A 576716-nucleotide genomic window follows, 5' to 3' on the forward strand; every position below is an offset into this window, starting at 1 on the left:
CGTATTTGTGGAATGTAGGATAACAGAATGCAAGAGCAAAAAGCACTTTTCCTTGGCGTATCAACACCATATCCGATTACATCCAGCACAATTTCTTGGCACGAACCCATTATTCGATGCCAAATCAGTTTTAAGTTATTTAAGTGACATTCTTACATTGCACATTATCCGACCAAATGTTACGTAGTACGGCTTCTTAACATAGGCTGCTGCGGCGTTCGTTACATTTAGCGTAGCACGTGTCTCCAGGCACTTGCATTCAAGGGCCCTGGTGAGGCACCAGTGCTGCGTTCACTACACGTTCTGTTACATCATCCGTGCGTAACAAGACGGTGCCATAGTTCGCATCCCTGGTCATTGTCATTGTTTTAAAATACTTCTATATTTTACGCAATCCAGAGCGACTGATTTTAGGCCTATTTACAGCCATACCACATCCACCATTCGAAGCAGATTTCTCCATTTCACGAATAATTCATTGAAAACCGATCATCATGTGTATGGCGCTCTTTGGCCATATGGTTTTCTCAACTGAGGCAGAAGTGATGTCTGAGGTCACTTTTAGTGTGCCTGGCATTGGAAAATTGTTAGAAAATGTCAAACCAGCTAAAGCGTGTGGCCTAGATGATATTCCAGCAGCGATAATAAGGAGCTGTTCGGCAACGTTGTCTTTGTACTTTCACTGTTTATTTCAGAAGTGCTTAGTTGAGAAAGCAGTACCTCGTGAATGAGAGTTAGCACGTGTTGCACCTGTTCATAAGAATGGGCCAAGAAATGACGTTGAGAACTACAGGCCGGTGTCTTTAAGTAGTATAACGTGCAAAATATTTGAACATGTTCTTTATAGTTGTATAATGAACCATTTGGTTAAACATGATCTTCTGCATCCTAGTCAATACGGATTTCGGCAAGGTTTTTCTTGCTCAACGCAGCTTGTTGAGCTCACACATGATTTGGCTCTAGCAATAGATAAGCGTAAAGTAGTTGACTGTATTTTCTTGGACTTCAAAAAAGCATTGGATGTTGTTCCTCATGACCTCCTTATTAGTAAATTACGGGGCTATAAACTGAATAGATATGTTATTGCATGGATAGGTATCTCTCTCTAAGACAGCTGTCGGTAGTTCTCAACGGTTGTTCCTCCGGATATGCTCCCGTGACCTCAGGAGTTCCCCAGGGCTCAGTTCTGGGCCCTATTTTATTTCTGTTGTATATAAATGACATTACTATTGGCCTCAAATCTTCGTTCAGAATGTTCGCGGATGACTGTGTAGTTTACAGGACTATAGAGAATGAACGTGATTCAGAATAACTGCAGCATAATTTGAATGTAATAGCATCCTGGTGTACACATTCAGAAATGTCATTCAATGTTGAAAAGTGTGTTCACGTCACCTTTACAAGGAAACGTTCATACCAGTTGAATATATATACCGTAAATAATGCAACTTTGAGCATGGCCAGGGAACATAAATATCTAGGAGTTTATTTAACGAGTGATTTGAGGTGGACTAGGCACGTTCACCACATCAAAGTTAAGGCTGCACGTGTTTTGGGTTTCTTAAGACGAAATTTCAGCGAACTTCCATTTACCTTAAAAGAACAACTATATTTCACTCATGTGCGCTCATTGTTAGAGTACGCATGCGTTTGCTGGGATCCGTATACCAAAGAGCTGGCCGATACACATGAAAAAATACAGAATAGGGCAGTGCGATTCGTTCTAGGTAATTGGGATCGTCAACTTAGTATGAGAGAAAGCAAAAGTAAACTTAAATGGGAAGACTTGAAAGATTGTAGACGAAACCTCAGGTTGAAATTTTTTCATATCTACCATTCTAAAACTGGAATCGATAAGGAGAAGTACATCCACGAGCAGTCTTACATATCCCATAGAAGGAACCATAGTCTCAAAGTAAAGGAATTTTCCTTTAAAGGTGACGTCTTGCACTGAAACAGGATAGTTCTGAAACAGCAAATGTGCATTTCTGGTTGAGCTTCAAACCTGAATCACCAATGCGTTTCAGCACCTGGCGTAGATTCTTGTGGTGCTCCTCACGTGTCTTGCCCCACACAATCACATCATCGATGTAACAAAGTACGCCTTTACAATCTTTCAAAATATGCTGCATCATTCTCTGAAAGGCTGAAGGGGCAGATGCAAGGCCAAAACACACTCTCTTAAAACGAAACAATCCTTCGTGTGTGATAAAGGTGGTTAGTCCCCGACTTTCCGGAGTCAGTTCTAGCTGGTGGTATGCCGACGCTAAGTCGAGCTTTGAGAAGCACGTTCCTCCAGCTAGTTCATGAAGTAGTTCCTCTGTATGCGGAAGAGGAAAAGCATCGGCAATTACTGCCTTGTTCACTTCACGAAGGTCCACACACAACCTAATTGAACCGTCCTTCTTCCTTACGACGACGATCGGTGAAATCCACTCCGATGCGTCGACAGGTTCAATTATATCTTCGGCCAGCAGACGTTGTATCTCTACCGATACCTGTTGCCGTAGCGTGAGCGGCAGGCGTCGGAGCTTCGCAACGACTGGTTTCACAGATAAACGGCATTTGCCATGGTGAACAAAGCCTTTCACATGCCCTAACTGTTCCGTGAACAAGTGCGCAAACTGTTGCGTGAATTCTGAAGGCAGTGAATCAGGGCATGTCACCTGGCAGCAATTCAAGGTTGAGCCGTTGATAGTGATTCCCAGGCTCCGAATGGCATCAAGCCCCAGCAGCGAAGTGCCCTTGGTTGTAACATGAAAAAGCACACTGGCTCTGTTTCCCTTGTAAGATACGTCAGCAAGAAAGCAACCGGTTAACTTGATTTGTTCTCCGGAATACTTACACAAATTGGCAGTCGGCGGTCGCAACGAGTAGGTGTTGGCTAGATATTTGTGGTAGTGCTCTTCACTGAGCAAGAAACCGTAGCGCCCGTGTCGACAATCAACGACAATCTTATCTTCCCGATAGAAATGTTGGCTCGAATATGTTTCGCCGAAGCATTACGGTCACCGATTTGAACTACCGTGACGGCGTTGGCCTTCTCGGGCTTTCGAACGGCATATTTCTTTTTCTTCGATTTGCACATGCTTGAAAAATGACCAATTTTGCCACAAGGGTGGCAACGCTTGTGCCTCGCCGGACATGCAGTCGAGTTAGCCATATGCGATGACGAGCCGCACTTGTAGCAGCTTTCTTGCTCAGAGTCTGGCCTTTTTCGCACATCTTGAATCTTGTTCGCAGTGCTATGCGCGAATTCCCGAGCTCTTGTTGCGTTTGCTCAATTTGCTTCCAGATGTCAACAGCACGCTGCAGTGTAAGCGAAGACCCCTCATAAGGCATGCGTTGACGGGTTGTTCGTGACGAAGTGCCTTCCAGTAATTGGTCTCGAATCATGCTATCGGTAGCACTGCCAAAATTGCAAGTAGACGAAAGTTCCCGAAAACTGTTTGTAAATGCTTGAAAGGTCTCACCAGGCAGTTGTCTTTGGCGAAACGAAAGCGGCGCCGCTCCACCAAATCATTCGTAGCGCTCGCGAAATGCGTATCCAGTACAGCAAGCGCGTCCTTGAACTGGTCCACCTTGTCCTCGGCCTTGGCGTACGCGGTCACGTCTGCTCCTTGTGCAAGGATGCTGTAGAATATTCGCTGGCCTTCAACCCCGAGCGAGTTTAGCAGAATTTCCTTGCAACGCTTCGGCTTCAGTTCATCGCCGCCAATGGCCTCCAGGAAATTCAGTAATACGCGTTTCCACTGCTGCCAAGGCACAGCCGGGTCACCGGGTGCAGGCAAGAAAGGGGGCGGTGCTGGGAAACACCCCAACGGCATGGCTCCGATACTGACCCTCGTCGCCAATATGTGGTGTCTGGCTCAGACCAGACGCATGACACTGGACCACGCAAGCGCAGTATGCAACCCTTTTATTCGTCACAGTTAAGCCACTTATATAGGAAATCATATTGAACGACGATGACGATATGTACACTGAAAGAAACGAAACTGAAACAATAAAGAAGGATACAACACTGTGCTCCCCACGAAACACAGAACCTCTTAAAAACTTCTTGAAACGGCTACAAACGGCCATAGACGTCTTGGTCTATGACAAGACTGAAAATAGAATTTCTTCTAAACATAACCTCTGCACTTGGAATATGCTAGTATATATTCTATCTGCGGCAAAACATACTACTGGTGTCACTAGAATATTTTGGTAAACACATTCAGAATGTCTAACTCAAGAACTTTTCTAGATCTTTTTGTCTAAAAGTGCATAAAATGCCAAACGACGTGTTAAAAGTGCGGTTACCGTCGGCCGTCGGCGTTAGCGAATAAAAAACGCCACAGACAAATCGAACTCGTTGGAAGCAACATAAGTTAATTGGCTTTAATGTTAAATAATTTCACACCAGAACTTCAACAATCAAGGGCGTATTATTGTTTTCTATACGGGGCGCGCACACGACGCCTGGAAACCATCAGCAGCAGGAGCGAAACTCCGGCGTTGCACAGCGGTGTCACAGAGCCACCGCGCTGCGACCACTTCGGCGGCACAATCCAAATTTGTCAGAGATCTCATTCCGTGCTGGAAACACTGGGTGGCAGGAAGTTTGAAAAAACGGCCGCTGCCGCCCGCAATGTCTCGTACGTGGGTTCGTTATGCCAGTTGTGCGTCATTCTAAGCCGTTCTCTACATTTATACTGGATATTAACTCGAGTCATTTAGCTGTGCTGATGCTGTTTGCGTGTGTTTTGTATCAGTGCTTCGTGACATCGGCTCTATTGCCTGTTTTCGCCGACGGCTTACTACCACAATGGCGGGATCTGCGTTCGCCGCCTTCGTGTCTCGGTGTGTCTTTGTACGTCGCACGTTCGGATAACACTTTTTCCGGTAAGTGAAATACAGTGCACTTCGTTTTTCATCAACAATGTGAATATCTTTAGGTGTTACCCTGCGACAATTCTTGATAGATGGGCTCTTCTGCTCTGCGAGTTTTCGTCATCTTTACTTTTATACGAGAGTTCTGCGGTAACACTGAACTTGTGTCACACATTACTCCCCCCCCCTCCTTTGGCTTCTGGATTGGATTGGCGCGGCTCGCTACGTGCTTGCGCGCGCTTTTCCGAGCGCAGAGTGCTGTGCGCCTGGTTATTGCACTAGGCTTTTGTACAGTTGCTTTTTCGAGCGCAGATCGGTGTGCGTCTGGTTTTTGCACTAGGCTTTTGTACGATCGCTTGTCGCTGCTTTCCATTCGGCGCTGCTTGGTGCAGGCGCACAGACTTGGTGCGCGCCTGCTTTTTGCACTGGTCTTTGAGCACATCGCTCGCTGCTCGCACTTATATATAATTACGAAGTGAGCAAAGTGAGCGTCGCTTAGCGCGGAAGTGCTGCGCCGCGGGCGTACCGTGTATGTAAGCGCGCAGCAATGCCGGGAAACATTCATGCAAAAGCAAAGGGGCAGGAAACTGCGCTTTGTTTTCCATTACTTTGTCATGTACCTTCACACTGCGTAGCGCCGAGCGATCGCAACAAACGCAGAAATAAGTCTTTGCAGCGCGTGTGGCCATTAATTGACTCCCACCCCACAGCCATGCGAGGTGCGACTCCAGCAGCGGTGCAGTTACCCTGCAGCCGGCTGAGAGGAGGTGGCGCTTCAGTGTCAACGCCCGTGTTTGGGTCCACAAAGTTCACGCTGTGGTTTAGTTTCCCATTGCAGATTGAGGCTCGCTCCGTTAGCATCCACTAAGTTCGGCATGCAGTTGTATGCGGCATATTCATCACTTTGGATGGTGGTCCACGGTTCAACGTAGGCTGCAATAATGGGGCCTAGCGTCGCCGCGTCTCGTCTGTCGACCTTGAATAGTCGGAGCTGCCCGGTGATCACGCAGATCATGCCGAATACCCATGGTCCACAATCTGCAATGCCGCCGTGATTTTGGCGGCTCGGCGGAACGTTGTCGCCCGTCATCAGGCGGCCTCGATTGTATTTTCGCTCGCCGCGAAGGAGGCATTCATCAATTTGCACAATCCTCTCGGGGCCACCGAGTGGGGGTCGCGCCAGCAGCTCATACCGCACAACCTCACGAGCTATCACGGGCGTTTACACGCAAAAAAAAAAAAGAAAGTTATTGGCAGCAAGTGAAGCGCCACCTCCTCTCCGCCGGCTGCAGAGTAACTGCACCGCTGCTGGAGTCGCACCTAACATGGCTGTGGGGTGGGAGTCAATTAATGGCCACACGCGCTGCAAAGACTCATTTCTGCGTTTGTTAGAGGCGATCACTCGGCGCTACCCAGTGTGAAGGTACATGACAAAGTAATGGAAAACAAAGCGCAGTTTTCTGACCCTTTGCTTTTGCATGAATGTTTCTCGGCATTGCTGCGCGCTTACATACACGGTACGCCCGCGGCGCAGCACTTCCGCGCTAAGCGACGCTCACTTTGCTCAAGTGCGAGCAGCGAGCGATGTGTTCAAAGACCAGTGCAAAAAGCAGGCGCGCACCAACTCTGTGCGCCAGTACTAAGCCGCGACGAATGGAAAGCAGCGACAAGCGATCGTATAAAAGGCTTGTGCAGCAACCAGGCGCACAGCAATCTGCGCTCGGAAAAGCGCGCGCAAGCACGTAGCGAGCCGCGCCAATCCAATCCAGAAGCCAAGGAAAAGGGGGGAAGTAATGTGTGACGTTAAGTTCAGTGTTACCGAGTTCTGCTTGTGTTCAGCCGTTCAGCACTACCGCGCTCCACGACTTCCGCAACACCAATCAGAACGTTGTCCTGCTTGTTAATCTTTGTGGTTAACGTAGCGCGAACCAACCGAAGGAGTGCGTTCGAAGACGACGCGCTGGCTGTAATGCTGAACCAGACTGAACTCGCCCTATTTTGTGTCCTTTTGTTCTTGCGCGTGCGCGCGTGTGTGTCAGTGACTATGCAGTTTGTAGCGTTCCCACTTTATAGCAAAACAAAAATATAACTGCAATGTTTACTTAATCTATACAATTCCAAATTAAATCTTCTGCTGACGTACAAATTTCACTTGTGTTTTGTTCTAAATAAGCAGCAAAACCTTTAACCTATAGTAGGTGCTTCATCTGGGAGTGAAATCACGACAGCTTGGCATTTATTAATGAATGAATGTGACTGGGTCACCTTATTTGTAATTGCAAATCTGCCTTTCAACTGGCTTGATGCTCTCTTATTTTGTTCCTTTCAATCTATAGACGGCTGGACATCCTTGTAGCTTGGCGCTAGCTGAATGACGGGACCTCATCGTGGTCAGTGTAAGCCAATGTACTGTACCCTCTCCGGCTTTCCCAGTGCTTTTTATATGGGTTAAGGCCAGGGAGCGCTTCGTGGTAAAATAGCTAGTTGGTGTCTCAAAACGGGCATTTTTTGCACTGGTCCTTTATAAGCTGCCACTATTATAACCAATTTCTCAGTGCCAGTGTACATACACAGTTCTACTATTAGTTTGCCCCTAAGCCTTACAAAATTTAACTCTAGGTAGTCAGTGCTATGTAAGAACTCGCAAATTAACTCTGTTGTGTCATACGAGTATTCCATACATTAGTAAAAATTTGCTACGACAGTGTACATTACACCTTGTTTCCCTAATGCACAAATGTATTCAAGCCAGTATTTGATTAGTTTGGCATTCTAAATGTTTTCTGTGTGATTTAGTTTCTTTACAGGAATTTACTGTACAGCATCAGCAAGCAGTCTAATTTAATATTTCTGTGCTGTAAAAGGTGTGCTTTGCCGCTAGAATTGATAAAACATGGGCCGAGGCTTCCATACAAGGACAAACTTCAATTTCGCTCTACCACCGTCAGCACTTGGCTGGCACTTGCAAAATGAATCACATCAGGTAGCTTGTGTCAGACTGTTTTTTAACCTTATTGTGAGGAGCTCACAAAGTGATGTGTGGAGGCGCCTGCGTCTGAGATATAGATTGTGCTGCAACAGATGTGCGTGTAGAACAGGCATGATGCTGAGGGTTCCAGCAGTTTGCAGAGGTGCTTTTAAAATTTTCTCATAACTGCAATTTTACCTGTGCTGTTTTTTGTCACCTGTTTCAATAATATAATTGGAGGTGTCAGAACATAGCAATTTATTTGCCCTGGGGGGGAGGGCCATTAGCCTGCCACATTTGACTTTTCACTAGGTAGGCAATTATTCAGCATGGACCATTACTTGAATACACCTTTTTGTGTGCAGTGGCTTCTCAATTGCGGGTCAACGTAGATGCTCAGAATTACCTGAGGCTATAGATGCACTGATGAATTTGCTACCTATACGAATCACTTTGCACTTTCTCGCGTAAAAGCCATTTTAACACTTCCAAGATAGTGGACAATGTTATCGTTTGATCACATCATGAGATACTTTAAATTTTGTATGACGCATCATTTGTGTGAGGTGTTGCCCTAAGCCAATTAGGGTCACATGAAAATATATCAACAAAAGTGATTGATCCAGCTAGGAGTGTTGCTTTGGAACACTACTTTATCACCAGTCCTCCTTTGCATGCTACTTGCTTACTCTGTACTGCGTCATGTTTAGGTTTGAAAGAAAGGCAGTGCAAAATGCCAAACTTGCTTTTAGTTCAACAATATAAAACGCTGTTTAACTTTTTTTATTAAGCTAGTACATCATTTACCTGCAGAGTGAATTACTCTTTTAAACTGATTATATTTTGCAGGAAGCTTCTCATACTTGATAATGGGAGGAACGAGGTGAAGGACACATTACACAACTGGTATCACAGGCGTGAGTCCAGGCCCGTGTCACCTAGGAAACGTGAAAGAGCACGCATTGTCTCTGTCGTCTGCCAACTCTGTGGCCATGCGCCTAGCAAGAGGTTCTCCAACAGTGATCCATTGTGTAAATGTCTCAAGGTATCTGCCATTGCTGTCTTTCATGCGCATACTCAGGGCACACCACGCGCACATGTTCTATAGTCTCTACAGTGCCACACACTGAACAGTTTGGGGAGTCTGTCCGTCCAATAATGTGCAAATATTTGCGCGTGAAGGCGACGCCTAATCGTGACCCTTTTCCTTCCCCTCTTCCCCTTCACTTACGTAGAATGGCAGGCCAGATGCTCCATTATCCGGCCGACCTCTCTACATTTTCCAGCCAATTAAATGATTCTTCTTCTTCTTCTTCTCAGACTTGTTTGGCAGGTTCATAAGTGGATTTTTAGCCACGAAATACCATATATTAATTTAAACGCTGACTTTGACTCTGCTATGCAATTTAATGACTATATGCCAGGAAATACTTAAGCGTACATACCTTAAGCGTACATGCATACATACCTTAAGATACCCGTAATTTAAGAGAAAGGAGTGCTTAAATTTATTTTTAATGTGAGGCAAACTTCTTACTTAGCACATATTGCTAATTGAAGTTCCAATTTCAATATTCCCATTTCCACCCTCGCATTTTTTCCCCTCTTCTGTGCAGGTATTGCTTGCCTATGTCTACAAGAACCGTCACGCGTGGCCTGTGACAGCCAGCTTTTGTGGGCAGCAAGTGCTCTCCTACGAAGGCTGGCCTGCTCTGGCAGCGGCGGCAATCATCAAGATTTATCCATGATCACCTTTGCTGCTATTTTTCCCTCTTGTTAATTACACTTTGTGCATCTTTTCTCATTTATTAGGTAATAAAGTATGAGTATGTGACGTGGTGTGAAGTTGATGTCTTGCTTCATTTTTGCTTGCAATCATCTTTTATGCATGAAAAGCTCATGGTACAGTTTATGAAAAAAAATAACAGCATATTGTGATTTATCTTTCAGTTCTGGTAACGTGCAACGTACAAGGAATTCACTAATGGACGATATGCTGAACTGGCCATTTCTGCGTGTTGCTGTGCAAGCATGTGGCGTTACCTTACAAGAGGCATCCACAAAGTAAGTTACAATTTACTTTTAAATGAAGCATGGACATCAGAAAAAATATATTTATATTGCTAGTTAGAGTAGTTCGCAGAGTGTTTTTCCAGATGTGTACTATCCTTTATTTCTTAACTCATTGCAGCACAGCGTTCTGTTTCGTATACTGGTGTAAGGCTATTGTGCCTCCTGTAGCTGAAAACAGGATGTAATTTTTGCCTAAACTGCAGCATCACTCACAAAATTTTTCTTTGCTAGAAACTATTTCAGTTTGGTAGAGACCCAGCAGGGCGAAGTTTTGTCAATAATGACGTGTTTCATGCAGAGGTCTTCTTTAGGTCAATGGGCGAACATTGGAATGATATCAGCATACAATACAGAACTTCTTTTATTTGCAAAATAATTCTGACAGACGGCATGCAATTCATTGGTCTAATCAAAAAGCACTAATTGACCAATGAGGCTGTACTACACTATTCCCATGGTTCACATCTGGAAAAACTACCTGTGCATCAGTCTATCCGACAATATAATTTTTTTTCTGATGTCCATGCCTCGTTTAAAATAAATTGTAACTGTGGGCAAACGTCGGGTTACTGTAACAGCTGCCGCAAAAAAATTGAGGGAATGTCTAATAAAAGTCTTCAGTTGTTCTTGTCAAGCTGTCCATTAGCCAACTTTTAGCGTAACGTTAGCAGGGCTTACTGAAGTACTTCTAGACGTCCATGGCTACAAAATGTCTTGATCAAGACAGCTACTAGGCTTTTGAATGAGCCGTTCAAGACATCTTTTAGACATCAAATAGCTGCTTGCGTGTTTCGTGGGTCTAACCACTTCCGTGATGACAATTACTATCAGAGTTTATCAATAATGCGTGAATGAGTGAGAGTACGACTTTCTGCTAGCAGGCTTTCTAAGCGCAGCGCGATAAGGTCGGGGCAACGAACGCACAAAAGCGAAACGGGTGCAGGCGGACGGATGGTAACTGGTCTTGGGAGATCTTATAAATGCACGAACTCGTCCAAACCTGGATTTTGATTTATTGCTAGTTCCTTCGTGTTAGCACGTTGAACGGAAGGTACATGTTCATATCCCACCCCTGACGCAGGTTTCGTCGCAAACCGCCGTTAGTTTTCCATTCGCACGTGTGTTGTGAAACAGCCAACATGCAGCTACCATAATGCAGTGCAAGTGTAAAGTTTTCATGTGTTTGAAAGCCGGCGCACGAAAGGACGCTGCACTCCCCCTCGCGGGCAGAGAGAAACCGGCTGTCTCACATAGCTGACGGAATTCACCGTCTTTACGGCTCCGGTTACGAGTAGCGCGCGGATGGCGCACTGATGAAGGCCACTACATGTGCTACAAGGGCTGGAAAACTTTTCCCGCATGTAAACCGTCTGTGTAGATTGCTGAGAGCTTTGGGGCAGCGCACAAATGCCGACGATCGCATCCCTCCTTACGTTCCACGAGGAGGCATGCACGAACATAACAGTACAGTTGTTTTCCCAGAAACGAACTCACTGGATCGCTGAATACAGCTTTACAAAAAACACTCTCCAAAGAACATTTCTAACACGAGGAGATGCTAACACTTTGCTTTCGTTCGCGTCGAAAGTACCGCTTGCTACCAGCATCTTTTGCTTCTTGGAGAGGCCGGCTACGTATACATGTAGGGAGCAACGCCTCGGAGAAACGTCTCGCCAAACCACAGCGCCAAACCGCCTTGCACCGTGCTTCATGTGTGGCGGCAGCGGCCGGTCCGGACGAACTCCAATGTTGACGTGACGAGGTGCCCGACCAATCACAGGTCGAAACGAGGCGCGCGAGCTGCCCGAGTCTGCTGCTGCACTTTTCGTCGAAATAAAATCTGTTTGCACTTTCTTTTGCTCAAATTCGATGCGATATTCAAATTCTGAGGGTTGAAAACCATTACGTACAGCTCTTCACTCATTTCTTCTGGAAAACTCTTCAGCTTCCCTTTAAGAGCAGTAAAAGACATGCATTTATTTTTTCGGACTGCCTGATTTTTCGGAAGTTTTCGTGGCCCCTAGGGGGTCCGAAAAATTGCACGTTGACTGTAAACTGACCAAGAGTATGCTTCAAACGGTCCGTCGTGCGAACGCGCGACAAAAGGAGCACGAGAACAGAAAGGACCGACGCATTGAGGAATGAACGGGGAATGAAGTATACGAGCGCTTCTTTGAAGGAGCCTGAGCTCAAAAAACACTCTCGGCTGACACCGAGATGCAGGTTTCCCTCATACAAACAAAAATAAACTCTTTAAAGCAGTGAAACACTGAGACGTCGTGCGCGGACTGAGAGTATGTCAGGACAGTTGAGGTTGACTTACGAGCTGTTGAGATAGACTCTCAATTGTGACAAAATTCGGGCCTCATACCACTGAGCTTGCTATCAGTTGGTTTAAATAGCTCATATTTGAAAATATTTGCTTCTGTGTGCACCTCCTTTTTATCAGTATTTGAGAATGTCTGACATAATTTGCAATTTCTTTCAAAGACATTTTATTTGCTGTGCATTTGACTAACCCCTCCCTTCTATTCTTTTTTTGAATAACATAAACACTACTCCTTAGTATTCAAATTGGATTAAGTCGGTTCTTTAAAAAAAATTCATATGCTTACTAAAAAGTGACAGCATCAGGCGATTGGTTCCAGCCCGTCTTGACATAAAACATAGTTCTGTATCACTCAGGGAATTTCACAAAGGCACTCAGGGAAAACCTGGAAAACTCAGGAAATTTGGAAATGTCAACTTGGTACACACCCTGAGCATACTAAGAGTGGAAAGGGCACATAGGTTTACACTGTGTTTATTATTTTCAATTGTGACATAATTTGCAAATGCATCTGTGCTTGTGGTAAGCTTCATTGACAATTCTTTGTACATTACAAATTCCTATTTCAGGGAAGCTTACTGAAGCACATTCGCCATTTTGTAACATTATTCACCTTCAATGCAGGAGCACAATGCGGATTCTTGCCCCTGCTTTTGGCTGGACTGCACATGCTCTTTGAGAACTGATTCATTGTTCATAAGTGCACTGGTACTTTACTCTAAACTGGAGGGCTCAAGTTGATATGGAAGCACAATTTTTATCAAGGGGCAAGATGTTGCCGAGATGGTTGCAGCACAGCATTTTTTTTCTTCCAGGCACCTTTTCTACTTGAAGCTTCGATTGCAGTGTTTCGAGCCTCTTTGAACCAGCACATAGTGTATATAAAAATTGCACACTGATTTTAACATCACCTAAGTTCATGCCTATCTATAGTAAAAAGATGTAGCACGACCAGACAAAATAAATGAAGGGGGTGGGCTGCAGCAATATTAAGTGTTAAGTGGTGCTTTATGCTTTCCCTTGAGTTTTTGTGCTTTTTATGGGTCCTCCGCAGTAACCACGCGAGTGCCGAACTTGAGCTTGTTGGTTTCTAGTCTCATGGTTGTTACTAACAGAACAGTGTGTTAAACGAACAACGTCTTCGAGGCATCAGTTCACCTTGCTTGCCTCATGGTGCTGCTTCATAAACACAGTGAGCATCCAGGCCAACTAGGAAGGGAGGTTTGTTGCAATCGCTTCTGAACTGTATTGCCACCAAACCAACAGTGCTCTCAATGACAGCTTTTGGACAGTAGAATGCTTGCACCCAGCAAAGTCATAAGAAGGAAGCATTCAGGATGTGCAAAGTGGGCTTTTGAAGCTGGCAGCATTACTGAAGGGGCTTTGCCCATCTGACCTCTTTATGGATACACAAAGATGATTTTCTCTTTAAGACGGATTGTTTCAGAGGTCGTTATGTGGTAAGAGTGTTGGGTGCTTAGTAGCTTGTCTTTGCCCACTGTTAATAATCTGTTCCTTCTCCAGTGCCCCTGTGAAGTGCCTACTTTTTGGACACAATGTGCTCTCCACGCCTTGTTGCGTTTCGCCTGCGACACGTGGTTTTGCCGGCGCGACGGCGGCGGGGCGGCGGACATTTTGGCCCGATCGTCGTCACCGCAACACTCATCGCCAGGTGTTTCCAGGCGCGTCTGCGGCGATGCGACCGCCTAGGGATTTCGTTCCAGTCATTGTGCCCGAAACAGGCGAGGCCAAAGCAGGGATCTCCTTCCAGTTATTGGGCCCGAAACAGGCGATGCCAAAGCAGGGATCTCGTTCCAGTCATTGTGCCCGAAACAGGCGATGCCAAAGCAGGGACCATCTTCTCGTTACAGTCATTGTGTCCGACCGGCAGCGCCACGACAGTGTGCTGCGCAGCGCCACGACAGTATGCTGCGCAGCGCCACGACAGTGTGCTGCGCAGCGCCACGACCAGGTGCTACGAGATCGTGCGCAGCGCCACGACATGGTGCTACGGCATCGCTACGACAGTGTGCGTCACCATTAGCCCATTGTACATTCACGTGCTCGTCTTTTGAGGGGTTCCTTCTTGCCCTCAACTGCGAGAGTATAAAAACAGCTGCCCCCGGACGCCAGAGGAGGGCTCCGATTTCTTCAGTTGAGTGAAGTGCTCTCCCGTCTCTCTACTTCGGTCAAACCTGACCGCCAACTCTTTGCGATGTTAAAATAAACAAGTTGTTTCGTTGTTACCAGTCGACTCATGCTTTGCCGGGACCTTCGGATGCTTGCAGTTGTACCCCAGGCCGCCAGGCCAACGCTACCCTTGGGGCTTGCGACCCAGGCACAACCACGGGCGTCAGCGCCGAGTTCCCATCCGATCGCTCCATCGTCGCGATCCAAACATCTGGTTGCCAGCGGTGAGATCGCCTACGACTTCAAACAACGGTCTGCCAGCGGCGAGATCGCGACAACGGAGGCCAGCAGCAAAGAGATGCAGTTGACTGTATGCTGAGCAGCTCAACGTCGATCCGGGAGCAGTGCAACGAGCCCTGTGTGACGACTGGTTGCCTGCAGCGGAACGACTGCGCGGAATTCCTGCCTGCGAGGTTTGGTGAGTGCGGGACTTTCTTCTACTGAGCTTTGCCAGGCTTTTTGTTAGTGTCAGAAACAGAGCTGGTAATTGTGGTTGTCGTTGCTGCCGGGTTAGTTGCGGCAAGACAATAGTAAGCAGTAGAGAAAGCAGCATTCAGAGCAGCCATGGATTTGAAGTCGTTGCGCAAACCGAAATTGTTGGAGCTTGCAAGAGAGTTGGGTCTGGATGTCTCAGACAAACTAAGAAAACCGGAACTGATAACGGCTATTCTTGAGTTAGAGGCTGAGGATGACGAGCTGTCGGAATGCCTTGAGACTATTGAGGAGAGGTCAAAAAGACAGGAGCGCGAACTTAAAGAGCAGAAAGAAAAAGAAGAGCGCGAACACGCTCTGGAAATGAAGCGTCTCGAGGTAGAGATGGAACGCGCTCGTAATGGAAGTCAGGCACACGGTGCAGGAGAACGCGTATTGTTCAAAATGACTGACCTGATGCGGCCGTTTAAGCTTGGAGAGGACATTGGTTTGTTCCTGGTTAACTTTGAGCGAACGTGCGAGAAGCAGGGGTTCTCTCGGGAAACGTGGCCACAGCGCTTGCTCACTTTGTTACCCGGCGAGGCGGCCGACGTAGTCGCTCGCTTGGATAGAGAGGAAGCAGAGGATTTCGACAAAGTAAAATCGAGTCTGCTAAAAAAGTACCGGCTGTCTGCGGAAGCGTTCCGTCGGAAGTTTCGGGAAAATGAGAAAGGCAAAAGTGAGTCATATACAGAGTTTGCGTATAGGCTTATGTCGAACATGCAGGAGTGGCTCAAAGAAGAGAAAGCGTTTGGTGACCACGATAAAGTTCTGCAGTGTTTCGGGCTAGAACAGTTTTATAGTCGGTTACCGGAGAACGTGAGATACTGGGTCTTGGATAGGCCAGACGTTTGTACGGTGGCTAGAGCCGCTGAGCTAGCCGAGGAGTTTGTGACGCGTCGAGCTCGCGGAGCTAAGGACGGTCAAAAGGGTGAATTTGGCTCCAAGTCTGAGAGGCCAAGGTTCACGCCCATGAGATTTAAGGGGGACACGCGTAGTGAGGATGCGAGTGAAAGCAATCCGACCAAACGTAAAGAGACGGCAGCCGAAGCCGAACGCAGAAAGCGGTTCGAGATGAGGCGAGCGGGCGTTTGTTATACGTGCCAGAAGCCGGGTCACTTTTCGGCGCAGTGTCCGGAAACAACACCAAAAGTTGTGTTTTTTTCAATAGGCAGCACTGACGAGAACATGAAGCTTCTTGAGCCTTACATGCGAGACCTCCTCGTAAACGGGAAAGAGTGCCGAGTGCTTCGCGATTCCGCAGCTACGATGGATGTAGTTCACCCGTCTTACGTAGAACCCCATATGTTCACGGGCGAGTGCGCGTGGATCAAGCAAGCCGTGGAAGCTCATAGCGTGTGTCTGCCGGTAGCAAAAGTGCTTATTGAAGGACCTTTCGGAGCGCTTGAGACGGAGGCGGCAGTGTCATCTATGCTGCCACCCCAGTACCCGTACCTATTTTCAAACAGGTCCGATCACCTCCTGCGCGAGAAGGGGCTTTTGTTTGGTGAAGCTAGTGTTCAGGCCTTAACCAGATCGAAGGTTCGGGAGCTCGCTGCAAAGGCGGTAGTTGCGGGGCCGACGTTATCAAACAACGAAAAAGGGTCAGAGGCGCAGCAAGCTGATATTCAGAGCACGCCCGAACAGAATAGAATTGAGTCTGTAGCGTTGAAGGCGCCAGATACTGGAGAGGAAAATCCCGACGCGGGAAAGTTAGAAGAGCTATCTACTGATTTGCTCATCGCGCCTACGTCAGACGGACTTGATAGGTTGCTAAAAGTCAGCCGGACGGCTTTGATAGCCGAGCAAAAAAAGGATGGCAGCCTGGAAAACGTGCGCTGCAATGTCAAAGAAGGTATCGCCAGGAAAACTGCGCGTTTTGTGGAAAGGGGTGGAGTCCTGTACCGGAAGTATCTAGACCGCCGAGGAGTGGAGTTCGATCAGCTGGTCGTGCCTCAATGCTATCGTCAGGATCTGTTGCGCTTGTCACATGGGGGTTCGTGGTCCGGACACCTAGGAGTTAAGAAAACTAAGGACCGTCTCTTGCAAGAGTACTATTGGCCAGGGTGTTTTCGGGACGCAGACCATTTCGTGAGGACATGTGACACTTGTCAGCGGGTGGGCAAACCAGGGGACAAATCGAGGGCGCCGTTGAAATTGGTACCTATCATTACGGAGCCTTTTAGACGGCTCGTTATTGATACAGTGGGACCTCTGCCGGTAACAGCCACGGGGTACAGACACATTTTGACTGTGATCTGCCCAGCGACAAAGTTCCCTGAAGCAGTGCCGCTTAAAGAACTCAGCTCAGTTGAGATAGTTAATGCACTACTGTCCATATTTGCGCGAGTTGGTTTTCCTGCAGAAATTCAATCAGATCAGGGCACAGTGTTTACTAGCGCTTTGACGACAACTTTTCTCGAAAGGTGTGGGATAAAGCTGCTACACAGCTCAGTGTACCACCCACAGTCGAATTCCGTTGAGAAGCTCCACTCCGTCATGAAGCGCGTGTTGAGAGCCTTGTGTTTTGAACATCAAACTGACTGGGAGCTGTGTCTGCCTGGAGTGATGTTTGCTTTAAGGACCGCGCCGCATGCGGCTACGGGGTTTTCGCCAGCTGAACTGGTGTACGGTCGCTCGCTTCGATCTCCGCTTCGCATGCTTCGAGAATCATGGGAAGGTAGGGGCGACGACCCAGTCGTGGTGGAGTACGTGCTTAAGCTCCTCGAACGCTTAAGAAGGGCACAGGAGTTGTCAGGTGAAGCAATGACAAAGGCCCAGCAGAGGGCCAAGGTTTATTATGATCGGACAGCCAGGGCCCGTCGTTTTGAGGTTGGCGATGAGGTCATGATATTGCGCACATCGCTAAACAACAAACTAGACGTGCAGTGGGAGGGCCCAGCGCGAATTGTTCAGAAACTGTCGGACGTTAACTACGTGGTAAGTCTGCCAGGAAAGCGGAAAGCACAGCAAGTTTACCACTGTAATCTGCTCAAACCTTATAGACAAAGGGAAGCAGTGGTGTGCATGATGGTAAACGTTCCTGAAGAGCTTCCGGTCGAGCTTCCGGGACTAGGCTCAGTGACGAACAGGGAAGACACCGGTCAAGTCATTAGTGACCTTATCAGTAAAGCACCGCTGTCGCCTGAGCAGAAAACCGAACTACACCAGCTATTACAAGAGTTTCAAGGTCTGTTCTCTGAGAGGCCTGGTAGGACTTCTGTACTTACTCATGATATAGAACTTACCTCCACAGAGCCAGTACGATCCAAGGCGTATCGGGTGTCACCCCGCCAGAGCGATATTATGGAGGCTGAGGTAAAGAAAATGCTACAGCTCGGTGTTATTGAGGCAGGTGAGAGTGATTATACCTCCCCTTTGATTTTAGTTGAGGTACCGGGCAAGGAACCTCGTCCTTGCGTCGACTACCGCAGGCTTAATTCCATCACTAAGGATCAAATTTATCCGATCCCTAACATCGAGGAGCGCCTTGAGAAAGTTAGTAGCGCTCAGTTTATTTCCACCCTAGATCTTGTCAGGGGTTATTGGCAGGTTCCACTTACAGAAGAGGCTAGTAGGTATGCGGCGTTCATTTCACCAATGGGAACATTCCGTCCTAAAGTGTTGAGTTTTGGTTTGAAGAACGCGCCATACTGTTTTTCAAGTCTCATGGATAAAGTGTTGCGGGGACAGCAAGAATTCGCTTTACCGTATCTAGACGACGTAGCGATATTCTCCGCATCCTGGTCTGAGCATATGACACACTTGCGGGCAGTGCTAACCCGCCTGCGCGAAGCAGGCTTGACAGTAAAGGCTCCTAAGTGCCAGTTAGCACAGGCCGAGGTTGTCTACCTCGGTCACGTGATTGGTCAGGGTCGTCGCCGCCCCTCTGAAATAAAAGTGGCCGCTGTGCGAGACTTTCCGCAACCGCGCACAAAGACCGATATTCGGTCGTTCTTAGGTGTCGCCGGCTACTATCAGAGGTACATCCCTAGGTACTCTGATATCGCGGCTCCCCTGACGGATGCTCTAAGAAAGACAGAGCCTCAAACAGTCGTCTGGGACGAGACAAAGGAAAGAGCTTTTAGCGCCCTAAAGAGTGCCCTAACAAGCCAGCCTGTGCTACGATCGCCAGACTATACAAAAGGGTTCATTGTTCAGTGCGATGCTAGTGAGCGAGGCATGGGCGTTGTACTGTGCCAACGGGAAAATGGAGAAGTAGAACACCCCGTCCTGTATGCTAGTCGTAAGCTGACCAGTCGTGAGCAGGCGTATAGCGCCACCGAGAAAGAGTGTGCATGTCTCGTGTGGGCCGTTCAGAAATTGTCATGCTATCTAGCCGGCTCGAGGTTTATCATTGAGACAGATCACTGCCCTCTCCAATGGCTGCAGACCATCTCTCCCAAAAATGGCCGCCTCCTGCGCTGGAGCCTCGCTTTACAACAATATTCCTTTGAGGTGCGTTACAAAAAGGGGAGTCTCAACGGTAACGCCGATGGCTTAAGTCGAAGCCCCTAACGTAGGAATCAGCCTCAAAATTGTTTGTTACTGATGTTTTTCTTCCTGAGGCAGGATTTTTTTTAACATATTGCTTTTGTTTAGTGTTTCAAAGTGATGATATGCTTTCTAGTGCAATTTTTCAATTTGTGGACGCGTTCTGAGTGATGCTAGACTACTGTAAGGAACTAGGCAGTGGTATAAAAAGGGGAAAGAGCCTGGCAGGGCTTAGTGAGAGTTGTGCCGTGCTTGCTGACTGAGCGGTTGAGTTTTCAGCGTAGTTCTAACGCTTGCCGGGAACGAGAACAAAAATGTGAACTCTCCCGAAGTCACTTTGCAGTGTCCCGTGCGAACCTGAACGAGAGAACGAGGCCTTCTCTGTGCGCTGCGCTCAAGAAACGTCAAGGGACGCCCGACTTCGGTTATGAGCATCATCGAGCGACATCCCTCCGGACAGCGGATGCAGTCCCCTGTCCATCGGGATCTCCTTTCCCCGGCGGGGCGGTCTGTTGCGTTTCGCCTGCGACACGTGGTTTTGCCGGCGCGACGGCGGCGGGGCGGCGGACATTTTGGCCCGATCGTCGTCACCGCAACACTCATCGCCAGGTGTTTCCAGGCGCGTCTGCGGCGATGCGACCGCCTAGGGATTTCGTTCCAGTCATTGTGCCCGAAACAGGCGAGGCCAAAGCAGGGATCTCCTTCCAGTTATTGGGCCCGAAACAGGCGATGCCAAAGCAGGGATCTCGTTCCAGTCATTGTGCCCGAAACAGGCGATGCCAAAGCAGGGACCATCTTCTCGTTACAGTCATTGTGTCCGACCGGCAGCGCCACGACAGTGTGCTGCGCAGCGCCACGACCAGGTGCTACGAGATCGTGCGCAGCGCCACGACATGGTGCTACGGCATCGCTACGACAGTGTGCGTCACCATTAGCCCATTGTACATTCACGTGCTCGTCTTTTGAGGGGTTCCTTCTTGCCCTCAACTGCGAGAGTATAAAAACAGCTGCCCCCGGACGCCAGAGGAGGGCTCCGATTTCTTCAGTTGAGTGAAGTGCTCTCCCGTCTCTCTACTTCGGTCAAACCTGACCGCCAACTCTTTGCGATGTTAAAATAAACAAGTTGTTTCGTTGTTACCAGTCGACTCATGCTTTGCCGGGACCTTCGGATGCTTGCAGTTGTACCCCAGGCCGCCAGGCCAACGCTACCCTTGGGGCTTGCGACCCAGGTACAACCACGGGCGTCAGCGCCGAGTTCCCAACAGATCGTACCAGCAGTCGGATCCAAATAGCCTGCATGCATTTTTAGCTTGTAAAGGCGTATATTACCCCTCGCCTCAAGCTGGTCCTTGCTGATGTCACCCAAGAAGGCATTGGGGAGTATGGCAATGTACACTTACAAAACACTGTTGATACCAGTGAAACCAAATTAATGAAGCTGCTGTTCTTTTTTTGTCCACTCCATCCTTGTTAGTTACAATGAGCAATGTCCGAACAGAAGACATATGTAGTTGGTCGTGCATAGCCTGCACACTAAGACTTGTTGACTATGACCTTAGCACAGTGTTTATATGTAAAAACCTTCTGATCTGTTGATGACTTCCTTCTCTTTATCATGGTTTGCCTGATGGAGCCAGCAAGTGGGTCAACCAGATGTTCAACAGGCTTCCCACTAGTTTTTCCAGAGTCTCCTTTACCAGGGTGCTGCTCATAGATATCTGTTTTCTTGACCTTGCACTGCACTTCAACCATGGCCACACCTGCTAAACCTATAGCATGCGATCAAAAAAGGGCTATACATCATGTTGCTCCAAACTCATGACATGTGCTACAAGGCCTTGAGGAACACCCTCATTTATTTATGCCCTCATCATACTGTACGAAGCTTCCCATGACAAGTGCGACAATTAACATCTGCTGGTTTTTTCAGCGTTATTCCTGTCCAGCTTGCTGAAAGCCATCCTGAGTGTTTCAAAAGCAAACGACCGCTGCTGGACAAGAAGTGCTTAAAACAAGGATCGCTATAACCACATATGTCACACGAAATGAACAAGGCCACTGAGTATACAGGCGGTTTACTTCACATTCAACAAGCTTGGTTCTCCCTTTGCTAGTGAGTAAACTCAACTTGCCCCGAATACATGGCCTCTGACAAACTATGTGCCAGATGCTGTGTCTCCTGCAAAGCTGAAGGTGTGTATGAGATCCCGACACCCTGCAGCAGCTTCTACACTGGGCAAACAGGCTACCATAAAAACGACTGCCTTTACTAATATGCTAATAACATGAAAACGGGCACAAATTTGGCAATTCATTGGACCCAACTGCAGGTGCAAGCCACTCTTCCACCAGATGTGTGTTGTTCACAGAAACTGGAGCTATACAAATGCAGATAAAAACAATGATGTTTGAAAGTAGTAGAGTTGCACTATATTCTGCACAAGCAGTGCTACCTGCAGCACTGGTACCTTATAGCCACGATTCATGGCTGCACCACCATGCAAAGGCACTATTCTTGAATTATTAACGTCTATTATATTTATGGTGGCCATATATTGCAATTGCATATAATCCACATTGTGTGCAGTATGGTTAAATGTCAATTATGATAGCCATTCCTAACCTGAAATGCAACAAAATAGCAAATGTAGGAAACAAATTGCAATTCAGAGACAAAAGACAACCAGTGCACAGGATAAGTGACAGACTTCCTTTTATTGAAAAAGAAATGTCACCTGTGTCATGCCACCAGCAGTGGGTAGCAATCCTTCAAGCTTGGGTGACAGGCAAAACTTAGGAAAATACCACAATCACGCTGTAAAATGGCCTTGGACACAAAATACTGAAATCATATTGTACAGAATGTACAATATGATGTCATATTGTACTCCATTGTAGATGGAGAATATTGTACTCCATCTAAGAACAGTCTATGGCACCGCATACTTGACATGGTGTAAAAAATGTTGACATGCCCTACCCATAAAGAAAAAGCAACAAACAGAAAACACGCCTTAAAATGCAATGTGCAGAGTCTGAAACCAAGAAAAAACAACCCGAAAAAGGTTTCGCTAAGTCTTTCAACAACTAAAATTGTCAAACTGTCTCATCACTTCTTTATGAACCTGAACAGCTGAAAAGGAAGGAAGGAAAACCACTGCTTTCTTACTTTGATTTTTTTCTCTCTACTACTATTCATGAGTATTTAAGTGCCTTAATAGCACTGCTAACATCCTACTGCAAAACACAAAATTGGGCAAGTTGTGGCATAAAGAAAATTGCAGTTTCACTCATAAAGTGAAACAATGATGCAGTAGCTGGTGAAATATGCGCAGGAAGCTTACTTCATGCAGTGTCTGTCGAAGTGAACGCTTGCCAATACAAGTCGGTAATCTTTAAAAAGTCAAATAAGAGTCGTATTTATTTGTGGAAGCTGTGCCTCCCAGTGTTGAAGTGGAAAGACTCGGCTTTTCTTCCTGCTTTTTCCTATCTGGACTTGGCCACTGGTCTACACATAACAAACCTTTAGCTCCTTACTGCTGAATTCGTTTTGGTTTTCTCAAATCTATATTTGGGCTATGCATTTCTAGGTCTCGCGCTTAATCAAAGAATGAATCAATGAAATGAATCAATTCTCAAAGAGCATGTGCAGTCCAGAAAAAAGAAGGGGCAAGAATCCGCATTGTGCTCCTGCATTGAAGGTGAATAACACGTACCATAATGGCGAATGTGCTTTATTAAGCTTCCCTGCAATATGAATTTGTAATGTATAAAGAATTGTCAATAAAGCTTACCACGAGCACAGATGCTCTTGCAAATTATGTCAGAATTGAAAATAATGAGCACAGTGTAAACCTATGTGCCCTTTCCACTCTTAGTATGCTTGACTGCACGATGCTTATTTACACCCCTGTATTGCGGTGTAGCAAGCTACAAAAGAAACGTTGCATAATCAGGCTTTTTACGATTATCTTTCTCGCAATACACTAATATTTCGCGGTGAAGCCTATGCAATGTACTGCGGTGAAGCATACTAAAAGTGAAAAGGGGCCACTGTCACTGGACATATTAAGAGTTCTTCAATTATACACTCGCGCACCCGCCACCTCTCAGGTCGCCTAAGTGGACATACTATGCTGGCTGATAGCGGCACCCTCCCACTTTTAGTATGCTTCACCGCATAAATAAAATGTACTGCGGCGAAGAAGCCGTACATTTGTAATGAGTGAATAAACAAATGGTTTTTACAACAGTACAGAAATAAACGCGCACCATGCATCAGTCTACCACACGGAAGATCGTCGCAACATACGGTAGCCGATTCACACAGGCGTTGTAGCCCACTTATCAGTCGTAAAGGGTATTGTGAGTAATTCAAGATTTCAGACACACATATGTGTATGTTTACGTAAAGTTCGCACTCCTTGCGTAATAAGACTCCCAGAACTTCCACAATAGAAAATAATTTACAACACACAAACGCAAAGAACACAGACATGTCTCGTTTTCAACTCGGCCGTCATGCAAATGACATATAGCGCGGAAAAACGTGAACATACTGTGTGTTAGCGTCGTAAACTTCATACAAGGCAAGGAGCTAGCACACCACAATCCCACGACAGCCGCTAATGAGACCAAGACGGGAGCACATGTCTGTGAACGCGCAAACGGAGCCCCTAAGCCAATCTGCAGCGGGGGTGGCCAATCGCCACCCCCGCTGCACGGCTGCACCACTCGTTTCAAGCACAGCACACCAAACACATGCATTCAGCGCTGAACAGTGGGCGATCGACGCAGTTGCATTTACATGACTTGCAGCGAGCAGCACATCCCTAGATCTCCGTTAAGCAAAGTCGGACACGGCGGCGCCACATCGCGGGTCGCAGAACTTCGCTGGCGAGGCGCTAGGCCACTTCGATATTTCAACTGTCACCACCGCCGGATTCTCAAGAAAGCACGGGTCACACAACGCAGATTCTGTACTGCCAGAGCTCACCGAGGCCAAAACCGCACTGCCTCAACGCCACTACTCACGGCTTTCCGCCAAATAACACAGAACCTACAACCAACACACAAGCAACGCACGTACAATCACATGAGCAATGTTGAACAACGCGCGCTCCAGGGAACGATCACGCCGAGGACAAACACGCCACGGCGTCGCTCGGCACCAGCCATCGTGCCTTCTCAAAAATCCCTAAACGATGCTGTCCCTAGGCACCTAGGATCAGGTCACGTGGGGGATTTTTGTACGACAAATAGACGCACGCGGACACGTGAGGGATTTTGTACGCAAATAGACGCACGTGGTAGTAATGTGTGACACGAAGCTCAGTGTTACCAGGTGGCGAACGCAGATCCCGCCATTGTTGTAGTAAGCCGTCGGCGAAAACACGCAATACAGCCGATGTTCTGAAGCACTGATGCAGAACACCCGGCAAACAGCATCAGCACAGCTGAACGACTCCAGTTAATATCCAGTATAATTGTAAATAACGGCTTAGAATGACGCACAACTGGCATAAGGAACCCACGACCGAGATATGGCGAGAGGCAGTGGCCGTTTTTTTTTTTTTTTCAAGCTTCCTGCTTCCCAGTGTTTCCAGCACGGAGTAACACAAATTTGGAGCGTGTCTACTTGACTGCCGCCTGTCAGACACGCATCGTAGGGCGGTGATAAAGGGAATTCCCCGTTTATTCCGATGATGTGCAATATATACAGAAGCGCTAGTCACATGACTTTTGTGATAAGTGCGGGATGACAGCCAAAGAAGTGTGCTCGTGTTTTATCTGCAGGCTGACGTCACATCTTTCCCTTTTTGCAAGCTAAGTACATTCACAATAACTCAACAACACAGTTCATAGTTAATCATTAACTCCAAGTCGTTTCGGCGTCTTGATTATGCGACCGCAGCGGGTGGTTCTACGATGTCCGGTGGTTTCGCTGGCGTGACCATCCGACGGCTGCTGCACACCAGCATACTTCACTGGCGTTGTAGCCGGTAATTTGGCGGGCAGTTCGGGAACTTGTGGCTTCGGTGTTACGTCGATCTCTTCTTGATGGTGATCCCGTTGAACCGCCGATGGAACACTGTCATCGTCTCCCGTCTCTGGCAGTAGGAGGAGATATCGTCTGTTCCAGCGAACGGCGCCTTTGTCGGTCCCCACCCAGTAGGACCGTGGCGTTTGGGACAGCCGCAGGATAGTTCCGGGAGCACCCTTGTCTTTCAGCCACACTCCATTTCCTGCAGAAAGTCTGGGCAAAGACCTGGCAGCATGACGCTTGTCAAAGTATCTTTTCTGCCTGTTTCTGTATTCCTCATCCATTTTCTGCCACGAAGAGCTAACGACACAGGGTTTTAGCAGAGATTGAACGCAAGGTAATCTTGAGCGCAATCGACGGCTCATCAAAAGTTGTGCTGGACTGTAACCTGTGGGACCCGGCGAGTTCCGGTAGTTCAGCAAAGAAATGTAGGGGTCCTCTGCTTTCTTCAAAAGTAGCTTTATCGTTCTTACCATGCGCTCAGCTTCGCCGTTGGCTTGCGGGAAGAGCGGGCTAGTTGTGACGTGCTTGAACCCGTACACGCTTGAAAAATGCTTGAAAGCAAACGAGACAAATTGTGGTCCGTTATCGGATACCACGGTGTTTGGGATGCCGTGCCTGGCGAAGATGCTCTTCAGATGGTTGATAACCGCTTCTGATGACGTATCGCCTTTCAGCAAGGCCAGCTCTGGATATCTGGAATGATAATCCACAACAACAAGATACACGGCGCATTTTATTTCAAATAAGTCCACGCCGACTTTTTGCCATGGTAGCTCTGTCGTTTCCGAGGGAATCATTGGTTCCGCGAACTGAACACGTTCACTCGCACACACATGGCAATCAGCTACAGCTTTTGCTATCTCTTTGCTGAGCCCCGGCGACCAAACAGATTCCTTTGCCTTTGCTCTGCAGCGAACGATACCTTGGTGCCCTTCGTGTAGTCGTTCGATCATTTCCTTCCGCAGACTTCGCGGAACAATAATGCGAGCATCTTTCAGCAACAGGTTCTTGCAAACTGAAATGTTAGCACGGACGGGCCAAAATTGCCTCAAAACGTCTGGGAGCCTTTCTTGGCCACCCGTGGTGGCAGGCTTTCAGCAATGACAAGCATTCCTGGTCTTTTTGTTGCTCAGCTCGTATGAGATTAAGCATGCTTTCTGTAGCCGGTAGGCCCTGAACGATTCCATCGACGAAAGCAGATACCAGGCACGTACCCAAGGGGGGGCCCGGGCCCCAACCCCCACGAAATTTAGACGCATACCCCCCCCCCCCCCACTCCCCGCTCACGCCACCAATTCTCACACACATTCCTAAGGCGCCGCCAAATCAATGTTGCGACTTGACAGTTATTCGGCGGTCAACATTTTGCTGCCTTTTTCACTCCTTTTGGATGGCGGTAGTTATCGGCGTCTCCTGGGATGTGATGGCCAGTTTCCTCGTCAATTCTGTGCCTGCGCGATTAACTCGAGATGCATTCAGTTGTTACCGTCTATTCAACGGTCACGCCCATCGTTGTTGCTTCGTAAGTTCAAGCTTCTTCGTGTAGACTGATCCAGGAACCGGGAAAGGGATTCAGTTCGTGGTGAGCTGGTCTGTATGCACGTGGAACGAGTTGCGGCCAGAGAAAACGCCAATTACGTTTAAGTTTTCTTTTTGTTTCGATATTTCCTCGAGTGACGGCTCGCCGCGACGCTGACAGATTCTCGGAACCATATACCCGTGATATGGGTTAGATAAGGTGGAAAATAAAATAATGCGGGATAGCATTCATCATCAAGCCCTGTAATAATCTTGAAACTTATGGGCAAATTAATATGACTCACCTGTTAACTCGTCTGGTTTTTCCCTAATTCTACAGCTCTTTTCGTGCAAAATTGCCAACTGGAAACAAGAGTCGCAAGGACTTGAGAAATTAAGTGATGTACTGAGGGAGATAGCCAAGGCAACAGCCAAACAGGAAGGAAAAGCGAAAATTAGCAAATGCAACCATTGCTTATGAAAATATTCATGGATCAGTATCTTTTTATTTAAAAAGGGAGTAGAGAAAACGCCGCCGGAAGTGGAGGACAATTCCGTGTGTTCTGAATGACGCTTCTACAGTTATCATTCGAGCCGCTTAACGTTGCCACTTCTCTGCTGTACTTATGTAGATGTTTTTCTAACCTTCCGTGGTAGGCGCAGTACGTGTAGAGTCGCAGCTTCCTGCGCCATATATACGTGACACTCGCCGTGGTTGCTCAGTGGCTATGGTGTTAGGCTGCTGAGCACGAGATCGCGGGATCGAACCCCGGCTACTGCGGCCGCATTTCGATGGGGGCGAAATGCGAAAACACCCGTGGTACTTAGATTTAGGTACACGTTAAAGAACCTCAGGCAGTCAAAATTTACGGAGTCCTCCACTACGGCGTGCCTCATAATCGGAAAGTGGTTTTGGCACATAAAACCCCATAATTTAATTTTTTTTTTCACCATATTCGGTTGTACGCGACTGGCGGCGACGCATCGTTACGTAGAGAGGGAGACTTTAATTGAAAGAAGGCAGAGAGGTCGGCCTGAGCTAAGGCGCTCTAGCCTGCTACTCGTTACGTAACTTCCCAAATAACAATAAGAGTTGGTTGTGGCACTTAACTTGTTAGAGCAGTAAACGAGGGATCCGAAAGAGCTGCGATTGTTCTGCAAATATATATTTCTGTATATTTCTTCCAGAGATAATTCAAAAAACGCTGCTATAGTCGGATACAATTTAAGAATAAGCTTTAGCTCGGGCCCAACTCCGAGGCGGCCTATTCAAATACACGTAAAACGCAAAAACGTTTTTCTGAGATAACCCCTTAACCGATTTTACTGAAATTTGTTGCATTTGAGAGAGACAGTTAAATTCTAGTGACTGTTTCAAGCGGAATTTCGATTTAGTGCCTGAATTTTGTTAAAAAGATTTTCAAATATTCGACAGTTTGAAAAATATAGAAGCACGAAGTTTACAAATCCATAGCTCTGCGTCAAGAACAGATATCGCGGTTCTGTAAATGGCATCGGTTAGACCATTCAAAGCGGACAAATTCGATACATAATTTTACATCTTACATGAATTTGTTACATTGTTTACAAGGGTTCTGCAAAAGGTGTATTTACATATTACTAAATTTTTTTATATTCATATGTAACATATCACTTTTGTGCGCTTTATATGTACTATTAGATTCAATTCACAGAATTGTTATCATTTTTTGTTGCCGAAAGACAGTTGTAAACTTGATAGTCTCGTTTTCTAAAAATTTTCGATTTTGATAATTTTCAATGAAAATTGGCAATATAAAGCGAAAATTCGAAACGAACAGTCACTAGAGTTTAAGTTTTTCTTTTAAATGCAACAAACCTCGTCACATTTGGTGCAGTTGTTGCTGAGAAAAACGAATTCTCCTTTTACATGTATTTAGATAAGAGGAAGCTTTAGCTCGGGTGCTCCTAAGTCTGCAATGAAGCCCTGGGCCGCTATATTGTAGGGATGCCTTATGCCTTATTCTATGCTATTCTTATCATCCACCACACACGGCCGCCTGATCCCGTTGATAATGAGGGTAGACCGTCGCTCTGACCACTGGCCAAGCGCGAAAAGCCTGAAAAAGCATAGAACCGGAAAAGGCATCGCTACAAAATACCGGCCCTGCCCGCGCCCTCATAGCCGCCAGCCACTGTTCCTCCGCGAGGCTGCAAATAATTCGTGCTTCAAACCTCTTCTGTTACCCAAATAAGGCGGTAGCTACAAAAATAAAATTATTAGCGTGTAATTTTATACCTTTCTCCTCGCCTATTATAGTTGAATGGCGAATGCCTAATTCATTATTGCACTGAAATAACATGCTTGCTTCGCAACAACTATTTGTTGTGAAGTTTCACTTCAGTTGGCAGTGAAGTTTCATGAGTAAAACGGGTTCAGCAGTGACATGAACTGCACAGCAGACTTTTGAATAGTGAAATGCTCAGAGTCGATACATTTTGTCCATGTCTGTTGCACACCTCATTGTTTCCGCCGATGAAAAGACTTTTGAAGAACAGCAGACGCTCCGGAGGTATCAAGTACGGCGTCATGTTGAAAAGGCCGCATGACGACGATTTTTTTTTTTTTTGCTTCTGTCATTGGCTGGCGGAGTAACACAACTTCGCGCGGTCCGTGTGCCTTTGTTTCCAACTACTGTTTTTAAAGTTCTATTCTACTAAAGCAATCTTTATTTTACAGTTTCTCTTCTTTACTTGTTCTTCGCAGTGTTGTTCCTGCGCAAGTCCATTTGGCGTGGTTCTTTGTTTGCCAAGTAAAAGAGAGGCGTATCGCACAGGCGTACCTGTAAAATACACCTTATTTCATTTCTTTTTTGTGGGTTTACGCGTTTTTATGGCGAATGGTGGGCGTTATTGACATTTGTACTAGTAAAGGTACCCCCCCCCTCATTTGCATAGAAAAGCTACCTTGGGTTGGGGCCCCCCCGAAAAAAAATCCTGGGTACGTGCCTGGCAGATACGTCTGAGTCTGTCAAGGCGCCTAGAGTATGGTTAGTAGCGTTCGCTCGTACTCTTGATAAGGTGTCGGCTGTCGCAATGCTTTTGCCGGGAACGTGCGTTAGTGTGAAGCAGTACCTCATCAAACGCATTCTGAATCTTTCCATGCGAGGCGGCATCGCGTCCAGAGGATCACGACCGAGCAACGGAAGTAGAGGCTTGTGATCTGTTTCGAACAAAAATTTCATACCTCTTAAAAATTCGTCGAAACGTTCAGCTGCCCACGTCAGAGCTAACGCCTCCTTCTCTATTTGAGAATATTTTTGTTCCGTCTTTGTCAGCGATCTCGAGGCATAAGCAACCGGTCGTCGTTCCCCGGATGGTTGGATCTGAAATAATACAGCACCAAGACCATACGATGAAGCATCAGCCGAGACTATTGTCTCGTAGAGAGGGTGGTACATGGCGAGGCACCTGTCCGAGCTGATGGTTTCCTTGATTTTGCAAAACGCTTGTTCCTGTAGCGGTCCCCACGACCACCCATTGTCCTTGCACAGAAGGCTGCGTAGAGGCGCGCTCATAGACGCTGCATCTGGAAGAAACCTAGCAAGATGGTTCATCATTCCCAGAAGAGAGCGAACTTCCGTTACGTTCTGCGGCCTCGGAAATTCTGTGATGGCCCGCACTTTTTCAGGATGCGGCCGCACGCCACCAGCGCCAAAGATCATGCCAAGGAAGGATACTTCTTGCACTGAAAAACAGCATTTTTCTTTGTTCAGCGTCACTCCTTCCCGCTGTAGTCTTCCGAGCACCTTGTGTAAGCGAGAGTCGTGCTCTGACTTATTTGCGCCGAACACAAGAATATCGTCCATGTAGTTCAAAACACAGTCTAATCCTTCCAAGACTTGCGTAAACTTCCTCTGAAAAACTTCTGGTGCCGAGGTTATACCAAACGGTAGTCTGCGATAGCAGTACCTGCCGTATGGTGTTATGAAAGTGGTGAGTGTTTGGCACGACTCCGCAAGTTGGATTTGGTAAAATCCTGAGCTTGCGTCTAGTTTCGAGAACACAGAGGCTTCCTGAAAGCTTCCCATGATCTGCTCTACGGTTGGCAATTGGAAGCGCTCTCTTCTTACGAAGTTATTTAGTTGAGTGAGGTCGACGCAAATCCTTACTGAGCCGGATGGCTTCAAAACCGGCACAATTGGCGCACACCATTCCGTCGGATCCTCGACCTTCCTAATCATGCCTTCCCGCTCAAGCCTGTCAAGTTCCTCCTTAACCGCTTGCTTCATCGGGATAGGAATCCTGCGCGGGGTTGACACTGCGTGGGGGATTGCATTTTCTGCCAACCGTATCGTGTGCTCTCCTGCTATAGATCCGATTCCTTGAAATAGCCCTGGGTACTGTCTCGCGACCTCGTCGGACGTTTCTAGTTCGTCTAAAAATCGAACTACCCCAAGGGCATTTATTGCAGGTAGCCCTAGTAAAGGCATGTGCAAGTTTTTTACGACATACACTGTCTGCTCGCAGCGATTGTCCTTCCATGCGATTTCGGCTTGAAACTTTCCGCACGTGTCAATGCTTGCGCCACTTGGTCCCCTTAGATTTCCTGCTTTCTCAAGATAGCTTGGCATTCCTGGGAAATTTTCCCCCACGACCGTGACTTCTGCTCCAGTATCGACTTTCATTTTTACTTCATGGCCGTTTATCTGTACCGTCACGAAGTGCGCAGACAACTTGCTTTGTCGCGGTGTAACTGTGCCGAGGAATTGGCGCTCGTTATCTGGGCAGCCGTTATCTGGGCAGCCCGGTGCCGTTACCCCGTCAAGTTTTATGCGAAGCATATTAACGTAGGTTTCGGGCCTTCGCGCGACGCCCGGCGGTGGCCACCATTGACCCTGAAGTGGGGTCACGTGACATGACGTCACGTGATGACGTCACACAGGCTGCAGATGGGGCCTTATATCGCGCCGTCGGTCGCCTCCCGGCGGTGGCCACCATTGACCTTCAAGTGACCTTCAAGTAGGTCACGTGACATGACGTCACGTGATGACGTCACACCGGCAGCAGCTGGGGCCTCATATCGCGCCGTCGGTCGCCTCCCGGCGGTGGCCACCATTGACCCTGAAGTGAGATCACATGATGTGACGTCACGTAATGACGTCACACCGGCTGCAGATGGGGCCTCATATCGCGCCGTCGGACGTCGCCCGGCGGAGGCCTCCACGCTTCGGTTCGCGCCGTCGCGCGCGACGCGGCGCCACCATCGCTGCATCACGTGATATGTGACGTCACGCCAGGGATGAAGTGGCGCGCGCCCGCCGTCGCGTCAGTCTCTGTGCCCGCAACCGCGCCAGCGTCTTTGCGCCGGGCGTGTATGCGGTCAAGATGCCTCCAAACGCTAAGGATACGCTAAGGTTAAGCCCAGTGGATGCTTCGCATCCACTGGGCTTAACCTTGATAAGCCTTCAATTTTTTCTTTCTCTGTTTTTAATTCGACAAGCCTTTTCGAAATGCCCTAGCTTCTGGCAGTAAAAGAATTTTTGTTGCTTCGCTGGGCAACTAGTTCGCGGGTGCATCGAACCTGCGCAATAAGTGCAGCTTTTTACAGAAGCGGTCTTCTTGCGACGCGCAAGTGTAGCATTCCATTCTTCTGTTCTGTTTTCTTGTTCTTTACCACTGCAACATATGTTTCGGCGCTCGTACCTTCTCGCTGTTTCAAGTCTGCTTGCTGCTGCTTTGTCGTTTCGCTTGTTCAGGCCCTTGCTAATGCGGTGGCCAATGTTAGCTTAGGGTCCATTTGAAGCTCTTCCGACAGCGCTTCCTCTAGAAGGCCAACTACAAAGCGATCCCTTATTAAACGGTCCTTCATGTTATCGAAGTCGCATCGCTCTGCTAACTTGTGGAGGTCGGTTGCAAATTCGTCTACAGTTTCCCCTGGCTGTTGACGACGTCTGTTAAAACGGGCGCTCTCATACACTGTGTTCTTCGTGTGAACGAAATAGGCTTCAAACTTTGCCTTTAAGACCTTGAAAGTCTTCAGGTCTTCGTCTTTTACCGCTAACGAGCGAAGAATCTCTCTTGCCTTCCGGCCCATTGTGTAAAGAAGGGTTCTTACTTGAATTTCTTCCGTTTTCTCGCTGAGACCGGATGCGAAGCTGTAGTCTTCGAATTCCTCAATCCAAGAGGGCCAGTCTGCTGCGTTGTGGAAATATCAAATGGCTGCGGAGGCTTTATCCCAGCCATTGTTGCTCGTTGCTGGACGCTCGTTGCTGCCGTGCCTTCCGTGAAGACTTGCACCACTTGCAAGCTACTGCTCCGCTCTGTCGGACTGCATACGCCCCTGACGGTCTATTTCGGGAGCGGCCCACCCCACTCCTGACACCATGTCAGACACGCATCGTAGGGCGGTGATAAAGTTTATTCCGATGATGTGCAATATATACAGAAGCGCTAGTCACATGACTTTTGTGATAAGTGCGGGATGACAGCCAAAGAAGTGTGCTCGTGTTTTATCTGCAGGCTGACGTCACACCGCCGAAGTGATCGCAGTGCGGTGGCTCTGTGACACCGCTGCGGTCATCACTGCGACACCGGCGTTTCGCTCCTGCTGTTGTTAGTACCTGCTGCGCGATCATAGAATAGTTTCTAGGCGTCGTGTGCGCGCCCCGTATGGAAAACAATAACACGCCCTTGATTATTGAAGTTCTGGTATGATATTACAAAACACAAAAGCCAACTTATTATGTTGCTTCCTACGAGTTATATTTGTCTGTGGCGTCTTTTATTCGTTAACGCCGACGGTTGCCGCACTTTTAACACGCCGTTTGGCATTTTATGCACTTTTAGACAAAGAGATTTTAAAAAGTTATTGAATTAGACGTTCTGAATGTGTTTACCAAAATAGACACTGGTGACACCAGTAGTAGGTTTTACCGCAGATAGAACTTATACTAGCATATTCCGGGTGCTGGGATTATGTTTAGAAAAAATTGTATTTTCAGTCTTATCATAGACCAAGAAGTCTATAGCCGTTTGTAACCGTTTCAATAGGTTTTTAAGAGGTTCTGTGTTTCGTGGGTATAGAGCTGCGCATGTGAGTGGTAATGCCTCCGTCAGGATCCTCAATGCGTGCACACTGCACAGAACCATTCAAAAAAAAATTATGGGGTTTTAACCACTTTGATTATGAGGCACGCCCTAGTGGAGGGCTCCGGAAATTTCGACCACCTCTGGTTCTTTAACGTGCACCTAAATCTAAGAACACGGGTGTTTCCGCATTTCTCCCCTATCGAAAGCGGCTGCTGTGGCCGGGATTCGATCCCGCGACCTCGTGATCAGCAGACTAACACCATAGCCACTGAGCAACCACGGCGGGTGCAGAACCATTCTGGTTCAGGGAAGGATGCGCGAAAGAACGAGGACGTAAGAAAATACTGGCACGACGAGCTGTTGTGTCAGATCGTGTTACATCGCGCTTTTTTTCTAAGAGCATCTCGGTCGAGCAAGATGGTCGTAGAACAGCATTACCACTGCTTATTTTACCGCTTTGCTGCAGCTCATTTAATCATCACCTGCATTCTTTTAATACGACAAATGGCATCGCTGCACGGAAGAGCGTCTCTTGAAGTTTCCCAATAAGAGAAAGCGCCGCCGTGCCTGCTGCATACACGCTTACCTTTCCTGACGCAGTTAAGACGCGGCACCAGCTCTGCTACTGCGTGATACAGGGTCACTATGATAAGAAAATTAGAAAGAATAAACTAAATTAACACAGTAAGTGTGGTCAAACGTTGTCAAGCGTGATAGACGGACCTGCCTCGCAAGATGGGTTGAATAAATCGGCGTCCTGAAGTCGCAGTAGACTTACGTTACGCGGTGAAGCACACCCAAAAGTATTGCAGTGAAGCATGTCAAAAGTGAAGAAGGGCCACTGTCCCGGAAGATTTATAATGTGTTCCTTAATGATGTACGCGCGCAACCGCCGTGTCCTGTTACATTACGCGCGCCGAGGCGCCTAATAAGTTTACTGGCAGGCCTTCAGAGCTATTTTGGACGCCGCTGTGACGCTTTGAACCGTTGGTTTGTCGACCTCGTAAGCCAATGTTTTAACGGTCATTTTTTCTGAACTGTTGATTTCTTCCATAACAGCTACGTAATTTCGCAGTTTCCTGCCCAACTGCCTTGGTCATATGCAAGTCAAGGTGTTCTTTTTAGCCGAGCGCAGTTTTGAAAGCGAGACGACGCTTTTGCACCTGTAGTACCATCGCCCATTTACAACAGTCAATCAATGTCATTTTGTATGTCCCGTACTGGGAGACCACCGAACGCAGGGAACTCACTCGCAAGCGTGGATCTGCATAACTAGCCACGAGATCAGCGTACATCTTGAGAAGCTGCTTTGCATCAAAGGCCAGGCACGCTTGCTATGCTTCACCGCAAAACATTTTGTATAGCTAACCGTTTAACATATTTGTACTGCGGCGAAACTAACATTACGAAACCGAATTTTGCAACGCTTTTTAGACTCCTGCCTCTCTACCAGCCACTACCAAACGCTTGTCGGTATGTCACTTGGCAAAGGTCTTCCAAGCTAAATCTCCCCTGTTAGGAGGGGGAGAGTCACATATATGAAAACTGCCAAGGAAAGCATGCAATTTCCCTGATGAAGGCAAAGTCCCCTGTCGAAACATTTCCACCAGCTTGGTCGACCACCGTTATCACCGCAACATATTTGTGTGTTGCGGTGAAGCATGCCGATAGTGGGAAGGATTTAGGCGAATTGGGAATGTAGGGTTTCAGTCAGCAACGAACCCAATGTTTTAGTCTCAACAAAGCAGATTTTCGCGGCACGATGATGTTTCGACAACTTTTGTTGGCTAAAGCCATACATGCCAGGTTAGCTCTTGTCACTATCAATACGCTTTACCGCAATACTGAAGATGCCTCACTGCAAGACACACCCGCCATAGTTAGCCGAAACTTTACTTGATTGTTCACTACAAAACACATCCTGTATTGCGGCGAAACATACTAAAGCACATTTGTCAGTTTATAATGTAAAAACCCTTGCCCTTTGCTTTTCTGATATTGTGACCCTCAGTTTGATGAGAACATGTATTCACTGCTAAAAACATCTAGATTGAAATGGAGAAATGAACATTGATGGCATCCTGCGTGATGTTTATCCCTTTGATTTGTTGTGTGCCTGTCATGCTGCCATTATTAAATTTTCCTGTACTTTGTAAGGTACTGACATACATAACATTACATCGCAAGGAGCCACTGCGTAATTAGTGTTCAAGGGCCAGTGCGATGGGTTTTCTAAAGAGGTTGGGGTTATATTGTTGTCAAAGCTTTTTTTTAGAGAGATAGGTTTCTGAGAAGAAATCAGATGTCAGGAAATAGACCTCAGTGGTGCAGAAATTTTGGCTACCTTTTGCTCAAGTGTGCCCTAGACATAATTGAGTGATTTGCACTTGCAACTGGAGTAACCTCAGCTTGGGAGATCAGTGGTAGGGCATATTTTATCAAACAAGGCGATATATAGCGTTACCAGTCTGAGCAGACATGTTTAAGTGTGTGCCACCTTTGACATCTAGATTTCCAAACTCGGAAAAATTTGTAGCATATTTAGATCCTAGATTTTAAATGCTCTCTAAGCTGTATTCTTGCTCACTGCAGTTGCACACGGCTTCTCTCCAAATGGGAGAGCCCTTCTGCATAGCTCCTCAGGGAACATTCTTATTGACATACCTTCTTTTTATTTATCTCGCCTACAATCAAGATCAAATGTATATAGCACATGAATGTGCTGTGTATCAACCTAACATACATAGCCATGTAAGTTAGCTTGCTACCAGCTACAGCACAGTGCATGTAGCTGGTATTGGTTCGATCATTAAAGCTAAGCATTGCTACAGCCTTGAACTGTAGATATCATGGCATTAGAGAAGAGAAATGGATATGCAAAGACATTTGGGCTCGTTGAGACATTTTTTTGTGTGTGTGAAAAGGTGACAGATACGCAAAATGGGTCAGAACACATGTGCTTTCATCTTTTCGCACGCACAGAAAAAAAGCCGGAGGAATAAGTTTTCTTCACTATGCCATAGAAACTGCATGTTTGCTCTCAAAGGTAATTCCGATTCATCGGATTTGTTGTTGTGCTGTGTTTATTTTCTTAGAGTGTGCTTTTGTTTTTAAACGCTAATGTTTCAAACTCGTTTTCATTTTCATAGACTGAACATCCCATGTCTTGGTTTGACTTTGTGGTACAGCATACTAGCACTTAGCGTGGAGTGAAGCAGAGCGGTGTAATTTTATTAAATATGCAGATTTTAGTAGTATAACATAATCTCATAAAAGATGTGTGCTGAAAATAAAGTATTCCTACCCACATTCCTCGTTGTTTATATATGCTTGTATTCCTTTATTCTCTTCAGCAAAACCATTTATATGGAGCATTGATCGTGATAATTAAGTGCTCGCGAGTGTCTTAAAAACAGCCTTGAACCCTTTCTACTGGTGCACTGGTAAAATGCATAGATGCAGTGAAATTGAAACAGAAGGCAAAATAGCAAACACCAATGGTTATTGCCGCATTTGTCAGGCTTGTATGACAGCAATTTTCACATAAAACAATATACTAAGATAGAGCATACTAGCACTACAAAGTACGGATCTTTCATGTTAAGCATACATTACCACAAGCTCATTAAAGGTGGTCACAAGAGAAATGCTGGCTTTGATGAGCAACTATAAATGTTAAAGGCTGCCGGGAAAATGTATTCAGAAATTATGCTATGCGTAGCATTTACTCAGTTCAGAGAGCTTCCAAAGTTACCATAAGGCTTTGGTAGCTGTGGATGAGTGAACAGTTGTAGCCCTATTTGGATCATTAGAAATGAAGATTAAGATCAAAACGTGAGTAACAACTGGTAATGCAATTAAAACATCTCGCTATACCTTTAATAAAGAGACCGTGAAATGAAATTAGTCACAATTTCCTTTTCTTTTTACTTCATTTGGGTTGAATATATTGATTGTAATAACACGAGAAAGCACAGCGGGCGAGGCACGTACATTAGAAAAATGCTAGTCTTTTTTTATATTCTGCTTTCTCTAGATTTAAAGTTCCGTAAAGTTAACTTGGAAAGCTACAGTAAAGCCATTACTTTAGCCTGTATGGTGCATAACAGTGGCAATCGCGAAACTAACATCTTCGGTTTATAGTACCTTATAGGTAGGCAGCAGATGAAATGGACATTTCGACTAGGTGGACACGGAATGCACCCCCTGTGCATGAGGAGACAGGCGCCCCCAGCTAATCAGGATTTCAGCAGAAGATATGGAGATGTCCACTATAAAGGTACCTATTTAGGTGTTGAGCTATTAGAAGATTAAGTAAGGGGACCAACATGCTGAACAAGTAGTTAATTAAGTAAAATACAGGCAGAAGGGTGGAAAGATAGGACAGAGCACAGGGGGTGCATTCCGTGTCCACCTAGTCGAAATGTCCATTTCATCTGCTGCGGAAGTTCTGATCGGCTGGGCCGGGATACGCATGAGGAGACAGGCGCCCCCAGCTAATCAGGATTTCAGCAGAAGATATGGAGATGTCCACTAGGTGAATACTAGTATTGTAGCGTATACCTATTTAGGTGTTGAGCTATTAGAAGATTAAGTAAGGGGACCAACATGCTGAACAAGTAGTTAACTCAGTAAAATACAGGCAGAAGGGTGGAAAGATAGGACAGAGCACAGGGGGTGCATTCCGTGTCCACCTAGTCGAAATGTCCATTTCATCTGCTGCGGAAGTTCTGATCGGCTGGGCCGGGATACGCATGAGGAGACAGGCGCCCCCAGCTAATCAGGATTTCAGCAGAAGATATGGAGATGTCCACTAGGTGAATACTTACAGAGCTATGTAATAGAGCACTTCTGTAACCAACATGCCTGCTACGCCATCCTTGCTTTCAATGTCTGTCTTAGTAACTAAAAGTGTGAAAGAACCAGGTTTGTGCATGAAAAGTTTTCCTGAGAGTGTGTGCCTTGAAGCCCGTAGTGGTAATCACAGGAAACGGGGATGGATCGGGAGTAGCACCAAAGGGCAAGCCTTCATCAAAACAAATATGGAGGGAAGTCACTGCATGCTCAAACTTGTCAGCTCACAAGTTTGCCAAGACCAAGTGATGTTGGAAGTTGATGCAGCCTATATGGTTGATGAATAAGAGCATAAGCCAAAATTATTTAGGTACTGTTTATGAGGACTACATATTTACAGGAAATCTCAAAATAATTATGTTAGCGCAGAATACCTTCCACTAGTTGTGACGTCCTTGAAAGAATAAAAATATTTGCACTGTACTTGTGTAGCACATGAAGTTACATTAAAAAACTCAGCAATGGAAACTAAATGCAAAGAGTAGTACTATATATTGCCACCTCTTTAGCGCTAGATGAATTCAAATAATAATAATAATAAGCAAATGAAAACTGGACGAGAAAAAAAACATGTTGCGGCACCCACATGACAGACTTCTTCACAATGATTGTGAACAAAGCTCCAGTTGAGCCATCGCAGTTGAACCATTGCTTACCAGACCAGACGGGCTGCCATAAAACTTTTCACTACTTCAATGCGAATAATTAGTGGTTGGAAAATATCAATTTTTATAATAGGAATAGTAAGTAATCAATTATGCATACAGTTACAGCAGGCATATTTATCTTGGAATTAAGCACCATGCTTGCATTGACTGGTAAAAAAATAGAAAGCTAAATATCGGGGAAGATTAGGATTATCTTTAAACACAAGTTTATTATTTTTCGTTCAAAAACTGCACAAACGGCCTCTCTAAATCTTTAGAGCCTGGTGGCAAACATTTCTAAGAATGAATAGCTGCTGTATGACTAGCTGTAAAAAGTTCTAAATAAATGGTTGCCCCCCAAAAATATAATTAGTGGTGAAAATGGAAAACAGAAGCTGCTGAAAGACTTGCTTTCTGTAAAAACGTCTAAAAGGACGCGTTGCATGAAACAAATCTGCTTATAAAAAATTTACATGACTAGACTGACAATAAATTTTGTTACAGATAAGCTAAAATCTGGGGTTCTGTAGCCTTCCACCATGAAACCAAAAACAAAGCTTGCATTACCCATTTTGTTTGTGCATTGCCTCGAAAATTTATGTTGCTTCACTTGTGATAATTTGGGATACTTTGTTAGCAGACAGACACTTGAGTAACAACGTTAACACTTGGTTATAGCAATATATTTGGCTAGTTTTACATATTCAAAAATGCCAAACAGGTAATTATTTTAAGATATAAATAGTTAGCATGTAACATTCCTTTCACATTCATAACTTGAATTATTCGTCCACCCCTGCAAATAATACTTCCTTTGTTTGTTGTTTCATTTTAATTCCACCAAATTAAAAAGAACAAAGTGCGATCAACGGGATTATTATTGCTATTATTATAAGGAAAAGAAAAGAATTTGCTTGAAATGCGTGCTGGTGTAACACCAACACATATGTTCACTTTGTGATTAATCTGCATTCTGTTTTCAGCAAAAGCTAGGCTTTAAGGAAAAGTTTAGTGCACTCAAGACGAACAAGAACGTAGAAAAGACAACACAGCTCAGATGTCGGTCCTTCTGAAGCTATGCTATGTTTGCAACACTAAGTTTATTCCCATGAGGAGATGCATAGTTGTATCAAAAACATTCTTTATTAAAATTCAAGCATCAGACTGCAGTAATCGTTATACACGTTACTCTATAAATATGCAATAGACATATACAATACTTAAGGCAATACAAACAACATAAAAATGCACTAGAATATAGATGAAAATTACCAACTGCAATTACAAAACATTATTTGAAAATGTTTTCGTTAAAGGTAAAACAAGCAAGGACGACACCAAATAAAGGTGGCACTATCAAAAACAACGAAAATACAGTTGTTTATAAGCACGCTGAGTATCAAAAAACAAACAAGAGACGAACAACGAAGATTTTCATATCTTGAATTACGCTGCTCAGCGTTTCATTGGCAACGTGGAGGCTGGGAGGCGACACAACGAACTTATTGCAACTATTCATGTATTGCGCAAACAGTCCTCTTTTAAAATGGCATCTTTCGCGCCTTCACTTTGGCGAAATCAGATATAGTCTGTTCGAAGGATAGATCGCGGAGGTGGTCACTTTCAATGGACATGATAGCAAGCGAATTCACCTTGTCGTCAAGAAGGCTCGAACGAAGGCGATTTTTTCATCAGCGACAACTTGGAAAACGATTGTTTGGTCTCACAGTTTGCAACGGGTATGCTTAAGTGCATTCGCAAAGCAATAGAAAGGTTCGGAAACACATCAATAAGCTTTCTTTTGTGCAGCAACTTCATTATTCCCAGGTGTCCTGGCACACAGAGTTGTGCAGAAAGTTCGCAAACTGAACGATTTCAGCGGAAAATGCTGGCTCCAAATCATTTTTGTAGGTTTTCATCAACTTCTCAGCCTGCTGTGCCAGAGAGACCTCGCTCCCAATTTCCGTCAGCAATTTTAAGAATCCGAACCTTTCGCAGAGTTCAGTGTAGGCAGCCTTTCGCACTCGCAAAGTAGAGCCCAGACTGTCGAGTACAACGTTGTAGGTCTCTACGATAAACTTTTTTTCTACCTTGTAGCGCACTATCGCTTTTTCCGTCCGGGTGCTTACTGATAACGATGCGTTTGCCCTCATCCTGATAACATTGATTGGTACTTAGCATGTGTGCCCTCTCTTCGAAGGTATCAAAGAGAGGTCGCAAAGAATTAACAAAGCCTTCTAGAGAGCTCAGCAGGTCTACAGCAGTTGAAATGTCTAGGCCTGTTTTCTGAAGTGCTACGGTCGTTTTGTCAAAGTGCTCCAAGATTTCACTCCAGAAAATCGCCATGAATGCAATCTCTAGTTTTGTCATTTTCTTGAAGAGAGAGTGCGCTTCGTTCCTAGTGTCACCGTTGTCTTTCTAGTTCTTTGATATAGCTTCAAAGCAACACAAGACTGCACTTAAATTTTTCAGAATGACCTTACATGATTCAGCGTGTCTTGACCACCTGGTCTCAGAGAGACTTTTCAGAACAAGCTGCTGGCCAGTTCCGCCCATGCTGTCTAAAAGATACCTCCGTCGCTTCGGTGAGGCAGCAAAGAACACATAGTCTCTGAATTACAGTGAAAAATTGGAGTGCCTGAAGGCAACTGTCAATGCTACACACGCCAACTAATTTCCAGGTGAAAATTTGCAACTGGGAATGCAACTGGTTCCAGTTCAACTGGTTTATGGAACAATTCCCAGTTGGTCCCCATTGCAACTGGTCCCAGTTGTTCCCCATTGCAATTGGGCCCAGTTGATTCCTATTGCAACTGGTCCCAGTTGGTCCACACTGGAACAGGTTCCAATTCCTATTGCAACTGGCATCGATTGTGCAATAGGGATAGTGAGCCATGGCCAGCAGGAACCACAGGCAAACGTTTACATATAAATGGGATTCAAGCTGGCCATAGCTTGTATGCTTTTTGTGGTCGCCATCGCATGTCGCAAAGAACCAGCCAGTTCAGTGAACTTTATGCAGCCGACGCAGCTTGATGTTGAAACTTGACTTTTATTTGAACAATTGAGCTTGTGTTTAGCGATGAAACATCTTCAATGCTCCCTTGATGACATTGCACACGTTTACACATTTCGTAGCTCTTGCACATCACCATCTGAAAGAAATATCTATATGTATTCAGTAAAAAAGCAACCACTACTTCATACAAGCAATTCTACTTATACATTATACAGGTATGTGTATCAGTAGTTCTGATACACATAATACAGCGTGACCTGATGTAAAGCCAGAACTGCCCTTGAACAGAAGCTATTGGCCACATAAAGAGTGTGCAATGACAAATAACTATTGTTTAGCAGTAACTACGGCTTTTAGTATGAGTAGATCATGACACAACTGACTACAGAGAAGCAGTGTTACATATAAAAATCTCGCAAGAGACATTTTATGATGAAGTATTCAGAAGTGTGCGATCCTATTTCATGTGCCCTTGTATGCGGTGAATGTTTTGCGCAAATTGGAATGCCTACGTAAAAAAAAAAAGTTTCATTATGAGCACGACTCGATCGAGTGTGCCTGTAACAGTGGGCAGAGCTGCATGTACACACATGTGTCCATTAACTGTCATGTTTACGACTGAAGCGAAAATCTTGCACCGAAATCTTTTTAATTAAGATCATGTTTTATCCGAAGCTCGTGCTTCTGAATTCTGCATCACTAACACTATCAACAGAGATTGTGCTCTGACTTTTTCTAATAAAAAAAATTCAGACGTATACCATATGAGCTGTCTCATGTCTTTTAGCTCTTGTGCATCATCTAATCGTTATGCCTACACAGGGCTGCATTATTCCAGAGCTTTTTTTTTTTCTTGTCTTAATATAGCTTACGTATGCAACAAGTTTGGGAATACGCACTTGCCGTGCAAGCACGCTCTGTATGCGTTTGTTACACGTTAGGCAGAGCTACAGGTGTGCGCTAGTATATGCTTAATACTTCTATGTGCTATTCAAAGCACAAGTCTTGCATGACACTGGTTCGTATTGACACGTGGACTTTTCTCGGTAACTGCACTCACCCACTGGCTACTTAAGTTTATCGCTCTGCGCAAGACGTGCCTGCATGACTGTAACTTACTCAAATGTTATTGTTGATTCTATTTGTTGTGCATATATGTTATCGCCTAAGCTAGAGTAATCAGATTGTATGCGCGACACGAATTGTGTAGTACTGTCTAGAAGTAATGTGGGCACCATCGATTATGCTGGAACCTTCGGCAAGTTACGTGAAAAAAAAGAAACACACATGTTTGACTTGCAGATAATGGGGCTCAAATCATCATCATCATCATCAGCCTGGTTACGCCCACTGCAGGGCAAAGGCCTCTCCCATACTTCTCCAACAACCCCGGTCATGTACTAATTGTGGCCATGCCGTCCCTGCAAACTTCTTAATCTCATCCGCCCACCTAACTTTCTGCCGCCCCCTGCTACGCTTCCCTTCCCTTGGGATCCAGTCCGTAACCCTTAATGACCATCGGTTATCTTCCCTCCTCATTACATGTCCTGCCCATGCCCATTTCTTTTTCTTGATTTCAACTAAGATGTCATTTACTCGCGTTTGTTCCCTCACCCAATCTGCTCTTTTCTTATCCCTTAACGTTACACCTATCATTCTTCTTTCCATAGCTCGTTGTGTCGTCCTCAATTTCAGTAGAACCATTTTAGTAAGCCTCCAGGTTTCTGCCCCGTAGGTGAGTACTGGTAAGACACAGCTATTATATACTTTTCTCTTGAGGGATAATGGCAACCTGCTGTTCATGAACAACATGAAAAACAAGCACCAAACTTTCGAAAAGTGATGTGTACAAACGTGACGTAGTAGGACAGTTGAGTCAATGACACTGTGCTGCAGTATTGACACCTTTGTGATAAAGAAGCATTTGCACTCGAAACATAAATAAGTTACATATATAATTACCTCCAAATGGCAGAATCAAAACCAGGGAAAAGTGCACACGTCAATCCACACACGAAGTGTCCACAAAGCCGCGTAGTCGGTGTTAAAAACAGGTGCCATCCGCTGGCCTGTAATCATGCCGTCTTCCAAAGGTGAAAATGTCCAACACTAATACTACTACATAAATGCGGTTACGCAGGCAATGACACCACAGGTTCCCAGCAACACATTTTTTTGGTCGGTAGGTTTATAGCCACTCAACTGCCATTGTCCGTTATTAATTAGTCCATCGCTTAGCGAGCACTTGATCCACGTTCCCCGCCAACAACATATTAACAAGGTTTTATTGTATTTGAAAGGACTATTGCAGCGGCAGCATGCAGCTGCAGTCCAAGGACATTTTATAGATCATGATGTGTGTCATGACACATGTTTAGAGACGATCAAGATTGCAAAATGTCTATAATGCAAATCACACGAGCCAGGACCTCATTAAATATGAAACCACCACTGTGCTTGTAACGTGCTTCAAGGGCTCTAATATTGCGGAAGAATATTCGGGCATCTCACAACATCAACATTAAGTAGGTGCTGGCCCAGACCAGGTTGGCAGGGGAATTTGTGCGATTACTCCGTTAACTAGAAACAAATTCAAGGGTTTTACGTGTCAAAACCACACCGATTGTGGGGCATACCATAGTGAGGGGACTACAGGTTAATTTTGACTGCTTCGGGTTCTTTAACGTGCACATAAATCTAAGTACACGAATGGTTCTGCTTTTCGAACACATCCCAATGCAGCTGCTATGGTCTAGATCAAACCCATGTCGTTCAGCTAAGCTGCACAGCACCATCGCCATTAAGATACTCAGGCAGGCGAGTACTCAGTCAGAGGCACTCGCACAAAAAGTCTAATTACTTGAAGGAATGCTTCACACGGGTGCAGTGGCACTTTTGTTTAGTAGAAATTTTTCAAGGACACGGATCTCTCATCATTTTAGAAATTGGTCACTGCGGGCATTTTCAAAATCGCATGATCCTGCCTACTGCGACCACTCCACAGGTGGACGTGGAATGAGCGCAGCAACTTCCATAGGATGCCAGTCTCGTACAAGTGCTGAGCAATTTATTTGCTGAAGCAAAGCAAAAAAAAAAAATGCATATGTGACTTTGTAACAGCAGTGCAAATGCACGTAGACCTGTGAATGCTGAACGTAACTTGTTCTTATGCTACGACGAATAAAAGTTGGGCCCCTCAGTTAACCCCTTTCTTGTTCTGAGGCTTGTTAGTTTATATATTAGGCCATTGTAACATAGATAAAACAGATACTCGACACTACAGGTGCAACAGTAGCATTTCGCATTGTGTTCTGTGTCGGTTTTATCTGTGCTACAGACAGTGGCTTCAATGAATTCTCACCATTTTAGTCGATCAAGAATTTTTCCCGACAACGTGTGAGACAGAAGTCTTTTTGACAGTAGACAGGTAGAGAAATGTAAACATGTGATCGCTTTTATTTTCAGCATTTCTTTATTTTTTTACCACATTTACTTCACAGGCATCAGCGCTTACTGGTAGAAACAGAAACTGCTACAGATATGTGCAGCTGACTATTAGAAATTTTGAAATATGTTGAAATACTAGATACAGTCAGATCTCGATATAATGAAGTTTCATACATAACAAAGTAAATCTAAAACAGATTTTTTTTCACAAGTTCTGCATATATGCTTATCACAAATATTGAATACATGTATAACAAAGTATTTCTGTCAGCTGTGGCTTCGTTATTAACAAGGTTCGAGTGTAACATAAAAAACGCAGACTCGTCTATCACGCCTTCGTAAGCACTCATCTTACACTATGTACATCTGAATAAAACCTTGCTGCATGTTGACATTCAATACATGTGCCATTTTAGGGCCAGCAGTTTCTGCTCAGCCACTGGTTGCAGCACATTTTCATAGTTTATCAGACTTAAAGAAATAAATACATCAACTCAAGATAATACAATAATATTTGGGGTTTTATGTGCCCAAACCACTTTATGATTATGAGGCACGCCGTAATGGAGAACTCCGGAAATTTTGACCACCTGGGGTTCTTTAACGTGCACCTAAATCTAAGCACACGGGTGTTTTCGCATTTCAACCTCATCGAAATGCGGCCACCGTGGCCGGGATTCGATCCCGCGACCATCAACTCAAGATGGAACGCAAACTCAGAATGGAGATACTAGACAGGGATGGTAAACAAAGACAAGTGCTGCTATTTCCTGCTATTCTTACTGTCCTTGTTTAGTTTCTGCACTGCGAATTCGCATCAAATCATTAACTAGCCTGATCCCATACCTTGCTACAGTCAACATGGGAGTTTCAAAAACCAGGATGTATGGAGGCATGGCTTCGTAGATTGCATGTTGGCAGGATGTTGTCACAAAGGCCATGCGACCGTGTTCGGATATAACATTTTTGTCAGAGACAGACGTGCAGTCACGGCACTTTTCCGTGGATTATTTCAAGTGTGCTTGAAGAAGGTGCAAAATCCGGGGTAAATAAAAGTACCAAAAGTGCATGACCTTTCTGGCTAGTCTACTAGCTTTGCTGTGCTCAAAGTTTGCATAGCTGTAGCATTTCATTGTGCTCACATTTTAATGCTATTCGAATGATGATTACCGTTTCAAGGTAGTAAATTTGCTCATGTTGTGAAGCAACATGCCATTACAACGATCTGCACTAATAGTCTTAACAATTTCTGATGAGTGGAAGCGTATGCAAACGCACACATTTTCTGTATTTTTCCGGTGACAAACAACTGTTAAAATAATATCACTTCGTGCAAGATGCATCTACGTGTATTGAAACATCACTGAATGTTGTTGCCGGTTCTAAATAGAAAAAATCTTGTCCAACCAGACTGCGTGCACACGAAACACTGATTTCGTGGCGTACATTCTGGAACATACATATGCAAGCATCACCAATTATGCTGGAATGCACAATAATCAGCCAATGCACTTAACCCATAGATCAGATTTCAATGAGCAACAACTCTGTACTCTGCTATCACTGTACATTGAGTGCCACTTGTTTTTCAGGGCAAGAGATTGCACTATAAAAAATTGGATTTACAACTTAATTCTTGTATTGTATGATTATTCACTACTACTGCAATGTGACAGTATTAACAGTCAGCATACTTTCTGTTTATTGCATATTGTTTTATTGACTTGTCAACCAATTGCAAGAACTGAAGAACACATTTTGTTCCGCTGTTTGTGTTTTCCTATATAGACTGTTTAATCACACATGCAAAATGTTTTTTATGGACTGTACATTTTCCATATGACGTAATGATATCCCTCATATTTTTTTAAAGAAAGCAAGGAAAAAATATTTGCTGACATGTACAATTTCATCTGCATTAATCAGTACCATGTGGGTGCTCCAGTACTTTTTTCTGCCCACACTAAATCAGAAGTACAAATCTTGTGCAGCGAAGAAAGACAAAAAAGTAAATTTTGCTACAATGAAAGAGTGTTGCCATCTCTTACTGCAACGTGAAGTGCAGCATGTACCATTGGCATAAAGCGAAACACAAAGAGGCCAATATTAATAGCAACACTACTTACGCTGGTTTACTTGAATGTGTTGAGCTCTCATAACGGCCCCACTTAAGATGAACTTCCACCTAACTAATGAAACTTGCGTGACTGTCAAAATAAACATTATTTCAATGGACGAAAATTGCATGTACAACAAACTTCTTTGAGCCCTGCAAATTGGTTACAGCAAAGGGATGGCGTAAACCCGACGCCGCAATATGAGATAACAATGGCCTCCGACCACTCGACGCACACAGGCAGTTTTCCCGAGCCTCCTCACCGGCGAACTACCTCTTTCGTGCCCTCTCAAGCGAGCCACCCTCTCCCTGCCGACACAGGCTGTCCACGAGTGTCGGCATGTGCTTCCAAGACCACCCTCCCGCTTGCCCTTGCAACTCGGCTCTTCTCACTCGCAACTCATTCGCCTGTCTCTGCGGGTGCACCACAGTGCCAGCTTGAAGTCCAGGAGTTTCATTCTCTGGCTCTTAGGGGGAAGCAGTCCCCTCCACCCGCTTCCTTGTTTGATTGTCGCACATGCTCGTCTGCTCCATCAATTGCGACACTTTGTTCTCCCGGTCGGCGTGTGTGGTGCGATCACTTATAGTTGCATCCGAGTTGTATTCAGGATGGGGGACAGGAGGCCTGCCATGCTTGCAGAGGTCACGAAACAAAAAGTGCTGGACATGGCAATGAAAAAAAAAATTATGGGGTTTTACGTGCCAAAACCACTTTCCGATTATGAGGCACGCCGTGGTGGAGGACTCCGGAAATTTCGACCACCTGAGGTTCTTTAACGTGCACCTAAATCTAAGTACACGGGTGTTTTCGCATTTCGCCGCCATCGAAATGCGGCCGCCGTAGCCGGGATTCGATTCCGCGACCTCCTGCTCAGCAGCCCAACACCATAGCCACTGAGCACAACCACGGCGGGTGGACATGGCAATGAAGTGAGCAATTTTAACGGAACTGTCTCGTGGTGTTGAAAACAGAGTCGTTGATGAACATGTCAAAATCAACCACCTCAGCAATTATAAAGAGCAAGGAAAAGATCGCCAGCTCCAACGCCGACTCGGCAGACAAAGTGCCTGTGGAAGGCCACCTATGCTCAAGTGGTTCGCATACACATGGGATCGCTACATTCCATTAAGTGGAATGCTGGGAAAACCCAAGAACTTCGCATTCCTGGAAAGTTTGTCCGACTTGTAAAGCCCAGGCATTGGCTGACTACATCGATTCAAAGTGCACCATAGGATTGTTTTTAAATACATTTTTGGCGAGGCAGTTTCGAATTGGCTTGTAACAAAACAAGCCATCATTGCAAGCTACACAGAGCAGGACGTGTATAAATAACACACATGAAACTGCATTATTTGACTAGATGCTGCCGGACAAAATGCACGCCACGAAAGGTGACTCATAAGCTGGCAGCAAACCCCTTAAAGTGCACGTTACAGCACTTCTGTGGATTCATGTGGATGGCATTGCCCAGCCCATGACCCTTCCTAACCGGAAAAATAAAAAAAATTACATTGCTTTCGCAGCTACGTGCCATGCGCTACAGGCACATACTAAGGCGTGGATTACACAAGATTTATTCTCAGAGTGGATGGGCAAGTTTCAGTGCAACATGCAGAGGCAGGTGCGTGCTGCTCATGCTCGACAACTGCCCAGCAAACCACATGCTAACTTCTCTGATGGCAGTGACTGGACTTTTTCTGCCACCCAGTAGCACTTTGAAAGTGCTACCCCTTGATTCGGGCATAATACGTGCCCATCGTTACGCGCAGCAGCGTGGAGTGCTTGCTCATCACTGTTCACCGCCCGGCCGCCAGCTTGCCGCTTCGAATTCCACTGTATTCAGCCGCTGAGACGGTGAAGGCAGCCTGGGTCGAGGTGATGGCTGCTTACGTGTGAATTTGTTTCCACAAGGCCAGCTTTGTCAGTGTAGATGGTGAACCTGATGCTTTTGAAGAGTCCACTGGCAATTGGTGGCAGTGCATCTTCAACATCAACAAGGCGGGCTATGACAATGGCTGGGATGATTTTATTTCTGATGATGATGCTGACATTGTGGAACTGTGCACGTACGAGGGCATCATTAGTGAAGTATAGGTCGAGAGCGACGCAAAGGAGTCTGATCACGATGAAACTTCAGAGCCAGCACCTGTAAGCACGCCTGTAGCAATGTTCTACACAGAGGGCCTCGGACAACTTGTCTATGCCAAGGGCCTTGGCAGAGAGCTCGCTTCTGTTTTAAATAAACTGGAGACCACCTTCGTCGGATCTGCACTGCAGAAAGACTACCATCGTGGAGATTTTTGCAGAGTATAAATTTCGTGTTTTGTCTAGGAACTATTCTTTTTTTTTTTTAGCTGTGGTCCACTTACTACGAAATTTGGGATATAATGATCGGATTCCACATGACGCTCAGGTTCATTATGAGTGGGCTCAACTGCACATATACTATCAGTAAACATTTGACATCCTCTATTTCCATGTGTTATAAGTGCTTTCTAATGCAAGGATCACAGCAGTATGGTTCAGTATGTCCAGATTTGTTTGTTTGAATTTATGCAGATAGTGTAGTGTTTCATTCAACAACAACAAATGGCACCACAATTTCACTGCAATAATTATTTCTTGGGAAGATTTTTTGTATGTGTGGTCTAGTCACAGACGACACATACTACTTATTTATTTTGGACAAAACAGATGGGAAACTATTACAGCACTCAAATATGAAAGTCTAATTATTAAATGGTATTATATTGCCAGAGCCATGAAATGCTACATCTGTACAAGGTATAAGTGCCGATAATAAGAGCGTTTTAATTGCCAAAAGTCATCGGTACCTCGTGTTCTAATTTAGTGGACAGGAAGAACAACATTAGGCAATAAGAAAGTGCAGCGGACGCAGTACAACTTAAAGCTCTGCGTGTTGTGCCTGGCTATATTCACGAAGAAAAGATTTCCTTGCGAGCACAACTGTCTTGCGAGTATGATATGCATGCTAACGGTCAGTTTCTGCAGCCCCTTGTCAACAAAAAGATATCCGATATATAAAGAAGGAAAACACCTACTGATAAAGCTATTAAAGTTAATATTTTTGCTATCACATGGGAGCATGATTCACAGAAGGTAGAGATGTTAAAGCAGTCCTTTTAAGTACAACTCATAAATTAAATGACCCAGGCATATGTTGTACACCAGTGGCAAATTGGCATCATTCTAGTTAGGCACATCTTCTGCAGTCCTGATGTGAAGCGACTCCAGATAAAGATGCGCAGTAAAATTTTTACTGCACGCTTGTTACCCTGTGCCTGTTCCTTGCAACAGGGACACTAAAGAGAAAAAATAAATTAAGCTGTATTAATGAATACATAATGCTTCCCTAAGGCCAAAAATGCCAGCCTTACTATCAGATGGAGCTTGATAAGCAATAAAAGACAAAAACAAAAGAGAAAGGGCACTGCGCCTTGAAATTTCTGCAGTCATGAATTTTGAAGATTCCTTGTTCTGGCCTAGTTCCCTTTATGGTTAAAAAATGATTAATATTGGATTCTAAAAGGGCCAAATTCTGAATATGGTGAGTTTCGACAACTTTGACCGCACCACGAAGGCCGAAATACAAGAAAATTCTTTGAAGTCTGGCATCAGAGGCTATCAGTGTAGGGTTCTGGCGTAAAATATAAAAGTTGAAAGCTCAGTCGTAACTTTTTTTATGTTGTAAACAACCACATTCTGTGAAAAATTAAAGGAAATAGAATTTTGAAAGTATACTTTATCTGTCTAAAATGAATCAGTCTTACTCTTTAGTGTCCCTTTAAACATTGTGTCTTTGAGAAATGCATATAGGATACCAGCTTTTCTGGTCGGTGTTTTTGTGTTGCTTATTGCATATCAGCTATCCGATCTGACAAGCTTCCATCGTACTCTGGACTTGAGACACCCGAAAGTGGACAGGAAAAGCAGCCGAGGCTCAGTATACAATTTAGGCACCGTCCAGCTGGGGGCCATTCTCGAGACAGAGAAACGTCGTCCAGTCACCAGGAGAGAGGTGCTCAGTTGAGCATAGTGTGCTTGTCGTAGATGTTCCTGCGCTGCTCCTGGACCTGCCGCTTCCACTTGTCCTGCTGCTGGCCCACCTTGTTGAGCACACTGCTGCTCGAGCGACGGGTGCGCTGCTGGTGCACCGGAAGGGGCTCCTCCTGCGAGAGATGCACGCACAATAGACCATTCTCACAATTACTAGTTTCAGCATGCCAAGATTGCTGGAAAGCATGTCGACAGCATACCTGCCACTCTCTGAACACTCGTAAACATCCTGTGCACAGGACAGGGAGGGGGTGAGGTAGGACACATATCTTACTAAACGAAAATATTAGGCAGGGCTAGATCAACAGATTATTTGTTGAGAAGTCTACCGCAGTTCTGTGTGTCAACATGTCACCTTGGCATATAAAACTGCTGCCAACAGTCTCACTGCTGCTCCACAACTTCGAACGCGAGCACCAAAACGCACACATTCTGGGGTTTTCTGTGCCAAAACCACCATTTAATTATGAGGCACGTCGTAGTGGGGGACTCCAGAAACTTGGACCCCCTGCGGTTCTTTTAACGTGCACCTAAGTCTAAGTGCATGGATGTTTTCGCATTTCGCCCACATCGAAATATAGCTGTCACGGCCAGGATTCAATCCCGTAACCTCGTGCTTAGCAGCCCAACACCACATCCACTAAGCAACTATGGCGGGTAAGCACCAAAACTTGCCTTATTTCTTGGCATTCCATCACCTAAACCTGACCACCATTGTACCACCAGCCTAAGGTGAACTGGCAGGTATGAGGACGTAGCAGTCCTTAGCGGGCTGAACAGCAACAGCGGTAAGAGGCGTATTATATTTGTACCATGAAAAACAGGATTACCCCTTGAGGTTAATAAGGCAGGGAGGCGAGAATAAAAAGATTCTACAATAGGAGTGGGGTTGAGCAGACTTAAGCACCAATTTTCCCCTGGAAGTCACATTCACCATAGCGTTCCTCTAGATGTTGCCTTAAACCCAAGTATTGCGGGAAAGCAGCAGAGACTGCTGCCATCATGGTGCCAACAGTTTGGCCGCGCACATGCTCCAACTATGGTGAAATCGGTTCAGTAGGCTCAGTCTGCTAACACAGTAGCTTGTGAGTTGCAGGAAGAATATGAAGTACGAAGGAAGGGTGACATGTTTATTGGTGTAGTGTTGATCATTTTTTTCAAAGGTGACTGAAAGTTCTTTAATCAAAAGCAATAAAAGGACTCAAGAGGCACTATGCCATGCACACACACCCTGCTTCTGTGAATATGCCTGGATGCCAAATTCCCCTCAAGCTACAACCTGCAGCTTTTTCATCTGGTCATCCTCGCAATGTTGTTGCTGGATAAATTCAATTCAATTCTCGTGCTGCGACTTTCTTTGATTACCCTCGCATGTGGTGCCTTATAAAGGCTGTTTATTGGCTCCAAATGACGCAGTTGGAAGTAGCACACTGTTTTGTCTTTCTATTCATTTATGTTGCACGGAGGTAACGTACACAACCCACAGCAAGTTGCTGAACAATGTGTATTGCTGATGGGCTTTGTTCTACCAGGAAGCACACATGACAGGCAATGGACTTCATGCCCCCATTTCTGCGTGTTCATATTCATCATTATCATGATCAGCCTAGGTCACATTAACCAGTTACCCCTCTCTTGTATCCTTACAGTTTGCTACTAAAGTTGGTGGAGGCAATCCTGGTGCTACAATCATTCAATTGCCATTGGAATGATAGGTAGTAAATGAATTTGTCTAATCGTTATGTTTAAGGCTTTAGACGTTCTTGTGTCTTCACATACAACTTACTACAACAGACATGCATACAACCGAATTTCGTATACAACAGACCATATTTCAGCCCTATTTTGTTCTATTTTATTAATGCAATGAAGTTCACTTTTAATGGACCATGCTACAATGAATGATCCACTACAGCAGACAAAATTAGCGGCAACATTTATTCAAAATCGGGCATACAAACCTACTTTTGCCATGTTCACATGGGCTGACAACTGACTTGCTAGGGTCAGCCAACAATCACGGCTCGATATCACGAGCACGAGGGTAAAAGGAAGGGCAGAAATGTGCCTCTTCTTTTGCGCATAAGGCACGGGGGGGGTCTACTCCGGCGGCGGCCGCTTACGGCACGCCCGCTGTACCTTGAACGCAATATGCAATGTGGACAAAGTGCGCCCAGTACTGGTAGTTCGCATGCACTGTGCTTTTGGTGCTTAGTTTGCGTTGAAGCAAGAGACGGCATGAAGGTTAATTCGCTCGGTGCTGCTACTGTGCTTACCATGCTTCATTTGCTATCACATTTGATGCTTTGCCACATATATCATGTGGAATATGTAGGTTCCACTCCCATATGTGCTAAGCTGTCTTACTTGTTACTTCCATTTCGCTTTTCCTTATTATTGCAACATTACAATTAAATGGAACTGTTAATTTGCCATGTGCTTCCCTTGGCTTGTTTCTTTGTATAATTGTAGGTAGCAAAAAAGTTGACCTCCCCCCCCATTCCCCTCTTTCTTTCACTAATTATGTGCAACGCTCAGGCTCAGTCCCATGTTCAGCTAGTTGAATCAATTTATCATTAGTACCTCTGTGCGCCTGAGTGGGGTTTTACATGGGGGACACGCTGTATTAATGAAAGAAAGTTTGATGGATTGCAGTGCTGAGGTTAGTGACATCAGAGTGGTGCACAGCTTTTTCAGGCAGAGTTACTTACTCAGAAGCAGTCTTCTTGTTTTAATACATATATATAATATAAATTATGGGGTTTTACATGCCAAAACCACTGTCTGATGAGGCATGCCATAGTGGAGGACTCCGGAAATTTGACCACCTGAGATTCTTTGACTTGCACCTAAATCTAAGTACACGGGTGTTTTCGCATTTCGCCCCCATCGGTTTTAATACATATGATCATGCTCATACTCGCTGGTTTAGTGTTACGAGTAAAAAAAAAAAAGATTTTTATGAGCATCGATCTAGAGTCACCATCATCAGTCTATTTTACGTCTACTGCAAAACGAAGGCTTCTCCCTGCGATCTCCAATTACCCGTCCTGTGCCAACCGATTCCAACCAGCACCTGCCAATTTTTTAATTTCATCCCCCCACCTAATCTTCTGCCGTCCTCCACTGCACTTTCCTTCTCTTGGCACCCATTCTGCGTAACCCTAGTGGCCCACCGGTTATCTAAGCTATGCATTACATGGCCTGCCCAGCTCCGTTTCTTTCTCTTAATGTCAATTAGAATATCGGCTATCCCTGTTTTCTCTCTTAACCACAATGCTCTCTCCCTGTCTCTCTTAACATTATGCCTAACATTCTTCGTTCCATCACTCTTTGTGCAGTCCTTAGCTAGTTTTCGAGCTTCTTTGTCAGTCTCCAAGTTTCTGCCCCATATGTCAACATTGGTAGAATGCCCTGATTGTATACCGTTCTTTTTAATGATAATGCTAAGCTTCCAGTCAGGATCTGACAATGTCTGCCAAATGTGCTCCAACTCATTTTTATTCTTCTGTAAATTTCCTTCTCATTGTCAGGGTCCCCTGTAAGTAGTTGACCTAGGTAAACATATTCCTTCACAGACTATAGAAGCTGACTGGCAATCCTAAACTCTTGTTCCCTTGCCCAGCTATTGATCATTATCTGTTTTCTGCATATTAATCTTCCAACCCAACTCTTATAATCTCTCTGTTAAGGTCCTCAATCATTTGTTGTAACTTGAATCTCTACAGTGTTGGTGAACAGGAGAATATCATCTGCAAACCAAAATAATAATAATAATATTTGGGGTTTTACGTGCCAAAACCACTTTCTGATTATGAGGCACGCCGTAGTGGAGGACTCCGGAAATTTTGACCACCTGGGGTTCTTTAACGTGCACCTAAATCTAAGCACACATCTGCAAACCGAAAGCTGCTGAGATATTCACTGTTGATGCTTATTCCTAAGCCTTCCCAGTTTAATAGCCTGAATAATTCTTCCAAGCATGTAGTGAATAGCACTGGAGAGATTGTGTCTCCTTGCCTCACCTCTTTCTTTATAGGTATCTTCCTACTTTTCTTGTGGAGAATTAAGGTAGCTGTACAACCTCTGTAGATCATTTCCAAGGTATTTACTGAAGCATCCTGTGCTCGTTGATTACGTTACGCCTTTATGACAGCTGGTATTTCTACTGAATGACATGTCTTCTCGTAATCTATGAAAGCCATATAGAGAGGCTGATTGTACTTTGCAGATTTCTCAATTACCTGATTTATGACATGGATGTGAGCCGTTGTAGAGAATCCATCTAGAGCATCAGCTGTTTATGCCTTCATCATATCATATACAGTCACACCTTGATTAACGAACACAGATAAAGCGAACCATTGGATATAATTAAGTAAATGTGTAAGCTGTCTCACCAATTACATTGTGTAGCAAATATACACTTATTACGAATATCAGATATAACAGAGGTATTTTCGTGTAAGATATGACTGTTATAACCAGGTTCAACTGAATAATAAGGAGCAAATAGAACAATTGCTTCTCCTTGTCCCAAAATATGTATTTACCAGCATCAATCATTGCTTGAAGTTTGGCAACATGGAACAAAAGGCTTTCAAGTCTTATCAACCATCATCCTTTATTTTATCGAATGTTGCATATAGATATCTAATGACTTCTCTTTACCCCTTTCTCTCTATAAAGCCTAAGGGCCATAACAAAAACTAAAAACATGTCCAACACAATCCAACAAATGCAGGCTATTTGCAAAGCTCTAAATGACTTACGTTCATACTTACGTTATCATTTATGCCCAATGACATTCTTTTCTATCAGAAGCAAACAAAGAATAAGTGTTGTACCGTTAGCAATGCTTCGTGGTTAATGATTTGCACTGAAACATTTTGCTTTGACTAGCAATAAAATGTGTCGTCATAAACCTTGCCTGCTAAACCAGCAAAATAACCCACCTTTATCAGGTTAAGGGGGGACACGGGTTTGGCGATGAAAAATCGTGAACTATTCTTTTATTGCATTTTTGGAATATACAGCTATTATTGCATCTACATTGTTAATTTCATACTGATAACATCCGTATTTTAACCACAGTGATGCCGTATACGACATGTACTAGCTGAATTTAAGGCGAAACTTGCGCTGAAACGGCACATTTTCCAAAATGCACACCTGCTCTTCCACGTGTGCTAGCATGGACATCTTGGTCTCATTTGAAAAACCTGACTTTTCCCTTCGAATTCCTGCCAGAACAGGCCCCATTCAGCCATTGGCCACTTAGAAAATGCGCGGCAAAAGAAGGTACTAGAACGCCCTCCTATTCGTCACTCGGTGCACGTGACGAACTTGCCTCCTGATTGGCGGAACTGCATGGCCATCATCTGCTGCGCGCTTGGATCTGCGCATTGAAGCATGCCATCTTGTCCCAGTGTCAGCGAGGAAGCAGAACGCAATGTCTGAAACAGAGCGCAAATTTCGGACGCGGCACAAGTTTGGTGCGAAAGAAGTGCGATGGACGCTCATCGAAAACTTCAAAAAACGCTGCTCGATACTGCAAAATGCCCAGGACGTCACAATCTCAGCAACTGAAGCCGAAATCGTCGATGCAGCAATGGCAGGCCTAACGACAGCACCGGCTGCTGTGGATAGTGTGACAAGTCCGTCTGCCACGGACACTTCGACCAGCGCTTGTGTACAGCAAGATACGATCTACCTGCAACCCTCCAAGCTGGAGGAGGAGGAGGAAGCGAAAGCCAAAGCAAAGCTATCAGAATTGTCTTCCGCTCCAGCGATGGAGAGGAAACGCGAGTTCGTGGGTGATAGTACCGACGATGCACTTCGCCTGCCTGATGGGACTACGTTTACGATAGTGGATTTGAGTGCGTGAACACTTTATTAACATTTGCGAACTGCAATGTCTGCAATGGTGCCTTAGAAATAGTCCGAGATGAGCAGGAATACGTACTCACTGTGAAGCTGAGTTTTATGTGCGAAAACTGTGGAGAGATTGCGTCGGTGTGGAGCTTGCCGCGCATTCACAGTGCTGAACGAATGAAACCCTTTGCTGTGAACATTTTGGCTACATGTGCCTCAGTGAAGTGCCGCGCATTCACAGTGCTAAACTAATGAAACACTTTGGTGTGAACATTTTGGCTACATGTGCCTCGGTGAAGTGCCACGCGTTCACAATGCTGAACGAATGAAACCCTTTGGTGTGAACATCTTGGCTACGTGTGCCTCAGTGAAGTGCCGCACGTTCACAGTGCTGAACGAATGAAACCCTTTGGTTTGAACATTTTGGCTACGCATGCCATGCAGGCAACGGGGAACCAATATACTGCATTCAATGATGTCTTCTTGCTAATGGGCATCAGCCATCGGGGCTCGTCACACGAAAACGTGGCAGAGCTATGTGAAGATGAAGTTGACGCCAGTGACCGATCACGTGCCGCGTAATCTGACGAGCGACTGTGCATGGTCGGTTCGTGAACTTTATGCCGAACTGAATGTGGGTCATACCGGGAACATGGCAGTGTCATATGAGGGGTCATGGATGACCTGTGGTAATACGTCCCATATAGGCGTTGGTACCGTGATCAAGTTGTTCAGCGGACTTGTGCTCGACTTTGTTGTATTGAGCAATTTCTGTGCTGGGTGCGAGTAGGGGCCTAAGGAGAGTGACCCTTCCTATGAAGCCTGGAAGAATGGCCACAAGTGTCAGAAGAACACTAATAAGAAAGCTGGGGAGATGGAGATGGAAGCTGCCCTCATCCTTTTCATGCAATCATTGGAGCGGCACAATCTGCGGTATACAACGGTACTTTGTGACGGGGGACAGCCGCAGTTATCTCGCTTTACAAGATGATGAAGTGTATGGGTATGAATAAAGGGCAAATCAGACATCCACCCGTTCGTTGCAATTGCTACAAAGGAAACCCATACGGGTTCCTCGAAAGAAAAGCCTCATAGTTGAAGAAAAATTCGTTCTGGTCCAGGACGAATGTCTGACTTGCCCTTTATTCATTACTTTTCTCCACCTTGTAGGTTTCCGCAGAACTACTATGTCAAAGTGTATGGGTATATCCCAATTGAAAAAGAGGACTGCGTGAATCCCATGCAAAAGCGCATGAGGACTGCTTTGTGCAACTTGGTGGCAAAACACAGAGGCCCTGGACATGAAAGTCTTGGTGGAAAGGGCCGCTTGACAGCAGACTTGGTCTCCAAGTTAATCTCATACCATGGATGGGCTGTGAAGACCCACAAAGGAGATGTAGATGCTACTCAAAATGCAATGATGGCCACATAGCATCACATTACCGTATTTATTAGAATCTAGGCCGATAATTTTTTTCAAATAATCATATTCCAAACTCTAGGGTCAGCTTAGATTCGAGAATTTTTAAAAATGCCCCAGTTTTTCATTGAAACTGCTAAATATGGTGCATAGCTAGTGACATCTAGAAAAGTCGGCATTGCAGCTGCTACTAGCTGTGTCAGCAGCCAACCGTATACAAGCGAGGTCGCCATTTTGACCTGTGTCGTGTTGGCCGTACCCATTTGCGGCATGGTGCTATCACGATAGCACCAAGCAGGAGATGCCACAACAGTGCCGCTTTCAAGCGAAAAGTTGTGCTAGCCGCAGAGGCATCGTCGAACCTTCAAGCCGGGCGGGACTTCGGCATCGATGAGAAAAAAGTCCGTCATTGGAGGGGACAATGACAGCAGCTTCTTGTGTGCACCACAATGAGGATGGCATTTAGCGGACCAAAGAAAGGCCGTCACCACAAAGGGGAGACAGTGGAGCAGCAACGACAACGTTGAATGAGCTCTGCACGTTCAGATTCAATAAATGCTGTTTGCATTTTGTGAACGCTGTCCTCGCTTTATTTATTCAGCCTACATTCAAGGCAATATATATATACAGTAAAAGCTCGTTAATTCGGATCTCATAGGACCAGGAAAAATGTCCGAATTATCCGAATGCCGAATTAATGAATGAACAGGAAAAACAACATTATAATCAAATTGGAGAAGCATACCTTTATTTAGTGAAGTATTTTGCAATACAGTCGACTCCCGATAATTCGAAGCCGCTTAATTGGAACTTTCGGTTAATTAGAAGTGAAGTGCTGGTCCCGTCAGTTTTGCATGTAATCCTATAGAAGAAATCGCTCGATAATTCGAAGTCCTCATCCAGTAATATTGTTTAATTGGAAGTTAATTTTCAGCCGGGATCCTCGAGGTGACCATCATTCTTTGGTAGAATGTGCAATTTTTCAAGTGTTGCAACAGTTCCGTGCTCCGCGTTGGTGTCATCACCACCGCAGCCGCCCGCAACGCCATCCTTTTTGGAGCGGCGCGATTATTCATTGCTACGGCTGCCGTGGCCTCCGCGCGTGGCCGGAGCTGATCGCGGAGGCCACGCGGGTGCCATAGGTGCACGCAGCGCTGCATACTGGCAGTGGCGAGATTGTGCGAGATTAGTCTTGCAGCGTGTGCAGCGTATGTCGAGCGCCTTTGTGCAGGAAGCTCGTAGGCTAGGTTGTTCCACGAGTGATTCGGAATTGACTGTACCTAGTCGCGCAGTTTATAGCCATGGCAAACCGTGGCTCTTATCGCACGCTCGACCTGGCAACGAAAGTCAAGGTTTTGAAGGAAGTTGAGAAGGGAGGTGCCGCCAAACAAGACATAGCGCGGAAGTACGGAATCAAGCCGAACACGCTCTCTGACTACATCAAGAACAAGCGTACAATAATGGATGCATTTGAGAACAACAAGTTCAAGACTTCTCGGAAGCGAATGCGCACCGGCGCTTACCCAGAGTTGGAGAAGGCTCTGCTGGTTTGGATTAGGGAGGCCAGGAGCAACAAACTTCCTCTCAGCGGAGACATCGTTGCGATGAAAGCCCGAAAGCTGGCAGCAATGTTGGGGATCGATGACTTCGTTTCGTCAGATGGATGGCTGACGCGCTTTAAAGATCGCCATGACCTGGTTTTCAAGAGCGTGTGTGGTGAAAAGGCGTTCGTTAACCAGGAAGCATGCGCCACGTGGAAGGACGGAAAGCTGCGTGAATATCTCGCCGAATACAGACCGGAACACATCTTCATTGCAGATGAGACTGCACTCTTCTATCGGCTTCTACCAGAGAAGACCCTGACATTCAAGGACGACGACTGTGCTGGGGGCAAACGCAGCAAGGAGAGAGTGTCGGTGCTGATCGCGGCAAACATGACTGGCACGGAACGATGTCGGTTACTTGTGATCGGGAAAGCCGCGAAGCCGAGATGTTTTAAAGGCGTGAAGACGCTGCCTGTGGACTATGAGGCGAACAAAAAAGTGTGGATGACGGCCGAAATCTCCAAGAGCTGGATAAGCAAATTGGACTGCAAGTTTGCTGCTTCGAACCGCAAGGTGTTGTTCCTTGTCGATCACTGCAGTGCTCACGTGAATGTGCCAGCCTTGAGTGCAATACGACTCGCATTTTTGCCTGCAAACACAACGGCTGTTTTGCAGCCAATGGACCAAGGCATCATCAAGAATGTTAAAGTCCTGTACAGGCGGCACCTCCTCGAGCGCATGATTTTGTGTATGGATAGCTCCACAAAGTACGAGGTGAGCCTGCTTAGTGCCATCCACATGTTGGCGCGAGCATGGGATCGTGTGAAGCAAGAAACAATCGCAGACTGCTTCAGGGCTTGCGGTTTTGTGGCAGCTTCTTCGGGGGATGCCTCTGAAATTTCAGCGGAGGAAGCGTCAACAAGCGAGCTTAACGGCACTGATTTTGGTGATGCTCTCGGGGACGTCAATTTTGAAGATTACGTCGCCGTAGACAAGGCGGTCGAAATGTGCAGTGCGCTGACGGATAGCGAAATTGTAGAGATTATTCGGCCCCAGGAAGCGACCCAGGAAAGCGACGATGACGCTGAAGGCGAGCCGCAACCTAAGGCTGCCGATGTAGCTGCGGGCCTTGCTCTCGCGGAGCGCTTCTTTGCCGCTGAAGGTAACGCGGAAGAAGCGTTCCACCACATCTACAGCCCGCAGAACTTGCTTTCAGCAGCGCGATTTGGCAAGAAAAAGCAAAGCAAGATGACCGACTATTTTTCTTAGAGAAAATACTCGATTTCGCCACAAATAAAGTGCTGTTTTTTGTGTTTTGTGCTTAATTGGAAGTTCGTTTAATTCGAAGTTTTTTGCGGTCCCCGTGAACTTCGTATTAACGGGAGTCGACTGTAGTCATCTGCTTTTTTGCGCAGATTCTGGCTGACATCACAAATCACAATTTTTCTTAACTCTTCCAAGTGGCCAACAGCCCGCAAACTGTCGGAAGTGCTCCGCGACTTCTCGGTGCTCCGCGAGGTGCGATGAGGTCGTGGCTGCACCTTCTCGCATGACTCTTCGCCTGAATTGCGGTCTTCCCGGGTGCCTGTGGCATCATTAATAATTTCTTCATTGGTCAGGAGAGCAGTCGTGGCGACACAATCATCAATCGCGATGTAGTCCTGAAGGGTCACATCAGTGGGAAGGACAGCATTGAAGGTCGGGGAGTCATGATCAGTGGACTCGACTGACACCTTGTCGGCTACTGCTGCATGCTCGGGCCTCACAAAACTGCTGGCCTTTTCACCGCGCACTCTTCTGAAGCTCTGAATGAGTCAATGTTCATCATTGCAGCGTATTTCTCACCTTGTGCCATGATCAGAAGTCCGCTCAAAGGCAGATGCGCGTTGCAACAGTCAGTAACCCACTGGAGCAAAGCTTCTTTGAGCTGGGGATGAGCAACGGTTCGCAACCGCTTTCTTGATGCATGAAACTCCTCGCTTTCGAAGGCTTGAAGAATCTGTTCATATTTATGTATGTTCCAAATGTGCTCTGCTTCACGTTGTACTTGGTCATAACATGCTGTCGCAATTCGCCGTTCTTCAAAGCCTGCAAAATTTCTACATTAGTTGCCAAGTTCATGGCTTAGTACTTCAGCCGCTTTGCCGGCGTTGCCATCACTATAGCGCACGATGGTGGTGGCATGCAAAACACGGTCACAACAAAAAGAAAACACCGCAAGAAGAGATGATACTGACTCAACAACACAAGAAAAAATGGCATCGAAGGTGCGGAGCGAATAAAGGAGACGCCGGCGTTCGGTGATGCTGCGATCGCCCCCACTAATTGATGACGATGGCGATGCCTCTCAGGTCTCAGTTTCACTCCTGTAGTGCCAGTGCTGCTTTACCGCCCTTTCATGTAGCGGCAGCCATCAGCATTTTTCCGAATTAAGCGGTGTGAAGCCAAATTCTGACAAATTAACGAAAGTTTGGTCCCATAGACTAACATGTACTTTGGCCGGGACCAATAGAGCCGTGTGAATTATCCAAATTTCCGAATTAACGGGAGTCACATTACAAGCTTTTACTGTATATCTTTTTTGGCTTCGGCCTTTAGGGGGTCGGCCTAGATTTGATTACAGTCGCCGACCAATTTTCCAGACTCCAAAAATTTGAACATGCCTGATTATTCGTTCAGCTTCGCGGCATCACCATTCTCCCCATAGACCATAATGTATAACAACTGCCGAAAGTTCGGACACCTTGCAATCTCTCGTCTGATTTTTCGGACACTCCTTGAGCCAACTCGATCAAGGGTATCATGCACCGACTCTGACCGGTGCATAGTTCGACTTGCTGAACGCCATTTTTTATTTGAACGGAGCCTCCTTGCTGCCCCACGAAGTGGCGCTACTAGAAATCCCTGCTCATCACCATCGTTTCTGCCTGGTTCGATAGAGTGGCCGTACAGCAGTTCCGGTTTCAGCTTAGTAAGCCATGTCAAGACAATCCAGCAGCTGATTTGTTTCTTTCGCACATGACGCTGCGAGCAGGCCACGTTTTTCGTTTGTGCTATTGGTGTCGGCACAGTGGTGTTTGCTTTCTGTGCTGTGTTGAGGTTTCGGTGATCCAACGCGGCGTACGGAAACATTGCGTCAAGTGTCTAATGGCGCCAACAGTGCCCGCGCAGACTGCGCTGGGGAATGCCGGCAAGCGGGTGCCGGGAGGCCTAAGATTTGTCGCCTTCCGATGAGCTCCCTACTGATGCGGAAAATGTTCTGCCAAGACCTGCGCAGTGGTTGCATTGCGATTCCGGACACCGTCTCATTTGACAGTTTCACAGGTGCTGACACTGCTGTACTGACATGCGCAGTACTCAACGACGGGGATATCGTCAGGTTTCTGCTGCACCGCCGGACGATGACTCCAAGTCGGAAGATGACGCACCATGTGCTACGCTGCTGTCGCATGCGGAGCGTGCACAAGCGGTGACTGTGCTTTCAGCCGCCTATAGTGACCGTACGACCCTTTCAGAGATTCAGGCTTATCTGATTGCGCATAAACGGAACAGCGTGCAACGGCGCACTCACAATTTCTTCAAGCCTACTGCCGAGCCCAAATAAGTGCGTGGAAATAAAGGATTTCATTTTCTTTTCTTAATCTGCTTTTTCGGACACCTGTTTATTCGGACATTTCCGCAGTCCCCGTGAGGTCTGAATAAACGGTCGGCGACTGTAAATATGGTACATCAAACGATGATGTGGCTAATCACACTCTTTGTCCATCAGGCCCAAACTCCTGGTGCAAGAAAAATGCTGCAATGGCCAAGGGTGAGCTGGTTCCAAAACATCTTCGAAAGCTTCCTCCTCATGTGTGTCAGGCTTTACGTTCCATATATGAATGTCTTTCAGACAAGAAACTGCTGCAACGTTGCCAGCGTGGTAAAACGCAAAACAACAATTAAAGCCTGCATTCAATGATCTGGGCCCTGGCGCCAAAAGACCGGCATGCTTCTTTGTTCATGCTGGAGGCTGCTGTGGCAGAGGCAGTATTAAAGTTCAATGCAGGCAATGCAAGAGCCTCAAAGGACATAATGAAATAACTATGTCTAAATTCAAGCCAGCAAAGTCATACCCGCATGGCCGAGAAAGATAGGCGTCGAATGGCAGCATCAGCCAAGAAGCGCAAAGCATCAGAAAACTTGCGCCAGCCCATCAAAAAGCAGCACACAGGGGCTGGGAGTCAGCAGGACTACATGCCTGGTGCCTACTGAGCTATTCCAGCTGCAAATTTGTAAATAAAATAGGGTTTTGCATGTTTTCTCACTTTTCTCAAAACGTGCTTTTGGGTCACTTTACCAGACTGTCGGAGTGATATCTGATGATCTAGAACAGCTAGATCAATAATTCTTTCTTTAGCAGAAAGCCTACTCTGCATATTACAAAGTGCTGAGAGCAGAATTTCAAATTTGTGTGCATGTATAGTTCCATTTTATTAATTTTCTTTTGAGGTGGTAGCCTTAGGACAAGGAAAGAATTTTGATCACTTCCAGAATGGCTAATTAGAATTTCATTTGAGAACTTTTTGCAGCATTGCAGTTATTGCACATTATAGCATCTAGCTGTACAGTAATATTCACTTTCTGCTGAGCAGTATTTTTCCATTGTCTCCAGAAACAATAGAGTGGCAGCACTGTCAATCTCTTGAACTAATGGACCTACAAGAGAAATCATTGCATATTTGAAATCAGCACAAAAACCTATGTAAGCTTGTTTATTTTCATCAGATTTGGCCATAAGATGCAGGAACTGATCTCCACAACCCATGTCCCCCCTTTAGACGCTTAATGTGCAGCCAATTTTTTAGCAAAAAAAAATTGTTGCACAAAGGCAGCCGTTTATTTTAAGCCAGTTCCGCCGCAATACATCCCTGTTATGCGGTAAAGCATACAACTATTGTGAAGGCGGTTTGGCATTGTGTTGATTGGCACAGTGCAGGCAATTTTCGGCCCACTTTTCCTGAACGAAAAGAAGGTTCGTGTTAGCATCAGGTAAATACTTAATCAGACATTATGAGGTATGGTTATTGCTTGAAAACCTTCCTAGGGCAGCCTGAAAATAGGCGTTTTTGATGGGAAACGACATGTGTTCTACGCATTCACTGTCTCCTAAGCTCCACCGAGACAGATGCTGCCACTAAAGGGGTCACTTTGGAGTCACTATAGGGGTCAGGCACGTACGTGCATGCTGACTGGTCAATTTTGACTTTTCCGGCAAAGGCCAAATTTAGGATCGAAATAACAAAAGATTGGGCCCACAGATATGCATGGGTGCAGGCCAAAACCTTTGGCTGGGATGGAATTAATCGAAAATCGAACTAACCAGAGCCACATTAATGGTATATTCATTGCAATGCATCACAATGACTCCAGTGTGTTCTGAGTTATGAAGAATATGGCGTTGCAAAGCCTCTTTGATAATGTTGCGTAGATGTTTAAAAGCTAGGCAGCCTGGCCGTGTTTCCCATTCGGTCGCACCCACCAGGTTGAGCTCCTCGTCAACATGCTCCTGGTAGGCGGAGGCAGCAGCCTTGCGCCGGTTGAGCAGCGGGTCAAGGCACATGAGGAACAGCATGTAGACCGAGAGCAGGGAGATGACCCAGATGATGAGGATGACCAGCACCCGGATGGTGGTGGTGTTGCGGCGCTCGTAGCGGCATTTGCAGCGCGGACAGAACTCACTCTCCCGGCCCTTGATGTCATTTGCCTGGGGCAGGATCACCCCTTCGCAGTTGCTGTAATTGGTCCATTGGTCGCTGTTAGCACTTGAAAGAGGGGGGGGTGCAAGCAAGGGGAACAGCATTACACATGACAAAGAAAGAACTCATTCGAGGCAAAAAGGAAGGCTCATTAGCTGACCATATAGCATTCAGCCTTTCAGTAGTAAAAAAACAAAAATGAAGTCATTGGACTAGCAACAGAGGTTTAATCTCTGAAGAAATGACACAAAAAAAGAAAATACAGAAATGGGTGTCTGTAAACTTATGAAGGCACAGTGCAAGACGTATATATACTCTCTACAGCATGGCCCACCATTCCAATCTTCCAACTTCCTATCATGATATTGTAATAATGTTGAGGAACAGAGGTTAACAAAACTACAATATTTATTAAAAGCGAACCTGTGCCCACAACTAAACGCCACTGCGGTTGTGAAGAAATCTTTGGCAGTCACATTCTAAAACTGACCTCGAACCGTCTTCTTTCTTCTCGCGTGACACCTCGTGCGCGTGGCGCATGAGAGCCAGGTCCAACCGGCTACCCGTGCCACAAAGATAGCTGCCTGTTGTTGCTGAATAACACCACGGTACGGCGAGCACAGTGTCCAATACAAAGGGCGCACAACTTGAATGTGACCAAGTTGTCACGGCATTATCCCTCTACTTACTGCATCGGCCCGATGCGTGAGAGGAAGTAGGGGTTCCTGTGGGCTCTTTCTTTTTTCATGACCTCTCGTGGTAGGGTTTCATGCGGACAACATGCACAACTTTCATGGAGTTGCGCTGTGTTGGGCTCTCGTGTCCAGCAGATTTCACTTTGTAAGTGACGTCGCTTATATGACGAAGTATTTTGTAAGGGCCGAAGTGCTTTTCAGACAGTCCACGGCGTCGTACTGGAGTCCATACCCACACCTTGTCACCGGGCTGATAATGAGCCTCTCTACATCGCTGGTTGTACCGGCTGGAGTCGATGCATTGTTGGTGGCGTATTCGGTACCTTGCCGTTGTCGTGCCTCCTCGGCTCCTTGCAGGAAATCATCCAAGTCAGATGACTTATCGTTTTCTTCATCTAATGGCAACGTAGCATCCAAAGTTGTCGTTACTGCTCGGCCGAATACAAACGGGGCGACTCATGTTGTTTCTCGAAGGTCATGTACAGCAAAATTTCGTTCCACAGCCTACGTTCAACGTCGACATACATCAAAAGCATGTCAGCCAGTGTTCTGTTGAGGTGTTCAGTTAAACCGTTTGACTGAGGGTGGTACGCCGTAGTTCTCCTATGATCAGTATTTGTCAGTTGCAACAATCATTTCATTAGGTCCGCAGTAACGGCTGTTCCACGATCAGTAATAACTGTGGGAGTGCCATGCCTTAGCACGATATTGTTGACAAAGAAGTTTGCAACTTTGACGGCCGTTGCACTGTACAGGGAATCAGTTTCTGCGTAACGGATCAGATAATCAGTGGCCACAACAATCTACTTTTTGCGTAGGGATGATGTTGGGAAGGGTCCAAGGAGGTCCATACCGACTTGTTGGAATGGGGCTTTTCATGGCTCTATTGGCTGGAGGAGGCCTGTCAGTTTTATGGATGGAGTCTCGTGCCTTTGACACTCGCGGCAAATCTTGACATAGTGCTGCCCTGAAGCTAATAACTTAGGCCAGTAGTATTTCAGACGAATCCTGGCGAATGTATGGCTCACGCCCATGTGTCCAGATGTCAGTTCGTCATGACATGCATGCAAAATTTCTTCTCGCATAGCTGTGGGTACGACAAGTAAAAACTTTGTCTCGCTGTTCTTGAAGTTTCTCTTGTAGAGTACACTTCCTCGCAGACAAAATGAGGATAGCGTTCTAGAGAAAATATGTGGGAGTTTAACGGCAAGTCTCTCCAGGCACTGTATAAGTGGAAGCAATTCTGGGTCATCTCGTTGTTATTGAGCGATTTGTGACGCGTCAACAACGCCAAGGAGTGGGAAATCCTCTTCTCACACAGTTGTCTCGACTGATGCATGTGACAAGCAGTCGGCATCGCTGTGTTTCCTGTCGGATCGGTAAACGACAGTAATATACTCTTGAAGCTTAAGGCTCCATCTTGCTAGTCATCCTGATGGATCCTTGAGATTCACCAGCCAGCAAAGCAAATGGTGATCACTGACTGCTCTGAATGGTCTACCATAGAGGTAGGGTCAAAATTTACATATTGCCCAAATGACTGCAAGGCACTTTTTCTCGGTTGCTGAGTACTTTGCCTCTGTTTTCTAGAGCTTACGGCTGGCATAAGCTATTACTTTCTGCTGGCCGTTCTTCCACTGCACTAGCAAGGCACTGAGGTGGACGTTACTCGCATCGGTATGAAATTCAATGTCGCCTGTATCATCAAAATGGGCATGGATTGGAGAAGCTTGCAGGCGTTTCCTTAACTCATCAAAGTCGTCTTGTTGTTCGCTTTTCCACATGAAAGGTTCATCTACTCTTGTTGGTATTGTAAGGGGCTCAGCAAACTTTGAAAAGTGTTCCACAAATCTTCTGTAGTATGCTCATAAACCCAAAAGACGTTGCACTGACTTTTTGTCTGTGGGTGTTGGGAACATCGCAACAGCTGCTGTCTTTTTGGAATCTGGCCTAATGCCTTCAGTGCTGATGACGTGTCTGAGAAACCGAAGTTCATCGAAGCCGAATTAACATTTTTCTGCCTTAATTGTCAAGTCTGCTGTGCGAATAGCTTCTAATACTAGTCGCAGGTTCTCTAGATGTTGGTCAAATGTTGCGGAGAATTCAACCACATCATCCAAATACACTAAGCACGACTGCCGTTTGAATCCTGCGAGCACAGTGTCGATCATTCGCTGGAACATTGCAGACGCGTAACAGAGGCCTAAAGGAAGCGCTTTAAATTCGTAGAGGCCATCAGGGGTTACGAATGCCGTCTTTTCACGGTCCTGCTCATCCACCTCTATTTGCAAATATCTACTCTTGAGTTCCAGGGAGGAGAAAAACTTTGCACATCGGAGCCGATCTAATGTATCATCGATATGCGGAAGGGGGTATATATCCCACTTAGCTACGCTGTTCAATTTACGGTAGTTGATGCAGAATCGATGTGTGTTATCTTTTTTCTTAACGAGCGCTGTGGGAGATGCCTATGGACTGCTGGAAGGCTGAATAATGTCATCTGAAAGCATCTCCTCTACTTGCTTCTTGATGATCTCCCTTTCTATTGGTGAAACGGGATACGGGTGCTGGCATATCGGTCTTGTGGCATCCTTTGTTATGATTCTGTGCTTTGCAACAGACTTGTGCTGTACCTTTGAGGTAGTGGAGAAGCAGTCAGAAAAATACTTTATCATAGCATATATCTGTTCATTTTGGGCTTCCGGGAGTCTCGGGTTGACGGCAGTTGATCTGTCAACATTGCAGGTGGGCAGCGGATTGGGCGAGTTGGTGTTCCATGGTAATAATAAATTTCAAATAGTGCTAGACGACAGGACCAGAAAGAAGAGCGCCGTGTTTGTCTCCTCCTCTTTCTGGTCCTGTCGTCTAGCGCTGTTTGAAATTATTGACATTGCAGGTTCCTGGCAGAGAAGTTGACATTGTCGTTAGGCTGCATCATTCAGTCGCTACACAGAACTGGTGGAAGTAGGCAATAGCTGTTCCTTGTGCGATGTGTTGGAATTCATTTCCGAAATTCGTAAGTGCGACATTTGCATGGCCATTGCTTAAGTGAGCAAGACACCGAGCGACACAAATACCTTTGTTGAAAAGGAGCTCTATGGTTCCATCCGCTATGCCTTCGTGGTCGTAAAATGTTTCATTCTCCACAAGAACCATTACACTGCAGTGTGGCGGCAGAGTTACATCATGATCAACGACGCGCAGTGCAGCAAGACGTCGCTCCTCCGATGCTTCCACAAGTATAGCTTGTTTTGTCGAGAAAGAAACACTGGACCTACGTAGGTTAATTATGGCGCCGTTAGCTTGTAGAAAAACCATTCCCAATATAAGTTCCCAAGAACATTCTGGCAGTACAATAAAAACAAACGTAAGCGAAGCCTTTTATTGTAAGTCTTGCAGTGCATCGGCCACGGGGCGTAATAAGACGACCGCCTGCCGTGCGTATCTGCGGTACAGTCCACTGCGCCACAACCTTTTTCAAGCGCTTTGCCATCTTGAAGTTTATTTCCGAATAATCAGCGCCGGTGTCGACTAAGGCATTAAGTTTGCATCTGTCTATTATAAACCGTAAATCTGATGTAATCGTTTCGTTCCTGCACCTGTTTACTGGAATTATCTCGTCATCGCACTCGAACCGTGTTGGAGGATCTTCGTAACTCAGTTATCAGTGGCCTCACCTCCACAGGTCGCTTGCTTCAGTTTTTCCTGGTGTGGGCTTGGTGAACGACGCCTAGGCAATCTTGGAGACGCGCATGGGCTAGGCGATCGGTAGCGCATGGGCGACGGCGACCGGGGTTAATGTTGGCAAAGAGTAATTGAGCTTTGGCGCGTGGACAAGTATTCTTCTACCCTTGCTGGCCGTTCACTGTTTCGGGGGCATAGTGCACTTAAGGAAAAACCCTTTAATCCAGCTTGACAGTACGGGCAGAACCTATACAAGTGACCCGCTTCTCCGCAGTGAAAACACAGAGGCCTGCGCTCGTGGTCATGCCAGATGTCACTTTTCCGGGGCCTTTGTTCCACAAAACGAGGTGCATTATGTGCCGGAGGTGGATAGGCAGCCGGTGGTTCCAGCAGACAAGGTGCACTGTGTACTGTTGGCGGGTAGCCTGAGTATTTTGGCGTACGTTGGGGTGCGCCGCATCGGCCGTGGCTCACACTCTGGATCCTGTATGACCTGCCTCAGTTCGTCCCGGACAACATCAACGATAGATAGTGCACTTGGAGCGTGAGGTGTCTGCAGCTTGTTGAGCTCTTCCCTGATCACCGACCAGATGAGCTCTCACAGGGCTTCAAGGTCGTTCGGCACGCCTCCAGAGAAGATATAGGCAGGTTCACAGCTTGCCTCACGGTTGTATTGCCGAGCCCACTGTTCCAGCGTCTTTTCGATGGTTGTTGCTTCATATCTGAACTCGGCGACCATGTGCGGTGGGTTGCGGACGAGAACTGCGAAGAGTTCCTGCTTTACTCCACACATGTGATGGCGCAGCTTCTTATCTTGACTCATGTTTGGATCGACATGCTTGAACAGGCGGGAAATGTCCTCGATGTACATCGCCACATTCTCGTTTGTGTGCTGGTTCCTAGCTTGAAGTGCAATTTCCGCCTTTTCTTTACGATCCATGCTGGCGTATGTTGCTAACAGTTGTCGTCGAAATTCCTCCCAAGAGGACAAAGAGGGTTCGTGGTTTTCATACCACGCTTTTGCGAAGTCCTCCAAAGGAAAATATATGTTACGGAGCTTCTGCCTCTCATTCCATTCATTAAAGCTCGCCACTCTCGAACAGTTCCAACCAGTCTTCTACGTCTTCAAACGAGTCGCCATGGAATGTTGGTGGCCTGCAAGGTTGGCTTACGACCAGCTGTGCCAGTGTTACCTGGCTAGTCATTGTGGCGACGTCCATTGTGTGAGCTTCCCTTGGCGTGAAGAGTGTTAAGGGCCGAATTCGGGCGAGTCACCTCGAAGACGGTGGCTGGTCCGCTGGTGCACAGGTGTCAGTTCCACGGGATGGACTCGCTGGTGGTCGGGGCTATGCTGACTTTCATTCGTGGGGCTTTGACTCATACCCCGCACCTCCATCAGAAATGTAACGATGTTAAGGAACAAAGGTTAACAAAACATTTATTAAGGGCGAACCTGTGCCCACAACTAAAAGTCACTGCGGTCGTGAAGAAATCCCCGGCAGTCGTGTTCTAAAACTGGCCTCCAACAGTCTTCCTTTTTCTTCTCGTGCGATACCTTGTGCGCGTGGCGCATGCGAGCTGGGTCCAACCGGCTACCTGTGCCATGAAGATCGCTGCCTATTGTTGCTGAACAATGCCACGGTACGGCGAGCACAGTGTCCAATACGAAGGGTGCGCAACTTGAATGTGATGAAGTTGTCGCGGCAATAACATGTTGAAGACATTTCTGGGTACTGAATATCGGACAGATACAAAGATATTAATGTGTCACACATAAAAAAACTGCCTCTCATAGTTCATGTATAACAGTGTCTCTGTTCTTTCTGTAAATTTGCAGTTCTACAAGCAGTAGTTCACATCCACAAGCACAGACATGCGTACCACTTTTAGTCTTGACATTAAGCACATGTTCCTTTGCATGGCCGTTAACACAGTGCCCCGTCTGTTTGGCATAGCTTTTGTATGTCAAGGGCATTTTTTATACCATGCCCATGGCACACCAAATCTAGGGCCTCGTGTGTCTTTTCTGGTAGCCTCTTACAGTTTGATGATCATTCTCAGACGCGAGAGCACAACTTCGCAGGTTTGTTGGGTGGCAAGTAAACCATTGGAACGCTCTGCCAGCTTACTATCTTTTTCAGACTGTGGGTTACCTTAAGTGTAATCACTTCTTGCTCTTCCACTGGTCTTCTTGCATCTTGTTTTCTGCCTTTGACTTCATACAGGAAACTTTCTACTGTAGCTTTCAACACTGAGTCCAGAAGCCCGGCATTTTACAGGCGGTTTGCTTGAACTTCAAGACTGCTCTTCACGAGATGTGGACATATCTTTTGAAGCATCAACTGAAAACAAAGTATACCAGGACGAGATCAAGTTTTCATGGTACCAAGAAAGGAGTCTTCCCAGATACAAAAGAAAACTTGGCAGCTTATGTAAAGCAGCAAAGCTTATGAAATTTCTGCAGTGAATTGGAGCTACTTCAGCAAAGGATGATGAAGGAAGGCATTGTGCCCGCAGATTTTGAGGCCTGCAGGCACTGGATTACCCACTGTGTGAACCACACTGGCTTCTGATTAGGTTGACGCACTTGCTATGCATGCCTTCAGGAAATGCGGAAGACCGCATGCTTTAAGATGGCAGATGAATACCTTTGGAAGGATCACTCCAACAAAGTGTCGTCTAAGGAAAGTGAAGGCCAATAAACAGATTATAATAGCAACTGCTCATGAGATGTATTATATGATGAAAAAACTATTTTAATGTGAAACATTCCGTTTAGGGCACTGCCACTTTTTGGCAGGCGAGCCTATCAGTATTTCCATGGGTCAACTGGTGATAGTGCAGTCTAAAATTACATGCCACAAGGGCAACTGGGTATGCGCCATTGGGTTATATTTTGCTTTCAATTTTATATCTTACCATTACAAACATTCTGTCTTACTATAAGTACAAACACTACAGCCTATAATTTCTACATGGCCGTCCGCTACACAATTACATCGTTCATACAACCATTCTCTATAAATCAAGAATGTTTCGCATTAGGTAGACATCAACTACAGTCGAGTCTGGCAAATTTCCTTCTCGCAGTCAAAAAATAAGTTCTGGTATTATATTTGCATTTTTTATAGGGACGCTGGCATAGAGAAGTTCCACAATGTGTGGCACGTGTGGTGAGCAGTCAGTATCAAATTAATCCAGATAACTGCCAGCAATGCAACCTGCACTGCAGCCCTGATGTGGCCATGGGATAGGGCCAGTGGAACTTGCAGCCAGACTCCTGTATCATTGGAGGTGACACAGATCAGAGAAAAATGTGTTAGATACAGAGGAGACAAGAAATAATAAGCTTGGATTTAGTGAAGCGTCTGAAAAGGTTTGCTATAATTTTGCGCAAGCAGACATGGGCAAAATGGAGATGTAGATACCACGAAGTGCACTGTGGCGTTTGAGCGTCCCTTTTGACCCTTCCTACTTGCGCAAAAACGTTATCAAAGTTTACATACCAACACACCCAACATACAGCAGTACTCCGCTACAGCAGACATATTGCAATGGATATGGTAAAGCTTCTGCATAGTCATGAGATATCAGGCACTGGCAAACCACACCCCTAGGGCCTTTGGAAGGCATGAGACCTTCCTTGTACAGCTTCACAATCTGACATGTGAGTTGCTTGATTTGCATACACCTGCAAAAGCTTTCCTTAGCAGTATCTACAACCAATGTAGCCCAAGCGATATCTTGTTTCTGTTGGCCTTTTAGAGGTTGCAAATTGTGTCACATTTTCCTTTATGAAACAAGCACAGTGCAAAAAACGACAAAGATAAAAAAGCACATACGGCGCTTTGTGTATCTTTCTATCTTTGTCCCCATCTTTTGTGCAGTGCTTGTTTTGTGATTAATTACCGACATGCCCAAGCCTCTACATTTGTCAAATTTTTTTAGTGTGGACGGACATGGCACTTTCATGGGAGGAGTCTCTTCACATTCCTCCAACTGAAATTGGCAGCAGTGAGAACCTCACCATCGTTGTGGAGGTACATTCATGATGTAGAGCTTGCGGTTTGTCTGGGAGCCCTTGACCACTGCGGTGCTTGGGCAGATGCACTTGCAGCGCACATCCTCGTACTGCGCCTGCAGCACACGGGGAGAGAAAGGCACACACGAACCACAATGGAGACACTGAAACGGCATGCAGAACACACCGACAATGCGAAAGGAGTAGTGGCGCGGTTGGAAACCATTTGGTGGCGCGCTTCCAAAGAGTGCAGTTGCACTCCGAAATTTGACAATCCAACGATTATCGCCAGGCGCCTTGATTGGGCCACATGCAAGCACTCGCTGCGGTAGCTTAGTGGCGCTGGCGTTGCACTGCTAAGGTCGAGGTTGCGCGTTTTATCTCGATCCCAGTGGCCATGCTTCGATGGGGGCAACAAAGTAAAACAAATGAGAAGAAATACAAGGCAATATAAGAGTGCTCTCGTGCATTGCGTAGCATGAGAGCACATGCATGTGGCAGTTCCCTTTAAGCCAAAGACACAGGAATGACACGAGAAAATTTACAGCATTTCGTTAACTGCTTCAGAAAAGCTTCACTGTATATAGATTCCAAAATGCATGTTGGATGTGCATAATATTTTTGTCTGAGCTCACAGTAGATGGCATAAGTAGTACTTCAATTTGCAGCCACCCAATTTTTCTATATGGCGCCTAGAATATTCTCCTTGAAAATTTTCTCCACGCAATTATCTTAACTCCCCAACTTCGCACCAATGTTCTGCAAAAAGAAGTGGGAGCAGTGCGCGAGTAAATGCAGGAAGTCTTGTGCCTGTGTCACAAAGCACAGCTTTGAGACACAAATCTCAACTATTCTAGTGGCAGGCTACCTGCCCATAATAATGGCAGCAGTTGCAGATTGCAACATGCTAGGGAAAAAAAATGCAGGACACAAATGGCGTGCCTTAGATTCACAAGGCTTCCCATAAACTGGTGAACCTTCCCTGCCTGCCATGGAGGCCATTACACAATATCTTTCTCTTATCCCATCTTGTTATTAACTCTTAGTGACAATGACTGTTAGCTGAAGTGCTTTTGATGTTAGTTCCATAATACATAAAGTTGGGCTATAGTTGAAACCATTATACTAAATAGTTTCCAGCGCTTAGTGGAAAGAAGGAAGGGAAAAGGACAGAAAGCAACAGGACAAAAGGAACACTGGTCATGAAACTTATTGATACAAGAGCCTCAAATGGCCCATTAAGCGAGAAAGCCAGCATCGCCTGTAGCAGCGAAACGGCACCTGAATTCCTCTTGGCTGCGATGAACGTCGTGAGTGTGTCTCGACAAAACATAGTGGGCCAATCGGAACAGCTGCTGCAGCAGCAGCGCGCCAGGTGTTGCATGAGGGGAGAGGCATCACCCTGACGCCACGTCAGCAGCACGCCTTGACTGTATGACTCCGCAACATCGCACGCCACTGACAGCATCGGTGACATGCGGCATTGGCACTGCAGGCGGCTTGCTGGCTTGGGCAGCCCGTATGTCGTTGTGGTAAGTTGCTTGCGGTGCAAAAGTGGACGGACCGCTCAACGGCGTTCAAATGGACATGAACACTTTCGCACTCGCAACCCATAAAGAGTGGTTTGGTGTCCACTGATTTTTCTTTACTGTGGACAAAGGACGTTATAACCCGTGTGATGACTCGCAGGGGTACCATCAATGTGCATGCCCATCACAGCTCATCGCATGTGTGTAACACGCAGCTGCTCACAAAGATAATGAAATTCTTTACTTGCCTGCACAATTGGCGCTGTGCTCACACAGTCAAGGAGGTGGCCTGTGCATGTTATGCATGCTTGAGGAGTTATCAGCATGCTCATTGACTGTACCCATGCCTGTCCATTACAAGGGTCCGTTCTCCATAGTAAAGATAAATTGAAGACCAGTGTTTCTTCTGTCCTGTTGCTTTTTATCCTTTTGCCTTCCTTCCTGTCTTCCAATAAGCAATGGAAATTTCTTGATGTTTCCTGCTTTTGCTATTGTGTTTTATCTTACTGCATGTATTTCAATATGAATAAAAAGTGCTTCTTACGGTTGGCCACCATGCATATGCAAGTAAGTTTATTAATAAGCCTTCTGTTGTTGCCAATTTAAGTGCTGTCATTTAGTCAAGCTGTTTGTCAATGCAACTTGTAACAGCTGCCTCATATTTCTTGTTTCAAAAGAAAAAAATTAATTGTGTCAAACCTGAAATAGCTTGCATTCCTTTTAATGAGATCAGCATTCTTATTCTACCAACCCTACTTAGGTATGCTGCTACCGAACCACTATTGCATGACTCTAAAGAACAAAAAAGTATCTCAGACAGTTGCTTTCGAACCTGGTTCTCTCAGCACAGCAGCCCGGTGCTCTACCCATCAGAATATGGCATGCCCAGAAATCTTGCACATGACACCCATACCAGCTTCCATTGTGTAAGTCAGTGTGCCCAGAAGCTTGGCATGCGAGTTGCGTTGCGTCACAAAAATATACTTTTACAAGTGAGAACATGCATTCTTGTAGCTGACAATGAAAATCATCAAGTTTTACACCTGAAAAAGGAGCCTATACAATCACGCTGCAGTTCATTCGAAGGCAGACATGCTCGATTCCAATTCTACAGTGCCAGTGGGGCAAAACTGGCTGCAGTAGAGGGGCAGTGTTTAGTAGCGCATTTGTGGTGTCTGAAGCTGCGCAAAGTCACCTAATAAAAAATATATAATAGCTGCACATTGCCCCTGCTTGAAGTCAATGATGTCTATGCATATAATTGGTTAAAGAGCCTCCCTTACAATTAGAACATGCAACCTAAGAGGCACTTCCAGTTGCTGAGCTAGAAGAACATTCTCGATATGTGCAATCGGTAACGAACCCAAAGCAATGGAAATCTCAGAATGACCATAACAAATTGTGTTTAAACATGTCTTCAGCAATAGAGTGTGTTGCTATATAGCTTGAATGCTAATCGCATTAACGTCGGGGGGGTCCATCGTGAAATGGTTTCTGCCGAAATTTCATTCCACCCCCCCCTTTTTTTCTGGTCCCTGTAAACTGCGTGGCTTGTATGTTCCTTCCCAGTGCAACAGAAGACTTCTAAAAAAAAAAAAGCATGCCAAACCTACAATGTCCCATGTGGATGACATTGCGTACAACATCCCTTTGTCTTGTTGCAATGGGACGATGGCATTGTCGCGTCAAAGACTTGAACCCCTGACCAAGCAGTCCATCTCTTTATTCAATAGCTTGTGTCGTTCCTCTTTTTCCTTCCCTTCTCTTCCCTGTAATCGCCTGTAAGCAATGATCTTCAACACAGGTTATCACTAGGCAGTTGGTTCTTCACAACTTATTTCAAGAAGGAACACCTTCTGGAAAGGTTGTTCGATCGTCTATGCAGAAGCCAGCTGAAGTGTACAAACATGTGCAATACCGTCCTTTTCCGAGTGCACTGAGAGAACTTTGCCCAGTTTCCGTAGTAGCAGATGTGCGCAGTCATGCACAAGCACCAAGTCGCCTTCACATAACAGGGGTAGTTCATTAACAGGACCACTGTGCACGGACAGAAATAAGAGCAGGTATGATTGCTTTCATTGAATTCATAGCTTCGCTGTAGGACGCTCGTGTCATTGACCTGCCACTGGAAATGATGACTTCTTGCAGAAATCATATTGCATTCCTTCCGAGCAAGAAGTGCGATGAAGTCAGCGGTTGCACTTCATTCAGGTTGCTGTCGAGATAAATAAGAGGTCTGCAGTTTATGACTGCTCCAACTTCTCAGATAGCTATAGAGGGGGCCTCGGCATTAAGACTGCTGCGCCCCAGTGAATGTCTCAATGCATTCTTTGCCGATCTGATGAGGCATCCCAACCAAAGAGCTATATCTACAATGAAATTCCACATGATCTTGACATCAGCAGTATTCTTGGAGAACCGGCAGAACGACACTAATCACTCGCACACAGCTCTGGAAAGACAGTGCATTATCCGAATATATGGTGTTTGGCAATTTCATGCCATGCCATGAAATGACAAAAGGCCAGAAGTGTGACGGCTATTGTCATATCGGTCATCAGTTCTAAATGGATGGCGTGAGTAATGGCACATGTGAAGATCAGGATGTACGCTTTTTTTGTTGGTAGCAGCCGTATCAAGTGTGCAGACAGGCTCACAGTAGTCAAATCAACTATAGAGGACGCACTTGCTTTGAACATTCAGTCTCGTGTTAATAGAGTAAACAGCACTGATTTGGCAACAGACTTATGGTGTTTGCAAGATAAACAACTGCTTAGCACTCTTTTGATGGCCTGCCGTCCTTTTACATCCAAAACCTCTCTCAAAATTCACAAAGCATGGCCTTGACTCCATGGAGTATGCACTTGTGCGCAGCTAAAACAATAAGGGGTGAACGCGCGCCTTGCTGGTAACAGAACTGGGTGTGCGATGGCCAAAGAGGGTGCGAGCTGCTGTGGATGACTGCCAACACAAAGTAAACCGCTCGCATCCAGGAAATGATACAGTCGAAGAACTGGAGTTGTAGATGGCAGCCATTTCCCTACACGCAGTATTCAAACTTTTTCAAAGAACATCTCGTTATACATTTTGCAACCAGTAGTGCTCTGCCTTGAAAAGCTCTGTTGCGACCTATGGTCCAGCAGTTGAAGATGGTTTCGATGATGTGTTCTGAGCAAAACAACAGACACAACCGGTGACTTTCAATAGTTCAGGGTACTGTACCTATTAACAGGTACTACAGTGCTCAACGCAGAAGCTGGAGAAGGACACACTGACATCCTTTCTGGCATTTTTACTAAGTCTTCACATTTTTCTAGCAATTCAGTATAGACCTTTTTTCGTAGGCGCCGCCATATTGTGAACGCAGTGGCGCCGCCTATGAGCAGCGCCATACTGGCTTGGGTGAAAGCGGTCTTTTGCATGGCAGGTATACGCTTGGCGGTAGGTTCTGGCGTTTGTTTTCGCAGTCGTGCGGTCTGTTTAGTATGACGTGCGTCTTCTACGTGGTATACGGTTCTGTGAGACGTGCTGAAGTGGTTTAAGGCGTCATGGCCGGAATTTCTGCTGGTGTTGAGGTGGACGGAACACGCAGCGCGATGTGTGCGCGCATATTTGAGCCTACAATCAGCCTTGGAGATGAACTGTGTATTTCTGAATGTTCCAATCACTAATGTGACCTTATTGCAGTATTATCCTCTATTTCTAAGCTGCGGTTTAGGAGCCATGAAAAATACGTGACGATCGTAACAGCGTGGGCACCGTTCTGCTACAATAGGAGCTGTGCTGTTATACTTTGACAAGCGTTCAAACTGTTCGATGCAGGTTACATTGTGTGACTACTTGGTTGGATGGATGAGGTTTCCACCCATGAATAAAATAGTTTTGGCTAGTAATAGCAGCATACCTTAGAGTCTGAATTAAGCTTGTCCAACAAAGCGACCGTTGACGAACTGCGTGAGCGTCCTAAGCAGTAGTAGGTGCTGGGTTACAGATATATTTGTTCTATGTAGCGCATGGTCCAAGCATGCGGCATCAGCGGTTATATATTTATAAACGTTGTGCAGCGTTAGATGATAACCGAATTTTTTTTCGGTTGTGTTCGTTCAGTTCTCTACGACGTACTGACACGTATTACGGAAATTTTGCGCTCAAAAATAGCCATCGCATTCTTTTTATGGGAACCCTCTCATTTACTATAACTGTATACAGGCCAAAAAGGCAATGCCGAAGCACACAGCTTATGTATGTATCGTGCTGGCTCACCAACCGCAGTGATTGCTGTGTTGAGCAGCGCCATGGGCCTCATGCAGCAAGGCTAGCGTAGACATATGGTAATTTCAAGCACACTAGACTTCAAATGCGTGAGAACGATGCCAGTGTATCAGAAATATTTGATAGCGCCTGCCGCTCAGATGTTTCGTGGTTGCCTTAGGTTGGCCGTGCACAAGCATGCGCTCGTATGTTTTATGTTTTACTCCCTACGCTAATCGATCAGGCAGTGAGCTCATTTACCATTTAATGCTGGTAATACAGAGACGCCGGTTTTCTTTGTTGAATTAAAATCAATATAAGCAAACTAGTAAACAACTCATACACGCACCACGACTGACAATACGCGTACACCGTGGCTGATTATGCGCGTCACATTTTTGCGCCCCCAAGACATATTTCCGCCTACAGTAGTTGCCGATGCACCGAAAGGCTTCCCTGACGACCTTATATGAACGGACATGGCGTAAATTTCCCAAAGTAAGATCTAAAACATCTCGAAATCGTTCCGCAGCACGCAACAGCAATACTTTCAAGCAGCGCTGCGTTGGATCGCCCAAGCCAGAGAGGAGGAAAGGCTCTCCGCGCGCCCTATCCTCTTCGCCCGAAGAAACGGTCTATAGTCAGTAGGAAAAAGTCGTCACAGATCGTGAAGCAAGGTTGGACTGTGCCACCATAACTTTGACGCAAGGAGACAAGAGGATGACACTACTCGTGTTACCAAGTCAGCTGGATTGTTTTTTCTGAAACAATGATGCCCCTGGATTGGTGATGTCAGGCTTGGAGACTCTGACATATGAACAGCTCTCATTTTGTCAGCGTACTCTGAATCTAATGCAAGACACCAAGTGAGCCTGCTCAAAAACTGGAACAGAGCTCAGCAATCGCACTGTCTTGACGTATCCACACAATCTCATGCCAATAATGCAAGGAAATAGCTTCAGATGTGGAAGCAAAATCTGTTTTAGTCCTGCAACACGCTCTTGCTTATCATGAGCCATGTGTTGCAGGTTCCATTTGCACAGCACACACATACGTGGATGCAGGCACTGTATGCCCTGGAGATTGCGTCGGAGAATGCATCACTTAATTGAAAAATGCACCGTTTGCTCGCAAGAAGACATAACATAGAATGCCACAGGGGTTCACGCTGGCCAATTCAGCATGCCAGGCATTTCAGCTTGTTTGTTCTTCTTGCAGAAGGGCATCATCCTATGTGTATTCGTCTTCCACAGGTCTTAAAAAAAACAGCTTTGCTCTGCACGTAAATGACACTAGATATCGCAAAAGATTCTACACCGTTGCTGATGTCTGAAGTATGCGCATTGTAGAAGGCTTATTCGCTGTGAAGTCAGACACTTAATGTACAGTGAGGGCATTGCAGTCACCTTCACATTTTCATTCTATGCCTACCAACTTGATTACGGGAGTCTCTCATGCTCTGTATTTAACAGCAACCTTGTTGCCCAGGAAGTGTTTTCATAATTCATTTGAATTGGAGGCCTGCTTGTGCTCTTCCATGCTTGCTTGAGAGAATATTTTATGCATTTCATTAGACACTGTTGCAGCTTTATTAGAGTGCCTAACCAAAACTATTTTTGTTTCAGTTTCTATCTCTGTTCACCAAAACCTGTTCAGTTCTGGTTGAACTACCAAGTGAAAAAAAAATAAAGATGGTTCGAACCGGTTCAGGCTCACATGCATAACCAAGAATGATTAGAGGAAAACAGCACACATTTATTTTGTACAAGAGCTTGATGCTGCTGCTAAGTTGCACCAAAAGGTTATGCCGTTTGTTCTTCAGACCACATGTAGTTACAACAAAATTGGACAGATCCAACACTAATGCTGAAATCTATGTGAAGCAAAGACTTACTGAAGGAGAGAGAATATTGACAAAACGTAGTGCTCCAGCCTACTGCTCTGCTCAGGGGGAAAGGGAAGAAAGGGACTGGTGCGTAATGATGAAGATTGGCAGTAGGATACAATTGTGCACAAATTCGTGTTTTCAAGACCCGTTCGTAGCCTTGAATCTAGGCCTATGTTAACTAAATATTCTAAGAGGGCCTTGATGACTCGCTTCATTGATATGACCGGTCAACGACCCAGTAACACTTTTTCACAGACTGGCAAGTTGTTAACAGTGCTAACAAAGGGATCAATGCCTGCTGCTCATCAAAGTCACAGTGGGAACAACCAACAAGTATATGTGCTCCACTACCTCAGAAGATACTTTGCACGCATAGCAGTCTGGTGAGTCTGCGTGTCAGATGTGATGCAAATGTTGTCACACTAACACAACACCTAGTCTGCCCTCTAATACAATGCAATGAAAGCTGTACTAATGCAGCTGCTACTTTTAAAATCATAGGACGATGGTATGTATAAATGAAGTAGCATAGTTGAGCCACAAGTGCAGGCAATGCATAGATGAAAAGTTGCAGAAAAGGTGGCCAATCTTAACCAAAATGAGTTAATTTTTCCTTTCTGTCACTCCAGAGTGAAAAAAATTGTGACCTATTGGTTCAGTTCCAGTTCAAGAAAAATGTTTTTTTCCCCCGTTTTTGGTTCAATACCCTACACATTATTCACATTCGGAAGCCCCACAATGAGGTTATCTATGTGAAAGGTCTTTGCAAACAAAGGCACAGACTCTGGAAAATGCTCTGAACAAACTGCAAGATGATGGCGAATGGTGGCTGCTAGCAAAAAAGTAATGAATGAGGCTCTGAGTAGGACCCGCATCTTCCTTCATGTCACTACAAGTGGAAACGTGTCAGCATCTGAGGGCAACCTGGCAATCCAGAGAAATCACAGCATGTCGCAATCTTCCAGAGGAATAAGCACCTGCAAGTATGCCTTTATGATATCCGCAATTGTGACAACTGGGTGACCGCAGAAGATGAGTAGCAGCTGCACAATGTCAACGCCGACCTTTATACACTTGAACAGGAATATTTAGTCCACGCAGGGACAACTATGTGTGTGCAAGGCCGCATCAGACAACACAAAGCTTTGTCGCGACAGCATCTTGGTGAGCAACAGCATGATGGGCCATATGATACGCATTTTCCTTATTATGCAATATTTATTTTCATGCCGAAAGCTGGGTCCTCTAGACCAGGCACTCAATATTTTTATTCTACAGCTTGTGCTACCCTTCCCTTCGCTGCCCCACCTGTCAACAATAATCTTCAGCAGGGCCAATAATAATAGGGCATGGGAACAATTTTTCGATAGGGAGTCGGACCATTGCCCACTGGTCCAAAAAAGGAGGCAGTCGTGCCACTTCCCAAGAAAACGTTTCGCTGTTTGACAAGGGTTGCTGGGCCAGTCAGTGGCTTTGAGCCCAAGTGGAATCCAGTGAAACGAACACAAAGGCAGTCATCTTTTGGTTCCCTCGTAAGTATTGGATTCCACTCAGGTTTTCTATAGATAAGTAAAAACATCTGTGAACCTGTGTAAAATCGAATTTGATTAGATAACGTCCATGAATTCCCCGAGTTTCGACAAGAAACGAACTTGGGCGCATATGTATATCAGTGACCTGCATTTCTTTTTTTTTTCTAATAATAAACACTTTTCGCTTACTGCATATTTATTTGCGCTAAAATTTCTAAATCCCTCTGCATCACCTCAGTCGGACAAACAACGCGCTCGGTGCCGCGCGAGAGAAAAGGAAAAAAAGAAAAAACGCGGCGGCCCATGTGCGTTCATTGCCAGCGGAGAGACGAGCGGCTCCAAAGACGTTTCGCTGCCTTTCGACAACGAGACACTCAAACCATGCGAATTACGATGCCAGTATGAATAATTTGGTCCGCCACATCAAAATACGATTCAAAACGAAGTAGTGGTAGAGCGTGTAAAACGCTCTCAAATGAAAATGCAGGCCAGTGTACGGGTGCGCGTTCCTGAATAAACTAGTAAGTGAGCAGTTGTATTGCGAGTGATCGCTTCCGATTTTCTCAATACGAAGGTGCGCCAACTTGCCCAACACTGGGATCCTTCCAAGCGTTCCTTCCACCCCGTCATTTCGTACACACGACGGCATGCACTCGAATATTCGTGTCAACAAGTTTCGGCTGTGGTGCTTGGCCCGTGCGAGCTCGGTATGATAAAATGCCCAATGCGAAGTTAGACCGACGCACAATTCTTAGCGGTTCGCAAAGCGACGGGCACGAAGCAAGCTACGTCAAAGGTGCACGCAGACAGCTGTGCGTCATCGGTGCCAGTCACGAAACTTGACGATGGGCGAGCGCAAGCATGCAACCGCTGTTCTAAAACACGGGCGGCAAGCAACAAGAGCGTTCCAGCCGTTATCTACTTACCTCACAGTTGTGCACAAAGGCTAAAAGGACGAAGAGAGTCCCGAAAGAACAAAGCTCCCCGGGCTTCATTGTAGCAGGCACTGTCGTCCGCCCCAACAAACAGCTGGCGGTGGACTGGCTTTAGATTAGATCGACACGCATCAGGCTCTCATCGGCTTCGCAAGGCAGGTGACGCCAAAAAAAATTTTTAGAGCTTATTACACCAAAACGTAAAGTTACAATTACTTATAAATGTATACAAATAAAGTTTTTAAAATTCAATTATAGTTGTTTGTAAGTGTAGTACTTTTTGATGATAGATCATGATGACGCTCATTGCGCGCGCGAGGCAAACGTGCGAAGGGTAGTGCGTGTGTGTTTACCACGTGCGTGTGTTGTTTCATCGAGTTCGTTTCGACGTCGTGTGTGACTGCAACGTCTCTCTGGGATGGCCTCAGTACCGTGTGCTACTTTTCACAAAAACATTGACGACATCAAACGCTGCAAAGGTAGGCCGCCGTCCGCGACGCTGATTGCATGAAATGGCTGACGTGTGTGTTTGTAATCGTCAGATGACCTGCGCACACCGGCGTCCTGCACGCAGAAAGGAACTGCGATTTCTTTCGTGGTTAGTCTGCGTAAGTTGTCCTTGTGCGTCTTCGGATGTTCATAGTTCATAGTCGTGCGCGGAATCAATTCGCACAGTGTCAGATTTTTTTTCTTTCTCACCTCTAACCAGAGACATCACCAAGATTGTCCAGTGTAGGCGCGAACGCTCACAAGTTCTTGACAGCACACGTGTGATTGGAAACTGTCAATTAAAAAAAAAATTAAGCCTTCTGCATGCATTCAGAAAGAACGTAGAAACTGCTTTATCACAGCTGTTGGCGGTCTCACTCATGCGCTATAGAGAAGAGTTGTTTCTTTTGATTGTCGCGCTGCCTGTTTGTGCTTCAGCGCCCCTCTCATCTGTTGTGGCGTATCCACTGTAAACGCAGTTACAAACTATGCGTCAGTCGAAAATTAGGCCAACTACGTACGAAACCGGCACTTACACTGCGCATACATAGACGAAGGACAAAAAAGGACGACGAAGACAAGCGCTGACTTCCAACTGATTTTTATTATGAGAAACATACATCTATATACTGGGATGGATGGATGGATGGATGATTGTGGCTCAACCCTTTGAATCGGGCGGCGGCGGCGCGCGCCACCTAGCCTTTAATGGTTCTATATGCATGCATACCTATGTATTTACTCCTTTACTTTTGCGTTGATATTGTCCACCAATCAGATAGCCTCCGTTTAGTTATTTCTACCTGTTCAAAGTCTATTCTACTTTCACTGTCTTTAAAACCCAAGGCTTTGAATAGTTCCCCGTTAGATTCAACTGCCGGGTGAAGTTGTTTACAAGCAAGTATCACGTGTTCCGCCGTTTCCTCCTCCTCTCTACACGCCTCGCACACCAAATCTATCTCCTGGTATCTGGCTCGGTACGTTTTAGTCCTCAGTACACCTGTCCTGGCTTCGAACAACAATGAGCTTCCCTTAGAGTTATCGTAAATATTTTCTTTGGCTATTTCTTGCTTAAACGTCCTGTATGTCTCCAATGCCGATTTGGTTTGCATCTCTGTACTCCACATACCCCTCTCTGCCTCCTTAACCTTTTTCTTGACAGATGATTCCTTACTTGTTCCCCCGCTACTGCCCAAGTATTTGCTTGTCAATTTTCTAGTTCGCTTCCTCCACCTCGTGTCAACATTCCTCGTGTATAAGTAACTGAAAACCTTCCTAGCCCACCGAATTTCCCCCATTTTTCTCCATCGCTCCTCAAATGCTATCTTGCTACTAGCCTCTCAGCCCTCGAAAGAAGACCATCCCAGATCCCCCTGCACTCCAAGATTTGGTGTCTTGCCATGTGCTCCCAGAGCGAGCCTACCCACACCACGTTGCCTAATTTCCAACTGTTGCCGGGTCTCTGTTCTAATACATGGAACTGCATTGGCAAAAGTCAGGCCTGGTACCATTACACCCCTCCATATCCCTCGTACTACCTCGTACCTATTGTAGTTCCACAGTGCCCTACTCTTCATAATCGCTGCACTTCTGTTACCTTTAGTCGTTAGATATTTTTCGTACTCTGTCAGATACTCATTGCCATTATTTATCCACACCCCAAGGTACTTGTATTTATCGACTATCTCCAGCGTGGCCTCCTGTATCTTATGCTCGCCGCAACTGTTATCATGAAAAATCATGACTGCTGATTTTTCTTTGCTAAACTTCAAGCCTAACCTATCTCCTTCTGTACCACATATGTCCATTAATTCCTGCAGATCTTCTGCATTGTCAGCCATTAATACAATATCATCCGCGTACATCAGTCCTGGTAATGACTGTTCAATCAATTTTCCTTGCTTGAGAAATGATAGGTTGAAGCCGAGTCCGCTTTGCTGTATTTTGGCCTCTAGACCTTGTAGGTACAGCATAAACATCAGAGGTGACAATGGGCACCCCTGCTTAAGCCCCCGCCGAATCATCACAGGCTCCAAAACCTGCTTTTCCCATTGTATAATCACCCGGTTACCTTTATAGATATCTTTTAAGAAATTGGTTACTCCATCTTGCACTCCTAAAGTTTCCAGAATGCCCCACAAGCCCTCTTGAAGTACACTGTCATAGGCTCCCTTGATGTCCAAAAAAGCCAGCCATAGGGGTCTGTGTTCCTTTTCAGCTATTTCAATGCACTGTGTTAGCGAGAACAGATTGTCTTCTAGCCTCCTATGCTTCCGGAACCCATTTTGTAGCTCTCCAAGTACCCCCTTGTTCTCTACCCATGCCTGCAGTCTGTCCTTTATAATCTGCATAACCACCCTGTAAACCACTGACGTCACTGTTATAGGCCGGTAGTTATTTATGTCAGCTTTGTCCCCCTTTCCCTTATATATCATTCTCATCCTACTTAGCCTCCATTCGTCAGGTACTTTACCATCCACTAGCATTTTGCTCACCACCTCCCTCAATGCTTTCTTAGATTTCGGGCCCAATTTCTTTATTAACATAATTGGAGTACCATCGGGGCCTGCCGATGTGCTACTTGGTACCCTCTTCTCCGCCCTTTCCCACTCTTTTTGTCCAAGCGAAAGCAGTGGGTTGACCGGGCTATCCCTCTCCAACGTACTGCATGTACCATTTGTCTGTTTTGTAAATTTTTCCCTCATCATGGTTCCTATATGCTCCATTGCCGCCTCTCCTTCTAACCGAGTACCTTGAGCTGTTACTATATACCTCTGCTCTAGGCTTGTCCTATTACCAAAGGAGTTAAGATGTTGCCAGAATTTTCTAGCTGCCTGTTTATCTTTTTTATTGCTTATTTTTGACAGCCATTGGGACCCTTTTGTCTTGATTTTCTCGTTGATCAAATAAGATGCTTCCCTTTTGCATTTTATGTAGTTTACCCATTTCCTCTCTACTTCTGCTTCAGGTTCTCCCTTACTTTAGGAATACCTGTGTTCCCTGGAGGCTTCCTGACGTTTCTTTATGGCCTTCTTAACCTCTTCATCCCACCAGCTCTTGAGTTTTCGTATCCCTTGCCTTGTTTTCCTGACTCGCGCCTTACCTAGCTCACGCTCAAATAGTCTCATTAACTTTGGGTAAGTCCAATCAGTTTCAGTACTCTCTGATATTTCCTCTTCAATTTGTTTGGCCGCTATTTCCACTTCGTCTTCTGGGCACCAAGACCAGAGCGCCCCCTACAAAGCAACAACCCTATATGCTTCGATGATAAGTCTGGTGCGTTCATGAGAATGCCTCGCTAAGATAGTGTTTTCTTCGAAAAGCGGGATACAGCTGCACTGTGCGCAATGAACACCTAGAAACCCTTCGCGCCCTTTGTGCACTTTATTGCTGTGTTCTTGTACACTGGCATTAAGACATCTACCTGTCTGTTGTTGTGCCATTACCACAAGCCCGGATTCCGAATCTGTAAGATGCAGAATTTATCCTGCGAGCGCCCTTTGGACAAACCCGGGGCTGCGCCGAAAGGCACAGCGCCCTAATTCTCCCTTGACAAGTCAAGATGCTGAGCCGTCAGGCAGTGGTGTCCTCCGGAGAAGCATCGGCGGGCAACATGTTCAAACGTGTCGCCAAGTGCCAGACAGCCCAGCGCCGTACCTCCCCTTGCCTGGAGGTCACCGCGCCCGCCAACTTTGAACGGGGTGGCCAGCGTGGTCGCTGGTTGGACCTCTCCGATGACCGTCGAGTGCTCACTTTGTATTGGGCCGTTTGAGTGACAATTATTTCTGGGGGCTTATAAGCCGCGGCGCGCCGCCTGGAAAACCGGATCCGCCGACCCACCGGGAGCAGAGTGCCGCTCTCGACTGGAGTGAGATGTGTCACGCGTTTTCGCCGGACGTCGCCGCGCGGGAACAGTCGCGTTTGCTGTGAGCTCTCGGCCCCAGTGCCGATCCCTTCATGTCCTGTATAATGACCTGTATATAGTGTATAAAGTCCCTTTTGTTATTCTCACCGACGCCTGACTCGGAGTCTTCGCTACCAACGCTCTGTCACGAAACGGGTGACGAGCGCTACAGGACCACCTCAAAGTCGTAACACTGTCCTACATAAGACCATGTTTGTTCGAAAGGGGTTGCGTATAAGATACCTTTGAAATGCGGTCGGTCTTATGTAGGACAGACAGGTAGATGTCTTAACATCAGTTTACAAGAACACAGCAATAAAGTGTGCAAAGGGCGCGAAGGGTTTCTAGGTGTTCATTGCGCACAGTGCAGCTGTATCCTGCTTTTCGAAGAAACCACTATCTTAGCGAGGCATTCTAATGAATGCAGTAGCGATTGCCTATGGTGACTCAGTTATCAAGCCATCAATTGCACTAACTGACAAAGAACTGGTTTTTCTGAGGTCGCACATAAGCTCTCGTTCTTAGGTCATGAATTTTGAATGCATACTCATGTCGGGTTGTTGCTTTGTAGGGGGCGCTCTGGTCTTGGTGTCCCAGTATATAGATGTATGTTTCTCATAATAAAGATCAGTTGGAAGTCGGCGCTTGTCTTCGTCGTCCTTTTTTGTCCCTCGTCTATGTATGCGCGCTGTAAGTGACGATTGATACCATGGAATACCAACTAGCCCGTACCCAAACCCTGTTACATACGAAAGACCGGCGTGTTCGGGACCTCCGCTCTAATGTCTGCAAAATCGTGACATGGCATTTTTTTGTAATTTAATGCTGGAAATGGCGCACTTGGGTGACATGTTAGCATGGCTTTAGTGCACCAGTGTACAGAAAAGGAGCTGGCATTTTGTGCGAGGTCACAGGGAGTAGATAATTGATTGGGTCACATGTCATTGAAAAGGTCAAACTAGCGCTCGTGGGCAGCGCGAGCACCAATTTGCAACTGAAACCCCAAAGCCCTCGGCGTACCATTGCCCATCCATGAAAAACAACCACAATCACTAGCATTTTGACAGTAGATGCTAATAAGACACGAGCTTAAAGTGATGTAGAATATACCCAAGAACAAGGTAATATAAATAGAGTTAAAGCTCGTCTAACGAAGAAATTTATCTTCCCTGGCAGGCACCCATAGGGTTCAATGTTATCAACTCGAATTAAGAAACAAATTTGGTCAAACTCGATTTAACGAAGTTTTTCCTTAAATAAATGAGAAAAAAAAAGTGGCGATTTCTTTCTAATTCTGGCACAGATGGGTTCTTCTCTGAGCACGCGTGTTCTAAAGCTATCGTGTTAGAACAGCTAAGTTTGATGAGGCTGCACGCCGCGCCCATGCATGAAGCAGCCGTCTCAACACAGTCTCATTAGGGGCAGCAGTGGTTGCTTTCTTTATTTCATGGTTTATGCGACAGATGGCTGGATTAGCGGAAAATATAATTCCGCGGTAGCCTTTGTATGCTGCTGCATTACAATTTCAGATTTCAAAGTACCGAAAAATTTCTTTCTCAATTTTACGAACTTCCAGATCTAACAAAATAATTAGAGGGTAGTCATCACTTCGTTAAATTGAGTTTCAGCTGTATAGAAAGAACTGTGAACATGACTAAAGGCTCACTTTTCCTGTGAACAACCCCTTACTTCATGCATGCGGCGCACCCGAAAAAGCCTATTTGCGACTCGGCAAATACCGTTCCTTTTTCAGTTAATGACCACAGATGGCACACTAACAACTGTGTCCAACCCCCACCCAATCATCTCCGCTGTGTCGGGCACCTTATGTTGTATGCACCTAGCCAGAGAAACATGGAGGCAACTTGAGGTCCCTGAGACGGCGGAGATGATTAGACATGGGCTGGACACAGTTGTTAGTATGCCATCTGTGGTCATTAACTGAAAAGGAATTGTATTTGCTGAGTCGTAGATTTCTTTCTCAGGCGTGTGGGACGCATGAGGTTGTTTGCAAAAAAAAAAAGTGATCCTTCTGTCGTGTTCATGATTCTTTCTATGTTGATACTACCTTGTTATCTTTGTCACTTTAAGATCATGTTTTAGCAGCATCGACTGTAAAGATTTGAGTGAGTGTGGTTGTTTTTTGTTCATGTGCAATGGTTCACCGAGAGGGTTGGGTGATGAAGGGCTTCTTTGTAATTTCATTTATAAGTTAGCACTTGCCTTTCTTCTTCTACCGTGTGTTTCACTCTGGTTTAACCATTTTAAGGCTGTGTGAACGGGCCCGAACATTGACTCTTCGGAGCATTTCTATAAAAATAATAGGAGAAAACAGAGAAAATGCAGTTAACATTGGTAAATTTTTCGTCATTCTTGAAATGAGGCTTAACTTTCTCTACAGAGCATCACCAATGGCTAAAACCTGTTCCTAGAAAGTTATTCAGGTATCTAACATTATTCTTAACTCGCGCGTACAACTCATTCTTTTCAAAGGAATGTTTTCAAGTCTGAATGCATATTGCATAGAGGCTATTTTTCGAGTAAATGAGAGCAAGAATTTCAGTTGAATTAGTTTGTGAGTAGCTGTAAGCACCCCACTCAGCAAATGAATTCACATCTTCCTGTAACAAGTCACAATCATTGTGTGCAATTGCTATTTTCATAACACTAAAATTAGCAGGACAATTCTTAATTTTTTGTTAATTCCAATTAAAGAAAATGTAAGCAGTGTGAATATTATAAAATGGAATAATATTCTACTTCACAAATAAAAGGCTGTTAAATAGTCAAAAAGAACATTGCTTATGGTTCTGAGCAATTGCACAAAGTAATACAGTCGAACTGGCAAATTTACTAATAGCTGTGTCTTATGGACACTTCGAAGGCCCTCAAACCGAGTCTTTCGACTCATTGGCAAGTCGAGTGCTGCCACATGAACAAATTGGACAACCATAGACTCCAAAGCCACTTGAGTTGACAGAGTTTCATAGAACTCCCTTGAAATATTGAAGGCCTTCTAGTATTAAGATGTGCACCCTCTCATCGTAGTGTTTCTGAACCAACACAAAAAATTCCCAATACCAGAACACTCTCCAAGAACTATCGGTGGAAAAGACTATCAGCATTGAATTAAAAATAACCTACACAGGGCCCTGATAGTGTTGTGAATTCTCAATTGTTTTATTTTTTTCCCATTTTTACTTGTCGGCTTTCATATGGCGACCATCAAGGCATTAGTTTGAAACCAAATAGCCATTGAAAACTGCCATGTGGCAGCAAACACAACTCCTTCGAGTTCACTAGACTTTGGCAGTTTCAAAGGGCCTTGAAATGGGCGTGTGTGACTTGGATGTAACACTTATAGTGAGTGCACTTTTGCCTCACTGTGTATCACTTTGATGGCACACTGCTAGATGGGAAAAGAAAGCATCACTTAGAATTGATGGCACTGTCAATTGGTTAATCAGTGCGCACCTTATAACCAATTCCCATAGTCATGGTAATTAGTCCATGAACTAAGACACCACTGATATGATGTGTGTGTGTCTTGGTAATTTACTCACAATTCAACAAGTCAGCCAGAAATCATCGACATGGTGCCATGCTTTCATATGTGGGCTCATGTGAGCGTACCGGAATCTTGGAAGAATGCCAGCATAGTCTTAATCCATAAGAAAGGGTACACCAATGACTTGAGAAATTTATAGACCGATCAGCTTACTGTCCGTTGCCTACAAAATATTTACTAAGGCAATCGCAAATAGAATCGGGAACACCTGAGACTTCTGTCAACCAAAGGACCAGGCAGGATTCTGTAAGGGCTACTCAACAATAGACTATATTTCCACTGCACTCAGCTGATAGAGAAATGTGCGGAGTATAACCAGCCCTTATATATAGCTTTCATTGATTACGAGAAAGCGTTTGATTCAGTCGAAACCTCAGCAGTCGTGCAGGCATTGCAGAATCAGGATGTAGACGAGCCGAATGTAAAAATGCTGAAAGATATCTATAGCGACTCCACAGTCACTGTAGTCCTCCGTAAAGAAAGTAACAAAATCCCAATAAAGAAGGGCGTCAGGCAGGGAGATACGATCTCTCCAATGCTATTCACAGCGTGTTTACAGGAGGTATTCAGAGACCTGGATTGGGAAGAATTGGGGATAAGAGTTAATGGAGAATACCTTAGTAACTTGCGATTCGCTGATGATATTGCCTTGCTTAGTAACTCAGGGGACCAATTGCAATGCATGCTCACTGACCTGAAGAGGCAAAGCAGAAGCGTGGGTCTAAAAATTAATCTGCAGAAAACTAAAGTAATCTTTAACAGTCTCGGAAAAGTACAGCAATTTACAATAGGCAGCGAGGCACTGGCAGTGGTAAGGGAATACATCTACTTAGGGCAGGTAGTGATCGCGGATCCGTATCATGAGACTGAAATAATCAGAAGAAGAAGAATGGGCTGGAGTGCATTTGGCAGGCATTCTCACATCATGAACAGCAGGTGTCCATTATCCCTCAGGGGAAGAATGTATAACAGCTGTGTCTTACCAGTGCTCACCTACGGGGCATAAACCTGGAGGCTTACAAAAGGGTTCTACTTAAATTGAGGACCACGCACTGAGCTATGAAAAGAAGAATAATGGGCGTAACGTTAAGGGATAAGAAGAGAGCAAATTGGGTGGGGAAGCAGATGCGAGTTAATGACATTTTAGTTGAAATCAAGAAAAAGAAATGGGCATGGGCAGGGCATGTAATGAGGAGGGAAGATAACCGATGGTCATTAAGGGTTACGGACTGGATTCCAAGTGACAGGAAGTGTAGCAGTGGGCAGCAGAATGTTAGGTGGGCGGATGAGATTAAGAAGTTTACAGGGACAACACGGCCACAATTAGCACATGACCGGGGTAGTTGGAGAAGTATGGGAGAGGCCTTTGCCCTGTAGAGGGTGCAGCCAGGCTGATGGTGGTGATGGTGAACTTTATTAAGGCAAAAATCTTGGATGGTTCATGGCTAGAAAAACTGACCATCTGGTAATATTGCACCAAAAGTGGGAGTCAAACCGTCTATCTTTGGTGTTCATTATGGCGAAGTGAACTAATGCACTTGAACCCACAACTTTTGCTGTTAATGAAGATAGAGTTAATTAAGGCACCCGAACCCACATCCATTGGTGTAAAGGGAAATCATCAAGATAATTAAGACAACTGAAACTACAATCTTGGGTGTTCCTTAGGGCGCAGCTAATTAAGATATAGTTAATCAAGGCGCTCAAATCCACCACTTCTGGTGTTAATGCAGAGTGAATTACGAGTCCATTAAGACACTCAACCCCACAATCATTGGTGTTAATGGAGGGCAGAGTTAATTAAGATATATCTAATTAAGTTATTTTAACCGAAATCAATCAGTGTTAATTAGGGCAAAGTTAATTAAGGCAGAGTAAAATTGGTCAGGAAGAAATAGGTCAACTTAGAGGCAGTAAGGGTAAAAACAGACAAATTTAGGCTGGTACTTGCAAGCAAATATGCAGCCTTAAGCAGAGATGATGATGATGACATAGAGGTAATGAATGAAACCGTAATGAGGCTGGCTTCAGAGGCAGCAATTGAAGTGGGAGGCAAGGCACCAAGGCAACCGGTAGGCAAGCTCTCCCAAGTAACAAAGGACCTAATAAAAAAATATGACAAAGAATGAAAATGTCCAACTCAAGAGATAAAATAGAATTCGTGGAACTGTCAAAACTGATCAACAAGCCAAAAATAAGTGATATTTGAAGACTGAAGAAGCCGTAAAGAATGGACGCAGCTTGAAATCAGTGAGAAGGAAACTTGGCGTAGGAGAAACCAAGATGCGTGCACTGAAGGATAAGCAGGGTAATGCCATCAGCAATCTTGTAATAAAAGCAGCGGGAGAATTCTATACTGACCTGTACAGTACCCAGAGGACTCAGGAGTACTCTATTCGAAACAATAATGAACAGGATACAGAAACTCCTCCTATAGCTAGAGATGAGGTCAGAAGGGCCCTGCAAGACACAAAATGGGGAAAAGCGGTAGGAGAAGATGGAATAACAGTCAATTTACTCAAAGATGGAGTAGACATAATGCTAGAAAAACTGGCGGCTCTCTATACAAAGTGTCTATCGACTGCAAGGGTCCCAGAAAACTGCAAGAATGCAAACATTATACTAATCCACAAAAAGGGAGACTGTATAGAACTGAAATATGATAGGCCCATTAGCTTACTCCCAGTATTCTATAAAATATTTACCAAAATAATCCCCAATAGAATAAGGGCAACACTGGACTTTAAAAGTCAAGCATGGGAACAGACTGGCTTCAGGAAGGGATACTCTACAATGGATCATATCCATGTCATTAACCAGGTTATCGAGAAATCCGTAGAGTATAATGAGCCTCTCTATATGGCTTTCATAGATTATGAAAAAGCATTTTATTCAGTAGAGATACCAGCAATCACGGAGGCATTGCATAATCAAGGAGTTCAGATTGCTTACGTAAATACCCTAGAAAATATCTACAGAGATTCCATAGCTACCTTAATTCTACACAAGAAAAGCAGGAAAATACCTATAAAGAAAGGGGTCAGACAGGGTGACACAATCTCTCCAATGCTATTCACTGCGCGTTTGGAAGAGGTATTCAAGCTATTAAACTGGGAAGGCTTAGGAGTAAGGATCGACTGTGAATATCTCAGAAACCTTCGGTTTGCCGATGACATTGTTCGATTCAGCAACAGTGCAGATGAGTTACAACAAATGATTGAGGACCTTAACAGGGAGAGTGTCAGAGTGGGATTGAAGATCAATATGCAGAAAACAAAGATAATGATGAATTACCGGGCAAGGGAACAAGAGTTCAGGATTTCAAGTCAGCCTGTAGAGTCTGCGAAGGTGTACGTTTACCTAGGTCAACTAATCACTGGGAACCCGGACCATGAGAAGGAAATTCACAGAAGAATAAAAATGGGTTGGATCACATACGGCAGACATTGCAAGCTCCTCACTGGAAGCTTACCGTTATCATTGGAAAGGAAGGTATACAATCAGTGCATTTTACCAGTGCTGACATATGGGGCAGAGACTTGGAGACTGACAAAGAAGCTTGAGAACAAGTTAAGGACCATGTAAAGAACGATGGAATGAAAAATGCTAGGCATAACTTTAAGAGACAGAAAAAGAGCGGTTTGGATCAGAGAGCGAACGGATATAGACGATATTGTAATTGACATTAAGAGAAAAAAATCGTGCTGGGCTGGTCATGTAATGCACAGATTAGATAACCGTTGCTCCATTAGAGTGACAGAATGGGTACCAAGAGAAATTTGCACCACATCTGGTGCAAATTAAGGCTAAGGGAATTAAGGCACTTGAACCCACCACCTGTGGTGTTAATTACAGAAAATTGAATTAAGGCACTCGAACCCACAACCTCGGTGTTAAGATAGAGTTAATGCAAGCACTCGGACCCACAACCATTAGCATTAATTATGACATCTAATTAAGACATGGTTCATTAAGATATGCTTAATTAAGACACTCAAGCCCACAACATTTGGTGATAATTAGGGCAAAGTGAATTAATGCACTCAAACCCACAACTTTTGGTGTTAAGGCACTCATGCCCACAATCTTTAGTGTTAATTAAGGCAATATTAATTACCACTAACCCACAGCCCTTGGTGCTAGTAAGGACAAAGTTAATTAAGACAGAATTCATTAAGACACTCAAACACTCTACCTTTGGTGTTAATTAGGGCAAAGTGAATTAAGGCAATCAAACCCTAGACCTTTGGTGTTAATTAAGACATAGTTAATTAAGATATAGTTAATTCAAGCACTCTAACCCACACCCTTCAGTATTAATTAGGGTGGATGTAATTAAGATATAGTTAATAAATGACTGGTGTTAATTACAGCAAATTGAATTAAGGCATTCGAACGACAGCCTCGGTTTTAGTTAAGGCAAAGTTAGTTAAGGTAGAGTTAATTAAGGCACCCGAACCCACAACATTCGGTGCTAATTAGGGCAAAGTTAATGAAGTCACTCGAGCCTACAACTATTGTTGTTAATTAGGACAAAGTTGGTGAATAGTTAATAAGGCACTTGAACCAGCGACCTTTAGTGGGAGAAAACAAATAGGAAGTAACAATGCATTTCAATGAGAACGTCAAGTAATTTAATGAGTGTCTCGTGAGAGCACAGGCTTTTGCCTTCATCCAAATTAGCGCAGGCTAAAGTGACTGTTGACTTTATTTTCTAAAATGAATCCCTACCAACTAGCTCAGCTCTGTGTCTTTCTACATCAAATAGGTGGTAGCCCTTGTTGGTACCTTGCTGACTTAAAAGAGTTGAAGATGTGATCTGAAAATAAAACTTGTGTCCTGTACACTGCCCTTGAGGGAGCAAGAAAGGATGGGAATCATGCTAGTGATAATGCATGTCACTCAGCATCCACAAATCCTTGGCTGCTTGCACAGTGTGTGTAGAGCGCATGCGAATATTCCCCTCTGGCATGCATGGAAGCACTAGGCCTTGCAGCACAAGAGACTTGCAGTTGCTGGCACCTTTCTACCCACATGGGCAGTACATTGACACAGCTTCACCAGCACTTGCAGCTAGCAGAGCTACACGTTGGCGTGTTCCCTTCAATAGTGGACTGCACTGCGCATGCAGCATCTTTTCCTTTCGGCTTTCCTGCGTGTAAAAAAATATATGTATGGACAGGAGCTAGTCAACTTTGCTGTTTAGCTATTTCTCCTGGGCTTCCTCACTTTACCACATCGTCTTTTCTCGACATTGTATCTTGTGTATCATGTTAAGGGCAGCAATACAAAGGCTTCATAGCTGTTCCTGGGCACTATAACATTATTATTATTATTATTATTATTATTATTATTATTATTATTATTATTATTATTATTATTATTATTATTATTATGTGTTCACTTCTCGAGTCTCATGTCAGGTAACTAACTCCTTGCTATGCATGCAACTTTCTTAATCTCATCTTACCACCTAGTTATTTGCCATGCTCGGCTACATTTCGCTTCATTTTCCAACACTAATAGACCAGCGGTTACCTGCCCAAAGCGACTTTTTGCTCAACTGGGACGTCAGCTACATCAGTTTGCGCTTAATTTATACTGTGCTATTTTTGTCTCTGGACATTATGCCTATCGTTTCCTTGCTTGATTCTTGGTGCACTCCCTCCACCATTTTCAAAGAGCAGCCTTCTTAGCCTCTTCTCCAGGGTCTTGCAGAAATTTTTTTCTGGTATGTTACCTGCAGGCAACACTCATCTATGATGGGTTACAGTAGGCAGGTTGGTAGTTATGTAAATAGTTTGCAGTGACCTTGTCCACTTCTGTTGTCCTGTTGTGCTGACTGTGTTGGTTGACACACCGGAGAGTGTTAGGAATGAGCCATACATGGTGTGCGTGCAGATGGGTCCTTGGTGCTGGCGTGCAACAACTTGTTTGGCACCAAGTGGGAAGGTTCAGTGCGCCTCTACAAGAAGAAGGAGGACATTCCAAGCCTGGAGGAGTGCGTGGCCTTAGTAAACACTGACTCAACTGTGGCCGACATTGTGCCTTTGAACCCAGGTCGCTTCATGCTTGGCCTTGACTCAGGTCAGTTGTTTTTGAAATTAGGTGGAATATTTATTCACAAGTAAGTACCTATAACATGCAGAAAAAAGTACTAAAGTAAAACACAGTAGTGTGCTTTCTGAAAGTAAATTACAAAAAAGTTTGCAGTTTTGCCCAAAAGGCGAAGGCTCGATTGCAATACCAAATTATTAGGCAGCTATGCAAAGTAAAGATAGTAGTTTTATTGCACATATAAATTTGGGATTGTTTGCTTCCGAACTAAATTAACAACCATGGTGTCAGGCACACACATGCCAGAGATAAAACACATTGCACTCGATGGCTGTAGACACTCGCTCTCAAAATGTTGGCAGGAGGAAGAGTGGCAGCGGCAGCACTCGTCCTGTCTGTTCTTTTCGTCTGCCCTTGTTCTGCGGTGCTGTAGAGTTATTTTATCGCAGCAGCGGCCAGCGAATTGGCCTTTGTGCTGCTTCTTGCTTCAATGTTAACTAAGTGATGAGAATACACTGGACACAAAGCTATCAGCCCTCGGCGTGCCTGGATCCTGTACTCATCATACATCGCTTTTAAGATGGTGCCCATGCAGATGCTTCAAAAACAGCCGCTGCTGCAGTCGAACTCTCTCTCCCTCCTCCCCCCCCCCCCCCAAAAGAAGGCATGTTTCCTTCCAGCCTTCCTCCCTTGTGCGCACAAGATCGAGCCACCATCCTCGGTTTTTGCTCACATGCTTTCTTTCGCAACTGAAGCACAGGGCATGCAGTCGTGACTTTAACGGAAGATCACGGTGACACCATCAACGAAGGCGGAAATGCACCTGGAGTGTCCATATAATTGCTTTCACAATAAAATAAAAATACAGTGCTTCTAAATTGGCAACATATAGTTGAAATATTGCTGCAAGTGTAGTGGGTAACATGCATGTGGCGCTGTGCGAACTGCCACCGCTGCGGCGCGAGACCCGAGCTCGGGCTGCTGATACGAACGGCTAGGACTCGCGATCAAGAGCGACTTGCGATCCCTCGTACGAGCTGCAATAAACCCCCTTTCATTTGGTGGAGCTGCGGGGTAGACCTCGGAAACTGGAACTCCGAAGCCGGACGCTACCGACTGCTACGACCATGCCTGACGAAACCACCCAGGAAGATGCACCACAGCCTCCGGCGGTCATCGTTTCCGGTGTGTTGCGCCAGCGTGATCCTGCCATCTTTAGCGGCACCGATGATCATGACGTGGAGGATTGGTTGTCATCTTACGAACGGGTGAGCCAGCATAACAAGTGGGACGACGTCACCAAGTTGCACAACGTGTTGTTTTACTTAACTGGCGTCGCGAACCTCTGGTTCCGAAACCACGAACACAATTTCGGAACATGGAGCACATTCAAAACAAGTTTCGCTGAAGTGTTCGGGCGCCCCGCTGTGCGCAAGCTTCGCGCAGAGCAACGCTTACGGGGGCGTGCGCAACATCACGGTGAAACTTTCACAAGTTACATCGAAGATGTCATTGACCTGTGTAAGCGCGTGAATCCGTCAATGTCAGAACAGGACAAGATCAAACACATTATGAAAGGCATTGATGAGGACGCCTTTCAGATGTTGTTAGCGAAGGATCCGCGTACCGTGGCCGAAGTTATCAATTTGTGCCAAAGTTTTGACGAGCTACGGAAACAACGCATCTTAGCTTGGCGCCCACCGCCTACGGAAGATTCGTTAGCAGCATTAATTATTGGCGACAACCACACAACTTTGCTGACGCAAATAAAAGAATTTGTGCGCGAGGAGGTCGCACGACAGCTCTCGATTTTGCCGACCACGGAGAAGCCTTCTCAATGTTTGGCTCCAGCGCTCCGACAGATAATTCAAGAGCAAGTGACCGAAGCTCTTGCACCTCCGTGTCAGCCGGCTCCCGTGGCCGCGCCTCTGACGTATGCTGAAGCCGTTGCACGGGCGCCTCGTCTACAGAGGTTCTCTCCTCCGCCTTCAGCGCCTCGCCCGCCGGTGTTCTCTCCTCCGCCTTCGCCTCGCCAGCCGGCGGATCCCTTTTTCAGTGCACAGCAGCAGGGTCCAAATCCTTGGCGCACTGCTGACAACCGCCCAATATGCTATGCCTGCGGTACCCCGGGTCATGTAGTGCGCTTCTGCCGCCGGCGCTTGCCGGCCTTCGTGGGCACCCCGCGACGACCCAGCTCCGACTTCCGACCTTTCCGTATGCCTTCACGACCACCACCGGAAGTCTACGCTGCTGATGACATACCGGCACCGCAGTCACAGCTCTACGGCACTCGTCGCTCGCCTTCCCCTCGTCGGCGCTCACTCTCACCCATGCGTCGTAGACCCAGTGCCAGTACTACTGAGGCGGAAAACTGATTTCCGCAGTTCCTGAGGCACGAACTGCGTCATCGTCGGAACATCAAAGTCCTCGTTTTTCCCCCGCTAACGTCATTGAAGTGTGCGTTGATGGCATCAGATCCCTTGCGCTCGTCGATACAGGTGCTGCTGTGTCCGTGATTAGTGAGAAGCTTTGTCGTGCATTGCGGAAAGTGACCATGAAGCCTTCGGTTCCATTGCTTAGAACAGCCAGTGCGCAACAAGTACAGCCAGTCGCTATGTGCACTGCCAGAGTGCTGATTCGAGACATTTTGTATTCCATTGATTTCTTTGTGTTAACTTGTTGCTCCCACGATGTCATTCTCGGTTGGGATTTTCTGTCGCGCCATCATGCCGTCATCGACTGTGCACGTGTTGAGGTTCAGTTCTCCGTTCTGTGCGATTTGCCATCTCGCGACTTTCAAGTTCACGATCTTAGCAGGATCTGTGTAGCTTCAGATACTGACCTTCCTCCTCACAGTGCTGTATTTGTCCCTCTTTCATGCGCATCGCTTGCCGAAGCGACGGTCATGTTTACACCCGCTGCCGTCTTCATTCGCCGCCAGCCTATATTGTTGCCTTTCGCCCTCCTCACGGTTCACCATGGTGCTGCAGAAATACTGATTTCTAACCCAAATTCGTGCACTTTGGCTTTGCACTGTGGCGAGACTATTGGCACCATCGAGTCTGTGGACGCTGACGCTATTGTGCACTTCCCCATGGCCGACGACGTCGATACTGCCAACGTAACAGCACTGACGCCCCATGTGCCATCTAACCGAGTCCCACCGGATGTTTTTTGTCGCTCCATTGCCGATGACCTCGAGCCGACACAACGTGAGCGGCTAATTACTCTTTTAAATGAGTTTCACGCGTCTTTTGACTGGAACCAAGCATCGTTAGGCCGCACAAGTACCGTCTCTCACCACATTGATACGGGACACCATGCACCATTACGCCAGCGTCCGCACCGCGTGTCATCACCGAGCAAGTTGAAGACATGCTTGACCGTGGTGTTATCAAGCCATCCTGCAGCCCTTGGTCATCGCCCGTAGTACTCGTTAAGAAAAAAGATGGCTCGATTCGTTTCTGTGTGGACTATCGTCGCCTCAACAAGATTACACGAAAGGATGTCTATCCTCTACCGCGCATAGATGACGCCCTGGATTGTCTACATGGTGCTGAATTCTTTTCTTCTTTGGACTTGCGATCGGGCTATTGGCAAGTGCCAGTGGATGAATCCGACCGCTCAAAAACAGCTTTCATTACGCCTGATGGCCTGTATGAGTTTACGGTAATGCCATTCGGCCTCTGCAATGCGCCAGCGACATTCGAAAGAATGATGGACAATATTCTGCGAGGCCTCAAATGGAAGACGTGCCTGTGTTATTTAGACGACGTGGTAGTTTTCTCCCCTGATTTCACCTCTCACCTCTCTCGTCTACGCGACGTCCTTACTTGTCTTGCCACCGCCGGCCTTCAACTTAACTTGAAAAAGTGCCGCTTCGGCGCCCGCCAGCTGACCATACTTGGCCATGTCGTTTCCAAAGACGGCGTCCTTCCCGACCCTGACAAACTTCGTGCTGTCGCAGAATTTCCGCGGCCGACTACACTGAAAGAGCTCCGAAGTTTTATCGGCCTTTGCTCGTATTTTCGACGCTTTGTACGCAATTTTGCCTGCATCATCGCTCCTCTGACGAAGCTCCTGGCTGGCCCAGGTGACCTTCGCGATTGGACTCCGGCATGTGACCAAGCCTTCACCACTTTGCGTCGTCTGCTTACCTCACCACCTGTTCTACGCCACTATGACCCGACTGCACCGACCGAAGTTCATACGGACGCCAGTGGCGTTGGTCTTGGAGCCGTCCTTGCGCAACGCAAGCCTGGCTTTCCGGAATATGTGGTTGCATATGCGAGTCGGGCCCTCACGAAGGCAGAAACCAATTATTCTGTCACAGAAAAAGAATGTTTGGCTATAGTTTGGGCGTTACACAAATTTCGCCCTTACTTGTATGGCCATCCGTTCGATGTTGTGACAGACCACCACACGCTCTGCTGGCTTGCGTCACTGAAGGACCCGTCAGGCCGTCTTGGACGTTGGGCTCTTCGGCTCCAAGAATTTGACATTCGCGTCATCTATCGATCCGGGCGCCAACATTCTGATGCCGATGCACTCTCCCGATCGCCCTTGAGATCCGACGAAACGCCACCCTCCCCCGTAGAGTGCCCGGTTGCTACACTTGCTGTTACTGACATGCCGTCTGAACAGAGGAAAGATCCGTGGATTGTGTCTCTCATTGACATTCTTCACAGTTCTTCGACGGCTACATGCCCTCGAGCCCTTCGTCGCCAAGCCACCCATTTCGTGCTACGGGACGCCATCTTGTACCGCCGAAACTATCAGCCGGATGGTCGCAAATGGCTGCTAGTCATCCCTCGCCATTTGCGCTCCGACATATGCACGTATTTCCACGCCGACCCCCAACAAGCTCATGCTGGCGTCCCGAAAACCTACGAGCGGCTCCGTCAGCGCTACTACTGGCGCGGCATGTATTCTTATGTCCGCAAATACATTCGGTCATGTGTAGCCTGTCAGCGACGCAAGACATCTCCTCATACGACTGGCCCTCTGCAACCTTTGCCGTGTCCTGCACGTCCTTTTGATCGGATTGGCATTGACCTCTATGGGCCTCTTCCATCCACTGCTAAAGGAAATCGCTGGATAATTGTTGCAGTAGACCACCTCACAAGATATGCCGAAACTGCTGCACTTGCTTCGGCTGCTGCTCGCGACGTCGCCGCATTCATGTTACGGCATTTCATCTTACGGCATGGCGCACCGCGAGAACTGCTCAGCGACCGAGGCCGTGTCTTCTTATCCGAAGTTATTAATGAGCTACTCGCCGCTTGCCGCACTATTCACCGCACCTCTACGGCGTATCACCCACAGACTAACGGTCTCACGGAACGGTTCAACCGCACTCTGGGTGACATGCTCACCATGTATGTTGCGTCTGATCATTCCAATTGGGACGCTGTCCTCCCTTTTGTGACGTACGCGTATAACACCGCCGTTCAGGCTACCACAGGCTTCTCCCCATTTTTCCTTCTTTATGGACGTGAACCATCCACTACCCTCGACACCGTGCTACCATATCATCCGGATGCCTCTGAATTCACCCCTCTTTCCGAAGTAGCTCGCCATGCTGAAGAGTGCCGCCAACTGGCTCGCTCGTTTACGTCGGATACCCAAGGTATCCACAAAGATCGACGCGACAACGGGCAGCCCACACAGTCCTTCGCCGTGGACTCTCACGTCTGGCTTCAGCTGCCCTTCCAATCCCCTGGCCTTAGCCCAAAGCTTGCTCCGAAATATCAGGGTCCGTACCGGATCGTCGCGTGTACATCGCCGGTGAATTATGCGGTCGAACCGGTGACGCCATCTTCGGACAAACGCCGCCGTGGCCGCGAGACGGTTCACGTCAGTCGCCTGAAGCCGTACCACGACCCCCTTATCGTGTCATCACCTTAGGTCGCCAGGATGGCTCCTCTTCGCCGTGGGGGCAATTGTAGTGGGTAACATGCATGTGGCGCTGTGCGAACTGCCACCGCTGCGGCGCGAGACCCGAGCTCGGGCTGCTGATACGAACGGCTAGGACTCGCGATCAAGAGCGACTTGCGATCCCTCGTACGAGCTGCAATAAACCCCCTTTCACAAGTAATAATAATAGTTTTTAAAGTGAGATTAATAATTCTTTAAAGGGTCCCTCACCAGGCCACATAGAAAATTTTGGTTATATGCTGGAAGTTGTCATGTGCCTCCTAGGGAGCGTTCTACCGCAATAATTTTTCAAATTGGTTCATTAATAGCCGAGATATAAATATTTCAGTGCCCCGAACCCATGGTTTCAGGAGGTGATCATCACCGCCAACACTGACAATCTTTCCACTTGCCGCCGTCTAGCCTCTGCAGGCGAAATTCCTTCCCTGCGCTGTCCCACACCAGGGCTCGAGGATTGTGTGATGCATACGTCATGCCTTCTTTTTTTTTTATATATATATATTTTTTTGCTGCACGCAGGCACGTACCCAGGATATATTTTTTTCGAGGGGGGGGGGGCAACTCAAGGTAACTTTTCCATGCAAATGAGGGGCGGGGAGGCTACCTTTACTATACAAATGTGAATAATGCCCACCATTCACCATAAAGACGCGTGAACCCACAAAAGAGAATTGAAATGAGGTGTACCTCACAGGTATGCCTATGAGATACACCTCTCCTTTACTTGGCAAACATGGAACCACATCGAATGGACTCACGCATGACAGAAGCGCAGGAAGAACACTGCCAAGAACAATTAATGAGCGAAAATGCGAAATAAAGATTTCTAGTAGCGTTTTTTGAATTAGCTCTGGAAGAATTACAGAGAAATGTATATTTGCGGAACAATCACAGTTCTTTTGGATCCCTCATTTACTGCTCTACCAAGTGTCAAAACCAACTCGTGTTGTTATTTGGGAAGTTGTTTAATGATGTGTGGTCACCAGTCCCATACAACCGCGTAGAGTGCAGGACGCTGCGATCCTAGACGTACTGCACCCACCATGGAAGGTTAGAAAAACATCCACATAAGCAGAGCAGAGAAGTGGCTACGTCAGGCGGCTCATCTGATAACTGTAGAAGCGTCATTCAAGAAACAAGGAATCATTCTCCACTTCCGGCCACGTTTTCTCTATATACTTACTTTTTAAATAAGACGATGTTGATCTATAAATATTTTCACAAACAATGGTTAAATTTATTAATTTTCGCTTTTCCTTCCTGTTTGGCTGTTGCCTTGGCTCTTTCCTTTAGTAGATCGCTTAATTTCTCAACTCCTTGCGACACTTGTTTCCAGTTGCCAATTTAGCACGAAAATTGCTGCTGTACAGTTAGGGAAAAGCCACACGAGGTAACGGATGACAGTCATATTGCTTATTGCAGGGTGTCTACCAACTGGGAAAACTGGGAATTCTCAGGGAACTTGTGCCTCTATCAGGGAAAATTAGCTGTAATTTTATTGAAAGATTGAAAGGGTCGAAAGTCGCGGTAATGCTTGCTCGAGTAACAGACAGGAATCGTAATGAATCGTGTTTGATGCCCTGTCCTCGGCTGGAGGAGTTGCCAGTGTACAGTCAACGACCGACTTTATGGATTCCCGATAATGTGGACGGCTTCACGGCACCACCACGTACCCCACAGCGTTAGCGCATCAGAATGTCTGATTTTCCAGACGTTCTGCCGTGACCGCAGGTCCGAAATGGCATTAATCAAAGCCACCACCGCTGCCATTTTGATTACCTCGCCACCTCGAACTGGCACTCTCGCACGCAGATCCACTGGCAGCCATAGCCACTACTGTGGCAACGCTAGGCCTAGCTGCTTCGACATTTGCCATGAAGCTTCTTGCCATTGGGCGCCATGTTTCTTATTGAAAGAATGTGCCGCTGTCAGCAATGGCACACTCCGCCTTTGTGGTCCTCGAGATTGGCTTAGGATCTGTGGGTCTGTGGTCTTAGTGGTCTGTGGGGCGAACGAGTGGCGGAAGGAGGACAAGAACAGAAAGGACCTACGCATTGAGGAATGAATGGGAAATGAAGTGTGCTGCCGCCGTTTTGAAGGAGCTTGAGCTGAAAAAAGGAAGTGTTGGCTGATGCCGAGATGCAGGTGTCTCTCATCCAAACCAAAATAAACTCTTTTAAAGCAGTGAAACAAAACACTGAGGCGTCGTGCGTGGACTGAGAGTATGTCAGGACAGTTGAGGTTGACTTACGAGCTGTTGAGAGAGAATCTCAATTGTGACAGCGTTCGGGCCTCATACCACTGAGCTTGCTATCAGTTTATAGAAGTAGCTCATACAGTATTCGAAAATATTTGCTTCTGTATGCATCTCCTTTTTATTTATATTTTAGAATGTCCAACTTGATTTGCAATTTTTTTTGAAAACATATTATTTGCTCTGCATTTGACTAAACCCTCCCTTCTATTCTCTTTTTGAATATCATAAACTCTACTCATTAGTATTCAAATTGAACTAAGCCGTTTTCTTTTAATTCTATTGTATGCTTACTAGAGGGTGAGAGCATCGGGCGATATGGTTTCAGCCCATCTTGACATAAAACATAGTTATGCATCACTCAGGGAATTTTGCAAAGGCGCTCAGGGAAAACCTGGAAAACTCAGGGAATTTGGAAATGTCAACTTGGTAGACACCCTGACATGTGTGACGGAAAGGCTTTGCGTGTAGCCAACTAAAGCACTGTTAGCCTCATGCATCCCAAAACATATATCTATGTAAGGGCCACAGCTTTCTTTTTCTTTTTTTGGTGCTGTTTGCAAACTGCATGAACGGGAATTTGGATGGCGAACGAATGTGCCTAGGCACATTCGTTCGCCATGGCCAATAAGTGTGCCTAGGCACACTTATTGGCCATGTCCTGGAGCATGAGTGCCAGTTCCTGCAATCCGAAGCTAAGCAGTGTTTATCTGAGCTAGTACATGAGAGGGTGACCACTTTCAAGAACGCCGACTGATGATGGACGCCTGCCGTGGAATAGTTCAAATGTTCACCTTGTGTGATACACTTATTGCAGTAACCGCAGTGAAAGCTGTCTCCGTCCCCCACACTAACAACAATTCCTCTTGACCAAAAATGCATCAAAAGCTGAAGGAAGGTGAGCAGATGCTATCCACATAAAAGTCAATGTAAGTAGATGCAGCCGGAAAGTCTCCTTACTTTCTGCCTATGACCTGCTTCCCTTCTCGTGTGCGTGGGACATTGCCTTCTCTCCCTTTCGAAAGATATCGTGCTTCCTATTGTCCCACGAGCTGGCAGAAAGGTTTTTGGCATTCGTCGCCATGCCCAAGCATGCGGACAAAGCCCTTGCAATGCTTGTCGTCAGTACTTGCAGTGCTCAGATGCCAGAATACAGATGTCATAAATAGCTGAGATTTTCGGTCTGTATGGCCCATGGACGAAGTGCAGGCGTAAGCACTACTGGACATGAAGCCACGTGATAATAACGGGATTGCCTCATGCAGCAGTGGTGCAGAATTATTTCTGATTCCTTCGTCCATGTGTGTGTGTATGCTTTTAGCTCGCTATTGGTGTGGGATGGGCTGTGAGAGAAACTTGAGAAGGAGATTATTTATATCATCTAGTACAGATAAACATGCAACAATTGCAGTTGCATTCTTTCACACAAGTATCCATATCGATGCCCATATGATGCATATGCTGCGTCCATATGCGTCCTGCGATTATGATATTACACAGAAATCATCCGCATTTCATGTGCTCACACTGCCTAAGCAACGTATACCGTATTTACACGATTGTAAGTTGACCACTTTTTTAAAATTTGAAAATCTGAAGTAGGGGGTTGAGTTACAATCGAAACCGAAACATGGCAACGCCAAAAAAGTGAGGCCAACGGGAGCTACAATGTAGTAACAATTTTATGTTTGCTCTATGACTCCACCCATAGCTTTTTGCTATCCCGCGTGTTTGTTCGCTTTACGGAAGAGTTTTTCAACATTTCTGAGAGTTTTACAGTGCACACAACACTCATGAGAGGGTGTCGATAGTTGATGGAAGCGCCGCTGTTCTATTCGCGGTGGCACCCTCAGAACGGCCATATGGAACGGTGGCGCTTGCGGGGAGCATCGGTAGTTCATGGAAGAGCAGACACCGCTCGCGGGTTTCTCTTTGCCTGTTGCGCTTAGCTTTCTTGAAGGAAGGCATTGGTTTGACGCGTTCCACTTGACTGCCGGCTACGTGCAACTTCTATGCTTCCTCAGTCGTCATGAGTGCTCCAGGCCCACTAATCATTCGGCACTCGTTCACAGCAGCGTTCAAGAGGGCTGCCATCCTTTACGCCGAAGAAACAAATCGCTGCACAGCGGGCCGCAAGTTCCATGTTTCTGAACGGGTGGTGCGAGAGTGGCGACTGCAGCAAAGCAAAATTTTCACCTGTGACGGCAAGTGAGGAATTTCCAACGTGCTGAAGTCTGGATGTTTTCTGGAGCTGTAGGCTAAGCTTGCGGCATACGTCGCTGAAATGCGCGGTCTTTAAGGAAATAAAAAGTGAAATGAAATGAAAAAAAATCGGTCCTTGCCAGTGAAGTGCGACATGGTCATGAAACAAGCCTGGATCTTTGCCTTTTAAGCACCTGCTCCGCTGTGAGTACGAGTGGCTGGCGGCAGAAGACCGCGAAATTACGCCAACCGGACCTGTCAAAAGAGGCTCCCTGACCGCTGCGTGTGGTTGGGTGCATTCGGCGTGGGCTGCTGTTCCACAAGATGTCGCGGTGCGGTTGTTTGCCAAATGTGAAATTTCGCGGGACGACGACGCGCTGTGGGACTGTAGCAACGATGACGATGGCAGCACTGGGGAAGATGAGTAGTCCAGTGACCATGTCAGCTATTAATAAATTTTTGTTATCGAATGCTCCCTCGGGTATGCTCTCTCTTTTTTTTTTCCTGTCGCACGATATGGGGGGGTCGACTTGCATTCGAGTTGACTTACAATCTTGTAAATACGGTACATGAAGAATTCGACTAGCAAACATGTGAAGGAAGGAATACAACCCAAAGAGTACTGTTTGCATGTGACTATTCTATGCAGATAAAAATTTAAAAAAGAAACGCATTATGATTGAACTGATAAGTGTCGCTCGATAACGTGATGAATATGCGTATGTGCGTACATAAAAAATCTTTGTTTTACGGGTATGTTTCAACGTTTGCCCTCAGTCAATTGCTGATGTCCACTTATTTGGTTGTTTACCCAAATATATTGCAGTCGTAGATCCCTGTTGTAAGGACAGCAGCTATAAATTTGGAGGTTGCAGGTCTACTGTGGAGATGTTTGAAATACTAGTAGGGGTGTGCGAAATCTGAATAGCGTATATTATAGGCCTATTCGATTCAGCCAAGTTTCTCTGCATCTTCTGCACCTATTCACGGTGCACTGCACCTAGGCCTTCGATTCCCCAAAGTGCAGCGGTGCACTCTGCACCCCCGTGCTCGATTAAACGGTGCACCCTTGAGCCTTGCAGTGAGTGGGTGCAGCCCAGCACACCATAATTGGCACTCTTTGCACCTTTTCGGTTGTGGTGCCGTGCACCTTTTTCTGAATGAAACAAACTTAATAATGGCCTATTCGATTTGGCTGTTGAATTGAATCATCATTGTCCGATTCCATTTGTAATTGGCAGTTTTCGAGTGGTGTCTAAGCGCCTACAAAGTAGACAGCATAGTACACAGCTGTTTTATTGGAACCGAAATGATGCGCACTTCTGGCACATGTGCCATTGATGTCGTGCGTGCATCCACTAGAGAGCCCATGCACATGGTATTGGAGGTCACATCATTTGAGTTTCAGAGTTACGGTACAGCGAAATGGTAAAACAGGCGGTAGCACAGAACGTTCGCTTTAGGAAATGTACACGCGCTCACCACTGCTAGCACTCATTGCACAAGTGTTATGATCACAGTGACCATCGCAAGCGCTCATGCATCTTGTGCGCAGCCCTCAGATGTTTTCCAAGTTTCGCCGACAGCCGTTTTAGTTGCTTTCGTGAAAGATAGTTTCTGTACCTCCCCATGACACAGGCGTCCAATGGCATGTCCTCACAATAGGCTTTGAAATAAGATCACCCACTCTACGCAAGCAGGAACTGCTTAAGTAGATTATTTGCCAAAAGTACTTGTTCCTAAATGTCACCAATTTATATAGCGTAAATTGTGCTTGTGTTGTCTGCCTTTCTTGTGCTATCCGTGCTTTTTCTGCTGAATTCATTGACTTCCGAGCACATCTGCGCTGTTGCACATGCAGTGGCAGAAGGGCGTCAAAAACAAAAAGAAAAGGTAACAACTGCTTGATCGGCTGCCATGCACCACAACAAGCAGACGGCAATCACTGCAGTAATTTTTGAGGGTACAACGATTACTCAAAATAGAAAGTGGACAATGTGGGAATTCGAGCATTATGCGAGAGCGATGATTACATGGGTAAATACAATATATTTTGGTACGAGAAGACCACTTACTGGAAATCACGTGTTTCAAAACTTCACTAGGCATCTGAACATGTGACATTCAGTTTGTTGCGTATGGCTTGGAATGCTACAGGTCACGCAGCCATTCGCACTTTTAGCTGCGGTCTGGGACATAAAGGCTCGCTCATTGCTTGCTGCTAATCTGATTGTTCAACCAGTGTTCAGTAGGGCAAGCAGTACTCTGCCAAACATATCACACCTCACTGCATGGGGAGAGCAAGTTTCCAGATATCATCATACGAGCTGGGAAATTAAGAGGCGAGGACAAGTTCTGTGTGTACTTTAACTATGCTTCCAGTCACCTGTGAATAAAAGTGAACAAGGAATCTTACTTAATCTGCAATTCTCCTGGGCACAATGGCACAATGACAAACCTAACCTACTGGGTAGCTGGCATGGAGTCATGATGTACCATGCACGGGGCTTTCTTTCTTTCATTTTTTTTCTTCTGGCAGTCACAACTGAGTGAGCTGCCTTAGGGCCTAGTTGAAGGCCTGGTTGCAGACTTGTGTGCTTGAAGGAATGTGGGGAAGGCGCGGTGACTAGACTGAGCCAAACACTTAAATCTGGAAAAAGAATTCATATGCATTTTGCCTGCTTTGTAATGTTTAGTGGTGCCACATTTGACAAATGTTGGAACTGACATGAAAGAACTTGCTATTTTTTTGCACAGATGGCGCCACGAGCAAAACACGCCTGTGATATTTATTATTTATTGGAAATATTTTGTTTCAAGCACTGCTTTGTAAAACTAGTGAGTGCTAGTTAAGTACAGGACATTGTACGGCTCTACTTATGTACAGCACTCATGAATTAGCGTGTATGTGGAAAACAATGGCATGGGCCTAGTTAGAAAGATTTGTTAAATTCACTGCTCCTTTGTAGATTCCTTAATCAACATAAGAAAATTTGCTCTTCACAGAATTGCAAAGAAAGGCTTGCTGCTTGATAATTGAAAATTGCATTTTCAGCCTGAATAGTTTTGCCTCTTCTTCGGTAATACACGGCCAAGTATAAGCTCGTTAACTTTTCATCAGTACATAAAACAACTTCGCATAGATGATAAGTGTACTGCAACCTAGAAAACCACTAAATATTGTTGTTCTGCATTGAAAAAGCAAAAAGATAATCATTCATAAGCTTTAATTGTTTTGCCCATTTTTATTAGGGCATATACAAATTTCTAATTCTTTTACACGCAATATGTCTTCATAGAAACCTTGTATAACCTTTCATTTAAAGGCACAGCAAACTTCATTTTATTATGTTGAACAGTTTTGCCAGAAACACAGTACAACGGAGGCTAGTACAGTGAAATCTCATTAAACCGTAGTTGGCTGGAGCTCGGCAAAAGTGCATAGTAAACAGTAGTACTGCCTCACCGAAATAGCATGAGATCGCCCACTTACTTGTCAAAAATGGAATTCAGAGAGAGCGCGATGAAAGGGGAAAAAACATGCAGTATTTATTTACTTTGTGCGACAAAAGTGTTATTTTGTTTGATGCGTGGTGGCCTAGCAGCGATGACAGCGGCCTCAAACTTACTGAAGCTGTGAGCCAGCTTTTCAGCCAGGCCCATCTTCTCGGCAAACACTCACATGGCAGATTCCTCGTTGGCATTGCATATTGTTACGCGAAGCACGAGTCAATAAGACGAGCAACTATTTACAGGTTATATTTACAACAGCAGTTGCAGCGAGGACCGGTTAAATTCACAGCGCGAGCCCAGTTCGTTTTTCCTCCTCTTTTCCCGAGTGATGGCACCCATGCACCTCGTTCAAACAATCATAGCAATCGTAGCATAATTTCCCAGCGGCGGAAGCGACGTCCCGGATCGTCTTAATGTCATCACTGGGAGGGCGATACTGCTTCAATCGTGTAACATACATGATATCACTGCACTGGGAAGCAGATGGGGCATCAGGGGTGATCTTGTAGGTGATGGGAGTCAAGGCACGAAGCACTCGGTGTGCACCTGTGTAACGAGACAGCAGTTTTTCTGACAGGCCAACTTGACGCAACGGAGGCCATAGAAGCACCAAAGAACCAGGTGGGACGTGCACATCTCAGTGTCGCCGGTCGTGCAAACACCTTTGACTCTCCTGGGATTTCAAAAGGCGGTCACGGGCACTTTCCCTTGCGTGGGCACAGCGGGTGATGGCATCAAGTGCATATTCACTGGTTGGTGCTTGTGTGAACAGGAAGGGTTGTGTCGAGGGGTAGTGCTGGTTCTTGGCTGAACAGAAGGAGAATGGGGAATAACCGGCTGTGTTGTGGCACGAGGAATTATAAGCAAATGTGACAAATGGTAGAGCGAGGTCCCAGTCGGTGTGGTCTGAAGAGATTTTTCACCAGCATGTCTGAGAGAGTGCGATTGAGATGCTCCGTGAGGCCATTTGTTTGTGCATGGTATGACGTGGATAGCTTGTGCCTCGTGGCACAGGATTGCAGGATGTCCGTAATAACTTTTGATAGGAATGTCCGGCCATGGTCTGTGAGAAGTTGTTGCGGAGCTCCATGCAATAACATCACGTCGCGTAGAAGAAAATCGGCGACATGTATGGCGCAGCTTGTAGGAAGTGTTCGGGTGATGGCATAGCACGTGGTGTAATCTCTGGCCACAGCAATCCACCTGTTCCTTGAGGTAGAAAGAGGAAAAGAGTAAGTCCAAACCAACCCGAAAGAATGGTTCCACGGGAATTTCGAGTGGTTGAAGGTACCCAGCAGGCAGCGTCTATGGTGTCTTGCGTCGCTGACATTTCTCACATGCAGCTACGTATCTTCAAACGGAGCGAGCAAGCCCTGGCCAAAAGAAGTGTAGGCGGATCCAGTCATAGGTACGTGACACACCCAGGTGGCTGGCAGTGGGGAGGCCATGAAGTTCGTGGAGAACAGCCGATCGAAGGTGTTTAGGGATCACAAGGAGGGCCGTCGGGGTGAACGCTGTGGCTGTAGAGTACGCCATCTTGAAGTGTGAATAAGTGAAGGGAACTGTCCGCAAGTGACGATTCCAGGCGGTCAATGATGATATGCAAGGACGGGTCACGGCGCTGCTCATCGGCAACATGGAGCAGTGGAAAAACAGAGAACACAGGCGTTAGTGTCAGTATCAGACGTAGAGGTCGCGTCTTCGACTGGGTAGCGAGAGAGGCAATCTGCGTCGTGGTGTTGGTGTCCTGACTTGTAAGTCACTGCGTAGAGATATTCTTGTAGTCGGAGGACCCAACGACCAAGCCGGCCATAGGATCCTTGAGCGACGAAAGCCAACAAGAGCGCATGATGGTATGTGATTACTGAAAGGGGCTTGCCATATAAGTATGGGCAAAACTTTGAAACAGCCCAGACGAGAGCAAGACATTCGTCCTCGGTAATCGAATAGTTGGACTCTGCATGTGTCAGGAGCCGGCTAGCGTAGGCTATAACGCGGTCATGTCTGTGTTGACGTTGCGATAAGACGGCACCGATCCCATAACCACTGGCATCTGTTCGGACCTCTGTAGGTGCAGACGGGTCAAAGTGGGCCAAGACCGTTGGATTGGTGAGAATCGTGATAAGGCGTGAAAATGCGGCAGCCTGAGGGGAACCCCACGTAAAGAGCACGTCTTTCTTCAGAAGTTCAGTGAGTGATCGAGTGATTGCTGCGAAGTCTTTCACGAACCATCGGAAATAAGAACAGAGCCCCACAAAACTCCAGACGGCTTTGACAGACTGAGGTACAGGAAAAGCCGTTATTGCTCGAACTTCCTCCGAGTCGGGTTGTACTCCGGAAGCATCAATGAGATGGCCTAGCACTGTAATCTGTTGGCGCCCAAAGTGGTAATTCGATGAGTTGAATTGGAGCCCAGCCTTGCGGAAGACATCAAGGATAGCTGCGACGCACTCAAGGTGTGTCTCAAATGAAGGAGAAAACACAAGGACGTCATCGAGGTAACAAAGGCAAAGTTGACCATTTGAAACCTTGGAGCAGAGAGCCGATCATCCATTCGAACATGGCGGGGGCATTGCATAAACTGAACGGCATAACCTTTAATTGGTAGAGGCCATCTGGAAGAACAAAAGCGGTCTTTTCTTGGTCTTGCTCATCGACGAAAATCTGCCAATAACCAGATCGAAGGTCAATGTACGAGAAGTATTTGCCACCATGAAGACAACCAAGAGCGTCGTCAATTCGTGGTAAAGAGTAAACGTCCTTTTTAGTAATTCGGTTTAGGTGACAGTAATCAACGCAGAAACGCCATGTGCCATCTTTCTTTTTGACGAGCATGATCGGCGACGCCCAAGAACTCGACGAGGGCTCAACAATGCCTCTGGCGAGCATCTTCTTTACTTCCTGCTGAATAACTTGCCGCTTTGCCGTGGACACGCGATACAGTAGGCGGTAAATGGGAACAGCATCACCAGTGTTTATCCAATGCTTAACAACGGACGATTGTCAGTGTCAAATATGTCGCGGTAGGAAAGAAAAAGGCGATATAGGGCGGCTTCTTGGTCAGGTGTGAGGTCCGGAGCGACTATGGGGCGTAATGGGCCGTCAAGGTTCAAGGCATCCTGCGGGTAATCAGGAGGATCTGGAGAAGCATGAGCTGCAAAAACAGTGACATGCTCGTCTGTCACTGACCGGAGCATGGCCACTGCTATGCCTTCAGGTACCACTTGCTTCATCAAGCCAAAATTGATAACGGGTTGTCACATCTGATTAGCGGCAAGGGTTATGATGGAGTGTGTCACAGAGATGTCGCGCGTCAGGCACGGTTGTCATTTAGGCCAATTCGACGAAGGTGGGGGCTTTTGGAGGTAAGCGAACAAATGCTGTAGTGCAGAGGGTGTTTGGGTGTTCTGGGTGAACGTCTGAAAGTAGAGGAAGCTCGAGGCATAACATAACGATGGCACAGTCGATGAGGGCAGAGTGCGTCGTCAGAAAGTCGAGCCCGAAGATTAGGTCATAAGGGCAACTGGTCAGCACGGTGAACAGGACTGGAACTTGGCAGCCAGCAATTCCTATGCGAGCAGTGCACATACCCCTGATGGCAACAGTGAAGCCATTGGCGACGCGTACGGTTCGAGTGATGACAGGCGTAAAAACTTTTTTGAGGCGATGACATAGGTTAGCGCTCATTATGGACACTTGGGATCCAGTGTCAATTAATACCGTCAACGGAACACCATCTACGTCTACTTCAATTAGGTTCGTGTTGGTGAGGAGCGTCAATGGAGGATTTGGACAAGACGAACATGATGCAGCACTACCTCCAAGAGCTGCATGGCCTAGTTTTCCGTCCGTCGGTTTGGCGAGGAAAAGTGGCGAGGCTGGGGTGACAGGGAGCGTTCAGGTGACGGCGATCACATGGAGGAGCAGCTGTCAGGGGCATCAGCAGTAGGGTACAGGCGGCGAGGTGAATAACAGCGAGCGTCGCCATATGGGCGAGGAGCAGGGAATGAGCTCCAGTACGACGGCAGTGGTGGGATACGTGACCAACGCGGTGGCAGCGGAAGCAGATCGGTTTGTTGTCTGGGGTTCGCCCTTCAGCAGGATTGTGTGGTCTGGTAGTGAAATACTGCTCATTACAGGTTGTGGACATGGGTATGGGTGCCGAATCAGGTTGGGAGACAAAGCAGGCAGGCGATAGGAATGCAAAGGTTTGCAGTTTCTTGCTGCACAACTGCTTGAACAATGGAAATAGTGGGGGCCACTTGGTCAAAGGCACTGTCAGGGGTTGTGGATGAAGAGGGGTCGGACTCGCCGCTTCAATCTCACAGCGGACTATACGTGTGACGTTCACTTGAAATGGTCATATAGCGGTAAGAGTGGAGCAAGAGTATGTGGCAGGGGTGTTTGGGAGCCAGGAAAACTGTGGGAGGTCATGGCGGCTTTTGGCTACCCCGAAACGGCGGCAATCGTTGATGGCGTCGATGGTAGAAACGTCATTATAGATGAGCAAATTGAAGGCGTCGTCCGGAATGCCTTTTAGGATATGGTGCACCTTGTCAACCTCGGTCATGTGCTCGTCGACTTTCTGGCAAAGCGCAAGCACTTCCTGTATGTAGGAGACATACATTTCGGTCGACGACTGGACACGGGTGGCAAGCTCTTTTCGCGCAGCCTGTTGGCGACCTGACGGGTTGCCAAATAGGTCGCGAAGACGCTCTTTGAAAATGTCCCAGCTGGAGAGCTCGATCTCATGGGTGCGAAACCAGACAAGTGGTCTCCCATCCAGATAAAAGATCACATTCGCAAGCATGATGGTAGGGTCCCAGCGGTAGCTTTGGCTAACACGCTCATACATGCTGAGCCAGTCGTTGACATCAACGTCATTTTGGGCGGAGAATGTCCCAGGATCACGGCGACTAGGAACCGTAACATATGTTGTGGTTGGCACCGCAGTTGTAGGTGGCGATGGGGTGGTTCCATCGGAAGCCATGGCTGGGAAGACAACGGTGGGGCCACTTCAGAGCTTCGTGGTGAGGATGGGGAATGTTCCACCTCCACCACAATGTTACACGAAGGACGAGTCAGTAAGACGTGCAATTATTTACAGGTTATATTTACAACAGCAGTTGCAGCGCTGACCGGTTAGATTGAAAGCGTGAGCCCAATTCATTCTTCCTCCTCTCTTCTCGAGTCATCGCGCTCACGCGCCTCGTTCAAACAATGAAATACCACACGTGTGTAGCAATATTCTCCGTGAACGGGCGCTGTAGCCCTGCAGAAGTCGCTGGGCGCCTTTTTAATTGTGCGGTGCTGTTGTCATTATGATGATTGTATTCATAAGGCTGACGTAATGCACAGCTTCTGCCACCGTCGGGTCTGAATCGCCCGTGCTGTCGCTTTTCGTGTTGTCCTCACTGTCGTCATGCAACACTTCTGCAGCAAGAGGGAACGATGGTGAAAAGTCTAACTTTGTAGCTGGCGTCTCTTCGCGATCGCAGCAGGGCTGCTGAGCAACTTCTTCGCTTCCCAAATGCCGCGCGCCATAGTAAACAGTAGGTCCATGTTGCCTGCCAGCGCCGACTTCTTCGTGTCACGTTCGATAGCACGATAGATGTCTATTTTTTTTTCTATGCTGAGCACCCGGCGTCTTTTTTATCTCAGCTTCAGATTGGTGCGAGCCCTTGCACAATGCTACAATGCTCTCTTGCACGGCACGATGCCTAAATGATGTTGATGTGGCTTTAGGCGCAAATGCATAGGGAGTTTGGAGGCCATTGGAGGCACAGGGCGTTGGAGGCTTATTGCTTCCAGCCGGCACCTCTAAATTCGAGAGCGGACCTCGCACAGCGGCCTCCACCGCTGCACATTGTCTGGTGTTTTGAAAAGCGCATGGGGAGGTTCGGCCAATTACCTCCCCTTGAGAACTCCCCTGAGCTGACACCTCGCCGCGTGGCTGCCGGCTATCCGCAGTTCTCGGAAGTGTGCCACCACCCCGTTCAGATCGAAACACGTGCAGCGGGATGAAGTAACTTGCATTTTGCCACCTTGGCAGGCCATTCCTAACAGTAGGGACAATGGCGTACAATAGTCTGGCCATCGGTGTCGATACGATGGAAGGCAACGGAAGTCTGTCCGAGTGACCAAGCATCCATATTAAAGGAGGCCTGATGCTTTGTGAGCAATTTTAGCAACGCTTCACTCTGAGCAGCAGTAAGGTCAGGACTTATCACGGAAGCAAAGGCAGAGGAAGCAGATTTGCCCTGTTGAGGAAGAGCTTGCGAGGCGGCAAGATGAAGCAGGGAGAGTGGTTGGGTATCCACATAACAGGTCACTGCGGACCCCTGAGGTAGGAGGATTGTCTCAGTGGTGGCGTTTAACGTGATGATTAATGCAGAACTTTCTTTGAACACTGCACCAGGCAGGAAGCGAAGACAATCCCATGGGCAAGACAGCGGCCGTTAGGAGTGATAAACACGTCGCCATTGGTGATGTCCGTAGAAGAGAGACTTATGATTTGCTCGTGGCCGGGAGGTAGTACAGAATCGGCAGTGGTGAGAAAACGCAGTCGTGACTCTTCGGTACTCCCGCTGCAATGAACAGTCTCGGTCATATGGACTACACGTTGACGGCAAGAGATTAAACGGACGCTGACGAGAGAAAGTCCCAACCTAAAATTAGTTCATGAGCGCATGGGAATAAAACCGCGAACTTAATGTGATGACGGATACATCAATGAAGACGCGTTCCGTACATTGGGCTGATGTTCGAATGATTGTTTGATTGTTCCATTAGCACCAATAAGGGATGATCCAAGTTAAGGCGTCTTCAATTTCCGCAGACGAGAGCACAGGTCCGCCCGCACAACAGATATAGTAGCTCCCGTGTCAATCAGAGCTAACAAATGCACACCCTCCACAGACACCAATAACATGTTTGAAGGACGTTCAGGAAGAATTGGAGCACTTCGCGGTGATGCAGTTTTCCCTCCAAAAACTGCACTCGTTAGTTTTTCAGTCGTTGGACATGGAGTTGAGAGACAGGTCGAAGTGGCGAAACAGAACGTTGGAGCGGCGATGGGGAGTGGCGTCTCGAGGCACATGTGTTGTGTGCGGTGTTGGAGATCGGTGAATGGGTGGATTATCGTCATAAGTGCGGTAGACACGAGGATGTGGCCCATCGCATTCAAAGGCAGCGTAACCACGACGTTCGTCTTGCTGGCAGTGTTGGCAAAACCGGGAGATATGTCCTCGAAAGCCGCAGTAATAGCAGACAGGCCTCGATGAACGCCAGGCAGAGTAGTAAAGCAGGTTCGGAGCTCGGGCGATTAAAGGTGCCAGGTGGTTGTGAACAGGCGCAGGTGGTGTGATTGGAGACGGCGCGGCTGGTATTGCAGCAACCTGGGCGTAAGAAGCCGGTTGTGGGCAAGGAGAAGCGTTGGTATGGTGGGCGTTCTGCAGGGAGGCCAATTCCTTCTTAATAATGCCGCGCAGGTCAGCAGAAGCAGGTTGGACGTGAGCGCTGCTGTAAGGGGGTGAGCCATGCGCTTGCAATTCCTCACGAATTATGGTTCGTATGATAGACCGGAGCTCAACACTGTTTGCCAGGGGGTTGTCGGAAAAGTCCGGTTGCAAGCAGATTGATTGCAGGGCGTCGAGGCGCTGACAGACGGAGACGATGTCCGACACCATCGAAGGGTTTTGAGCGGCCAGTGCGTTGAAGGCAGTAGATCCTATACCCTTAAGAAGGTGTCGCACGCGGTCAGCTTCTGGCATGGCACTGTCGACACGGTGGCAAAGCGCCAGGATGTCCTCAATGTACGAGGTATACGACTCGCCATAGTGCTGGGCGCGCTCAGACAGCCTCTTTTTCGCAACTTCCGAATGAACCGTGGGTGTGTCAAAAATCTGCCGCAGCTGCTCCGTGAAAGACGACCAATCACGGAAGTCCCTCTCGTGATTCAGGAACCATGTCATGGCTACTTGAGACACGTAAAATGGTACGTTGTGTAACCTCGATGCCTCATTCCAGTTGTTGTATTTGCTTACATGATCGTAGCTGTCGAGGCAGTCTTCAACGTGCTCACCAGGCAAGCCAGAGAAGATTTCAGGATCACGATACCGGTTGTTGGCAGGGCTGGGAGTGGGGGTGGCTGGCACTTGAACTGAGATTGGCGACGCTGCGGTCTGGTCTTGCGACATGGCGGCCTCTTGGTGTAAGCAGCGTCCCAAACGTAACTCCAGGAGAGATCTTGAAGTGGATTGAGGTCGAAGGGATCTTAAAGCACCTCCACCACTTGAAATACCACGGTCGAGACGACGCTTTATTGCAAGGAAAAATGGTGTTGATGCAAAAACGAACACGAGCCGATGATTGATGATCACTTTGTACAAATGAAGATGAAGTCCGCATAAATGCTTACAATATACATGTATATATTTTTGCAATTGTAGTATTCAAACAAATGTAATGAGTCAAATAAATGTAATGAACGATTTCGTTCATGGGGCGTGCTTTTCATCTTAAATCTTCTCAGTCTGATAAAAAAAGTGAAACAATCTTAAAACTTGAGGTAATAGTTCTGTGGAAACTTGCAAGGTAAAGAAAAGTAATTAGTAAAGGAAAAAGCTTTTATTTTCGAAGAACCTATATGGGTTTCCTTTGTAGCTCTTAGCTACGTTTGGGTGGGCGCCCCATTTACTTTAAATAATCTGAAAGCTGTGTAATTTCACTAGCACCTATGTTTATGAGCAGCACAGTGGAACATTCGCAAATGTAATTACAGGCCCTGCACAGCATGTCAAAGCTTTCAAGGGTGCCAAATAGTTTGGTGCATCTGCGTATGCCACTTTCGCATGTAGTCGCACCTGCATATAGTTTGAACATTGTTTGAGTAGTTCAGTGTGCATTGCTCAACCTTGATATCGCTGTCAGTGCCACACCTTAAAGCTGACAATTTATTGTTGTTGAGAAAGCTCAAGATGATAATGTGGCTCAACTTATTTATTTATTTATTTATCTGCTCTTTAGTGTCCCTTTAAGAGGAAGCTTTAGATAGGGGCCAACTATGATTTTGCTATTCAAATAGTACATATAAAATGCAGAAATACTTTCATGAGACAACCGCTGTACTGATCTGAATGGAATTTGCTGCAGTTGAGAGAGAAATTTATGTTGGCGTTAAGAAGCAGAGTTTCAATTTAGAGATTGATGTGTCCTTGTACAAAAATTTGGGAAAATTAGTAAGTTTAAACAAAATTGAAGCATGAAGTTTAAAAACTCGTCGCACCACAAACCAGTGCACCACAAACAGATCCTAAGTTTCTCTATATTGCATCTGTTATAGAATCCAAGGTAGACACTTGTGACATAGGAATTCACAGCTTAAGTAGAATGGTTGCAATGTTTACAAGAGTTTTGCAAAAGTCCTGCTCATAAGTTAGCAGTGTATTTCGAAGAGGTGTGTAATATATCAATTTTGTTCACTTTAGATGTATTAAGTACAGTTGACAGAGGTATGATATGGCTTTTTATTGCTGAGTTAGAGTGGTAAACATAATGTCCCAGCTCAATTTTTTCAATTTTAATATTTTCAACAAGTATTGTTTTAAAAAATAGCGGCCTGATTGAAAAATTCTTTCCCTATAGTCACTAGATTTGAATTTTTTCTTTTGAATGCAACAAATCATATAAGAGCTGGTGCAGTGGTTGTTGAAAAAAAGATTTTTTTTCATTCCCATGTATTTAGATGAGAGCTCCCAAGCTGAACCTTCTCCCAAAAAACAGGTGCCGTGAAAACTGGAATATGGGTTAACTCCAAAACTTTCATTCTAAAGTAATAGGGGGAAAAATAGTATGTATAAATTTGTAAAAAATGACTGGTATGTAAAACGAGGGTGAACTTGCTGCCACAGTTTTCTTGAAAAAAATTTCCACCTATATTCCATTTTTTATGGTATACAAGAGTGCATATCGGAATGTGGCTGAGGAGCTAGTGCCGCTGCTATACAGTGTCCCTTGAACAAACACAGGTGGCGTGGAGATGCTACAGCTGGCCCAGGAAGAGCCTCGGCTGTTGGACACGGTGTTCTACAGGCGGGACCACGATGGTGGTATCACCTCGCTGGCTCTGTCGCCCGACAGGCGGTGGCTGGCTTCCACTGGATGGGATTTTGCGTAAGGCCATCTCCTCCTTTGCTCTATGTTGCCACCATGCGAGCTTTTTATCCTTTACTGCGTCTTTGTCGTGAAAAAAATTATGTTGCAGCCTCAAGAGACAATCAACTGCTTTAGTCTTGCAGATGCTTGTGCTCGTGTAGTTCTGCTGCACTTTGGTGCCCAGTGCACATGGTTTTGCATCAGTGCAGTTGGCTTTGAGCATACCTGCGAACTCCTAAGAATTTTTCATAGTGTTTACAAATTTAGGTTCGTTTGGCGATATTGTGAAGGCTGTGTTGTTTACGAAAATTAAATTCTGTTAGCAAAATGATTTACTTTATTGGTTTGTGAACTTTTCGTTGGGAGTCTATGATAGATCAAAGGATGCCAGTGGGGTACTTGAGTCAAACTAGTTTATACAGACAAGTTACTGAAACAGGCGAAATTGGCAACAGCAAATTAAGGGAGGACACGGGTCCTAAAAGGCCGAAAATCGCGAAAAAGTCGACTTTTCGAAGCTGACATTTTCGGAATCTAGAATCATTTTTGCACTAATTTGTAAAGTTTCTAGCTTCACTTGTCATTATTTTCGCCACAAATTCAATTTGTAACACATTTGTGAGGTGAATCTGAGCCAAATTTAAGCAAAAATAGCCCTTTTTTCTGCGTCGAACGGTTGCCATCGCACACGGGTTATCATGGCCGTCTTCGTCTCGTTTGAAAGAGCTATCCTTCACCTTCAATTTCCTGCCGTCACTGGCTGTCCTTGCTCATCGGCTTTCTAGAAAAAAATGCATCATCGAGACGTACCAATGCACAATTGTATTGGCTGCTCGGCGCACGTGACAAAGTCTAGGCACCCGATTGGCCTAGCGGCCTTCCCGTCGTCTGCTTCACACTGTCGAGCCGTGCACAAGCGCGCACCATTTCGTCTTGGTATTGTCGACTGACTGCAGGTATGGTTCGGCTGATCAAGAAGTTCAGCACCAAGAACAAATTTGGGAAGCGAGTGAAGCGATCTCTATCGGAGAACTTCAAGAAGCGTCCCACAATGACTCGGGACAACGAGGATGACGACTTCGCTGCGATCGGCAGTGCAGACGCCGAAGCGGTCGCCACTGCTGCCACGGTAGGCCTAACGGGCGCTAGACCTGCGAGCTCGCCAGCTGCCGATAGCATCGTGGAGAGCAGCCGTGTGCATCTTGACGTGCATATTTTGCTGCCGCAATGGTTAGAGGATGAGAAAAAGGAAGCAGAAGAGAAACTTCGGGAAATGTCATCCGTCGCGGCGACAGAGCGGAAGCGACAGTTGGAGGATGAGAAGAAGGAAGCAGAAGAGAAACTTCGGGAAATGTCATTCGTCGCGGCGACAGAGCGGAAGCGAAATCTTATCGCTAAACGTGCCGACGGCGTGGTTCCCCCCCCCCCCCCCCCCCTCTTGATGAAACGGCCTTCACCATCGTACACTTGGAGGTAGTGAACACATTTATATCGCGTTTACAGTGCAAGACTTGTAAGGGAGATGCGAAAATCATGAGAGGTGAGCGGCAATACGGTCTTGCCGTCAAGCTGAATTTCGAGGAACCCGTATGGGTTTTCTTTGTAGCAATTGCTTCGACCGGGTGGATGTCCGACTTTCCCTTTATTAATTACTTCTCTCCACCTTGCGGGCTTCCGCAGAACTACTGCGTCAAACACTTGTTTGCTTCGTGTTGTCGACAAATTCGACTTCGCCCTGCCATCTGCTAGCCGCCTGGTTAGCTCAGATGGTAGAGCGGCTGCCCTGAAAGGCGGTGGTCCCGGGTTCGAGTCCCGGACCAGGACGAATTTTTCTTCAACTTTGAGGCTTTTCTTTCGAGGAACCCGTATGGGTTCCCTTTGTAGCAATTGCTACGACCGGGTGGATGTCCGACTTTCCCTTTATCAAGCTTCAGCTCATGTGTACGAACTACGGTGGCGTATCATCAAAGTGGAGTTCGCTGCGCGTCGATGGAGATCAAAAGATCAACCCGTTTGCTGTGAACCTGCTTGCCGCACGTGCAATGCAGGCTACTGACAATAGACAAACTGCATTGAACGACGTGTTTGCGACAATGAACATTGCGCGTCGTGGCCTCCATACGAAAACGTGGCAGACGTACGTAAAGAAGAAACTTGCACCTGCTGCTGCTCTTGTTGCCGAGAAACTGATGATCGAGTGTGCAAGTTCAGTTCGTGAGACTTACGTGGAACTGAACTTGGACAACCCGGGAAACATCGCCGTGTCATACGACTGATCATGGATGACGCACAGACATTCGCCGCACATCGCCGTCGGTACCATGATCGAACTCGTAAGTGGCCTTGTTTTAAACTACATCGTTCACAGCAACTTTTGCACGGGGTGTGAATTGGGCCCGAAGGAGGGTGACCCCTCTTATGTAAAGTGGAAAGATGACCATGTATGCCAGCGAAACACGACGAAGAAATCTGGTGAGATGGAGGTAGAGGCTGGACTTATTTTGTTCAAGAGGTCCCTGGAACTCCATAACCTCCGATACACAACTGTGCTTTCGGATGGCGACCAGCCTAACATATCTTGCATCACAAGAAGAGAAGGTGTATGGCTACATCCCCATTGCCAAGGAGGACTGCGTAAATCATGTAAAAAAGCGGATGGGCACTGCCTTGCACAATTTAGTTTCCAAGCACAAAGCCCTGGTTTGGAGAGCCTCTCTGGAAAAGGCGGGCTTACTGCCGATCTCATCAACAAGTTGAGCTCATACTATAGCTGGGCCCTGAATACCCATGATAATCTGGATTCTATGCAAAGGGCCACTTATCACTATGCATGGACACTTCTCACCACATCACATCAAATGATGAAGTGACCAACCGCACCTTCTGGCCAACAAGGTCTGACTCGTGGTGTCGGCAGAATGCTGCAAATGCTAAGGGCGAGCCTGCACCAAAGCATCCCCGCAGCTTGCCTCCTCGTGTCTGCGAGGCCTTATTGCACATCTGTCAGAGGCTTTCTGATAAGAGGCTGCTGCAGTGATACCAACGGGGCAAGACTCAGAACAATAATGAGTGCTTGCACTCAATGATATGGACACTTGTGCCAAAGGAGCTTAATGCCTCGTTGTTTGCTATTGAAGCGGCCATAGCCGAAGCGGTCCTGAAATTAAACGCAGGAAATACAAGAAGCTCTACAGGCCTGCTAAAGGAGCTTGGCCTCAACCCTGGCATTCACAGCTCCAAGCGGATGGCTGAAAAAGATCAGCGTCGTTCTGTGGCTTCAGCATGGAAGCGCCGACAACCTGCAGCACACCTTGAAGAAAAGGCACACGGGTGCAAACAGTCGATGTGACTACATGCCTGGTGCATATTAGCCGATTAGGAGTGTACATACCATGATATTTTTAACTGTATAGAGCTAAATAAAGTATCAACCATTCTTTCTCGTTTTCTCAGCACACAGATTTTGGCCACTATCTTTGTTTGCTGCTTTGATATCTTTGGACCTAGGACAGCTAGGGCTATAATTTTCTTTTACAGCATGAAGATAAATGTGCAGATAAAGCAATGCTGAGAGCAGATTTTTCATTCACAGCTCGAAAAAAAAATTGTTTAGTTTAAAAATTTCTTGTTTTTCATTATGCATAAACAATGAACTTCATTTATTTATTTATTTACAGTACCCTCAGGGCCCAGAAGGGCGTTACAGAGGGGCTGGGTACAGTCGAACCCGGCTATATCGAACCCGTTTACATCGAATTATTCTATATATCGAACAATTTCTGGACACGATATAGTTACAATGAGTATATATCTCAAAAATTACGCTTACATCGAACAAAAATAGCAGCGACACCCGATATATTGAACGTCAAGCGGCGGAAAGTGCCCCCAGAAGTTGGCTTTCCCTCGCGGTGGCGGAGAAAATCCGGCTGCGCGGCTCCATCCAACCGCTCTCCCTACCGTGACCGCGCCCGACCGCGCTGCCTCGGACGAGCCGTTGGCACCCCCCCTGCAAAAAATGTTCCTGGCCCGCCCACAGCGCTTGCTCAGACAGCCAATCAGATGCTCTTGTGCCCTCGTCATGCAAGATGGCGAAAGTGCGACTTGTCTCGCTGTTTTTGTGTGCGCCTTGTAGGCCTTCTCTCGCAGTGTTGCCGTGATGAAGCGGAAGAATTTGCCTTTCGTCGTGAAGCTCGCAATCATAAATCGTGTCGAACGCGGTGAGAAGTTGGATGTCCCCGCAGAGCACAAGATTCCGAGGAGCACTCTCGGCACGATCTTGAAGAATAAGGGGGAGATTAGGGCTAAAGCGTCCAAACTCGCGACCCGGTGCCCGTGGCGCCCGACCGTGTACGAGTGGTTAATCTGAAATTGCTTCAGCCGTGCCGACTTCCGCGTGCTCGGTGATGACCGTAAATTCTGATGAATGCGACGAAGCCGTTGCCAGTGTTGCTGAAGTTTGGAGCGAACTGTCAGAATTTCCGGAAGCTGTTGACGAATCAACGATGGATGAGTTTGTGAGCGCAAATGATGTGTCGCGACCACGGGAGAGCCCGAAAACGAAGACTACATTGCCAACATCGTACCGAGCACAAGTGAAAGTGGGCACAATGAGGAAAGCTACGACGGTCCTTGGCCCACATCCTCCGAAGGGATTGGTGCGCTCGCACTAGTCCGGTGCTTCTGCGCGAATGCGGAAAGTTGCGGCCTCCGACTCCTTAATGTGGAAAAGTGCGTGCGTCGCAGGCAGCGAAATTGCCAAAGCAGAAGAAAATGCAGGACTATTTCGTGCGAAACTAAGCTAGTTTAATCAATAAAGTGATTTTATAAATGGTATGTGCTTTTATGACATCCAATTATTTAGCAGGCTTATATCGAATTATTCTCTATATCGAACTGATAGGCGTTTTTTTGCGAGTTCGATATAGCCGGGTTCGACTGTACAATAATAGAAAAAAATACATGTTCAAACAATTATTGGTATTTAAGTGATAAACTCAAAACGTAATCAGTTATTACAATCTTGAAAGATGATGCCTCCTCGATGCGGGCTATGGAGGGGGGAAGGCGGTCTATCGTCTAGCAGTTAGTATATGAACACTCCAGGCAAATTTGTGCCATCGCTGTGATTTTCCATACAAACTCCGAGGGCACTAACACCATCGCTGCGTGCCATATGCTGTATGTGCGAGTGGAAGCATGCTAGGGCAAGTCGACGGTTGCAGCTCAGTCTCGTGCGCACAAGGGAAGAAAGCATGGAGGAAGCGTGCCACCTTCCATCAGATGCACGGAACCAGGGGAAGGGGAAGTAGGGAGGGGGGGCTGTACTTTGGCAGCAGCGCGCAATCATGCGGGCTTTATCTTGAAAGTGATCTGCTTTGGGGGCAGAGTCTAGGTGGGCCGACGGCTCGTAGCTTTGTGTTCGCCATGTTCTCACTGCTCAGTTTGTGTTAAAGTGATACACAGCACAAAGGTTACTTCACTCGCTGCTGCTGCGCTTCCTTATGCCAGCGTTTTGCCAGCATGTGTCTGCAGTCTTCGAGTGTGATGTGTGCATGTTTCCCTGTGCGCATTGACACCATGCTTGTTAATTTCATTAGCAAGCAAGTGTTTACAAGTTTATACAGTCAATGAACTACTATGCTTACTTCGTATGGCTGTCTACTAATTTGCTATTGCCATCGATATTTTGCCTTTCAGGCGAAACTGCAACTTTTTTATTCCCCCCCTCCCCTCCAATGCCACCGCTGCTGCAAATGGTAGCAGTGCAGCGTCCCACGCTATTTTTGGTAGAGAGCACACAGTGCACACCGTTCTGTGATTGGTAGAAACGTGCTGCACTGTGATTGGTAGACACATTTCGCTCATGGTCAACACGCACTCAATGCCGCGGATAACGTGCTGACTGCACAACGCGACCCTTAAGCTTTAAAAAGACACGAGCAAGCGTCTAATATGTGTTGCACAATATCGACTGCTTTTCTAAAGTTAGCTTCATCGCAAAACAGCTGTGACATGCAGCAAAGCATACAAATGCTACGATTCCTGTTTTTAGCCCTATTAATGCGAAAGCATTATATGCCCCATTATGTGGAAATCTGACATTGGCGGTGGTGTGACCGAAAGATGGTGCCAGAAATGGCCAATGGCGCAAAGAGTAAAAACACATAAAAAAATGCTTGGATTGACGTTAAATTGGTCAGGCAGGTTTCTGTAAACAAAGTTGATTAATGCCTTCGAAAAGAAAATTAGGTAAATTTCAGTGGGGGCGGGGGTAATCTAACTAGGGCCTCCTGGGCGCGAGACAAGCACGCTTCGCCGACGCCACGGTGTCTCCGTGGTTGCGGTTCACTAAAGCTGTGCCTAGTGCATGCGTCATTGCACATGCCACGTCACTGCCTCCCGCGCGTCACTTGCTCTGTAGATTTTATCAGTGCTGTGTCTACTGTGATGCACTCCAACGCGTCTACCTCAGCGGCAGCTGTGAAACGTGTTCACCCACAAAAGCACGCCTTAGAAGATGAGGCAAGGGAACATAAAAGATGACATAGTCACGACAGACCTACCATTCGGCATAAAATAAAATTCATTGTTCTGCAGCATTTTAATGTGTTTTTACTCTTCATGCCATTGCCCATTTCTGGCACCATCTTTCGCTCATGCCGCCACCAACATCAGATTTTCACATCATCATCATCAGCCTATTCTATGTCCACTACAGGACGAAGGCCTCCTTGCGCCAACCGATTCCAACTAGTGCCTACGAATTCCCTAATTTCATCGCTCCACCTAGTCTTCTATCGTCCTCGATTGCGTTTCCCTTCTCTTGGTACCCATTCTGTAACCTCAATGGTCCAACGGTTATCTAACCTGCGCATTACATGACCTACCCTGCTCCATTTTTTTCTCTTGATGTCAATTATAATATTGTCTATACCCGTTTACTTTCTGATCCAAACCGCTCTCTTTCTGTCTCTTAACGTTATACCTAGCAATCTTCGTTCCATCGTTCTGCGCGGTCCTTAACTTGTTCTCAAGCTTTGTCTGTCTCCAAGTCTCTGCCCCATATGTCAGCACTGGTAAAATGCACTGATTGTACACCTTCCTTTTCAATGATAATGGTAAGCTTCCAGTCGGGAGCTGGCACGGTCTGCCGTATGCGACCCAACCCATTTTCATTCTTCTGTGAATTTCCTTCTCATGATCGGGGTTCCCTGTGATTAATTGTCCTATAGTCGGATACAAGTTTAGAAAGAAGGGAGCATTTACTCCTCCGAGATGGATGCACACGAGCATCTACCAATGGGCGCGCACTCTGGACCGACGTCAGGAGCCGGATGGCTGGCGATCCCGCCGTCGGAGAAGATGGCCGCCCGGGCTTCGAACTGGGCCAAGTCGCGTCAGCGCCTCATCACAGTGAATTCCAGAACTGTTTGTGATTGTCTATCATGCCAAAAATATTACTGCAAGCTTACGATGCGGCATTTGTGCTGCATGCGTTTATTCTAAGCCGTGATTCGGCAAAGAAACATTGCAGCGAGCATCACTGACACTGCGCTACACTTTGCCTGATGTGAAGAAGTACGCACAAAGTACCGAGCGCAAGAGCAGACGACATTGCGGCCGTCCTCAGCAAGAGGAAAAGAAAGACAAGGGAGGCTCGTGCAGCGAATGAGAAGGGGCTTGCGCAACGGAGATCGTTGGAACGCCGGCGCGACTAGGGCCGCCAGGCCTGCGGAACCCACATCTGCCGGTGAGGTTCACTTGACCGGGCGTCCGTCTTTGGGACAGGGAGCGCCTCGTGTCATTGCACGGCGTGGGACCTCGGAGCGGCTTGCTGCAGCCTCGAACCCGCATCTGCGCGCGAGGTTAGGCAGAGCGAGCGTCCGTCATCGAGACGAGGAGCGCCTCGAGTCGTCGCCTTGCTCGAGGCCCCAGGTCGGCCTACTGACATCTTGGAACCCGCTTCTACGCGCGAGGTTCGGGTGACCGGGCGTCCGTCATCGAAACGAGCGCCTGGGGCCGTCTTCCTGCTCGAGACTTCAGAGTGGCCTGTTCGCGTCTACGGAGCTGTGGGCCGTCCACCTTTTCCTGCCCCGTGCTGCTGCGTCTGCTCTTCCACGCCGGTCATCACTCTACGAGCGAGTGTTCCACCTCAAGGACTCTACGTCTCACCACACTCCGGACTTAACCGCAAGCTCGTGAGACTACATTTTTCCTATTTAAGAACAACCTTGTATGTGTGGGGCTAGTTTAAGATATTATTCGTGTTTACGTGCCATCCAATATAATTGTCGTGGACTTGCTCATCATGCACCGTCTCCTCCATCTTCCTCGCGTCACACGCTTTGCAACGTAACGGTCCTAACAACATCACATATCTGGCGTCCGCGACAGGACCACTCTTACGCTATCGAGAAGAGCAGCACATTGCATATGCGTGTCTGACGGGTGAGGATGGGGACAGACAAGCTTACGGCAATTGGAAAAGAACTGGGATTGACTGGCCTGGCACTGAAACAGTGGGTTGACAATGAGCGCGCAAGCGAAAGAGAAGCGTGTGAAGCATGTCTGGCTCAACGCAATGCAGCAAAAGAAGCTGATGCCGAAGCGCTAGCTAGATTAAAGCCAGAAAGGGAAGTGCTCGAGCTCAAGTTAAAGTTGAGGGAGTTAGATGCGACAGCAGGTAGCATGACTACTGGGCAGCTTACAGAGAGTGCGCACGCAGGTGCTACCGAGAGCTCCCGAAGTCCGCACAAACTAATCCCAGCATTTAACGAAGAACGCGATGAGTTGGATGCATACATTCAATGATTTGAGCGCGTCAAAACGAGCCAGGGCTGGTCACAAGACAAATGGGCCCTATCGCTGAGCCTCTGTTTGACAGGTGTAGCCGTAAGTGTTGTCGGCAGAATGGCACCGGATCATGCCATGGACTATGCGATGCAAAAAAAGACGCTTTTGCAACGCTTCAGGTTCACGGAGGAATGCTACTGAAGCATGTTTCGGTCGGTGAAACCCGATAATTCCGAAACTGGTAGACAGTTTGCCGGTCGTCTATTGGGATATTTTGATCACTGGCAAGAAATGGCCAATACGGACTGGACATGCAATGTTCTGTGGGACAAGATTGTCTCACAACAGTTCCTGATGACTTGTCATAAGAAACTGGCTGTCTTTTTGAGAGAAAGGAATTGTCAGGGACTTGACAAGCTAGCAGAAGCTACTGATTGTTACCTGGAAGCGCAGGGGTTAGTTAACCTTGGCAAAGGTAAAGAAGAGAGAGAACCTAACAAGCCACCAGGTCGAGCTCGATCCCCTGAGCGACGAAAAAAGAAGGAAAGACCACGCTGCTTTCTTTGTGGTAAATGCGGTCACAGAGCTGCTGATTGCTGGACCAATACGAAGGGTCCAAATAGATATACACAGTTCTGTGGAAAGTGCCGCCGCACTGGGCATAAGACAGGTGACTGCCCCGAAAAACCCAACAGTACCGAGAAGGCTTCGTGCACGATGCAGCAAGTAGACGTGTCCAAGGCAGTTAACGAAGAGACGCAGGCCTTGCGCCGAGTTCCCGGTAGTTCGGAAGGCGGAAGAACGCAAACACATAAACGAGACGAAAAGTCTATGCCTACTGCCGAAGGTGTGCTTGAAGGACATCCCGCTACTGTCTTGCGAGATACGGGATGCGACTCTATTATTGTCAAAAGGTCCCTCGTACATACCAGAAAGTAAGCTGACAGGAAAAAGTTTCTCGGTCTGTCTTCTGGACAGAAGATTGTTGAAGCTACCTGAAGCAAACGTGGAGATCACGTCACCGTTCTTCACAGGCAAGACTCGGTTCTCATGCATGGACAATCCTTTATATGATATTGTCCTGTGAATTGTGAAAGGTCTACGGAATGCCCCCAATCCTGAGAATGAATGGAAAAGACATCTGTATACATTGAATGCTGCGGATGAATGATTTAAGGCGGAAGGTGGAAACTGTTCTACCAATGAATCAATCTCTGCTGACACTTTATCATCGGCTGCTAGAGAAACCAGGGACAGGTCGGAAGTGGCAGCGACAACTAGACAGACATGGTCAGGTTCGCATTCGTTACCAGTACCAGCTATGAACCCCCTAGACATCAGCCCAATCGACTTGAGAACCAGGCAAATGGAGGACACCAGTCTACGTAAATGCTTTGAAGCAATGGACAAAGAGATGAAGACTAGGTTCGCCGACATCCAATTCTTTTTAAAGGAGGGAATTCTTTGCCAAAAATACACACTGCGGTCAAAGAAACAAATGGAACAGCTTGTCGTGCCCGGAAGCCTTCGTCATTTTGTGATGAAAATGGCTCACGAAGGGATCCTTGCAGGATATCGGGGAATAAAGCAAACCACAGACCGTGTGTGCGAAGAGTTCTACTGGCCTGGAGTCCAATAAGACACCACGTGATTTGTTAAATCGTGCGATACGTGCCAGAGGACTTGTCCAAAACATTTAATAGGTCGAGTACCATGGGAAACACTCCTGTCATTGATACTCCGTTTAAGAGAGTTGCCATTGACATTGTGGGACCATTATCTCCCATGTCAGAGAAAGGGAATAAGTACGTTCTGACAATGGTCGATATGGCAATGCGGTTTGCTGAAGCTGTGGCACTGCCTAGCTCTGAAACAGAAAAAATCGCTGAGGCACTCCTGGAGATGTTCTCTCGTGTAGGAGTCCCACAGGAGATAATCAGGGACAGAGGCACATCATTCTCATCACGCCTGATGAAGGAACTAAGCCGGATTCTCTCTTTTACGCAGTTACCGACAACTCCATATCATCCGATGGCAAATGGCCTTGTGGAGAGGTTCAATGGAACCCTTAAACAAATGATAAGATGAATGTGTCAAGAGAGCCCGAAGAAATGTGACTGGTACTCGGCACCATTGCTCTTTGCTTATCGCGAAGTTCCTCAGTCAAGCCTGGGTTTTGCACCCTTTGACTTGTTGTATGGTCATTATGTCAGAGGGCCCATGGCTATATTGAAAGAATTATGGAGAGGTGATCATCTTCATGATGACACAAAAACCTCATACGGGTATGTAGTTGAGCTACGGAAGGGTCTTGAAGATACTTGTCGATTAGCCAAGGAGTTTTGCTTCAAAAAGCAAAACTTGTACAGAAGAAACACTACGACTGGAAGGCCAGACCATGTCATTTAGCTGTTGGAGACAAGGTTCTGCTACAGCTGCCTTCGAACAACAACAAATTGATTCTTACGTGGAAAGGGCCATTCGCTGTATTTGAGAGGAGAAATGACGTCGATTACGTTATTGACCTTGGGACAAGGACGACACTGTTCCATATAAATCTACTGAAAAAGTATGAGGAATGGCCACCTATATCACCGCCATTACCGGAAGCGTCAGCTGCTTGTCAGACTGATGACACCGAAAATGACAATCGACATGCGTACCGTTTCAAGGAAAAGAATCGGCAGCCGACGTAAGTCTGTCGGAATCGATCTCTCATGGTGTTTTAAACATGGTGTTGTAAAAGCATGCACTTCAAACCGGTGCAACTTTAATATCGAGCAACATTTACTGGTAGGTTAGTTTTGTGGATTTTTTTTTCACCCTGTATCGTGGTGTTGTGACTTGTAAATGTTGTCGTTATGCCGAGTGTGCGGTACTTGGAACTGTAGTGCTTGAGTAATTTTTATGTGTACTCTTACATACCAAGTGTGCGGTGCTCGGAACTGTAGCACTGTGGTAATTTTTATGTGTACTCAAACGTACTGAGTGTGCTGTGCTCGGAACTGTGGTGCACTTTTAATGCTTTTGTGGTGCCTGTGTGCTACGGTGCACCAACGGATATCAAGTGCCCTCAAGTTCTTTGAACGAAAGAACTTTCTTAAGTAGGGGGTGATTGTGAAGAAGTACGCACAAAGTACCGAATGCAAGAGCAGATGACATTGCGGCCGTCCTTAGCAAGAGGAAAAGAAAGACAAGGGAGGCTCGTGCAGCGAATGAGAAGGGGCTTGCGCAACGGAGATCGTTGGAACGCCGGCGCGACTAGGGCCACCGGGCCTGCGGAACCCACATCTGCCGGTGAGGTTCACTTGACCGGGCGTCCGTCTTTGGGACAGGGAGCGTCTCGTGTCATTGCATGGCGCGGGACCTCGGAGCGGCTTGCTGCAGCCTCGAACCCGCATCTGCGCGCGAGGTTCGGGAGAGCGAGCGTCCATCATCGAGACGAGGGGCGCCTCGGGTCGTCGCCTTGCACTGGGCCTCGGGTCGGCCTGCTGACATCTCGGAGCCCGCTTCTGCGCGGGAAATTCGGGTGACCGGGCGTCAGTCGTCGAGACGAGCGCCTTCGGCCGTCTTCTTGCTCGACACTTCGGAGCGGCCTGTTCGCGTCTGCGGAGCTGTGGGCCGTTCACCTTTTCCTGCCCCATGCTGCTGCGTCTGCTCTTCCACGCCGGTCCTCATCCTACCAGCGAGTGTTCCACCTCAAAGACTCTTGGAATATCACCACGCTGTGGACTTCAAGCGAAACCTCGTGAGACTTCATTTCTTTGTTTTGTCCTGTTTACTAACAGCCTGACATGCAGGGTTCTAGTTGAAGGTATTCTTCGCGATTATGTGCCGTCAAATATAATTGTCGTGTGTTTGTAACCATGCGCCGTCTCCTCTATCTTCCTTGCGTCACACGCTTTGCAACATGACGATCCTAACCCATCACACCTGAGCACAGGATCCCATGTCGACCGGTGCAAACACACATCCTGCCTGGTTGTTCCATGTCATTTTTATTCCGCTCCCGAGTGAAGTTACGACGAGAAAAGTTTGCCAAAGTCTGGTGCCTACTGTCAGCGGCGGGTGTGTTCGTGTACTGTGTCGCTGCGTTCCTCGCCGGACGGGGTGAAGTGATGGAGCAAAACCATTCTCAGGAGAAATGGGAAAAGCATTCGTGCATGAAACAAACCTACGAGTGTCTCAACAGAAAATATTTGCAAAAGAAGCCTCCAACGCAAAGATTTGTTGCCGTCAACTTAGCGTGAACAATCGTTGTCAGCAGTGAAATAGCAGAGCGGTTAAAAAAAAAAAAAACATACGGGAAGGTAGGCACAGCAGCTTGTGAACCCGCTCCTATAATGCCTCTACCCACGTCTGTTTGTAAATGTGTGTTTGTTTTCTTGCGTGTGTAAATGTTTTTTTATTTCCCACATTTCTTTATATTTGAGTTTTTCGTTGTTTTTGCGTTCGTGTGTGAATACGTGCCTGCTTCCATGCGTGTTTGCACTTACTTTTATTTCTGTTCTTTTATTTTATATTAGCATTCGTTTTTGCTAGTTTTCTTTCATCAAAGTCTTTACACATTTTCATTAACCAATCTCATTCAAAGCACTAACTCCTGTACACTGCAGGGCTGGCCTCTTCCATCTCATTAAAACCTTTCTCACTGGTCTACCTCGTCTTCTCAATCTGCCTACTCGCTGTGTTTTCTGTCCTTGCTTCTTGTGTTGTTGCTGCAATGTGATTAACCAACTTGCTCAAAACAAACTTTGATCGCCTATGAAAAACAGAAAGGTTGACAGATACATTTTCTTAAAAGCATCATGTGGGTTGCACAGTAACTTTGCCTCTTACCTCCATTCATGTTTATGCATCAATGCATGTGGCAGCTCGCCAGAAGTGCACATGAAAGGTTGCATATTGCGAAACAACACCTTGCTATGCTGTTGCATTTTTTGTGCATTCAGTCTTAGTAAACAGACGGTCTCACTGCCCATCACATATGATGGTAAAAATTTTCAACACGAATAACATTGTGCAGTGGGGTGTCATTTCCTGTCTGAAGCTTTCGTCGTTGCAGACATTTTTCAGTGAATGGAGCCCAGCAAAGCAGTGCACTGATAGCTTTTGCAACTTTCAGCATTTATTACTTCACGAATGTCATTGTCTGAACCGGGCCGCCAATCGCTATGCCAATGAATTATGAATTAAATAATTGCCTCAATAAAACACATTCACCTTCACTCAGGATTTTTTAGTACAAACAATGCTAGCAGAGCTATTCAGGGTGAATAATTGTGCATACATTGGTGTTACTTGACCGGTCAGATCAACAAATAAAACAATCGCTGCGGCATGACTGTGATTTAATGTGCAGACTGCAAACGGTGCCTTTCAAACGTACCCTTGATTACTGCTATTAATAGCCACCCAAATGAGTTTTCTGGGCCTCACTAAGTTAATGATGTTTGATAATTGTTCTCTTTGCATTACTTGCCTGGGCCAGGTAACCAAAATAAGCAATGCCGTCACATGAATGTGTGTTTGCATGCAAGCTGTCAACAGTGGCTGTCGTTTCACCACCAGTGGTGACGGCTTGACTGCGCTGTGACGTGCAGACTGCTAATGGTGCCTTTCAAGCATGCCCTCGACTACCGCTATTAATAGTTACCTGAATGAGCATTTTGGGCCTCACTAAGCTAATCATGTTTGATAATTGTTCTCTTATTCGCATTACTTGCCTGGGCCAGGTAACCAAAATAAAAAATGCCACCACATGAATGTGTTTTTGCATGCAAACTGCTAAAAGTGGCTGTCAATTTCGCGTTGACTACTGCTGTTTCACCTACAATGGCTACGACATGGCTGCGCTTTGAAGTGCAGATGCTAAAGGTGCCTTTCAAGCGTGCCCCGACGACTGTTATTTCATCACAGGGCCCATCATGCTCGTAGGTGGCTGCCCAATAGAGTATTTTGGGCCTTTTGACATTGGCATTATTCATCGCAACGGGCTCGCAAAAACAGTAGGGGCAGCACAACTGCACGCAAAGCACAATGTGCCTTGGCGTGCAGGCTGCTAAGAGGGGCTGTCAATTTCACGTTGACTACTGCTTTTTCATGTGAAGCTGAACAGTGGCTGCCCGAATAAGCATTTTGGGCCCCACATAGTTATTCAGGGTTAATAACTGTATTTGCATTCAGATTTTCCAGCATTCCAGCACGTTTCCATGCCAGTTCTTATATTGAGCATGATCTGTGCAGGACGTTGCTTTTTCAGAATTGGGCTTTCATTAAAAGGAATATGTCACCAAATGAACTGCTTATTTATTTGAGAGGTCACGGGAGAATGCTCGGCTGCTGCGAACCCACCGGCAAAATTTTGGTAGCCCGGGCTGTTCTTTCGTTAATAAGAAGCTGTTATGCTTCATCGAGTGGCTCAATGCCGGACATCTCGCAGTCGGAGTCGCTTTCTTCACTGTCATCTTCACCAAGTTGGATCATGATGGGTTGGATGCGGTCACTTCCAGATGTATCAAGCCTGAACTTTGCCTCGAGGTCCATCACGTGGTGAATGTTCTTCCTCGAGTCTTCCGCCGTTACGTGCTTGATTGTTTCGCTAAAGACGTCTTCGACCGTGGACAGCTTGAAGTCTCTGTTTCCGCAGCAATGCCATTTTTCACCTTTGCCCACACGAGCTCGATAGGATTAAATTCGCAGTGGTACGGTGGGAGCCTGAGTAAAATGCAACCGGCCCTTTCAGCTGCATTGTCTACGATGTAGCTCAGAAAGTGCGGCTTTACACATGCTACCAACTCAAGCAGCTGCTTTTTAACCATCCTTTCGTTTTAGGTGATGTCGTTGCTTTTGCGCCACTCCTGTATTTTTTCCTTCTTCCAAGCTCTCGTCAGCAATTTCTCTTCTCGCCCTGAATGGTAAGGTGCATTGTTTAAAACAATGACGCTACCAGCAGGCAACTTCTGCAGAACATCATTAAACCATTACTCGAAGCGATTGCCGTCCATTTCTTCGTGGTAGTTGCCTGTTTCTTGGCCTCGGAATATATCTAAGCTGCCGTCGATGAAGCCATTCTCGCTGCCGATGTGCGTCACAATCAGGCGCTGGCCTTTTCCAGAAGGTTGTTTCAGACCTGTCGACAGTCCATTTGCTCGAGTGTAATAGCGTTCGCGCTTCTGCACCACGATGTCTGTCCACACGATCGACCCAGTGTTCCCTCAGTCCACAGATTCCCCAGACAGTCTCTAAGGACGAAACAAGGTCGAGAGAGAGAGGGTCCGGGGAGCCTTCATGGTCCTAACGCCGCCCTCGGTGGCCGGCGCTTCTTTGAACCGCGCTGCGGCGTCAGGCCGATCTGGCGGTCCGTCAGAATGGTGCGCCGGGGAAGTTTTATGGCCCGCATAAGACAAAGGGAAACAACTGCAAGGTACGGGGTCGAAACACAGCCCTCCTTCGGAAACCGTCCCAAACACAGCGGGAGTCGTTCGTGGTGCGGGCGCCGCCGGACTAAGGAGGGGGTTGCATTGCTGCCGGCACGGGGAGCGGCCGAATAGCAATCCGTGACCCGGTGGCCGCTTCCGTCGTGGACGCCGTGCAGCCGCGAGGAAACCCGAGCCGTGCACGTAGTCGTGTGCCCAAAGCAGGCACCACGCGGGGATTGATGCTGCCTCCACGGTCGACACACCATAGCACTGGCCTTCCATTAGGCAAATCCCAGGCAGGGTGTCCACCAACTGGTAAAACTGGGAAAACCGGGAATTCGCAGGGATATTGAGTAGTCCGGAAAAACTCGGGGAAAACTCGGGGAATTTGTGCCTCTATCAGGGAAAATTTGCTGTAATTTTATTGAAAGGGTCGAAAGTCGCAGTAATGCTGGCGTGAGTAACAGACAGGAATCGTAACGAATCGTCTTCGACGCCCTGTCGTCGGATGGAGGAGTTGACGGTGTGCTGTCTGTGGTATGGTGTCTCCCCCTGCTAGATCTCCGTGTTATCATACATTTATGTTTTGTAGTAGTCCAGCTAGATGGCGCACCCCCCTTCTGTCATGTGACGAGCTTGGACCAATCAGGAGGTGCCATCTGGCGAGTGGAGTCTTTTTTGGTAATAAACGGCCGCTAGCCGCCTCAGTCCCAGTCCGGTTTTCATCAGGAGCAGTTGGCTCCGCGTCTCCCTCTCTGCGCCGGGCGCTCGCCGCGCGTTCGCTGGGCGCGTGCCCCGCTTGCCTGCCGCTGCCGACACAACACTGGCAACGACCGACTTTCCGGATTCCCGATAATTTGGACGGCCACGTGGCACCACCTTAGAATCAATGTATCGGAACGCCTGAAATTTCGGACGCAAGAACTCTTTAGCGTCCGTTTTTCTGGAAGTTTTGCCGTGACCGCAGGTGCGAAAGGGCATTAATCAAAGCCACCACCACTGCCATTTTGATTACCTCGCCGCCTCGAACCGGTGCTCTCGCACGCAGATCCGCTGGCAGCCGTCGCCACGACTGCGGCAACGCTAGGCCTAGCTGCTTCGGCGTTCGCTACGAAGCTTCTTGCCGTTGGGTGCCGTGTTTTTTATTGAAAGAATTCGCTACTGTCAGCAATGGCACGGATTCCGCCGTTGTGGCCCTCGCGATTGGCTTAGAAGCTTGGAAAGCACGGTGCGTTGCATAATGCCGGTTCCCGAAAGTCAGCTTCCCCTCCGTACAGTAATGTTACGTAGTGAAGCATACGCAAAAGTATTGCAGTGAAGCATAACAAGCGTGGAAAGGGGCTATTGCCACGGGACACATTATGTATTCCTTAATTATACACGCATGCACCTGGTATTTCCTGTCACAGTACGAGCACCGATATGCCTAATACGTGTACTGACAGGCCTTCAGAACGTTTTCGAATGTGCCTGTGGCGGTTTGAGCCGTTAAGAGCAGTAAATGACAACCATTTATTTTTTCCAACTGGCCGATTTTTCGGATGTTTTCGCGGCCCCTAGGGAGTTCAAAAAATCGGACGTGGACTGTTCAACTGACCAAGAAGATGCTTCAAGTTGTTCGTGGGACGAACGAGTGGCGGAAGGAAGACAAGACCATAAAGTACCTACACATTGAGGAATGAACGGGAAAGGAAGCGTGCTGCCGCTGGTTTGAAAGAGCTTGAGCTCAAAAAACAAGGTGTTGGCTGATGCCGAGATGCAGGTGTCCCTGATCCAAACCAATATAAACTCTTTAAAGCATTGAAACACAACACTGAGGTGTCCTGGGCGAGCTGAGAGTATGTCAGGACAGTTGAGGTTGACTTACGAGCTGTTGAGAGAGAATCCCAATTGTGACAAAGTTCGAGTCTCATACCACCGAGCTTGCTATCAGTTGATAGAAATAGCTCATATTTGAAAATATTTGCTTCTATATGTATCTCCTTTTTATTCGCATTTGAGAATGTCCAACTTGATTTGCATATATTTAAGACATTTTATTTGATGTGCATTTTACTAACCACTCCCTTTATTCTCTTCTTGAATAACATAAACACTACTCCTTAGTATTCAAATTGGATTAAGTTATTTTAAAATTTTTTTCATATGCTTACTAGAGAGTGATAGCATCGGGCAATAATGGTTTCAGCCCGTCTTGACATAAAACAGTTCTGCATCACTCAGGGAATTTCGCAAAGGCACTCAGGGAAAACCTGGAAAACTCGGGGAATTTGGAAATGTCAACTTGGTAGACACCTTGCCAGAGCACAAACATGACACCATATACGTTTCGAGAACTCAGCGATCTTCTCAACCGTCGGTATCTCGTTGCGATAAAAGAAATGCGCACGACCTTGGTGTGCACTATGTGTCATACTTCGTGCTGTGTCTTCTTTTCTCCGCTTTTCATGGGCGCTTTTGCAAGGGCGTCGACAGTTTGCCACCCAAAATATGTGATGCTTTGACCTCCTTCCTCACCTTGAATACTGTGCTTTCGCTGACACCGAGCATCTTGAGTTTGTAATGGTAGCGATAAATGCATAGTTTTATATAAGCACTTCTTCAATAGCAACTGATTCATTTGAAGCTCGGAACAGGAGTAGTAAATGTGCCGTGTGCATGTAAACAAGCGCAAAAGCCATGCAGAGCTGCTCTTTCTACTTTTGTCACTTTCAATGAAGCTAAAGAGCAGACGACGGGCAGCGTTGTGGAAGGCATGGGGTTATTTTTCTGCCGCGATCCGGCATGTGCTGTAGCACATGAGAGCTCTACTAAACCAGTCATCAAAATACAAAGGTCTTTATTTATACCGCTAATTGCGCGTTTCGGAAGGACAATTTTTTGAGCGGGATTATTTTAGTCGCGGAGGCAATCTGACGTCGTGCTTCGGTGATCTGGGCGGGGCCTCCCCTTTTTTCTATAGCTGTACCCAACTATAGGTAAACGTACTCCTTCACAGACTCTAGAGGCCGACTGATGATCCTGAACTCTTGTTCCTTTGCCCGGCTATTTATCATTATCTTTGTCTTCTGCATATTAAGCTTCAATCCAACTCTTACACTCCCTCTGTTAAGGTTCTCACTTATTTGTTGTAACTCGTCTGAATTGTTGCTGAATAGAACAATGTCATCGGCAAACTGAAGGTTGCTGAGATATTCACCGTTGATAATTACTCCTAATGCCTTCCCAGTTTAATAACTTGAATACTTCTTCCAAGCACGTAGTGAATGGGGCATATAATGCTTTAGCATTAATAGGGCTGAAAATAATGCTCTGCATGTTTCCAGCTTGTGGCCAATGCACACGTACAAACCAATTCAGCAGAATTTAATGCATGTCGAAACATCAGTCGAAAACATTTCACCTGAGTGATTATAATGCTTTCGCATTCTCAACGTAAGTAGTCTTGAGTGTCCCTGCTGCATTTCCTCCTTGAGAGAGAGAAAACAAAGGCTGCACGTTAGATTTGCATTAATACTGTAATCAGACCTTGTGAGCTACCATTATTGCTTGAACATCGTCCTTAAGATGGCAGAAAATTATCATTTCCGATGGGAAGTTTTGATGTGTGTTCAATGCACTCACGGTCCCCTAAGCTCTGCTTAGATGGATGCTGCCACTGAAGGGGTGCCTGTGGGAGTCACCATAAGGGCCAGGTGCGTGCATGCTGAGTGGTCATTTTCGAATTACTTGGCAAAGGCCAACTTTAGGATTGAAATAACAAAAGTTTAGTCCCATAGAAATGCATAGGCGCCGGCCGGAACCTTTGGTCAAGATCGAATTGACCGGAGTCGAATTAATGGAATTTTACTGTACTAGGAGCTGTTTTGGCATGCCAAGCTTTAGAGAGCTTTTAAAAGGCAGCTGTCAGTGGTGCTCACTGGTATCCATACCAGGAATGACCATATTTACTCGTATAATGATCGCACCCCTGAATTTTGTCATCAAAATTAGATTTTTTTAATTTCCCGTGTAATGATCGCACCCTGAACTTGCCGCAGCGATATGTTGTGTGCCAAGTCTAGGTAATAATGATCGCGCTTACCATTTCGAATGCTACATGAACAACTCTTCAAGACAAACCAAGCGGTCTGCACACACCAAACATTCTTAAGTACATGCACCATTCCATTACTTTCATCACTTTCCGCACTTCCATGACAAAAAGAGGTGCAACCAAACTTGCCTTTATTATGTGTAGGCTTCATAATGGTTGTGGTCAACAACAACAAGAACGGCGCCTTTCGAGTCTTCTTATCTGCACTCGTGGGCACGCACCAAATCACGAGCGGCAACAATAGTAGCCACGTTTACACTGATACGTTAGAAGTGTACCCTATTCATATGCCGATGCTTGTAACACACCTAAGATATTCGCCCACCCTTAGCGGAAACATGCCGTATTAGGATAGTAGTGAAGACAGATGCCGCAGTTTCCGCAGCATGCCGGCCATGTGTTTCTGTCCCCTCAAAGTGGACATGGCTACGTCATTGTCACAAACCTGCCAATATTAATGATATTATTCATTACTGATACGGAAGAAACTGTTTCAGTGCACGTAATGTACTCATGCAAAGAAAAAAAAATTGCATTCGGCTTGCTCCGCCAGCCGCCATTTTTGTTTTGGTCTCCCGCCCTACACGCCGCGGCAGCCGCCTATTTGTTGACCTGTTGTCATCCTGCAGCACTTGCCGCTGCACTGCCATTGCTGCTTTATGTTTGTGGTGGGTTTAGCAGTTGAGGCGACAACCACATCGGCATCGTTTGTTGCACTCATGTGGGGCAGGTTCACTCCAGCGGGTCCCGCAATCACATAATCAAAGTACATCAGTGCCAAGGAAAGAGTAAGAAAGCATGGGTCAACTGTGGTGTCGGAAACGAGGTCATCTGGTTTTCTTCTCTGTTCACTTACAGGATTATTGTAAAACTTCAATGATTTGAAAAGTCATATAATTCGTGTAAATCTACAGTGGGCAGAAGCAAGTGCGAATGGGCAAAAGCAGCACTATTGTCCAACCGAAACAAATTGGCAGAGTCTGCATAGTCTTAGTTATCAGTGGAAACTGTATGGCAATGACAGGAATTCCAGGAGGCTGTGTGCCTTTATAGCCTTTATTGTTGCATTTATCACCGCACATGACATTGCGTTGGCTGCATGCCTTCAGAAATGTATGATCACCATCCATGATTGCGTCAATAGTAGCGACCGCCCTAATACGCTTATGCGACATTTAGTAACAAGCACATTAACAAAGGATCGTCGGGCATTTCTGGCGATGGTGGACTTAATGGTGTTGTCGCAGGATGTAGGTATGCTGGTCAATGAAGGCGAGCTTCGTCTGAGATGTTGATGCAGTCCCACATGACTCAGTTGGGGTTTTGACATCATCGATACATAGTAAGGTTCGTTACAGCGCAACACAAGACAAGGACAAAAGAAGGTATAAAACGATGACACAGCGCTCACTCTCAACTGATATTTTATTGAAGATATGTCTCACGTATATATAGGTGCCAGTTGATAACCGTGAGATGCACGAGACACAGAGATGCATCGAAGCAACTGTGACAAACTGACGCGTAATCAAAATTGAGGTAGGTAAAGCAGTTCCTTGTCATGAAGAGTGATGGACAGTTCGCTGATACATGCCTTGTCCCTAATCTTTATATTGTAAGCCTCGGAGATTTCCCTTGTCAGTTGACTCACGTGTTTAAAAATGACACTAGTTTTTTTTTAATTCAGGGCAACTACCGCACGACTTGCAATGTTCCGGGAGATGTAGTGACCTTGAAGAAATAGCTCATGCTCCCTGAGTCGAACATTCACACATCGCTTCGTTTGTCCCACATACTCTCTCCACAAGATAATGGAATGGCATACACAACCTGCTTATCATAAGTGATGTACCTGTTCACATGTTTGACAGTGCATTATCCCTCCACTTGCTTATCCTTCGGCAAATTATCAACTAACCCTATCCTGTGATTGACCTATCTTATGTTTCGCAGAAAAACGAACATCATTGCTGTACCTTAAAGGGACCCTGAAACGCTTTTGACGATTTTCTACAAACGTATTGAGTCGTTAGAGTAGGTCCTTCTGATCATTAATTGACACATCTAAGTGCTCCGCGTAAAGCGTGTAATTTATGATAAGGTTTTAAATATGCACATCGCTGCCGATCGCAGCGCACTGCTCGGCGGAATTTTAAGCCGCCCCTACCCATATGACCGAAATCTCCCATACGACGTCATTGGGGCGAGCTATCCGATTGGCTGACAAGGGCGCGTGATCGATAATTTTTCCAACTTTACGGTAAACAAATTACCTTCGTAATAGCTGGAATGTTAGTTAATTTGTTTTTATGAAAAGAAAGTAACATAAAGAGAATGCACAAGAACAATTTTTCAGTACACTTAAGCACTTCCGGCACACAGCGTGTGTCGTCTGCTTGTGTTACAACGTACTCCATTTTGAAGAGAGCTCCGCGGTCAGAGTCGGTCTCAGTCTTTTCGCGAGCACTATGATTCGACTTTGTTGCCTTGTGGACTGCAAACATAGCGACTGGCAATATGTCAAGCTGCGACATCGTGTCCCTCTGCAAGGCAGCGTACGAGCGAACTGCCTGCTGCGCATCAGACTGCCGCTAACCGATCGGCGCCAGGATTTGCGCCTTTGTGGCCGTCATTTTACACCGGAAGATTACTAGCGCAATAGCGTTTCGCGAGTCCGGTATAGGGCAGACGCAAGCGCAAGGGGACGGAGTCTGGCCGCTTAACTGTGCCGTAACGGGATGAGCCATGAGATGAGCAGAAGGGCAAATATGAATGGTCTGCATAGTGCAGCCACCTGGTGGCACAAAGCTCAACCATACACAGTAGCAGCAACGAAGTGTATTCTTCTTTGCTGCTGGTGTGTATTTTTCGCAGGAGTGTAATCATCAACACGTGTTTTTATAAATGTTTAAATTGTTTTACACTTGGTTAGAGCAATATTAGCGCTTTGTTTGGCTGGTTAAGCGCTGCACCAACAAGTGTATGGACCGCGAAGACCGATCAGGCCGCTCACGTACGTCTACGCTAATGTTCCTTCATCAGCTTGAGTTTATGCCTCCAGTCATTTGCCGAAATGACCAGCTTGCCTGTGGTTACCGGAATACAAAACACGTTCGGTGCTACGACAGAATGCTTGCAACGCACGCTGCTTCGATAGCTCTCGCTTGGGGTCGACGGCCAAGCGGCTAGCGGAGAGGTCTCGCGCGGGCGGGCTCCAAAACAACCGGAAGTGGACGATGTGACGTCGCATCGTGACGCTGAACCAGTGAAGGCGGAGCTTAGTCCCGCTCGCTCGGCGAACGAGTTGAGGAGGAAAAGCATGGCTAGGGAGGAGGGTAACTTCTAATCGCTTGTAGCTCCATTAATACGTAACGCTTCACTTAAATTGTGGTGCGAATGTTCTACTTAAGCTGTACCCTACGCGTCTACAAAATTTGTCCGAACCGTTTCAGGGGCCCTTTAAGTTAACTTTCTTAAGCCCATGCGCTAACTTGTGTACATACGGTACTACTGAGTTTTTTCTTTTTTCTTCTAATTTAGTTTTTATCCCTTGGTCATTTATGTTCTTGACGCCGCGAACCATACTTTCACTCACAGATGAAATAATCACTTCGGGTAACCGGCTTCCAGTAAACGATGTACCTGATCAGAAAAAGCAGCCTTCGACATATGAAAACACTACTTCTTTAATGCAGCATTTAGGATAGTCTTCACTATAGCCCACTTCACTACCTTAGAATGATCGGATTTGTAGTTCAAAATGGGCTTAACCTACCTGGGATCATATTTACAGCAGATATGATTTTTACCAAAGGTTAATAATCTCAGGACTAGAAACTCCAGTTGATGGTCCTTAGGGACTTGTCATGAGCCAATGAAGGAAGAAAGAAAGAAGAAGAAAACAAGAAGACACGAGGAGTCGGCAGCACAAATAAAGAAGGAAGATAAAAAATAAGAGCATACGAATAAGAAGAATACAATATGAAAGCAGAAGAAGCGCAAAAGTGCACGCGCAGCTGTGTGACCAATGGGAGAAGGGACACGTCGACGAAGAGAGTGGCCCAGCTACACTCTGGGACGAAGGCGAGGAGAAGGGGCTGGAAGCGGAACAGGACGGGTGGATCGCGGAGACGGCAGCAACCCAGTGGAAGCAGTTTTTCAGCTGCCGTGGCCACGACCTGCAAGCTGAGTGGACCTCCCACTGGAAGCCGCAGCTACGCGCTGACGGCGCCGCTTCCCGGATTGCCTGCGGCTACGATCCGCAGCTTGCGGAGTTGACTGGGTGATCCAGGCGCCTAGGTCACTTCACCCTCCTGACCCCCTGACCAGGCCAACCGTGGACCGAACATTGGACACAGCGACGTCGAGTCTATGACGCATCGGCGGGCCCAACGACGTGTTGTTGGAAGCAGCGACGATGAGGTGATGTGGCCACGTCGACAAACTTTATGTAAATATTTTCAAGTTCATGATACGTCGTGTGCAAGGACTTAAGACAATATTTTCAATTAACTAGGTTTGTATATAGTTTGTCATATGTTAGGGTTTTGCCATTGGGTTGACAACGCGTGCTCTCTGGATATATGTATTTTTCTTGTGCTTATGCCCCATAGAGGCTTTTCCTGACTCAAACGTTCCTTGTGTCGTGTTTACCGCCCTGAGACCATGACAGGACTTCAAAAGTAAAACAAAGGCCCATGCCGTGCTGCCTGAATAACGTTAAAATTTCATCAACACCCTCGGCGTGAATGTCACTGGTAAAAAATATAACAAAATCATAAACATAGCGAAAAACCCTATTGGAAGGCTTAGCAAAGTGGCCCTCTAGTTGCCTATCAAAATAACCTAGAAAAATCGCACTAATGATGGGAGCTATGCACGAGCGTATGCACACCCCCGATTTTTGTATATACAGACCCCTTCTCCATGGAACAAAGGTAGATCTCAAGTAAAAGGAAAAAAGTTCAAGAAAGGCTTCTACTAAGATACCACAACCATTGATGAAGGCTTCTTCAACATTGTCATGCACTATGGACATGTGGAAGGGAGTAATATAAGTTTTCCACATCTACGCTGAAAGCACACCAAATGTTAAACGAATTGTCTTCCAGATACTTACACACATTATCCGAATTGTCTAGCCAGAAAGGATCAACTATTTTTAAGCGCACAAAATTCCTATGTAGAAATCGCGACACGCTCACCTGCCAGCTGTCCTTTTCCGAGACTATGACCCGGGACGGCACGTCATCCTTGTGCGATTTCACAGTAAAGAAAACCTGTAGTTCTAGATTTTTTGTTTTCTTTACGCTGGCCGCTAAACGTTGAAAATTCATTCCTTCCAACAAAGTTAGTGCTTGCTGCTTGACCTTCGCAGCCTTAACCTTTACACCTTTGACATTTTTCCGCATTGCGTCGTCAGACTTTTATGAATAGACATCAGAATTCATGATAGCGAAGTGCCCTTCTTTGTCTGCTACTAACACCTGCAAGTTTTTTTCACACAAAAAGTGAACTAAGGGCTTAAGCACATCCTTGCCACCCCTCCCTCTTCCTGTCCTAGCAATGGCATCTACACACTTTGAAACACAGAGTGAACGTTCGTCCTCTTTGGCTCACCTTGAGATCGACCTTGCTGTGGCCACCTTCTCAAGGGGGTTTAGGTGAGGTTCGATGCAGTACTTCAGGCCGAGACCCAATACCCACTTGTGTTCCTCCAGAGTAGGCATCATGCTGAGGTTAAGCGCATGGCCCTGAACATGTTGTCCTTTTTCTTCACCGGGAGCATAGGCCAAACTGTGCGCCAAAGAAATTCACTGGTGGAATCAGCGATGTTGCACCACTGCCCATATTGGTGTGAAGTTGGGGGACTATCCAGAGTATTCGCGCACGCGATTCAAAGTAAGTCCTTAACAGTTCCGACCTGTCACCACCACTCGGACTTAAGAATTTTTCACGACCTTCGTGAATGTCCAACGGAAGGCTGGAGCCACCCCCACAACTGCACGTCCGCTGGGCAGATTTTTTGTTTGATGTGCCAAGACTCAACTCTGGCCCTACATACGCGCATGGCTATCATGGCTGCCAAACAGGCTGGGTCCTGAAGGTTTGAGTTGACACAAAGAAAAAAGCCCTGAATATTAGAAATATACTGCGTCAAGCCGGCAAGTTGGGTCAGTTGGTTGGATTCATAGTAAGGTCCATTAGAGCGCAACACAAGACAAGGAGAAAAGAAGGTATAAAACGACGACATGGCGCTGACTTGGCCTTGGTTTTACTTTCAAAGTCCCTAAAGACCATCAACTGCAGTCTAGAACTCAGATTAACCTTTGGTAAAAATCATGTGTACTAGAAATATGATCCCAGGTCGGTTAAGCCCATTTTTAACTATAAATCCGGTCATTCTAAGGTAGGGAAGCGGGCTATAATGAAGACTATCCCAAATGCTACATTAAAGAAGTCGCATTTTCATATGTCGAAGGCTGCTTTTCCTGATCAAGTAAATCGTTTACTGGACGCTGGTTACACCGAAGCGATTATTTCATCTGTGAGTGAAAGTATAGTTCACGGCGTCAAGAGCATAAATCACCTAGGTATAAAAACTAAATTAGAAGAAAAAAGAAAAATTCACACACGTGCACACAAGTTAGCGCATGGGCTTAAGAATGTTGGTTCAAGGTACATCATTGATGTTCGTTTTTCTGTGAAGCATAAGATAGGTTACATATGCTCGTTAGTTGATAATTTGCCGAAGGATAAGGAAGTGAAGGGATAATGCACTGTCAAACATGTGAACAGGTACATCATTTATGCTAAGCAGGTTGTGTATGCCATTCCATTATCTTGTGGTAGAGAGTATGTGGGACAAACAAAGCGATGTGTGAATGTTTGACTTAGGGAGCATGAGCTATTTCTTAAAGGGGTTGCACCACTTCATCTCCCGGAGCATTGCAAGTCTTGCGGTTGTTGCTTCGAAATTAAAAAAAACTAGTGTCATTTTTAAACACGTGAGCCAACTGACAAGGGAAATCTTCAAGGCTTACTATATTAAGATTAGGGACAAGGCATGCATCAGCGAACCACCATCAATCTTCACTACAAGGAACTGCGTTACCTATCTCAATTTTGATTATGTGTCAGTTTGTCACAGTTGCTTCGATGCATCTCTGTGTCTCGTGCATGTCATGGTTATAAACTGGCACCTATATATATTTATGCGTGTACTTGTCTATCTTTATTGGGTGACACATTTAACTGCCCAAAAGATGTTATCGCAGGGCGCAGGATGCGTTTGCAGGTATCGGCAGTTTCTGGAATGTTATCGATGGTTCCATTCGCAATCTGTCACCGAACGTTGTGTAATCTGATTGCATGTATGTGCGACACGAATAGTGTAGAACTTTGTGAAAGACACGCGGGTCCCAGTGATTACTCTGGAACATTCGACGACTTATGTATAAAAGCTGACGCGCTTGACCCGCTGATCAGATTTCGACGGCTGCCGATCGTGTTCGCCACTATTGCTCTCCTTTGAGTGTAACTTGCTTTTGTGGGCACAAGTTCGCCCAATTAAATGCTAGTTTCGCCATTCAGCGTTTTGCTTTCTTCACCATCACTACCGCGTGACAATATGTTTGGCATACCTTCAATAAAATATCAGTTGAGAGCCAGCACCGTGTCGTCGTTTTATGCCTTTTTTTGTCCTTGTCTTGTGTTGCGCAGTAACAAACTTTACTATGAATCCCAACAAACTGGCCCAACTTGCCATCTTGATCATCGATACAGTGGTGCTCGCTCTGGGATGACAGGAACCCGAGTGGCGGCACGTAGCTGTCCTTTTCAGTCGTAAAGTTGGCATTGTTATGACTGTTGTTGCGGCAGTTTGTGTCCTTTTTGTCCTTCAACAAGGTCTGAGAAAACCTCGACGCTGCTGATATGTTGGACTCAATTTTGTGATTCCAAATTTTGCTTTGCCAGTGGTGTTTGTTCTCACTGGTCTGGTGGTGGTAAAATGAGCAAGAGGGATAGTGATTTCATTGGTTTTATTTTTGATGTTTGCAAGATAGGCTCCGATTCTGCCGTAATGTGCGCACAATGTAGCACCAGTGGGCAGGTGTGTGTGTGTGTGTGTATGGATCGTGGTCCAAGTCAGTTTGGAGCTTTTCATTGGTGCCTGTTTCATGCACGTTGCATGGTGACTGGTTTGGCCTCAAGGAATATTGCAAATATATGTCGTCAGTTGAGCAACTTGCAGCACGTCCTCTTTCCTAGTCGTTATCTGGGGCCCCCTTGTCGGTCATCACCTTGTCATGCTTAGAGAATAGTGGACACCGTACCCTCCCCGTGGTTCTATGTGCTGCGTCAATGCTCCGGCGTTTCCACTGACATTTGGCTGCTTACTGGTCGCCTGCCTAGGTGTCCTGCCTGTTGACTTCGCAAAGGGCTGGCAACAGTTGGCAGTGATCGAATGATGGCACGGGAAATAATTAGGAAACGAACCCGGCCAATGTCGTGGCTTATCATCTTGTGGTATTCGAGGGCCTCTATGAATTCAGCTTCATATTTGTTGTCGATCATGAGCTCTTCAATTTTGTCATTGGTTGCAGTGAGAAAACAATCCTTGTCATCAAGTTCAGTTAAGAGCACTTGCAAGTCGGTAGGCATTGGTTGGGTTTCCTGCAAGGCTGTGGTTGTGGTAGCAATGACTCGGCTAGCGGTGCTGTGGATGATGCCATGCTGACTGCGTATTTGGTCCATGATCTATTGTGTGAATGGCAGTCTCCTTCCCAAGTTTCACGGCACCATATTGCAAAGGAATCAAGTGACGGCACGTCCATCGGTTACAGTTGCTCCGTGAAACTTCCTTTTTCAAACCCTGTGTCCCCTGACCCATGCACGGGGTGATGGCAGGCTTCTTTCTCTTCTCTTCTCAACACCACCTAGTGGCTTTGTCTAAAGGAATGTTACCGACAGTCATAGGTCGGCAGTGTGGGAGAATACTCACTCACACTCACTCACCATAATTTTTTCAGGTCCTGCACTCACTCAAGTTCATGCTCACCTCCACTCACGCTTGCACTCACCTCCACTCACATTCACTGGCACTCACTCGCACTCACCTACGCTCACACTCACGTTCACATTCACTGGCACTCACTCCCACTCGCACTCACCTCCACTCACACTCACTGGCACTCATTCGCACTCACCTCCACTCATGCTCAGTGGCTCTCACTAACACTCACTCGCACTGACCTCCACTCAAGCTCACTGGCACTCGCTCCCTCACGCCTCCGCTCACACTCACTGGCACTCGCCTCTACTCACACTTGCTGGCACTCACTCATGCTTGCACTCACCTCTGCTCACACTCACTGGCACTCACTCGTGCTCGCACTCGTCAGCAATCAATAGATATGGGCTGTGTCCGAAACGACTGGAAAATTTCCTGTGTCATACCCGTTTTCAAATCTGGTGATAGTTCTAACCCATCAAATTACAGACCAATTTTGTTAACCAACATCAGCTGCAAATTACTAGAAGACATAATCTCAACGGTCATCATGAGCTATCTGGCGAAGCATAACTTCCTTTTTTGTGAATCAGCATGGCTTCCTCCACGGTCGATCTTGCAAAACACAATTGTTCGAATTAATTACTGACCTTCATTTTGCTGTTTGTGCTCACTCTAAAATAGACGCCATATTTGTAGATTTTGCCAAAGCATTAGATAAAGTTCCACACAAATGTCTAATAAAAAAACTTGACAGTCTGAACATTAATTTGAAGGTTATTTCTTGGATTAAAATTTTTTTTGCCCAGTCGCTACCAATCGGTCTTTGTTTAGGGTCATTCATCAACCCTCTCCCACGTTAAACCTGGAGTACCACAAGGGTCTGCTTGGACCTATCTTATTGTTAGCTTATATTACAGTCGAACCCTACTATATTGAACTCGTTTACTTCGAATTATTCCATATATCGAACAATTTTTGGGCACGGTATAGTTACAATGAGTATATATAGTAAAAATTACGCTTACATCGAACAAAAATAACAGCAACTCCTGATATATGAACGTCAAGCGGCGGAAACGTGCCTCCAGAAGTTGGCTTTCCCTCATGGTGACGGGGAAACCCGGCGGCGTGGCTCCATTCAACCGCTCTCCCTACCAAGAACGCGCTGCCTCGGACGAGCCATCACCACCCCCCTGCAAAAAATTATCCTGGCCCGCCCACAGCGCTTGCTCAGACAGCCAATCAGAGGCTCTTGTGCAAGATGGCGGAAGTGCGAGTTGTCTCGCTGCTTTTCTGGTGCGTTGTGTGCGCACCTTGCGGGCCTTCTGGGACAGTGTTGCTGTGATGAAGAGGCAGAATTCGCCTTTCGTGGTGAAGCTCGAAATCATAAATCGGGTCGAACGCGGGGAGAAGTCGGATGTCCCCACAGCGTGCAAGATACCGAGGAGCACTCTTAGCACGATCTAGGAAGAGTAAGGGGGAGATTAGGGCTAAAGTGGCCAAACTCGTGACCCGATGCCCGTGGCGCCCGACGCGTACGCACGGCCATGTACGAATGGTTCATTCGAAATTGCTTCAGCCGTGCCGGCTTCCGTGGGCTTTGTGATGACTGTAAATTCTGATGAATGTGACAAAGCCGTTGCCGGTGTTGCCGAACTTTGGAGCAAGCTTTCAGAATTTCCGGAAGCTGTTGGCGAATCAATGGTGAATGAGTTCGTGAGCGCAAATGATGGTGTCGCGGCCACGGGAGAGCCCGAAAACGAAGACTACTTTGCCGACATCGTACTGAGCACAAGTGAAAGTTGGCACAAGGAGGAAAGCAACGACGGTCCTTTGCCCACATGCTCTGAAGTTATTGGTGCACTCGCACTAGTCTGGTGCTTCTGCGGGAATGCGGAAGGTTGTGGCCTCAGCTGCTCCGACCGACTCCTTAGGTGATGTGGAGAAGTGTGTGCATCACAGGCAGCGAAATTGCCCAAGCAGTAGAAAATGCAGGACTGTCATGCGAAACTAAGCTAGGTTCATCAGTAAAGTGGTTTTACAAATGGTTAGCGCTTTTATGACATCCAGTTATTTAGCAAGCTTATATCTAATTATGCTCTATATTGAACTGATAGGTGTTTTTTGTGAGTTCGATATAGTCGGGTTCTACTGTAATGACATAAGCAATAACCTGAGTTCTACGTTCAGATTGTTTGCAGATGATTGCATGATATACAGGCACATTATTGAGCTTTCTGATTCACTTCAGTTACAATCGGACTTAGACAAGATTAACAATTGGTGTACGCAATGGCAAACAGAAATTAATACCTCAAAAATAAAAGTCGTGACATTTACCACAAAATCTGACCCCTAACCTTGCCATTACACTCTAAACGGCATGACCGTACAATTGGTACCCGTCATAATATATTTAGGGATCCATGTAGCATCTGACCATTCATGGAACATTCACATAGATACGGTTATTAACAAGGCCTAAATTTTAAAACACTCGGACTTCTCAGACACAATCTGTGTTTAGCTAATGCAGACACTTAAAATTTTATCATACACCACATTAGTGCAATTGCATTATGATTACGCGTCTTTGACTTGGAACCCATACCAAGCATACTTCATAACAAAATTGGGGTCTCTTCAAAATAAAGCCGCTCTATTCATATCGAAGAACTACTCGTGCACGGCAAGTTTGACTGAAATAAAGAAAGCTCTCAAGTTACCTCTTCTTGAACGACGTAGAGTGATTTCTGTATCAGAAGGGGCTATTGCGCATGTGCGCCAATATCGTTTGCCACTTCTTTCCCTGACTCTCCTTTCCCTCGCTGCCTACGCAAGTAAGCATATGAATAAACGACCAGTTGGTTGTTCTTTGCTCAGCAACAAGTCGCCTCGATCCGTTACTTCAGACACGATACATGGTGTCAGAAGTGTTTGTCTCGGCAGCAGAATGGATGCCGTCAAGCCCCCGGAGCCGTTGCAGCTTTCCGGAAACTTGAGGAAAAACTGGCTGCTGTTTAAACAGAAGTTGAAACTCTTCATCACAGCGACGTCATCAGACAAGCCAAGGAAGGAAGCTGCGAAAGCGGCAATACTTCTTAGCACCACAGGTGACGATGCCCTGGACGTGTACAACAAGTTCGTGTTTGCCGAAGGGGAGGACAAAGAAAGTTATTAAACTTTGGTCAGGAAGTTTGAAGGGTACTGTGACCCCGAAGAGAATGAAGTTTATGAAAGGCATGTTTTCCGCCATCGAGTGCAGGACGAGGCAGAACCATTTGAAAGCTTTTTGCAGGATCTGAAGAAGCAAGTGAAACTCTGCAACCTTGGGGAGCTTGAACCATCTATATTAAGGGACCAAGTGGTCTTTGGTATCAATGACAAAAAGCTCAGGCAGAGGTTACTTGGTGGGAAGGACCTTAGCTTGTAGAAAGCTGACCAAATGTGCAAAGCAGCCGAAGTTTCTGCGCAGCAAAATGCATCGTGGTCGAAGGAAAGGCTACAAGTAGAGTACACGAGAGAAACTGAACGAGACAGCAAAAAACAATATAGATGCCGTCAATGCGGAAGAATTAATGTGCCAGAAGAATGTCCGGCTTGCGGAAAGTTTTGCTACGCATGCAAGAAAAAGAACCACTTCGCAGCATGTTGCAGAAGACGCCAGATAAACCAACTCGACGAAACGCAAGAGGCCGATGATAACTTCGATATCCTGAATATCAGCTTGTGCAGTATAACTGATAGTGCGGGAGCAGATTGGACAGTTCGCAGCAAGTCCAACAACTGCGATTTAAAGCAGGCACTGGCTTGCTAGCCAACCTACTACCTTTGTCTGTGTGCAGGCTTGCCAATCGAGCAATGGAGCCAAGAAAAAGTACAGCAGTTTTAATGGCATATAACGGAACCATTATCAAGCATGTAGGAGTCTCAACAGAAGTCCTAAGCATAAACGGTCAAGAACGTCATGTTACATATTTTATTGTGACGAAAGGTCGCCATGCCATCATTGCTGTCAAGGCATCTCGGGAATTTGGACTGATTCAAACGGTGAATGCAGTAGACTCACAGGGTGTCTACCAACTGGGAAAACTGGGAATTCTCAGGGATCTTGAGTAGTCTGGAAAAACTCAGGGAGAACTCGGGGAATTTGTGCTTCTATCAGTAAAAATTAGCTGTAAGTTTATTGAAGGGTCGAAAGTCGAGGTAATGCTGGCTCGAGTAACAGACAGGAATCGTAATGAATCGTCTTTGACACCCTGTCGTCGGCTGGAGGAGTTGCCAGTGTACAATCAATGACCGACTTTCTGGATTCCCGACAATTAGGACGGCTTCGCGGCACCACCACGTCGTACCCCATAGAGTCAATGTATCAGACGTCTGAAATTTCGGACATAAGAACTCTTCGCTGTCCGATTTTCCGGAGGTTTTTCCGTGACCGCAGGCCCGAAACGGCATTAATCAAAGCCACCACCGCTGCCATTTTGATTACCTTGCTGCCTCGAACCGGCGCTCTCGCACGCAGATACGTTGGCAGCTGCAGCCACCACAGCGGCAACGCTAGGCCTAGATGCTTCGGCGTTCGCAATGAAGCTTCTTGCCATTGGATGCCGTGTTTTTTATTGAAAGAATTCGCTGCTGTCAGCAAAGGCACGGACTCCGCCTTTGTGGTCCTCGCGATCTGCTTAGAAGCTTGGAAAGCACGGTGTGTTGCATAATTCCGGTTCCCGAAAGTCAGCCAGTCAGCCAGTCACAGATGTTACCTGGTGAAGCATACGCAAAAGTATTGCATTGAAGCATAACAAGCGTGGGAAGGGGCTATGGCCATGGGACACATTATGTATTCCTTAATTACACACGCGTGCATCTGGTATTTCCTGTCACAGTACGAGCACCGATATGCATAATACGTGTACCGGCAGGCCTTCAGAGCGTATTCGAATGTGCCTGTAGCGATTTGAGCCCTTAAGGGCAGTAAATGACATGCATTTACTTTTTCCAACTGGCCAATTTTTCTCGCATTCTCGCGACCCCTAGGGAGTTCGAAAAATCGGACGTCGACTGTGCAACTGACCAAGAAGATCCTTCAAGTGGTCCGTGGGACGAACGAGTGGCGGAAGGAGGACAAGAACAGAAAGGACCTACGCATTGAGGAATGAATGGGAAAGGAAGCGTGTTGCCACCGTTTTGAAGTAGTTTGAGTTCAAAAAATAGTGTTGACTGATGTCGAGATGCAGGTGTCCCTCATCCAAACCAAAATAAACTCTTTAAAGCAGTGAAACACAACACTGAGGCGTTGTGCGCGGGCTGAGAGTATGTCAGGACAGCTGAGGTTGACTTACGAGCTGTTGAGAGAGAATCTCAATTGGGACAACGTTGCTTGCTATCAATTGATAGAAATAGCTCATATTCAAAAATATTTGCTGCTGTATGCCTCTCTTTATTCGTACTTGAGAATGTCCGACTCGATTTGCAATTTTTTTCGAAAGCATGTTATTTGCTGTGCATTTTACTAACCCCTCCCTTCTATTCTCTTTTTGAATAACATATAGACTACTCCTTAATATTCAAATTGAACTAAATCGTTTTTATTTATATTTTTCATATGCTTACTAGAGAGTGACGGCATCGGGCAATATGGTTTCAGCCCGTTTTGACATAAAACATAGTTTTGCATCACTCAGGGAATTTTGCAAAGGCACTCAGGGAAAACCTGGAAAACTCAGGGAATTTGGAAATTCCAACTTGGTAGACACCTTGACTCAAGTGAACAAGGCACTCCCCAGCTGGCTTTCCCCACCACTTTCGCGGAACCGGCTGCCTAAAGCGACTGTACAAGATGGTACAGTGATGGGATGCCATTCCAGTGATGCAGCCCGCCCGAAAGCTACCGTTGGTGATTAAGGAACCGCTTCGTGAAGAACTGAACCGCGTGTTAGGGGCCTCTATCATTGCGAAAGTGGACCAGCCTACCGACTAGGTAAGCCCTTTAGTTGTAAGAAAAAAGGATGGCCGGCTTCGCATATGTATGATGTATCGATCCAAAGGCCATAAACAAAAGTATAGTGTGTGAACATTATCTGATGCCATCACGGGAAGGCATTAAAAGCGAAATATCGGGTGCAAAGTACTTTTCTCGGCTTGACGCAAACGCTGGTTTCCATCAGATACCATTGGATGAAGCTACGTTGCGCGTGTGCACTTTTGCAACGCCCTTTGGGCGCTACAGGCTTTTACGGCTGCCATTTAGAATGTCTTCAGCGAGAAAGATCTTCAAGAAGACATTAACAGAAATTTTTGAAGGCCTTTCAGGGGTACTCCTATACGTTAACGACATTCTGGTCTGGGGGGAACTCGACAGAGCAGCATAATGAACGGCTTCAAGCGGTACTAAAGCGAGCGGATCAAGCTGGGCTGGCATTTAATGAGCAAAAATGTGTATTTTGTGTGACACGGATAACATTTCTTGGTGACGTGATCAGCGAAAACGGTGTCTGCCCGAGCCCAGACTTAATCAAGAGCATACACGCCATACCACCTCCGAAGGATAAGCAGGCGGTTCGTAGAATGTTGGGCGTTGTGAATTATTTTCGCAAATATGTACCCTCACTCAGTGACAAGACGCCATTACTTCATGGCCTTATGAAGGAAAGCATGGTGTTGGAATGGACATCAGCGCACGCGCATGAGTGGGCTCACATCTGTGAAGCACTCATACACCCACTGCTACTAGCCCTCTTCGATTCAGAGAAAGAAACAAAGGTAATGGCAGACGCCTCGGGAACCGGCATTGGTGCTGCCTTATTGCAAAAGCACGGAAACGACTGGCGCCTGGTCACGTACGCATCGCGGGTTCTAAGCGAAAGTGAAACGCGCTATGCTCAAATCGAAAAGGAGGCGCTTGCTATAGTTCTTGCATGCAAAAAGTTTCATCAGTTTGTGTATGGCTGCAGGATCCTGGTCGAAACTGATCACAGGCCTCTGATCGCTATCACTGAAAAAAGTGTTGTGGACATGCCACCAAGGCTGCAGCGATTTTTTATTTGTCTCTTCATATGTGACTATGTCTTGCAATTCATCCCTGGGAAAGACTTGCTGCTCGCAGATATGCTGTCCCGTGCTGCCATGCTGCCTGGGTGCGCTGAAGAAATGGAAGACGTGGATATCCACGCAGTTCAAGTGGTCTCGAGCCTTGTAAGCACAAGAACAAAGCAACGACTGGAAGAGGAAACCTGCACGGATCCGTATTTAAGCAGCGTTGTAGAACAACTAAACATAGCTGCGACTATTCAAGGGGAACTTAAAAACCGTTCACATCGGAGTTGGCAGCAGTGGACGGCGTACTGCTAAAAGGAAGCAAGATTGTCGTACCAAAAACTATGCGGGCCAAAATTCTGTGGCAGATACACGAGTGTCACTTGGGACAAAACAAATTCAAGGCCAGGGCACGTAGCCTAGCTTTTTGGCCAGGACTCGGCAGTGATATTGAGAACCTTGTATGAATGTGCCATGTGTGTCAGAAATACGCCTACAGCCAACCGAGCGAGCCCCTGCTACTACGGCCTACACCGGAACGACCATGGCACCATGTCGGAATTGACCTGTTCCAATACGCAGGGCACTCGTACTTGGTAGTGTATGATGACCACTTGAACTTCCCAGAGGTTGAAAGGTTGGTGGGCACAACAGCAACGGAAACTATTTCTAAGATATCTGCCATATTCTCTCGCTATGGCATTCCTGCGCAAGTCTGCACTGACAACGGGCCCCAGTTCGCTTAAAGTGACTTCACTGTTTTCACAAGACGGTACGACTTCGAACATATAGTATCCAGCCGTAATTTCCTGCGCCCAAATGGCCTAGTCGAAAAGGGCGTACAGATTTTAAACGAATTCTCAAGAAAGCTACGGAGTGCCATGAAAATTTCTGGTTGGGCCTTTTGGCTTATCGATCGTCTCCCTTAGAAGATGGACGGTCTCCCGGAGAGTTGCTGCAAGGTCGTCGTCTTCGGACAACTGTTCCTGAGTTCAACAGTGATAAGGGTTGCCCTGTATCAAAACATCAGCAATCATTGCAGGGCAAACCAATATTGCCTCTTGAAGCAGGAAACGTTCGGATAAAAAATAGGAACTGGTCACGCAAAGCAACGGTGCTTAAGGGGGCACACTGTTCTTCAAATAATGTTCATGATGTTTTCCATCAATATTCATGAAACTTTCCATTCTTGTTAAGACTTTTGTGCTGATTTCAAATATGTAATTATTTTTCCAATAGGCCATTTAGTTCTGAAGATAAATGAAATTCATTGTTCATAATTTGCACAAACAATAGGGGGAAAAAAATGCGCTACAAAATTCATATTGGCACATGCCTGGGTACTAGAAAACATAAGGAACACAATGGTAGGAATACTATTTTAATACATCAAATATTAGCAATTTTATAGCAATTCAATCTTTACTGTTCGAATTGTGGCTACCCCACTGTCTGATCTAAAGCAGAATTGAAAATTTTTAAAGCATAAATTCCAAAATCTGACCCTACCATTGTGTACTTCGCACACTCAGCTACAAGCCACAACAAAAATTATGGCTCTATCTGCTTTGAAGGCAGAGATATCGCCGCGGCAAATCAGCAACAAGTCAAAAGTCGGTGCTTCGAGAAAACGAGAAAAAGGAATACATTCACTTTTAATCAAAAGTACAGAAATAATCTTGCATTATTTTGCAGTGAAAGTGGCTAACAGCCACCAGGAATGTAGTCGCTCTGACCACGGCCACCCAAATGCGGCAAAAACATCGTTTGGCACCTTTCGCCGATTCCCGGTGGCTTGCATCGCGCGCGCGGCAAGGTTGTCGTTCACGCGGGTCGAGCTCCACGCCGACGCGATATCGCCGCAACACGCGCACGTGATAACGATCTTTATGGCGAGGCCAGATTACCGTTCGCTTTTGCCTCCTGCAACGCTGCCGTCGCACACCTTGCACTTGACAAACGACATCAGTGCGTTCATGGAGTCCTAGGGCGCTATTCTGGACATTCCGCCATTTTCTTCGATGCGTGACGTAGGCGCAACGTTAACAAAATGTCGCTGGTGGCCCCGTTTTGCTTATGTAACGTGATGCCAACTTGACGTTTCGCCTAAGAAACTGAAATGAAGGCACTGAATGTGGCATTATCGGTAAAGCAAAACAGCTTTCCTCCGCTGTAAAAATAAAGCAGCTATCTCAAAGCGTATGATTATTCCGTCGAAAACGCTTCTCGCTTTTGTCGTCTGCTGCGTACAAGCCATCGTCTGCTTCAATAGCTAGGATGCGTGTCCCCGGAAAATGGAATGAGTCATCGCATGTTGGCGCCAACGCGCTTGTTTTCTTGCTTGAGACAACATACGCGACCTACCAGTGGTGATGCGCGCACGTTCTAGGCCACGTTAGCGCTATCTCGTGAAACGCAAGTGACTCAGCCCGACTCGGCTGGCTGAGAAACGGCCGAATATCACCGATAGCGTTGCGCGCGCCAGAGATATCCACTAGCGCGACACAAGCGCCGGCGCTGCCATCTCTTGTTCATTTCGCTGGTTACTCGCACCGCGGGAAGCAACTTTAAGGCGCCGCTTTGCATACATTTCTTTTTATAAATTAGAAAGAGGCCGTTGTCATAACTTTTGACTGTGCGAAAAGGCATTAATTTTCATTACAATACAAATGCAGCAGTGAAAAGTGGACAACATTGCTGAAAGTTTGCTATGTTCAACCAATATTATTTCATATAAACGCGTTCTTTTAAAAAATGATGGCCCCAAACACAAATGCCAACACCACCCAAGAACGATGCAAATACTATGAGCACGCGTTATGAACAAAAGATTTTCGTGGCGCCATACGATGGAGAAAATGTGGCGATACGCATTCCTCTCGGCTGCCATTGCATATGGCTGCTCATAAGCATAATTTACGCGGCTCGACGCAGCAAAAATTATGGCGGAAAATCTCAGCAATGGCGGCCCAGCGCAACGTCACGCTTCGTCAAAATGACGTTTACGAAACAGCCCTTCCTGTGACGCTCCTCACGAGATATTCCTTCAGCCAATCAGCAAGCTGGCACGGCGCATATCTTGGATTGCCACCACATATTCGCGCATTGCACTGGTTGTGCATGCTACCGCTCACATTCTTTTTGAAGCGCTAACATCACAATATAGCTGCCAAGGACCAAAAAAATGTATTAGTCCATAAAATTTGCAGCTCCACGTCACGTTTCGTCATCTTGATGAAAACGCAAAATGACATTTCGCAAAACTTCCGTTTCCCGGCACAAATTTCAAGGCACGTGAGCTCTCCACAACCAATCAGAGAGTCAACATGGCGGATAATGGCGGCCGTGCAGCCGCCATGCGTGTCGAGAATAGCGCCCCTACTGAGGATAGCGAAGCCTGCCTCGGCGTCGACTGGCGCGGCTTCAGGGCCGTCGGCGCGAGTGAGCAAATCCAACACCCGCTTTGTTGCTGGCATTGACGCAAGAACTTCAAGTTTTTTTTGAGCAATCATCTCCCTCTGCAAAAAACCCGCACGCTGCAACATTGCAGCGTCACGCCGAACGTGGCTGCTGTCCGTAACAATTTCACTCATTTGTGAGCTGGCTAGGCCTACTTCAACATCGTCCGCGGCTTCGGCATCATTTGCGGTTGGCGGCGAGCTACTCTCTATGCTTTCAGAAGCAATGGAACCCTTTTGAAAGTTATAAGCTGATCGCTTCTTCTTTTTGCCGAACTTGTGCCTTGTGGTGAACTTCCCCGGTGAACTGGACATCATTGGGCATGTGCCAACAAACCTACGAGACGCTCCGTCGCGTCGCCTGCAGAGTGGAGCAGACGATGGGAACCTTGCGCTGCCAACCACAGCACGTGTTTTTGGTCACGTGCACTAGTCAACGAATCGGATCACGCATTCGGGCTTTTTTTCTTCCCCGGATTTCAACGTCACTGGCGTACCGACGGAGTCACTTTTGGCGGGAAATTAAAGAAGGAAGGCTCCTCTTTCCAACGAGACCAAGATGGCTGCGATCGCGCGCATAGAAGAAGAGCTACGTGCCGCGATAAAAAGGGCTGTTTTTGCGCGGAATTCAGCTCACAGTGATGTTATAAATTGATATTGCGGACGAAATACTCTTCCCTGAGATTCGAAACTTGGTGAATTAAAGGAATATTAGCTGTAGAATTCGAAAATTTCATTTTCAAAAAACCGATTTTATTGCGATTTTTTCGCCGCAAAGACCGTGTCCCTCCTTAAAGAACCAGCGCCACATTCGTATCTGGTCGAAGCTGAGAGCCAGCAACAGCTGAGGCGCAGTCGACAACATTTGCGTTGAATAGACGATCGCTGTGCAAACGAGAACAACTATGACAGCAGCCGGAAAGACACTGAGCCGGAACCGAATAACGTATTACAACCGATCGAAGACTTCGAACCGGTAAATGACACAGATGACACTGCGGCAGCCGGCCGCTGCTCAAGCCGGCGGATGACCTGGTTTCCTGATGCAGCCAGGCAACAAAACACACCGGGAGACCCATCCGCATTGCTAACAATTCGTTAGTCTACCAGATCCCAGACGGAGCCGAAGAGTCTTTGCTACGACGGAAACTTTCGTCAAGTCTGCTAGCTTAATTTTGTATTTTTTGTGTGTTTGTTTGTGTGAAGACAAGCAAGTCTCTCAATTGTATGAAGAAAAGATGTATCAGAAGGGGCTAGCGGGCATGTGCGCCGGTATTGTTTGCCACTTCTTTTGCCTGACTCTCCTTTCCCTCACTGCCTATGCAAGTACATAAGCAATGAATAAATGACCAGTTGTTCATTCTTTGCTCAGCAACAAGTCATCTCGGTCCGTTAGTTCAAACACGATGCACTTTCCATCAAGGCATCGCATATTCCCATGCATTGACCACCAACTCAAAGTCGAACCCATCTTTGCTCGCACTAATCTCTTCTTTCAGTCGCCTCTCGTCCTAGCCATCCGTCAATGGAATCTTCTGCCTAGTACCAGTGCATCTGTCATTGATTACGAAGCATTTGTAACCAGCCTGAAACATCACCTTGAGCTGTAACCTTCATCCTTCCCCTCCCCCCATTTTGTAGGTGTGTATATATCACTCTTCTCTATAGCATTTGAATGTTTGTTGATGATTGATTGTCTTGATATTGTGAGTTTTTCTTTTCAACATGCTGTTAACGGTCAACGACTTCTGTGCACATCATGGTGCTGTGTTGCTTTGTACTTACTATTGTTCCCCCCCCTATGTAATGGCTGGCCGGGCCTTTAGGGTATTTGAATAAATAAATAAATCTCCACTCACACTCACTCGCACTCACGTCAACTCACACTCACTTGCACTCACGCCTTTTAAATGAGTGCGAGTAAATGTGAGGGAGTGAACTCATGAGTGAGTGTGCTGCCCTCTGCCGCTTATAATTCGTGTATATTCAGACCGAAGCTTCCAATTTAGCACCTATTACATCTGGAGTGGGAGAAGGCAGTGTTTTGGGCCCAGTTTGTATTTAATATAAATAAACGATTTGTCTTCCCGATTACATGGTAACATCTGCCTTTTCACTGACAGTTGTTTTTGGTACCGTGAAATTGCAATGGTGATCACCATATACAAAATTCTACCTTTTCTTGGTGTCAGGAGTGGCAGATGACTCTAAATGCCCAAAGATAAGTAATGCTAACAGTAAGTAGAAAGAAACATATATTATTTTACCTACATTATTAATGATGCACTTCTCACTTGTGTATTTCAGGCGAAATATTTATGTGTCACTTTAACACGCACTCTCCGATGGGAAAACCATGTTGACCACATAACCTCGAGTGGAAATCAATGTATATGCTAAGCACCAATGCGACTCATCTTTCTGAGAAGGCACCTTTGTCTTGCGCCAGCAGATACAAATCTGCTGGCTTACAAAATGCTTGTTTGACCAGTGCTGGAGTACGCCTGTATTGTTTGATTTACGTACAGTAAAGAACTCGTAAGAGGGGGGGGGGGCAGAGGAAGGCAATAAGGTTCATTTCTAATAAATGCAAGTTAATGGATTCATCAAGTGAATTACAAAAGAAAGCCGGTTTATGCAAAGTAAGGCAAAACTAGCATGAGTAAAGTTTTTGTTTCAATTTGTTCATGGTGACAAAACCATTGACACATCCGTAAGAAGTTCTTCGAATCATTCTAGGTCAACATGCCACAAGCACTCTAGAACACCTTATGAGTAGACGTTTAACTCACATTGCTTTAAATATTCATATTTCCTTAAAACAATTAGGGAATGGAATGAACTTAGTCCTTCCATTACTGACACTTTATATTTAAATAACTTCATGACTTCGAGCGGCCACCAACTTCAACAGCGTTCACTTGGAGCTTGCCCCTTGTAGATCATTGAGGAGAGAATGATACGTAGACGAGACAACGTAAAACAAACTGGTTTAATACATCGCTACGGGCAAGCGAACATCGAGCGATAGAGCACCGTAGTGTATGCCAGCAACTACAAAAGTTAGAAGCAGAGTTCTTATCTACAGAGCAGCACGCCCTTTCTTTAGATCCCTTGCCGGGTTCTGTCTTCACAGCACTAAAGTCTGGAACAAACAATTTAAGCACGTATTTATGCTTTGAAGGACGCATTGGTATTGTTTGTGTACTTGCGTGTGGAGTGCCATCCATTCGGTGTGTAGTATTTGAATGAAAAAATGCTATTGCGCAGTGTAGTGCACATGCATAAAGAACGCATCACGGGCACAGGCAAAAGCAAAAAAAAAAACTCTGCATGCGACATGGTGGGGGGGGGGGGAAAGGAACCAGGTAGCGAGCCGGACATGTTGCTATAATAATTTTAAGAAAGCTGCTTTAAAGAGGAGGTGCCACGCGGCTGCTGTTCCTGCTGCCATGACGATGTAAACAACCGATTTGCGCCACCACTTTCCTAAATTATTGCCTGCCCGAAAGGGCCGTAACTGAAGGGCGCCTTGGCGCTTGCGCCGAAAAGAGTGGCTGCATTAACTCGACCAATGGGAGCCTTGTGGAGATTCACACGGCGGTCTGGAACACGAGAACGGTTAGAGTGACCTAGAATCCTCTATGCCTAGAATACTGAGAGAATGTCCAAAGCGCCGGCTCCCGCATGAGGCTTTTGCGGGGAACTGCCGCGCCGCGCTGCTGCTGTGCCGTACCTGTGGGCTTTCTGCGCTCGGGAAGCAAGTGGAAAGCCAGGGGCATCTGGTATTCGCTGCAGTTTTCTTGCATTCAATTTTGATGCAAGACACTTGGAGGCTATTTAACTTCAATGGCGCGATACGGCATGGAACTTGCCCGTCTCTAAGCATTGTCTTAGTGCTGGGGCAGCAAGATACGTAATAGAAAAATCATGTGCCGAACAGCATCAATGTGGCCTAGTTCTGGTGTCAGAGTTATGAAACGGTAATGAAGGAGTTGGTACATGCATAGATACGCGCAAAATGAAGTTTCATGCACGAGGAGAGAGCAAAAACAAAGTTATTCACATGGGCGATGAGGCAAAAAGGGGATGCATGCAATAATTAAGAGTAACGAAAAAAAAAAAAAATCGCTCGCGCCGTCAACTGCAGTAGATATGTGCAGCTACAGCTTCGCTCACCACTACTAGCTTTCCAGTCAAGGTTGCCAGTGGTTTACAACCATATCCAAAGGTCTTCATTCGACAATTTCTTAGCCTCGACTAGTACTTTATTATCCAAAGAGCACCAAAAGAGAGCTTAAGGAAAATGAGATAGAGTAGAGACGGTCGTAGTGCCGTAATCATGTTAGCTTATTTATTTATTTCTTTGTTTATTTATTTATTTATTTATTTATTTATACAATACTGCGGACAAGAAGTCCAAGCAGGGTGGGCAAAATACAAAGATGATATACACAGAAGAACAAGATGAAACAAGTGTGTAACACGTTTTTCACACAAATTGTTTGGTCGTAAGGTAGACAATTAAAAAAAATTTCAACTTGATTACAGTACAACTATAATTAATACACGAAATAACAAGATTATTTACACAATACAGCTCATGGGCACTGGGGGTATGCTTCGGTTAGTTTCACTAACCGAAGCATACCCCCACTATTTCACTATTTCACTTCAGAGATAGTGTGCAGAAACGAGCTTCGCCGTGCTTAGACGAAGCTTATATTAAATGCAGACATTAGAAATAAAAGCAGTGCCAATTAAACTTTATTCCCCGAGGTTTTGCACAAAAGGTGTCCCACAGAAAGAGACTTTATAGATATCCACATAAAAAAAAAATTAAAGGTATAGGTACCAGCATTTCTGCTGTATAAATTAAATAACTGCTGAATCAAAAATACGGCAAGCAATCTACAGATGTAAAAGTGTTATTTCAAATACCCTAGAAAATTGTTCAGGAATACAAACCTGCTCTATATAAATAATAAATATAATCAACAAATATAGAGATCTATGTTCTGTGCCTGTCAAAAATATAACATGAGACAACAAATATTCGTTATAAACAGGTACAGAGTGCACGTTTTGGAGTATGCTGGGGTCATTCATGCATTGGCTTTGTGTCTTTCTACAGGGATCACTGTGCATCAATAAAAAATATTCATCCGAGGTGCTGGAATTACTTCACTATAAAAAGTGAAATAGATGTGAACATTTAAAACAGATTAAAATAATCCAGTTGCACGTACAGCAGCTTAACTTCAAATATTTTGAAGATTCACGGTGCTTAGCGTTCGTGCGTTTCAAAGGCGTTGCAAGAAAATGGAGACAAGTAGTTACGTTGAAAGCAATCATTTCAGCGGCAAGTGAGTGCTGCGAATGGGGCACTCGACCGCAACTTTCCGCTTTTTCCCGATTAGTTCAATAACGTCCATGCATCACGCTGTCGTGACGAAACTACAGGATACTGAAACACCTTGTGAAAAGGTTATCAAAATCTCTGATAAATCTAAAGAGATGGCCAGACGGTTGCAGCAAGCCTCCCTTGTCCCGCAGCTAGACGTGCGTAATCAGCTGCGCTCAGCTGGCTAACATATTCTTTCTTGGTCAGTAGAATATCGCGACAGTGTTCACACTTTGTTTTCAGAACAAACTTCCTTGTCACATAGCTGCAAATGTAAAAAATGAGCCTTTCATCACTTTTTTTAGACATGCGTTTAGCGTGATCCGGTTCTGCACCAGACTGGTTGCCTTCTATCAGCCTTTCGATCAAGCCACATTTTCTGGCTTTGAATGACCTGCATCATCTTGAAATCATCATTGGCTCTGAATTGATGCAATGATGAAATGCCTAGCATTATGGCGGAGGCGTGTGACTGGGGAATGAGGGAAGAGAAGAAAGTAAAAAAAACATCAGGGCGGGGATGCAATATGGGCACGACATTACGCCGTATGATGGCTCAATATGAGAAGCAAGAAAGGTTGGGAGACTGGAAGTGATGATGTAATGCGGAGACAACATTACCAATATTATGCTGTATGACTGAAAAGGTGCAGGGGCTTTACTTTAGGTATGATAGGACAGTGAGAAGAGAGAAAGTAGTGAGGTCTGGAGGTGATATGGTGCGGAGACATCTGGTCAACCTGCCAGAAGCATTCAATCTTACATCTGCTTCACCTGCATTTGCCCGGCCCCTCCTCCTTTTATGAAATTTTTCATTTATACACAAATCAATTTTTTTCTAGATTGAAATGAATATATAACTATTACTGGCCCAGCCATTTATGCATATAATCCGTGAGTCCTCTCATAAATCATCAGCATGTAAATTGTCTCATGCTATCATATGCAAATGGGCCAGCAGTGGGATAAGTGTAATTTATTGCCTAACGTAGGGTTGTTACGTAAAGTAGCAAGCATTTATTGTGCATGACAATGGTATGTGTGTTTGTATTAAATTACCACTCTTGATGCACTGGAAATATTTATATTAACTTTAAATATCAGTACTGCTATCGCCTTCAATGGCAGTAAAATGGGAAAGATTTACGTCCTTATAAATTGTCTCTTTTCATGATGTAATTACAACTACATATGAATAGATCAGCAAGTATAGTTGCTATGTATGAACCGGCGAGCATACAGCATAAATTGTTAAATTTGATGTTAAGAAGGAAACAGCAGAGCGCGGGAGGCAGTCTTGTGGAGGAAATCCAACGCACAAAATAAAAGAAAGCAACTGAAAGGCGCAACGCGCTAGCATGAGCAAGCCGTTTTTATCTGCTTCGTTCTCCTGGTTATGCGCGTAATGTCGTGCTTATTCTATTTTGCAGCATGTTTACGTTTGTCATGCCACACTTAGCTAAATACCTCTGCTCACAATGAAGTGCGCGCTGGATGTGTGCCAGAAACAGACCAGCAAGTGCGGGCCATTGCGGTGACAAAGGTGCAAGCATAGAAGGAAATATACAAAATCCCCGTATTTACAGCACACAAAAGCGTTCTCTGTGTGACGAGCCGCTGCAGTATTACCTTGCAATTACGTAGTATATTTAGGGAGCTTAACTATCGCAATGTTGTCTAATAGCGACCAAATATCAAGCGTATAGCAGACGCCCGCCGCTTTGGCACAGCTTCTGCAGCGGAGAAAGCCCGCGGGTGTGGCACAGCAGCGCGGCGATGTGGCAGTTCGGGAAAAGCTTCACTCTCCCAGTATTCGAACTCACCCTAGCACGGTTTCGTCTGGTCAGGAATGCAGGCGCAAGATTAGACCGTAATGGACATAACCGTATCATGCGCGATCCTGCAGGCACCCGGCGCCAACTTGTCGCGTCGGCAGGCGGGGAGAAGGGGTGAGCGTCCGAAGGAAGAGTAGGCGCCGCTGGTACACGCACGCAAGCACGGCTCGCATGACTTCCAACAGTCGTGTCTCGGCGACTTGTCGACGCCTCATTAAAGCCGAGGAGCCTTACTCTCGCTGGCCCTTTGGTGCCTTCTGCAAATGCCTGATTTTGAATGTCTCCGCGCTTTGCGCTCGCACTAACAGTTGCCACACAAGCAAAGTGTAACATTAGCTATGGTGGAAAATAATGTCCATGCTGAACAGTTTCTGTGAACAATATTTTTTTAAAACCTGTATCGGGGTTTTGATTGAATAAACTGATCACATCATCATGCATCCTGTCATTGTATTTTTTGTGATTTCTATTTTTTACTCATACCAAGTGTGCTGCTACTAATAATTTTATGTATTAATTCTGGTAGGGTTTTCCATAGTACAAGTTACTTGATTCTGTTTGTTTTTTGTATTTATATGTATGACCTCCCTGCAGTGATCTCTTGTGAGATCGGCAGTATTCATGAAAGAATAAATAAACACTATGTGACTTCTGTTTGCCTGCTTGAGCACATGCAGTCCACGCTGTTTTCTCTGCAGGAAGGAAATATTTTTCCATCCTTGGCTCGCCTAAGAACGAGGATTCAGCGGAAGAGCCATTCACACAATAAATGCCCAGTACAGGAAAAAACTGCACATAAACTACAGCAATGTGGTATTTGCAAGTTTCGCCAAGCTGGGGAAAGTAACCTGGCTTCATATCAGTTTCTAGTATCAGCAGACAGCCAACACAATGTGACAAAATTTTAAAAAATAACGAAACGCAGATATTCTGCTGAAATGCACTAAGATCACTTGCTTCGGGCAGGTTAACAGTCCTCTGTCATTGTTTCTCAAGTATTACACAATATAAAATACGATAAAAACACATGCGCAAACAGTAGAACTTATTATTTAATGTCTCAACTCGTGTAACTCTATGGAAACTGCTCTACGCCTCCCGAGCAAGCGCCAAAACTGGGAGGGCGAGTGTCAAGTGACGAGAGGAAGCCTGCAAGGCACTTGGGATGAGGAGATATGTCTCTATGCTTAGTTTTTTCAGTCCTGAAGAAACTAATAATCGGAACATTTTTCAGATTTTATTTTCACTTTGCTACCAAAGCAGTTTTGGACGGAGATGTCAGAAATATGATGAACAGCCCAGAATACCTGTAATCCTAGAATTTACACCAGTAGGCACGTTGAACTGAGCATAATAGAATCTGTTGGCTTTTGTGTTTGTGCTATTGTTTGAGACTATTCTTTTGGTTCTGCCAAGTGCCATTAAATTTAAAAAGTAGCATTGCTAGGCTCGAGGAAACGGGTTCGATCCCCGGCCGCCACGGCCACATATTGCTGGGAGCGGAATGCCAGAACCCCAGGTGTTCAATGTTAATCCGGAGTTCCCCACTGCGGCGAGCCTCTTAATCATATCGTAGTTTTGGAAAGTAAAACCCCGGAATTTATTATCTGAGAAGTTAGTTCGCTGAATCATGTGTAATGCATACGCCATAAAGGCAAAATTTTAACATACCCCCACTCCCTCCTCAGCTAGCCCCCTCTCTTGCTACGGCCACGATCACCGGGAAAGTACTTGGTCGAGTTCCAGTGGCGTGCTTGTCAGCCTGAGTCGTGAAGATGGCTATTTGTTTTTGTTTCGTGCGAGGCCACAGAAAATCCAGTGTCGAGTTCTGTTGGCTCCGAGTGAAAATTTCCGATAAAGGCAATAAATAAATAGAGGGAAACCTTACAATCAAATTGTGGGCTGGCGATTCGACCCCAGGAACTACGGATTGCGAGACCAGCACGTTAACCCATTCAGCCACTGTCGGTGGATGGTGCGCACACTCTTAAACAGGGTTTTCTATGAAGAAAAAGTTCGAACGAGGCACATGCACGTGCCTTCCATGCTGCGCCCACTTCCTCTTCGATAGGGTCCCGCCAACAACAGCCTCCCATGATTTCCGATGCGAACATAGCTTGTTTGGGCTATCACATTCCCCTCTTAATGGGAATTGTAAACGTCTTGTATTGTGCTAGCTGTGATATACTCACCCACATTAATACTGCCGTCTACTTACGCTCACTCACTCACCTTCGTACTTACATCTACCAACACTCACGAGCACTTACCGACATTCACACTCATATTGAGAGTCACCTCAACTCACAAGCATGCACTCACATTCACACTCACCCGCACTCAATAACTCAGGTTCACGCTCACCTCCACTCAACCACGTTCACGCTCATTTCCACTCACAAGCACTCCCTTACGTTCACACTCACCTGCACTCGCTCACTTACTCACATTCACACTCACCTGCACTCGCACTCACAGGCACTCACTCACGTTCACACTCACCTCCACTGACACTCGCAGCACTCAGTCACGTTCACACTCACCTCCACTCACACTCGCTGTGCTCAGTCACGTTCTTACCTCCACTCACACTCACCGGCACTCACTCACCTCTGCTCACACTCACTTCCACTCACATTCACTGGCATTCACTCACGCTCGCACTCACTGGCACTCACTCCCGCTTACCTCCACTCAGACTCACTCGCACTCACCTCCGCTCACACTCTGGCACTCACGTGCACTCCCACTCATCTCCGCTCACACTCACTGGCAACTCGCACTCACGCCTTTGAAATGAGTGCGAGTGAGTGCGCCGACATTGCTTCAGACTCCACTCAATACAAAGCGGTAATTAGGTAAATCCGAACAAAATTTCGCGATACATTGAACCCAGTGGCCTATTGTGTTTCTTCATATCGACCTGGAGATGCAGAGTGCTTTGAAAGTTGCTTGACTACATGGCAGCACCTGCTGGGGCCTAACTGTACCTTGATGATAACTGACAAACAGGTGTCAGCAGAATTTGAGCCCTGCCACGTCCTAACTGTCATGTGCAGATGTGTTAACAGTGTACAGTTGAACCTTGTTACAATGAAACCTCGTTACTATGAGCACCACATTAACAAGCTTTTCAGATTAATGAACTTTTGAGACATCCATTACTGTCTTCATATAGTTTTAGTGTAAAAATATTTAAGTACTACGAACTTCAGAATACTGAACTTTTCAGAAAAACAAACATTATTCAGTTTCCTTATCATGTTAACAACGCCTCAGTACTACGAACTAATATTCTGAAATCTGGGGATTTGTTGGTTTACATGTATCCTTCATGGCAGCTGAAACAGTTGGGTAGCAGACGACAGTGCGCAGATAGCGGATACCGTGGTGCATGGGTTCGGAAAATGCGGAACGGTGCTCAAGAAAGAAAAATGCGAGCAAGAAACCTTTTTCTTTCAATCTTTTGTGGACGGGACAACACATCAGGTTTTGCGAGCACATGCTCCACCCAGGAAAGTGTCACCTAGCAATAGAAGCGCGTCTCTTCCTTCTTTCACCCTTTTTTTTGGCGCATGCCACTTTCTTTTGCACTTCTTTCTGCAGTTGTACTAGTTATGCATGGAGACAAATGTAAGCTCCGCACTCGTGGGGATGCCACACGGTCGCACTTTGCACTTTCAGGGCGGTGTCGTTTACGTGCGCTTGCACTTTGGCATAGTTCAGGTGTCTGTCTCAAGCAAGATAGCCAGTGCCCATGGCAAGAAATGTGAAAAATAAACAAACAGCAAGAAACATTGGGCTTTCGAGGCGACACGGAGCCACATTTTTGTCCATAGTTTGCTTGACGTCAGTGTCTGTTTTGCACATGTCACTCTTATTATAAGAGTGCTTCAGCAGTTCGTGGCGGCACAATCTATGGAAAATAGCAACAGCGCGGGCCGACAGCCAACAGCGACGTTTTTGTGGATAGCTCATATGGTGACAACTTATGTACTAATGGGTGGAGTGGTTAATTTTGGGGCTTCCACTATAACATTTCATAATGAACGATTTACTGCAGTCCTCTGAAGTTCGTTATACCGAGGTTTCACTGTATTACAACGGTGCATCTAATTTGAATATACCTTGGTTATATCCAATATTTGTTACATGCACACAGTTGTTACATGCGAATTTTGGTGAGCAAGTTTTTAAGTTTGCTTTTTTATGTTCCGTGATTTATTATATGCATGTTGATTACATCAAGGCTTAACTGCATTTTACAAGCTCCCATGCTGTTGGAGTGCGTGTACAGCCTCACTGTGAGTGATTTAGCACCTCTACTTTTAATTAAATGGCATTTGTTACGAAGCCCATCTATGGTCCTGATGACTTCATTTTAACAGCTGACTGTAAATGAATGTAGGGTCAAGACGAAGCTCATATGGAGGCTATGAAAAAATGCGTGACCAAGCGAGAGGGGTCCACAAATGCTCGAGTGTTGACAAAGCTACCCAGAAGCAGCAAGAGAATGACTTCTGGTCCTGCTGGTCGCTGTAAATGACTCAATGCTTTAAAAAGTCTGAGTGTATGGTGGACCTAACAGCGGAAGGACCATGCGAATAGAAAAGGTCTGGATCATACTTGTACGGCCTTCTTCTCTTCCGTCTTTGTCTTACTTGCATAATTACGCCCGCCATGCATTTATATAAATTCACCCATGTTCTCATGCCTTTATTAATTTGTTTTTGTTTGTTATGCGAAGCTTTCTTTGGCTCTTCCCATTGTTTGTCGTTCATCATCATTTCTTCGTCAGATATATTTGTGTACATTTATACGTTGTCAGAATTACTGAGATGCAGCCAATTGCTAATCGTAACTTTGAATCAGCAGCTGCTGCCACGAGATGATGGTGCGGTGATGACAGTGGCAGATGATGGTGGCACTTCATTGTTTGTGCATCGTGGAGCAAGCGTGCCCAAGGCTTCATAAGCCATCGTCAACAGGGATCAATGGGGAGATTGCTTTGGGCCATTGCACTGAGCATGCATGCATGAAGCATGCACCCTGTCAGCCAAGGTTAAATGGCCAGGGGTTGACAATTGTAGGGAGGTTGCGCAAGTTTCTTAATTTCTGTAGAGTTCACTAGTTGCAATTTAAGTCTATTTATTCAATCGGTTTTTTGTTCGCGTTAATCGCTGCTGCTTCATGGCAAGGACTACTCTGGGCTGCTAATACAGATAAACGTTGATATAAAGAAGTTGGTAAATAAGCAATTTGCTTCACTATATTGAAATTTTGTAATATTTAAATTGAACCTTTTATGCGAATAAGTACAGCCACCAATGGATTTTCATTCGTGTAAGGAACCACAATATCTCAATTTTTTAGCAATTGGAAACTGCTACTTTTGTTGACTTTGAGAGTCAGCGACGAAAAACGCAGTTTTGTGCCGTATCGACGATATCTTCACATTTTCGGTATGCAGCGAAGCGTGCGGTATGCTTTGGTGTCTACTCTGCCCCCACAGCTGATAGTGTTGCCCGCAGTAGGACAACACCATCATGTAAAGCGCCGGTAATGGGGAATGAATGCTGCATCTGCCACTTGCTTCACCCCGCCTCCGAAACTCGAGATCATGCAACCTCAAATACTAAGTGCACAGGAAGACGGCACCCATGATGCCATGTCATCTCAGCACACCCACTCTTTGCTTGCAGATTACATATAAAACAGGGTGTGCAGGCTTCATATATGCTCAGCCACACTGACAGCCATGTGAAGCCGCGGCCGCACTTGAATATGTGACACACGCAAACTTGTTCCTCACTTCCCCCCCTCCTGATCCTTAGAAGCACTTCCTGTTGGGCTAGTTAGTAGCTGTTCATTATGAAACATAAAGACGCCAAATAAACAGACACAGAAGAGAAGAGAACGGGACAGGGCGCCTCCTGCTCCACTTGTGCGTGCTTGGTCACATTACCGTTACTTTCTGCTCTCCCCCTTTCCCCTTGCTTGTATGGAAGGATGGTGCTCATCAAGCCACCATCGTTCTCGGCTCACTCTCGCACGTTTTTGCTCGCCCCCAAAGCATACAGCATATGAGGCGCCATAGGGCACAATATGAACGCCACATACTTGTGTTGCACGTTTCTTTTCCTTTTGATGTGAATAGCATTCTTAGCCTACTTTAGACACTTTGGCTCTGTCTAGCGTGTTTATACCGCCTGCCCTTCAATGAAAAAAAAAAAATCGTAATCCTTTGAAATTTATCTGGTGTTAGGTGGAATCAAACCTGCGCCACAAGTGCAGCAGCCTGGTGCTTTAGCACTGCACCACGAATGCGTACGGGCAGTGAGAGAATACTTTTCAGTGTTAGCATGCACTGCCACTACACCCGTCTCAGAGGCCACGCATAAACTTTGAGGGCACATCACTAGGTGGCGCAGCATGTCCTGAGGGAAGCACGGGAGAGGAGCTCGGCTACAGTATATTATAGCTCATACACGACCTATTTTGGCCGTGGCAGTACAGTGTCACTACATTGCTTTAATGGGAATCACATAAACCTTGACAACCATCGGGAAGTGGGATCTGGCAGAATTTTTTTTTCGTCCATCCCTGTCTTTTCTGTGCTGTTGCACTGTAAAGGATGGTTACACAGCCAAGTGCAGTGAATGCCCTTGTGTTGTGCAGGATCAAGCTGTGGGACATGACCTCTATGGAATGCTCCAGGACATATGTGGCAGGTGAGCACGACAGGTGTTTTTTTTTTCAGAAGCGCTTTTTGTTTGCATAAAATTATAGTGTTTGATACTAAAAATACTAACTGAATCACTGCAATCAATGGGCCACAGTAGGAATCATGGGCAGTGTGTGAATGTTTCTGCAATTAGGCATCGATTCCCAAAAGTACATCTTGAGCGTTTTGTTCTCTCAGGTTGTGAAGTGTAGTATCTCAAAACAGCATGTTGGATTTTGAGAGACGTTGTTGTGGCTTCTTGATAAACTCTGGCCATATGGTGTTCTTTAGCCCTCATCCAACAGGGGAATGTGTTATATCCTGAGTTTTGGTTTTGAAACACCACGCCCATTGTTGTCAATGTACCCCGCTGTGCTCCCTTTCCTTTCTGCTGGAATAAACTGAGCGCTTCTTTGGTCCTCGTTAACCCCTTTGAGGGTCGAATTATTTTGAAAAAAATTTCCCAGGTGGTCAAATTACTTTATTGCAGATCTTAAGCGTACAAAATGTATAAAGTCCGGAATAAATAGTAAAAAAAAATTAGGAACAGTATTTTGGTGTCTGCATTACTCAGAACTGCAAAATGTTCAATAGTATTTCAGAGTGTGGTTGTCCTTGGAAACACGACTCTACGCACAGCGCCTTATCGCAGTCTGCACATTTAAAATGCGTGTCTGTTCTCATCTTGGAGCAACGAGTTGTGTTGGCGCGCACATGACATCTTCTCCGCGTGCGGCTGCCTTGGGCAGAGGTCTGAGGCACCCTCTCGCGTAAGCGCGTTGCTGCAGAGAGCGAGAATACCTCGTGAGCGGTGGTGATAAATAAGCTAAGAGCAGCGACAATCAAGATAGAAATCAACTTCACCGCCCTGCAAGAGAGTGCCGACAAAGAAAAAATTGACGTTTCGCGTGCCTCCGTTGCGATCACGCGGCGAAACCGAAACCGCCAAAGGGGCGTTGCCGCAGTCTGAGCGATGCGCTGAAGCTAGTAATCAGTTCTGTTTATCTCCCCAAGAAGGTAGCACCAATTTCAAACGCGTCTTGTAAGTGCTAAGAGGTGGCAGCACCTCCCGGTGAGCACGCATCGTCATTATGGCGCGAAATTTCAAACGGAGGGTCGGAACCGTACCCGTACGGCAAAGACCTTGCGGGACAGAAAACCGCCGCCGTACATGTACGGCAAAAACCTTCAAAGGGTTAAGGGAAGACCTTTATCTTCTGTGGTGCTCCGCGCCCCGCCCGCTATGTCCGCTCACCTTTGGCCGGCGGTGTCCCAACACCACTGCACTAGATCACTACAGAATGCTACCTCAACAATTAAGGAAGTTTTCTTCTTGACAAGAGATTGCCCTGCATGTGTCAGTGAAGGTTTACTCCAATTGATACTGCACAAGGCTGTGCAGACTTTACTGCTTGTCATATTGCACTCATGTCGATTTTACAACATAAAAGAATAAAGCACATGCACCTGAAGAGCTCTGATTTGCTGACGCTGCAGCTGTGCTACTCATCTAATACTATGACGTAATAGTTCTGGGAAACCCGCAAGGTGGAGAGAAGTAATTAATAAAGGGAAAATCAGACATCCACCTGTGCATAGCAATTGCTACAAAGGAAACCCATAGGTGTTCCTCGAAGGAAAAGCCTCATTGTTGAAGAAAAATTCGTCCTGGTCCGGGACTCGAACCCGAGACCACCGCCTTTCCAGGGCAGCCGCTCTACCATCTGAGCTAACCAGGCGGCTGGCAGGTGGCAGGGCGAAGTCGAATTTGTCAACAACTCGAAGCAAAGGCATGTCTGCGTCCACCCGTGACGATTGTCAGCACATGCCGGCCCAAGCATCAGGCCTCTACTCGGTTCATGAGCCTCCTCTCCGTCTCAAAGGCAGCTGCACGATGACTCTTTGCAAGGAATTCACTGGGCCAAACACAAGAGCTTTTGGCTATTCTACAGCCTGTCACTCTGCTTGCTTGGACGTTCCTGCGAGCCGTCCGCTTTCCGTTCAGGAGTGTTTCGCTCGTCACCATTGCCACTGTCATGAGCCTCCTCCCACTGTCTACGCTAAGCATAAATTGAACGGCACAAGCGCAACCTTCGCAATGCATTCAGTGACCGCCGCTACCCTGATGCTATCAGCGATCAAGATTTCACTGCAAGCAGTGGCAGGCGAGCCTTTCGATGTTCTGTGCTCACACAATCTGCGGGTGCATGGCTTACCGAAGCTTTGCAGGAGCAGCTCTGCCATCTGGTTTCTTCAGCTCGAGAATCACTTCTTTGTCAACATGAGTGACCAACACTTGCGTTATCTTCATGCAAGTCCCAAGCTGCTAGACGGTCTACTTTTGGAGCTCCGACTTCTACAGGCTCGGGCATCTACGAGAAACTGCTGCAGGTCACGATTTCGCTGTATGGTATCGCATTGCGTGAGAGATGTACCAGACACTACCAATGATGACATCATCTGCACTCATTACCTGGTTCTTTATTTACCATTGGACTTTATTTCAATCGTGCTTTGCCCTAGGAGGAGGGCCCTGTAGTGGTCCGACTAGGACCTCCAATGCAGGTGATGAAGAAGATGGGCTCACATGCAGGTAGTGCGAGAATAGAACACGCTAGTGCATTCGACCCGAGCGACCGCAGTGTCGGCCGCTCCGAAGATTTCGCTGCGCCATGGTTAGCCGCCTAAATAAACCATGGCTACGGTGGCTATCTTTTCGCGCCGCCTCCCACAACATCTTCTTTTGTGAATTTGGGTTCAAGCAGGAGGCAGTGTTAGTATAACAACTTGCACTGTGACATCATTTCAATTTGAATTCACAGACTTTATTATCTGAATATTTTCAAATGAGCTTAGAAATAAATTTAGACTATAAAGTTCGCAGTTCATTTGCATATCACAAACAACAATTTATCATTACAGAAATCGTGTTGATAAACTGAACCGCCACATTTTTAAAAAAATGTAGGGAAATCATGGGAAACTTTTGTCTGAGTTAGAGGAAAGCTGGCTTCCGAGGTTGGCAGCACTGAAAACACTTAGTGGTCCAAGCTAGTAGGTAAATTGAGTCACTGCATGTATGAAAGAATGTGGATATGAACTGCAAAGTGGGCTGTTTGCAAAGAATACTTAATGAAAAAAGAGAGCGCTACGAAGACAAGGACGAAAGAACAACATGTACGACAGACAAGGCGCTACTTCCAACTAAATGTTTTTTGAAGAAACAGAACTTTAAATAGATGCAACCAAGGACGGCCCATCGTGACATCACGACCTCCCTATCTCTTCAGAAAAGCTATCTCCTTTTCGGTAAGCGTCACTGAAGGGCAACTAATGCACGTGCCCTCGGCCTTTGCAATGTAAAAAGCTCCCAATATCTCCCGTTCTAGTCTATCTCTAGACCATGCCAGAAACCTGGTGTCGCGAAGATACGGACGGCAATTGTGACGTTTACAGTGTTCTGCCAGATGGCCCCCCGCATTGTTATTTACGGCCCAATTGTGCTCACGCGCCCTTTCATTAAAACACCGTCCGGTTTGACCGATATAAACCTGTTGGCAACTTAGGGGTATCTCGTATACGACATTACTTTTGCAAGCAGTGTACTGCGCTGCATGTTTCTTAGAGCATGGTTCGCGTTTTGCTTTTGTCATCATAGGGCATATCTTGGCCAGCTTACATGGTGCACTGAACAGAAGATTGATACTGTGCCTTTGTGCCACCTTCTTGAGGTTGTGGGATATCCTGTGCCAATAAGGAATAACATGTAATATCTTCCTATCAGATGGCTTTTTTGTGTTAGTGCCCTCTCTTGCCTGTTTGATCTTTTGAAGAAGTTTGTCGCAAACGCTAGAAATCAATAGTGAAGGGAAACCGGCTAGACGTAGCCTTGAAACTTGGTTATTGAAACTGATTTCTATTTTGTGGCTGCAAGATTTGTTTAGCGCTTCTTTTAGACAAGTCATTGCAACTCCTCGTTTTACTAGCTGGGAGTGCGCAGTGTCGTATGAGATTAGCTGCTTGTTCAACCTCGGCTGGTATTCGAAACAGACATGCGTGTTGAACAAGCAGCTAATCTCATACGACACTGCGCACTCCAAGCTAGTAAAACGAGGAATTGCAATGACTTGTCTAAAAGAAGCGCTAAAGAAATCTTGCAGCCACAAAATAGAAATCAGTTTCAATAACCAAGTTTCAAGGCTACGTCTAGCCGGTTTCCCTTCACTATTGATTTCTAGCGTTTGCGACAAACTTCTTCAAAAGATCAAACAGGCAAGAGAGGGCACTAACACAAAAAAGCCATCTGATAGGAAGATATTACATGTTATTCCTTATTGGCACAGGATATCCCACAACCTCAAGAAGGTGGCACAAAGGCACAGTATCAATCTTCTGTTCAGTGCACCATGTAAGCTGGCCAAGATATGCCCTATGATGACAAAAGCAAAACGCGAACCATGCTCTAAGAAACATGCAGCGCAGTACACTGCTTGCAAAAGTAATGTCGTATACGAGATACCCCTAAGTTGCCAACAGGTTTATATCGGTCAAACCGGACGGTGTTTTAATGAAAGGGCGCGTGAGCACAATTGGGCCGTAAATAACAATGCGGGGGGCCATCTGGCAGAACACTGTAAACGTCACAATTGCCGTCCGTATCTTCGCGACACCAGGTTTCTGGCATGGTCTAGAGATAGACTAGAACGGGAGATATTGGGAGCTTTTTACATTGCAAAGGCCGAGGGCACGTGCATTAGTTGCCCTTCAGTGACGCTTACCGAAAAGGAGATAGCTTTTCTGAAGAGATAGGGAGGTCGTGATGTCACGATGGGCCGTCCTTGGTTGCATCTATTTAAAGTTCTGTTTCTTCAAAAAACATTTAGTTGGAAGTAGCGCCTTGTCTGTCGTACATGTTGTTCTTTCGTCCTTGTCTTCGTAGCGCTCTCTTTTTTCATTAAGTATGCTCAACCAACTCGCCCACATCAAGCTTCTGCTGCAAAGAATACTAATTGCACTAAAAAGGACTTCTCTTTTTCCTCAAAAACTCAAAGCTCACACACTTCTGCGAATGTTCTTTCCAAATGATACGTCATGAGACAGTACAGGACCTAGTCTTGCTTACATTTCCTTTCTCGAAAACTCTGCACTCGTGACTTTCCTGTCAAAATCCTCGTGCCGTTCATGACCTGTAAGTACTGGGCGCACAATGTTAAAGAAACACATTATGGTTGCCATGCCTTGTTTTGTTCTTACAAGTGCATCTTGGAAATCGGCTCAAAATAGTTTTTGCAGGTGTTCTTTGGTTTGTGCGAGTGAAAGTGATTGTGAATGCCTTTCTAAAAATCCAGGAGTCGTTGCTTACTTCCTGGGAAAGACATTATACACAGTGGTTTCTGGTCTTGCGCACCCGCACAGCAGTGGGCATGCACCATCTTGGCAGGATGTGCACATGGTTCCGAAATATTTAGCAGAAAATGACACAGCACCAACTCCGCACCTTTTGTTGTTACACTAGCCATGCCAAAGTGACAGTCACTATTGGTAGGAGGGAGTTAGGGTCAGCAATTTCAAATTGAAATTCCTGCTTAAAATGTGTGCTGTGAACCCAATTCCCCCATTTTTTTTTTTTTTTTTCTGTGAGCATGTGTATGCTTAGCCATACTCAGGGTGTCTACCAACCAGGAAAACTGGGAATTCTTAGGGACTTTCAATAGTCATGAAATACTCAGGGACATCTCAGGGAATTTGTGCTTCTATCATGGAAAATTAGCAGTCATTTTATTGAAAGCGGACGAAAGTCATCCTAATGCTCGCTCGAGTAAAAGCGAGGAATCTTAACAAGTTGTCTTTGACACCATGTCGTTGGTTGGAGGAGTTGCCAGTGTACAGTCAGTGACCAATTTTCTGGACACCCGATTTTTGGGACATGCCCGATAATGCGAATGGCTTCGTGGCACCACCATGTACCCCATAAAGTGAACATATAAGGATGTCTCAGATTTCGGATGCAAAAACCCTTTGCTGTTCTATTTTTCAGATGTTTTCCCGCTACCGCAGATCCGAAACCGCATTAATCAAAGCCAACACCGCTGTTTTTAATATCTCGCCGCCTGGAACCGGCGCTCTCACACGCAAGTCCGCTGGCAGCCATAGCCACCACCGTGGCAATGCGAGGCCTAGCTGCTTCGACGTTCGCTATTAAGATTCTTGCTGTTAGGTGCTGTGTTTTTCATTAAAAGAATTCGCTGCTGTCAGCAATGGCGCCGAGTCCGCCTCTGTAATCCTCACAGTTGACTCCGAAGATTGGGAAGCATGGTGCGTTGCATAATGCCGATTCACTAAAGGCAGCCTCGCCTCAGCACTTCGTCTGTTATGCGGTGAAGCATACTTGAAGTATTGCAGTGGAGCTTAAGCATGGGAAGGGGCAATTGTCACTAGGCACAGTACATATTGTTACGCAGATTTTGCGAGTATATAAAAACTACATTTACAATATATATACAGAGTGAGCCTGAATAGTTAAAATAGCTGACCATCAACAACATGCAGCAGCCAGCGTCTCCAATCTTCTTCCTCTCTCTTCTCTCATCCTTCCATAACAGGGCCTCTGGGTGGCTAAGCCCTGTCTCGGCGCATGGCAGGCGAAGAATTGCGAGCGAAGTATGGCTTCAGTCGCGAAACGTGCGCGACGTCTACAGGCGTCTGTCTTAAAGATGGATCAAAGTGTAGTAGCGAAATCTCGTAATTGACGTCGTTAACTTGGCGTACGACTTCATAAGACTGATAAGACAACAAAACAATAAGGCCCTGTGTATCGAGAGAGAAGCTTCTGGGAGAGGCCAACCCGACTATATGGTGACCAGAGGAGCACCCAAGCACCTGGTGCAAACTTAACATCATGATGGCAGCGGTTGTAATGCTCTTTCTGTATATCCTGCAAGGCTAATAAATGAGATCGGGCGATTTGACGGGCCATGCTAGCGTGATCTATGACTTCACGAGCGTACTCACTTGCTACACATAGCACCGAAGGGAGGATGAGGTCAAACGGCAGTGTGAGGTCGCGACCGTACAAGAGATAAAAGGGTGAATATCCTGCGGTGTCACGTCGGGACGAGTTATACACGAACGTCACGTAAGCCAGCGTGGCATCCTAGTCGCGGTGATCGTTGGAAACATACATCGACAGCATCTCTGTGATTGTTCGGTTGAGACGTTCCGTAAGACCGTTCATTTGTGGGTGGTAGGCAGTGGACAGCTTGGGCTCAGTGGTACAAGAGCGGAGGAGGTCATCCACAGTTCTAGACAAGAACGAGCGGCTGCGGTCTGTAAGTAACTGTCGAAGTGCATCGGGCTGGAAAAGGACGTCGTGAAGGAAAAAATCAGAAAGTCAGTTATGCAACTAGTTGGCAACGCCTTTGTTGTCGCGTAGCGTGTCGTGTAATGTCGTGTAATCAGTAGCGATGGCATTCCACTTGTTCCCTCTAGTCGAAAAATGGCCAAGCAGGTCAAGGCCTACGCGAAAGAACGGTTCAGAGGGAACTTTAATGGGATGGGGTCGTTCGACAGGCGCCAGGGGAGGTTTATTCTGGCGCTGACACAATTCGCAAGTTGCGACATAACGACGTACAGAGTGGTAGAGACCCGGCCGAAGAACTGGCGTCGTATGCGCTTGTATGCACGCAAAACTTCAAGGTGTCCCGCTGTCGGTGCATTGTGAAGTTCAAGAACGACGGGTCGTAGATGACGAGGAAGGACAAGCAGGAACTCAGGGCCATCAGGGTTGATCTTGCGGCGGTAGAGGATACGCACAGAGCAGTAGAGACCCGGCCAGAAGAGCCGGCATCGTACGCAGTTGTATGTACGCAAAACTTCAAGCTGTCCCGCCATCGGTGCATCGTGAAGTTGTTCAAGAATGACGGGTTGCAGATGACCAGGAAGGATAAGCGGGAACTCAGGGCCGTCAAGGTTGATATTGTGGCGGTAAAGGATGACGTCATGCAGCACAAACATGCGGCACGTGCCGTCGGTGCTGCCAGATTGCACTCCGGCGATGATGGACTGTAAGGATGTGTTGCATTGTTCAGTGCACATGTCGGTCATGTCAAAGCCATCACGCAGGTTTCCGGATCATGCGAAACAGGATCGGGAGGATCCACAGGGTGACGCTAAAGGCAGTCAGCGTCCTCGTGAACGCGCTTGTAATGGACAGTAAATGAAAATTTTTGGAGCCGAAAAGCCCACCAACCAAGCCGTTCGGTGGGGTCCCATAAGGAAGACAGCCAGCAGAGTGTGTGGTGGTCCATGACGACCGAAAACGTGCGGCCGTACAAATATGGCTGGAACTTGGTGACAGCCCAAACTAAAGCCAAGCACTCCCGCTCGGTGATAGAGTAATTTCTCTCGGCAGGTGACAGCAGGTGGCTGGCATAAGCTATCACGCACTCGGTACCATTCTAGTTTTGGGCGAGAACAGCACCGATGCCATGACCGCTTCCGTCAGTGTGGACTTCGGTCGGTGCAGACGGATCAAAGTGGGCAAGTATGGGAGTGGTGGTCAGAAACCCGATGAGAGCGGTAAACGCGTGAGCCAGCTCCGGGCCCCATGAGAATGGTGTGTTCTTCTTTAGAAGATCTGTCAAAGGCCGAGCAACGTCAGTGAAGTTTTTCACAAAACGGCGAAAGTAAGAACACAGGCCGATGAAGCAGCGCACGTCAGAGGCAGAACGTGGCACAGGGAAACTGCGTATGGCACGAACTTTTTCCGGATCTGGTTCGACACCGGATTTGTCAACGAAGTTTCCCAACACGGTGATCTGACGGCGCCCAAATTGACACTTCGTGCAGTTCAGTTGAAGGCTAGCTTTTCAGAAGACCACAAGAATTGCAGTGAGTCGGGTAAGGTGGCTGCCGAACGTGAGAGAAAGAACAATAACGTCATCAGGGTAACAGAGACAGGTGGTCCATTTGTAATCTCGCAGAAGAGAGTCCATCATACGTTCAAATGTCGCAGGAGCATTGCATAGGCCAAAGGGCATGACTTTAACTGATATAAGCCATCCGGCGTGATGAAGGCTGTCTTCTCGCAGTCCATTTCATCAACTGAAATCTGCCAGTAGCCGGATCGAAAATCGGTAGATGAGAAATATTTAGCTCCGTGCAATCAGTCCAAGGTGTCATCGATGCGTAGTAGTGGGTAGACGTCTTTTCGCGTGATCTTGTTTAAGTGGCGATAATCGACGCAAAAACACCAGGTACCATCTTTCTTTTTCACAAGGACGACAGGCGAAGCCCAAGGGCTGGCTGATGGCTCATTGACCCCTTTGCGGAGCATTTTGTCCACTTCTAATTGGATGACTCGAAGTTCAGCATGCAATACACGATAGGGATGCCGACGAATAGGATTCATATCTCGAGTGTTTATACGGTGGTAAACAACAGATGTTTGGCCTAATGGCCTGTCGCCAAAATTAAAGATGTTACCATACGATTCAAGCAGGAGTCATATGTCCGTGGCCTGTGCAGAGGTGAGGTCAGGTGCAATCATTTTCGCAAAGTCATTCGTTAAGTGACCAGAGCTGTCAGCTGCAATTGGCGCTAATTAGCCACTCTCAGCATTCAGACTCGCAATGTCAAATTCGCAACCGATAGAAACGCTGGCCAAGAACATGCCGGCCGGAAGCACTTGATGGCACAGGCTGAAATTCACAAGCGGTAGAACGACGTCGTTATCACTAACTGTGACCAACTTATGTGGAACTGCAATGTTCCGGTTCAAAAGCACGTCGATGATGGGGTGAAGCACGTATTCACCGTCGGGAACCTGTGGCTGGGCGGTCAAAGTGACGCAAGTAACTGCCTCGGGTGACAGACGCCATCTTGAAGCAAGCACAAGCGCGGTGGGGCGGTACTCGGAGCATCGGCGAGTTGAGGCAGTGCTAACTGAAGAATGCCGGTCACGCAGTCGATCAGAGCAGAATGAGTGGATAAAAAGTCCAATCCAAAGATGACGTCATGAGGGCAGTTGTCGATCACAGCAAAGAGAACAGAAGTAGGGTGGTCAGATATAATTAAATGCGCAATACACATTCCAAGAACAACACGCCCGCCACGGTCGGCCACACGAAGCACTTGGGCAGCTGCTGGGGCGATTACCTTCTTTAAACGTCCACTTAGGTTAGCACTCATCACAGATACTTGGGCTCTAGTGTCGACGAGTGCTTGGACAGGTACGCCATCTATTTTGACATCAATTACACTTCTCCTTGTGGGCACAGACAGAGGATTTGCTGCAGTAGTCGGCAATGCAGCACCACCTCCGAGGGCTGCACTTCTTAGTTTTCCGAAAGGGTGCGCCCCAGGGGACGAAAAAAAAAGCCCCAGGGGACGAAAGGCGACGTGGCTGCGGCAAATGGGAAGCTGGGCAACATGTTTGCGGTGAGCGAGACTGGTGTCCGCGCAGCAGTGGTGAGTGACTGTACCACCTGTTCCTAGCAGAGTTGTCGGCGCTGTTAGACTCGGTGGTGGGCAAAACATTGCGGGCATTTCCATTAAAATGGCTCAGGTTGGTCAGCGTGTGAGGTGTTAAGGGCCATGAGTTGCCACAGTATCTGGCAACATGACCAATGCGGCAACAGGTGAAGCATATCGGCTGGTCTGTGGTTTTTGATTGCGATAACGTGGAGAGAAGCGTCGAGGTGGAGCAAAAATAGTAGAAGGGCGTTCGTTAGCTCTGGCGTTGGTGACAGCACACACAGACTGTAAAGCAATGTTTCCAAGTTCCTGGTGAACGATGGCTTCTACTAGGGGAACTGAAAATGTGGTAGCATCAGGGCTATGCGAACAGGAAGGTGCGGGCAGCATTGCATCCAGTTCACGTCTAACCATTCGCACCACATCCTTTGATGGCGACACATGCTGCTTTGCTGGTTGATCTTCACATGTCGACGTTGCGGCAGTAATGGGAAGTCTGGCGAATGGTTGCAAGAAGCGTTGGCTTTTGGCCTGCTTGAATTGTCTGCACTCTTTAATGATTGCATCAACTGTAGAGCAGTTCTTGCACATGAGCAGATTAAACGCATCGTCAGCAATGCCCTTAAGCATGTGCCCAACCTTCTCAGCTTTTGTCATGTCGTGATTGGCTTTACGACAAAGTGTCAGCATGGCCTGGATGTACGAGACATAGTATTCCAGGGGCGATTCGGCACGGGAGGCCAGTTCCTGCTTTGCGGCAATTTTACGGCCGGCTGGTTTGCCAAACAACTCTGTCAATTTCTCTTTGCATTGGTCCCAGCTGTTTAGCTCCTCTTCGTGGTTTTCGTACCACACCTTTGCCATGCCTCTTAGGTAGAACAACAGGTTAGCTAGCATAAGCGTAGGGTCTGATCTGTTGATTGTACATGGCCATGGTTTGTACATGGCCACACACTATTCAACGTTGGTGCCATCGGTCTCGCAGAAAGTCCCAGCATCCTTGGGTTGCACAACGATAACCGAAGGTGACAGCGACGTAGCTGGCGACGGTGACATTGGAGGCAGCAACGACGTTGATCCCGCGTGCTCACCATCGTTCATAGTGTGGATGGTGATGCGACATCCACTGCAGAGCTCCGTTTACAGCCATGCTATGCCGCACCTCTCACCAATATGTTACGGGGATGTTGCGAGTATATAAAAACTATATTTACAATATATATACAGGATGAGTCGGAATAGTTAAGCTGTCTGACTACCAACAATACGCAGCAGCCAGTGTCTCCGATCTTCTTCCTCTCTCCTCTCTCTTGTCTCATCCTTCTGTAACAGTATTCTCTGATCCGGCTTTTTCATGGCGCAATGGCGCATGTGCCCTGCCCCTAGCAGATCAGTCACGAAATGTTTTGGAAGGGTTGCATGCATGGCTTCGTGCCGGAAAGTCCCCAGAAAGAAAAATAAGTGCTTGGATGCGCGTTGCTGTAAACACTCGTTCCGTGTACCACGGTGAAACACCACTGGTAGCTCGACATCGGTGTGGTGCTGAAAAAGTGCGTAGCATAAGACTGAAACTCCACTTTGAAACAGAAACCGGTCAGGGCCTTGTCCGAACTGCACCATTAACGTTGTTGTTGCTGAATTGCATTGACAGCTATCAAATTTAAGAAAAAGCCTGTGTGTTACACTTGAGCGACACTTAAAGAACATCACATTGCTGACAAAAACTTCTTGCAGCGTCGGCTCTCTCTTGCAGGTGGTGACAGCACGTGCTTGACTTCACGTACTCGTTTAAGGCGCAGTAACACTGGGTCGATACGAGACCGACAAGATGCTGATGCCAACGATAGACTGATTATTGTGCGTCGCTGAAATTCTTTTATTAGACCAGGCCAACAATGACACCACCGCCAAGTGCGAGTTGTCGTACTGCAATGGGCTTTCTTGTTGGTGGCACCGACAAAATCAGCGTGCCGACCATCGTTCGACCGAATCCTGCGCGATTGGTCATCGAATCGACAATGCGATAGCGAAAGTGTCTTTGCTTGTATGTATAACTAATTGCACTCAATCTGAGTCACACAGGCCTACCAAGTTTAAATGAACAAGCCTCAACGCTCTCAAGCCGTGCATGTGAAGTTTGGGCCAATGTTGATCCTGTTCAGAGAAGCGTGGCGACGTCGAGCCCGCTATAAGTATACTGGTGGACCTGAACTGAAATATAAGCAGTTAGGAAGATGGGAACTGCTTTTGTTGTTTAGTTCTAGCTTTATCCATTTGAAAGCAACTGCACTTCACTTCCTGCGTCACAGACACAATAAGTGGCAAGTGGCGACACATCGCTGTACATACATCTGTACGTCACCGTGCCCGTAGGCTGCTAGTTGCATTCGCTATGTAAAGGGGTGGGTATGTAAGTGTCATGCTGACACATTTCTGAATCTCAGAGATGCACTCTGCATCAAACTGGAAACAAGAGACAGTGCATTCTGTAAACAGCAACATGAACGGCCTCACTCAGTTATGCCAACAGTGTCAGTGATGCTATCTGTGTTTTCGCGAGGGGAACGTCTTATAACATGTCTTATAATTGAGCGCTTATGCAAGCACAGTTTTCTCTAATAATGCTTTACGGCAGGCGCAAATTGTAAGCATGAATGGGTTAAAGAAAAGCGATAATCAGTAATAAATTACCAGCCCATAATATATATATTTGAATCACAGTTGCCATTGTTTAACTGGTTCGGCTGCTCATATTGACTCGTCTTAAGGTGGAACAACATGGTGCATATACACAGATGTGTATGTTTTGCTATGTTTTGACATTATTTCTTATCATCGATGCACCCTTTCTCCAATATTTGATGCTAACGACAACCTGTGGCTGTCGGTGTCAGTGCAAACAAGTGTACACTTTGCTAAACTTCAACGACTTCTTTAATACGCGAACTGTCTAAACAATGTGTAAAAAGAATACAAAAAGCGAGCTCCAAGGGCAGAAATTAGCGACAACAAATTTCAAGGCATCCGTATCGGCAAACGGCGTGTCAGCGTGCCTTTACTGGCTGCACTGTTTGCACAACAGTGCATTCAGGCCTGCTCACCCAGTAGTCGCTGAGTGCTACATAGCCTCCAGGAACGACATGCTGCCCCAAAGAAGCCATTAATAATGATTTGCAATCCAGAAAATGCACAACTGACGCACACTCAGCATGAGCGCAGGTATAGAAATCAACCGGCGAAAGAGCGGCACCCTTACAAAACGTTTTCAGCGGCGTGCAACAGAGGGCAGCACAGGAAAATGAAAAAGACGGATTATACACGCGTGCACCCGCCATCTCCTGTCCTAGTACAAGCACCAATATGCCTAATAAGAGTACTGGCAGGCCTTCAGAGCTTTTTCGGATGTGTCTGTGGCGATTTGAGTCCTTAAGGGCAGTTAAAGACATGCATTCATTTTTTCGGACTGCCCGTTTTTTCGGAAGTTCTAGCGACCCCTAGGGAGGCCGAAAAATGGGGCACTTACTGTACAACTGATCAAGAGGATGCTTCAAATGGTCTGTTGGGTGAACGCGCAGCAGAATGTGGACCAGAACAGAAAGCACCATCACATTGAGAAATGATTGGTAAATGAACTGTGCCGCCTCTTCTTTGAAGGAGCTTGAGCTCAAAAAAGGAAAGTGCTGGCTGACACCGAGGTGCAGGTGACTTTCATCCAAACCAAAATAAGCTCTTTAAAGCAGTGAAATGCAACACTGAGGCATTGTGTGTGGGCTGAGATTGTGTCAGGACAGTTCAGGTTGACTTTCCAGCTGCTGAGAGAATCTCACTTGTGACAAAGTTCAGGCCTAATACCAATGAGCTTGCTATCAGTTGATAGAAATAGCTCATTTTCGAAAATATTTGCTTCTGTATGCATCTCTTTCTATTCCTATTGAAAATGTTTGACTCAATTTGCAATGGGCTTTACCATATTTTTTTAAGATATTTTATTCGCTGTGCTTCTTACTACCCCTCCCTTCAGTTTTATATTGTGAATAAAATAAATAAACATTACTCCTTATTATTTAAACTGGATTAAGTCTTTTTTTAATTTTTTAACATGTTTGTTTAGAAAGTGACAGCATCGGGCGACATGGTGTCAGCCCATCTTGACATAAAACAAGGTTCTTTGTCACTCATGGAATTTTGCAAAGGCACTCCGGGAAAACCTGGAAAACTCAGGCAATTTGAAAATGTCAACTTGGCAGACACCCTGATACTGGCCACTCTAGAGTCGGCTACAATGATAAACTCAGAATGGTTGGACGACCATGTCATGATTGTGCAAAGGGTGGCAGTTCTGAGTGGGACAAGTGCCTTTGGCCCCAACACAAATTATTCTGTTTCTTGACTGCAAGCCATCTTCCTTGCAGCGCACTCTGATGCTGTCTGGAAGGTGGTCTTCTCCACAGACCCCAATGTCTTCCTATCCTGCAGCAAGGCAAGTTCTGTCTTTCACTCTGCTAAGAGGGCTGCACTTAGCCACACACTGTTGGCTCATTGCAATGCTTTGTTTGTGGCTTGTTGAAATCTTTGAGTAGTAGGCACCTTGCTATGGCGAAAGAAGAGAAGGGGGATTCACACAAGCGAATAAGCTTTCAGATTTTTTTCTTTATTTATTTATTCTAATATGGTTGTCCTGCTATATTGAATGGTACATTCAACGATTTTGCGTTTTGGGCATTTTAACGAAAGAAACATAAGCCAGATAGCTATGTAGATGGCTATATCTATAGCTATACCAATGTATTAGACAACTACACTAAGTAAATTCGTAATTGTATCAGCCGCATAAATTGCAGTAAACAGTTGCTCACTATATAACAAGCATGGTGTTACATGCTCAGGCAAACATGAACAGATCTTACTCGATGAGTGCAGGCAGAGCTGTCACAGTGCTCGCATGGTGAAGAGTACCAGCACCGAGGTGCGAACACTTCGAACAAATTTGAGAACGCTTCGTCCTGCCTTTTGCTTCCAAGTGTCACCAAAACTTGAGATTGTGCGACACTAGGAATGTTGGAAGACAGTGCACACGAAGCCACCAGCCATCTCAGCTGACCCACCGTTTGCCCCCACCACAGATTACCTCCAAGATAGGGTGAAGGGACTACTTGAATGCTCAGCTGTGCCTTGTGCGTGTAGTAGTTTCGTCTAGAGAAATGAGATGACACTACCAGCAGCATCACATGCATTGCCTCAGGCAAAAGTGTGCAAAAGGGCATGAATGCGAAGCCATTACCATTTCTACCCTGCTACTGTTTGATCAGCTGTAGGAAATGCAACTAGGTCATCACTAACACACTGTGCAGTAGTTGGCTGCAAGAATAGTAACTGGCATATAGAAGAATGGAATGAATCTGTATGACCAAGTGCGTGGACTGCTGCTAAACAAGGTCCGCCTGTGTTTCCGGCTCTTTGCGATGCACGGCTTTCCTTGATGATGAAAAAATTAATTCACCCGCCAACATTGTATTGCTAAACTCCAGAAGAAGGATTTCAGTTTTGTAACTTTGGCAAAAGTGAGTACCACTGCTTACACAGTGACAAAGGAGTAGCGTCATTTTCTGGAATAGTAAGTTCCTTGCACGTTATCTACACACATCCACCCCAGCACACTCTCAAACTTGGGCCGTACGCCCACTCGGTCGTTCATGTATCAAGAATAAGTGAATGGAATCAATGCGCTTGAAGCATGGGTGACAACTGCAATGACGGAGCACGAATATTCGAAGCTGAATGTTTTGTGATGATCCTCAGCTCAAGCGAGTGACTATCGATAGTACGTCTTTGCTGCAAGCTATTACAATGTACAGTACATCTGTGTTCCAACCCTTAATTGTCCATAGCAAGAACAAATCCACTGCAACTAATAACACCCGCAAGCGATCGCGCAGAAAATAAGCATTCGGAGAGCAACCACACCCAAAGAATGTTACTGAGTCAGAAACATTACAAGCCGCTGCGTTAGAGGGATTGGCAAATAAAATATGAAGAGCGAAAGATGATACAGTCAAACCCACTTATAACGATACCGGTTTTAACAATATATTGTTTATAACAATAAGAAGCTGCTGCACTGCCAACTTTCGTATGTTTTGCATGGTGAAATCGCCTGCATACTGCAGTGCCCTAAAGCCGCATTATTTGTTATAATGATGCAGTCTGGCTGCTTGGTGTCCAAGCTGAAAGGTAGTGAAATGCGAAATCCTTGAAAAGAAAAAAGGAAATTCGAGCTGCTGCATGACGGCCCTCTGCTCGAACGGCTGTCGCGCGCTCATTTTCCAGCCTTCTCCGTGCGCCTCTCTCCCGTCGCCTTTCCACCCCTCCGAACATGAATGGGCTGCGCCCATATCTCTACAACATGTCACCCTCCGAAACACAAATGGGCTGCACCAACTGCGCTGCTCGCATCTTGCTCGCTGGCTCCTCATTCAGTGCAGTTCTGTAAACAGCGTAATCACCCGTGTTTGTCTTTGTTGGTTGCGTCAAAATCGTTACTAGCCACGTGGTTTCTCAGCCTCTTTTGACTCACCGCCGAAACAGTAGATGACTGACCCGCCGGGTGATAATCAACAATGCATGACATTGCCGGTGAAGAGAAAGTGCATCGCTATAGATTTAAAAACTAAATGCTTCAAACCTGAGGCAATTGTCGCCAACGTGCTTGCATCGGATGGCGACGGCGACGATGGCAGTGATGATGCGGTAGGACAGGCTGCCTCAATGTTGTCCCCACATGAGGCCCGGCAGATGATTCAGTCCCTCCGGGGCTTTGTTTTCGCGAGGAACCTTCCGCTGCACCAAGTGGAGCACCTGGATACTTTGGAGAAGGATGTCGGCAATGCAGACGGACATGGGGTTTTCTTGTGCAATGCAGTGTGACGTACATGGCGAGACGATTGGGGTGATCTTGCCTCAGCGTTTCTTTTAGATTTGTCAAGCTGACAGGCTACTGCGGGAACCTCCTCGCATTTCAAAAGGCCCCTTTCGGGCCCACCAAAACGCGGCCTCGACAGTGCTCGCATATCGCTTGCGACCTGTGACCCCTTTTTGCAGTTATAGCGGTGCCATTCTTTAACGCCGACGGACGCGGCTTGTTACACATGATCGGAGCGCCCAGGAAGCAGGTAAACGAGTGAGCACAATCAGCAGCCGGATGGATGAAGGTGGTTAGGATATAGCGGGGAGGGGCACTGGCCTCCCCACCATTATAGTTTGCTAAGATCAGCTCTGCCATCCCCCTATTTTGATTTTTTCATGCAACCCGGTTTTAACAATTATCAGTTGTAACAATGGAATTTTCGTGGCATTTGAATATTATTATAACTGGCTTCGACTGTACAATCCTTATTTAATTCACAAGCAGAAAGTTTGGACAGCTAATAATACATTTTGTTATACACCTGTCAAGCGGGCAAGTTAATTGCACTTACGGGGAGTGCACTTCGCGACCTTGAGTGGTGCTTTAGGTTACGTGGCCTTCTTTCTGTGGCCGTACCAGCTACACGTGAAGAAATGTAACCTCCGTGCTTGCGGGGATGTCACAGTGCCGCACTTGAGCGAGACAGTTGCGGTGTCCACACAAACAGTGTGAAAATAAACAAGCAAACAAAACAGAACATTGCGCTTTGGAAGTGACATGGTGCTCCTTCTTTGTCAGTGGTTTTCTTGGCGTCAACATCTCTTGTGTGCCACTCAGTATACCGTGCTGCGGTGGTGCATGGCAGTGGAATTTATGAAAAATAGCAACAGCATGGGCCGAGAGCCAACTGTGACGTTTTTGCTCATATGGTGACAGCTTATGAACTGATGGCTTGATGAGCGGAATGGTTAATTTTGGGGCTTTCACTGTAATGACCTTTCAGGATAATGAACAATTTTCCACAGTCCCCTGAAGATTAATACATCGAGATTTCACTGTAATGGTGAGAACACCTGTTCACTATTTGACAACTATTTGATGGTTGTTTGATATTCAGTTTGCTTCTTGCACTATTTGATTCGCGTTTGATTCAGTCTCAAGAATTGCTATAATAGGTATCCCTAGAATAAAAAATTATGAAACTGAGTAATAGAGGCCCCGCAATGCCATCGTCATCACCAAGTGTGGTGCCACAATGAGTTCTTTGTATGAGTACGAGGTGAATACAAAAAGAAATAAGAAAGTTGACTTTGGAAAATGAAAGTGATCCAACTTGAACAATACAAATAAAAGCACACGAAAAAATATCCATACCCTATGGAATTTCACTCGCCCAGCGAAGGCTTACGCTGCTTTCAATCAAAATGCAGCTTAGATTCATGGGGTGGAAGCTATCATGCTGTTGTGGCCTTCCCACAACAACCCGCAGCTGTGCTTTTTGATGGATATCATTACTACGGTTACCGATCACCACATGCATTGCACATTCCAGCACAGCATTGGTAGCAACATTCTTTGATGCTTCTACCACAATGCCTGAGAAATGTTTTTATCATGTCACTGTTCTCGCAGAAGAGGAAAAAGCTATTACAGGTATTTTAATGATCATTGCCATCGATCCCTTTGCCCCGGCAGATACTTAGAGCATGTTCATTGCAATTATAGTTTGGCGTGTTCCAGTTGATGTGAATGTCACCATATGGTGCCATCAGTAATGCCGCAAATGTCTGTATCCAGTGTGCCAGCATTTGGTAAGGTGTAACGCATTTACAGGCAGGCTAAAGCTCTCCAATTAGTTTTCCAGTGTGATGGAAGGGTACACAGTATTCTGCTAAGAAGTGAGGTGCTGGGCATCCCATATGATGACATACTCAATGTATTGCATCAGCGCTACTGCAACGAGGACTAAAGAACGTATGAGCAGGACATGCACTGAACTCTTAACTAATTTTGAACTAATCAGTCAACTCAGTCATCTAAGCACCAATTAATTCAATCAACTAATCCGAACTAATGGTGACATATCTCTGGAAGAGCAATAATTGTCACTGAGCTCAAAAAATATAAGGTGAAGAGTACAATTTGTGTAATCTATTGGACGGCGTACCTAATGATCTTTATCAGTGAAGAAAATGAAATCCAACGTTCTCAATCTTGTTCCCAAACTGCAGCACTGATATGTCTCATTGAGTTGGCCTGATTGACTCAAGGATCTCAACACATTTTCTAATATTTGGGTTGGTTCTTGTTGTAGAAAAGTTCCCAGAATTCTCTGTTTTTGTGCAAGTTGGTGTTTAGGGTTACTACACATGTTCTTAGCACAAAGTATGAAGCATGAGGAAAAGGAACAGGAAAAAGGACAGACAATGAGCAACAATTCTCTGTGCCTTTCTTTTTTTCTGTTCCCATCCTTCATGCTTCCTGCTTTTTGCCATGTACAGTAAAACACTTGTCACTCTCCACCCGGTGCTTTCTATTTATGCCCATTTTCTTCATGCTGTGCCCAAGTATTCTCTCAGTAGTGTTCCTCACAGCAAAGTACCAGTCACACATTTTTGAACATTAGAGAGCTCACAGATTATGCATGATTATTGTTGTGTGGCAAAATTGCACTCTAAGCAGTGCACAGTTCTTCAGTGTAGTGCAAAAAACACACACACACACACGCACACACTTGCTGTACCAATGCACATACTGGATGCTTATGTTAACTGAAGTGTTGTTGCCACTCAAAGCAGTATATCGGATGCGATAGCTGCAATCCAGAGTTTAATGGTATCTCATAAGGTTTGGGTGCTGCATGAGGCAGATGAATATCACCTATCACAAAAGTACCATTCCCACTCCTGTGGGAGCCTTAATATTAGCCCTATAAACCCGTTACGTACCATGCTGCTAGCGCATGAATTACGCCCACATATGGCCAGTCTTCTACCGCAGGATCCATTACGAAAGAAGGGCTAGGAATATATTTAATATGAAAACATCATATGCTCCATAACTCGAAAATTCATCGGCATTGGTGTGACACAAAGATGGTACTGAAAATGATTGATGGTGAAAAGAGTAAAAATATGTCAAAAAATGGTCGGATTGATGTAAAATTTCTCAGGAAGGTTTGTGCAAACAAAGTAAATTAATGGCTTTGAAAATAAAATTTGGTACATATTGGTCAAGGCAGGAATCGAACTCGGGCCTCTAGAGTGCGAGACGAGCAAGCTTCCTCGACGCCATGGTGGCTGCACGATTCTGGCTGACTAAAGGTGTGCCTAGTGTGTTCATCATTGCACACGTCACATCGCAATCATCTAGTGTGTGCATCATTGGACATGTGACGGTGCAGCTTACATGGGAGGTGGTGCCGCATCATGCGTGTATATAATGAGCACATCCATGACGTTGCGAAGTCTACGAATGATACAATGCTTTCGCATTCCCACACGTAAGCAGTCATAAGTGCCTCTACCAAATTTGTTTCAGTGTTTAGTTATATGACTAGTCAGCTATATTGGCGGTGAGGAGTTACGGAGTCGCCATCTGCCAGATGCGCCTCACTTGCATAGTATGAGGGATCATGCGGCACGCTCCTCATAGGTTTCGCTTACGGCGCTCAATAAAAACACCATGTGGCAGCCCTCCTGGACGTTTATGCAGGTATACTCAAAATGCCAGTGCACCGGCTTTTAGCCTGCTGAAAGCACCGGCACCCCTTCATGATAGTGTTGACTGTAGAGAAATTTTTGCACGTTAAAAGATTGAAGGCTTGGAGACAACAAAGAGATATGCCCAATGTTTTCGTCCTCCAGCATCTTGGCATCAGCCTTCGACATAGCGATAATGCGTCTTCAATGTACGAGACGTAATATTTTGTAGACATCTGTGCACGTGATGCAAACATCTTTTTCACGGCGATCTTCTGGCCAACAAACTTCCGAATAAGTTTCGTAGTTTTTCTTTGCAGGTGTCCCCGCTCCCAATCTCGGCCTCGTGGTTATTGAACCATACTTTTGCCGCGCCTTTGAGGTAGAAAATAATATTCGCCAACATCAGGGTAGGGTCCCATCAGCTGTTACCACTAATGCGTTCATACTCTGCCAACCAGTCTTCAGTGTCCGCTTCAATGTAATGGCAGAACGTGCCAAGATCCCATGGTTGCACCAGCACGACCATTGAAGTGGCGGGTGCTGATGTAGGCGCCGCATCTTCCGTCATTGCAGACAGATGTCCAACACAACGGGCGCTGTGGAGTTCTGTTGCGAGCCATGACATACCCTGCACTTCCACCAAGGTGTGATGGATATATTTGCCGAATAACTACAAAGAAAGCAGGGCAAGATGATCTGGCCCACATGCAAGCATCCTCATCATTGTCTTCATCACTCTGCTTAACCTTGCTTTCATCCATGTATCAATCGCTCCATAACAATATGTACAAGAAAATTGACAGAAAATGAAAACAATCGTCAACAAAAGATTAAGATTGCTACAAAATTAGAAATATTCTGATCGAGCTTTTACCAGAAACATATGAATGAACCCAGTTTGTCCATGGCTTGGAAGCAGTTCAGTGTTAGTTTGATTTTTTATTTATTACGAGTGACATCTGTGCATTACACCAGGCCAATAGGAATCTGATCGGTGTCATCCCTCTGTCATCTCTGCCTTTTCCTTTTTTCTTTTCAGGATGGGAAGGTGCAATCCTGGGACATGAGGCTAAGTAAGCCGGCCACTGTTCTAGGTGAGGTTCAGTTCAGTTCTATTTAACAGTTATCGTGTTATCAAGAACAGCTATATTTTACTCATGTTCGTACACTACTCAAATAGGCATGTGTTTGCTGGGATACCAGCATGTTATCCGACATGCTTAAAAAAGTTCAGAATATGGCAATTCAATTTGTAATGGGAAATAGTGCTAAAAATTGTAGCATGATTGAAAGTAAGCACGAACTGAAATTGTGGGGCTTACAAAAGACCACAGAAAATGGGTTCGGTAAAAGGTATTCCACTGTATATGCTATTAAAATTCATATAACAAAGTTGGTAAAATTGGCAATTTGCTTCATTATATCAAAATTTCATTATATTGAAATTCGACCTTTTTGCTATTAAGTACAGTTGCCAATGGACTTGCACGGAGTGGGTCCAAAATTTTCTGAATTATCGCACAACCGGAAAAAGCATATCTTAATTAGGAAAAGTTTAATTTTCTCGAATGAGAGAATTGGTAATGAAACATACTGTTTCATGCCGTATCGACGACATCCTCACATCGGCAGTACAAAGAAAAGCCAGCCGTGCTTTTGCGTCCACAGTGGGATGACGCTATCGTGAAAAGCACTGGCAGGGGGAAGCGAATGCTTTGGTTGTCTCTCGCACCAGCACATCTCCAAAACTCGAGATTACGCAACCTGCAGTACCAAATGCGCAGAAGACAGTGCACATGATGCCACCCATCGCGGCAGGCCCACTCCTTGCACACACGACAGATCACCTCTCAAACTGTGCACAAGCTGTGTACGCTCTAGGCTGCGCTGACAGCCATGCACGGCCACGCTAAAGAGCGAGGCGCGCCCACCCTTTACTCCACGTCCCCCTTGAGGTGCGCTTGCCGCAAGCTTGCTCTCCTCCTCCCTTTCCCTTTATCACGTTGGAAGACTGCGCTCTTCAAGTCATCATCCTTCTCTGCTCACCCTCGCACGCTTGTGCTCACGGCCAAAGCCAGCAGCCAAAGCAGGCAACTTACGAGGTGTGATAGGATCTTATTGCACCATGGAGCATGAAGCTGCTCTGCTTCGGGGGTCTCTCTTGGTCACATGGCACACGATTTGAGAGGTGCGTTCACAAGCAGCGGCATGTAATTCAACTATTTGACCCTCTGCATCCGCAGAAGTTTACATTAAAAGAAGGTTATCTGCAAAAGGGTTGTGTCATTTTGTGAAAAATATCGGTTATCTGGGGGGGGCATCAATTTGGGTTTCGTACGAGCCGATTGACTGAATTAGCTCTATCAACACTGAAGGATTTAATTTTGAATGCCTATGAATCAAAAATTAGCATTATGCACATTTGTCGATTTTTCTAAAGCCTTTGAAATGATCAATCATATTACTTTACCAAGAAAACCTTAAACATTATAGATTCAGGGGATTACCCCTGGACCTTCTATGGTCTTACTTAATGCATAAGAAATAATGTGTTTGCATTTCAGGAGAATACTAAGATTCCTTGAATTTAGAAGCCAGTGTCCCCCAAGGGAGCACATGAGGGCCTATACTGTTTAACATCTGTATAAATGATTTAATAAATAGCAATAACTTACCACACTATATAGTATATGCAGATGATACCAGCCTTTTTTTCCAGTCATGTAATGCTGATAACTTGCAGATGAACTCTAAAAAAACCAAAGCTGTCCTTTTTGCACCCCCCCAAAAACGTGTAAATCCTAATATAAACATAATCTTTTGATCAGAGCGCATTGACATTACCATGAACGTGAACACACTGAGAGTGATTCTTGATCACCATTTTTTTTTTTTAACCGTGCGGTTTAACGTGCCAAAACCACTTTCTGATTGTGAGGCACGCCGTAGTGGAGGACTCCGGAAATTTCAACCACCTGGGGTTCTTTAACATGCACCTAAATCTAAGTACAGGGTGTTTTCGCATTTCGCCCCCATCGAAATGTGACTGCCGTGGCTGGGATTCGATCCTGCGACCTTGTGCTCAGCAGCCCAACACCATAGCTACTGAACAACCATGGCGGGTTTGATCACCATTTAAGGTGAGACAAACACATAGAACACATGGTAACAAGTATGGAAAAAGCATACAGTACGCTTTGTAGGCTTCAAGATGTTCTTCCATTAAAATTACATCTATTGCTGTATAACACCATATTTATTTCCCATGCAAATTATTGTAGTCTTATATCGGGAACTACATTACAAAACAATGTAACATATCTTTTACAAAAAAAAAAAAGCATTGCACCTGGTTGCTTGTGTTTCTTATGACAGTCATACAAGTACATATTTTCTAAGTTTAATGTTCTCCCGTTTCATAACAATTATCAGTTTAATTTTGCTATGAACTATAAAGAAAGCACAAACCAGGTCACAGGTGATTTATTGATCTTTGTAATCTAAGCAAACCTCAGTGCCTCACATACGACATTTCGGAGCGAGAAACATAGGCCGTGCCTTTTTCACAAACTAATCATGGAAGAGACAGACTACTGTGCCGAATATCAGTCAACATCATTATCATCATCATCATCAGCCTGTTTTATGTCCACTGCAGGACGAAGGCCTCTCCCTGCAATCTCCAAATACCCCTGTCCTGTACCAGCCGATTCCTACTAGCACCTGTGAATTTTCTAATTTCATCGCTCCACCTAGTCTTCTGCCGTCCTTGACTGCGTTTCCCTTCTCTTGGTACCCATTCCGTAACCCTAATGGTCCAATGGTTATCTAACCGGCAAATTATGACCTGCCCAGCTCCATTTTTTTCTCTTGGTGTCAATTGGAATGTAATCTATACCCGTTTGCTCTCTGATCCAAACTGCTCTCTTTCTGTCTCTTGGGGGGTATGGTGGATTAAACCCCCCAAAAAATCGAATTTGCAATTTTGGCACCGAAAAATCGACGGCACTAGGAGGACCTCGAGCACCCGCTCAAAGTGGTTCAAATGTCGTACCGAAGTATGCCGCACACCCTCACGTTTAAAAATGTCGCTCTCTTTCTGTTTCCTAATGTTATGCCTAGCAATCTTCATTCCATTGCTCTTTGTGGGGTCCTTAACTTGTTCTCAAGCTTTGTCAGTCTCCAAGTCTCTGCCCAATATGTCAGCACTGGTAAAATGCACTGATTTTACACCTTCCTTTTCAGTAATAATAGTAAGCTTCCACTCAAGGGCTGACATTGTCTGCCGTATACAATCCAATCCACTTTTCTTCTATGTATTCCCTTCTCATGATCAAGGTTCCCTTTGATTAACTGACCTAAGTAAACATACTCCTTCGCAGACTCTAAAGGTTGACTGGCGATCTTGAACTCTTGTTCCCATGCCCGGCTATTCATCGTTATCTTTGTTTTCTGCATATTACTCTTCAACCCCACTCTTACAGTCTCTTTGTTAAGGTCCTCAATCATTTGTTGTAACTCGTCTGCACTGTTGCTGAATCGAACAATGTCATCGGCAAACTGAAGGTTGCTGAGATATTCGCCGTCGATCCTTACTCCTATTCCTTTCCAGTTTAATAGCTTGAATAATTCTTCCAAGCACGCAGTGAATAGCATTGAAGAGATTGTGTCTCCCTGTCTGACCCCTTTCTTTATAGGTATCTTCCTGCTTTTCTTGTGTAGAATTAAGGTAGCTGTGGAACCTCTGTAGATATTTTTCAAGGTATTTACGTAAGCGTTCTGTACTCCTTGATTATGTAATGCCTCTATGACTGCTGGTATCTCTGCTGAATCAAATGCCTTTTCGTAATCTATGAAAGCCATATAGAGAGGCTTATTGTATCTGCAGATTTCTTGATAACCTGATTGATGACATGGATGTGATCCATTGTAGAGTATCCCTTCCTGAAGCCAGCCTGTTCCCTTGGTTGACTAGTCCAGTGTTGCCTTTGTTCTTTTGGAGATTGTTTTGGTAAATATTATATATAATTCTGGGAGTAAGCTAATGGGCCTATAATTGTTAAATTCTTTAACATCTCTCTTTTTGTAAATTAGTATAATGTTTGCTTTCTTCCAGTTTTCTGGGACCCTTGTAGTCGATAGACACTTCGGTATAAAGAGCTGCTAGTTTTCCAGGCATTATGTCTCCTCCATTTTTGATTAAATTGACTGTTATTCCATCTTCTCCTGCTGCTCTTACTCGTTTCATATCTTGTAAGGCCCTTCTGACTTCACCGTTAGCTATAGGAGGAGTTTTTGTATACTGTTCATCACTGTTTCTAAAGGAGGTATCCTGACTCCTCTGGGTACTGTACAGCTCAGTATGGAATTCTTCCGCTTCTTTTACTATATCTTTGAGATTTGCTGATGATATTACCCAGCTTATCTTTCAGTGCATACATCTTGGTTTGTCCTATGCTGAGTTGTTTCTCGCACGTTTCAGGATGCGTCCATCTTTTACATATCCTGTACTATGCTGGGATCAGCAGAAAGTATGAAGTCAATTTCATTTCTTGTTTCACCATTGGGGCTTTTCCAGGTGCACTTTCTGTTGATGCGCTTCCTGAAAAAGGTGTTCATTATTCGAAGCTTATTCTTTCCTGCGAATTCTACCAGCATCTCTCCTCTAGCATTCCGAGAATCGACGCCGTAGTTGCCATTTGCTTGTTCACCAGCCTGCTTTTTGCCCACTTTTGCATTGAAGTCGCCCATTACTACAGTATATTGAGTTTGCACTTTTCTCATTGCTAATTCAACATCTTCATAAAACTGACCTACTTCCCCATCATCGTGACTGGATATTGGAGCGTAGGCTTGTACTACCTTTCATGTACACCTCTTATTATTTATTTATTTTTTTTTTTATTTATTGATACTGTTGACCCTCGCTTGAGGGTCGTTACAGGGAGGGAATACAATGTACAACAATGTACAATTTTGTACAACATACAAAATTCATATATCATAATCATCAAGTTGGGTGCTCCTGACAAAAGATGTCGATAGAACGTTCGAACTTGTGCACGTCCGATTGCTCGACAACTTCAGCAGGCAAACCATTCCAAATTTCGATCACCTCAGGAAAAAAAGAAAAACGAAAAGCATCAACACGTGACTCGTAAGGCTTGATGGATCGTGTGTGGTTTGTTCTCGCGCTCCGTTTTCCCGGAGGCTGAATATATCTATTTGATTTAATCTTAAAGTGCCCTTGAATTATTTGAAATAAAAGCTTTAGTCTTGATTTTTTCCTTCGATTTTCAAGTGACTCGAGCCCACATGAGTTCAGCATTTCCGTCACTGAATCCCTTCTTCTGTATCTTGACGAAATAAAACGAGCGGCCAGTCTTTGAATTCGTTCCAGTTTATCTTTTAGGACTTTTTGGTGCGGGCTCCAGACAACACAAGCGTACTCCAAGGATGGGCGGATGAATGTTTTGTAAGCTATCAGCTTGACTTCTTTTGTTGCATGTTCCAATTTCTTCCGCAGAAAGTAAAGTTTTTGGGAAGCTGTCGAGCACACATTATTAATATGTTTATGCCACTGCAGATTATGTGCAATTGTAACACCTAGATACTTGAAGGTATCAACTTTTTTTAGATTATTTTTTCCAATATTATAAGAAAATAGCTGCACAGTCTTCTTATTAGTTATATGCGTAAAAGTTGATTTTGTGTAATTAATTTCCATGTCCCATTTTTCGCACCAAAGATGCAAGGAATGAAGGACACGGTTTATTCTAATTTGGTCGGTAGCTTGTGTTATTCGAGAATAAATTAAACAGTCGTCTGCAAAAAGCTTCAATTCTACGGGAGATTCGGTAACCTCGTTAATATCATTAATATAAATTAGGAACAGTAATGGAGCTAAAACCGATCCTTGAGGAACGCCAGAAAGTACTTCTAGTGTAGAAGAAAAACAATCATCCACATGCACAACCTGCCTGCGATTGTTCAAATAGGCTTTAATCCACTTAAGAATGGTTTCGCTAATTCCTGCTCTGTATAACTTGAAAAGTAATTTACTGTGTGGAACCTTGTCAAATGCTTTTGCAAAATCTATGCAAATGACATCTATTTGTTCTTGGGCATCTATGGCTGAACTGAAATCATGTATCGTTTCTATGAGCTGTGTTATGGTAGATAGCCCTCTTCGGAATCCGTGCTGATACTGATAAAAGAACGCGTTATCCTCGAGGAAAGTTAGTATATGTTTACTTATGATATGTTCTAATAGTTTACAGCTGATACTTGTCAGGGAAATTGGGCGATAATTATTTGCGAGTAGTCGGTCGCCGTTTTTAAAAACAGGTGTTACGACTGCGCACCGCCAATCTTGTGGCAACGAGTTAGTGTGTAGGGACTTTGTAAAGATTATTGTCAAGAAAAATGATATCCACTCAGCGTATCGCTTTAAAAACTGGGTTGGAATCCCATCCGGCCCGCTAGCCTTTTTAGAATCCAAAAGTAACAATTGATTAAACACGCTGGCCTGAGTCACGACCAGGTCTTCCATCGAACATGAGAGGGAGGAAGGCGGGTACGCGTCAAAGTCGTCATTGCTTGGTTTAGAAAAAACAGACTGGAAAAAGTTATTGAAATGATCTGCTATTTTTGTTTTTTCTGTTACTATGTTGTCACTAATTTGAATTCTATTTATTTCCTCTTTGTTGCCACTAAGGTAAAGCCAAAACTTCCGAGGTGCCGTTTTAACGAAGCTACATAGTTTTTTATTAAAAAATTGCTCTTTTGATTCCATCAGAGCCGTTTTTAAACTCTTTCGTAATTTCGATACCTCAGCTGAGCTGTCTTTTCTCCTGCGCAGCCTCTTTATCTTGCGCTTGATGTGTATAATAGGTCGATTAATCCAAGGGTTACGTGGTTTTATTTTCTTTTGTCGAGTTGGAATGAATCTGTCAACGCAATGTTTTATGATATTCTTGAAACGTAGCCATAGATCTTCAACTGGTTCACAATCGCAGGCAAGTTCGAATTCACTATATGACATTTCTAGAAAATCTTGAATGGATGTGTCGTCTGCCTGCCTATAATCCTTAAATTGTACAGGTACAAAGGGTTGGCCACGAGTGTTTGTTCTGACCGGAATGTGCACAGAAACCATTTTATGGTCAGATATCCCGTCTTTAACAGACACAGTATAGTCACCCACTCTGCCCGAGAGAAACACCAAGTCCAAAAGTGACCGGGATTCGAGTGTTACCCTCGTGTCTTCTTCCACGATTTGTTTAAGATTGTGCGAAAACATTATTTGCAGCAGTGCTTCGGAACTAGAAATTTCAACGTTCCCAGGTATCAGTCTGTCCCAGTTGATGCTTGGCAAATTAAAATCTCCGGTCATTATTAGTCTGGTGGTACGGTTCAAGTGAGTGCATAAGAACATATTAAGGTCATCCAAAAACTCTGGTGAAGTGGTAGGCGGCCTATACACTGCACCAACAAGGTAAGTAACACTCGCATAAGTAATTTTGCACCAAACTGTTTCAGGCAAAGTGCACTCGACCGTTACTGCATCTATAGATCTTTTGACAATGATTGCAACACCCCCACCACGAGTATCCCTGTCCCATCTGAACATCTGGTAATTTGGGGGTACCATACAGTGACTAGGCACACCGTTGTTTAGCCATGTTTCGCTTACGACGAGTACGTGTGGACTTTCTGTCAGTAATACATATTCTAATTCGGTTACTTTGTTAAAAAGGCTACGAGCATTCAAAGATAAGATTCGTAGCTATGACGGGGTGAGTTCAGGCATTGATTCGCTGGAATTATCCGAGATGTCAGTGCCATCATGCGAGTTGCCTGCTTTTCTAGTGCGTTGCTTGAACTTATCTCGGGAGTTCAGGAGCGAGCGTGCGTTCTTCTCGTTGTCCCATGTGTATAACTTGTCATTTATTTTGAGCTTGTCGTCGATCAAAAAGACTTTCTTGCCCTGCGCCCTTTCAGCAGAGGCACTTTCCCACAACTTCCTTCGCACCGCTACCGTTTCCTTTGCATAATCATTGCTTACACTAACCGATTGTCCTTTCAGTTTATTGCAGTTCTTTAGCACTTGTTGCTTTTCTCTGCTGTCATAAAATTTCATAATAATTGGCCTAGGTCGTTCTTTGTTCTTTTTCCCTATACGATGAATTTTTTCGACGGTTTTTACTTCAACTCCCAGCGTGTCGTGAAAAATTTTATCTATGACAGCTGCCTTTAACTCCGTCTCTGAATCGCCGATTTTTTCAGAAACACCAAAAACCAGCAGATTGTTACGACGACTATAGTTTTCATATTCAGTCAATTTCCTGGCCTGTTGCTGAACTGTTACCTCAAGATATTCAATTCTTTTGTTCAATTCTTGTGTCACTGCCAAGGAATCAGTCAGTCTATCAGTCTTTTCATTAAGTTGACCAATATCCTTGCTGATATTAGTCAACCGGCAGTCAGACGCGGCTTGATTATCAATAATCGTCTGTAACAGTTCAGCTGTCTTAGGCCCGGGGTTTTCTTCTATGTCTCCCGACATCAACAGCATCAGCACGGACCAACAGTCAATAGCAATGCAATGAAGCCTACCAGGGCACGGCAAGACAACTAAAAATCTATTGTCACTATGGTAACAGCAGTCTGTGGATGGGGAACCAACCTGCACAAACAGCAGCAGCGGGTGAGCCATGCTGTCCGCAGGCCAGATGCCGTGCCCTCTGATCTGGTCGGTGTCGCGTCGTTCCTTAAGTAGATCGGCTGCTGGTGACGTCACACCTCGTGGTCGATATCCCTTGAATGTGCTGTTGCTTGTAACGTGGCCCGCGCAAAGCATCAATGGTTGTATCACGGTGATGTTGGTCGTTGATACCGGGGTGGGCGTTGCATGCAAAATCCACGGCAGAACCTGCACAAACAGCAGCAGCGGGTGAGCCATGCTGTCCGCAGGCCAGATGCCGTGCCCTCTTGATTATGACTACAGCTACCCTCTCATTAATGCTGTAGAATTCGTCAATGTTGCCCGCTATGTCCTTATGGGTTAGGAATCCTACCCCGTATTGCTTCTTATCTAGGAGACCTCTACAGTGGAGGACATGTCCGTTATTCAGCAATGTATAAGCCTCACCAGTTCTTCTAATCTCACTAAGGTCGATGGTATCGCAAACAACGTCCGCTAATTCCTGAAAAAGTCCTGCTAAGCTAGCCTCACTCGACAGAATTCGGCAATTAAAGGTTGACAGGGTCAATTTCCATTGGCGGCCTGTCTGGTCCCAGAGATTCTTAGCACACTCTGCAGCATTACAGGTCTGACGGCTGTCTTGGTCAGTGCTCCGCAGCTGCTGGGGACTGAGGGCCATGGGTTTATTAAAGAAATCATTTGGGAGGTAGTGGCCGAATACTGCGCCAGGGAGGCCAATTCCTGTTCTGGTGAGGGAGTATCTTTGTTCAAGCTTAGTGGGCCTTCCTAATTTGGTTGTACCTGGATTAGTATAGCCCCGCTCGCTCTCTGCATCTTTTGCCAGTGTCAGGAGTCACTCCAAGCCTGCAGATGTAGTAGCAGTATTACTGAACAATCTTGAAAAAGAAAACATAGATCTTAATACTGTTTCACGTCAAATTCTGAAGGAATATTTCGTTAGCTGTACAGTGCATGTGAATAATGTTGTACAGTTGAGCCCGCTTATAACGAACCTGAGCATCACGCGGAATTCGTTCGTTGTATCCAGAAGTTCGTGATATGTGGGCAACACACAAAAATTGACATCAATCAAGACAAGAATTTATTGAGAAAAAAAATCGGTGATCGTTGTCTGCCTCTTCAGAGCACATCCAATGACGGCGGCTTCAAGCTTGTTCAAAGCTTCGATGTGTTCTTCACCCAAGGCCTTAAAATACACAATATTTCAAAGTGCGTCATAATGGCTCACTGCTGTGGCCGCGCTTACGGGTGCTGGCTCCAATGGATCGTTGTCGTCGTCCGATGCTTCAGCGTTGCTTGATGCCCGCACTTCCCAGATGGCGTTCTCGTCGCAAAATGACTCCGCAACTTCAGCAGCGTCATCTACATCAACAAATTTTGCCAATCAAGATTGCAGCTGGCCAGGTTAGCATCAACAACGCGTCGCCACAAGTCGTCATTAGGCTGGCTTTGTTGAGTGTGAGAGTGTGACAATGTGTTGAGTGAGAGCGCCTTGTCCTGTCTTTTGTTCCTTCTTTGTGTGCCGTTACCGTCGGCGCTTCAATTTTTGAAAGCTATGTACCAGCTAGCCCCACAACGTGTTTTATTGTTGAGTGTCTTCAGTGCCTGTTTCAGGTGCGTCGGCAAAGCTGGCCTTGCGAAAACAATTCCGGATGCATTCGGGTGTCACTTCCATACACGCTGTTTTGATCATTTCGATTGCCGAGTACAGCGACACCTGCAGAGGCACATTGGCAGCGGGACACCAGTAGGAAACAACGCCGACAATGCTAGCATAACCAGCACAACCACAAGCAAGAAAAAGACATTCGCGCAGTCATGTGAGGCGCGGCGGAGCGGCGTTAAGGGGGGGGGGGGGAGGGACAGAAGAGCGGGTATGAAAGCACGTGATCACATGCTACGTTGTTAATAGGTGGAAAACTTCGCCGCTGCGCTGACGTCGACGATGGCGAGTGGGATCCTGTGGCGAATGAGCTGTCACTTTCGAACTTCCCTTCGACTTGCGTGTTCACGTGGCTCATGCGTGCTGAGCCAGCATTTTTTTTTTTCCTTTTTTTTTTTTTGTTTTCGCGGCAATCCCCTCGCCACATCGCCGCTCCACCGGTGAGACGCCGGGGGAAAGCCGATTCTCGGAGTGTGCACAGCACAGGGTCGGCGGCTCACACAACGTGGAAAGTGGTACGTGACACCAAGGCGTTCGCTGTAGCCGATCGGCTAGGCTCGCGGGCGTTCGTTGTAGCTGAGGCCGAGCGCCATAGCCCTAATGCATATTTTGACGGTCATGCTGGACTTGTTCGTGATAAGCGAGCATTCGTCTTAAGTGGGGCCGTTATAAGTGGGCGCAACTGTATTTGCATTTGCTTTTCGTGCCTTAAGTATGGAAGAATTTTATGTTTGTCTTGTATGTGAAAGTGCTGTCGTATATTCTTATGTACCTGGAAAAATGTATTGTTTCACCATGTTACATAAGTAGGCAGTCTCTGTTGGAAAAAGGTGTATTTATTGTAAAAAAAAGTGTTGGTTATAGTGTATATTTTCAAAAATGCATGTTAATGTGCTCTTCGCAATGTTTTTCAAAATATATTTTATGTTTTTATGTATGAAAAGAATTCACAAACTGTCTGCTGCCAAATACTGTAGGGGCAGGGGCGTTTGTCATGCCGCTAAAATAGCAGCTTTTTTGCTCCTGTCCTAGCATTTGTACTTTCAAAGAAGAATGCTGAAATAAAGGAATAGAATGGAATGGAAAAGTTTACATTTATCGTCTCTGTATTCCTTCGTGGTGACAGTGAAACATTGTTATATTGAAATGGGGTATAAACACAGTCTGTTATATTGAGGTTCTAAACATGTGGTGTTCTGTGGACAAGAAGTTATAAAAAACTAAATTCAATATCAAGAAATTCATTATATCTGGTTTTTACTGTACTATTCTAAAACAGCTATAGATAGAGAAACATATTCTGAGAAGAGAATGGTGGTGTAAGCGTACCGATAGCTGCTGGTGAGGCGAGGCGCGGTGCTCGGAGGCCACATGCACGGTTAGCTGTGGTGGCACAGTTTGTGTGCGCGCGCGCAGGTAGAGTTGCAGGGTGAATGTTTGCGACAGAGAGTGTAGGCCTGTTGTCGTTCATAACAGCATATTAGACCGCCATCTCACCAGGAAGAGACCATAATCTGAAATGTTATAAACTCCTTTTTAAAGGTGATGCCTCACATTATTGGTAATTAGTTCTTTTTCCTCTGACAACTGTTTTGTGCCTACAAATGTTTGCATTATGTCCAATAATAATTTTTAGCATGCTTTGTGTGCTTGATTTAAGGGTCAATTGTTTTATGTTACATAGGATGTGTATTACCTGCTGCAATACCAGCATATGTGAGGCGTGCAATAAAATGAATAAACAAATCAAAGTCATGTGGTGAATTGGGCTAGCTAGTGTGCATTTATGTTATCTTTCGCTGTCAAACCCGCACTTAATAAAAGTTGAATAAACTGACTGATCAAAGGTCTAAAGGCCAATTGCCAACTGTTCTTTAGAGTTTTATTCCTGCTCTAGATGTGCGTCTCATAGAGCTTCCTAAAAGAAATTGAGAGAACTCTTGCGATAGTGTCTATGCTACCACAGCGTTTCAACCAGCATGGGAATTATGGTTAGTGCATGGATGTACTTAAATATTCTTCTGGCTTCCAATAAGCTTGTAACTTTGCAAATTGACCAGTTTCAGCAAAATATCTACTTCATTACAAATGCAGCAGTTTGCAATTTGGTAGCCTCGCCACCAGCGGTTTCAACGATACAAAATGCAATGCATAGGAAAAGTACGCACAAGTTCATTCTAGCTGTTAAAGAGCTTTTAACAAAATAATCAGAACAGAACTCGCTGATATTCTGTTCTAGCAGGATCAAATGCCGCCTCGTCGCATGCCACTATCTTGTTCTGGATTAGCTAGGCATTCGTCTTGGTCAGCCTTGACTTGTAAAACTCTTATGATACAAATATTTTTGTTTTTTGTTGCACAAATATACATTAAGATTGTTTTTTATTTATAATACAACTAAAGCAGTCTCTTTTTAAAAGGTTTTTTCAATCTACATCTTCAAAAAACCTTATTTTAGTCTGTCGCCATTTTTTTGTAGAACGAATGCGCTCTGTATTCCTGTTTAGCACCGCATAGCGTAAAGTGTCACTCAGTGTCCGAAAGTGCACTCGCTGTAAGTGCACTTAACTTGCCCGCTTGACAGAGATGTTATTGAATAAAGCCACAAGCAAGGCAGCCACACAAGTCCATGTACTGACCATCATTCCCACGGTAGCTGAATGTTTGCAGCACCAGATATTGTTTTATAACTGCACGCAGATAGCACTTCCTTCTAGTAATTTTAGTAGGAAACTCTATGGTGTCTCTATGTACGTATGCATCAACCATAACTAGCTATAAATTCATCCTAAGGAATTTGTCAGGATGTCTGCATTGAGACAACCAGATATCCTCAAGAAGACCCAAACTCACCGAAGTAGCCACTCAGGCCCACATTTTGTAATGTTTCATTTCATAGTTCACTCTTAATTTGTTATCACATAGTGCCGAGTGGACGACCCCAGCTATAGTGACAGCTTGTTGGCATCCGAGCCAGGGATGAAGGGCTAAGAAAATGGTGAAAAGGTAGACAGAAACCCAGGCTAAGAAAATACTGAATAAAATGAGTAATTAAAAAGCGCGTCCCCTGATATTACTTATTTGTCCATCTTAATGAGATACAGTTGAGCCTTGTTATAATAAAATGAGTTGTTACAAAATAATTTATACAATGCAGACAATTTCCTTGAATATTCTCAAATAAACACATGCATTTAAAATCTCACAGTAATGAAACAAATATCTCCCATAAACAATTATAGTTAACATATTTTAGTCCATACTAAAAATTTACTGATCATGTTGCTCCAATTAGACATAAATTTGGCAGTCACATGATGCAGCTAGTAACTTGTCTATTGCAGTATGCTAGATCTCCCGCAAGTTTTAGGCTACATGGAAATTTGCCAAACTGATCACACTGTCAAGTCAGTGGCAATGGCCTCTGGGATAAGGTGATGCATTCGTCCTGCAGTGGGCGTAGTGTGGTGATCCCAAGCAACCATGGTTATCCATTGGACGTCCTATGGATATCTGCTTTCGATATAACAAATATGGGGTGGATGTCCGTGGATCTCCATCAGACATCCATCGAACATTCGAAATAGGATCATGTGGTGGACGTATTTCGGATGGTAGGCATGTCCTGCACACACACACACATGCACACAAACACATGCATGCACACGCACACAGTTAAACCTCAATATGATGAAGTTGGTAAAATCGGCAATTTGCTTTGCTATATCGAAATTCTGTTGCATTGAAATTCAACCATTTATGCAAATAAGTCAAGTTGCTGATCAGTTTTTCTTGCATGGAAAGAGGCTGCAGAATTTTGCAAATTTTCGGGCAATGGAAAAAAGCAAATTTTAGTGAGAAAGCAATTCATTTTGATTAATTTGGCAGCGGCCAACGAATGGTATGGTTTCATGCCATGTCGACGATATCTTCACATTGGTAGTACGAATTAAGTAAAGCCAGCCATGCTTTCACATGCACTGTGTGCCCGCGGCTGATAGCTTCGCCCACACTGCGACAACGCTATCAGGAAAAGCGGTGGCAGTGGAGAGCGAATGCTTTGTCTGCCTCTCGCTCCAATGGGTCACCGAAAGTCGTGATTACACAACCTCCAATACTAAATGTGTGGGAAGAGAGCTTACATGGTGCCATGCCTACTCAGCATACCCACTCTTTGCAGATTAGCTCTAAAGCAGGGTGCGCGACTGCGTATGCGCTCAGCTGTGCTTACAGCCATGCGCAGCCACGGCCAAGACGCGCACCAACTTACCCCCCCCCCACTCCTGCCCCCCTCTTTCTTCCCCTTGCTCACGCGGAAAGGCGCCACTCGTGAAGCCCCCATCTTTCTTCTCTCACCCTCACATGCTTTCACTCTCACCTAAAGCATACAGTGTGCAAGGCATGATGGGATGTTATTGCATTTGGGCTTTATACGGAACATGATGAGAGTCCACTTCGACAGACGCTCTTGTTGCATGGGGTGTTTTGAGAGGCCCGTTTGTAAGCAGCCACTTGTAATTCAATCATTTGACCATCTGCGACCGTGAAAGTTTCCATTTATTGTCTCAGCATTCCTTTGTGGCAGCAGTGAAACTTCATTATTTTGAAATTGCATGTAAACACACTTCGTTATACTGAGGTTCTAAATACATGGTGTTCTATGGACAAGAGATTATGAAAAGTTAAATTTTTTTAAATAAATACTGCAATCTCCATGTGGTGATTAGTATATAGTATTAGTATATAGAACCGGTAGAATGCATTGATTGAAAGAGAGGTGTACAATCAATGCATTCTACCGGTGCTGACATACGGGGTAGAAACTTGGAGACTGACAAAGAAGCTCAAAAACAAGTTAAGGACCACGCAAAGAACGACAGAAGGAAAAATGTTAAGCATAACGCTAAGAGGCAGGAAGAGAGCAGTGCGGATCAGGGAGCAAACAGGGATAGCCGATATTCTAATTGGCATTAAGAGAAAGAAATGGAGCTGAGCAGGTCACGTAATGCGTAGGTTAGATAACCGGTGGACTGTTACGGTTACAGAATGGGTGTCAAGAGAAAGGAGGTGCAGTCGAGGACGGCAGAAGACTAGGTGGGGTGATGAGGTTAAGAAATTCGCTGGCGCCAGCTGGGGTCGGTTGGCGCAGGACAGGGATTATTGGAGATCACAGGAAGAGGCCTTCGTCTGTCAGTGGACATAAAGTAGGCTGATGGTGATGATAATGTACAGAAAAAAGCACTGGTTAATAAAAACTATTATTAAATAAATGCAAAGCATACAGGTTGGCCACACACAAGGTCGCACCAAAGGCACCAATGCACCAAACACTGTCACTGGAAACGTGATACAAGTATAGTAATGTCACTGTAAACATGACAAGAAAAGTTAATGTTGGTGCAGCGACGACATTATTTTTTAGCTGGTTCCAGTCCACATTTGTGCGTAGGAAGAATGAGTACTTGAAAGAGTTACTATGGGAGGAAAAGGGAGTTGTAGTGAGATTGTGTCTTTGCCAAGTAGCATTCCGGATGAGAAGGATATGATTTCCATTATGTAAATCTTGTAATGCCCTTTTATTAGGTGATATAAGAATTTCAATTGCGAAGAACGATTTCTTTGTGCCAGAGAAGAAAGATTACCCTCTTTAAAAGCTCTGTAACTGAAGTCCTCACAAATGCGTTTTAAATAAAATGCATGGTTCTTCTTTGTACCTCTTCTTTTTTGGCATTGTTAGTTTTTGTGGAAGGGTTCCATGCCATTGCAGCGTAATCTATAATGGGCAGCACAATGGATTTGTAAGCCAAGAGGCAAACAGAAGGGAGCAAAGCTTAAGTGCTCACCTGAGAAAAAAAGTGTTCACAGTTTGCATTTGCAGTGACATATTTAATATGAGTATTAAAGTTGAGACCTTTTAAAATCCACAGCCCTAAATATTTACAGTTACTAACTTCAGAGAGGAAAGTGTTATTAATACTGTAATCAATGTGCAAAGGTTTCTTCTTATGTGGTATTCTCATGAAAACTGTTTTTTCAACATTGATCGCCGTCTGCCGTCCACGACACCAAGAAGCGAACTGCTGAAGTGCACTGTTCAGCAATAATTGATCCGATTTGGTGTTGATTTCAGCGTAAAAAGCACAATAGTCGGCAAACAGTTTCATATGAACTGGAATATCTCGTACAATATCATTGATATATAGGAGGAACAAAAGTGGCTCTAACACCGAACCCTGATGTACTCCAGAATCCGCTGTTACTGATGCAGATATGCCGTCACAGAAGGAAACAAACTGTTTTCCGTGAGTTAGGTACGCAGTGGTCCATTCAGTTAACTGATTATTTTTGAAAACATTATGCAACTTATGAAGTAGTTTTTTATGAGGAACTTTGTCAGATGGCTTTGAAAAATCTATGAATATAGTGTCAATTTGTGTACTATTGTTAATTGATGTTGCAAAATCGTGGAATTTTTCTGTCTGCTGCATACACGTTGAGAATCCTTTTCTAAAACTGTGTGGGTATTTGGTTAAAAAAGTATGGTTATCAAGAAAATTTGGCATTTGATTATGTATAATGTGTTCAAGTAATTTGCACGTTGTGGATGTTAATGAAATCATGCAATAGTTGGTAATGTTATTTCTCCTTCCACTTTTATGTAATGGTTTGATTCTGGCGTCGCCCAGCCATTCAGTAGTTCACCGTCACCAAGTGATTTATTAAATAAAACATGCAAATACTTAGACACGTACTCGGCATGTTTTTGAAGAAACGAATTTGGAATGTTGTCTGGCCCAAGTGACTTCTTTATATTCAATTTTAGCAGCATGTTGAAGATACCTTGTTCTGAGATTATGAAGTCGGGCATACGTGGCAAGGAGACATCAAAAAAAGGTAGGGCACCATTATCTTTAGTAAAAACAGATTTGAAGTGGTCGTAAAATGAATTGGATATTAATTTGAAATCAGTTACCCGTTCCCCGTTAATTTCAAACGTATCACCGTCGAAGGATTTAGGCAAAATAGTTCTCCAAAACTTTTCTGGTGATGCTGTAACAAAACTAGGCAGTGATTCCCTGTAGTAACATGTTTGTCCATTGCCAGTTGATTCTTAATTTCAGACAATAAACATGAAATTAGATTTTCATAATATGAGGCGTTGGAGCAAGATTTTACTCTTTTAGGCCTCTTTAGCCACCTTAGTAATTTCAGTGTCTCCCTGGAAATCCACGGATTATTACTTTGTTTTCTTAACAATGTTTGGCGCAAAATGCGTACAGCTGTTCACAATATGCTTAAACCAGTGCCAAAGAATGTGTATGTTATTAGTACTATTGGCAGTGTTGTCAAAATGCAAAGAAGGGACATCTGTTATTGACACGTCACCTGTTTGATTAAGAAAGTTAGGAAACATAGCAGTTTTTTGGATTTCATTGTAGAGGCAGAAGATACACAAGGTAATATAGCACGGTGATCAGAAATGCCAGGAACTATTTCACACTGTGCTTTGGAAACAATGTCTCCTCTAATGAAAAAAAAAAAAATCTAGAATCAATTTAGACATACCCTGCACCCTCGTATGCTCAACTACTTGCGAGAGATGAAAATAAATGGCGATATCCAAGAGTGCATCAGCCATGGTATCACTGCGCTTACTGTGCAATATAGGGGACCAGTTCACAATAGGCAAGTTAAAATCTCCTGCCAAAATGATTCAATCACCGGATTTGACATATATGTTCATGTATTCCCGTAATTACTCTAGAACGGTCATGGTAGATGCAGAAGGTTTGTGCATGGCTCTCAAAACATGTCCAACATTAGCATAAAAAGCCTTGCAAAAGATGCATTGTATATTAGGCACATTAGGCATTTTTGCACATATAAAGATATCTTGAAAATGATACACACACCACCACCTGTAGTACCGCAATCTTTCCTAAGCACACTAAAACATGGTGGGACAAATACACTGTCGTATATTGTGTTGATCAATCATGTTTCCGTTAGAATAGGAATATCTGCATTATGTGCCAGCAGAAGTTCCTCACTCAGTAGCCTTGTTTACAATGCTCCTACAGTCTCCAGGAAGCCACCGCAACCTGTAGTCGAAAGCAAAATGAGTTTTTTTACCATCATGCTGGCTGTACTGCTGCAATGGCCACTTCGTTATGTCAGGAATTTCATTATATTGAAGTTCGTTATATGGTTAAACCTGGATGTAACAAACCCCTATGTAACGAATACCTGCATTCAACAAATTTTTCTCATTCCCCAACACCATCCCCTTAAAACCATGTATTTCTGACCTCTATGTAAGAAAGCTATTGTGGCCATTGACCTCGTTGTAACAAATTTTCAATGCACATAATTTATTATTGTGAGCAATAACTCTACCGAAAATTTTGGTAAATAATGCATAACATTTATAATTGATAAATAAGGCAAGCATCTGAATGCAAAAGGAACGCATGCAATTGCAGTGAGGCAGAGAAGTCGATCCACCATGCCACGATGTTGATGAAAGCTGCTAGCTCCTCCTAGCACCAGGGGCTTAGCCAGAGGGTGGCTTATGGGGCTTCAGCACCCCCGCCCCCGAAATATTTTCATGCTGTCGTGCACTGCCGACCCAAACAATCCCCAGCGCTGGAAATCATTCTTGATTTTGTTTAGAATGATTTTTTTTTTTTTTTTGTGCTCGAACAGACATTTCAGCATGAACCTTGCGAGCTCAGGCTGGATTTCGAGGCGATGCCCACACACCGGGAGTCGCATAACGCAAGGAGCCTCATCCAAGCTCAGTTTCAAGAGTGTTTTGATGGCGAGCGAGCTCGCCGCGGAATTTACGGAGCGCATGGATTTCAATTCTGAAACTTTATGGGCATAGAGTTCTCATAAACTTTTGATGCAAAAGGTGCATTGAAATTTCAGTGCTTTAGGTTTTCAATTCCAGAACTTTGTGGGTTTAATGTTCTTATAAACATTTCACGCCAAATGTTCATTGACTTTTCTGAAGTCGTACATTGCACCATACAATGAGAGAAGGCAAATCAACACACTATCAGACAAGTTGACAAAGTACGCAGTGAGGTCCAATGAGATGAAGCGTTGTGGGGGTTTATTTGTGCCATCATGCCACACAAAAGAATATCAACATTTTTTTCACCTGCGCCATAGCATCCATGTCAAGACACTAAAGTCAGAAAAGGTAGCTACGTTCTTATTTATTTTCCTACTTTGACTTTTATTCGCGGGGATACATTGAACCTCTTCAATTTTCTTGTTCTCGCTACCCGAGGGCTGCCAGAACCAGCTTGCGTTTTTCTCGCATGCATTGCATTTTTATCGCATGCATTCTCGCACGCTGTGCACGTGGGTGCATGTTCATTTTTCTCTGGCCGAGAGGATTTTTGCCTGGCAGAGTTTTGGACATTTTCTGACTAGCAGACGAGAAAAAAAAAACAATGGTCGCTCGCTGCCATCACTGTGAGGACTCGACGGATTGCAACGTGTTCGCTTGAATGCAACCTCTCCGGAAAGTCTTGTTTCGCCAGTGTAGGATACCGAGCAGTATGCGTATGGTTCTCTGTGGACCAAGCATCTCACATTTTCTTCAATATTCCTTCGGTAGCCACAGTAAGTGCCTAAAGTAGGCATTCAATTGTGACCAACATGCTTTCCATTGAGTTCTTTTTTTTTTTTTCATTTCAGTGCCCCCGCCCCACAAAAGAAAAAAAAAAAAGACATTTTTCTGTCACAGTGAATTGTCGCATGGGGAAAGTTCAATTTTGTTACTTCTTCTTTTGCAGAAAGTAATGGGCCACGGGACGCTTCAGTTACCAGTTACTCTTGCTATATTATTGCAGTAGCAATTATATGGACACTCCATGCAGGCGCATTCCTGCCATTGCCCTCATGTTCCGTATAAAGTCCTAGTCCTAGAGGGATAAAATCGCGACTGTGCCCTGCGTGCTGTACGTGCGAGTGAAACCATTGGGGGGTAGGGGGTGGGGGGTGGCATGGTTGAGCCGACGATGGTGGCTCGTTCTTGTGTGCGCAAGGGAGAAAAGCGCACCGCCTTCCGTCGTGTGCAATACATTGGAGGGAGTGGAGGGAGGAGGGGCGGGCCTTAGGATTCTGCGAATCTGTGATTGCATAGGATGTTTATTTGCCTTGTTTGATGCATTATGTAACGTGACTTTTTCTTAGAAACGAAGATTTATTGGAGACTCATACATATATTTAAATATCTTATTGCGAGCTTTATGTACTTGTGCAGTGAACTTTGTTGCCAGTGACACTCTTTTGCCCTTTATCAAGCTGTTTCTTCACATTTGTATATTCCACTCTATCTTCGCATTTCTAGTGTATGAGGGCGAGTCAGATGAAAGTGAGCCAACAATCCCGTGCAATAATGGTTCTGTTCAATATCTGCGAAACATGCGTGTAGCACAGAGGCATCTCTCATTTACAAAAGTGGAACGCAGGTGTGAGGATAAAGGTTCTTTAATGCTCTTATACACTAGGTTGAACATAGCTGCGTGACATAGTGGACATTCCAAAAGTTGAACAGTGTGGTGTCGTGAGGTTTTTGACAGCTGAAGGTGTTTCCTAGAAAGAAATTAGTCGCTGTATGGCTGCCGTGTACATTGAGCATTGCATTTCATTGGCTACTGTGAAACGTCGGAGCAAATGGTTCAAAGAAGGATGTGAAAAGTTGCTAAGATGATCCAAGACCGGGCCGAAGCCACCATGCAATCACCCCCAACACAATTGCAAAGGTTGATGAGCGGAGGATAAGCATCGATGAACTGGCAGAGTGTGTGAACATCAGTCACGGTTCGGTTCACACCATAATTTAACATCTCAGTTATGGTTTTTTTTGTGTGCAATAGATGCCCAAGATTTTGAACTACCGCAAGAAGACGGAGAAGTTCGGCGCTGCCTTGAGTCACCTGATCTGGTATCACAATGAGGGTGACGACTTCTTGTCTGTAATTGTGACCGGGAACGTATCTGGTGCCACTACTACGGGCCACTACTACGATGGCAAAGCTTCCAGTGGAAACATTCGAATTAACCTCACCCAAAGAAAGCAAAGGCCGTCTTTCTGCTGGGAAGGTGTTGACTTTGTTTTTTCAATCGTCAGGGGCCATTACTGATAGAATTTGCTAAACCCGGAGAGACTATTAATCGTTTCCGATATTGTAAAATGCTGGACCGGCTGCGTGTCGCAATCACGAACAAATCACATGGGAAATTGGCGAATGAGGTCATCTTGCTACACGACAATGCCGGTGCCCACGTCGCTGATGGGGTTAATACAAAACTGGCAAAGTTCAAGTGGCAAACGCTGCAACATCCACTATACAGCCCAGACCTGTCTCCTTGCGACTTCCTCATTTTGGGGCAATTGAAAAAACAGCTCAAGAGAACCAGATTCATGTTGGAAGGTGGTGGGAAAGAGTCAGTTACAGAGTTTTTGAAGGAGCAACCCAAGGAGATTTATGAGGGGGGAATCACGCAACTTGTTACTCAGTGGGACCAATGTCAGAAGGCTCATGGAGACTGCTTTTAAATAAAGCGTGCCATTTGTCATATATTCACATTGGCTCACTTTCATTTGACTCGCCCTCGTATATTTTGCAGAACGACTTTATATAGGCGCTCTCTGTTGGGACAATACTTTTGGTGCAATTACTCACGATACACAACCGGTGACAGCTGCTTCTGCGCATACATTGGAACAAAGGACGGCGTCATTGAGATTTTTCCCTGGCCGTTGTGTATGTATAAAAATGTAAACAAGGTTATTGAATGAAAACATTTCATTGAAATATGCGTCCTCAACTTGTTCATTTCATGGCCTTTACATTTCTCATTTTTTTCTTTAATGGGCCAAAACCACTTTCTGATTATAAGGCATGCCATAGTAGGGGTCTCTGGGAATTTGGACCACCTGGGGTTATATAATGTGCACCTAAATCTAAGTACATGAGTGTGTTCGTATTTCATCCCCATTGAAATGCAGCCGCCGTAGCCGAGATTTGATCCCGCCACTTCCTGCTTAGCAGCGCTACACCATAACCACTAAGCAACCACGGCGGGTGCATTTTTCATATCAGCAGCATGCACTGCTTTGCTGGTTTCGAACTGATATGGTTGTAAAGTTCTTGTGATATTTTCTTTACATGATAAATAGACAAAAAGCATTGAACCGTTGATATAAATTATTTCGAGAACAATTTTTGGGATATACGAGTATATCTTTTAGAAGAAAATACAGATTTTACTTGCCTTGACAGTGCGTAGTGTTCAAGAATTCGTTCGCAGCATCTTTGGCAATGGCAGTGCAGTTATTCATGTATTTGATCCCTCGACAAATTCTCTAAAGAGGAGGCCGAGCTGTCATGAGCCCCACCTCCCCCGGCACGAAATTTCTGGTTATGCCACTGCCTAGCGCCGCTGTGCGACAAGCAGATCAGCATCTGCATTTTTCACTTATGCTTCATGACACCAGATGTCACTACCATGCCTGCCGGTTTTAAGGCTTATGCGTGGGGCAACTTGGCGCAGTTGGCGTAGCACGGTGGCAGGTGTGTGAACATGAGAGCTGACGGGATGCGAGTGTTAACTTCAGCAGTGTATCGCATGTTTCTAACGGTTTTTGTTCGCTTCAAAAATTAGTTCGACGAGGAAGTGCAAAATTTTGTCTTTCAAGGTCAAGCTTTCAGTTGTGAATGGGGTTGCCGGGGGCAAGAAAAAGAAGGATGTCGTTGCACACTTCAACATCCCAGCCAGCACCCTGTCAACCATCTTGAATGCAAAAGAAAGCATTTGCTGGGCAGTGGGGTCAGGCACAAGTTCGAAGAAAAAAGAGGATGAAGTTTGACTTACGCTGATGTGCACAAAGCTATTTTTCAGTGGTTTTTGGATACACGGACACGAAACTGGCCCATAAGTGGCGCAATCTTGCACCAGAAAGTGAAGGATTTTGCCTGCATCCTGGGGCATGAGCACTTCAAAGCTAGTAAGGGCTACTGTCAAGAATTTAAGAGCCGAAACAGAGTCGTCGAATATTGAATTAAAAAAAAAACGAACAGACACTGTGGCTGGGCTGCGATTGATGTCCCGTGATTGTACTTTGCCCCTGTGGGACTCGAACGTTTTCACCGTATGTCATTTGCGTTCTTTGTCTATGGACATACTAATGCACCGCCCCCCTGGGTTACCACGACGTGAACAGACCATGCTGTGCCATCTGTGGCTAGGTATTGCCTTTACAAACTCATATGCTTTCCTTATTGGAATGGCCAACAGCCCCACGTGCGACACATGCAACAGCTAAGAGACGCTCACACACATCTTCTGTGTCTGCCCGCGATATAGTGCCCAGAGACAAGTGATGTGCAGAGTACTGGACCAGTTGTCAATCATCCACCATCAGAACTGGAAGCTTTAGGTCAGTGCTCTGAAAGAACATCCGCGTTGAAGGCCTTACTCGCGTTATTAAGGTTCTTGCGGTCTACGGGGCTTAACGATAGACATTAAGAACGCCGTCCCCTACCGCTCTATAGTGTACGCACTTTGTTAGTGCGTGTCTTGCTTTCTTTCTATCTCCCCTTGCACTCTCTTTCTCTTTTTATCCCCCTTAACCCGTCCCCCCATGTAGGGCATCCAACCGGAATTGCCTCTAGTTAACCTCCCTGCCTTTCTCTGTATTCTCTCTCTCTCTTGAATAAAATAAAACCTACTCCTTAATATTCAAACTGGATTAAGTTTTTTTTCTTTAAATGCTTACTTGAGAGTGTCAGCATCGGGCGATGTGGTGTCAGCCTGTCTTGATTTAAAATTAAGTTCTACGTCGCTCAGGGGATTTGAAAATGTCAACTTGGTAGAAACCCTGATTATAGTTAACTTTTGTTCATGTTCCCTGGCTCTATCATTCAGGCACCATCCCATCTGCCATATGTAAGACTTGCCACATGCCAGGGGGATTTCACACACAACTTCTTTGCTGCATTTGGCATACAGCTTGGCGGGGTTCTTGCCACAGTGTTGCCTTCCTTTAGGATCACCGGAGGTGCGAGGGCAGAGACGCACGAGCATAAATAGGGGCTGAAAAGGCAAGGGGCGCTCCAAACCTGCCTGCCACTTTCCTTAGGTTGTGAATAAACCTCTGAACATATTGTTACGGGGATATTGGGAGTATAAAACTGTATTTACAATGTATATACAAGCAGAGTCAATGAGGTTAAAATGGCTGCTAGTAACCACAAGCAGCAGCCAGCGTCTTGTGATATTCTTCTACCTCTTTCTCTTCTTTCATCCTACCGTAACAGGACCCCCGGGTGGTGAAGTGCCGTCTCGGGGCATGGTAGGCGAAAAACTGCGAGCGAAGTATGGCTTCATTCGCGAAATGTGCACGACGACTTCAGGCAGCGGACTTGAGGATGGATGAAACTGTAACAGCGCAATCTTGTAATTGACGTCGTTAAGTTGACGTAGGACTTCATAAGGCCCTGTGTAGCGAGAGAGAAGCTTCTGGGAGAGGCCGATCCGACGACATAGTGACCAAAGCACCACGAACATCGTGATGGCACCGGTCGTAATGCTCTTTTTGCAGATGCTGCGAGGCTAATAAATGAGATCGGGCGACTTGTCGCGCCATGTGAGCGCTATCGATGACTTCACGAGCGTACCCAGTGGCAGCGCAAGGCACAGAAGGTACAATGGTGTTAAAGGGCAAAGTGGCGTCGCGACCATACAAAAGATAAAAGGATGAATATCCTGCGTGTCATGTTGGGAAGAGTTATACGCGAATGTCATGTAGGCCACCATGGCATTCCAGTCGCGGTCATCGTTGGAAACATACATCGACAGCATCTTTGTGAGTGTTTGGTTGAGATGTTCCATAAGACTGTTTGTTTGTGGGTGGTAGGCAGTGGACAGCTTGTGCTCAGTGGCACGAGAGTGGAGCAGGTCGTTCGCAACTCGAGACAAGAACGAGCGGCCGCGCTCTGTAAGTAACTGTTGAGATGTACCGTGCTGGAGAAAGACATGGTGAAGGAGAAAATCGGCGACGTCAGTTGTGCAACTAGTCGGCAATGCCTTTGTTATCGCATAGTGTGTCGCGTAATCAGTAGCATCGGCGATCCACTTATTCCCTCTAGTCGTTGTCAGAAAAGGGCCAAGCAGGTCAAGGCGTATGCAAAAGAATGGTTCAGTGGAAACTACAATTGGATGGAGTCGGCCGACAGGTGGCAGGGGAGGTTTCTTCAGGCGCTGACACAATTTGCAAGTTGCAACCGCACACAGCGGTAGAAACTCGGCCAGAAGAACCGGTGTCGTACGCAGTCGTATTTGCGCAGTACTCCAAGGTGTCCTGCTGTCAGTGCATTGTGAAGTTGTTCCAGAACGACGGATCACAGATGACAAGGAAAAACAAGGAGCAACTCAGGGCTGTCAGGGTTGATATTGCGGCGGTAGAGGATGCCGTCATGCAGCACAAACATGTGGTACGTGCTGTCGGTGCTGCCAGATTGCACTTCAGCGATGATGGACTGCAAGGATGCGTCGCGTTGTTGTTCAGCGCTCATGTCCATCAAAGCCATGACCCAGGTCACAGGATCGAGAGGATCTATGGGGTGATGCGACAGGCAGTCAGCGTTCTTGTGCAGACGTCCAGACTTGTAGTTTACAACAAATGAAAATTCCTGGAGCCGCAAAGCCCAGCAACCAAGTCGTCCTGTGGGGTCCCGGAGGGAAGACAGCGAGCATAGGGCGTGGTGGTCTGTAACGACCGAAAATGTGCGGCCCCTACAACTGTCGCCGGAACTTGGCGACAGCCCAAGCTAATGCCAAGCGCTCCCGCTTGGTGATGGAGTAATTTCTCTGAAGGTGACAGCAGGCAGCTGGCATAAGCTATCACGCACTCGGTACCTCGGGGTGCAGCGATGGCGTAGAGGTAGAGCATCTGCCTCGCGTGCAAAAGGACCGTGGTTCGAATCCCGGTGCCGCACAATTTCCCACCGGAAAAAAAAAGTAAATACGCATGTTTATAAAATTGCATAAACAGGCCTACAGTGCGGCCTGATCCCGTTGACCAGAACCGGTAACGCACTCCCTCACCAGAGCAGGATTGGCCACCCTGGTGCAATATTGGCCACAACCTCCTATATAAATACAACAGTCAAACCCCGGCCCTCAGTCCCCAGCAGCTGCAAAGCAACTGACCACCGCGGCAGTCAGGCCTGTGACGCAGCAGAGGGTGCTAAGAATCCCAGGATCCAGACAGGCTGCCATTGGAATCTGAACCTGGCAAAGTTTCATGCTAGAACGTTATCTAGTGAGGCAAGTCTAGCAGTGCTATTGGAGGAATTAGAGGGCAGTAAATGGGATATAATAGGGCTCAGTGAAGTTAGGATGACAAAAGATGCATATACAGTGCTAAAAAGTGGGCACGTCCTGTGCTACCGGGGCTTAGCAGAGAGACAAAAACTAGAAGTCGGATTCCTAATTAATAAGGATATAGCTGGTAACATACAGGAATTCCAGTCATGATGACCAGGAAGTCGAAAGCTTCTATGAAAACGTGGAATCGGCGATGGGTAAAGTCAAAACAAAATACACTATATTGGTGGGCAATTTCAATGCCAGGGTAGGCAAGAAGCAGGCTGGAGACAAGTCAGTGGGGAAATATGGCATAGGCTCTAGGAATAGCAGGGGAGAGTTATTAGTAGAGTTTGCACAACAGAATAATATGCGGATAATGAATACCGTGTTCCGCAAGCGGGATAGCCTAAAGTGGATGGGGAGGAGCCCGAATGGCGAGACTAGAAATGAAATAGACTTTATAATCTGCGCTAACCCTGGCATCATACAAGATGTGGACGTGCTCGGCAAGGTGCGCTGCAGTGACCATAGGATGGTAAGAACTCGAATTAGCCTAGACTTGAGGTGGGAACAGAAGAAACTAGTACATAAGAAGCCGATCAATGAGTTAGTGTAAGAGGGAAAATAGAGGAATTCCAGATCGAGCTACAGAACAGGTATTCAGCTTGAGGAAGAGGACTTTAGTGTTGAACCAATCAACGGCAATCTTATGGGCATCATTAGGGAGTGTGCAATAGAAGTCGGTGGTAGCTCCGTTAGACAGGCTACCAGTAAGCAGTCGCAGGAGACGAAAAATCTGATCATGAAACGCCACTGTATGAAAGACTAACCCTACAGCTAGAGTAGAACTGGCAGAACTTTCCAAGTCAATAGCAAGTGTAAGACAGCTGACATAAGGAAGTATAATATAGATAGAATTGAACATGCTCTCAGGAACGGAGGAAGCCTAAAAGCCGTGAAGAAGAAACTAGGAATAGGCAAGAATCAGATGTATGCATTAAGAGACAAAGCCGGCAATATCATTACTAATATTGATGAGATAGTTCAAGTGGCTGAGGAGTTCTATAGAGATTTATACAGTACCAGTGGCACCCAAGACGATAATGGAAGAGAGAATAGTCTAGAGCAATTAGACATCCCGGAAGTAACTCCGGAAGAAGTAAGGAAAGCCTTGGGAGCTATGCAAAGGGGAAAGGCAGCTGGGAAGGATCAGGTAACAGCAGATTTGTTGAAGGATGGTGGGCAGATTGTTCTAGAAAAACTGGCCACCCTGTATACGCAATGCCTCATGACCTCGAGCGTACCGGAATCTTGGAAGAACGCTAACATAATCCTAATCCATAAGAAAGGGCATCCCAAAAACTTGAAAAATTATAGACCGATCAGCTTACTGTCAGTTGCCTACAAACTAGTTACTAAAGTAATCGCAAATAGAATCAGGAATACCTTAGACTTCTGTCAACCAAAGGACCAGGCAGGAATTCGTAAAGGCTACTCAACAATAGACCATATTCACACTATCAGTCAGGTGATAGAGAAATGTGCGGAATATAACCGACCCTTATATATAGCTTTCATTGATTACGAGAAAGCGTTTGATTCAGTCGAAACCTCAGCAGTCATGGAGGCATTACGGAATCAGGGTGTAGACGAACCGTACGTAAAAATACTGAAAGATATCTATAGCGGCTCTACAGCCACCTTAGTCCTACATAAAGAAAGCAACAAAATCCTAATAAAGAAAGGTGTCAGGCAGGGAGATACGATCTCTTCAATGCTATTCACAGCGTGTTTACAGGAGGTATTCAGAGACCTGGATTGGGAAGAATTGGGGATAAGAATTAATGGAGAATACCTTAGTAACTTGCGATTCGCTGATGATATTGCCTTGCTTAGTAACACAGGGGACAAATTGCAATGTATGCTTACTGACCTGGAGAGACAAAGCAGAAGGGTGCATCTGAAAATTAATCTGCAGAAAACTAAAGTAATGTTTAACAGTCTCGGAAGAGAACAGCAGTTTACGATAGGCAGCAAGGCACTGGAAGCGGTAAGGGAATACATCTACATAGGGCGGGTAGTGACCGCAGATCTGGATGATCAGAAGAAGAAGAATGGTCTGGGGTGTGTTTGGCAGGCACTCTCAGATCATGAACAGCAGGTTGCCATTATTTCTCAAGAGAAAAGTGTATAACCCCAGCTGTGTCTTACCACTACTCACGTATGGTGCAGAAACCTGGAGGCTTACGAAAAGGGTTTTACTTAAATTGAGGACGACGCAACGAGCTATGAAAAGAATGATGGGCGTAACGTTAAGGGATAAGAAAAGAGCACATTGGGTGAGGGAACAAACGGGAGTTAATGACATCTTAGTTGAAATCAAGAAAAAGAAATGGGGGCGGGGGGGCATGGGCAGAACATGTAATGAGGAGGGAAGGTAACCGATGTTAATTAAGGTTTATGGACTGGATTCCAAGGGAAGGGAAGCGTAGCAGGGGGCAACAGTAAGTTAGGTGGGCGGATGAGATTAAGAAGTTTGAAGGGACAACATGGCCAAAATTAGTACATGACCGGGGTAGTTGGAGAAGTATGGAAGAGGCCTTTGCCCTGCAGTGGGCATAAGCAGGCTGATTATGATGATGATGGTGTTGGTGACTCGGTACCATTCTGCTGTTGGGTGAGAACAGCACAGATGCCGTGGGCGCTTGCATCAGTGTGGACATCGGTCGGTGCAGATGGATTAAAGTGAGCAAGTATGGGAGGTGGGGTCAGAAGCCCGATGAGAGCGGCGAACGTGTGAGCCTGCTCCGAGCCCCATGAGAATGGCGTGTTCTTTAGAAGATCCGTGAAAGGCCGAGCAACGTCGGCGAAGTTTTTGACGAAACGGCGAAAGTAAGAACACAGGCTGGACGAAGCAGCGCACGTCAGAAGCGGAACGTGGCACAGGGACACTGCGTATGGTGCAAACTTATTCCGGATCTCGTTGGACACCGGATGCGTCAACGAGGTGTCCCAACACGGTCTTCTGACGGCGCCCGAATTGACACTTCGTGGAGTTCAGTTCGGGACCGCCTTTTCGGAATATGGCAAGAATGGCAGCGAGTTGGGTAAGGTTAGAACGACAGAAAGCTGAGCTAGTTGGTAAGGATTCATTATGCAGAAAAGGTGAGGCGTGCAGACAGGACACAAAAATAGAGAAGTGGACAACACGAACGCCGACTATTAACTGAAGGGAGTGCTGAGGCGAAAAAAGAAAGGAGACACAAAACTCATCTGCGCAAGCTCAGGAATAGTATCACCACGTGTCAGTCGGGTACACATGCCGGTCTACGTGAGAGATAACTGTTAAGGCACTTAATCTCTTCCTTATGTAAAGTAATCGAAGGCTGACTCACTTCCACCATTATAGATATGCCATGCCTCTACCATAAGATGGGTATCTTCATTCTTATGCCTGTACAATATCGCGCATTCATCTAACTGTGGCGTGCAGTTACAATCTTGGCAATGTAGGGACAGATTAGAAAGCGATCCACCGGTTAACGACATTTTATGTTCCATTAGCCTTTGATTGATACTGTCCCGTTTGCTCTACGTAGAACTGGCCACAGCTAAGGGCAATTTTATAAACCACACCCATATGACAGTCAGTAAAACTGTTGTTCTTATTGTGCTTCACTGGACAAATATCTGTTCTTTTTTTGCCTTTTACCACCTCCTTTTTCCTCTGTACGGCAGCGCATATCTTACCTAGCTTATTGGGAGTAGTGAAAGCAACATTAACATCATATCTACTTGCAACTTTTTTAAGCCTGTGCGACACTGAATTAATGTAGGGAATAGTCACTACTCTTTTTGTGCTATTACCGCTTTCTGTAATCACATCCGTCCCCCTCGAAACTGAATTCTTTAGGCGCTCAGCCACAGTGGCCACTGCTGCACTAGGATAACCTGCTTCTAATAGGTGCCGGTACGGTGGCTATCGAATGTGTAAGAAACAATAACGTCATCAGGGTAAGAGAGACAGGTGGTCCATTTGTAGCCTCGCAGAAGAGAGTCCATCATACGTTCAAATGTCGCAGGAGGATTGCATAGGCCAAAGGGCATGACTTTAAACTGATATGAGCCATCTGGCATGATGAAGGCCGTCTTCTCGCGGTCTATTTCATTAACTGAAATCTGTTAATAGCCGGATCGAAGATCGATAGACAAGAAGTATTTAGCTCCGTGGAAGCAGTCCAAGGCGTCATCGATGCGTGGTAGTGGGTAGGCGTCTTTTCAGGTGATCTTCTTTAAATGGCGATAATCGGCCAAAAAAATGCCAGGTACCATCTTTTTTTTTTTTTTCACAAGGACAACAGGCGAAGCCCAAGGGCCGGCTGATGGTTTGATTACACCTTTGCGGAGCACTTTGCCCACTTTTGATCGGATGACTCAAAGTTCAGCATGCGATACACGATAGGGACGCCGACGAATAAGATTCGTGTCTCCAGTGTTGATACGGTGGTGAACAACATATTGTCGCAGCACTGCGCGAGTGAGGCAGAGAAAGAAGAAGTAGAGTGTGCGCGCGTGATCTCGGGGTACTCTGCACCGGCTGGGCCTGGCCTGTAGCTTCCATCTCGGACCTCGTTTTACCCTGTATATAAACATCATTCGTAACATCTTTGGTGGAGGTGTGGGGTAAATCTTGGACAATCCTGGACAACCCAGCTCTACCTACTGTCCGACGGAGTAGACGCTTGGCCGGTTTACGGCCACAAGCAGCGGACATGGCCGATTCCGGAAAAGGCAGTGACGACCCCACCTGCGGCAGACCAGACAGCAATCACGCAGGTCAGGCTGACTACTGGACACCGCTGCGAGAGCCACCCGCCTTTTTAGGGAAGGCGAACGAAGACGTCGGCGACTGGCTTAGACACAACAACAGAGTGAGTCGCCACAACCACTGGAGCACTACGCAGCAGCTCGATAACGTGGTTTCTTTTCTCGCTGGAACTGTGCTCCTCTGGTTTGAAAATCACGAGAGCGTTTTGACAAGCTGGAATAATTTTGTAGAAGAATTCACCATGTGCTTCGGGGACCCGATCTCTAAGAAAAAGAAGGCTGAGCAGACACTTTCCCGACGAGCTCAATTACCTGGCGAAACGTGTACAATGTACATCGAGGCTGTTCTGAAATTATGCGGAATCGTCAGCGCTACCATGACAGATAAAGACAAAGTAGGACATCTGCTTCAAGAAATCGCTGAAGATGTTTATAATTTTCTTATAGTGAAGGAAGGTCTTAGTACTCCGTCTGATCTGAAGAAACACTGGCGGGCGTTTGAAGCGCTGAAAATGAGAAGGATTGGGCGAAAGTTTGGACGCTTGGACAACGTTACTACTATTGCAAGTGTGTCCGTCCCAACCCTCGACGACATCTCCTCGGTGATTCGGCAATTGGTTAAAGAAGAGCTTCAACGCCTTAAAGTTGTTGAAGACTCTCATGTGTGCCATCAGTGTGCATTTGATCATCGCTCTCATGTGCCACCGGCCACCTGGGCACCTCAGAGTTACCGAGAACCTCGCAGGACCCTATGCTGATTGTACGGAAAGCAGCAACTTGCCACCGCAACCGACATTTGTTCCACGGGCCCTTCCCTCCTACAACCAGCCTGAGAGTACGTTTCCATCCATAACACCCATGTCACCGGTGTCTCCCGCGACAAGCCGCGACTCCCGCATTTGCTACAGCTGCGGTGTGCCTGGACACATTGCTAGGTATTGCCACCGCCGCCAGCAGCGTGCTCCATGGTTTAATTCCTACACACTCCGCGTGCCCGCTGACGAGCCCTGGCCATATCCCAGTTCCTTCCAGCGGCTGCAGCAGGGACGCATAAACCACAGTGACTCCCCCGTTTCCGATCGCAGCCTCACACCACCACCGGCACCACGACGCTCTCCATCACCTCGTCGTCGCTCGTTATCACCGCCGCCGCTGGGAAACTAGCTGGTGCAACCGACGGGAGTCATCATCATCATCAGCCTGGTTACGCCCACTGCAGGGCAAAGGCCTCTCCCATACTTCTCCAACAACCCCGGTCATGTACTAATTGTGGCCATGTCATGCCTGCAAACTTCTTAATCTCATCCGCCCACCTAACTTTCTGCCGCCCCCTGCTACTCTTCCCTTCCCTTGAGATCCAGTCCGTAACCCTTAATGACCATCGGTTATCTTCCCTCCTCATTACATGTCCTGCCCATGCCCATTTCTTTTTCTTGATTTCAACAGGAGTGAGGCCGCAATATGTTCATCTTCATCAAGACCCCCTTGTGTAAAATTGTTTAAAAACAAAGTGTGCGTTTGAGTTGACAATATGAGTGCTTTTGCTTTAGTTGACACCGGGGCGGCAGTTTCTGTTATGAACCTGTCCTTCAAAAATCGTCTTGGACAAAAAGTTATGTTTTCTTGGGATCGGAACGCTACTTTTCGTGGAGTTGGCAGGGAAATGTTACGCGCACTTGGGGTCTGTTCGGTTTCAGTTACGATAGAGGACCAGACATTTCGAAGTGAATTTACTGTGCTTGAACGTACAACGCATGACATTATTTTAGGAATTGATTTCTTGCGTGAGTGGGGGGCAACTTTGGATTGTGGAAGTGGCGCAGTTTCTCTTCGCCTCAACGTGCGAACTTCAATGGCAGATAGCACCAGTGATGCCGCCGCCGTTCTCTCCGTGTCACAAGATGTGTGTTTGCCCCCTCAGACTGCAATGTTTGTACCTGTGAATACTTCTCTCCCTCGTACAGGTTCTTGTTGGGGTTTAGCCGAGCCCAATTATAACATTGTGCTCAAGAAAAATGCGATAGTCCCTCGCTCCCTCGTTGTCACCACTGATGGTTGTACTTGTTTTTGGACAGTGAACGTTTCAAACCAATCCGTAACATTGCCGCTAGGAGTTAAACTGGCAAGTTTTGATGAACAAGCCATTGTCAGCGTTGGAACGGTCGAAATGTCAACTGCCAAAAAAATATCCAACCCAGATTCCAACCGTGATAATTCTGCTGACTTTAAGCACATGATTAACAAGTCGTCGTCTTCTAGTGAGCAGTGTCTGCTGGAAGCTGTGCTCGCTCGCTACGCCACAGTGTTTGATTTTGCTCAAGGCCAACGAGCGTCCCATACACCACCAGCGTCTCATATGCAACACCGCATCCATACAGGGCAAGCAATGCCAATTCGTCAGAAGGCCTACTGCGTTTCACCTTCAGAGAAAAGTCATCACCGAGCAGGTCGAAGAAATGTTACAGAAAGGAGTGATCCAGGAATCATGTAGCCCTTGGGCTGCTCCTGTGATTCTAGTGAAGAAAAAAGACAACTCATGGAGATTCTGTGTGGACTATCGCCACCTAAACACCGTCACAAAGAGAGACGTGTACCCCCTGCCACGAATAGATGACGCCGTCGACTGCCTCCGCTCCGCGTCATATTTCTCTTCTGTTGATTTACGGTCAGGATATTGGCAAATCCCCATGCACCCCTTAGACAAGGAGAAGACAGCCTTCGTGACACCTGACGGTCTCTTTGAGTTCATCGTTATGTCCCGTGGGTTATGCAACGCTCCAGCGACATTCGAGCGATTTATGGATACTGTGCTACGCGGACTCAAATGGGAAATTTGCATGTGCTATTTAGACGACGTCATTATCTACGGCCGGGCATTTCACGAGCACAATCAGCGCCTGTCGATCGTGCTTGACTGTATCCAGCAAGCAGACCTTATTTTGAACTCGAAGAAATGTCATTTCAGTGAGCGTCAAGCCCTCGTACTAGGCTTTCTGGTCGACAAAGACGGCACACGACCAGACCCCAAAAAGATAGCAGTGGTTCGCGACTTCCAACAGCCACAAACGGTGAAAGATCTGCGAAGCTTTTTGGGCCTTTGCTCATATTTCCGGCGCTTTATCAAGAATTTCGCACAGCTTGCCTCTCCCCTGACGTCTCTCCTTCACAAAGACAGCCCATACTTGTGGACTTCTGACTGCAAGTCGGTGTTTCAACAGCTGAAATTTTTGTTGACTTTGATCCGCATTTTGATCCGGAGGCGTCAACTGAGCTGCACACTGACGCCAGCGGTGAGGGTGTTGACGCTGTGCTTGTTCAACTCTGCGATGGCCGTGAGCATGTCATTGCCTACGCTAGTCGGACACTTACAAAAGCAGGGACAAACTACACCCTTACTGAACTCGAGTGCCTAGCAGTCGTATTTGCCATTCAGAAGTTCCATCCACATCTACATGGCTGCGCATTCACGATAGTAACTGACCATCATTCACTTTGTTGGCTGGTTGGGCTGCGTGACCCATCTGGTTGGTTGGCCCGCTGAGCTTTGCGCCTTCAAGAGTACAGCTTTTCCTTTAACTACTAGAGCGGGCGCTGTCACACGAATGCTGATTGCTTATCCCGTCTCCCTTTGCCGCACACTAAAGCTGAGGATGATGACTTCGATGACTACCTAGTTTCCATCTCTTCCGACTTTCCAGACCTGCGTACCTTCGAGAGCGAGCAACGTTGCGACCCTACCTTGAAATCCGTATGTGCAGCTGCACGTGTGCCAGCAGGAACAACACCGTTTATTTTTCGTAATGGTTTACTGTACAAAAAAAAATTACTTGACTGATGGTTCCCCATTGCTTCTAGTTTTGCCCGAAAACCTGCGCCCTGCTGTCCTTTGTTCCATGCATGACGATATCACGTCCGGGCACCTTGGCTTTGCACGCACACTACACCGACTTAGACAGAGATTTTTCTGGCTCAAGCTCTGGAAAACAACGAAACAGTATGTCGCCAGCTGTACTGTTTGCCAGCGCCACAAGCAAACGACGACGGCGCCAGCAGGCTATTTACAACCACTTAGGCCACCGACGTTACCCTTTGAAAAAGTCGGCATTGACTTGCTTGGCCCGCTCCCAAAGATGTCAGCTGGCTACTGCTGGATTATAGTATGCGTAGATTATCTTACTCGCTACACAGAAACGGCGGCACTTCCATCCGTCACTGCAGCAGATGTCTCTTCATTTTCTTGCATCACGTCATACTCCGTCACGGCGCTCCCCGGGTTGTCATCAGTGACCGTGGACGGCAATTCACCACCGACGTCATTGAAGAACTTTTACGGCTTTGTGATTCTGCATATCGGCATTCCACTCCTTACCACCCGCAAACCAATGGCCTCACGGAGCGGACGAATCGAACCCTTACCAACATGTTATCAATGTATGTCGCTGCTCACCACAAGAATTGGGACGCCGTCGTACTTTTTGTAATGTACGCGTACAATAGTGCCAAGCACGAAGTTACTGGATATGTATCATTCTTTTTGCTGTACGCACGCGCTCCCCAGAGCTTTCTGGACACTATTCTACCTTTATCGTGCCAAGATCCTTGCATCGCCCAAACTCTGTGTCGTGCTGAGCAAGCACGTTGACTGGCACATCTTAGGACGTTGTCCTCACAAGGCAACAGCAAGATTCGCTATGATGCGCAGCATATCCCCGTCAGCTTTACTCCCGGTGATTATGCTTGGTTGTGGACACCTGTTCGCAAAAAGGGATTGTACCACAAGTTTCTCGCCTCTTACACCGGACCATTCATTATACTCAGCCGCTTGAGTGATGTGAACTATGTCGTCGCTAAAGTGACGGCAAGTAATCGGCGTTCACGTGCAATGCAAGTTGTTTACGTGGCCAGACTCAAGCAGTACAATCACAGGTCCCTTTAACTCGCTCAGCGAGCTTCGTCTGCCCCCGGGGAAAATGTCGCAGCACTGCGCGACAGGCAGAGAAAGAAGAAGTAGAGTGTGCGCGCGTGATCTCGGGGTACTCTGCGCCGGCTGGGCCTGGCCTGCAGCTTGCATCTCGGACCTCGTTTTACCCTGTAAATAAACATCATTCGTAACAATATGTTTGTCCTAAAGGCTTGTCGCCAAAATCAAAGGTGTCAAGGTACAATTCGAGATGTATGTCCGTGGCCTGTGCAGAGGTGAAGGCAGGTGCAATCATCTTCGCCAAGTCATCCGTTAGGGAATTGGAGCTGTGAGCTGCAATTGGTGCTAGGAAACCACTCTTGGCATTCAGATTTTCAATGTCGAATTTGGAAGGATTAGAAACGCTGGCCAAGAACATGCCGGCTGGAATCACTTGAGGGCCCAGGCTGAAATTCAGAAGTGGAAAAGCAATGTTCCAGTTCAAAACACGTTGATGATGGGGCGAAAGACATTCACCGTCGGGAATCTGTGGCTGTGCAGTCAAAGCGACGTGACAGACGCACATCTTGAAGCGAACATAAGTGCGATGGAACAGTGCTCGGAACATCGGCGACTTGAGGCAGTTCCAATTGAAGGACGCCGGTTGCGCAGTCAATGAGAGCGGAATGATGGGATAAATAGTCCAATCCAAGGATAATGTCGTGAGGGCAGTTGTCGATCACAGCATAGAGAACAGAAATAGGGCGGCTGGCTATACTCATGCATGCAGTACACATTCCAAGTACAACCAGCACGCTGCCATCGGCCACACAAAGCATTCGGGCAGCCGCTGGGGTCTTTAAATGTCTTCTTTAAACGTCTACATAGGCTAGCACTCATCACAGTTACGTGGGCTCCATTGTCGACGAGTGCTTGGACAGGTAAGCCGTCTATTTTAATGTCAATTACACTTCTCTTTATGGGAACAGAAAGAGTATTTGCTGCAATAGTGGGCAATGCAGCACCACCTCCAAGGGCTGCATTTCTTAGTTTTCCAAAAGGGTGCGGCCAAAAGCTCCAGGAGACGAAAGGCGATGTGGCTGCGGTAAACGGGAAGATGGGTGACATGTTTGCGTTGACGATGTGCAAAACGTGAACAAGGTCAATGCAGGAGCCAACGTTTTGACAAGTGGACTTGTCTTCTTCAAGGCGACATATGCTTTCCTCACCACAGTATATATAGGTGGGGTTCTTCTAAAGGGGAGGGGGTGTTAGGCGGGAGGACGCGGAAACGAAGGAAAATGTGTTAGCGTGTCGAATTGAGAGTAAAGGAAAGCTGTGTACAAGGTCAAAGCCAGGACCCCCCACCCCAGTCTGTCAACATACGCGCGTTAGCCGGCGTGTCAAGGGCGTCTGACACGCCGGCTGACAAAAAAAAAAAGGGAAGGAAAGGGGAAAAGAAAAGGGGGGGGGATACGCCAGGAAATCAAACTAAGTGTTGTTGCCTATAGCTTGAGGTTTAGCATAGCGAATAGATTCTAAAGCTCCCTTTGAAACGTTTATTCCTCTTGGTTGCAATGTCTTGAACTTATAGATAAGGTATGATTCTCTGTATTTTCTTTCTCGTTCAGAACAGAAATTTGACTGTAAGATGTAGAGTTTAATTTCATCAAAGTTATGACCTGGTTGGTTGAAATGCTCGGCGACGGCTTTGGGAAGCTTTTTAGCTGTGTCCGCGCGATGTCCGTTTAATCTAACGTTCATTGATTGTCCTGTTTCACCGATATATTGTTTCTTACGGAAGGAACATTCAAGCATATAAATCACATCCGAATTTGTGCAAGTGAAGCTAGATTTGACTTCATGTGTATAACTATTTGTGTTGCTTTTAATTTTAATGTCACTTTGAAGGTGCCTGCAGGTTTTGCACCTAGGGCGACAACATGCTTCTATTACGGGGGAATGCTGCTGGCTGACTTTTGCGTGCACTAACATGTCTTTAAAGTTCTTGTTTTGGCGATAGGTAACCCTGGGTACATCCGGGAACCAACACCACCTTTACAACATCCGCGCAAACGGAAGCCCACAACCACCCGCGAAGCCTTCACGCCAACAGCTACATACACTAACAAGCAAACGGATACGCAGACAGACATCGGTGCAGGCCTTGACAAGAAAATTAAGCGTAAAAGGACACCACCTGAAGATCTTTCGCCCCGGAGGTCTGCCCAAACCAAACAGAAATGACTACCACGCATTAGGGATAGCACACACAACAACAAATCTCGCCCTTTCCTCCAATCCCGCAAACTCGTCGCCAGACAAACAAATTACAGATTTCACCTAAAAACTTACACTAGCTGCATTAAACAGAGGAAAATCCCAAAAGGTCTCAGAATTAAGGTTAGATGCGCCCTTGGTTCTTTACCCTCCAGGCTATTAGTAAAGTGGAATGCTGTCATAGAAAATGCATCGCTTTCCCTTATCGACATTCTCCAAGAACACTGCAAAGAACAACTTATGATAATCTCTGATCAATTCGACAGCATAAAGTTAACTGAAACGGAAAGAAGAGAACTTAATCAATTCGTCCAAACTAAGGAGGAAGAATTACTAGATAAATACCAGCGCAAAGATATTAGAGCTGCAGATCCACCCAAAGAAACTAATGTAACCCCTGCAGCACATAGCTCCACCGACAGTCCTACAGGCGAGCATCCAGAGCACTGCAGCAATGTAGTAGACATATCCCAGAGTCTAAGCCCCGAAGAAGTTGATCTCCTGAAACGTGGTCTAACGTTTTGTCCGACGAACAACGCAGTAAACGAATACGAACTCCACAAAGATATAACAGAGTTTTCACGACGCATGCGCATCAAGGAGTTCTTTTTCGGTAGACCAGATGTAGGAAAAGAAGATAGAGACTCTCTTACACCACCTAGCACATGGACACCGCACGTAGACACACAGATTAAAGGTGTCATCAGAAATTCCCTTGAGCACATGTCCTACCTTCTCAGCTTCTGTCATGTCGTGATCAGCTTTACGACAAAGCGCCAGCACGTCCTGGATATATGAAACATAGGACTCTATGGGGGATTGGGCACGAGAGGCCAGTTTCTGCTTTGCGGAAATTTTACGGCCGGCTGGTTTGCTAAATAACTCTGTTAACCTCTCCTTGCATTGGTCCCAGCTGGTCAGCTCCTCTTCATGGTTTTCGAACCACGCCTTTGCCGTGCCTCTTAGGTAGAACAACAGGTTAGCTAGCATAAGTGTAAGGTCCCATCTGTTGATTCCACTCACACGTTCGTACATAGCTACCCACTCTTCAACGTCGGCGCCATCAGTCCCGCAGAAAGTTCAGGGATCCTTGGGCTGTTCAACCACAACCGAAGGGAACAGCGACGTAGCGGGCTATGTTGACGTTGGAGACGCCAACAATGTTGATCCTGAGTGCTCACTGTCATTCATGCTGAGGACGGTGATGCGACATCTACTGCGGAGCTCCGTTTCCAGCCGTAGTACCCTGCACCTCCACCAATATGTTACAGGGATGTTGGGAGCATAAGACTGTATTTACAATGTATATGCAAGCAGAGTCGGTGGGGTTAAAATGCCTGACTAGTAACAACACGCAGCAGCCAGTGTCTCGCTATCTTCTTCTTCCTCTCTCACTTCTTTCATCCTTCCGTAACCATATGGTACCACTTCAGTTCTTACGATAGTAGTCGTCTTCACTTTTGCTTTGCTCTTACATCCTTTTACCTTCGGCAGCAGAGTTTCTGCCAGTGGTGTTACCATTGACTCAGGGAACACTGCCATATTAAGACGGGAAATCTGATTGTTGCAAGTGGCAGCCTGTGCACGCACGACTTTTGGAGAGCCGATTCTAAACAGAGCATTCCTACTCCTCATTTTACAATCTTTGATTGGGAGAAGTCATATGGCACCAAACCCTTCTTTGCCTGACAGAGGTACTGCCAGCGTGGCCTTTAGTAAAGGAAATGCTTAGGTCTAAAAAATGCAGGGAGTTTTCAAGTGGAAGTTGGTGAGTATAAGAAAGCCCTTTACTGAGTTGTTCAAAAATGACTCAATTGCTGTCACAAGTAGTTAAACTGCCTTGTCTATTAAAAACATTAAAGAAGTCGTCCATACTTCTAAAAACTTTCAAAATGTTTAAAAACACTCCCCCAAACACCTCATAAAGTGCCGTGTCTATGACAGCTAAAAAAAATGTTGCACGAAAGAAGCACAATGCAAGAGCCGATACAAATTCTGCCTTTCTGCAGAAAACCCTTCGTCAAATCTGATAAAAGGTCTATTAAGATAAGTTTCTAAAAGCGCTAAAAAGTCTTCCACTGAGATACCAGCTGCGTTCTGGAAGGGAGTAGTGCCATTTGCTTCAATACACATCTTGACCGCGACAAACAGATTTTTATACGGAATGGAGTAAAAAAGATCTTCTACACCTACTGAAAGATCGGGCCGATGTCCCGGTTAGCCCTTGGACAGTCAACAACATTGTCAGAACTTTTTGTAAAAAAAAGATCATATATAACAAGGGTCCTCAAACTCTTTAAAATGAAGCAGCTGACTTGAACCTGCCACGTTCAACGCTCTAACGATTGTCCTGAATGGAATGCTGGGCTTGTCTTCACAGTAAAGAAAACACTTAGTGCTGTGCCCAAAGCGCCACTGATGATGCTAACTAATCTATCAGGATTAAAGAACTTGCACATTCTTACAACCTTGCTTTTTACTCTGGCTTAGAGTTCCTAATTGGTTTAAAATACGTCTTCAGTGCCTCAGAGGCTTTAACATCAAACATACCCTTCACGAACTTCCACTTGAAAATTTCCTGTATTTTTTAGACCTAAGCATTTCCTTTGCTAAATGCTGGCAGTACTTCCTTCGGGCACAGAAGGGTTCGGTGCGATATGACTCTTCCCAGTCAAAGATTGTAATGAGGAGTAGTAATGCTCTGTTTAGAATAGGCTTTCCGGAATTTGTGTGTGCACATGATGCAGCTTGCATTTAGCAATCAGGTTTCCTGTCTTAAGATGGCAGGGTTCTCTGACTCAATGGTAATGCCAGTGGTGGAAACCCTCCTGCAGAAGGTAACAGGATGTAGGAGCAAAGTAAGGGTGAGGACGAATACCATGGCCATAAGACCTGAAGTGGTATCGTATGTTCACAGGGTCACTCACAACCTAAGGAAAGTGGCAGGCAGGTTTAGAGTCCCCCTTGTCTTTTCAGCCCCTTCTAAGCTGGTTCGGCTCTGCCCTCGCACTTCCGGTGATCTTAAAGGAAGGTAAGGATGTGGCAAGAACCATGCCAAGCTGTACGCCAAATGCAATGTAGGAGTTGTGTATGAAATCCCCCGAGCATGTGGGAAGTCTTACATAGGGCAGACGGTACGGTGCCTGAATGATCAAGCCAGGGACAATGAACAAAAGTTAACTATAAAGATGAATTGGCGCACTTGCCGGTGCACTGCAATGCCTGCCCCTGTCAACCACTTTTCAAGGAGATAAAGATTCTGGGGGAGAAGCCAGGACCAGACTGCACGCTAACTGATGGAGGCACATCACATAAAAAACAAAGGCCAAGTCTGTGTTAGTGATTCTTCCATTAGGTTGTTTCAATCGGAGATAGATTTTTTTATAAGTGGTTGCCCCGCTAGGCTGATGAGTGTTCTTGTTGCTACTTCTGCGCATGTTACATTTGTCTCTATGTTGCTACATGTTACCATGAATAAATAAGTTGAAAGTTACCACCCGTGTTGTCTTTTTGTGTTTGCTTCCCTTGTCCTGGTCTTTGTTAGCGGTCAATATGATATGCAGTAAACACCAACTAGGCCAAACTCAAGTTCTACTGAAATGTCTGTGACGTGTTTTCAGCTCCTGAAATAGCTTCTGGTGGATTCAGGTAGCAAAAGCATATAGCCTTAGAGATTTCCTGCTACTACATGGCATCTGTGATGTATTTTTTGCTTCTGTAATTCAAGCAGCCAGTGAAAGCACAGCCTTTGAAATCCGTTACATTGCTGAGTTCGAGTTTGCAGGTTCGATTCAGGCCACAGTGACCAAATTTTAAAGGGCCCCTCACCAGGCGTCATAGCAAATTTTTGTTATACACTGGAAGTTATGTGTCCTCTAAGGAGTGTTCTGCTGCAAAAATTTTTCAAATCAGCTCATTAATAGCCGAGATAAAAATATTTCATTGACGCGAACCCATGATTTGAGGAGGCGAGCTCCACTGCCAAGCAAGAGACTCGCTCCACTTGCCGTGTCTCCAGCCTCTGGAAGCAAAATTCCTTCCCTACGTTCTCCCATACCGGACCTCGAGGATCGCGTGACGCATACGTCACGGGCCCCGCCTTCGTTTCTTTTTTTTTCTTTTGCGACGCTGCGCACTTTTGTTGACAGCATTGCACGGAAGCTGTTCTGATTGTCTGGCTTCGCGCAGCGAACGATTTTGCACGCTGTACAGAAGGACACATGACTAGCAGTATAATTCAGTGCTACACGAATACTGAGGCAAAACAAGCTGATCACGCGCTGGAACACGGTAGAAAATGGTACAGCTTCGGCACCTGCACAGCTGACCCACGACCGTGAGAACAAGCAGACGAAGCAGAAGTACATCTCTCTTGCTTCAGTGCGAAGTAAATCAAAGAACACATAGACATTCTGTTTGTGTGCTTTATTATTTCTCTAAACTTCAATTCGCCAATTCAAGCAACAGATCATACAAGTAAACGATGTCGCCTTGAATAATTCTCAAATCACGTGTGACCACAAGCAACGTCACACTGTGGACGCGAGTACATAGGCACAGGGACATGAGTACGTCACCGTCTGGCTTGAAGCGCGGTCGCCGTGAAGAAAAGGGAAAACAACATTTGGATTGAAATTTCAGACCTTTCTATGCCACATAGCAATGTAATTCTTTGCAAACACGATTGTTAGCCCACATTGTATGCTCTGAACTTGTCAGCTCAAAATTGCCACACCTGGTGACGGACCCTTTAATGGGCATGAAATGCAAAAAAACACTCCTGTACTTAGATATAGGTGCATGCTAAGGAACCCCAGGTTGTCACAATTACAATATAATCGCGAGTCTCCACTATGGCATGCCTCATGATTACATCATAGTTTGGCATGTTAAATTCAAGAATATAATTTAATGTGTCCCAGTGACAAGTTGGGGGGCAGTGTATGTAGGGGCTCATAATCAACCTTTCCGCAGTTATGGATAGTTTGAGGGCACTTGCTCCATGTTGCGTAATTAGTGGCTTCAAGTGGATGATTCAATATTCTGCTAGTTTTCCATAAGCATGTTTCTAAGTGCAATTGAACTTGTCTATGTAATGTAATTAAATATTGCCAGTTGCTGCTGGAAGAAAAATTGTGCAATGCTATAGTGGGTTTGTACAAATATTAAAATGCGCATAATTGGTGTCTTCTGTTGCCAGGATATGTCAGTTACTCGTTTCGCGTTGCAAAAATAACTCGGATTATGTGTCTGGTAGAGTGCAAATGAAAATATAAAATGAATTACGAACCTCTAGAATTTCCAACTATGTTTTTGTTTCATATTAGCACATGAACCCATGTCTCAACTTACGTATGTCCTAGGCATGCCTATTTATGTACAGCCAGTGGACGTCCAAAACAGGATGTCCAGAGTACATCCAAGCAGGATATGGACATTTCTTCTACTTCCTATGCACGTTCGTGATGGATATCCAGATGGATGGAGATTGAGACTCATGGCAGACGTCCCATGGATATCCGTGGTTACTTACGATGGCAATGATGATAGGCCATGCAGCTGGTGAAGAGTCAAAAGCCGATGCTGTATAGCCCTCTTATGTCTTCTAAATACTCTTTATTTAGCTCCATGAAGCATACTGTTTGGTGTTACAAGTGTTCTGGCTTGCACAAGTCACTGAAGCTGTACATGCTCTTCGGCTCTGCTTTTTGGGGTTAGGTTAGTGGATGTGGTCACTCGAGTCTCTGTGACCGGAGCAGGCGAAAGTGGTGCTGCATATAGGCAGTTGTAAGCAGAAACTGATATGGTCCACTGTGGTGGGGCAGAGCAAAGGTCAAAAATCTAAAACGTGGCAGCCCCATTGACAAGCGCATATATTGTTGCACAGGGGAGGGTTCCTGCGGCCCAACTACACTGGACTGGCAGCCCCTGAGTGCCAGCAGCTATGCTGTTGGCCTGTTGTCTGGAGCCCTGGCAATGCGTGACATCCGACAGCCCGCACAGGACGTGCTCCACGTGGAGTCAAGTGACAGGCCGCTGCACCGGATTCTTTTCTGCCCAGACATGTGAGTCTCATCTGCTGACAGTGGCATGGCAATGTGCTTATTAAACTCTGTCAGTAGTAAATATACAGTGAGCTGCAAAAGCTTATGGACTGCAGGATTTGAGAAAGCATTTTATTTCTAAGCAGTTTATGGACCATAGCCAGTAAATGTATGCAACACTGTGGTGTCCTCATGTACTCAGCATACAGGCTGTAAATTTTAATACCAGGCTGCTTACAAAGGCTGTAGAGGTATTTCTCAGGTCCTGTGGTCCTTAAGCTTTTTCAGTTTACTGTACGTACAAAGAATGTTTGGAGGGGGGAATGCGGAGTACGCCTGTTGCACTACAGTGCAAAGGTGCTTGGGCTGTCTTGTTTTTTTTCTCTATTGACCGTATTGTAATGTTCATTATTTTCTTCTTGTTTTTTACGTGGACCTTTTGTGTAGCTGTATGCTTCATGCTTCTTTTATTTATTTTCTGCACTTTGTAGCTAAGTTGAACTTCATTCTTCTCCATATCATTTCTACCTTGAGGATTCAGTTTAATAAATATGCTGTTCAGTAAATGAACATATATTAAATGCAAATTATTTGTACTTAGGCATTTCAAAATTATGGATGGTTTTAGTGTAATCTTCTGAGTACTTGTGTGAAATCAGTGTCAAATCATGCTCATTATAAGGCAGACGTGAAGACTGACACCTGTAATAAATACTTTTTAATGTTCAGTGTACAGTGCGTCTAAAGGACACTAAGCAACATTAAAAGTAACTAATGCATAAAATGCCAGAACCAGTAGGTTTACTTACTGTTGTCAAAAGGTTTCATCAATTACAGCGCTACTGGAACACTAGGCCTAAATACCCAGGCAGGTGGATATGTGCAAACATATGTTCTGTAAATAAGGCATCATTAACTATTGTATAAAGATGTGTTTTAGTGATCAGTACCAACAATCAATAAGTGTTGTATAATCATGTTACTCATGCTCCTGACTTTGCTCCTATCTTCGTAATCACGATGCTCCAATGCTTGGGGCCTGTGAGGCGACTTCAATGAATGAATGAATGAATGAATGAATGAATGAATGAATGAATGAATGAATGAATGAATGAATGAATGAATAAATAGGAATGCCAGATCTACTCCACCTCTCTGGCTAGAACCACGTGCTTGTTCGCACTCATCTATTTTGCTCAAGGTTGTCATTTTCTTTTATGCATGCATTTGTAAAACCATGTTCCGATGCACTACCTGCCTGCTTTGTCAAGAATAAATGAGAAGTTTGGGCCGTCTGCAGTAATGCCAGACAAAATGTATGTAATTTGAGGGAATGTAATGGTGCCACTATCTCTTACTGCAACAAAAAGTGTATGCTACTTTGTTTTGTGCTAACAATGACAGACAGTGCCGGCATTTTTTGGGGTGACTGTCATTGAGTGGATTGTACCGTATTTACTCAGTTCTAATGCCCTCGATTTGTAACGCACACCCATTTGCCGTGTGTGACCTAAAAAAAGAAAGGTCCGTTACAGTACCGCGCACCTCCCTCTTTCATACAGAAGCACAGCTTTCTCTCACTTGGAAAAACAAAGATTTGCTACTGTAGTGTTGGGCCTTCGCAACAAATGGCACTGCCGACGTGACCCAGGTCACATGCGACTGATGGCGCCAAATCGCTCTTGTGTATAAGTTACTTTCACCGGAATAAAGGTTGTTATCAGCATGGATCCGGCAGTGGTGCAGCCTCCGTGTCGCTGGGCTAGCAACACGACACTCTGGCGACGAGGATGTTTTCCACCGGGATTTCGCCACTCACCCCCCCCCATTCATTGACACCCCTGGCACACTGTCTATACCATGGCCCCGCTGGATACACCTATTTGAGATATTTTTACTGGCATCCGGAGCGACCAAACTATCCGCACCCCGCCGCCAAGCTCTTTTGCTGCACGGTCTGGGGACCAGAGGATAGCGAATTTTCGACACGCTTCCGCCGAGTGCGCTGCAAACCAAGATAGAGCAACGGAGTGCCGCAGCCGCTGCCACGCTCACGTCACATGGAGCTGCCGTCACGGAAACCACCACAACTGCCGGGACGCAGACGCTGCCGCACGACACAACCGCAGAAGCCCCATGCTTACCCGATGAGTACGACGTGGCCCTCGAGATGCTAACAACGCATTTCGCCACCCCATGCAACATTCACCTGCAGCGCCATCAATTCCGTGAGTGTCACCAACTGCAGGAGCAGCCTGTCACAGACTTCGCAAGATGGCGGCTCTTTGCAATTTTGCCACTCAAGCCGACAAAAACGTGTGTGAGCAGTTTGTAGCCGGTGTCCCTTGCCCGCGGCTCCAGGAAAGATTGCTGCTCGAGGGTGACAAACTGATGTTCGATCACGCTGTGCAGATAGCACTTCTGCATGAGTGGACCCAGCGCGAATCCGAGGCCTTCACTAGTACAGTGCACCGAATTTATCAGCAGTTACAAGACAATCTAACCGGACAGGGCCGACGAGAGGATCATCCCGATAGCGGCACATGCCCCCCCTAGTCACCGCCACTTCAGCTCACGCACGCACACCACATCCACGCCTGATCTTAATGCTGTCGCTGCCGTTCCCCCGGGCACCAGAACTGCAACTGTCTGCAGAAACTTCGGCGCTGCAAGTTGCTTGCCATCAGCATGTCCCGCTCACAGCTGCACATGCTTTGCCTGCAGATGCCACGGTCACTTTCTGAGAGCTTGTCGAAGCTCCCAGCACACACGAGAATAGCACTCTGCCGAGGTCCACGAAATCACACCGGAAGAAGATGCTGCAAGTGTCATTAGCATTTTTGTGGTCCGGATTGAAAAGCACACAGGCGTCTACATCGATGTCAAAGCTGCACCTGTAACCACGACGACGCACGCGCATGCCATGACGTTCCTGGGTGACACAGGCTCGGCCGTGTTCATTATGAAGGAGCATCTATTCCAGAGCCTGTTTAGCCACGAAGCACAGCTGACAAGTTCCTACCTCAGGCTGTTGGACTTCTGACACAGGAAAATTCCCATTCTCTGGGTATTTCACGCTCAAGTCTGGTACAAAGGGAAAGCAGCCATGATAACATTTCATGTTATGCCATGTGGGACACCTCTCCTCGGCCTGAATGCGGTTCAAGCCCTCAACCTTCGCATTATCAGAAAAGAATTGCGCTGCCGCCACCTATCCACGGAGGGACATGCAGAAGTTCCCGCCATGAGCCCCGGTTTGCAACCTCGAAACGCCACACCAAAAGCAGCGCTAGGCCCTCCTAAATTTGTTATGCCACCAATGCCATGATCATGTTTGGCCATTTGTTTTTGCCTGGCTTGGGACTTGTCAAAGGCGTGCAACATAAGGTCACGATGAAAAACTCGGTCGCGCCGGTCTCGTAGAAGCTAAGGCCCCTACCACTCTCTGTCCGCCAGTCGGTCTCCGACGAGATCAAGAAGCTACTTGCAGCAGATGTTATCGAGAGAATTAGCGCCTCCGAGTGGGTCTCTCCAATTGTAGCAGCTCGCAAGGCAGATGGTAGCATTCGACTGCGTCCATTTACGAGAGCCTAACAGAGCTGTAGTAGCAGACAGCTTTCCCTTGCCTGAGATGGAGCAACTGCTCCATGCCCTCAATGGAGCATGCTGCTTCTCCAGGGTGGACCTGGCATCGGCCTACTATCAAGTTGTGCTCCGCCCAGAAAGCAGAGACCTAACTGCGTCCATTACGCATGAGGGCCTTTTGAGGTTCAAGAGGGTCTGCTTTGGGTTGGCGTCAGCACCGGCTGCGTTCCAGCAGATCATGATGAAGATTCTTGAAGGCTGCAAAGGGGTCTTGTGCTACTTGGACGGCATAATAATTTTGGGAAGACTGAGAGCCAACACACAGAACCTGAAGCAAGTCCTTGAACAAGTAGCGGCAGCTGGGCTCAAGCTCAATGGGAAATGCGTATTTAAAACATCGGAGCTGTCTTTCTTAGGACATTGGGTCAGCGCAGAGGGTATAGCACCACTCCAGAACAAGGTTGATGTGATCCTTAAGGCTCCTGCGCCTACAGATGCAGTCACGCTACACTGTTTTTTAGAGCTAGTTGAATACTATGCCAAGTTTGTTCCACAAGTGGCAGATGAGGTAGAGCCAATGCGCTGTCTACTATGCAAAGACGCAACCTTCGACTGGGACAACGCCGCTACAGAAAGTTTCACGAGAATAAAAAGACTCCTAGCATCCCTCAAGGTCCTACGAATGTTTGACCCAACGTTGCCCGTCATTGTCTGAACAGATGCATCTGCATACAGTCCGGCCACCGTATTGCAACAAGTGGAGGGGTCCCACATGCGAACTGTGGCATTTGCAATGCAAATATTAACAGAGACAGAATGAAAGTACTCAGCTGGAGAGCGTGAAGCCCGGGCCTGTCTATGGGCCTGTGAGAAGTGGCACGTTTATCTCTGGGGCCGGCCGTTCACCCTATTGACAGATAACCAGGCTCTGGTCGCCTTGCTCTCGTCTGGGAGTACAGGACAGCAGCCCCTTTGTATCGCAAGGTGGACCGCACGACTCCTGTGATACAACTTCAAAGTCCAGTACCACAGCGGAGCCCACAACCAAGTAGCAGGTGCCGTGTCCCAAACACCTGTTCCAGAAACAGAGGGTGGCTTCCAAGTCGATGAAGAGGTTGCGTCTTCAGTTACATCGCCTGTACATCTAGAGGATCTTTGGTTTGCTTCCGCTGAGGATGGCATACTACAGCAGGTCACGCAATACATCCAGTCATCATGGCCAAACCGGAAAACACTTCCGACAGAACTGACACCCTACCATGATTTACGAGAGGAGCTTTCTGTAGTGGATGGGCTTCTTTTATGCACAGAACATGTTGTGGTACCTGCAAGCTGACTGGTACCTTCATCCATTTAGCCTACGAGTCCCACCCGGGAATAGTCAAGACCAAGCAATGCATCAGGGAAAGGTACTGGTGGCCGTGTCTTGACAAGCAAGTGGAGACCGCCATCCGAAGTTTCACTGTTTGCCAAGCCTCAGACAAGTGCACAAAGAACTTACAAGCATCACTTCAGCCTGTCCCACAGCCTGACAGGCCCTGGGACAAAGTGTCAATAGGCATCATGGGGCCCTTTGAATGTGCACCAACTGACTGTCGGTTTGTCATTGTGGTGGTGGACTACTTCTCCAGATGGCCAGAGATTGCGTTCTGCAGTGACATCACTTCCCGCACGGTGATCAACTTACGTCAAGTGAATTCGAGTGTTTCCTAGAGGACAGGGGTATTAGACATTTTTCAGATTACCACCCTCAAGCCAATGGTGCAGTGAAAAGGTTAAACAGGGTGCTTAAATCATATATGCAACTCTCTCTATCAGAGCAGCGACCCATCAAGGCCACCATTACAGAATACCTGGGTATCTACCTCGTCACCCCCCACAGCGCCACTACTCTTTCCCCAGCATTGTTGCTCCATGGACGTCACACGAGGACATCATTAGATGTCATCGGCCAGCCAACCGCAGACTTCAGCACCCACTCTGCCCGCGAACTGTGTAGACTTCTTCGCCATGTATTCGATTACTAACAAAGAAACAAGGCATATTCAGACAAGTGGAGAGCAGCCAGGGAGCCCAAATTCAAAGTGGGTGCCTACGTGCATGTCGAATGTCCTCTACCTGGAATGAAAGGCACCTCCAGTTTTGGTGCTCCACTAAACATTCTGAAATGCATAGGTCGTAGGTCATTCCACCTCGAGGACGGCCGGACATGGAACGCCTCTCAATTGTCCTCTGTGCCCCACGTAGCTGTACAAGAAGCAACAGTGAGACAAGAATCCCTGCCGGGGAATATGGACATAGACATGCCAGCAGGCAACGCCAGAACTCGGACACCGTCCTTATAAACACTGAGCACCGCATCCCAAAGAACACCAACGACTGATGACGCACAGTTTCCAGAACCACTGGTTTCACCACTCCCTCCTTGCATGCCGAGTCCATCTACACGTCCGGGGAGCCCACTACAGTCGAACCTGGCTATATCGGACTCGAAAAAAACGCCTATCAGTTCGATATAGAGCATAACTCGATATAAGCCTGCTAAATAATTGGATGTCATAAAATAAAAGCACATACCATTTATAAAATCACTTTATTAATGGAATTAGCTTAATTTCGCATGAAATAGTCCTGCATTTTCTTCTGCTTGGGCAATTTCGCTGCCTGGGACGCACACACTTCTCCACATTGTCTAAGGAGTCGGAGCAGCTGAGGCCGCCACCTTCTGCATTCGTGCAGAAGCACCGGACTAGTGCAAGCGCACCAATCACTTCGAAGGACGTGGGCAAAGGACCGTCATTGCTTTCCTCATTGTGCCCAATTTCACTTGTGCTCGGTACGACATCGGCAATGTAGTCTTCGTTTTTGAGCTCTGCCGTGGTCGCGACACCATCATTTGCACTCACAAACTCGTCCACCGTTGATTCGCCAACAGCTTCCGGAAATTCTGACAGCTCGCTCCAAAGTTCGGCAACACCGACAACGGCTTCGTTGCATTCATCAGAATTTACAGTCATCACCAAGCACGCGGAAGCTGGCACAGCTGAAGCAATTTCCAATGAACCACTCGTACACGGCCATGCGTACGCGTCCAGCGCCACGGGCACCGGATCGCGAGTTTGGCCGCTTTAGCCCTAATCACCCCCTTATTCTTCAAGATCATGCTGAGAGTGCTCCTTGAAATCTTGCACTCTGCGGGGACATCCGACTTCTCACCGCGTTCGACCCGACTTATGATTTCGAGCTTCACGATGAAAGGCGAATTCTGCCGCTTCATCATGGCAACAATGCGGGAGAAGGTCCACAAGATGCACACACAATGAACCAGAAAAGCAGCGAGACAACTCGCACTTTCGCCATCTTGCACGACAAGGGCACAAAAGCCTGTGATTGGCTGTCTGAGCAAGCGCTGTGGGTGGGTCAGCATCATTTTTTGCAGGGGAGTGTCGACGGCTCGCTTTACGCAGTGCGGTCACAGTAGGGAGAGCGGTTAGATGGAGCCGCACCGCCGGGTTTCCCCACCACCATGAGGGAAAGCCAACTTCTGGGGGCATTTTTCCACCGCTTAACGTTCAATATATCGGGAGTCGCTGCTATTTTTGTTTGATGTAAGCATAATTTTTGCTATATATATTTATTGTAACTATACCTTGTCCAGAAATTGTTCGATATATAGAATAATTCGATGTAAACGGGTTCGATATAGTCGGGTTCGACTGTAGCTGGAACCGTGACCTCTGGACTGTGTACTGATCGTGGTGGTGAATCAGGAAACCCTCATCAGCCAGTAGAGTCAGGGCTGTGCCGTTCTACACGGGAGCGAAGACTGCCAGCAAAGTTCAGGGCTATGTGCCATGAACTTACTGATTGCAGTGACTTTATTAGGCAATCGCCACCAGTGACTTTACTATCAATTTGTTAGCGCAATTATTTAGTTGGCCACCACGAGCAGTGGCGGTTTTTTGGTTATGTGCATACAACCTGCGTTCTCTTTTTGAGGGAGGGCTAGATGTAGTGTCGTGCCTTCGCAACAGATGGCACTGCCAGTGTGATGCAGGTCACGTACGATTGATGGTGCCATAGCGCTCTTGTATATAAGTTCCGTTCACCGGAATAAAGGTTGTTATCGGCATGGAACCGGCAGTGGTGTAGCCTCCATGTTGCTGGGCTAACGACATGACAACTCCCTATGCTCTAAAGTTGCGATTAATTAAAATATTAGCAGTTTCGCCCGAAAGGCGAAGCATTGATTGTGATTGCAAATTAGTCGACTGCTATACGAAGTAACGACAGTAGTTTAGGAAACGAACTTGTAAATATTCGCTTACTAACTAATTAACAAGCATGGTGTCACGCGGCCACAAGCAAACATAAACACGTCTCACTCAGTGACCGCGGAAACTTGCTGCCAAGTGCTGGAGGGAAGATGTGCGGTAGCAGGAGCGAGCGAATTGATCTTCATGCTGCATCTCACTTCGACACAAACTAAGCGACAAGAACACAGCATGGTGTGCCTAGACGTGCAGACTCTGTCCTCATCGCAGATTACTTTCAAAATAGGGGCCATGCGGCCATGCCTTACGTCGCAGCTGCCGGAGTAGAATGCCTCTCCTGTTTGTCCCAGTCGCGCACACAAGTTTCGGAACTCCAAATGCCTGTGATGTGGCCCGATTTCCATCCGTCTCCACACATGTGATCACTTTCTTTTTAATTGCTGCATCATGATGAAGCCGCCGTGTCTTTGTAGTCGGCACATCCATGCTGATAGAGCAAACACAGATAACGAAAAGACAGATGATGGACTAACCCAAACACAATTACCACAGCACGAGGAGGAAGCTACGGTAGCTAGGCTTGAAGCACATATGAGGAGGCCATTTGAAATGCCAATGGTGATGTGGTAACACAGATTTAGGGTCGTACTCAATGCTATTGCGGACGCAATATTTGGACCCGTTTTATCAGGGAAAAAAGTGTGTGTTAGATTCGGGTAAATATAGTAATCCCTGTGTAGAAAGTCACTGTTAAATTCATCCAGCACTCTCTTGTGACATAATATGCCCAGCCCTTAAGGGACCTACCTTCCTATTTTTCTACATTTTAAGTAAAAAAAAACTAAAGGGCAATGCTACATTGGCTCAGGCTAAGGAATAATTTTTTCTGTACTCTGTCAACCCATCTGGTGGAAAGGGTTGGTTACTAGCGAAGAATGAAGGCCCAAGTTTTTTTTTTTGTGTGTGTGGATTTCATCCCAGAGCTGCTCATTTAGTACTTCAATGTACTGACAGTGGAGTACAGTGGCATCTCGATAAACAGAAATAGCTTAAACGGAACTGCCTCTTAAACGGAACACCATCCTCATGGTTGGTTAGTTTTGTATGCATGCAATTGTACTCAGCTTTGTCTCTCAGTAGATGGAACTCTTGATAAACAGAACCAGTTTCCCTGGTCCTTTGATGTTCCCCTATAAAGAGAGTCCACTGTATCTTCATATGTTTAGATGAGAAGCAGGAAAGCCCAGGAGCCCGATTTTTGTTAGTTGCGATCATGTGAACTCAAGGAAAGCATAAGGGAAACTATTTGTTCAGCTAAACCCACTTTTGGACCCTTTTCGCAGAGCAGTTTGCTCCAGAGGAACAAGGTGATGCTTTTGGAGGCATGCTGCCTCAGCTAAAGCGTGCAAATGAGAAACCATTAGTGCTTCTGCCTTGCTGCTGGGCTAGTGCTGTGTGTGTGCATTTGGTAGCTGCACAAATAGACTGGCATATTGAGGAATGAAATTAGTATGTGTGGTCAAATTCACAAACCGCTGCTACATAAGGACTGGATTGCCTGTCTTGAGAGCTGCTCATTACACAGTGAGAAAGGGAGTAGCGCTGCCTCATGTTATAGTAAGTTTCTGGCAGCTTATCTACACACATTCATCCCCAACTAATACACCAAACTTAGGACCACTTTATCACCAACGTATAAGCAATAAGTGAATGGGCCCTTAAATTATTGCGCCAAAGCATCGGTAATGGCAACTGCAACAGCACACAAATGTTCGAAGCTGAGTGTTTCGTGCCGGTCCATAAAGTAAGCGAGTGATGAGCAATAATAGGCCTTTGCTGCAAGCTATCACAAAGTACAGAACATCTACCATATAACTTAGGGTAGGGGCCGCACTTTCTTTTTTCACAATTTGGCAAGGTGCGGCCCTTACACGGGACCGAACCTTTTGGTCAAAATGTTCCAACGCAGCCTGCGACTTTGGACACCCCGGTTGTACCATTGCATGAACGGTGAAAGGTGAAAGATGCACATGCGTGGCATCGAGGCACCGAGTGCGATTGCTTCTCCATTGGAAACATTTTTTTCTAAATTTTGAGCTGTAAACTTAGGGGTGCCGTCTTTACACAGCTTCAGCCCTTACGCGAGCCTATATTTATTTATTTATTTATTTGTAAAATACCTTACAAGGTCCCTACATGGGGATTGAGTACGGGGGGCTTACAATCAGTAACATACAATCTATTAACAACAATAGCAAATGAAATCAGCAGCCAAGTGCACAGCTTAAAAGTCAGAGAAACATATTAGCTACATAAAGATGCATATGATTACAATAAAAAGGAACAATATAAGTTTGTAACAAACGTATTACAGTGCAAGAAAAAGATAGAAAAAAAAAATTACACAGAACAGTGAGTGTGATATTAATGGTTAACATGGGTTAAGCGAGTTCAGTGATTGCTTGAATTTTTCACGGTCAGTTTCCGCAACTATGTTGTCGGGGAGGCTGTTCCAGAGCCGTGGTAAGTTCCGAGCCCTTGTGGGCAGCAAGAACAAGTCTATTGCAACTGAAGAAACCCACAACCAATTAGGCAGAAAATAAACAATCAGATAGCGATCGCACCAAGAAATGTTATACAGTCGCTGACTGATAAGTCAGACACCGATAATCCAGACATGCTTGCTGATTAAGACAGCTTCATGGCACTGGCAATGGCTCCATATTGGGGGCCAGGACTTACGGAGTCGCCATCTGTCGGAAGTGCCTCCCTTGTATATGAAGGATCATGCAGCACGCTCCTCATAGGTTTCACTTATGACGCTCAATAAAAACACCACGTAGCAGCCCTCCTGGACATTTATGTAAGTACTCTCAAAACGAGGGAAGTTTTTGACTGTAGGTATAATAATCTTGGGCAAACTGAAAACACAGAATCGTTTACAGACGCTACCTTTACCGAATACATACAGGGAACGCCACTGCGCGCAGTCGCCGTGATGGAGTCTCCCGAACCGGCTTTTTGCGTCGAAGGTAGGCAAACGCTGAGAGTAAACTATGTTAAATATGTTCTTATAGTGGGTTGTCTGTATAACCAAATGGAGCATACGAGAATGAAGCCTCAATGCAGCGATCGCATGGGTTCGCAGCAACCGACTACGAGTCTGCATGCATGTCTGCGCGCAATGTTTGGTTTCGCTGTGAGTGCATTTTCGCACCGTGCCATGAGCTTTAGCCCACAGCATATGAGCATTTGACAGTACACTAGCAACCATTGTTGCGCGGACGCTATCAGAACTGTTCAAAAATAATTTCGTTATAGAAACTTCGACGCCTACGGCGATGTGATGTGACGATTCAATCTTTTCTTTTTGTCGTCTAAAATAATTCTTGAACATTTCAATATTATTTCTCAAGTTGCGTCGCACTGTATGTTTATCGGTCTTCTCAGCATGCGATTTCCCTCGAGATCTGCTTCTTTCTCGTAATCCAGTGCATTAATTCATAACACAAACATGACCATATGCCATGCCTTTTTTTTTAATGTGTGTCTTACCACTCCTTTTCCGTTCCAGTGAACTTGCCAGTATCTAGCATCAACAAGTTTATAGACCAAATGGTCATGACATTAGCCGGGCAGCGGGCGCAGGCGAGCGTCTCAGTACGCCTCTTCTGCTACTCACCGAACATCGCAGTCCCAGTGCTGTAGCAGAAATGTTCCTCGCGTCTTTGTTTGCTGCATACCCGAGTTGCAGCCGATGGCTGTCTGTCGGTTCTAAGTTTCACAAGCCAAGCTTCACGCAGCTCCTTGTCCTGTGGCTATGTGTGAATAAGGCTGACACCGGGCTCCGTTGCGTACATCCGGCACTGAGCAGTCACCTACCATGCTGCACGCCTCCAAAGGCAGCCACTACCTATCATAGCACTTTCAAATGTTGTCAAGCAGACACCCAATGCGGTAAAGCCTCACCACTTAATCAGAACCGCAGCACAGCTGGGACGTTAAACTTTCATTTTCAGCTTGCTTCAGCGCTTCCGAAGCAGCCGACGCAGCCGCTGTGTCCACGTGATCCCTCTTGCCACGTCACGCCGACGATGGTGCCAGCATTTCAAGTGGTGGAGCTTGCCCCCAATACTTAATGTGTAAAGACGATTGATATTTTGGACAACCGCCAGCTCTACATCCGATTATCGGCGCTCCATCCGTGGCTGTAGCGTACGCCGACTCTGCCGACATTATCTCCTCGGGCAACCTCGACAAGACATCAAATATGGCTTCAGACACACGAGACATCTAATATGGCCTCAGGTTACACATTAAATAGTAATCTCTGAGGCCTTGCCTTGGTCGCAGCACTACACCTCAGATTTAACTGCAAATGCCGGTCTTGGAGGCTTTGCCTGAATTATAGGTCGCACCAACATTATGATCATCACATCCTATTTTGGCAACCGCTTATGTGACCTGCTCTTGCTTTTCTGCTTGTTGAGTTTGCCTTTTGGACACCATTCCGCTTTTCTGTGCTTGTTTGTATAGTTTGCGCTCCAGACAGTGCTTTGCTGGCTCCAAGAAGTCTTTCTCATGAACTTATTGACTGGCCATGTCAAATGGCACCAACGGTGCCCTTGCAGTCCAACTCGGAACGATTCTCAAGTCGCAGTTCGAATGACTTCACAACTGCCACTTCCCACAGTGTGCTCATATGCAGACGTCATTGATGACCTGCTAGGCTGCGGTGTGGCAATTTCTACCGCTGTCACATTTGAAGACTTTGCAGACATCGACAGCGGGGTATTGTCGTGTTCCCAACTGAACGATTGCAAAATAATTGAGCAAGTTCTCCAACCGTCAAACGACTTTAACTCGGATGATGATGATATGCTGTGTGCTCCAGAGCCTTCACATGCAGACTCAAGCATTTGCGGTCCTTGCATTGGCATACAGCAACAGCACAAAGCTGGCAGAAATAGGAGAGGCGTACTTGGTTAGCATGTAAGCGGAAGTTTTTGCAGCAACGAATCGACTACTTATTCCTTGCACAGGGGCCTTAAGACACAAATACAGTCGAACCCACTTATAACAATACCGGTTTTAGCAATATATGGTTTATAACAGTGAAAACCACTGCACCGTCAGCTTTTGTATGTTTTCTATGGGGAAATAACCCACTTACTACAACGTCTCCATTCCACATTATTGGTTATAAGGATGAAGTCTGGCTGCTGGTTGTCCATGTCAAAAGGTAATTGAATGCGAAATCTTCGAAAAGAAAAAAGAAAAAGTGAAATTCGAGCTGCTGCACAATCGCCAGCCACTCCAATTACCGTCGCACACTTCTCTGCATGAGAGATGCACGCCAGCCTTACGTGCAGCTCTCCAGTCACTCTTCCACCCCTCTGATCACGAATGAGCTGCACCCGTAGCTCTGCGCCATGCCACCCTCTGAAACACAGATGGACTGCACCAACTGCGCTGCCAATGTTGCTCCCAGATTGCTCACTCGACCCTCACAGTTGGTTCTTTATTCTATGACCCTCAGTCTGCGCAATTCTGCTGATTAAGTCACTTGTGCTTGTCTTTGTTCATTGCATCGAAGTCGTTCTTGGCCACATTGTTTCTCAGCCTTGTTTGACTTGCCGTCGAAATGGAAGATGGCTGATCCATCCGTTGATCATCGGCAATGTACGACGTTGCCAGTGAAAAGAAACGCACTGCTGTAGATTTGGAAACAAAGTGCTTCTAACCGATGAGGCGATCTGTCGCGAACGTTTTTTGCATCGGATAGCAACAGTGACAGCCACAGTGGCAGCACTGACGCAGTAGGGCAGGCTGCCTCAACATCGTCCCCGCAAGAGGTCCTGTAGATGATTCAGTCCCTCATGGGTTTGTTCTCACGAGGGACCTTCTGCTTCAATACATGGAGCACCTGGATGCCTTGGAGAAGAATGTCGTCAAGCTTCGCATAAAGCAAGCAAGGCTGATGGACATGCAGTTTTCTCGTGCAAGCCAGTGGGAAGCACATGGTGAGATGCTTGTGCCGATCTCACTCCAGCGTTTCTTCTGTATTTCTCAAGCTGACATGCTGCTGCAGCAACCTCCCACATTTTTTTAAAAGGTGCCTTTTGGGACCACCGAACTGATGCCTGGGCGGAGCTCGTATGTCACTTACCGTCCGTGACCCTTCTTTGCAGTTGTTATAGCACTGCCATTCTTCATCATCTACAGCCGCAGCTTGTTAGCAAAACGTGATCGGAGAACATAGGAAGCAGAGTTAAACATATAAACGAGTCAACACAATCAGAAGCCGGATGGAAGAAGGTGTTGGGGAGGAGAACTGGCCTCCCTGCGATTATAGTTTTCTCAGAACAGCTAGGCCACCTCCCATTTTGAGTTAAAATTGTTTTTTTTTCATGCAACCTGGTTATAACAATTATTGGTTGTAAGAATTGAATTTTTGTGGCACTTGAATGTTGTTATAAGTGGGTTTGAGTGTAGAGAGAGAGAACTAAACTTTTATTTTCCGAAACGGTAAACCGAGTCAGAACCCGGTTCACCCTCGTGGGAAGACTCCTTATTCCAAGAACCTTCCGGCTTGGGCTGCCTCCTTGGCCCGGGCGACAAGACTGCATTGGTTGTCCAGGTCATCGGACGAAAGCTTGGCCTCCCACGTTTCAGTTGTCGTATGGATCTGCAGTGAGTTGGGGCGCTCTTTTTGTGCTTCTATGGGGCGGCTTTCTTAGGAGTCGTCTTGTGGAGCTTGTGAAGTAGGGTCTGCGGATGTGTCACGCAGTGGACAATCCTGGACCATGTGTTGCAGGGTGTCTGGAATGTCACAATGGGGGCATGTGTCTGAGTACTGCGTAGGTTACAGTCTGTGCATGATTATTCCGTGCACGTAGGTGTTGGTCTGTAGTTGGCACAGGATGACTTCTTCCTTTTTGCTCAGATTCTTGTGTGGTGAAGCATACATTCTTCTTCTGAGTCGGTGGTGTTGCAGAAGCTCCGAGTACTTTAGGGCGATGTCATCAACGTTGGTGGCCTGCCTAGTGTGGGATGGCAGGAAAGCCCAGCGGGTATGCTCACGAGCAGCGGCGTGTGCCGCCTCATTTCCTGTCATGCCCTGATGGCCTGGAACCCAGTTGATGAGGGTGTCTGGAAACGGGGCGCATGCGATGTGATTTTTAGTATTTTGAGCACTGTTTCTGATACGCGTCCTTTTTGATAGTTGCGAGCTGCTGCTTGAAAGTCTGTTAGTATTACTGCTTACTGCGTGGATTCTGCAGTCTGCAGTATTACTGCGCGGATTCTGCTTTGCCAACGCACCTTATGATAAGTTGGATGCATATTGCGCGGTATACTTGCAACGCTGATACAGTCCCGGACTGCAGGTGGGATTGTTGCTTTCTGGTGTCTGCAATGAAGCTTTCACTGTAGTTCAGGTAGCGCAAAACTGCACGTCCGGTGGGTGTGAGCTTGAGCCGCTCTAGTTGGCTGATCTTATGAGCCTCGACAAGCTCTTCCTAGGTATTGTGGACTCCGAGCTTGAGGAGTTTCTCCGTTGGTGCCATGGGTGGGAGGATCAAGGCTACTTTGATTGCCTTTTGAATGACAACATTGAGTTTCTTGATTTCTGCCGGCTTGAGTGTCAAGTAGGGAGTTCCATAGGTGATACAACTAGTTAGGAGAGCTTGAATTATGCTTAGTGTGTCGTGCTCCTTGAGTTCGCTTCTTTGGTTTGTGATCCTCTTGACAAGGTGCGTAACGTGTGACAGTGTGCATTGGAGACGCGGGAGAGTGGCCGCCCCTGATCCGTCCTTGTGGATGTGAAGTCCGAGTACGCAAAGAGAGTCGACTGTAGGGGTCTTGGTTCCGTTGAGCGAGACGCTAGGATCGGGTTCGATATAGTTATGTGGTCTTCCTCGTGCCCATGCTCTCAGGACGAGAAGCTCCGACTTTTCGGGTGCGCATTGGAAACCGCAGTCTCAGAGGTATCTTTCGATAGTGTCGATGGCTTCTTGTAGATTGCGTTCTTGTTGTCCAGTAGTATGTGCTTTGGTCCAGAGCGTGACGTTGTCTGCTTAAAGGGCATGGCATAGGTTTGGGATGGCGTTCAGTTGTTTCGGTAACTTGATCATTGCGATATTGAAAAAGAGGGGTGAAATAACTGATCCTTGTGGGGTTCCTTTGTTTGGTAGCCGTAATTTATCGCTGCAAAGGTTGCAGATGCCTACTGTTGCTGTTCGGTGTGTCAAAAAGCTGCTGATGTAGTTATAGATCCGGGCTCCGCAGCCTGTATCTTTGAGGTTGCGGAGAATGGCTTCGTGGCTCACGTTGTCAAATGCGCCCTCTACGTCGATTGCCAGGATTGATGATTTACGTCTGTGATCAAGGTAATCAAGCAAGTCTTCTTTGAGGAGCAGGAGTACGTCCTGCGTTGACAGATGCTGTCAGAATCCGAACATGGTGTGTGGCAAGTGTCCATTGTCCTCGAGGTATGTTGTTAACCGGTTGTGCACCATGTGCTCGAGGAGTTTGCCCACACAAGATGTGAGGGAAATGGGACGTAAGTTTTCGATGCGAAGGGGTTTGTTGGGTTTGGGGATCATGGTGACCTCCGAATGCTTCCAGGCTGCTGGTAGGTCCCCCTTTTCCCAGCAGTCGTAGTACTGTAGCAGTGCTGTAGTGACAGATTGCAGGAGGTTGCGTAAGAGCTTATTAGTTATTCTGTCCTTGCCGGGACTGGTGTTTCTAGTAAGTTTGGCTAATGCTGCGTGGAGCTCTGCCTGGGTGAATGGTCGATCGAGATCTGGGTTTGGTGCACCGTCGTACGTCTTTCCGCTCGCTGATGAAGTGGGCTTGTCAATGCTAAGTTTTTGCTGAAGCTCACGAAGGAGATCATCCTCGGATCCAGCATGATTGTGGATCAGTCTGCGCAGATCTTGCCTGTGTTGCGTTTTGGTGCGATCGGTAGCTAAGAGAGCGCGTAGGAGATGCCAGGTTTTCTTGGTGCTGAGTGTCCCTTATATGCTGTCACAAAAGGTGTGCCAATTTTGCCTGCTAAGTTGCTCCGCGTAATCTTGGGCCTGTATGGTGAGAAGGGCGATTCATTGCTTAAGTTTTCTATTGAGCTTTTGTCTCTTCCACCTCTTCAGGAGGCTTCTTTTGGCCTCCCAGAGATGAAAGAGATGCGGGTCGACTGCGGGGTTGTTGGTACTTAGCAGGATGCTCTTGTTGTGGTTTTCTGCTGTGATGAGAAGGCCCTTGAGCCAATGGTCGATGTCATCGATTGTTGTGTTGCCGCTGAGGTTGTCTCTGAAGGACTTCCAGTCTGTTAGTCGAGCAACTCCAGTCTTGGTTGGTTTCCGGTTATGCGCGATGTCAAGTTGGATAATGTGGTGGTCGCTTCCGAGTGTCTCCGAGAGTCGACTTCACTCGGCCCAGTGGACGTTCGCTGTGAACATAAGGTCCGGGTTTGTGTCCCTGGAGACACTGTTCCTGACTCTCGTGGCCTGCAATGGGTCGTTCCAGCGGGTCAGCCTGTGTTGTTGAACAGTGTCATGCACTCGCGCTCCCTTCTTGGTGGTGTTTGGATAAGCCCATGCTGTATGTGGGGCGTTGAAATCTCCCATTATGAGAACTTGATGGCCTTTCGTGCGTTTCCTGAGTTCACGGACAAAGTGGTCGAATTCCGGAAGTTGATCACGAGGAGGGCTGTATATGCTGGCGATAAAGAGGCTTTGCTGCGTTTTTCTGTCTGGTATGATCTCCACTAGGGTGTGCTCGATGGGGATGTCTTCTCTTTCGTGTTCCTGCGTTGTGAGAGTTTTCTTGGTAAGGATGGCTGTGCGTTGAGTTTGTGCATGAGCGGTGTATCCTTGAGGTCGGACGTCGCGGATATTGGTTTCCTGTAGGGCAATTACATCAGGGTGGTCCAATTTGAAGAGTTCTTGTAGGTTTGCATACCGGGGACGGAAGGATCGACAGTTCCATTGCCAGATGCGCAGAGTATTTTGCGGGCTCTTTGTTGTGGTTTTAAGTGTCGCCATCATGAGGCTCTTCAGCTTCATGGTTGGGTAAGATCGAACGGGAGGCATTGCGACTGTTCGTGTGAGCCTTCTTTCTACCCTGCTCGATCGTGTTGAGAAGGCTGTCGAGGTAGGACTTCGTGACATAATTGTTCTTTGCGTGTGCTATGAGATTGTTGACCTGGGCTGTTAGGCCGGTAACCTGGCTTGTGAGAGTTGCGAGGGTGGTGACTTGGGTGTTAAGGGTCGCAATCTTCTCGACGATAGGCTTGGTGATGTTTTCAATTAGGGCAAGGATGTTCTTTGTGAAGACGTCCCCGAAAGTCTGGAGGTGCTTTTGAACTCTAGCTTCGATCACGAAATCAACTGCCTCCGTGGTTAGCGCTGTAAATGGTTGCTTGCTTCCATGTTCATATTCTTTGCATCTTTCGAATGTAGCTTGCTCTCGAGGGCTCTTACGGCTACCGCTTCTGCCGATCGGACGCTGGCACTGCCTAAGCTGCCGGCCGCTTCAGCGTAATTCAGGCGTTTTCGGGAACGCGATCGTGATCTTGACGTAGGTCCGTTACTTCTTGCGGTGCTACTGGAGACGTTACTTGAGTTGGCGGCACATCCACTGGCCACTTCAGCGTAATTCACGCATTTTCGGGAATGCAACCGCGATCTTGACATGGGTCTGCTAGTTCTTGCGATGCTACTGGAGGCATCACTTAAGTTGGCAGCACATCCATCGGCAGCGCCTAGTTCAGGGAGCTCATCGCGGTTGAGCTCCACCGACTGACTCGCTCTTGGATCCTGTTTTGCCATTGCTGTCTTACTTGGTAAGGCGGTGGATTGGGCTTCAGTTTTTTCTTGCATTCTTTCCCAGCCGTTTCGTGTCCTTCTCTGCAAATCTTGCACGTGGGATCGCAGTCATGGTTCGGGGGTTTGTTTGTTTTGCCACATTTGTAGCAGAAATTTGGGGTTGGTTTTGGGCAAACGTCTTGACAATGTCCGAGGTTGCCACTGGTTCGGCAATACTGAACTGATTTGCGGTAGGTTTTGCATCGGTAGTCGCCGCTCTGATAAATGATGCTATAGGGTACGTGTGGACCCCCAAAATAGATCACCGCCGCCGTCGACTGTCCGAGCATGCGGGCGTTGAGGACTGTATAGTGTGCTGGCACTCGAATTTCATCCATTAGTTCCGCACTGCAAGTCCCAGGCATGATACCGTAGATAACACCTTTGCTGACATCTTTGGGTAGACGAGAGTTGGCTTTTACGTTGTAAATATTGCTTCCAAGCTGTATGTTAGTGACCTTGGCTAAGTTTTGAGCATAGTTCTTGTTTGCTGTACTTGCAATGATGAGGTTTTCTTCTTTTTGCATTTGTACTCGCACGTTGTCGTGGAATCCTTTTTGCAATATTCCGCTGGATCTTCCGACTGCGTGAGTGACTGCGACGAGTGACCATTTGGGGAGTTCAAGGCCAGCTTCGGGGCGGTAGACAATCTTGATGTCGTCCAAAGGTAGCGGTGGCATTCTGGATTTGCGGGGCGGCGGCGGCATGGCTGGCTGTTGTGTGGATTGGGTCACTGCGGGGGCTTTGATGCGCGTGATTTCCTTCTTGCCTTTCCTTTCCCATGTCAGCCATTGGTCATTGAGGTCTATAGTTCTGCCGCAGTTTTTATCGTAGGTCCAAGATTGCGCGACGTCGGCTTCTTCCGCTGAGCCTGTATGCATTGCGCTTGTTTCTTCTTTTCGTTCGCTTGACGTCGCGGGTGTTTCTGGACTCATCTCAAAGTCTGCTTGTCAGCCGCGGCGCCTGCAAGCGCCGAGCCGCCTCTTCGGCTCACAGTGCACGTGCAATGCACGTGCGGCAGCGAGCGCTGTCGGTCTCCTTTCACGCGCACTGTGTGCCTGTTGCACGTGCGACGGCGGTTCTCCCCGGCGGGCCGGTGGGGTCTCGCGCGGCGTTAGGCTTAGCAAGGCGCGGGATGGTCGTGAAGATGAAGCTCTAAATCTTGACCAAAACGCACTCACTTTTAAAGTAGGTGTTATCCGCTGGTTCCTTGCAGCTTGTTTGCCGATTCTGTCGGTGCAAAATGAAAGTGGTGAGTGGCCTTTCTGTAGAAATGAGCGCAAGACGCAGGAGCCCATGTGAGGCACGTCAGTACTCCACGGCCCCCTAGCGGAGAGTCGGTTTGAGGGTGAAATGATCTTTTTTGGATACATTTTTTTTTCGACATTCGATAGTTCAGATTTATTTACGTTCCCTGTGGAGTCTAAATTATCTGTCGTCAACTGTACGGAGTCAGAAATATGGCAAGCCGCTGCTTCAAAGTGCTTGCCAAATGAGGAACAAAGAGGAACACATACTAATTCTAATTTAGTTCATAAGCGAAAGGTTCGGACAGCTTGGAATACATTAGCCCCGCTTCTAGTACAAGCACCGTATACACTGCTCGCACAGTTTGAACAAAGCGTAATGAGAATCAAAAGTGCTTACATGTCCTCTGAAGTTGTAGCCAAAGCTTCGTGTCATGCACCCTGTCACAGTTTACAATATCCACCAAAGCAGTTGTGCTGAGCCACACCGGCGTCATGCACATCATAACTGTGGAGGCAACTCAGGCAGCTGAACATGATCAAACATGGCGGTGCCCATGTGATTGTCATGAAAAGGGTCTGTAACAATGCCAGTTTTAACAATATATTGAATATATCAATGAGCAACCGTTGTTACATCAACTATTTTATAAGTACTGTGGCGAAATAAACTGCTCACTATAATGCTCCCCATGCCACGTTTTTGGTTATAATAATCAAATGGTGCAGTCATGTGGGTTGGTTCAAGAACAAATTGTGATAGGTTGTAAAAACTGGCACAACAAAATCTACGCACTCAGAAGACATATGCTTGTGACAGAATTTTCGTTCCATAAAATTTCCAGGAAATTAAAATCTCCCAGTGATAAAAGGGGCTAATTAGGGTCCCGAACAACTAGATTGTTTAGAACATCACGAATGTCATTGCAAAATGAAGACACGGCATTAGATGCTTTGTAAAAAACACAGAGAAGGACTTGACAAGTGTGCTTAGCTCTTATCCCTGCAATTATCTTCTCATACAGGCCAAGCTTGTTGGCAGTGTGTGCCGACAACCCAATTGTGCAAGTGCTTGACGTGTCAAAGATGGAGGACAACATCACGTGAGTTGGACATGCACTTACTGTCCTTACACAGCATGGGAACAGCGCAAGAAACAAGGACGGAAACAAGGAGACACCGCACAATCGCTTTCTTGCCTCCGTTCTCGTGTCTTGCACTGGTCCCAAGCTTTCTAAGATGAACCAGCAGCCCTGCATCACACCCTTTTGTGTTTCCTTGCTCGTTGTGTCCCAAGTATTTTTGCATGCCTCGCAGCTGGCTATGCATGTGCAAACATATGTGTTACCTAAGTGTGCTTTTCCTTATCAGAGCATGCAGGGTGCATATTGTCACATTGTAGTGACGCTGAAGAACCAGGTAGCGGCAAAATAGGCAGTCACAAATTTAACTCTTTATTGGGCGAACTTTTACCAGAAGAACATGTCACATTCAAGGCACAATGATAGCAGCGAGCACTGTCACTGGTGGTCGAAATCTGATCTCACCGTCAAACGCATTGACTATGTATACAGTCAATGTCAGATTTTTCGGACTTCCTAGAGATCGCGAAAAAATTTGAAAATTGGGCAGTCCGAAAAAAAAATGAATGCATGCTTTTTACTGCCCCTTGTTTTGTGGCTTGTGCTGTGGGAGTACATGCAGGGACCGAGTGACATGACGGTACTCCTCAGCTCAAAAAAAAAAAGAGCCCACACACCGTTTATTGGGCACGAATATATATAGACGCACAAAGTCACAGGTGGCGCCACGTACTGGTGGCAGTTAGGGTGCCTCGATGCGCGTGCCTTCTAGGAGGGTGGAGTCATTCTGTGAAGGGGTCAGTGCCACCTTCCGACCGCCGGCCGCCATTGCACTCCTCACATTTCGTTCTGGTCGGTCGAGAGAGACACGTGCACGGCGTTTTCTGGCCCGAAATGCCCGGATGTTGCGTGCCCCAGTGCACGAACCACTCACCGAATGACTAGAAGAAACACTGACTTCAGTTGAGTGCATCATTTTGCACCATATTGGTGGCTTTCTTGTGAAAGGAATTTTGAAAAAAAAAAACTGCGGGCAGTGCAGGGCTGCAATGCTGGGCTCGACGAGCCATGAGCATGCACATTTAACTGCACTAAAAGAGTATGTTCATGATGGTTATCCGAGCGGTGAAGTTATGAGCTTGCTCACATCCTGCGAAGAGCACATTAAAGGAATCAGGTCCTGGACTGACAACCTGTTCACCCTGAAGTCTACCCGCCGTGGTTGCGCAGTGGCTATCGTGTTGGGCTGCTGAGCACGAGGTCGCGGGATCGAATCCCGGCCACGGCGGCCGCATTTCGATGGGGGGAAATGCGAAAACACCCGTGTACTTAGATTTAGGTGCACGTTAAAGAACCCCAGGTGGTCAAAATTTCCGGAGTCCCCCACTACGGCGTGCCTCATATCAGAAAGTGCTTTTGGCACGTAAAACCCGGCACGTAAAACCCCATAATGTAACCCTGAAGTCTCCTCTAAAGGCTGTGACAGAATATTTAATCAACAGGGCTCAGTGCAGTCTGGAGGCATGCCAACGACACAAGGACTCCCTGAAACACATACTGATATCAAGTTATGCAAGAGTAAGGCTATGCATTCACCAGCGCCAGCTCGAAGCTGCCAGAATTAGTGGGCATGGAAGCGATCTCACTGCAAATGAACTGCGCTGCAGTTCATTTGCAGGGAGTTCTAGCGCTTGTGTTTTGTTTTTTGTTTTTTTTTAATCCTTAAGGTTCCCGACCAAATAAACAAGCTATCACATCGGAACTTGCTATCTATTGAATGCACTTTTTCTCAGTGTTGAGAAGCCGTATGGCCACTTTATTTTAGCAGCATCGATGACCAGTTTCTAGCAATTACCAGTTGACAATATATTCGTGCAGAAAATATTGACACGTGTACTTATCTTTATCGGGCGACCGCATTTCGCCGCCTAACAAATGTTATCGCATAGCGCGGGACGCGCCAGCATGTGTCCGAAGTTTCTGGAAAGTTATCGATGCTTCTATCCGCTGTCTGTTGTCGCCGAACCTTATGTTATCTGATTTCATCGCCTGACGTGAATGGTGTAGAACTTTGTGGAAGGCACCCGGGTTCCAACGATTAATTGGAACATTTGGCGATTGATGTATAAAAGCCGACGCGCTTGATCCGCTGATCAGATTTTCGACGATCGCCGACCGTGTTCGCCGCTGTCATTGTGATATAAGTGTAGCCTGTTTTAGTGGGCACAGGTTCGTCCAATAAAAGTTAGTTTTTGTCTTTCACTATTGCTACTGTGTTTTTCAACGTCACCACCACGTGACATCTGGTGGAGGTGCTTTTCGTTCATGTACCGGACGCCCCCGACAAGCCGTGATCCAAGCCCGGACCGCACAAAGAACACCAACGTAGTTTCGGACCATCGAGCAAGCCGCCGTCTTCAACAGCTGCCCCCGGAGCACGGACTTCTACCTGAGAAGACCAAGAAGATTGTGGCCAAGGCAACCCCAATGGCAGCCCCAGCGTCTCCCATCGTGCTGCAGCAGCCCAGAGAGCCTCCGACGTTCCGCGGTTCAACATTCGAGGACCCGGAAACCTGGCTTGAGACGTATGAGAGGGTCGCTGCTTTTAGCAGCTGGAACAGCGACGACAAATTGCGACATGTCTTCTTCGCATTGGAAGACGCTGCCAGGACGTGGTTCGAGAACCGAGAAGCCACCTTAACGACGTGGGACCTGTTCTGAAGCAGCTTGAAAGTCCGCCTACTGATGCGTGGTGTAAAGGAGGAACTTTTCTCCGGAATGGTACAGAGCCCACCGAAGACCGTGGACGAGTTTCTTCGCGAGGCCACCAGCATCGAGAAGACACTGGAATCGCGGAACCGGCAATTCGACCGACGCACGAACTCAACAAACTACGCCGGAGTTGCGTCAGTGGCCACCGACGACCTGCGCGAGACTATCCGAGCGGTCGTGCGGGAGGAACTACCGAAGCCGTTGCTTTCATCACAGCCTCAAGTGTCTTCGATTGCCGACGCCGTGCGCGAGGAGCTCCAACAACTCGGAGTAGCCCCTGAATCGCCATTGCCTCAGCCGCAACTGATGACGTACGCCACAGTAGCCCACCGTCACGTTCCCCCTCCGCGCCCACGGCAGGGCCCAGTGACGACACAGTTCCGTCGTCCACCACCACCCCCGCCGCCAGCACGCCAAGCCGTCACCTCACGCGGCGTTCCAAGGAAGACGGACGTTTGGCGCGCCCCCGACCACCGTCCGCTTTGCTATCACTGCGGAGAAGCCGGGCACATCTACCGCCAATGCCCATACCGGGAAATGGGACTCCGAGGGTTCGCCGTCAACGCGCCGCGACCACACATTGGCGAAAGACCTCGCGATATCGCGGACTACCTCGCCGCCATTCAGTGGAGCCCTCGACGACCGTCCCGTTCGCCGTCACCAGGCGCTCCTGTCGCCGCAGCGCCGACCATACACCGGCCCAGCCCGGGGCCGCTCTGCGAGTACATATCCGGAAAACTAAGAGCGGCAACCGATGAAGGTGCGGTTGCTGTTCGTCGAACTGACGAAGATCCTCCGCCGCCGACGAAGACGCCGAAGAAACTACCTCGACGACATAACGACACGCCGCCGTCCCGACGAAGTGTCGAAGCAAAGAATAAGACGACGAAAGACGACCTGACGACGTCCCATATCAGCCACAGGTCAACGCGACACAGCCGTGATCCGACGCCAAGACCTAACTGCAACGCCAGACAAAGAACCACCGACCTCGACGTGCTTCTCGACGGCCACGCAGTTACCGCCTTAGTGGATACAGGGGCTGATTACTCCGTCATGAGTGGACACATCGCCGCCCAGTTGAAGAAAGTTAAGACTACATGCGAATGCCCTCAAATTCGGACCGCTAGAGGACACCTCATCACGCCGACTGGAATGTGCACGGCAAGAATAACCATTCATGACCAGACTTACCCTGCCACCTTCGTTATCATTTAACAGTGTTCACAAGACGTCATTCTCGGTATGGACCTCCTGGACGAATACGGCGCAATCATCGACCGGAAGTTGAAGTCAATAACACTGTCGGAAGATAAAGCGATACCGCCGGAGAGCCCTCGTAGTCACCACACCTTGAGCTTGCTCGAAGATCAAGTGAGCATCCCGCCTCGCTCCAGCATTGTTATTTCGGTCGGCACCGAAACACCAGCTGACGTAGAAGGCGTCATCGAAGGCGACCAACGTCTACTGCTAGACCGTGATATTGGCGTCGCAAGAGGGATCGCTCGACTGCATGGAGGGAAAACTGAACTGTTGCTGACAAACTTCAGCCAGGAGTTCAAGCACATCAACAAGGGCACGACGATCGCGTACATCAAGGAAATTCTGGAAACCAGTAATGCGTTTGTCCTCTCGGATTCCGCCGCACCTACACGACGACCATGGTTCCCGAACCAGACTACGACATTAATCCAAGTCTCCCTGTGATTAAGCAACAGCAGCTCAGAAGTCTGCTCCGACGATACAAAGGCTGCTTTTCGACGTCATCGAGGATTCGACAAACACCAGTCGCCAAGCATCGCACAATCACCGAGGAGTGCGCTCGACCACTCCGCCAGAGCCCTTACCGAGTTTTGCCGCGAGAACGTGAAGCTATGAGAGAACAAATCGACGAAATGCTGCGCGACGACATCATCCAGCCGTCGAAACGCCCGTGGGCATCCCCTGTTGTCCTGGTGAAGAAAAAGGACGGAACCCTACGTTTCTGCGTCGATTATCGTCGTCTGATAAGATCACGAAGAAGGACGTATACCCCCTCCCACGGATAGACGACGCATTGGATCGGCTCTGCAACGCTGAATACTTCTCGTCGATGGACCTCAAGTCTGGCTATTGGCAAATAGAAGTCGACGAAAGAGATCGCGAAAAGACCGCCTTCATCACCCCAGACGGCCTCTACGAGTTTAAGGTTATGCCATTTGGACTGTGCCCCGACCTGCAGAAGACAGCTGCCATCGCAAAGTTCCCTCAGCCCATCGACAAGAAGACAGTGCGTGGATTTCTTGGCATGTGTGCCTACTACAGGCGATTTGTCAAAGACTTTTCACGCATCTCTGAGCCGCTGACACGGCTAACTAAGTGTGACGTCGAGTTCAACTCTGAAACGCCGCAGGCCGATGCATTTCAAAGACTCAAACGATGCATGCAGTCGCCGCCCGTACTTGCGCACTTCGACGAGCACGCCGATACCGAAATACACACTGACGCCAGTAACCTAGGCCCCGGTGCCATCCTAGTTCAGAGAAAAGATGGGCATGAACACGCGATAGCTTACGCTAGCCGGTCGTTGTCAAATGCGGAAGGCAATTATTCTACAACCGAAGAGGAATGCCTCGCCATCGTTTGGGCTACAGCGAAATCTCGCCCTTACCTATATGGCAGACCATTCAAAGTGGTCAGCGACCATCACGCATTGTGTTGGCTAGCTAACTTAAAGGACCCTTCAGGACGGCTGGCATGGTGGAGCCTCAGACTGCAAGAATACGAAATCACTGTAACATACAAGTCCGGGTGAAATCACTCAGATGCCGATTGCCTATCATGCGCCCTCATTGACACGCCGCCGCAAGATGATGAGGATGACGACGCCTTCCTTGGAATAATAAGCGCGGAAAACTTCGCCGAACAGCAACGAGGAGACCTGGAGCTAAAAGCCCTAGTCGAGTATTTGGAAGGGCACACCGACGTTGTCCCTAGGGCATTTAAGCATGGATTGTCTTCGTTCACGCTTCAAAACAACCTACTCGTGAAGAAGAACTTCTCACCAGTCCGCGCCAACTACCTTCTTGTTGTTCCGTCGGCGCTGCGTCCAGAAGTACTGCACGCCCTACATGACGATCCGACCGCTCTGCACCTCGGTTTCTCCCGGACGCTATCGAGGATACAAGAAAGGTATTACCGGCCGCACCTAACCGCCGATGTCGCCCGTTACGTCAAGACATGCCAAGACTGTCAGCGACGCAAGACACCACCGACAAGGCCAGCGGGATTACTACAGCCTATCAAGCCTCCTTACCGACCTTTTCAGCAGATCGGGATGGACTTGTTGGGACCGTTCCCGACATCAGCTTCCGGAAATAAGTGGATCGTCGTGGCGACGGACTATCTCACCCGCTTCGCTGAAACTAAAGCTCTACCGAAAGGCAGCGCAGCCGATGTGGCGAAATTTTTTGTCGAGAACATCGTGCTGCGACATGGTGCTCCAGAAGACCTCATCGCCGACAGAGAAACGGCTTTTACAGCAGAGCTCACGCAAGGCATTCTGCAATACAGCCAGACAAGTCACAGGAGGACAACTGCCTACCATCCGCGGACGAATGGTCTCACGGAGTGCCTGAACAAGACCCTCGCCGACATGCTAGCAATATATGTCGACGTCGAGCATAAGACGTGGGATGCGGTCCTGCCGTACGTAACATTCGCTTACAACACGGCGGTGCAAGAAACAACACAGATCACGCCGTTTAAGCTTGTTTACGGCAGGAACCCGACGACGAAGCTCGACGCCATGCTGCCGCACGTCACTGACGAGGAGAATCTTGACGTCGCTACGTATCTCCAGCACGCCGAAGAAGCGCGACAGCTCGCCCGCCTGCGGATCAAGAACCAGCAGAGTACCGGCAGCCGACACTACAACCTCCGACGACGCTTAGTCGTGTACCAGCTCGGCGACCGTGTTGGGTATGGACCCCGATACGCCGACGAGGACTCAGTGAGAAACTACTGCGACGCTATTTCGGACCCTACAAGGTCATCCGACGTATTGGCGCACTGGAATATGAGGTCGTGCCAGACGGCATTTCGCATTCACAGCGGCGCCGCGCACGATCTGAAGTTGTCCACGTGGTGCGCCTTAAGCCCTTTTACGGACGCTGACGAACTTCCTTATGTTGTTGTTTTCTTTGCTACGAGTGCTTTTCTTTATTACTTTCGTTTGTTTGCAGCATTGGGTCGATGCTTTTTAAGAGGGGGTAATGACACGTGTACTTATCTTTGTCGGGCGACCACGTTTCGCTGCCTAACAAATGTTATCGCACAGCGCGGGAAGCGCCTGCATGTATCCGAAGTTTCTGGAAAGTTATCGATGGTTCTATCCGCTGTCTGTTGTCGCCGAACCTTATGTAAATGATTTCATCGCCTGACACGAATGGTGTAGAACTTTGTGGAAGGCACGCGGGTCCCAACGATTGATCTGGAACATTCGACGATTGATGTATAAAAGCCAACGTGCTTGACCCGCTGATCAGATTTTCGACGATCGCCGACCGTGTTCGCCGCTATCATTGTGATATAAGTGTAGCCTGTTTTTGTGGGCACAGGTTCGCCCAATAAAAGTTTTTTTTTGTCTTTCACAGTATTGCTACTGGGTTCTTCAACGTCACCACCACGTGACAATATGCTAAACAGGGCTTTATAGTCATTTACTACGTGAGAGTCGTGATTTAGTGCTTTATAAGCCACATGTAAGGCACCAAATAATCTGGTGTGCATTCAATATTTTGTTTACCCTCATCTGCATATTTACAGTAAGGTGAAAGAATTCAAAACAAAATTAAGAATAACTATCCAAGCACTACTAAACAGAATAAGGCCACAAAATAAAACGTTCAATGAAAGCGCATGCTATATACTCAAGCTAAACAAAATATGCTCCAGAAATGGTTCATTTCGTAGTATTCGTGTGTAATATCCCACAGAACAAATATAAATTACGTTTCGAACTACAATGAAGCAATGAAAGCGACCCGGATGTATAGGCTCCGTAGTTTTCGCGCTCGACTGCTGATCCTGAGGACGTGGGAGCCACCCAGCCGCGGCGGCCTAGTTTCTATAGACATTAAACGCATGGTGCTGTGTACTAGTTCGGTATCGATGCATGTTAATAAAACCTCAGGTGGTCGAACTTTCCGATGCCCTCTACCATGGATCCATCACACCCGATGCTACGAAATCACAAAAAAGGTCGTGGATGTGATGTTGGTTGAATTATGCGACGTTAAAAAATTCGCAAATGTCAGCACAGGTAACACAGACACAAATGAAAAGCTGCCACATTCACTGCAGTTTCCGTGACCCCGAAACAACCATTCAACATTGGTAGAACATCACTTACACACGGCCTCGTTTTAACCGCAAAGTGGTTATTTGACTGTTACGATCATTGACTGATGCGAACTGATGACTGATTCGAAAACAAGATTTGAAAGTAGGGTGTCCGATGACAATTACTCTTTCGTCCCGTGGCGGCACGCGGTTTGTTAAATTCTGGCTTCAGCTGGCAGCCAAACGGTCTTTACGCTTTGGTTAAAGGCACGAAACTCGCACACAGACACAGCGAATGACGGCAGAACTCGTGGCTGCGTATGCTTCGTGCCTTTAACCAAGGTGAACAGTCACCAGCTAGCCCAACAAGACGCTCTTTTAAGGTCTGCGCGGCTGGCGTGGACGGCAGCTTTCTGCTGCCAGCAAGTCCAGTTGGAAATTCCGGTTTAAAAATAAAAATGACAGAATATTAAATTGATACCTTCACACTGCTGATGCGAAAATTTCATGTTCTCGGCATATCATTAAAGCAGCACACGCTGTCAAAGCGAACTGTACATGCAGCTACGCGACGCCCGTTGACTTCCTACGGAGCGGGCATCATAATGGCTGACGCCGTAGCAGACGACGCGGTTGTCTTCACCCTGCACGGCGGCGGAGGGGAGCGCGCGCATCGAGGCACCCTAGTGGCCGCCTAATGCATGGCGACCTCTACACTCAAATCTCTGCGGGCACTTCTGAAAAATTTTCGAAGGCCTGCCAGTACACTTATTAGGCATATTGGTGCTCATACTGTGACAGGAGGTGGCGGGTGCACACTTGTATGATTAAGGAATACATACTGTGCCCTGTGACAGTTGTCCCTTTCCAGTCTTGGTAAGCTTCACCGCAATACTTAGCGTATGCTTCACCGCTTAACACTGCTGTATTGACACAAAGCTGACTTTTGGGCACCGGCATTATGCAACGCGCCGTGCTCGAGGTAGCGAGATAATAAACATGGTGGTGGTGGTGGCTTTGATTAATGCCATTTTGTGCATACAGTCACGGCGAAAAGTCGGTACAATCGGATGGCAAAGGGTTCTTGCTTCCGAAATTTCAGATGTTCTTATTCATTGGTGCTGTCAACACCGCTTAACACTGCTGTATTGACGCAAAGCTGACTTGTAGGAACCGGCATTATGTAACTCGCCGTGCTCGAGGTAGCGAGATAATAAAAATGGTGGTGGTGGTTGCTTTGATTAATGCCATTTTGTACATACAGTCACGGCAAAAAGTCGGTAAAATCGGATGGCAAAGGGTTGTTGCTTCCGAAATTTCAGACGTTCTTATTCACTGGTGCTGTTAAGCCGTCCGAATTATCGGGCATGTCCAATAAATCGAGTGTCCATACATGACACTATCGTACATTCCAGCGTAATTGCTGGTGCTCATGCAGCTCCAGGATGCACCCCACTATTCACTTCGACTATGGAATCTGATTAGAAAAAGATTCCTTCGCTGTAGAATTGGCGACAACATTCAAGAGGGTTGCAATGTGGGCTTGTTGGTAATGTATCTTGAAGGGGAGTATGGTAGCGCGATTCAAAGACGGGACAAGAGAAGACACAAAGGGACACACACAGCGCTGTGTGTGTCCCTTTGTGTCTTCTCTTGTCCCGTCTTTGAATCGCGCTACCATACTCCCCTTCAAGACAACATTCAAGTTTTGAATGCATTCCAGACCATTTGTAACGAGAAGTGTGCAAATAACAAATAGCAGATTTCAAATCCAGTATTGAATCAAAGCAAGAAAAGAGCTAGATATTGAATCGAATGTCAAATATTACAATATTGTATTACGACTAGAACAAGAGGTTGAAGGAAGAAACGACGACAACAGTCCCTGCGGCAAGCAGCAGCATCTCAATGGCTATCTTCCCAATCAAAAATCTCTGCCCCAGCCATCATCTGTATATAAACACACAGTCATCCGTAACAGCTTTGGAAGAGGTTGTGGGGTACCTTGGCCACACCAACACGGTTCTCTATTGGTGCGCTGTAAGCCAGCTCTCAGACGTCGTTTTTCTACACGGACACGATACTCATGTGGTTCGATAACCATGAGGATACGCTTACAACATGGGATCGCTTTGTGTCTGAAATCAAAGAGCATTTCAGCGAGTCTGTCGCGAAGAAGAAGCAGGCAGAGCAGACGCTGCTTCAAAAAGCCCATGTTCCAGGTGAGACATGCACAACTTATATAAAAGTCATACTGAAGCTCTGCAGAACGGTGAATCTTCGCACATTAGAGGGAAGCAAAATTGGGCACTTGTTAAAGGAGATTGTCGAGAATGTTTATAACTTTCTCATTGGTGAGAACCTCAACTCAGTCGCCAATGTAATACATTATTGCTGCACCTTCGAGATCCTGAAAACGAAGCGCATCACACCGAAGTTTGGCCGGCTCACAAATGTTACGACTGTTGCCAGCATAGACGACTGCCCATCACTAGATCTCACATCGACATTTAGGCAGATCGTGCGGGAGGAGCTGAGTCGGCACACAGAAGTACCAGCGACGTAGGGTCCCATGATGCTTAGCACCCTTACCGTCCCGCACTGGCTCCTGTATCTAATGCTGCAACCGGTGTGCAGCAGTACCGCATGAGGCCACCATCAAGGATGCAACCGAATTACTGCCAGAAGGCTAGTTACCACCATAGAGTCGCCAACCGATAAATCGGACACCGATAATCCAGACATGCTAGGTAATTCGGACAGCTTCGTGGCCCCATAGACCTAATGTGTAAAGACGATAGACATTTTCGAAAGCCGCCAGCTCTAAATTTGATTATCCGGACTGTGTATGTGGCTGTAGCAGATGCCGACTCTGCTGCCATTATCTCCTCTGGCAACTTCGACGAGACATCAAGTAGGCCCTCAGAGATATGAGACATCAAGTTTGCATCAGATTACATGCTAGACGGTAACCCCCGAGGCCTTGCCTTGGTCACAGCACTGCGCCTCGGAGATCTTGGAGGCTTTGCCTGAATTCCGAGGTCGCATCAACATCGCGATCACCACATCCTATTCCAGCACCACCGCTCATGGCCTGCTCTTGTTTGTTGAATTTGCCTTCCAGACAGCGTTCTGCCATTCTGTGCTTGTTTGCTTAGTATGCGTTACAGACGGCGCTCTTCTGGCTCCAAAAAGTCTTCCTCCTGAAGTTACCGACAGTCACCAACAATCATCAAACGTCACCAATTGTTCCCTCGCAGTCTGAATGAGCCCGGCTCCGCAACTGAAGATCCTGCACTGCCGCCTATGTCAACGAGCTCAAATGTGGACATTATGAATGACCTCCTAGGCTGCAGTGGGCCGATTCCTGCCACAGTTACATTTGAACACCTTGCAGACGTCAACAGCGTGGTCACGTCATGTGCCAAACTGAATGATGACGAAATAATTGACAGTAGATTCTCCCACTGTCAAACTGACTCTAACAAGGATGGGGATGATGGGCCGTGTGCTCCGGAGCCTTCACATGCGGACTCGAGCATTTCCCGTCCTTGCATTGGCGTACAGCGACAGCACAAAACTGGCAGAAATGCAGGTGGACTTGGTTGCACGTAAGCGGAAGTGCCTGCAGCAATGAATCGACTACATCATACTGGCACAGAGGCCTCAAAACGCAAATAAACTTTTTTATACATTTGTTTTTTTTTCCCAAAATTCTATAGTTCAGACTTATTTATGTTCCCTGTGGGGTCCAAATCATTGGTTGTCGACTGTACTACCCGGTATCTTCGCTGCTCATCCAATGGCTATACTGAACCAAATGCGAGATCTTAGTGGCCCGAGCGTCTTAACATCTGCTTTCAAGTGCACGACGTCGGTCGGGAGCCTCCTATATGTTAAAACTGCAGTGCCACTGGGCATGTTTCTCGTTTCTGCCACCAGCCTCACCAAACGTCAAGGTGGTATGAACCATCATCTATGTCATCTTGGCCTAGAGTCAAAACATCGGCGATCCGTAGTCTCAAGGATCATTTGCAACGACCTTCTCCAATGTTTCTCGGAGCATTCCTGAAGCGATTCTTCTGTTTCCAAACACAGCTTGACTCTGCCATCTTCACGACAGCATCACTCTCCCTCGCTGCAGTTATGTTCATTGTCACCACCGCCGCCGGGAAACTAGCTGGCGCGACCGATGGAGGGGAGGTCGCTGGAAACGATACGACACAGATGCCTCTGCCGATTGAAATGCTGCGAAACAAAGTTGAAGTGTTACTTGGTGGTCCCTCTACAATGGCCCTGGTGGACACTGAGGCTATATAATCTGCTATGAGCCTTTCTTTCAAGAACCGCCTTCGTCGTAAAGTGATGTTTTATTTAGATGGTCAGACTTGATTTCGTCGTATAAGCGGCGAGAGGCTTCATCCCCTTGCTGTTTGTGCTGTGAATGGTTTACTGGCTGAGAAGTGTTTCTTAACTGAATTTGTGGTTCTTGAACGACGCACACATGATGTTATCCTAGGAATTGACTTTTTGAAAACGTGCAGGGCATCTATTGAAAGCAGTATCGACAAGCTTTCTCACAGCAGGCTCTCTGTTCCAGGAATTGTTGATGCATGACCACGTCAACGAAATAGATTTGTTGTTGCTGATGAGGTGGCACTGCCTACATGGTCGCTAGTATCTGTTCCTGCCATTGCTTCTGCTGATACTAGCTGTTCATGTGATGCCATGGTTCAACCACTCACCAATTTCTGTGCTAGGAAGGACATATTGGTGCCTAGTAGCATAGTGTCCATGACCGATGGAACCATGTCCTTGTGGGCCCTAAACTCAGTGGTGGTCCAGCTGCACCATTTGTGCCATTTTGCTACATTTGACTTGCCTGCTCCTGGCTGCGCGCACTCAGTGCCATTTGTACCAACTGTACAAAAGTGCGGCATTTTCACGTTTTCATGGCAACGCAACGTTTTCAGTAGGGTTATGCAGCTACAGTCAATAACAGATTTTCCGGACGCCCAATTTTTCAGATATGCCCGATAATTTGGACTCCTTCACGGCACTTCCGTGGTACCCCACAAAAATCAACGTATAAGACCATCTGAAATTTCGGACACAAGAACCCTTCGCCGTCCAATTTTCCGGACTTTTTTCCATGACTGCAGGTGTGATACAGTGTTGACCGAAGCCACAACCGCCGCCTCTTTTATTACCTTGCCGCCTCGAACAGGCGCTCTTGCACGCAGATGCGCTGGCAGCGATGGTTCCCGCGCAGTCTGAATGAGCCCGGCTCCGCAACTGAAGATCCTGCACTGCCGCCTATGTCAATGAGCTCAAACCACGGCAACGCTAGGCCTAGCTTAGTAACTTCTGATACTGGGCTAGTTGGCTCATGGCTTTTAGAAATGGTTTTAGGCGAAAAAAAAATAAGACGGATAACCGAATAAAAGACGTGGCTATTCGTGTCTTTTATTCTGTTGTGCGTGCCGTATATTTTGCGCCTAAAACCATTTCTAGACCTAGCTATTTCGACGTTCGCTACCAAGCATCTTGCTGTTCGGTACTGCATTTTTTATTGAAACAATTTGCCGCTGTTGACAATGGTGCTGAAGCTCGGAAAGCACGACTCGTTGCATAATGCCTGTTCCCGAAAGTCAGCTTCGCCTCAATACAGAAGTGTTGCGTGGTGAAGCATACCAAGAGTGGGCAGATTCAGTTGTCACGGAACACAGTATGTATTCCTTAATTATACATGCGTGCACCCGCCATCCCCTGCCAAAGTACGAGCATTGATAGGCCTAATAAGTGTACTGGCAGAGCTATTTCTGATGTGCCTGCGGTGATTTGAACCCTTGGGAGGAGTAAAAACCATGCATTCGCTGTTTTTTTTTATATGTTTTCACGGCTTCTAGGCAGCCCGAAAATTCAGATGTTGACTGTACTCGATCATTTACTATTATAGTTTTCGTATATATGGTGAAAAACTCTGCTAAGGTCAATGCATTGCATGCAGCCTTACCACAGCGCTCAATTGGTTTTGGGACAAACGAAAATTTCATTCTGTAACTTTAACGTGGTGAAACCACTGTTTGATTATGAAGCACGCCTGTCTTGGTACAAGGGTTGTCCGAGCCATCAACTCCAGTCGAAAGAAATCCTGTACCCAATGCTGACAAAGGGAACAGTGACGAAAGCAGCACATACGTGCACAAATGTAGGATTGATTAGCCACTGAAAGGCACAAAAATAATACATACCTGCCAACCCTCCCGATTCGCCCTGATGACTCCCGATTTTTTACTGAACTTACAGATTTCAGATCATTGTCTTATATCTCCAGAAAAGTGGTCTCTGTTTGCGCAGTAATGGTTTTTGCGAAACCGGCACCGTGTAATCTACAGCCACATCGTAATCGTCAGCATGACCAACAGCAGCTGCACTAGCACCATCGGCATCATCGACTAAGCAGCCGACTACAGGGCCTAGTAAGCCGACCAAAGCCAGAGCCAATGTAGCTCTTGCATTTCGTGCATGCCTCTTAAACAGACATGCCTTTTACACTCTTAGACAAAGGTACACCCATTGGGGTGTATATTTGCCACACAACAATAATCGCAATCTGCCTTGCTTGCGTTTCCTTTCTTGAAAACGCCGCACCCGCTACTTTCCTGTCGGGAATGCTATGCCATGCTGATAACGCGCATGCCGTTCGCTAATGGGAAGTACTGGGCTCGCATCGTTAATGAAAGGAAATGCAGACAAGACAGATGACGATTATTGTTATGTGGCAAGCTACAACCCAAAGTGTGTAATTTTGTTTTAGAGTGTAGGCCGTGTGTGTGCGGTGCACCGTGTAAAGTTAGAATCCTCGTGTGCTTGATTCCATGGCTCTATCAAAGCCCAAGACAAGGTATGTCCGAAGTTTTTGCGATCTTATACTTCCAAATTTTCGTTCTTTTTGCTTTTTGACATCAAGAAAAGGAGAACATTTTGTATGTGTGGCCGCGATGTCAGCGTGTCTCACGGTGGCAAAGGCGACATGAAACTGCAGGTTTCCACGGCGAAGCATCAAAGCTATGTTCGCACCGTTGAGCAGCAAAGCAACATAGTGAACTTTCTCCAAAATAACTGCGACGACAGTGACTTTATGTCTTGCTTCTGTGTGGAGCAGCACTTACTGATTGCACAGTAACAACTCGCTTCATCGAATGGCTACAGATTACTGCTGTACTACGCCAAGTGTGACAAAAAGACAAATTTTTCTGCTTCGAAACTGATCCAAAAGGCTGGTGTGGTTTCTCCTAAACTGCTACACATTGAGATTTTTCCTGCTCCAAGAATTGCTCCAAATCCTAAACTGCCTGGACCACCACTGGTGACAGCTTCATATTGTTGTAACACAGTAGCAGTACCAACATCAGATGCATCAGTCGTTACTAATACAGGTAATTCAGGATTGAACACCTTAATGGCAGGAGAACATGTAAGACGAGCTTTCAACTGTTTGAAGCTGTGTTGGGCATCATCAGACCAAACAAAACTTTTCCCTTGCCTTGAGAATGAGTGAGGCGAAGCAGTTCTACCAGATCCACATTATCATCAATGAACTTGGCATAATAACCACTGTTGCAAATGGGTCGCAAGCCGCAAGGGTAGCGTTGGCCTGGCGGCCTGGGGCACAGCTGGAAGCATCCGAAGGTCCTGCAAAGGATGAGTCGACTGCTAACAGAACAACTTGTTTATTCTAGCATCGCAAAAGAGCGGCCGGTCAGGTCGGCCGAAGTGGAGAAACGGGAGACCACGTTACTCGACGGAATAAATCGGAAGTTTCTCTCTTTGCGTCCGGGGGCAGCTACTTTTATACTCTCGGAGGCGAGGGCAAGAAGGAACGGCTCGGAAGAGGCGTACGTGACGGCGTCGCACGGACACGTTGTGACAAGAAGTGACGTATCCGCCGGGCCGGCGCCGGTCTGACCTCCTCGCTTCACAGTTGGGAGCTCCTCTCCCCGGCTGCCGCGCTTTGACAAGCGTGGGCACCAACATGCACACACACACAAGCACACACACAAAGACACGTGGCATTGAAACATGCCTGGACGCGCTTGGTAGGAGGCGTTGGGGCAGCGCTGAACTGGCCAAAATGTCCGCCGCTGTGAACAAAGCCCCGGCGTCCGTTGCATCCGCGCCGGCTATGCCGCACGTTGGAGGCGAAACGTAACAGACCGCCCCGCCGGGAGAAGGAGATTCCGATGGTCAGGGGACCGCATCCGCTGTCCGGAGGGATGTCGCTCGATGATGCTCATAACCGAAGTCGGTCGTCCCTCGGCGTTTCCTGAGCGCAGCGCACAGAGAAGGCCTCGTTCTCACGTTCAGGTTCACACAGGACACTGCAAAGTGAATTCGGGAGAGTTGCCTTTTTTTTTTCTCGTTCCCAGCAAGCGTTAGAACTACGCCGAAACTTAACCGCTCAGTCAACAAGCACGACACAACCCTCACTAAGTCATGCCAGGACCTTTCCCTTTTTATACTACTGCCTAGTTCCTTACAGTAGTCTAGCAGCACTCAGAACGCGTCCACAAATTGGAAAATTGCACTAGAAAGCACGTCATGACTTTGAAACACTAAACAAAAGCAATATGTTAAACATCCTGCCTCAGGAAGAAAAACATCAGTAACAAACAACTTTGAGGCTGATTCCTACGTTTGGGGCCTCGACTTAAGCCATCGGCAATACCGTTGAGACTCCCCTTTTTGTAACGCACCTCAAAGGAATATTGTTGCAAAGCGAGGCTCCAGCGCAGGAGGCGGCCATTTTTGGAAGAGATGGTCTGCAGCCATTGGAGAGGGCAGTGATCCGTCTCAATGATAAACCTCGAGCCGGCTAGGTAGCATGACAATTTCTGAACTGCCCACACGAGACACGCACACTCTTTCTCGGTGGCGCTGTACGCCTGCTCACGACTGGTCAGCTTACGACTAGCATACAGGACGGGATGTTCCACTTCTCCATTTTCCCGTTGGCACAGTACAACGCCCATGCCTCGCTCACTAGCATCGCACTGAACAACGAACCCTTTTGTGTAGTCTGGCGATCGTAGCACAGGCTGGCTTTTTAGGGCGCTTTTTAGGGCGCTAAAAGCTCTTCCCCTTGTCTCGTCCCAGACGACTGTTTGGGGCTCTATTTTTCTTAGAGCATCCGTCAGGGGAGCCGCGATGTCAGAGTACCTGGGAATGTACCTCTGATAGTAGCCGGCGACACCTAAGAGCGACCGAATATCAGTCTTCGTACGCGGTTGCGGGAAGTCTCGCACAGCGGCCACCTTTATTTCAGAGGGGCGGCGACGACCCCGTCCAATCACGTGACAGAGGTAGACAACCTCGGCCTGTGCTAACTGGCACTTCGGAGCCTTGACTGTCAAGCCCGCTTCGCGCAGGCGGGTTAGCACTGCCCGCAAGTGTGCCATATGCTCAGACCAGGATGCGGAGAATATCGCTACGTCGTGTAAATACGGTAAAGCGAATTCTTCCTGTCCCCGCAACACTTTGTCCATGAGGCTTGAAAAGCAGTATGGCGCGTTCTTCAAACCAAAACTCAAAACTTTAGGACGGAATGTTCCCATTGGTGAAATGAACGCCGCATTCCTACTAGCCTCTTCTGTAAGTGGAACTTGCCAACAACCTCTGACAAGATCTAGGGTGGAAATAAACTAAGCGCTACTAACCTTCTCAAGGCGCTCCTCGATGTTAGGGATCGGATAAATTTGATCCTTAGTGATGGAATTAAGCCTGCGGTAGTCGACGCAAGGACGAGGTTCCTTGCCCGGTACCTCAACTAAAATCAAAGAGGAGGTATAATCACTCTCACCCGCCTCAATAACACCGAGCTGTAGCATTTTCTTTACCTCAGCCTCCATAATATCGCGCTGGCGGGGTGACACCCGGTACGCCTTGGATCGTACTGGCTCTGGGGAGGTAAGTTCTATTTAATGAGTAAGGACAGAAGTCCTACCAGGCCTCTCAGAGAACTGACCTTGAAACTTTTGTAAGAGCTGGTGTAGTTCGGTTTTCTGCTCAGGCGACAGCGGTGCTTTACTGATTAAGTCACTAATGACTTGATCGGTGTCTTCCCTGTTCGTTACTGAGCCTAGTCCCGGAAGCTCGACCGGAAACTCTTCGGGAACGTTTACCATCATACACACCACTGCTTCCCGTTGTTTATAGGGTTTGAGCAGATTACAGTGGTAAACTTGCTGTGCTTTCCGTTTTCCTGGCAGACTCACCACGTAGTTAACGTCCGACAGTTTTTGAGAAACCTGTGCTGTGCCCTCCCACTGCACGTCGAGTTTGTTTTTTAGCGATGTGCGCAATATCATTACCTCATCGCCCACCTCAAAACGACGGGCCCTGGCTGTCCGATCATAATAAACCTTGGCCCTCTGCTGGGCCTTTGCCATTTCTTCACCTGACATTTCCTGTGCCCTTCTTAAGCGTTCGAGGAGCCTAAGCACGTACTCCACCACGACTGGGTCGTCGCCCGTGCCTTCCCACGAGTCTCCAAGCATGCGAAGTGGAGACCGCAGCGAGCGACCGTACACCAGCTCAGCTGGCGAAAACCACGTAGCCGCATGCGGCGGTCCTTAATGCAAACATCACCCCAGGCAGACACAGCTCCCAGTCAGTTTGTTGTTCAAAGCACAATGCTCTCAACACGCGCTTCATGACGGAGTGGAGCTTCTCAACGGAATCCGACTGTGGGTGGTACACTGAGCTGTCTAACAGCTTTACCCTACACCTTTCGAGAAAGGCTGTCGTCAAAGCGCTAGTAAACACTGTGCCCTGATCTGACTGGATTTCCGCAGGAAAACATGCTCGCGCAAATATGGACAGTAGTGCATTGACTATCTCAACTGAGCTCAGTTCTTTAAGCGGCACTGCTTCAGGGAACTTTGTCGCTCGGCAGATCACAGTCAAAATGTGTCTGTACCCCGTTGTTTTTACCGGCAGAGGTCCCACTGTATCAATAACGAGCCGTCTAAAAGGCTCCTTAATGATAGGTACCAACTTCAACGGCGCCCTCGATTTGTCCCCTGGTTTGCCCACCCGCTGACAGGTGTCACATGTCCTCACAAAGTGTTCTGCGTCACGAAAACACCCTGGCCAATAGTACTCTTGCAAGAGACGGTCCTTTGTCTTCTTAACTCCTAGGTGTCCGGACCACGAACCTCCATGCGACAAGCGCAACACATCCTGACGGTAGCACTGAGGCACGATCAGCTGATCGAACTCTCCCCTACGGTCTAGATACTTCCGGTACAGGACCCCACTTCTTTCCACAAAACGAGCATTTTACTTGGCGATACCTTCCTTCACATTGCAGCGCATGTTTTCTAGGCTGGCATCCTTTTCTTGCTCGGCTATCAAAGCCGACCGGCTGACTTTTAGCAACCAATTAAGTCCATCTGACGTAGGCGCGATGAGCAAATCTGCAGATAGCTCTTCTAACTTTCCCGTGTCGGGCATTTCCTCTCCAGTATCTGGTGCCTTCAATTCCCAATTTTATTCAGTTCGGGCGTGCTCTGAATATCAGCTTGCTGCGCCTCCGACCCTTTCTCATTGTTCGACAACGTCGGCCGCGCAACTACCAACTTTGCAGCGAGCTCCCGAACTCTCGATCTGGTTAAGGCCTGAACGCTAGCCTCACCAAACAAAAGCCCCTTCTCGCGCAGGGGGCGATTGGACCTGTTCGAAAATAGGTACGGGTACTGAAGGGGGGGGGGCGAAGCAGAGATGACACTGCGGCCTCCGTCTCAAGCGCTCCGAAAGGTCCTTCAATAAGCACTTTTGCTACGGGCAGACACACGCTATGAGCTTCCACGGCTTGCTTGATCCATGCGCACTCGCCCGTGAACATATCAGGTTCTGCGTAAGAGGGGTGAACTACATCCATTGTAGCTGCGGAATCACGAAGCAATCGGCACTCTTTCCCGTTCACGAGGAGGTCTCGCATGTAAGGCTCGAGAAGCTTCATGTTCTCGTCAGTGCTGCATAATGACAAAAACACGACTTTTGTTTTTGTTTCTGGACACTGCGCCGAAAAGTGACCCGGCTTCTGGCACGTATAACACGCGCGCTTGCTTCGTCTCGAACCGCTTTCTGCGTTCGGCTTCGGCTGCCGCCGTCTCCTTACGTTCGGTCGGACTGCTTTCACTCGCATCCGCACTACGTGTGTCCCCCCTTGCTCTCATGGGTGTGAACTTCGGCCTCTCAAACTTGGAGCCAAATTCACCCTTTTGACCGTCCTTAGCTCCGCGAGCCCGACGCGTTACAAACTCCTAGGCTAGCTCGGCGGCTTTAGCCACCGTACTAACGTCTGGCCTATCCAAGACCCAGTACCGCACATTCTCACGTAACCAACAATAAATCTATTCCAGCCCGAAACACTGCAGAACTTTCTCGTGGTCACCAAACGCTTTCCCTTCTTTGAGCCACTGCTGCATGTTTGACATACACTCTAAGAAAAAAGAGAGTAAAAAGTGAGTCACGGCAACTTGACTCTCTTTTTTCTTACGAAGACCCATTTTCGCGCGGGTAGAGTCACAAAACAAGAGTCAACATTTGTGTATGGGTCGTTTGACTCTTAATAGCACGCGAAGAGTCGTCGTGGAAGATCCCGACTCCTCTGATATTCGAGATGAGTCTGGCGAGAGAAAGATTAAAATGCGGGAGAAGAAATACCAGATAACGTCTTCTGTTTGAGGTGGGCCCTCGGGTTCCTGTCCTGGTTGTAATGCGCTGTATCATTCTTTCGTCCTTGTCATGTTCTGCAATTACATCGAACTCCAAATATCGATTTTCCTTGAACATGTTTGTTAATATCTCACACGCTTAAGTGATAGCTGGCTTATTCTATACAAAGGAAGACCCAGATTTGTCACACTGGATTCTGACTATAAGTAAATCTAAAAAAAAAACATTGGCTACTAAAGAGAGCACTGCAACGAGATAAGTTCAGTAGGCGCACTCAACAGTGTCGATTGCAAATGTAATTGCGCTACGTAAAATTAAATTTTGAGGATTTAGGTTCCAAAATCAAGATCTTGTTATGAGGCGCACGGTAATGGAAAACTGCACATTTATTTTCAGCAGCTCGGGTTATTTAATGTGCACGGAATGCACAGTATACGCGCGTTTTCGCATTCTGCCCCCATTGGAATGCGACTGCTGCGGCTTGATTGGACCCGTGACCGCGAGCTCAGCAGCGCAACACCAAAGCCACTGGGCCACCGCAGTGCGTTGCGTCCCGCGACCAGAAACAACCATTAGCGTACGCAGCACTGCTTTTGAACCCCCTAGAAATGTAAAAACAAAAATGTAGCTGTTTTCCCCCAATGCTGCGTGAACCACTGCACGAACAACTGCACGAACCAAGCTTCGTAGTTTCATCGCCTGAATAAAGAGCAGTAAACAATCGCTTACTCCGTAAATTAGCAAGCACAGGGTCACGCGCGCACGTGCAAACATGAACAGATCTCACTCAATGACCGCGACCACTCGCTGTCACAGAGTCGGCGTGATGAAGGGCGCGAACAGAGCGGACAGAACGCTTCTGCTGCCTCGTCCTTCAAAGCGTCTCCGAAACTTGAAATGGCGCTATAAAACCGCCCTCCCTCTCTCACCCCCCCCCCTTCCCCCCGCTTTGCACCCATCGGAAATTATCGCCAAGACAGAGCGAGAGTGGCGCCAGACCGGGCTAGAGCAACGGCCAGAGGAGGAGCGTGCTAAACCAGCGCCTCCTTTCCCCGGCTTGCGCGCGTTTTAGCACGTGGCCACCTATAGATACTTGGACACCCATCCAGGCACTATACGTCTCGGCTCACCCTCGTACACTTTCTTTAATGCGCACAGCCAACGGCGCAGGATGGGATCTTATCGCACTTGACTATATACTTAAGCTCACGGCAACACCGACAGATATACTTCGGCGGTTGTGTCCATATAATTGCTATTGGGAAATTCGCAATAGACAGAAAATTTTACTAAGGAGCAACCACGCTGCTTCTCGATGTCGTGATAGAGCTGTGAACTATAGTTCTAGAAAATGTGTTGCTAAATCTCCGCCAAATGACTACGCTCGCATTTGGTGACAGCGGCACACAGTCGCAAGAACTTGTGGAGGAAATACCGGAGTTCTGGCAGCTTCAGGTGCACTAGATCATTCAGTAACATGGGCGGCTTTGTAGTTCTACCTTATATCAGAGCAAACTGCACTCGACAGAAATCAAGGGCAGCCGCACCGTTATAGCTAAGCAAATTAAGGACAATTACGCCGCGTCTTCACACTTCGAGCACGCTCCGACAGCGCAACGATAGATATTTCAAACGCAACCACACTCGGACGAGCAAATTTTGCTTCTGCCAAGTGAACGTAGCGGGTATTTCAAGGCGCGTGTTAAATTCATGGCTGTTTCATTCGTGAACATTACTTAAGTGACGTAAAATTATCAGTGAGCAAAACAGTTTTTATCTCAACGCGAGGAAACAAAACCGAAACTAGCGCAACTGTTTTGCTCAGTTGTGCAGATACAAAATGATCCAAAGCCGAAGCCGTCAATAGCATGACGCCATTTTACAGTTGCGCTGCATCACGCGCGAGTACGTTGTCGTTGAGTAGTTCTGAAATCGCTGTGCTAGGGGCGACTGCAACCAGGCGTTGCGGCAAGTTACGGTGGGAGCTTCTGTCCGTGCTGTGTGATTGCGACGAGGGGGACCGCCGCCAGCAGCAGCGTGTCGCCGATGTCGTCTTTGCCGACATCGAGCAAGTGCAGCTCGCCGGACCGTCACAAGCGCCCGAAGTTCTGCGGTTTGCACTGCATCATTCATTGTGATGTGGGAGATCGCAACGGACAGAGACGACCAGATGCATACGAACGACTACCAGCGGGTAGTGACCTGTGCCATATTTCTCTTAACGTCTCAGGTAAGCATATCAGCTTTTGTTCCGAATTTACAAACGGCGCGTACTCGGCCCTTCCGGTATGGCTACATTTTGCTCAACGTTTCTCTTGGCAGTTTACAGACGTTTCTTAGGCATGTGTGCGCCTATGTATGCGAAAATACTACTGGCAGACGGAAGCCTCAGGGGAGCGTCTGAAATTATTGCAAAGCTGTACTGCCAGAAGAAACACCCTTCTTAACGACTCTAGTGACGGGTGGCCTGTCGCATCGAAAAATTCGTAGAATATCAAGTACTGCGTAGATACAATACTCGCACCAGTGTCACTTTCGCTGGCGAAGACAGGTAGTCGAAAAGACAGCTTGTGTATTCTGAAGATTTGCTAGCGCTTTAGGTATATTACGGCGAATAATAATAGCGCTACAACGCTGTATGGCAGTGTCAGGCGATGTGGGAGCACAGATATTTTAAGAGCGGTAAAGCGGCTGCCTGCTCAAGCGAACAGACACAGCTCTTTAAAAGCGCTGAAACAGAACAAATTTTATGTGCATTTGGCTGTAAGTAGAAAACACGTTAGCTCACAATCTAAGCCTATATATAATGTATTATTTTTACGTAATCTTTATTTTCACGGTTGTAAATATTTAAAAGCATGAACTTGCTGCAACATTTATATAGTAAATCCTACTAGGCTTACAAATCCTGGCTGTGTTATGTGGTGAAATTGTAATATTGCTACTGGATTTTTTTATAATGAGTCCGGCGTTATATGAAAAAAGGATCCTTTTATTTGTAGTTTTATGTTAATGTGTATATTTGCCAAGCAGAAATGAGTTCATTGCGAAGTTGTACCTTCCAGTGAGCTGCATATGAACCCAAGTTTATCCTGTCTTGGCTATTGTAATGTGCATACAACAATTTTAAGTATATACAGCTGTAGTTAGCTTCGTCGCTGCAGAATATTTTGTAAAAGTAGAAGGCCATTTATTATTTTGCTGCTTCCATGCAGAAATACCTTTTTTTCTTGTACCAAGAAATGCTGACAGTATTGAATGAAGTGTGGTGTATTTTTCTACTAACTTAATAAAGGAAATTTCGTCTGCCGTGTATCAGAGATTAGTTTACCTTCTTGTACTAAACAATACGTTATGTCCTCGGCTACTGCTGTTGTCCTGTGTATATTTATAATTTTGATATGTATTTTATTTTAGGTATTCAAGAAATGGCAACAGCCAGAAGTCGCCATCTTATCCAGCACGTTATGGGGTGAGACAAATTGTAGCAGGCACTTTTGCATATCTCATTAGCATATGATGCTATCTGTTGTAATTTTTGTGTCCACTTTCCTGTCTTTATGTATTTTAGTAATCGCCCAATGGCTGGAGAAGACAACACACACAAGCCTCCTTTGTCCGTATCTCTATATTGCGCAGTTACTCTGTCGTTATCTACCAACAAGGGCAAATTCCTCATCAGCTACATTTACTAATGATCTGTTATTACAATTTCATTGACATAACATCGAAAGTACAGAGGTACACAGGAAGACAGAGATTTGACATGATGAAGAGTCGTAGAACAAGGAGCATCGCTGGAGCCAATGTTTCGACAAAGAGGAGATTTTTCTCAAAACGTTGGCTCCAGTGAATTTTCTTGTTCTATCACTATTTACGGTTAAAAGAAAGCAGTGTTGCTCTTGCTCAAGTATTATGCATTATGGAATAGAAATTAGGGGGAAATATCAGGAATGTCAAAATTCTTGTATATTCCAACGCTAGAGCGAAAGCCAGAAAAACAAGGTGTAGAGAACCACATTGTTATTTTTCACTGCCCAGTTTGGCCAGCTTCATTCCGAGCTTGCACTTTGTTGCATTAACGACCACTGGAATTCGTTAATTTAATTAGCTTGGTGATTTACTTATGTTAAGAGATTTTGAACTTGTATTAATGCAGCTTACATAATGCATGTAAAGAAATTTACAATGACGTTTTAGGTGGCAGGCTTGCAGTTGACTAGCAGATCACTTGATGGTATGAGCTCAGGTTTCAACCGAGCTTCCATGCACAAATCAGTTGCACATTTTTTTTAATTGTTTGGATTTTCATAAACTTAAAGGGACACTACAGTGAAAAATGATTTCTTCTGCATCAGTAAATTACTGTTCTGCAATACCAAAAACACCACTCTTACAACGATAAGACGTCTGGCAAGCCACGAAAAGCACAGGAACGAAATACGGGTGGCGACGCCTACTTAAATTCCCGCACCTGGGGGCTGTGATGTCTTGGATTTTTATGGCATCTTCTAGGGCCTACTAATTATATATAGTGGTACAGGTTGACTACATTGTGTTCTAAAGGAACGAAATAATAAACATGGGCAGTTTCGGGAACCTTGATTCAGCCAATACAGCCCAAATGCGAAAACATGCTTTAGAATCCCTGACGTCATGCTGACGTACCGGCACTAGGGTTTCGGCGCGTAATTCAAATACTGATACTTGGACCTTCATTTTCTCATCTAATAATCAAACTATTTTTTTTAAATGACTGCCTGCAGGGTTCTCAAACAATGCTTCATTAGTCTAAACTGATTTATTGTTTCACTTTAGTGTCCCTTTAAGTACCGTTTCTTTTTTGTCGGGGTTTTATTTGAGTGGTAGGACCTAACTGTTTGCCTTTATTTGTATCGGTAGCCATGTTACACAGACAGCTCAATTTTTATTGTAAATCGTGACGTGGTAGAACTAAGAACATTTGTGCAAATTTGTTGCAGGTACACTGTGGCGGCTCCTACCCCTGCGTCCTACCACCACCCTGTCCTGACTACGTCCACTAGGGAGTTGGGAGCCTTTGGCGGCTTCTGCCACCACCATGTCTGACCACATCCACTAGGGAGTTGGCAGCCTTAGTGATGATGCCAAGCAGGCTGACAGCATGCAGAAATATTCAGGTAAATACCTGTAATTAAGCGGCGTCTTTTTGAGTGAAGTGGCTTGTAACCACTCAGCAATGAAAGAAGTAACTTCGAAGCAGTTTAGACTCCCTTCTGTCTGTGCAGGGATGCTCAAGTCTATGCATTTTGTCTTAGCTTCCAAGAGGCTGTGTGTATTAGACGAAACGCGATGCAAATTTTGAAACTACAAGAGACCAATTGTAAAATTGTTTTCTTGCGTAACACAAAAACTACTTTGATAAAGCTTTACCACTTTAAAAACAATAGTGTACTCTCAAACATGGTATTTGGCATAGATTTACTAGGGCTTCCTCAATGGTAAGTAGGCCAATAAACGTACACCAAAACTGACTTCTTTTCCAAGTTCATCCTACTCTCTCTGCTCTGCTGCATAATGTATCTTTCTGAAACCAGTTCTTGCACACAGCACAAGTCCTAAACACATGGATTACATAAATTTACAGCTTTTGCTGTAGGTCACTTTTGTGAAAATAAAGTTAATAAGCCATTTGGTCCATTTTTAATCAGCCATAATAAAGTGAGCACTGGCTAATAAGCAGTTAAGTTTTTGGTGTAAGGCCTCTCTTCATTGTCGTTAAAAATTTGTGCCTCTTAATGAAGGAAACAATTTTTTTGGCTATGCCATTTTATGATGCATAGTTTGGTGCGTTACACAAAATGTGACATAGTGTTTACGCCAGTAAAATTTTTTTTTTGCTTTAAGTATTGCGTGAAATTGCAATTTGTTCTATATTGAAGGGCCCCCAGTTTTCAAAGAGAAATTCCAAGTGGTCATATGCCAGGTTGGAACAGCTGGCATGGAATAGCCTACTGACACAAATAGGGAGGGTCGTGTGCACTTGACTTTACGTTAAGATACTATTATTGATCTAGAAAAGACAAAATCAAGGATTCCATCCTACAAGCAGCTCTTCACATTCATTTACACTTTTGCACATTCCTATACCTTGAGTCTGGTGACTTGTGTCTGTTTTCATCATCTGCTATGTGCAGATGGTAAACTTCAGATTTGCCCTATGATGCAGAATATTTTGGTGCTTATATATTTGGATCTGTGTTTTTCAGGTTGCCTTGAAATTATACCCAAGCCATGCCACATACTCGGGCCAGGCCTCTAGGAAACTACGTATAACCAGGCTCAACGCATCAGTGTCGAGTGAGTCCGGAGCTCAAGGAAACCTGCTGTGCAACCAGCGCGCAACACTTGGTGACCCCTCTACGTGTTCCATCTATTTCACAGCTGTACCTCAATTTCCATCTATCCAAACAGCATCACCAGCTGTTTCTTTTCTCATCGATCACTTATCTAACCATGGATGAATGTTGGGGTGGAGTGATTTGAACAGACATTCTATTTGTCTCTTCAAATTCTTTGCAAATATTTCTATTATTATAACTCATGTTTCTTTAGTACCTAGTTTTTAATAGTTCCTTTCTCGTAGAGTTCTCACCATCAACTCCTGCTATTATAATGTATACCTGTCTTTATGCCCCGTTTCTCATAGTTCTTTTGTACTTGTGGATGTAATTGATAGGTTCTTAATTCTTGTTGTACATAAGGCTAAACTGAAAACTTACGGTATTTTTTCTTCCTTTGATAACCTACAGCACTGCAATGTGTTCAAGAAATTTAACATAACACGGACTCTGGTGCAGGATAAATTTAAGAGCAATATAGAGTACTTATTTCAAGCACCTGTTATTTTTGAAAAACTCAAGGATATAAGAGCACAAGAAAGAAAATATTAAACTAGAGAAACATGGGTTCCCCTCATATGTCTGGTAATAATGTGACTTTTTTTTCGCTGCAAATATACCAGTGGTACTCACATACAAGGTTTGAGACATACAAGCTATGATACCCTTGGCATTTCTCAGTACTTATTTGCCACACTGACGAATGTCAAATGCAGCATAGGTTTCATGCACACATTGGTTGTATTACACCTTTTGAGTATTGCATTTCTCAAACACACAGGTTTACAGCAGTGCTTTACATAGCAGATGTATTTCCTAATTTCAGAATTTGTTAATGCAAGATAAACGCTACAGATCATGTATAAATAATTTTACAGACTATATGTCCATGGATGCATGATTCTTCTGATGACGAAGCAGTGCCATGTGGTCGGGGGATGAATGTCTTTATTTCAGATTTAAACATTGGCTTCCAGGTCTGGGTTAGTCTCCTACACTGAGTATTCTAGGTCAGAGCCTATTTACTAGAGGCAAGTGAATTAAACTAGGAATTGTAAACACCAAAAGATCTTGTTCGGGACAATAATGTGACAATCAGCAAGGTTCTTTGTGCATTCATTTCCAAATTTGTGAGATTATATTTTGACTGGTTTCACTAACGCGAGAACAAATATTTGTTTGTTCTCACACTAGAGTTGGCTGCCCCCATCGCCACACAACCCCTTTACAGGCTAAAAATTCAGTGTATTAATAGGCTGTTTTTTGGTTTTGTGCACTCAGTGTTAAGGGATCCAAACGGTGACATACAACAGAATGCAGAAAAATGACTAAGGAATACAAGCAGGGCGTGGGGCTTTCTAGGCAGATGCGTGCATGTGCTATTTATAAAACTCCCTATCATATGCCGGAAGGCATTTTCTAACCCTTTTGTAGAAACACTAACACCCACTTATTAAGGGGAAGTGCTTCTTGAAACAACTTTTTTTATTATTTGTACTAGAGGTTTGAATATACTGCCATTCATAGGGAGTTTTATGTAGATTTGAATTGTCATTAGTTTTTGTATAGCTGGTGTTTCTTAGTGATGTCCTACATAGTGGCAAAATATTTTTACGCGCACTTTCTTGTAAATATTTCCCAATTATTTTTTCAGCCTACAATTTTTGCTAATAGTATTCATTGCAGAAAGGGCTAGTACATGGCATTTAATAAAAAAGTATTGGTCTGTAGATTTTTTGTCTTCAGCATTTGTTCTGTTCCACAGCTGTTTCTTGAAATCTGAAATGATGTACCCATCTCTTTGTTAGCGATAAACAGGGAAATCTGTCAGTATGTTTTGTTTAAAATGGAGCTGATCAACGCAATAGTTAGGCTATTTGCTAATTATAAATTACAATAATAGTACAGGACCATAAAAACAGATTGATGCTGAATAACAGCTGTGCCCAGCTACATCCACACAGCTGTGCCACACAATGTGCATGTGTTCAGAAGAGCCAAATGCCCCAGAGAGAAAGCAAGAGTAACTCATTGTTTGTCATCTTGTACAAGCAGATTATGCGCCAGATGTAATTTATGCTCAGTAAATACATAAATCAGTCATGTGAGGTGTCTCACCTCAGGTTGCAAATTCGAACTTCTTCTAATCTTGCTTGTTTTTGTTTCCTTTGTGAGCATGAGTGACTTAGCTGCCTTGGCACATATTGTCAAAACTGTTTCTTCACTGGGAATTGCAAAATTTCAATTACACATAATATTCCCAGTTAATGATATGGTAGACTTCGAGCTTAATTCTCTTATCTTTCATATGCTTATCTATCAAATAGTTGTATCATTCATTGAAACATATCCACGCAATGCACAGTGGGAACCCAAATTATAGATATCTGTTCTTGCTTTCTACCCTGCTCTACAACATAATGAAGATACAAAGCAAAACTCAATTGTCCCCCATAACCAGAGTTTCGCTTAGAATTTAAAAAACAAAATTGACATCCTGCTATGGTGTGAGAGTTGCTTTGGGCACCAAGTGAACTGCGTAGCACCTGTGCTAGAGTACACAACAAAGCAGAAAATCTCACCAGATTGGAATGGCAGTGGTAAGTTAAGAACAGATGTTTTATTTTGCGCACCATTAATGTGGCTTATCATCTGCTCCTGTTTTGTTTTGTGGGAACGCATACATTGGGAAGACAATTTTTTGCACCAATCTTACCTTAGCGGGACACCAGAGAAAGGTAGAAATCAAGAACAGGTATTCACACTCTGTTGCCCACAGTGTATTATCTGGATGTGTTTCACTCTACAGAAGACTACTGTGGTAGATAATCATAAAGACAAAGACAAAAGAATTAAAAGAGGTATGTGTCAGTCATCCTTCCATGGCCTCCAGTGTTTATAGAAACACTTCTTTCTGTATATATGCCAAGCCGTCGGGAGGCTTTACATAACTCAGTCATGCTTTCCAAGTTAAAAATCGGAATAAGGACAATCACAAGAACATCATATGAGTGATTTGTAAATGTGGCACCTAATGTAATTTATTTACGTATGTGCTGAGGGTAGATTACAGGCAGTGCATAATCTGCTCTTACAGGATAACTTGTGATGAGTACAAAAAAGCCTTCCCCACATCTTCCTCTTTGTTTCTTTTGGATCTTGGTGCGCCATGTGTATTGTTACAGCTGCGTGCATGCAGCTGGGTATAGTTTGGTTGCTATCTTGCTATCTTTGCCGTAACAAAATACAGCTACCTGTGCTACATATTTTGTCAGCATGTTTGCATTATGGCAAGTTTTGTATTAGTGGTTATTGCAGTCTGTGAAATTGTCTGTGTCAGCTATTATGCTTCGTCTTGGAAAAGTATGTTTGTCAACGTAAATAAACAATTAGTATAAATGTTGCTGTATTTATTTTTGTAATATTATCTGTTGTGAAGCTTTTATACACTGTTGCATGTTGTATGACAGAATAAAATTGATGCACAAATTTTTAATGTGGTATTTTTCAGATCAATTTTCAACTGACGCTAACACGCACAAGTTGTGGGGGAAAAGTGCCAACAAAAGTACCATAAGGTAAGACAGCTGTTTTTACTGTTAGATTGGATTATCAATTGCCAACCAGTTGTTTTCAGCAAGCATAGTATAATGCATAGATTATGTAATCTAAGTTGGAATATTGTTTTTATTGCATTTGATTATCTGGGTCTCCTTTGTACATAAGTGCAGCCTTTTTTATTTGTTATGTGTAGCTTACTTGCTTAAAATGTGAAATTCTAAATAAAAACATGTCTTGAAGAACAGTGAAATAAGTTTAACTTATAAATTTTTGACATTAGAGACTTGTGCAGTGCTGAATTGAACTTCTACACGACAGACAGACAACGAACCACGAGTTACATAACATTTTGGGGTCTCATTATGGTTCTGAGTTGCATTGCAGTGTCATGCATATGCACCTGCAGGCTACATATTGGATGTTTATTTAACACTGTTTTGCATGGTTGGCTATTGATTCCAGTTTAATAGTAATGAGAACTGTCTTGCTTTCATGGTGATCCTTTGCTGACTAATACATTTGAATTTTCCAGAAGACGACAAAGGGTGATGAAATGTTAACATTTTGTTGCTAACCTGCCATGTCCTTTTTGGCAAGTTTGCTATGGGTTCTTATGTGTTGTCTTTTTACAGGAATCTTGAGAACTAGCCGTAGTGGTGTGTACTTACAGCAAAAGTTGGTGACACATTTTGAAAAGCGGCTCGACACTGCCATCCGAGAGTCAAACGACTTACATGGATTAGTTATTTTACTCTATCTGCCAGAGTCCTGCACCACACACTAAGGGTAACTTGACACACACTGCTGGAGTCATCAGACTCATCAAGAATAGTTACCCGAATCCTTCAGCAGTGGTCATGTGACCCCTTATCTTGAGTCGTCTGACTCATGCAGAGTAGTTAGCGGACTCCCTCAGCACTAGTCGTGTAACCCTTTTGAGAGGGTTAGGAGACTACTACAAGAGAATATGCATGACTATTGGGTGTGGAGTCACGTAACCACCTTGTATCGAGCACAGATAGTCTCGGGACTCTCTTCCGAAAGGGAGTTCGGGTGTCTCCCACAAAGTGTGTCGTATACGTGGCGAGTCCAGACTCTCCGAAAAGAGTAAGAGGTACTCCATTTTTTCTTAGTGTGTAAGCCTGTAGGCAAACTCTGTATATGACTCACTTCTGCCTTTCATTTTCCCGAAACTTCCGACGGAACGTCTCCGCTGACAGCCTGTACTTTTTTAGCAGACTCGATTTCACTTGGTCGAAATCCTTTGCCTCCTCTCTCTTCAAGCGAGCGACTACATCGGCCACCTCGCCGGGTAACAAAGTGAGCAAGCGCTGTGGGCACGTTTCCCGAGAGAACCCCTGCTTCTCGCACGTTCGCTCAAAGTTAACCAGGAACAAACCAATGTCCTCCCCAAGCTTAAACGGCCGCATCAGGTCAGTCATTTTGAACAATACTCGTTCTCCTGCACCGTGTGCCTGACTTCCATTACGAGCGCGTTCCATCTCTACCTCGAGACGCTTCATTTCCAAAGCGTGTTGACGGTCGCACTCTTTTTCTTTCTCTTGTTGCTCTCACTCTTTCTGTTCTTTACGTTCGCGCTCATCTTTCTCTTTCTGTTCTTTACATTCGCACTCCTGTCTTTTTGCCGTCTCCCTCTCCTCAATGGTCTCAAGGCATTCCGACAGCTCGTCATCCTCAGATTCTAACTCAAGAATAGCCCTTAGCAGTTCTGGTTTTCTGAGTTTGTCTGAGACATCCAGACCCAACTCTCTTGCAAGCTCCAGCAATTTCGGTTTGCGCAACGACTTCCAATCCATGGCTGCTCTGAATTCTGCTTTCTCTACTGCCTACTATTGTCTTGCCGCAAACTAACCCGGCAGCAACAACAACCACAATTACCAGCTCTGTTTCTGACACTAACAAAAGCCTGGCAAAACTCAGAAGAAAGTCCCGCACTCACCAAACCTCGCAGCCAAGAATTCAGCGCAGTCGTTCCGCTGCAGGCAACCAGTCACCACACGGGGCTCGTTGCACTGCTCCCGGATGGTCGTTGTGCTGCTCAGCATACAGTCGACCGCATATCTTCGCTGCTGGCCTCCGTTGTCGCGATCTCACCGCTGGCAACCTGTTGCAAATGGGTCGCAAGTCCCAAGGGTAGCGTTGGCCTGGCGTCTTGGGGCACAGCTGGAAGCATCCGAAGGTCCTGGCAAAAGATGAGTCGACTGCTAACAGATCAACTTGTTCATTCTAGCATCGCAAAAGAGCGGCCGGTCAGGTCGACCGAAGTGGAGAAACGGGAGACCACGTTACTCGACGGAATAAATCGAAGCTTCTCTCTTGGCGTCCGGGGGCAGCTGCTTTTATACTCTCGGAGGCGAGGGCAAGAAGGAGCGGCTCGGAAGAGGCGTACGTGACGATGGCGCACGGACACGTTGTGACCAGAAGTGACGTATCCGCGGGGCCGGCGCCGGTCAGACCTCCTCGCTTCACAGTGGGGAGCTCCTCTCCCCGGCTGCCGCGCTTTGACAAGCGTGGGCACCAACATGCACACACACACACACAAGCACACATACGAAGACACGTGGCATTGAAACATGCCTGGACGCGCTTGGTAGGAGGCGTTGGGGCAGCGCTGAACTGGCCAAAATGTCCGCCGCTGTGAACAAAGCCCCGGCGTCCATAGCATCCGCGCCGGCTATACTGCACGTCGGAGGCGAAACGTAACACCACCCAGTCCTAGAAAAGATCGAAATGACTTAATATCTGTAGGAGCAGGAGCATTCAGATTTGCTTTTACCTTGCTTTCCACAGGCGAAATTCCTTCAGCTGAAATCTTATGGCCCAGAAAATTAAGTTCCCTAACTGAAAAAACACCTTTTTCATTTAGTTTCATACCACTGTTCGAAATGCAAATTAGTACTTCTCTCAAGTTAGCATCTCAAGTTAGCTCAAGTTGTGTCTTACCCGTACCAAAATATCATCAAACAGACAAAATTGTTGCACTTCTTCAAAATGTGTGGCATAATTTTCTGTAGTACTGCTGGTGTGGATGCCGAACCAAAACAGACGTTTGAATCTAAATAAGCCTTCATGGGTTATGAATGTGGTGAGATCTCTGCTATCTTCTTCCAATAACAGGTGAGGATAAGCAGATGCTAGATCTATCTTAGAAAAATAAGCGGCACCATGAAATATCTGTAGTAATTCTTCTACATGCAGCAAAGGATACCCATCAATGACAATTTCCTTATTTGGTTCCCATAGGTCGACACGGAGCGGGATGGCTCCATCCTTGTGCACGACAGTGAGTGGAGACACCCACTCAGAAGCCTTGACGCGCTTGATGATGTCACAGTACACTGGTGACCTGGTCGCGGAGAGCCAGGGGTAGTCTGCGCAACTTTGAAGATACTGGTGTTGCATCTTGTTGATGAATTCGGTGCACGAAGTTTTTGACGAGACCCAGCTACCCTGAGGCACAGCTACGGAACTCTGTACTGAATGAAGTGATGCCAGACAACATGTCAACGACATACCGTCGATCTATATACCCAGGTGCTGGATGGCGTCTAGTCCCAGCAGTGATGTCCTTTTAGTCGTTACGTGAAACATCACGGAGGAAAAACCTTTGGAAAAACTGGACAGTGGCTTGAAACAAACCTTGAATGTCAATGCATTGCTTGGAAAAATTTCTCAAGTCCATTGATGTTTTTGACAGCGTGTGCTGCTCACCAAAATGATGTCTAAAATCATCAGCAGTCATCAATGACACAGACGCTCCCGTGTCCACCAGCAGTCACATGGAGACGCCGCTAACTATGACTTGAATTTCCAAGTCTTTTTTTAGTTTCAAAGGCGCTGATGGCCAACAGACGCGGTAGCTGATCTGCGATTGTTGACGAAAACAGTGTACTTGAGCTACTTTCTGCGAAAGAGGCATGTTGCACAGTGGTTTGAGTCTTTCAGCAAAGTGAAATGGCCCAACATGTGGCAGGCATTGCAGTGCCAATTTCTTGCTGCACAATTCTTGTAGGACGCGATATGTTTTGTGCTGCCACACCGATTGCATGCGCGATGTTCGAAATTAAGTCCTTTCTTCACATCCTGGTCTTCCTGGTGATTTACTGAGGGCTGCGAATCACCACGGTTCCCGGAGGAGCCTCGGGATAAATGTCAACCCTCTTTTCGGCTTCCTGGAAGTCGGCCATCTTGGCACGTCCACGGAACGCCATGTTGAGATGTCTCAACCTTTTGTATATTTTCAGAGCCGAATGCACAGTTCACTCGATGCAGTGCTTCTAAGGAACGGCCAGTTTCTTCCGCCTTGTCCAGAGACAGGTTTTCACCATGGGCTAACAGCTTCTCGCGAGCGCTGGCTTTCGCTACACTATGGATAATCTGATCTTGGACGTGCTCGTTATAAGTGGTGCTGAAGTTGCACTGGACTGCTTTTTTCTTCAACGCCGTAACAAAGTCAAGAAAATTCCTCCTCCCCCAAGTTGCTTCGGGCTCGTAAACTCGTTCCTCTCCGCCAATACGTTCGTTGATGCGGCGAACAGCCGGTCAAGAAGTTGCATGAGTTTTGGGAAATCCAACCCGGCCGGAACAGAATCGGTTGACGTTGAGGCCACTTGAGTCAACTGTCTAGCCGCTTCCTGCTCCTCTTTGCACTGTCCTTGTCCCAGCACGCTGACGAGCGCGGACGCTCGCCGCGCGTCCGCCCATTTGCCGCCGCCGGCCGCTTCAGGTGGGCCTGAAAATTTTTTTTCTATCGGTACCACAGAATAGACAGTGGCCAAGGCAACTCAAGAAAGACAGGAAGGTTTAGAGCAAAGAAAGCCACGCCAAGTATGGGTGCAAGAACAAGCCGGAACTTGAAGCAGAAACGTAGAAGGCGAGAGCAATGGGCTGAAGAAGGCTTAGGCAGTTGGGCCTCGCAACACAAGTGCATTGGTGGAGGTTGCATGCCGTGCAGTCTCCGAAAAAATCGTTTCACTCTCGAAGTTTGTTGGTTCCCCGAAGCTTCAGTCGGAACTGGAGTGGGAAACCCATCCTAATCGCCAAAAGTTGTTGTGTCGGCATCGTTGGCGGTGCTTGCCGTGTGCTTTCCAGATGCTGGACGCCCTCCGTCCGTCGCTGTCGACACAACACCTATCATATAATATTCGCAAATGCTTTCATAAACCTGCTTCGCAAATCCATTTCACTGCTCCAAATTGTATCTTTGGCTGCTCCAAAAGCTGGTCTGAAATGGCATGGGGCTGTAGCATCACTGATAATATAAAGCGCTAGGATTATGAACATAGTTAAACCTCTATATAATGAAATTCAATATAACGACATTCTCGATATAGCATATTATTAACTTTTCATTGCCTCTTGGCCGTAGAACACCATATATTTAGAACCTCAATATAACGAAGTGTGTTTCTTTGCGATTTAAATATAACAAAATTTCACTGCCGAGAAAATTAATGGGAACTTCCGCAGAAGCACATGGTCAAATGATTGAATTACAAGCGGTTGCTTGCAAATGGCACTTCTCAAGTCGCATGCCGCGCAACAAGAGCAACCGCCGAAGTGGAGCCGCATCATGTCCGGTATAAAGTGCAAGTGCGATACGTTCCTATCGTGCCCTGCGCACTGTGTGCTTTAGGTGCGAGTGTAAGTGTGCAAGGGTGAGACAAGAAAGATAGTGGCTTTACAAGTGCCACCTCCCGTACAAGCAAAGGCAAAGAGGGGGAGGGCAGCGAGCTTTAGTAACGCGATCAAGCGCATGCAAGGGGGCGGGAGGCAGGAATGGGGGCTAAGTTGGCACATGTCTCAGCCGTGGCTGCACATGGCTGTAAGCACGGCCGAGCGCATACACAGCCGCACACACTGCGTTGGACGTAATCTGCCGCGTATGCAAAGAGTGGACGTGCCGAGATGGCATGACAATGTGTAAGCTTACTTACCGCATGTTTAGTATTTGAGGTTGCGTAATCTCGGGTTTCGGTGACCCGTTCGAGCGAGAGGCAAACGAAGCATTCACTCTTCATTGCCGGCGCTTTTCGTGATAGCGCCGTCGCAGTGTGGGTGACGCCATCAGCCGCGGGGGCGGAGTGCATGCAAAAGCGTGGCTGGCTTCACTTAATCTATACCACCGATGTTAAGATATAGTCGAAGTCCGTTTTGCTCATCGTCTTGAATTTCCATATCCCGCCTTGCCCGTGTTTTTCTTGGCATAAAACAGTATCATTCGTCACCGACTCCGAAATTTATCCAAATGAATTGTTTTCTCATTCAACTTTGTTTAGATTGTCCGATAATTTGGAAAATTCTGCGACCCCTTTCCGTGTAATATTGATCGGTGACTGTGCTTGTTTCCATAAAAGGTCGAATTTCAATGCATTGAAATTTTCATATACTGAAGTAAATTGCCGATTTTACCGACTTCGTTTTATTGAGGTTTAACTGTATTATTATGCGTACATTATTTAGCTTTTTGTGATGGACCGTTTTGTCACGTACTAGTGATGGTCAAGGATGCATTAGCAAAACTGAATGACAAGACTAAGTTTTTGTTGGGCAAACCTGTGCCCATAAAGAACAGGCTACACTTAAAGCAAAACGATAGCGACGAACATAGTCTGTGTTCGGGGAAATCTGAGCTGCGGGTCAAACGCATTGGCTTTCATACATGAGTCATTGAAGGTTCCAGAGTAATCGCTGGTGTTCGCATGTCTTCCAGAAAGTACTACACATTTCGTGTCACGCATACAATCAGATTGCACAAAGTTCGGTGACAACAGACAATGGATGAAACCATCGATAACATTCCAGAAACTTCCGACACATGCAGGTATGCCGAGCGCCGAGCAATAACGTTTAACATTTGTTAGCTGGTGAAAAGCAGTCATCCGAGAAAGATAAACAAGTACACTTGTCATGGCCTCCATCTTAAAAAGCATGGTCCTGGTGTTACGAACATAACAGGAAATAAAAAGTAACAAAGCAATAAAGAAACACAGTCCCAAAGTTTGTTAGAACTGTTAGAACAGCTGAAGGTGCACATCGACTAGTTCAGATGGCGCCGCCGAATGTCATCTAGCGCGACCTTAGTCCATTGCGCCGATGTGTCGGATGATCTTGTAGGGTCCAAAATAGTGGTAGAAAAGCTCACTGAGACCTCGTCAGCATATTGGGGTGCAAACCCAAACACGGTTGCTAGGCTGGTACTCCACGTAGCTTCGACGAAGATTGTAGTGCTGGCTGTTGCTCCTCTGCTTGTTTTTAATGCGCAGGTGGGTGAGCTGTCCGGCTTCTTCAGTGCGCTGGAGATAGGCGGCGACACCGATATTCTCTATGTCATTGACGTGCGGCAGCATGAATGGCTTGATCTGCTTTGTTTCTTGCACCGCCATGTCGTAAGCAAAGGTTGCATATGGAAGGATGGCACCCTGCGTCTTGTGTTCGATGTCGACTTGAATTGCCAGCATGTCGGCGACGGTCTGCTTTAGCCTCTCCGTAAGACAATTCTTCTGCGGGTGGTAGGCAGCTGTCCTCTTGTAGTTTTGTGCGGCTGTGTTACAGACATGCTTGCGTGGGCTCTGCTGTAAAAGCCGTTCCTAGTCGCTGATGAGCACTTCTGGGGCATTGTGTCCATAGCAAGATATTCTTGATGAATAATTTCACCACTTCGGCCGCAGTACCTTTAGGCAGGGCTTTCATTTCGGCGTAGTAGGTAAGGTAGTTGGTAGTTACAATGCTCCACTTATTCCCAGATGTTGATGTCGGAAATGGCCCCAATAAGTCTATCCCGATTTGTTGGAAGCGTTGGCAAGGAGGCTCGATTGGCTGTAGCAGTCCTGCTGGCCTTGTTGGGGCGCCTTGCGTTGCTGACAGTCTCAGCATCTCTTGACGTAACAGGTGACGTCAGTGCTGAGGCACAGCCAATAGTACTTGTATCCTTGCAAGCATACAGGAAAATCCGAGGGGCCCGGCTGTCTGATGATCATGCAGGGCATGTAATATGTCTGGCTGCAATACTACAGGCATGACGAGAAGGTAGTTTGCCTGGACTGGGAAAAAGTTCTTTACGAGCATGTCGATTTGCTGCGAAAATGAAGACAATCCTCGCCTAAATTGCCTAGAGACAACTTCGATGTTGCCTACCAAATACTCAATGAGGCTTTTTAAAAAAAGCTCCAGGTCTGCTCGTTACTGTTCAGTGAAGTCTTCTGCGCTTATTGTTCCTAGGAACATGTTGTCATTCTCATCGTCTGTGGCGGGTCAATGGGGGTACGTGATAGGCAGTCGGTATCAGAGCTTCGATTCTGATTTGTAGACGACAGTGATGTTGAATTCCTAGAGTCTGAGACTCCATCGTGTGAAGCTTTAAATTGGGCAGCCTACACGAAGCATGGTCGTTGCTTATGACTTTGGAGGGCCTATCGTAAAGGTAAAGGCGGAATTTCATGGTAGCTCAAATGATGGCAAGGCATTCTACCATTGTAAAATAATTGGCTTCAGCTTTTGACAGCAACCGGCTAGTGTAAGTAATGACCCTTTCCAATCCATCTTTCCTTTGGACTAGAAAGGTGCCAAGGCATAGGTTACTTGCATCTGTGTGAATTTCAGTGTCAGCGTCTTCGTCAAAGTGGGTGAGCATTGGTGGTGACTGCAGGCACTGTTTCAGCTCTTGGAAGGCTTCGGCTTGCGGCACTTGCCACTTGAAATTTACATCTGATTTCGTGAAAAAGGTTAATGGCTCGGCGATGCGCAATAAGTTCTTGACGAAGTGCCTGTAATTGGCACACAAGCCAAGGAATCTGCGCGCTCCCTTCTTGTCGGTAGGCTGTGGGAAGTTAGCTATGGCAGATGTCTTCTGTGGATTGGGGCGGATTGCAGATTTATGGATGATGTGGCCGAAAAACACGCTCATCGTAAGTGAATGCAGCACTTTTCCAACACTTTTCCAGCACTTTGCCTACTGTGATAGTCAAAATCCCCAGTGAAGTCAATGGCGTAATCCAAGTAGACGAGACAGGAATGCCACTTCAACCCTGTTAACAGCGTGTCCATCATGCTCTGGAACTTTGCAGGTGTCAAGCACAGTTCGAATGGCATAACGTAAAATCGTAGAGGCCGTCCGGCATGATGAAGGCAGTCTTCTCGCGATCCCTCTCGTCGATTTATGTTTGCCAGTGACCAGTCTTAATATGCATCGACGAGAACTACTTAGCGTTGCAAAGTCGATCCAATGCGTCGTCTATTCGTGGGAGGGGGTATACGTCCTTTTTAGTTACCTTGTTCAACCAACGATAATTGATGCAGAAGTGCAGAGCTCCGTCCTTTTTCTTCATCAAGACTACAGGAGATGCCCATGAGCTTTTCTGACCGCTAGATGGTGTCGCGCAGCATTTTATCACCTTGTTGCCTTATAGCTTTGCGTTCTCGCACCGAAACTCTCTGAGGGTTCAGGTGTAATGGTCGAGCACATTCTCCGTTTATTATGCGTCCAACACTTGATGTCGAAAATCAGTCTTCATATCATCGGGGAATACGTTTAACCTGTTGCAGCTTACTCATGGGGAGACTTAGATTTATATCGAAGACGGGTTCCTGAACTTTGACCGCCGAGGTAGATGAATACTAAAGGACAAATGGTTTGCATGCTTTCCACATTATCATCTATGAATGCCGTCGTCGTGCCCTTGTTGATGTGCTCGAATGCCTGACTGAAGTTTGTCAGCATCACGTTCACTTTTGTTCCGTGCAATCAAGTGATCCCTCTTGTGACACAAACATTAATGTTATCTTTTCGGCATCATCGTAGGTAGTGGATGAACTTTGGCATTTTGACGAATATTAACCGCACCTCCATCGGTTGGTGCTTTTAGTTTCTCGGAAATGGGCTTACAGACTGACCTCGGGCGGGTTCAGTGTATGGTGGGCACTGCAGTGACAGGTAGCAACCTGGTGATGGCGAACAAGATGGTCGTCGAGAGCTCCATTAAGCGGCTGCGAAGTAGTCGGCGATCTCATGTGATCGCTTGCCAAGCTGTGGACGCATCATGTTGGTAGCGAAGCCTCGTAATACCATCTTGCAGTATGGGCATGGTAGTAGACGTGGCCCGCTTTTTTACGGTGATGGCACAGCAGGCGGTGGTCGGGGGTGCGCCAAATATCCGTTTTCATTGGGGCATTGCAATAGCCAACGTGCAGATGGGCTGGCCTCAGCTGCGTCGTCTGGCAACAAAATTATGACAGGGCCTGATGTGGGTGTGGAGGGGGGATGTGACGGCGGACTGCAGCGGCGTAGCTAAGCGCTTTTGGCTGAGGCTTCAGTTGTTCAGGGCCTCGTAGAGACTGCTTGATCTCCTCGCATACAAGGGCGGCAATCGAAGTCACTTGAGGCTACGATGAAGGGAACAACTTCTGAAGTTCCTCCCGTATGACCACTCTCGTAGTCTCGTGCAGGTAGTCGGTGCCCAGTGATTAACCTTCGGCTTAGTTCGTTCAGATCGTGCGGTGGTTGAAATGCCAGTTTTGTATTTTGAGTGTTTCCTTGATGTTGGTGGCCTCATGAAGAAACTCTTCGATGGTCTTCGGTGGGTTTCGTATCGTTCTGGCATCATGCATGAGCAGGTGAATATTCTTCTGACATTTCCAGGTCAGCATGGCGGAATATACTGGCCAGTTCTTCCATAAAGATGGCAGTGTTCTCGTTAGGTAGCTGCGCTTGGGCTTCCAGTAGAACTTCGGCCTTTTCTTTTTGGACAACGCTTGTGAAGGTCGTCAGGAAGTTACTGTGGAACAGATCGGATGTTGTGAGGGTGGACTCACGGTTCTCGAGCGAAGTCCTCGCGGCGTAGCTTATCCTCATAAGTCAAATTCTTGAAGGCTGAGATGCTTTTGAAAGTCTCAAGCCAGATTACTGGATCCTCTGACGAAGCTCCACGGAAGGTTCAGCTTCGTCCACGGAAGGTGGTGGCTCTCTGGTTCGTTGAAGCATGATGGGGACGCTGGGGCTGCCATTGTGGCTGTTGACTTGACCACAATCTTCCTGGCCGTATCAGGCAGAAGTCGGTCGCCTCCTAGGCTGTTAGCTGTTATGAGGGCTGATCTAGCAAGCAGCATGGCAGACGATCGAGCGAGCCGAACCAAGTGTCAAAGCATCGCAATGTCATGCTCTCACGTGACTATAGTTTCTGCCTCATAGCATCACAATACAGTGGAAGCGAAACCAAAACTGGCTGCTGTAAAGCTATTATATTGAATTATTTGCAGTATATTTAGGCTTGCCAAAATTTTTGCTACACTTTAGCGGTCGCGGCCTTATAAATTTAACGAAAATAAACAAACAGTAGATAATATAGTCACGTTGTAGTGACGGTGAAGAAAGCAACAACACTGCGAATGGCGAAACTAGTGTTTTATTGGGCGAACCTGTGCCCTCAGAAAGAGGCTACGCTCAAAGCACAACGATAGCGGCGAACACAGTCGGTGATCGTCCAAAATCTCATCTGCCGGTCAAGCGCGTCGGCTTTCATACACGGGTCATCGAAGGTTCCAGAGCAATCAGCGGTACCCGCGTGTCTTCCAGAAAGTTATACACAATTTGCGTCACACATGCAATCAGATTATACAAGCTTCGGTGACAACAGAACCATCTATAACATTCGAGAAACTTCCGATACATGCGAGCGCCTCTCGCATTGAGCGATAACATTTCTTAGGCAGTGAAAAGCGGTCACCCGTAAAAGATAAACAAGTCCACGTATCAATATCATGTTATAAAAAGGCGCCGACTGCCTGAGCAGGCCATCTGTAGCAGCCGCTGCTACAGTCTTCACCACTGCTGTGTGGACATGCTGAGTGCATGAAACTCACTATCACCGGCAATCATTGCAAAGAAGCTTCAATTATCGTGGCAGTAGTTTTCAATGATCTGAATGGCGCTGACAACTACCTCTCTCGTTAACATGGTCATCCAACAGGACAGTGTCAGCGCTCGAGTTCCAAGGATGGTGCTAGCGACTGGGGTTGCTCTGAAATCTGAAATAAAATCTTTCTGTATCTGCATATGTAGTCACCAGTGCGTCTGTTTTTCTAAGCGTGCGTTTACTTTGTCTTAGCCACACCGACGATATTGATTCCCAAATTTAAGAAATAAAGTGCACCCCTTGCACAAGAATATAGAGTATGCTAGAATAGAAGAAGGAAATAAATTATTGTAGGAGGGAGCATGATGTCAGGCAGCCAGCCTTCACAAAAAATTTTCTGTGAAGCCACTCCTTTCACCTTATTTCCCTCAGAAACTCAGCCCAATACGTGAGCCTGCACTCAACAAACTTGGCTCACTGTGTTTGGCTCCTAATAGATTTAGTCGGTGTGCGGTTCTTCGGATGTAATTTGCCAACTACTCTGTGCACATTTATCCCAATGTGCTTGTGTGACATGTCATCTATAGCAACGTATATATATTTATCATCATTCCCGTTGGTTTTTGTAAGGAGTGTCACTGAGTGCGGTGGTGAAAGACATTAAAAGTTACCGTGATATGGTCACATGTTGGGTCAACCCATTCTGCCTTCAATTTTATCGTATAATGTGTGCTTCTTCCTAGTTTTCTTCTTCCTCTATATATGCTGGTACTTAACTAACATGTTGTTGGGGAGGATCGTATCCTTCTTCAATTAGTGATGGAGAGTGCTGGTTCTCGAGAGTGGTACTGTGCGCTTTTCACATTAAACTGTAGCCTGTGTGTAACATACCTATCTGCTCATGTACTTTAAGTTTGAATGATTTGGGCCTACGTAACCATGTTTTGTATAATGTGCTTACCTGTTCCTGTACCTTTAGTTTGTATTATTTTTTGTGCATTTAACACTTGAGTAATGTATTTCCATGTTCGTGTGGCTAATTATTTCATATGCAATTTATGTACTGGTGTATTGCCACCCCTTACGTAATGCCTCTATCAAGGTGCCTTTAGGTATTGAAGTGAAGTGATTGCAGAGCCCCCCCATGTTGTGTTTTGCAGCTACCGCAGCGAGGAACACAGCGACTTCGTGCGAGGCCTCTGCTGGACTGGTGAGCATGTGCTCCTGTCGGCGGCATGGGATGGTCGCGTTGTACAGCACTCGGTCGGCCCCGCACCCGAAAGCGGGGACGCACCTTCCTCTGCCAGCGGCCAATAAACTTGTGTACTTGTAAAGGAGCTCTAATTCTTGTATGCTTGTGCAGTGCAAAGTGCTTGTAAAGTACTAAGCGTCATTTTCAGAATAATCTTCAATGCCTTCTTCATCAGCCTAGCTACTGGTACTCATTCACTATCACACTCACGTCTACTCACTCCAGTCGGTAATCATTCACATTCATACTTGCATCCACTCACACTCTTCATCACTCACTCACAGTCACACTCACACGCATGCTTTGAAATGAGTCTGAGTGGGTATGCCGACCACGGTGTAAAGTACTATTTTCAGGTGAGTTTCATGCTTGTTTCATGCTTGCACATTGTCTCCGGCCACCAGGTGGCTCATCGACCAAAGGTACATCAGCAGGTGCTCTTCCCATGCTTCGATATAGTAAACATCCTTGTTTTAACTACTTTTTGTGTTCTGCATACTTGCCACCATTTTGCGTAGTCAAGTACGTTCTTTATTTCGGGACATTTTTGGCGCACGCACACGCAGTCTGCGTTCCGTCCTGCCGCACCGCACACGGCTTACTCAGCCGATTACTTCACTCACTGGAGTGGTTTAGTTGAGCATCTTTACGGTACGCTCCGCTCCGAGTGGCCCCACTAAGCCAAAGCGGAGTGGCGGGCAATTTTCACGTTTTAGTTATACGTTTATCGTAGCGGAGCATACCTTTTGTAGTTTCAGCGCCCTCTGGCCAAATTCAAGGTTATGAAAGAAAATAAAAACACCTATAGATCACTTTTATACAGTACAACGTGTGTATGTATATGTGTGTATATATATATATATATATATATATATATATATATATATATATATATATATATATATATATATATATATATATATATATATTGAGACAAGATTATTTCAAATTACGTGCGCCAGCCGCCTCCTGCGTCCATCCAGTTTACTGCTACCTGCGAAAGATAGCGGCAGTGAAGCGGGCAACGCGGGCTCGCAAGGCACGCGCAATCGGAGCAACCTGTCATCAGCGCGGGACACGAGGGAAGAAGAGGTGTGGGACTCTGGTCAAAAAGACTGGACGTTCTAGTGAGGCTCTCGCTTAGCTGTTTGTCGGGCACAAGTTTGCCCAACGTAAAGTTATTAAAACAGCGTCAATCAGTTGCGTTACAATATATATATATTACTTATTTGTCCATGAAGTATGTAGACACGTGCTTGTAATTCGTTACCAGTCTATTTTATCCAATGGAAAATAAAGCGCCGTCTTGGGGAACGCTACGTGATAGCCAGCGATTTGCTTTCTGCATTCAATCCAATCCTTTCTGGCGCCAACGCTAGCTAAAGCAATGCGAGGCACGCTCCGCTCAGGCAGCTTCTAAGCGGACCGTCTTCCTCGCTCCGCTAGCCTACACAGCTAAGCGGACGGCGCATGTGCATTCGCACTTGTGCTCCGCTCAGCTGCTGAGCGGAGTGTAAACACGCTCAACTAAAACACTACTAAGTTCGTTGTGCGCTCACCGCATGCCGACGGCGCACACACGCCTTCAATGTTCTACCTCCCCGCCACACACCGTTGCCTACCGTCCCGTGCATGTTACTCTATGGAGTTGCCTACCGTCTCGTGCCTGCGACTCTAGGCCACCTGGCGTCGGTCCAGTACCCTCACAAATCACCCCCGCCCCCCTTTTATCCTGTGAAGAGTGCTTCCAAGGCACATGATAAGGGCTCAGCTGGTCTGCATTAGCGAAGCCTTTCTGTTTTCCTGTAGCCGAGTCTCTAAGTCTGTAGGTATTGCGTCCAATATGTGCAGTGACACTAAATGGCCCTGTGCGTTGAGGGGCAAACTTGGCTGTGAATCCAATGGCTGCCTTAGCGGGTGCGTGTCCCGGAGAACCAAGTCTCCAACCTAGAATGTAGCTGGAGTGCGCTTTTTGTTGTAATACTTTGCCTCGCTGGCTTTTGCCAAAGTTTGGTGGTCTTGTATAAAGGTCCAGGCATCTCGAAGGTACACATCCAGTTCAGAAGCTAGGGCATGAGGCACAGAAGCAGGTACCTCGGTGCCAGCTGCCTGATTGTGATGGCTCCATGGGTTCCATAATTCCTGCCCATAGCACAAGAAGGCACGCGTAAAGCCAGTAACTACACTTTCAGACGTGTGCATTGTAAACGCCACTTCGGGCAGCATTTTGTCCCAGTCCCTGTGGGAAGTGCAGTAGCCCACCAGGCATTGTTTAACCGTGTTTAACGGTTGCGTTATGGTGTTCCAACGTCTGTCCTGCTGGTCTGTTGGGACTGTGTGGCTCTCCTTGATTCCCCAGTGCTGGAGAACGCCTTTCCACAATTCGCTTATGAATGGTTTGCCATTGTCGCTAGAGGTATAACTAGGCACACCATGCTGGCAAAAACGATCGTTGTATTGATGATCAATTAAGGAGGTAGGCGCACGTAATGGGAAAAGCTCCAAAAACTACATTAACTTGTCCAGCTCCACCAGCACCAGCATGTATTTGCGGCGCCGAGGGGTTGCGGGCAGTGGCCCAATAGGGTCCACACTTAGCTGCTGCATTGGGTGGGTGGCCCATGAAATGACCATCGGTCCTTTTGGTTTTTGCCGGTGAGGTTTGAAAGCCTGGCACTGCTCGCAGCTGCGGCTGTAACGGGAGATATCGGAGTAGATAATGAGCCATGTGAACCGGCTCTTCGCATGTTTCCAAGTTTCAAAAAAGCCTAAATGCCCACTTAGGGGGTAGTCATGCTCCATTTTCACTGCCATGTCTCGTAAGTGTTGGGGAAGCCAGGTTACGTTCACCGACCGTGTACGTAAACATACCATTCGAGATTTCGCTGTCATCAATTATGTCCTTCACGCTCTTGGACTGTTTAGCGTCACCAGGTAGCAGGCCAGACTAAGTTTTGCAGCAGCAGTGGATCGTTGCATTGTTCCAACTGGAACTTTGCAGTGTCGGTGAGTGGGGACACATCAGTCACATCAACAGGGGCTGCTAGTTCAAAACGAATGGTTTTTGTGACTTGCACTTTGATTGGAAACCAGTCCTCTGCCAAACAAGGCTGAGCACATTCGGCAGCAGGAATGGGGCACCTGCTTAGTGCATCCGCTGCGATGTTGGCCCGTTTTTTACGATGCCTTATGGTACATTTGAACCCTTGTAATCTCAACACCCAATGTCGCACTGCACGATGTCTGCTCAGTTGTAAACATCCAAGCCAATGATGCATGGTCACAATGCACCTCAAATGATGTGAATTCTACATACGGTCGGAATCTATCGACAGCCCACACCACAGCGAGGCATTCCCATTCTTGGACATATAGTTCTTTTCAGCAGCGCTGAGGGTCCTGCTTATAAATGACAGGTCTTAGTTCACCTTCAACTTCCTGCAACAACACTGCCGATATGCCAGTGCCACTGGCATCTGTTTCAATCACAAATCGAACACGTTCAGGTCAGGCAATACCACAGCCAACTTTTCTGCCAGCATTAGCCTCAGAGTCTGAATGCTGTGTGTTGCTCGGCCCCAAACCCAGTGGGCTCCTTTTTTGAGGAGAGCTGTCATGGGTTTGCCTTTGTCAGAAAACAAGGGGATAAAATTTCTGTAGTATCCCATAAGGCCCAAAAACATTTGGAGCTCCTTGACTGTTTTAGGGCATGGGAACTTGCAACCACTCGCACCTCGTCTGGGTCAGGTTGACTTTTGCCTGGAGAGATTACATGTCCAAGAAACCTTAAAGCCTCTTCTTTTTTCCGTGTACGCATCGCCGTACGACATCGGTGCTGCCTAACTCAGGAAGACGCTTTTTGCCGAGAGGCGCCCATTGCATTCAGTTCATGAACACTGGGAAGTACCGAAAAGAACTACTCCCAGCTCAACGAAGAAAGTGTAGCAGTAATCTACGGCATCGGTCATTTCCATAAGCACATAGCTGGCCAGCATGTGACCATAATAGCAGATCACCAGCCGCCAGTTGGAATCGGGAATGAAACAAAGCAAGTACCCCGAGTCCTTTCATCAAGGATGACGCGATGGTGCCTTGAACTAGCAACGTGCGATTACAAGTTGGTGTACAGTCCTAGCCTACTGCACCAAAATGCGGACGCTCTAAGCGGACTTCCACTACCGGCACAAGTTGAAGAGCCTTATCCCCTGAGAGATGTGCTCATGCTGGCTATCACGCCCAACTTCGAGCTTTCACCGCGTCAACTAGCAAGAATGACTCGAGAGGACTCAGTTTTGTCCCAAGTGATGGAGGCTGCCTCAAACGGCGAAGTTCATAAACTGCCAAAATAACAGTTTTCGTTGTGCCGGAAACTGGAGACGGAGCTTTCGGCGCAGGAAGGGTGCCTTGTTAAGGGGGGGCACTGCTATATAAATAATCTTTATTTTCCCATCCATACTAATCAACACTCGTCAGTCTTGATATTTTTGCACTGATTTCAAATATGTACTTAGTTCTGGTGCAGCTCAATTAGTTGTTAAGGTAATTAACATAATTCCCTTTGTTTCCGGCCTCAATTAAAAATAAATGGCACAATAAATTATTTTGAAGCATGGTTAGATAGGTTAAGGAGTAAGGATTCAAGTATAGCAAACACTTTTTTGATGTGACCATTAATTGATACTTTACAGCCCATTGAATGTAAGCCCACAAAATGTGGCAACCATGTGGCATAAAATGTAGCAAAATAAATTTCTGAAATGAAAGTTAAGAAATCCGCTTGCTACCTTTTATAGAGTACATATTAGACTTCATTCTGCAAAAACAATTTCAGTTCTAACTGTTCTAGGTGTTGAGATATCGAGGCCTCAATATTGCGTAGAGCCAAAAGTTTGTTTTGACAAAAATGCGGGAAACAAACAGCACAAAATTTAATGAAAATTAACAGATGTTTTGCACATATTTACAAATGTACATTCATAATAACCACCAGGAAAATTGCCTGCTGCTGTTTAAATGTCGTCTCTTCAGTTCTTCTTGAATACTGTTGGCCAAGGAACGACTCCAAGCGCATTGTTTTTTTCTGCGTTTGGCCTTCTCAGCCATCCGTTTGTTGCTCATTGGGCTGAGATTCAAGCTGAGCTCGTTCAGGATTGCTGCCGATGTCCTCCTGTTGCCTGCGTTGAATCGCATCACTGCCTCTGCCACAGCAGCTTCTACAGTGAATATTGATGCATGGCGTTGCTTTCGTGCAAGTGACCAGATTATGGAATGTAAACTCATTATTGTTTTGAGTTTTACCTCTGTGGAACCACTCAAGAAGCTTCCTTTCTGAGAGGCGCTCATAAATTGGAAGCACTGCTTTGCATACATGAGGTGGCAAGCTATACCGGTGTTTGGGAGTAGGCTTGCCTCGGGCTGCTGCTGCATTCTGCCGGCACCAAGAATCTGGGCCTGTTGGGCGCAGACTGTGATTAGCGGCTTTATCATTAGAAGTAATGTGGTAATATGTCGCCATCACAGCCTTGTGAGTTGCCTCTACATCTCCTTTGTGCGATTTCAGCCCCCAACCATAGTAACAGCTCAACTTTGTTGTGAAGTCACCCGTGAGCCTTCCTCTGCCACCAAGCTAGGTTCTCTGTCCCCTTGTGTTTCGTGATCAAGTTGCGCAGGGCTGTTCGCATACGCTTTTACACGTGGTTAACAGAATCTTTTTTAAATTTTTACGTAAGCGTATATAAGTAGAAGGCCAGCTTGCACCTCCATTTCTCCAGCCTTCTTGTCTGTTCTTTTGGCATAAATGGCTAGCCCTCCAAGCTGTGTGCATTGGGTTATCCTTCTTTGGTTCCCGCTCGCAGCCAGCACAAAAATTGCTTAAAACAACGTAGTCCAGCACGAGCCCCGAGAGAGTGAGAAGAAACTTTCTTCTAAGGATTTATGTGGTTGAGGCCCTCGGTCCAGGGCCCTAACGGCTGTCGCTACCGCTCCCCGAGGAAAGTTCGACAACTGCACCTACCCTATATGGGATGAGTGTCCACTTGTCATCCGCGAACCATCAAAAGATACGGCGATGTTAGCATTCCCCAAGTTCAGCACACAATATTTGCTGAACTAACTGTGCACTTTGGGTCATCACTTCGGCGGCACGAATTGCTGCAGGGGTCATTTTTTTCACGTAGTTCTGACTCGTCTTGTGGAGACCGTGGTTGGAAATGTTCATCACCGAAAAAATATTAAGTGCTGTCTGCTGGTTCCCAGTGCGCTGCATAGCACGCGCTGCCAAAATATTTACAACGAACGGGTTCACCGTCTGATCTCCGCATACGTGCGGCGAGTTCCACGCGGACGCGATGTCTCCGCAGCTGGAACATGAGAGCGTAAGTTTCACAGCGCGGCCGTATTCTCGCTCACCTTTTTTTAACTCAACGTTGCCGCTATCACACGCTGTGCATTTCGCAAACCTCAAAAGCTGGTTTTGCAGATCCAAATTCACGATCGTGAATGCCGTGTCGTAAAGCGCACTGTCGACCACGTCGCTGTCTCGGTTAAAACAATCCGATTTCCGCTTCGTCGCTGCCATTGACGCGAGTTCCTGGAGTTTTTCCTCGGTTCGAATCCTTTTCTGCTCCATATCGGAAGGCTGCAACATCACCGTGTAACGGCGGACGCGGCCATTGCCGCCAAGTTCGATGCCTTGTCGACTCTCTGTAGCCTCTACATCGTGCGGCGACCTTTAAAATTAGCAACCATCAATTTCTTCCGCTTTTTGCCGAATTTGTTCAGCGTATAAAACATTCTCGCTGACCCTGGCATTGTTGCGTTTCTCAGTCGCTGCATGCAGTTTTTCAAAATGGCGTCTCAGCGCGACGGCGGTAGGGCATAGAATAAAGTGGGCAGGGTGGCTAGAATGCCAGAAGTGGTTCTTGTGGGGGAAGGAGGGATGGCTAGCACTATCTTCTGCAACCCTTGCGGGAGCACGGCTCCGCGCCAGCAGGGAAGGGGACATGAGAGTAAAGGAGATAGGTAGGAGAGAGAGAGAGGTAGAGGGGTCGCCATGGCAGCAACGAAGCAGCCCGGCAGGGTGGGCCCGGTGGGTTCGACTGGAGGAGTAAGGTGGGGACAGACCATATGAGGTGGCCCAGCAGAAGCGAAGTTGTGGAGGATCAGGAGGCCTGCTAACGGCTATCCGGCTTTGTAGAAAGTTCCTATAGTCTCGCCGAGAGCCCCGAAGAGTCGGGGTACTCGACGACACTTCGGAAGGCTGGTAGCTCATTACGACTGGGGAAAAGGATGTCTTCTTGCCGGGAACATCGGAGCCCCAGGCGGTGGAACTCCTGCAGAAGTCAGCCACGGTGCTGCAGAAGGTGCTCCAGTCTCTGGGTCACCGCAGAAGGCACAGGCTGGCGAGGTGACTTTCCCAAGGCGGTGCCGGCGGGCTGCCGTCCAGTGGCAGCCAACTCGCAGTCGCAGCAGCAACGTGGTACCCTTCGTGAGAGGCCGTGCTGTGGAACAGGCCGTGGAGGCTGGGCGAGGGATACCCGTTTGTCCGGGTGGCATGCGATCATGTGCCGGCGCAGCCTGTGTCTCGAGAAGTCTGTGGCCGTTACAGCAGGGCTGAGGGTGACGCTTGAATGGTGGGCACTCTTTGCAAGAGTGTCTGCCTTTTCATTGCCCGAGATCCCCATGTGCGCCGGTAGCCAGTGCAGGGATAGTGAGCATTCTGCGTCCTGAAGGGTCGTCAGTCTTGAAGACAGCAGCGCAATCCCAAGGCTAGCCCTGGCAGGGCTCTGCAGGCAGAGCAGCGCTGCCTTGGAGTCGCAGAAGATGGCTGCCGGAGTCGCTGGTAGCTCCACTGCCAGTAGGTCCACGGCAAGGTGGAGACCTGCTAGCTCCGCTGCGGTAGAGCTTGCATGTCCCGGGAAACGGCACAGCTTGCTCTTTTGTAGGGCCGGTGCAACACAGGCTGCTGTGGATGAGCCCGTCTCCGGCATCACAGATCCATCGATGAAGATGTGTAGGTGGTCCCGAAGTCTCTTGGAGGAGAGAGGCTACCGTCTGCTGTAGGGCGCATGTTGGGGAGCGGTTCTTCGAGACAGCTGGCAACTCCGTTGAGATGGGGACTCGTGGTCGGTGTGGTGGGAGAGGCTGTACGGCGTTTGCAGGCGTGTCCCCTATGACTTACTCATAGAGGTCACACAGCCGTCCCATGTGTGATGCTGGCCGGGAGCGTAGGCGGGTCAGGAGGGCTTGACCATCTGCTGGATGGTGCAGGCGATCACTATCGTAACCCCTGTTGCAAGAAGAGTAACGACAGGGGTAAGGCACCTGCCTCAGCAAGAGTGGCGACCACTTGTGAGGTTCGGGGAACGCCAAGACAGAGCCAGACTGCTGACCGATGCTGCAGTTCCAGTTTCCGCAGGCGGTGTGGGGGCAGCGCCAACAGAGGAGGGCATACAGCAGCCGTGAGGTGGCTACAGCTTCAAAGAGTTGCAGGACCCACTTGGTGGTACAGTCCTGTCCACGGGCAAGGAGCTGCGAGATCGCCTTGCGGACCCGAAATGTCTGGGCGTACAGGGCCTTGGCAGCCAGGTCAGCCGGTAGTCAATACGCAGCCCCAGGTAGGTGACTCCCATGCTCCACGGGATCTGGACGTCCTCCAGGCGCAGCCGGGCAGCTGAGCGGCGGGCTGCTGCTCTGAGATGCAGCATCAAGGCCCCGGTCTTCCTGGCCGAGATGGTAAGGCTTATGCTGCACAAGTAGGCAGCCGCAGTGTTCAGGGCTCTCTGTATGGCCGCACGTGCCTTGTGGAAGTGCTGCGGTGGTCCTCGCACACGTAGGGCGATGTCATCCGCGTAGATTGAGGACTGCACGGCAAAGTAAGGGTTGATCGGCAGGGCAGCAGGCAGCCATGCCAAGGCCAGGTTGAAGAGGAAGGGGCTCACCGATGAACCCTGTGGCACGCCTGCAGCGACAGGACGGGGGGGGCTGCTCTTCGATCGACCCACACGTACCCTGAGGGTGCGGTTCTGCAGGAACAACGAAAGGAACTCCCGCAGGTTGCCACAGATGCCGAGGAGGTCCAGGCCCTGCTGGACGACTGTGTGAGAAGGCTGTCGAAGGCACCCTGTACGTCGATCAGCAGGAGCATCACGAGGTCCCCGCCGGCCTTGGCGTCCTCCAGGGTGGACACCACGTCAGCGATGGAGTCCGCAGTGCACCGCCGCCCCCGGATGCCTGTCTGTTGGTCAGCCAGGAAGCCGCGAGCATGGGTCACCCAGTCCAGTCATGCCAGGGTCATTGCCTCCATCACCTTGCAGGCAGCAGAGGTGAGGGAGACCAGTCGATAGGATGACAGTTCCCTAGCCGGCTTTCTGGCCTTGAGGATGGGCGCCACAATGGCTGTGCGCCATGCCTCTGGCACCTGCCCTGACTGCCAGATCTCATTGAAGCACTCGAGCAGGCGCTGCTGTTCGCTAGCGGCCAGGTTGCGGAGCATCTGTGGCGTTACTCCGTCTACTCCTGGTGCGCTGCGGTGTTTCCCTTGCCTCAGAGCCGCCTGGAATTCGCACAGAGCAAGTGGCTCCTGGCAGAGGGCAACGACCTGGCTCGACGTCCAAGCGGGATGGAGGCTGTGTAGGCAGCTGGGCAGGGGGCTGTCCAACCGGTAGGATGGCTGCACTCTGGCATGGGAGGGGCGAACCGGTACGCCAGGAGTTCCGCTAGGGCCTCTTTGCTCATTCCTAGCGAGATGGCCACAGCGAGGAGGGATTGACGGCTCGTCCTCTTGCCGGTGAGTGACTTGAAAAGTCGCCAGGCTAGGGGCCCCTTGAACGGTCCTTGATGCTGGAGCACAGGCTCACCTAGCTCTAATTCTTCCTGCGCCGGGCCTGTCTTCTACAGCAGGCGTCCACTCGTCTGTATTCCGTCCAGCGCACTGGTCCGAACCCCAAGTGTCCGGAGTTGTGTCCCAGGAGTAGGAGCACTTCTGTGGTGAGGGAGAGGCGATGGCTGTGCTCACCCCTTGGCGGACGTAGGTGCCGCGTCCTCCGCTGTTCAAGATCACGAGTCCAGTTATACTGATGACGTCGTTGAGGCTTCGGCCTCGGCGGGAGCAGCTGCGGCTTCCCCAGTCTGTGTGGTGGGCGTTGAAGTCGTCACACAGGACTGCCTGCCTCCCGAGGCGTAGAGCCAGCTGGACAAGGATGGAGGAGTCCCATGGCCTTCCGGGTCGGATGTATATGCTCGCCACGGTCGTGTCTTGGCTGCCGAGACGAACCGTGACAGCACAATATTCCAGGGGGCCTCCTACGATGTCGGCCACTGGAACCACAGCGTGCGCCAGGTTGCACTAGACGTAGATGGCTGTCCGTGGCTTGCCGGGCTGGTGGGCTTCGACCAGGCACGGTGCATCCGTGCAGCCGCGTGTCGTGCAGGTGGTGGCGCCTTACTAGCCGGTGTATCCAGGGAGCCGCAGGTCCTCGGCCATCGCGTACACCTCCTGCAGAGCAAGCACGTCGTACTCACTCTGCAGGAGTTGCAGGGAAAGGTCCGCGTGTCGCCGCCGCAGAGTCGGGTGGCGGCGACCCTCCCTTGCTGTTGGCCGATCAGCCATGGTGGTTGGCTGGCTGATGGCAAGCCACTGCCTGCAGGCAGATGGACCGGAGTGGGTTGTCAGCTAGCAGCATGGTGCTGACTGCTTGCATGGTGAGCAGCAGGTTTGCTACCAGCTGATCCACGGTAGTCTGGGCAGGTGGGGCAGCAGTCTCCTGGCGTTGGGAGGCACGAGGGGATGGTACTGGGGGCCTAAGTGCGGGGCTGGGGCCCTTTAGCGCGCTGGCATATGACCGCGCCGGGGTTGAGGAGGACTGCTGCGGCTGCTTCTCCTCACGGACCGCTGCCCTGACAACTCGCCTAGACAATGCTGAGGTGGAGAAAGCCATGATGGTGGTCCCCTTGCAGTCTTCTTGCCATTTGGGGCAGGCGGGAGTGTCGGCCCTATGGGAGCCCCCGCAGTTCCTGCAGCGAACCGTCTGGCAGCAGGCGCCCTCCGCGTGGCTCTTGCCGCAGGAGATACACTCGGTCGGCCAACTGCAGGATTCCAGCAAGTGCCCGAAGCGACCGCACTGACGGCACTGCACTGGACGGGGTCTGGCCGGCCTCACCCTGAAGCCGAACTTGAATAGGCTCGAGTGTGCAGGGGAGGGCGGTCCCGCGAACCGGATGGTGGCGGTGCTCCCGTCCCGCGTTGCCTACGGCGCAGGAACGCTCGATTGCATGGCTCCCGGCAGGTCAGCGTCCACGGGTAACCCGACCACCCCGTGTAGGAAGCCGGTGCTCTTGCCGCGCTCGGCCGGGCTGCTCCGTGAAGCTCAGTAACTGCCAGCAGCTCTTCCAGGTACTCCCTGGTGGTGTTGTCAGCGGCCACGATGTTGCGTCTATGATTAACAAGAACCACTGCGACAACACTGCAACCATTGCGCGGTGCTCCTCGGAAGGCTCCGCTGGGCGCCGAGGGGCGGAAGAGCACCGTACCGACAACCGCAGGGTCCAGTGGGAGTGCCGCAGTCTCCAGGGCCCGTGCACGCCGCCGATCCCCCTTTGACTGTACCAGGCTGAAGCCGTCCGTGGTTGGCTCGCAAGCAGGTGGTGTCACCTTCTGCACTGCCGCTGCAAGCACGCTGGGGGTGACTAAGGTAGAGGGTAGGCGCCGTGAGTCGTCCGTGGCCCTTGGAGAAGAACGTGATACATCCGCAGGCTCCCTCCTCTGTTTCTGCTGCGTCTTCTTGCCGTTTGGCTTCAGCCGCGAAACAGGCTGGCGTGGTGGGTCCTTGAAGAACCGCGACGCGGGGTGCTCGGGGCCCCGCTGTCTCGGAACCGTGGGTGTTTCGTCCTAGAGCACGATCGCGTTGGCAGCGCTCCAGTTTACAGCGGGCTCGCTAGCAGACGACACTGCAAGGGGCGTGCCGCCATCAGCAGCAGACGGCGCGTCGCGGTAAAGAGAGGAGACCGATCCTCAGGTCACGTGGTTGCAAAAGTCACGTGACCAAATGGTCTAGGCACGAGTATTTCTCTGCATAAAATATAGGGAACGCCTAGGTGCAACTGGTGCCTTAAATATTTGAAAACGTCCCTAAAGTCGCGGTCTTGCCTGGATATGAGCCTGGCTTTGGCTTCTGCTCTTTGCATACTTGAAGAAAAGAGCCCTACGAAGACGCGGACTAAAATAACATGTACGACGGACAAGGCGCTTCTTCTGTTCTTTTAGTCCGCGTCTTCGTAGCGCTCTTCAAGTATACAAAACCAACTAGCCCACATCAAGCTTCTGCTTCTGCTCTTTGCAACATGCGCAAACGGCGCAGCGCAAGTATGGCAAGTTTTCCGACACGAATGTTCCGTTCGACAGGCTACTCAGTGAAGGGACTTTGTCAGCATCTCAACGAGAGGGGCTAATCACTCTCCTTTGCAAGGACGAGTCGAGGAGCTCCGATCTGAGAGCGTGGCGTCCAATCACGCTTCTGAACTGCGATTATAAGCTCACAGCAAAGTGCCTGTGTATGCGACTCACACCAGCGTTCAGCACTGTTTTGGGTCCATACCAAGCATGTAGTGTCCAGGGGCGCTCTACTCAGCTTCACGGTTTAGCAGTGAGGGCCCTTCTCCTGTGGGCAAACACCAGGAAACTTCCAGGTATTCTTTGCTCCTTTGATCATGAGAAGGCTTTCGACATCATTAGCCATAGGTACTGTTGCAAATGGGTCGCAAGCCCCAAGGGTAGCGTTGGCCTGGCGGCCTGGGGCACAGCTGGAAGCATCCGAAGGTCCTGGCAAAGGATGAGTCGACTGCTAACAGAACAACTTGTTTATTCTAGCATCGCAAAAGAGCAGCCGGTCAGGTCGACCGAAGTGGAGAAACGGGAGACCACGTTACTCGACGGAAGAAATCGAAGCCTCTCTCTTGGCGTCCGGGGCAGCTGCTTTTATACTCTCGGAGGCGAGGGCAAGAAGGAACGGCTCAGAAGAGGCGCAGGTGACGGCGGCGCACGGACACGTTGTGACAAGAAGCGACGTATCCGCCGGGCCGGCGCCGGTCAGACCTCCTCGCTTCACAGTTGGGGAGCTCCTCTCCCCGGCTGCCGCGCTTTGACAAGGGTGGGCACCAACATGCACACACACACACGAAGACACGTGGCATTGAAACATGCCTGGACGCGCTCAGCAGAAGGCGTTGGGACAGCGCTGAACTGGCCAAAATGTCCGCCGCTGTGAACGAAGCCCCGGCGTCCGTTGCATCCGCGCCGGCTATACCGCACGCCGGAGGCGAAACGTAACAGTACCTTTTCCGTGTTCTCGAAGAGACTGGTTTTAGTGTAGGTTTTCGGCAGATGGTCCAAGCTTTGTATTCTCGACCGACTTCTGCTGTTGTCATACGGGATCGCGTCTCGGAGGCGTTCATTGTGGGGCGTGGTGTGCAGCAGGGGGACCCTCTCTCACCTGCACTGTACGTACTCGCTTTTGAACCACTTCTGCACAGATTGTCCTGTGACAGCAGAATTGGCAGGTTCCTCATCCCACCAGGTTCCCCTCCGGTTGCACTTTTTGCCTATGCGGATGACCTGGCCATTGTCCCGGACGAAGCATCAGCTTGCGGCGTCTTGGAGGTCATGGACAGTTACTACAGGGCGAGCGGTGCAAGGTTGAAAGGTCGAAAAGTGCAGCCATGTACTTGAACTCCACTCCGTCCAGTCCACAGCCCGTTCATGGTCTCCCCGTGAAAACGTGGCTGCGCATTCTAGGCTTCCAATTCGAACCAGATGGTCTCTCTCCTGAAAACTGGCAACAGGCTAAGGAGAACCTTGAAACCAGGATTCAGGAATTCAACGCGTTGTCATGCCCGTTGACTGCTCGAGCGACAATCCTGCGCTCACTTCGTTTTTCGTTCCTGGTGTATGTGGCGTTTGTGTCTCCTGTTCCAACCGAACGAAGTTTATCTTGGAGAGGGTGCTCTTTCGCTTCCTCTGGAAGGGTACAAATGGTTGTGTAGCTAGGCGGGTGCTCAAGTTGCCCAGGGATAAGGGACGACTCGGAATTTGCGACCTGGGCATCGTGGCTACTGCACTACGCGTCAGATGAACCCAGGTCGCTCTTAACTCGGATATGCTCCTGACTCGATGCTTTACCTCGTTTTTCCTTAGCACCCGACTCCGCTTGTTTTCCGGTATCCCACCGGTATCCTCGCTCAGGTTCGCCGTCCATCATTTATGCGGCGGCTGCCAACTCTTTGGTAAGCCTCCGCATGGTTCGCCCCCACATCGACGTAGTTTCAACTCCACTCCAAGAATTAGTAGATATCCTCACCCCAGGCCTCCCCCCGCATTGCCGAATGTATGACCTGTCCATTCACAGGCCAAACTGGAAGCTCATCACGGCCAGTTTCCTCGACGCTAGGCGAACTACGTTCATGTACTGCTTGGCCTGAGGGTGCCTGCCGTTGGGCTACAGGCCTTTCACAGCCGTCCCGGCTCGTGGGGTGTGCCCGTTCTGTGGCGCTCGTGAGGACTCGGTTCATGCCTTAACGCAATGTTTCCTTCCCGCAGCTCTTCTCCGAAGGATTGCTAGTCTTTTTAATCTCCCAGGCGTTCCTCGTCAGACAGTTCGATTTTTGCACCCTTTGCCTATTCAGGCGGTCAACCAGTTCGTGCTTCTGGCCGAATGCTCCTACCAAGTTTGGTTGGCACGCCGCGATGCAGTTTTCGGGGGTCGGGCACCGGGCCTTCACGAAGTGCTTGCAAAAGCACGGAAGGAGGCCTGGTTCCATCTCACCCGGGAGCGGCACCGCTTGGGCGAGAAGTTTCTCGAAGTGTGGGCCCGTCCTGCCGTTATTTTTGATGAGTCAGGTGGAAAGCTATCCATTATGATGCATGCTCCTAAGGTCGCTCGACTCGGCCGTGTGTGCCAGTCGATTTACGGGGTTTTGTTTGGCTCAGTGGAACCCAGAGCTGGAACCGGTGGTGGCGCACCCTCGGGTGGTCGCGCTGCTCCGCGAACGGCTTTAGTGCTCTCCATGGTTGTATGCCCTGGCCTCTTTTGCGTCAAGGCAGTCCGAGGGTCAGTCAGGCTTGTGTCCTGTAAGACCGACATGGCTGTTTGTGTGTTGAGTGCAGTAACTCTGTGTTGCTGCACCGCAACGGCTCCCTTGTCCGGGAAGGACCGTTGGCCCGAACAAAAGCCCCCCGCCCAGTCAAACCGGGTTGGGGGGGGGGGGGAGGTGCCAAGTCCTCTTCCCATCTGACAACGGTTCCGTTCGATTCGCCAGCACGTTGGTTCTTTATTCTATGGCACCACTATGAACCAGATCACGGCGGTGTACAAGTTCACAAATTGTGCATCTTTAAGTATGGACAGCTGGGCTAGTTGGTTGTGATTAGCATTATGAAACATCGTTCCAGCGCACAAATGAGCAAGGACGAGAAGAGAAAGACAACACGAACGCCAGCGTGCTGTCTTTCTCTTCTCGTCCTTCATTTGTGCGCTGGAACGATGTTTCATAATGTGCGTCTTTGTGCGGTGGTGCACTAGCAAAAACGGCGCAAGGATTTTAACGCGATAGCGTTAAGGAGCTCGTGTCGCAGAAAAGTCGGTGTCGGCGTCTGCGGCGTTGGCCGTGAGCGATAAATCACGGCAGGCACTTCATAAATAAAAAGCAACTTCCAAGATGGGCTGGGTGGGAATCGAACCAGGGTCTCCGAAGTGTGAGACGGAAACGTTACCACTGAGCCACGATTTCGACGCTTCGAAGTTGTACAAAAGCGCCTCTAGTGAACGCGGTGTTGCCTTAGAAACGAGCTGTTTCTAAGGCTCAGGCGTGCGTCGCTTGCTCAGGCGCACATTTCGTTGTCGCGCCGAACGCTGCGTTGCTCGACGCTCACCGCGTCCGATGCGGGGCGCGTAGTCGCTGCGCCGTAGCCCATTGTCTTACACCCCTTGGCGGGTCGACGGGAACGCTGTCGCGTTCCACTCTTGAAGGCGAAGCTTAAGCGTCCTCCATTTTTTTCGTTTCGAAATGTCCAACGCACGTTTGGTGGTGACGAGTTCTTTACACAGCGGGCAGGTGTTGTGCAACGAGCAGTCTAAATTGCCTTCATGTGTGTGTGGAGTTACATGCGTTGGTGAGCGCCTTCGTATTCCTTCTGTTTATTCCCTCTCTTAGCTTTGTTTGCTTTCGATGTCTGTGTGGTCTTCATGCACATTTTCCATGTGCACTGTTTGTATGTCATGTAGATTGGCGACAGACGATGTCGCGCGTCTTCGTGTTCGTTAGCACAATGCGACCACGGTTGTGATGTTTATCGGTGTTCTCAAAGCAGCATTTAAATGCGGTCTCGTCAACCGCGCGTGACTCCCAGTGAAATATGTATACGTAAGATAATAGCAGCTACGCATGTGAACACATATGCTCCAGCTTTTCACACGTTATCTCATGAATTATACCGGCTTCACGCGGCCACTTTCGAACACGATCGAGCTCGATAATTTTTTAAATACTCTGAACACCGCAGTTTTATTACACGCTAAGTTTATCACACGCTCATACCACTGTGCTTGTGGTTAGTGTTTCGTAAGTCTAATTCGAATTACATTGAGGCGTTTTGTGCCCACGCTGCTTAATTAACCGATAACCCACATTGCTCTGTATAGGCCATCACCAAATTACATACGATGCTTTATGCAGAGGCGCAAGCATTTATTGAATTTAAAAAAACATTTCATTGAGCCCAATACTTCACATATGTTGTGAATTTTTATAGGAAATTCCGGTTATCATTGGTCATAGGATGCTTGGGAGTCAATAAACTTCACTTCTGACCAATGTTTATGAATGACATATCACATTTAATGGTTTCGCTGACATTTGTTGCAGAAAGTGTCTGCTGTATTTGCTTTATAACCTTGACCTCCCGAGTGTGGCTGCTGGCAATAATGGACACTGAACTTGGTGCACCTTTTTTTTTTTTTAATTTGGCATGCTGTTTCATCAGCTTTATACAGCATGTGGAAGCACTTCTTCCTGCATGTCTCTTCATTCCCATGGTAAAAATACTGAAGAGCCATCATGTCAAATTGTCTCAAAGCTGTAGGCACGCCACTTCCTCCTTTGACTATGCCAGATATTACTGGTGTATTCGTGCAAGCATGTTGGGAGAACACCTCTACTGCTACGTTGCTGTACCACACTCTGCTGGCAGATGTACTACACTGCTGACGGGTGTACTAGAATACCATTTGTTTGCTGCTGTTTTGTTGTTGTGTTGCAGTCAAAAACAGTAAACTTTTTGCTGTTGGGTTACATGGAATAGTGTAGATATCACAGTTCCAATGGTTGGTACAAACATGGGCCATGCATAACCCGTCGACCATTTTGCAGACATATTCACACAGTCTCTATTGAGTAAACGAATGTCCGCATAATTTCTGCTCAGCTACAGCTTCTTCAAGCCATTTGAAATAAAATGCAACAGTAATATTTTTGTCTGGATTTATATTTCACAGTGCTGTTGCTTCTGCACCATAACAATTACCAGCATGTTCAGTTCTGTATAGGGAGAGTAACCCACATAACAGTGAATGTGTTAAGCAAGACCCTGTACGTTTGACAAAATTTAAAATACTGCTTGCAGAAGTATTAAAAATATTTGAGTGTCTGTTTTAAAAGAATAAATTAATGAGATGAATAACATTTCTAAAATAACTTTATTGAAATCAATTCAGAAATGGGGGGGGGGGGTTGCCTACAAGCCATATCTATTTTTGTCATGTTTCATGTGTTCAAACAAGAAAATTAGAGTTGGCCCCGTCATCATTAAGAAAAATGATGCACTATTTCAGGGTAGTATGGTTTATATTAGGCTTGTGGCTTGGACTAGTTGGTTCATGGTGCGAAAGTAGGGGAACAGCGCAAAATTGAGGGAACACAAAATGGAGAAAGGACGAACACGGCTAACATGGTTTATGTGCTTGATAAACGTGTATTTATGTCTTTTTTGGGGAGATGTGGTACTTCCGTTCTAAAAAACTTTACTACTTGAATTTAATGTTATAAGGTCAGCATGAGATTACAGGTCTGATGCTGGCCACAGCATTTGCACTTCTGAAGGGCTGAGTGTTAAATTACTTATGTTCCATTATTTGTGTCCGCATTAAAGAAGCCCAGGTGTTCAAAATAATCAGATGCCCCCCCCCCCCATTACGTCCATATTTTCCGACAAGAATTGCTAGAGCGAACTGTAGTGCTGCGATCATTCAGCTGCCATGAGAACATTGGGCAGTACACTTATTTCTCTAGTGTTCGTGCTTGTGGTCTTTAAATAGTCTTGTGGTATTGCTTATTGCACTTTCTAAATGTCCGCGCAATCATACTAGTTTACTAGGTTTCTAAGCACCGCAAGCTAATACGTCTTTGTTCAAATGCATAGCCATTGTGGATTGTATTTATAAAGAAATGTTTTGTTGAGTATGATAAACTCGTCAAGTCACAAAGCCATTTGAAATCAGGACAAAGTTTATGCAAATTTATGTACTACCACTCGTTACACTGTCATTACCATTCTGGCTGAACTGCCATATTTGCAGCTTCCAGTGACAATAGTGTCAGAGTTCTCTCTAGACATTTCTGTAGGAAACTTTGTGACTACAGTGCCCCTCATAATCCCTGTGTTAGCTTGAAATGATTAGCTCTATAATTTATTTTTAGAGCTTAACAGGTTTCAGAAGTAGCTGAGTGGACTCCGTGTGAAGTAATGTGCACAACTGAAAAAAGAAATACAAGAAATCAAATTGTGTACAAGATGAGTAGCATGCACACCGTAGTTGTTATTCAGAGGTGCACCAGCATTCAGGATTATGAGCTATAATGTAGCTTGTACTATTTGGTTTATATATGATTTAGGGACCTCACAATAATATCTTCAGAAATTTGTTTTTCAGTGGTTTTCACACATAGGGCCACGGCGGCTGCATTTCTGTGAAGGCGAAGTCAAAAGACACCGGTGTACGTAGATTTAGGTGCTCGTTAAATAATCCCAGGTGGTCAAAATTAATCCGGCGTGACCCACTACGACTTGCCTCATAATCAGATTGTGGTTTTGGCACATTAAACCTCATAATTTGTTTTTCACACATTCATTGATCACAGTCTTAATTATTTTTGACCATGCTAGCAATATTAAGCCAATCTTGCAGCATTTTCTCAGTGGATGTACTCGAAAAAACCATGCTGAACAGGGGAACTGAAGTAGCAGTTATTGTATAGCAGGTGAATCACAGCGCATGAGACAAGGAATAACTGCAGAAATTGGATTCACAGGGCACAGACTTCAAACTTATTTATTAGCATGAACACGCATCCTTATAGAGATATTTTGTACACGAAACACTAGGCAGTGCTCGTCTAGTGTTCCGTGTTTCATTTGTCCCTGGGCTCTTCGCGCTGCGTTCCCTAACTAATTGTGAATCAACTCGCCCAAATCAAAGTCCTGCTTCATATCTATTGAGCTCTATGCCTCAGAGAGCTGAGGCGCAGAGGGCAAATGCGCTCTGGTTTTGCGGGTGGAGCTTCTGTTTAGTTATTAGGTTGTCACTGAGTACACGGTGTGTGTTCAAAAAGAAACCCAACTATTCCTATAACATCTTTATTGCTGATTGTACAACATTTTAAGCACTGTCCCCCTTAAGGTAGTCCCCTCTACGCGCAGGTCTGTTGTCGCATTGTCCTGAATCTCCTCAATGGTTTGGAAATGACGTCCTTTCAATGCGGTTTTAAGTTTGGGAAACAGGAAAACGTCTGCTAGGGCTAGGTCTGGAGAACACGGTGGATGGGGCATAACAAAAGTGTAATGTTTTGCTACATAGCTGCGAACAAGGAGTGACGCGTGAGCCGGTGCATTGTCATGATGCACCATCCAAGTCTGGTTTTCCCACAATCCAGGCCCCTTACTGCACACAGGTTCCCTCAAACGCGCTAGAATTTCCTAGTAGACTTGTTTGTTTACCATCTGACTGTGTGGTACAAGTTCCTGATGGACGATGCCATTGCAGTAAAAACACACAACCAATATCACCTTGATCAATGACCATGCTTTTTTGGAGGAGGAGACCCTTTGCCACCCACTGCAATGACTGCACCTTCGTTTCACTATCATAGACATAAACCCATGTCTTGTCATCTATTATGAATTTGTTAAGGAAGTTTTTGTCATTGACAGTGGCAAGCAGTTCCTGGCTGATTTCAACACGGGTTTGTTTCTGATCGCCAGTCAGCAAGCGCAGCATGAATTTTGCACTGGCACAACGCGTCTCAAGTTTGTCATTCAAAATTTGATAGTAAAATTGTCCGCTGATGCCCACTTCGTCAGAAACTTCTCGAACAGTTAAACAACGGTTTCCACGAATCATAGAACAAACTTTCTTGACATGGTCATAATCTGTTGATGTGGAAGGTCGTACAGGCTTGGAATCGTCACCGATCGACATTCTGCCGTGTTCAGAACACTTAAACCACTCGTTGCACTACGTGCGACCCGTACAGTCCTCATTTGCTTGGCTGAGCAATTCAAATCTCTCTGTGAAAGGTTTTCAAAGTTTTGTAGCAAAGTTTTGCACACAAACAGCTTGCGCACGTGCTCACTTCAGCGGCTGTAGCTCACCAATTAACGGTCGGAGCGATATATGGTAAATGTCAGCTTTTTGCCTAAACCTGCCGCTACGTGCGCCCAGTAACCGCAGCACGCTCCCTCTGGCAGTGGGCACGCTATTTCGAAAGTTCAGTTTCTTTTTTAACACACCTCGTATAGTCTCCTGCAATTTCTTTGTTATCACTGTGACAATCTTTTTCCATCTTACGTAGCCCCACATTTTACAGTACTTTACTGAGCAGACAAATTAGCTTGATTTGTTCTCTTTGTGTCGTAGACCTCACTGTGGCCTTTCTAAAAAAATTCAAGTATTCAAGTTATAGACATTAGACCCTGTCCAGGCGGCGCTGCGGAAAACCCGTCACCAGCGCCCCCATCGGAGCCTTGGCGCGAACTGAGTAGTGCAAGGAGAGCTGTCCGCAAGCGAAGGTGCATAGGCCACAATGGACCCTTCTCTTTCGTTTGTGTTGAGGCACGGTTTCCTAAAAATCAAGAACCTGAAAAGCTTCTTCCGCCCATCCAGGCTTCGGAAAGGAAGCTCAGCAGGGCGAAGTACGTGTACAATATAAAATAAAGTCTCAAGTGTTATTTCGGCGTGCTGAAACTCGCAAGTACAGAGAGCACCAGGTTTGTCTATGGGCATATCAGCATAAAATCTGAGCATTTCAAATTGGTTCGTATTGAATATGTCCTGAACACGAGTTATTAAGTATCTCCTATATTTTTATGTATTTTATCGTAATGTTTTGTCGCGCAATTATTTACAGAGAGTAAATCCTTTCATAGCCTTTTCTAGGGCAACAAACAGAAAACGTTTTCCAAGGCAGCAAATAGCGTGCGATAATAACAAAAGTAAGCTTCCTACAGTGCCTACGCGCTGCATCTTTCTTTCTCGCAGGAGCTACAGCATCGCTCAGTACCTTAATTTGAACTTTTTGCAGACGCTTCGAGCAACAAGCGCGCACAAATAACTGTAAATAAACGCGTCTTTTTTTTTTCTTTACACACAAGCGTTATTTCGCAATTACTCATCCAGTGCTTCTACATGAACTTTATTGCTCACATTTGAAAAACGCAGTCGAGCAGGCTCAGTACACTGCGAAGCGTGCTTGATGTATCGGCGCAGGACATACAAAATACCGAAAGTAGAAATGAGCTAGCGATACAACGATGCTCTAGAACAGGATTTTGAATTCATAAACGAACCAAAATGTTTGGCTAAACGGACCTGCCAAATCTCTCCGTTCCATTTGTTGAGTTAAGCGGAGGTGGACGTCTGTTAAAAGGCGGAGGTATCGATGGCACATAAGCAGGATTGTTCGCAACGTTGTTTTTTCTGTTACCAACGAAGTGGCGGCTGCAGATTCTTGAGTTTTCGCTTGGTTACCACGGTCCTCAGTCAGGGCTACGCAACACAATTACAGAAGAACAAAATTGTCGCACTTTCTCATGCGAGCCGCTGGGTTGTGGGAAATGCAATAATCCGATTACCCAACAGGTTGAATGGCCCATATCCAGCGCTCTCGCCTTTCCCCTTCATACGATCGCGATGGAAATCGGTAAAACTGAACCTTGTTATTCCGTCCTTCACGTTCATGGCAATTTACAACACAACAGTAGCGTCTATTGCGGCGTTTCTTCGTAGCGCGCGGAGCTATCGCGGTTGCCGTCGTTTCCGCCATCAGTCTGATGAGCGAGCCAGCAAGCACTTTATGGCAGTTCGGCGGCGCGTCCGACTAGCGTAGAAATTCATAGCTCTCTGTCTGGGTGTTAAATACGCAAAACACTCGCCATATCGACCAAAATCTAGTTGAATCGTCGTTTCGCAGTCGCTAGCTGCATAGGCAACGTAGCAAGGGAGTCGGGCTTCGCACTACTCAATTACTGCCTCTTCACACCGGCAGATGGCGCTACGCGTCTTGAAAAACTCCACAGTCTGACGTCCATTGTTCCATATTCAACGAAAGTGTCTTACACCTTGAGTGTCAACACTACGAAGCACATATTTAGTGACGGCTCCTCTACACAACGTAGCTCTTCCTGTGGTATTTTCGTTCCTTCCACTGGCCAGATATTTTCATGGTGTTTAGAGCGAGTAACGTCATCAACATTGTTTGAGCTCTGAGCCGTACGCAATGAAACAGGCGCTAAAATACATACTACGGCAGCTTCAACAACAATGGACAATCTTAGGCTTGAAAGCAGCATTGCAAAGCCTTTGCTCGAAGAGCACTAAATCATGCAGTCACATTTTGGTCCAGGACATATTATACCTACACCACTTGGAAACTAACGCTGGACATGTGATAGCATTTCAGTGACTTCCAGGACATTGCGGTATAATAGGTAATGAAAAAGTGCATGAGGCAGCCCGCGAAGGACAGGATCACATAAAATATATAAAAGTGTTTTTTCACTAAAAGTGAGGCTTCAGCTATGACGAAGCGCTATGTGCTCAATGAACGGTGTAGAAGATGGTCGTCACCTTAAGGCAATTAAAAGTTTTTGTTCAACATTGACCCAGTACTACAATCAAGGCTACCAAAATGTCTACCACAGCATTTGGAGACTCTCTATCACCAGCTTTGACTGAACGTTACACACGTGAACCATTCTCTTTTTCGCATTGGCCAGACCACAAATCCATGTGACACCTGCAACTCCATGAAATCTCTAGAGCACATCTTGCTTGAGTGCCCAGCTTACAGAGACGAGCAACGTCGATATAACATGAACATGGAAAAGCTTGACCCTCCCCCTTCACTTCTGCCTTTCGCCTTATATAAGGCATTCGTCTTCCGCCAATAAAATTTAGTTGACAGTCAGCGCTTGTGTCTCGTTCTTGTTACTTTGTGGTTGCATGTGTTTGCGCTGTTACAATTTTTATGTCAAGTATGCACCAACTCGCCCAGAAAGAAGTTTTAATGAAGTACCTTTAGAATCTATTCGCTGTGCTAAATTTCAAGCTATATAGGCAACTTAGTTTGGTTGCTTAGTGGGTTTCTCCCTTTATTTCATTTTTTCTCTTTCATTTATATATACCATTTCAGTAATTATTAGTTTTCTTCCCGGCACCGTTTTCTGCCGCCCCTTTTATGATCTCTTTCAGAGACACGATAGCCACTGAAATTTGAGTAGAACTTGTTGCTGGGCGAGTTGGTTCCCTTCCCTTCCTTCCCAAGCCTTTATTTTCCTTTTTTGGCGCAACAATGTATTCCACTGAAATTTGACGAGAAACAGGTATCCCGTGGCCTTTGAATTTTCACTGAGTACGGAAATATTTCAGGTGCTGGTCTAAACTTTTCAAGATCTCGTTATTTCTTCATTGGTTCACCACAGACACGCCTAAGTCCCCTTTTCCTTCTTGAAAAGAGTGATTCTCGTGGTATTTTAGGCCTTGATTACACCTATGATGGCATATCAGACCCTGCGTGGCTCTAAATTGTTGAAGATCTAAAGCAAGATATTCAGAATGTTCAAGGGTATTATTTGCCCTTATTAGAAAGAAGGTACTTAGCACAGTCTGTATTTTGCAGCCGAGTGTGGTACGTTTGTCGCGTTGTACAGCCACCATTACGGGTTACTAGGTCCTTGCAGTTCCTTCTTGGTTCCTTCGGGCCGGGTTGCCGCGCGGCGCTTGGGCCACCACGCTCTCGCGGTGAAGTTCGCGTTCCGTGTCGTTGCCGGCTGTGCGATTTCTGCGTGCGAACTCGCCTGCAATTTCCTTGGCACGAATATTTGTTGCATGTTGCCGTGGCGTGCACTTGGGTCGTGGACCACAAGTGCTAAACGCACCTGCATTTTACTCTGGGGCCGTGGCATTTTACCGCCACACACAATAGGTATGTCCTGATGTAGACGTTCTCTAAAACCGTGTTGTGGATACAGTGTCAGCTTTACTGCTTCCTCAAGTTTCCCCAGCGCGCCGCGCACGTTCCAATAGCGTTTCGGGGGTGCTATAACGGCATCATTTCTGCCTTGGTCACCTACGCGACTTCATGTGGCGTCTAGGGTGTCAAGTGATCCCAACGCGTGACAGGCTAGAGCGGTGGGGCATAGTCCCATCTTCGCGGTGTCCCAATTGCCCCCTTCAAGAATGCAATAAACATATGCTGCTGCAATGCGTCGTTGCCGGGGTATTTTGGAGGGCCGTGCATGCCGGTTTCGGTGGTTTTGAAGTTCACCGCTTTGTTACAACTCGTCGCTGCTCACGTGGCCACTTCACGCCAACTTTAATTGCTGCGGGGACCTTTTAACCGGTGCGAGGCAGTTGCCGCGGGACATAATCGCCGCGCTCTGTTTCCACTTCTGGAGAAGCTCTACTCTGACCTACTGCCGTTTTTGTCAGAGGAGTTGTTCTTCCTTGGGCAAGAAGCGTTCCTTCGACAGTGGTCATGCCGTTTTCTGTCGGTGGCTGATAGACGCGTATGGTTTAATTTAAAAAATATTAAATGATGGAGTTTTACGTGCCAAAACCACTGTCTGATTATGAGGCACGCCGTTGTGGAAGACTCCGGTAATTTCGACCACCTGGGGTTCTTTAACGTGCACCTAAATCTAAGTACACGGGTATTTTCGCCCCCATCGAAATGCGGCCGCCGTGGCCGGGATTCGATCCCGCGACCTCGTGCTCAGCAGACTAACACCATAGCCATTGAGCAACCATGGCGGATTTGTTTAATTTTCGATCAGCCTGATTCTTGCAGCCATGCCATCAGAAGCTATAGCTTTTGTGCACATTCAGTTATATATAACTGAATGTGCGCGAAATGTAGGTGCTTAAGATTTCTGTGTGTGCGCGCTCTCGTATACATGCTCATTTTTGCATATGCGCATCTCATAACATCGCTACAAAATTACGCAAAGTGTCTCTTTCACATCATCATCGTAGATAAGCATTGTGTACACTATATATTGAACATTATTTTATATATGTTACAATTAGTTTAGGGGTAACTGTGCGCTTCCGTTGGTCTATGAAGTTATATATTAGTGGCTGTGGACTCGGACACTTCTTTGAAAACGTGCGGTGTATACAATGCTTCGTACTTTGTACAAGTTATCGTCCTGGTTCGTATCGTCTCTCGTTGAATAAACTTTTTCTAAACACGTAGTGTTCGTATCGTCTCTTGTTGAAATAAACTTTTTCTAAACGCGGGACGCCGACGCCAGATTTTCGGTGACATTTTGCCCTTAACGCTTTCGCGTTAACAGGAGTCCGACCGACGCAAGAGGCCGCATATCTAGCAGAAAGCTTGCCTTCGTGCGTAGCGTTCGCCGCCATTGTTTCCTGGTAAACGTAACGGTTACTTAAGCTGCAGTTGTCGGGAAGCGTGAAAAGCAGTCAGGGGTCTTCGAATGCTGTCACCTTCTAATCTTAAAGGCGAAGCTTAAGCGTCCTCTAAAGAAGGTGTGCAAGTTGAACGCTGCAACAGACGACGTTCACGGAGCCCGCGCGAATGTCGTCGACGTAGAGTTGCGTCATAAGTCTGTTCCGGCGCATGCCCATTTGTTTCTGCGCATGCGCTGCAGAGCATTCTCCCGTCGAAGCAGGCAAGTCAGGCCTAGATCCACGCGTAGGTGACAAGGCGATTAGATGCCGAAGCCAGTGCGTTTCTGCGCAACTGCAGGATTATCTTCGACGGAAGGACGGGGTCGGGCTTGCGTTCACGAGTAGAGTGCGTTTCCAGCGCCAGTGCGTTTCTGCGAATAGCCTGCAGCATTATCTTCAAAGGAAGGAGCGGGTCGGGCTTGCGCCCACGAGTACAGCTGCGCATCTGAAGACGGTTTAGGTTGTTGTCTCTCCGTTCTTGCGCTGCCAAAAGGCAACCGATCGTCAACGACAGTCTTTTATAAGTTATTTGGCGCTGTTGATTTGTTTCTCCGCGTGCGGTGCAGGGCTTTTTTCTGACGAAGAAGGCAAGTCAGGCCTAGATCCATGGGTTGATGACAAGACGATGATATGCCAAAGCCAGTGCGTTTCTGCACAGAGGCTGCAGGATTGCTTTTCGACGGGATGAGCTGGTCGCGCTTACGTGCACGAGTAGAGCTGCGCGTATGAAGACGGTTTAGGCTGTGTTCTCACCGCTGTTTCGCTGCCAATGGCCACAGATCGTCAATGACAATCTTCGATGGGTTATTGGGCGCTGTTGATTTGTTTATGCGTATGCGCTGCTGGGCTTTCTCCCGACAAAGCAAGCAAGTCAGGTATATAGATCCACGCGTAGGGAAGGCGATGAGATACCAAAGCCAGTGCGTTTCTGCGCAAAGCCTGCAGGATTACCTTCGAAGGAGCGAGGCGGCGTTGCGCCTGTGGCGGCCTTAGGGTCGCACAGCAGCAGTCAGACACCCTTTCCCCTTTTTGACTCGATAAAATATTATCGCGGAGTGTGCGGGAAAGGAAAGTGGTGCGAGGGTGCGCAACCGAGCCGTAGAGGCTGGACGAACACAAAAACAAAGTCAGTTGTTGCTTGTTCATCAGGGACGCACTACTCGCTTCTTTCTGCTGATTTCCAGCCGCGCTCGCGTCCCGCACAACATTGGTGACCCGGACGAGCAGCAAGTGATATGGACACACCTCAAGGCACCGAAATTCCGCCATTTCCCGGCGTCGACGTCAAACTGCCTCTGTTTTGGACTGCGGATCCTGTATTGTGGTTCATTCGGGTAGAATCACAATTCGCTCCACGGCGCATCACAGCAGATTCCACGAAATAGCATGATGGGGTGAGCAGTCTGCCCTCATCAATCGCCGCTAGCGAAACTCGACACCTGTTGTTTTACCCACCAGCAGGCAACGTTTACGAGGCGTTGAAGGCAACACTCATTCGCAAGGTCACGCCCCCGAAAGCCAACGGCTACAACATCTTCTCCATGAAACCAACCTCGGCGACAGAACGCCAAGCCAGCTGCTGCGTCATATGCAGCAATTATTGGGCAGAAAAGCGGATGGTCTTGACAGCCTGCTGCTCCGAGAAATATTTCTACAGAAAATCCCCCCGAACGTCAGAATGGTCATGACTGCCTCAAATGAGAACGATCTATCCAAGCTGGCCGAGTTAGCCGACAAGCTCATGGCGGTAGCTGCCACATCTGTCGTGGCCGTCACAAGCAAACAGTCTTCACATGAGCAGCTTCAAGAGATGAAGAACGAAATCTCGCGTTTCGTGGGTGGCCGCCCTCCATACCGCGTCATGGTCAACCAGTCAGTGTGCTACGCAGTCACCAAACGCCAAAAACTGTGTTGGTACCATGCCAAGTTCGGCGATGCTGCACGCAAATGCGTGCCAGCCTGCGAGCTCTCGCGAAACGCCCCGGGCAGGCGCCGAGGGCGACCAGCTTTTCTGCCATGCTAGAACGTCGCTCATCATTCTTTTTCCTAACCGACAGCAACAGCGGTTTCCGCTTCCTCGTCAACACAGGCGCCGAAGTGAGCGCACTTCCAGCATCACCCGCGGACCGCAAGCGCCCGAACACATCAACTTTGCAAGCAGTCAACAACACGACCATCGCCACGTATGGAAACCGCTCCCTAACCGTCAGTCTGGGCTTGCAGATAACGCTACGATAGATTTTCATAGTAGCCGACGTGAAATTCGCCATCCTTGGGGCGGATTTTCTGCGCCACTTCGGACTGTTAGTCCATGTGCGTAATCGGAGGTTGCAGGACCCTGTGTCGCAAAGCGCTGTAAAAGGCAAGTCTTCAAGGCATACGCCGCTCCACCCTACGATGATCAAGCCAGCAGGCCCTCTTCGTTTCACTTCCATACTGAGCGAATTTTCTGACCTGACACACCAGCGCCAAGTGCTATCCCCATTAAAACACGACGTGTTTCACCACATCACTACTACTGGACCACCGGTTCACGCTCGACCACGTCGATTGTCGCCTGAGAAACTGGTGGTGGCATGACAGGAATTCGACCATATGTTGGAGTTGGGTATCATCCAACCTTCTTCCAGTCCTTGCGCATCTCCCCTTCACATGGTTCCTAAGCGATCATCGGTTGACAGGCGTCCTTGCGGGGACTATCGAGCGCTGAACAGTGTCACAACGCCTCACAGGTACCCCGTGCCACATATTCACGACATACTAGCTGGTCTGCATGGGGCCAAACTTTTTTCAAAGATCGATCTCGTGCGGGCTTACCGCCAGATACCTGTGTCAACGGAAGACGTCCCCAAGACTGCTATCACTACTCCTTTTGGTCTATTGGAATTCCTGCGCATGCCATTCGGCCTTCGCAACGCGGGTCAAGCGTTCCAAAGGTATATCGACGGTGTTCTACGGGGCCTCAATTTTTGTAACGCCTACCTGGACGACTTGCTTATCGCGAGCACCAGCCTAGAAGAACATGAAGAGCACCTGCGGAACGTTTTTCGGCGTCTCTCTGAGCACGGCGTTATCGTCAATGCGGCCAAGAGTGAACTCGGCGTGCCTGAGTTATCATTACTGGGCCACATCATTTCGAGCTCGGGAGTACGGCCACATCTCTAAAATGCAGGCCATGCAAAATTTTCTCCTGCCAACCACGAAGTGCCAACTACGTGGATTTCTCAGATTGCTAAACTTCTACCGCCGCTTTGTGCCCAAGTGCGCCCATATCATACAACCGCTTCACGGACTGCTCAAGGCAACGCAAGGATCTTCAAATGACCTGCCTTGGTGCGAAGAAGTGAAAAGGGCATTCAACCAAAGCAAGCCGGCCATGGCAAATGCGGCTCTCCTGGCATACCCACGGCCAGGAATTCCCCAGTGTTTAATGGTTGATGCCTTAGACATAGCCATCGGCGCCGTGTTGCAACAGCTCAGCGACGGCACCATGGCACCCAAATGTATTCTTCTCGAAGAAGCTGACACTCATGGAGCGCAGCTACGGCACATACGGGCGTGAACTGCTGGCCGTCTACTGGAGTATACGCAACTTCCGACATTTCTTGGAAGGCGTCCAGTTCATTTTAACCGACCATAGGCCGCTGACCTATGCTCTCCGCTCTATGGGTTCGGACGGTGGCACGCACACCTCCCGTGAACTTCGGCAACTGGCATACATCTCCGAGTTCACGACAGTCATCCGCCACGTATACAAGGGAGCGACAACGTCGTTGCCGACGCCCTGCCGCGGAGCGCTATAAACATCAACACCCCAGAAGGAGTTAACTTCGACGCGCTGGCGGCAGCCCAAAGAGAAGACGAAGAGCTAAAAAGCCTCCTAACAACAAAAGCGGCCTTCAAGCTACAGTGAATGCTGATTCTGGGATCAGGCGAATTTGCTGCGACACCTCCACGGGCAACCCACGCCCCTTCGTGCCTGCCAATCTACGTCGCCGCATTTTCCTTTCTGTTCACAAGCTATCTCATCCTGGAATCAAAGCTACGCAAAAATTGCTCACAGCAAGGTTCATCTAGCCAGGTATCAACCGAAACGTGCGTTGCTGGACAAGAAGATGCATACCGTGTCAGCATGCCGAAATTTGTCGACATACTGTGACCCCGTTGGCAACGTTCGCACCTCCAGACGCGCGTTTCGACCACGTACACCTCGACATTGTCGGAGCTCTGCCGCCTTGCCGAGAGCTTGCCTATTTACTGAAGTGCATTGACAAATTCACGCGCTGGGCGGAGGCCATACCTATAGCGGATATCCCTGCTGACATGGTTGCCCGCGCCTTCTTGCACTAATGGGTTGCTCGTTTCGGTGCACCATCTATAGTAACAACGGACCGCGGAAGGCAGTTCGAATCATCTTTTTCCGCCAGCATTACACGTTTCATTGGTGCTTCTCGCACCACAACAACCGCCTACCACCCAATTAGCAACGGCATGGTGGAGCGTTTCTACCGCCAGCTCAAGTCTGCGCTCGCAGCAACAGAAGAGCGAAGCTGGGTGGAGGCACTGCCACTCATGCTCTTGGGAATCCGGACAGCTGGCAAGACAGACATCGGCTGCAGCGCGGCCGAACTGGTCTACGGAACGACTTTACGCCTTCCAGGAGAATTCTTCACGGGCAGCCCGCAAGACGGCTGTACAGCCACCGCAGCCTACGCACTTAGGCTATGAGACATAATGGAAAACCTTCGCACTACGCCACCGTGACGGGCAGCGCCACTCGTGTTGTATGTACCATCAGAACTCGCTTCGTGCACACACGTGTTTGTGCGCCATGACGCAGTTCATCGGCCACTCCAACCACAGTATAACGAGCCATTTCGAGTGCTGCATCGAGGTGAGAAGCAGTTCACTATCGACGTCTGCGGTCGTCACGAAGTGGTATCACTCTATCGGCTAAAGCCAGCGCACATTGATGGAGCGCACACCGTTTTACATGCACCGTCTTCTCTGACACCACCCTCCAAGGCTCTCCTCGTCCAAACACGCCGAGTCACAAGGACACGCAGTGGACAAGGCTCCAGGGAGCCCCATCGTATGGACTTGTGAACAATTTAAATCGTCCTATGAACGTTCGCTAACTCACTAGGATGGGAATTGATGTGGTGGCCTTACGGTCGCACAGCAGCAGCCAGACACCCTTTCCCCTCTTTGACTCGGTACAACCTTATCATGGAGTGTGCGGGAAAGGGAACTGGTGCGAGGGTGTGCAACCGAGCCGTAGAGGCTGGACGAACACAAAAATAAAGTCAGTTGTTGCTTGTTCATCAGGGACGCATTACTCGCTTCTTTCTGCTGATTTCCAGCCGCGCTCACGTCCCGCACAACACGTCCACAAGTAGAGCTGCGAATATGAAGACAGTTTAGGTTGTGCTCTCTCCGCTGTTGCGCTGCCAAATGGCCACCGATCGTCATCGATAGTCTTTTATAGGTTATTTGGCGTTGTTGATTTGTTCCCGCGCGTGCGCTGCAGGCCTTTCTTCCGAAAAAGCAGGCAATGCAGGCCTAGATCCACGCGTAGGTGACAAGGCGATGAGTCGAAAGCCGGTGCGTTTCTGCGCAAAGGCTGCAGGATCGCCTTCGATGGAAAGATCGGGTCCGTGATTAGAACAGCGCATGTAGAGAAGGCTGCTTAGGCTGTGCTCTCTCCGCATCGCTTTCAAGGTACGGTTTGGGTGCGATACGCAGCTGCCGCAGTAATGCATTACTTCTAAACGAGCCAAAGGGAAGTGTTTGGGGCTTTCACTAAGCCAGGGAAAGGCCCAAACACGTAAATATACTTTCAAGTACCTGACGTCACAATGATCTACCATCCCCAGGATTTCGTCGCAATATTTTAAGAAAGGAAACTCTGGCCATCATTTGTTCTTCTAATAATGAGGCTCCTAACGCGAAATTAAAGGGCCCCTGAAACGGTTCGGACAAATTTTGTAGACGCGTAGGGTACAGCTTAAGTAGAACATTCGCACCACAATTTGAGTGAAGCGTTACGTATTAATGGAGCTACAAGCGATTAGAAGGTACCCTCCTCCCCATCCACGCTTTCCCTCAACTCGTTCGCCGAGCGAGCGGGGCTACGCTCCGCCTTCACTGGTCCTGCGTCACGATGCGACGTCACATCGTCCACTTCCGGTTGTTTCGGAGCCCGCCCCCGCCCGCGCGAGACCTCTCCGCTAGCCGCTTGGCTGTCGACCCCAAGCGAGAGCTATCGAAGCAGCGTGCGTTGCGAGCATTCTGTCGTAGCGCCGAACGTGTCTGGTATTCCGTTAACCACAGGCAAGCTGGTCATTTCGGCAAATCACTGGAGGCATAAACTCAAGCTGATGAAGGAACTTTGGCGTAGACGTACGTGAGCGGCCTGATCGGTCTACACGGTCCAGACACTTGTTGGCGCAGCGCTTAACCAGCCAAACAAAGCGCTAATATTGCTCTAACCAAGTGTAAAACATTTTAAACATTTATGAAAACAACGTGTCGATGATTACACTCCTGCGAAAAATACGCACCAGCAGCAAAGAAGAATACGCTTCGTTGCTGCTACTGTGTATGGTTGCGCTCTATGCCACCAGGTGGCTGCACCGTGCAGACCATTCACATTTGCCCTTCTGCTCATCTCGGCTCATCCCGTTACGGCACAGTCAAGGCTGTTTCACATGCTGCGACTGCAACGACGAAAATCGGTGCTGTCGCACGCGTCGCAATGCGATTTTTAGAGGGCTCATTTCACATGATTGCGATTTCAACAATGCGACTGGTGCGACGCCCAGGGTTGCTTACAGCCAGGTTTCGCGGCACACGCTGCATAATTACTTTATTGTAGTGAATAAAACGTTTACACTATAATATTATTGACTTATCTTGATTAGAAGCAAATAATATGTACGTTTACTAATTTAAAACCGTTAGTTAAGATTTGTCTTGGGGTGCGCGACGGCGGTTTCTGTAGTTCAGTGCAACATCGCGCACGTAAACAGCTGTTCGCAGGTGGTTCAGCAATTCTTTATTCTATGGTTCAGCGCTGTGTGTTGTCTTATCTACCTTCTATGACCGTTTCGTTTTGCCTGCGCTACAACAATCTACAAGATGGCCTACCGACAAGTTCATATAGCTGCCCTCACCGTATTCGCAACTCAAATCAACATTAGGGGGCGCTGCGAAGCCTGGCCCGGTCTGGCTACACTGTGCAGTATGGCGCCTTTAGGGAGGTCCCCGCGTGCGCTGTCCTTCGTGAAAATATTAAGCTTCTTGCAGTGCGACGTTAATTCGCGCTGTTTTGTGGAGGGAGAACGGGTAGTGGACGCCGAGCACCTCATTTTAGTCGGTACCAGTGGTACAGTGAGTAGTGAGATGGAAGTGGTCGCGCTGTGTGTGCAAACCTCCGGCGTGACAGCGGACCCGCACGAGATTGTGGTGAGAATCACCGACGCATTCCGGGACCCATCGATCGTGGAGGCAAAGTGCTCATGCACTGCTGGATTGTCACAAAAGTGCAAGCACATCTCAGCTCTTTTGATCCACTGTTACAGGTAAGTCTTCCGTGACTCAGTCACTACATCGACGCGCATGGGAGCGAAAAGCAAGCCCGCTGCTTCCACAGCTTTCGAAACAGGGCCGGGATAATGTAACTGACTCTGTTCCCATTCCAAACCTGTTCTATTCCTTCGCCTGTGCAAACCAGGTGCAGGTTTGACTCGTGGTGCATGACCTGATCGTATCTGATTACTGCCTGCCTCATGGGCCGCCACAATTGGCTGCTATGTAAACTAATGAAAGGGGAAAATCTGTTTCTGTGTAAGCTAGTGGTGACTCACCTCTTGCGCCAACCTGAACTGATTTTGCATGTTCCTCTGTTGTTGAATCATACATTTTAAGGCTAGGTTCGCCTCCCAACTGCTTATTTCTTTCAGACGCTAATATCAGATCATTGCTTCAATGTTTACACATTTTCAAATGAATGTGACGCTTACTTCCCAGCTAAACACTTCTAGCCTGGCAAGCGAACATTTAGACCCAGCTTATTCCGTTTGTGTGATTACGAAATGAGTGGGCTTTTCTTGTTTTTTCACGAACATAGCTGCAATGATGGTTGAAAACAGGAGTGGAAATTACTGATGAGCTAGGAGCACGGTTACATTTGGAAAGACGGGTGTTCACATACTTCGTGAAGAGGAACTTGTTCAACTTTTCATCGTGTGCTGTACAGTCTCAGAACTATGCATTACTTGGTGCATTGATGCAGCATATGGTACCAGTGATCTTTTGCAGAGTTCTTGTCTGAACTATGTTGTGTTCTTTATTATTATTATCACAGCCCATATAAAGCAAAAGTAAGTCACATACATAAATGCATATATTACAATTGAAGGGGTTATTAACACATGCAATGTATGGTCATTGATACATTTGAGAGCAATCTTTCTAAATGTGGTTTTTGGGCGCTAGATGGGACACACAGAAGAAAAAATGCACACACATCATCACTGCACTGCAGGTTTTCGACTGATTTAGAATGTTATGCTGATGAACTTGTTGACTACGACTTGTGTATCTCAGTTATGTTTTGTGCAACAAAAACCTCTTCCAGATCAGGCCTTGGGTCCCTGCCGCCACTTAGCTGCACAGATGTGGCGTGTGCATGGGGCACAAAAAAGAAACTTGTGCAGAATATGTATGCACCTGCACCCATCCGGACATATTGCCATGTGAAGCTGCCTGTCCCTCCTCCGCAAGTTCCAATGACTGATGCCGCACAGATGTTGCAGATCCTCCAAAGCAGTGCTCCAAGTTCTGCTATTGCAGTGTTCAAGTAAGAGTGTACCAGTAACGCATTTGTGAACCGAACTCTTCTCAATCGGATGATACACTATAGCTGATACACTGTACCTGATGTTTTTCACATGTAAAGTGCAACTAAGATAGCAGCCACACCTTAGTGCTAAATTTTATTTCTGTATGTTTTACATATCTCTTTCTTTATGAAATACAAAGAGGCTGCTGCAGTGCAAGCACTTGTAAAGTCATAGAGAAGGAACCAGCCAATAAAGCACATCATCCTCAGAACAGCCAAACTGGCGTAGTGGCTGTAGTGTCCTGCTGCTGAGCATGAGTTCACAGCTTTGATTCAGGATGTGGCAGTCCATTTCAATGGAGGTGAAATGCGAAAACCGATTAGTTAGGCTCACGTTAAAAATCACAGGTGGCCGAAATGAATTGTGAGCCGTGCACTGCAGTGTCTTGTATGGTTGGGGTGTTGCTTTGGGAGCTGAAACACAGTGATTAAACTACCTGCAAAGACCACTCATAATGTTTAGTTGGCACACAGTGGCCGCTGTAGCTTTTTCTCAATGAAATGGGGACAACCATCAAATAGTAGCACCAACCAAAAGCTGAAGCCTAAATAATAGTTAACAGAAGAAATTTATTTTGATGTTAACAAAGGCAAGATGGCAAGCTTGATTAGCCACCTGCTTGTCCATGCTCTATTGAACGTTTTGTTGAAAAGAGGTATGTTAATTGCTTCTCATGTATGTCAGATTGATCTCAAATGTTTATATTTTACCCAAAAGTGGTTTGTGCTTGTAAAACTCGGGTGATAACCAAAGTGACAAAAATAAATCTAATTTTCCCCTCTGCATAGCGAAGGCTGGGCAATGCAATTTTTGGTGTTATAAAAACACTTGTGCGAGACATGAAATGCCCAGAGGTGGTGTTAATTCATGTTTCACACAGCTACTTTTCTTTAATGTTGTTAATGGAGCTGCTGAACCACTGGCCACACTCATTTACACATATGGATCCACCATATAATTTTAAGGTGATCGATAGCGTTAGTAATTTATTAATTAACCTTTTGCAGGGATAGCTGATAAAAGCCTTTTTTGTATGCCGCATCATTACTGTTATGAAGTAACTGCTATCCCCTTGCATGAGCTGCACAGTGAAAGTATACCAAGGAATGAGTGAATGCATTGCTCATACAAAAACCCTGACAAGTTGGTGCATGTCCTAAGCGAGATTTTTGTAGGTTTTATAATGAGACAACATTTGGGCTCACCACAAAATATAGTAAATCTGAGGTTTTGTTCAAAACTAGTAAAGCCAAGCTAATGTCGTAATCTGGCTCTTTCCTTAGCTCGTATGACAAGAGTGGGCTGTGTCCTCCACTTTTCTCTTCTCACAATGTAAAGTTCAGCAGCCTTGTAACATTTAAGAGGAGGTACAGGATTATTCCTCCACAGGGCGAGTGAATTTGAATGAACTGGAAGCAATTTTTTTTCCTTCTATATTCATGTTGTGAGAACCATCTATGTGACGCTGATTTAGGTCACTAAAGGAACGATTGTTCCAAGCAAATTTATATGAAATGCATCTGTGCATATTTAGAAGGCAGGTATAGCATGGTAATGACTATTTCGTAGTTGGGCGCATGATTGCTATAAGAGCCGCATATGTTAGTAGGTTGATGGTAAAAACTCGATTCCTGTATGTTGTTTTATTTGTTGCCACTACCATATTCTTTACTGCTATGCAGAAAACGCAGAAGAGGGCAAGACAGCTCCACAACAGAGTCTCGGACCAAGAATGGTGAGTTCTGCTGTTGTAGTGTTACTATGCAGTCAAAGTTTCACGTTTAATTGTGCCTGTTCTGTGCACTGGGGCATGCATGCTCCTACACCATTGTTTAAGAACTGAAGTGTCTACAGCTTAATTAATATTCAAAGGCAGCAGTTCTTGCTGACTGGAAAACTTTCACATATGAATAAATTTATCATCTCAGATTAAATTGTGGATAATACAGAGCAAAATTTCACTGCGTTATGACATTAGGTTCAACAGAAACTACTATACTATAGATGTATAAAAAACACTTTTAAGAAGCTGTAGCAGTGTAGCTATAGTGCCTATGTGCATTGCTATTTTCTGTGTACTTCGTCTAAGTGTTGGTCTCCCAAATTTGAACTAAGCGGTAGGTGTTTGCATACTCAATGTATTCCTGAGCATCACATTGTAGTTCTACGTATGCGCACCAGCGTTAAAGAATTGTTGGAGTGACAGAAAACTGTATTGCAGTCGCTGTTTGGCAGGTCTGAAAGGTGATGGTGTACTTTTGTCATCTTATCTAGGAGTTGTGTCGAACACTCCTTGTGTCGATTTGTGAGGTGGCTGGCATTTCTTATCACATGTTCTATAAGGATCCATGCTTGGATCATTTGCTTGCATGCACTTCACTGATTACGCAGTAAGCCTCTCCTCAACAATAAAACAACTTTAAATTATTCATTAACATACATGCGTGAGACAAATTGATATTTACATAGACTGCCATTCTTAATTGCTTGTTTGTCACCACCAGTGTGGACACTGGCCTACATTGGAGCATTTCGCTACACGGAAAGCCAGACATTCCTTTCCTGCAAGACTCTTCACACCTTAATGCAAAGCGCACACCGTGATCACAGCTAATTAAGTATAATTCTTCTGAGAGTGCACAAGAGGCTAAAAATTTCAAAGCAGCAGAAAGGAAGGTGACATAGCAGATTACACAACAGTTTGGCATCCTCCTTTTGAAGGCATCTTTTTTCTGCATGACGTGCTTTAGTTTTTAGAGGCCACCCTTCTGCAGCTCTCTCCACAATAACAGGATGCATTATTTGCTACAACTACAGATAGCCTACATGAGAGGGCATACAATGGCAGCAGTTTCACTTTGGCACTGTTGGGGCAACTAAACAAGTCGGCATCTCATGACATTGAAAATCTTTTTTGTTCTGGGCCTAAATGAGCAGGTGGCAACAACTTTCAGTACCGAGCTCTCTAATCTTGAAATGGTACCTCCCCGACCAGTGTAGATATAGTTGGTTATTAAGCACATGCTACTGTTGAGTTTCATGCTTTTCAGTAGCATTTTCTATATTTAAATTTGGATCAGTTGCCCTTGAATAATTCTTTTGTGATATTCATAGTTGCAGAATTGCAATTTTGGTGCAGACTTATTACTCTGCTGTTGCTTTCTTTCACCTGAACCTCATGGAGGTCTGTGTTTATGTTTGCAGCCAAACAAGCCTGCCGTTCCGCCCCACTTCCTATGTTGGAAATGCTGAGGGCTCAAGCAAATGAACTGAAGCAGAAAGCACCAGAAGACGTCATGCTCCATGTGTGTGAATTGTATGGTGGAAAGCGTGCCAGGAGTGAGATTGAATCCTTGACACAGGGATAGTCGAATTCTCCAGAATGGCACAGATATCGAAAGGGCCTTGTAACTGCAAGCATTGCTCATGCCTGTATGACTCGAGCGAAGACTTTTCTTTGTTCGAAAGGTGCGGCCAACATTGACCCATTTCTTACGCTTATTTTAAGAAGCAGAACTGTTATAACACCAGCAATGCATGTTGGGATTTCAAAGGAAAGTGCAGCGCGTATTGCATACAAGACCTGGCAAGAAGCACTGGGGCACACACTTGAAGTGCGTCAGAGAGGGCTGGTTTTGTGCGAAGAATTTCCCTTTATAGGTTGTTCCCCTGATGGTTATGCCATTTTTTCGTGCAAATGCTGCGAGGGCAAGGAAGTCCTCTTGGAGATTAAATGTCCAACGAAGCTGGACAACTCATTTAAGAATTACGATGCCTTGGAGCCTAAATTAGAGTACTGTACGCAACTTAATGTGCAAATGGCTGTGTGGCGTGTAAAGGAGGCCCATTTTTTTGTTTATTGTAGTGACACTTCTTTTTGTTGTGCTGTTGTACACTACAACAGCTGTGCCTTTGATGAGTTCAAAGATGCAATGATTAGTGTATACAAGCAGCGAGTGATATCAGAGCTCCTCTTGAGGCTAAGCCACTGATGTCGTTCTTGCTGGTGCCGACTGCTCATAAATTTTAAAGGGACTGTCAACCAATTTTAATGTTACCTTCTTTTTTCTTCTACTTCTCTCAAGTGTGACAAAAAGCTTACTGGTCACTGTGTCCAATCATACAGTGGCAACTCGTAAACAGCCATGGAAAATTTTTTTCATCTGAATTTTTTTTCTCTGCAGTGAGCAAATAAAAAAATTTAAATTATATTACGGGGTTTTACGTGCCAAAACCACTTCATGATTATGAGGCACGCAGTAGTGGAGGACTCCGGAAATTTGGACCACCTGGGGTTCTTTAACATGCACCTAAATCTAAGTACACGGGTGTTTTCGCATTTCGCCCCCATCGAAATGCGGCCGCCATGGCCGGGATTCGATCCCGCGACCTTGTGCTCAGCAGCCTAACACCACAGCCACTGAGCAACCATGGCGGGTAGTGAGCAAATAAGGCATACATGCTTGAAACATTGAGAGGTGAGCGTGATAGCGATTATACGCCAGCATTGTTGAGAAGCAGACGGCAAATGCGGCCCTAGCTGTACGAAATATTTTATCAAACCGTTCTAGCAGTTCGTGTTTTCTGAAGTGTTGAATTATTCATACAATAATAGCTACATTCTTTCATAGTTTACAAATACTTTGGACATATACATGTCATTGCTTTTTTTTAACCTTAGCCAAGCCAGTACTGCTATTCATGTAGTGCTGACGTCTGTTTACAGCACATTTAGTTTAAAACTTCACATGAAGATCACATAACTCTGGGTGCTCACTCACAACTTGTGTGCATACGAAAGCAGTCATGTGCACCATTATGCATTGAAGGATTCCATGGCTCTGCCACTCGACTCATTGCTGCGAAAGCAGCACCATTCATTTGAGTGTACTTTTTTATAGTTCATAATACACGTAAAATAAAGGGCAAACATCTATAGTACAGAGAGTGATCTTGAACAGTATGTGGAACAGCAGTTACAATAATTTCATTGCATACATGTGAAGTGCCAAAGTTTCACCGCCAGTTCCCGCCACTTACCAGGTTTTGAGACTTTTCGTGCCAATTTGAAATTATTTTCAGTTAAACTGCAAACAGCTTCCTCGATTGTGTCACTGTAAACGATTGTCATTTCCTTTCTACCTTCTCCTGGCACATTTGGTGTGGTTGTCAGTCCCTTTAATGTTTCATCGCTACATTGCGTTTCATTGTTCATATTGCAAAGATTCTGTAAAGTGAAATGTTCATGTACATGCACCGTTGTAAGCAGAAGAGACCCTATTGTGTGCCAAACTGCAACTTAGCTTCACCTTTCGCTGTGGCGCTTGAGGTCACCTATCACCAAGGCTGGCACAATGTTTTTTTTTTGCCGACATAACTGTTTGTTTCCTATGGCTCATATGTTATCTTTTCACAAGTTGTGCCCGAGCAACTGCGTGACATCAGTGGTGACTTAGGCAGAACTCATGGAACCAACTTTTCTTTGTTGTCTTTGTTTGTGCACTTCTTAAAGGGGCCCTGAAACTGGCATGCTGCATAATATAGATACTACGACCACCACAAGCTCTGTTCGCAGGACGATCAGACAACTGTGTGTATTGATTGGTCTCTGTAAGTGATGTAGCTCCAGGCGCCAATCTCGCGTTTAGAGAGTGCCACACGTGCCTGAACCACAAGTAGCAATGTGACAAAAAAAAAACTTGAGCAGTGCCTTGCCCCCTTGCCATGCACCGTGTAGCTTCCAGCGCACTAGTGGAGACGAAAAGAGAAAGCAATGCATCGGTGCGATTACTAATTCCGCTTACACTTCAGGGATTCAAAAAAAAATTTGTAGCAGATTAGTCAGCTGTCCGTTAGTAGCATTTTAAATTTTTATATGTCACTTACTTTCCATTTATTGATATATTTATAGTAAGGACAGCTCTATCTGCTCTCTGGGGGTCAATAATTATCATTCACTGATGTTAAGTCTGCACAAATGTCTCCCCATCTTGTATGCTGGTGGTTTAGTTATGCTTCCCAGAAGAGCCATTTGCATTGTATTCAACAAATTAGGAAGAAGCATAAATTATGGTACATATACCAGCTGGGGTCATTTGAATGAAACCATTCTTTCAGGGTAATCTGCACTGGTGGCCAAATTTTCCAAATATTCATTGTATGCAGGTTTGACACTGTTCCATGTTACTTCTCATGTTCTGTTTGGCAAGATAAAAGAAATCCTCATATGCTAAAAAGTGCAACAAAAATGGGCTCGAGTAAAATGTGTGAGGCAAACACCTCGACACTGAGTACAGTGAACAAAAAAATTGAGTGCGTGTGGTTTATTTTGCGAAAAAATACAAGTAAGGCAAGGTGAGGGGGACAACACCCATTGAAACATAACCGCAACTCTATGCAGACAGATCATAAGTGAACTGCAAATATCTCGGAATACCATAAGATGAAAACTTGCATCAGAATGCGTAGCGTAAATCAGCAATTCAGTGAAGAATACAAGTTGCAAAAGAATGTGCATTGCTAATTTACAAGAAGTGTGTTGAAGTTGAAGTCTGCAGGTTTGGCCAATGCAAACAAGTGGAGCATGTAGATCACATGGTAAAAATCGTGTTTGAAAAGTATGAAACGGCTGAGTGGCATAAAAAATGCTGGATTTGCGCACCCTAGTTGAGGCAGAGACAAAATGTCTGCTGGCAGTAACGCTTGCCTCCTGGGCAGCATGGTAACGGGACAGGCTCTTCCATTTCCCAAAATGTGGCCAATTTCCTCCTATACATGGCTTCAGGTATTCAGCTTACAGGAAACAATGTTGTCCAAGTGACATCGGGTGAATTAATTTGAAAATTTTCGGAAAAAGAAAAGGCTTTCTAGACGGCACCTTACAACTACCAATGTATAACCAAAATTTGCAATAGGGCCTGGTGAGGGGCCCTTACGAGGCCATGCACAATTAAGTTTTCCTAACAAAAAAAAAGTTAAACTCAGGCAACATAGCAACACATGTTAAGTTCAAATGGGCTGCAACAATACACAAGATTGTGGAGATGTAAAAAAAAGCAAACAAAACATTAGAACAGGCTATAGTAAGGAAGTACACAATGGGGGGGGGGGGGAACAAGGAATATAAAAAAATTGTTGGAGGGGAATTTATGTGCCAAAAGTGAACCAACACCACCATTTTAGGAGGGGCACTATAAAAGATTACTTTTCAATGAAGGAAAAGAAGTGCTTTCCTCACACTTTCCGCTAGTCTCAAGGGGTTGAGACACCAAATTTTGAGTCTATCAAAATGATACTGTAGGCTTCCTCTGTATGCAAGGACACTCGACATAAAGTGTTGGACACAGAAAACGTTTAAAATATATTTTAATTCGCTTCCAAAGAGCGCCTAAATGCTCGTTCTCGTGATTGAGACCCATCGCCACCGCGAATGACATGGACGTCACTGTGTTGGAAGCATAACAAAAGTTTTAGCGACATCATACCACATTAGAGTGACTTGCAATGAGTCGTGACCCACAGCACCGGGCAAGCCTAGAGAGCCTCGAGGGCAATGAGCCGCGTCAGACGTAGAGTCATAATTGGAGCTGCTGCAGCTAGCCAAGACAACTGTCGGCGTGGTTTTGTTTGCCTGCGCTGATACAGAATGTGTGTGCGAGAGCAGACGATGCAGCAGTGTGTGCGTCACAGCTTGGTGGACCCACGTGACCAAGCTTTCTAGACAATGACATCACTGTCAAACACTGCGCCCGCAAACCGAAACTGAAAATCTTTCACATAAATAATGCGATATTAAATTATTTACTTAGAATATAAGAATATTTGAGCATGTATCATGCTTCCTAGAGCAATAAGAAAATTTTTGAAACAAAGAACGTGCAAGCCACAAATGTGATGTCTCAACCCCATTAACGTGACTTATTTTGCTACACAGAGACTGGCTGACGTGTATCGTAGTGTTACTGGTTTTAAGATGAAATCTGAAATTCTTGGTAAATTGTTTCAGAAATAATGTAATGAATACTCAGAGGTAGACGATACTTCTGACAGGAACAACATGCTTTTAGTTTCTAATTAGCCACGCAATTACATTACCAGAGCCAAACCACTTGATCTGTAAGAGGACAACCCAACAAAGGTCTATTTCAAGTGTAAAATAAGGGCAAGTGCTGGCTTCACCTCTGCTGGTAAGGAACATGGCACTTCCACTCCTGTGAAGTTTTTAAAACTTCCTTGCATGGAAAGCACGAACCACTTTTACGATGCACATATGTTCGGGAAATATATTGATCCAGTACTCACAAAAATCGATGTGTTGCTAAAATCGGTGATGAGAGGTTTGTGATGCCTGCAGCTATTATAACAATGTCGTCAAGTAGTCCCACCATGCTCCATGGGATTCTTGTTGACAACACTTTGAATATTTTCATTCGCTGTATAGCACGCTCTACATGAACTCTTGCTGATGCTATCTTCTGTGTCCTAAGTGCATCACCCTTTGACATCTGCTTTTGTTTTCTGAATGGAGGCCTGATTAACTCAATTAAGTGATCCGCACAAATGTCATCGATCAGAAAGCCACGGTCTGCCATTATGGCATCTGATATTGGGTCTAGTTGCTTGATGAGGCCGCTTTGCTCAAAAACGGCCTTACCTGAGGTGCGGCCTCCATATCCTTGGCTTATGTGGGCAATAAGACCACTTGGTGTAACAGTCACCATATATTTAACCGTGAAACCTTTCTTATAGAAGGAGTAGGTCTGTAATGCACATCGCAAACAGTTGGGCTGCCCAATAGGAATTTCGGTGCAAGCTACAATGACATGCACGTTACTAAAGTGTTTAAAACAGATGGGCAAATGTTCAACAACATCTTCTTTTGGTGGCACAGCCACAGTTACCTTTAAAATTTCAGACAGCAGCTGAACAGTCTCTGCAATTATGTTGCTACATGTAGTTAGGGAACAGTTAAAAAGGTGACTCAAAAATGCAGTGGAAATATTATGTTTCAATTTCACCAATGTCAATGCAATTCTTTCTTTTGCACATAACTGGTGCCGTCCTGAAAGTGGATGAATTTTTTTGTAGCACGTCACAAGAGCATTCAGAACATCGATTGATGGCAGGCCTGTGAACGTATTTACATTGCTATTATTTATCGTGTCCACAAACTTCTGTGGAAAAGAACCTGATGTCACTTGGACAGCCTTGCTTTCTGTAAGCCTTGTCCCTGAAGCCATTTCTAGGAGGAAATTTGCCACGTCTTTTTCTTCTCTGGAATATTCTCCCATTAATGTCCGGGGGCCAGGTTGGCAAGTGCATTCCTGTCGCAAAACAAAATCAAGAGTTATAATGTCTGACATAACTGATGCGAGGTGCAGCTTTTATTTTTTTTTGTCATTCCAATAATGCACGTCAATGTGTTAAATTCAATGTTGGAAGTAGGAAACCCAGGGTTTTTGCATCAATTAATTTTCACCCATCACACACCACAATGCTTTCGCGAAGTAAATCCAGAAAGCATGCTGCTGGCTAGGTAAAGACAGCTGCCACATCACAAAGATATAGGAAAATAAATTACCATATTTGCTATGTCCTTGTCACTTATTGTGTTTTCAAGGCTTTGGTCCATACTGTTAGGGGATGGGAGATCGTCCTGCAATGTCAAACAGAGTTTAATCCCAAGGAACCAGTGGTTAAGCAATGTGTGCACAAGTTGCAGGCAGCCAATTTACCATGGTGGTCGTCCTGACAAGTGCATGGGGCAATGCCTTTGCTTCCAATGGGGAGGACGCTGTCTGTTTGCTTGATTCATGCTGTAATGCATTAAAAAGTGTTGACATTATTTATTGCATGCTTGTAGCCATGGTGTATGTACCATAAGCATATAAGTGCTGCACTATGTAGTCAAATAAACTTACTCTGGCTGACCGACATGCACGTCGGCGAAGTCTTGCCAGGGAAATCTCTTTCATACGAGCATCTTTTTTTTCATCATAGCATGATGTCTTTGGCAGGTTTTCAGTGGGTACTGCATTTCTTTTCAGCCGCCGCCTTTGATATGCAACATCTGAAAAAAATAAATGAATTGTTTGTGCTTTATTGTGTCTCAATATGGGCTGCACCGAGAAATGTTTTCTTTTAACCTCAGAAACAAGGCCACAATATTTATTAAAAAAAAGCATTTGCAAGGAAATGAAGCACAGGTTTGAGTGTGCAGGGCTATGCAACGTTGTACACCGAATGTAGCATCTCCAAATGTAGTTGAAAGCTGCTCATAACACACAGTACACAGGTGCAAACACCACCACATGACCAGAGTATTTTTGCCACTGACTTGGGGATGATTTAATAATCCAGATAATGCTAGTTTAGGTACTAATACTGCTCATATATATGGGACACGTCAGTAGACGGCGGACGCCGTAAACTAGCAAACGCATGTAAAATTGACGTGTGGCTGTCGCGTAAGTGGCAAACTTCTGCAATGAGCGTGAAAGGCTCGCCGTTGGTGCGAAATACCAGTGTCTTATGGGCACTCTTGAGCGCGTCGGAGATTCTCAAGTGCAATTGGCAAATGCGTAATCAGTCGCGCCGGGAAGTGCCCGTGTGCAGTGCGCCTGTGCTGCAAGTTCATCCGCGCCACGCATGATATTTATTCCGCTTTAGCATGCCACATACGTGGCACGTTTACACTCAACACTTCCCGAACTTGCTAGTACATCATTCGTAAACATTTGAATCTCCGACGCCCGTATAAGTTGCGCGAGACGTGCTGGGCATCAACAGCCTCCCGAGTTACAGCCACGTTAGTCAACGAGTGCAAAGGAGACGTTCCTCGCAGAAACCGCTGTGAAACGTCGAACATGAGCTCTAATTACAGCCAATGTGGTCAACGAGTGCAGAGGATACGTTCCTCGGAGAAACCGCTGTGACAGATCGAACCTGTGCTCGAATTTCGCGTTGCAGCTGACATATGCAGCAAATAATGCACAGCCCAATCGCAAGTCCTCGCAATGTGAAACGTGTTTACAGAAGGTGCCGCAGTGACATGTATAATGGCCATTGCACAACGGTCATGTATTAGGTTCGAGTTCACAAGTTCACAATAGTGTCTCACCTGGTAAGGAGAAATTATCCCGTGCAAAATGCCGTGAGCAAACAGTCATTGTCGGCGTCACAGCCTTGCCGATGCGGAGGTTAGTGATCCATCTCGTTCTGCGGCTTCGGTCTTTCCATTCGGAGGGAAATGCGTGAAAGGAAATGTTGCTGTCCTTCCATCTTGCTGACACGCACTGAGGAACACAGCAGAACTGCTTGGCCGTTCGCTTTTTTTTTGCTACCGGCTCCATTCTACCGTCTGTGACAGCAGCCCCTACGGCGCACATGGCGACTGGACCTCCGTATGGCGTTTCTCCCTACTGCCGCTAGGTGTCGCATAGATTGCTGGAGTTGCGAATATGCAGTATTCGGAGTTCGGCTGCACGAAGTTGTCGTGTTAGCCCAACAAGATCCTCGCGCTACCCGTGCTCGGCGTCAGCTTTTGGAGAAATGATGCGTGTACAATGCCCGTCATTGCGCATATGTGGTGCCTGCTCCTAGCCATATTCTTACGCCAAACGCATCAAGAAGCACCAACCCGAACGCCCACGTGTGCCCCTGAACGAAGCCTCAAACGATCTGTGTGATTACGACGTGGAATGAAAACTGTGTTGTGAAATTCAACCTTAGCGCTAGCCTGGTTCGTCCATCGCCGTGCTTGCGCTGCGAATATATATATGGGAGCCCTCTATAAATATTTATAAAGGCGCAAAAGCCGACGAATCAAATGTTTCGAGCAGTTACCGTCACTTTTGTAGAAACCTGTACGTTGTAACATAGCATTCTAAAAGACACACTTCTCGTCCACTTTGTTGTCCCGTGTCTAGCGCTGGTACTATACTCGGAACTTCTAACAAGAAGACCATATCAATACGCGCTATCCATAATGCAGGATCGTGGGCCCACGGCAGGCGCACTTGCCGTAGAATTTTTCAGCTTTCTGCTCAGCCTCGCACGCCTCTCACGGTTAGCCTGTTCTGTGGAAATAAATATTATTATCAATGTTATTAGATATTATAGTTTCTTCACTGTAATTTATAGCAATCTTCCAGATTTCTTAAGATAGTCATGCATTTAACCTGTATTAGATCAACATTGTTACGACATGCTTATGGGAGTCATTTCAAACTAGATTGCTCAGCAAGAGAAAGTACAAATGCAAGCCTCCATGTTTATTCCAATTTGGTATTCCTAAACAGATTATATTGGCAGAATTTTGTGTCTGCTTGCATTTCCTGCAATTCGATGTTCAGAGCTGGAAAAACTGATTCCTTTTCTTGCTGTCGAAAGGCTGCTTCAATGTCGATAGCAAGCTATAATTATTCATTTCGAAAGTGTTAAGCAATGACTATATGTCTAAGCTTATCAATGCATTTTTGTTCCACGAACACAATCAAGTTTTCTCTCTCCGTCTCATTGACAGCCATGGAATGAAACCGTTCACTTTCATAAGTATCAGGATGCAAACATTCTGGAGTTTGTCCTGAGCATTTGTCTGCATCCTATAGTGTGCATGTTTGTATCAAGTTATGGTGTTACAATCTATAGTAATTAACTATAGTGCAACAGAAATACGATGGACAGGAACGAAGTGAACACACAGAGCACTTCGTTCTTGTCTGTTGTCAATCTGTTGCACTTTAGTTAATAATGATTACACACAAAGTCATCTAGTTTTCAGTTATTATGTCGGGCTTATAAGCCTGCTTGTGTCCTGGAATATCTGCACGGTTATGTATCCTGTAATTTAATTTCTGGCCATGTGCTTGCAAGTCGCGTGTCAATCTCCTGATTTTCCTGACAATCTTGTGTGATGTGCAGGCCCAAATAGTTTCTAGTGAATCCATGCAGGGTGTTGTGCAGGGTGTAATCTGCACTACAAGTGCTGCTTTGATTGCTTTCAGTTCAGCTTTTCTAGGTGTAGGATGACCTGGAATGGTACTCACTTATATAGGGTTTAGCTTTATGTAGTGTCATACTACTGTTACACTGCTATTGCCATGCCATATGTGCCTTATGTTTGCTTGCATCTTCATGATTAGCAACCTCCTCTGTGTGTTTGGCAGTTGCATATAGTCTCCTGGCTTAATTGTTTGCCCCCATATTCCACGGTATGGGCCTGTTGTGTTTCAAGTTCAGGCACTCCCGAGGTTGTGTTTCTGAAGGGAGGGGTAGTCGTCTTTGCATCTCATATGCTAGCTGGCATAGTATCTTGGGACGAGGTTCTGAGCTCTTGAGACAAAGAATTTGTGCTGCAGGCTGCAACTCTACTGTCTAGGTGCTTGTTCGTTAGCTCTTTCTCATAGAGGTCTTCAAGCATGGTAAAGTTGGAAAGACCTGTTATTACTACCCGATGCCTGTATTCGACGAGTTGTCTTTTTTGTGTGCTGCTGGTAATTCATACCGTACCATACCTTGGACACAAGCACAGCATCTGCGATTTTCTATAGTATCCACTTGTCCACCCCCATTATTTCGAGATTATTCTTTTCACCAGGTGTGGAAGTTGCGTCCAGGCATTGCATAATTGTTTCACCCACGTGCTGGCTCTGCCGTCATGGGCTTACACTGGCTGAGGATTTGTGGATGTTGTCTTGTGGGCATACTTGTCCAGCTATGTGGATCGCAATGTGCAATCTGGGGCAGTTCTTGATTCTAGTCTTTCTTTTTTTTTCGACGTTGATATGAGCTGACTTATCAGAAAGCGAGAGGCCAGACCGGCCAAGAAAGTCTGAAGTGTTGTCGAGGGCTTGTTGCATCATTCTTGATTTCTGCATAAGATAGCTTTCCCATAGACTGTAATACACCATAGGCTGTAGTGTTTCTTGTAGTATGCCCGTGTTGTTGGTATGTGTGGGCCAAATGTACCTCCAACTCTCACCTGGAATTTTCTGCCTTTCAGAAAGTTACTGTTTAAGTGCTCTACCAAAAATGTTTTTGCTCATCGTTCCTCTTATTAGAGCAGCATGAGGTACTCCTGTTAAAAGCCTCTTAACTCTCTTCATTCTTTCATAAGCGGTATTACACAATGTCCTGCAATAATGTTCCTGCTGCTTATGGCCCACTCATATCTGCCAGAAGGGACAACTCTTGAAAAAGGTTTTCTTTGTGCTATGTGTGCGACGTATATGTAGTATGAGCATTCATGCCTTGATATTATACATCTGTAGAACCAGCTTCCTGACAGAGTACTTGCTATACCTGATCATGCTTATTTGTGCAGTGCTGTTGAACAATACATATTGATGCAATGAATATTTACACACTCGAATTATCACGAAACATGGTTGTTTTACAATTCTGCCCTTTGCTTTCTATTGGTGTTAGATTTTGCATAAGCATGCCCCCCTATGCAATAGTATATTGAAGTGTAAGGGTTCAATAAAAGGTGATGAACTAAATCTAAGTGCAAGAGCTTTTGTTTTCACCTATGACTCCCATTGAAATGCGACTTCCATGGCTGGCAAAACAACCCCTCGCCTTGTGTTAGCAGCAGAATGCTATAGCCACAGTGGCAGGTGAACAAATTGAAGAACAATATTTCTGTCTATAATTTTTTTTCTTGCCTGTATGTAAGTAAAGTTTGGAATAAGTTTGTCATTGCAAAAAAGCCCAGTTTGTGTTATTTTATTGAATAAACCACATATTGTGTATAGTTGAAATGCAGAAATTTGTTCTAAAATCCTCGGGTGATATATGTTCTTGCAAGTAGCATGGTATTTCATTATTTATAAAGATAGTAATCGCAGCGGATATCGTTATATGGTTTTACACACTAATATATGTGATCACAAACTTATTAGAAACTTACTAGAAACATGTAAGGCATGAATGTTTCTGCACACTTGATCAGCCGTGAACGTGCAAGAACTGCTTCTACTGGCTGACTTCACTGCACAGTTTTGATTTACTTTTCTTCAGCGTGTCGTTTTATACTGTTTTATCCCCACAAGAACAGGCCATTGGCCTGCTTTTCGCATTGTTGCACGAGTTCTACATAATTGTGCAGGAGGGTACGTTGTCACTGTGCCATTATAGCAAGCAATTTACTTAATCTACTAGCTGTACAGTTAAGTACCTTGCAGAGCATGTGTTCATACAGATGCAGTAAGGATACAAAGTCCGCAACATAGTCAATGTTTATTCGTTTCTGTGCAAGAAAAAAAAAATATCCAGAGAAGAGGTGCAACTTAACGTGCATGTAATGTTTTATTCAAGCCACGGATTTAATGCTATCGTAGCAAATTCATTACGATAGCCTACACTTTCGCTCTGTCAAATTTAATAAGAGGCAAGATAAGCTTTCAAGATGCATCGGGAAATTCATGCTTGAAAACCGACAAGAAAATGCAACTGAACGGTACCGCGTTCAGCGCAACGTTGAAACTTCGGGTACTTTGCTGTCTTGTCATTTGCCCTTGCCAAGTTTGAAGTAATTCAAGCTGCTTTGTAAGCGCGATTTCTGCATGCTACTCAGCAAAAGAAAATTGTGACGACCTCGTCGTCTGCTGGGGTTCGAACACCTCCTAGCACTGAGAACTCGCAAAGGCGTACGAAGCAAACGTGAAAATGCACTTCATTTGCTGTGTAGCGTGTCAACAAACGCATAGCAATCGGAGAATGCAATCTGCGGTACAAGTTTTTTATTCTCCCTTCGCGTACGTACCGAATTCGACGATCCACCTCTCCGCGCATTGCACTTGTCGTGCGAGACGCCATTTTCCAAAACAAACCGGCGGAATAGCTCCGTTGACAGCTCTCCGCGCAATTTCGACGGAAAATCGCAGCGATCGGTGCGACGGTGCGACTGTGCGACCAACCGGTTGGTCGCAGCCGAAAATCGGGGGGTCGGCACTGCGACTGCGATTTTCATCGCAAACGACGGAAATCGCACTTCCGGTGCGACGAAAATCGCATCATGTGAAACAGGCTTCAAGCGGCCAGACCCTGTGCCCTTGCGCTTACGTTTGCCCGAATACGGGACTCGCGAAACGCTGTTGCGTTAGTAATCTTCCGGTGTAAAGTGACGGCCACAAACGCGCAAATCCTGGCGCCGATCGGATAGCGGTAGTCTGATGCGCAGCAGCCAGTTCGCTCGTACGCTGCCTTGCAGAGGGACACGATGTCGCAGCTTGACATATTGCCAGTCGCTACGTTTGCAGTCCACAAGGCAACAAAGTCGAATCATAGTGCTCACGAAAAGACTGAGACCAACTGTGACCGCGGAGCTCTCGTCAAAATGGAGTACGTTGTAACACAAGCAGACGATACTTGCTGTGTGCCGGAAGTGCTTAATGTACTGAAAAATTGTTCTTGTGCATTCTCTTTATGTTACTTTCTTTTCATAAAAACAAATTAACTAACATTCCAACTATTACGAAGATCATTTGTTTACCATAAAGTTGGAAAAATTATCGATCACGCGCCCTGGTCAGCCAATCGGATAGCTCGCCCCACTGACGTCATATGGGTGATTTTGGTCATATGGGTAGGGGCGGCTTAAAATTCCGCCGAGCAGTGCGCTGCGATCGGCAGCGATGTGCATTTTTAAAACCTTATAATAAATTACACGCTTTACGCAGAGCACTTAGATGTGCCAATTAATGATCAGAAGGACCTACTCTAACGACTCAGTACGTTTGTAGAAAATCGTCAAAAGCTTTTCAGGGTCCCTTTAAAGAAAATTGGTGTTTTCAAGAACACTTGGTGAGTAAAATCTAGTTTAATGATTTCTCTTTAGTGCCTCTTAATTACGCATGGTCCCAATTAACACCAGGTGATTCACACACGAGTTGAAGCAGTTGCGTTGGTGTGCAGCCAGCCAGGGAGTCCGTTGAGGTTACCCGCTTGTCTGTACCAAGATGACAGTGTATGTTATCGATGCTCCAGCAATCTGCGAACAGAAACACAGCGCATAAAGCCTATAGCAGGCCACTGAATGTGCTTTAAAGGAGCAGTCACGAACAAGGCCAGTTAATACTCCACAGCCAAGATTACAGTTCGCTTTCGTAAATAAGTTGCTGTACTGCTTTCTGCGCACAAAACCATGGTTGGCTGTCAGCATTCACTCGCCCTGTTTCTCTGTCCCGACCTTACGCTAATGTATAGCTTAAAGCTCATGTATCCAGGATGTGGAAGGCGCGCTACAAAGTTAAACAAATGTGGCACACTTTATTGTTGTTAGCCTACGCGTAAAGTGAAGCCTTCATGATTAGTAGAGAATGGCTGTACGAAATGTACGACACAACGAGCTATGGAAAGAAGAATGATAGGTGTAACGTTAAGGGATAAGAAAAGAGCAGATTGGGTGAGGGAACAAACGCGAGTTAATGACATCTTAGTTGAAATCAAGAAAAAGAAATGGGCATGGGCAGGACATGTAATGAGGAGGGAAGATAACCGATGGTCATTAAGGGTTACGGACTGGATCCCAAGGGAAGGGTAGCAGGGGGCGGCAGAAAGTTAGGTGTGCGGATGAGATTAAGAAGTTTGCAGGGACGGCATGAGCACAATTAGTACATGACCGGGGTTGTTGGAGAAGTATGGGAGAGGCCTTTGCCCTGCAGTGGGCTTAACCAGGCTGATGATGATGATGATGATGATGATGGTTGTACGAAAAATGTATAACTGCTGTGCAGCGAACGGTTATGCAAATATTATACGCTGTAGGCGTTTATGTTTATAAGAATATTTTGATGAGAAAGAATGAGATGGCCTATTCAGCGAAAAATCCGGCATATTTAGCAGAGAAACTCCACCTGAATTCCTATTGGCTGCGAGGCCATGTCACGCGCGCGCCTCGACGGAGCAGAGCGAGCGAAAGGTGACACCTGCTGGCGCACCAGGTATTGAGAAGGGGGAGAAGGCAACGCCGTGACGTCACGTCACCACCCTCGCTTTCAGAGGTGTGTGTGTTATGCGCGCGTTCCTTCTCCGCGCAGGCGTTCGCCTGCGCTCTAACTTCGCCTCGATAATCGCTATAAAGAAATGAATGTACAAAAAAACAGAATCAATTCAAAGGAGAAGCGTTGGCGGTAGTGAGTTTCTAACGCACAACCCCACGCTCAGGAGCCGAGTGCCTTACTCAATTGGCTAATGGCGGCGAGGAGTTACGGAGTCGCCATCTATCGGAAGCGCCTCGCTGGCGTAGTATGAGGGATCACACGGCGCGCTCCTCATAGGTTTTGCTGTCAGCGCTCACTGAGAACACTACGCGCGAGCTCTCCCGGACATTTCTGTAAGTAATTTCGAAACGAGAGAAGTTTTTTACTGTCTAAATAATAATCTTGGGCAAACTGAAAGCACAGAATCGTTTACAGACACTATCTCTTTACCGAATACGTACAGTGAACGCCACTGCGCGCGATTGCCGCGATGGAGTCTCCCACCGGCTTCTTGCGTAAAAGGTAGGTAAACGCTGAGAGCAAACTATGTGAAATATGTTCTTGCAGTGTTTGTATAACTAAATGGAGCGTAATAGAATGAAGCCTCAATGCAGCGATCCCACAGATTCGCAGCGACCGACTGCGCGTCTGCATGCTTGTCCGCGCACTATTTCGCTTTCGCCGCGTGCGCGTTTTCGCACCGTGCCATTACCTTTAGGCCGCAGAATATCAGCATTTGACAGCATACAAGCAACCATTGTTGCGTGGGCGCTATCAGAGCTGTTCAAAAAATTATTTCATTGTAGAGACTTCGACGCCTACGGGGACTGTGATGTGCTGTCGCGACGATTCAATCTTTGTTTTTTCTTCTAAATTCTTGGACGTTTCAATATTATTTCTCGAGCTTCATCGCACTGTATGTTTATCGGTGTTCTCAGCGTGCGATTTCCCGCTGCTGCTTTTTTGTAATCCAGTGCATTAATTCATAACACACCACATGACTATATGCCATACTTTTTTTAATGTGCTTCTTACCGCTCCCTTTCCACTCCAGTGAACTTGCCAGTGTCTAGAACATCGACAAATTCATAGACCAAACCGTCGCGACATTAGTCGGGCAGTGGACTCGGGCGAGCGTCTCAGTGCGCTTTTCCCGAACATCGCCGACCCGGCGCCGTAGCAGAAATCTTCCTCGCATCTGTGCTTGCTGCGTACCCGTGTTGTAGCCGTTGACTGTTTGCCGCTTTTATGTTTCGCGAGCCAAGCTTCACGCAGCTTGTCCTGCGGCTACGTGTGAATAAGGCGGACACCGGGCTCCGTTGCGTACGTCCGGCACTGCGGCACCGAGCAGTAGCCTACCATGTTGCGCGCTTTCAAAGGCAGCCACTACTTATTGTAGTGCTTTCAAGCGTTGTAAAGGAGACACTCGAAGCGGGAAAATCACGCCACTAAATGAGGACCGCAGCGTACGAGGGAATTTAAACTCTCGTTTTCAGCTCGCTTAGGCGCTCCCGAAGCAGCCGACGCGGCCGCTATGTCATCGTGATCCCTAATAGCACGTCACGCCGACGGTGGCGCCAGCCTTTCCAGTGGTGGAGCTCGAGGCCAAAACCAGCGTCTCCTAGATATCAAGCCTGTGTACTCTGCTTTATGACATCATGCTACTTGGACTGTAATTTCAATTTCCAAGCCCGGTTTGATGAAAGTGGTGACGTCAGTATCAATGCAGCATACTCGGGGGAGTCCTCATTAGGTCCTACGGCAGTCGGGCAAGGTCGCATGACGTCACTCATTGAAGTGCACTGGCCTTGTGCTATCTAGGAGGCGTTGGACAAACGTCTGAACGCGCTCGCTTGCCCGCGAGGAGTTCATAGCTCGAAGGACCATTCAGCGCCTTTGAATTGGACGTTAATACTTTTGCATTCACAACTCATGAGAAGTGATTGGGTGTCCTCGGATTTTTCAGTGCGTAAGGAAAATGCAAAAACGCGAGGGTCCCGTGCACTGGGGGTACGTTAAAGGCCCGCTTTTGGGCATAATTAATCTGGAGTCCCACATACGGCGTACCTCATAATCCAATCGCGGTTTTGGCACCTAAAACCCCACAATTCATTGTCATTCATTAAATGCATAAGTATTTCTATGCTTAGCCAACGAGAAGACACGTCCTTCTCGTAAGACGATCGCTTTCAAGATAGCGCCCACAGCAGCGAGCGGATTGACCCTCGTGCTGCCTCTCGCTTCAGCGCCAACGAAGCGGCGAGAACACAGCGCTCACGGAACTCAAAGCACACGCCGCACTCTGCCCCTTTCGCAGACCACATTTAAGATACGAGCCCCCGCGTCTCTCTTCAACGCTAAGTGGTGAGAACGCAGCGCGCGAAGCTATCAGCCGTCGGCACTCTCTGTTCGTATCGCAGATCGCTTTCCAGATACGATTTGGGGCTGCCACGCTACACGCAGCTGCCGCAATACGTTTGGTCACGGTTCTAATACTATGCGGATGGATAAGGCGCTAAGGAGCGATAATGGCTTATAATAATCGGAACGTCATCAGCGCACCTGGCGCCGCAAGCTGCAGTACTTCGCTTGCGTCAACAATGCATCTTGCACCAGCGTCCTCACCAGTTCGTGTCGCCGCAGCGCTATCACTTGTACTGGACCGATCAAATTTCATAACATTGATAATGACACCGGGCTGCGCGGAGATGAGCGAGCAGCGCAATGCTTACTCGTACTTAGACAACTCCCAGAAGAGTTTCTGCGTGAATTGTTTCAATGACAAAGTACATAATTCAAAGCAAAATAAAACCCAGTGACACACAAGCAGTGGCACACACCGAGTGGCCCTAGGGGCACACACCCATTGCACACAAAGATTGCACCAGACAGTGCACCAAAACAGCGGCACATACCAGTGGCCTCAGTGCACATACGCAGTCGCTCATGTGGCAAAAAATTCTAGACTAGGCGATATCACTGGGATCGCCTCACGAAAACGGCGACATAGGCCGCGGTATATAGGGTGGCTTGGCATAAGAAAACCAAATACCTTGCCCGCTCGCCAGGAAAAAAAAAAGTATGCCACAGGCCTGCGTAGCACGCGCAGCACAGTCGCAGCGCAAGCTGGAGGAACGGCTACATGGGGGCTCTATTTTCGGCACAACGCCCTACAGGCCTTCGCGGCGAAGCTTGTTCGCGTCGTTTTCGCGAGAACGACCCGAACTGTCCGCCCGGCGTCGACAGTGAGCTGCGGCGTGTCTTGCTCTCTGCACGGCGGCCTGCTGAGCCCGATGTTGCCTGTTTGCAGCCGCGCGCGTAGCTCAACGAATCGCTTCTTCAGGTTCATACCTTGCGGGAAAATGCCATAACGTGTACCAAAGAGTAAACACAGGTAACAAGAGTACGTGGCCCACATGGCACATCCCTTGGCCCGTGGCGCGGTACGTTGCTGTTGATGGTGATGATAGTGATGGCATCCTTTTCGAAACCGGATGGTGACAAATAGTCACCCAGCCTGCTACATCCAGGGTCAGCTACATGCAGCGTGCAACTGCCACATGTCGGAACACCTTGTGGAATATAACAAAATTGCAATGCAAAGTTTGTACATATCGACGCTACCCGGCGCGTATGTCAAATGGCACATTACGATGGTAATGATGATGATGGTGGTTTAATGACATTCCTTTTGAAACGGGGAAGTGAAAAGCAGCTAGCCTGCTTGAATTAATCAGGTACATCATACATATTGTCACGTGGTGGTGACGTTGAAGAACACAGTAGCAATACTGTGAAAGACAAAAAAAAAATTACCGACGATTATGTTACTTCCTAATGCGAAATTTGAGCGCAGCAAATAAGCTGTTTCACCTTTTCGATAGATTGAGGCAAAGAAATCGAGCAACACATGTATGCGCTATCACAGAATTTTTTTTTATTTTTCACACGTATTCCTTTAACAAAGACTCCACTAACAGTTCTTGACAGTCATGAAGGAAGCTTTGTGGTCGGAGAAATAGACTGATATATGTTCGACTTGGTACACCAATGCTTGATTCTCAAAGACGAGATCTATACAAGTGTCTCGCGAGGTTGTCACAGCCGTGGGACGCGTTACGAGCGAGAGGAACGGGATGTTCTCCCGCATAAGTGTTAGGAAATTGCTGTTTGTCTTTATGTCAAGCCGCCACCGATCTGGCTCTCTGATTGCCACCGCACAGGGCGAACGGCAGCGGCAATTTCGGCTCGGGCGGTGCACATATACAGATCCGCCGCCACCGATCTGGCTCTCTGATTGCCACCGCACAGGGGTTGCATTGGAGGAGGAGCGAAGAAAGGAATTAAGTTCGAGCCGGCGCTTTGACAACCGGAGACTCGCAGGAAGAGGGGGGAGGGGGGCGGCGTGTACACCCAGCGGCAAACGATGGGGGCAGAAGCGCGCGCAGCAAGCGGACAACACGATAAAGGGAGGAGGGAAGAGATAGCAGCGACTGACTGATGCAACTGAAGAGCACCCTATCCGCCACACAAGAACAGGGGGGGGGGGGGGGGACCCTTTCCTCCTCTTTCTGCATGGCGGCGACGGTGTTCTATGCAGTCACGTTATCTTGACTCTCTAGCGGCGACAGCGGCATCCAGCGGTGTCAGTCGGTCGCTGCTAGCGCTGGGGGGATGAAAGGGGGGCGGAGCTGTTTACGAGGCCGACGACAACGCCGACGACAACGCCGACGACGACGCGAAACCCAGGAACGGACGCCAAAGAGCTGCGCTCTAAAAACTTTTATTGGGCGATCCTGTGCCCACAAAAACAGGCTACACTTATAGCACAACGATAGCGGCGAACACGGTTGGCGATCGTCGAAAATCTGATCAGCGGGTCAAGCGCGTTGGCTTTTATACATCAATCGTCGAATGTTCCAGATTAATCGTTGGGACCCGCGTGCCTTCCACAAAGTTCTACACCATTCGTGTCAGGCGATGAAATCAGATAACATAAGGTTCGGCGACAACAGACAGCGGATAGAACCATCGATAACTTTCCAGAAACTTCGGATACATGCAGGCGCTTCCCGCGCTGTGCGATAACATTTGTTAGGCGGCGAAATGTGGTCGCCCGATTAAGATAGGCCAGTACACGTGTCAATACCCCCCTCTTAAAAAAAGCATCGACCCAATGCTGCAAACGCAAGTAATAAAGAAAAACACCCGTAGCAAAGAAACAACAAAAGGAAGTTCGTCAGCGTGCGTAAAAGCGTTAAAGGCGCATCACGTGGACCACTTCAGATCGTGCGCGCCGCTGCTGTGAATGCGAGATGCCGTCTGGCACGACCTCATAGTCCAGTGCGCCAATACGTCGGATGACCTTGTAGGCTCCGAAATAGCGTCGCAGTAGTTTCTGACTCAGTCCTCGTCGGCGTATCGGGGTCCATACCCAAACACGGTCGCCGGTCTGGTACTCGACAAAGCGTCGTCGGAGGTTGTAGTGTCTGCTGTCGGTACGCTGCCGGTTCTTGATCCGTGAGCGGGCGTGCTGTCGGGCTTCTTCGGCGCGCTGGAGATAGCTAGCGACGCCAACATTCTGTTCGTCAGTGACGTGTGGCAGCATGGCGTCGAGCGTCGTCGTCGGGTTCCTGCTGTAAACCAGCTTAAACGGCGTGATCTGTGTTGTTTGTTGTACCGCCGTGTTGTAAGCAAAGGTTACGTACGGCAGGACCGCGTCCCACGTCTTGTACTCGACGTCCATGTACATTGCTAGCATGTCGGCGAGGGTCTTGTTCAGGCGCTCCGTGAGACCATTCGTCTGCGGGTGGCAGGCAGTTGTCCTCCTGTGGCTTGTTTACCTGTATTGCAGAATGACTTGGGTGAGCTCTGCTGTAAAGGCTGTTCCTCGAGTCGGTGATGAGCACTTCTGGGGCACCATGTCGCAGCAGGATGTTCTCGACGAAAAATTTCGCCACTTCGGCTGCGCTGCCTTTCGGTAGAGCTTTAGTTTCAGCGAAGCGGGTGAGATAGTCCGTCGCCACGACGATCTAAATAATTCCGGATGTTGACGCCGGAAATGGTCGCAATAAATCCATCCCAATCTGCTGGAATGGTCGACGAGGAGGTTCGATCACCTGTAGTAATCCTGCTGGCATTGTCGGTAGTGTCTTGCGTCGTTGACGGTCTCGGCATGTCTTGACGTAACGGGCAACGTCGGCGGTTAGACGCGGCCAGTAATACCTTTCCTGTATACTCGACAGCGTTCGGGAGAATCCGAGGTGCCCAGCGCTTGCATTGTCACGTAGGGCGTGCAGTACTTCTGGACGCAGTGCTGACGGAACAACAAGAAGGCAGCTGGCGCGGACTGGTGAGAAGTTCTTCTTTAGCAGCAGGTTGTTTTGTAGCGTGAACGAAGACAATCCGCGCTTAAATACCCTATAAGGGCTACGTCGGTGTTCCCTTTAAATACTCGACGAGGCCTTTTAGCTCCGGGTCAGCTCGTTGCTGTTTAGTGAAGTCTTCTGCGCGTATTATCCCGAGGAAGGCGTCGTCGTCCTCGTCGTCTTGCGGCGGGGGATCAATGGGGGCGCGTCATAGGCAGTCGGCGTCAGAGTGTTTTCGTCCGCATTCATAGATTACCGTGACGTCATATTCTTGCAGTCTGAGGCTCCACCGCGCCAGCCGTCCTGAAGGGTCCTTTTAAGTTAGCTAGCCAACACAACGCGTGATGGTAGCTGACGACTTCGAATGGCCTGCCATATAGGTAAGGGCGGAATTTAGCTGTAGCCCAAACAATGGCGCGGCATTCTTTTTCAGTCGTAGAATAATTGCCTTCCGCTTTGAAAGCGACCGGCTAGCATAAGATATCACCCGTTCAAGTCCGTCTTTCCTCTGGACTAGGACGGCACCGAGGCCTAGGCCACTGGCGTCAGTGTGGATTTCAGTATCGGTATCCTCGTCGAAGTGTGCAAGTACCGGCGCCGACTGCATGCGTCGTTTGAGTTCTTGAAATGCGTCGGCCTGCGGCGTTTCCCACTAGAACTCGACATCACATTTCGTTAGATGTGTTAGCGGCTCTGCGATGCGTGAAAAGTCCTTGACAAAGCGCCTGTAGTAGGCATACATGCCAAGGAATCTACGCACTGCCTTCTTGTCGATGGGCTGGGGGAACTTTGCAATGGCAGCTGTTTTCTGCGGGTCGGGATGTACTCGGGATTTGCTGATGACGTGGCTTAGGAACAGAAGCTCATCGTCAGCGAAGCAGCACTTTCCCGGCTTCAGAATGAGCCCTGATGATTTGATGGCCTCTAATACTGTCGCAAGCCGCCTAAGGTGATCGTCGAAATTTCCGGCGAAGACAACGATATCATCCGAGTAAACAAGACACGTATGCCACTTCAACCCTGCTAACACCGTGTCCATGACGCGCTGAAACGTTGCAGGCGCCGAGCACACTCCGAATGGCATCACCTTGAACTCGAAGAGGCCGTGTGGCGTGATGAAGGTGGTCTTTTCGCGATCTCTCTCGTCGACTTCTATTTGCCAGTAGCCAGACTTGAGGTCCATCAACGAGAAGTATTTAGTGTTGCAGAGCCGATCTAATGTGTCGGCTATGCGTGGAAGGGGGTACACGTCCTGCATCCTGATCTTGTTCAGTCGACGATAATCGACACAGAAACGTAGGGTTCCGTCCTTTTTCTTCACCATGACAACTGGAGATGCCCACGGGCTTTTCGACGGCTGGGTGATGTCGTCGCGGAGCATTTCGTCGAATTGTTGCCTAATAGCTTCACGTTCTCGCATCGAAACTCGGTAGGGGCTCTGGCGGAGTGGTTGAGCGCACTGCTCGGTTATTATGGGATGCTTCGCAACCGGTGTTTGTCGAATCCTCGATGACGTCGAAAAGCAGTCTTTTTATCGTCGTAGAAGACTTTTGAGCCGTAGCTGCTTGCTCATGGGGAGGCTTAGATTTACGTCGAAGTTTGGTTCGGGGACTATGGTCGGCGGGGTAGATCCGGCAGAATCGGAGAAGACAAAGGCATTGCTACTTTCCAGGATTTCCTCGATGTACGCGATCGTCGTGCCCTTGTTGATGTGCTTCAACTCCTGGCTGAAGTTTGTCAGCAACACTTCAGTTTTCCCTCCGTGGAGTCGAGCAATTCCTCTTGCGACGGAAATTTTACTGTCGAGTAGTAGATGCTGGTAGCCCTCGTTGACTCCCTCTATGTCAGCGGATGTTTCGGTGCCGACGGAAATAACAATGCTCAAGCGCGGCGAGATGCTCACTTGTTCTTTGAGCACACTCAAGGTGTGGTGACCACTAGAGCTCTCCGGTAGTATCGCTTGATCTTGCGACAGCGTTAGCGGTTTCGACTTCAGGTTGATGATTGCGCCGTGTTAGTTCAGGAAGTCCATGTCGAGAATGACGTCTCGTGAACACTGTTGGAGGATAACGAAGGTGGCAGGGTAAGTCCGATCATGAACGGTAATTCTTGCCGTGCAGATTCCAGTCGGCGTAATGAGGTGTCCTCCAGCGGTCCGAATTTGGGGGCCTTCCCATGCAGTCTTAACTTTCTTCAACTGGGCGGCGATGTGTCCTCTCATTGCGGAGTAATCGGCCCTTGTGTCGACTAAGGCGGTGACTGCGTGGCCGTCGAGACGCACGTCGAGGTGGGTGGTTCTTTGTCTTGCGTACAGTTAGGTCTTGGCGTCGGATCACGGCTGCGTCGCGTTGACCTGTGGCTGGTATGGGACGTCGTCAGGTCGTCTTTCATCGTCCTATTCTTTGCTTCAACACTTCGTCGGGACGGCGGCGTGTCGTTATGTCGTCGACGTAGTTTCTTCGGCGTCTTCGTCGGCGGCGGAAGATCTTCGTCAGTTCGACGAACAGCAACCGCACCTCCATCGGTTGCTGCTTTTAGTTTTCCGGATATGGGCTCGCGGAGCGGCCCCGGGCTGGGCCGGTGTATGGTCGGCGCTGCGGCGACAGGTAGCGGCCTGGTGACGGCGAAAGGGACGGTCGTCGGAGGCTCCACTGAGTGGCGGCGAGGTAGTCGGCGATATCACGAGGTCGTTCGCCAATCTGTAGTCGCGGCGCGTTAACGGCGAACCCTCGGAGTCCCATCTCCCGGTATGGGCATCGGCGGTAGATGTGACACGCTTCTCCGCATTGGTAGCAGAGCGGGCGGTGGTCAGTAGCGCGCCAAACGTCCGTCTTCCTCGGGTAGCTGCGCTGGGCGACGGGTGGGAGCGCTCGTGGAGGGGGACCTTGACGGCGGCGTAGGTCATCGCTTCTGGCTGTGGCTGCGACGATTGTGGTTGTACCTCGGGAAGTCCAAGCGATCGCTGGACTTCTTTGACGATTGAGGGGATTGAGGCGACTTGAGCTTGCGATGAAGGGAATATCTTCTAAAGCTCCTCTCGTACGACTGCCGTGATAGTCTCGTGCAGGTCGTCGGTGGCCAATGGTTGAACTTCGGCATAGTTTGCTGACTTCGTGCGGCGGTCGAATTGCCGGTTCCGCGTTTCCAGTGTCTTGTCGATGCTCGTCGCCTCGCCAAGAAACTCGTCGACGGTTTTCGGTGGGCTTCTTACCATTGCGGCGAAAAGTTCCTCCTTTACACCACGCATCACTAGGCGGACTTTCTTCTCCTCGGACATTTCCGGGACGGCGCGGCGGAACAGACGGCTCATTTCCTCCGTGAAAACCGCGATCGTCTCATTCGGCAGCTGTGCTCTGGTTTCCAGTGGAGCTTGGGCTCGCTCTTTTGCGAGACGCTTGTAAATGTTTGCAGGAAGCCGCTTCGGAACAGGTAGCACGTCGTCAAAGTGGCTTCTCCATACTCGAACCCCGTCCTGGCGGCGTCCTCCAGTGTGAAAAAGACATGTCGAAGTTTGTCGTCGCTGTTCGAGCTGGTAAAAGCAGTGACCCTCTCGTACGTCTCAAGCCAGGTTTCCGGGTCTTCGAATGTTGAACCGCGGAACGTCGGAGGCTCCCTTGGCTGCTGCAGCACGATCGGAGACGCTGGGGCTGTCATTTGGGTTGACTGGGCGATGATCTTCCTGGTCGTCTCAGGCAAAAGTCCGTGCTCCGGGGGCAGTCCTTGCAGCTTGCGGCTACCTGGCTGGTCCTTGGTGATTGTGGCGTTGTCTTTCGCGTGCGGGCTTGGGTCACGCCTTTGTGGGGGCGTCCGGTACATGAACGGAAAGCACCTCCACCAGATGCCACGTGGTGGTGACGTTGAAGAACACAGCAGCAATACTGTGAAAGACAATACACTTCTATTGGGCAAACCTGTGCCCACAAAACAGGCTACGCTTATAGCACAACGATAGCGATGAACAGGGTCGGAGATTGTCAAGAATCTGATCAGAGGGTCAAGCTCGTCGGCTCTTATACATCAGTCATCGTATGTTCCAGAGTAATCACGGACCCACGTGCCTTCCACAAAATTCTAAACCATTCGCGTCGCGCACACATGCAGTCAGATTACGCAAGGGTCGGCGACAACAGAAAGCGGATAGAAGCGTCGATAACATTCCAGAAACTTCCGATACATGCAGGCGGGTCCCACGCTGTGCGATAACATTTGTTAGGCGCCGAAATGTGGTCGCCCTATAAAGATAGGCAAGTACCCGTGTGAATATACAGTGCTAAAAAGCGGGCACATCCTGTGCTACCGGGCTTAGTGGACTTAGCGGACAGTCGGATTCCTGATTAATAAGGATATATTTGGTAACATACAAGAATTCTAGAGCATAAACAAGAGGGTGGCAGGTCTTGTTGTGAAACTTAATAAGAGGTACAAAATGAAGATTGTACAGGTCTACGCCCCTACATCCAGTCATGATGACCAGGAAGCCGAAAGATTCTATGAAGACGTGGAATCGGCGATGGGTAGAGTGAAAACTAAATACACTATACTAATGGGCGACTTTAATGCCAAGGTAGGCAAGAAGCAGGCTGGAGACAAGGCAGTGGGGGAATATGGCATAGGCACTAGGAATATCAGGGGAGAGGTATTATGAGAGTTTGCGGAACAGAATAATATGAGGATAATGAATACCTTCTTCCGCAAGCGGGATAGCCGAAAGTGGACGTGGAGGAGCCCGAACGGCGAGAGTAGAAATGAAATAGACTTCACACTCTGCGCTAACGCTGGCATCCTAAAAGATGTGGACGTGCTCGGCAAGGTGCGCTGCAGCGACCATAGGACGGTAAGATCTCGAATTAGCCTACACTTGAGGAGGGAACGGAAGAAACTGGTACACAAGAAGCCGATCAATGAGTTAGCGGTAACAAGAAAAACAGAGGAATTCCGGATCAAGCTACAGGACAGGCATTCGGCTTTAACTCAGGAAGAGGAGCTTAGTGTTGAAGCAATGAACTACAGTCATATGGACATCATTAAGGAGTGTGCAATAGAAGTCGGTGGTAACTTTGTTAGACAGGATACCGGTAAACTATTGCAGGAGGCGAAAGATCTGATGAATAAACGCCATTGTATGAAAGCCTCTAACTCTACAGCTAGAATAGAACTGGCAGAACTTTCCAAGTATTCAACAAGCGTAAAATAGGTGACATAAGGAAGTATAATATGGATATAATTTAGCATGCTCTCAGAAACGGAGGAAGCCTAAAAGTAGTGAAGAAGAAACTAGGAATTGGCAAAAATCAGATGTATGCGTTAAGAGACAAAGCCGGCAATAGCTTTATTAATATGGGTAAGATAGTTCAAGTGGCTGAGGAGCTCTATAGAGATTTATGCAGTACCAGTGGCAACCACGACGATAACGGAAGAGGTAATAGTCTAGAGGAATTTGACATCCCACAAGACCCGCCGGAAGGAGTAAGGAAAGCCTTGGGAGCTATGCAAAGAGGAAAGGAAGCTGGGGAGGATAAGGCAACAGCAGATTTGTTGAAGGAGGATGGGCAGATCGTACCAGAAAACTGGCCACTGTCTATAAGCAATGCCTCATGACCTCGAGCGTACCGTAATCTTGGAAGAATGCCAACATTATCTTAATTCATAAGAAAGGGGACACCAAAGACTTGAACAAAATTATAGACCGATCAGCTTACTGTCCGTTCCCTACAAAGTATTTACTAAGGTAATCGCAAATAGAACCAGGAACCCCTTAGACATCTGGCAACCAAAGGACCAGGCAGGATTCCGTAAAGGCTACTCAACAATTCTTCCCTTCTTCCGCAAGCGGGATAGCCGAGAGGGGACGTGGAGGAGCCCGAACGGCGAGACTAGAAATGAAATAGACTTCATACTCTGCGCTAACCCTGGCATCATACAAGATGTGGACGTGCTCGGCAAGATGCGCTGCAGTGACCACAGGATGGTAAGAACTCGAGTTAGTCTAGACCTGAGGAGGGAACGGGAGAAACTGGTACATAAGAAGCTGATCAATGAGTTAGCGGTAGGAGGGAAAATAGAGAAATTCCAGATCAACCTACAGAACAGGTATTCGCCCTTACCTCAGGAAGAGGACCTTAGTGTTGAAGCAATGAACGACAATCTTGTGGGCATTATTAAGGAGTGCGCAATGGAAGTCGGTGGTAACTCCGTTAGGCAGGATACCAGTAAACTATCGGAGGAGACGAAAGATCTGATCAATAAACGCCAATGTATGAAAGCCACTAACCCTACAGCTAGAATAGAACTGGCAGAACTTTTGAAGTTAATCAACAAGTGTAAGACAGCTGACATAAAGAAGTATAATGTGGATAGAATTGAACATGCTCTCAGGAACGGAGGAAGCCTAAAAGCAGTGAAGAAGAAACTAGGAATTGCCAAGAATCGGATGTATCCCTTGAGAGACAAAGCTGACAATATCATTACTAATATGGATGAGATAGTTCAAGTGGCTGAGGAGTTCTATAGAGATTTATACAGTACCAGTGGCACCCACGACGATAATACAAGAGAAAATGGTCTAGATGGTTGTGGGAATAGATGGTGGGCAGATTGTTCTAGAGAAACTGGCCACCCTGTATACGCAATGCCTCATGACCTCGAGCGTACAGGAATCTTGGAAGAAGGCTAACATAATCCTAATCCGTAAGAAAGGGGACGCCAAAGACTTGAAAAATTATAGACCGATCAGCTTACTGTCAGTTGCCTACAAACTATTTACTAAGGTAATCGCAAATAGAATCAGGAACACATTAGACTTCTGTCAAGCAAAGGACCAGGCAGGATTCCGTAAAGGCTACTCAACAATAGACCATATTCACACTATCAATCAGATGTTAGAGAAATGTGCGGAATATAACCGACCCTTATATAGAGCTTTCATTGATAACGAGAAAGCGTTTGATTCGGTCGAAACCTGAGCAGTCATGGAGCCATTACGGAATCAGGGTGTAGATGAGCCATATGTAAAAATACTGAAATATATATATATATATATATATATATATATATATATATATATATATATATATATATATATATATTGTACTGAAGGCACTGGGCAGCGGGCATGGTGCTAGTGGATGAGAAGAAGACGACGAGGTGTGCTTGCTTCCCCGTTTCGAGATAGCACCGACCTGTTTTAAGCCTACCGCTGCAACCTAGAGCTAGTGCTGCTAGGCGAACACCCCCCCCCCCCCCCCCCCCGTTGCATTTGGTGGAGCTGCTGGGTTTCCCTTCAACATCCTGGAACTCCGCAGTCGGACGCTACTACCAGTTGTTCCAATGGATGCACCGGGACCGTCCCAGGCTGCTGCTCCCGTGCCCCCGGCCATCGTCTACTCTGGTGTTATCCGCCAGCGCGATCCGGCTATATTTAGCGGCACAGACGACCACGACGTGGAAGACTGGCTCGCCGAATATGACCGTGTCAGCGCCTATAATAAGTGGGACGACCGCGCCAAGCTCACAAATGTCATATTTTACTTGACTGACGTGGCCAACCTATGGTTCCGCAATCACGAAGCCGATTTTACCACCTGGTCGGCTTTCACGGCGACTTTGGCTGAGGTCTTCGGCCGTCCCGCAGTTCGCCGACTTCGCGCTGAGCAGCGCTTGCGTGGTCGAGCTCAACGCCAGGACGAGACCTTCACCAGTTACATTGAAGACGTGCTCTCGCTCTGCAAGCGCGTCAACTCATCCATGGATGAAGCAGACAAGATCAAGCACGTCATGAAAGGCATCGATGAGCATGCCTTTCAAATGCTCGTCGCGAAGAGTCCCCGGACGATTGCCGAGCTCATACAGCTTTGCCAGCAGTACGACGAGCTGCGCAAGCAACGTGCATCAACACGCACTGCTCAGCAGGACACTGCGGATCTATCCCCGTTGGACTTCGGTCGCGACGCTGCCGACATCTCTGCTTTCATGCCGGCGATAATTTCATGCCGGCGAATCGCGCACCTGAGCCGTCGACAACCCTGGCTCCTTCGCTTCGTCACGTCATTCAGACGCACGTTGCCGCGGCGCTGCCATCTGCCCCTCCTCCGCAGCCTGCAGCTGGTCCGCTAACGTACGCTGACGTTGTCGCGCGGCCTTACACTCCTCCGGCTCCTGATTCCTACCGGGCCACCGGCACCTTCCATGTACCGCCGCCACCTTCGCGTCCGATAGTCGTTCCTTACTCGGCTGCTGGAGCCCCTGTCGTCAACCCGTGGCGAACACCTGATAACCGGCCAATATGTTATTCATGCCATTTTCGGGGCCACGTAGCACGATTCTGCCGCCGTCGCAGCCCCCGTTTACCTGACAGTGGGGGTGTCTCAAGCTACAGGCCTGCTCGACTTCCACGTCAGGACCAATCTAACCTTCCTCCGGACACCTCTTACAGTCGCCTCCCCTTCGATTCACGCCGGTCGCCTCCCCACGTCGCCGATCCATTTCCCCGATGGTTCGCCGACCCAGCCCAGCCCGAGAGGAAAACTAGCAGTCGCAGTTCCAGAGGCAAGAACTGCGTTTCCGTCGAACATTTCAAGGCCTCATTCTGCGCCAGCGAACGAAATTGAACTGTCCGTAGACGGCGTCACCGTACACGCACTTATCGACACCGGAGCCGCCGTTTCTATTATTAGTGAGAAGCTCTGCCGCAATTTGAACAAAGTGACCATTCCCCTTACCTCTCTTTCTCTGCGTACGGCAACCTCGCATCGCGTTCAGCCTTCAGCGTCGTGCACAGCCCGGGTTGTCATTCAAAGCGTTATGCATGTTATCGAATTTGTCGTCCTGCCTCGTTCCTCGCACGACGTTATTCTTGGTTGGAATTTCCTATCTGTAAATCAAGCTCTTATCGACTGCGCTCGTTGCGAACTTACGTTATCAGTGCCGTGTTTTGACCCTGACGACCATTATTCTCCTAAAGTTGTTGCCGCCTCTGACATCGATATTGCACCTTTCTCCGCCGCTCTGGTTCCTGTGTTATGTAGCTCTGCTGCGAACTCATCTGTCCTTTTTACGCCGTCGACCACTTGTGCGCGCCGCCGGAACTTTCTGCTTCCGTTTGCTGTCGTCACTTTTTGCGAAGGTTCTGCTGCCCTTTACGTGTGCAATCCGTCCGCCTGCCCATCATCCCTACTCCGTGACGAGTGCCTGGGTACCGCTGAAGCTTTTGATAGCATTCTTCCGGCCACCATGTTTGGTGATACGGCATCACTTCCGATTTGCGCCGTAACTCCTCCCCCGCGACCGATGCCCCTGTAGACGTCTTCGCTCGTGCCGTCGACGCAGAACTCACACCTGCGCAGCACACGTAAATCATCAAGCTCCTCCAGCGTTTTCGTGCCTCTTTTGACATTGGCCAACCATCCTTGGGCCGGGCGTCCGCAGTCGTTCACCGTATCGACACCGGCCAACAAACACAATTGCGCCAGCGTCCGTATCGTGTGTCGGCCGCTGAACGCCGTGTCATCGACCAGCACGTTGACGACATGCTGGAGCGTGGCGTCATCCAGCCCTCTAACAGTCCCTGGGCATCTCCGGTTGTCCTTGTTAAAAAAAAAAGACGGCTCCATTCGGTTCTGCGTCGACTATCGCCGCCTTAACCGAATAACGCGCAAAGATGTCTATCCTCTGCCACGCATCGACGATGCCTTGGACAGTCTGCAGGGAGCGGAATTCTTTTCCTCGCTGGATCTACGCTCCGGGTATTGGCAAGTGCCAATGGCAGAGGCCGATCGCCAAAAGACAGCCTTTGTAACTCCTGATGGGCTATATGAATTCACCGTCATGCCGTTCGGCCTCTGCAACGCGCCTGCCACTTTCGAGCGAATGATGGATAGCATTCTTCGAGGGCTGAAGTGGAAAACGTGCCTCTGTTATTTGGATGACATTGTGGTTTTTTCCACCGACTTTGCGACGCACCTCAGCCGCCTCGAGCAAGTCCTTGCGTGCCTCTCCACTGCAGGACTGCAACTCAATCTGAAGAAATGCCACTTCGGCGCTCGCACACTTACTATTCTCGGTCATGTAGTTTCCAAAGACGGTATCCTCCCGGACCCCACGAACCTCAGCGCCGTAACCGAGTTCCCCAAACCAACCACCATGAAAGAGCTTCGCAGTTTCATCGGCTTGTGCTCATATTTCCGGCGCTTCATCCGTAACTTTGCCTCTATCATCGCCCCCTTGACGCAGCTTCTCACCGGCAGTTCTGACCTATCGGCCTGGTCCCCGGCATGCGACGACGCATTCCAAGAACTGCGACGCATTCTCACCTCTCCTCCAGTACTGCGGCACTTCGATCCATCTGCACCAACTGAGATCCATACGGACGCTAGCGGTGTCGGGCTCGGCGCTGTTCTTGCACAACGCAAGGATGGCTTCGAAGAGTATGTCGTCGCGTATGCCAGCCGCACCCTTACCAAAGCCGAGGCGAACTACTCGGTTACTGAAAAGGAATGTCTGGCCATCATTTGGGCAATCGGAAAATTTCGTCCTTATGTGTACGGGCGTCCATTTGACATCGTGACCGACCATCATGCCCAATGCTGGTTATCTTCATTAAAAGATCCAACTGGTCGGCTCGCCCGTTGGGCATTGCGCCTGCAAGAATACGACATCCGCGTTGTTTATCGCTCCGGCCGAAAACATTCAGACGCAGACGTTCTATCCCGGTCACCCCTGCCCTCCGGTCCTGTCCACTCGTCTATTTCCACACGTGGAGCCTTCGCCCTCAACATTACCGACATGTTATCAGAGCAGCGCAAGGACCCATGGATCTCTTCGCTTACTGACTTCCTGTCTAGCCAGTCGCCAGCGCCAATTTCTCGGACGCTCCGTCGTCAAGCCGCGCACTTCATCATTCGGGATAACCTGCTGTACCGCCGCAACTACAATTCGAGCGGTCGCAAGTGGTTGCTTGTTATACCCCGACACCTGCGCCCTGACATCTGCGCCACGTTCCACGACGATCCCCAATGCGGCCACGCTGGTGTCTTAAAGACTTACTCTCGCATCCAGCTTCGGTACTACTGGCGCGGTATGTACCGCTTCGTTCGCCAGTACGTCCGGTCCTGCCTCATATGCCAACGACGCAAGACGCCACCTCAACATGCCACCGGTCCCTTGCAACCTTTACCATGCCCCGCGCGCGCGTTCGACCGCGTCGGCATTGACCTATACGGTCCGCTTCCCAACACTTCAAGTGGCAACCGCTGGGTTATTGTCGCTATCGACCACCTCACGCGGTACGCCGAAACTTCAGCCCTAGCATCTACCACAGCAAAAGACGTCGCCAGTTTTATCCTTCGAAACCTGATTTTACGCCATGGAGCACCTAGAGAATTACTGAGCGACCGCGGTCGCGTTTTTCTCTCCGACGTCATTGCAGCATTGCTAAAGGAGTGTCGCATCATTCACCGCACCACCACGGCATATCATCCCCAAACTAATGGGATGACAGAGCGTTTCAACCGCACCCTTGGTGACATGTTGGCCATGTATGCTTCATCTGACCACTCGAATTGGGATCGCATTCTGCCTTTCGTCACCTACGCTTACAATACCGCCACGCAAAGCACCACTGGGGTCTCCCCTTTCTTTCTCCTTTACGGACACGAACCTTCATGCACTATGGACACGATTCTGCCTTACCGACCAGATGCTTCGGAGTGCACGACTGTTTCTAGAGCGGCTGCTTACGCCGAAGAATGTCGCCAGCTCGCTCGTTCGTTGACATCCCAGGACCAGTGGCGCCAAAAGCATCGCCATGATTCATCTACTGCGGCTGCGTGCTTTGCTCCTGGCTCGCTGGTCTGGTTGTGGGTGCCCTCTACTCCTCCAGGCCTTTCCTCTAAGCTCCTCTCCAAGTACCACGGTCCTTATCGGGTACTGAAGAAAACATCCGCGGTCAACTACCTCATCGAGCCAACGGAAGCGCCTTCCGACCAGTGTCGTCGCGGCCAGGAAATTGTGCACGTCTCCCGGCTCAAGCAGTGCCATGACCCTTCTGTGTTTTCCTGCCCTTAGGTCGCCAGGATGGCTACTCTTTCGGTGCGGAGTGATTGTACTGAAGGCACTGGGCAGCGGGCATGGTGCTAGTGGATGAGAAGAAGACGACGAGGTGTGCTTGCTTCCCCGTTTCGAGATAGCACCGACCTGTTTTAAGCCTACCGCTGCAACCTAGAGCTAGTGCTGTTATATATATATATATATATATATATATATATATATATATATATATATATATATATATATATATATAGATAGATAGATAGATACATAGATAGATAGATATAGCGGCTCCACAGCCACCGTAGTCCTCCATAAAGAAAGCAACAAAATCCCAAAAAAGAAAGGCGTCAGACAGGGAGATACGATCTCTCCAATGCTATTCACAGCGTGTTTACAAGAGGTATTCAGAGAGCTGGATTGGGAAGAATTGTGGATAATAGTTAATGTAGAATACCTTAGTTACTTGGGATTCGCTGATGATATTGCCTTGCTTAGTAACTCAGGGAACAATTGCAATGCATGCTACAGGTATGCATGATACAGGCAAAGCAGAAGAGTGGGTCTAAAAATTAATCAGCAGAAAATGAAAGTTAAACATTTAACAGTCTCAGAAGAGAGCAGCAGTTTACGATAGGTAGCGAAGCACTGGAAATGGTAAGGGCGGCGAAGGGTCTACTTAGGCCGTAGTGACCGCGGATCCGGATCATGAGACTGAAATAATCAGAGGAATAAGACTGGGCTGGAGTGCATTTGGCAGGCATTCTCAGATCATAAACAGCAGGTTGACATGATCCTTCAAGATAAAAGTGTACAACGGCTGTGTCTTACCAGTACTCACCTGCGGGGCAGAAACGTGGAGACTTACGAAAAGGGTTCTACTTAAATTGAGGACGACGCAACGAGCTATGGAAAGAAGAATGATAGGTGTAACGTTAAGGTATAAGAAAAGAGCAGATTGGGTGAGGGAACAAACGCGAGGTAATGACATTTTAGTTGAAATCAAGAAAAAGAAATGGGGGGCGGGGACATGGGCAGGACATGTAATGAGGAGGGAAGATAACCGATGGTCATTAAGGGTTACGGACTGGATTCCAAGGGAAGGGAAGCGTAGCAGGGGGCTGCGGAAAGTTAGGTGGGCGGATGAGATTAAGAAGTTCGCAGAGACGACATGGCCACAATTAGTACATGACCGGGGTAGTTGGAGAAGTATGGGAGAAGTCTTTGTCATGCTGTGTGCGTAGCGAAGCTGATGCTGATGAACATACATGTTTTACATTACATCAATATTTCTACATTCCGGTAATCTTTTTCCCTTATCAAGACTTCTCTATCTATCCTGCACCGCTGACTATGCACCTGTTAGAAGGCGGGCCGCCTGGTGTAATGACAGGCGACTGCAATGCACAGGCCACCCATATAGACGATACACGGCGCGAATCTCAGGTAGTGATCGAATACTCGCCGTAGACGGCAATGTAGATGGCTAAGTGGACAGCGGCTATCTTAAGTCTAGTTCCACTTCTCACGAAGACGTCAAAATAGACAGCTTCGCGAAGACAACATCGAAGTGAAGAACGACGGAGGATACTTTCCTATCGACCAAGTTAGCGGGTTGATTAGGACACTTGGAAAACCGACTGAGAGGCTGTCTGCGCACAATAAAACGCAGACACAATATCTTACTTCTTTAATGTAAGCTGCATTGTGTTTTTCATAGGTTTGCGGACGCAAGACTTAAGATACAGAAATAGTGTGTGTTTTTCTCAACTTTTCTTTGTCGCCGGAAGGTGGTGTCACGTCGCAGAAGTGTGTCCGGCACGTCGTCCTGACGGCTAGAAACGCGTTCCATTATGTGGCCTCGAAGCTATGTCGGCTGTCTCTTTAGCTGTCTACGTAGACTGACTCCGATGCTGGCCACAATTGGAACACACCGTCACATTGCAAGGCAAGTGGCGTTATAGGATGCTAACGATGAACATGATTTGTTGGCATCCCCTTTGAAACGCGGCAGTGACATTCTAACCTAGCCAACTTGATTTAATCAGGCAAACAATGCACATCTTTTCAACAATTACAGCGTAAGCTGTTATGGGCTCGTGTCAACAGCGGTTTCGGGTGTGGCATCCGCCGATGCCAGTGTCCGGTGTCCGTAGCAGCTATCGCCGGTAATGAGAAAAACTTCGGAGCAGCTTCTCACTAGTGGCGCGAAGACTGGGCAAACAGCGAATCTGGCGGCCCCACCTAGGTCAAGTTGGGGTCGTCGTTAGCAACCCAAAAGAGCAATCAACACTCGGTCATTTAAGTATGTACAATATGTTGTGGCGTGGTAACCCGAGCTCGTAACTGCAGATCTTCTCCAACTCTCGACGTTTCGCCGCCGCTTCACCAAACGGATATTCGGGATTGGACCGAAGTCGTCGCATCCGTTCTCGAGTAGCGGTGCGGCGGCTTTCGCGCCGCGCGTACCTGTGTACCTGATTTAATCAAGATGGCTAGTTGACTATATTACTGCGCCGTTTCAAAAGAATGCCAATAAATAATGATCATCGTTAGCATCGTATCGTGCCACTTGACTTTCAATGTGAGATTCGCGTCGCGTAGCGTCTATACGTGCGCCCTTTGCATTGCAGTTGCATATTATTACGCCAGGTGGCACGCCATGTAGCAGCTGTAACAGCTGGAACAATCAGGACTCGACGGGAACAAAAGGTCAGTGGGTCGCCTCGCATTGGGCGCTCACGGGAAGACTACAAATGAAGCTGTGCAGGGGGATATGGGCTGGACTAGTTTTGAAGTGAGGGAAGCTCGCAGTAAAATTGAGTATGAAGAACGGCTGAGGAATATGGAAGAAAGTAAATGGTCTGGGAGAGTGTTCAGGTATCTGTACAGGCAAAACATTGATTCACAGTGGAGGAAAAGAACTAGGAAGCTTACCAGCAAGTATGCGGCCTGTGGGGCGGGTAACACAGCAACAAAGAAGGTCAAACGGAAAGTCAGAGAGGCTGAATTAATGTCATGGTGAATTACTCATGGCGGCAATGGAAAAGAAACCTGCCATGAGTAACTACTTGAGAGGAAAAAACGAAATCAGGAAAGAAACCATTTATGATAACTCAAAGGCAAGCTCATTACTTTTCGGAGCGAGATCTGGATGCCTGAGAACACGCACCTATAAAGCGAGATATAAGAAGGAAGAAAAAGCATGTGCTTGCTGCGGTAAAGCTAGGAAAACGACGGAACATATTTTATTACAATGTGAAGGCGTCTACCCAGTGGTCGATTTAGGCACCACTGGCCTCCTTGAAGCCCCTGGGTTCAGCGGGAGCAGTGGTAAAGCAAACAGGTCCGCAATAGACATTAGTAAGATGCGATTGGAGGATTGGTGGAAGAAAAGTAGGGAAACGACAAAAGACGGAGACGCACAAAAGCACAGTTCGCAATAGGGGATCAGAAAATTTTGACGTGGTAGTTCATAGGAGGAGGAGGAGGAATAAACATTTATTGTAGAACCAGCACTTTATGATGGCCGGGTGTTATTTTTCTTTTTTCATTGGTTAACCTAGGTAGGATATTAGGCAGCATAGTAGCAAGAGCTTGGTGGCGCAACCCACCGTCCCGTTCCAAAAGGGACGCTCCTAACATTCATCCATCCATCCATCCATCCATCCATCCAGCATCCTTAGTGGCGCAAGGTAGCAGAGAAGTCGTGAAGAGGGAAAAGAAGATTATCGAGATATATAAATAGTGATGTAATGAAAAACATGTATGCTACACCTGATTAATTCAAGCGGGCTAGCTTACTGTTTTTCACTGTCCCGTTTCAAATTGAATGCCATTAAATCATCATCATCATTATCATCGTAACGTGCCATTTGACATGCGCTCTGCGTAGCGCCGATAGTACAAACTTTGCATTGCAGCATGGCCTCCGAGTTCGCTCAAGCGCGCGGCGTGATCTCGGAGGCCATGATTGCAGTTACGGTATATTCCACAAGGTGTCCCGACATGTGGCAGTTCCATATAGCAGTTGCATGCTGCATGTAGCTGATCGTGGATGTAGCAGGCTGGGTGACTGTTTGTCACCATTCCGTTTCGAAAAGGATGCCATCACTATCATCACCATCATCAACAGCAACGTACCGCGCCACGGGCCAAGAGATGTGCCATGTGGGCCACGTACTCTGGTTACCTGTGTTTACTCTTCGGTACACGTTATGGCATTTCCTCGCAAGGTATGAACCTGAAGAAGCGATTCGTAGAGCTACGCGCGCGGCTGCAACCAGGCAACATCGGGCTCAGCAGGCCGCTGTGCAGAGAGCAAGACACGCCGCAGCTCACTGTCGACGCCGGGCGGACAGTTCGGGTCGTTCTCGTGAAAACGACGCGAACAAACTTCGCCGCGAAGGCCTGTAGGGCGTGGTGCCAAAAATAGAACCCCCATGTTGCCGTTCCTCCAGCTTACGCTGTGACTGTGCTTCGCGTGCCGCGCCGACCTGTGGCATACTTTCTTGCCGATTTTCTCAGAACTCACTTTTCGCGTTTCTTTCATACACCAGGAAGTATAATTATAATTCTAATGCAGATTTTTGAATTATGCTTTAAGCACCTAGTTCATGTATAGTTGGCTGTGCAATGAGCTGCCAAAAATGAAATCCTACGACAGCATTTGATATGATATGGCATGGTCATGCAGGTGTTAGCAAAGCGATCTTGTAGAAAGACGACGAGCGGGAAGCGAGGACAATTGCTGATGTGAATATTTTATGCACTATTGTTACTTAAGAGGTAAAACAAAACTTGCGACAAAAGCACATAGATTGATCCAACGTGCTTCCTTTATCTAAAACAGCGTACAAATTACTAACTTATTGTCTCTAGTTCAGTGTACAACCGCCTTCTCTAGGCCGGACTTGGACGGTTGAAGACAAAATGGCATATCAACAATGCGCTGCAGCCGAGGAATGAGCGTCGGCGTGCGTCAGAGCTTGTGTCCAGTGGCTGCGTGCCCTTCTGCTCCAATCGCGCCGAAGAGTGCCGAGGCATGCCAGTGGTTGGGTGTTTAGGAGGCCTTTAGGCACCCCTTCCTGCGTTGGCGTGCCTCAGCGTTGTACCTCGTAACCGAGCGAACCAGCACAGCGAAAGTTGAATGCGAACGCGAAGCGCAGTGGGGAATGAAAGAAAGACCACGAGAAGGAAAGTGGAGGAGGAGGCAAGAGTGAAGGCATGAGGCGGGAAGTGAAGAAGGAGCGGAGGGGAGATGGCCTACGCATGCGCTTAGTCGCCGGCATCCACGGCATCCGTCGCTTCGTGGGCGATCTCATCTGCGCTTCCGAGGGGGACCCAGGATGGTGTGAAGTGTGGAGGGCTACACTCGTCCGTGGCGTCAGCTGCTGACGTCAAAGCGCGGTACCAGCGTGTGTGAAAGGGATCACTGCTCTCCTGCTAGGGGCGATGGCGAGCGGCTACGAGTAAGGCTCGATGTGACACTTGCTTGGGTGTTGTCACCGCTGACACTGGTGGCACAATCTCGTCGCGACGAAGGGCAGCTCTCATCGTTGGTGGAAAACGAAAACATGAGAAACGTAGTGCTACGATATGGCACCGAAGTAGCGCGCGTCGTCTGTATGGAAACAAAGCGCTGCATGAGCGAAGGTCTGTGCGGCAGCTGCTGCGAATCGCGCCAACGTGTCACCCACGCGCTGCCTGCCGCGATCTCCCGATAAGCAAGGCAGTCGCGCCATACTTCGCTGCGTTTGCTATGTGCCGCACGAGACAGATTGTCCACGCCACCTGCGCTGCTCACAGCATTTTGTTCTTATAATGTACGTCCTCACTTGCGTAAATAATCGCGCGCAAGGCGGCGCGCTTAAAAACACGCGCCGCTTTCCGAAGGCCACACAATTGCACGTTCGTGGTCGCGGAGAGCGGCGGGCAGGCGAGAGTTCTCGCCCTCTCTCGAGATGCCTTGGGAATTCGCGAGAATTACATCGCGTTTCAGTCATTGTTCCTCCCCGGCTGCTGGGACACGGCGCGCGCGCCGATCGGGCTCGCCGGCGAGAGCATTGACCTAACCGCTCACGTGACGACTTCGGCGCCTGTGATTGGCTCGTTCGGGTTTGCGGAAACGTGGCGCCGCGAAAAAAATGGGTTCGGGACCCACCCTCACGCGGCAGAGAATTCTTGCCGCGAAAACGCCCCTCCCGGCGCGAGTTTCTAAGCGCGCCGCCTTACGCCCGCTTATTCCCGCAAGTGAGAACATACCTACATAATATAAACAGTGTACGTATATAATCATAATACAAAATATTGACACGAAAAATGTGTCACGCGTGTGAGTGACAAAAGTGTCACGCAAAATGTTACACGCATGCGACGCAGCTCGCTTCGCCAGCTGCGTCGCATGCCTGATAACATGTCGGGGGATTGAAAAGGAGAGCGCGCGTGCACCGCAACCACAGTTGAGGGGGCATTGTGGACGGCGACAATTCTGATAAGCAGGAGGAGGCCTGGAATCGATATCGGAACCAGATGAAGAGGAAACGAATCGCCCAGGAAACAGACAAACAGTGCGCCGAATGACTGCCTAAACGCCGCAACATAGCTAGACAACCAGACTAACTTGGACTTGCAATCAAGATTAACCAAGGCTAATTATGCTTTGTCTTAGCTTTCGCTACGCATATCCTGGAAAAGCCGAGCTCAGCCACTGGCATTTTTTTTTTCATACCACGCTACCCGCCGCGTTCGCTCTCGTCTTTCGCTGTGCACGTTCCGCTTAGTTACGCCGGGAACGCAGATGCTCGCCGCAGGAACGGGCGCCTTAGAGCTGAGCTCTAGAACGATTTTAGTATGTGCTTTTTAACACGACAGCGTTAAAGAGCTCGTGTCGCAGAAAAGCCGGTGTCGACGGCGGCGTTGGCCGCGAGCGGAAAATCCGGGAAGGCAATTCATAAATAAAAACAACTTCCAAGATGGGCCAGGTGGGAATCGAACCAGGGTCGCCGGAGTGTGAGACGGAGGCACTACCACTCAGCCATGAGTTCGACGGTTCAAAACGGGACAAAAGCGCCTCTAGTGAATGCGGTGCTGCCTTAGAATCGTTAGAATAGCAGCTTTAGCTTGTTGGTTCTCCATCCTGGTGTTAACAACGCAAAACGTAGACGAGACACGACACTGGAGGTCTCCACAAGCGCTGACTTTCAAAAACGTTTATTTGAAAGAAACACAGCTTCTTATACCATTGCCCACACGTGTCACAGACACCTGATCACACATCATGTGAAACCGCACCTTTTCTTTTTTTGCACTCAAGATAGTGATTCTACGTGCAAAAGCTGAAGTTCTTTTGTCAGAAGGACGGCGTGCTAACGCATTGATCACGAAGTCTGGCAATCTCGACTGCCTCAATTATTTCCCGGACGAGCTGGTCGTTGTGTATCTTCAGCACTTCACAGCGTCTGAATTATGCGGTGCAAGCTTTAGAGCGGCAATCCCTGGCATGAATACCTAGATTCCTGTTAGCCTGCTCGACGCTGAGTTTATGTTCCTTTAGTCTTTCGTTTGTGCGTCTTGAAGTTTGCCCTATATACTCTTTCCACATTTCAAAGGTATTGAATACACTACGGTTTCTGTACACTCCACCAAATGATTCAGGTGATTTATTGTGCACCTTCGTTGCTTTATCGGCTCTTCAGAAACGACGTGTCGGCAGAGGCTTTTAAGTTTTTCCGTCTCTCGTGTATCGTCTACGTTTTGCGCTGTTAACACCAAGCTTAGAAACGTGCCGTAGAAAGTTATACTGCGGTGTATATCGGTAATTCATCATCACCATCATCAGCCTGGTTACTCCCACTGCAGGGCAAATACCTCTCCCATACTTCTCCAACTACTGAGTCATGTAGTAATTGTGGCCATGTTGTCCCTGCAAATTTCCTAATCTCATCCGTACACCTAACTTTCTGCCGCCCCCTGCTACGCCTCCCTTCCCTTGTAATCTACTCCGTAACCCTTAATGACCGTCGGTTATCTTCCCTCCTCATTACACGTCCTGCCCATGCCGATTTCTTTTTCTTGATTTCAACTAAGATGTCATTAACTCGCGTTTGTTCTCTCACCCAATCTGCTCTTTTCTTATCCCTTAACGTTACACCCTTCATTCTTTCCATAGCTCGTTGCGTCGTCCTGAATTTGAGTAGAACCCTTTTCGTAAGCCTCCAGGTTTCGGCCCCGTACGTGAGTACTGGTAAGACACAGCTGTTATACACTTTTCTCTTGAGGGACAATGGCAACCTGCTGTTCATGATCTGAGAATGACTGCCAAAGGTACCCCAGCCCATTCATATTCTTCCGATTATTTCAGTCTCATGAACCGGATCCGCGGTCACTACCTGCCTAAGTAGATGTATTCCCTTACCACTTCCAGTTCCTCGCTACCTATCGTAAACTGCTGCTATCCTCCGAGACTGTTGAGCATTCAATTTAGTTTTCTGCGGATTAATTTTGGTCCCACCCTTCTGCTTTGCCTCTCCAAGTCCGTGAGCATGCATTGCAATTGGTCCCCTGAGTTTATCAAGCAAGGCAATATCAGCGAATCTCAAGTTACTAAGGTATTCTCCATTAACTATTATCCACAATTCTTCCCAATGCAGGTGTCTGAATACCTCCTGTAAGTACGCTGCGAATAGCGTTGGAGTGATCGTAGCTCCCTGCCTGACGCCTTTCTTTATCGGAATTTTGTTGCTTTCTTTATGGGGGACTACGGTAGCTGTGGAACCGCTATAGATATCCTTCAGTATTTTTATATACGGCTAGTCTCCACCCTGATTCCGTAATGCCTCCATCATTGCTGATGTTTCGACTGAATCAAACGCTTTCTCGTAATCAATGAAAGCTATATATAAGTGTTGGTTATATTCCGCACATTTCTCTGTCACCGGATTGGTAGTGTGAGTATGGTCTATTGTTGCGTAGCCTTTACGAAATCCTGCCTGGTCCTTTGGTTGGCAGAAGTCTAAGGTGTTCCTTATTCTATTTGCGATTACCTTAGTAAATACTTTGTAGGCATCGGACAGTAAGCTGATCGGTCTATAATTTTTCAAGTCTTTGGCCTCCCCTTTCCGTTGGATTAGGATTGCGTTAGCGTTCTTCCAAGATTCCGGTACGCTCGATGTCATGAGGCATTGCGTATACAGGGTGGCCAGTTTTTCTAGAACAATCTGCCCACCATCCTTCAACAAATCTGATGTTACCTGACCCTCCCCAGCTGCCTTCCCTCTTTGCATAGCTCCCAAGGCTTTCTTTACTTCTTCCGGCGTTACTTGTGGGATTTCCAATTCTTCTAGACTATTCTCTCTTCCATTATCGTCGTGGGTGCGACTGGTACTGTATAAATCTATATAGAACTCCTCAGCCACTTGAACTATCTAATCCATATTAGTAATGATACTGCCGGGTTTGTCTCTTAACGCGTACATCTGATCCTTGCCTATTCCTAGTTTCTTCACTGCTTTTAGGCTTCCTCCGTTTCTGAGAGCATCTTCAATTCTATTGATATAATACTTCCTTATGTCAGCTGTCTTACGCTTGTTGATTAACTTGGAATGTTCGGCCAGTTCTATTCCAGGTGTAGGGTTAGAGGCTTTCATACATTGGCGTTTCTTGATCAGATCTTTCGTCTCCTGCGATGGTTTACTGGCATTCTGTCTAACGAAGTTACCGCCAACTTGTATTGCACACTCCTCAATGATGGCCATAAGATTATCGTTCATATCTTCAACGCTATGGTCCTCTCGTGAGCTAAAGCCGAATACCTGTTTTGTAGCTTGACCCGGAATTCCTCTATTTTCCCTCTTACCGCCAACTCATTGATCGGCTTCTTATGTACCTGTTTCTTCCGTTCCCTCCTCAGGTCTAGGCTAATTCGAGTTCTTACGATCCTATGGTCACTGCAGCGCACTTTGTCGAGCACGTCCACGTCTTATATGATGCCAGGGTTAGCCCAGAGTATAAGGTCTATTTAATTTCTAGTCTCGCCATTCGGGCTCCTCCACGTCCAATTTCGGCTATCCCGCTTACGAAGGTATTCAAGAATACGAATAATGAATACGAAGGTATTCATTATCCGCAAATTATTCCGTTCTGCAAACTCACTATCCGCTGCTATTCCTAGAGCCTATGCCATATTCCCCTACTGACTTGTATCCAGCCTGCTTCTTGCCTACCGTGGCATTGAAGTCGTCCATCAGTACAGAGTATCTTGTTTTGTCTTTACCCATCGGCGATTCCACGCGTTTATGGAAGATTTCGACTTCCTGGTCATCATAACTGGATGTACGGGCGTAGACCTGTACGACCTTCAATTTGTACCTCTTATTAAGTTTCACAACAAGACCTGCCACCCTCTCATTACTGCCATAGTATTCATGTATGTTACCAGCTATATCCTTATCAATCAGGAATCCGACTCCTAGTTCTCGTCTCCGCTAAGCCCCGGTAGCACAGGATGTGCCCGCTTCTTAGCACGGTATTTAGCTCGGAATTTCTGTGTCAATAAATTATTATTATTATTATTATTATTATTATTATTATTATTATTATTATTATTATTATTATTATATGCTTATTTTGTCCTCCTAACTTCACTGAGCCCTATTATATCCCATTTCATCGTCATCATCAGCCTGATTACGTCCACTGCAGGGCAAAGGCCTCTCCCATACTTATCCAACTACCCCGGTCATGTACTAATTGTGGCCATGTTGTCCCTGGAAACTTCTTAATCTCATCTGCTTACCGAACTTTCTGCCGCACCCTGCTACGCGTCCCTTCCCTTGGAATTCAGTCCGTAACCCATTTGCTGCGCTCTAATTCGTCCAATAGCACTGCTAGACTCACCTCACTAGATAACGTTCTAGCGTTAAACGTTGGCAGGTTCAGATTCCAATGGCGGCCTGTCCGGAACCAGGGATTCTTAGCACCCTCTGCTGCGTCGCAGGTCTGACCGCCGCCGTGGTCAGTTGCTTCGCATCTGCTGTGGACTGAGGGCCGGGGTTTGATTGTTGTATTCATATAGGAGGTTGTGGCCAAGTACTGCACCAGGGTGGCCAATCCTGCTCTGGTGAGGGAGTGGATTACCGGTTTCGGTCACCGGGATCAGGCCGTACTCCAGGCCTTTTTGCGCAATTTTATCAACACGCGGATTCTTTTCTTTAATTCCGGTGGAAAATGGCGCGGCACCGGGATTCGAACCGCGGTCCTCTTGCATGCTAGCATGCTCTACCTCTACGCCACCGCGGCACTTCTCGGTAATTATGAGCATGTAAGTTACAGAAGTCGCAGTTAAACGTGTAGCGAAGTACGTTTCCGATACATTTCTACGCTTGGCGCACACGGAGAGCCATCTAGCGGTAAACACAGGAGACCCCCTCCTCGCAATGTACGGCGCTGCCCCAACAGGTGGCGCGCCACTCGCCCGCTTCTCCCCTTCGTGTCGTTTGAGCGCATTGTGGTCGTGCGGGGACCGGTGCGAGAATGCCCCACTACCCTTGCGTTTAATAAGTTTTCTCGCTCTCTCCCCTTCCAACTTCTAGCGTGCGTCACTAGAACCTTCGTGTTTCGACGACGCGGCTCCTCTTTCCGCTCACAGCGCAATTCCTAGGTGCAGCGTCCGATGCGGGACGCCTCTGTCGTGATCGCCGCGCCGTAGCGCGTCTGGTGGGAAAGCGTCCTCTGCGATGTGTGCCTTGCTGCTGGCGAGGAGTCATGCGTGTGCGTGGTGCTCCCAAGCGAGATAGAGGACGATCCCATCGAGGCGTCAGCCCCATGATCGCGTCCGCCCTCATGGCGCTTCGCAGCCCGACTGTCCGGTCCGATCACGACGTTTGGCTCGCGTAGATAGTTTCTCCCTCCGAGAAACCGAGTTCTTTGGTTCGTTCCGCTTGCTCAGGCGCACGTTTCGTCTTTGTGTGACTCAAGAGCATGCCGAGCAAATGAGTGGGTGGTACGAACGGGGTGCGATAACACTATCGCGTTCCACTTTTGAAGGCGAAGCTTAAACGTCCTCCAATTTTTTTTTCAAGGATACTTTCGCCCTGGACTTCCTCTACCGGAAGTGAATGGGAAGTGGTGCGTCCAGGTGGCGCTCCTTGTTCGTATAGGCCTCGTGCGCTGCTGTTTTGAATCGGACATGCAGCGCCACTGCCGCGATTGCCGGTAATGAAATCTGTTTTACCTGCTCACCGCCACCCAGAAGTGAAAATGGCCACTAGCGATGCAAACCTGTGTACGCGGTGGAAAAAATTCAGGGCCATCCCACTCTGTGAAGGTGGATGACAAGCGAAGGTATGCGTGCGATCCCCTTAATGGCGAGCTGTCCATTGCCGTGCGTCAAACGGCGTATATGCACATGAATAGCAGGCGAAGCGCGGCTAGTCGCTCCTCCACGTTGTTGAGCCTTGGAAGATGATGAGGCACCGGGGAGTATGGATACCTATGTATGGTTGCAAAACGCGGCACGACAGGTTTTACTAATGAATTCCGGTATGTAGAATAACACGCCACCTCACCGCACTCCGAGCGCACACACTGCTTCACCGTAGCCAAAGCGATCGCGCGTTGGTCGAAGTCCCGTAGTGCAGTAATGGTTGTGAGGCCACTCGAAAACCACGAGCGGTAACACAGAACACAGGCCACACAAAATTGTTTCCCCACAAACTTCATCTGAAACCAGGCCGTTGCTCCGGTGAAACGTTCCAAGTTTGGGGGATCGGGGCCACATGGACGGTTCGTATTTCTTTCCGCCTCGCTATCCTGGCGGCCAGCACGCTTATACATACGGGACCGCCACCAAGGGAGAGCAGAAGGAAAGAAAAGGAAATGCGCAAGCTCTTGGAACGCCGACAAAGAGAAGGCGGTGCGGACGTAGGCACGGCGGACGCCGGTCAAAGTTGCCAGGCTCAACCTCCTTCGCCTCAACAGAGCTTTCTTTTCTTTCTTTCTTTCCTTCTTTCTTTATTTCTTTCTTTCTTCCTTCCTTTATTCATTTATTCAAGACATTTCTTACAGAAATGCCTTGGGAGATGCGACAAAAGGCACTGAACGTGCCTGACTGGGCCTCGCCGCACTTGACAGCTGCGGTCACACAAGCACATAAATTAATAACAAAAAGTATAGAATACAATAGCCGCAATTTGAAACACGGTAAAACTTAAACATCAATAAGTGTTCTTTCTTTTTTTCATCAATAACATAAATACAGATACAATCAGATACATTGTACAGGTATGTCGAAACAACAGTCGTCCGGTTACAGAAAATGTATCGGACTTTCACAATGAAAAGCCAAGACACAGAGTAATCGGAAACCAACTGGGATCAGTCCGGCACGATCTTTAGTCTGTGTTAAGAAAAAAAATTCTTCGCATTTTTCTGAAAATGTGCACTTAGGTAGGTGTAACGAGTGCTTCAGCTATTTCCGGATATTCGTTTTGAAAGTCTGGTGTGATAAAACTTAGTTTTTGATCGCCATATTCTGTACACACTAAACATTTTTACACCCTTATGGGTGTTAATAAGGGTGCTTTCTGCATTTACACCCACGTTCGCACCCTTTTAGCACCCTTTTCGGCCAAAACACCCTATCACAAGGGTGTATACCACACATAAGGTGTGACTTTGCTCGAAGAAGGGTGTTAAATCGGCGCCTGAAGGGTGTTGAACGCATTGATGCATAAATCTGGGTCACGTGTACACGTCCACGCTTTGAGCAATGTGTGTATGTATTAACGCGATAGCGTTAAGGAGCTCGTGTCGCAGAAAAGCCGGTGTCGTCGGCGTCGGTGTCGGCGTCCGCGGCGTTGGCCGTGAGCGATAAAGCACGGCAGTGCGCACTTCATAAATAAAAAGCAACTTCCAAGATGGGCTGGGTGGCAATCGAACCAGGGTCTCCGGAGTGTGAGACGGAGACGTTACCACTGAGCCACGAGTTCGATGCTTCAAAGCGGTACAAAAGCGCCTCTAGTGAACGCGGTGTTGCCTTAGAAACGAGCTGTTTCTAAGGCTCAGGCGTGCGTCGCTTGCTCAGGCGCACATTTCGTTGTCGCGCCGAACGCTGCGTTGCTCGACGCTCACCGCGTCCGATGCGGGGCGCGTAGTCGCTGCGCCGTAGCCCATTGTCTTACACCCCTTGGCGGGTCGACGGGAACGCTGTGGCGTTCCACTCTTGAAGGCGAAGCTTAAGCGTCCTCCAATTTTTGCATTTTTAATGCGAAAGCATTTCATGGCATTTCAGGTAGGAAAGCTGGCGTTCTCCGCAACAACAATCCACACGGGACGCTGCTCATGCAAATCTTGTCATTTCCCTTGAAAGCATTCAGAACCGCGCCACCCGTTTTATTCTCTCAAATTATTCACGTCATTCTAGCGTCACGTCCATGAAAAGAACACTAGGTGAACCTGACCTTTGGTTACGTCGCAAATACTTTCGTCTCTGTCTTTTTCATAGAATATGCTAATTTAACCCTTCTCGTAAAGAAAATCTTTACACCACACCAAGTTCTCGTCTCGCATCAACCATCAACACAAAATTGATGTGCCATTCTTCCTTTTTGCCAAGAACAGCCACTGAATGCAACCTCCTTCCCGCCTCCACAGTCTCAATTTGTGACACCACTAATTCAAGGTCGCCGTTTAAATTATCTTACAGTTTGATTTTCTATTCTTGCCTTGCACTGCAAATATTGCATGTTTTCACCACTTCTTTCTGTTGTGCCTACTAGGCATTGAATGTATGTATAATAAATAAATAAAATGTGACGTCATCACCGTCTTGTATGACGTCAGTAGTGATACAGAAGGTAGTAAATACAACAACGTTAATTATGAGCAATTATGGGTAAATAATGTGAAATAATGTGAACAAGGGTGGAATAAATTGCATTAAGGTTCGTACAAACTATAGCACGGTGGATTACCGGAGATTAAGGTAGAATTGTGAAGAACACGTGACAATGTATGAACTAACGTATCATGGTCACGTGACAATTGCAATGGTAGTTGCGTGAAGGGATTAAGTTTTCGCATTCCTAAGTGACTGTCGATATTTTTTCAAGGATTCTGATGTTACTGGCATGACGGCCACTACAAAAATGTGTCATCCAGAAAAATAACGCCCTTTCACTTACAATTTAATTATCATTATTTTTCGTGCTCACAGGAATATTAACATGCAATTAAACACTTCTAGAAAAACTGCAGTAGCAGAGCGAAAACACGAGAGCAACTTGCACAATTCTGCACTAATATGTCGGTGCCCTTAATAGCCCAACAAAAAGTGGTGAAATGGAAGAAGCTGTTTGGATACATTGCTGAACAAACAGGGACGTGCTGTTAGACGAGCCTCTGCTGTACAATGGCATCAACGTACAATTTGCATGGTGAATCCATAAAGAAGACTTATAGAGGCGAGATCATGTTGGAAGTTCTCAAACCCGAATTTCCACGTACCTTGCCTAATTTATTCAGAGGTTTACTAAGCTACTGATCTGCTTTCTAAGTGCATCCTCAAATACAGTTTGTAAAGCTGAGCCTATATATTAAGGGCTGGTGTCGTCAAAGCTGTAATTTCTTATCCAGAGCATACGCGCTTGCAAACGCTGTCTTCAGTCTCCTCATGAATTTTTACGCGTCGCTGTCGCACGACCAAGATGTGAGCGTCTTTATCGAGCCAGGATATCGCTGAAACTACGCTGTGACCTCGCAAGGTTGCTTCGTTCGGACGCAGCGAATAATCTAATCGCACCAGCAGAAGAGCACCGATCGTCTCGCTCACGTTCCCGATTTGTGTACTGTACCCTCAGTGATGCAGCACAGACTGCGCCCCCCACCCCAAAATAATATGCTCGGCACGAAACGTAGTAGCAACTACCCGCCTCACCGCTCTAGTTAGAGACCACAACGAAGCAGCAGCAAACAGGCGGCCATGCGAGCAAGCAAACCTGTCAGAATAAGCGTTCAATTTGCGCGGCCGCCCCATGCCCAATGAAAAGCGACCGGAAGTGACGGACGACGCTGTACCATCACTTCGGCGCGCGGCAGGACGGGAAGGCGGAGGCTGCGCCATCATGCTCGTTTTCGCATGCGTTCGCGTCTCGCGCTGTGCGAAATAATTTTAAACGTGATTAGTTTCGCGCGGGGTAGAAAAAGATGTGGCCCTTGCTTTGTGTATTACTCGTGTCCCACTTCAAAGCAAAGCGTTCGTACGCACTGGAAGATGGATCCACGAAGGGTGAAACGAGAAGTTGCAACGTGCCCGGTCGGTAGTACTGGCGTGATGGAAATTTTCAGGCAAGTGCCCGTTTATTTGGTATTTGTTTTGTTCGCTTTAGAAATATTTCACTGTGATCTCGTAGCATAATTCATAATTCACTAAGGTAAGAGCAAGAGCAGCTGCACTCCTACTAGGGCAAGTTAACTACCTCGATCGCGTCCCGTGTGACTAATGTTTCTCAAATCTACATCGGGCGTGGTGCGCCTGCATAGTTACGCTTTGTTTCTCAGCGCTTGAGCGTTCATTGATGTGATTCTCTTGTGCGTTCAGCGCGGCTGCTTGTAATACGGTCGTTTGCACTTCAGTTAAATGTGGTCGACCACTTTTGCGTCGCGTAGAAAAAGGACGACTGGCTTTGCCACCTTCCGAAAGAACCGGCGCGGTATTGGTTCTCCCTGATGCGGTCGCGTGCTGCTGTTGCTGCTTGCCGGACGCCTTCAGCATGTTTTCGGCTCGCTTTGTCTGTGCGTGTGCGCGTGCTCGCGCTCGGCTCGATTTGTGTGTGTGCGTGCGTGTGTGCGCTCAGCTCAGCTCGCTTTGTGTGTGCGTGCGTGTGTATGCGTGCGTGCGCTCGGCTCGCTGTGTGTGTGTGTGTGTGTGTGTGTGTGTGTGTGTGTGCGTTCGTCAGTGCGCGCGCGCGCGCGCGTACAGTACATGCCGGTTTGTATGGGCCGGCGTGTTTGCGCGTGTCTAGTGCGTGTTTTGTGAGTGTTTTGTCTGTGGGTCGCTGTGTGTGCGTGCACGTGTTAGCGTGTCTGCCTGCATGTATGTGTGCTTGTTTGTGTTCATCAATGTGCGCGTGCGCGCTTTTGTATCTGCGCTTTGAGAGCGCGTATACTTGTTTGTGCGTGCGAGGGCGTTTTGTGTGCGTGCGTATGTATTGCGTAAGGCCGGTAGAGTTTTACTCGCAATAAAACTCTTCCGATTTGATGCAGCGAGTGTTGCCGCCTGAAAGCCGAGTTTGGTTTCAAGCCACCCTGGACAACTGCTGTATGAGGCGCCGTTTCTCGGGAGGACCAGTGGGAAGGCGCCAGGTATACGCTTCCTCCTTTTTCCTCCCATGCCCTGATGAATCGATATCCTTGATTGTTATTGTAAAAGGAACGTTACATCCAGAGCATAAATAAATGATTAAGAAATCTGGTAGTGTGTTTCGCCATTACACTAATTCCGATCTTAAAGACGTGAATTTCCCATTAGCCCACATTTCTGTTGATGCAGACAACCGCTGAAATTGTTAGTGGCAGGTTATTCAAGACGTTCAACGTATATAGCAATTGTCTTCAGGAGTTTTAATGAATTTTGAAAATTTGAAGTGTTGTGCTTTAAAGGTATCATATACAAGCTTTAGGTCTCCGGGTAGTTTGCATGCCCTTCGAGAGCTGTCGCCTATAGCCCTATTAAAGTTCGTAACTACAGTTTGGAGCACCGGGGAAGCTAGAAGGCTTGTCCTGGCTCTCGAGAAAGTGTTTAAGCTGGAGGTGTAGGTTGTGGAGTTTGTGGTTGGCAACACAAAGGATTTTTTTATGTCTTAGCAGTAGGAGTGACACAGGATAAAAAAATGTATGTGTGTCAAGCGTAGGAAGCTGCTCGTGTGGTAGAGGCATGTGTGTGTTGTGTGCGTGTGTGAATTCGCTCCTCAAAAGGGAGTATGTGTGTAAGTGAGCTACTTCATTGCTGGTCTGTTTGCCAAGAGTTGGCAAGAAAACACAATAATCAATTTTACTTGAAATAATAAACTTCAAAGCATGCTGGCATAGTGGTGGCAGCAGCATATGAGCATACAAGCATGCAGCTATGCGGCAATCTTAATGCATGACTGCAACATCTGGAAGGAGGCTTACTTCTTCTTCAGTAAGCAGCACAAAGTCCATATTCTTGGTATTTCTCGTGCAAACCAAAACGAGGCTCATTGCCAATGATCTTGTCTTTTGTTCTAATAGCATTTGTTTATCTGGTACATAGAGCGTCGTTTCTCGCAGGTCATGCAGATGGTAGCAGCAATTTCACAATGCCCAGCCTTGGCACCCCCCATCAAGAGCAAGCCACTTGCGTTCGCCTTCAGACAGATGGCTAATGTCTTCTTGAAAGCGGTTGAGAAGACAACATTGTAAGTAGATATAGGTGGGTAGTGTAATATAATAAGTGAAGTTATAATTTAAAACTCGGGCTCCTTGGCCGCCTAAGCTTGATATCATGTGCAGTTGTGTGTGGTTGTAAATATTGCCGATAGTACAGTGCATACTGCAGGTATGACTGCTGATCCAAAGTATACATTTGCATTTTCTTGATGGTCTTTCATAATGAGGATTTTCTTTGCGCAAGAATATTCACAGAATGCCGAGGCATTGTAGCATCATATTCTTTATTGTGCATTCACTGCTAATGTCGTATGACCTTCCTGCTACCAATTTATTTGCAGGAAAGGAATATTTGTTTACTCTCTGCAATGAGCTTGTTATTTGCTGATTGCATTACACTCTTCTACCTTTAATTTATTCCCATATAATTATCAAAACCTTAAAATTTCAGCTGTTTTTATTTTGAACACAATGTCAAAATCAAAATGCACCGGATTGCAATCTAGACTGCAAGGGATTTGAAGAAATTACAAGAAACCAGGACCTCTCGGGAGCGTTAAAAAAACGTTTCCGCAGGCAATGTGCCTAATTGTACTGAACTAGCTGCTCATGAAAATTGCAAGCATATTTCATTTCACACAGTTTTGCAGGATATAGCAGGCCTATCATTGTCTCTAAGCACAACCCTTCCTCGTTTGCATCATGAAAATGTCTCATGCTTAATTTGGGACAAGTCTTCAAAAATGAATGTTTCATAATTTGGAAACTACACAAAGTATTGGTTGAGGCTAGACAGTTTTCAGACAACTTGACCATGTTGAACCTAGCCATTAAAAGACGAAAAAAACATGCACAGGAGCACTCATTCAATGAAATGTGATGCTTGTGGTCATTTTCCACATGGCAAAATGTACTTTTAAGCGAGAGAGGGCAGGTAGCCAATTTACAACCATTGTGACTCATGCGGGCAGTGGCAACACAGGATGAGAAATGGTTGTGTCTCTGAGGTTCATTGAATATGTGAAAACTTATATACTGTGCCTCCCCCCCCCCTATGAGGGGTAACCATGCAGTATGTTTTCGGCAAGAAAGACGATTGTTCTAGGAGACAAGAAATTTCAGGCTCTAGTTGAGAGGCTACAGGAAGAAGGACCATGTACATAGTCGCAGATTAACATAAACTGCGTAGGAGGGGCATCACAGTTTAGAGCATGAAGTGGGAGCATGACGAAGGATCGTAAGTTTAAATAAGGGAATACTACTTGTCAGTGCATTGCCAAGCTAACCCATTGAAAGAAGGGGGTGTGCTCTAAGGAAAATAGTTGACAACACATGCTAAATTTTCAAGGAAAGTATGCCAAAATGCTAATTCTTACTAAATCAGTAAATAAGAAATACATAAGTTTTAGGATACAGAAAGGGTCTAATAAACTGGATTGGAGAGTTGGAGATTGTTGGGCTGGATGCATGTATTGCAGGGCAAATGAGAATGCCAGTGGGGATTCCCTCATTGTCATTTTGTGTGCACTCTCTGTAAAACTACTATTTGTCTCCTAGTGTAATAATGTTGTGTAAAAACAGTCATTTTTTAATGCCTTGTGCATTTCACTCTTAATGTGCCATATCCCGTAAGCTTCTCAGCTGCAGTACTTATAAAGTGTAATGCAGATATATTGCAGATTTCATAATGTCAATTTTGTATTAAGGTCACATACACACTCTTGGACAAATGTGTGTTGTTGAGAGATGTCATTGGTAGTCTTTAAATTTGATTCACTCTTATTTTCTATGGGGAAAAGGCTACTGTAAATTTTTGTTTTTGCTGCTGTATGTGCCTCGTATTCACAATGACATAGTAGTTTAGCATTCACAGTAACATGCAATTCCTTAATTTGAAAAATAGAAATTTCTCCTACCTTTCACTTGTCTTGCCCAGTTGCCTGAGCGGTTCATTCTGCCCAGTCACATTAATTAAGTTGGTTACTTTGAGGAGCTTGTTGCTTTATCAAATTTCCCGCAAAGTACATGTGTAATTGCACGGACTGAATTCTCATGATTCTCTTCTTATTTTGCTAATGCAGGATGCAAGATTCCAGCAATGCCATACGCTGCATTTATTGGTCAAGATGCTCAGAGAATGGAGTCCCTGCACCTCGTAATTAACCGTGAACATTTCTTTTTCTTTTGGAAGGCTAAAGGCCATTTGCTGCACCACTTGCATTTTTGCAGCTCAGATGTGTACTGTATATTTTTCTAATTTTTAATCAATATTCGCTGTTCAGTATAAAAAATGACGTACAGCGTGAAGGACAAGGACTGCGAGAGACACACTGCACTGACTTCCAACAATATTTTATTGCGTTGCCACATCGTGTGTGTATACACAAGAGGGGTCATGCGCAGAAAGTGAAAGCCAGTCACAAGGGGTGTTCTGACAGCAAGTCATTGTACAAAGAACATGGTCACTTGAAAAAAAAAACATCACAATTTCTATCTGTTGAGATACAAAATTTTACTAGCGGTCAGCATGATAGAGGGGGCACTAATGCACACACTACCCAGTTTTCTGGTGAAATCAGCTTCAATAATTTACCGGGTGAGCTGTGTCTCGCTAAAACTTCCGTATCTTCAAAGAGGGGCATGCAGCCGCAGTCCCGGCAATGAATGCCCAAGTGGCCTTGAACAGTGTTATGGACGTTGTTATAGTGCTCTCTTAAACGATCATTTAGGCACCTGCCTGTCTGTCCAATATATTTACTGCCTCAAAACGGGAATTTGGTAAACCACATTCGTTGCACACATCGCAAAATGTTTTCTGTGCCCGGCAGAGCAACTCTGACGCGAGTTAGGCGCGTTTACACGCTTACAGAGCCTTGCCAGCTTTTCCGGGGCTGAGAAAAGGACTGTGATTCCTGCAGGTTGCCCAATCTTTTTTAGCCTATGGGAGACATCATGCGCATACGGTAGCAGTGCAAACCTGTGCCTTTCAACCGGCTGGTTCCTTGACCGAGCGCGCTCATCACGTTTTGTGCACTTCAGAAGCTGTTCCGCTATGGCTGAAATTAAGGCCAAAGGGTAGCCAACCCAAGAAAGGCAATCAACCTGTGCAGCAAGACTATGTTGCATCTCGTGTGAGCAAGATTTATTGAGGCTGTTCAGGAGGCAAAGCTTTACAATATCTCATTTAACGAGCTTTGAATGTGCAGAGTTAAAGGGCAAGAGTGACTTCTCGGTTCGAAGCACTAGCACACCTTTTTGTTTGCAAGGCACAGCCTGAGATCTAGAAAGCGTAAAGAATCATCAATGGGGACATCATTTGTTAGCTCTAGAGGCTGCAGCTCTTTCTTAAATATCTCCAAGTACTCCCAAAGCAGCAGGCTCAAAAGCGTGATCGGTGCAATCAATAAATACCAGGTAGTCGTCCACAAACCTGCACATTTTGACAACGGGAGACTCGTCTAGGTGACCTTGAATATTGTAATCATAATTGGCTAGATAAATATCAATTAGTGGCGGTTCCAGGCATGATCCTATAGAATATACAAAGGAATTGTGTTTGTGCAGGATCATGCCTGGCGCCGCCACTAAGCGATATTTATCTAGCTCATCATGATTGCAATATTCAAGGTCACCTAGATGCGTCTCCTGTTAAAGTGTGCAGGTTTGTGGACGACTACCTCGTATTGATTCCACTGATCACATTTTCGAGCCTGCTGCTTCGGGAGTCTTGGAGATCTTTAAGAAAGCTGCAGCCTCTGAACTAACGCATGAGGGTCTTCATTGATGATTCCTTGCGCTTTGTAGATCTTAGGCTGTGGCACGAAAACAAACGTGTGCTGGTGCTTCGAACCGAGAAGTAAGAAGTCACTCTTGCTCTTTAACTCTGCACACTCAAAGCTCGTTAAACGAGGTATTAAAAGTGTTGCCTCGATAACAGCCTCAATAAATCTTGCTCACACGAGATGCATGATAGTCTTGCTGCACAGGTTGATCGCCTTTCTAAGGTTGGCTACCCTTTGGCCTTAATTTCAGCCATAGCAGAACAGCTTCTGAGGTGCACAAACCGTGATGAGCCTGCTCACTCAAGGAACCAGCCGGTTGGAAGACACAGGTTCGCAGTGCTACCGTATGTGCATGATGTCTCCCATAGGCTAAATAAGATTGGGCAACCTGCAGGAGTCAGTCGTTTTCTCAGCCCCGGAAAAGCAGGCAAGGCTTTGTAAGCATGTAAACGCACCTAAATCACGTCAGTGTTGTTGCTCTGTCGGGCACAGAAAACATCTTGTGACATGTGCAATGAATGTGGTTCATCAAACTCCCCTGTTTTGCGGCAGTAACTTTGTTGGACAGACAGGCAGGCGCCTAAAGAATCATTTAGGAGAGCACAATAATAACGTCCATAACACTGTTCAAGGCCACTTCGGCATCCATTGCTGGGACTGTGGCTGCGTGCCCCTCTTTGAAGATACGGAAGCTTTAGCGAGACACAGGTCATCCGGGAAACTATAGAAGCAGATTTCACCAGAAAACTGGGTAGTGTGTGCGTTAGTGACCCCTCTATCGTGCTGACCCCTAGTGAAGTCTTGTATCTCAACAGATAGAAATTCTAATGTTTATTTTTTTCAAGGGACAATGTTCTTAGTACAATCACTTGCTGTTCGACACCCCTTGTGACTCATTTTCTGCGCATGCCCGCTTTTGTACATATACGCATGATGTGGCAACGTAATAAATATTGTCTCTAGCAGTTCTTGTCATTCAAGCTGTACGTCATTTTTTCTCATTAATTGCAAACTATCCCAAGAAACCACCCTTGTTCGGTATATTTATAATGTTTGATACGACCATTTGCTGGCAAATGTTAACAGTGATATTTAACTTGAACTTTTGCATGACTGCCTATGCCTGTGTTTTTTTAGTAACCAGAGTATGTCTAACTTATTAAACCATATTTGCTAATTTGCATACTCAGATGCTGCAGCACGCCTTAATCTTGAATTACTGTATCTAAGTGGAAATAATTTAGAAATTCACGATGTATTTTAAAACACTATCCACATTTTGTTCTCAGCAAAATCGTTTAATCAACAGTGGTTTGTTTTTATCAGGCCTCCTACTGCACTTTGCACCCAGGCACTAGTACATGTGGAATATGCACTCTTTTGATTTATAGTAAGAAAAGAACCTATTTTCAAACTACATATTGTATATGTACCAGTGCCTTCGGGTTACAAAACAAAAATTTATAGAAACTGGTATTGTAGTTAGAAAAACCGCTACACAGCACCTTTAGCTTAGAGAACTCACGTTTCATAAAAGAGGACAAACTATGTAGGCACTAAAAATTCTATGTATTTTTCGTGCTCAAGTAATCTTGTTGGAAATAGAAAATTAGCAATAAGGCTCCTGGCTTAAACCTCACTTAAAGCATGTCTATGCTTGGAAAGTATTGTTTCAGTCTGAAAAATGTTCGCCAGTTATGCTTTCCATCGACTTTCCAAACTTTTCGTAATGCTTTGCGATTACATTAGTGTACAAAATAACAGGTGTCTTTCTTGTGCGTTTGCTCTGCATTTCAATTGCTTCCCTAATTCACCTTTGCAATATCCCCTTTTTTTTTTCAAGGCATCAAAACTTGAATTTTCGTTCATTGGAGCCTAATACTGAAAATTTATTCCTTTATGTGGCCCAAAACACTGCGAGATCAACCCAGGCTCTTTCAGTGCCGGTATACATAGTTTCATCTCTAATAACAGATTTGATCAATACATATATTTTAGATACCTTTGTGGGAAATGTACATGTTCTTGTACTTACCGATGTGTTTGGTGATTGTGCATGTTTATATTTCATGTGATTTATGTATGTCTTGTACTCTGTATTGCAGCATGCAATAAATATATACATTTTTCTTGAAAATGCAGCATATATCTTACCAGTCTGTGTTGCATGTTATCTGGATCTGGAAATCGTGATAACCGTTGGTGTTGATATACATGCTCAAAAGCGTCAAGTTTGCTAGGTTGTATTTGTGCAGCGAAGGCAGGTTTTGCAATATACACCATGAATTACTAATATGTAATTTGATCCACACGTATAGGTGTTGTGTATGCCCATCGAAGCTTCAAGGCCGGCTGTTCGACGGTGCGTTTGGTAGCCGAACTTGAACCTTCTGGCACACGCAAGAGTTGCGCATGGATCGCTGTACATAGCAGTAATTGAAGGCGTGTACTGCCGAACCTGCCTGCCACACACGCTAGAAATAAAAGGGTGTACACCCTTCCAACACCCACACAGATGGGTGTTAATTTGGACTAGCACCCTTACACCCTAAATTTATTTTGCTGGACACCCTTCCACTAGGGTGCTATAATTGCACCCCAACTGTAGGGTGTAGGCAACAGCACCCTTAGGGTGTTCGTCTGGCGACAAACTGATTTACACCCTTAAGGGTGTTAAAATGTTTAGTGTGTACGAGAAGGTGGCCTGGGTATTAAATTCTTTCGTAGGCAGTATGGACCAGGTTTCACTTGACATTTGGTTTGGAAAGGTGTTGTTTGGTGCTGATGCAATATTTCTAGGGCCAGTTTATATTTATACAATTTCTGATAAGGCAGTATTTTATTTTATTTAAAAATGGGTGTAGTTTCTTCAGAAAGTTATAAATTTCCGATTGCGCGCACCGTTCGCTTTTGCAAGGAAAAAGGACCGTCTAGGTTGGTCTTAGTTGTTGTTGACCATACTAAGAAACAGTGACATAACCGGGAATGAATAAGCGCGTAGTATATCTGCCTTTTCACCGCAGACGGGATGTAACACCCTACTTTATTTAAGATTCCAACAGCTCGCTCTAGCTCACTTCGGAGCTTATCAACGTGAGGCGTCCATGAGAGGTTTCTTGAAATGTCACCCCCAAAAATCTAACTGATACAGATTGTTCGATGGTAACGTTCTGAAATTTTAAATCCAAGTTTACAGTCGGGTGGTTTCCTCGCGACCGAAAGAGTACGTATTTCGTTTTACTGATGTTTAATTGAAGTCTATTAGATTGAAGCCACAAATACAGACCTGTTAGCCATTCGTTAGCTCGATACCTCTCTTACATGAGCGCCTGAAAAGAATACATTCGTATCGTCTGCATATAAAATTAACTTTGTATTTTTGTTAATGTTTACAATATCGTTAATTTATAATAAAAATAACGTTGGTCCTAGTAATGATCCCTGTGGTACGCCAAATTTTACAAATTTTAAGTCCGAGTTTACACCATTTATGCATGTAAATTGAGCTCTCGAAGTTAAGTAGCTTTTTTATCAAAGACCAAGCTTTGCCGCATATTCCATAAAATGACAATTTCTTTAAGAGCACATCGTGTTGGACACAGTCAAAAGCTTTTCTAAAATCCAGAAATATTCCCAGGGTAACTATTTTCCTTTCAATGTTGTATAGTATGTGCTCCTTTATTTCAAGAAGTGCACTTTCAGACGACTTGTTTTTCCTAAACCCGAATTGTTGTCTTACTATTATATTGTTTGCCGTCAGAAAGCCAGAAAGTCTTTTATGTATTATGTTCTCCGCTATCTTTGCAAAAATAGGAAGCACTGATATTGGTCTGTAACTGTTCTTGTCTTTAACGGAACCACCTTTATGTATTACGGCCACACAGGCTAGCTTCATTACTTGTATGTGGATGTCGCGGGATCGAATTCCGGCCACGGTGGCCGCACTTCGATGGCGGCGAAATGTGAAAACACCCGTGTACTTTGATTTAGGTGCACGTTCAAAGTCAAAGTGGAGTTTATTTACATCGCCAAAAATTAGCAATGCGGGTAGGCCGGTGCAGAAAGTGAACACAATCATTTGAGGGACGCCCGAGCACCCCTGTACAAGGCATACAGCGAAACCCCGCAGTGCAAATGACATGGCATTGTTCTGGCTATTGAAGAAGGGTAAAAACATCTCGTATATACATGAGCTTGTTAACAAAGCATATAAACAGAAAAAAACACAGCGTAATAGTCAAAAAATGAAACATAAATTTATCGCAGCAAGATAAAATACACAGGATACATCGCAACAAGATAAGAAAATATACATAAACGTGGCTTTCAAGAAGTAGATAATAGTGAATAAATGCACTTCTCATGTCAACAGGCGAACATGTTTCCGGAATTATACCCCTTGACAATAATTTACTCAAAACAGTGGGCAGGGTGTGTCGGGAGTATCTGTTGCGCGTGCATTGTACTGACGAAGGGAATGTGCCAAATTTCTTCCTTGCGAAAGGATTGTTCTGAAAGATTTTGTCTGAGGCAAGGTAATTCAAGAAAACTAAGCTGGTAATTTGTATACATCGCTTATATTTTAATGGTAAGTAATATTCGTACATGCTATTAATCGGCGTTATTTGGTAACGAGCAAACAGTTCCCGAGTGTGAGCAAGGTAGCCTACGTTTGCAATGTAGCGTACAGCTTTCTTTTGAAGCATATATATTTCATTAATGTTTGTTTTAGTGGTGGTACCCCAAACCGAGAAACAGTAATTTAGGTGGGATACAAAAAGCGCATTCTAAATAAATTATTTTATATGTTCGGGCAGAGAACGGCGAAGTTTTGCGAGAATTCCCGTGCACTTTGTATCATATCTGATGAAAGCGCATGCGCTATCTACATGCAAGATTACCACGTGCATATACCCGCCCCTCACTGTTACTAACCTTTTCCATTTTCGACTACAGATGACTATGCAGAATAAAGGCCTGAGTGATTTTGCTTCTTGACAACGCAGCTGTCCAGTCTGTTCGTTGCACACGAGAACGAAACATGGTTTCAGAAGTGGGTTGCAAGGCTAGCAGCTCAAACGAATGGTACCTGGGATAGGTGAACGTGCTAAGCAATGACATGGAGCATCTGAGGCAACCTGAACCGCTACGCCTGACAGCGGATGGCGGAAGGAACTGGAAGCGGCTTCGTCAGCAGTTGGAGTTTTTTCTGCAAGCGACGGTATGCAAAGCCAATCCAAGGTTGGAAGCGGCGAAGACGGCCCTGCTCCTCAGCGTGGCTACAGTGGCTAGAATAGGGAAGTGTGTTGAACGCGCCAGCTCGCGCGTGGCGCTTTGGAAGGAAACTTCCAGGGGGCGCTGCCACACGCATACACGTCGGCAGCGACGGCGGCTAGCAGCCGCAGTGCAGGCGCCGTGCGCGGAATGCGATCATCCGCGCGCGGTCAGGAATGCAATAACAAATAAGAGAGCTTCACACTACGTATATGCTCGCTCGTTCATGGCTACAAATTGCTATATAGTAGCATAGCTCCTTACGAATCACAGAGCGTCAACGTAACAATCCGATTGAGCGCACATCGATGGTAGAATGCACCTTGTTTTGTCTGGTTATCGAACGCAAAGCAAGAAAATTCCCAGTGGTAACTCGGAAGCAAACATTTTATTTTCAACACATTGCTTGCACAAACAACTCATATTTTGAAGAATTGCTTAGAATCTGTAGAAAGCAAACCATTCTCAGTCATTGACGATATTTTGATACGCGACACGCCAGAGCTGGTGCTCTTTTTTCACGAGAACAACAACAACAAAAAACATTTTGTTTAAATAGTTTACAAGCAGTTCAAACAGAACGTTGTCAGCCTCTGCTAAGTGACGCGCCTGAGCTTCAGGTGCTTCTTTTCACAGGAAAACGCGCTCTCTTTGTTGAGTGCCTTCGTGTAGAAATGTGCAAACGGGTGACCAAAATAAATTTTGTAACCTGGTTGGTGAATTTGGGGCCATGCTGTGCACAGCCTAGCATGGCGTCATTTTTTTTGCAGGCAGAAGACAAGCTTTTCCAAGAAGTCACTGTGCAGCTCGTTGTAACTGAACCACACCGAAAAAAGTAGTTTCAAGGGCGTCTACATATGAGAAGAGCTTCTCAGAAGGGTATATGAGGCCCCGCAGAACTTGATGAACATCGCCAGCTATTCTTTGACTTCGTCGGCGAAAACAAGGAGCTGGTCAAAGCATTCCTTGCACGCAGTCCTCAGGATTGTTTCGTGTACAACATGCCCTGCCATGTAGAAGGCTCAGGTGGAATCCGTGCTGTCATTGCCTTTACTAGCTTCCACATTAGCAGAACAAAGGCTTGACTTGGTGCGGGGTCACCCCAGTGCTCCTTTCATTGCTTCTTGTAGAAAAACAGGCCCCGAAGCACCTGGGGAATGAAAAGGTGCAATGCCAGGTTTACCTTCATCTTTTCAAAGTTATTAGGTCTCACGTGAGCAAGAGTGATCTTCGGCATCACTTTAAGGGTAAGTGGACACTTATCCTCTATGTGTGCTGCTCTGATGTGCTCAGTATAAACAGACCCTTCAGGCCTTTTGCACCTTGCTTTAAGAAGGCCATTTCGAACGCATGTTATCCGGCTCGGAAAATCCGAAATGAAGCCACTGTAGCGTGGCGGGGGAGGAAGCCTTGGACGTTTTCAACAATTTTGTGTTCAGCGAAGAAGAGAAGGAAGACTACAATACCGTGATTGCCAAGTTCGTAGAATACTGCACAGAGCAACAGGATGAAATCCACGAGCGTTACGTTTTCCGTTCTCGTAGTCAAGGTGAGGCGGAGCCTTTTGAGCAGTTTCTACGCGAGTTGACAAAACAAGCGCAGCACTGCAACTTTGGGACCATGGCAGACGATATGGTACGAGACCAAATCGTCTTTGGAACAAACTCGCCAAGGCTTCGAGAAATGATGCTCAGGGACAAAAACCTGACCTCGGAAAAGGTTGTCATCCTATGCAAGGCGGCTGAATCATCAACACGCCAAAACGAATTCTGGCAGAAAACAAAGGAAGAACTCGATATGAACGCTGTCACAGCCAGCAAGAGCACTCCTAGAGGGTCCAGGCATGACCTAAAATGCAACCACTGCAACCTAAGGCATGCCGTGAGACGCTGCCCAGCTTACGGCAAAGTCTGTTACTCATGTAATGGGCGAAATCACTTCGCATGTTGTTGCAGCGAGAAAGAGCGCGTATACGAAGTGCAGCATCAGAACGACGACTTCGAAGTACTGAATGTCGCCAGCAGCAGCGCAAGCAGAGAACGAGACTGGCAGGGGAACTCATGCATTGACGGCAAGTACATCACCTTCAAGGCGCACACAGGATCGCAGGCAAACGTGTTGCCACTTTCGATATTTCGCAAGTTCAAGATGACTGGTCTGATGCCCAGTTGCGCCGTTCTGAGATCCTATGGGGCAACATGATCAAGCATGTCGGGAAGTTTTTCAGCGCCAGTCAAGATTGACGACCGCGAGGCGTGCGCAAGTTTTTTTTTTTGTGATAAAAAAGGACCACAGCGCTATCTTAGGCTTAGAAACCATCGAGAAGCTGGGAATCGTACTGCATTGGCGACACCGTCATCGCCTGACGACGACGGTGTCGTCGTCACGCGACGAGCAACACCGAAGCAATTGTGAAGGAGTTCCCGCGTCTTTTCCATGGAACAGGGCGCGCCCCGCGTGAATATAAGATTGCGCTGCACAAAGATGCCGTGCCAGTCGTCCAGCCAGCTAAATGAGTGCCCCTGTCCCTGCGAGAGCCTCTCCGTACTGAACTAGGCAGAATGGAAAAGGAAGGCATCATCCAGAAGGTCAGCAGCCCCACAGATTGGGTAAGCCCCCTTGTCATTGTACTAAAGAAAGATGGCAAATTGCGAGTCTGCATGGACCCAAGACTTATCAACGAAAACATTAAGAGGGAGCACTACCAAATGCCACGCAGAGAGGATATTGAGGCAGACTTAGCAGGCGCGAAGTTTTTTCGCGTCTGGACGCAAATGAGGGATTTCATCAAATCGCATTAGACGAACAGTCATCGAAGATATGCACATTCGCGACGCCTTTCGGCCGCTATCGCTTTCTATAGCTTCGGCGAGCGAAGTGTTTCAAAAAGCCCCTAACGACGTTTTCGATGGCCTGCCCGGTGTACGCGTGTACCTAGACGGTGTGCTAATCTGGGGAGGGGCCAGGGCCGAACACGATGAGAGGCTGCGCAGAGCATTAGAAGCAGCTGAAAAAGGCCTTACCTTCAATGCATCCAAGTGTCGCTTTGGCCTGCAAGAATACTCATCCTGGGTGACATCATTAGCGACAAGGGCATTAGGCCAAATCCAGATCTCGTTGACGGCTTTTTAAAAATGCCAACACTTCAGGACAAATTGGCGGTACAAAGACTGCTGGGAGTCGTTAACTACTTCAGCAAGTACCTACCGTCACTGTCGCAGCGTACGTCTACTTTACAATCCCTCGTCAAACAAGGTGTCATCTGTGATTCGACACCAACTCACGAAAAGGAATGGGAGGCTATATGTCGGGATTTAAGTAATTCACCATTGCTTGCTATATTTGATCCGAGTCTGGAGACAAAAGTAACTGCAGATGCCTCTCAGAATGGTGTTGGTGCGGCGCTCCTGCAACGTCATGGGGACTGCTGGCAGCCGGTCGCCTACGCGTCAAGAGCTTTGACAGAATCGGAGCAAAGATATTCGCAGATTGAAAAAGAGGCGTTGGCTTTGGCTTTCGGTTGCGAAAAGTACAATCATTTTCTTTAAGGCCGCCCCCTCATCCTCGAGAGTGACCACAGTCCACTGATGAACATATCAAAGAAAGGCATGAGTGATATGCCACTCAGAGTGCAACGATTTTTCTTGAGATTGGCGAAATATGACTACACGCTAACATTTATTCCTGGCAAACAAATGACCCTTGCTGATATGCTGTCCCGATCACCTGTTCCGGGACTCAATGCAGCTTCAGGCACGAGTGACATCGAGATCCATGCCGTCACGGTCGTATCAGCACTCTTAAGTGAAACGACAGCTAGAAAACTTGCACAGGAAACGGCTCTCGATCCACATCTTGGCACTGTGTTAAGAAAGCTTGCGAAGGGAGAACCTGTCGGCGGCCACCTGAAACCAGTGGCCGCCGAGCTGTCCGTAGTAAACGGCATTTCATTGTAAGGGACGAAAGTAGTCGTACCGACAGGCATGCGCGGCGACATATTGAAACGGATCCACACAGGCCATCTGGGCCAGGTAAAGTGCAAAGCTAGAGCAAGGCAAATGGTCCATTGGCCGAACATAAACTTGGACATTCAGTCCTTGATTGAAAGATGTCCAACCTGCAAGACATTTGCTTATAAGCAGCCATCGGAGCCTTTAATCATGCAACATACGCCTACGCAGCCATGGTGCCGTATCGGCGTCGATCTTTTTCAGTACTCGGGGAGGGATTATTTGTGCGCATACGATTCGATGTCCAATTTCCCTGAGGTAGCGCTACTGCCCGAGACAACAGCCAGTGCTGTTATCGATAGGCTGAATGCAATATTTTCAAGGTACGGCATCCCAGTCGAGGTTTGTACAGACAACGGCCCACAGGTTAGCAGCCAAGAGTTTATAATTTTTGCAAAGCGTTACGACTTCAAACATGTGACATGAAGCCCGCAGTATCCTCAATCAAACGGGCTCGCAGAGAAGGGTGTACAGGTGGTGAAACGTATTCTAAAGAAACAAAAGCTGCAGGATAGTGTTTTTGGCTGGGCTTGTTAAATTACAGGGCCAGTCCTGTTGAAGATGGCCGGTCTCCTGGGGAACTGCTGCAAGGAAGGCGGCTGCGCACACCATTGCCGGACTTCAATCCAATGTCGGCGACTCTCGTCAAGAAACACCGGCAGAGAAGTCGTCATAGACGCACCTTACCAGGTCTCGGCAACAATGACGCGGTACGCTTGAATGTAACATCATGGGCTAGGAAAGCCAAGGTGGTCGGGTCGGCTGGCCCACGATCCTTCTATGTGCGCACAGAGAACAATACTGTGCTGAGACGTAACCGTCGGTACCTTCTGGCGACGAAGGAATTATATGAGGTTGGCTCATGAGACGACGAAGATATGACCGACAACCAGAACCCATTTCAAGGTGTGGCGTCAACTACTACTGCAGCCTCGCCCGTGGTAGCTCAACCGCCGTCGCCTGAACCATTGCGGCGCAGCCAACGACAGACGCGGCAGCCAGAGCGTCTGGGTTATGACCAGCAGTTCCAGCAGACGAGCCAGCGGTATTAATTTCGTCATGTAATTACTGTTTGGAAAGAGGATGTATCATATCTGATGAAAGCGCATGTGCTATCTACATGCACGAATGCCGCGTGCATATACCCGCCCCTCACTGTTACTAACCCTTTCCACCTTCGAATATAAATAACTATGCAGAATAAAGGCGTGAGTGATTTTGCTTCTCGACAACCCAGCTCTCCAGTCTGTTCGTTGCACACGTGAACGAAACACACTTTGCCAGTTTACTCAGAATGAACTTAACTTCGGTATCCCAGCTCATGGCCTTGTCAAAAATTACTCCTAAAGTCTTGACAGTGTCTACAAACTGTATTTGTGAAGTGCGTATGTATATATGGATATCGGATTGAGTGGGAAACTGTCTTGTACTGAATAGAACAGCTTTAGGTTTTTTTTTGTTTATGAGGATTGAGTTTGCTTCAACCCAATCCTTAAGTTTATCAAGAGCATTGTTAATAACAGAAACAAGATATTGTACGGAACTACCTGTGACAACTAAACTGGCATCGTCAGCACAAATTGCAAATTTCGGCTGGCTATCAGTCAAAACAACGTCATTCATATATAAAATGAAAAGTAGAGGTCCTAACATACTAAAATACGTTAAGAATCCCGGGTTGTCCAAATTTCCGGAGTCCCCCACTACGGTGTGCCTCCTAATCAGAAAGTGGTTTTGTCACGTAAAACCCCCTAAGTAAAAAAAAAAAAAGCTTGTATGTGGATGACGGCCAAACGGGATCAGCGGTGCCGGATGTGTGGTTATGCGAGGGAGACGCTGCCGCACGTCCTGTGTCTCTGCCTGGTGTAGATTGCGCTGTACACGGCGCGACATATCGTGTCGCGTCTCTGTACAGCGTGCCGGGATCGGTTTTACTTATTTATTTATTTTATTTATTTATACATACTGCAGCGCAATTTGCGCTATAGCAGGAGGGGGTTGAGAAAAGGTACAGAAAATGCATTGGAGTATACAGCGGTAAACACAAGTGAACAGTTTTACCAAAGAGCACTGATGAAAGGAAATTACACAAGAAGTTATACAAATGCTACTATGCATCTAGGATGGCGGTTGCAAAAAATTCTGGATGAGCGTGAGCGAATGGACCCCGGTAATGAATTACAATCTTCGATTGAGCGGGGGAAAAAGCTGAATTTGAACATGTTAGTGCGTGCGTAATAGGGTATCAAGTTTAGGTCGTGATGCCTTCTCGTTGATGATCCTGGCGCGAAGTTAATGTAATTATCATTTGAGAGCCTAAACAAGGAATTGACAATGCAATGCAAGAATTTTTAATGATTCGACACGGCGACGAGAAGAGAGTGTGTTTAGGTTCAAGGAGGAAAGTGTTGAAGGGGGCGAAAAGTTGTGATTGTAACGATGACATATAAATCGCACAGCTTCTTTCTTTATTGCTTCTAGCTTATTAATCTCTAACTGCTTATGCGGGCTCCAAACTACAGATGCATAATCAAGAACAGGGCGGATTAGAGATTTATACATTAGTAACTTTGTGTCTTTAGGAGATCGGGTTAGCGTTCGCCTCAAGTAACCTAATTTTTTTAGTGCTTTACTGCATATATAATAAATGTGTTTAGACCATGACATGTTATGCGTAAAAATGACACCAAGATACCTATACTCATAAACCTTATCTACAGCACGGCCATTGAACGAGTAACTAAAAAGGGAGGGGGCAAGATTTGTTGCAGAAAGACATCAGAACGGTCTTATTGAAATTAATGTTCATTTGCCAAGTGTTACACCAATCGCAAAACCTAGAAAACGACTCTTGAAGGCGATAATGATCATTAGAAGAGGTAATCACTTCATATAGAACGCAGTCATCAGCATGAAGACGGATGTTAGAGAGCAGTGAAGTGGCAAATCGTTTATATATAATAAAAATAAGAAGCGGCCCAAGGACGGAGCCTCAGGGCACACCTAATGTCACATCAACAGTAGCGGAGTCAGTCGAACTGTAAGAGACAAACTGGGAGCGCAATGAGAGAAAGCTTAAAATCCAGTTAACTAAATGATGATTATTCAGTACAGCATTAAGTTTAGCAATAAGTTTAGAATGTAAAACGATGTCAAATGCCTTCGAGAAATCTATAAAAATGGCATCAACCTGGTTGCGTACATCAAGATTAAATGAAATGTCATGAGTGAACTCAGCTAGCTGCCTTAACGTGCTAAAACCGTGCCTAAACCCATGTTGCGTGTTAGACAGTAGATTATTTGATTTCAGAAAGAGCGTGCTCTACGATTACCGGTCAATTGGTAAAACCAACTTTCGCGCTGACATCGTTGGGGCTCGTGGCGCCGAGGCAGCCATCTTAGATGCCCGTTCTACAGCCGCCCACAGGCGCTCCCCGATGTAGGTCACCGAATGTGAGCCCGCCCGCCCCCATCTCGCCCGGCGGCATCAACGCGTGACGGTGCACGCTGTTGTCGTAGGAACTCGCCAACTACCTCGTGGTGTGAAGGCTTTGCAGTGCTCCCGCTCCTACCTACGGCTTCTCAAAGGGCTGGTCGTCAGCGACGTCAGCGCCGCGTCAAGGGACCAGCGCCACGTCGCCCACCACCCAGTGCCCTCCTGCTCGGCGCTCCCCCCATTTCCTGGCCTTTTCTGTCTCTCTCTTTTTATTCCTTTTCTTGTCACCTTTTCAGTCTTACCTCCCTATTCTTTCTGTCTTCAACATTCGAATAAAATCTGTCCCTATCAGCTTAATATCTGATACGGGTTGTATTTATGTACCTAAGCAATTAATTAAGCTTCTTTTGCAAGTTGGTGGAGTGCTTAAAGTCTGCTTCACCTCCGCCGCAGGTCGGCCTGGTATTGCACTACTACGGGATCGGCCTACGCTTGGTGAGAAATTCTCGATCTGCACGGCTGGATAGATGCGCGCAAAATTTCCCCGAACCTAGCCATACACGGCGTCGCTGTAAAAAAAATTAACTTCTGTCTAATTTTGTGTGCGTAGATGTCACTATGGCTATAATAGCACCGCCTGAAAGCTGGCGCAGGTACAATTTGATCGATTTCTCTGAAACTCGCTCGAGGCTGATTGCAGCAGGGCGGCGCACGCCGAATAAACAAATGCCTCTTTTCCTCAGCTTGCTCTCTAATATATTATTAGTACATAGCGGCGACTGTTTGTTTATTATTAGAGGAAGCTAATATTCGAAGTTCAGAATACGAACCGAATATTACGCACTAACTATTCATATTCGAAAAGGAACAATTCTGCATTTCCGAACCAAATATTTCGCAACAACCTACTCACTGTCAAAGTCTTATTGCAGTCCTCTATCTGCTAAACAAAGTATTTCAAATTATCAGTAGGGAAACAACGACAAAAGTTGTTGAAGGAATGCATAAACAAAAAATTACCGACGATTACGTTACTTCCTAATGCGAAATTTGAGCGCAACAAATAAGCTGTTTCACCTTTTCGATAGATTGAGGCAAAGAAATCTAGCAACACATGTATGCGCTATCACAGAATTTTTTTTTTATTTTTCACACGTATTCTTTTAACAAAGACTCCACTAACAGTTCTTGACAGTCATGAAGGAAGCTTTGTGGTCGGAGAAATAGACTGATATATGTTCGACTTGGTACACCAATGCTTGATTCTCAAAGACGAGATGTATACAAGTGCCTCGCGAGGTTGTCACAGCCGTGGGACGCGTTACGAGCGAGAGGAACGGGATGTTCTCCCGCATAAGTGTTAGGAAATTGCTGTTTGTCTTTATGTCAAGCCGCCACCGATCTGGCTCTCTGATTGCCACCGCACAGGGCGAACGGCAGCGGCAATTTCGGCTCGGGCGGTGCACATATACAGATCCGCCGCCACCGATCTGGCTCTCTGATTGCCACCGCACAGGGGTTGCATTGGAGGAGGAGCGAAGAAAGGAATTAAGTTCGAGCCGGCGCTTTGACAACCGGAGACTCGCAGGAAGAGGGGGGAGGGGGGCGGCGTGTACACCCAGCGGCAAACGATGGGGGCAGAAGCGCGCGCAGCAAGCGGACAACACGATAAAGGGAGGAGGGAAGAGATAGCAGCGACTGACTGATGCCGCTGACGCCGATAGTGAGTCAACCCCAGCTGCGGAGTTGGTTTCAGGGACAACGCCGCCGATGCCGACACAAACAATATACCCTCGCTTCCGCAGCGCTAAGAACCAGGTCTAGCCGTGGGAAGGTGGTCACGTATTCGTCGACGTGCCGGGGCCTACGTGAAATAACCGGCGCGTCGGCAACTGAAGAGCACCCTATCCGCCACACAAGAACAGGGGGGGGGGCCCTTTCCTCCTCTTTCTGCATGGCCGCGACGGTGTTCTATGCAGTCACGTTATCTTGACTCTCTAGCGGCGTCAGCGGCATCCAGCGGTATCAGTCGGTCGCTGCTAGCGCTGGGGGGATGAAAGGGGGGCGGAGCTGGTTACGAGGCCGACGACAACGCCGACGACGACGCGAAACCCAGGAACGGACGCCAAAGAGCTGCGCTCTAAAATGGTAATGGAAGTTTTGTTTTCAGTTTCTGTGTGGAAATGCTTACATGACAACCTGCGAGTATTATTTGTAGTCTGTCATAGAATGTTTTCGGCCGTCTAGTTATGTAGCATTTATATCTTTTACGCTACGACCAGAGATGATTTTCTTGCAACTGGTCCTTTTACATGCTTTTGCAGCGCAGAAGTCCTTCAGCAGTTTTTTTAGAACTGCTTTTTTCTGGGAAACCATTTATTTAGACTCGTTGTAGAGCTCTATTCTACACTGCCGCATGTCACTCTTTTCAAGCTCGTTTGCAGCAAGACTCTAAAGATGCTGAAACGCTATTTGTGCAGTTTTTAATGACAAAGCAAGTAATATTCATTTTAAGACCGATTCTTTAATGCTCGTGAACTGATTTTTGTTACGTTTCTTGACTAGTCAGTACTGGTGAGGTACCTAATCATGCAAGTAAAAGTAAATATTGCTACTCTGAATATACAGGGTGCACCAAGTAAATTGAGCCAATAATTTAAATACGAAAGGCGCGTCGAAAGCGAATTGAATCGAACGCACACTATTCGCACTGGCCTATAGTAATTCAGGCGATTTCTTGTTTTCCCCATAACTCACAAATTAATGAGGCTTAATTACCCAAAGTCTTAATTGTTGGATGAAGAACCCAAGTATGATACGCAGATTTGTCGAGCGCCTTCCGAAACCACTGATCCAGTTGTTTCCTGTGCGTGTCCCATATAGTCCGTTTTGCCGGATTGCTAAGAATGCCCGCGAAATAGGAAAAAAGCCGCGCGGTATAGCGCAGTGATATCGTGCAGCTTTCAAGCGTGGTGAACACGGCCGTCGGATGGCGGCGCAAACGCACGCCGCCAGCCGAGTGCTGCCAGGAGAACGCCCCGCCGCTTCCCCGTGACCAGTCATCGTTATGCACCACCACGCTGGAGACGCAACCCACGTCCGGCGTTCTTCGGACGTGCCTCGCATCGGCTCCGCGATTTCTGCTCCTGGTTCTGGCATCTCGCCCGGGATATTCTCCAGTATCTGCTACCGAGCACCCGGAGGTGTAGTGACCTTCCTGCACTTCATCTGCCCGGACCCGCCGACCAGCGTTTCACCAGGGCCTCATCTTTGACCAGCCACGGGGCCGCCGAGCTAAGCTCAACGCTCGGCGGAACGCCACATCGCCCGCAGCGCGCAGCTGCACCTATAGCGTCGCACCGGCGTCCGCTGCGCCGGCACTCGCTCCCGTTGTCTCGAAGCCGCCGATATGAAAAGTATAGTCGACGGTACACTCATCTCCCAACAAGAATTTGATGACGACCCTCGCTGGTCCCGAATGCTCCAAGCTCACCGTGCGGCCCATCCAAAGGAAGCCGTTTCAGTCACGAGCGCCCACCTCAAGTCCGCCATGGCACCCCCGCCATCGCTGAAGACTCACCGCCTACGCCGCCACGTCCCGCTGCCTCGGCTCCCAGCGGAAGACTACAAGATCGTCTTCCGCCCTGGAGGCGGCCTCGACCTCCGCACAACCACCAATGGGGTCCTCCTTGCCTCACTCTGTTCTAGAGCCAGCGTTCAGTACGGCGACGCCCGTGCCGAGGACCGCGTACGCATAAACCCATACAACAACTCTTTTACCGTCAGTACGCCCTCTATGGTACGCCCTCGGAGCAACGCACCCGGCAATATGTGCAAATCTCTGAGTTGCTTCTCGCCACCCAGCTGTACCCACTGCGCCTATGTGGCCGTACCTGACAACGCTCTCCGCGGCATAATCTACAACGCCGTAGACAATCAAAACCAAGAGGAGATAATCGAGGACCTGCAGGCTATGAACCCCAGCAGCACTTACGCCATCACCGACGCAAGGCAGATGGGTCGCACCCGGTCCATCCTGATCACCTTCGTAGGCACGAAAGAACTCCCTCGCACCCTGGTGTTCAACTGCGGCCGGTTCATCTGTCACCCCTTGAAGCTTGTTTCAATTGTTGGAGCCATTGTCACCGCTCCGACGTATGTATCAAGCCCAGGTCCGGACGCTGCCCAGGCTGCGGAGCTGTGCACGCGGCTCATGACCCCCTGACTGCACTCCTAAATGCATCTTGTTCAGCGGCACACATGTCACAGGGTCCCGCCCGTGTAAGCTCTGCTTCGAAAGGGGTGGGGGGGGGGGGAGTCCCTCCCCACTTGCATCCAGTCCCAAGTCAACGCCATCCAACTCAGCGCAGTCAACACCATCCGCAAAGGACACCCGCTCATCGCACCCCCGTCAACGATCCAGCTCCCCATCAAGCCGGGAACGCAGCCCCCGCCACCGCTCCGTCTCATTTTCACCGTTACCGGGGCAACGTTACCGTTACCGGGACTGCTTCCAAGGTGAGCTGGCAATCGCAGCCTCCCACACCCGACCCCGAAAAAGAAAAGTTCAAAGCTCAAATCGCAGCCCAGAGCAACGAGATCGCCCTACTGAAAGAACAGCTGCAGGCGCTGCTCGCGCGCCCCCACTTCCCACCTTATCCCCTCACCAATCCTCATAACCCATCCCTCTCCAGACCCCACCGCCACCACCTCCCGCCCCTATGTCCGCCTCCTCTTCGGCCGCGTCTTCTCGTGCCGCCTCCCCCTCCCGCAGCCCTCCACATAAGAGGCGCTCCTCTACCGAACCTGCCCCCACACCGGAGCTGGAGGCTGTCATCCGCCACACGGCCTCGTTCCTCGAGGCAGATGAACGACGCATCATGGCCGCCATTACAGCTCTGCGTACCGACACGCAGAGCTGGATGGCTCAAATTAACAACCGCATGGCCAAAATTGAGGCCCGCCAGAGTTCCCTCGAGGCCGATCTTGCCCAGATGACCATTAATGCCTCATCCCTCCTCCCCTCATCCTCATTTCCCAAACACCCTGTTCCAGTAGGGGCACCCCGGACTCAAGGTGGCCAGACACCCCCCGCGCCTTAATTTCTGCCAGTGGAACTGCCGCGGCTTCCGCGCAAAGCGGAACACGCTGCAGCTCCACCTCCAGAACATCCCTCCCTCCGACCTCCCCGCTATCATCGTGCTTCAAGAAACCTTCTCCCCAGTAAAACTACGCGACTACATTGATTTCCACCCTGCTTCCCCTTCACCTCCGAATGTTGCCACGCTAGTTCGTCGCGCCTACATGGCAATCGAGCATCCGCTCGACGTTCCGGAGTGCACTCACCTCTTCTTGGAACTCCTTCCCCGGCGGCGGCAAGATGCCAGCCTCTTTGTCCTTAATGTATACAGCCCTCCCCGCACACCTGCAGCTCCCCTCCTCCTCCTTCTCCGCAACGCCATCTCACGCGCGAGCCGGAACGCGCTCCTAATTCTTGGGGATTTCAACGCTCATCACCTAAGTTGGGGCTACCCCAAGAACTGCAGGAAGGGCCTCGCACTATGGACTTTCTTGCAGACCGTCCTTAACGATTTCTCGGAACCTACCTGCATTGGCTCCAGCGTACAACGGAACACTAATCCGGACCTTTCCATCTGCAAAAATATCCCGGACGCGGTGTGGACGAACACCTGGGTCTCTCTCGGTAGCGACCACGATATCCTGTCCATCTCTTTCTCCTTTCCCACCTATCTTCCTCCCGTAAGCGTCTGGTGCAGTTTGTGGACCGGGATCGCTTCCGCCAGTCGCGGCAACAAGCCTCCACCTCCATCTCAGACCTTTCTCAGTGGACCACTAACTTGCTTCAGGATGTTTCCTCTGCCACCTCCAGTGTCCCCACCCCTCCCCACTCCTACACGGCTGATAGTCGCCTCCTGCACCTCTGGGAGGCGTATCACTCCCAGCACCGCCGCTGGCTTTCCCAGAAACACAACCGCTCGCTGCGCGTCCGCCTTGCTCGCCTGGCAATGGACGTGGAGGAGCACTGCTCCTCTCTCACCAACAGCAGTGGGACCAGACCTGCGAGCGCATGGCCGGTGACTTCGGGCTGAGGGATACGTGGGTTCTCCTACGTGTCCTCCTCGACCCGTCGCATTCCAAGGCCACGCACCGCAGGGACGTGACGCGCCTCCTTCACTCATCTCCACTCTCTGATTCCAACTTTCTTCTTGCTCTTCGTGATCGCTATCTCTGCATCAACCCCCCTTCCTCTCTCCCTTCCTACACCGGCAACCCTAATTCTGCGCTCGATGCAGATATCACCCTGGGCGAGGTTCGTGCCGCGCTGCATAAGCTCCGCAGCACCTCCACACCGGGGGCCGACCAAATCTCTAACAAGGCCCTCCGTAATCTGGACACCCATCCCTCGTTGCCATCACTGACCTCTTTAACAAACATCGGCATGAAAGCACTCTGCCTTCCGAGTGGACCCATGCTAAGGCAACTTTCATCCCCAAACCGGGCAAACCAATAGACATCCAAAACCTCCGCCCTATTTCCCTCACCTCTTGTCTCGGTAAACTCTTGGTGCACGTTGTTCTCGACCGCTTGCAGAACTTTCTAGAAGACAATCACCTTTTCCCCGATTCGATGTTTGGCTTTCGCCCTTTCCTTTCTACCCATGACGTCATGCTCCAGCTCTCCGAAGAAGTTCTTCACCCTCTTCACGCCAAGCGCACTCGTGCGGTCTTGGCACTGGACATGACGTCCTTCATTCCGCTATCCTAAATGATCTTTCCACCCTTAACGTGGGTCCTCGTATCCATGGTTATATCACGGCTTTCCTTGCCCGTCGCACCGCTGAGATTTCATTCGGCCCTCTGACTTCTCCAAATTTCACTCTTGGAAATCAGGGCACCCCCCAGGGTTCCGTCCTCTCCCCCTTCTCTTCAACATCACTCTTTTCCCCATGGCACGCGCTCTCGCTGCCATTCCCAACCTGTCCCATGCTTTCTACGCCGATGATTTCACCCTCTCGGTAACCACCGGAAATATTGGAGAGATGGAGGCCGCCCTCCTGGCGGGCGCGCACGTGGTTTCCGGTCATGCTCGCGCAGTCGGGCTGGCCTGCTCCCCGTCAAAGTCGGAGCTTCTGCTCCTCCCGGCTCGAGGCACGCCCCCCACCTCTTCCCCCACCCTTAGCATCATTATTGACGCGCACCCCGTCCCTTCTGTCTCCTGCCTCCGCATTCTGGGTCTCCTTCTCCAACACAACGGCAGACACACTGCCGTCCTTTCCCGCCTAACTACCTCCGTCCACCAGACCGTCAGACTTATTCGACGTGTCGCTAACCGGCACCACGGCATGCGTGGGCACGACCTCCGTCGTCTTGTCCAGGCTTTCGTTCTCAGCCGCTTTGTCTACTCCCTCCCCTATCTCTTTCTCTCTCGTGCCGAGGAAGACAAAGTGAACTGTCCCATCCGCCAAGCCTACAAGTCAGCCCTTGCGCTCCCCATCTACACCCCCACTTCTCGTCTGCTGGCAATGGGCGTTAACAATACTCTTTCAGAGATTGTGGAGGCCCATCGCACAGCACAACTCGACAGCCTTTCTCGCACCCCATCTGGTAGAGCCCTTCTCTCTTCTCTCCGCTTGACCCTTGTGTCCTCTGCCTGTGTAACCCACCCCTTACCCTCCTCTGTATCTTCCATACTCACTGTAAACCCTCTTCCCAAGAACATGCACCCTGAGCATCACGCCGCCCGCCGCTCTGCCCGTGCCTCTACCCTCTGGCGCCAGTACGGCACACAGTCTAACGCTGTGTATGTCGATGCGGCGCCATACAATTCCCACTCCGCCTACGCCCTTGCCTTCATTTCCCATACAGTTTCTCCCCTGACCGTTGCCACTATACCTGCCCCCACCTCCACTGCCGCAGAGGAAGCAGCTATTGCGCTTGCCATTGCCACTACCTGAGCCCGTTTCATACTCAGCGACTCCAAAGCTGCAGTCCACAACTTTGCGAAGGGTCGCATCTCCTCCGCCGCGCTCAGCATCCTTGAGCACTCCCCTCCGCCTTCTCGTCGTATCAAACTCCTCTGGGTTCCGGCTCACGCGGGGCACCCTGGCAACGAGGCGGCAAATTCCATCGCTCGCGAGATGACAGACCGAGCTGGCCCCCTCCACTCGGGGATGGACACGCGCGACTCCCTCCTCACCTTCCATGACATCAACCTTCATTACCGCAACTCTCGCCTATCCCTCCCTCCCCCTCACAATCCCTGTCTAAGCTCCAACAGAGCACGTGGCGCCATTTACAGGCCCACACTTTCCTCTCTCCTGTCCGACTTGCCCTTATTCACCCCACTGCCTTCTCACCCGAATGTACGCTCTGCAGACACCCACGAGCAGACTACGCTCATATTCTGTATTCATGCCCTAAACACTCACCCCCTGCCTCTTGGCATGTATCTAGTCCGCAGCTGTAGGAGGCTGCTTTGGCCAGCTCGGAGCCGGATGTCCAGCTACGGCTAGCGATCTGGGCAGCGGAAGTCGCCGCCAGGCATGATCTGGTGGCCACCACCGGCAGCCTGAAGGCCACCCACGGAACGGCGGCATCTTCCTTTTCCTTTTCTTTTTGGCCTTCACTAAAAGTTTGTACCACCACCACCACCACGTGGTCAATCACGATGCAGCCGACCTTAATCACCGAAAGCACGCTTCAGCGCAGCACGATACCACTGCGCAAGCAGTGCGTCACGTGGCTTTTTTTCATATTTCGCGGGTTTTCTTTGCAACCGGGTAAAAAGGGCTACGTGAGACGTACCGCACAAGAAACAATTGGATCGGTTGTTTCTGAAGGCGCTCTCCAAATCTGCGTATCATATATGGGTTCCTCTGCCAGTCTCTAAAAAGTTGGGTAATTAAGTTTAATTAATGTTATGCAGAAAACCGAAAATTTCCTGAGTTACTATAGGTCAGTGCGAATAGTATGCGTTCGGTTCAATTCGCTTCCGACGCGCCTTTCATGTTTTAAATATTGGCTCAAGTTACATGGGACACTGTATATACATGCGTCTGAGTTTGACTATCTAATACTTCTTATTTGTATTCGATTCGTATGCGAAAAATACGCTATTCGCCCACCTCACTTTATTGTTGTTAGGGAACGTGTAACGTATCCAAACTCGAGGCACTTAATGCAGGTGAACCGAGCAAAAGCGGAAAGCTCAGTTTATTACATCTGAATTTGTTGATGCTCTGAGCAGACGCGCGAGCTTGCTTTTAAGCTGGGCCAGTGTTCGCAAAAGCTTCTTAAGGAAAAATTGTAGCCAATCCTGGTGCCGCACATATTAATAGCAACGACTGCGGGCTGGTGACAAAGAGTGCTTACGAGTTGGGAGATTTGTGAGTTCGGGCTGGGCTGGTGTGCTGTCGTCTAGCGTCCGCCAGCTGCAGCATGCGCGCATCAGTAGTCCAGGCAAATGCGCGATAGTTAATGCATCCCGCGCATTGAGCAAGCGACCGTGCCAAGCTGCCTAAAACACAATCACTAAAAACAGGTGTTACGATAATACCAGCAATGTGCATAAAAAAAGCAAACAACAGTGTACTCATGTAAAATCCCACGTCGTAATCAGCGCTTTTTATTTGTGTCGCGCGCTTTCTGAATATTCCCAACGGCACTGCCGATGTGGTCCCTCACGTAATGCACGACTATCGGCGTACAGCTCAGCACCGCACTGCTTTGGTTCAAGTACTCGTTAACGTTGCTTATACTTCCGTAGCCGCAAAATAGCAGGCGGGACTCGTTTCGCGATGACATTATCACACGGCGACAGCCGTCAGACAACTTCCTGTAACGTTCAGGGAACACAGGAAGTATGGGTTAACAAAATTCATTGCTGGGCTACTTGGGTCTTGCTAATAAATGAATACTGGTAAGCGCAGCTTCAAAACGGGACATGAGCGCTTGTCCCGTGTGTCGGTGTCAATGCTTTTCCGTCTCGAAAGTGCGCTCACCGGTGTTCATTTTTCAGCAGGGAGTATGCTCGACCGGACCGCAGTGGGGCACGTTCGGGAGCGCCGCCATACGAGCTGCACGAAGGCGATGCAGACGTTCGTCTTCTATGCCGTTGCCCTGGTGGTAACCCTCCATTCGAAATCCCAGAAGGATACCCACACGAGAACCCGGTTACTGGACGCAACTTATATGAGGGAGTAGCCCTGTGGGTTTTTCGGCACATTCGCCTGATCCTAGGGGGTGGCTGTGGTTGATTCTCCGCCGTTGCTTTCGCAGCCGCTTTCCAGCGTTATTTTTTAATGACGCATTCCCATATGTTGTTATTTACTTATTTATTAAATGCGAAGGATTTCTTGGTGAACATTTGCCACTCCGTCCGTCCGTCCGTCCGTCCGTCCGTCCGTCCGTCCGTCCGTCCGTCCGTCCGTCCGTCCGTCTGTCCGTCCGTCCGTCTGTCTGTCTGTCTGTCTGTCTGTCTGTCTGTCTGTCTGTCTGTCCGTCTGTCCGTCTGTCTGTCTGTCTGTCCGTCCGTCTGTCTGTCTCTCTGTCCGTCTGTCTGTCTGTCCGTCTGTCCGTCTGTCCGTCTGTCTGTCTGTCTGTCTGTCTGTCCGTCCGTCCGTCCGTCCGTCCGTCCGTCTGTTTCGTTAACTTCGTATGTACCAAAACCGGCACAGTATAACAAGAGTGTATGATAGGTCATGACATGAATGACAAGACATGCGTGCCATGTAGGACATGAAACAGCCGCCTACGTCTTGGTGTTCTCACGGTCGTTTCGTTAACTCCGCATGTACCAAAATTTATATAGGATAACAAGAGTGTAGGTCGAACATAGGCGAGAAAAAATAGAACGCGTCCAAAAGCAAGCAGCACGCTTCGTAACAGGAAATTATAATTTTACTACCAGAGGATCCAGAATAAGGGAAGGGTTGGGTTGGAAAACTCTTTCTTCACGCAGGAAAATCCTAAGATTCAAATTCCTTTACAATATATATAAAAGTAAAACTGGTATCGACAGAACACTGTTCATCAAGGAGCCGCATTACGTTTCATCTAGGAGAGACCACGCTAACAAAATTAGAGCTTATCAGTGCCGTACCGATGTGTTTAAGTAGTCATTTTTTCCTAACACGATTAGCGATTGGAATGAGCTCCCTAATGAAGTGATGGCAGCTTCTAGTTTTGAAAATGCTATTGAGAGTCATATTCTTTGATTGTTCTGTTATTCATCTCTGCACATACGCTACTTTTTTTTTCTGTTTTGTTAGTTAGTTATTTTGTCACTCACTTTGTTTTGTACTTTGTTAGTTTCTATTCCGCTTTTGCGAATTTCAGTGCTTAAACTATGTTCTATTTACTGATGTATTCTTTTGATGTTGCTGAATATGTTTCCATTGTGACCACCTGTATTTTAACCCCCCTACGATAATGCCGTACAGGCGATGTAGGTATACCGAATAAATAAAAAAAAATAAATAGGTCACGACGCGAATGTCATTAAATGCGTGTCATAGGTCTTCAAACAGCCGCCTACGTCTTCGCGCTCTCATTCTTGTTTCGTTAACTTGGAAGATACCAAATTTGCCATAGTATTGTCACGTGGTAGTGACGGTTAAGAAGGCAGTAAAACTGTGATTAACGAAACGAGCGTTTTATTGGGCGAACTTGTGCCCTCAAAAACAGGCTACACTCAAAGAAGAACGGTAGCGGCGAACGCACTCGGCGTCGTCGAAAATCTGATCAGCGGGTCAAGCGCGTCGGCTTTTATACAGCAGTCGTGGAATGTTCCAGACTAATCGTTGGGACCCGCGTTCCTTCCACAAAGTTCTACACCATTCTCGTCAGGCGATGAAGTCAGATAACACAAGGTTCGGCGACAACAGACATCGGATAGAAGCATCGATAACTTTCCAGAAACTTCGTATACATGCGGGCGCGTCCCGCGCTGTGCGATAACATTAGTTAGGCGGCGGAACATGGTCGCTCGATAAAGATAAGTACACGTGTCAGTATAACGAGAATGTATGACGAACTTGAATTATATGTCATGACATGAATATCATGACTATGGCTCCGTGTTTTCGGAGTGTTTTTTTTTTTCAATTTCGGAGGGTGTTTTTCGGAGTTTATTGTGCCGCGGAGTTTATCGAAGTTTATTTCTCGTAAATTGCCAATTCTCCGAAATTCGGAGTTTCATTTTGCATTATTCTCAATACTCCAATGTTATTAGATGAAATGATATCTGAACACGAAAACATCAGAACACACGAAGCGTAATTTAGTTGACTGGAAGGTTTGAACACACAAACACATACACACAATTACAAATACTTGAATACAAAACACTAACGTTGGTGCGCATTACCACTTTAAAGCTTGTTGTTATGCACGCAAGCATACTTTACGATGTTGTTGTCACTGATGAAAGCACACTACTTTCGATAGATGATTCTGAGCTTTGAAAATGCCCATTCAACGTTCGCGCATGAAGCAGGGAGAGCCAGAAGACTAAGCGCGCAGCGAGAAAGCACTGGCCACAGGATAGTGTTAAGCCTCCAAAACAATAAGGGTTCAACAATGTTACTGATTTCATAGCTCTGATAGATCGGAAAATCATTCATGAGCTAGCTCAAGTCGTCAGTTTCGAGAAACACTTAAAGATCGGCGCATAGGTTTCGAACGCGCGGGGTAGCTCATGCTTCACATTTGGATTCACACTTTGAACACTGTACCAAACCGATTCACTGCATGGTGTACTGGTGTGCATCGCAAAGGTTCTTCTCAACCGTCTGTCTCCACTTTTCAACAACAGCAGCGTTGTATACATGCAGATCTGTGACAGTCGTTGTGTAGTCATTCTAGTGAAGGAGATCCAACCGACTTGCGACATCTGATGTGAAGAGCTCAGGTAGGTCACGCCATTGACTTAGGAGAGCGTGCAAACGAACCCCCAGTAAGGGTTAAACCTGATGCACCGGGGTACTCTCTGCCTCATGTTCCTTGATGATTGAGATTACAGGAAACTAATTCGTCTCAAGAAATTTCAGCTTAATCAGCAAGTCTTGCACAACTTCAGGCGATGAAACAAGAGTTTTGAGCTTCTCACACTACTTTCCCTTGGAATCATCGCTACTCAAGACAGCCAAAATGGCACGCCAATAATCCAGAGCGTCTTCTAGGGCTTCATAACAAGGGAACCACCTACACGGACGTGCAGTGTTCAGCGACTTGATTGTCATGGCCACGCACACAAGACCGACCTTACGGCGCAGCTCCAGCGGCGACTTGAACAGGGCAGGAAAGTGCGCTACGAAATCGTGAGCAACCTTAAATGTGCTTGGCTTATTACCATCCTCGAGAGCGTTGTTAAGTAGATGGCACGGATCTTTGGAGTGAAGTGCCTTGAAATCGGGGCTAGAGAGTTCCAAGTCCTTTTGAAGCTTCTTTAGGTAGGAAGCGGAATTGGAGCACAGCACCGCTACATCGGCTAAGGCCTTTCCAACCTTCTGAAAAGGGGTTTGTATCAGCATGCAAACTGATATTTCGTTAAACTGCCGAGAGAGATAAAAATTTATTATGTCCTTAATGGGGTTCAGCGGTGGTGGGGGTCGGGAGACTAACCCCTAATCCCTCCCTTATTCTGAAGCCGGCCAGTCCTTGCTTTCTGGCGGCGTCTTCGGCAATCCGGACGGCCCAGAGCCGCTCCTCTGGGTCCCAGCTGAGCAGCAATGCCTCCCACTGCTCGACCGTAGTTATGATGCGTGTGTTAATGCGGGAGGTGTTGGTGGGTGAGGCTTTGGCGCATTGCCAGATAATATAATCGAGGTCAGCGCGGGCCTCGCACGCTTTGCAGAGTGGGGAGTATGAATCGCGGTAAATGGGATTGTGAAGAAGAAGACGCGCCTCGCGGCACAGCCGCATCGCCAACGCGCGGCTCGTCTCGCCTCGCGCTGTTGATTGCTGGCGTCCGTTTGGACAGTGTTTCGGGCTGCTTCGCCGTTCCCGGTTGCTGTGCCTTTACATTAGGAGCCGCCAATAAACCTTTTCTCAATTGGTGGAGGTGCTGGGACTCAAACCCCGTCGCTTGAAACCCTGGAGCTGAGATCAAGAACGCTACCACCCGCCATGACCGACAGCTCCTCCCAAACGGCACCGACGCCACAGTCCATCACCTGCACCGGCGTTCCACGACAACGGGACCCCAAGGTCTTCAGCGGTGCAGACGACGCAGACGTAGAAGACTGGTTTGCGTCATATGAACGGGTGAGCGCACACAACAAGTGGGATGATCCAGCCAAGTTAACTCACGTCATCTTTTACCTGGCTGGTGTTGCCCAACTGTGGTTTCACAACCACGAAAGTGACGTGCCCACATGGTCAGTCTTCAAGACAACCTTTACGGAAGTGTTTGGCCGACCCGCTGTTCGCAAGCTGCGCGCCGAACAGCGCTTGCGCGCCCGAGCACAGCAGACGGCGGAAACGTTCACCAGTTACATAGAAGACGTCGTGGACCTTTGTAAACGAGTCAACGCCACAATGCCCGAAGCTGAGCGAATTCGCCATATACTGAAAGGCATCGATGACGGCGCATTCCAGATGCTCCTAGCCAGGAATCCGCGCACTGTGTCTGAAGTTGTCAGCCTGTGCCAAAGTTACGATGAGTTAAGGAAGCAACGCGCTTCGACTCGGCGTCCTTTGGGAAGCGACGAGTTGTTGGCGAGCCTTGATAACATGTACGACCCATCCTCATTCTTTCAGCGGGTCCAGGACTTTGTGCGTGAGGAAGTTGCCCGCCAACTTTCTTTAGTCCCCTTCACTCAGGAGCCCACCTCCCGTCTTCCAAACTCGCTCCGCACCCTCATTTCCGAAGAGGTCGCCCAAGTTGTCCCTTCCGCACACCATCCGCCGCCTGCAGCCGCGAATCTCAACTCTACGCGGGCAGTGCAGCCTGTCGCCACGCCTCTCACTTATGCGCAGCCAGTCCTGCCTGTGGCCGCGCCTCTTACGTACGCGCAGGCAGTACGCAGGCCTCCACCGGCGTCTTTCACGACCCAGTCACAACCGCTGCTACCGGAAGCCCATGCTCCATCTTGGACCGCCCCGCGAGCTCATCCTTGGCGAACACCTGACAATCGACCCATCTGTTATTCTTGCTGCACTCCCGGACACGTCGCCCGATATTGCCGCCGTCGTCCTCAAGCGTTCGGCGACGCCTCGCGGCCCTTCCAGTACGGCAGCCAGCCCTTTCGCCAATACGCCGCTCCTTCCTCCCAACCATATGCTCGTCCTGACATCCCAGAATTTCCTTCGCGTCGCTCGCCATCCCCTCGCCGACGCTCGCTCTCCCCAATGCGTCGGCGACCCGCACCACCTGACCAGGAAAACTGAACGTCGCAGTTCAAGAGGCAAGAACTGCGCCCCATTCGAACTGTCAAAGTCCTCGCGCCTCTCCTGCTATCGTGGTCGAAATTTGTGTAGAAGGTGTTCCAGCATTCGCTCTTGTGGATACCGGCGCAGCCGTTTCTGTGATAGCCGCCAAACTGTGCCGTTCGCTGCGCAAGGTGACCACGCCGCTTTCTGGACTGTCGCTTCGTACGGCAAGCGCGCAGCACGTCACTCCGCACGCCGCCTGTACTGTGCGTGTGCTTATTCACGGCATTGTTTACATCGTCGAGTGTATTGTTCTTCCCACCTGCTCGCATGACGTCATCCTCGGATGGGACTTCTTATCCAGTCATAAAGCCGTGATCGACTGCGCACGCGCCGAAGTTGAATTTACCCCTTGTGACGCACCCTTGGACGACGATTGCGACCGCCCTTCTAAACTTACCGTGCGCGAGGACACAGATCTTCCACCTGGCTCCTTCGCCCTCGTACCCGTCTTTTGCGATGCCATCGCTGATGCAACGGTCCTCTTCACGCCGTCCGCCGTCTTCATGGGCCGTAAATCTCTCCCACTACCCTTCGCGACGCTTGACATGGCTGGCGGCTGCAGCAATATTTACTTTTACAATCCCCTCTGTGCGCCTCTTACGTTGCTCGTTGGTGAATGCCTTGGCTTCGTGGACCTCCTCGACTCTTCGTCTTTGGTTGACGTCCCTGGAGACTCTTTTGACGTCGACCCCGGCCAACCATCTTCGATGTCCGCGCTTGAGGAAACGTCCAGGGTTGCGTTCTTGAATGCAATCGCCGATACCCTCACACCTGCCGAACGCGCCGACCTTCTTGATCTCCTGCACAAATTTAGCAGTTCATTCGACGTTTCACAACCTCACCTGGGCCGCACGTCGGAAGTGCAGCACTACATTGACACCGGTTCACATCAGCCGTTACGTCAACGACCATATCGCGTCTCTGCCGAAGAGCGTCGTGTCATTACCACCCAAGTCGAAGATATGCTGCGCCGTGATGTTATTCAACCTTCGCACAGTCCCTGGGCATCTCCTGTCGTTCTCGTTCGCAAGAAGGACGGGTCTATTCGCTTTTGCGTCGACTACCGTCGGTTAAATAAGGTAACGCGCAAAGACGTCTATCCTTTGCCGCGCATCGATGACGCCCTCGACAGTCTTCAGGGAGCAGAATTCTTCTCGTCCCTTGACTTGCGTTCAGGGTACTGGCAGGTCCCGATGGCTGCGGCCGATCGCCAGAAAACCGCATTCATTACGCCTGACGGTTTATATGAATTTAAGGTGATGCCTTTCGGGCTTTGTAACGCCCCTGCCACCTTTGAACGACTCATGGACAACACGCTGCGTGGCCTCAAGTGGTCTATATGTCTGTGTTACCTCGACGATGTCGTGGTTTTCTCGCCTGATTTTCCTACTCACCTGCTCCGCCTCAGACAAGTTTTGACCTGTCTAACGAACGCTGGCCTTCAACTCAACCTCAAGAAGTGCCGCTTCGCCGCGCGAGAGCTCACCATTTTAGGCCACGTTGTGTCCAAGCACGGCGTTCTACCCGATCCTGCAAAACTTCGAGCAGTCGCCGAGTTTCCGAAGCCTCAGACCATCAAAGAACTTCGAAGCTTCGTGGGCCTATGCTCATATTTCCGGCGCTTTGTTCGAAATTTCGCATCGATCATGGCGCCATTGACACAGCTTCTACGCGGTGACGCCGCCCTCTCCTGCTGGTCCCCTGCATGTGACTCCGCCTTTGCTACGCTGCGTCGTCTTCTCATCTCCCCACCTATTCTTCGCCATTTCGACCCGTCAGCTGCAACTGAAGTGCATACAGATGCCAGCGGGGTCGGTCTCGGCGCCGTACTCGCCCAACGAAAGGCGGGCTACCCCGAATATGTAGTCGCCTATGCGAGTCGCACACTGACGAAGCCTGAGGCCAATTACAGCGTGACCGAATAAGAGTGCTTGGCTTTAGTATGGGCACTTGGCAAGTTCCGACCATATCTGTACGGGCGTCCATTCGACTTGGTCACAGATCACCATGCGCTTTGTTGGCTCGCCAACTTGAAAGATCCCACTGGCCGCCTAGCCCGTTGGGCACTACGCATCCAGGAGTACGATATTCGCGTCGTATACCGCAGTGGACGCACACACTCCGACGCAGATGCCTTGTCTCGTTCACCTTTACCTCCAGACTCGGCCTGCGCAACAACTTCCGCACATTCCGTGTCATCTCTCGACATGGACTCCTTTGCAACCGCACAACGTCGTGACCCGTGGATCGCTTCTCTTTTCGACTATCTTTCTGGATCGTCGACCATCCCTGTATCCCGAACCCTCCGACGCCAAGCACACTTGGTGATATGCTCTCTATGTACGTGGCATCTGATCATGGTAACTGGGACCGCATCCTTCCATTCGTCACGTTCGCGTACAACACCGCGATCCAGGCCACTACGGGATTTTCACCTTTCTTCCTCCTGTATGGCCGCGAGCCTACGCATACCATCGACACGCTCCTTCCATACCGTCCTGACGCCTCCGAGTGTCTACCTGTTTCCGAAGTCGCCCGACAAGCCGAAGAATGCCGCCAGCTAGCGCGCTCCTTTACGGCAGAGCAACAGCAGCGTCAGAAAGAAAACCGCATCGACACGCATCCCAACACGACCTACGCTCCAGGCGTTCTTGTGTGGTTGTCGGTCCCTTTCCAAACGCCGGGGCTTTCCTCGAAACTCGTCCCAAAATTCGAAGGGCCTTACCGAGTGTTGGAGCAAACATCCCCGGTGAATTTTCTCATTGAGCCCCTGTCACCACCTGAAGACTTGCGCCGGCGTGGACGTGACATTGTCCACGTCTCGCGTCTCAAGCCCTACCACGACCCTCGGCCTCCCGATTCTTAAGGTGCCAGGATGGCTCTTTTTGTCCGGGGGGAGATTGTGAAGAAGAAGACGCGCCTCGCGGCACAGCCGCATCGCCAACGCGCGGCTCGTCTCGCCTCGCGCTGTTGATTGCTGGCGTCCGTTTGGACAGTGTTTCGGGCTGCTTCGCCGTTCCCGGTTGCTGTGCCTTTACATTAGGAGCCGCCAATAAACCTTTTCTCAGGATTGTAAAGCATGGGGTTCGGAAAAGTTCGTGTCTGAAGGAGTCACCAAGTGGTGGACTGAGATTTATTCAGTGTTTTATGTGCTGGGGGTAGCGTAACCGCTCTCTGAGGTAGTGCAGGAGAATTTCTCTAAACGGGACCATTTGGTCCCGCGCGTGACCGCGATGCAGAATAGAGGGCTGGTCGGGATCGGAAGACGCAGGAGAAGGATGATGCGCCCGGTGTGCGAAAGCTCGGGCGGCATCGTGGGGGGCTTCGTTTCCAGCCAGACCCGAGTGACCAGGCGCCCAGATGATCTGGACGCGGCGTTGCCTTGAGGGAGGAGTGCCAGAGAGTATCTTCTGCGCTTGGGGCGCTGTCAGTCCTCTTGTGTAGTTACGAATGGCCGTTTTTGAGTCGCTGATGATGCAATGTGCATTGGTAGCAGCGTAGGCCAAAGCGATGGCCGTTTCTTCTCCTACTTCGGGTACCGTGGTGAATAATGATGCGGCCACGGCGAAGCGGTACTGCGAACCCGCGACTGCGACGACCGCCATGGCGTCTTGGTTGGGGTATTCCGCTGCGTCCACGAAGGTCACATCAGCGGCTTGGTCGTAGCACTTTTGTAGTTGTTTAGCTCTTTCTGCACGTCGCACGGGATTGTGTTCAGGGTGCATATCGCGAAGTATGGGCGAGATAACTATCTGAGCACGAATGTTTGGAGGGGTGGCGAACTACTTGCAAGTCTATCATGAGTGTCCTACGTTCAGGAAGCTCGTCGTCGTAGAAGGTTGCAAGCGCCGGCAATGCCGGGCGTCCGAGGATTTCCGGCGACTCGTCGATGGTCATGGAAATGGGGCGGTCTTTCATTGAAGAGCCTATCGTTGCAATGCACTTCGCACTGACCTCATGTAGGTATTTCCGATATGGTTGACACACCTGCATCATGCGTGCCGCCCGGACGCTTGCTTCGAAGGAGGTTGCCAAGAGTTCCGTCAGCCTGGTACAGTGGGATTCCCAGCATGACAGAGTGCACGGCAGAACTGGTGCCGGATGTCATCCGCGTCTTCTCTGTCGCATTGGGCCCGTGTGTTGCATTCTTCGAGCGAGCTTTGCTGTGACGACTTGCCTAAGGGATAGCAAGACGATGTGAACAAATTGGAGTGCGACCATGTGAAGTCTGTTAGCACACCTGGCATAGAAGGTAGCGTGCACGTTAAACAAAGAAACCATGTCAGGCTGTATGAAGCGTGCTGCATATACACTCTCACATTCCCGTTCAGAACACCAACAGTTCATAAAGGACTCACATGTGTCTAGACGGGGCTTCTTTAGCTGGACGTGGCCTTGTGATTGTAGATGCTCTGCAATTCTCAAAGCACCCTTGCCGTTGGCAATGCTGTCACACGACAAAACTTGCAAACAAGGACTACTTCAGATGACGTTGACTCTTCAAGACTACTGAATTCCTTTACGTGGTAGCTGGAAAGCTTTCGTTTTCTTTACATTTTGCTTGCCCAAAATTTTTGTTTGTGCGCTACAGAAATCCCTCACGTGAGCATGCCATGTTTTCCATCAACAGGCTTTCCGCGCTCGATTCGGTCCGCTGGCGCTCGAGTGCCACCAGGGGACCGTATATCAAGGTGCCTCGCGCTCCCAGTGGTGACAAGCCCTTTGTTAAATGTGCGATGGGTGCGGTCTACGAGATACTGTTGACATGAGGTGAAGTTTATGTCGGCCAAAGTACCAATAGCCGCTTAGAACACGACCTTTATCGAAAGGCTTTCGATAAAGAACAGAACAGGGTCATATTAGCCGTAATGCAAAAGGATGGAAAGTTGGGCGAGTTGGTACGGTGACGTGATCTTGGATTGTAGCGCGGAGTGAACACGGACACAGAAGTAATCTTTTTTTTTTGTTTCCTTCGTTGACTTTCATACCTCCTGATATGTTTAACTGATGTTTTTTACCTTGTCATGCATAAGTTCTTAGTTTTAATAAAAATTTAGTTCAGAGTTAGCGCTCGTCCTGTCTGCTGCTTTCTGTGTCCGTGTTCACTTCGCGCTAGAATCCAAGATCATATTAGCCGTTAAAACCGAATCTTTAGGATAAATACGAATTGTCAGAAATTTTACCAGCGAGTACTCATTGGATTTTTTCGGATTTATCCGAAAACATGGAGCCCTAGTTATGACATGCGTGTCATGTAGGTCATGAAACAGCCGCCTACGCCTCAGTTTCTCGAAAACCTAGGCAGCGATCACTACATATTAAACATAACACTACAGACTGGACGCTTACGAAGGCAGATCGGCACAGCTAAACTCACTGACTGGCGAAAAATCAGGGAAGCCCAAGAACAGGACGCCGACACAATCACGAACCTGGAAGACTGGTGCGACAACCTCCGTCGACATAAACAACGCCACACAAAGGAAATCGCCAGAACGAAAGAGACACCAGAGGTGGATCCCCACTTACTACATCTGTGGGATGCCAAACGGGGCCTTAACCGCCGCTGGAAAAAACAGAAATATAACAGGAAACTGAAGACGCGCATAGCACAAATAACAGCGGAAGCAGAAGAGTATGCCATGCAACTCATCTCCGCGAACTGGTATAGATTCTGTGATTCCTTCGGTGGCACGCTGGACACGGCCAAGACGTGGCACATCCTCAAAGCCATCCTGGACCCCACCAAAACCAAAGGAGAAGGACACAGGGCTCTGGAACGGTTACTATACACCTAACCAGGTAGCCAACAAGACTTCATCGATGCCATCAAGACCAAGTGCTATGGAGATCCCACTCCCACACAAGCATGTAGAACACCCTACACAGGACAACCCAACCCGCTAATGGACGAACCTATCACCGAAAACGAAATGAGAGCGGTCATCGCAGCCACCACCCGTAACACAGCGGCGGGCACGGACCAGATCACGAATTCGATGATCAGAAACCTGTGCGACAAGTCTATCTCAACGCTCACGGCCTTTGTCAACCAACACTGGGAACAAGGTACGGTGCCGGCGATGCGGAAACACGCACGAATAATCATGATCCCCAAACTGGGCAAGAAATTGGCAATTGAAAACCTTAGGCCCATATCGCTCATGTCCTGCCTTGGCAAGTAGCAAGATGTGCTACTCCAAATCAAGGAAGAAGTCCTCAGTAACGTTTCCCGCAGCGGCGAACACGTCCTCCTAGCAATCGACATCAAAGGGGCTTTCGACAACGTCAGTCATCAAGGAATCCTAGAAGGGCTGGCCAACACCAACTGCGGCGAGCGAACGTACAAGTACGTTCAGAGCTTCCTGAGCCACCGCACGGCGGAGCTGAAGATGGGAGAGATCCAGACTCCAGTGTACCATCCTCCCAACAAAGGCACACCACAAGGTGCTGTCATCTCTCCCACGCTGTTCAATGTCGCCATGATCGGTCTCGCAAGCAAACTGCAGGACGTAGCAGGTCTTCGGCACGCAATCTACGCAGATGATATAACACTCTGGGCCAGAACAGGGTCCCTCGTTGAAAAAGAAGAACGGCTGCAAACTGCAGCAAATATCATCCAGGAATACGTCAGCCAACGGGGACTACCATGCTCCCCCGAGAAATCTGAGCTCCTACGATTCTGGCGAGGCCGGGGTAACCACGCAGTCCCCACAGACCCAACAAGAAGACTCGAGGTACGCCTCAACGGGGGCCTCATACCAGAGAAGCCATTGCTGAGGGTGCTGGGCATGTGGCTGCAGTCTTACACCCTTACACTCCTCAAAACCAGTGTCAAGGCGATATCACGCATGATCTCCCGCGTAACATCCAAGAACAGAGGCATGAAGGAAAGCGACACCCTGCGACTGGTCAGTAGCCTGGTGGTGAGCAGAATCACATACAGCCTGCCTTACTACCACCTCACACAGTCCGAGACGAAGCAGGCCGACACACTTTTAAGGATGGCTTTGAAGACCACTCTCCGCCTGCTGATGAGTACATGGACTGAAAAATTATTGGCGCTAGGGTTGCACAACACCCTCAGCGAACTGGCAGAAGCCCATTACGTCTCGCAACAACAGAGACTTGCGCGGACTCGCACAGGCCGGCAGGTCCTACAAACCTTGGGGTTCCCAGCAATAACAACACGAACCCAAGAAACTTGTTCCATACCTCGTCACTCCAGGACAGGTTTCACGTTGCCCCGATACCACGCAACATGGACCCTAACCTACACTCCGGCAGGAGGAGAGCAAGGGCCCAGTACATGGAGAAAGCGTTCAGATTCAATACCACGGCCCGTTTTACGGACGCTGCCATGTATGGCACGAACAACAAGGGCGCAGTTGCAGTGGCATGCGACTACCGAGGCCACGTTACCTCCGCTGCATCGACCCGCCCCTGCACGATTACGGAAGCCGAGGAGCTGGCCATCGCGTTAGCCATCCGCGAGGGCCTACACGCAAATCAACCATTGACGATCCTCACGGATTCCCAGCAGGCCTGCCGCAACTTCCTACAGGGAAGAATTGGAAGACCTGCTGCACAAGTCCTAGCCGGAATACTCAAGGAGGACCCTGGGGACTTCACCACCCAGACCATCATCTGGATACCGGGCCACACTGGCATCACGGGCAACCTGCAGGCCGACAGAGCAGCTCGAGGATTCCTACATAACCGAGCACTCAACACGCCGGCTGCAGAAGACCTGGACCATGTCGACCTCGAGTATTCAGCCATCGTGAACTACCACAGAGGGCGTCGCTTGCGATATCCACCACCCCATCGAAATCTAAACACAGAAGATGCCGCTGCCTGGCGTAGGCTCCAGACAGGCACTTACACGAACTTACACATATTACATAGGATACACCCCACAGCCTACAGGGACGAATGCCCATGGTGTGGGGCCACACCAACCCTATACCACATTACGTGGGAGTGCGCACTACACAACTTAGAACACCCAGACACGAACACCACGAGGGAGCAATGGGAGGCACTGCTGTCCAGCTCGGCCCTCGACGACCAGCTCAAGCTGATAAAGAGAGCTGAGAAGATGGCAAGAGCCAGCGGAGCCCTGGACTAAGGGCCCCGACCATTAGCTGTATTTTATTATTATTTTAATAAAGTTTATCTATCTATCTATCTATCTATCTATCTATCTATCTATCTATCTATCTATCTATCTATCTATCTATCTATCTATCTATCTATCTATCTATCTATCTATCTATCTATCTATCTATCTATCTATCTATCTATCTATCTATCAGTGTTCTCGTGGTCGTTTCGTTAACCTGGTAGGCACTGCTTCGCAAAACATCAATTCCCAGGGGGCGTGGGATCTGCCGGTTTTTAGTTATTTGTTCATTTATTTATTGTGGTGTTGCGCATCGCTTGCAGAAAGCGCGTTTCTCTCTACAGAAGGCGTTCTGCAAGAGACCTGTCACTTTAACGGCGGTGCGTGCCTCCTTAGCGCTTTGCTGGCTGAAGCGTCCCAACTGCGAGTGCCTGCTGGTTTTGCCGCTCCGTCTTATTAAATGGCACGCTATTTACGCAATGTAAATTGAGTATTGCCGCGTGCACTGTCTTCCATTATGGGCACCACGAAAAGTAATATCTATCTTGCGTTTTATGCACCCAAGCACTTACGGTCAGCGTTGTCATTTGAGCCATGTTTTCGCTGAAGTTAGCGACTTCTACGTCCATTCAGCGACAGACTGAACAATTAGCCGACGTTTTAGTGGCTTTCAAATTAGGAAGTTGCTTCAAGCGGCTTTTTAGATCGCACTTCATTATCCAGTGGCTACAAGCAGGCGGCGTAACGGACTGGCTGTGCGGTGCGTGAGCTCTGTGGTCAGGATGAAGGAAACGCGCTCTGGAGGCCGTATAGGCTGTGGTAAGATGCACTGAAAGAAGCAGGTTTGACGTGCCTAATTACAAAATGTTTCGTGTGGCGAACGTTAGCAAGCTTAGCAGTATAACAAATTATTATTTGTACTAAATTTTACTGTGACATATAGAACGCAGCCGACGAATATCATTACATACCCGCTGTAGAAGATATCATGATCATCATCATCAGGCTGGTTACGCCCACTGCAGGGCAAAGGCCTCTTCCACACTTCTCCAACAACTCCGGTCATGTACTAATTGTGGCCATGTCGTCCCTGCAAACTTCTTAATCTCATCCGCCCACCTAACTTTCTGCCGCTCCCTGCTACGCTTCCCATCCCTTGGAATCCAGTCCGTATCCCTTAATGACCATTTCCCTCCTCATTACATGTACTGCCTATGCCCTCCCCCCCCCCCCCATTTCTTTTTCTTGATTTCAACTAAGATGTCATTAACTCGCGTTTGTTCCCTCACCCAATCTGCTCTTTTCTTATCCCTTAACGTTACACCCATCATTCTTCTTTCCATAGCTCATTGCGTCGTCCTCAATTTAAGTAGAACCCTTTTCGTAAGCCTCCAGGTTTCTGGCCCGTAGGTGAGTACTGGTAAGACACAGCTATTATACACTTTTCTCTTGAGGGATAATGGCAGCCTGCTGTTCATTATCTGAGAATGCCTGCCAAACGCACCCCAGCCCATTCTTATTATTCTAATTATTTCCGTCTCATGATCCGGATCCGCCGTCACTACCTGCCCTAAGTAGATGTATTCCCTTACCACTTCCAGTGCCTCGCTACCTACTGTAAATTGCTGTTCTCTTCCGAGACTGTGAAACATTACTTTTGTTTTCTGCAGATTAATTTTTAGACCCACTCTACTGCTTTGCCTCTCCATGTGCGTGAAGATATAACATGTCCCATATAGCGTCTGGGCTTGTTCACGTGGTGCACACGACAGTCTTTGTGCGCTGCCTTCCGTTTTTATTTATTTATTTATTTATTTATTTATTTATTTACAGTACATCACAGGGATTCCGAAGAAGCATTCAGTCAGGGGGGACACAACAATAATTGGGGTTATGTCAGAAAACAACTGAAACAAAACACTGTAATAGGGAGAAGAAAAAGGATAAAGCAAAGGCAGCCAGGTGAACCAGGACTGATCCTGGTTGGCTACCCTGCCCTGGGGAATCGAAAAGGGGAGGGAAAGAAAGAGAGAAGGCTCTGTGGATGTCACCGACGTAGTAACAGTTTTCTGCTTCATGTCACGGATGGCCCTCGGTCCGCTCATAGACGGTCACTCAATTGGGTAGCCTTCAACAATCGCAGCAGCACTTTTGTGCCCTTTTGTAGCTGCGATATGCGAGACCAAGGTCCCAAGATCTTGTTCAATGTGAATCTTTTTCTATCCAACTGATTCAGAGCTTTGCAGAGGTCATGTCTTTCATTCTCAGAAGCTGGGCAGTTGCACAGGAGGTGTTCTGTAGTCTCCTCAACAGCGCAGGCATTGCGCTCAGCGCTATTGGCAATTCTAACCAAACATGCTTATGCAGGGGTGAATGCAACGCCTACGCGTAAATGGGGCAGAATTGTTTCCTCTATCCGCCGAAGCCAACGTAACAGCCGCAGTTGCACAGATGGGTCGACAGAATGGAATTGATGGTTATTGAGTTCAAGTGTGTGCCACTTCTCCAATGTCATACGGTGCGCTAGCTTTCTAAAGTGTTGGGGTGCACCAGTCCTCGGTAAAGGTACAGAAACAAGGCTCGTTCCTTCGTGTGCTTTCCTAGCAGCTTCTTCGGCGATTTCATTGCCGGAGGTACTGCAGTTACCAGGAAGCCACTGAAACACGACGTCGTGTCGTTTCGTGATCCCATGATTGTGCGTTTCTTGTATCTCTGACACAGAGTTGTTCACAGGACCCGTGACGAAGTGCTGACAAAAGACATTGCAGGGTCTCCTTGAGCTGATTGGTAGTTACTATAATCAACGGCGCCTCCGAGGGCAACAAGCTCCGAAGAGGTCGATGTTGTGACGTAAGCAATCCTGTATCTGATGCATATAGATTGTGATAGGATTACCACTTTGCCGGTGGAGCTAGTGTGAGTGGAAGAGTCATGCGTATATTGGCGGTCTCCGTCAAAGTAGAAAGTATGCAAATAATCCAGAGTTGCTTCCTTCAAGACCAAAGTAGGCAGGTCAGTCTTCTTTATCATTCCTGGAACTGAAAGGTACACATCAGGTTGTTGTAAACTTCTCAAGGATGACGGTGAACGTGCCGAGGGCGTAAAGCCCGATGGTAGGAGGGAATGCTGACCATGTTGGAGAAGGACGTCTGTGGTTGTCGTTCTGGCAGGCAAGCAAAATAGCTTGATGGAATCCGTGAAATGTGGCGAATATGTACCCTGAGCGTGTCGGTGATAGTGTAAGTCGTAATCGGGTGGTCTCCAGTCATTATAAATGCTGCTGCTGTTGAAGCGCTCCCCGAAAGGCCGAGGGAAACGCGTATAGTGGTTGTGTTTGGTTTTCTAAAGTGCTCGAAAGTTCAACTTGGAAGTTTTAAAAGTGTGGGAGAGCTATGACGTCTAAATTCGATAAAAAGTGCTGAGAAAAACTGTAGCATGGAGCCCATTCTTCTTATTCTTATTCTTCTTCTTCTTCTTCTTCTTCTTCTTCATCATCATCATCATCATCATCATCAGCAGCAGCAGCAGCAGCAGCAGCAGCAGCAGCAGCAGCAAGCAGCAGCAGTAGTTTACGTCCACTGAAGGACGGAGGCCTCTTCCTGCGATCTCCAACTACCACTGTCCTGCGCCAACCGATTTTAACTAGCGCCTGCGAATGTCTTAATTTCATCACACCACCTAGTCTTCTGCTGTCCTCAACTGCCTCAACTGCGCTTCCCTTCTTGGCACCCATTCTGTAACCCTTATGGTCCACCGGTTATCTAACCTACGCATTATATGACCTGCCCAGCTCCATTTCTTTCTCTTAATGTCAATAAGAATATCGGGTATCCCTTTTTGCTCTCCGATCCACACCGCTCTCTTCCTGTCTCCTAACGTTGCGCACAACATTCGTTTCATCGTTCCACAAAGCGTTCCATTGCTCTTTTCGTGGTGCTCAACTTGCTTTCGAGCTTCTTTGTCAGTCTCCAAGTTTCTGCCCCATATGTCAGCGCCGGTAGAATGTATTGATTGTACACCTTTCTTTTTAATGATAATGGTAAGCTTGCACCCAGGATCTGACAATGTCTGCCGAATGCGCTCCAAGCCATTTTCATTTTCTGTAAATTTCCTTCTCATGACCAGGGTCCCATTGGTGATCCCCAAGTTTTGCCGGCGATGAACCTGAAGACGTGGACAATAGATATGAGCTCCTTCACGTGGGCAACCTGAGGGCCTCAGGAGAGGTCCCGGTCAACAGTGACATCCGAGAACCGATGTTTTCTCTTGTGGGAGATAACATGGCCATTGATGCATAATTGGTCTGTTTTCGGGCAAAAGCGACTAAAGCAATATTTTCTCTTGCGATGTTTAGGTCTCGTATGCGAAGATAGCCAGCTAACTGTGTTGCTGCCTTCTGTAGCCTTGCGGGAGCTCGCAGGAAAATCACTACTGATGCTTAGATTCAGAGGTCGCTGGCTTAGATTGAGAAACTCGCTGCTTCTGGTAGGGATTCGACCAGCCCTAGAAGCGCGAGAACCCCAAGGGCTTAGAGCACCGCCTTGGGGAACTCCATGGCACGCGCGGTAGACGCGCCATCTTGAGTACATACAAACAAGGACCTTCGTGTCGCGTGGCTTCGGATCTATTGAAATTCTCGCCTTCCTAGTTCAATTGTGAAACGTGCGTCTAGGATAGCTTGATGGCAAACATTGTAGTAAGGACCTTTCATGTCAAGAAAAACTGCTACAGATAATGGCTACCCAGATTTCCCTGCTCTACAGATGACACTAGATCGATGACATTCTCAATCGATGAACGGCGTCGTCGATGTCCCGCCGTGGAGTCATGGTAAATTTTGTGTGGTTCAAGGCACCATTCGAGATGCATGAGGATCATATGTTCCATGAAATTCCCCTTGCAGCTGGCGAGTGCTATAGGCCGATATGATTATACCTATACATTTCCTTCTTTTAGCAGTGATACCAAGCGGTTGCGTTTCTGTTCCTGTGGAACGACGCCATCTTGCCATTACCTATAAAAATTTTCGACAGTTCTCGTCGCACTTCTTCACCTAGATGGCGCAAAGCTGTGTGTGTTATTCCATCGGGCCCTAGTGAAGACGAACATTTATAGAGCGCCATACCAGCGTCTAGCTCTTCCATGAGAATGGAGCATCCATAATTTTTTTCTCGTGGACCATGAATGTTGCATAAAACCATCTAAGGAAGTAAAACTGCCCCGCTGGCAACTATCGACTAAATTCCTCTGCAACGTCTGTCTCACCAGCATGATCATTCTATCTCCCGGCGGTTTTTATAGAGAAGTATGCTCAAGTAAAACTATTGCTTGGGCCAATTGGTTCATGCCTGAATGTAAAGAGCAAGGCGCAATACGCCAGCAGAGGACAGGCGCCAGTCCTGTCGTTTGTGTTCTGTTTGATATAGAACAAGGGCGTTAAAATGGTGTCGTTGCTGGGGGAATGAGCGAAAACACCGTAGGGTTCGACAGACACGGACAGTGGCTTAAGGGAGCCACAAAGGCATTTCTATCTTTTATTCTTTAGCTTCTCCATTCGGCACTGTATCTTCTTTTGAACGCGCCGAGCTACTCTGAGGTCGAGAATTGACTTCGTGCGCCTGTGCCTCCTTTCAGCTCTCCGACACAGTGCAAAAAGTCTTTCCAATTCAATATCATAATGTCACGTGGTGGTGATGTTGAAGAACACAGTAGCAATACTGTTAAGGACAAAACTAACTATTATTGGGCGAACCTGTGCCCACAAAAACAGGCTACACTTATAGCACAACGATAGCGGCGAACACTGTAGGCGATCGTCGAAAATCTGATCAGCGGGTCCAGCGCGTCGGCTTTTATACAGCAGTCATCGAATGTTCCAGACTAGTCGTTGGAATCCGCGTGCCTTCCGCAAAGTTCTACACCATTCGCGTCACGCGGTGAAGTCAGATAACACAAGGTTCGGCGACAACAGACAGCGGATAGCAGCATCGATAACTTTCAAGAAATTTCGGATACAGATTTGTTAAGCGGCGAAACGTGGTCGCCCGATGAAAATAAGTAGACGTGTCATTACCCCCCTCTTAAAAAGCATCGACCCGACGCTGCAAACAAACGAAAGTAATAAAGAAAAGCACTCGTAGCAAAGAAAACAACAAAATAAGGAAGTTCGTCAGCGTCCTTAAAAGGGTTTAAGGCGCACCACGTGGACCACTTCAGATCGTGCGCGGCGCCGCTGCGAATGAGAAATGCCGTCTGGCACGACCTCATAGCCCAGTGCGCCAATACGTCGGATGACCTTGTAGGCTCCGAAATAGCGTCGCAATAGTTTCTCACTCAGTCCTCGTCGGCGTATCGGGGTCCATACCCAAACACGGTCGCCGGGCTGGTACTCGACGAAGCGTCGTTGGAGGTTGTAGTGTCGGCTGTCGGTCCTCTGCTGGTTCTTTATCTGCAGGCGGGCGAGCTGTCGGGCTTCTTTGGCGCGCTGGAGATACGTAGCGACGTCAAGATTTTCCTCGTCAGTGACGTGCGGCAGCATGGCGTCGAGCTTCGTCGTCGGGTTCCTGCCGTAAACCAGCTTCAACGGCGTGATCTGTGTTGTTTCTTGCACCGCCGTGTTGTAAGCGAATGTCACGTACGGCAGGACGGCATCCCAGGTCTTGCGTTCGACGTCGACGTACATTGCTAGCATGTCGGCGAGGGTCTTGTTCAGGCGCTCCGTGAGACCATTCGTCTGCGGGTGGTAGGCAGTTGTCCTCCTGTGGCTTGTCTGGCTGTATTGCAGAATGGCTTCGGTGAGCTCTGCTGTAGAAGCCGTTCCTCTATCGGTGATGAGGACTTCTGGGGTACCATGTCGCAGCAGGATTTGCTCGACGAAAAATTTCGCCACTTCGGCTGCGCTGCCTTACGGTAGAGCTTTAGTTTCAGCGAAGCGGGTGAGGTAGTCCGTCGCCACGACGATTCACTTATACCCGGATGTTGACGTCGGAAACGGCCCCAACAAATCCATCCCAATCTCCTGGAATGGTCGACGAGGAGGTTCGATCGGCTGTAGTAATCCTGCTGGCCTTGTCGGTGGTGTCTTGCGTCGCTGACAGTCTCGGCATGTCTTGACGTAATGGGCGACGTCGGCGGTCAGACGCGGCCAGTAATACCTGTCCCGTATCCTCTACAGCGTCCGGGAGAATCCGAGGTGCCCAGCGGTTGGATCGTCGTGTAGGGTGTGCAGTACTTCTGGACGCAGCGCTGACGGTACAACAAGAAGGTAGCTGGCGCGGACTGGTGAGAAGTTCTTCTTCACGAGCAGGTTGTTTTGTAGCGTGAACGAAGACAACCCGAGCTTAAATTCCCTAGAGACAAGGTCGGTATTCCCTTCCTAGTACTCGACGAGGCCTGTTAGCTCCGGGTCCGCTCGCTGCTGTTTAGTCAAGTCTTCCGCGCTTATTATTCCAAGGAAGGCGTCGTCGTCCTCGTCGTCTTGAGGCGGGGTATCGATGGGGGCGCGTGATAAGCAGTCGGCGTCAGGGTGTTTTCTTCCGGACTTGTATATTACGGTGACGTCATATTCTTGCATTCTGAGGCTCCACCGCGCCAGCCGTCCTGAAGGGTCCTTTAAGTTAGCTAGCCAACACAACGCGTGATGGTCGCTGACGACTTTGAATGGCCTGCCATAGAGGTAAGGGCGGAATTTTGCTGTAGCCCAAATGATGGCGAGGCATTCCTTTTCAGTCGTAGAATAGTTACCTTCCGCTTTTGACAGCGACCGGCTAACATAAGCTATCACCTGTTCGACTCCGTCTTTCCTCTGGACTAGGACGGCACCGAGGCCTAAGCTACTGGCGTCAGTGTGGATTTCAGTATCGGCGTCCTCGTCGAAGTGTGCAAGTACCGGCGGCGACTGCGTGCGTCGTTTGAGTTCTTCAAATGCGTCGGCCTGCGGCGTTTCCCACTAGAACTCGACATCACATTTCGTTAGATGTGTTATCGGCTCTGCGATGCGTGAAAAGTCCTTGACAAAGCGCCTATAGTAGGCACACATGCCAAGGAATCTGCGCACTGCCTTCTTGTCGATTGGCTGCGGGAACTTTGCGATGGCAGCTGTCGTCTGCGGGTCGGGGCGCACTCCAGATTTTCTGATGACGTGGCCTAGGAATAGAAGCTCATCGTAAGCGAAGCGACGCTTCTCCGGCTTCAGAGTGAGCCCTGATGACTTGATGGCCTCTAATACTGTCGCAAGCCGCTTAAGGTGATCGTCGAAATTTCCGGCAAAGACGACGACGTCATCCATGTAAACAAGACAGGTCTGCCACTTCAATCCTGCTAAAATCGTGCCCATCACGCGCTGGAACGTTGCAGGCGCCGAGCACAGTCCAAATGGCATAACCTTGAACTCATAGAGGCCATCTGGCGTGACGAAGGCGGTCTTTTTGCGATCTCTTTCGACGACTTCTATTTGCCAGTAGTCAGACTTGAGGTCCATCGAAGAGAAGTATTTAACATTGCAGAGCCGATCCAATGCGTCGTCTATCCGTGGGAGGGGGTATACGTCTTTCTTCGTGATTTTGTTCAGTGGACGATGATCGACGCAGAAACGTAGGGTTCCGTCCTTTTTCTTCACTAAAACAACTGGAGACGCCCACGGGCTTTTCGACGGCTGGATGACGTCGCGCAGCATTTCGTCGACTTGTTGTCTTATACCTTCGCGTTCTCGCGTCGAAACTCGGTAAGAGCTCTGGCGGAGTGGTCGAGCGCACTCTTCGGTTATTATGCGATGCTGTGCGACTGGTGTTTGTCGAATCCTCGACGACGTCGAAAAGCAGTCTTTGTATCGTCGGAGAAGACTTTTGAGCTGTAGCTGCTTAATCATGGGGAGACTTGGATTTATGTCGAAGTCTAGTTCGGGAACTACAGTCGTCGGGGTACATGCGGCAGAATCCGAGAGGACAAAGGCATTGCTCCGTGCAGTCGAGCGATCCCTCTTGCGACGCAAATTTCACGGTCGAGCAGTAGACGTTGGTCGCCTTTTCTGACGCCTTCTACGTCAGCGGGTGTTTCGGTGCCGACCGAAATAACAATGTTGGAGCGAGGCGGGATGCTCACTTGATCTTCGAGCACACTCAAGGCGTGGTGACTACGAGGGCTCTCAGGCGGTATCGCTTGATCTTCCGACAGCGTTATTGACTTCGACTTCAGGTCGATGATTGCGCCGTGTTGGTTCAGGAAGTCCATGCCGAGAATGACGTCTCGTGAACACTGTTGCAGGATTACGAAGGTGGCAGGGTAAGTCCGGTTATGAATGATAATTCTCGCCGTGCAGATTCCATTCGGCGTGATGAGGTGTCTTCCAGCGGTCCGAATTGACGGGCTTTCCCATGCAGTCTTAACTTTCTTCAATTGGGCTGCGATGGGTCCGCTCATGACGGAGTAATCGGCTCCTGTGTCTACTAAGGCGGTGACTGCGTGGCCGTCGAGAAGCACGTCGAGGTCGGTGGTTCTTTGTCTTGCGTTACAGTTAGGCCTTGGCGTCGAATCACGGCTGCGTCGCGTTGACCTGTGGTTGGTATGTGGCGTCGTCAGGTGGTCTTTCGTCAGCGTGTTCTTTCCTCCCAGACATACGACGATACGGCGGCATATCGTCGTTGTTTTGCCGTCGAGATAGTCCTTTAGGCGTCTTCGTCGGCGGCGGAGGATCTTCGTCAGTTCGACGAACAGCAACCGCACCTCCATCGGGCGTTGCTTTTAGTTTTCCGGATATGGGCTGACGGACCGACCCCGGGCTGGGCCAGTGTATGGTCGGCGCTGCGGCGACAGGTAGCGGCCTGGTGACGGCGAACGGCATGGTCGTCGTGGGCTCCACTGAGTAGCGCCGAGGTAGTCGGCGATGTCACGAGGGCGTTCACCTTCCCTCGGGCGCTGTGCGTTGACGGCGAAGCCTCGCAATCCCAGGTCGCGGTATGGGCATCGGCGGTACATGTGGCCGGCTTCGCCGCAGTGGTAGCAGAGCGGGCGGCGGTCGGGGGCTCGCCAAATGTCCGTCTTCCTCGCGTAGGTGCGCTGGGCGACGGGTGGTTGTGCTGGCGGCGGCGGACGACGGAATTGCGACGTTACAGGGCCCTGGCGCGTTCGCAGAGGGGGACCTTGACGGCGTGCGACGGCGGCGTAAGTTATCGCTTCTGGCTGGGGCTGCGGTAATTGTGGTTGCACCTCAGGAACTCCAAGCGATCGGTGCACCTCTTCTATCACGATGTCGGCGATCGAGGCCACTCGAGGCTGCGACGATGGCATGACCTTGCGCAGTTCTTCGCGCACAATGGCCCTGATCGTCTCGCACAGATCGTCCGTGGCCAGTGATTGAATACCGGCGTAGCTTGTTGGCTTGGTGCTTCGGTGGAATTGCCGGTTCCGCAATTCCAATGCTCATGGCCTCACGAAGAAACTCGTCGACGGTCTTCGGTAGGCTTCTTACCATTCCGGCGAAAAGTTCCTCCTTTAAACCACGCATGAGTAGGCGGACTTTCTTCTCCTCGGATGTTTCTGGGTCGGCGTGGCGGAACAGACGGCTCATTTCCTCAGTGAAGATAGCGATCGTCTCATTCGGCAGCTGCGCTCTGGTCTCCACTAGAGCTTGGGCACGCTCTTTTCGCACGACGCTTTAAATGTTTGCAGGAAGCCGCTTCGGAAGGGGTGCCACGTCGTTAAGGTGGCTTCTCGATTCTCGAACCACGTCCTGGCGGCGTACTCCAATGCGAAATAGACATGTCGTAGCTTGTCATCGCTTGCCCAGATGGTAAACGTAGCGACCCTCTCATGCGTTTCCATCCAGCTTTCCGGGCCCTCAAATGTGGAACCGCGGAACATCGGTGGTTCCCTGGGCTGCTGCAGCACGATGGGGGACGCTGAGGCTGCCATTGGGGTTGCCTTGGTCCCAATCTTCGTGGTCCTCTCCGGTAGAAGTCCGTGCTCCGGGGGCAGCTGTTGAAGACGGCGGCTTGCTCGATGGTCCGGGACTACGTTGGTGTTCTCTTTGCGGTCTGGGCTTGGATCACGGCTTGTCGGGGGCGTCCGGTACATGAACAAAAAGCACCTCCACCAGATGTCACCTGGTGGTGACGTTGAAGAACACAGTAGCAATACTGTGAAGGACAAAACTAACTTTTATTGGGCGAACCTGTGCCCACAGAAACAGGCTACACTTTAGCACAATGATAGCGGCGAACACTGTAGGCAATCGCCGAAAAGCTGATCAGCGGGTCCAGCGCGTCGGCTTTTGTACAGCAGTCATTGAATGTTCCAGACTAATCGTTGGGACCCTCTTGCCTTCGACAAAGTTCTAGACCATTCGTGTCACGCGGTGAAATCAGATAACACAAGGTTCGGCGACAACAGACAGCGGATAGGAGCATCGATAACTTTCCAGAAATTTCGGATACATGCAGGCGCGTCCCGCGCTGTGCGATAAGATTTGTTAGGCGGCGAAACGTGGTCGCCCGATAAATATAAGTACACGTGTCAATAATTTGCACGCTTCGATGAATATGTGAAGCAGCGCGTATAATTTCGCACTGCGCCTGTAATTATGTCTTCTAGTTTGCGCGCGATATGCTTCTTGCATGTGTCTTCTACAAGATATTCAAGGACCGACCTGTAAATTTGGAGAGAGACAAGTGGTAATAAGGCTTCTATTCCATAGATTATTAGACGTAAAGCTATGCGAGTATCTCGCAAGCAGCCTAACTCGCAATATGACCACTCATCAAATTCAATTAATCTAATAAATGTAGACAGATGCAAGTACCTTGGCGTCCTAATCAGCAGCAACTTAATGTGGTCCGAACACATTACTCAACTTAGAACTGAGGTGAAACAGCACGAAAAAGACGAGGACACAAGGAAACAAACACCACAGACAAGCGCTGTCTTCTTCAGCGCTTGTCTGTGGTGTTTGTTTCCTTGTGTCCTTGTCTTTTTCGCGCTGTTTCACCTCAGTTCTAAGTATGAACCAACTAGCCCTCATCAAGATCTTACATTACTCAACTTACGACTAATGTATCAAAGAAACTTGGTTATATTAGAAGAACATTCTTTCTGTGCCCACCCTTAGTCCGAAAATAGCATATGTAACCTTCGTTCGCACTAAACTTCAATACGCGTCATTTGGAACCCTCATGAAAGCTACCGAATTAAGCTATTAGAATCCGTGCAAAATCGCGCTGCTCGCTTCACAGCATCTAACTACCACTACCACTCGAGCATCAATACTATTAGGGAGTAGCTCGAACTGCACTCTCTATACGTCAGACGTAGGCTATCTCGACTCTGCTTATTTCATAAATTGTAGTACTGTTTCATACCTTTCTAGCTCCTTACTACTACCTCCCGCCCACTATTCATGTCGCTTATTCAACTCTATGAGCATCCAACGATTCTTTGGCAGAACCACCTCATTCAACAAATCATTAGTTCCTGTGGCCATTGAGGAATGGAATAACTTATCCGAATCAATCGTTGCAGAGCGTGACCCGCTAAAATGCAAACAACTAAGAGCAAACCTATTTCGCCCAGAATCACGTTATTACACCGACCTCGCATCTGCACCTTTTCTATATGTGTATGCTACATTTACGCATGTTTATATTTTTTGGTACTTGTTAAGTGTTTGATTAAGTACGTCACTTTTGAAGCGTTCTGTGCACATACATTTTCTGCGACATCACTTCCACAAAAATTGTCATTTCGCTTCGCGCTGATCATGTTTTCAGCTGTCCTGAGTGATGTTCTTCCCCTTTATGTAATGCTCCTGAAGGGGCCTTTAAGGGTCTAATACATGATGAATGATAATGAGGTCAGAACATGATGACTTCTATGCTTCCACAATCAATGAACCGGTGCATGCCCGAATTCAGACAACGTGACACCAGTGTCAAGTCTAGGCAGCTGCTGTATGCTGTTCTTTGCAAAAATATCGAGCTTCTATCACTTAGAAGATGCAGGTTCTGGCATAACGCGAATACTGTAAGGGACCTAGCTGTCTCTCGAATTTATCCTCAAGCTTCCCCATATCTGGTGGTGAGCGCTGAAGTTCCCTGTTATTAAGCACGACATGTTTTTAGCTTCTGTTGTCGGCACCTTCAAGTGACCTTGAGCCAAAAGGCAGAGCCATTATCCAGGCACTCAAACGAGAGCATCCGGGAATGTTGCGACAATGAAACAAGATCACCATCCGTGCAACCAGTAAAACTAAGAAAATGTGGTCTCTGGCCCCCAAACCTTTGTACAGGGCAGCATTACATACGCTGCTACTGTCCGAACAAGCTACAAAAAATATTGCTTTCCAGTTTTTCCTAATGTTTGGTCGAAATATCACTCAAGCTGTAACGCTGTAACGCTAAGCTGTAACACTGAGATGCACTGTTGAGATGCCTCAGCTGTACGCGGAGGTTTTATTTGTCATTTCCAATAGCGACGTTCAAAAGGCAGATACAGAGCACCGTACATTTCGCAGTAATCTGTGGGCGCTCGGAGTCTGTGGTCTTCTGAAAGCCAGCGGTCCGTGAGTTCCGCGGCAGTGGTTTCGCGTAGCCTCGAGAGTTATCGCCACGCTGCGTGGTGCCTCCTTCAGGCGATTTTCGTCTTCTAGCTGGGCAGTGCGTTCTGTCTCACTGGCATCTTTCGCTGCCTGTCGTGCCGCCTTCAGTCAGTTTTCTTCTTCTAGCTCGGCAGCGTCCACATGAAACCAGTAGTGCACAGTATAGCGTGGTGCGGTGTGGTGTAGTGCGATGTAGCATTGCGAACATGCACTTCACCCATTTCAAGAATGTGGCTAGTTAATCTCCTACCAATTTGCTTTGCTGGTTGCCATTTTACGCTTACGTCTATTCTCGATTGCGCGAGAGCCAGCAATTTTTATTCAAGGCTCTATAATCGCAGCCATAATGTCTTTGAATATTTTGCACTTGATTTGACCTTTTCGGGAAATGTAGACGCCAATAAGTGTAAAAAACAGCCTCCTTTCTCACAGTAGTGCAAACGTATTGGTTATCGTTGTGTGGTGGTACGGGCTGGGTAAAATACGTAAGGTCCTCGCGAATGTAAAGAAGAACCTTACAACTACCTGTGCGGGTGGTTGAAAAGAAAGGTTCATATCCTGATATTCTTATTGTAGATAATACGTTCAGTTCACAGAGGACCAGTACAGCTAAGAGGTTTGCAAACATGAACTTCCGGAAATCCTAAATACGTTATCTCAGGCCTCTCGCATTCCACTGGAATATGGAGGTGCTTCTGACATTATCCCTGAATGATAGCTGTTGTTGTCGACGAACCATGGTTCTCTAATATAGGTTCTGAAGCACTGGGCTTCTGAACGCTTGCGAGAATGGGATTTATGACATCCAGCATTTGCAAGGCACTTCGAGCTTTTGGTGTCTGTAGCTTGTCCAGGAGAAAGTAAACAGCACTTACCAGAGAGCTGAGCATGACAACAAAGCACTGGAATGTCTGCAATGCACTTTAATGACCTAATTCAGAAGAAGTAGTTTAATGATTGGAAAATGTAGAGAGGTCGCCCGGGAAATGGAGCATCTGGCCTGCTACTCTACGTAAGGGAAGGGGAAGACGGGAAGAAAAAGGGTCACAATGGGGGATGATAATGGGAGGAACGAGCATTCGGTTGTACATAAGTAGGCCGGACAGCAGTTCCACAAGTGCACTCCGCTGCCATCTACATAACATAAGATCAGGCTATGCCCTTCTATATCACCCCGTCAAACCACCGTGGGTGATGGTTCAACCTCCGTATGCGTGCATGTCCCCGGCATACTAAAGAAATCATCGGTTCCCATTAGCGGACGGCAACAACTTGCTCTGGCATACATTTGGTCAGAATACCAGAAATATGTTCATGTTTACACAGACGGCTCCGCGTCACCAAAGGCATCGACAGCAGCTGTGATGATACCAGCCCAACAGATGACTCGAGGTTTCATTCTAGAACATAATTCTACATCAACAGCAGCAGAGCTTGTGGCTATTTGGCAGCGATCCGCCACATCTGCGCGGGGAAAGACCTCAAGAGTGGTGCATTTTCACGGACTCAAAACCCGCGCTGGAAATTTTGGGATGCTTCCTGCGTCACACCGCATATCAGGTCCTGGCACTGCAGATCACCGAGCTACTTTCATGCGCTCAAAACCACCACATAGTGTTCCAATGGATCCCGGGACACTGTGGGCTCAATGCTAATGAGCTGGTCGATGCTGCAGCAAGGCGCGCCCTCAGCAATGGCCTGCGAATAGTAGTGCCTTTCTCCAGACCTGACATCACATGCCTCCTGTCGGAATTAATGAGGAGTGCGACGAGAAGATGCTGGGCCCAGCCAGACGCTCGTCACATTCGCCTTAAAAGGCTGGATCCCGATATGCAATTTCCTGTTCTGCGTGGAATTCCACGCCCTCATATAATATGCCTGATACACAGACTACGATTAGCTATCAATTTCACGCACAAATACTTGCACATCATTGGACGGACAGACTCCCCGAACTGTTCAGTGTGTGGCGTTGTAGAGACTATAGGCCATGTGCTCGTGGTGTGCCCTGAGTATGCGCGCGAAAGACTGACAATGGCAGCTACCTTGAGGCATTTATACAATAGACCACTGTCGGAGGACTTCTTGCTATGCGCATGGCCACGGAGCTGGCAGACGATAGGGACAATGCGTGTTCTTTCACGTTTCTTAGGCGACACGGGCCTGGACTCAGGCTTGTGATAACATTTATGCAATGTGACCTAATTCAGTATGCAGTAAGAAAGAAGTGAAATCATTAACAATACTAAAATGTATGTCCAATTGTTCCCGGAAATCGTTACGGTCAATGATCGTGATGACGATTTAAGGAAGATTATTCAAAAGTGCAATGGCGTGGTGGTGCAGATGAATTAAAGGCTTGGGTCTTTCCAAACATGCGTTTAATATTGCAGTTATTATGTAGAAATCGTGAAGTGCGCGTGGCAGGGAGAACAGGCAGACAGTAGGGGTGCTATAACGTAAAGCTATTCTAAACTTTTCTATTACAATTCTGTAATCAGCCCTCCGCGATTGGTCAAAAACTTTTTTGAACTACCCCCACTTCGCCCGTCTATCACGCGCCGTTACGAAAACCGCGATAGCTCCCCATCTGATATAACGCGTACGCACTAATTACGCATCTTTGGACCAAAAAAATAGTTCTTTCAGATTCGACGCCTTTTATCCATTAAACCTCGCCTGTTGGTCAAATGTTTTCGGGTTGCACCCACTTGACCTGCCTGCCACGCGACGTCACCAAACAGCGAAAACTCACTACGTCAAAGTGACGTGTGCGCGTTCAAGATGCATTAATATGCCGAACAAAACCGAATTTTTTTTCTGAGTAGCTGCAGGCTGCCCCGTCTCGAAAGTAATAAAAGATGGCTGCCGTCGATCGCTCAGGCACTGGCTACTCGCACCTGCCGGAGAGTATGGGTTTATTTGCGTACAATAAACCTTTTTGCGTGGTCGTGTAACGTTTTCAAGCACTTTCGGCACGTTTACGCCCTTACTCAGGCAACTTTTCTTTGCTGATTATCCTTTTTAGCGGCATTCATAACCTTCCGTTGCATGCCGCCGCGATTTTCGACCAGCCACTTCAAGCCAAGTAAGGGAAAGCGGACCAATCGCAGACGCCGGCACCACCCTACTCATTCGGTTATCGATTTTCAGTGCACTGGCTCGACCCCATCGATTCCCTCTCCCCTTGAATGTGCTCCTCGCCTCTTGTCAGCCAATTAAATAGCACAGTCCGCTCACTGTAGGCAATGTTATTTGTTTTAAAGCAAACAAAAGTGACCTGCTATAAGCAAGGAGAGCGTTTGATTGGTCTGTTCAGACAACCCTGCTGGTCACCGCCCGATGCTTACGTTGGCGGTTTCGCAAATTTGACGTCAGGAGATTGGAATAAAAACCTATTGGAATATTTTTACGTTATAGGGCCCTAGGATATGAATCTGTTTATGCAGTAGACATAAAAGTGAGACGGAGCGGCGGGTGTCCAATGCCTCGAGGTCAAGTTCTTGCTTAAGGTTTGTAACATTGCAATGGCACTGGAATTTTTACGGGTTTCAGATAAATGAATTGAGCACATGATTTTCAAGTGGAAAAAGTTCCAGCAACGCAGTATTTCATCTGTATAAAGGTCACGTGTATATCAATTGCTGTGATAACTACAACGCTTGCCCCAAAACTTGGTTCCCCTCTCACGAGCGCCACAGGAAAATTTGAAGGCGCTACGTTGACCAAGTGCGTTCTCGTGCTCGGAAATTCAGGCTACACATGTTGTTTTCAACGGTACTGGATTTATAAACTTACCGCCGTAATATCAGCACAATATTTCACCGATCATTGTGCGTTGTATGTAAAATACTAATAGAGTTGGAGCTTTTGTGCACCATGTTGGTAGATTTACTGTTGCTTTATCGCCTACGTGCACGGCGGACGAACTTAATGGCTTCGGTAGATGTGTAAGGTTATGCTAGTTCCTACTATAGTGTTACAAACCAGTTACATGGTTTAAACGTCAGTCGACAGGCTATGGACACAACATTAGCAGCGTTCCAGCATAACTTAACAAAAGTTTGGCCACTAATATGTCTCGGTTTAGCACTGAAAACGAAATCTATGGATCCCGAGCACAGTCATAATCGATGTAAGCAAAGCTTTGTATGCTCTTTGCTTTGACTGACGATAACTAACGGTGATGTTGGCGGCGAATGCATCCAGTGGTGCAGTGGTGTTGCACGTCACCTTGCGTGCACTACTGCTGTGCAGTTCATGGAACACACGGCCAGAGAAGCTTGCTGGAGCCGTTGTTGCGCGGCATTGTTCACAGTGTACGAGAGGTTTGAGTACTATCGTTACCTCACATGGTACATATCGCATCGTGGCACAAGTGTTAAACTTTAATTGAACTATAGGGGCCGCGTAATTCAATTAATTTAATTCTATGTATACCTTGTATACAAGCACATTGGCGGTCTGCACAACGCATTGGCGGTCTGCACAAGCGGAGGCGCCCCTGTTCCGCGCGACGCTTCTTTCGGTCCTGGGTATCCTCGACGTTGAGTGCACGCTTTGGGCATATTCTGCTGGCGCCTGTTTACGTGTATACGTCGCCAGGATGCTGTTGAGACGCTAGCTCCAAGCGCTCTTTTAACGCGATAGCGTTAAGGAGCTCGTGTGGCAGAAAAGCCGGTGTCGTCGGCGTCCGCGGCGTTGGCCGTGAGCGATAAATCACGTCAGGCACTACATAAATAAAAAGCAACTTTCAAGATGGGCTGGGTGGGAATCGAACCAGGGTTTCCGGAGTGTGAGACGGAGACGCTACCACTCAGCCACGAGTTCGATGCTTGAAAGCGGTACAAAAGCGCTTCTAGTGAATGCGGTGTTGCCTTAGAAACGTGCCGTAGAAAGTTATACTGCGGTGTATATCGGTAATTATGAGCATGTAACTTACAGAAGTCGCAGTTACACGAGTAGCGAAGTACGTTTCCGCTATATTTCTTCTGCTCTTACCGCACACGCAGAGCCATCTTGCGGCAAACACAGAAGACCCCCCTCCTCTCAATGTACGGCGCTGCCCCGACAGGTGGCGCGCCACGCGCGCATTGGGGCTGTGCGAGGACCGGTGCCAGGCGCGTCGCGGCCCCCACTCCCTCTCCCCTGACGACGCTTCGCCGTGCTCCCAAAAGGGTTACAGAATCAAGCGCCGTTCCTTTCTTTAGATTACTGTCTATCTATCTCTCTGCCCGTGCCGATCACGACGTTTGGCTGGCGTAGATCGTTTCCCCCTCCGAGACACCGAGTTCTTTGGTTCGTTCCGTTTCCTCAGGCGCACGTTTCGTTGCCGCGCCGAACGCTGCGTTGCTCGACGCTCACCGCGTGATAGGTGGGCGCAAAGTCCGATGCGGGGCGCCTCGTAAGTAATCGCTGCGCCGTAGCGCATTACCTTAAACCCCTTGGCGGGTCGACGGGAACGCTGTCGCGTTCCACTTTTGAAGGCGAAGCTTAAGCGTCCTCCAATTTTTAAGTCTATGGATGATTGTAATATGTGCACTACCACAGCCCATCAAGTGACCTCCACAGTCCAGCACCTGCATTTTTGTCGCATAGGAAAGCAAGAACAGCACGTGCCATACGTACAAATGGTGCAACGCTGCCGCTGCGGTGCCGGCCGGGATGGATGGATACTATGAGCGTGCCCTTTGGGACAGCGTCGTGGATGGCGCCACCAAGCTCTTCTTATTATATTGCCTAATGTCCTGCGTATCTTGAAAGAAACACGAAGAATTCTCATCACCAAACTCTCTCAAACCCTATTGGGAACATAGTTTTCTGCACGCTTCCGTTGTTTGTCGGTTCCCTACTTTTCTTCCGCCAATCTTCCAGTCGCCTCTTACTAGTCTCTATTGCGGACACGTTTGCTTTCCCTCTCGCTGAACCCTAGGGCTTCAAAGGGGCCAGAGGTGTCTAAATCGACCGCTGGGCAGATATCGCGACATTCTAATAAAACATGCTCCGTCGTTTGCCTAGCTTTACCACAGCAAGTACACACTTATTCTTCATTGTTGTACCTCGCTTTTAAGTGTGTGTTATAAGGCAACCAGATCTTGCTTCGAAAAGAGCTTCCCTTTGAGTTATCATAAATTGTTTCTTTCCTGATTTCGTTTTTTCTCTTAAGTAGTTACTCATAGCAGGTTCATTTTCCATTGCCGCCCCCCATGAGATTGTCTCAGCCTGACTTTCTGCTTCATGTTCTTCGTTGTCATGTTGCTCACAATACAGGTCGCATACTTACTGGTAAGATTCGTGGTTCTTTTCCTCCACTGTGAGTGAATGTTCTTCCTGTAGAAATAGATTATAACTCTCTCAGCCCATTTACTTTCGTCCATATTCCTCAGTCCTTCATAATTCTATTAAGAGCTGCCCTCACTTCAAAACTAGCCCAGCCCATATCACCCTGCACAGCTTTATTTCTAATCTTCCCGTGAGCGCCCAATGCGAGGCGTCCGACTGACCTTTGGTTCTCATCGAGTCCTGATTGTACCCCTGATTTGAAGCAAACAACCGCATTTCCAAAACTAAGTCCTGGAACCATTACACCTTCGCTCATACCCCGGAGCACCTCTTACCTATTGAATCCCCATAGCGCTCTTTCCAATATGGCCTCATTTCTCTTCCTCTTTGCTATTATTGTTTTTTTGCTATGTTTTACTGACGTATTCATATTCTTCTACGCGATGTACTTCCTGATCCCGCATTAACACTGTCTGTTCATTGTTTTTATTGAATACTATAACACCTGATTTTTCAAGGGACAATTTCCGACCTAACTTCTCCCATTTATGTCCACAGATATTAGCCAGACGTTGCATATCAATTTGCTTGTTAGCTAGCAACACAATGTCGTCCGCATAAAACAAACCTGGAAGATGCTGCTCTACTACTCACCCGCCTGGTTATATGAGAGATTAAACCCAACATTACTTCCTTCTAGCGCCCTTTCCATCCTCACCATGTACATCGTAAAGAGCAGTGGAGATAAAGGGCACCCCTACCTCAGTCCTTTGTCGATATCAACTTTCCCCTCGCTCCTCATCCCTTCCGGTTCAAGGCAAACAGTTCTAGGTATATCTCTCTCAAAAGCTGCATACAATCATCGCCCAAGCCTTTCCCTTCCTTAATATCCCACAAAATGTTGCGGTCTGCGTTGTCATACGCTCCTGTAATGTCTAAAAAGGCCACATATAACGGTCTCCTTTCTACTCTTGATATTTAAATACACTAAGTAAGGACAAATAAGTTATCATCCAAACGCCTATCTATTCTAAAGCAATTATGAAGTTGTCCCAATTTGTGATTATTCTCTACCCATGCTTGCAGCTTTAATTTAATCGCCTGCATTGCTAATGTGTATATTACCGACGATAGTCAGTGGTGAATATGAATGAACTCTATCTTTGTCCCTCTTACTTTATAAATGAAAGTCATTCTATTTTCTCGCCAACTGTCTGATATTCATATACCTTTCAAGGTTTTTCTACCGCTTTCAACAGAGCTTCCTTACTTTTTGGTACTAGTTCATTAATCAGCCCAAAGCGAACCTCGTCTGACCCTGTGGCTTTGCTCTTTGTAATTTTCTCTTTGGCGTTCTTCCAGTTGAAATTGGTCAGCACCGGTTCCTTTTCTATCTGGTTCTTTTTCCTGCGCTTTTTTTTCCCTCAAATACAACTTCGTTATTGCCTTGGAAATATTCTCTATTTTCCAGATGCAATTTAATGCCACGTCGCCTTCAAGTTTGTTTCTATCTTCGTTTGGAATATGTTGTATTGCTCCATACTACGGAACAAAAACTTGAGTGGAGAGAGAGAGAGAGAGAGAGAGAGAAACAACTTTATTGAGCCGAGCTCGACATCTTCTTAGACGCCGTCGATGGAAGTGGTTCCCTCTTCACGGGACCCATATGCTTCCCTAGCCGCCTGGCCCCTGGAGATCAGGACGAGCTGGTCTTCCAGGGCGGTGCTGGTTAGCAAGGTCTCCCATCGCTCGGTAAGGGTGGATGAGGGATGGGGTAGGGTAGCGGGGCAGGTAAGAGGTGGGGGGATCGCCTTGATGAAATCGCATACCCCAATGACGTGTTGGAGCGTGCCTAACTGAGTTTTGCAGAAGTTACAATCCTCCTCGTACCTTTCCGGGTACATCTCGTTTTGAAGGTAAGGGTGCGGGGAGGATCCTGCCTGTATTTGACTGTAGATCGCTTGCTGTTCTTTGCTAAGCGATTTCTGAGGATCGGGGTAACGGCGCCTCAACGTCTTATAATGGTTCGTAATGTCTCTATAATTAATTACGGACTGTGGCTCACCTTCTACCCGGTGTTCCATCTCTCGGGCGAACTGGTGGGCAAGTTCGTTGCCCTCCAGCCCAGAGTGAGCCGGTGTCCATATTAACTCAACTTTCCTCTCAGGTACATCGAGTTTACTTTTGAGAATATCTAGTGCCGCAAGAGACACCCACCCCTTTCTGTAGTTATACGCCTTTTGCGAGTTGGTGACAATTCTTCCCACCTTAGGCTGCGCGAGTGCTAGCGCTATCGCGGCCTCTTCTGCCACCTCTGGAAAAGACGTCTTGATGGAGGTGCAGGTTACGAGCACATCCCGCGTCGTAACTGCCAGCGTTGCTTTCGATGAAAACTTGGGTAACGAAGCGTCTGTGAAGAGAGTGACCCCCTCTTCCTCTTCTACTATTTGACCCAGTCTCCGTCAAGGCCGCTATACGAGCCGCCCTGCGGCCGTCGTTACGACCCGACCTCGTGTTTCTAGGAAGTGGCTTACTGTGGATTTTATGCGCCCACAACCTGGGTAACGGCCCCGTTTCCTTCCGCTCTGCTCCTTGCCAGCCAAACTTGGCAAGAACGCGACGTCCCGCCGACGTCTGACTGAGTCGAACTCTTTCATTAGACAGATGAGCTTCTATTAACTCTTCGACGACGTTGTGCTTGGCCATGCCGAGAAGCTTGTTGGTCGAAGAATGCTTCGGAATGCCCAGCGCCATCTTGGTTGCCTTTCGTATAATGACGTTCAATTGGTCCCTGTCTTTTTTTCAGTAACTTGAGGTACGGCGCCGCGTAAACGAAGCGCGACGTCAAGAAGGCCTGGACGAGCGTCAGTACATCGTCCTCCTTCAATCCCCTTTGTCTGTTTGTGACTCTTCTGATCATGTTCGAAATTTGTTCCGTTGAAACTGATTTTGTCGATCGACGCCCCCGCCTTGCCATGGTTCTGGAAGATGACACCCAGGATACGTGCTTGCGTGGTTGGTGTTATGGTCGTCCCGTCGATGGTGATGCGTACGTTCTCTTGGTCTCCTTTCTTTCTTCTTGGCTTGATGACGAGTAACTCTGACATCTGTGGCGAGCAACTGAGGCCGCACGATTTAGCGAACTCGTGCACGCTCTTTGCTACTCTCTGAAGGGTCTCCTCCATCCAACTCTCCGACCCTGCCCTGGACGTCCACACAGTGATATCGCCTGCGGGGGCCCAGAGGCCTGCGTGCCCCGAACACCTTTGTTTGAATAAAGTTTTTAACAACGACAACAACTCCATACTTCCTCCCTAACAAGTTTATGTAGTTCCAAAATAGTCTAGGTGCGGCCTTCCTTTTCTTGCGTTTTTCTTGCACCCAACGTTCACTTTCTCCTTTCATGTTCACTTGAACTAGTATTTGAATCCTAGATATTTTTCTCCCGGTATATGTCCCATTTGTTGGCTACTTCATTCTGCGGCAGCTGCAATTTTTTTTTTTTGCCAGCCTGTGCACTCACGATGTTGTCTGTCATTCGGCGATGGCTTCTCGCATCGCCCTGCTCCACCAGCTTCTTGGTTTCTTTTTTTTTAGAGCGCAGCTCTTTGGCGTCCGTTCCTGGGTTTCGCGTCGTCGTCGGCGTTGTCGTCGGCCTCGTAACCAGCTCCGCCCCCCTTTCATCCCCCCAGCGCTAGCAGCGACCGACTGATACCGCTGGATGCCGCTGACGCCGCTAGAGAGTCAAGATAACGTGACTGCATAGAACACCGTCGCCGCCATGTAGAAAGAGGAGGAAAGGGTCCCCCTCCCCTGTTCTTGTGTGGCGGATAGGGTGCTCTTCAGTTGCCGACGCGCCGGTTATTTCACGTAGGCCCCGGCACGTCGACGAATACGTGACCACCTTCCCACGGCTAGACCTGGTTCTTAGCGCTGCGGAAGTGAGGGTATCATATTGTTTGTGTCGGCATCGGCGGCGTTGTCCCTGAAACCAACTCCGCAGCTGGGGTTGACTCACTATCGGCGTCAGCGGCATCAGTCAGTCGCTGCTATCTCTTCCCTCCTCCCTTTATCGTGTTGTCCGCTTGCTGCGCGCGCTTCTGCCCCCATCGTTTGCCGCTGGGTGTACACGCCGCCCCCCTCCCCCCTCTTCCTGCGAGTCTCCGGTCGTCAAAGCGCCGGCTCGAACTTAATTCCTTTCTTCGCTCCTCCTCCAATGCAACCCCTGTGCGGTGGCAATCAGAGAGCCAGATCGGTGGCGGCGGATCTGTATATGTGCACCGCCCGAGCCGAAATTGCCGCTGCCGTTCGCCCTGTGCGGTGGCAATCAGAGAGCCAGATCGGTGGCGGCGGATCTGTATATGTGCACCGCCCGAGCCGAAATTGCCGCTGCCGTTCGCCACTGCGAAATTATCTGCCAGTTCTTTCTGAGCCATGAGCGAGACGACCGAGAAGACCCTGCAGTTCGCGCCGCCGAAGCGGAGGCTCATCGCCGCCGTCGAGAGCAACCATCAGTAAGCGAGGCTGAAGCAGAAGCTCATCGCCGCCGCCGAGAAGACCCTGCCGTTCGCATCGCCGAAGCGGAGGCTCATCGCCGCCGTCGAGAGCAACCAGCATTCTGTGATAGCGCATACATGTGTTGCTCGATTTCTTTGCCTCAATCTATCCAAAAGGTGAAACAGCTTATTTGCTGCGCTCAAATTTCGCATTAGGAAGTAACGTAATCGTCGGTAATTTTTTTTCCTTTCCAACGAGCATGTTCCTTCTCTTTCCGCAGTTTTGTTGTAATTACACTCAGAAGCTCACCATATTCCCACTCTTTGCTTGACCATTTGCCATTTTCCCCCTCGTCTTTTGAGACTATATTTGTTATTTATTCAGCAATGAAATTTGGACTGGCCATTCTTAACTCCTTGCTCTCTTTCCCAACTACATATTCCATTTTCGAAATGATGCGTTTATGGTCACTTCCTATGCTGGTATACCCTTTCTCATTAATGACCATTTCTTTCAAATTATCATAAATTCCTTTTGTCATCAGACAGTAATTAGTCGATTGCCGGTTTCCCGCTTCCCACGTGGTCTGCCCATCACAGTCAAGGCCTGTATTCAGGATAACGAAGCCATGTTGCTCACAAAGATCTAGAATTGACTTCCCGTTCTTGTCCGTATAACTACCTAGATCCAGTATGTGGGCATTCATGCCACCTAATATCGGCGTCATTGCCGAAACCCCCTAATAATATCACTTTGGCATTCGACTAACTTTTGATTCTTCTCTGTGCAATTGTTTCCAGCCCACAAATACGTAACGCCGAGCCAAGTTTTTTTCCCACTCATTGTACCGGATAGACAAAGATGCTCTTGACATTTTGAATTTACGCTTTTCCATTTGGCTTCCTGATATACGTGCATTTCGACTCCCCCTCCCTTTCTTGGCGACTTTGTTCTGTTGCACCCTTCCCAAACATAATTATCAATCACTGGCGGCTTCTACGAGTCTCTAAGCTGCGTTTCTCTAACCGCATACACCCCTATTTGTTCTATATTTAACTACTACTCAATCTCTACCCACTTTTCGTTTCTTCTGTCGCCCTGCATGTTCATGTAGCCTATTGCATGGCGAGCCCTCATTCTTATTTTCCCCTTTTTATATGTTATTGACGGTGATGCCATTCCGAGGTTCCCTTAGGGGGCCTTCTTCATTACTACCTACCCCGCGCCTCCCGTGGCCTCCGGGATGCGCGACGGGATTTGCAAGAAACCAGCAGCGTGCACGGCAAGGCCTTCGAAGCAGCAGCGCTCGGAAAGTCGGGAGAAGAGGCAAAGGAAGCTTCGCTTTAAAATGTTGGCAGCACTGGTTACTGCGACACACCCGGACGGTTGTCTCATCTTTTTGCAGCGCAAACTGAACGGCAAAGACAACAGAAAAGCACATTCGACACACGCAGGGCTAACTTTCAACAACAGATTTATTTCCAGTCTTCGTCGCTATATTTATTTACTGTAATTTTTCTTTACTATAATTCTTTACTGGGGCACGCCTGCGAAGACACGATACCTCTGGACAGCTGTTGATTGATTTATGGGTATTGTTTTTGGCGCAAGAACCAGAAACAGCCAAAAGTGAAATGGCCAATGGCACTTGGTGATGAATGGCAATGAGAATAGTTGAATATGGTGAAAATCTAGTGGCTGTATATTGGCCCAAAATATTCGCTGTAAATGGTGTACGCTGGACACCTGTATATTTTCATAAAATGCAAGTAATCTGCTTGATCTCATTTAGCGATCCAACAAGTGATTAGTGCAATTTTCTAAGTCGCTTGGTTTTTCTAACGGACGCGCAACAACGCACTCAACTTGCTGGCGCTCGCATTATATGCGTGTACGTGCTGATTCTTTCACAGCAATTTGGAAGGTGAAAGCAATTGGTGACAATTACACTCTACCACCGTGTACGGGTGGTAAATACAAGTTACAAATCAAATACAAATATAAACCTATAAATAAAAGTAACATATTTCCACAGTGCCCAGCTCAATTTCATACAGTAGCTGAAACCCAACACAAAATATGCCGCAAGTTAGAACCAACTATGGAAGGCCAGCATTATCTTTTCAAATAACCAATGCTCTAAACAGAAAAGATGCGCAAGCAGACTTTAATAAAGGTGTACATACATTTAAGAAATACTGTAGGAAGTTTCTTGTGAACAACGACATTATGTTTTCCTTACAGCAAGTTGCCTCCAAAAGTGCGCTTTGTTCTCCCTTGTCATGCTCCTCTCAGCTACTGCAATTTCGATACACGGCTGTGAAATTGTGCTTGGTTTTTGCGATGAGTGCCATGAATGATGAGGCTATGAATGATGGTGTTGAACGTGCTGACTGGTAATTGAATTGCTGTGTTCTGTATTTACGTTGCAGAGATTATGTTGCTTATGTAAATATTTTGTACCAATTGCTGACTTTATATTAGAGCAGCGACTAGTCTCCCTTTTTAATATTGTCCACCGTCTGAATCTATGATGTCTGTCTCACTGAACTTTGTTGATGTATTTGGTCAGTGTATATTGTGCAAGGGGGGCGGGACCCTTGCCAGGTGCTCTGTCACCTTTAGCCTCGGCCCCCTCTTAGACTGTGTCTGAGGAAACAATAAAGAAAGGAAGTTACAGGACGCTCTTCATACTCACCGAAACTAGCATCTGTAGGTCGACTGTGAAGAGCCCGGCGCCTGACAGGCAAAATCTGCTTGGGTCTATAGTGTCGTAGGCAAAGCGAACCTGCGTGGAAAAGGGAGAAGCGGCGCTGGTCACATTGCAGTCAGTGGTCACCACGCGCATTTCTGATAATTACCGTCTGGTGCGTGGATTTCATTGCTGCGCCGATATATGCTGACGTTTTCTGACGCTAAAAGCGCTTGTCCTCGTTGAGTCTATCTGCAATGTCACGTGCCTTACCTTTTCGTTGTTCAAGTTTCAACTAGCCCAGTCCGACCTATTGGGGACATGCTCGTCTCTCTACGAATCTGTGCTGCGCTACAAAGGAATGCCTACGCATTAGCTGATATTGCACCTTATGCTACTCCGTGCGGGATCGGCGCGGTCTAAGAAACGGCCATTCGTGCTACAGGCTCATCTTCTCATATTGAAATGTTTTATTTGCCATCCTGTACATTTACAGATGGAGGGACTGTAGATAAAAAGCTGTCCTTTAACAGCTTGACGTGTCCACAATCCCTGTTTCTGCAGGGAGGCAGCATAACATATGCGCACATACATATATACATACGTATATATATAGCTGTATACATAGCTTCACTGACATGTTACTCACACTTTGCTTCATGTCAACAAAGAAATGCAATAACACAGATACATAACGCTACCAGATATTACACCGAAACCGTATACATCAGTTTCAGTTCCTTGGATGATGACGTGAAAAGATCAAATCGGACCTAATTATAGTAATTTAACAGTGTTCGTATTATGTATTTAAGGCATTGTTTCCCATAGTTTGAACGTGGTGTTGGTACTAACCAATCCTCAAAGTGTCTTGTAACGTAATTTGTAGATTTTCTCTGAAGTTTGGCTAGAGTACGCAGGTTGCTGATATTTCGATGGATTTCCAGTTTATATACATGACTCAGACGATATCTGTAGAGATTGTGAGCTGGGATCACACCAGAATTATTAAAGAAGGTTATTGACGACGCTGTGTAGGAAGCGTTATATGCGTGGCGCAGATACTTCTTTTGTAACAGGTGAATATGTTCTAGATTGGTGGATGTTGTATTACCCCATACTGATTGGCAATAGTTTAAATGTGATTGGAAAAGTGAATTGTACAGCAAGAGTTTAATATGCGTGGAAAGAATGTATCTCATACGGCCTACTACACCAGTTATTCTACTTATTTTGCTCAGAACGTGTTTGACGTGATTGCCCCAAGACATGTTCGCTGAAAAGAAGACACCCAGACATTTTAAAGTCTCGACTATTTCAATAGTCCTTGAGTTTAATACAATGTCTTGATGGGGAGGTATTTGCTTGTTTTTCGGTCTGAATATAACTGCTTTTGTTTTGTTTGCATTTATCTTAATTAAATTCACTCTCGGCCATTCCTCTAAGGATTTCATTGCATTGTTCTATAAGAACTTGAATATTATTACCAGTGAAGAAAATGCTCGTGTCGTCCGCGTAGATAAACCTTGCCTGATAGTTAGTATTGACGATATCATTCAGATATATTCTGAATCATTCAGAATTTTTCAATGAAAAAGAAGTTGAATTGGTTCTGAGCCGCGGCCATAAGTTGAAGAACACTAACTTCAGCATCTCGCGAGATTACTCGGAAGCAGTTCGCGAAAAGCGACGGAAACTTCTCCAGTTCTCGAGAACTATGAAGAAAGACGGAGACCGAGTGCGTCTGGTTTTCAACAAACTGCACTTAAACAACGAAGTTTACGAGTGGAACACCAATGAAGGCCAGGCTGTTCTTGTTTCTCGGCGCAGGGATCAATGATGTTCCTCCTCTTTTGTTTCATTAAGCTCAGTTTCATCTACTGGATCACCCGTAAAATTGCACTCTAGCACTGATAACAAATTTCTCTTTTTATACACCAACGCTAGAAGTGTTATCGCTAATGGTATTGCACTCTCATCGCTCATCGATTCATTCCAGGCTTCTTTAGTGTTACTTACCGAGACCTGGCTTAACAACACCATACACGATAACAACATCTTTACGAGTGAATCCACTTTCAAGTTTTTTCGATGTGATAGGCAACAGCGTAGAGGGGGCGGTGTGCTCATCGCGATAAAGGAAGAATTCATCGCCGCACCCATCATTATCGATTCTTTTCTGGAATGTATTTGGATTTCCCTGAAGGGTGCTGCATTTGGTGTGATAATTGGCGTTTTTTATCGCCCACCCGACATGTCTGGCGCGTTTTCCGAAGAGTATCATCGAGTGTTGAGCGAGGTGTGCGCGCATTTTCCGAGGTCGGTGATTATCATATTTGGCGATTTCAATTTTCCTAATATAGATTGGTCGACGCTCTCCGTATCGGCCACGGATGCGGCCGCGCATACCTTTCTCGGCACTTGTCTTGACTTTTCATTAACCCAACTTATTAGTCAACCAACACGATCCACTGAAACTTCTGCCAATATACTAGACTTAATCTTAACTAATAATCCGGATATATTATCTGACATAACTCATGAAGCAGGCATCGCTGACCATGATGTCATAACTGGATGCATTAACTTTTGCGTGAGCAAAAGAATAATTACCAAAAAGAAAATAAGGTGTTACGGTAAAGCCAATTTCGACGCAATTAACAATGAATTAACCACATTTTCAGGTCAATTTCTGCATGATTTTCATTCCCGTTCCATTGAACAGAACTGGGTCCTGTTTAAGGCCACCCTCAGTTCACTCATTGACACCTACATTCCTGTGTTATCCATTTCCTACAAAAGCAGTTCTCCATGGTTTACTAACAAGCTTCGGCGGCTTAATAACAAAAAGAAAAGACTTTACAGGCAGGCTAAGCTGACTGGTGTAGCGAGTGCTCATGATAAACACAAAGCATGTGAAAAGGCTTATAAGGCATTACTAAAATCCACTCGCAAAAACTTTTTTTCTCATGATTTACCATCCATGCTAAAAACTAATACTCGTCACTTTTGGCGTGTGGTGAACCCTGCAATTCGCACTGACATCATTCTTTCTGATTCTTTTGGTGTTTCCATCAGCGATTCAGATTGCGCTCAACTTCTTAATGATACGTTTGTAACAATTTTCACTCATGAAAACATTAACTCATTGCCAACTTTAAAGACATTAGTGGGAATCACAATGCATGAGGTAGACATCAGTGAGGCTGGTGTTTTATCTCTACTAACCAATCTTAAAATGTCATCTAGTGCCGACCATCTAGGTTTCAACAATAAAATTTTAAAGAATACATCGCATAGTATTTGTCCTCTGTTAACAGCTCTATTTTCCCAGTCACTATCAACTGGTGGTATTCCTAATGACTGGCGCATTGCTAAAATAATACCCATTTTCAAATCAGGTGATCGCGCTTCTCCCCTTAATTATCGTCCCATCTCCTTAACCAGCACTATTTGTAAATTACTCGAACATATCATACACAGTCAAGTAATCAACTTCCTTGAAGACCATAACATTATTTTTAAGCATCAGCACGGTTTTCGCAAGGGCTACTCATGTGACACACAACTTGCCGGATTTATTAACGACATACACGCACTAATAGACGCCGGGTTCCAAGTTGACGCAATATTTTTAGATTTTTCTAAGGCATTTGACCGTGTTCCACACCATAGGTTGGTACTTAAACTTTCACAGCTTAACATTCACCCTACTATAATTGCATGGATCACCGATTTTCTCTCATCTAGAATTCAGTTTACATCAGTTAACAATTCTAACTCATGTTATGCTGATGTTACGTCTGGAGTTCCACAAGGCAGCGTACTTGGTCCTTTACTCTTTCTAATTTATATTAATGATTTACCCAGTTGCGTTTCATCTAAAATCAGACTATTTGCAGACGATTGTGTAGTTTACCGATGTGTAACAAGTAACACCGATAGCCACTTACTACAAACTGACCTGGACGCAATAAGTGCATGGTGTTCTAATTGGTTAATGCCATTAAATATTTCCAAAACTAAACTCATGTCTTTCACCAATAGGCCACGAATTCTAACCACCTACTCCCTTGATAACAACCCTGTGGAACTCGCAACTACTTACAAGTACCTTGGCATCAATCTTCAATCAAACTTATCATGGAATAATCATATTAACCTTACCCTTGCCTCTTCAAATCGTACTCTCGGACTTATTAAACATAACTTAAAAGAAGCCCCAATGCATGTTAAAAAACTAGCATACACAACATTAATCCGTCCTAAACTAGAATACGCGTCTGCCATCTGGGATCCCGAACAAACGTATATCATAAGTAACATCGAAGCCTTGCAGAACCGTGCTGCGCGATTTATATTTTCAGATTATTCACGTTACACCAGCGTCACCGCGTTAAAGAATAAAGCTGACTTGGACAACTTAGCACTTCGCCGTAAAATTTCTCGCCTAACACTTTTCCATAAGCTTTATCACCATCCATCACTTCACGATGATTTCATTCAGTCACCAACAGTTATTTTTCCACGCCGTGACCATCCATACAAAGTCAAACGCATTAACTGCCAGTCATCCCATTATGCATCTTCGTTCTTACCACGCACAATAACTGAATGGAACGCCTTACCATCAGTCATTGCCACGGAACCAGACTTGACTAAGTTTCAACATTTAATTCGCTCACGACTTGTCGACTAATCGTATTATTATTCTTTTTTGGGACTTTTACAGTGTTTTTCGATATTTGTTGGTGTTTTTAGTGCAGTTGCCTTATGTTCTCCTAATATGTACTAATGTTTTCTCTGTAATAATTGTGACCTAATTATCTTGTATGTTAACTATGTTTCACTGTATTATTACTTCTGTTAACCTCTCTTGTTTTTAGTATGTACAAACTACAACCAGTGCTTGTGATTGACCCCCCCCCCCCCATGTAATACCCTCGTAATGAGGGCCTTTGGGGGTATTTTGAATAAATAAATAAATAAATATATATAAAAAAGCAAAGGCCCTAAAATACTTCTTTGTGGCACTCCACAATGGACAGCTCTAGCCTTAGAAGTAAAGGTGTCGATTTTCACAATTTGTGTTCTGTCAGATAAGTAGGATTTGACAAGAGATAGTGCCTGTCCTCGCATTCTATAATAGTTTAATTTCTCCAATAAAATCTTATGATCAACTAAATCAAAGGCCTTAGAAAAGTCTACGAAAATACCAACAACTATAGCTTTGTTTTGAAACTCTGTTAATATATATTCTTTTTGTTCTGCTAATTTTAACTCGTCTGACTTTTTCTTACGAAAACCAAACTGGAGTGGTGTTAACAGGTTATGTTTTTTCAATACAATTTGTCATCCTCGAATGCAAAATTTTTTCAAACACCTTTCAAAAGATTGGCAAAATAGATACCGGCCTGTAATCTCCCAAATCATTACGATCTCCTTTTTTATATAGAACGGTTACTTTCGCAGACTGCATCTTCACTGGAAAAATTGCCGATTCCAAACACATGTTAAAAATGTGGGTGAGTATTGGGGCAATGACTTCAACTACATGTTTAATTGGGCACACTTGAAAAACGTCAATGTCACAACTACTGCTATTGTTTAAGGTTTTTATAACTGACACAATTTCATTCGGTGTGACGGGCTCAATGTATATTGTGTTCTCATTGTTAGTGCAAATATATTTACTAGCATGACAGGTCGTAGCGTGAGTACTAGCCATATCTGTGAAAAAAATATTAAATGCATCAGCTAGTTCATTACCTAATTATCCTTTGCCATTAATTTGTAACTGCAATAAAAGCTTGTGGCAATCATTACGATTCAAAAGTCGGTTCAACCTCGCCCATAGTAGACTGTGTTTATGGCCTTCGATATCCAGAAAAGATGAGCAGTGTGCATGCCGTAACTTCTTAGTTAACTTGTTTCGATGCTTTTTAAACATGGCAAGGTCATCTGTTGATCGCGTGTGGAGGAAATGTTGGTATAGCTTCTCCCTCATTTTCATTTCATCGCGTAAATCAGGTGTAATCCATGGTTTCTGGGTTTTTCTACTTTTCCTACGTGTCCTGGAAGGAAAGCTATGGTTTTATAGGCGGGACAATATATCAATGAACATATTGTAAGCCTAATTGGCATCTTTTAGGTTAGTTATCACATCCCAGTCTACTGCCAAAAGGGTACCACAAGAAGATTTCAGAGTTGTGTCTGTAATTAATTGGTATGACAGTGGTGGGAACTTTTTCCTCTTAATCCGCTTATTTCAGAACACACAAACACCGGCAAATGGTCACTGATAGAAAAAGATAAGATTCCGGATTTAATGTTTGACTAAGGAATTAGTGATAAATAAATCCAGAGTTGACTGGCCTTGAGGCGTAACCCTAGTAGGCGTGTTGATTAAGTTGACAAAACCGTTCGATAATATAACCATATTGAAAGAATTCGATGACTGACTATTCGAACCCATGTCAATGTTGAAATATCCGCCAGCTATTAAAGTTCTGGAATTATGATTTTGAACCACATATGCCAGAAATTGATCGTAGAACTTTATAAACGCCGGTATATTACCAGTCGGTGGTCGATAGCACACAGAAAATACATGCTTACCAGTGCATAGTGAGAATATTTCATAGTCAGATGAAATCACAGTATAAGGATGAAGGATATGACATTCAACGTCATCTGCAATCAGCAACGCTACTCCACCCCCTCGAGAGTGTGACCTGTTTAAATAGTAAGTATTATAATTAGGCAACCTAAATATATCGCTTTCAGAAGTGCTCCATGTTTCGGTTAGCATGATAACGGAAAATTGAAAGGAAAATGCGGTAATCAGCTCCTCCAAGCCCGACATTTTGTTTCTCATAGATCGCGTATTTAGGTGGATACATTTTATTGAGGTTGTAGTAAATGTTGCTACAGGTTCATTTACATCATTTGGTAAGCAAAACTCCACTTCATCATACATCCCTCAGATATTGCAACCAACTCCACTGTTTAGAGCTCCTCAAGTTCATCCTTATCCTTAATGTGAACTTCATGAGCTCCCTCGGTCTTCCGTACAAGGACCTTGCCATTGACGTGCCCAACAAACTTATAACCCTTTTTGCTTGTCGCTTCTTTCGTAGCCCGTAGAAGCTCCTTGCTCTGTCGAGTCAGATTTTCTGAAAGAAAATTCGAGAGTTGTCGCCAGTGAGGGTGTACTTTTTTAGCCACGCGTCTCTGGTCTCTTGCTTTGTGAAGCGGATAATAATTCCTGGTACCTTGTCTTGCTTAGCGAGCAGCCGATGCGCGGATGTGATATCAGCCTTTGTAAGCTGAGGTACTCTACGCTTATCAGCGACTTCATTTAGAGAGGTCATCAAGTTTTCGCCCTTCACAACAGGGATTCCGTGAACTTCCAAGTTCAGTCGCCTACTTCGGAACTCAAGATCCTTCACCTGTCGTATAAGGTTGAATTCTGTAGATGCATGTGCCTTTTCTCTTTCTTTCAGTTCTGTCACCCTTTTCTTAGCCCCTTGATTTCAGTGTCTTGCTTAGTTATCTTTTCTTGAAATTTATCGAATTTCTGGGATAGAAACTGAACCGACTGTTCCATGCTATTTAGTCTTCCTATTAAAGCCGGCAAGCCCTCAAGTTTCTCGTTTATCAATGCAAGAACTAAATGTACGTCAACTTCATCGTCACTGCGACTTCCCCGAGGGCCCATGCTCTTACATGTCACGCACTTGCAGGCCTTCTTTGCCGTTTCCGATTTGGATTTGTACGATTTTTATAGCAGGCCAGCACACTTCCCGAAGTGGTACGTGTGTAAACACTCGCTACGTTTCACAGACCCTTCATCCTCTACAGGTAAGTGGCACGATAAGCAGGTGTCGGGAATAGTGCAATAAAGGCACAAACAGACAAAAAAAAAGAACCAGGAGCTATAAAAACGAGTGGGCGACGTTCTGTGGAACCCTATCAGGAATTCTGGGAACGACCAATACGTGGCGAATACTACGAAGCATGCTAGACCCGATGAGCACGCGTACTGAGAATAACAAGAAGCTCCAAATTATAGCCGACAACTTCGAGGGTACAGACCAAGATCTAGTCCAGGCTCTTCAGAAAAAGTATATAGGACCCTCACCTGCCACGGAATCGTCGTACGCGAAGAGACAATACGCGGGGGAGGCGAACCCTAAATTAGACGAAGAAATAACGTACGCGGAAGTGCATCAGGCGGCACAATCCGCAGTTAAAAACTCGGCACCGGGCCCAGACTCAATCACAAATGAAATGATTTGAAACATGGATACGGTAGCCCTAGCGAAAATAACATTTTCAATAGCGAGTGCTGGGCCAAGGGAAACTTGCCCCAAGAGTGGAAATTGGCTAAAATAATCATGATCCCCAAACCAAAAAAGAATCCCTAGATTGATACACTACGGCCGGTGTCGCTCACGTCCTGCCTGGGTAAGCTCTATGAAAGGGTTATCCATAGCAGATTGCAGCGATACCTGGAAGAGCGGAGCTTGTTCCCGGACTCCATGATAGGAGTTCGCATGAGTTTATCTTGCCAGAACGCGTTCCTCCTACTTAGGGAGGAAATTCTAACTAATATACCGTACGGCGACGAGAGACTAGTCCTAGCACTAGACCTCAAAGGAACCTTCGACAACGCATCTCACGCCGCAATATTAGAGGAACTCGAACTCGCGGGTTCTGGTGAGCGCACATACAATTACTTAAGAGCGTTTCTTTCCAATCTCGAGGCGAACATCAGTATTGGCCAAATCACTTCAGATTTATTTAAAATGCCTGAGAAAGGAACACCTCAAGGAGCTATATTATCTCCTCTTCTCTTCAACATGGCGATGTGTCGCCTCGCGCGCGATCTGGATCGGATACCCGACCTAGGTTACACGCTCTACGCGGACGACATCACGCTGTGGACGAGCAGAGGTTCACTAGGGGATAAGGAATATACGCTCCAAAGCGCAGTATGAGCGGCGGAGAAATTTTCAACATGGAGTGGCCTGAAGTGCGCACCCGAAAAATCTGAGGTCATGCGGATACACGCGAAAGGCTACAAATCCAGAGGATCGAGTAACATCGTGGTTGAGGGCCAATCAGCCCGAGAGGTACCCACGATGCAAGTCCTGGGTTCGTGGCTTCAGAGCGACGGGAAAGCACTACAGACACTTAAGAGCCTCAAATCCACAGCCCACAACATAGCTCAAATGATACGTCGCGTGACGTATCTAAAAGTGGGAATGTGAGAAGATGATACCCTAAGGCTCGTACAGGCCTTAGCGGTTAGTCGAATCACGTATGGCTTACCGTACCAAATCCTGAACAGGGAGGAGGAAAATCAGGCTAACACAATAATACGAACCGCTTTCAAAGCTGCTCTGGGCGTGCCTAAGTGTACTTCAACGGAGCGCATGTTAGCTTTGGGAGTGCACAATACTTTCGACGAACTGAGGCAGGCCACCTTGATGCAACAGAGGGAGCGCCTCAGCTTCACAAAAACTGGTAGGGCAATAGTGGCTAGATTCAATATCCCAGCATACCCCATTTATCTCACAGAGCAGGCCGTACCTCTCCCTCCTTCGATGAGATCCAAAAAACAGTAGCCCCAATTCCAAAGAATATGCATACCGAGTACAGCAAAGAAAGGCGCAATGCACGCGCACAGCGCATTCAATCAGCGTACTCTAATAACCATAACCACAACACGTACTACACGGACGCAGCTGTGTAGTAGCAGCTGTGTAGTAGCAGAAGCGACAGGGCAGCGCTACCAAGGGAGGTACGCCCTGGCAGTCGTGAACGCAATCAGCCAACAGCAAATTACCGCGTCGGCCACGGCGGGATCCCCCACCTCGGCTGAAATATTAGCAGTGGCGATCGCACTCTCTCACGCGGAGCGTTCGCAAAGGGACTCGGTCGTGGTCACGGACTCCCAGGGGACATGTCGCATGTTTCTCAAGGGGCACGTGACTGGGGCTAGTCTCGCGATAATCCCCAAATCCTCCAACCACCATCATCGCCTACTCTGGTGCCCGGGTCACGCGGGAGTACAGGGGAACGAAAAGGCTAACGCGTTAGCTCGAGGGTTCATTAACCGAGTGACGGCGTCCTCTTCTACCCCCAACAACCCGCACTATCCCTCGCAAAATTCCACAAATTTAAATGCCAAAGACATCCTTGCTCATCAGCGCGGAGTCCGCAGAAAACACCCGCCGCCTCACCCACAACTTAGCGGGGAAGAGGCCGCCGATTGGCGTAAAATACCGACCGGGGTATTCCCCCAATTGAAATTGCTAAACGCCATGTATCCCACTCGTTATAGGGCCAACTGTCCTTGGTGCGGTGGCATACCTAGCCTAATATAACCTGGGAGTGTACTAAGCACCCTCATAGGCGAAATACCAGCAACACAATGGAGCAGTGGGAGGCACAGCTTGCCCACTCCAACCTGGCAGGAGAAAAGTCCTTAATTAGCCAGCTCAGGCGGGCGGCAGAGGCCAGTGGGGCCCTAGACTGAGAGGCTCCGACCACCCTTCCTTCAAATATTTTCCATTGCAACAAAGTTTCTATTACTATTCTGCAAAGCAACTACTGATTAAGCATGTTGTATCATTCTATAGCAGCAATGGCAGCAGTGGCAGCAGTAACAGCTTAAATAAGAGAAAACAGCAGCAGTACAAGAGAATTTCAAGGATAACTAACCTGCAGCAGCAGTGTACACGGAATCAGACGTGTTTCCAGAAGCTGCCGCCGCTGCGAAAAGACCGCCGACTGGGAAACGCCCCACTATATCAGGATGCCATGCGTCAAACTGCGCTTGCGCAAATAGAGTCCGTCAGAATCACGAAGCCAGAAGCGGAGCACGGTCGAGCAGATTTCATCGCCGGGAAACGCTGACGATAAGAGTGCCCGCAAGAAGGCAGTAGATCGGAAGATGCTCAGGTACGGTGGAAGTCAGCACGGCTTCGATGCGGCTCCAATGCGGCTTCTGCAACAGCCTGCAACGGCAGTGTACACGGAATCAGACGTGTTTCCAGAAGCTGCCGCCGCTGCGAAAAGACCGCCGACTGGGAAACGCCCCACTATATCAGGATGCCATGCGTCAAACTGCGCTTGCGCAAATAGAGTCCGTCAGAATCACGAAGCCAGAAGCGGAGCACGGTCGAGCAGATTTCATCGCCGGGAAACGCTGACGATAAGTGCCCGCAAGAAGGCAGTAGATCGGAAGATGCTCAGGTACGGTGGAAGTCAGCACGGCTTCGATGCGGCTCCAATGCGGCTTCTGCAACAGCCTGCAACGGCAGTGTACACGGAATCAGACGTGTTTCCAGAAGCTGCCGCCGCTGCGAAAAGACCGCCGACTGGGAAACGCCCCACTATATCAGGATGCCATGCGTCGAACTGCGCTTGCGCAAATAGAGTCCGTCAGAATCACGAAGCCAGAAGCGGAGCACGGTCGAGCAGATTTCGTCGCCGAGAAACGCTGACGATAAGAGTGCCCGCAAGAAGGCAGTAGATCCGAAGATGCTCAGGTACGGTGGAAGTCAGCACGGCTTCGATGCGGCTCCAATGCGGCTTCTGCAACAGCCTGCAACGGCAGTGTACACGGAATCAGACGTGTTTCCAGAAGCTGCCGCCGCTGCGAAAAGACCGCCGACTGGGAAACGCCCCACTATATCAGGATGCCATGCGTCGAACTGCGCTTGCGCAAATAGAGTCCGTCAGAATCACGAAGCCAGAAGCGGAGCACGGTCGAGCAGATTTCATCGCCGGGAAACGCTGACGATAAGAGTGCCCGCAAGAAGGCAGTAGATCGGAAGATGCTCAGGTACGGTGGAAGTCAGCACGGCTCCGATGCGGCTCCAATGTGGCTTTTGCAACAGCCTGGAACAGCAGTGTACACAGAATCAGACCTGTTTCCAGATGCTGCCGCCGCTGCCAAAAGACCGCCGACTGGGAGACGCCCCGCTATATCAGGATGCGATGCGTCGAACTGCGCTTGCGCCAAAGATTCCATCAGAATTGCGAAGCCAGAAGCGGAGCACGGTCGAGCAGATTTCATCGCCGAGAAACGCTGACGATAAGAGTGCCCGCAAGAAGGCAGTAGATCGGAAGATGCTCAGGTACGGTGGAAGTCAGCACGGCTCCGATGCGGCTCCAATGTGGCTTTTGCAACAGCCTGGAACAGCAGTGTACACAGAATCAGACCTGTTTCCAGATGCTGCCGCCGCTGCCAAAAGACCGCCGACTGGGAGACGCCCCGCTATATCAGGATGCGATGCGTCGAACTGCGCTTGCGCCAAAGATTCCATCAGAATTGCGAAGCCAGAAGCGGAGCACGGTCGAGCAGATTTCATCGCCGAGAAACGCTGACGATAAGAGTGCCCGCAAGAAGGCAGTAGATCGGAAGATGCTCAGGTACGGTGGAAGTCAGCACGGCTCCGATGCGGCTCCAATGCGGCTTCTTCAACAGCCTGCAACAGCAGTGTACACAGAATGAAACTAAAATCCCAGGGTCTGGGGTATGTGCTCTGCCAGGACACACAAAAATGCAAACAAAGAAATGCTCTAAATCGGTGGCTAGACTACTATTTATTTACAGAAGCTCGTGTACGCTGCGATGTCAGCATTGCCAGGACTCATTGTCGCCTTTGGGGCAGGAGCCCTCAAGCATCAGTGAGGAATACATCGTTAAATCGAAAATATGTTGATTCACATCATGCTGGTTGCGGCAATCTCTCCAGCGTCTCAAAACGCGGCTTAAATGTCTTGCTTTCCCTAGTGGACTTAGCAGAAGTATAAACTAAAATATCAGGATCTGGGGTATGTGCTCTGCCAGGACACACAAAAATGCAAACAAACAAATGCACTGAATCGGTGACTACACTACTATTTATTTACAGAAGCTCGTGTACGCTGCGATGTCAGTATTGCCAGGACTCACTGTCGCCTTTCGGCCAAGAGCCATCAAGCATCAGTAAGGAATACACCGTTAAATCGAAAAGATGTTGATTCACATCATGCTGGTTGTGGGAATCTCTCCAGTATCTCAAAACGCAGCTTAAATGCCTTGATTTCCCTAGACCACTTAATAGTGGTAACATCGTTGATCTCATTTGTCAAATGCAGTATCAGTCTCAATACGACACCCCAAGGGGATTACTTGACAGAGCTGATCGTTATCAATGGCGGCGACAATGCAACAATGCCGAAGCCGTCAGTACCTTAGAGGCAAGGTGACAAATCCTTGCACCTGGACACGAAAAGGTGCTGAGCATTTCATTATTGTGAGTCACCTTCTCGCACCAGCCATCTAGCCGCTTGGCTTAGTCACCAAGCTTATCAACTTTCCCGTAGATTATTCAGAAGGAACCATGCACGGTGTTGCCGGTTTGTCTTCAGCTCCAAACATAAAAGGTCCGATTATAGCAGACAATGTTAAAGATCCTGAGCTGGTCGCAGTTATCCCGAGCCATCCACTATGGCGTCTCTCACAGCCCGAGTCGCTTTGGGACGTTAAACACCATAAACCAACATAGAGTAACATTACCACTTACTGGAACACAAAGTTCTAACACATTTCAAAGCGCTAGAGCAATATCACTGGTGCATCACATAGTACATAAAAGAAGCAAAAAATGAGAATGCTTTCAGGTGTTCTAAAACATTTCAAAGCACTAGAACAATATCACTGGTGCATCACATTGTACAGGAAAGAAGCAAAACAATGAGAATGCTTTCAGGTGTGCTTAGCTATCTCACTCAAGAAATGTTTAAAATAAAAGGTCTCAAGTTTGGGCACATATTCTGCGAGGAAAGTTTCATCGCGCTCTACGACATACAGTGATGCTTTGCTGTAATGAATAAATATAAAGAAACGCTTCTCTCATGCCTAAAATGTACAGCATAATCATCATCTCAGAATAATACTGGTGTTTTCTTCAGTCGAAGTTGGCCATTCACATAGTGGATGTATGGCACGAAGCTTTCTTCGCGTTCACGGTCGATGAGTTTCCTATCCTTTAAAGGAAATGGGCACTTTATCTCGACCAGACACATTCTTCCATCTGAATCCCGAATGCCATCTGGGCTGCAGCATAGCCAGGGTTGCTCCGGGTGGATGAAAAGGCCAACCTGCAAATCAAAAAGTAGCATAAGTTTCAAGCTCTCTTCCAAAGTATCCATGCATCTTTACATCGTGGATGACAGTGCCAAGTGCTGTGGACAGCTCTGCTCTGGCTTCATTTTCCATTTGTTTTCCTGCACAAAGCATCAGTAAAAGGTGACTCCACAGTCAGCACCGGTAAATTTTTGTCATGCTATGCGTTAAATATCCGTGAACTTCTTTCATACAATTTAGCACAGTGCCTAGATTACCTAGCCTATTTCTGAATTCGAGCTTACCATAAGAAGTTACAGCAGATGAAAAGAACCTTGGCCTCGCGAGGGAACTTGCCAAAGTTTCATAGTTGTTGCACCTGGTTTTGACGCGGTGTGCACTGCTGCTTGTTATCCGCAGACGGCGTTCTGTGTGCCATCTGTGATTAGGCATCCTCATCAATAAGAGGAAACACAAGAAACACAAGTGGATACACTAGGTATAATATGGAAACAAACCTTGTCACTGATGCTTGCCGCCTTGTTACTAAAGCAATTTCTACAACTTCATCCATGCTTTTGCTTATCACACACTCATAAAAGCATTTCTCCCTTGCTGAGAGCGTGGACAAGATGTTATTCCTTTTGAGCCTCAGAGGTAATGTAGTTGAAACTTCAAAGTTGTGGTGAAGCTGCCGCTCATTATCAAATATTTTTTACAAGGTCGCAGTGCGACTCGTCAGCTTTCAGCAACGGTGACAACAGCATCAGGTGCCTCAATCGCGCAACTCTCTTCAAAATTTATGACATGCCTGAACGCGCAGTTCACGTCGGTAAACTGGCTGTGCACGACTGTCGGGCTGAGGGGCTTCAGGATTGGCTTTGTGATGGGACCACCTGAACGAAAAACACATAGAACTGAGGTGAAACAGCGCGAAAAAGACGAGGACACAAGGAAACAAATACCACAGACAAGCGCTGCTTGATGAGGGCTAGTTGGTTCATACTTAGAACTGAGGTGAAACAGCGCGAAAAAGACGAGGACACAAGGAAACCAATACCACAGACAAGCGCTGTCAAAAACACACTTGCACATGTTCAAAAAGATGATTTCGCAAAGTGTAAACAGACGCTCACACTTACTCGGGAATAGTTCACTGATGGACTTCTTTGTGTCAAGCGCTGAGTGGGTCGATGGCTTCTGCCAAGCACACGCAGGTCCGTACACGACGTGCGTTGGTGGTTGTTGACATACAGGGCTAGCGCCGCGCCGTGCTTGCACCAGCCACGACATCCAGCCTTGCACGTGCAATAAGCTCGCACAATTTTTCTTTCGTGCGCTGATAGCTAGAGGAAGAAAAATACACAGTCAGTTTATGCCCGCACAGAAGTAAGTGTTTTCAGAAAATCCACACAACAGAACCAGCCTGCTCGAGTGTGCAAGCCTAGAACTTCGCAGTAGAGAAAAAAATCCGAGAATGCTTTCATAGAACCTAATCGGCCACCGCGTACAAGCTAATGCGCTCATTTATAGCACTAACGTCGCTAGAAATCCATGAGACGGGCACTTCGTGCGGTCTCTTTGTCTTCTTATTGCTGCTAATATCCCAGCTATCCCAGCTTTCTGCTAATGCGCGCCAGGCTGGCGATAGCCTAGTAATCTCTATCACATGCCAAGAAAAAAGTTTACTCACCTCTAAACGCACATCGTACACCACGCTCTTCATTTGTGCGACGCATTTTCCTATGATTTCCGACGGACTGACGGCACTGTGCAGTTCTTCTCTCACGCAGTAAATGTGATTAGCGGCGTACAAGTCGCCACCACGAAGCAAACTACTTCGTTTTAAGTATTCTTGAACGTTTGTTATTCGTCCGTAGCCGTAAAACAGCAAGCGGGGCTTGTTTTGCGTTGCCATTTTCACGCACCGACGTTCACTGCACACAACGTGACACAACTTTGAGCTGCGCTCCGGGAAGGGAACCGGGACAAAATGCGCGATGTGGCCGCATTGGCGCTGCGCACTTGGAGAGCGGCGGCGCCACCAACTGAGCGCACGAGGAGTATAAACCGCTTGTGTGCGGCTGCTCAGTGTACTTTCGGTCGCAGTCATGCTAGACTGATGAACTGCAACGTCCTTATGTAGATACTGTAAATAAACCCATATTCCTTGTTCTCGATGAGAAGCAGTCCTTCCCTTCAACAACGTCCTCAGCGTGGATAAGTTGAACGACGGCATGGGCCAGCTACCATCTCATTCATGCCCGACTTCAATCTTGACAACTGGTTACGAACGGTGGGATTGACCTCCCAATCCCTAGAACAGACACCGTGGTGCCGAAGCGCGGGTGCCTGTACGCTTGAGCAAATGGCCTGTCGACGGGTCTGAAACAATCATCTGGAAAAGGCCAGCGCCTGATTGTGACGCACATTGGCAGCGAAGATGGCTTCGTCTACGGCTGCTTGGATCTATTCCTAGGCGAAAAAACAGGCGACTACCACCAAGAAATGGACGGAAATCACTTCGAGAGATGGTTTAATGAGGTTCTGTAGCCAGCTGGTAGCGTCATTGTTTTGGACACCGCACCTTACCATACCAGAAGGGAAGAGAAATCGCCGACGACAGCTTGGAAGAAGGAAAAAATACAGGAGTGGCTAAAAGGCAAAAACATCACCTGCAGCGAAAGGACGGTGAAAAAGCAGCTGTTTGAGTGGGTAGCATTTGTAAAGCGACGCTTTCTGAGCTACATCGCAGACAATGCAGCTGAAAGGGCCGGTTGCATTGTACTAAAACTCCCCCCGTACCACCGCAAATTTAATGCTATCAAGGTCGTGTGGGCACAGGTGAAATATGGCATCGCTGCGGACAACAGAGACTTCCAAGATGTCCATGATCGAAGGCGTCTTGAGGAAAAAATCAAGCCCGTAACGGTGGAAGACTGGAGGAAGAACCTTCAGCACGTGATGGAGCTGGAGGCAAAATTCAAGCTTGACAAGTCTGGGAGTGACCACATCCAACCTACCATCATCCAACTGGGTGAAAATGACAGTGCAGAAAGCTACTTTCACTGCGAGCTGTCCGGCATTGAGCCACTCGACGAAGCATAAAAGCTTCTTATTAACGAAAGAATAGCCCTTATTAGGGCTACCAAATTTTTGCCGGTGGCTTCGCAGCAGCCAACCGTTCTCCCGTGGCCTCTCAAATTGATAAGCAGTTCATTTGGTGACATATTCGTTTTGATAGAAGCTCAATTCTGAAAAAGCAGCGTCCTGCATAGATTATGGCCAGTTTAAGTACTGGCATGGAAACGTGCCTAAATGTTGGAAAATCTTAATGTAAATACAGTTATTAGCCCTGAATAACAATGCAGAGCCTAAAATGCTCATTCGGGCAGCCACTGTCCAGCTTGACACGAAAAATCAGTGGTCAGCGCAAAATTTACAGCCACTCTTAGCAGCCTGCATGCCAAAGTACATTCATGTGGATGCATTGTTTATTTTGGTCATCTGGCTCAGGCAAGTAATGTGAATAAGAACAATTACCAGACATTATTAACTTGGTGAAGCCCAAAATACTCATTCGGGTAGCTATTACTAATAGTAGTCAAGGACGCGCTTGAAAGGCACCGTTTGCAGTCTGCACTTAAATCGCAGTCATGCCGTAGCCATTGTTTTCTTTGTTTATCTGACTGGGCAAGTAACATGAACGTGAGCACAATTATTCATCCTCAATAGCTCTGCTAGCATTCTTTCTACTTAAAGTGCTGAGTAAAGCTGAACGTGTCCTATTGAGGCAGTTTTTTTAATTCACAAGCCGTCGGCATAGTGATGTCCAGATTCTGACAATGACATTGGTGAAGTAATAAATGGTGAAAGTTGCAAAGGCGCTCAGTGCACTGCTTTGCTGGGCTCCTTTCATTGAAAAATGTATTTGTAACGATGATTCCCCTCTCCTCATGGCTATATAATCAGCCACCTATGACTTCAATAAACAGTTGCAAGTAGCGCCTTGTCCTGTCCGTATTCCTTCTTGTGTGCCATCTCTATTGGCGCTTCACCTATTGAAAGCGCCAGACAGGAAATGCTATTCGTGTTGAAAATTAGTACCAGCATATGTGATGGGCAGCGAAACCGTCTGGTTACTAAGGCTGGAATCGTGAAATATGCAACATAGCAAGGTCCTGTTTCATAATACGGCACCCTTTCATATGTACTTCTGGCAAGCTGCCGCATGCACTGATGCATGAACAGAGGTAAGATGCAAGTTTACTCTGCAGCTCACGTGACGCTTTTAAGATGATGTATCTGTAACCCTTTCTGTTTTCACAGGTGAACAAAATTTGTTTTGTGCAAGATGGTTAATCACATTGCGGCAACAACGCAAGAAGCAAGTACATAAAAAACCGAAAGTAGGCAGATAGAGAAGGCGAGCTAGACCAGTGAAGAAAGGCTTTAATGAGATGGAAGAGGCCAGCCCTGCAGTTTGCAGGAGTTGGTGCTTGAATGAGATGGGTTATTGAAAATGTGTAAGAAAGACTGCTGAAAGAAAACAAGCAAAAACAAACGCTAACATAAAACAAAAGAACAGAAATAAGAGTAAGCACAAACACGTGTGGAAGCAGGCACATAATCACACGCAAACGCGAAAAGTTAGAAAATCTCGAATATAAGGAAATCTAGGAAATAAAAAAATTAAACAACCGCAAGAAAAATATACACGCACGCATTTACAAACAGACGTGGGTATCGCTATTAGGAGCGGGTTCACAAGCCGCTGTGCCTTCCTTCTCGTATGTTTTTCTTTTCTTTACCGTTCTCGTAACAGTGTCTTAGGAATTTTTAATGGAAATATATTGTTACGGGGATGTTGCCGGGGATGTTGCGATTATAGAAAAAATTACCGACGATTACGTTACTTCCTAATGCGAAATTTGAGCGCAGCAAATAAGCTGTTTCACCTTTTCGATAGATTGACGCAAAGAAATCGAGCAACACATGTATGCGCTATCACAGAATTTTTTTTTATTTTTCACACGTATTCCTTTAACAAAGACTCCACTAGGTAAGCTTCTGCTTCGGCGGCACGCACCTCTGGATTCTGACGGCGATGGCGCTGGGCCTCTGCTCTGGCAGCTCGTTTAGCAGCAGCAGCAGCAGCAGCAGACGGAGGACTTCCATCGGTCGTCTCGCTCATGGCTCAGAAAGAACTGGCAGATAATTTCGCAGTGGCGAACGGCAGCGGCAATTTCGGCTCGGGCGGTGCACATATACAGATCCGCCGCCACCGATCTGGCTCTCTGATTGCCACCGCACAGGGCGAACGGCAGCGGCAATTTCGGCTCGGGCGGTGCACATATACAGATCCGCCGCCACCGATCTGGCTCTCTGATTGCCACCGCACAGGGGTTGCATTGGAGGAGGAGCGAAGAAAGGAATTAAGTTCGAGCCGGCGCTTTAACAACCGGAGACTCGCAGGAAGAGGGGGGAGGGGGGCGGCGTGTACACCCAGCGGCAAACGATGGGGGTAGAAGCGCGCGCAGCAAGCGGACAACACGATAAAGGGAGGAGGGAAGAGATAGCAGCGACTGACTGATGCCGCTGACGCCGATAGTGAGTCAACCCCAGCTGCGGAGTTGGTTTCAGGGACAACGCCGCCGATGCCGACACAAACAATATGATACCCTCGCTTCAGCAGCGCTAAGAACCAGGTCTAGCCGTGGGAAGGTGGTCACGTATTCGTCGACGTGCCGGGGCCTACGTGAAATAACCGGCGCGTCGGCAACTGAAGAGCACCCTATCCGCCACACAAGAACAGGGGGGGGGACCCTTTCCTCCTCTTTCTGCATGGCGGCGACGGTGTTCTATGCAGTCACGTTATCTTGACTCTCTAGCGGCGTCAGCGGCATCCAGCGGTATCAGTCGGTCGCTGCTAGCGCTGGGGGGATGAAAGGGGGGCGGAGCTGGTTACGAGGCCGACGACAACGCCGACGACGACGCGAAACCCAGGAACGGACGCCAAAGAGCTGCGCTCTAAAACTATATTTACAATATATATACAGGATGAGTCAGAATAGTTAAGATGGCTGACCACCAATAACACGCAGCAGCCAGCGTCTCCGATCTTCTTCCTCTCTCTTCTTTCATCCTTCCGTAACGGGACCCCAGGGTGGCGAAGCGCCGTCTCGGCGTACGGCAGGTGAAGAATAGCGAGCAAAGTATGGCTTCAGCCGCAAAACGTGCACAACGTCGACAGGCGTATGACTTGAGGATGCATCAGAGTGTAGCGGCGAAATCTCGTAATTTACGTCGGTAACTTGGCGTAGGACTTTATAAGGCCCTGTGTAGCGAGAGAGAAGCTTCTGGGAGAGGCCAACCCTACGACACTGTGAGCAGAGGAGCACCCAAGCACTGGTGCAAACGTAACATCGCGATGGCGGCGGTCGTAACGCTCTTTCTGTGCACGGTGTGAGGCTAATAAACGAGGTCGGGCGACTTGACGTGCCACGCGAGCGCTATCGATGACTTCACGAGCGCACGCAGTTGCAACACGTGGCACAGAAGGGAGGATGGTGTCAAACGGCATTGTGGCGTCGCGGCCATACAATAGATAATTTCAATTTCAATTTTATTTTCCCATTTTACAATACAGATGGAGGGGTTGCAGAAAAAAGCTACATCAGGGCAGCTTGACAAGTCTACAAACCTAAAGTTCAGCAGGGAGGCAGTACTGGAACTTGTACAAAAAACAAACAAACAGATAAGTATATCAAGTAATCACTAAAGTATACACGAAACAGCAATACGTGCACACAAGTAAACTCAAGCCATGTTATTTAAGCACATAGTATGAAGCTCCTCGCGCGAACAAGAAAACAAATCGAAATAAATGAGACTATAACCATAAAGGAGAGATGGAAGAATATAGTGAAGGCGTTCTTGTCCAAGTTTAAGTCGAGGTGTCGGTACTATCCATTCCTCGCCATGTCTTGTTGGATAGCTGAACGTTTTTTTCTTTAGTTCTGCTAATTTCCTGAGATTGGTTATATTATTCCTAATTTCCGATTTAAAGATGACACTGAGACAATACTTATAGAGATTATGTACTTTAGTTACTCTAGAATGACTAAATAAAGCTGCACTTGGATGTCGGTATGACGTCATATACACATGTCGGAGATACCTCTTTTTGGATTAAGTGAATGCGTTCAAGGTTAGTGAAGGTTGTGGTACCCCAAACTAAGTGGCAGTAATTCAAATGCGAGTTGAAGATTGAGTTGTAAATCAGCATTTTAATTTGTGTAGGTAGGATGTTTTTTAAACGACCTATAGCGCCAGTGATTGGAGCTATTTTGTTTGAGGCGAAATTAACATGATGTTCCCATGACATATTGGACGAAAATATAACCCCTAGGCATTTGAACTGCTCTGTTATTTCTAAAGGACGTTAATTCAAAATAATATCTTCATGCGGTGGGATAACTTTATTTTTTGGTTTGAAAATGACTGCCTTAGTTTTGCCCTCGTTTATCTTCATTGAATTAGCAATGGACCAATCCTCGAGGGCTTTCATTGCAACGTTGCATTGATCAATAAGTTTGGTAATTTTATTACCGGCAAAAAAGAGACTTGTATCATCCGCACAGATGACAAACTTTGCATCATGGTTAATATTTACTATATCATTTATATAAATGTTCAAGAGTAAAGTACTTCCTTGAGGGACACCGCACATGAGAGGTTTCAGACTGCATACCATTAATTAATACCACTTGTTGCCTAAATGATAGATAAGAGTTTAATAATGATAGTGCTTTCCTTCGGATACCATAGTGCTGTAATTTATTAAACAGTATTTTATGGTCCACGAGGTCAGAAGCCCTTGAAAAATCCACAAACACACCAATGACAGCCGCTTTGTTTTCTAGTTGTGTTATTATACATTCTTTTTGTTCGAGCAATGCAGACTCAGTTGATTTGCCTTTGCAGAAACCAAACTGAAATGGTGTTAGCAGGTTAAATTTATTAATGACGTTAGACAGCCTTAGATGAAGCATTTTTTCAAACGCTTTTGAGAACACTGGCAGAATTAAAATTTGTCTGTAAATACCAAGAACATTTCGATCTCCATTTTCAAAAAGGACAACGGCTTTCGCTAATTGCATTTTTTTGGGGAAAAACTGCAGTTACTAAACATATGTTTGTCACATATAAGAGGGAAGATGAAATAAAATGGTAGACGAAGAAAGGTTTCCAGAAGACGACGAGGATGGCGTTAAGAATGACGTGGATTAACCGAAGACGAAAGAAGATAAAGAAGTTTCCAGTGAGGTGACAAGAGATGATTGGTGGAGAAGTATCCGGTGAGATGGAAAGCGACGATTGGTGGAGAAGAGAAGAAGACGAAGAGAAGGATTACGTGGACTAACAAGAAGGCTATAAAAGGGCCAGGAAGGGCGAGACACGGGGGGAGAAGAAAAGCAGCGGAGACTCGGCGGGTGAGGGACGGTTCGACCGGAAGAGAGCGACGCCGGCTAGTGCTCCGGTGAGCTCGCGTTCTACGGCTTTGCTCCGCAGACTTCCTGCCGTTCCTGAGCCCGTTCCGGGGAGTCCACGGAGGACGCCACCACCTGCTACGGCCAGGGGTGTCTCTACCGCTGTCACCACTCTTCCGGGTGGTGCCCCAACGCCAACATCATCGGCCACACCTCCACGGGCGCTCGGACCGGGAGCGTGTACGACGCAACCAACGACGCCTCCAGCGACGCCAGCCCTAGAACGTCGAACGCCACTCCGACGCCGGCTACGGGATCCACACCACGCCACATACGCACCGAACCAGACGTGAGCACGAACGCCAACCACTCTCAATAGAACGCTAGTGGCAGTGTTACCGGTTCGTGTGTACTGATAGTTTTTGTACCGTGTGTGTTAGTTTTGTTAGGTTTGTGTGCTGCTGTTCGTTTCACGTGGGTGGTATTAAATGCGCGTCTGTGTGGGTACACCTGTCGCCTAGTGCATTCTTTCGGCCAGAGTGTTCTCCGGAGGAGATCCGTGACAAAGACAAGTGGCGAGCCTGCCAGGATCCATTTCCTTGTTTCTTTTTGCTTTGTCTCCGATCTTTCCGATCTCTCGACGGCTGAAAGTATGGATTTGGCAAAAACGCTGGAACTGGCGCTCAAGCTAGGGCTAAGCAAGGAAGAGACGATGCGTCTCTGTGACGAGGAGAAAGAAGAGGCAAGAAGGCAGAGAGAGGAAAGGGCGCAAGCACGCGCAGAGGCTCGCGAGGCAGAAGAGCGAGAGGCTAGAAGAGCTCGCGAGGCAGAAGAACAGGAGAAAAGAAGGATAGAACGAGAGAAGGAGTTCATTTTGTGGAAACAGGCGCATATCGCAGGAGGCTATGAGGGGATCACGGACGATGATCAGCGTTCGTTAGCTGGTACCGAATTTCCTAGACCGGCCCGAGTTTGTCCAAGAAAGTTGATGACTCCCTTTGATGACAAAAGAGATGATTTGGACGCGTATCTGCAACGATTCGAGCGGATAGCTTTGGGGCAAGGCTGGGAGCGTAGTGAATGGGCCACGGCATTGAGTATGTGCTTAGTCGGGGAGGCGCTGAATGTGTTTGGAAGGATGCCGGCTGCTGAGTCCATGGACTACGAGAAGGTTAAGAAGGCACTCCTTCAAATTCAGGCTTACGGCAGAAGGTTTTCGGCAGAGATTTCGCACCGCGAAACCCGAGGATTCGGAAACCGCTAAGCAGTTTTCCGGCAGGCTGACCAACTATTTCGATAGGTGGATCGATATGTCCAACACGGAAAAGAGTTTTGAAGGGGTTCGTGATAAGCTGGTCACAGAGCAATTTTTAGCATGTTGCAGCTCAAAGCTGTCACTATTCTTGAAAGAAAGGAAGTTGTGTTCATTGGAAGAGTTTGCCGACACTGCAGACCAATTCCTCGAGGCTCAGGGGCTGAGAAATATGAGTAAGGGGAGGGTGGAGACACAGAAGGTCCCAGAGACAGATGCGGCAAAACCAAGAACATATGGCGGTGCATCTAAGGCGCCAGTAAGGTGTTTTCTCTGCGGCAAGGTGGGACACCGTGCAGCTGACTGTCGAACCAGTAACGTTGCTCAAAAGACACAGGCTGTGTGTCAGGGTTGTAAAAGGAGAGGACACACTGTGGATGAGTGTCGGTATAGAGCGCAAGACCAAGCTGCATGCGTTGTCAACTCTCGGGCAGAACTTGTCACACCACCGGAAGTTCCGCAGCCGAAGGGAGAACAAACGCCACTGGGAAATGAGGTGGTGAGTGGAGAACCCCATTCGAAAGCAGCAATGCCGGTGGTGGTTGGGCAAATAGGGGACCGTCCTGTATTGGTGCTCAGAGACAGCGGAGCCAACACAGTTTTGGTTCGGAGAAGCCTGGTGAAGGACGAGGATCTTACAGGGGAAACGTCAGCCGTCACTCTTGTGGATAGCACAGTAAGGTACCTTCCTGAAGCCAGGATTCTCGTGTCCACGCCATATTATACCGGACAGGTAGCGGCAAAATGCGTGGAGCAGCCCATCTACGATCTCATCTTGGGAAACATTACGGGGGCAAGAAATGTCGAGGACCCCGATCCCGAGTGGAGGATGCTCGACGTTGAAGAACACCCAAAGGAGGAAAGGCCCACGACAGCTCAGGCGGGTGATGGGCCAGTCAGTTTCTCGTCGGCAGTGGAGACAAGAGCTCAAGCGACAGCCAGAGCAACGCAGCGTCCGCTCTCCACGCCCGTTACGATGTGCCTGAACATAACACCGGGTGAAATTGCAACTAGGCAAAGAGAAGACCCGAGCTTGAAAACCTGCTTCGAAAAAATAGGGGAAAAAGTGGAACGGGAGAGGAGCCGTTCGTCATTCAAATATCTAGTAGTAAATGGTCTTCTGCACAGGGAATGCACATTTAGCTCAGGAAGGCGGGTCCAACAGCTGGTTCTACCGAAAGATATGAGAGAGACAGTGTTACGCTTAGGACATGACGCCATTATGGCGGGACACCAGGGCGTCCAAAAGACGGTGTCAAGAATCACCGAGGAGTTCTTCTGGCCAGGCGTCCAGAGTGATGTGAAACGCTTTGTTCGCTCATGTGACGTGTGCCAGCGCACAGTTCCGAAGGGTAGAGTTGGTCCCGTACCTCTGGGCAAGATGCCAGCCATCGATCTGCCATTTCAAAGAGTGGCCGTTGACATTGTAGGGCCAATCTCTCCAGTATCCGCCAGAGGCAATAGATATGTGCTTACCTTGGTTGATGTGGCCACTCGTTATCCTGACGCCGTTCCATTGAAAACTATTGACAGTATCCAAGTGGCGGAGGGTCTTGTGGAGATGTTCTCGCGTTATGGGTTCCCGAGGGAAATTTTGAGTGACCGGGGCGCGAACTTCACGTCGGAGCTGATGAAGGAGGTCAACCGCCTTTTGTCAGTGAGGCAGCTACTGACAACGCCTTACCATGCCATGTGTAATGGCCTTGTAGAGCGGTTCAACGGTACCCTCAAAGGTATGATTAAGAAAATGTGCCAGGAAAGGCCTCAGGATTGGGATAGATATCTCCCAGCTCTTTTGTTCGCGTACCGCGAAGTGCCACAAATGAGTCTTGGTTTCTCGCCCTTCGAGATGCTGTATGGGAGAACCGTTAGAGGCCCACTTACAATACTCAAGGAGCTGTGGGCCAATAAAGCGATCGCGTCAGATCTCAAGACAACATACACATATGTTCTTGAGTTGAGGGAGAAGTTGGAGGAGACATGTAGGCTTGCACATCAAAGCTTGGAAAGGGCGCGCGAACGCTATAAGGGCTACTATGACAAGAAAGCCACGCACAGAAATCTGAAGCCGGGCGACAGGGTTCTCATCCTGCTACCTACGGATCATAATAAGCTACTGATGCAGTGGAAGGGTCCTTACCTTGTGACACAGAAGAAAAGCGACATGGATTATGAGTTATTAGTAAATAACACCAAGAAGGTTTTCCATGCAAACATGTTGAAAAAGTACGAAGAAAGAGTTCCCGTACGGTGCACCGCCGAGGTAGCATGTGCGGTAGTGGCAGAGGAGATAGATGATGTTGCCGAGGTACCCACGTGCAGTCGAAAGAAAACTGAAGGATGGGATAAGGTGATAATAAACCCCGATTTGAATGAAGACAGAAGGTCACAGATAAAGGCCCTACTTCAGTCCAAGGGAGATGTCTTTTCGGATGTGCCGGGAAAAACGCATGTCATAAGTTGCAAACTAGATCTCTCTTCAGATAGACCAATCAGCGTGAAACAATATCCACTACCTCTAGTAGTTCAAGAGTCCATTGAAAATGAGGTGCGGGATATGTTGGAGCTTGGTGTGATTGAGAGGTCGTGGTCAGCATACAGTGCGCCTCTCGTGGTTGTCAAAAAACCCGATGGTACTAACCGACTGTGTGTAGATTTTCGTCGGCTAAATGCCGTCATAGTAGCCGATGCCGAACCTATACCAAGAGCGGACGTGGTGTTCGCTAAGGTCGCTCACAAAAGGTTTTTCTCTAAATTTGACTTAGCTAAAGGGTATTGGCAAATACCAATGGAAGGTTCGTCTAAAGAGAAGACTGCTTTTTCTTGCTCGGCAGGTTTATTCCAGTTTAAATTCATGCCGTTTGGTTTGAAGACAGCGTATTCACAAAGCTGGTGAGGAAGGTGTTAGAGGGGCTTCAAAATGTAGAACATTATATTGACGACATCCTTGTGGCAACAGATACGTGGGAAGAGCATATAATTACGCTGGAAAAATTATTAGATAGAATTCAACAAGCCAGGTTGACCATAAAACCAGCAAAATGTGAGGTGGGCTTTGAAGCCATTTCTTTCCTAGGACACAAGCTGGGGATGGGCCGCATAGCGACAAAGGACGACATCCTGGTCAAAACACAGCAAGCCCAGGCACCGACGACCAAAAAAGAAGTACAGTCGTTCCTGGGTTTAACAGGTTACTACAGGGACTTTATTCCCGATTATGCCCACATAGCCGATCCGCTTGTGGAACTTACTAAGAAGGGGGCAAGCAATAAATTGAATTGGACTGCTGAACATGAAAACGCTTTCGTGATGTTAAAATGGCATATGGCAAAACCGCCCGTTCTGCTTGCTCCGAATTTGGATAAGGAGTTTGTGCTGCGCACGGATGCATCTGACAGAGCTTTAGGAGCCGTACTCTTGCAAGAAGAAAATCACGTGCTGCATCCGGTATTTTTTGCAAGTAAGCGACTATCGGCTTCTGAACGCAATTATTCCACTGTTGAGAAGGAATGCTTAGCAGTGGTGTGGGCGGTAAAGAAGTTTCACATTTATCTTTATGGGAGACATTTCCGAATTCAAACGGATCATCAGCCGCTTGAATACTTAACCAAGGCCAAGATGAACAATAGTAGAGTTATGAGATGGAGTTTGGCCCTCCAAGAATACTCATTTCAGGTGGAATATATTAAAGGCAGGGATAACGTTGGAGCGGACTTCATGAGTCGAGCCAACTGAGCAGCTCTAGGTATCTCTGGGAGGTATCTTGTTGTTGCTGCTGTGTTATGTATCTCAGGGATGCATCGTGTTGTTGATGTTGTTTTGGTTGTTACGCGATTGTACAAAGGAGTGTGTTTTGGACATTAACATGTTTATTAAGGACACCATGTGGACAATTGCATTGTTCTGAAAACGCAGTTAAGTTGTGGACATTAACATGTTTAGAACACCGTATGGACAACGGCAGTGAGGTGTTAGTGGTGTGCTTTTGGTGTGTGCTGGTCATCTACGTTGTGCTGTGTGGTGTGCTGGGGCCAGAATCGCCACAGAAGATAGTCGGCTGGCTGGATGGCCTGAAGAGGAGGATGACTTGAGCAGTTTTTCAGGGAAAAACTCTTGAGAGAGGGGGCCCTTGTCACATATAAGAGGGAAGATGAAATAAAATGGTAGACGAAGAAAGGTTTCCAGAAGACGACGAGGATGGCGTTAAGAATGACGTGGATTAACCGAAGACGAAAGAAGATAAAGAAGAAGTTTCCAGTGAGGTGACAAGAGATGATTGGTGGAGAAGTATCCGGTGAGATGGAAAGCGACGATTGGTGGAGAAGAGAAGAAGACGAAGAGAAGGATTACGTGGACTAACAAGAAGGCTATAAAAGGGCGAGGAAGGGCGAGACACGGGGGGAGAAGAAAAGCAGCGGAGACTCGGCGGGTGAGGGACGGTTCGACCGGAAGAGAGCGACGCCGGCTAGTGCTCCGGTGAGCTCGCGTTCTACGGCTTTGCTCCGCAGACTTCCTGCCGTTCCTGAGCCCGTTCCGGGGAGTCCACGGAGGACGCCACCACCTGCTACGGCCAGGGGTGTCTCTACCGCTGTCACCACTCTTCCGGGTGGTGCCCCAACGCCAACATCATCGGCCACACCTCCACGGGCGCTCGGACCGGGAGCGTGTACGACGCAACCAACGACGCCTCCAGCGACGCCAGCCCTCGAACGTCGAACGCCACTCCGACGCCGGCTACGGGATCCACACCACGCCACATACGCACCGAACCAGACGTGAGCACGAACGCCAACCACTCTCAATAGAACGCTAGTGGCAGTGTTACCGGTTCGTGTGTACTGATAGTTTTTGTACCGTGTGTGTTAGTTTTGTTAGGTTTGTGTGCTGCTGTTCGTTTCACGTGGGTGGTATTAAATGCGCGTCTGTGTGGGTACACCTGTCGCCTAGTGCATTCTTTCGGCCATAGTGTTCTCCGGAGGAGATCCGTGACAATGTTAAAGATGTGAGCAAGTATGGGAGCGATAACTTCAGCTACATGCTTGACTGGCCGAACTTGAATGTCATCAATATCACAGCTACTGCTGTTGTAAAGATTTCTTATTCGTGACACTACTTCACCTTCCGTAACAGGATGCAGGAAGACTGATTCATCATTTCGAATGTGAATGTATTTGTTAGCATCAGACTGAGCAGCGCTAGTAGTCAGGTTTGTTAAAAACGTATTGAATACATTAGCCAATTCAAAACTTCCTTTCCATCAATATTTAGTTTGGTTAATGCAGTGTGTGCACTATTACGCTGTAAGAAGAGTATTTAATCTTGCCCATAGTGCACTATGTCGAGCATTCTTGACGTCTAGTGGTGATAGGAAGTTCTTGCAGATCGCAGTTTTTTAGGCAATTTATTCCTGTATTTCATAAAGACCGCAAGGTCCTCAGCCTGACGAGCGCAGAAAAAGTTTCTGTATAACTTTTGTTTGGTTTGTATTTCTCTGCGGAGCTCTAACGTTATCCAGGGCTTGGGGGTTTGCGACTTTTTATGCTGCTCACAGGAGGAAAGCAGTCATCATAAATTTGTTTAAATGTATCAATAAACGTATTACAGGCTAAATCAGTGTCATCTAGTTCAGCTATCTTGCTCCAATCTATTTTCACAAGCTGGTCCCCAAAGGATGTCAGTGATGTCTCTGTAATTGCTTGGTATGTGACTGATGTAGATTTGCTCCCCATTGCACCAGGCTTCTCTATGCAAACACGGGAAGGTGATCACTAATGCAACACGTTAAAACGCCCGATATAACATTCGTCTGCATAGAGTCACTGATAATTAAATCAAGCACAGAATGTATTTCACTTGTAACTCTCGTTGGTATATGAATCAGGTTAACAAAACCATTAGACACAATGGATGTATTAAAATCTCTAGCAGACGGACTGTGAATATTCATGTCAATATTAAAATCGCCGCAAGCTATTAACGATTTCTGATTATGACGCTCAACAACAGAAGCCATAAACAGGTCATAGAACTCCAGAAATGACGAAATATTATAAAAGGGTGAATATCCTGAGGTGTCATGTCGGGACGAATTAAACGCGAACGTCACGTAAGCCAGCGTGGCGTCCCAGTCGCGGTGACCGTTAGAGACGCACATCGACAGCATCTCTGTGATTGTTCGGTTGAGACGTTCCGTAAGACCGTTCGTTTGTGGGTGGTAGGCGGTGGACAGCTTGTGCTCAGTGGCACAAGAGCGCAGTAGGTCGTCCACAACTCGAGACAAAAACGAGCGGCCGCGCTCTGTAACTGTCGAGGTGCACCTTGCTGGAGAATGACGTCGTGAAGGAGAAAATCGGCGACGTCAGTTGCGCAACTACTCGCAACGCCTTTGTTACCGCGTAGCGTGTCGCGTAATCAGTAGCGACAGCGATCCACTTGTTCCCTCTAGTCGTTGTCGAAAAAGGGCCAAGCAGGTCAAGGCCTACACGGAAGAATGGTTCAGAGGGAACTTCAATGGGATGGAGTCGTCCGACAGGTGCCAGGGGAGGTTTCTTCCGGCGACGCCACATTTCGCAAGTTGCGACATAACGATGCACAGAGCGGTACAGACCGGACCAGAAGAACCGGCGTCGTACGCAGTCGTATGCGCGCAAAACTCCAAGGTGTCCCGCCATCGTGAAGTTGTGCGAAGGCGACGGGTCGCAGATGACGAGGAAGGACAAGTAGCAACTCAGGGCCGTCAGGGTTGATATTGCGGCGGTAGAGGATGCGGCATGGAGCACGAACATGCGGCACGTGCCGTCGGTGCTGCCAGATTGCACTCCGGCGTTGATGGACCTTAAGGATGCATCGCGTTGTCGTTCAGTGCGCATGTCGGTCATGTCGGTCAAAGAAATCACGCAGGTCACCGGATCATGCGCAGCAGGGTCGGGAGGATACACGGGGTGACGCGAGAGGCAGTCAGCGTACCTGTGGCGGCGCCCAGTCTTGTAATGGACACCAAATGAAAATCCCTGGAGCCGCAAAGCCCAGCGACCACGCCGTCCAGTCGGGACCCTTAGCCAGCCAGCAGAGGGCGTGGGGGTCTGTCATAACCGAAAACGTGCGGCCGTACAAATATGGCCGGAGCTTGGCGAGAGCCCTAACTAAAGCCAAGCATTACCACTCGGTGGAGTAATTTCTCGCGGCATGTGACAGCAGGCGGCTGGCGTCAGCTATCACGCACTCGGTACCACTCTGGTGTTGGGCGGGAACAGCGCCGATACCATGGCCCCTTGCGTCAGTGTTGACTTCAGCCGGTGCAGACGGAACAAAGTGGACAAGTATGGGAGGGCTGGTCAGAAACCCGATGAGAGCGGCGAACACGTGAGCCTGCTCCGGGCCCCATGAGAATAGCGTGTTCTTTAGAAGATCTGTCAAAGGGCGAGAAACGTCGGCGGAGTTTTTGACGAAACGGCGAACGTAAGAACGCAGGCCGACGAAGAAGCGAACGTCAGAGGCAGAACGTGGAAAAGGGAAACTGCGTAAGGCGCGAACTTTTTCCGGATCTGGTTGGACTCCGCATGCGTCAACGAGGTGTTCCAACACGGTGATTTGACGGCCCCCAAATTGACACTTCATGGAGTTCAGTTGGAGGCCGGCTTTTCGGAGGACCGCAACAATTGCAGCGAGTCGGGTAAGGTGGCTGCCGAACGTGGCAGGTGGTCCATTTGTATCCCCGCAGAAGAGAGCCCATCATACCTTCAAAGGTCGCAGGAGCATTGCATAGCCCGAAGGGCATGACATTTAACTGATATAAGCCATCCGGCGTGATGAAGGCAGTCTTTTCTCGCGGTCCATTTCATCAACTGAAATGTGTCAGTAGCCGGATCGAAGATCGATGGACGAGAAGTGTTCAGTTCCGTGCAAGCAGTCCAAGGCATCATCGATTCGTGGTTATGGGTAGACGTCTTTTCGTGTGATCTTGTTTAAGTGGCGATAATTGACGCAAAAACGCCAGTACCATCTTTCTTTTTCACAAGGACGACAGGCGAAGCTCAAGGGCTGGCTGATGGCTCGATGACCCCTTTGCGGAGCATTTTGTCCACTTATGATTGGATAACTCGACGTTCAGCATGCGATACACGATAGGGACGCCGACGAATAGGATTCGTGTCCGCAGTGTTTATACGGTGGTGGACAACAGATGGTTGGCCTAAAGGCGTGTCGCCGAAATCAAAGATGTCACTCTACGATCCAAGCAGGAGTCGTATGTCCGTGGCCTGTGCAGAGGTGAGGTCAGGTGCAATAATTTTCGCGAAGTCATCCGTTAAGGAACCAGAGCTGCCAGCCGCGATTGGCGCTAATAAGCCACTCTCGGTATTCAGTCTCGCCATGTCAAATTCGCAACCACTAGAAACACTGGCCACAAACTTGCCGGCCGGAAGCACTTGAGTGCACAGGCTGAAATTCAGACGCGGTAGAACGACGTCGTTATTAGTAACCGTGACCAACGTATGTGGAACAGCAGCGTTCCGGCTCAAAAGCACATCGATGACGGGTTGAAGCACATATTCACCCTCAGTAACCTGTGGCTGGGCCGTCAAAGTGACGTAAGTAACTGCCTCGGGTGACAAACGCCATCTTGAAGCGAGCACAAGCGTGGTGGGACGGTACTCGGTGCATCGGCGAGTTGAGGTCGCGCAGTCGATGAGAGCAGAATGAGTGGGTAAAAAGTCCAATCCAAGGATAACGTCATGAGGGCAGTTGTCGATCACAGCAAAGAGAACAGAAGTAGGGCGGCCGGCTATATTTAAACGCGCAGTACACACTTCAAGGAGAACCAGCACGTCGCCGTCGGCCACACGAAGCACTCGGGCAGCTGCTGGGCTGAGGACCTTCTTTAACGTCTACGTAGGCTAGCACTTATCACAGGTAGGTGGGATCCAGCGTCGACGAGTGCTTGGACAGGTACGTCGTCTATATTAACGTCGATTACACTTCCCCTTGTAGGCACAGACAGAGGATCTGCTGCAGTAGTCGGCAATGGAACACCACCTCCGAGGACGGTATTTCCTCGTTTTCCGAAATGGTGCGGCCAAAAGCCACAGGGGACGAAAGGCTGCGGCGAACGGGAAGATGGGCGACGTGTTTGCAGTGAACGAAACGGGTGGCTGTGCAGCGGCTGTCCGCGCAGCGATGGTTAGCGGCTGAACCACGTGTTCCGAGCAGAGCTGGCGGCGCTGTTAGACTCGGCGGTGGGCAAAACATTGCGGGCGTTAAAACGGCTCACGTTGGTCGGCGTGCAAGGTGTTGATGGCCACGAGTTGCGACAGTATCGGGCGACATGACGAATGCGGCTGGTCGTCCGCAGTTCTCCACTCAGTCGGGTTGCGATAACGTGGAGAGAAGCGTCGGGGTGGAGCGAAAATAGTAGAAGGGCGCTCGTTAGCTCTGGGATTGCCGACAGCCCACACAGACTGTACACCAATGTTTTCAAGTTCCTGACGAACGATGGCTTCTACGAGGGGAACTCAAAATGTGGTAGCATCAGGGCTACGCGAACAGAAAGCTCCGTTCACGTCTAACCATTCGCACCACATCCTCTGATGGCGACGCATGCTTTTGTGCGGTTTGATCTCCACACGTCTACGTCGCGGCCGTATTGGGAAATCTGGCGAATGGTTGCAAGACGCATCGGCTTTTGGCCTGCTCAAATTGTCGGCACTCTTTAATGATAGCATCAACTGTAGAGCAGCTTTTGCATATGAGCAGATTAAAGGCATCGTCAGCAATGCCCTTAAGCACATGCCCGACCTTCTGAGCTTCTGTCATGTTGTGATCGGCTTTACGACAAAGTGCCAGCACGTCCTGCAGGTACGAGACAGGGCTCCGTGGGGGATTGAGCACAGGAGGCCAGTTCCTGTTTTGCGGCAATTTTAGGGCCGGCTGGTTTGCTAAGCATCTCTGCCAACTTCTTTTTGCATTGGTTCCAGCTGGTTAGCTCCTCTTCGTGGTTTTCGTACCGCACATTTCCGTGCTTCGTAGGTAGAACAACAGGTTAGCTAGCATAAGCTTAAGGTCCCATCTGTTGATTCCACTCAAGCGTTGGTACATGGCCACCCACTCTTCAACGTCGGCGTCATTGGTCCCGCAGAAATTTCCAGGATCCTTGGGTTGCGCAACGACAGCCGAAGGTGACAGCGACGTAGTTGGCAACGGTGACGTTGGAAGCGGCAACGACGTTGATCCCGCGTGCTCACCGTCATTCATGGTACGGACGATGATGCGACGTCCATTGCGGAGCTCCGTTTCCAGCCGTGGTACTCAGAACCTCTCCCCAATATATTAAGGGGATGTTGCGAGCGTAGAAAAACTATATTTACAATATATATACAGGATGAGTCAGAATAGTTAAAATGGCTAAAAACCAACAACACGCAGCAGCCAGCGTCTCCGATCTTCTTTTTCCTCTCTCTTCTTTCATCCTTCCGTAACAATATCACGATAATAGAAACACAGCGCGGAGCTGTATTGCACGAAACCATATCGAGCGCTGGCAGCGCGCCTTATGCGTTATTATGTGACAGCACGCGTGCAGTGAGATCTGGTGGACAGCAAACGATCGACGGTCGTACACAAAGCTCGAACACCGCCGCTAGACGCTCGGCTATCTCACTGCTGACAACGATCATTCACCCAAAGTTGACGGCAACAAATCTATGTGTTCGACGCTTCTTTTGAAAATATTTTCTGTCGAGACACTCATAGATTTGTTTTATGCGCGCACGCTTTTCTCATTTCGCCTAAGAATGGTGTTGCTCCATCGCTTCACCCCGTCAGACGAAAAACACAGCGACACAGTTCACGAACACACCCGCTGCCAACAGTAGGCAGCAGACTTTGGCACACTTTCCTCGGCGTAACTTCACTCGGGAGCGAAATAAAACAACACGGAACAAACAGGCAGGATTTGTGTTTGTAGCGGTGTGTCGCCGCGAGATCTTGCCTTCAGGCGAATCGTAGCGCAGCGTCAGCGATGCTCGCTGCCGGCTCAGAATAAACGCACGCGGCACGAATGGTGCATCTTAAGCTCGCAGTAATATTTCCGGCAAGATAGACCATCGCAAACAGTTCGGGAATTCATTCTGACGAGGGCCTGACGCACACAGGTGACGCGACTTGAAGTGAGGTTGAAGGTTCATATGCAGAAGACAAAGATAATGATGGATAGCCGGGCAAGGGAACCAGCGTTTAGGATCGCTAGTCAGCCTCTAGAGGCTGTGAAGAAGTACGTTTACCTAGGTCCATTACTCACAGAGGACCCTGATCTTGGGAAGGAAATTCATAGAAGAATAAAAATGGGTTGGATCGCATGCGGCGGCAGACATTGTCAGCTCCTGACTGGAAGCTTACCATTATCATTGAAAAGGAATGTGTGCAATCAGTGCATTTTACCGGCACTGACATATTCACACGTACACATATATTTAACGGGCGACCACGTTTCGTCGCCTAACAAATGTCGCACAGCGCGGGACGCGTCTGCATGTATCCGAAGTTTCTGGAAAGTTATCGAAGCTTCTATCCGCTGTCTGTTGTCGCCGAACCTTGTGTTATCTGATTTCATCGCGTGACTCGAATGTTGTGGAACTTTGTGGAAGGCATGCGGGTCCCAACGATTAGTCTGGAACATTCGATGACTGCTGTATAAAAGCCGACGCACTTGACCCGCTGATCAGATTTTCGACGATCGCCGACCGTCTTCGCCGCTATCGTTGTGCTATAAGTGTACCCTGTTTTTGTGGGCACAGGTTCGCCCAATAAAAGTTAGTTTTGTCTTTCACAGTATTAGCTACTGTGTTCTTTGCTACTGTGGGGCAGAGACTTGAAGATTGACAAAGAAGCTTGAGAACTAGTTAAGGACCGCGCCAAGAGCGATGGATCGAAGATTGCTAGACATAACGTTAAACGACAGAAAAAGAACGGTTTGTATCAAAGAGCAAACGGGTATTGACGATATTCTAATTGACATCAAGAGAAAAAAATGGAGCTGGGCCTGTCGTGTAATGCGCCGGTTCGATAACCGTCGGACCATTAGGGTTACAGAATGGGTAGCTAGAGAAGGGAAACGCAGTCGAGGACGGCAAAATACAGGACTATATAGGTGGAGCGATGAAATTAGGAAGTTCGCGGGCGCTAGTTGGAATCGGTTGGCGCAGGACAGGGGTAATTGGAGATTGCAGGAAGAGGTCTTCGTCCTGCAGTGGACATAAAACAAGCTGCTGCTGCTGCTTGCTGCTGCTGTTACTGCTGCTGATGATGATGACGACTTTGTTCTTGGGAGAGGTACTATTACGAGGGATACTTATGTCAACAAAAATAAACACAAGGTCATTTAGTAATTGCACATAACTTGTTGGTATTCCATGTATTCAATTCATATTCAAATACGTATTCGATGGACTCACCTTGAGAAGTAAGAAATTGATCTAAGGTTGCATATTCGCGCTTTGGGTCATGAACTATTGAGAACAACGAGAAGGAATCTGTAGCGTGCATATACTTTCTACAATTTAAAGCTAATCTCGAAATGGTGGTAAAGAGGCATTTTAAGAGGCTAAGCAGGGTACTGAATATCGGGGTAATTCAAACTTCAAGGGAGAACAACTGTAACTGCCGGGAAGGAGATTTTTAAAGATCTCTTTCCCACACCCCTTTTCAAATCAAATCAAATCAAGTTTATTCATTACAAACAAAGAAACGGTTACATTTTCGTTTTACAGACGAGGGTCCCAAAGTCGAAGACTGTAACCGGGACCCTCGGTGGGTAATTATAAGAAAAAAATTACATGGGTGGCAGGACAGAAATAAAATTTATAGAATGTACACTAACGAAACGAAAAGCTCTAGTGCAACAGAAAAGTGATTATGATTACAATGTACATTGCTACTAAAAAAAATAAAAATATCGGCGTACAACAGAACCTTTAAATTATGTAAAGAAGGAACAGAACGAAATAGAGAAAAATATGATCGATCGGCAGGCCGAGATGAACATGAAGTAAAAATATAAGTGTGCTAGAAATATACATATATAAAATTTCAACAGACACAAAAAACATGAGAATACATAAAAAGAAGCATTATGAACAAAACGACTAAAGGCAACAGCAAGCATGTGAACAGCAAAACATAAGAGAAATAGTGATAATAAATAAAACATGTGGAACCATAATTGCGTCACTGCGTCAAAAGGAACTCTTTAAGGGATTTTTTGAAGGCATAGAATGATGCGAGTGATTTTATGTTTGATGGTAAGTAATTCCATAAAGATATGCCAGCGAAAGATGACGTTAGTTTACCATAGTTGGTACGGACACGAGGCAGTAAAAAATTTCTGTTAAAGGCAAACCTAGTTCTATTGTAGTTATGTAAATCATTTAGGTTAACGAATTCGTAAAGCAGTTGGTTGTTAAGTAACTTGAAAAATAAGATTGTTAAATTATATTGAAACAAGTTCACGGTCGTTAAAATGAGGTTTTGACGGAGCAAAATGGATGCATTTGACTGACGAGGACTGCTAGTAATGATACGAATGGCTTGATTTTGTAAATGCTGAACTGATGACAGGTGGCAATTGTACGTGTTGCCCCAGGCAGCGATTCCAAAGTTAATATGACTATGGATAAAAGCAAAGTAAAGTGATAAAAGAGCCTTGCGAGAAGAGAAGGCGCGTGCTTTTGTTAGAGCGCGAATGCCATATGCCGTTTTTTTCTTAATATTGTTAACGTGGGAGTCAAATTTGAGGTTAGCGTCCAGGAGAACACCGAGGAATAGAACCAAGTCACCGGGTGGAATTTGATGAGAACCAAGTGTTAACGCTAGTGGAGTAGTTATGACCCTGTGACCACTATTGAATATAATATATTTAGTTTTCTCTGGATTAATAATTAGGTAATTACTGAGACACCATTCTATAACGTCAGTTAGCACAGCATTTAACTTTGATGTTAATGAGATTAACGATGTGTCTGATAATGATATGGTGGTGTCATCGGCGTATAAAACGCAGTGAGATGAATGTAAAAGGTCGGGTAAGTCATTAATGTAAATAATAAATAGTAATGGACCGAGAATGGAACCCTGGGGTACACCTCAGTTAATTATTTTAGTTTGAGAAAGGGCACCCGCTACAGAATCCGCGTCCTGCCTATCCAACAAATAGCTTTCTAATAGAGTAACTTATATGTTAACTTATATGTTAACAACCTCACTCAATCCATTCTTCATTGCAGAGTTTTTCAGATCACTGATGACGACATGTTTCTTGTATCCACTCATGCTAACTATGATCAAGCCGTGGCCGAATTACAAATTGACGCTGTAAATGTCATGAGTCTGTACTGTAATAACTTAAATTCCGTCAATCAAAATCAAACTCGTATGTTTCCACAATCACCTGAAACGTATTCCTGTCATCATTTGTTTGCTTCTTCATTCTCCTCAGTGCAATAACTGCGCCTGTTCTCCTATTCGGCACATTTCAAGTGTCAAATATCTGGGTGGTCATTTTGATTCCAGCATGTCTTGGGATAGTCATTTGGCTAACGTTTGTGAACAGCTGCGCAAAATAGCGCGTCTGCTATACTCTATCAAAGCTTTATGCCCAGTCTATATATTGAGAATGATAGCTCCCGCATTAGGATGTAGTGTGCTGCGCTATGGAATTTGTTCTTTTTACTTTTGTTCAGTGTTTTGGCGCCATACGGTTGATTGATTACTAAAATCTATAATTCGTGCCGTGATGTATGGTATTCCAATCCCCAACAATTTTACTATATTTTTTGATCACGTATGCCTTCGTTCAGGTTGTTATTTAAACAAAATATCATTCATACGCACTTGTGAAATAATGAATATTGCTTCCCATATATCCCTGCTCGAACATTGCGTCGACAAGATCATTTTATTTTGCCCAAAGTGCTGACTAGATATGGGGAAAGTGTTCATGCTTTCTAAGTGCCAACTGTTCTCAGTAACCTCCCAATTATTGTGTTCTCTTTAGGCAGTTGGAAAGACGTCAAGTCTGTTATCTTTGTTTTGTATGCTTGATTTGATTACTTTTCTTCCTGCTTAGTCCGGTTATTTTCGTGATGTGAACCGACAGCAGTGTATGCTCTGACTTTTCCCTTGCTGCCGGGCATTGCCCCACAAGCCATCTGTTGGCCTGGGCAGGCCCATATTTGTACCCTGTAAATCCACAAATCAAGAAATTATTATTATTATTATTATTATTATTATTATTATTATTATTATTATTATTATTATTATTATTATTATTATTATGAGATTATGTATTATAAGCTTTGCTTCCTTGGAGTTAGTACGGATGTCCTTGATACTGGCTTTGTGATTGCCTTGTTTTTCTATTTCTTCAGCTGAACCTATTGTTCCTTTCAATGTTTTGCTTGCTGTTGCCATTTTGTAACCTCTGCCGCAAACTGCCGGGCCCAGTCCTTCAAGCCTCCTGTTGGCTTTGACGGGCCTGAACCTTTCTGTATCCTCTACAAAGTGGCAATAAATATTATTATTATTATTATTATTATTATTATTATTATTATTATTATTATTATTATTATTATTATTATTATTATTATTATTATTATTATTATTTCAGCATTCAGCTGGAAAGTTCGGGCGACGTTTCTGATAGCCCGCTAAGCTGCTGTCCAAAGTGGCCGCTGCCAGCTTCCACATCGCACCGAACCGTGGCGCCTGGATATCTAATAAGACCATAAAAGACGCTCCCGAATCAACAGTGCTCCGCAGTCGGTGGCGAAGTTGTCACCGAATACTCATCGCCACGTTTGTCTTGGTAGGTGGGCCATTAATTTTAAGAGGCGCATAACAGGCACACGTTCGAGATAATTTTACTAAATTGGTAACTATTTCGTGTAGGAAACAAACTGCAGCAGGCAAGGAAAAAAAACAACAAGACTGCGAGAAACTGGCCAGCCAGCACCGCCTCCGTGGAGGGAACGTCAGAGAACGTCACATGCCAGCCACGCTGTCATTGGCTGCGGCCAAACGACGGTGCGGTTGTCGGACGCGTCGGACGATGAAAATCTGCCCGGTTTGTCGCACGCCGGGCTTCCGATCCGGCGCTTCGGCACGGCAAAACATCTCGATTCCGGCTGCCGTTCTAGCGCGTGGGCCGCCGGATCGGACCGTGTATCTCCCGCTTAATAAGGGATTCGTCCCTACGGAGCCGTCGCGCGTCTGCTCGATTCATTTTATCGACGGGAAGCGAACATCAGAGAATCCAGAGCCGATGCTTCAGCTCGGTTACGCGAGGAAGGCAAGATGCGCTGTGTGTGTCTCCATCGTCAGCCCCTAATGTTTAGATGGGCTATAGATAAGCAAATATGAGCCAACAAGGTCAAGTTTTGGCCTTGTTTGCTCAAGGCGGCAAGCCGACAGTGGCTGACGTCGACGCCATTCCGCAATCGCACGGACTGATTCGCAGCCACGGGCGCTCAAAACAGGAAAGTATTCGCCTTAATGCGTAAAGCGACACCGCTTAACACTAGTGATACTTGCACTAAAGGTCCGAAACGACGCTGAGGAGACTTAAGAGGAAGCTTTAGCTCAAGTGCTCCTATCTAAATACATGTAAAAGGAGAATTCGTTTTTCTCGGCAACCACTGCACCAAATTTGACGAGGTTTGTTGCATTTAAAAGACAAACTCAATATCTAGTGACTGTGGGTTTTGAATTTTTGAGTTAGATTGTCAATTTTTTATTAAAAATTGGCAAAAATCGAAAATTTTCAGAAAACGAAACTATCAAGTTTACAACTCTAACTTAACCACTAAAAATGATAATACAATTCTGTGAATTGCATCTAATATTATATGTAAAGCGGACAAAATTGATATGTTACATATGAATATAAATAAAATTTAATCATAGAGAAATACAACTTTTGCAAAACCGTTGTAACCAACGTAACAAATTCACGTAAGATGTAAAATGACATATTGAATTTGTCCGCTTTGAATGATCTAATGGATGCCGCTTACAGAACCGCGATATCGGTTCTTGATGCAGAGCTATGAACTTATAAACTACGTGCTTCTATTTTTTTCAAACGGTCAAATATTTGAAAATCGTTTTAAGAAAATTCAAGCCCTAAATCGAAATTCCGCTTCCAACAGTCACTAGAATTTAACCTTCTCTTTCAAATGCGACAAATTTCATCAAAATCGGTCCAGGGGTTATCTCATAAAAACGTTTTTGCGTTTTACATGTATTTGAATTGGCCGCGTCGGAGTTGGGCCCGAGCTAAAGCTTCCTCTTAAGACATAGGTGAAAGCAGCTGCAGCGCTGAGCTGACGCTTCCCGGCGCCATCCGACAGTCGCGTGCAGTCGTACGGCCGCTGCCAGCGGGAAAGTTTCCGTCTCGATGTGTTGCCGAGGCCTCTCGACACTGGTGAGAATAGCACGAAAGTGGCAAGAGGACTCTGTGAAGGCCGAAGATACGGAGCAACACAGATGTAGATAGCAACCAACGTTTTTAGATCTGTTTGTTCATAGGAACAGCAGCGCTGAGCCGGCTGAGGCTGAGCAACGACAGTCCAGTATGGCGTCGCCGCCAAGCAGACGCTAGGCGGCGCCAGTAGTCCAAATATGGTGGCGCCCATGGAAGCCTCAGTGCAAAGGTCTATAGAGTCGACTCTGTCGTAAACTCAAGACAGTATCGTTGCTATCATCGCGCAGCGCATCAACACAGTGAGGACACTTTGCAGCTAGCAGCAGCCACAACTCGTGATTCATGCAGTTGGTTCATAAAGATGAAGGTGTTGAAAGCTCGTGTGCATCACCGTCAAAACACCGACTACGTTCTGCTGCCACAATTTTCCGCGCACGCTGCCTGAACGAAAGTACAATCAAAATGGTAGTACGTGACCTAAAGAGTAACGTGACACTCTACTAAACTTTCTGTACGAGAGCTGTGCAATATGAAGCCACATCATGGCATACGATGGCAGCGCTCACATCCTGGTCGCCTGCAGAGTGGCACCAGCTCTCGACAGCGTGCCTTATATCCCTACTTCGGATCTCCGCACAGAGAAATACGCTAGTGAGAACGTTATCGCTTGTCACAAGTTTTACGTCAGTCTTACCAGAGCCGTGGTAGCCTGTCGTGACAGGAGCCGATTCGCTAGTTTCCTCCATAAATGAGAACATATAAAAAGGTCGGAGGTGTCGCTTTCATCCCTCTTTTGCCTGCGTTTCTTTTCGGAGGCGTTCATGGTTTAGCTTGCTGAGGGGCAGCAGTCAAAAACTTATTAGTAAACAAAATAACCAACGCAGGAATAATGATCCTGAATTGAGAAGCAAGACTTTGGGTGTTGCCGTTTTCTCCCCCTTTTGAAACGGCCGCTAACGATATGGCAGTGAAGCGTGCTTGAGAGAGTAGGTGAGAATGTTGCTAGGGCGTTGATAGTATTGCGGTATTTGGCCTCATCCACAGCGTCGTACCTGAGAAGCCAGAGGTTCGGGAAGGTCCCCGAGTGCTGCCAGTCTGAGGGCATTTCGTATGGCCAGGAACTGAAAAAAGAACAGATGTCAGTTGTAGAGAATAAATGAATACATCACCTTCTAAGACGTGTCATTTTGCATGAAGAAAATAAATATATGTGATGCTTGTTGTGGTTAATTTCTGTCTGTAACCATATTGGCGGTATTTTTCAGCGCGCACCCAAAGCACTTGTTGAAGCAGAAGCACGTGACAGATGACGGAACATAGAACCTACGCAGAGCTGGCATAGTCCAGCACATGAGGCATCCATTTTACGTTATTGTGTTCTTTGTGGTTCACGCGCTCGCGCTTTAATATGTGGAAACAACTAGCCCAATCACTCGGGCTGAGCGAACCGAGAGCATGCTCCCGACCCTCTGAAAGAAGACCCTAGCAAGAATGACAGTGAAATGTTCAGCGCAGCAGCTTCCTTAGCTAACGGTACAAAACTATGTCACGCAAATATATTGGCTTTCAATAGCGAAGTTAGAGCCAATAAAATATTTCATGACCAAATAATTCATGTCAGTGCTGGGCTAAAAGATTTTGAGAAGCTGTTTGCTGTAGCTTCTCATCACAAGTCCATGCAGGAGCTATGAGGAACACAGTGTGGAGAGCTCCGGAAAAGTCTCTGAGTACCTCGAAAATACGTAGAAACAAGTAATAAATCTCGACTGAAAAATTATTATTTCACAACTCTAGCTACGATATTTTGCGGTAATTATTTGATTAACCATCATCGTTATCGGCCAATTTATGCCCGCAGCAGGAAGAAGGCCTCTCCCAGCGATATCTAATTATATTTTATTTGCGCCAGCTGAGCTCATCTCATGCAGAGAATTTCCAAATTTCACCACGCAACCACACCGTCCTCACGCGGCGTCGGGTAGAGGTGAAACATCGGGTGTCTGTGGGCAGCCACAGTGGATGTATCTTTAAAATGTGAAAACGAGTGTTTCTTTTGTTGCATATGTGTTGCGCAATTATTGCTGTTTCTGTGCGCCTGTGATATGACACTAGCGGCGCAGTCAGGTGACTTGCAGTTAGATCTTTTCTGCTTCGACACCATGACAATGTTGCGTGGTCAAATAAATAAATAAATAAATAAATCAGATTAGTTGATTATTAGAAGGGTCAGTTTCATTTCTTTTTCGTATTTCGCGCCGAAACAACAGCTCTTGTGCGTCTTTGTGACATCAGTGTGACGACATGCACTCAGTAACATCTTGTTTTTGGACAATTGTAGCTGTGTAAGGGTTGTTAAATTTTGGTATGTTCAGCATTTGTTTGCTAGAATACTGTGTAATCCATAAAAAAACGGATATCTAGACCTGAGCAGACGCCGTCAGTTTCATCAATGTCAAAATAAGTTCCTGTATTTAATTAAAGCAGGCGTGGCCACCCGTCTTCATTCTTTATCTCCTTCCTGGGTTACCAAGCTTTTTCTCAGGGAAACATAACCATTTTGCTTTACCTTTAAAGTAATTTGCCAGAACATATCCAGATATTTTACTCTTTGAAGGCCAACTGCAACAAAATGGTGCGCCACGCAAAAAGGCTCGACTGCGATAGTGGAAATATAGAGCAGCCTCGACCCGCTGTGCTTAGCCCAGTGGTTGTGTTGTTGATCTTGTGGTCGCGGGTTGGATCCCTGCCTCGGTGGCCGCGTTTCGGTGGCCATGATGTGCAAAGAATTGTGCAGATCCCACGCACTTCGGGTATCGAACTACAATTGACGCGAGCATGCGTGTGTGCGGCGACAGCAGCAAGATGACGGTGAGGACGATTGCATGATTTCGACGAACAATCGAACTCATGCGAACAAGCGGCATGGAGGTGCGAGATGGACAAGAAATGCAGTAACTAAGTTCTCATGGACGGCAGCACCTGGTGTCGCTCGGAAGACACACGCGAGTGTTTCGATGCACAACCTGAAGCCATTCGGACGAGTGGCGCGGGTGCGCTGCTCACCTGTGCCGAGCCGTGCTGTGCGCCACGACGCCTGACCGGGGGCGAGGACGACGAGGGCCGCCAAGGTCCGGCACCAGTTTCGGGGAAAACGAGAAAGAGGCCTATTGCTTTCCGGCGTTCGGAAATCAGCGCTCGTGGGAAACTCGCTTTCTGATCATGGTTTGAGCGGATGCAGCCACTACCCGATATTTAGCTGCCGGGATACCGGCATCTTCTTACGTGTGCCACCTAGCTCGAGCGCAATAATCAGAGGCGAGAGTATAATTACGAAGCTGGAATACGCGTAAAATCGTCGAAGCAGCGCATATCGCCTGGTCAAAAGACGCATGCGTCAGTAGCCCCTCGTTAACGATTTCGTCCAAAGAACTGGCATATTCAGTGGGGGGGGGGGGGGACGGGGGGATATGATGGTTACAGTTATCTCCTTTGTTCAGTGCGGCATGTATGATTGACTGTGAATCTGTTAATGCTTTTTTTTTTGTCGTTTGGAGCTGTTGTTCCTCGTTTCAAACAATAAACTTCAGTTGCAAGTGAGCGCTTGCCCGTGTCGTGTCTCCCTCCTTGTCCCTGTGAAAATACATGCTGTTCTGTTTAAAAAGGTGGCAGGTAGACGCCGCTTTAGCGCCCGCAGACCAATAAACAATGACACGTTCTTCGTGCAATGTGGTAATGACATGTTGACTTATCGTAAGATATTCATTAGAGGTTATACACAAGTTCACGTGCATTACTGGGCGGAGCAAACTTAGAGCGACCCAGGACACGCTTAGTGTAAAGATCGTCTGCTTTGCAGATTACCCGATTGCCACTGCAATAAAAAGGCTAAAAAATTTGTCAGTGAAAGTCACCTGTGTCACTGACAGATATGGTTTTCCATCGCACATTATGAAAGATTTCAGTCTAGTGTTTTCTTTATTTTCTGAAGCGTGTTCCTCAAGTGAGGCAGTCACTAATATTCTCGCTGTAACGGTGAAGTGCATTTTAAGAATGTAGGTGTTTTGAAACAGTCTAATAGAAGCTAATGTGAAGTAAATCATTTACCTAGACGTTTCATGAAGGCCTAATGTCCGTGCAGGTGAAGGAAAACATTGAATCTATCACCAGCAGGGTATAGAGGGCTTTAGCTTTACTAATGTATTTATTATAGCAATACTTCTTTTTCGGCGAGTTGGTTCATGTTGAGACATATGCGTAACAGCGAAAACATACGACCACAAGAAGGGAGACACGTACACAGAAGCACTTCTGTGTACGTGTCTCCCTTATTGTGGTCGTCTGTTTGCGCTGTTACTTATACAGAGATAGCAAATATTTCAAGTTTCGAGTCCTGATAGCGTGTGTGTAATATTTTATTAGTATTCGAATATGCACTATTCGGCATTCTCGAATATTAAAACTAGCCAATTATTTCTCAGGAACAGAGTGTTGAAACCGGGTCACTGTAGCTCCACTTGCTAAACAGTGACGGAAATTATAATAATCAGAAGTAAAACAGCAACAAAGTTTTCAAGCAATGCAAAAACAAAATTCAAGCTTTGTTTTTGGTTCTGCGGTGGAAGTGTGGCTCTGGTTAACGCTCCTCGGGTTACGTCTTGCGCACGTGCATAAACATCCAAGAATGCTGGGAACTGCCGTCGCCGTAGCGCAACGAGTAGAGCGTAACGCGCGCGTAATGCGGAGGTTGTGAGTTCGGCTCTCACCGGCAGCCTTTTTTCCTCAATTTACCTTCACCTTCTCATTTTCACACGTCAATTAAAATTTACAGATGATTTCCCCTATGCCTTCCTTCATTATCGTTTGGCTTATATGGCTCTGACTAACAAATATGTGAGAGAGTTCTTACGAAAACATTGCCCTTAAAAAACTGGGCCCCTCGGTCCCCCTTCTTTTCATCCAACACATGGCAACCGGCTATTTTTGCTTCTGGTCTTTCTTGCAGCCTAGTCATGTAGTAGTTTTATCTTTTACATTACAACCAGTGATCGTTTCCTTGTAACATGTTCTTTATTGTGCCTAGTACACGCAAGTACCTCGTTAGCGTTTTCTTTTCCTCAACTTCTGATATTTTTTCAACAACTATTTATTTTGCGTCTTTGGAAGCTTGATCATACAGCAGCTTGTCATTTTTCGAAAGATTGTCACCAGGCTCTAAGGGTGTCAAGCTGCTATTTGCGCAGTCCTTACATGACGGTTGTGTTGTAAACTGCAGTATCAAACCGTCGCCTCATGTGCACGCTGTCAGTGCGCATGCGCCAAGTTTCTTTGTTCACTCTCCAGATCGCCCCCCCTTTCCCCTTTGTACATGCGTGCCATAAACACTTGTGCTTTGGTCTCGGCTAACCACTGGGTCCTCTACGTCTCCATTCTTGCCTGACGGCAGCTAGGCTGCCGCTGCTATGCTACAGGTTGCAATGGTCTTGTGTTTAAAACGACCCTAATTGTCCGTAATAGTTGACTGTCTATTCGTACAGGCGTGCTCCGAATTATACCGAAATAAATGCTATAAATGTGTACGCCCGCGTTTCCCTATTCGATTCCGATATGTTATACTTTCTATTCGAGAAAGTCGAGATTCGATCGCCTACCTCTAATATTTACAAAACAAATAATGACAGCTCAGAATTTTCATTATCTTCGCATTGAAAGGCCACAAATATAGCACAATTCAGAAGAACACAAGAAATGTAATTTTCCTCGGACGAAAATGCATTTAGTCTACATATCATCCCTAAACACCTTGCGCTTCTCAACGCTTGTGGTAAGCAGAACTAGACTCTGTGGAATGAGCTTGGTAGCATGTTCGTGAGGTTTATAGCGCGTGAAAAAAGACAAGGACGAAAGTGAGGCGTGACACACACAGGCACTTTCGTCCTTGTCTTTTTTCACGCGCTATAAACCTCACGATGTCTTACCAACAAGCCCAAATCACTGCTTTACAGCATGTTCGTAACACGGCGATCACAATTACTCGAGGTTTGTACAGGTCAAATACCACATTACGAAACCGCCGTTAAGTACTGATTAGTCCGAAAGCCATGAGAAACGGAAACGATTTGTGCAGTCGCGCGTAGACTAGCTCAGCCGTCTCGATATTTAGGCCTTTCTTACGCCGTCGACATGTCTTATTCACCTGCTGTGTTCTAAATCTGAACACAAGATTTATTCAATTTCGTTTGGATAAACTGGCTCTCTGACACGCTTGCGCACGTCTACCAATCGAATGCATTTAGTGACACCGCTGCACCCGTAGCGTTTAAACGCATTCAAATAAGTTTGCTGAATAATAAGAAAACTTTGTTTTGTGCGCACAATGGGAACGCTTTGATCATCGCTGCGCTCGGAAGCACAATCACAGTGTGATGGCTACCGATGTGCAGGCAACCATTGGTTCTTCACGGTCACGAGTTTCGGCCGCTTCCTTGTAGCTTATGAATAATAAAGTGCGTACTAGAGGGCCATTTTTCAAGCAACCTTTTAACTTATGAGTCGGTAAAATATCGTCAGTTGTTCCTTCAAGTGACTAAAGAGATCACTGATTGCTAAATATAGAAAACTTTGCCGGGAACAGACAAAAAATGCCTTCAAATCTAGCGGCAAAATCACCAATATAGCAACACTGAAAAATACCGGTAAATTATAAGAAGCAAATCTGATTTCGTGTTTTCAAACATGGTTAGGCTAGACCGCCCGAAAAAATACGGGATGATGCAACGGGTCCTAGATTAAACTTTTTTCGGACCACTTAGCGACAGCTTTCTCGGGAATGCAGGCTTGCAAGGCACGTCCTGCAAGCGTCTCGCGCCGCAAAGCACGGTAACCCTTAACTGCTTAGTGCGGCCGGCAGAGCATCATCTCCTACAGCACGTGGTGACAACGCCCGAAAAACAATCCTAGCCGCCCAAGCACGGGATACGTACTAAAGAAATCGTACCGATGTGGGTGCAATCCTGCGAGAAAACTTTGCATCAGCTGTCATTTTGTTGGATTTGTCCAACAAAACTGTGCCCGCATCTGAAAGCGGGCACAGCGGACAGACATGCCCCCTCCACTACACACACACACAAACACACACACAACACACACAACACACACACACACACACCGGTAGATACGCCGATGACAAGCATGGTGTCACGCACGCACAAGCAAATATAAACACGTATCACTCGATGACCACGAGCACTCGCTGTCACAACACTGCCTTGATGAAGAGTTCTGCCAGCGAGAAGCGAACGCTTCGTGCTGCCTGTAGCTTCACCGGGAGAACATCTTTCACGGCCAAATAAACGAAAGTAGTCTTCAAAGTACTGGGAAGCTGAAGCGCACTATATTGCGGTTCCTAGTATGACAGACCAAGTAGAACGAATCAATGCATATATCAAGTCCTGAAAGACAACTGCAGACTTGTAGAGGGGGGAAATTTACCAGCTGAAACCGGGCAGATCATGTGTGTTATATAGATCGTTCTTTCATGGGTGCCACCATATTGCTACGCAGTGGCGCCATCTATGGGCAGTCTGCATGCTGGCTTGGGCGAGCGCTCCGTTTTGCATGGCAGGTATACGCTAGGCGGTAGTTTCTGGCGTTTGTTTTCGCGCTCGTACTTTCTAATTAGTATGACGTGCGTCTTGTACGTGGTAAACGGTTCTGTGAGATGTGCTGAAGTGTTTCAAGTCGGTGTGGCCCGACTCTCTGCGGGCGTTGAGGCGGACCGTGCACGCAGCGCGATGTGTGCGCGCATATTTGAGCCTCGCAGATCAATTGCGTACTTCTGAATGTTTTATTCACTAATGTGACCTTATTGCAGCATTATCCTCTAGGAAGAAGTAAAGAAAGCCTTGGGAGATATGCAAAGGGGGAAGGCAGCTGGGGAGGATCAGGTAACAACAGATTTGTTCAAGGATGGTGGACAGATTGTTCTAGAGAAACTGGCCACCCTGTATACGCAATGCCTCATGACCTCGAGCGTACCGGAATCTTGGAAGAACGCTAACATAATCCTAATCCATAAGAAAGGGGACGCCAAAGACTTGAAAAATTATAGACCGATCAGCTTACTGTCCGTTGCCTACAAACTATTTACTAAGGTAATCGCAAATAGAATCAGGAACACCTTAGACTTCTGTCAAGCTAAGGACCAGGCAGGATTCCGTAAAGGCTACTCAACAATAGATAATATTCACACTATCAATCAGGTGATAGAGAAATGTGCGGAATATAACCAACCCTTATATATAGCTTTCATCGATTACGAGAAAGCGTTTGATTCTGTCGAAACCTCAGCAGTCATAGAGGCATTACGGAATCAGGGTGTAGACGAGCCGTATGTAAAAATACTGAAAGATATCTATAGCGGCTCCACAGCCACCGTAGTCCTCCATAAAGCAAGCAACAAAATCCCAATAAAGAAAGGCGTCAGGCAGGGAGATACGATATCTCCAATGCTATTCACAGCGTGTTTACAGGAGGTATTCAGAGACCTGGATAGGGAAGAATTGTGGATAATAGTTAATGTAGAATACCTTAGTTACTTGGGATTCGCTGATGATATTGCCTTGCTTAGTAACTCAGGGGACCAATTGCAATGCATGCTACAGGTATGCATGATACAGGCAAAGCAGAAGAATGGCTCTAAAAATTAATCAGCAGAATATTAAAGTTATGTTTAACAGTCTCAGAAGAGAGCAGCAGTTTACGATAGGTAGCGAAGCACTGGAAATGGTAAGGGCGGCGAAGGGTCTACTTAGGCCAGGTAGTGACCGCGGATCCGGATCATGAGACGGAAATAACCAGAAGAATAAGAATGGGCTGGGGTGCGTTTGGCAGGCATTCTCAGATCATGAACAGCAGGTTGCCATTATTCCTCAAGAGAAAAGTATATCATAGCTGTGTCTTACCAGTACTCACCTACGGGGCAGAAACCTGGAGGCTTACGAAAATGGTTCTACTCAAATTGAGGACGACGCAACGAGCTATGGAAAGAAGAATGATAGGTGTAACGTTAAGGGATAAGAAAAGAGCAGATTGGGTGAGGGAACAAACGCGAGTTAATTACATCTTAGTTGAAATCAAGAAAAAGAAATGGGCATGGGCAGGACATGTAATGAGGAGGGAAGATAACCGATGGTCATTAAGGGTTACGGACTGGATTCCAAGGAAAGGGAAGCGTAGCAGGGGGCGGCAGAAAGTTAGGTGGGCGGATGAGATTAAGTTTGCAGGGTCAACATGGCCACAACTAGCACATGACCGGGGTTGTTGGAGAAGTATGGGAGAGGCCTTTGCTCTGCAGTGGGCGTAACCAGGCTGATGATGATGATGATGATCCTCTAGTTCTAAACTGCCTTTTAGGATCAATGAAACACGCGACGATTGTAACAGCGTGGGTACCGTTCTGCTACGATAGGAGCTGTGCTGTTATACTTTGACAAGCGTTCAAACTGTTAGCTGCAGATTACATTACGTAACTACTTGGTTCGGTGGATGAGGTTTCCTCGCACGAATAAAATAGTTTGGTCAGTAATAACAGCACACCTTACAATGTGAATTAACCTTCTCCAGCAAAGCGACCGTTTACGAACTGCGCGAGCGTTCTAAGCAGTGGTAGGTGCTGGATTACAGATATCGTATAAACCTTCTACAGATATCTTCTATATTACGCATAGCCCAAGCATACGGCATCAATGTTTGTAGATCTATCAGCATTGTGCGGCGGGACTATGTGAGGTGGTATTGCGGCGTTAGCCCGTTTCCTCCTCCTTTTTTGAGAAAGAGGATGATAACCAACTTCTTTTTCCGGTTGTGTTCGTTCCATTCTCTACGACGCACTCACACGTATTACGTAAATTTTGTCCTCAATAATAGCCATCGGGTTCTTTTTATGCGATTCCTCTCATATATTATGGCTCTACGGAGCAAAAAGGCAATACCGAAGCATGTGTATCGTGCTCGTTCACCAACCGCAATGATCGCTGTGTTGAGCAGCGCCATCGGCCTCATGCAGGAAAGCTAGCGTAGACATATAGTGGCTTCAAGCCTACTAAACTTGAAATGTGTGAGAACATTGCCGGTGTATCACAAACATTTGATAGCGCCTGCCGCTCTGATGTTTCGTGGTTGCCTTAGGTTGACCGCACACGAGCATGCGCTCTTATCTTTAGTCTTAACGCCAAGCGATCAGGTAGTCAGCAGATTTACCATTTCATGCTGGTAATGCAGAGACACCGGCTCTCTTCGTTGAATTAAAACCGAAATACGCAAAATGGTTCACAGCACATACACACACCGCGGCTGATAATGCGCGTAACATGTTTGCGCCCCCAAGAGATATTTGCGCGTACTGCGCACCGAAAGCCTTCCCTGATGACCGTATATGAACGGACATTGCGTAAATTTCACAAAGTGCGCTCTAAAACACCTCGAAATCTTTCCGCAGCACGCGACAGCAATACTTTCAATCCGTGCCGCGCCGGATCGCACAAACCAGAGACGAGCAAAAGCCCGCCGCGCGCCCTTTCCTCCTCGCCTGATGAAAAGGTCTGTACGGTGATGCGGAACCTTTTTTTTTTCTTTTTGTACATACTGCAGCGCAACAAGCGCAGGAGTGACAGAGATTGCAGAGACTCCGCGTGCAGCTAGTGCTTCAAGCGGCTTTTCGTAGACTCGAACGAACTTGGTCCGGACTCCAGGTGCCCAAGCTTTCAAAAGCTGGGGGCAAATGGTCTACCCCCACCCCTCAGTTCTGGGAGCGGAGGGAAAGTGCAGGCCCTGCCCCCTGCCCCCCACTCCCCCCGGCAGCAACGCCAGCAACTGCTGCCGCCATGTGTTTTGGTGAAATAATCGCTTCTCACAAATCAGTTCCAAATTAATCAGGTAGAGACCGATGTCATCGCCTGCTTTGTACGGCTGGAGCAAACTTGTCTTCTCGCTTTCCGTTTTTGTCGGCGCCGCGTCCGCCTTGCGCGCTGATCTCGCTTGCTCTAGTTTTATTTTCACAAGCTCAATATCTGCCTGCCTTTGTTCCCTCCTTTCTACACTCTTCTTCTCTTTCTTCTCGCACTCCTTCTCTTCGTCTCTTTCTTTCCTCTCGCGACATATCCTTTTCCAGGCATCCTTGAGCTCGTCCTCATCGAAACACACTTGGTCAATCGCCGTACGAATTTCGGGCTTCCTCAACTTATGGTTAATACACATACCGAGCTCAGCTGCGAACAGCAGAAGCTCCTCTTTCTTTAACACTGTGATATCCATCGGCGTGCCGACTACAAATTTCCCTCTATTGACCACGCACCCGGTAGCAATCACTCACAGATAATTTATTTAATTTTTTTTTAATTTCAACATGCTGTCAACCGCATGGGGGTTATTAGTGGAGTGGGTGAACAAAATTTGATATATATATGTACGTTTGCAACCCTGGCTTTTTTTGTTCTTATTGTTTTTGTTTGAGCCAGAAAGAAAATATACAGATTAGTTGGGAACAAATACACAGACGCAAACAATATCTATAAGTACAAGAAAGGACTGCCTTCTCGACAAGCTCAATAAATTTGGGAAACCTTGTCTGGTCAGTGACACACGGGTTCAGTCAATTCCATTCACGTACAGCTTGCAGGAAGTAGGAGAACAAGAGCACGTTATTATTGCAGGAAAACTATTCTACTTTTTTTAGGAGCATCTGTCGAGTCTGGCGAGTGGATTTAAAGTTCATAAAGTCTGAGTAGTTTAGTTCAAATTAGTTGTGGAGCAGCATATACAAAAACTTCAAACGCTGCAGTTTTGCTCGGCTTCCCAGAGTGTGAAAGCCTGCACATTATGAGAGCTCAGTTGGTGAATCGGTACGCCTGTAGCGGTTATAAAGAAAACGGACAGCTTTTCTCTGAACCATCTTGAGGGTGTGGATATTATTTTTCGTGCGCGGAAACCAAACTACATTCGCATATTCTAAGATCGGCCGAATAAGTGTGACGTAGGCAAGGTACTTAGTTTCAAATGCCGAATGAAGCAACACTCTCTTGAGTAAGAACAGTTGCTGCATTGCTTTGTGGTTACCTGTTGGACATGCGCAGTCGATGACAAGTCAGAAGAAATGATGAGTCCTAAATAACGATGCTCAGAAACACTTCGGATGATGGCATTGTTAATGGGATAAGAATAATCTTATTTTCTTTTTTTCTTTGTAACAGACATTCAAACCGTTTTATCTAAATTGATTGACACCTGGCAATCCTTGCGCCACTGCTCAACTTTATTTAATGTATTATTCAGTTTAATTTGGTCATCAATGTTCTGGATTTCTTAATAATGCAGGCAGTCACCTACAAACAGTCGCATTTTAACGTTAACCTCTTTCTCAATAACATTTATGAAGAGTAAAAAAAAAAGGAGGTGAGCCAGAACAGTGCCCTGAAACAACTAGAACACGATCAGGAGAATAATCTCCAAGATGCACAAACAGCCTCCTATCGGACAAATAATCACTTACCCAGCAAGTCACTTACCTATCTCCGAGTACGTTCGTAAGCTTGAAAATTAGTTTCGCATGAGAGACCCGGTCAAATGCTTTTGATAAGTCCAGAAAGAGCAAATCAGTTTGAGACTGGTTGATAAGGGCTTGTGCAAAGTCATGAGTTATTTCTATTAGTTGAGTAACAGTGGATAACCCGCTACGGAAGCCGTGCTGGTTTGGATGAAGGATATGATCAGTTTCTACAAATTTTGCAATGAACTTCAAGATTATATGCTCAAGCATTTTACAACAAGTACAAGCCACAGATATAGGCCGGTAGTATGCTGGCGATGCAACTGCTCCCGATTTATGGACTGGATCAATTTAGCTATTTTCCACTGTGCTGGGAGGCCACATTCACGAATTGATTTTCAGTATATAATATGTAAGCACTTGGTGATAGGTTCCGCATACCGTTTTAAGAATTCGTTCGAAATTCTATCAGGGCCGCTGCACGTTTTTACGTCGATATTTAATAACATAGAAAATATGCCAATTTCATAAATAGTTGGAGAGCCAGCTGGCTTTCTCAGTTCATTACCAAAGGTAAATGGCTATGGGTATGCTGAAGCATCTACATCATGCCTAAACACCGACTGAAAGTAGTTATTAAAAGCATCTGCTGTGTCTTTATTTCCCACGGGGGGTGTTACGTGGGAGCTCGTTTGAGAGTGAATGTAACGGCAAGACTTATGGGGGGAGCCCTTGAAGAAATGTTTTAATGTGGTGCTACTGAAGTGATCTTTAGCGCCACGAATTTTGTTTTTTAACAAAGTTGTGAGAGAACTTAAACGTGAGCAGTTATCAGAGTTCATGCATGATTCTTTAGTTTTTCTGCGTCTCTTGATTTTACGCTTTAAGTTAATTGTTTCTCGTGTAATCCACAGGTTGTGTTTTCTCGTCAACTTTGCTATTTTCGAAACGAAACCGTTAATGCAGTACATATATGTGCCCGAAATTTCAGCGAGACATCGTCAATATGTGACTGCTCGTCAGTACAAAAGTTACAGAAGTCATGGTATTCATGGGTACTATACGTCATAATAGCAGCAGCATCTGCCATATTGAAAGCAAATATATATTTGACAGGGCCCTTCTTCCGAGTAATACATGATATAGGCAAAGTACACAGGACTAGATTATGATCCGACAAGCCGTGTAACACGTCTACATGGGTATCAGTTGTCTCGAAACTATGACTGACTGAATAAACTTTATTGAAACCAGCAAGAGATGGTGGCTGGACCTAGGCCTCCCACGTGGGGACGTCGAGGTGTCGCCTCTTCGCCGCCTCGCAGGCCTGCTGAGTCGCCCAGAGTTGGTCGTCAAGGTTGGGGCTACGCAGGGCAGCGTGCCATCTCGACGAGAGGGTCGTGGGGTTAGTGTCGGGGTATTGGAGTGTACAATCCCAAAGCATGTGTGGAAGTGTGGCTGGCTGTGTCTTGCAGATATGGTACGTGGGATTGGGGTAAATGTCTGGATAGATCTTGTTATAAAGTTGTAACGAGGGGTAAGTATTGGTTTGTAGCAGGCGGAAAGTTGTAGCCTGCGCTCGGGATAGTTTGTTGTGTGGGCCGGGGAAGGTTCTACGCTCTAAGTAGAAGGACTTCACAAGATCGTTGTAGCGTGTCAGGCGATCCCTACCGGTGGGGGCAGCCTCCCCTTCTCCCGCGCGGTTAACTAGGCCTCGCGCTAGGGAGTGGGTAACCTCGTTGAGGTTGGGGAGGTTCGGGTGGACAGTGCCTACATGAACCGGGAACCAGACGAGTGTAACCTGATGGTCGGTTGAGCGGGGCGCTTGTTGCAAGATGCGCAAGGCTTGGTGTGAAATACGGCCGTTGATATAGTTGATAACGGCGGAGCGGGAGTCAGAGACGATGGTATGGCATGTTGGGTCTAGTGTGGCTAGCGCGATGTCCACTTCTTCAGCTTCCTCAGCGTGTGGGTTTACTAGGCTGCTAGCATGGTGGAGAGAGCCTTCACGCGTGGTGACGGCTGCAAAGCGGGTACCGTGGGGATATTCGGCGGCGTCGACGAAACTCACACCGTCGTGGCGAGTAAGGGATTTGGTGAGAACCGTGGCACGTGCTGTGCGACGTGCGTGGTTGTATTCGGGGTGCATGTTTCTGGGGATAGGATCGGCGTGAATCCAAGCTCGTATGGTGGAGGGGATCTGGTGCTTATGGCCGTGTTGATGGTGGTAGGTGATACCGTGCGAGGTGAGGATATGGCGACCCGTCGCTGTGAGAGTGAGTCTCTCCAGCTGAGAGCGACGTTGGGCCTCAATGAGCTCGTCCAGTGTGCTGTGGACGCCTAGTTGAAGGAGGAGGTCAGTGCTGGTGCAACCGGGGAGACCGAGGGCTTGTTTATAGACACCGCGTATAAGGATGTTGATCTTGGTTTGTTCAGCCTTGTACCAGTTTAGATATGCAGCAACGTAGGTGATGTGGCAAATTACGAATGACTGGATTAATCGGAGCAGATTCTCCTCTTTCATACCCCCACGGCGGTTGGAGACCCGCTTCAAAAGTCTCATGGTGTTGGCTGTATTCATCTTGATTTTGGCGAGGGCCATGCCATTCGCTCCGTTCGCCTCTATGAGCAAGCCGAGCACACGGATATTGGTGACGAGGGGTATGGGGCTGCCATCCATGAGATGAAGCGCAATGTCTTCGTAATGGCGTTTAGCGGTGGAGTATTTTGGACGGCGGCCACGGAGAGTAGGCCTGTAGAGAATGAGTTCGGACTTCGCAGGGGAGCAGCGAAGCCCCGTGCCTTGGATATAGGTCTCGACTGTTTCAATGGCAGATTGCAGTGCCGTTTCTATTTCGCCGTCACTGCCTTTGTGGGCCCAGATGGTTATATCGTCAGCGTATATGGTGTGGGTGACACCGTCCACTTGCTGCAACTCCTTGGCAAGATCGATCATGACAAGATTAAAAAGCATTGGGGAGATAACGGAGCCCTGGGGAGTTCCCGCGCTGCCCAAAGTCTGGGTGTCGGAGCGGAGATCCCCCACCGAAAGGAAGGCCGTGCGATTAGACAGAAAGTCTCTGACGTAATTATAAGCGCGCGCACCGATATTAAGGCGTGAGATGCGGTCAAGAATGGTGGAATGGGCTGTGCTGTCAAATGCTTTTTCGAGGTCGAGGCCGAGTATAGCTTTAGTAGTACGTGCTCTATCTTCTATGAGTGACAGAAACTAAATCAAAAACAAAGCTAGAGCCTCCCTGAGAACGAGTAGGCGTTAGAAAAAGTTGTTTGAGAATAAACGTGAACATAAAATCTAGAATGCGATTAGTTTCTGCCTTTCCCGGACTCAAGGAGCTCCAGTTTACATGAGGAAAGTTGAAGTCGCCAGCCAAGGTAATTTTGCCTTGAGATATGTGCTTCTGCATGTAATCGTACAGAGGATCAAGATACGTGACTTGCGCGCTCTGTGGCCTTTAGATGGTGCCCACGTGTGAGAGTCTTTCTCGGAGATAAATTTTAAGCCATACAAATTCAACTTCCCGAACAGCGGGCGTTACAAATTAAGATATGCCTTTTTTTGGTACAAATCGCAACGCCCCCTCCCTTTGACCTTCTGCTCCTCCGCACAATCACATATCCGAGTGGAACACTTTCGTCACCGGAAATATTCGTGTGCGGTGACAATATCGAGTTTAAGTGCTAGTAAGATAGCCTCAAGATCTTCAGATTTGTTGATAATGCTGCGCGCATTCAGACTTATTAATTTGCCCGATAGAACCCTGTCCTTATCGTCCAGCAAAACGTAGTCGCTCAAGCACTCAACCTCGTGCTTGCGAAGGTCGTGTCTCCCGGAGTCACGTTTCGTGATCCGCCGATCCCAGATCGTGAGACCAGCCTTCTGCAGCTCGTCAAATTTCTTCGAGTCATCCAATACTCCACGCCATTACTGCGATGGTTGTGCTTTCCTGTGCCACGAAGAGGAGCTCTGCCGATCCAGGATCCACAGAAGTCGCTCTTCCGTCCGCAGTTTACCTCTAGCTGGCCTCTAGCCTTCACCCCCACATGTGGCACAAGCATGTAGCAATCTGGGAATCTGAGGTTGACGCTGTTTGACGATGTTGGCCCCTTTCATCTATTAGTTCAGCTTGTCGGGTTCAGGTAAAGTGATCTTCGCGGCAATTGTAACCTCGAAGTGAGCTCCATTGTTTGCGCGTCATAGTCTATTTCGGGCCCCGCGTCGTCTGGGCGCGGGCTGATGAAAGGAATGCCTCGTGGGAAACGGCTGAATGTTAATCTCCGTACTGAGACGAATAATAGATAGATAGATAGATAGATAGATAGATAGATAGATAGATAGATAGATAGATAGATAGATAGATAGATAGATAGATAGATAGATAGATAGATAGATAGATAGATAGATAGATAGATAGATAGATAGATAGATAGATAGATAGATAGATAGATAGATAGATTCAAAGCACCCGCAGTTCGCAAAGAATGCTTTCCAACAAAAACCCTTGTTTAGTTATATTGGCACAGGGATAATTGCAGATCGGAGGGAGAGGCCTTCGTCCTCTAATGAACTTACAATAAGTTGATGATGATGATGATGATAAGTTAAATTAAGGCGCACATTAAAGAACAGGTCGCACGCAGGTTCCACACAAAACAGGTCCCACGCTATCGCACGCCTCATAATGAGATCGTAGTTCTGGCGTGTAAGACCCCAGAATTTTTGTAACAACATCCATGCGTTCTTTTACGTCTGAAATACGAGTAGATGCATTTCAAAGGGCTTGCACGTTTTTGATACAGAATTTTTTTTTTAATTCACCAACGATTACGATACTCCCTAATGCGAAATTTGAGCACAGCTCTGTAAGTGATTTCATCTTGCAAGCGTTTCAGCTTCCACTGTGACTATGCTGCGTGTGCCGCGCAGGCCTGGGACTTTCTTTTTTTTTTTACTAGACGAAGATGTGCCGTAAATTGCGTGCCGTCTTAAGGCGATAACATTAAGGGCCCCCTGTCGCAGAAAATCCGGTGTCGGCGTCCGGCGTTCCCGTGAGCGAAAACTACCATATATGTTTAGGTATACGTACATGCCACGCCGACATGCGGTATATGCGGGTTATATTGCCACACCATTCTATAAATAAAGTTGCTCATACGTTGTCTTACATTCTTCAAAGTTATTCCTCTCAATTTCGAGAATGACAGCCTACAAACAAATGTCATGAAACAAAATACCGACAGTCCGTGCCTTTTATGTTAAATCATCTCAGACTGAAACGTTAAATGTGAGAAAGAATAACAGAAACCTGAAAATTTGTATCTTTTTTGGCGCGGCTGTGCACCACCCCCGGGATCGGCCCACGCAAGAAGCCGCGCTTCTACCACAAAGCTTGCCTTCGTTCATCGCATTCGCCATCAGCGTTCCCCGTAAATATTACGGTTACGTAAGCTACAGTTGCACGGAAGTGTGAGAAGCAGTCACAGATCTTTGGATGTCATCGCGTTCTACTTTTGAAGGCGAAACTTAAGCGTCCTCCAATTTTTCTGCCACGGCTTTCTGAAGACAGCGGGATCACGCAATGAACCAAGTAATTGTCGGGCATTAAACATAGAATGAATAGTTAAATGAGCGAGCCGCGCTGTCTTCTTCACAAGACAACATGCATTTGTGGTCCTCTGACGCACCTTTCGTGCCAGAGTGTGGCTCAGGGTGGCCAGGTCGATGACCCCAGCGCACACGTACGGGAGGTAGACGAGTGCCATCACCAAAAGCTGGCTGGAGGCTGCACGTTCACCTCGGAGCACCACCAGCTTGTGCGTGCAGGCACAGACCAGCAGCAGGGTGCTCGCGCACTGCACCACAATGGGCCACTGGAAGGCTCGGTTGAGTGTCTCCTTCAAGCGCAGTACTTGAACGGCATGACGGCGCCCGCTCTCGCATCGGGAGTTCCACAGCGTGCTCACTGGCCGGATCGGAGAGCACTGCGCACTGGCGGCCACAAGCGGTGCGAGCTATATGAAGAATGCAGATAAAGGTTCCAGTTGATCACAATCACAGGATCTCCGCCTTCTGTTACACCCTTGGAGAAAAGTAGAAGGACCTAGTATGCTTGCTATAGTTACCAGGTTGGAAGCAATTGCTCTTTGCTACTCTATCACTCTTAAATATCTTACACCCTTTTGGGCGCACCTTTATGTCACATCAATAATCGTCTACCTTGCGTGCCTATCCTTTTTTAGCCCAGCGAGCCAGGTACTTCTAGGTCCCGATGCGCGTGCACGTTATGAACGTGACATAGCAGTATTGGCATAAAAGTAACCAGCGCAGTTTTCAAGGAAGGATACACAAGCATGACAGATGACGATAATTGTTGCACGACAAATTTGTGCCTCAAAAGGTAAAATCTGCTTTTAGAGTATATTTTTCCACCGCACTATACGAATCTAGTATTGCATGTGAAGGTTACAGGATGAGCACATACAATCAAAAATCTACAAAGGTCATATAAAAAGTTGCAGTTTCACCAGAAAGGCGAGGCATCGATTGCGATATCAAATTACTGGTCAGCTATACGAAGTAAGAATGGTAGTTTTATCGGCCATATAAACTTGCAAACATTCGCTTACTAACTGGATTATCAAGCGTGGTGTTAGCGCACAAAAGCAAACATGAACACATCATACAGAATGAGCGCGGACACTCGCTGTCAAAACGCTGGTGTGAGCAAGCGCGGCAGCAGCAGCGAGCGAAGTAACCTTCGTCTTCCTTTTGAGTCTATCGTTTCAGCGGAAGAGCGGCTAGAAAACAGAGCGCACCACAAAGATCCATTTCAAGATACGGCGCGCGGCCGCAAAAAGTACGCACTTGTTGGGGGAGTCGAAGCCGCCGCCCCCTCCCTCCCACGTGGCCTCCCCGCTTTCCTCCATATATATTGCGCGCGAGATTGAGCCGCGATCGTTAGTTCCCCTTGCGACCTGTCCCAAATGCGCAGTTGCTGCAGGAGCACAAACCCGCCACCCCTCCCTCCCATCCCACCACAGCCTTTCGCGTGACGGAAGACGGCGCTTTGCTCTCCGCTTTCTTCGCTCGCGCCATACTGAACCGCAATCTTCGGCTTCTCTGGCGTATTTTCACTCGCCCATACAGCATACGACGGATAGCGACGGCGTTATCGCTCTGGGAATTTGTACGAAACATCACGGCGACGGCAAAAATACGCCTGGAGTGTCCATATAATTGATACAGAAATTAAAAAAGCAAAATGAGGGCCTAGGCAAATAAACCTTCATATCATTTAATATGAGCGCACGGGCTACCGTATTCATATTCCTTCTCTGATAATACTATCCACTAGGGGTGTTTGCTGAATAGTATCCGTCTGTCAGTGGCCAACACCATCTCTATGGAGATTAGTCGACGATAGCGGATCAAACTGCAGAGTTCCCTTAACGTCACGAGAGAGATGCGTTCATGCGTACATTCACACATGCGCCCACATTTTATTCCATGAAAAGACAAAGTAGTATTCGTACCCGCGGAAGCATAGTTACTCACTGAACACAGGACGCTTTGAAGACGTCTTGGGCCTGCCAAAAACAACTAAAACGTCTACAGCTATTTAGGACGGCTACAAGATGTATTTTGTGCACGTCTGGAAGACGTCCTGCGAAAGACGCGTAGGAGACGTCTTGTTAAAATGTCTTCTGCTTACGTCTTGCTCAGACGTCTTTAAAGCATAGTCAGAAGATGGCTTGAGAACGTTGTGCGTAAACGTACGGAAGATGTCTGTGCTAATATTTTTGGATATGTCTAAGAAAGAGACGTTTCGATGCTTTTCCCGGCTTACACGACTGTTACATATCCCAAAAGGACTATACATAGTATAAATACGTACACTTCTTGGTACGCTGTCATAGCGTCTACACGTACGTCACGGGAAAAATCATGCATAGAGCGTAAAATTAATTGCGGTAAACTCTACTGACAACGTGTACGTGCATAGGCCAATATCAGTGAAAACGTAACATGCAATTTGGTTCACAATAAATACAAAGACGGGCGTAAATACACGTGAAACACGCACACCCGTACGCAAATATTGCTCTGTATCCAGTTCGACGCATATCTATCCCAGTGTGTCAATGGTTTTTAAAGAGAGATACCTATAAGTGGCTGGATTTATTGTTTGTACTTTTTCATAACGTGAAGTTATTCTGTATCGATGCTATGCCACCATTTTTCTACACACAGCTCTTGCTGCACGAAGCGCAAGTATGCATACGGGCCCTGATATATATTGCAGCATTTATTTACTGTCGCCCGAAGTGGCGACTGCACGAGCCTGCCGCCAACTCATATTGGCGACATATGCGCACTTCTCCTCGCGGCATTATGCGGGCTTTGCCTTTGCGTATCGCTCTCTCTGTGGCAACAGTCAATACGGCAGCTGGCAGGTGCGGAAAAGTCGATCGTCTCAACGCGTAGTATAATCGCTCCACATGCCACCAAACAATTCACAAAATACAATAACTTTTAATTGGTTTACGGAGAAAAAGCATTTAAGTAATTGTGGTGCTACTACTGGGATATTGAACACGGTGTATTTATTCGCGAACTTAAATATACATACGGGCGTATAAATCAGTCCGCTTCAGCTTTAAAAAAACGGCACCTTTGTGTGGAGCACGGCAGCCGTGCTCGATCGCAACCCGTGACGTCAAAAACTACGACCGATCGCGTAGGAAACGGAGAGTGAGATATTCCATAAATTCAGAAAGGATCTGCCCAAATACCTTGCAAACTCAGCACATTAAACTCATCCTAACAGCCAGTAAAAATATAAATACATTTACCCGGGGAACAGAATAGGGTTGAAAGAAACAACGTACATGGCAACAGTACGACCGACCGCAAAAGACTAGATCAGCCAATGAAAATTGGCATAAGTAATAAGCGCATAAAATACCATGTTAAATTAAGATGACAGCAAACTCACACGTACGATTTTTTTTACTTCGGAGAAGATAGTTAAAAAACAATTCAGCAACGCGACTGACAAGCAGAAACTAAATTTTCTCAAGTGCGCGATTCAGAGCCAGGTTGTAATTATACTTGAAGCTCCGGCAGTTTAAAGGCGCTACGACCTCACTTGTGAAAATTAGCAATATATTCGCACCATATATGAAAAGTAAGGCAGGTAAGATATTGATGAGGGCTACTTGGTTCATACTTAGTACTGAGGTTAAACAGCGCGAAAAAGACGAGGACACAAGGAAACAAATACCACAGACAAGCGCTGGTATCTTTCAGACAAGGCAGGTATCTGCCAGATTCCAGTCAATTGCACTGTTCATAAAGAAACAAATTTCGGCGCAAGTCACAATCATCAGAATGAATAGACGATAAGCATGTTAGACAGATCGGTTTATCATAAGACGAAAGAAAGAAAGCTTTGCGTAAGTCGCGCTAACACAGTGCATTTTTGATTTAGTCACTTCCTTTACAGAGGCACAGCTGTCCAAACACAAAAGCTAACATCCTGAGGTCACGAATAAGCGAGTTTTGGACAAGCAAAATATCAAATCACAATTAACTGTTCGTTATCCTATTATCCTCGCGTTGAAATCCCGGTACCGCATCATTTTCCACCGGATAAAAAATCCGCGTGTTGATAAAATTGTATAAACAGGCCTGGAGTGCGGCCTGATCCCGGTGACCGCAACCGATAATGCACTCCCTCACCAGAGCAGGATTGGCTACCCTGGTGCAGTCATTGGCCACATCCTCCTATATTAATACAACAATCCAACCCCGGCCCTCAGTCCCCAGCAGCTGCGAAGCAACGGACAACGGCGGCGGTCAGACCTGTCGCGCAGCAGCTGGTGAGAACAGGTATTCGGCCTTAACTCAGAAAGAGGACCTTAGTGTTGAAGCAACGAATGACAATCTTATGAGCATCATTAAGTACTGTGCAATAGAAGTCGCTGGTAACATCGTTAGAGAGGATACCGGTAAGCTATCGCCGGAGACGAAGTATCTGATTAAGAAACGCCAATGTAGGAAAGCCTCTGACCCTACAGCTAGAATAGAACTGGCAGAACGTTCCAAGTCAATCAAAAGCGTAAGATACTGACATAAGGAAGTATAATATGTATAGAATTGAGCATGCTCTCAGGAACAGAGGAAGCCTAAAAGCAGTGAAGAAGAAACTAGGAATACTCAAGAATCACATGTATGCGTTAAGAGGCAAAGCCGGCAATATCATTACTATACGAATAACATAGTTCAAGTGGCGAAGGAGTTCAATAGAGATTTATTCAGTACCAGTGGCATCTGCGACGATAATGGAAGCGGGAATAGTCTAGAGGAATTTGACATCCCACATGTAACACCGGAAGAACTAAAGAAAACCACGGAAGTTAAGCAAATGGGAAGGCACCTGGGGAGGTTCAGGTAACAGCAGATTTGTTGAAGGATGGTGGGCAGATTGTTCCAGAGAAACTGGCCGCCCTGTACACGCAATGCCTCATCACCTCTAGCGCACCGGAATGTTGGAAGAACGCCAACATAATCCTAATCCATAAGAAAGGGGACGCGAAATAATTGGAAAATTTGATACCGATAAGCTTACTGTCCATTTCCTACAAAGTATTTACTAAGGTAATCGCAAATAGAATCAGGAACACCTTAGACTTCTGTCAACCAAAGGACCAGGCAGGATTTCGCAAAGGCTACTCTACAATAGACCGTATTCACACTCAAAAGCTTGGCAGTTTGGGCGAGTTGGTATGTCATGACTGTTTTAGGCTCGTAGCGCAGCTCAGAAGAGCAAAAAAGGAAGGCGGTAGGGGTAATCAAAGGGAACGGAAAAGCGCTCACTCTGTTTTCCGTTCCCTTTGATTACCTCTGCCACCTCCCTTTTTTTGTTCTTCTGAGCTGCGCTACAAGCCTAAAACATATTCACACTATCAATCAGAAATGTGCGGAATATCATTATTATCATCATCAGCCTGGCTACGCCCATTGCAGGGCAAAGGCTTCTCCCATACTTCTCCAACAGTCCCGGTCATGTGCTATGTTGAGCCATGTTTTCGCTGCAAACATCTTAATCTCATCCATCCACCTAACTTTCTGGCGCCCCCTGCCACGCTTCCCTCCTCTTGGAATCCACTCCGTAACCCTTAATGACCATCGGTTATCTTCCCTCCTCATTACATGTCCTGCCCATGCCCCCCCCCCCATTTCTTTTCTTGATTTCAACTAAGGTGTCATTAACTCGAGTTGGTTGCCTCACACAATCTGCTCTCTTCTTATCCCTTAACGTCACACCCATCATTGTTCTTTCCATAGCTCGTTGCGTCGTCCTCAACTTAAGTAGAAAACTTGTCGTAAGCCTCGAGGTTTCTGCATCGTAGGTGAGTACTGGTCAGACACAGCTGTTATACACTTTTCTCTTGAGAGATAATGGCAACCTGCTGTTCATGATCTGAGAATGCATCCAAACGCACCCCAGCCCATTCTTATTCTTCTGATTATTTCAGTCTCATGATTCGGATGCGCGGTCACTTCCTGCCCCAAGTAGATGTATTCCCCTTATCACTTCCAGTGCCTGACTACCTATAGTAAACTGCTGTTCTCTTCCGAGGCTGCTAAACATTACTTTAGTTTTCTGCAGATTAATTTTTTGACCCACCCTTCTGCTTTGCCTGTCCAGGTCACTGAGCATGCATTGCAATTGGTCCCCTGAGTTACTAAGCAAGGCAATATCATCAGCGAATCGCAAGTCACTAAGGCATTCTCCATTAACTCTTATCCCCAATTCTTCCCAATCCAGGTCTCCAATACCTCCTGTAAACATGCTGTGAATAGCATTGGAGCGATCGTATCCCTCTGCCTTGGCGCCCTTCTTTATTGGCATTTTGTTGCTTTCTTTATGTAGGACTACGGTGGCTGTGGAGCCGCTAAATATATCTTTCAGTATTTTCACATACGGCTCGTCTACACCCTGATTCTGTAATGCCTGCATGACTGATGAAGTTTCGACTGAATCAAACGCTTTCTCGTAATCAATGAAAGCTATATATAAGGGTTGGTTATATTCCGCACATTATATCACCTGATTGATAGTGTGAATAGGGTCTTATGTTGAGTAGCCTTTACGAAATCCTGCCTGGTCCTTTGGTTGACTGAAGTCTAAGATGTTCCTGATTCTATTTGCGATCACCTTAGTAAATACTTTGTAGGCAACGAACAGTAACCAACGAACCAGTAACCACGAACAGTAACCTGATCAGGCCGTCCAGGTTGCCGGAGCACCCACTATGTTGTGCCTCATAATCAGGTCGTGGTTTTGGCACGTAAAACCCCATAATTTATTTTTTTATATATTACAGGCTTGCCATGTACTTGAATCAAGCATTTATACTTAAGATAATGCGTGAAGGGCACTTTTAACGCGTTCCATCATAACATGTGGCTGCACCGAGCTGACAAACAATTCGTTGCTTTTCTCAGTTAGGATCGCTTACGTCTGAAAGGGCTTTTCTCTCTCTTTTTTTTTTTCTTAAATGCGTGACGATTTCTCTGCTTACACAATGAGAAAGGACCGTCCGTCCGTCCAATAAGACGATCGCTTTCACGATAGGGCCCACAGCAGCGGGTAAATTCACCTTCGTGCTGTCTCTCGCTTCAATGCAAATTAAACGGTGAGAACGCAGCACTTACGAAGCTCACTTGCCGCACTGCCTGCCGCCACCGCAGATCGCTTTCAAGATTGGGGCCCGTGCGTCTCCCTTCAACGCGAGACTGCCTCCGTCGCAGGCGGCTTTCGAGGAAAGGCCCACGCGATACGCAACCACTGCTAGAGTATGGTTCGATGCGGATGAATAAGGCGCTAAAGAGCGATCACGGCCTATATTGGTCGGAACATAATCAGTGCACCTGCCCCGTCTGCCGCCGCCACCCGCAGCAGTTTTTCTGGCGTCAAGATTCACCTTGCGCCGCTGTTCTTAGCAGTTCGTGTAGTCTCCATCGCTGTCGTTTATACTGTAGGATCAGGATAGGGGCTGCGCGGAGATTATTGGCACAATGCTTACGCGTACCTAAACAACTCCCGGAGGAGTCTCTGCGTGACTTCTTTTTCCTGGTGGGGGGCTCTGTTTGCAGCTTTTGAGCCGCCCAACCTCAGCTGACGAAATATCCTGCATGCAAGCAATTTGAAGACGCTCAATAGTACACCTGTGTGAATGACTTTAGCTAATAGCGGCTTTGCTACACTGTCCTGAGCGCCCGTGTAAGACACAAGTTCTCAGAATTCGCATGCCAGTCTAATTTAAATCTTGCGATTGTGATGAACAATGCCAGAAACATCGAGTATTTGATTTCATCTTTAGCAGAGTGACTGATTCACATAAGTTATGATACGGAATCGTGTTGTGCTTTAAAGGAATCATTAACTGACGGACTTGCTTATTTATATCTTATAGCATTAAAAAAAATTTGTACTATGACGCCAGAATGAAACGTGCTGTACGGTTTAGCCGTCGTCAGATAAAAATTGCGATGCACACCCCGCCATCTTACGGACGGGCATTTCTTTCATCTGTAAATTTTGCAGAGGTGCACACATATGCACGTACAGCTCGCCCCCATCATTGTGCGCGTGTGGGTTTCGCTGGCTAAAAAAATCCTGCCAGGCCAGCAACGCGTTTCCATGCTGTTGTTAATCGCTGCTTCGTTTCTTGTTTGCCTTGTATTTTATCAGTGTTTCATGGGATGGCCGGTGAAGTGTTTATTACTCTCCTGTAGCGATAGCATATATATACAGGGTGTTTCAGCGAACCCTCTCAAAAATCTTTGAAAGTTGCCTGTGGCCGACATCACAATTCTAGTTCATGAGCTCGTCTACTCGAAGCGGTGGACAATACTTGCACAAAACAGTGAGATGCAAAATCAACTAATTAATAAGAATTCACTAATTAAGTTTTAACTAACTACAGTATGGCCCATAATACAATTTACAAATTCTAGCCGTGGAGTTCGCGAGCCGGGTCCACTCGGAACGAATTTTCAAGATGACAAAAGTTTCGAGGTATAAATTACCGAACCTTGCGGAGAACTGCATTAGCATTCCAGTTAATTTGTTAAGAAAACGTCGTTTCATGCACTGAAACACACAAGTAAATAAAACGTCAATGCATTTCTCCGCAATGTGCAGGAATTTATATCGCAAAACTGGTATCGTCCTGAGAATTCGTTCCAAGTGGATCCGCCCTGCGAAGTCTACTGATAGAATTTGTAAATTGCAATATGGGTCATAAGATAATTAGCTAGAAAGTTAATCCGTGTATTCTAGTTAATTAATCGATTTTGGATTTCAATGTTTTGTGGAAGTAGTGTCTGCCGCTTCGAGTAGACCGGTTCAAAAGCTGGAATTTAGTTATCTGCCACAGGCAACCTTTAAATAATTTTGAAAATGTTCGTTGAAACACCCTGTAAATATATAGCGGGATGTGGACAGAAATTGCAACATTAAGATTGTTGCAAACGTTTAGCATAGCGCTATTCATCGTTCTATACCTGAATGCAGCTTTTTACGCAAATGTAACTTTCCTTTGTGTCAACTGCCGTAGTATCAAGAACAAAGTAGATGATTTCCACAACCTTGTATGCATGACCAAACCAACTGTAGTGCTTGGAACGGAATCATGGCTAGTTGAAGAAATAACAAGCAATGATGTCTTTCCAAAGGGCTACACATGCTTTAGGAACGATAGAAACCGTCATGGTGGTGGAGCCTTTATACTTGTTCACGCATTGCTTTCTTGTTCCGCTCTCGATACCGGCAGCGGAAATTGCGAGAATATATGGTGTAAGATTCGGTTACCAAACGGGAAAACATTATCAGTATGTTCATTTTATAGGGCTCCTTCAAGCCCTCTTGCTGTCTTGTCTCATTTTTCAAAGACGATAGAGACAGTAAATACAGATTGCCTTGCCATTGGCGGGGATTTTAACATCCCAGAGCTTTCTTGGAATAAGCACCCTTCTAATACTAGGGCTACATCTGCAGTGGCAAAGGAATTGTTGATGATAATAAGCAGTTTTTCCTTAACCCAGGTGGTAACAGATGGTACGAGACAAAATAACGTCTTAGACTTAATTTTAACTAATCAGCCAAATTGGCTTAGGAAAGTTTTGGTGGTGCCAGCTGTTAGCGACCATAAAGCTGTGCTTTGTGAAATGAAGTTGACGTACGGAAAGATTCCATGACTTCAGCATGGCGGAGTGGAAATAGAAAATAGCTTAGAAAAAGCCAACTGTTTGAACAAGTTTTTTGCTTCCATTTTCTCACCCAGTGCCTCGAGCGCAATTCCGCATCCGTCTAATAATTATTGATGAACGTGGAATACGGTCTCTTCTTTAACGTATAGATTCCAGCACAGCAGGGGGGCCTGATGGATTGACAGGCGCTTTTCTCAAATTGTGTGCGTCGTTCATCCCTCCCTTTCTAAAGATACTGTACTCGAAGTCACTGAACACCGGGGTCCTACCAAACGAATGGAAGATGGCGTGCGTTGTGCCAGTGTATAAATCAGGGCCTCGCGAACTAGTCAGCAATAACAGACCGATATCTCTAACAAGTATTGTCTGCAAAGTATTAGAGCACGTCTTGTGCAATAACATAATGGCACACATTACCAATCATAACCTCCTGAATCAGAAACAGCATGGTTTCAGGCAAGGGCTTTCCTGTACAACTCAATTAACAGAATTCGTTCATGAAGTTTGTGGTGCACTGGATGCTCGTTCTTGTGTCAACTCGGTGTTTGTAGATTTTAGAAAAGCTTTTGACCTGGTGGATCACACATTGCTTGTATGTAAACTACGTTGGTTTAATATCAATTAACAAGTAATTGCATGGATTCAGGAATACCTTTCTTTGTGGTTTCAGCATGTAGTGGTAAATGGCGCAGAATCTAGTGCGGCCCGCGTAATGTCTGGCGTCCCCCAGGGCTCGGTATTGGGCCCATTACTTTTCTTAATATTCATAAATGACCTTCCCAACACTATTATTTCTTCCGTAAGATTGTTTGCTGATGATCTGATAATATATAGGGAAATTACAAGCATTGCCGATACTGTTATTTTGCAAAATGATTTAGTTAAACTACAAAACTGGTGCAGAGAGTCACTTATGCAAACAAACACACAGACAACTGTCCACATGCTACTAAAAAGTATATGCCAGAATCCGTATATTATTTATCCGGTTCCCCATTGCAGATTGTTTCTGAGTACAAGTACTTGTGTGTATTCCTCACACCGTCCATATGTTGGCACAGGCACCTCAGCTGCGCGCCGCTGAAAACGTTTTGGAAGGGTCCCGGGGCTTTCGCCGGTTGATTTGTGTACCTGCGCCTACGTTGAGTGCGCGTCGGTCGTGCGTTTCGTGGCTCGCGAATCATTAATAATGGATTCTTCGGGACAGCATGTCGTTTCTGAAGCCATGTGGCACTCAATGGCTACTGGGTGAGCAGGCCTGAGTGCGCTGCTCTGCAAACAGTGTGGCCGATAAAGGCACGCTGAGTTCCGTTTGGCGGCACGGCTGCCTTGGAATATGTCACTGATTTCTGCACTTGGACATCACTTCTTGTATTCTTTTTACGCATTATTTAGATGTTTCGCATATTCGAAAAGTCTTCGAGCGCAGCCTTCTGCGGCGGATTTATTAAAGCGGTGCACTTGTTTACATCGACATTACAGCCGCAGGTCGTTGTCATCGTCAAGTATTATGGAAAAGGTCCATCGCTGATATGAAATAGCGTCAAAATGTAGCAAAACATGCATATCTGCGCATATGTGCCATGTTGTTACACCCTGAGAGGAGTCAATATGAGCGGTCGAACCACTTAAAGAACGCAACTGGGATCCAGATACATATATTACGGGCTCTTAATTAACTCATTCTCGCTTTCCTTTAACTCCATCATACTTACAGTTTTAGCGTGCCATAGAGCATTATTGGAGAAAACTGTGCTCGCATAAGTGCTCATTTGTAGGCCATGTTGTTCTCTCACGAAAACGCGCAGTTGCCATCGCTCACACGGCGTTGGTATGAAAGAGCGAGGCGGTTGTTTATGCTGCTGTATACCGAATACACCGTATCTTGTTTGCCACTTGACGCAGAGGTAAGCAGTGCATCTCTGAAATTGAGAAATGTGTCGGCAAAGCAACACGTACAGGCCCACCCATATACGTAGCGAATGTGGCCGACAGCATACAGCTACGGTGACGTGCAGATGTTGGCACAGTGTTGTGTCGCCGCTTACCGCTTATTGTCTGCGCGCCGTGCGAAGTGAAGTGTAGCTGATTTCAAATCGCTCAGGCCAGAATTGAACTATAAAAGCAGTTTCGTTCGACCTAGCTGCTTACATTTCAGTTGAGGTCCGCCGGTAGCGATTGCACGAACTCGACGGCGCCAGCTTAACCTTCGCTGAACAGGATCAACATTGGCTCAACATTCGTGGGCACGGCTTGAGAGGGTTAAAGCTTGTGCATTTCAACTTGGTAGGCGTGCTTGACTCATTCTGAGCACGATTCATTATATATACAAGCGAGGACGCTGTCGCTATTGTGTTGTCGGTTCGACGGCCGATCGCGCTGGGTTCGGTCGGATTAACGATGGTCGGCACGCTGATTTTGACGGTGCCGTCGACAAGAAAGCCCGTCGTAGTAAAACCCGCGCTCGTCGGTTGCGTCGTTGTCGACCTGGTATGATGAAAAGGTTTCAGTAACGCACAATAGTCAGTCAATCGTTGGAGTGAGCGTATTGTTGGTCTCGTATCGACCTAGTGTTGCCACGTCTTACGAGTACGTGCAGCCAGGCACGCGCTGCCATCACCAGCAAGCTAGGACCGACGCTGCAAGAAGACTTTGTCACCAACGTGATGTACCTAAGTGTCGCCCAGGTGTAACGCACGGGTTTTTCATTAATTTTGCTAGCCACCAACTACCTGGCTCACGGTGCAGTCCGGACAACTCGGACGATGCCCTGGCCGCTTTCTCCTTTAGAGTTGCAGTCTTACGCTACGCACGTTTTCGGCACCGCACCAACGTCGAGCTACCAGCAGAGTTTCAACGCGGTACACGGCACGAGTGTTTGCAGCAGCGCGCGTCCAAGCGTTTCTTTTTTTTTTCTCAGGGGACTACCCGGCGCGCTGCCACGCGCGCGACCTTCCAAACCGTTTCGCGACAAATCCGCTAGGGCTGTCGCGCCACGAAAGAGCCGGATTGATACCCGCCGTGGTTGCTATGGTGTTAGGCTGCTAAACACGATGTCGCGGGATCGAATCCTGGCCACGGCGGCCGCATTTTTATGGGGGGCGAAATGTGTGAACACCCGTGTACTTGGGCTTAGGGGCACGTTAAAGAACCCAAAGTGAGTGAACAGAATAATATGAGGATAATGAATACCTTCTTCCGCAAGCGGGATAGCCGAAAGTGGACGTGGAGGAGCCCGAACGGCGAGACTAGAAATGAAATAGACTTTATACTCTGCGCTAACGCTGGCATCATACAAGATGTGGACGTGCTCGGCAAGCTGCGCTGCAGTAACCACAGGATGGTAAGAACTCGAGTTAGTCTAGACCTGAGGAGGGAACGGAAGAAACTGGTACATAAGAAGCCGATTAGTGAGTTAGCGGTAATAGGGAAAATAGAGGAATTCCAGATCAAGCTACAGAACAGGTATTCGGCTTTAACTCAAGAAGAGGACCTTAGTGTTGGAGCAATGAACGACAATCTTGTGGGCATCATTAAGGAGTGCGCAATAGAAGTCCGTGGTAACGCCGTTAGACAGGAAACCAGTAAGCTAACGAAAGAGACGAAAGATCTGATCAAGAAACGCCAATGTATGAAAGCCTCTAACCCTACAGCTAGAATAGAACTGGCAGAACTATCGAAGTTAATCAACAAGCGTAAGACAGCGGACATCAGGAAGTATAATATGGATAGAATTGAACAGGCTCTCAGGAACGGAGGAAGCCTAAAAACAGTGAATAAAAAACTAGGAATTGGCAAGAATCAGATGTATCGGTTAAGAGACAAAGCCGGCAATACCATTACTAATATGGATGAGATAGTTCAAGTGGCTGAGGAGCTCTATAGAGATTTATACAGTACCAGTGGCACCCACGATGATAATGGAAGAGGAAATTGTCTAGAGGAATTCGAAATCCCAAAGGTAACGCCGGAAGAAGTAAAGAAAGCCTTGGGAGCAATGCGAAGGGGGAAGGTAGCTGGGGAGGATCAGGTAACAGCAGATTTGTTGAAGGATGGTGGACAGATTGTTCTAGAGAAACTGGCCACCCTGTATACGCAATGCCTCATGACTTCGAGCGTACCGGAATCTTGGAAGAACGCTAACATAATCCTAATCCATAAGAAAGGGGACGCCAAAGACTTGGAAAATTATAGACCGATCTGCTTACTGTCCGTTGCCTACAAACTATTTACTAAGGTAATCGCAAATAGAATCAGGAACACCTTAGACTTCTGTCAAGCAAAGGACCAGGCAGGATCCCGTAAAGGCTACTCAACAATAGATCATATTCACACTATCAATCAGGTGATAGAGAAATGTGCGGAATATAACCAACCCTTATATATAGCTTTCATTGATTACGAGAAAGCGTTTGATTCTGTCGACACCTCAGCAGTCATGGAGGCATTACGGAATCAGGGTGTAGACGAGCCGTATGTAAAAATACTGAAAGATATATTTAGCGGCTCCACAGCAACCGTAGTCATCCATAAGGAAAGCAACAAGATCCCAATAAAGAAAGGCGTCAGGCAGGGAGATACGATATCTCAAATGCTATTCACAGCATGTTTACAGGAGGTATTCAGAGACCTGGACTGGGAAGAATTGGGGATAAAAGTTAATGGAGAATACCTTAGTAACTTGCGATTCCCTGATGATATTGCCTTGCTTAGTAAATCAGGGGACCAATTGCAATGCATGCTCACTGACCTGGAGAGGCAAAGCAGAAGAGCGGGTCTAAAAATTAATCTGCAGAAAACTAAAGTAATGCTTAACAGTCTCGGAAGAGAACAGCAATTTACAATAGGCAGCGAGGCACTGGAAGTCGTAAGGGAATACATCTACTTAGGTCAGGTAGTGACGGCGGATCCGGATCATGAGACGGAAATAATCAGAAGAATAAGAATGGGCTGGGGTGCGTTTGGCAGGCATTCTCAGATCATGAACAGCAGGTTGCCATTATCCCTCAAGAGAAAAGTATATAATAGCTGTGTCTTACCAGCACTCACATACGGGGCAGAAACCTGGAGGCTTACGAAAAGGGTTCTACTCGAATTGAGGACGACGCAACGAGCTATGGAAAGAAGAATGATAGGTGTAACGTTAAGGATAAGAAAAGAGCAGATTGGGTGAGGGAACAAATGCGAGTTAATGACATCTTAGTTGAAATCAAGAAAAAGAAATGGGCATGGGCAGGACATGTATTGAGGAGGGAAGATAACCGATGGTCATTAAGGGTTACGGACTGGATCCCAAGGTAAGGGAAGCGTAGCAGGGGGCGGCAGAAAGTTAGGTGGGCGGATGAGATTAAGAAGTTTGCAGGCAAGGCATGGCCACAATTAGTACATGACCGGGGTTGTTGTAGAAGTATGGGAGAGGCCTTTGCCCAGCAGTGGGCGTAACCAGGCTGATGATGATGAAGTGAGTGAGTGAGTGAGTGAGTGAGTGAGTGAGTGAGTGAGTGAGTGAGTGAGTGAGTGAGTGAGTGAGTGAGTGAGTGAGTGAGTGAGTGAGTGAGTGGGTGGGTGAGTGAGTGAGTGAGTGAAGTAACTTTATTTCGGTCCAGAGAAGACGCAGGGGAGACCCCGCGCCACCCGGCTAGTCCCACGTAGGGACCGCCAAGCCGAGCTTGACGGCCCGATCGCGGGCACTCTGGACGGCCAGGGTTTGGTCGTTGAGTTCGGGGCTGCCCAAGAGCGCAGCCCACCTATCCTCGCTGAAGGAGGAGCCGATGGCTTCACACTCCCACAACACATGGTCCAATGTTGCCCTTAGTCCACAGGCAGGGCAGTCCGCACTGGGATATCTTTCAGGGTATATGGCATGAAGAACCGCGAGGTTAGGGTACGCACAGGCTTGTAGAAGTCGAAGGGTAACCGCCCGCGCCCTGCATAAGGCGGGGTGCGGGAGGGGGAATACCCGTCTTGACAGATAGTAGTGCGTGGTGATTTCATTAAACGTAAGCAAGGGTTCCCCACGGGGAAGGGGGACTGCTGAGGCGGCGCGGTCACTGAGTCCTCGCGCGGCCTCGTGTGCGCCCTCGTTAGGGTTAGAGGGAGAACCCTCAATCGACCCAAGTGAGCGGGAAACCAAATGAGAGAATGCGGAGAGATACGTTTGGCGCTTTGGAGAATGCGGAAGGCTCGGGGGGAGACCATACCGGTTTGTTAGGCCTTAATGGCTGCCTTGGAATCACTATATATTGCCTCTCTGCGACCATCGAACACATCCAGCGCGATTGCAACCTGTTCGGCTACCACGGGCCTCGAAGTGCGTACCGTAGCGTAGCAAGTGATCCTTGAATTGGAGTCTACGATGGAGACGGCGAATGCCTCTTGTTCGACATATGCTGCGGCATCCACGAAGCTTGCCTCAATGTGGTTATTGCGGACATGCTCGAGTAGAGCTGTACCCCTGGCACGACGTCTGCCGACGTTGTTTGCGGGGTGCATATTGTGGGGAAGAGGCGCGATGTGCAGTTGAGACCTGATGTCGCTGGAAATCCGCACGGCGTCGGGGCACTGGTCGACAGGATTGAGGCCCATCTCATCGAGTATCTTGCGGCCCGTCCGGGTGCCGGATAGCCTGAGCAGCTGTGAGTGCTCTTGTGCCTCGATAATTTCTTCGAGCGTATTGTGGACTCCTAGCTTCAACAGGTTTTCGGTGTGGGTGCTTGCAGGTAAGCCAAGGGCAAGCTTAAAGACCTTTCTGATGAGTGAATTGAGCTTGTTCCTCTCTGCAACATGCCAATTATGCATGGCCGCCGAGTATGAAAGGTGGCAGAGAACAAAAGCATGTATAATGTGGATGAGATTGTCTTCCTTGATTCCCCGGTGCCTGTTGGCGATCCTCCGAATGAGGCCGAGAGCACTCTCCGGCTTGGCGGTGATCTTTCTGAGTACGGTTCCATTGGAACCGTTAGACTCGATATAGATCCCCAATATTCAGAGCGAGTCCACTCTGAGCACCGGAGACCCGTCACCAGTGAAAAGCCGTATTTCGCTTTCGGACGCCTGTTTCCAATCACGATGGCCGCCGCCTCTGGGTCTTTTCTTGTAGAGATGTAGCTCAGATTTCGATGGAGAACATCTGAGCCCAGCGGGGCGGAGGAAGCGCTCGGTCGCATCGATGGCGCTCTGCATGGCGGCTGCAACTTGGCCGTCGCTCCCGCCGACGCACCAGATGGTGATCTAATCTGCATAGATGGTATGGTTGATTCCTTGAACCTTCGTGAGCTCCTTAGAAAGCCCGATCATTTCGATGTTAAATAATGTTGGCGAGATGACTGAGCCCAGAGGCGTGCCGCGTGAGCTGAGGGTGATCTCTTGCGAAAGATACCCTTCGATCTTGGGTTTGGCAGTTCTCTGGCTAAGGAAGGATCGGACGAAGTCGTAGGCCCTTTTCCCGAGCCCGAGGCCGGCAATAGACTGGAGAATGAACTCGTGTGCGATATTGTCGAACGCCTTCTGCAGGACTAATCCAAGCGTGGCTCTGGTATCTCCCGTGCTCCGGTCGATGATCTGATGCTTTATCAGCTTCATGGCATCCTGTGTCGAGAGGCCGGCTCTGAAACCAATCATATTGTGGGTATTGGCCTCGATGTGCACCTTGAGCCGGTTCAGCAGGGCATGCTCTGCAACCTTATCGACACAGGACGTCAGAGAAATTGGTCTTAGATTCTCTATTCCTGGTGTTTTACCGGGTTTGGGGATGAGTACGGTGCAGGCCGCCTTCCACTGTGTGGGAACCTGACCACTGCGCCAGACTCCATTAATCCTTTCAGTGAGGAAGTCGATCGACTCATCATCGAGATTCCTCAGCATCCTCTTAGTGACGCCATCTGGGCCAGGGGCAGATTTGACGTTGAGTGAGAAGACGACATCTCGGATCTCGGCCGCAGTAAGGTCCTGGTCCAACTCCGGCACCGCACACCCCGCGTAGTCCGGGAACTGGGTAGGGGCAGAGCTATCCGCGACCGGCAGGTACTTGTCTATGAGCCTGTCGACAATCAACTCGCCGTCCAGGGTAGAGTCCGTAGCGAGGTGGATGGCTCGCGCGAGGAATCTTCTCTGGCTGGATCTGGCGCTGCCTTCATCGAGAAGGTGTTTGAGCAGACCCCAGCTCTTGCCTGATCTGAGCTGACCCTCGACGGATTCGCAGAGCTCATCCCATTGTTGCTTGCACAGGTTCAAGCAGTGACGTTCGATCTCCCTGTTAACCTCCGAAACCTTTTTGCGGAGCCTCCTGTTATGCTTCTGCCCCTTCCATCTCGTGAGGAGGGCTTGCTTGGCTTCCAGCAGGTGCGCCAACCTGCTATCCATTTTGTCAACGTCGAGCTCAGTGACGACCTCCTTGCTTGCCGCAGCGGCGTCATCCCTGATCCCTTTGCACCAACCTTCAAGATCTGTCTCGGCCATCGCTGCGCGCTCGGCTCTGATCTTGCGGAAAACGTCCCAGTCGATCAACTTGAATTTCCTCGTCTTATAGCGGGCAATCGGGAGGGAGACTTCGATGACGTAGTGGTCACTTCCGAGGTCTAGAGCCGTGTTGACGCACTTGACCTTATCCTTATCCTTATCGGTGATAAGGGTCAAGTCCAGTTCCATCGCAGTCTGCCACAGCTCATGTCCCTTGGGCGTGTCATGGGTGCACCCCCACACCCTATGCGGGGCGTTGAAATCCCCGACGACGACAAGGGGGTGCCCACCGGCCAGGCTGACGGCCCTCTTGAGGAGAGAGTTCGCCCTCGCCCTGCGGTAGCTGGGGCTGCAGTATACGTTGAGGATAAAGAGGCTGTTTCTTCTAAGGCCCTTTCTGGGTGGGTTCATGAGGATTTCAGTCATGACGTACTCAATTCCATCACCAACTGCGCTGAGGTCGCGAGAGAGGCAATTGTACCTTTTGTTGATAAGTGTAGCAACTCCCCTACCTCCTGAAAGTGAGGATACTACCATATAGTTTGCGAGTTTGATAGGAGTACTAGTTGCAACTTCCTGAATAGCGATGATTTGGGGCTTAACCGTGAGGGTTCTTAAATATTGTTGCAGAAGCGGCCTCTTGTTGGGAAACCCTCCACAGTTCCATTGCCAGATACTAAAGTTCTCGTCCGCACTATCCATGGCTATGCTTAGCGGAGGCTTGAACGGCCCTGAGAATCGTGCCCTCCGTAGGTGGTGCTAGTACATGACGTCGTGCTGCGACCTGCGAATGAGCATGGCTGGGTTCTCTCCTGGTATCGACCTCCTCTAATTTGCTTATCCGTTCACTGAGTGCACCTAAGCCCATTTTTTGGGTGCGCTATAGCTTCCTGGACCTTCGCTAAACTAGCCTGTATGCTGGCGAAGGCATTCTTGAGTTCTGAGAGCAATTTTATAGTCTCGTCTTCCTCTTTCTTCTCTACCCCTCGACGCTTGGGCTCGCGAGCCACGTGGGATGTCTCAGACGTATCCATGGCGACCAGGGCCAAAGCGGGTTGCGGCGAGGAGGGTGAAAGCGCGAGCTTCCTAATCTCCGCCATCTCCGCAGCTAGCCTGCGCATTTCTTGTTTAACCTGTGTGTTTTCTTTCCTCAACTGCTCGTTAACTCGTCGCAACTCCTCGAGCTCGTGTGCGTGGTGCGAATCGCGAGGCGGGTCGTCACCTCTTGGACCCTCACGTCCCCCTCGAACCTTGTCGGCCCAGGAGAGCGTGAACTTGCTTCTAAGGGCGGTGGGCGTGTGGGAGCAGGACCTGGTCCCGCTCGACGTGTCACGCCCCGGCCTGGAGCTGGAGCGAGGCCGAGAACCGGAGCGTCCCCGGGAAAAGGCCGGTCCTCTGGACCCATGGCGGGAGCGGCAACGTGCCCTGGAGGCGTAGTGGGCCCTGGATACGGAACAGACTCTCGAGCGGCCCCTGGAACGGGAGCGTCCTCTGTGCTGAGCACCCGGAGTGGACGAAGCCTGGACGAGTTCCGCACTGTCCGAGCGCCGCTGAGGGGACGGTGACGTGGCACCGGCCATCTTGGCGCGCTCACTGCGACGACGACGCACGATGTATGGGATCTTGGACCTTTGAGCACAGTCCTTATTAGACGTGAGATGCTGGCCACCACAGAGTTTACACTTGGGGGTACACTGATGCTGCTCATCGTGACGGGGGGCACCACATCCACGGCAAATAGCGTCACCTGGATTGGGACACACGTCGGCGCGATGACCGAGGCGGCCGCACGTATAGCACACGTCGATTTGCTTGCGGTAGAGTGAGCACTGCATGAGTAATGGTCCATACCTGACAAAGTTTGGTATACGATGCCAGTCGAACGCGACGATGACCGTGCCGGTTTGAGCTGTTCTCTTCGCTGCTAAGGCGAGTGGATTATTGGCGTTGACAATCTTGGCATCGATGACGTCAGGGCCGTCTTGAAGAGGGATGTTGCGGATCACCCCCTTGCACGTGGAGTGCGGGGCCGTCTCGTAGGCACTGAGCTCATATACCTTGCCCGAGATGAGCATCTGCCTCATCCGGACGTAGCGGTTCGCATTCTCGCACTTGGGAGTACTGGCAACCATAATATTTTGCTGTAGATTCGGGCATAGAGTATCTTGGCATAGATCTTCCTGACTGATGCCAGCGGCGGCGAGTATTGCGTCAGCCACCGTAACAACGCCAATCTTGGAGATATTGAGTGCACCTCGCGGCCTGATCGCAATCTTGATATCGTCTCGAGGAAGTGAGGGCATTCGTCCCGCTCGTACCACTTTGGATTTTAACGCATCACTGCCTGATTTGCCACGGCGCGCTCCCGGCTGGGGCGATGGCGCATCAGTGTCAGCCGTGCGCGTTTTGGCGCTAACTATTCTGGCCCCCGCAGACTGCCAGCCTTGATCTTGGGTAACATCTTCCGGGGAGATATCCTCCCCCGCCACTTGATACTCCATCTTGAGCAAGAAAAGAAGCGTACCCCGCCTTCAAAGGGCCAGTACGCGGCGGGCTCAAGAGGCGGGTTCACGAGGCGAAAAGCTCGGTCTCAAAGCTCGTGCATGGGCCGGAGGCTCATGGCCGAGACGCGAGGCGCGTGGCCTCGGGGAGCAAAGCTTGGCAATCCTCCGTAGGCTTAGCTTGGCGGCCGCCGCCTTGCTGCTGTCAAAGCGTGTAAATCTGTGAAAAATGAACTCACAGCGCTGCGGATGGTCTCTCTGATTGCCGCTTTTCGAGCTGTTTTGAATGATGCAGACGTTCTGGCGCTTCCAGGTTGCAGTCCGCAGGAGGTACACGTTGAATAGGGAGCTCATGTGGAACAAGTCCGCTGAGTTGGCCCCCTTGCGGTGGTCCCCCAGAACCCCAGGTGGTCCAAATTTCCGGAGTCCCCCCATTACGGCATTCCTCATAATCATATCGTGGCCTTGGCGTGTAAAACCTCATAATTTGCTTTTTTTCATTGATTGACAGTGTGGTGACACCTATGCACGTGTCAAAAGCGTCTATCGCCCTTTCTAGCAAGGAGCTATGCTTCTTGCGTACAGATGGGAATTTTTCGCGTGTGGCGCATACGTGATGTGTCACAGATTCTGCTATAGATGTGGTTACTTTCATAAAAAAAACACATTGTTGTGAGTGTGCGCTCGTGTGTCTCAGCCTCATGTTTGTCCTCGTCTTGTGCGCAAAAACCTGCATTCATATCCTACTAACATGCCCAGTCACCTTAGCGTTCTATACCTTCGCCGTGACAGTCTCCGGCACAAGTGCGGTCGGTGCACGCTCGCTAAGCTGCGCCAGTTGCATGCGTGGTGTGGTTTAGGCAATGCACGTAAACCAGCTGGCGGAAACGGTGGCGCAATGGTCGGGTGGCACATGGCGAATGCTTCTTCAATCGTGCCCCGGTGGGCACCTGTGAGGTATCTGAATAATTAAATTGAGGTATGGGTGCCTACTCGTACGTAGCGTCAAGCGTTGAGCAATATCAGAGGCTTGTCGCGTTGCATCAGCAACCTCAAGCTCTGGTAAACATAACGATGCGTGAGGGAGCTGTTCCCTGTAATGTTCCCTTATCGAAAGATTATTTGCAAGGACGAAAAGGTCAATTCTTAACACTCTTGTGCCATAGACATGCGGAAAGGTAATTTACAAGTGTCTGCACTTCATGAGGCAATATATCATAAGCTCTACTATCCCGCATCACTTCACGAGGACTTCTTTAGGCCACCCCCTGCCATGATTCCCCGCCGTGATCATCCTTTTAAAATCGAATGCTTTACGAGTCGCACGCTAACTTATGCCACATCGTTCATACCGCGCACGATAACCGAGTGGAACAACTTGCCGTCAGACATTGCAGCCGTTACCGACAGAAATGATTTTCAGAAACTTCTAATCATGAACGAAAGTGCGTAAGCCGTTCACGTTTCATGTCCCCCGCCCCCTTTTTTTTTACACTACAAACGGCGTTAAAAATGATCTTGGCTTCTCTGCAACATGTATATTTTTATGGTTATTGTTCCTATTTTTATTGCGGTGATTTGCCTTTTCCTTTTAAGTTCCCGTGTTATGTTGTTTTCTGGTTTGTTATACATTAATAGCGTGTATGCTTTCTATGAATTTTTGTGTGCTTGTGATTCGTATTCTCTCTTTGTACACTTCTGCTTATTATTAGTACTACGGCAATCTTATTGCCCTTGTATTAGTATTTATTTTTTGTGATTATAGCTGTATCAGTTCCCGTTTTCGTTTCGACTTATTACTCATTCGTTACATCTGTATGCGTTACTGCCCTCCCTCCCCCCCCATGCAATACCCTCCTGCGAGAGGGCCTTTAGGGGCATTCTGAATATATAAAATAAATGCATTTATGTTGACCCGATGTCACAGGTTTGTTACAAAGCGGATTATGTGTTCTGACATACACGATGCTTCATTTTTAGCTGCACCAGGTTTGTACTAATTGCTTGTAGCAAGTAGCACATTCTAAATATTTGCAGGTAATTGGAAATAAATTTTATAGTGTCCATACGAAATGCATTGCCGTTTAAGGTAGTTTGTGCTTCAGTGCATGAAACAGCGTTTCCTTAAAAATTAAGTTAAACACTGCATTGTTACCGCAAGTTTGACAGCGTCTATCTTGAAACCAGTGCCATGCTCAGAATTCGTTCCAAGTGGATATGCTTTGCATACTCACTATCTGCAATACGTACATTGAAATATGCGCAGTAAAGTAATTGATAAAAAGTTAATTAGCATAATTATGGCAATGATTCAATTAAGCATTTTCATTTTTCGTAAGAATATTACGCTGCCTCAATGAGTATTTTAGTACAAGGGTTAGCATTGTGCTGCCTGTGCCACAGACAATTTAAAAATTTCGTTCAGTTAAGACAGTGCCATGTAGAATGATGACAACACACACACAGTGGTGTGTGTGTGTTGTCACACACACCACTGTGTGTGTGACAACATTACACACCACACCAGTGTGTGTGTGTGTGACATTACGCACACACACAGTGGTGCGTAATGAAGTGCACAAATTTGAACTTGCATAGAAGACGGCCTTGCTCTCAGTAGAACCGCTTCATGGCCACGTGCGCCGAACAGAAAACAGCAAAAGAAATTTCGCTATCTTCAACACAACTTCTTAGCATCTGACACGTTTGCGTTTACAATAGCTGCCTTCTGTTTCAATTTGATAGCCTTTCGTTTCCGCTTTCAATTGGGATGTCTCTAGCATCGCGAAATGGCGGCGCGGTTGAATAGGCTGCATGCTTCGACGCCAACAACGTTTGTCGCGTTCGAGCAGCACGGGCCACCCAAGGAGGTGTGGTTTCTAAGATCGCATCGGTACAATCCCTGAGGCCACGCCTAGCTGCACTAGCCTACGCGGTGCCGCAGTTGGAGAAATTGCGCTGGCGATACTGAGCCTCTGCTTATGCGCAGTTACACGCAGGTGGGAAGTAACAGTGTTCGACGGCGCATTCAACGCAATTACCTAAAAATTTTGGCACCGAATGTGTGCCGAGCCCCGCGGAATGCGATTGAGCCTGCAAAAGTCAGGCATTTCTTGTGTCAGAGACAAATCACGTTCGTATTCCGGAGACAAATCAAGTTCGACAAATCTATTGGCAGGATAATTTTACTTCGTTGAAAGAAGGTTTTAAACGTGTGTATCTACGGAGGTTTCAACGGGGATTTCACTTTGTTACAGCCAATAATCGTTATGTTCAGTTTAGTTATAACCAAGTTTCACTGTAACATGTGTTTGTTAATATCTTGTCTTTCCTTTTAATTACAGGTGACAAATCTGAGCTCAAGCGACATTACGAACAAGCTAAATTGTCTTCAGGTGCACCAGTCTGTGTAACTGTCTGAGCCAGCTCCCTGAATCATGAAGTTACCAATGTGTGATAACATAATCACAAAGTAAATCTCAAGAAGGTGGAAGGAAGAAACATTTTGCTTATGTAGTGGTGTTATTGATTTGATTTATTGAAAATTCTTTCACACCTTTGGCCACTTCAGCGCTTCATTTGTGTTATCACTCTATGTTGAGGGTGGGTTTAACATGTGTTGTCACTTTTGCAGCCTTTCCAATATTTCATTGGTGCTATGGTTGGTTGTAAGAAATAGGCCATAGGCATTGGTTCGTTCGGTACTGCCACACGTTTCAGTATTGCGAGGATTAGGAACATTCCCGTTGATTTGTTCATTAGCCTGTCAGGTGCCACTAAGTTCCTTTATAATTAATGCTATAGTGGAAGGGTGTATTGTGTTCCTAAATTCATGTGTGTGCCAAACATCCATGAAAGAAAAACTGTGATAGTGTTGCTGGACTCCTCGATATTATTCCATCTGCCATTCTCGAATAATGTTGACATGGTAAGGAAAATGATCTTGGGTCTTGCCAGACCATCGCATATGTGCAGTGTATGCCGTTTCTAGCCAGATCACTGAATCTTAGCATCATTTTGTTGGACAGTTGATCTGGAAGGAAACCGACACTGTATTGCAATCTTATGACTGAATTTTAGCGTCAAGAAACTACTTAAAATGTTAGCGTTGTGCGAGTGCTTCCCCTGGCAATAGTGTTCCCACTCTAAATTGACAGGTTTGTAGGTCTTGCATTCATTTTTGTAACTACTCCCTAGCACAATCAAGTGGTACTTTTTGTTACAATCTGAAGGTGGTGATGCTTGCAGTGAATATTAAATATTCCTTATTATAAGTGCCGCCACTTCTTGAAGATTTTGGATGGTTTGTACATTCCTTAGCTTGGGGCCTTGATGACCTGTCACTCAACAAATTGCTTTACTAAATTATAGGGCTACGTTAAACAAATATTCACTCGAAGGTATCGTACCTTGCTCGTCAAGTTTGTTTAGTCTGTTGGGAAAACATTTTTAGGATGGCTACACAACGTCTCGCAAAATTTCTTACGGCCGTTTTTAAAATGGCTATAAGACGTTTTGCAACACATCCCATAGCTGTTTGCAAAATGGCTACAAAATCTCTCGCAAAACTTCTTATAGCTATTTTTAAAACGGCTGCAAGATGTCTTGCCAAACGTCTTATATCCCTTATTTAGCGGTGCATTAGACGGTCTTCACGGCGGCTACAAGACGTTTTAAGACATCCGACAATGTTTCGGTAAGACGTCTTCAAGAAGCCTTAAATATCTTGCCCCGACGTCTTCAAGATGTCTTGTATACGTTTATAATGATTTTGAAGACGTCTTGGTGAATTTGCCAAGACGTCTTGTAGACGGCTAATAGACCAATGTGTGTTCAGTGGGTAAATCGTTTGTAGGCGGGACACCAGTCATTAAAGTGTCTGCTCTGCACATATACAAGTTAAGAGAAAAAAAATAAGGACTAGAATTTTAAGACACCGTAAATTAAAAATTAAATAAATATGAATAATACACGAATAAGAATGGCATATATGTGACTCAAATAATGCTGCAAGGAATACAATACGTTATCGAAATATAAATAAGATGAAAAGAAAGCAGAAATAAAACAAAACACGAGAAGCAATAACATTCATAAAGTGTCATTACAGAACCGAGAAGCAGTAAAGCGCAAATATTATACCATAATAGGTAACAAGATTTTACAGCGCATTTGCATTCTTTTACAGGCTAAAAACGGCATTTCGACAGGCCATCGATTAAAGTAAAAGGGGACATGAGATCCCGGCATCGTTTTCAATGGTGCGTAAATAATTTAGGATGTTTTTAACGTTAACGATCCTTAAACCTCGCAGTTTCCTTTCTAAATGTTTGAATTCACAGGAGAAAAAAACGACTTATAATTCGTACTAGTATAAACAAATGAAGCAAAACATTTACTTCAACAGCCATCATTTGTGAAATGCTATCGAAGCCATCCAAGCTTAGGCCATAGAATACGTTTGCCGCCAGCCTACGTAAAGCTTTGCCAATTTATTGAGCTTGTAACTGACAGGAACAACCATGCACACGTTTACCGTGCCGGAATATAGATTCACACGTGCCTTCGAATACAGTTTTGCGCAGACGAAACAAAATGTTGTGCTTATTTCAATATAAATGGACAGAAAGAAATCGCAGACGCTTAATTACGTGTTCTACGTGAGCACACCAGGATGTTTTATCTAAGTACATTCCCAGATATCTAGCAGTAGGATGTAGGCTAGCAGTAAGCGTAGACACCCTGTACATGAAGTGCCATGAAATACAATAGAATATCTGAATATAACTCTCTTGTGGGGATTTCGAAAACATATTAGCGTTATTCTTCCTTTGTGTACGCATATTTCGTTATCCGATAACGAATCAAAAAGTAATTCGACGTCAGCTTGTAATAACGTCAAAGCTTGACTGTGCGATTCATGAAATATGAGCAACACTACCATCGGCGCACTGAAAGAAATTTGACTTCAGATCAGCCAAGTCGTTCGCATTAAACGAGAGAATCAGAGCCGTTCCTTTCCGTGAAGCTGGGCAACCAGAGGTGCTGTTTATAACTATAAAGAAGAAAATAAAACAACAAAACAATATAACACAAATATGCATGTTATGTTTACTTGTATTTACGTTTATCTTGTGACCACAGTAATTATGGCTTTATGGTCGCTGTGATAGACGGCCAAGGGCTATGTAACGACACGTCGTGGAGACGTTAGTATTGGTGCAGCATTGAAGGCCGAATCCTTCCAAGAGAAAGGCCAAGAAGCACTTTCCGTCGGGGCTAGACATATCGACGTTAATGTCACCCACAACGACGATGGAATTGGGATCCACCCAGAGGATTCACTCCAAAACGTGTCGGTATTAAAATCTTCCAGGCCCTTCTTTGATGTTCCGGGATGAACGTATTCGGTGGCGACAACGATTCCGTCCCCAGTCTGTACGGCGCACGCGTCGTCGCCGGTGAGGCGTGGGGCGCAACGGCCGCGCTGTCGTTGTTTTCGCAGATCGCAACGAATCAAACAATCACCATCTTCATCATCAGCCTATATTCATGCCCACTGCAGGACGAAGGTGCCTCCGAGCTATCTCTGAAGCAGATGACATTGCCCTGTTCTGCAACATTGGGGATGAACTGCAACAAACGATTTAGGACCTTTACCGAGAAAGTGTAAGAATAGGGTTGAAGGTTATTATGAAGAAGGCAAAGGTACTGTTCAATAGCCTGGCAAGAGAGCAAGAATTCACGATCGCCAGTCAACCTTTAGAGTCTGTGCAGGATACATTTATCTGAGTCAATTACTCACGAGGACCCTGATAGTGAGAAGTACATTTATAGAAGATTAAAAATCCGTTGGAGTGCACGCGGTAGGCATAACCAAATCATGTCTGGGAGCTTACCACTATCACTGAGGAGGAAAGTACAAGATCATTGCGCTCTACCCGTGCTAACGCATGGGCCAGAAAGTCAGAAGTTAGCAAAGAAGCTCGAGAACACGCTAATGACCGCGCCAAGAGGGATGGAACGAAAAATGTTGAGCTTAACGTTAAGACAGAGGAAGAGAGCGGTGTTGATGAGAGAGCAAGCGGGGACAGCCGATATTGTAGTTTGCATTAACAGAAAAAATTGTAGTGGGGAGGCCCCCTTATCGGTAGGACAGGTAACCGGCGAACCATGAGGCTTTCAGAATAGGCGCCAAGGGACAGGAAGCGCAGTCGGTGACGGCAGAAAAGTTACCTATGGTGATGAAACTAGAAAATTTGCAGGCGGAATTTGGAATCAAGTAATGCTTTAGAGGGGTAATTGGAGATCAGAAGCCATACCGAGTGTCATTTAATGTAGATAATTTCTCACAAAAAGATATTATGCTCGTGTGAACGATCTTCTCCATTAAAATACTGAGACAGAGGCACATTGCTATGAGACAATAGTTCTAGTGCGACTTTTTTCCCAGACACATATGGCCTAATTAGGATACTCTGCATGCCTAATATATGTCATCTGTTTCTATACAGCCGTTCAAAGTATGCAGAAGTAACTTGTTAAAACAAAACTAATTAAATTATGGGGTTTTACGGGCCAGAACCACGATCTGATTATGAGGCACGACGTAGTGGGGGACTCCGGAAATTTTGACCACCTGGGCTTCGTTGTTCTATGGTACGTTACCGGACTACCCCTGAATGCTACTTTAGATCTTCGATTGACGGCACAAAAATCTCGTTAAATGAATTCGCAGTAGGGGCTTTCGCTTGCAAATGCGATGATATTTACTCACGTAGATTACTTTTCTTAGGCCTTCTCAATGATTCGCTCAACAGACCCTATGCCTTTCTCATATTGCACAAAATTCCCGCGTGACTGGCCGCTCGAGGTGCGTGCATTCGCGGGCTGCTTTCGCGCTCTGGAAAAAACACTTCCGTGCAGCACGTATAGCGCGACGGGAAGCTGTGTCGAGTGTTTTTCATGTTGCTCTACAATTTGCTCATTGACACTTTTCATGTAAGTTATTATTTGAGTTGAATAATTAATTATGAATAAGTTAATTACGTGGAATGAAAACAATTGCCCGAGTGTATCCAAGGGACGGCGAACAACATTATCTTGGTTCTGTCCGGCTACGCGGCATTTACATGTTCTTAAAGCTTGGCTAAATTTACGTGGGTATAATCAATGCACGACTTTTTAGACCCTGGTACGAGGTATCCCTTCACGAGTAAAACTGTATTACGTGGTCGGTACCATTTACAGCAAATAAGTCGAGGTAATCCGCAACTCCCATCTTTCGCATTTAGGAAAACCAATATTGAAATACCCAGCGCGAATCACATTACTGTTGTTAAATTTGTCCATGAATTCGACAGTGTTAACAAAAAAATTACCGACGATTACGTTACTTCCTAATGCGAAATTTGAGCGCAGCAAATAAGCTGTTTCACCTTTTCGATAGATTGAGGCAAAGAAATCGAGCAACACATGTATGCGCTATGACAGAATTTTTTTTTTATATTTCCCGTACTCCTGGTTCATCTCGACGGCGGCGACGGTAAGCTTCTGCTTCGGCGGCACGCACCTCTGGATTCTGACGGCGACGGCGCTGGGCCTCTGCTCTGGCAGCTCGTTTAGCAGCAGCAGCAGCAGCAGCAGCAGCAGACGGAGGACTTCCATCGGTCGTCTCGCTCATGGCTCAGAAAGAACTGGCAGATAATTTCGCAGTGGCGAACGGCAGCGGCAATTTCGGCTCGGGCGGTGCACATATACAGATCCGCCGCCACCGATCTGGCTCTCTGATTGCCACCGCACAGGGCGAACGGCAGCGGCAATTTCGGCTCGGGCGGTGCACATATACAGATCCGCCGCCACCGATCTGGCTCTCTGATTGCCACCGCACAGGGCGAACGGCAGCGGCAATTTCGGCTCGGGCGGTGCACATATACAGATCCGCCGCCACCGATCTGGCTCTCTGATTGCCACCGCACAGGGGTTGCATTGGAGGAGGAGCGAAGAAAGGAATTAAGTTCGAGCCGGCGCTTTGACAACCGGAGACTCGCAGGAAGAGGGGGGAGGGGGGCGGCGTGTACACCCAGCGGCAAACGATGGGGGCAGAAGCGCGCGCAGCAAGCGGACAACACGATAAAGGGAGGAGGGAAGAGATAGCAGCGACTGACTGATGCCGCTGACGCCGATACAGGGGGGGGGGACCCTTTCCTCCTCTTTCTGCATGGCGGCGACGGTGTTCTATGCAGTCACGTTATCTTGACTCTCTAGCGGCGTCAGCGGCATCCAGCGGTATCAGTCGGTCGCTGCTAGCGCTGGGGGGATGAAAGGGGGGCGGAGCTGGTTACGAGGCCGACGACGACGCGAAACCCAGGAACGGACGCCAAAGAGCTGCGCTCTAAAAGTTTGCAAGTCAATGTTAGGGTGGCGGTATACAGCGGCTACGTCGATTTTACAGCGCAGATCTTCAGCCCAGACGTGCACTTGCCGACGCGCGCCAGCTCGCTCCTGCCGCGCATCGCGAGCGGTTTGCATCCACAAATACGCGCGGCCGCGCACGCTCTTGCGCGCTCACGCGTAGTCATTTGGGAAGGCATTGTTTCATATCGAGTTATCGACAGTGCTTCAACATGCCGAAACATTTATAAACGGCGTTTTTATTATGTTAGAGCAAATGAACCAACACAAGAAGAAACGAAAATTTCTTACATGACATAATCAGCTTCACATGAATTGGCAACAGCAGTGGCACGTTATCAACAGCGCCGCGTTCCCGCCTTTCCGCGTCGTCTGCGTTTTTTCTGGCGCGAACCGGCGCGCATTGCTCGCTCAAATTTCATGCATTTCGTGTGTGCGTGGTCAGTCGTCATCGCTGTCTCCCTGGCTGCATCCCGTCGACATTATATCCGCAGTCTCGTACGAGGTTTTCACTATTGCTGAAACAGATACTCTTGCTCATGATAATGAAGAGGAAACGAGACCAACAACGGTGGAGGCAGCGGCGACACTGGTGGGTGCAGCCTGTGTTTGTAGCCCGAAAGCAAGAAGGACTTAACCACACAGCTGTAGGTACTCTGCTCATTTTACGCAGAGGTGTTTTGTCGTGTCGCTGTTCAGAATCTGACCTTGGTTGAATTTGTAATTGCTAAGGAACACATGCAGCGCTAAAAATGCAGTATGCCTGAGCTCTTTCTGTGCTCTTTCGCACCCGTTGTCGTTAACCTATAATGCTTTCTGCTCGCCTTTATATGGCTTAGCAAGTTCATTATTGTTTCAGTGATGCAAGGAACCTCTGGTCTCCCTCTTGGCGATCCGGTAGGATGCATAAACACACCACACGACCATTCGCAGCCCTGGCTGTTATGTCTGGATGATTGTTTACATTGTTCATGGCAATTGCAGATGTGCCGCGTGCGACCAGTAGATCACGCTTTTTTCTGCAAGTACTACAGAATGATGCTGCAGCTTTCTGATAAGCTGTTAAACTTCGTGGCTGCGGACCTGACCCGGCTGCACTTAATTATCGGAGCGCTTGGAGCCCGGAGAGCAACTGACGATGACATTGAGGTTCGCAGAAGTACGTTCCACATTGTGAGTAAAAGGATCTACCAGTGGGGCACCATGTATGTGCTGCTACAGTCGTAATGCTATTAAATTTTTTAACATTATTCTTTGCAGTTAATCTTAAAGAAACTGCATAGGCTGCTGCCATGAAGTGTTTCTATGATAAAGGTAAATCATAACATGGAAGTTGTCAGGCTAGAGCCCAGTCTCTCAGCCTACGAAATTCTGGCCCACAGTTGCTGTATGGAAGATCACTTTCCTTCTATTTTACATGTTCTATGTACCGTTAGGTTGCTTGTAGAAATATGATAATTAATTTTATTTGGATTGGTGCATGAGGGGTAAAATGTAGAAATGCCGATGTCCCGTGCAGTGGGGGCACGTGCCCGCAATGAAATAGTGGTTCTGGCTAGTAAAACTCCACATGTCCATTCAATTCGATTGGTGCGGAAGGGCAATTTTTGTTTTGTTTTTCATGTTACAGTTACCTGGTATCAGGGCAGGAGATGTGCCAAGCAGCGCTGTTACATCGCGTAGGTTTTGAAACCGTCGGGCATTGCATGCATGGCACGCACGTGTCGAGCAATATGGGCGTGCCTCAAGGATGCCATGCAAGTAAGTATGCAATTACACTTCCATTATAACTGCTACACTGTGATGAGTACTAGTAGTGCGTGCAAAATGTTTGCCAATTCATTAAAGAATGCTCACCCTTCAAGCAGTACCAGAACACTACGTTATCAACAATGCCGTGGTACATTAAAGGCAAAGCATTTCTTCTACTGCGTAAATGTGTGTTATACCGAGCTTGGTCCTGCGGACACAGCACTGACGCTGCAGGCTTTCTAGCAATATGGGAATTGTATGCCAGTGATTTTCTAGTGAGGAGTAATGGCAAGTGCCGTACTATTCTAGCAACCAACCCAAGAGAAGTGGGAAAAGATTGCTGAAGGATTTTCTGCTCGATGGCAATTCACCAATTGCTTGGGGGCTGTCATTGGAAAACATGTGGCAATCACATGCCCACCAAATTCTGGGAGTAATTATTTGAACTACAAGGTAAAATGCTACGCTTTCATTTTATTTGCTTTATGTACTAAGGACGCTGTTTTTTGGTAATTTAAGTTATGCCAGGAAGATGAAGGTTTGTAGATCGTACACTGTAGATGCAGCATAACTCGGGAGTCATGTGCAGTGCATTGTAGTGCTGTACAAGAAAACGATCAAATGTTAATAGGCATATGGTTATAAAATAAAGTATTGCAATCCCTTCACCTTCAAGCATATGAGAGGTACAAGTATGAGAGCACATTATTTTGTTTAATGAGTGACAACGCACAAACATCCACAGTTTCATTTGATGATTTTTCTGTAGCCTGCATTCTGCAGCCGTTTCAGTGAGCTTTCTTATGCGATAGTCTGCAGATGATAATACTACCAAGCCTTGCTTGCTAAGCAAGCCACTCAAATTGCCTGACAGTGGCCGTAAATTTGCTGTTTCAATGCGAATGCCTACACTTGCTCCGATGCTTTATTTCAGGAAAAGTATTCAATTGCGCTCATGGCTATCGTTGACAGCAGTGACAAGTATGCGCTTGTTGATGTGGGGGCTCAAGGCCGCGTAAGCGACGGAGGAGTTTTTAAACACTCTAAATTTGGCAACGTCCTTCTCAATGGAGACCTCAACATACCCTGACTAGGCCTGCTCCCAAGGCCTGCAACAGCTGTACCCCCCGTCCTTGTAGGGGATGAAGCTTTTCAGTTAAGAAAAAACTTGATGCGTCCATTTCCTTCAAAGCACCTTGAGCATGAAAGAAGAGGCAACTACAGGTTGAGCCGAGCAAGGTATAGTGTCATTCTGATTATTTGGTGCAATGAGATTGTGAAATTCAAAAATGAGACATTGAAAGTCATTCTCTCTTTTAATAATCAACCTATTATTGCAAAATCAATGAAAGCAGAGGTCCTGAAGAATAGTTCAACAGCCTAAAGTGGTTCAGAACTTCTCTCTGGTGTCCCTTTAAAGGGCACAAGTACTGCGGGAAGAACGAATACACCGCAAGAAAGATATACGTGTAGTACCTGTGACACTGTGGTTCTTGCAATCTGTTCGTATCATTACCGTAAACATGTCTTCTGAAAAAGGCAGACTGAAGGAACAGGTTCTTCTAACCATTCTTTAAAGAACTGTTTCTGAAGAAGTTTGAATTTCAATATTTGTTTGCTATACTCCGACAGACGGTGTACTGAAAACGCATTCGGGATCACAGCAGCAAGGTGGCGGATCCTACTGCGGACCATGAACTTGCTCCCCACAAACGTGCACTTCGTTGTCAAGGCTACCTGTGTCCTGCACAACTTTCTAACTGTACTCAATCCACAGTCTGACAAATACAGAGATCAACAGGACAAGTTTGCAAACTTCGTAGCAGGACGCTGGCGTGAAAGCATCCAAGCTGCTTCGGGAGGCGTCAGAATACAGCAATTTTTCCCCTTCAATAAACGCGATCGAGGAATTATGACAGTGAAGCTGCACATGCCAGGAACCTCTCCGCAGCCTATTTTTGCAGCAAAGCAGGCGAAGTTCCATGGCAGTGGCACCAACCAGGTGTCTCCGAAGAAGGCGCTTTGAAGCGTCTGCGTGAGCAGCAGTTCTACCAGATACAATGATGGCGAGCGTTTTCTCAAAGGGGAAAAGCCGCATAATGTGACTTCATGACAGTAATTCATAATTACTGTTCACTGTGGCCGTGCTGTTTGCGTATCAATTTTGTGACACCTGCGCAAGAAAAAATGCTTGTGTTTTTAATTTGTACATCCATGCTGTGAAGTGTGTAGTCCATGTATTTGATGGTAACTCGAGGATTGATTTGGAGGACAAATTTCTTTGAATTATGGTATTCGTGACCATCCCAACCATAAAAATTTTATTTCGAAGCACAAAAAATACAGCGACATTTATTTAAGCATACCCAGGTACTGCTGGCTCGACAGGTAGGGCCGTTCAGGCCAGTCAAGCTGCCGCGAATGCAACTATCGCTCCCCGTTCGTTCCATTGCAGTTCGCCTGAAGTGGGAGGCCGCACTTCTTTTTAAGCAGCGGCCGTGCCACAATTATGCTGGTGCAAAGAGTATTGCACGTGCCAAGATTGATGAGGTAGAACGTATCACTTTATTTAAGGCGATCTTCAAACAGGAAAATAAAAGCACCTATAAATAAATCCAAATAGAACACTGAAACTTATTCAAAACAACGACATAAAAAATATCAGTGGCAGGCAACATGCATGTTAAAGAATGCAGAATGCAGCACAAAGCTGAAAAAGACAGGACATAAAAAGCAATCCAATAAGAGATGTCAAAGTACAGTAAAGCAATAGACACACGGGACGATTCGGCGTCCGATCCGACGTGCGGCGCTGCATGCTCCGCCATGCGGCACGCTGTGCGTGCATCCGAAAGATTGAGCGGCGCGTAAGCTCCGCCCAGATCCAGCCCCCCAGCTTGACTTCATAGCCACGTCGAGAAACGCAATATTGACACGTGTACTTATCTTTATCGGGCGACCACGTTTCGCCGCCTAACAAATGTTATCGCACAGCGCGGCACGCGCCTGCATGCATCCGAAGTTTCTGGAAAGTTATTGATGCTTCTATCCGGCTGTCTGTTGTCGCCGAACCTTATGTTATCAGATTTCATCGCGTGACGCGAATGGTGTAGAACTTTGTGGAAGGCACGCGGGTCCCAACGATTAGTCTGGAACATTCGACGACTGCTGTATAAAAGCCGACGCGCTTGACCCGCTGATCAGATTTTCGAGGATCGCCGACCGTGTTCGCCGCTATCGTTGTGCTATAAGCGTAGCCTGCTTTGTGGGCACAGGTTCGCCCAATAAAAGTTAGTTTTGTCGTTCACAGTATTGCTACTGCGTTCTTCAACGTCACCACCACGTGACAATATAAACAACTCTGCACAGCACTGCTTGACTTTACGCGAACACTGTCAATAATATTATACCCCTGCGAGTGACACAACGCTTCACGGCGGCGCGTTGTGCACTGGCGACTCCGCTAACAGCCAGCGATAGGGCCGGTAGGCCTAGCTGGGCAGACGCCGCGGCCGACGGCGCTTACGATCCAACCCGAGCTCTGCGTAGAGCGCTTATGTTTCTTAAAACAATTAACACTGTACACTTAGGTCGCCCGTAATTAAATACAATTGGTTTACTCGACGCAGTCGTTGCGAAGCGCAAACGATCAAGCGAAGCGAGCAGCCTCGCTCAGACGGTCGGTGTCTGCTGTCTGTCCGCGAAGTGCCCTCGCGTCGCGGCTCCCGATCTCGCCAGTAGCTTAGCGCTAGTGTACTAGGCGCTGCTTTGCATACCAGGCACACGTTCGAGATAATTTTACTGAACTGGTGACTATTTCGTGTCAGAAACAAACTGCAGCAGGCAAGGAAAAAAAAAAGACTGCGGGAAACCGGCCAGCCAACACCGCCTCCGTGGAGGAAACGTCAGGGAACGTCACATGCCAGCCGCGCTGTCATTGGCTGCGGCCAGACGACGGTGCCGTTGTCGGACGCGTCGGACGATGAAAATCTGCCCGGTTTGTCGCACGCCGGACGTCCGATCCGGCGCTTCGGCACGGCAAAACGCCTCGATTCCGGCTGCCGTTCCGGTGCCTCGGACGCCGGATCGGGCACGGAATCGGACCATGTGTCTCCCGCTTAATACACAAATCAATATGGTAAATATAGTCGTACGAGTACCTGGAGGTACGCATTTTTCTTGGTTTCCACAACTTGGCTGCCGAGAAGAGTATTGCACGGGTGGAATACGCATGTAATCATTGACAAGCTAAAATGTATCGCATTATATGCATGGATGATTCGAAATGGGAAAATAAAAGTGAACACTGGTCAGTGCAAAACATTGATAGTGCAAATTGCACACATGAAAACTTATCCAGAACATAAAAAACGAAATAGAAGTATCAGTGACAAGCAGCCAGCGTGTTATAAAATGGAGTATGCAGCATCACAAGAAACGCAGTAAAACACAGGACATAAAAAGCAAGCATATAAGAGATGAGACATCAACGTACACTAATACACAATTCAATACGATAAATATACTTGCATGAGTACGTGGAGGTACGAATGTTTCTTGCCTTCCACAACTCGGCTATCAAAAAAGAGTACTGCACAGGTGAAAGGCACATGCAATCATTGACGAGTTAAAATGCATCACATTATGTAGGGACGAATAAAAGCAGGAAAATAAAAGTAAACAATAAACATCAAAATCGCATATAAATGAGTGCCAATTGAACACATGAAAACTTGTAAAAATAAACTTAGAAGTAACAGAGACAAACAGCCAATTTATTAAAAATGAAGCATGAAGCATAACAATAAAAATCGGAACGTAAAAAGTCAATATATGAGAGGTGAGAGATCAACATACAGTAATATAGAATAGAACACATTGAAAAAAAAAGAATAATAGTGCGAGTATCTGGTTGAATGTGGTATTAGCAACTGCTGGCATTTTCCCGGTTTCCGTAAAGATCATTGCATACGTCAACGGCACATTAAATGGAAATGCAAAAGTACATATAGAGAAGTAAGAAAAAAAAACATACTCGGAAAACGTGCTGCCTTGATGAGCTGGTCTCTAGTTTCACTGCGCCTTCATTGTGCAGACCGCACATGGACGAGCAAAATGAACAGATAGCGTAAGCACTGCACTTTTGTTATCTGTTTGTTTTCTTTGCAGATGTGTGATTGGCACTCTGAAGCAGCAGTGAAAAGTTACTGAGTATGACAAAAAGAAAAAAAATAGTCACTTAATTCCTTAATCACATTCAACACCCTCATGTACACGTCCGTTTGTGTTTCTATTCTAACTCCTTTCCTAAGTGGAACAAGTGACATCGCAAACTGCTCGATGTAATCTCTCGGCTTTGTTGTTTCAAGAGCACTGGTGACATGCTGAAGCTGCTGTGCCAGCAAATCATTCGTATTTGCTTTTCTCTTTCTGTAGCCGTGCCGGACGACGCCACTCAGTACGCCTGTGCACGAGGTGCAGGCGTTGCCGCTCGCGGCACAGACACCTCTGTCACCACCTCCCCCTGCCCCTCCAACTCGTGCACCTGCACGTACTCCTCATGGTCGAAGTGTCACATGTCGTCAAAGAGCTCCGCAGCAGTGGGCCCTTCCCCCAAGTTGTTCCGGCTTGCTGCGACAGGTTCCTGCTGGCTCAGCATTTGGAATTTGCCTGATGTGCTGATACATTTGAAGAAAGAAATGTTCGTTGTAGATACTTTTGGCTGTGCATCCTTCAAATAATGCAAAACGCAATGTGAAAATAAAGTTCGTTAACCAAGTTGTACAAGTACTCCTTATCTGAAGTGGTCACCCAAAGATATCAATAACACATGGAGACACACAACACTTTAGTGTCATCCTTTACCTTTATTGTAGTTTGACAATATTTTGACCTTTACTGTGTTAATTTTGACCGTGATTATGTCTATGGCATCATTGTCCAGGTTTCTCAAAAGATTAGTTGTGATGCCATCCGAACCCGGGGCAGATCTGCCATTTAAATTAAAGAGTACGTGCCTTATCTCAGCTGCAGTGAAGTCACTGTCCAAGTCCGTTTGTGATATTCCGCAGTAAGGTTCGCTTATTTCTTCTTCGTTCTCATATACATTTTAAAGTGGCAGTTACATGTGTGCGAAGTCGTGTGCGACCTCTCTTACTGTCCACCCTACAGTTACCTGCTTATTGACGAGTCTGTTTATGACGAGGTTTGTAGTACCTCTGGTGAGCTTGTCATTAAGGAGGCTCTTCAATAGATTCCATTTGCCTCGTTTGCGCAATCTGCCGTCTATTTCTGAGCAAGCTCCGTCTCATTGTTGATGTGTGATTTGAGCCGCGTAGGTTTCAATATCACGATAAACTTGGGCGATCTTGGCTCTAAGTCTTCTATTAAGTCTGTGACTCTTCCATCAGGTTAGAAGGGAATTCTTCGCTTCCAGCATATGAGCTAGCTTGGAGTCCATTTTTGGGACTTCGATTTCTGTTGAGACTGCTTTAGTACCTTTTTTAATAGTTTCCTTTAGTTGATCTAAAAGCTCCTCATAAGACTAGCCATCTATGCTGGTTTCCTTACGCAACTTATGAAAGAGGTCCCAGTCCACGTACTCATATTCTTTAGTGGTAGTGGTTGTGTCTGTAAGATGACCTCAATTATGTAATAATCACTTCGTAAATTCTCCTGCAGATTGTTCCACGAGCCTGCAATTCCTGAAAGGAATGTTAGATCCGGAGTTGTATCTCTGCTAGTGGAGGTACCAGTTCTCGTGGGGAAGTTATCATCTGTAATGAGAGCAAATTTTAACTCACTGGCCGATGTTGCTAAATTATTACCCTTGACGCTCTGACGACGATAACCCCATTCTTTGTTGAGAGCGTTGAAGTCCCCAGCCTCAACGAGTGGGGCCGTATCTGCCTTATTCGAAATTCGGCCCAAGAGGGTCTTAAAAACCGTTTTCCTATCTGTCGGAGAGCTGTAAACGTTAGCTATAAACACGTTAGCTGCTTTTTTTTTTCTTCAGGGTGAGTTTGATCATTTGTACTTCTAGACCAACCTTGTACTTGGGAAGCTCGTGAGTTTCATAGTAAGTACCCTTTCTAACCAAAGTCGCTATTCCCCGGCCCCCTGGGATGATCAAGGTTTCGGAGCTGTAACCCGGTAGAGCGATATCCTCCTTAGCTAGTGTTTATTGTAAGAGAATAACGTACGGCTTAACTTTGGCCGATCTAATGAGCTGCTGCAGGGGAACCTTGCGCCTTCGGAAACTCGCACAATTCCACTGCCATATTTTAATGTTATTGCTGTCGTTTGCAGCCATTATGATACCATTGGTTAACAACCCGAACCGCTAGAGACTGCGCTCGGGCTGCCGTTTGTGCCTCCGTAGACTGCCGATGCAGCCGCTGCGTTTGCCTTTGCCTTAACTTTGGGCCTTTCTAGTTGACCCACCCTAGCATCTAGATTAGTGATGAGCTCCATGATTTTCGGCAGAGTCCTGTCTATTGTTGATAACCTTGCGGCTATTCTGACTTTTTTGGGTTTAGGGTTGCCTCAGCCTCTCCTATCTCCTCTGCCTCAGTGGTTTCTAAATCGTCCTTCTCCGTTTCGCTAATGGAAACAGGGTGGGAGGCTTTACGTTTATGTTTGCCGGCCAAGGGTTTGGAGCCGTTGTCTCCATCTGACAACGAGGTGTTTCGGAACCTTCGTTAAAGGATTTGAAAGCTTCCCTGAGCTAGACAGTTCTTGTCTCAATTTCCGATTTTCGGATTCTAATGCCAATATTGGGGGATTTGACTCACGTTCCGGCTGTGCCCTACCGTTAGTACTCCTGGACCTTGCCCTTGTCAGTTGTCCTGGTTTCCCAGGGCCTCCCTTCTTGACTCAGTCGGCCCAGGCTGCTCTTGGGGTCGACTGTGAACGGGACCTCGATTTTGCCCCAGGCCCTAGGGGTTGCGAGTCGACACCAGAAGATTCTACGGAGCTGGGTTGGCCTCCGGATCGAGAACACCTCTGGAGCGGGAGCGCCCTCGTGAGCAGGAGCGTCCTCTCGTGCGAGAGCGCAAGTTGGCGTCATTTTCTTGCATCATCCATTTGCGCTGGGAATCGTCGCTGTCGTCAATGTCTTCGGCCACCTCTGTATAGCGCTCTTGCTGTCGTTGGCGCCTTCGGCGCCTTTGTCTCGCGATATAAGGCATCTGGAACCTTCAACTGCACTTTTGGTCCCTAGTTGGGTGTGCGCCACCGCAAATAACACACTTGGGATCACATTGGTGATCTTCAGGTGGAAAAATGATTCCACAGCCCCTACAGTTTCTAACACTTCCATGGTAGAGTGTATAAGCGCGACTGGACGAGGACGAAGAAAGAAACAGATGCACAGACACAGCGCTTCACTTTCAACTATAGATTTTATTTTCGCACGCATTGATAAATATATACCGTGCGAGCGGAAACAAACGTAACAGCAAAAAAGAACATTGAGTGGTACATTTCGTTCAACCGGACACGTGTGCAAGGCAAGGAAAAAAAAAGAAAAATACATGTGCTACAATCGTCACAAACACAAACCAAGGAATCGTATCTCCTTTTCCGATAGTGACACCGAAGGCTTGCTTACGCACTTTTGCTCTAATTTTGCTATCTCGTAGGCCTCTACAATCTCCCTCGTCATCCTGCTATGAGCCTTATACAGAATGGAAGTGCTTTCAAACATGGGCTTGCATGAATAATCTCGGCAGCGAATACCCAAATGACCCGAGATTAACTGAGTGACATTATATTGATGCTCCTTTAATCTCTCGTTGATGCATCTGCCGGTTTGACCAATATACGTTCCTCCGCATGAAAGTGGGATGGCATAGACAACGGTATGAGTACAGGTTACAAATTGTTTGCGATGTTGGGTAGAACATGAGTGTCTTTTGTTATTTTCTGTGTTAACCTCTTTGCATATCTTCTGTAGACGCACGGGGGCAGAGAAAGCCACGCCTACTCCCGATTTTGCCGCTATTCTTCTAAGTTATGTGAAATGCAATGAATGTATGGTACCACAGAAACTTTCTTTGCTCTAGCATTGGTACTGCTTGCATTCGACGCGTTTTTGCACTTTGTGCTTAAACCCTCCGCGACAGAAGTTAGCATACGCATCGGGTAACCAGAATCTGCCAAGCACTTGGCCTGCTCTTTGAAACTGGCTTCCATTTTGTGGTCACATGACTTCGTCAAAGAATTGTTGAAACACGATGTCACTACTGCGCGTTTTACAAGTTTTGAATGAGCGGAATGAAATGGTAGGACTGGCTTATTGCCTCTCGGCTGATAACTCCAGCATGTTATTTGTGGATATAAGTACAATCCCAAGTCTAAAAACCTTATGAAATTGCCTATGGGGACTTCATGTGTCAAAGACGAAGAAGACAACACTTTAGTGAATGAGGTTACGGTTTTTGAAACCAGCGAGGGAAAATTGTCTGATTTGTTATTTAAAATGATCATAAAATCGTCAACGAATCTGAACACTTTCGCGACATCGGTGTCATTTTTTAGGCGTTCATCAAAAACCTGGTCGCGGTTAGCTAGAAGCAAGTCACTTAAGCAGGGAGCAATACATGACCGAATGCATATGCCATCTTTTTGTTTAACATTTCCTTCCCAAGTCGCGTAAGTCAAATTAACATAAAAACGAAGAAGTTCTAAAAATCTGTCGCTAGTCAAACCACAAGCGTATTGAAAACGAACCGCGCCAAACTTGTCAATGCAGTCAGTCACACATTTCATCGCGTCATTCTGTGGGAGGGAATAGTACAGATCTTTTAAGTCAATGGAAAAAGCGACCAGATCCCTGTCTTGACAGTCTTTAAAGAATTCCACCACTTGTTCTGACTTGGTTACCAAAAATGGGTCGTCCATTGGCAAGAGCTTTAAGTGCTTTTGTAAGTACGTCGCTACATGTTTCTGCCAAGTAGCATTCTCCGACACTATCACTCTGAGGGGGCATTCCGGCTTGTGCGTTTTTGCAGAGAAAAACAATTCCAGGTCCCCCTTTGTGCTTTTTTCAATAGACCGGGATAAGCCATCTAGTTTGAAGCTTTTGCATAGCTTCTTTGCTTCATTTTGCACTTTCTTAAGTGTTATGTCCTTGTGGACCCTGGAAGTTCACGAAATGGCTTCACGAGCCTTTGAATTATACATCGTCCTGTTCATCACCACGAAACCACCCTCCTTATCCGCAGGGATAAGTGTGAGCGCATTGTCTTTCAAGAACTTAACAGTCCTGTTCGAGGAGAACTTTTCGCTAAGGGGACGCGACCGCGTAAGCACATCCACAGCCTCAGATACACACCTTTCCGACTCGGCTTCAGGTACACGCTTTGACACTTGGCGTACCATTGCCAACAGATCGGGAGCAGACTTCTTTGGCTGAGTCGCGAACTTCCGCCCACATTTGAGTACTTGAGCTATGATAACTCAAATAGAAACTCAATACTTTTTGAAGCAAGATCAGGATGCCTTAGAACACACACTTATAAAGCGAGGTATAAGAAGGAAGAAGTGTGCAAATTCTTCAGTAAAGCTGATTGCATAAATTCTGATTGCAGAAGCTAATAAAGGAGGGCTTCAACATCCATGATGATTGCACTACGCTGTCCTGTGTTCTTATCAGCGAGAAATTTAACCACTTCCTTCGAGTTTTTACGACGTACGGGTTATCAAGGTGGTGACGAAAACGTATTTTGCAAAAAAAAAGAAGACGTCAACTGTTGCCAGGTTCTTTTTTCAGAAATTACAGCCCATAATGGGGGGGGGGGGGGGTGAACCTCCGGCTTATGCGTTTTGGTGCTGAAGAATAGGTCAAGCAGAAGGTACTTTGGCTATTTTAATCTCACAGCAAGGCGTTCAAGGTTGAGTTGCTGCAGGAACCTAAGTCCTTACTTTCTTGCCTGTTTTACGTGTGTTTTGGTTGGAACAAAGTTATTTTCTAGTGTACTAGCCTTTTTAAAGAAAGCATTTGTTACAAAGATACAAAGACTGTTACAATACAAAGTCTGTTTTTCGACGCCATCGAGGATTCGACAAACACCATGTCGCGAAACATTGCATAATGACCGAAGAGTGCGCTCGAGCACTCCCCCAGAGCCCTTACCGAGTTTTGACGCGAGAACGTGAAGCTATAAGAGAACAAGTCGACGAAATGCTGCGCGACGACATCATCCAGCCGTCGAAAAGCCCGTGGGCATCCCCTGTTGTCCTGGTGAAGAAAAAGGACCGAACCCTACGTTTCTGCGTAGATTATCGTCGTCTGAATAAGATCACGAAGAAGGACGTATACCCCCTCCCACGGATAGACGACGCATTGGATCGGCTCTGCAACGCTAAATACTTCTTGTCGATGGACCTCAAGTCTGGCTATCGGCAAATAGAAGGCGACGAAAGAGATCGCGAAAAGACCGCCTTCATGACCCCAGACGGCCTCTACGAGTTCAAGGTCATGCCATTTGGAATGTGCTCGGCGCCTGCAACGTTTCAGCGCGTCATGGACACGGTGTTAGCAGGACTGAAGTGGCAGACGTGTCTTGTTTACTTGGATGACGTCGTCGTCTTCGCTGGAAATTTCGACGATCACCTTAGGCGGCTTGCGACAATATTAGAGGCCATCAAGTCAAAAGGGCTCACTCTGAAGCAGGAAAAGTGCCGCTTCTCTTACGATGAACTTCTGTTTGTAGGCCACGTCATCGGCAAATCTGGAGTACGCCCGCCCCACAGAAGACAGCTGCCATCGCAAAGTTCCCGCAGCCCACAGAAAAGAGGCAGTGCGTAGATTCCGTGGCATGTGCGCCTACTACAGGCGCTTTGTCAAGGACTTTTCACGCATCGCTGAGCCGCTAAGAAATCTCACCGAATGTGATGTCGAGTTCAAGTGGGAAACGCCACAGGCCAAGGCATTTCAAGAAATCAAACGACGTATGCAGTCGCCGCCGGTACTTGCACACTTCGACGAAGACGGCGATACCGAAATCGACACTGACGCCAGTAGCCTATGCCTCGGTGCCGTCCTAGTCCAGAGGAAAGACGGACTTGAACGGGTGATATCTTATGCTAGCCGGTCGCTGTCAAAAGAGGAAGACAATTATTCTACGACTAAAAAGGAATGCCTCGCCATCATTTGGACTACAGCTAAATTCCGCCCTTGCCTATATGGCAGGCCATTCAAAGTCGTCAGCGACCATCAGGCGTTGTGTTGGCTAGCTAACTTAAAGGACCCTTCAGGACGGCTGGCGTAGTGGAGCCTCATACTGCAAGAATATGACGTCACGGTAATTTACAAGTCCGGACGAAAACACTCTGACGCCGACTGCTTATCACGCGCCCCCATCGATCCCCAGCCGCAAGACGACGAAGACGACGACGCCTTCCTCGGAATAATAAGCGAGGAAGACTTCACTAAACCGCAACGAGCAGACTCTGAGCTAAGAGGCCTCGTCGAGTATTTGGAAGGCAACACTGACATTGTCCCTAGGGAATTTAAGCGCGTATTGCTTTCGTTCACGCTACAAAACAACCTGCTCGTGAAGAAGAACTTCTCGCCAGTCCGCGCCAGCTACCTTCTTGTTGTTCCGTCAGCGCTGCGTCCAGAAGTACTCCACGCCCTACATGACGATCCAACCACTGGGCACCTCTGATTCTCCCGGACGCTGTCGAGGATACAGGAAAGGTATTACTGGCCGTGTCTGACCGCTGACGTCACCCGTTACGTCAAGACATGCCGAGGCTGTCAGCGACGCAAAACACCACCGACAAGGCCAGCAGGGTTACTACAGCCGATCGAACCTCCTCGTCGACCATTCCAGGAGATTGGGGTGGATTTGTTGGGGCCGTTTCCGACGTCAACATCCGGGAATAAGTGGATCGTCGTGGCGACGGACTATCTCACCCGCTTCGCTGAAACTAAAGCTCTACCGAAAGGCAGCGCAGCCAAAGTGGCGAAATTTTTCGTCGAAAACATTCTGTTGGGACATGGTGCCCCAGAAGTCCTCATCAACGACAGAGGAACCGCCTTTACAGCAGAGCTCACCCAAGCCATTCTGCAATACAGCCAGACAAGTCACAGGAGGACAACTGCCTACCATCCGCAGACGAATGGTCTCGCGGAGCGCCTGAACAAAACCCTCGCCGACATGCTATCACTGTATGTCGACGTCGAGCACAAGACGTGGGACGCGGTCCTGCCATACGTAACCTTTGCTTACAACACCTTGGTCCAAGAAACAACACAGATCACGCCGTTTAAGCTGGTTTACGGAAGAAACGCGACGACGACGCTCGACGCCATGCTGCCGCACGTCACTGACGAAGAGAATCGTGAGGTCGCTGCCTATCTCCAGCGCGCCGAACAGGTCGCCCTCGAACTGATCAAGAACCAGCAGCGTACCGACAGCCGACACTACAACCTCCGACGACGCTTCGCCGAATACCAACCCGGTGACCGCGTTTGGGTTTGGACCCCGATACGCCGACGAGGACTCAGTGAGAAACTATTGCGACGCTATTTCGGACCCTACAAGGTCATCCGACGAATTGGCACACTGGACTATGAGGTCGTGCCAGACGGCATTTCGCAGTCCAGCGAAGCCGCGCACGATCTGAAAGGGGTCCACGTAATGCGTCTTAAACCCTTTTACGCACGCTGACGAACTTCCTTATTTTGTTGTTTCTTTGCTACGGGTGTTTTTCTTTATTAGATTCGTTTGTTTGCAGCATCGGGTCGATGCTTCTTAAGAGGGGGGTGTTGACACGTGTACTTGCCTATCTTTATCAGGTGACCACGTTTCACCGCCTAACAAATGTTATCGCACATCGCAGGACGCGCCTGCATGTATCGGAAGTTTCTGGAATGTTATCGATGGTTCCATCCGCTGTCTGTGACCGAACGTCGTCTAATCTGTGTGCATGTGTGCGCGACGCGAATAATGTAGAACTTTGTGGCAAGCACGCGGGTCCCAGCGATTGCTCTGGAACATTCGACGACTGATGTATGAAAGCCCACGCGCTTAACCCGCAGTTCAGATTTTGACGATCGCCGAGTGTGTTCGCCGTTGTCACCGTTCTTTGAGTGTAGCCTGTTTTTGTGGGCACAGGTTCGCCCAATAAAAGTTAGTTTGGTCTTCCACAGTATTGTTTCTGTGTTCTCCATACGTCACTCTACGTGACGTTATTTACTAATTTAGCACAAACTGGCATTTCGGCACACCTTCCTGGAAAATTTACCATGTGTTCACTATATTCCTTAGAGCACACCCCTTTGATCCAATGGGTTTGCTTCGCAATACGCTGACAAGTTGGATTGCCGTATTTAAGCCTATGATCCTTCCTCATGCTCCCAAATTTTACTTCATGCTCTAATGAGTGATTTCCCACCTATGCAGCTTATAGAAGTGTTGACTGTTGGGCTAGTTGGTTGTCCATATTTGAAGTAGTAACTTAGCGCGCGAATAAAACCACGGAAACAAGAAAGACGGACAAGGACAAGCGTTACTCACAACTGTTTAATGGAAGGATATATATATATATATATATATATATATATATATATATATATATATATATATATATATATATATATATATATATATATATATCCTCTTGTTACGCATGCGCCTACCAAGCAGACGAGAAGCCGGCACATGCACATCAAAGGCGGTTGCGCAAGAAAAATTCGGCATTTAGTAATGTGATAGAAGGCTCACTTACACATCTATCCCTTTTCCTTGATAGAGAAAGCCTCAAGACCCAGCCTGGAAGAGGCGTTGCTGCTCCTGCCCAGAACCGTAGGAAGGAAGGAAATCAACTTTATTTTGAGGTCCTGCAGGCCACGAGAGCTTTGAGCTCTCATGGAGTGGGCGTCTCCCACGACGGAACCGGGAGGTTGAGTTTCCTGGCGGCGTCGTGGACTTGCTGGACGGCCCAGAGTTGGGGAGCTAGTGCTTCGCTCCGGATTGCTTCCTCAAACTTGCGCTTGTTCTGTTCGCAGTTTATGTGAGCTTGCGAGCACGGCCAGAGTAAAAGACGTTAAGGGATGTATTGCAATTGGTGCAATAAAACTTGTAGAGCTCAGGCATGTAATGGTGTAGTCTGTTTTGCGTGGGGCACGTGTCTGTTTGTAGCATTTTGAGTGTAACCGCTTGAGCTCGAGGGAGCGTGCGGTGTGGCTTGTTATACTCTCTACGTTGTAGGTAGTAGTGTTTCGTGATTTCATTGTATGTAGTGGGGGCGTCCTTGTTCTCCGAGTGGTCGGGTGAAGCCGCGCGGTCTGTAAGCGCACGCGCAGTCTCGTGAGCAGCCTCATTAAGGTTGGGGACGTCGCCGATCTTTGGTCCTAAGTGTGCCGGGAACCAATATATGACGTGTTTCTTAATCTCTTTCTTTGTAAAAATTCTGAGAGCCTGTGCGCAGACCGTGCCCTTTCGGAAAGCTCTGATAGCGGCTATGGAGTCGCTGTAGATATGGGAAAGATTGTCGTTGGTGAGCGCAACAGCGATCGCAACCTATTCGGCCTGTTCAGGCTTCCTCGCAATTACTGTGGCTGCACGTCTCGTGGATCCGCGCCCGTCCACAACCGCCACTGCGAAAGCTTTGTTTCCCGCGTGTGCAGCCGCGTCCACAAAAGCTGAGCGTTCGCGGTTCGCCAAGGCTTAGTTAAGGAGGAATTGTCCTCTCGCTTGTCGTCTGCCCTTGTTGTTTTCGGGGTGTACGTTTCTCGGTATAGGTCGGACCGTGATCTTGGTACGGTTGTTCCGTGGGAGATCCGCAAAGCCTTTTTATATGTTTCCTTGAGCAAAGCCTGGCTTCCCTAGGATCGTGCGCCCCGGAGGCGTTGTCGAAAACCTAGCAAGCTGGGCGCGCTGCTGGGCTTCAGCAATTTCTTCCAGGGTGTTGTGCATGCCCAGGCGCCCCAGCTTCTCATTGCTGGTGCTCGTCGGAGTACCGAGGGCTTGCTTGGTGACCTTTTTGATTTGGGCATTAAGTCTGCCTCTTTCGGATCGTGACCAATTGAGCATTGCCGCAACGTATGCGAAGTGCCAGGTGACGAACGCGTGTATGCGTTTGATGAGATTATGTCCATTGAGGCCCCTGTGTCTACCTGCAATTCTTCTGATGAGCCCGATAGAGTTGTTGGTCTTGGTGATGAGCTTCTGAACCGTAGAGGCATTGATGTATTTAGTCTCTACGATCATACCCAGGACTCTGATTTTGTCGACGCACGGTATGGCGTGTCCCGAATTGGTTCGTACGGTAATTTCTTGATTGTAATCGAAGTCTGACGGGTATGACCTGCGGCCCTTTCACGTAGGTCTGTGTATGAGCAGCTCTGACTTGGAAGGCGAGCATCTGAGTCCTGTGGCAATTAGAAATTCTTCTACGGTATTCACTCCTTCTTGCAAGATGTCCTGCACCATGCGCGGGGTTCCTTTGGAGACCCACATGGTGATGTCATCTGCGTATATGATGTGCTCGAGCCCGTGGATCTGCCTGAGTTTCTCAGCAAGTCCCGCCATGGTAAGGTTGAAAAGCATAGGGGAGATGACCGAGCCTTGGGGGGTGCCCCTGCTCCCCAGCGAGAGTGTCTCGGTGGACACGTCGGCACATCGGAGCGTAGTCGTCCTGTTGTTCAAGAATGACTTGACGTACGCGTGTAATCTAGTTCCGAGGTTGAGGTGGGAAATGGTGTCCACAATGTATTATTGAAAGAGGTTCTCGAGATCAAACCCGCGAATGACCTTGGCGTTTCTAATGGGGTCATCAATGATTTGGTGCTTGATTAAAATCATGGTGTCTTGAGTTGATAGACCGGGTCTAAATCCGATGATGTGTGGTAAAAGTCCCTTGTTTTCAAGGAATCTGGAGACTCTGTTCAGAACGGCGTGTTCCGCAGCCTTACCCACGCACGACGTGAGTGGTAGGGGTCTGAGCTCCTAGACGCCCGAGGGCTTGTTGGGCTTTGGGATGAGAACCGTGGTGGCGCTCTTCCATTCCGGCGGGATCCTACCGGAAGCCCCGACCTGATTGATTCGTTCCGCTAGGATCCGGATGGAGTCTTCGTCCAAGGGCGTTGTTACTATAATCGTCCGGACCTGGGGCCGATGTGCCATTCAGGTTTTGAAAGACGGTCCTGATTTCTTCCAGGGTGAAAGGTTCGTCGAGGTCGGGGTTGTCCGGGCCCGTGTACGGGGTACCGGGTGCCTCAGCCTCGTTTTCATGGCTGCTCGAGAGTGGCATGTATCTCTCGGCAAGTCTTGCCATAAATTCCTGCTCGTTGGAGTTTTTTCAGTTCGCGTTTCGCTATTTTGTCAGCCGCCTTGGTCTGGGAGCTCCTGTTTTGACCTTTGTTAAGAAGGTGTTTGAGCAGGTTCCAGGTTTTTCCCGATGTCATGCTGCCATCGGCCTTTGCGCATACATCGTCCCACTGTTGGTTGGAGAGTACCATACAGTGGTGCTCAATTTCCTTGTTCAGTAGTGCGATCTTTTCCTAAGTCTTGTGTTGAGTCTCTGGGTACGCCATCTCTGCAATATGGATCTTTTCGCCTCCAGCATGTGAGCGAGCTTAGCGTCCATCCCGATTGTCTGGACATCTGTTTCTATTTCTTTGGTCGCGTTGCGGGCGCCCTCCTTGAGTTCTTGCGTCCATTGTTCTATTGTAGCGGGCTTGTCGGTACGTTCCTTCCTTACCTGTCTAAACGCATCCCAATTCGTGTATCTCCATTTTCGTAGTGGTTTCAAGGCGATTGCTATTGACGTTTCCACAATGTAATGGTCACTGCCGACGTCATCGCCAGTGTTATGCCAGGTGGCCCCCTCGGTGTTGAGGACGAACGTGAGGTCTGGGGTGGTGTCCCTCGTGACCGAGTTGCCCATCCTGGTGGGGTAGAGTGCGGACGTTATCAGGTGGAGGCCCATCTCTTCCGCACCGGTGGCAAGTTTTCTGCCTTTGGCGCTGGTGACGCCGTAGCCCCATTCTACGTTCGGGGCGTTGAAATCTCCGGCAATAATCAGCGGGTTGTCCCCGGCTTTGTCCCTGGCCTTCTTCAACAGTCTTCTGAAACATTGCGATCTGCGGCTCGGGCTGCTGTACGTGTAGAGTGCTAGCATGCTCTTGGCCTTTTTGCCTTTGGGAAAGACTTCGATGAACAGGGGCTCGCATTTCCTGTCCGGATTACTTCTGTCAATTTCAGCCCACGCGAGCCTGTTACTGATAAACGTCGCTACGCCGCTGCAGGCTTTTGTGGGTAGAACGGCAATTGTTTCATATCCCGTAAGTTTGGGTGTGTCGGTGTTGGTCTCTTGAATGGGTATGATGTCCGGCTTGTCTGTAGTGTGTCTGATGTGTTGTTGCAGGACCGATTTCTTGTTGCGGAACTCGCGACAATTCCATTCCCAGATTATAAGCTTGCCTTGATTGCTCGTTTGCGCTTGGTGCCTTTCGGCTGATTCTCGCTTATTTGCCTTCTCCATTTTTCCTTTCAACTTTGGCTGCGGACTTTACCGCCATTTTGGATGTGATGATATCGCTTGTTGCAGTGTTCCTTCTGACCATGGGGCAGGCGGGGGAGTTGACCGGTGCCGTGGGGTGAGTAAAGACGGTTCTCTCGAAACCCTCGATCCTGGCGCCGAAGCCGTTCTCCATCACTTCTACCCTGCCCGTTAGGCCGTCGACCGCCTCTACTAGTCTGTCGTGCCCCTTCTTTAATGACTCGACATCGAATTGGAGTTGACCTAGGGTACTAAAGATCTTGTCCAATTTACCGTCTATGTCCTTGGCAGGCGTGTCGCATTCCATGGTCTTGGCCTTGCGTTTCTTGGTGGCTGGTGTGCCCGCGGGTGGGGTGGGACTAGCCGTTTCTGATTCCGCTACGCTGGAGGGATTCGGACTGGGTGAAGTGTCCATGTGTGTTTCCTGTGTCTGTGCATTTGGGGTGCTGATTTGCGCTTTAAGCAATCTATTTTCGTTAGCCAGTTCTGTCATTCTGCGCCTGAGTTGAGTGTTCTCGTGCTCGAGTGCTTTGATTCTCTCTAAGATGTCTTTGTGTACATTATTCTCTGGCCGCGCTTGCAAGCTCACCTGAGATTGGTCCCTCAGTGTCCCGCAGTTAGTGGGCAGCGTCCCTGCCGAGGCGGAGGCCTGGCATCCCGTTGTCACCTTGACTCACTGGGCCCAGCTGTTGGCTTCGGCAGCGGGGGTGAAACGCACCCCCGAGGTGGAGCGGCCCCGGCTCCCGGGTGTGCGGGAGCGGCTCCTGCGACCTCTTCTGGCAGATCGGGATCCCGAGCTCCCTCTAGATCTGGAGCGTCCTCTGGGTTCGCGTTGTCCGTCTGGCTGCTGCGCCGCACCTGTGCCGTTCTGCCTTAAGAGGAAGCTTTAGCTCGAGTGCTCCTATCTAAATACATGTAAA

At 47.1% G+C, this 576716-nt stretch overlaps 5 protein-coding genes and 1 non-coding gene across 9 annotated transcripts; 4 read left to right on the forward strand and 2 right to left on the reverse strand.

Annotated features, from left to right (window-relative positions):
- Positions 1 to 45988: 45988 nt before the first annotated feature.
- LOC142567790 (uncharacterized protein CG1161) lies at positions 45989 to 85449 on the reverse strand. Of its 2 annotated transcripts, none has more exons than XM_075677944.1 (4): positions 85302 to 85449; positions 75182 to 75291; positions 66559 to 66811; positions 45989 to 52312 (listed from the first exon to the last, which is right to left on the reverse strand). In XM_075677944.1, the coding sequence occupies exons 1-4, from the start codon at positions 85368 to 85370 to the stop codon at positions 52166 to 52168; spliced, it is 579 nt and encodes a 192-aa protein (XP_075534059.1). In that variant the 5' UTR covers positions 85371 to 85449; the 3' UTR covers positions 45989 to 52165. The 2 variants fall into 2 exon arrangements, with proteins under 2 accessions (XP_075534059.1, XP_075534058.1); XM_075677943.1 differs by having other exon boundaries at positions 66559 to 66841.
- A 155-nt stretch (positions 85450 to 85604) lies between these two features.
- LOC142567789 (methylosome protein WDR77-like) lies at positions 85605 to 309149 on the forward strand. Of its 2 annotated transcripts, none has more exons than XM_075677941.1 (9): positions 85605 to 85789; positions 99173 to 99358; positions 123263 to 123407; positions 177129 to 177181; positions 192060 to 192127; positions 199295 to 199349; positions 243935 to 244112; positions 265091 to 265168; positions 308957 to 309149. In XM_075677941.1, exons 1-9 carry the CDS (start codon positions 85729 to 85731, stop codon positions 309111 to 309113), a joined length of 981 nt encoding a protein of 326 aa, XP_075534056.1. In that variant the 5' UTR covers positions 85605 to 85728; the 3' UTR covers positions 309114 to 309149. The 2 variants fall into 2 exon arrangements, with proteins under 2 accessions (XP_075534056.1, XP_075534057.1); XM_075677942.1 differs by lacking the exon at positions 85605 to 85789 and adding an exon at positions 85839 to 85918.
- Positions 309150 to 342304: 33155 nt separating this feature from the next.
- LOC142567832 (uncharacterized) lies at positions 342305 to 347431 on the forward strand. The gene is made up of 4 exons (XM_075677984.1): positions 342305 to 342646; positions 343705 to 343926; positions 345652 to 345704; positions 347174 to 347431. The coding sequence occupies exons 1-4, from the start codon at positions 342309 to 342311 to the stop codon at positions 347335 to 347337; spliced, it is 777 nt and encodes a 258-aa protein (XP_075534099.1). The 5' UTR covers positions 342305 to 342308; the 3' UTR covers positions 347338 to 347431.
- Positions 347432 to 349917: 2486 nt separating this feature from the next.
- LOC142567831 (uncharacterized) lies at positions 349918 to 354212 on the reverse strand. Its single transcript, XM_075677983.1, has 3 exons — positions 353890 to 354212; positions 353550 to 353784; positions 349918 to 353292 (listed from the first exon to the last, which is right to left on the reverse strand). Exons 2-3 carry the CDS (start codon positions 353598 to 353600, stop codon positions 352267 to 352269), a joined length of 1077 nt encoding a protein of 358 aa, XP_075534098.1. The 5' UTR covers positions 353601 to 353784; positions 353890 to 354212; the 3' UTR covers positions 349918 to 352266.
- Positions 354213 to 396662: 42450 nt separating this feature from the next.
- LOC142567704 (uncharacterized) lies at positions 396663 to 401134 on the forward strand. 2 transcript variants are annotated; one of them, XR_012825221.1, is made up of 3 exons: positions 396663 to 397724; positions 398673 to 398814; positions 400853 to 401134. XR_012825221.1 is itself a non-coding variant. In XM_075677873.1 (3 exons), exons 1-3 carry the CDS (start codon positions 397620 to 397622, stop codon positions 400932 to 400934), a joined length of 315 nt encoding a protein of 104 aa, XP_075533988.1. In that variant the 5' UTR covers positions 396663 to 397619; the 3' UTR covers positions 400935 to 401134. The 2 variants fall into 2 exon arrangements, 1 of the variants encoding a protein (XP_075533988.1); XM_075677873.1 differs by having other exon boundaries at positions 398673 to 398800.
- Positions 401135 to 415581: 14447 nt separating this feature from the next.
- On the forward strand, positions 415582 to 415768 carry LOC142567869 (U2 spliceosomal RNA). The gene has a single exon (XR_012825275.1). It is a non-coding gene; the product is annotated as a U2 spliceosomal RNA (small nuclear RNA).
- Positions 415769 to 576716: the final 160948 nt, after the last annotated feature.

Source organism: Dermacentor variabilis, unplaced genomic scaffold (assembly GCF_050947875.1).
Source record: "Dermacentor variabilis isolate Ectoservices unplaced genomic scaffold, ASM5094787v1 scaffold_14, whole genome shotgun sequence".
Taxonomy (NCBI): Eukaryota; Metazoa; Arthropoda; class Arachnida; order Ixodida; family Ixodidae; genus Dermacentor; species Dermacentor variabilis.

What these genes read in the sequence shown, in the direction of transcription:
- LOC142567832 (XM_075677984.1), top strand. Translation starts at nt 342,309, where the DNA reads ATGGCGCCTTTAGGGAGGTCCCCGCGTGCGCTGTCCTTCGTGAAAATA. An exon ending in TCTGCTATTGCAGTGTTCAA is followed by an intron (nt 343,927 to 345,651) that starts GTAAGAGTGTAC and finishes ACTGCTATGCAG; the next exon opens with AAAACGCAGAAGAGGGCAAG. An exon ending in AGAGTCTCGGACCAAGAATG is followed by an intron (nt 345,705 to 347,173) that starts GTGAGTTCTGCT and finishes TTATGTTTGCAG; the next exon opens with CCAAACAAGCCTGCCGTTCC.
- LOC142567789 (XM_075677941.1), top strand. Translation starts at nt 85,729, where the DNA reads ATGGCCTCAGTACCGTGTGCTACTTTTCACAAAAACATTGACGACATC. An exon ending in CGACATCAAACGCTGCAAAG is followed by an intron (nt 85,790 to 99,172) that starts GTAGGCCGCCGT and finishes GTGTGCGTGCAG; the next exon opens with ATGGGTCCTTGGTGCTGGCG. An exon ending in TAAGCCGGCCACTGTTCTAG is followed by an intron (nt 199,350 to 243,934) that starts GTGAGGTTCAGT and finishes ATTGTTGCACAG; the next exon opens with GGGAGGGTTCCTGCGGCCCA.
- LOC142567704 (XM_075677873.1), top strand. Translation starts at nt 397,620, where the DNA reads ATGCAGCGAGTGTTGCCGCCTGAAAGCCGAGTTTGGTTTCAAGCCACC. An exon ending in GACCAGTGGGAAGGCGCCAG is followed by an intron (nt 397,725 to 398,672) that starts GTATACGCTTCC and finishes CGTTTCTCGCAG; the next exon opens with GTCATGCAGATGGTAGCAGC. An exon ending in GCGGTTGAGAAGACAACATT is followed by an intron (nt 398,801 to 400,852) that starts GTAAGTAGATAT and finishes TTGCTAATGCAG; the next exon opens with GATGCAAGATTCCAGCAATG.
- LOC142567831 (XM_075677983.1), bottom strand. Translation starts at nt 353,600, where the DNA reads ATGGACCAAAGCCTTGAAAACACAATAAGTGACAAGGACATAGCAAAT. An exon ending in ACAAGGACATAGCAAATATG is followed by an intron (nt 353,293 to 353,549) that starts GTAATTTATTTT and finishes GTTTTGCGACAG; the next exon opens with GAATGCACTTGCCAACCTGG.
- LOC142567790 (XM_075677943.1), bottom strand. Translation starts at nt 85,370, where the DNA reads ATGAAGCCCGGGGAGCTTTGTTCTTTCGGGACTCTCTTCGTCCTTTTA. An exon ending in CCTTTGTGCACAACTGTGAG is followed by an intron (nt 75,292 to 85,301) that starts GTAAGTAGATAA and finishes CGTGTGCTGCAG; the next exon opens with GCGCAGTACGAGGATGTGCG. An exon ending in TTGACGAGGAGCTCAACCTG is followed by an intron (nt 52,313 to 66,558) that starts GTGGGTGCGACC and finishes CATCTCTCGCAG; the next exon opens with GAGGAGCCCCTTCCGGTGCA.